The following is a 576,716-nucleotide window of genomic DNA, read 5'->3' as shown; positions in this document are numbered from 1 at the left end:
TTGTCTGCAGTACTCTTGCAGGTGACTGACAGACAAGAGCGAATCGCCTACTTCTATCCAGGAGCACGGCGTTCCTGCTGAAAGACGTCAGTGCTGCGCGGCAGTTCCCTTATGACCGCTTATGTATGTCGATGATCCGTAGAAACGTGTGAAATATGTTAAATATATGAGAAAGTAGAAAAGTTTTATGACGAAGACAGAAGACTGAAAGTATCGAATATGAAAATGTGCCTGCTGTGCCTGCTTTGTGCTTGTGTATCTGCTTATAGATATAATAAGGTATTGCAACAGCTACTTAAAAATAAATTGATAGCAACTTATAATTAGTGCGCTACGTTGTACGTATGCTGGGCGGAGTGGGTGTCGCGTGCGAGAGGTGTCGCTTACACATAAAGGACCCCGCGTCTGTTAGCGGGCCTTGCCCATGCAGGGGGCCAGAACACAGGCGCCGATGGGTCTCGGGAAGCGGCACCAACACCTGCTCACAGAACTATCTAGCCTATATGACATATATGCTGTTTTTGTTTAAAATGTACAGACAAATTTTGTATCATATTTAGATCAACTTGTTGTTATTGTTGTGATCTTCAGTCCTAAGACTGGTTTGATGCAGCTCTCCATGCTACTCTATCCTGTGCAATCTTCTTTATCTCCCAGTACCTACTGCAACCTACATCTTTCTGAATCTGTTTAGTGTATTCATCTCTTAGTCTCCCTCTACGATTTTTACCCTCCACGCTGCCCTCCAATACTAAATTGGTGATCCCTCGATGTCTCAGAACATTTCCTACCAACCAATCCCTTCTTCTAGTCAAGTTGTGCCACAAGTTCCTCTTCTCCCCAATTCTATTCAATACCTCCTCATTAGTTATATGGTCTACCCATCTAATCTTCAGCGTTCTTCGGTAGCACCACATTTCGAAAGCTCCTATTCTCTTCTTGTCCAAACTATTTATTGTCCATGTTTCACTTCTATACATGGCTGCACTCCATAAAAATACTTTCACAAATGACTTCCTGACATTTAAATCTATACTTGACGTTAAGAAATTTTTCTTCAGAAACGCTTTCCTTGCCATTGCCAGTCTACATTTTATATCCTCTCTACTTCAACCATCATCAGTTATTTTGCTCCCCAAATAGCAAAACTCCTTTACTACTTTAAGTGTCTCATTTCCTAATCTAATTCCCTCAGGATCACCCGACTTAATTCGACTACATTCCATTATCCTCGTTTTGCTTTTGTTGATGTTCATCTTATATCCTCCCTTCAAGACACTATCCATTCCGTTCAACTGCTCTTCCAAGTCCTTTGCTGTCTCTGACAGAATTACAATCTCATCGGCGAACCTCAAAGTTTTTATTTCTTCTCCACGGATTTTAATACCTACTCCGAACTTTTCTTTTGTTTCCTTTATTTCTTGCTCAATATACAGATTTGAATAACATCGGGGATAGGCTACAGCCCTGTGTCACTCCCTTCCCAACCACTGCTTCCCTTTCATACCCCTCGACTCTTATAACTGCCATCTGATCAACTTACCTTACATTTATTTCCTGTCTCAATCTGACACTTTTATTTCGCTCTTATTAACTTTACGTATAATAGTGTCAGACAATGTATCAGCAATTCAGAAAATAAGTAATTATAGTCATACAGCAACCGTTATAACTAAGATTTATAACAGATAATTAGAAGCGTGAGACAGGAAATTAATATAGGGTAAGGAGATCTAAATAGGATACAAAAATCATAAAATTTGTCTGGGTGCTCTGGTCCAATTGAGCCGATGATTGCCTGGAGACGGTTATCTTCGGGTACTTGGAGATCTCTTGAAGCAATTCATGGACTTCATGTTTCCAAACAACGATGGAATTTTTATGGACGATAACGCATCGTGTCACTAGGCCAAAATTGTCCGCGATTGATTTGATGAACATTCTGGACAGTCTGAACGAATGATCTGGCCGCCCATCGAATATTTATGGGACATAATCGAGAGGCCAGTTCACTCACAAAATACGGCATCGGCAACAGTTTCGCAATTATGGACGGCTACGGAAGCACCACGGCTCAGTGTTTCTCTCGGCGACTCCCAACTACTTGCGGAGTCCATGCCGCATGGAACTGCTCCACTAAGCCCGGAAAAAGGTGGTGCGACACGATATTAGAAGACATTACATTATTTTGATCACTTCAGTGTATTTAATTCTTTAAAGCTACAAATGTAGGCTAGAAAAAGAAGCAGTGTATCATTTTATCGACTGAAATTCTTAAGTACAATTTAACTTGTCCAATATATGATAAACACGTCATTTTGATAGGCACACTGAAGATAGCAGGTTGATGTCCTAAAAACGAGATTACAGCACTCAGTGCATACATATGTGTAACTAGCACTTTTCTGTGGGGGACATTTTTAGTATATTGATGGCATGAATCATACGTTAGAGTGAACTACAGAATTTTATTTGTTTTATCTATTTTGTACTATAAAGGCAACCAGCAATGGGTAGGAACTGTTACAGTTGTACTTAATAAAGTGACACTAACACAAAAACAAGAGATACACAAAAGACAATTACTGTTTTATTTTCTTACATGAACCTCAACAGTTCAGTTAAACACGAATCAGATACCTCGTTTGACGTTTCCCAATCCAGTAGCAACCTAACGACATGGCAGGTTCCCTATCACGTCACTCTTATTAATAAAACAAATGTCTTTCACTTAACTAAAAAGCTATTTTGTTCTTGTGCACATGCTTTAGAAACTTCAAGGTCATTTTTTGAATGGTGCAGACATATCTGTAATTGTATGAATTCCTCTTACCTCCTCGCATTTTAGCCAAGACACAATCATCCCCTCCCGCATGTGCACGATCAGTCAACACATTAGGATCTGGTGTGGTTTCCACAAAGAGATCCACGTCATCTATGCTGTCGTCGCTCTTCAAAGAGATGTTGGAATCAAAATCAGTCTCCTGAGTTCTCTTTTTTTCGTGTATTTGACACATCTTTCGTCACAGGCATAGCCTTCTGGCTCTCCTACATTTGGACTGCTCCTTTACTTTTGGATATTTTTGTTTTTCAGCAAAGAGTTTACTGCTGGAGGTGTGCTCTACCGCAGTTGTGTTGCTGGTGTCTGGGAGGGGCGGCAACCCGCGATACACCACTGTGTAGCTGATGGCTCGGCAGTACTCGTCAATATATCGCTTCTAGACTTGAAATTTATTATATTTTGAATGGAGCGTGTCTTATTTAAGGATTATATTGAACAGAACTTGAAGGGAACAACAGATAGGAAGCAGCTTTTCGAAGAAACAAAAGTCAGGTTTAAAACAGCTGCGCGAGGGAAGCTGGCTCCAAATTATGCGCTGGAAGTAAATCCAAAAGTCAGAGCACTACTGGTTGCACAGAGAAGAATATACGTTGGATTGAGATCAACTACTGTGAATGTCTCCGTTGCAGTCACCAAATGCTATAACTGTCAGGACTATGGCTACATTGCAAACTACTATAAAGAAACATACGATGCGCAGTACAATTGTGAAGCAAGAACTGGGGAAAGTGTTACAGGAATTTGACCTACACATACTATGGGGGCAGGAGCCGTATTCAAGAATGGGCAATTACCTACATAGCAGTTACAGCAGAGATCATAACATCAGCTCATCATCCAATGGGCGCGATTGTGTTGCCAGATGAAGACATAACGGTGACAAAGATATATTAACTCCGTGACGAACACGCGGAGGCGACAGAAGCAACGACTGTTTTAGGAAAATTTTACACAAGCAATCAATATACTGTCAGAAGATGCAACCACATACAAAAAACTTAAAAATAGCTGGAATACTGGGTCGACACGACAGACACATTTTCCTAGTGGTCCCAAACCAGAAATCACATTGTGGCATGACAGAGTAATGGATGAAAGAGGACTCTGGCTTCAGGACACTATACAATAACTTGGCCTTCATATCATGAATAGACCTTTCAACCCACCTGTTTCCCAAAATCACACAAGTGCCGCAACAAATACAGATATCACCCTTGCAAATTAGAAAGTCAGTGACCACATTACCAGATGGAAGGCGACCTCCAGCTAACATCCAGCCCGAGCGCCTATGCTATTTATGCACAGTGAATGGGGAACTTTCAAAGGCAGAGTTCAGGATACAGCCACTGCAAGGAAGCGAATTTGATGTTGACCCCAAAGTGAACGAACTTGTGCGAGCGTTACAGACTGTGAAAGAGAAGGCAGTACCAACATTTGCTAGGAAGCCAAAAGGGTTTAAAATTCCAAGGAGCCGCGCTGGGTAGCCGCGCGATCTAGGCGCCTTTTCATGGTTCGCGCGGGTCCCCCCGTCGGAGCTTCGAGTCCTCCCTCGGGCATGGGTGTAAGTTAGCTTAGGTAATATGTACGCTTAGGGACCGAAGACCTCTGTTGTTTGGTCCCATAGGATCTTATCACAAAATAAATTTCCTGCAGTCCCGTCCTACATTCCTTAAAAGCAGATCAAAGCAGGCAAGGAGATGCTATCAATGATCCTTAGGGAAAACAGAATAACAAAGAAGGCTGAGTTTCTATCTAACACTCAAACAAGAAAAATTGGAGGCGTACATTAAGGACCAAATGGTAACAGATATTTGGGGTTTTTCCATACAAACTTGCAACGAACAACATTCGATCGCCCACTGTATTATCAATCCTGAGACTCTCCGACGGCACGATGGCGACAGGCTGTGAGGCATCACTGCAGTACCTTCTTAGAACTTTGTTGCCGGACGATACAACGATGAAAAAAAGAGAGAACTATCGGTACCTTCGCTCTTTATGACAAGAGCAGCATGTGAATAACAGTGTTGTGATTCCATTTGCACAGGCAAAAGTGAGGTTGGCAAAGAAGAAGAAATCATCAGGATCTGATAGAATGCTGCCAGAAGTGTTGCATCAGCTGGTGGACCAAATTTTGCTGTATATAACAGTGTTATTAAACGAATGTCTTTTGCAGGGTCGGGTGCCCAGAATCTGGAAGATCTCGAATATCATTATACTAAAAAAAAGGGAAAGGCAAACACCCAAGAAAACCGAAATCTTGCAGGTCGATTTGTTTGATAAATGCTCTAGCCAAAGTACAAGAAAAGCTTCTGTGCTGCCTCCTGACGGCCCACAGACAGGTAGTAGGGGTGATCACCGTGCAGTACGGTTTCAGGAAAGGGAAATCCACCGAGGATCATGCAATGAATATTAGGAACACCTCAAACGATAAGTTTGTTATAGGCATATTGAATAATATAGCTGGGGCGTTTGATAATTTGTGAAGGCCTGTCCTGTTCAAAAGACATAGATGAACTGCACAGACCGACAGGAGCACTTATTATGTCCTGGAAAGAAAATTGTGAAAGACATCACCAAAGGCTGCCAACAGAGGTCTGTTTGTGGTCTGGAGTCCTGGGATGTTGGCATAGAGCCATTACTGAACTAGCTTCGGAGTATAAAGAACACCAGAGGCTCCATAGCCTACTTAGACGATCTACTAATTGTAGTATCTGATAACAAAAGAGCTGTGGTAGAAGAAAACAGTTGGCTAGTTTTTGAAAAACTAAATAACTGTTGCTTAGAAACAAAACTAACGATAGCAGCATACAAGACAGTTCACGTGTTACTGAAAGAAACGTTATCAAGAACGAGAAATCCCACATTCAGAATAAATGACCAATGTGTAAAAATAAATGAAGTATATAGGCACCTTGAAATTAAAATCGATGAAAAATAAATCTTTCATGTACATTGTCTGAAAGAGGGCCAGTAAAATCCTATGCCTTACGGATTCCAGATGAACAGATATCTGTGCGCCAAATGGCCAAATGGTAGTATGTATACTTTTTTGGTTATAATTATTATTTTTCTTTGTATGTACATATTCTATGTAGAATTCCCCCAACCCCTTAAACAGCATAATGCTTAGTTATTATTAACACATTTGAAATTACGTTAAAATATTACGTTCGATATTCATTCCAATTCACGTGCAGCATTAGGTCTTTTATTTCATGTAGATAACAGACTAAAAGAAAATAGAAAATAAATAAATAAAATTTTTTGACTACTTAATAATTAACTCCCATATTACAAATGTGCCATTAATGAACAATTCATCAGATAGAACACAATTTTATGTCTATGTAGCACAAATTTGGAGAGAACATAGTCCATATTTGCGTAAATGTTGCAGATGTTCTAGACCTGTGCGCGCATTTATTTTCATTGTGGAAGTGCTGTTAGTGAAAATTGTTCTTCAACCTGTAACGCAGAGTTTCTACTAGAAAAACAAATTACGACTAAATATTCCTAAAAATGGCAGCATAATCAATATTTGTAATAGTTACGGTTTTCTTATAAATATAATGGGTGTATCAGTTTTTGGAAAGTTTTAAAATATTTGCTGTATCTTAATCAAAGCTAACACTTGGTACAAGAATCATGAAAGAAGGTTGTATACATGGAAGAACCCTGGGGATACTAGAAGGTATAAGATAGATTATATAATGGTACGACAGAGATTTAGGAACCAGGTTTTAAATTGTAAGACATTTCCAGGGGCAGATGTCGACTCTGACCTCAATCTATTGGTTATGAACTGTAGATTAAAACTGAAGAAACTGCAAAAAGGTGGGAATTTAAGGAGATGGGACCTGGATAAACTGACTAAACCAGAGGTTGTACAGAGTTTCAGAGAGAGTATAAGGGAACAATTGACAGGAATGGGGGAAAGAAATACAGTAGAAGAATAATGGGTAGCTTAGAAGGATGAAATAGTGAAGGCAGTGGAGGATCAAGTAGGTAAACAAAACGAAGACTTGTAGAAATCCTTGGGTAACAGAAGAAATACTGAATTTAATTTATGAAAGGAGGAAATATAAAAATGTAGTAAATGAAGCAGGCAGGAAGGAATACAATAGTCTCAAAAATGAGATAGGAAGTGCAAAATGGCTAAGCAGGGATGGCTAGAGGACAAATGTAAGGATGTAGAGGCTTATCTTATTAGGGGTAAGACAGATGCTGCCTACAGGAAAGTTAAAGAGACCTTTGGAGAAAAGAGAACCACTTGTGCGAATATCAAGAGCTCAGATGGAAACCCAGTTCTAAACAAAGAAGGGAAACCAGAAAGGTGGAAGGAGTATATACAGGGTCTATACAAGGGCGACGTACTTGAGGACAATATTATTGAAATGGAAGAGGATGTAGATGAAGATGAAATGGGAGATATGATACTGTGTGAAGAGTATTACAGAGCACAGAAAGATCTGAGTCGAAACAAGGCTCCAGGAGTAGATAACATCCCATTAGAACTACTGACAGTCTTGGGAGAGAGAGTCCTGACAAAACTCTACCACCTGCTGAGCAAGATGTCGGAGACAGGAGAAATACCCTCAGACTTGAAGAAGAATATAATAATTCCAATCCCAAAGAAAGCAGATGTTGACAGACGTGAGAATTACAGAACTATCAGTTTAATAAGTCACAGCTGCAAAATACTAACGCGAATTCTTTATAGACGAATGGAAAAACTGGTAGATGCCGACCTCCGGGAAGATCATTTTGGATTCCGTAGAAATATTGGAACACTTGAGGCAATACTGATCCTACGAATTATCTTAGAAGAACGATTAAGGAAAGGCAAACTTACGTTCCTAGCATTTGTAGAGTTAGAGAAAGCTTTTGACAATGTTGACTGGAATACTCTCTTTCAAATTCCAAAGTTGGCAGGGATAAAACACAGGGAGCGAAAGGCTATTTATAATTTGTACAGAAACCAGATGGCAGTTATAAGAGTCGAGGGGCATGAAAGGGAAGCAGTGGTTGGGAAGGGAGTGAGACAGGGTTATACCCTCTCCCTGCTGCTATTCAATCTGTATATTGAGCAAGCATTAAAGGAAACAAAATAAAAATTCGGAGTAGGTATTAAAATCCGAGGAGAAGAAATAAAAGTTTGACATTGTAATTCTGTCAGAGACTGCAAAGGACTTGGAAGAACAGTTGAACGGAATGGACAGTGTCTTTAAAGGAGGATATAAGATGAACATCAACAAAAGCAAAACGAGGATAATGGAATGTAGTCGGATTAAGTCAGGTGATGCTGAGGGAATTAGATTAGGAAATGAGACACTTAAAGTAGTAAAGCAGTTTTGCTATTTGGGGAGCAAAATAACTGATGATGGTCGAAGTAGAGAGGATATGAAATGTAGAGTGGCAATGGAAAGGAAAGCGTTTCTGAAGAAGAGAAAATTGTTAACATCGAGTATAGATTTAAGTGTCAGGAAGGCGTTTCTGAAAGTATTTGTATGGAGTGTAGCCATGAATAGAAGTGAAACATGGACGATAAATATTTGAGCAAGAAGAGAATAGGAGCTTTCGAAATGTGGTGCTACAGAAGAATGCTGAAGATGAGATGGGTAGATCACATAACTAATGAGGAGGTACTGAATAGAATTGGGGAGAATAGGAGTTTGTGGCACAACTTCACAAGAAGAATGAATCGGTTGATAGGACACGTTCTGAGGCATCAAGGGATCACCAATTTAGTATTGGAGGGCAGCGTGGAGGATAAAAATCGTAGAGGGAGACCAAGAGATGAATACGCTAAGCAGATTGAGAAGGATGTAGGTTGCAGTAGTTACTCAGAGATGAAGAAGCTTGCACAGGATAGAGTAGTATGGAGAGCTGCATCAAGCGAGTCTCAGGATCACAACAACTGTTTGAGGACATCTTACCCTGAGCAAAGACTGAAGAAAATATTAAAAGTAGTCAGTGTAGCAGGGTGCAGGGTTAGGGGTTGGGCATCGTCGCCCTGTGACAGGCAGCTTACCAACCACAACATGTCGGCAGCCACTGTCGTTCCCAGTTGGTAGCACTCACTTCGAGTAGAGACATGGTAAAGCTCATTTCTCATGTAAGTATGTGATATTCACGTCTACTGAAGATTTCGTAGGCTGAATATAAGATGAATAGGTGGAGTGGTATCCCATATTACTAAGTGGCAGCAGAATGGAACCCCCTTCTACCCACAAAGCTGAAGCCTCATTTATTTTCCAGCTGTAATTGTGACCTGTTTGGGCATGGACTTACTGTCGGGCTTACATTTCACTACTAAAAACGTATTAAACGTGCTGGAGCTGTCAACACTGTACAAACATTCCGCTAAAAGCTTTAGTAATGTTAACTAATTAAACATAAATGTACTTAATCACGTATTTTATCGGCGTTGGCACTGCTGTCAACCTGGCCTTAACACATGAATATTAATGTAATATCATTTTCAGCTAGCTTCCCCATCTTTTCGTATTGACTGTTGCGTGCCGCGACCAACCTACATACACGCATGCATACTTAGGAAGCAGACGTTTCTGCTAGAGGCGTGGGAGATCTACCGTACCGTTTCTGTGAGCACCAGGTAGAATAAGGTCCTTAACCAAAAATACGATTTCATAACTAATCACGGAGAAGTGGAAAAGCACCAGAAGCATACATTTTCCAATGTTTCTCTTTATACAGACACCTAATACAAGAGAGAAAAAATCTGCCTAGTTGCCCCAGTTCAAGTAACCTCACTTCCACAATCAATGTTCAAACATTCACGCCCTGTCCCCTAACCTGCAACAGCCTTTCATCTTTAGCTACAAATACAAACCTCCTTAGATATGACTTAATATATGCGTTCTCCTGGCAAATGTTTTTCTAAGCTCCAACAATTCCTTTCTTCTTCTTTTGATAATTGATGACAATAACTGCGTTAGCACAACCATTCTCCACAATATATATACTTCCCAATGTTTCCACATCAATCCCAAAGATCACTTGCTTCCTACTCCATCGTTCATCTGAATGTAAAGGCAACAGTATCACTCTGCATTACACAATGAAATTTCATCCTCTCCACACCATTAACTCTCAGTTATCATATTCATTACTCACAGTTTTTTTCCAACACAATCCGAAACCCACGTCCCGCATCAACGTATGAAACTTAGAGGAATCAGTTCTAGAGCAACTCCCTATTCTTACATCTCACAATTTCCGTTGTACCTAACCTAAACATTTAAAGCTGCCATCTTTAATTAGAGCTCCTGCGCAGATGAATACCTACAGTAGCACTATCAGCATCACACACCGAGAGGATGAGGGCGGTCACGCAGATCAACAATCAACTTTCAGAAATTTACTAAATAAAACAATTTTAATGTACAAAACTTTTTATGTCTAGACCGTAATTATACTTGTACAATTAAAGCACGATGGCAAGTTTCGATTGTTATCAACAACCATCTTCTGATCGTTCAAAACGAAGAAAAGCGGTGAACTTGCTTTGAAAACATCATCGACAGCTGCAGTCATGCAATGAAATGAATTACATTATGCGCCAAAAAGGCTATAACTGTAGTTAAAAACTGCATTGTCAACTAGCCATGTTGCAAACCATAATCTCGTAATATGACAGCTAGAAAGATTGAAAATTGCTGGTTGCATTGGTGAAACTTGCAATTGTCAACAGATATTAGAGAACAGTGAATGCAAGGCTACAAGAACTGTGAGCTGTGCAATTACAAATCACGGGCATATGATTCATGTGTTACTAAAGCAGTTGCAATTTTCCTTCTTTATTTCCGTTGTTTATAACCAGGCTCGCTCATGGTGTATATGTGGTCGAAGTTACACTGGCACCCGACCATGTCTTCTAGGTGCTTCACTTTTTTTTTCTTTTTTGCAGCCAGTGCATTTCGCGATGTAGAATAGTTTTACGACATACTCATTTTCAAAGTCGAAATGATGTACTTGAGCACATCTCAAACAAATGTAAAAGTACATTTTTATATTAAAAACAAGTACTGGAACCCGGTGAAGTATTGCACACATAGCAAAAAGTACATAATGATGTTTGTGCATCAGCAACAGGCTGATGATTTTAATTTCGTACGTAAGAATGACTTCAGTGGAATGTGTTCGTAAAGTAATTTTAAATAGATTATTCATTATTGAAATCGAATACGCCGGGAGTGCGGAGCACCAGCAATGGCCGATCGCTAAAGCTGAAATTGTAATCGAAAACCTCACCTAGTACCACAGAGTAACGAGGAGAGCCTCGAATACTCCGGTATGACAAAGTACAAAACTTTCAGAAGAAGACATTTTTATCGGTACGCATGCGACAGGCATCTCTACCTAATATGACTCAAAACGCCGCTCATAACAGCGGAGTGCTCATACCTCGAAATTTATTGGTGATAGAAAGTTAAGGTAAAGTGTTTTGGATTGCCCTTGTGTTTGGGAGCATTTTTATACCCAGCAGAAGCATCGTCTCAGTGACACTAGCCTAGAGTGCAGGGTCAAATCATGAATATTACACTCATTCTCCTGCTTAACCAAACATATCAAATCGTTTGGTTCTTTTTGCATTAGATGTGGTCGGCGATGGGCCTTAGGGTACCTATGTAAGCATAATTACCTTACAGGTGGTTCCTTAGAAAATCTCAAAAAAGATTTTTTTTCCTTTTTTCGTACCAAAAGAGAGCCGCAGATTCCAAGACGGCTATGCACAAAAGTGGCTGAAATTGTTACGATATATTCCTAAGAACCTGATCTCGACAAACGCTGAAAATTTTCTTGACCTCTTCATCCGTTTCCGAGATACAGAGGTTCAAAGGTACCGTACTTGCACAAGAAAATACACACATATTATCCGGTGTGAGGCGAAATCTAAATAACAGACAATCGTAGAAAATTGCTCAAATTTTAACTTTATGTTCTCCACGAATTTATGTAGAATGGGCATCTAACTGTTTTCAAAACTTTTTGTCCGTTATCGAGAAACTTCCCAACAACATGTTTTTTGGATGACTAAACCGAACCGTAGTTTCCAAAGCGACTATGCACAGTCAATAGGTGTAATTTCTTCAGTATATTTCTATGATCCCTTGGAGAATTTTGTGGTATCTTGAGGCGTTTCCGGGATACAGAGGTTCAACGTTGCCCTGCTTGTACACTTAAAATACGGACTTAAGATCCGGTGTAAGGCGAAAACATAGTTTATAAAGTGACGTGTCGCTGAGAAATATAAAGTGTCTCCGTTATAATCAAAAGAGTTCTTGCGAGCCCAAGTTGTAGTACTGATGCACATGCAAAATTTTTGAGCACGTAAAAGCCAGTAAGAGGTGTAAAATTAGTTTTGCATTATCTCAGTTTCACATACAAAAACTTTAACTGACTAGTAAAATTCTTTTCATATGAGCGAAATCCCCTGCTGTAGCAAGGAAAGGAAGTAAACTACAGGAAAAATATCCCCATCGGGGAACAAAAAGGCGAATATGTTCCTGTGTAAAAGACTCTGACTGAAAAGTGGAGCAGCGGGTGCCTCTTCTACCTTCCTCAGCACCTTTAAAAATTTTCTCGAAGATATTGTCATGCGAACATATTCGCACTTATTTATGCTGAGAGAGGAGACAGTGGCAGTGGGAAAGAGACGGAAAAGTAATAAATGCTGGAATATAGTAGACAGTGTTTGACGCATAGAAAGAGCGAAGGAAACAACGGCATTGTCAGGGAAAGAGAAGACACAGTGACAAAGCTAAAAAAAAGAGTGAAGGAGACAGTGGCAAAGGGAGAGGAGAAAGTAGAAGTGAAAACCACTGGTAATGAGAGACAGAGTCTATGACACTGACGACTGTGAAGAGAGAGACAGGGAAGTGAGGAGAGACAGCAGTAGGAATGAATGAGATAGAAGCAGTAAGATACAGCAGGAGGGATACAATGACAGTGAAAGCAGACAGCAGTACTAGTAGTAGTAGTAGTAGTTCAGAACTAAGAAGGCTGGCTGTGAGGCGGCAGGTAGCGACAGTTGGAGCAACACGAACAGATAATGATGATGACTTGTGCTGAATGAATGGGCAAGTAGGAGACGATGAGTGTGTGCGATTTACAGTGTTGGACTAGCAGGTGTGGACCGATTTACAATTTGGGGAGATTATGGAAGTGAGAGGTGAATAGCATGATAAAAAGAGCGCGAATATGTTTGTATGGCAAAATTTTTGGGGAAAATTTTAAAGGCTCTGAGAATGTCAGAATGATGCAGCTGACACTCCACTTTTCAGTCAGACTCTTTCAGTGTTCTGATGGGGGATTTTTACGCTGAATTGTTGTGATTATGTCGATAGCGAAAGCGCATCTAGTTTTTCCCGGTTCCCATTTTCAGCTACAGATAGTAGATATGTTCCCGTTTGAAGTGACTAGATGTCGTAAGTGTGTCCTTTCTTTTAACAACTTCTGATCAGAAAGCGCTTTTCTATTGCACAAAATTAGGAGATTTTTACTGATCTGACAATTTGTTAACGGTTGTATATTACTGCCAGTGTAGATTTGCTTTTTTCGGAATACGGAATCAGCGGCAAAATAGTCAACAAGACTATATTATTTTGGTTTTTAATTACGACACAGCTATCAATAGGGCGTGGGCATTTAGGAATTTTTAACGAGAAGAAGAAAGCTCAATAGAAATTTTTGGTTCTTCATGTATTCAAAGTAAGTTCAAAAATGGTTCAAATGGCTCTGAGCACTATGGGACTTAACTTCTGAGGTCATCAGTCGCCTAGAACTTAGAACTACGTAAACCTAATTAACCTGAGGACATCACACACATCCATGCCCGAGGCAGGATTCGAACCTGCGACCATAGCGGTCTCGCGGTTCCAGACTACAGCGCCTAGAACCGCTCGGCCACCCCGGCCGGCTCGAAATAAGTGATAAAGATTTATTATCCAAAGACAAAATATCACTTTTTACCTAGACAAAATCCTTTCACCTTAATTAGACATTAAGCTTTCTAAGCCACCCACTCCATTTTGTATATTGTTCTGAGTAGCCAATATGAAACAACGTTTTCAGAAAAATGCCTTTCTACGTAAAGTTTTGACTCAGTATGTGATTAATAATGCAACCGGGCCATATTTCATAAACATATTCAAGTTAGGTACTGCTTACTTTGTGCAACGGAATGAATTGGTGGCGTAAATGAATGCTTGTAAGAGTTTTACGATCACAGCTACTTCTAGCAATTTCATAACCTGATTGGTAGGACGTATAACTGATCCACATTACAGCTAAACAATGTCCCGTGAGCAAGCGTGGCTCCATCTGATAACCTAACGTTTTTCCACACAAAATGTGAAACAGTAAGGCAGAATACCATACTACTAGTACTAACATTACCTCTGTTAAAATCCACGCCCCGGAGTGGATCTGCCCTCTCCTTCACCATTTGTCTCTCCCATCCAGACACATAGCAGCCCGGAACAGGCCAGGTAGTTGCACGCTATAAGGATAAAACGTTGCAAGCTAGGGGAAAAAAGCTGGCTGAGTTGAAGGGGCTGTTACAGGCAGAGTATGGCAAGGTGGGAATGGTTGGTTTGAGAGTTACAGTTGTGTTTCACTTCAGATCTGTTTTCGATTATTCATGTGGTGGTAACAATGATAGCAGCGATATTAGAATCAAATGAAAAAGTAAACTTGTATGGCATTGCAGGCTGGGAGCCCCATACGGCCGGTTCAGCCGCCTAATTCAAATGACTCTTCTATTCTTCGTCCGCAACGGCACCTCTCCTGCGCGGAGTGTGACGGCAGTGTAGCTGACCGTAATGGGTGAGCGTGTGTAGTGTGGTATGATGTACGTGTTGGATAATGGTGAGAGAAGGGAGCACCAGGGAGACCACCGAGCCTAAAGTCCCCATCTGACGAACGGATCATCAACAACAGCGTCACATACCCTTACTGCAAAAGACACTGTAGAGAGGCTTGGAATTTAATACAGGACATTGGTGCCAAGACTGGTGATCAGGGACTTTACGTCACCACGCATCCTCCCCTCTGCCAAAATGCCATAGGAACAGCAGCCCAAAGCACTTAGTGTACCCAGATCGTTACCCACCCCAGTACTGACCACGCCATAAGTTGTTTAACTTCGATGATTTGACAAGAACTAGGGCACTCAAAGAGTCAAGGACGTTAATAACAGATGTATGCTTTTATTTGTTCTGGATGCTGTTAAACAAGCATCATGTGGAGCTTTTGTTTCTTATTCAAACTTCTGTATCCCCTAAGACAGCAAGTGTAGCCGTTGACCTGTAACTCTGTGAAACAGTACCTCTGTCTACTGCGCTGTAGAGTCAAAAATACACTGTGGCTGTGTCCAAGCCATTTCTCTGCTGTATCCATTCCTCCACGAGTGCTCGTACCGCATGCCACGTAGGAGAACTGTTGTGAACTGACGGAAGTGAAGTTGGGAGTGCGAGTCGTGAGACGTACCTGGATAGCTCAGCTGGTAAGGGCGTTCGTGCGAAAGGCAAGGTTCAGGGTTAAACTCCCAGTCTGGCACAGGGTTTTAAACCACGAGGAAGTTTCAAATTGCGCCAACTCTGCTGCAGAAAGAAAGTTATTTCTGAATATCCATGTTTATTTATGAATACGTCCAGGGGATGACAGTCATCTGTATATTGTGACTACCCTCCTGCCGAAAGCAAGATCTTCCAGAAAGATTATACTGCTTTCCTGACTGCAATCAGCGTCGACAAATAGCTGAAAAGATATTCTCAGCTCAGAGTACTTCAACAGTTCCCAAATTATCCATATCTTATTCCGGTTGAATACACGTTGGATTACCGAAGTCGTGTTCACTGTGTGACATGCAGTCCACTCACGGTAGAAAAGTTAGGACAAGTAATACTGGCAGCATGGCCCCTGATATTGTGGACACCTGTGATAACCCGACCGTCACAAACAGCTGCATGTGCTGAAAATAGCAATAACTCTGGGTAACGTCAAGAAGCCAGTTTATTTGTACAATTTAGAAATACGTTTTATGCTCGCGTATTGTGACCCTACTGCAGACCAAAAGACTCCTCTGTAGAAATCAGTACACATTGCGAAGTAACGATCGTGCGAAAACCACCTGCCTCTGTTCGCCCACGATACGTAGAAGGTATGCTCCTTGACTACTGGAAGGCGTTCGATGCCATTACGTATTGTCACCCGAAGAAAATTACGGACAGACGAACTTCGTGATTCGATTGAAGAGTTCCTTACAAAAAGAACACAGAATGTCAGTCATAAGGGGGCAGAATTCTGCAAGAGTTAAAGTAATTTGACATACTCCAAGAAATGATGTAGGAGCATTACTGCTTGGGCGGTTCTCCCACGATGCGTCGGACTGTGTTGAGGCATCCAGTTATTACGTCGGGAAATCCTCAAACAGCGCAACAGGAGCTTTCTTTCTTTCTTTCTTTCTTTCTTTGTGTCATGTTTAATGCGGTCCGCCACGAATTCCTCTCCTGTGCCAACCTCTTCATCTCAGAGAAGCAGCTGCAACCTACATCTTCAATTATTTGCTGGATGTATTCCAATCTCTGTCTTCCTCTATAGTTTTTAACTTCTACTGCTCCCTCCAGTACCATGGAAGTTATTCCCTGATGTCTTACCAGATGTCCTTCTTGTTAGTGTTTTATATATTCCTTTCCTCGTTGAGTCTCCAGAGAACCTTCTCCTTCTTAACCTTATCAGACTACCTGATTGGCAACATTATTTTGTAACATCGCATCTCAAATACTTCGATTCTCTTTTTTTCTGCTTTTCCGATAGTCCACATTTCACTAGCATATAATGGTGTGCTACAAACGTACATTCTCAGAAGTTTCTCCCTTAAATTAAGGCAGTTTGATACTAGCAGATTTCTCTTGGCCAGGAATGCCCTTTATGCTAGCGATAGTCCGCTTTTGAAGTCCGCTTTGGTCCCATCGCCAAGGGTTATTTTGCTGTCTAGGTAGCAGAATACTATAACTTCATCTACTTCTTGCTCACCAATTCTGATGTAAAGTTCCTTGCTGCTCTGATTTCTCCTACTTCTCATTACTTTCGTCTTTCTTCGATTTACTCTCAATCCATATTCTGTACTCAGCAGACTGTTCAGCTGACCCTGTAATTCTTCTTCACTTCCACTGAGGATGTCAATGTCATCAGCGAGTCTTATCATTGATATCCTTTGACCTTCAATGTTAATTCTGCTCTTGAACCTTCCTTTCATTTCCGTAATTGCTTATTCGATGTATAGATTGGACAGCAGGGACAAAGGACTACATCCTTCTCTTGCACAGTTTTTAATGCGAACACTACGAACTTCGTCTCCCACTCTCGTTATTCTCTCTTGCTTCTTGTTCCCCTATTTTGCTTTCCCCTATTTTTTTCATAATTTCGAACATCTTGCACCATTTTACATTGTCGAATGCTTTTTCCAAGTAGACAAATCCTATGATCGTATCTTGATTTTTCTTTAGTTCTCCTTCCATTATCAACCGCAACGTCTAAATTGCCTCTCTGATGCCTTTACCTTTCCTAAAGCCAAACTGATCGTCATCTAACATATTCTCAATTTTCTTATCCATTCTTCTGTATATTATTCTGGTCATCAACTTGGATACATGAGATGTTAAGCTGATTGTGCGACAATTATCGCACTTGTCGGCTCTTGCAGTCATCGGGATTGCGTGAATGATGTGTTTCCGAAAGTCAGACGGTATTTCTCCAGACTCATACAGCCTACACAAAAAATGAACAGACGTTTTGTACCCATTTCCCCCAATTATTTTAGAAATTCTGACGGAATGTTCCCTATCCCTTCTTCCTTACTCGATCGTAAGTTCCAAAGCCCTTTTAAATTCTGATTTTGATACTGTATCACCTAGCTCTTCTATATCGACTACTGTTTCTTCTACTGTCACGTCATCAGACATATCTTCCCCCTCACACAGGCCTTCAGTGTACTCCTTCCACCTACCTGCTCTCTCCTCTGCATTTAACAGTAGAATTTCCATTGCCCCCTTGATGTCACCACTCTTGCTTTTAGTTTCACCGAAAGTTGTTTTGACTTTCTACACATCCATTTCTTTTTCGAGTTCTTAACATTTTTACCGCAGCCACTTCGCCTTAACTTTCCTGGACTTCCTGTTTATTTAATTTCTAAGTGACTTGTATTTCTGCATTCTTGAATTTCACTAAACATTTTTGTACTTCTTTCTTTTATTGATCAACTGACGTATTTCTTCTGTGCTCATGGTTTCTTCGCAGTTACCTAATTCGTACCTTTGTTTTTCTCGCAAATTTCTGTGATTGCCCTTTTTAGAAATATGCATTCCTCAAGTGAACTGCCTACTTAGCTATTCCCTCTGGCAATTCCTATAGCCTCAGAGAACTTCAAACGTACCTATTCATTCCTTAGTACTTTCGTATCCCATGTCCTTATGGATTTATTTTTACAGACTACTCTCTTAAACTTCATCCTACTCTTCATCACTACTAAATTGTGATCTGCGTCTATATCTGCTCCTGTGTACGCCTTACAACCTCATATCTGATTCCGGAATCTCTGTCTGACCCTGATGTAATCTAACTGAAATCTTCCCGTATCACCCGTTCTTTTCCAAGTATACCATTTCCTCGTGTGATTCTTAAATAGAGTATTCTTTACTGCTAGCTGAAACTCAAAGCAGAATTCAATTAGTCTTTCTCCTCTGTCATTCCTCGTACCAAGCCCACATCCCCGTAACGGTTCCTTCTACCCTTCCCCTAGAACTGCATTCCGACCCCCCAAGACTATTAGACTTTCTTTCCCGTTTACATTTTTAATTGCCTGTTCAGTGTCCTTATACACTTACCCCATCTCTTCATCTTCCACTTGCTTCGTTGGCATGTATAACTAAACTATTTTTGTCGGCGTTCTTTTGCTATCGGTTCTCATGAGAACAAACCTGTCACTAAACTGTTCACAGTAACACAATTTCTGCCCTATCTTCGTATTCATAACAAATCCTACTCTCGTTATACCATTTTCTGTTGATATCACTCCGTGCACATCTGACCAAAAATTGTCTTCTTTCCATTTCACTTTACTGACCCCCAATGTATCTAGATTGTGCATAAGTATTATTCTTTCAGATTTTCTAATTCCCCTACCAAGTTCAAACATTTCACATCCCGACCCATAGAACGTCACCCTTTCGTCGGTTCCTCAACCTTTCCTCATGGTCGCCTACCCATTGGTAGTCCCCTCCGGAGATCCGAATGGCGGACTATTCCGGATTCTTTTGCCAATGGAGGGATCATGACACTTTTTCAGTGACAAGAATCATGTCCCGCGGATACACACTATGTGTCTTTAATACAGTTGTTTCCATTGCCTTCTGCATCCTCATGTCGTTGATCATTGTTGATTCTTCTACCTTTAAGAGCAGTTTCCCAGCGCAAGGGAAATAAAGTGCCCTGAACCTGCGTCCGCACCCGCGCCCTCTTTCACAAGGTCTTTGGCGGAATGAGGGCAACTTATTATCCCGAAAATTTTCGGCTGTTACTGCTAATGATTTTTATTAATAATTTAAGTGGTGGAGTTTTTCGAACCCAGGGCCGAGAACGTTTTGAGTTGTAATCAAAGACGCTATCCATAGACCACGGATACATATGTAAAAGCAAAACTGTTCAGAATATATATAAATACTCAGTAGATGACATCGGAAGCTCTATGAAGCTTTGAATTTTTCACTCTGCAGCGGAGTGTGAACTGATATGAAACTTACTGGCAGATTAAAAAGTGTGCCGGGCTGAGACACGACCTTCAGACTTCATCTTTTCGTGGGCAAGTTCTCTACCGACTGAGCTACCGAAGCACAATTCGAGATCTATCCTCACAGCTTTTCTTCCATGAGTACATCTCTCACCTTCCAAACTTAACAGAAGTTCTCTTGCGAAGTTTCCAGGCAGATTCATATAAGCGCACACCCCGATGCACAGTGAAAAACCTATTCTGAAAATATCCCCCAGGCTGTGGCTAAACCATGTCGCCGCAATATTCTTTCTTCCAGGAGTACTTGTTCTGCAAGTTTCGTACGAGAACTTACGTGAAGCTGAAGTTTCGAACGTAGGACATGGTTGTTGTTATTGTTGTTGTTGTCTTCAGTCCTGAGACTGGTTTGACGCAGGTCTCCATGCTACTCTATCCTGTGTAAGCTTCTTTATCTCCCAGTACCTACTGCAACCTACATCCTTCTGAATCTGCTTAGTGTATTCATCCCTAGGTCTCCCTCTACGATTTTTACCCTCCACACTGCCCTCCAATGCTAAATTTGTGATCCCTTGATGCCTCAAAACATGTCCGACTAACCGATCCCTTCTTCTAGTCAAGTTGTGCCACAAACTTCTCTTCTCCCCAATCCTATTCAGTACCTCCTCATTAGTTACGTGATCTGTCCACCTTATCTTCAGCATTCTTCTGTAGCACCACATTTCGAAAGCTTCTATTCTTTTCTTGTCCAAACTAGTTATCGTCCATGTTTCACTTCCACTCCAAACAAATACTTTCAGAAACAACTTCCTGATACATAAATCTATATTCGATGTTAACAAATTTCTCTTCTTCAGAAACGCTTTCCTGGCCATTGGCAGTCTACATTTTATATCCTCTCTACTTCGACCATCACCAGTTATTTTACTTCCCAAATAGCAAAACTCCTTTACTACTTTAACTGTCTCATTTCCTAATCTAATTTCCTCAGCATCACCCGATTTAATTTGACTACATTCCATTATCCTCGTTTTGCTTTTGTTGATGTTCATCTTATATCCTCCTTTCAAGACACTATCCATTCCGTTCAACTGCTCTTCCAAGTCCTTTGCCGTCTCTGACAGAATTACAATGTCATCGGCGAACCTCAAAATTTTTACTTCTTCTCCATGAATTTTAATACATACTCCAAATTTTTCTTTTGTTTCCTTTACTGCTTGCTCAATATACAGATTGAATAACATAGGGGAGAGGCTACAACCCTGTCTCACTCCTTTCCCAACCACTGCTTCCCTTTCATGCCCCTCGACTCTAATAACTGCCATCTGGTTTCCGTACAAATTGTAAAAAGCCTTTCGCTCCCTGTATTTTAGGCCTGCCACTTTCAGAATTTGAAAGAGAGTATTCCAGTCAACATTGTCAAAAGCTTTCTCTAAGTCTACAAATGCTAGAAACGTAGGTTTGCCTTTCCTTAATCTTTCTTCTAAGATAAGTCGTAACGTCAGTATTGCCTCACGTGTTCCAACGTTTCTACGGAATCCAAACTGATCTTCCCAGAGGTCGGCTTCTACTAATTTTTCCATTCGTCTGTAAAGAATTCGCGTTAGTATTTTGCAGCTGTGACTTATTAAACTGACAGTTCAGTAATTTTCACATCTGTCAGCACCTGCTTTCTTTGGGATTGGAATTATTATATTCTTCTTGAAGTCTGAGGGTATTTCGCCTTTCTCATACATCTTGCTTACCAGCTGGTAGAGTTTTGTCATGACTGGCTCTCCCAAGGCCATCAGTAGTTCTAATGGAATGTTGTCTACTCCGGGCGCCTTGTTTCGACTCAGGTCTTTCAGTGCTCTGTCAAACTCTTCACGCAGTATCTTATCTCCCATTTCGTCTTCATCTACATCCTCTTCCATTTCCATGGTACCGGCGCAATTAAAACTGTGAGGACGAGTCGTGAGTGGTGCTTGCGTAGCTCAGTCGGTATAGCTCTTGCCCAAGAAAGACAAAGGTTCCGAGTTCGAGTCTCGGCCCGGCACTCAGTTTTCTATGAGGCTGTTTGCAGTTTGTGCTGTTATATATAAAGGAGTAGGAACGCTAGAAAATTGTAGCAAAATACAGGAAGGTCTGTCGAAAATTGTAGCAAAATACAGGAAGATCTGTCGAGGATCGACCCTTTGTGCAGTGACTGCCAGTTAAGCCTCAGGATAAACAAATGCAACATATTGCATAACACATGTCATTGTACCATTAGACGATTTTCGAACATCCTTTTAAGCAATCGAATCCACAAAATCTATGGAAAAATGTATTCTTAAATTAGAACGACGAAATAAAACTAATAGCCAAGAAGGCAGATGCCAGGTAGAGATTGATTGGAAGTAAGAGTAATCCACCCACGAAGGAGGTCGTTTATGAAACGATCGTTGCATTGAGACTTGGGTATTCCTTGTCGGTATACGGCCAGTACCAGACAGAATTGACAGGGGAAATAGAGGGGATCCAAATAAAAGCTGCGCTATCCGTCACAGGCTGGTTTAATAAGCACGAAAGCGTCGGGGAGACGCCTTTCAAATTCCAGTGGCGGATCTCAGAAGAGAGACAGTGTGCGGTATGGATTACTGTTAAAATCTCGAGACAAGCCATCCACTATATTCCTCCCTCCTACGTGTATCTCACTTAAAGACGACGAAGGGAAACTTAGAAATATTGAAGCTAAAACGGGAGAATGGTACGTGCCTGGGATAGGCAAGGGAGAAGTGACAACGGTACACAGAGCACCATCCACCACATACCAAAAGGTGGCTCGCAAAGTATGGCTACAGACGTTTGTACCCTGTCCAGTCACATTAAAGTGAGCACTTGTCAGAAACCTGAATACGATCTCCAAGGACAGATGCATATTTGTGTTGATCCATTGTACCTTCCAGAATGACGATATCTGCCAGTAAATGCCAAGAAAACACTCTCCAGACGATAACGCTCCCTCCTCCGGCCCGATCCCTTCCAACGATTGTTGCAGTGCGTTTGCTTTCAATTCAGTGGAGAGTAAAACGTGATTTATCTGTTAAATCCAACTGTCGCCACTCATTGGACGTTCAGCTGCGGAACTGGCGTGCAAATTCCAGCCCGAACATCAGTCATCATGGGTCCATGAAACAGGTGCGTGCTGCGAGGTCCATGCGCAGCAACGATCGCTAAGAGCTCGTTGAGGAGACACCGTTGGTAGCTCCTTGGTTCATGTGAGTAGTCAGCTGCTCAACACTTCCACGTTTATTCGGACGTACACATTTCCACAACCGTCGTTCACCCCTGCCATCTAGGACCCACGGTGCAGCACATTTGCCTCGGCACCGGTTCTCAATAGCACCATTTTTTACGATGCACGGTATACCGTAAACACGGTGGCGCGTCAACAGTTTAGAAACTTGTCTGTTTCTGAAGCACTTCCTCCCTCGGCTCGGAAGCCAGTGAAGGTGCCCTTTTGGACATGTAAGTCCCTCCGTTTCTGCATTAAGAGAACGACTGCACTGTCTTCCGCGTCCCCTCTACATGTTTTATACACCCTTCACATCCGCTGCTGACACTTTCTGCCTGTGAGTGGTTATTGCAAGTAGACGTCGTACATAGGCGGTGGTCGCATTAATTCGACTGAAGCGTATATGATGTTTAGACGACTCTGGAAGTTCTCGCAGTACTGGCCACACGGCGCTGGTTCCGACACGCCGGATGCAGCGCTTGCAGTGACGGCTGCACTCCCTCAGCCGGCAGGCCAGCCTCGCACCCACAATTAGATGGCACGGCCCGCACGTGAGCCGCGTGCAAATCCGGTCGCGGTGTCGCCACCGCTCCCCGGCAATATCGAACTCCAATAGCGGGATTCCAGCGCCTCGGTCCTCCCCTCTCTTATGATATTAAATCCGGTGCGGCCTCCGCCACCAAGATTCCGGCCGGCCAGAGTTTGCGCAACTTGGCGCCGCTTCACGCCTCGGGGCCCCCCATTGTGGTTCCCGTCACCGCCGCAGACGGGGTTCCCAGTGTTGCCCGAGATATTCACAGCGCTCGAAGGCGCTGTTTTCAGACACACTACCGTTCATTAAAATTGTGGCACCAGAAAGGGCAGAAACGAAATCTTACTAATGTGCGAATACAGAATTGTAGGCAGAATATACACAGTCCAGTCACATTAATGTGTCCATTGCCTGTGCTCTACATCTACATGTACATCTACATGATTACTCTGCAATTCACATTTAAGTGCTTGGCAGAGGGTTCATCGAACCACAATCATACTATCTCCCTACCATTCCACTCCCGAACAGCACGCGGGAAAAACGAACACCTAAACCTTTCTGTTCGAGATCTGATTTCTCTTATATTATTTTGATGATCATTCCTACCTATGTAGGTTGGGCTCAACAAAATATTTTCGCATTCGGAAGAGAAACTGGTGACTGAAATTACGTAAATAGATCTCGCCGTGACGAAAAACGTCTTTGCTTTAATGACTTCCATCCCAATTCGCGTATCATATCTGCCACACTCACTCCCCTATTACGTGATAATACAAAACGAGCTGCCTTTTTTTGCACCCTTTCGATGTCCTCTGTCAATCCCACCTGGTAAGGATCCCACACCGCGCAGCAGTATTCTAACAGAGGACGAACGAGTATAGTGTAAGCTGTCTCTTTAGTGGACTTGTTGCATCTTCTGAGTGTCCTGCGAATGAAACGCAACCTTTGGCTCGCCTTCCCCACAATATTATCTGTGGTCTTTCCAAATGAAGTTGTTCGTAATTTTTACACCCAGGTACTTAGTTGAAATGACAGCCTTGAGAATTGTGCTATTTATCGAGTAATCGAATTCCAACGGATTTCTTTTGGAACTCACGTGGATCGACTCACACTTTTCGTTATTTAGCGTCAACTGCCACCTGCCACACCATACAGCAATCTTTTCTAAATCGCTTTGCAACTGATACTGGTCTTCGGATGACCTTACTAAACGGTAAATTACAGCATCATCTGCGAACAACCTAAGTTAACTGCTCAGATTGTCACCCAGGTCATTTATATGGATCAGGAACAGCAGAGGTCCCAGGACGCTTCCCTGGGGAACACCTGATATCACTTCAGTTTTACTCGATGATTTGCCGTCCATTACTACGAACTGCGACCTTCCTGGCAGGAAATCACGAATCCAGTCGCACAACTGAGACGCTTGCAGCTTGATTAGAAGTCGCTTGTGAGGAACGGTGTCAAAAGCTTTCCGGAAATCTAGAAATACGGAATCAACTTGAGATCCCCTGTCGATAGCAGCGACGTCAACTTGCCATAACCATTCACAGACGGCAGGTGGCAGCAGCAGATGTGGAAGGTATACAAAGCATGTCGAGAGGACGCCGAAGACAGCGCAGTCGTTCTCGTACTGCAGAGACGGAGCGATTTCTATGGCCAAAAAGGCATCATCATTGACTTTCATGCCAAACGTTTCAGAAACAGATAAGTTTCCAAACTGTTCACGCGTCGCTGTGGCAAAACGGGGCTATCTAAAACGGCTGCAGAGGCAACCGTGGTGCACCGCGGGCCACAGATGCCAGGGGCGATCGACGGTTGTGGAGATGTGTACGTCCGAATAAACTTGCAAGTGTTGAGCAGCTGACCACCCACATGAGCCAGGAAGCTATCAGCAGCGTGCCTTAGCCACCGTTCGGCGGAACGTCGCTACGTACGTGTCCCTGCGGCAGTCGCCTGGTTCATACACCCATAATGACTGCTGTACATCGGCGACGAAGGCTGGAATTTGCAGACCAATACAGCAACTAGATGTCCACGGAGTGGCAACAAGTAGCCTTTTCGGGTGGATCGCGTTTCATCCTCCATCACATTTCATGCTGAAAGCCAACATCCTGCAACAGTCATCGAAAGGATCGAGACTGGAGAAGGAAACGTTACGGTCTGGGAAATGTCGTGGCATTCCGCGGGTTATCTCGTCATTCCTGAAGGCACAATGGATCAACACAAGTATGCATCTATCCTTAGGAACCATGTCCACCCTAACATACTGTTTTCTTTAATTTTTTTTTCCTCGGCACTATGGCGTATACCAGCAGAGCACTGCAACATATCACACAACTCGCAGTGTGCATGCTGGTTGAAAAGCACCAGGATGGGCTTACCGTACTCTTGTGTTCAAATTTCTCGTCGATATACCCAGTCGGGGGCCTGAGGGATCATCTCGATCGGACTGTTCTCGCCACGGATACACATCCGAGAGATCTAGAGCAGCTGGCCACGACACTCCACGTCCTTCCAGAACGACCAGCAGCGTACCGCCCTCAGAAAGGTGGTTATTCAGGTCCTTGACAAGCGGTCACAATAATGGGAGTGGACAGTGCATTAATTTTTAGCTGATTTGTGCCTGTATACGGTGCGATATTTCGTACACAGAATTGCCACCTCTCGCACAAACAAAGGCCATAACTCAGCTGGGCATCGAAATCAAAGAAAATGCTTCAGACACGGCCAATCGATTAGGCTCATATTTGGGTTGGATTGTTTGGGGAAGAAGACGAGACAGCGAGGTCCTCGGTCTCATCGGATTAGGGAAGGACGTCGGCCGTGTCCTTCAAAAGGAACCATTCCGGCATTTGCCTGGAGCGATTTATGGAAATCAAGGAAAACCTCCAGGATGGCCGGACGCGGGATTGAATCGTCGTCCTCCTGAATGCGAGTCCAGGGTGCTAGCCACTGCGTCACCTCGCTCGGTAGGCTCATATTTGCCAGATCGCTAGTGTACAACCTAATATGAAAGACTCTAAGATGTTTTGGTTCAGCACCACCACAACCCCTCCCGTTTCTGAGAAAACCACCTATACAGTTCATGACGCGCAGTCGACTCAGAATTGAGAAGATCGATAGATAACTTAAAATTCATATTTTCCTAGAAAACGAGCAAAGAAACGTTTTTCATCACTGCTTATGTACCCATAAGATTACCGCTGGCCTAGCCATCAAGACATTTGGCTGCAGAGCAGAGAACCTGTGTTCGATTCTCGAATGCATTCTGCAGTTTTTCCTTTCATTTGTATTCTTTTCTTTTTCGGTCGTGGCAGGCTTATGAGGATTAATAAAGGAAGAACTAATGAGATGCTAGGCAAATAAATTTCTCAAACGACGTTAATTAGTAAGGAATTAAAATTTTAAATCTCATTATATGAAAACAATTCAGATCAAACGTACTGCAAAGACCAGCATTCGAAGCAAATTACTGAATTCCTGGGGTGGACAACGTAATATCGTCATATATGGTCAACAGACTTACACGGTGGATACAATAACCCCAAACAGTGAGCCAGCTATGTGAGGTTCATTTTTATTTTCAAGTTCAAAACTTTATTTCGAGGCTTCAAAATTGCATTTTTTTCTGGAAACCCAACGGGAACTGCACAGGCACGCGCCATAACGATTTGCAGCATAATTCATTATAAACTTCCAGCTCCAATTTTTAGGCGAAGTCATTGTACGCCTGGTATACGTGAGAATTAATTCCCGGAAAATAAGTATTTTTGCAGGTAAGGCAAGTGTGGTTTCCACCGAATCTTCCAAAGGAATGGTGTAGTTACGCGAAGACTGCTTGCATTAGATGTTCTTGGTGCAGTGGACAAACTTCCTTCGAAGGTTTATCTGACATTTGCCATCCAGCTAGGAAATTGAGAATATGTAACAGAGTAAGCGAAGGAGCGATTGTAAAATAACCAAGATTAAATTTTTAATTCTGTATTTTAAGTCTGTGAGAAATTTATTTGCCTACCTTGTTATTATTTCTTATTGATTTAGGTATCTTATAAAAACCTCTATTTGGAAACGAAGAAAAATGCAAATAAAAACTGTAGAATGCATTTGGGAAACAAAGACTGGTTCTCTACTATGCAGCCATGTGCATCGGACACTACGCTAGCAGCGCTTTCGGCGAACTTGTTTACTTTGTCAATTATATTTGTGGTGTCTGCTCTTTCAGACATGTCCAAAAGATCAGTCCCCACATATGTAATTGTACAGAACGCCTCAACGGGCGTACGTCTATTACAACACTAATGCATACCATCGTTCGTCACTTTGCGGGAATGCACTTAGGCAGCAAATGGGATTTTGGGTTGTACGTGGAGCTTGTCCGTATGGTAGCTCAGCGTGTTCGATCAGAGGGCTGGCCACCTTATGTAATGCAAAAAAACTAAGTGAACTGTACAACGATGGAGGTGAAGAGATATCTTGTGACGTCCTCCTAGATGAGTTGCCGAGAACAACGCCGAATAAAATGAAAAAAAAAAAAAAACAGGCGGTTGAGGCAACCGGTTAGAGAAGTGGAGTATTATGGTTCGAGTCCCAGTGTGGCACAAATTTTCAAGTGCAGCTGTTGAATTATTTCAATGTCCAGAGCAGCTATGTCACAGCGATTTCCCTTAAGTTTGCCTTATTGGTACATAAGCGGCAGTCCAAATGTTTCTTTCCTCGATGTTAAAAGTTGCGATTTTGGTCACTGCGGGTTCGGATGTACTGAGCGTCGGCTGAAGCCGTGAAGACTGCTCGTTAAAAAAGCTGTTCTGGGCTACGCACTTAGCCCGACTTGTTCCCGGCCTTTGAATCTTCAAGAAGAATGTGTCCACTGTGTTGCCGGATTGGGTTCCTGTCTGCCAGGTTCAAGAACCGGACGCAGGGGCATCCGGTGAAGAGCATCCGTTGGGTCGTGGTTCTTAGAAACTCGTCATGACACCTATTCGATAGCAGCCTTTGGTCGAGCGGCTCTCAACTTCCGCTTAGATCTGCACGAAATTATGATGAGCGTCCGATTAACGTGTGTATGATCATGTTGCGTCGCGCAGTGGCTATTGCAACTCGGCATTCTGGTTATCCATCGCGACATGTAAACATCTTCATTCACTAATATTTTAAATGATCTCACTCATGTTACGTTTCTGTTCATGTGTATGTCTAAAACAGTGAGACTAGAACTGTTTAAGTAAGTTTGGCCACATCTATGATTAAAATTGTAGTTTATTTTGGACTCAGGTGCTTCATATGCAACGTTCGCCCTTTTCAGTTAAGTTACAGTGTCTGTGTTGTAAATGCGAATTGTTAATTAGTGGTTCTATGTTACAGGATATTTTGATGTATCTGTTGTTTACATTACGCATCCAGCTAAGGAGGCCTGGGTGCGATAAGTGTCTTTACAGAGAGTGTCTCTCTCTCTAGTGACGGTCGCCATTCACACCTAAGTGAAGAAAGGGAAATTACACGGCTCTGCAACTTCCACTTGTATCATACTTTGAATTCGATGTTGTCAAGTTATTCCGCTTGCTTGGAAGCAGTGGTCTTTAAAAAAATGGTTGAAATGGCTCTAAGCACTATGGGACTTAACATCTGATCTCATCAGTTCCCTAGACTTAGAACTACTTAAACCTAACTAACCTAAAGACATCACACACATCCATGCCCGAGGCAGGATTCGAACCTGCGACTGTTGCAGCAGCGCGGTTCCGGACTGAAGGGAGTCAATCCGCTCGGCCACAGCGGACGGCCAGTGGTCTTCTTTTTTTATCGTCTGCAAAAGTTACTTCATAGCGTATGGCTGATGTTAACGACCTATCAGCTATTTTCAACATGTTTTTGAAACTTGTAATGTGAAATACGAAGGTTAATTTTATAGATCTGTGATCTGATTAGAACTCTGGAATAAGCATACGTCACAAGGTTAATGCTGTTCTCAAAAAATAAATATTTGTTTTAATCAGTCATTTGTGAACTTATGTAATATCTATCAACAATTGTTTTGTTTGAAATTAAATTAATTAATTCCAGGGGTAGCTGCTGGTGTGCATCATTTTCTGTATCATAACATACTGGTTTGTGTTTTTAATAAATATGTTAATAACTTTGCTGCCCAGTATGCCTCCTCTCAACACCAGCTCCTTACCACACTCTAGTAACGCAAAACAAAATTTTATGTCACTGATTTAAGCACCAGCTTGCCGTTACCAATTACGTCACTCCCTTACATAATTGATATTAAACTTCTGTACCATAAATTACTCTGGCACGAATACAGTATTACTGAACTCTGGTCTCTTATTCCTGGTAAGCACTGTTACAATTTTTTAACATCGTTCGAATTACAGCAAGTAGAACTGCCAGTTGCCTCCGTCGCAGGCGTTGTCTCGTATACAGAGTGGTAATAATCAAACTTCCGCTACTTGAGCTGGGCTTTCATGAAACACGAGTAATTTTAGGACAATGAAATTTTATGGAAACATTTGTAAGGGTACGTGGAAGAGAAATATTGAATTATCTAGGGTTCATCACTCCACAAATTGCCCCAGGGCCACATGTCGCCAACTTCAATCTTCGCAAGAGACGTAAAAGCTAAGTCTATTCGAATGTCTGCGTCACGTGGCAAAAGTTGGCGAGTATTGTGAAGTTTTGTACAATTGTTGGCAGCACTTTTCGAGCTGTGGACCATGGAATGAGCAGCTGTCGTGACACAGTTCGTTTACTGCTCGCAGATCGCACATTGCGTCCATTATTCCCTGAACAGGTCGTCAACAATATGTGGTACAATTGGCCGTTTGCCTCTCCCACAAACAATTCCATGTCACCAGTTAATTCGAATTTCCGAATCATGTTCTTCAGCCCCGGTGCGAAAAGATGACCTCTCTGTATTCCTTTAACCCGTCGATACTTGCAAAGAGCAGAAGCACTGTTACTGTTGTTTTGATAAAACAGCTTTACGAGTAAAGCCCTGCTCATCTTGTACGTACTCATGTTGATGGTCTAGAACTGCAATGTACACTGATGCTTGTGTTTCAGCTCTACGTAACCGTAGCAGTTCCAGCGCCTAACGGCAAGCTATGACACCAACACTATTAACTGAACAAATCCTGCAGCTCACAGTCTGAACATCATCCCTATAAAACTGGGTACCCATACGGCACCTACGGCACATACGGCTCAAGTGGAAAAAGTTTAGTTATATCCACTCTGTACATCGAAGATTTTTCGTTAATTATTGCATACGAATAAAACATTAAAAGTAAAGTTTAGACCTCTGCATAGTGCAGTGTTTCGCGATTGATTGTACAGGTCTATGCTACACAGTGAAACTTCCGGATAGACCTGTTGGGAAAGCCTGATAGACGTGTTGGAAAGCCTGATAGACGTGCTTAGCAGAGGGAAGCGCGGAATCTAACAATCTAATGTAGGTAAGATTAAACGGAACAGGCCAACGACAGAAAAACTTTTTTTGCTGAAAATACTTTATTCTTATCTTTTTAGGGTGGGAAATCCAAATATGAAGCTTAAAAATCTGTATCACTCACCATTTCTTCACATTTTACAGTTACATTTAATAAATTAAGCGATTTTTAAAGAATTTAACAGCTTTTATATACACTCCTGGAAATTGAAATAAGAACACCGTGAATTCATTGTCCCAGGAAGGGGAAACTTTATTGACACATTCCTGGGGTCAGATACATCACATGATCACACTGACAGAACCACAGGCACATAGACACAGGCAACAGAGCATGCACAATGTCGGCACTAGTACAGTGTATATCCACCTTTCGCAGCAATGCAGGCTGCTATTCTCCCATGGAGACGATCGTAGAGATGCTGGATGTAGTCCTGTGGAACGGCTTACCATGCCATTTCCACCTGGCGCCTCAGTTGGACCAGCGTTCGTGCTGGACGTGCAGACCGCGTGAGACGACGTTTCATCCAGTCCCAAACATGCTCAATGGGGGACAGATCCGGAGATCTTGCTGGCCAGGGTAGTTGACTTACACCTTCTAGAGCACGTTGGGTGGTACGGGTTACATGCGGATGTGCATTGTCCTGTTGGAACAGCAAGTTCCCTTGCCGGTCTAGGAATGGTAGAACGATGGGTTCGATGACGGTTTGGATGTACCGTTCACTATTCAGTGCCCCTCGACGATCACCAGAGGTGTACGGCCAGTGTAGGAGATCGCTCCCCACACCATGATGCCGGGTGTTGGCCCTGTGTGCCTCGGTCGTATGCAGTCCTGATTGTGGCACTCACCTGCACGGCGCCAAACACGCACACGACCATCATTGGCACCAAGGCAGAAGCGACTCTCATCGCTAAAGACGACACGTCTCCATTCGTCCCTCCATTCACGCCTGTCGCGACACCACTGGAGGCGGGCTGCACGATGTTGGGGCGTGAGCGGAAGACGGCCTAACGGTGTGCGGGACCGTAGCCCAGCTTCATGGAGACGGTTGCGAATGGTCCTCGCCGATACCCCAGGAGCAACAGTGTCCCTAATTTGCTGGGAAGTGGCGGTGCGGTCCCCTACGGCACTGCGTAGGATCCTACAGTCTTAGCGTGCATCCGTGCGTCGCTGCGGTCCGGTCCCAGGTCGACGGCCACGTGCACCTTCCGCCGACCACTGGCGACAATATCGATGTACTGTGGAGACCTCACGCCCCACGTGTTGAGCAATTCGGCGGTACGTCCACCCGGCCTCCCGCATGCCCACTATACGCCCTCGCTCAAAGTCCGTCAACTGCACATACGGTTCACGTCCACGCTGTCGCGGCATGCTACCAGCGTTAAAGACTGCGATGGAGCTCCGTATGCCACGGCAAACTGGCTGACACTGACGGCGGCAGTGCACAAATGCTGCGCTGCTAGCGCCATTCGACGGCCAACAGCGCGGTTCCTGGTGTGTCCGCTGTGCCGTGCGTGTGATCATTGCTTGTACAGCCCTCTCGCAGTGTCCGGAGCAAGTATGGTGGGTCTGACACACCGGTGTCAATGTGTTCTTTTTTCCATTTCCAGGAGTGTAGTTAAAATAATACACCTGTAATGAATGTAGATGACGTTGGTAGAACTACTGAAAAACATTAGATGGCAAAAAAGGTCAAGTCTATTTTTGTGTTAACAGATGGTGTTTTGTTTACTGTCAACCTAACCTCACTTTCCCATTTCCTGTAAATGTGCTCAGTACAATATCTAATCGTGGTTGTGAAAACTCTGCTGACACTTTTTGTTAAATTTATGGTGACTCTGTGACTAAACAACACCAAAGAAACATTACAGACTTTGTGAAAAGGGTTTATCTGTCATACTTTGGATCTAAACTTGGTGATCAAGATAAATCTTGGGCGATGTATTAGGGATGTTATGTGTGTTTAAAGGTCTGAGAAAATAGTCCAAAAAGGAGAAAAAAGCCTTTAGATTTGCTGTTCCTATGGTATGGACGGAGCCAAGAAATCATTCCGATGATTGCTACTTTTTCAATTTTGACATTACTGGCCATAATTCGAAAAACAAGAAGGTAATATTCTACCCTACCCTTCCGTCCGCCATCCGACCAGTAGGGCATGGTGTAGATTTGCCGGTTGCTGAATGACCAGATTTAAATTCTATTCCAACAAAAGTATTTTCTGATGTACAATGTGATTTAGATAAACCAGATGATGATGAATTCCATTATAATACCGAAAGTTAAGAGCCCAAATTGTTTACTCAGAACAGGCTCAACGATTTGGTTAGGGATCCGGGCTTAACGAAAGAAAAAAGCTGAATTACTTGACTCTAGATGAAACGAAAAGAACTTATTGGCAGTCGTAATCAGCACATACATGTATAGAAAGAGAAAGCAGAAATTTTCCAAGTTTTTCCAACAATAAGGTGATTTAATGCACGTCTCAGACATCCTCGGTCTGGTGAATGAGTTTGGTATTGAATACAAAAAGGAAGACTGGAGGCTGATTATTGATTCATCCAAAACTAGTTTAAAGGCTGTTTTATTACACAACGGTAACATGTATGCATCTATACCTTTTGTAAATTCTGTACGTATGAAAGAAAGCTATGAAAATCTAGAAATACTGCTAAATAAAATATTCTATTCTGCTCATGGTTGGATGATCTGTGGCGATCTAAAAGTAACATGCATGCTCCTTGGTCAACAAAGTGGCTTTACCAAATTTCCTTCTTCCTTGTGTGAATGGGACAGTAGGGCTAGGTATAAACACTGGTGCAGAAAGAACTGGCATGGCAGGTGGTCTTTAAACCTGGTGAGAAGAACGTTCTACGCAAAGACCTTGTAGATCCAAAAAACGCACTCCTACCACCTCTACATACACTCCTGGAAATGGAAAAAAGAACACATTGACATCGGTGTGTCAGACCCACCATACTTGCTCCGGACACTGCGAGAGGGCTGTACAAGCAATGATCACACGCACGGCACAGCGGACACACCAGGAACCGCGGTGTTGGCCGTCGAATGGCGCTAGCTGCACAGCATTTGTGCACTGCCGCCGTCAGTGTCAGCCAGTTTGCCGCGGCATACGGAGCTCCATCGCAGTCTTTAACACTGGTAGCATGCCGCGACAGCGTGGACGTGAACCGTATGTGCAGTTGACGGACTTTGAGCGAGGGCGTATAATGGGCATGCGGGAGGCCGGGTGGACGTACCGCCGAATTGCTCAACACGTGGGGCGTGAGGTCTCCACAGTACATCGATGTTGTCGCCAGGGGTCGGCGGAATGTGCACGTGCCCGTCGACCTGGGACCGGACCGCACCGACGCAAGGATGCACGCCAAGACCGTAGGATCCTACGCAGTGCCGTAGGGGACCGCACCGCCACTTCCCAGCAAATTAGGGACAGTGTTGCTCCTGGGGTATCGGCGAGGACCATTCGCAACCGTCTCCATGAAGCTGGGCTACGGTCCCGCACACCGTTAGGCCGTTTTCCGCTCACGCCCCAACATCGTGCAGCCCGCCTCCAGTGGTGTCGCGACAGGCGTGAATGGAGGGACGAATGGAGACGTATCGTCTTCAGCGATGAGAGTCGCTTCTGCCTTGGTGCCAATGATGGTCGTATGCGTGTTTGGCGCCGTGCAGGTGAGCGCCACAATCAGGACTGCATACGACCGAGGCACACAGGGCCAACACCCGGCATCATGGTGTGGGGAGCGATCTCCTACACTGGCCATACACCTCTGGTGATCGTCGAGGGGCACTGAATAGTGAACGGTACATCCAAACCGTCATCGAACCCATCGTTCTACCATTCCTAGACCGGCAAGGGAACTTGCTGTTCCAACAGGACAATGCACGTCCGCATGTATCCCGTGCCACCCAACGTGCTCTAGAAGGTGTAAGTCAACTACCCTGGCCAGCAAGATCTCCGGAGCTGTCCCCCATTGAGCATGTTTGGGACTGGATGAAGCGTCGTCTCACGCGGTCTGCACGTCCAGCACGAAAGCTGATCCAACTGAGGCGCCAGGTGGAAATGGCAAGGCAAGCCGTTCCACAGGACTACATCCAGCATCTCTACGATCGTCTCCATGGGAGAATAGCAGCCTGCATTGCTGCGAAAGGTGGATATACACTGTACTAGTGCCGACATTGTGCATGCTCTGTTGCCTGTGTCTATGTGCCTGTGGTTCTGTCAGTGTGATCATGTGATGTATCTGACCCCAGGAATGTGTCAATAAAGTTTCCCCTTCCTGGGACAATGAATTCACGGTGTTCTTATTTCAATTTCCAGGAGTGTATAAAGTAAGGCATAATGAAACAGTTTGTAAAGAGAAAGAAGCATGGATATCATCCAAGCAGGTGGATACAATGTTCTTAGGACATGAAAAAGACCCAGAATATGTATCTATTATAGCTACAATTTTAAAGAAGTTTAAGACTTTAGGATGTTTCATGAGTCTGAAAGTTCACTTTTTAAACAGTCACCTTGATTACTTCTTGGAAACTATGGGAGATGTTAGTGAGCATTTTCACCAGGACATTAAAGTGATGGAAAAATGCTACCAAGGCCGCTGGATCACCAAATTGATGTGGGACTACTGTTGGTCACTTCACCGAGAAGTTCAGCAAGCGACTCATTGTAGAAAAAGCTACACAAGAAGCTTCAAAGAAAAAAGAGTAAGGAAATACAAACCAGTTCCAGCTGACAAGTGAAACCTCTATTAACACATATCACTGTTTTAAGTAGCTTACTGTAAATACAAACCATGCTTATGTTGTAACAAAGCGTTTAATTAATTTCCCCGTTTACCGTATACCATAGGATTTTTACGCTATACAATAAAAAGCATATAGTTCGAAAACTATGGGTTATACACAAAAACTAAGGATAGATTTGGATTCAGCTCATAAAAATCTATAAAGATCAGCTATCAAAGCAAAAAAAGTTTTTCAAAAAAATTTTTTCTTTGGCCTGTGTTATCATCAACCTTAATGTAAACGATATCTGGTTGTCTGTCTGCTTCGCTTCACGGCATGTGTCATTCCGTGAGATGGTGTAGCAACAAACGCTTATAGAGGAGGTTCGCTAACAGTTTAAAGCAAGCAGTATCTGCCAACAGTACTGTGCTAAAAGCCTGCGGTAGACTAAAGTAGACCAGAATGGATGAGAATGAGTAAATGAAACTGTGGAACAAATTTTTTTATACGTAAATATGTTGATTAATAGAGCTCAATTATGACGTCTGTGTTCTTCAAGCGTTCGAAAATGCATCCCATTTTATGTTAACGATACATTATTTCCACAGCTGCACAATCATGAACACATAATTCTAATCACTATTATTATTATTATTTTCAATTCAGAAGTGTTGTCTGACGATTTTTCCATGGCTGCAGGGCCCAGAGTGCGCAGTTCATGTGCTTGCCCGCACGCCAGCCTCTGATCGGCCATTTGTTCCATTTTGAGGACTCGAAACGGCTACCTGCGGATCCAGCGCAGCTACTCTTCCACACTCTAGTGGCCTCAGACGCGGAGACAGCTAATTTTTACTTCGCAAATAAAATGTTGTTGTTTTAAATTGCATGTTGCATCTCTGTAATATATGTTGAATTGTATATAGAATAAGGGTACGAAACTGTACTTTTTTATTTACTGAAGCCTCTCTTCCGTCTTAAATTTGTCAAGCACTGAGGGTAAGGAAACAGTATCAACACGGACTGGCCTAAGAACGTAGGAATATGCTATCATGTATGCATCGAAGAAAGCAAGAGTGGAAACCACAATACTCACCAATAATACAAATTGACGTGTAACTTTATTCAAGCAAAGAACATATATAGTCCCATTATTCGATGTTACTCTTCGTGAAGTAGCTGGGATTGAGTTGCAACAATCTTCATTTTTCACTTAGCTTATTCCCCGCCTCTTTTTCGCTAGCTTTCACATCAAGTGATAACAATCATCGCAGCAGTTTGGTTCTCCCGTTTGGGCTTTAGAAATCTATCAAAAAATGCATAGTTCCACGTCGAAAGACAGTTTATTGACTCTATAAATAAAATAGTTATAAGCATGTAGCATACTGTGAAATCTACGCCCCTATTCATCTTCAAACCGTTCGCAAATGTTTGAGATTAAAAGTTTAGGTGAGTCACCATAAATTCTTCTAGACATACGGAGACTGCCGTATATAATGTGTCGGACAAACACTCGAATCGAGCACTGTGTTGTAATTGTAATACGTACCAAATCCGTACCTCTGCTATTTGCCGAGTTCACCTTTTTTGCCCTTAAAGGAACCTTTAGATCCTTCTTTTGGGGGACGTTATCTGGCATATGTGTGTTCAATAACGTTAGAGTATATCATCTGTATATAAGCTATATTTTATGAAATGTGTGTGAGGTGAAAGTATCTCATTAGGTCTTTGGCTCCTGCCGATAGGAATGAAGTAGGTTACTTATTACTGGTTCCAGGTCTAAATAAAGTGGGAAATTAAAATGTGACAGTTGTACAACAATAGGAATTTGTTTTAAAGTCTGGAACTCGTCATATTGCAACATTCTGGAAGTCTTCAATGGACTTCCTTATTTTTGCGATTATCTTTGGACAATGTTAGAATATTTTGGCTTGTGTTATTAAGATAATTACGAATGTAACTTTCGTAGCAATTTTGAAATCGAAAAGGGATTTTCTTTCAGGTGATCAAATGTTGCTTTATTACGATTCTGAGTTAAATACTTAGACACATTCGTAGTCAAAATAATATTGTGTACTTCAGCATACAGTTTTCTAGTGACAGAATCCCAGTAGGAGTGCTTTTTGTCACGAAGCACACAATTTCGTTACGTAAAGCTCTCGAGTAACAAGGCTTGGAGTTTAATCTTTTCAGAGCCGATTTCGTTACGTCACATCTCATACAAAGACGGCAACACAGAAATGCTGGTAATGAATATGAATCGCAGTACCGAGAAAGGGGAAAATAAAGTTCTAGTGTTCTTAGTTTCTTGTCAGCTACTATACATGTGACATGCTCTAAAGCAAGCAGATATTGCAACAAATGATATGTTGAACACGTGGTGCGGAATTTTCAAATACTTTACAAGGAGCACTGCCACTCCCAAAACAAGGAAACTAATTTTGGACAGCATTTACTGGGCAACAACTATCCTGTTAACACACTAGAAGAAACCCCACCTATTCTATATTATGATCGAAAGAGCAGCCACTTCAGCTTGGTGCAATGTGCAACAAATAAAGTCAACTTATTCATAATACGTATTTCAGTATTTGTAGAACCATTATCGCGAAACGTTTATTTTTGTCAGTGTAGGTACTGATATATCAGAGAGTTTTAAGGGAGTTACACATGCACCAGCCGACCGACCGACCAATTGCGTGTGCAACGTACACACATTCCGATTGACTTAGAGATTACAGCACCTTAGTGACAAAAGACAAACTTCTGTCGGCGGTTGGTGCGACTGCTCTACACACGAAGCGTGTGTATTTGCGTGAAGTGTTGGTGGGGGGCGGGTGAAGTTGTGGTTGTGACACAACGAGAGTTATATCAAAATCTTTTATGATTTATTTTACTATATGTTTATGTTTCGTAATGTACGACTTTATAATCCTCTTAGTATAACAAAATTCATTAGTCTAACGTTTTAATGGATATAGACATCTTGGATCAGACTGTCGTACTATAAAACAAAAGGCTCAATTTTCAAATTTTTCAATACATTTTCTTCCTATAAAGCCTGTGTAATATATGTACCGCTAATACATATGCACACATCAATGTGTTCCTTATTTAGCCATGACATTTTGTTGGACGGGTAACGCCAAGTTTCTGACATATTACCCTGTGTATTCACAGAATCCTTGATGACTTTTCACGTGTAATCATGCACACTACATGATGACGTTGTTTATTATTCTTATGTTTCTTTCAAGTGTCACTATAAGTTACTCAAATACGAGGATTGGAACTTTAATAGCGGCAACTATTTATTTACAGCTCGTACAAAATAGATAAGTGTTTCAAAGTTTTTCTGACCTTCAGCCTAGTCACCGGCATTGTGTATAACGCGTTGCCAGTGATGTGGAAGTCGTAGGATACTCTTAGCAGTTCCAGTTGTGTTGACAGTTCGAGCGGCGCGGTCTGTTGCCCGACGAATTTGTAGCAGTTCTGAAGCGAATGGCCGTTTTCCTTCGGTTTAGAAATCGAGTTGAACTTACGAGTGCTTAAGTCAGGGGAGTGCAGTAGGTGGTACAGCACTTAGCAGCCCCATCAGTCAAAGAAATCAGTAACAGCTTGCACTGTACGTGCTTGAGCATTGTCCTGCAAAATGATGGTCAGGTCCTGCAGAAAGTGTCAGCACTTCTGTCTCTATTCTGTTCGTTTTTGGAACACAACCTATGACCAGCTTAGAGACAGAAATGATGACACTTACTGCAGAACCTGACCATCATTTCGCAGGACAATGCTCAAGCACGTACAGTGCAAGCTGTTACTGATTTCTTTGACTGGTGGGGCTGCTAAGTGCTGTACCACCTACTGCACTCCCCTGACTTAAGCCCTCGTAAGTTCAACTAGATATCTAAACTGAAGGAAACGCTTCACGGCATTCGCTTCAGAACTGCAACAAATTTGTCGGACAATAGACCGCGCCGCTCGAACTGTCAACACAACTGGCACTGCTAAGAGTATCCTACGACTTCCACATCGCTGGCAACGGGTTATACAGAATTCTGGTGACTACTTTGAAAGTCAGTAAAACTTTGAAACGCGAGGACATGTTGAGCCACTTGATAATATATGCGCAACTGCCTTGAATTCATTGACAGCGCGCTGCGTTTTCCTTAGTCATCACTGCAGTTGTTTACCGTAACGTGACCGCGTGTTTCCGATAACGGCCACGGGCGTCTAAGAGTAGTAATATTGTGGTCGCGTAATAGGTCCGAAACTTGTCGTGATAAATATTACACGTCTGACAACTGGTGCATAAAAAACTTACTGATACCTGAGACAGTTCTGCTGTTAAGCTGGCTTCCCTACAGATGATGCCGGTGATGATTTCAGTTTAGTTTAGGAACAAGATTTAAAGGATTTTTACTTCCGTGCGTGAATCTGCGTTCGCGGTAGAGCGATGCCGTGGTTTATGGCGCCAGCGCTGCACGAGACTACCTCGGCTTTTTTCAAAATGTTCAAATGTGTGCGAAATCTTATGGGACTTGACTGCTAAGGTCATCAATCCCTAAGCTTACACACTACTTAACATAAATTATCCTAAGGACAAACACACACACCCATGTCCGAGGGAGTACTCGAACCTCCGCCGGGACCAGACGCACAGTCCATGACTGCAGCGCCACAGACCGCTCGGCTAATCCCGTGCGGCGGCTTTTTCCCCCAACGCAGTTCCTCGTCCCCTTCTGAAATCGGCCAGTTTACAATTAACACACTGAAGATGGCATTTTCAAATGTTTCGTCGCCTGTGTGGAATGCGAAAAATTCTCCAAAACGGCATTTGCATTTGTTTCTCCTCTTAAAGGCAAGTCATGATGATACATAAAAAATACGTAAAAAATGATTTCAGTTTAGCGCGTTTAGTTTGATATTCTTTGACGAGTTCTTCTACACTCTTAGTTTTGCTTGTGATAAAATTAACAAAATTACCAGACTCTTCAAAATGCATCTTTACGCCGTTCCGAATGGATATGCATTTTTTGCAGCTTCGTGAACCTTATTGAAATTGAATGGAGAACTTAAGGATGGATCACTGTGAATACCATGTGTTGGACATGGCCGAAAAAGCACACACAGGGCCAGTTCGAGAATACTTTTCCTTGCAAGCGACGTATCATTTGGTATTTTCAATCCGCCTTCCCCTGCACATCCTCTCTCATCGTGGAAATGGTTTATTTTCTTTTAAACTAATTGCTACATAGACATTTCTGTATAAGAGAAATTAATTTTTGAATTTTTTGCCAGTACTAAATACCAATACAAGAAACAATTCATTTCTATTAAAGATACTTCCTGATACCTTTGAAAGCACTTAGTGAAAATAGAAAGCACAAGATCTATTGTTTTAATGTTTATTTGTCTTTGTCGTGAAGTTTTTTGAATAGAATTACTGGTTGCGGATCTACAGTCGAATCTTCAGAATCTGCAATGGAAGGAAAAGAAAGTACATTCCTAGCTACTACATTAACAGATTAAAACAAATTTCAGAAGTTGTAACAAAAGCACGATGCCCCTCTCATTCTGGTGCACTGAAAAATTCATGACATGTAGAAGTAACATGAATCAAAACCGCCATGCGTGCTTCAACCAGTTATATATAGGATGCAAAGCCATCCTAGAGGTCTGTGATGCATGCATATGCTACTTTAAAGTAGCGCCTAGCTATTGTTACCCGTTATTTGAATTTGGAAGTAATAAGCTATTGTCGAATGTGTTTTGTGGTGCAACTATTTTCTCCATCAAAAGACTTCAGTTACAAGAGTCGAGGAACATGAAAGGGAAGCAGTTGTTGAGAAGGGAGTGAGACACGGTTGTAACCTGTGCGCGTTTTTATTCAACAAGGATATTGAGAAAGGGATAAGGGTAACAAAGGAGAAGCTGGGAAGAGAAATGAAAGCTCAGAGAGACGAAATAAAAACGGTGAGGCTTGCGATGACACTGTAAACCTATCAGTGGGGCCAGAGATCTTGGAAGATCAGCTGAATGGAACAGATGCTGTCCTGAAAAGATATCATTAGAGAAATGTCATAAAAACAAGGAATGTAGCTGAATTAAATTAGGTGATTCTGAGGAAATTAGGCTAAGAAAGGAAGCACAGAAAATTGTAGGCGAGTTTTGTTGCTGGGAAAGGAAAACAGTTGACGATGGTAGAAGTAAAGAAAATATAAAATCCCGACTGGAAAGAAAAGCTTTTCTGAAATAAGTAAGTACCTAAACATCCAATATAAATTTACGTGTTAAAGAATATTTTGTAAAGGTTTTCGCCCGGAGTGTATCCTTGTACGGAAGTGAGACGTTGACGATAAACAGTCTAGATAACAAGGGAATGTGGCTCTGCAGAAGACTGCTGAAGATTAGATGGGTAGATCGAGTAACTAAGTAGATCGAGTAATTAATGAGGTGATACAGAATCGAATTAGGGAGACAGCCTTAGTAAACTAAAGATCGGATGACAGGTCATCTCTGAGGCAGGAGGAAATAGTTCTTTTCGTGTAGACGAAATCGGGAAGGGAGGAGGTTGTAAGAATTGTAGAGTGAGACCAACGGTTGTCTACAAAAGGTAGGAAGGAAGGAAGGAAGATTACAATTCATCGTCCCGTTTACAGTACTGTCATTAGATACAGAGTGTAAACTCGGTTTACGGATGAACTGGGAAGGAAGTCGACCATGCCCTTTTCAAAGGGACCATCCCGGCATTTACCTGGAGCGATTTAGGGAAATTAAGGAAAGCCTAAAACTCTATAACAAGACAGGGGTTTGAACTATTGTCCTCCAGAATGAGAGTCCACTGTGCTAACCACTGAGACACCTCAGTTGGGGGGTTGACTACAGTAAGTGGTTTCAAGTGGACAGAAGTTACAATTTATGTAAGGTTGAATAGACATGCACGGGATAGACTAGCGTGGAGAGTTGCATTAAGACAGCTGTGCAAATAACACTGCATTCAAACAACTTGACGTAATAGCTTCGTCCGGCAAAACTGCCTTGTGGTTGGTAGTTTGGAGAAGGGAGACCAGATGTCGGCGAGGTGTGTCGTAATGAGCGGCGGCGTGAGTTATTCATGGATTGCCGGCGGCAGCGGGCAGACAGCAACAAGTCGAGTCGGCAGCTGGCAGCTGGCTGCTGGCTGCTGGCTTGGCGCGGCGCGGAGCGGCGGTATGGATTTTCCGATGTCCGCGGCCGCTGCCTCCGTCCCAGGCGCCTGACAGACGGATTCACCCCCGCACACAGCTGGGACGTCCAACTCTCCACCCCTAACCCCCCAACCGCCATCAACCCTCCCCCTCAACCCCCACCACCGCCCGCCCGCCAAGCAGGACCGGGGATCTGCTCCGGCCTTGCTGGCATCCAGGCAGTTCTCTGCCGGCTGTTGTCGCTTTTCGACTATTGAATGCGCGCACCTTTACGTCTTCATTTCACATTCGCCGGTGAATAGAGGAAATAAAAGGAAAGGAAGACTGTGAAACGCTTCCTAATAGAGACAGACAGCTAAATGTCCATGAAATTTAGATTCTCACCTAATGTATTCTTAGTTCTAATACGGGTCAATAAATTTCAAACTCCACTATTAGTTAAACACTGAAACGGTAGCATGGTTGGTTACCTGCTTCATATAGAAACGATTGATAATTTGTTTTGAATGTTGAGACATGCAAAACTGTGCACTTCACAAAACGATAAAACGCGGAATCCGATGACCTCAATATCAGTGAGTCACGACTGGAGTCCACGTTTTTGTTCGTAACGTATTGTACTGTACTGTATGTTAACCGGAGATCTAGAAACGACGGAGAGGCTCCGTCCCCGCCGCAGCCGCAGTGGTCCACCACCCCACGACTACCGCAGTACACTTCACCCATCCGCCGCCCCACACCGAACCCAGGGTTATTGTGCGGTTCGGCTCCCGGTGGACCCCCCCAGGGAACGTCTCACACCAGAAGAGTGTACTACCCCTATGTTTGCGTGGTAGAGGAATGGTGGTGTATGCGTACGTGGAGAACTTGTTTGCGCAGCAATCGCCGACATAGTGTAGGTGAGGCGGAATAAGGGGAACCAGGCGGCATTCGCCGAGGCAGATGGAAAACCGCCTAAAAACCATCCATAGACTGGCCGGTTCACCGGACTTCAACACATATCCGCCGGGCGGATTCATGCCGGAGACCAGGCGCTCGTTCCCGCCCGGAAAGCCGTGCGTTAGACCGCACGGCCAACCGGGCGGGCATAACTGTCTTAATCGCACTTGATGTGTATCAACGAAAAAAAGAAACGAAAAAAAAACGCAACATCAAAAAATAATTAATTTCGGGTAATGAAGTGGGAGGAATACATTTGTCTAGGTAACATTTTTAAGTGATTAAATTGCGCATGCATTCTGTTGTACAGGTGCCGGATTCCATTTGTACAAGTGCCGGATTCCAGTGTCTGGGATGGAGTTACGTGAGTCTTGCACTCGACTGGTCAATACACGGACGGTTAATGATATTTGTGGATGACATTGTGGGGATGACAATCGATCTGTTACACCTTCTAAGTGTTTTGCCAATAGTACGTAGTCTTTGGTTCGCCCTGCCCACAACAACTAATGTTGTTCTTTATTGTAGTTCCTGGGTATTTAGTTAATTTTACGGCCCTTAGGTTTTACTGATTTATCATGTAAACGAAGTCGAACGGATTCCTTTTAGCACTCATGTGGATGACCTCATAGTTTTCATAATGTAGGGTCAATTGCTAATTTCACGCCATACAGATACCTTATATAATTGTTTTGCAATTTTTTGACCTGTTGATGACTTTACTAGGCGGTAAACGACAGTGTCATCAAACAACCTAATACGGCTCTCCAAAATCGTTTATGTAGATAAGGGAGAGCAGAGAGCCTATAACACTATCTTGGGGTACGCTAGAAACCATCTGTGCTTTACGCGACGAGTTTCCATCAATTGCTGACAGTAAATCACATATCCAATCAATATCTGAGACGATATTCCATAAGCAAACAAATTGATTACAAGCCTCTTGTGAGGTACTGTATCGAAAGCCTTCTAGAAATCAAGAATTACTGAATCAATTTGAAGAGCTAGTTGTGTTTCTCAAGAAGAACGCTTTCTAAATCCATGTTGACTGTCTGTCACTAGACCCTTGACTTCGAAGTAGTTTTTTATGTTCGAACACAATATATGTCCAAAAGTCCTACTCCATATCGATGTTAGTAATATGGGCCTCTAATTTAGTGGGTTATCCCTATTGCGTTTCTTGAATATTGGTGTGACCAGAGCAACTTTCCAGTCTTTGGGTACGGATCTTTCGTCGAGCGAGCGGTGGTTTATGATCGTTAAGTGTGGAGCTATTGTATCCGCATACTCTGAAAGGAACTTAATTGTATACATCTGGGCAGGAAGACTTTCTATTATTGATTTAAGCTGCTTCATTACTCCGAGGATATCTATCTCTGGGTTACTCATGTTAGCACCTGTTCTTGATTCAAATTCTGGAATATTTACTTTCTCTTCTTTCGCGATGGAATTTCGGAAAGCTTTACCAGTACTGTCATCGATAGTATATCCATTGCTATCGCGCAGACAAGGCACTGGCTGTGTCTTACCGCTAGCATACTTTACATATGACCAGAATCTCTTCGGATTTTCTGCCATGTTGCGAGACAAGGTTTCGTTGTGGAAACTGTTATCAGCATCTCGCATTGAACTCTGAGCTAAATTTAGAGCTTCTATAAAAGATCGCCAATCTTGAGGATTTTACGTCGGTTTAAATTTGGCATACTATTTGCGTTGTTTCTGCGGCAGTGTCCTGACCTCTTTTGTCTACCATGGGGGATCAGTCTCTGAATTGCCGTCGATACTATTTCTTTGAATTCAAGCCACATCTGATCTACACTTACATTGTTAATTTTGAAGGATTGGAGATTGTCTCTCAAAATGGTTCAAATGGCTCTGAGCACTATCCGACCTAACTTCTGAGGGCATCAGTCGCCTAGAACTTAGAAATAATTAAACCTAACTAACCTAAGGACATTACGCACATCCATGCCCGAAGCAGGATTCGAACCTACGACCGTAGTGGTCGCTCGGTTCCAGACTATAGCGCCTAGAACCGCACGGCCACTTCGGCCGGCGATTGTCTCTCAGGAAAGCGTCAAGTGATTTTTTATCTGCTTTCTGAATAGGTATATTTTTCGTATATTGTTGGAGAATTTGGGATTACGGTTTTTCAGTCTACCGACGCTAATTCCTATATCTGTTTTGATGCTAGTTATTAGCTTAGGATTATTGGTTGTTAGCTCAGGATTATTTGTTTTTTAAGATGTCAAGTGCGTTTTCACAACCGTTTACTGTTCGAGTGGGCTCATGCACTAACGGCGTTTAAAACTGTTTCGGAAGATGTTTCATGCCTACCTCCCGATTGAAACATGTATTGTCGGCAACATAACGAGGGTAAATTGAAGTCACCACCAACTATAATTGTATCTGTCGAGTACGTGTTTGAAATTAGACTCAAGTTTTCTTTGAACCTTTCAGCAATTGTAGGATGTGTGTTGAGAGGTCGGTAAAAGTACCTAATTATCATTTTATTTTGGTTGCCAGTAATGAATGTTCATGTACGACAGCACAACAAGTCAATTCAGTAAACTGACGCACAAATTTGCAATGAGGGTGCGTGGAATAACCACTAAAGTGTTCCTGCTATCATACGAGTGCACCCCAGACTGTAGCTCCAGCTATAGGTCCTGTGTGTCCAGCATGCAGACACGTTGGTTGCAGGTCCTCAACTGGCCTTCTTTTGACCGACACACGGCCATCGCTTACACCTAGAAGACATGGTTTTCACGAAAACACAACAGACTTCCATTTTGCCCCTCCCCCTCCTATGAGTTCTCGCTTGATACCAGTAAAGTCCCACAAGCTGTTGGTTTGGGGTCAGTGGAATGCACGCTACAGCGCGTCTGGCAAGGAGCTGTCTTTGAAATAGCCGATTTTTAGCAGTTCGTTGTGTCACTGCGGTGAGAACTGTTGCTCAAATAGCTGCTGCAGATGGAGTACGGTGCGCCAGAGCCTTCCGCCGAACACGATGCTTTTTTTTCTCTCGGTAATGCCACGTGGCTGTCCAGAGCCCGGTCTTCTTGCGACCGTACATTCTCACGGTCACCGCTGACAACAATTATGTATAGTGGGTACATTCCTGCCAGGTCTTTCTGCAATATCGCAGAACGATCATCGAGCTTCTTGTAGCCCTATTATACGACTTCATTCAAGCTCAATGAGGTGTTGATAATGCTGTCTTTGTAGCTTAACACTTTCGCTGTAGCTGACGCTTATAAGCGTCACAACGAGCCATGAACCGGTCCGGCTGACGCTTATAGGTGTCCGTGCTCACTGTCGGATTACTCAGTCCAGTTGCACCGTCTAAGCTAGCATCAAAGCGTGTAAACTTTCGTTTTGTGTGGTCAGTTATCGAACGTATATTGTTCGTAATGGCGGCTAATAAACCGACACCTGGACCATCCAATGCGAAAAAGAGCAGGACAAGTGTTAAATTGACAGAGGAACAGTTACTTAGCGTACTAGACGACAGTGATTTTCTGTGTAGTGAGGACGAGGCATACCACGGATATTGCCATTTAAGTGCTGCAAAATAATTGCAGACTGATGATAGCGTGGAAGCACAGCTTTCAAATCTGTTTCGTGACAGTTCCGAATCTGACGATACGGATCACGACGATTGTGTGGAAATCGACGACGAAAAAGTGCCCGACCTGTCACACGGAGATAATCCATGTTGCATAAAGAACCACACAATATGCAGTATCATCCATTTACGACGGAAGATGTTTTGCAATTCATCCTGCTGGCAATTGTCGTACGGATTTCTACAGATTATTGGTAACAGACGAATTGTTGCAGCTTGTAGTTTGACGAAACGAACGATAACGCAGTCCACATATTGCTGAGGGGAAACACAAAAGAGGGATCTAGGATCTGTAGATGGAAACCTCGAAGTATAGGCGCATTACTAGTTTTCCTGGGTGTTTCGTTACATATGGGTAACGTTAAATATCCGCGATTACAAGGCTACTGAAAGAAAGAACCGCTGTTTGAGAATAGAGGAATAGCGATGAGTATAAGCAGAAACAGGTATTTGAACATATTACACTCTCTGCATTTTGCAAAAAATTCACTTACAGGAAACCCGTAACCAGGCGATCGTTTATTTAAGATACGACCTATATTGGATTATTTTAACACGAGAATGTCTCAAGTGTATTACCCGAGAAGAGATTTATCAACAAATGAATCAATGATTCTATGGAAGGGAAGATTGTCATTTAAACAATACATAAAAAGGAAACGTAATAAATATGGCATTAAGATGTACGTGCTCAACAATCCAGACGGTTTCATAAATGGGGGAAAAGGTCACGCTGAAGAGGTCGTTTTGCATTTGATGGCAGAAAAGTTGCATGTTCATCATCACTTTTACTTGGGCAATTATTATAATAGTTTTCATTTAGCTAAAACTCTGTTGAACATAAAAACATTTTCCACAGGTACTCTGAAATTAAATAGGAAATATACCCCCGAAGACGTTGTATAAGCAAAACTTCGGAGAGGAGAGACAATTGCGCCGTATTCTAATGGAGTTATGATTGGAAAATGGAAGGATCGATGAGAGTTTCCTATATTTCCACAGAACATCTAAATGTTATGGAGAAAATGACGAATGCGCGCCAGCAAATAGTCACGAAACCTTTGTCTATTATTAGGCACAATGTATGTATGTCTGGGAATGATGAACAAGATCAGATGTTATCATATTATTTATGTGAACGAAAGACTATTTGCTGGCCAAAAAAACTATTGATTCATGTCATTGACATGTTAGTTTTCCATTCTCTGTATCTGTACAGCCCCCATGAACCATGGACCGTGCCGTTGGTGGGGAGGCTTGCGTGCCTCAGCGATACAGATAGCCGTATCGTAGGTGCAACCACAACGGAGGGGTATCTGTTGAGAGGCCAGACAAACGTGTGGTTCCTGAAGAGGGGCAGCAGCCTTTCCAGTTGTTGCAAGGGCAACAGTCTGGATGATTGACTGATCTGGCCTTGTAACATTAACCAAAACGGCCTTGCTGTGCTGGTACTGCGAACGGCTGAAAGCAAGGGGAAACTACGGCCATAATTTTTCCCGAGGACATGCAGCTTTACTGTATGATTAAATGATGATGGCGTCCTCTTGGGTAAAATATTCCGGAGGTAAAATAGTCCCCCATTCGGATCTCAGGGCGGGGACTACTCAAGAGGAAGGTCGTTATCAGGAGAAAGAAAACTGGCGTTCTACGGATCGGAGCGTGGAATGTCAGATCCCTTAATCGGGCAGGTAGGTTAGAAAATTTAAAAAGGGAAATGGATAGGTTAAAGTTAGATATAGTGGGAATTAGTGAAGTTCGGTGGCAGGAGGAACAAGACTTTTGGTCAGGTGACTACAGGATTATAAACACAAAATCAAATAGGGGTAATGCAGGGATAGGTTTAATAATGAATAGGAAAATAGGAATGCGGGTAAGCTACTACAAACAGCATAGTGAATGCATAATTGTGGCCAAGATAGATACGAAGCCCACACCTACTACAGTAGTGCAAGTTTAAATGGAAACTAGCTCTGCCGATGACGAAGAAATTGAAGAAGTGTATGATGAAATAAAAGAAATTATTCATATAGTGAAGGGTGACGAAAATTTAATACTTATGGGTGACTGGAATTCGGTAGTAGGAAAAGGGAGAGATGGAAACGTAATAGGTGAATATGGATTGGGGCTAAGAAATGAAAGAGGAAGCCGCCTGGTAGAATTTTGCACAGAGCATAACTTATTCATAGCTAACACTTGCTTCAAGAATCATTAAATAAGGCTGTATACATGGAAGAATCCTGGAGATACTAAAAGGTTACAGATAGATTATATAATGGTAAGACAGAGATTTAGGAACCAGGTTTTAAATTGTAAGACATTTCCAGGGGCAGATATGGACTCTGACCACAATCTATTGGTTATGACCTGCAGATTAAAACTGAAGAAACTGCAAAAAAGTGGGAATTTAAGGAGATGGGACCTGGATAAACTGAAAGAACCAGAGGTTGTACAGAGTTTCAGTGAGAGCATACGGGAACAATTGACAGGAATGGGGAAAAGAAATACAGTAGAAGAAGAATGGGTAGCTTTGAGAGATGAAGTAGTGAAGGCAGCAGAGGATCAAGTAGGTAAAAAGACGGGGCTAGTAGAAATCCTTGGGTAACAGAAGAAATATTGAATTTAAATGATGAAAGTAAAAAATATAAAAATGCAGTAAATGAAGCAGGCAAAAAGGAATACAAACGTCTCAAAAATGAGATCGATAGCAAGTGCAAAATGGCTAATCAGGGATGGCTAGAGGACAAATGTAAGGATATAGAGGCTTATCTCACTAGGGGTAAGATAGATACTGCCTACAGGAACATTAAAGAGACCTTTGGAGATAAGAGAACCACTTGTATGAACATCAAGAGCTCAGATGGAAACCCAGTTCTAAGCAAAGAAGGGAAAGCAGAAAGGTGGAAGGAGTATAAAGAGGGTCTATAAAAGGGCGATGTACTTGAGGACACTATTGTTGAAATAGAAGAGGATGTAGATGAAGATGAAATGGGAGATACGATACCGCGTGAAGAGTTTTACAGAGCATTGAAAGTCCTGAGTCGAAACAAGGCCCCCGGAGTAGACAACATTCCATTGGAACTAGTGACGGCCTTGGGAGAGCCAGTCCTGACAAAACTCTACCATCTGGTGAGCAAGATGTATGAGACAGGCGAAATAGCCTCAGACTTCAATAAGAATATAATAATTCCAATCCCAAAGAAAGCAGGTGTTGACAGATGTGAAAATTACCGAACTATCATATTAATAAGTCACAGCTGCAAAATACTAACGCGAATTCTTTACAGACGAATGGAAAAACTAGTAGAAGCCGACCTCGGGGCAGATCAGTTTGGATTCCGTAGAAATGTTGTAACACATGAGGCAATACTGACCCTACGACTTATCTTAGAAGCTAGATTAAGGAAGAGCAAACCTACGTTTCTAGCATTTGTAGACTTAGAGAAAGCTTTTGATAATGTTGACTGGAATACTCTCCTTCAAATTCTGAGGGTGGCAGGGGTAAAATACAGGGAGCGAAAGGCTATTTATAATCTGTACAGAAACCAGATGGCAGTTATAAGAGTCGAGGGGCATGAAAGGGAAGCAGTGGTTGTGAAGGGAGTGAGACAGGGTTGTAGTCTCTCCCCGATGTTATTCAATCTGTATATTGAGGAAGCAGTGAAGGAAACAAAAGAAAAATTCGGAGTAGGTATTAAAATCCATGGAGAAGAAATAAAAACTTTGAGGTTCGCCGATGACGTTGTAATTGTGTCAGAGACAGCAAAGGACTTGGAAGAGCAGTTGAACGGAATGGACAGTGTCTTGAAAGGAGGATATAAGATGAACATCAACAAAAGCAAAACGAAAATAATGGAATGTAGTCGAATTAAGTCGGGTGATGCTGAGGGAATTAGATTAGGAAATGAGGCACTTAAAGTAGTAAAGAAGTTTTGCTATTTGGGAAGTAAAATAACTGATGATGGAAGAAGTAGAGAGGATATAAAATGTAGACTGGCAATGGCAAGGAAAGCGTTTCTGAAGAAGAGAAATTTGTTAACATCGAGTATAGATTTACGTGTCAGGAAGTCATTTCTGAAAGTATTTGTATGGAGTGTAGCCATGTATGGAAGTGAAACATGGACGATAAATAGTTTGGACAAGAAGAGAATAGAAGCTTTCGAAATGTGGTGCTACAGAAGAATGCTCAAGATTAGATGGGTAGATCACATAGCTAATGAGGAGATATTAAATAGAAATAGGAAGAAGAGGAGTTTATGACACAACTTGACTAGAAGAAGGGGTCGGTTGGTAGGACGTGTTCTGAGGCATCAAGGGATCACCAATTTAGTATTTGAGGGCAGCGTGGAGGGTAAAAATCGTAGAGTGAAAACAAGAGATGAATACACTAAACAGATTCGGAAGGATGTATGTTGCAGTAGGTACTGGGAGATGAAGAAGTTTGCACAGGATAGAGTAGCATGGAGAGCTGCATCAAACCAGTCTCAGGACTGAAGACCACAACAACAACAACATCTCTGTACAACAAATACTCAGGGAAAAAAATGATGTACGATTACAGAATGAACATTATATAGGGCTTCCTTCCACCAATGGACGTTCCACTAAATGTGAGCAAGAAACATCACAAACAAACACACGTTGTGCAAAAGCGGTAAGCTACTGCAGGGAAGATGCAAGTTATGGGGAAGCGGTGTAAGAAGTGCGCGGAACAAGGCAAGCGCACTCATACACCGTACGAGTGTACAACGTGCCCAGACAAACGTGGATACTGCTTTAACTGTTGTATAATTTGCCATAAGTAGCAAAAACGCGATAATATCGGGGAAATTCCGATTAGCAAAGGCAACTTTTTTTTGCGTTTCATGGTTTCTTTTTATGACTTGAAACGTAGAACTTCTTTCACGAGTACTCAGAAAATGAGGTTTTCTTTTCTGTTTAGTCGACTTATTTCTTATTGCGTTGTAAATCTTTCACTTCACGTTCTTGCGAAAGAATTTGTTGTGCTAAATTTGTTTTAATAGCACTGTGACTGAAGTGATGGGAGACACGAAAGAAGCCACCACGTAGGGTGTGTTTCGCTTACTAATTCCTACACGTCCGGGCGTCCCCTGGACGTCTATGATAAATGTAGACGGCTAATTCTCTCATACCAGGAGCAAACATGCTACTAAATTGACGACCTCTATCAGAGTCAGTCTTAAAAATGCGCATTTTAAGTAAATATAATTTCAAATGAATCCAGTTTTTTTTCCTTGTTTTCCTTCTTAAGAATTTGCGTTTTGGAATCCAAATTTTACCTGAATGCAGTGGATTTGTTGCTTGTTTGAATTGTATTTTTTGTTACATTATCAACAAATCACGAACAATTGAATGACAGTTGTGACCCCTTTAGGTGTCAGGCAGCAAACAGACTTTAAAACATGACCACAATGCAGTCGAAGCTTATTTGAAGTAATGCATCTAAGGTGTCATCATTAAGTCAGTACAGAACGTGATCCTACAGATCTTACAGGGTCTCGACGTCATCCTGTAGCTCAGGTGTGCTTAGGAGCGTCGGCTCCGAGCGGTACCTGCCGTTTCAGAGCGTTACCGGCCCGCATTCGCACGTTGCTGGACCGCAGTGGAGAGTTGCACCGATGCCGCAGCGGAAGTGTTAAAGACATTCTTAACTAACATCAACTCACCACGTCCAATCGAAAGGTAACTAAACCTCACGACCATTACAAAGTGTATTTAAAGCAACTGTGATTTGTATCCTTGCAGTGGCGCAACTGGCTCCACTCTTATGCGACTGGCACGAAATTTGAATAGACGTCTTTCAGATTTGGAAACACACCTACCAACTTTCGTTTATGTTGTTCAAGTTCTTCTTGATGTTGTGATTTTTTTCCATCATTGTAACGAGAACGTCTCGGAGATCTTGAAAAACCTGGACCGGCAGATGCTAGAAGATAGATGCAAGCCGCCCCATGAAAGCCTACTTGCAAAGTTTCAACAACCAACTTTATGCGAGAAGTATGGGAATATGCAACAACACCCTACGTATGAGTCTGTTAGAGGTCGTGAGAACACGATTACACAACTTACAGTGCGTACAAAGGCGCTTACACAACCGTTCCTCTCGCGCTCCATACGTGAATAGAGCAGGAAGAAGACCTAATAACTTATCCACTGGTAAGAACCTTTTGCCACGCACGCCAAAGTGATTTTAAAACTACGTATGTAGGATAAGAAGACGTAAATACGATACAAAATCACAAAATTAATTCCCAATTCTGAAACAAAATGAGTAATGTTTGGAATAAACTATAAACATTAGAAAGCATAAACCGCTTCAAAATGACACTGTAGTTAATTCTTTAAATTTACAAATTCTAGACTAGAAAAAATTAAAATAGCGTATAATTTTTTGGACTTAAACTCTTAAAAATGTGATACAGCTGGTCCGAAATATGAAACATTTGTGATATTTTTATGCACACTGAAAATAAGAGGTTGAGGTCTAGGAGAGAGAGAACACATAAAAGCGATATATTTCTGTAACTGGGATTTACCTGTGGGAGATACGTAGGACATTTACGGTATGAAATGTCCGTCAACGGGAACTATAGAAAAGTCTTTGTTTGTTTTTCCTGTCTTTAATACTATAACGTCAAGCAGCTCTGGGTAGGAACTGTTTGCAATTAGATTTATTTTATTTACACTAATACAAAAGAAAATCGGTGTTTTATTTTTCTTCATGAACGTCAACAGGATAGTTAAACACGAAACAGATTCCTGTTTGATATTTTTCACCCCAGTAGCAACACTAGGAATTGGCAATTTCCCTATCATATTACTTCTGTTAGTAAGAGAAATGTCGTTTTCATTTAATTTGAAAACCATTTTGCCGTTGTCCACAGGCTCTAGAGTCGTAACTTATAGGTTATTTTGTATTACTTTTTTGTGTGGTGCAAACAAGTCTTTAGTTCTATCATCTCCTCTTCCTTCCTTCAAATTTTGCCAAGATATGATTTCTCCGCCGGCATGGGATGGATCAACCATAACAATAGGATCTGGTGAGGAGTTTTCAAAGAGATGCTGCTGCTGCCTCTCCTCGAAGAGATGTCAGTTTCTTTTTCGTTCCCTGTACTTGCCACAGCTTTGTTCACGCTCATAGCTTTCTGTCTCTCCTGCTTTTCGCCTAACCCTTTTCCCCCGCGGTTTTGTTGCTGGCGTAAGGTAGCGGCGGCAACACGTGATACACCGTTGTGTGGCTGGTGGCTGAGTCGTAGGCGGAATTGTATCAACTTTGACAATGAACTGTTTAATAAGTTTGAGTCCTTAATAATTATCACTGTATAACAGATGTGTCGATATTGACTAACTCAGCAGATAAATCACAATTTTATGTGTATATAACATCAATTTGGTAGGTATTTTGTCAATATTTGAGTAAATGTTACAAATGTCCCATAACTGTATGCACATTCATTTTCAGTCTGTAGTGCTCTTTGTCTGAATAATTTTTTACTTCCAGAGTGAAGTTTCTAATGGAATAACAAAATATGACTAACTATTCCTAAACAATTGCAGCGTAACTAACAGTAGGAAAATTTGTGACAGGTATGGTTTTTTATGTATAGATTGTTTGTATCATTTTTTGGAAATTCTTGGCTGCATCAGTTTTAGAGACCTGAGATATGTTTCCTACAAAGGCATACAAGAACAAATTTCATATTTTCACGTCTCACCTCTTTTACGGTTAGCAGCTGCTGACTTTTTTCGCATGACTCTGTCTTGCTATCACACTTTCCTCTTCTCAGAAAATTGTTTATCATCCTTCACCTGGCCTGGGCAAATAGGTCTATTCTAAAATCATGTACTCAACCAGAATTCTAGTGGCAACTTCTTGCCCAGTTGTAGGATGTAACATATGGCACGGTTTGTGTCTACCGACAAGCATGCGGTGGCATGACAACTATACCAAATGGAGGAGGAAGTTTGACGTAAAGTTGTGAAGAATCATAAATCGTTATGTTATTCAATGTGTCATATGCAAAGAACTAAATTTTACAGGACACACAAAGTATTTCTTTGTGTGAACATGGCTGAAGACATTACGGAAAGCACCACATGAATTTAGTTCTTGAATAAAGCCTCAACCGAACATCTTCAAAATATAGTCGCGCTCAGCAAATACTTGTACAACGCAGGAAGATAAAAAGAAAATCGCAGCGATTTTGTGGCTAACATTATGCACTTACAGATGCAGCTATGCGGTTCAAAAGGCCTTCAGAATGCTTCGTAGACCTGTTCTCAGAAAACCTCGTCTTCATGTTTCCACATGTTAGAAGCACCAAGGCGAATAAGGCTGGTTTTGCTAGCCAATCGTAAAGAATATGTTGCAAAATCTTTACATACAACGTCTTATCAACTACTCATATCGGAATTATTTATGTGTGTGTAGCATTAAAAAGCACGTTTGGCGAAAGAACTCCAAAAGAATTCTAGCTTTGAATACAATATTATTCCGAGTATTATTACACATTTCCTATACTAACCACAGTGCACATTAGTAAAAAAGTTTATTAGATGCCTTTCATTTTACTCACAAAACATCCGCAGTAGTGATTATGTACACATTTAGAATACATAACCATTTTTTATATTTTGATTATTACACAGTTTAAAAAAATCAGAACTCCGTAATTTTTTTTGTTCTACTTACTTACTTCTCTGTTCTTTTCCACATGTTATAGCGACAACTTCTTTCTTTTCTGCTGCAGACGAAATACAAAAGAGTGGCCGAGCGGTTGTAGGCGTTAAAGTCTGGAACCGCGCGACCGCTACGGTCGCAGGTTCGAATCCTGCCTCGGGCCTGGATGTTTGTGATGTCCTTAGGTTAGTTAGGTTTAAGTAGTTCTAGTTCTAGGGGACTGATGACCTGAGATGTTAAGTCCCATAGTGCTCAGAGCCATTTGAACCATGTTTTGAATACAAACGGAAAGAGTACTTTCATTATTCACTTCTTTAAAACTTTTAGAAGCCCATTTGAATTTTTAAATTGTGTTTGTTTTCTGTACACCGTTAGAAAGAGAAACGGAATAATACTTGGTATAAAAGCTGCTGCTGTGTAAGATATTCCAATCAAACAAAATTATTAATTTCGGTATCATACACGTGGACATTGCGCATTTTATTAAGACATGCCAAATTGAACCAATGTTTGCAACATGTTCACGTCCGACTGATGAAACTTGCCTTATCTACGGAAAATGTGGGAGGCCGAGAGAAAGGCTGGAAAGCGACTGTTGTAGATCCACATGACGAACTCAGCAGGAGACGTCGTGTTTCAGATTGTCACCTCTCGCTGCTGCTGGTGATGCTGGGATAAACGTTAGGTGGGGAGTGGCAGCGGTGAGTAACAGGGTTTGCTAGCCGACTGGGCGACCTGTCTCCCCCCTGACGCCCCACGACCGCCCCCTGCTCCAGACGCGGCCCGCAAAGTGCCACAGGTTGCGTCCGCGCCGACGTGCAGCCAGCTGCGACAGACGTTGCGCAGCGGACCAGCTGCGAATGCGCGATTGCCACGACTGAATTCTTATTCTTCACTAGTTTTACATCTGTGCTTTGCAGACACCTTAAGGTGTGCAGTGGAGGATACTTCCGGTGCCGCCACCATTTCACCCTTCCTCTTCCTTCTTCTCCTTTCGTTTCACCTTCTTTGGAGTACGCTGAATCAATCGTTTCTTTGTGCGTTGTTCTTTTCTTAGGGCCCAGTATTTCTTCATTCTTTCTGGTCTTCTTTTCCTCTCTTCTTCCGAGATGAAGGGTTTGGACTTTTGTGTAGATTTGTCTTGGAACCTTATATTTTCATTTGTATTATTTAATTCAGCTGTTCGATGGATAAGTGAATTTTCTGAAATCTTGAATTCTACTAGGTCTTTCTCAGTTTCTTTAAACAAGTTTGCGTTTCGTTTTGCGGTTACGCAGAAGTCAAAGATTTGTTTAGTTAATCTGTTGGAATTCGTTCTGAGAAGATGACCATAAAAATTTATTCTCCTTTTTCGCATGGTATCTGAAAGTTTTTTAATTTTACTTGTAGAGAGTTTCATTTTTGATGTATATAATCTTATTGTCTTGAAATTTTGGCCCTATGATTTTTCTTAAAATTTTTCTTTCCTTTAGCTCAAGTTTCTCCATTTGGCCTTTGGAATTCATGTTTAGTGTTTCTGCTGCATACAGTGCTTCTGGCTTAATCACTGTCTTGTAATGTGTAATTTTGGACCCCCATGAAAGGGATTTTTTGTTGCATGTATTTTTTTGTTAATTGGAATGCCAATTCAAGTTTATTTTTTCTGTATTCCATTTCTTTGCTTTCCCCAGCATTCCAACTAATCCATTCTCCGTGATATTTGAATTTTTTTACTATTTCTCTCTTCTCGTCTTGAACTTTGAGGTATTTACATGAGTGCTTGATGTTTGTCAATATCTTAGTTTTTTCAAAGGAGATATGAAGAGCTATTTTAGCTGCTTGTTTCTTTAGTTCAAAGATTTGCTCCCGTGCTTCTTCCATTGTTTCAGCTAACAGGGTCATATCATCTGCAAAAGCAATGCAATATACATTAAGGTTCTTATTTTTGCAACCCAGTCTTATACCACTCTTAATGTTTGTGTTCCATTCTCTACTTTCTCAAACACACAATTGAGCAGCATCAGTGAGAGCCCATCCCCCTATCGCACTCCTGTTTTTATTTCAAAGGTTTCCGATAATTCGGCCATAAATTTAACTTTCGAAAACGTATTTGTAAGGGTCACTTTTATAATATTAGTTGTTTTCTTATCTAAACCCATTTCTGCCAGGACTGATAATAGAGATTCTCTATCAATCAAATCATATGCTTTTTTTAAATCAATGAAGGAGATTACGTATGTCTTTGCCCTTGATTTTTGGTATGCCATAATGTTTTTGAGGTTTAGTATTTGTTCCGAACATGATTTAAGCTTTCTAAAACCTCCCTGATATTACCCGATTTGCGGATCCAATTGCTACTCTGCCCTGTTCAAAAGGACTTTAGAAAGAATCTTGTATGTTATATCCAGCAGTGATATTTCTCTGTAATTTTTGGGGTTTGTCTTCAAACCTTTCTTGTGGATAGGGTGGATGAGAGCTGTTCTCCATTCTGTGGGGATCTCTTCTACTTTCCAGATTTTATCGAAAACACACTTAGGGGATGTAATTGCATTTTTGTCAGCCTTTTTCCATAGTTCGGCCACTATTTAGTTTTCTCCGAACACCTTGCTGTTTTTAAGTTCTGAAATGACCTTCTGTAGTTCTTCAGTCGTCGGTAGTTCTGAATCCGTCTTCTCACGGTTATTTGGGATGGATTCAAATTTTTCAAGGATGGGTTCACAACTCAAGAGTTTCTCAAAGTAGCCTGATAGTATTTTGCAATTTTCCGTATTATTGTGAGCGATGGTCGCATTTACATCTCTAAATTGGAGGGTGGGTTCTTTGTATCTTGACAACCTTTGTTTGAAAGTTCTGTAAAAGTTTCTTGTGTTGTTTTTAGTAAATTCTTCATCAATTTGGAGGAGAGAGTTGTTTTCATGTGTCTTCTTAATCCTTTTTATATTTTTATGTAGCAGTTTTCTAGCTGTAATGAAATTCAATCTGCTTTCTTCTGTTTTCTGTTATTGCCAGTTTTGCCATGCCTGTTTTCTTGTTTCAATGAGGGCATCACATTCCAGGCATGTTTTTTTTAAATTTTTTATGGTAGGTGCTATCCGTTCGGCTGTAGTAATACTTCTGGTGCCGTTACCATTTCACCCCATTCCTCTTCCATATGAGAATAACGGGTGAGAAGAATGGTCGTTGGTGTAAGACTTCCTACGAGCTAACAGTTTCTCTGATTTTTTCGCTATGGTAATTTCGAGAGATATATGTGGTAGGAAGTTAGCTAACCGGACAAAATAGTACTTATCTCCTTACAAAGAGGAGAACGGTCGCTCTGGGGTGCTATAGGCAGTGCACAGCCGGTACCAGGCGGTTATGTCACCCTCCATCGCTGACGTAAATCACTGCTGTGAAGTGGTGTGTAGGTGGTTGTCGACAATACGGTATCAGCGGAATAAGGTGGGTCGACTTCAAGATAGAATTGCACAAAGTAGCTATCATACGACGGTATGCTGATAATTTTTACTTTGGGGCCGTCTTATTGCAATTCAATGGAACACCAATTTTGTGCCATACGCGTTCCGGCTTGTTCTTCGCAATGCATATATAGTGGTTTGAAATACTCTCTAAGACGGAAACGTCGATTCATCACGAAGTTATTATACGATGGGACGGAAATTCATAGATGAGATGTACGTGTACAGAGAAATAAATGATTAAAATTTCAGAAAAATTGGATGATTTACAGCAGAAAGAGTTTCACAAATTCAGCAAGTCAATAACTCGTTGGTCCACCTCTGCCTCTTATGCAAGCAATCATTCGGCTTGGCATTCATTGACAGAGTTGTTGGATGCCTTCCTCAGTGATATCGTGTCAAACTCTGTCCAACAGGAGCATTAGAGCGTCAAAATCCCGAACTGGTTTGAGGGCCCTGTCCATAATGCTTTGAACAGTCTCAACTAGGAACAAACCAAGCGACTTTTCTGGCCAACGTAGGGTTTGTCAAGCACGAAGACAAACACTAGAAACTCCCGCCGTGTGCGAGTGGGCATTACCTTGCTGAAACGTAAGCCCAGGATGGCTTCTCATGAAGGGCAACAAGTCGGGGCACAAAATATCGTCGACGCGCCGCTGTGCTGTAAGGGTGTCACAGATGAGAAGGAAAGAGGTCCTGCTGTGAAATGAAGTGGCGCTCCGGACCATCATACCTGGTTGTGGCGCCATATGCCGGCCGACAGTCGGAATGGTATCCCACCGCTGTCCAGGCTTTCTCCAAATACGTCTTTTGGCTGAAATCTTATTGTCTGTTGGAAGATTGTCTTCAGTGATGAATCCCGCTTCGAACTGAGGCCCAATGACACAGCGAATATGTGTCTGGAGACGCCCCAGGCAGCAGTGGGATGCCAACCTGACTGTCGCCCGCCATATGGCCTGACGACTTGGAGCGATGGTCTAAGGTGCCAATTCTTTTCATAGCAGGACCCATTTGGTTCTCATCTGTGGCATCCTTACAGCACAGTGGTGCTCCGATGATATCATACAACCAGTTATTTTGGCGTTCATGGAAAGATATCCTAGGCTTACATTTCAGCAAGACATTCTCCCTGTGCGCGCGCGCGCGCGTGTGTGTGTGTGTGTGTGTGTGTGTGTGTGTGTGTGTGTGGTATGATTAGGTTTAGGTATGTACAGGGTATCTGTCTTTTGTATTTCTTTTTTTAGAAGGCCTCAATATAAAAATTATCAACATAACATAATATTACGCATAATTGAGGAAGACAGTGGTACAAAAGTTGAAGTGTCAGAGATTGCAGGGCACTCTCACTTCCGATTCGGTGTTATGCCGCTTCATGTTCTTAGCGAATATGATCTTTATTACGATTTCACTTCATACGTCTTGATGGAATGGTGGGCAGTAGTTAATACTCTTGCTTGCGTGCTCTACGGAAGGAATAATGGTAAGCTTTACCTGCGTTCAGAGGAAAAGGGTGCCGATTAAAACGACTACAGTAAAAGAGCACAGCGATGGTGGGCTGAGGGAAGCACGTATTTTTTGCGGAACCTGGGTGGAAACATTTCTGGACGGCCGAGTTCCGCAGCCTCATTGTGCAGGCACGTTGGTTGGCGCCCGTCAGGAGGCAGCTGCATCCAGGTATACTGACTGACTAGTGCCGAGAAGTCACCGCTGCAATGGCCAGTGCATTGTAGACCGGCAATAAAGCAGAGGTTGAGCCCTTCTTAGGCAGGAAGCCGATAAAACAACTGTGAGCGTTCTGCGAATTTCCGTGGGCAGGCCACTGGCGCCCAGACGTCCAGACTCTGTTATGAAACATATTTGTGAAAGCACGAGGCTTTTAGCGATTTTATGGCCGTTCTTTGGAAACTTTGAAATGGATGCAACAGGGGAGATAACAGGCTTTTTATGGAGGGCTGTGGTTCAGTCCTGGCCATGATTTTAGCAAAAGACTCGGCTTAAAAGCGTGGGAAAGAGGCCGCAAAAATGAATCTCTCTACCTTTTCTCCCAATTAATTTTAAATTCTCTGATTGGTCATATCGGTGTATGCAGAGCAAGGGCGCTCTCCGAGCTTCGAATGCCACACTCCAGCTCGTGATTGGCTTGTGCTAAAGTGGGGAAAGTCTAAGATTTAAATGGGTTGTTGCTACCGAGCTGAGGAGGAAAGTGGCCAGAAAGAGAAGAGCTCTGTGGTACTGGCGCTTCGCAGGTCTCCACATAAACGGTGAGAGTTGTGTCCATGCTAGTGTGCCACTTAGAGCCTGTGCCAGTCTCCTTCTGAAACGTCGAAGGTACTGCCTCCAGCATCACACATACAGCGAGTGATGTATGGGTGTACTTAATTGTCTTGAGTCGGCCATCCAAGCATTCAGCCAAACGCATCGTGGTGTCCCGCCCTGACCAGCACGAGGGTAATGTACTTGCTGCTGTGGCGTAGGGCTCCAATATATGTTTCTCAGCACCCTGTTCTTTCGAACCATATTTTTCTTTTGCTGAAATACTAGAGTACACATGCTTGAGGGTGGCGTAGTTTTGTGCCAAAACCAGGATTCACGTGTTTGAAGTCAGATAAAGTGATTAGTGTTTCGGTTAGTGTCGCATGTTGATCCCCAGCTGATCACTTTGTCCACCATAGACCACATGTTAGTGAACGCGTTTGTCAAATACACTCCTGGAAATTGAAATAAGAACACCGTGAATTCATTGTGCCAGGAAGGGGAAATTTTATTGACACATTCCTGGGGTCAGATACATCACATGATCACACTGACAGAACCACAGGCACATAGACACAGGCAACAGAGCATGCACAATGTCGGCACTAGTACAGTGTATATCCACCTTTCGCAGCAATGCAGGCTGCTATTCTCCCATGCAGACGATCGTAGAGATGCTGGATGTAGTCCTGTGGAACGGCTTGCCATGCCATTTCCACCTGGCGCCTCAGTTGGACCAGCGTTCGTGCTGGACGTGCAGACCGCGTGAGACGACGCTTCATCCAGTCCCAAACATGCTCAATGGGGGACAGATCCGGAGATCTTGCTGGACAGGGTAGTTGACTTACACCTTCTAGAGCACGTTGGGTGGCACGGGATACATGCGGACGTGCATTGTCCTGTTGGAACAGCAAGTTCCCTTGCCGGTCTAGGAATGGTAGAACGATGGGTTCGATGACGGTTTGGATGTACCGTGCACTATTCAGTGTCCCCTCGACGATCACCAGAGGTGTACGGCCAGTGTAGCAGATCGCTCCCCACACCATGATGCCGGGTGTTGGCCCTGTGTGCCTCGGTCGTATGCGGTCCTGATTGTGGCGCTCACCTGCACGGCGCCAAACACGCATACGACCATCATTGGCACCAAGGCAGAAGCGACTCTCATCGCTGAAGACGACACGTCTCCATTCGTCCCTCCATTCAAGCCTGTCGCGACACCACTGGAGGCGGGCTGCACGATGTTGGGGCGTGAGCGGAAGACGGCCTAACGGTGTGCGGGACCGTAGCCCAGCTTCATGGAGACGATTGCGAATGGTCCTCGCCGATACCTCAGGAGCAACAGTGTCCCTAATTTGCTGGGAAGTGGCGGTGCGGTCCCCTACGGCACTGCGTAGGATCCTACGGTCTTGGCGTGCATCCGTGCGTCGCTGCGGTCCGGTCCCAGGTCGACGGGCACGTGCACCTTCCGCCGACCACTGGCGACAACATCGATGTACTGTGGAGACCTCACGCCCCACGTGTTGAGCAATTCGGCGGTACGTCCACCCGGCCTCCCGCATGCCCACTATACGCCCTCGGTCAAAGTCCGTCAACTTCACATACGGTTCACGTCCACGCTGTCGCGGCATGCAACCAGTGTTAAAGACTGCGATGGAGCTCCGTATGCCACGGCAAACTGGCTGACACTGACGGCGGCGGTGCACAAATGCTGCGCAGCTAGCGCCATTCGACGGCCAACACCGCGGTTCCTGGTGTGTCCGCTGTGCCGTGCGTGTGATCATTGCTTGTACAGCCCTCTCGCAGTGTCCGGAGCAAGTATGGTGGGTCTGACACACCGGTGTCAATGTGTTCTTTTTTCCATTTCCAGGAGTGTAAATACGTTTGCGTGACGTTCGTTTAGTAATTTTTGTTGTCTTGTGATGTTAAGGATGAATAAATCCATTGTCATTTAGCTCACAACTTCTCCCTGAGTTCTGAGTAACAGTACCTTTCCATTTTATTATCAAAGTCTAGATTTGAAACTTAAGTAGAAGGCCTTCAAGAGTAGCTATCATGTTTGGACGTGACTACGAAGTTACCCGAAATAGTGTTGTATGAACGGAGAACGTATCTATAAGGAATCACGTACCACTCCAAGTCATTCAACAGTACGTAAGAACACTGGAAGTTAGAACTGTGGTTGTAGAGAACATCCTAATCAACGGATATCGGAAACGAGTGTCACCTGTTTTCGGCGGCAACTGGTATGAAAGCTCGACAGTAATAGCTGTTTCCAGAATGAAATTTTCAGTCTGCAGCAGAGTGTGCGCTGATATGATACTTCCTGGCATTAAAACTGTGTGCCAGACCGAGCCTCGAAGTCGGGACCTTTGCCTTCCGTGGACAAGTGCTCTTGCCGCAAAAGGCAAGGAAGTTTCAGTAATTGCTATTGTTAATGAACACATACAAGTTTATCTCAACTAGTTTGCGACCAAGTACTGCGAAGGGAACTGATGGACAGGTGGATTCCTGTATCTCACAAAAGGGAAATTGCTCTCAGCGACATTTGCAGCTGCTCGTACGTAATGGCCCAAGCAACATAGAAATTGGACAGTAACTGACGGGAAGGCGTGTAGCGTGGACCAACGATCGAGTCCGCAGCCATTGGTCTAGTGGCGAGCGCTGCTGCCTCTGGTTCAAGGGGTCCAGGCTTCGATTCCCCGTCGGGTAGAGGATTTTCTGTGCCGGGGACTGGGTTCGTGTTGCCGGCATCATTCTATCATTATCATCATTCGTGACAGTGGCTAGATTGCACAGTGTAAAAATTGGGACTTGTTACGGGCGCTGATGACAGTGCAGTTGAGCCCCCCACAAACAAACTATCATCATCATCATCACCAATGTTCGTGATTGGAGGCGGGGCGTGCACCGAGGGCTCTACGTGACGTTCAGCCCGCCTTATGCAGACGGTGTAAATAAGGTCGGAAGTGGTTCCATCATATTTTGGCTGTGTTTTCCGTGGCATGATTTGAGCCCACACATTTAGGTTACAGTGAACAGGAGGGGCAGAATGATCAGCATTCTCGATGACCATGTGTTTTCTAATCATCTACCGCTTCCTAATGAATGTACTGCGGACATCCATCCTCCGGGAGATGACAAGAGACGTGTTCACACCGCTGACAAAGACTTGAGAATTCGGCGCGCCGACCGTGCTGCTGAACGTGAACTTCGCGGGTGACGTGATCAGCTTGTCGCTGAATGTTCAGCAAGGAAGCGATTTGAGCATATAGCACGTGTGTGTGTACGTGGTATACGCCATCGCAGCGCGCTCCAGTGTCCGTTGTCGGCTGTCTCTGGCTCGGAAATCACACTGTTTGTTTTCTAAGTAGGCTGTGTGCTTTCTTATTGGTAACGCCACGTAGCACTCTGTATGAATCTTTTATTTAGCTGGCAGCAGTGGCGATGACTGTATTGCAGTAGTTCGAGTAACCAAGATTTTTGTGAGGTGAGTGATTTGTGAAAGGTATAGGTAAATGTTAGTCAGGGCCATTCTTCTGTAGGGATTTTTGAAAGTCAGATTGCATTGCGCTAAAAAATATTGTGTGTCAGTTTAAGCACAGTCTTGTGTAATTTTTCTAAGGGGACGTTTCAGTTTACGAAATGTACGGACATAAAGTCCCTGCGCTAGCTCTATTAAAACACAAATTTCCTCCATTGTCCATATGCTAGTCAGGTTGTTCTGTTCGTAATATATATAAATAAGAGCTCCAACATCCATGGGCATCTTACAGGCAAAAGGGAAATTCCCATATCCAGTCAATAATGAGATCGTCTTACAAAAGTTCCATTACAAATAGTGCGATACAAATTTACAATAGCTCTCCATAAGATTTATTTCATCATACTCATTTTTTGGTAAGAACCTGAGGTCATTGTTACTTTATCACCGTTCCGTTTCACCAGCAGGACCTTTACAGCGTGTGAAATAAAAAACTTAAAACAAGAAGCTAGAATATAGTTAGTAGTGCAAGTTTTCTTGTATACAAGCTAATCGAAAAAACTCACTCCTCAGAAGCAACGCACTTATATTTACACAACATCGAATATTATAGAATATCCTCAGAACATATTAGAAAATTCCAAGGTTAGTTCAGAAATTTCTCGGAGCCAGTGAGACCAGAAGCAAAATATCGCACCTTACCTCACATTACTACGACTCCACTGCTTGCACTACACCGACCGGAACTGCTTAACGGCCGTGCGCAGTGGTCGCGCCGTTTGAGGCGTCCTGCACGGACTGCGCGGCCACTCCCGCCGGAGGTTCGAGTCCTCCCTCGGACATCCCTGTGTGTGTTGTTGTCCTTAGCAAAAATTAGTTTAAGTAGTGTGTAAGTCTAGGGACCGATGACCTAGGCAGTCTGGTTCCTTGTGAATTCACACACATTTGAACTGCTGTACGACTATACTTTCCATCATACAGTATCCTGAAACATTTTTTATCGTAGATACATTAACTGAAAGCTTTAATCATAGATATATTATTAACTGACATTCAACTACAACAAACTGTACCAAGAACATTGCATTTCTTATATATCCTCAGCGTGCCGTCGCCTTGAAACCTCATACTTCCATAACACGTAAGTTCCAATAATTTTTTAACTTTCAATACGACGTTTCCCGTCATTTTATTACAAGAAATCCTGCAATGAACGACGTGTTTTGGAGAGATCTTCAATTTTCTGATGCTTAGAAACGGCATTTATACATACTAGGCTTCAACTGAAAGCCAATATGGCATCGCGCGTGTCTGTACTGAACAGACATGGTGTGCACGAGACATAGGTAGCGTTCTCCCATCTCACTGGACAACGTTCAGAATATCAGTCATGCCAAATATTGCTCAAGAAGGGTAGTAGGAGTAATCTACTTAATTATGGGCCCATATCATTAACGTCGATATACAGCAGGATTCTAATACATAGATTGTGTTAAAACATTATGAATTATCTCGAAGAAAACGGTCCATTGACACACAGTCATCATGGGTTTAGAAAACATCATTCTTGTGAAACACAACTAGTTCTTTATTCACATGAAGGGTTGAGTAGTATTGACAAGGGATTTCAGATCGATTCCGTATTTCTGGAGATTTCTGGAAGGCTTTTGACACTGTACCACACAAGCGGCTTGTAGTGACATTGCGTGCTTATGGAATATCGTCTCATTTATGTGACTGAATTTGTGACTTCCTGTCAGAGAGGTCACAGTTCGTAGTAATTCACGAAAAGTCATCGAGTAAAACAGAAGTGATTTCTTGCATTCCCCAAGGTAGTGTTACGTCCCTTTGCTGTTCCTTATCTATATAAACGATTTGAGAGACAATCTGAACAGCCGTCTTCGGTTGTTTGAAGGTGACGCTGTCGTATATCGACTAATAAAGCCATCAGAAGATCAAAAGAAATTGCAAAACGATTTATAAAATATAGTTATATGGTGCGAAGATTGGAAATTGACCCTACATTATTAAACGTATGAGGTCATCCACATGAGTGCTAACCGGATCCGTTCAACTTCGGTTACACGATAAATCAATCAAATCTAAAGGCCGTAAATTCACCTAAATACCTAGGAATTACGATTACGAACAACTTAAGTTTGAAGGAGCACATAGGAAATGTTCTGAGGAAGACTACGTTTTATTGGCTAGAGCACTTAGAAAATGTAACAGATCTACTAAGGATATTTGAATAAACTACGCTTGTCCGTCCTTTTTTAGAATACACCTAGGCGGTGTGGGATCCTTGCCAGATAGGACGGACTGAGTACATCGAAAAAGTTCAAAGAAGGGCAGCATGTTTTGTATTATCGGCAAATATGGGAGAGAGTGTCACTGAAATGATACAGGATTTGGGCTGCACATCATTAAAAGAAAGGCTTTTTTCTTTGCGACGGAATCTTCTTTCGAAATTCCAATCACCAACTTTCTCCTCCGAGTGCGAAAATATTTTGTTGACACCGACCCACATGGGAAGAAACAATCACCGCCATAAAATAAGGGAAATCAAAGCTTGTACGAAAAGTATAGGTTTTCGTTCTTTGCGCGCGCTATACGAGATTGGAATAATAGAGAATTGTGAAGGTGGTTCTATGAACCATCTGCCAGGCTCTTAAGTGTGATTTTCAGAGTATTCATGTAGATGTAGATAGATGTATAAATCATTTATGCTCAAGGACCTGACTAGCCTAGTGTTAAATCATTAGTAAAATCTATAGTGAACGTTACCTATCATTTGGTTCGCCCCTCCCCTCCCCCTTTTCACAATAGATAGGTTCCATTAAGCTCAGCCAGTATCCTCACATACTCGATAATAGTAGAACCCTTTGAGCTTAAGTACTTCTGGGATTGCCAGCCTGAGTGGCCGTGCGGTTCTAGGCGCTACAGTCTGGAGCCGAGCGACCGCTACGGTCGCAGGTTCGAATCCTGCTTCGGGCATGGATGTGTGTGACGTCCTGAGGATAGTTAGGTTTAATTAGTTCTAAATTCTAGGCAACTGATGACCTCAGAAGTTAAGTCGCATAGTGCTCAGAGCCATTCGAACCATTTGAACTTCCGGGATTATGCTCCATCCTCAGTGTCGCTTGACATTTTTGTAGCGTTCAAATGGGTCACATACGTTCCCCTCCCCTCCTCGTCAGTACCACCACGTATGTCTTAGACGTTGAAGAATCTTCAGTTCTATCTAGAACGCAGCAGCAAGCACTACAGGATACAGTGCCGTGTTACAAAGCAGATTGCTGGTCGTGGAGCAAGCGCGGTCACCTGGCCGCCCTCTTTGTCTGCGTCGCTTTCACACGCCTATATTTAATTGCGTAACCTCACCTACAGCTCTCAGCTTGACTTGTCTCGATGTCAGCAAGCGGCCCGCTGTGAAGACGAGGCTGCGGTACGGCTGCTTGCCGCCACGGTAACGCACTTTGGCCATTACGCTGTTTGGCCAGTCTGTAGAGTTTTAGTTAGACACCAGCATGGCTATGGTTTTAATCAGTGAGGACACATATCGCCAGTTCCGTTGACGTGATAGGGGACTGCAGATAATTTCACGGGCGTTTCTCTAGTACCTGGATGTCATGAACGCATAAGTGCCTGTGTACTATTAGAAAGTATAAGCGCGCAGTGTCACAAGAGGTGCTGTGCCGCCTGGAGGCTTGCCTGGACCACCTCTGCTTTGCAAGATGCGCGGGTTCCAATGCGCACTGTCAATCGTGAGTTGAGGAGACTCAGTAGTCGGCAGTAGCGTGTGATGAGTCGGGGCAGGCCGAGTGGTATATTTGCAGTTGTATTCTGAGCAAGTGGAACCCATGATGAGTTACTAATAAACTATTTGTGATGAGATAAGAGACTGTAGCATTCTGAGAATACTATATTATTATGTTTATTTTGCTGAGAAACAGAAGAGGAGTTAATTTAATTGATTTCAGATTTTGTATTTTATTGCGGCAGCTTGTACTTACGTATTCTTGGTTCAGACATCCAGAGACTTGAATATAGGGAAAGATAAATAGCCAAGCATAATTTTCAATTGGAACTTGGGGATAGAAATATCTGTTGAATTTACTGTGTCATCTTTACGAGTTACGTTTTTGAAAAGAACTCACTTAATGTTAAAGACTACTTACATTTGTCCATTCAAGATCTCTAACATTTTTCGTGTATTGATGTTTGTGAACGAAGGAAAGAGGTAATCTTTCAATACAGAACTTTTCTATTCAGAAAACTAATTACATTTTATGCTATAATTATCCCAAGTCATTGTCCCCATCCAAAGTCCATCCCAAAATATGAGCATAATTTGTACTTATTCAGATTTGTTATGAACCAAGTATGCTTTGCCGTTTTTTTTAAAAAGAGAGCACATTGCACCAAGCGCATTTCAACAATTAGTTGTAGCTCAGCAAATGCGACGCCCTTTCGGCACAAGAGCAGTGTCACGATGTTTCCATTCAGCAACAGGTAAGCCAATATTAAATATTAAAAAGAAAGGAACATTGGATTTTTCCGGGGCAGTTTAAAAGGGCCAGTTCAAAAGTTTAATGACAACACAGTCTTGAATTGGGCCAGTATTTTGCCATTACGAATGTTTGAACAGACAGGCAGACACTTTCAAACTACTTTTTCGCAGTAAGATTTTGCAATACATTCCCGCTGGCGAATTATTATGTTCTAGGTTTACGAATTACTATGTTAACTCATCTAATTACAAAAACGTTGCACATGTAATAAGCTTCTTGGACTGCATCCGCCATTTTCCAACATCATTTGAAACAGTTGATTCAAGGTATTCGCCACTGTATGAACTATTTGAACAATATTATCGTTACGGGGGCGACGTGCATAGAACATCACAGGAATCTGACAGCGGACAGGCAAAGTAATGTGAACACCTGTACTTTGGAGTGGTTTATTAATAAGGGGTTGGAGCCCGATTTGCCCCTAATACAGCTACGATTCTTCTTGGAATACTAACATATAATGATCGTGTAGTCTCCAGTGGAATGTTATGCCACAGTCGTATCAGAACCTCTTCTAACTTCTATAGTGAAGAGGGAGGTGGAAACCTGCTTCGGAATCTGCACCCCAATACCACCTACAAGGGTTTGAAAATGTTTAAGTCCGGGGTCTGTGCTGGCCAGGGAAGACGCTGCAGTTCAGTTGTATGCTTCTCATACCACGATTGTACTTCCCTGGCTGTGTAAATAGGTGCATTATCGTCCTCAAATATGGCATCATTGTTGAGGACAACATTTGAATCATGGGGTGCACCTGATCACCTAAAATGTTCACATAATGGTTAGCTGTAACACGGCCTTTCAGAAATGATGGGACCAGCACAATAACATAATATGGCTGTTCACACCATCACATTTTCACCTCCATGCTTTGCCGTTGGACTCGATCAATGAGGATTGTAGGCTTCTTTTGGCGTTCTCCAGACGTAAACTCGACCCGATGTTAAAGTAACGAAAACGTTGACTCGTCGGACCATATGGCGTGCTTCCGCTGATTAGACGTCCAGGAGTTATAATCCTGACACTCTGTTTTACGCTTCTTTGCTTTGGTTGTCGTCACTGATCGTGTCGGTTTAGCAGCTCGTTCATGAATATTCACTTTATGGAGTTCTCGGTGGACAGTGCCGTTAGATACGGGGCTATTGAGCTCTGCAGTCACTTTAGCCACAGTAGTTTTGTGTCGTTTTGACACAATTCATGTTAGCGTTCGACGATCTTTCTCTTAGTTATGATTTGCTCCGACTTTTACGTTTACACGATAATGTCTTTCCATTAGGCTGTCATGACTGTTGAAACAGTTGCTCTTGAAACATTCAATAAGTTGGCTGTCTTTGTTACTGATGCTCCAGCTAATCGGGCCCCCACAATCTGCCATTTTTGGAACTCTGTCATGTCTTTCATTGCATGTCGACCTCCGCCTATGAATGCAAATACCAAGTGTGCACTATTCGTAAACAACCTGCACTGATGCCTAGTCCGTACTGAACACGCGCAGTGACACGTGCCTCACCTGCGTTGTTGGCCGTCACACACAACCATCCCATTACTCACTGTTCTAATTATTTTGTCTATCCTCTGTACATTCCTTTATAACTGGTTACAGGAAAATGGTATACATTTTCAATTGGAAAATTGCAGTTTCTTTGGCCCCAGTGTCAACTATGTGGAGTACATCCTTAGTCATAAATCTATCACGCCGATGTGTGATAATGTAGACATGATCATATGCTGGTGCCAACCATCTGACACCGAAAAACCTTCGTCAGGCTGTCAGAAGCAGGAAGGATACAGGCAAACGGAGATTGAACATCTTTAGTGTTATGAACTTTCACTTTATTTTAACAGAACACACTGGTTAGATTTATTAAACATCTTGAGGAAAGCACCTCTAGTGATGCTGATTACTGAGAAACAGAATAATTTAGAATCATAAAATTGTACCAGACTGATTAATAGCGAACATATTAAATCCAGTAATAAGAACTACAGCAGTACAATAAAAGAGCTAAAGAAACTTAAAGATTTACAATCCAAAATAGAAGTATACTCCGCAAATACACTTGCATAAACGCATTTAAGTACATAAATTTACTAATTACTAAATTGGCAAATTAGCTAGTTAACACTTCAACAATTTACGTAAGCTAGAAATAAAAATAATAAGGAGAGCGGCAGTAGGCGCACAATGATTAACACACAAATACATCGACTGCTATTCGTCCCTGTGTTGGAAAGGCGTAGTGGGCTCCGAAAGATTAAGTGGTGCAGGATGTAGCACCGCCTGCACCCGGCTGGCCGTTCCGTCGAGCACGGGCTTGACTCCTCTTTCGGACGCTGCAGATTTCACCCAAAGTCCACCAAAAGAAACACAAATGGTAGCCTAATTAACAGAGAAATACAGAATTTAGTACAGGAATTGAGTCAGGCCCCTACTATAGATCGAACGCCGCTGCACGACAGTCAAAATTTCAGCAACAAGAACAGCAAGTAAATAATTTTTCAATGAGTTACCGAGTCAAATGAATTAAACTTGTAAGGCAGCAAAAATCTAAACACAGTTCCTAATACAGTTACCGAGCAGGAAGCACGACTGTCAATCACAAATTGTATCAAACTTGCATCAGTTGGGCGAGGCGTAAGCACTCACTCCGTCTTCAGGCCACAAGTAGCACATAGAGACCATCCCACCGCCGTATCACCCTCAGATGTGGATGCGGATAGGAGGGGCGTGTGGTCAGCACACCGCTCTCCCGGTCGTTATGATGGTTTTCTGTGACCGGAGCCGCTACTATTCGGTCGAGTAGCTCTTCAATTGGCATCACGAGGCTGAGTGCAGCCCGAAAAATGGCAACTACGGATGGCGGCCCGGACGGTCACCCATCCCAATGCTGGCCACGCGCAGCTGCGCCTAACTTCGGTGATCTGACGGGAACCGCTGTATCCACTGCGGCAAGGCCGTTGTCCGGCACTAAATCTCTAGGTAACACGTTCAGTTAGCTAACGTACCCCTCGCTAACAGCAGACAGAACATAATCTTTTGAATAACATTACAGCTACATATAAGATAGTAGTAACAAATGCATAACAAAGTCCTCACTCAGAGATACTTAAAAACTAAGATAAAGTGGCCCCACCCTTACAAACAACATAAAAACCCATACTTTGCAGTATAAACACCCAAGAAGACAACAGATGAAATTATGCTCTCCAGTAATAGTACTTGCAGGACATGTCACATGACATGAATCACTCAATATGAAACTGCGCGTCGCCACAAATCCGACTCCTTACAACAGCCAACTAGGAAGCTGAGACAGAGTTTGGCAAATAATACTCAGTCTGGAGCAATAAATAAGAAACAACTTTCCTTCCTATAGACGGAAGTGAGATCAATAACCAGAAGTCTGATAAGGAACCGGACGTGAACCTCGAATAAACAACAAGAAAACTACCCAACGAAATAGTCTCAGTACTGGTACAGGAAATAGCAATTACAGCTGTGGTTAATGCCGATGCTCGGCTCACTCGCGTCCGATAAACCAAATCTGAAGCTCACCAGGCATATCCATACAGCGATCCAGAAAGGACAGCATGGGGCCGACACATAACCTGAACACAGCAGCCGTCCGCCGCCCTCGTCTAGGTCCTGTCGGTGAGTGAGGCACACAACAGGCTCCTTCCCTTGGTTCACGCCCCAAACGTCCAAAGGTTTACAGCCGTCCGCAACCGAGCTAATAATGGTTCGCAATCCAGGAACCAGCCTGAGTGTCTGTTCCTGGTATTGCTGCTAAGCTCAGAGCTTGTGACTGTTAACTGCCGAACTTGTTCTAGCCATCAACTGCGGGTATCCTACTCGCCTCACCGTCACGATCCAACTCGACCGCCTCACTCCGAGCGAACAGTTTCATCTTCCCGGTCTCACTGTCAATCCCTTCTCGGCGCGAACCAGGCCATCCTAAGGCAAAGATGTTCTACTAGAGACTGTGGCGCGACTTACCAATAGCTCAGCGGCTCACCATGCTTTAGCAGTTGCGGTTCCCGCCCCTGGTAGCTGAGTGGTCAGCGTGACGGACTGTCATACCTAACGGCCCGGGTTCGATTCCCGGCTGGGTCGGAGATCTTCTCCGCTCAGGGTCTTGGTGTTGTGTTGCCCTTATCAACTTTGAGCCAAGCAGAAAATCAGTTACCTCTCTATTATATATCGTAAATAGTTTAGCAGGCTGGACATGGAGGCCTTTGTCTTAGTTTCTAGCTTTAACGTACCCTAATCTCCTCTAGTTAAGTTAGTTTTTAGGATGGTAGATGTTAAGGGCATGGTGAGCGATGGCCAGCGCCTTGAGGGTCATTCCAAGACCCGGGCCGCCGGCCACAACCAGGTGACTGGCAATATTATACCTATCTCTTCTCTGTTCAATTCTCTTCCTTCCTTCTCTTTAAATATTTAGTACCGTTTTGTTTATTAATATCTCACTTGATTTTGTATTAGTTATAAGTTTTTCTAATGCTGTACAAAGAAAAGATATCAAATGGATGTAAACAACTAGAGCCCGACTCCACGTGGCGGGACACGGGCAACGGTGTGAGTGGGGACGGCAGTCGGTGTGGGGTTTTACTTTCAGTCACACCGGACCCCGGACCCAGTCACAGCGGCTAAGTGGCAACATACGACCCACCATAAGAAATTAGACAGTGGGTCATAAAAAGTAAGCAGCTAGTGAAAAAAGTGTCCTTATCACCATCATTTCATCCCCATCAACACGCAAGTCGCCGACGTGGTGTCAACTCGAAAGACTCGCACCAGGCGAACAGTCTACCCGACTGGAGGCCCTAGCCACATGGCATTTCCATTTCCAACAGTTGCAGTCATTTTTACGGAAGGTAATCAGTAGGCCTAGTTTATTCCCCATGTGGTGCAGATCGCACACATTCTAAATCAGCAACGCAAGAAGGGTACCAAATTCGTATCCTGTCAATAGATAGCCTTATACTCCTGGTCTGCCTTTGACACTTATGTTGGACAAGTCCCAATATGGCATTGTAGCGGTTTTGTAGTACAAGCTGTCAGATTGACTAGAGCACCTCCAAAACATAAAACGTTGCATAGTTCAAGTAATCCTTATTTGAGAAGGAGGCTTTAGCGATCTTTTAGGAGTCAAGAAGTTTCATGTATGAATGGCAGCAACCTTCATCTGCTCAATGACCACAGACCCTTGATTTCTATGTTTGGGTACCAGTGTTAGCTCCCAGATAAGATAGTGCAGTGTCTGCAGTGCTGGACGTTGTTTTAAAGCAGGTACCATTATGAAATTCATTTTCGCCACAGTGCCCAACACTCGAAACCAGACGCCCTGTCCTACCTCCCTCTTGGCTCCGACACTGAATTCGATCACCAACAAAATCTTTGTTCTGTCCTTGATTAACATTTACAAACAACCTTGAAGAATTCCCACTGGTGTCACACGAGGTCGCCTGAGCGTCGTTTCATGACCCAGTTCTGCACAATGTTTTCTCAGTGGTCCAGAAGGCTCTGGCTGCAGGGTCGTTATTCTGCCCCTGCTCCAGTTCGCCAGCTTCCAGCTCATTAATGCATCACACTGGGAGATGACGCGTATGAAGACCTTGGCTAGGCGACATGTTTACTGGGCCACCATCAATGCTGACACTGAAGGTGCATGTGGCTCCTATCATGCCTGTTTCTTCAATCAGGCATCCCCATTAAACGTTTTTCAATATTTCCCTGTCCTGACCTCCACTGGGAGAAGGTCTATGTAGATTTCGTTGCATGTATACTGTCGGTATCATCTATATACTACCATCTGCGCCCTTGAGAGAGTTTTTGCCATTTAGAAGGCACCTTGCTACTGGTGTCAGACCCAGATTACGTTGGCTGAGTTCACCGCCTTCCTTTGCTGTAATGAAATTGGCCATGTGACCGCTACACTTTTTACCCTGCCTCCAATACAGTGACTGGGCAGATAGTCCTTTAGGATTCAGAGGCAGAAGGCATTGCAGATGTCGTCAACTGAGAATACCTTGTACAGCTTCCTTGTGATGTATTGGTTGACCTCTATCAACAGGATCAGTCTGGCTGACATCCTGCGTGGGCACAGGCATCATACCATGTTAAATCTCCTGTGACCAATGCAGTATGCGCCTCCTGCATAAGGGGTTTGCCTGACGTGAGGCACACGTGTCTGGGCATACAGGTTTGGCCAGTGTCCAAGGTGGACCAAAGGGGTTGTCATGGACCACAGGTATTGTCAGCCATGCAACACTGGCTGACCCGCTATTGCAACTAGCTCTGGCCATCATCACTGTTGCAACTGGCACCCGTGCTCTCTCCTCTGCCTCTGAACAACAGACAGACACCAGGGTTGCCTCCAGCTGGCTGTTTCGACCTCTCACCACACCTTCTGCAGTGCAGCCATCATCCATGTGCTCCACTCTCACACATTCGGACGAGGGATCAGGCTTTGGAAGCCTATGGAGACAGATCCACTCGTTTCATCTCAGCCAATTTTTTGGGTATTCTATCACCTTCACTGCCCCTGCAGATGTCAGCCGGGCGTCCTGAGGGGGTCGGTGCTTAGCCGACGGTCCTCGATCCACTGGTAGAGAGCTCTGCTGTTATACGTCCCCCAGTTTTCGGAGGAGAGGATGGCGGTACTTAAGATCCCCACCAGCGAAGGATATCGGTAATGGATTTGAGTCAGTACATTTAACATCTGTCCAGTCCCACTATAGCCACGATCGTCGTGTAATGTGATCAGATAGCTGGATAGAGCTAAGAATGCGAGCGTAGGCTAGTCTATTAACTCTCGTCTAACTGGTATATCTGAATATCGACGCTGCTTTGGACACTGACTTTCTGGTTTATGTCCTTGGTCGTTATGCAGTACTCCACTCACAACGATCTTTGCTTTGTTCTCGATTTGCACATTCGTCCAGGCACGGACACTTTTAATTTCACTAGAGTTTCTGGAGTATCGGCCTTCCTAAACTCGATACTGTTGGCCACGAATTTCCTCGAAGAATCTGTCATCCACTAATTCATGCATGTAAATTGCAAACAGTAGTGGCCCTGTAACACATCATACAGGTACTCCCGATCTTACTTTTAAATCTGTCGATTTTGACCTGCAGAGAAAGACGTTCTCAGCTGTATCTGTAGGGAAGTGCTGAATACAGTGACAAACATCTGGGACTCAGTAAGTCGATCTATACCGAATCCTATCCTAAAGTCAAGACACAATGCAATTTCTAAGCAGGTATGTAATGGAAAATGTAAATATTAATTTAAAAATCATTACAGCCATATTTATTAATGTCCAAATCTAAAATTTTGTATGTGTAAAGAAAGAGAGCTTTGTTTTAACAGAAAAATATAATAAAATACGGAATATTAATATTTGGCAAGAAATTTGAATGTTTAATTTTTTTATTGTCTTTTTATAAAAAGCCATAACTCAAATTCTAATCATGCAATTAATTTGTCTGTGTCTGTGTGTGTGTGTGTGTGTGTGTGTGTGTATGTGTGTGTGTGTGTGTGTGTGTGTAAGGAAAAGACATACAATGTTATCACGTATAATTCGCTGCTGGAACAGGAAAGGGGTTAGTGCTATATATAGCAGAGTGGAGATCCTGAGAAGAGTGTGTGCGGCAGGAATGTAGCAGTGAGGCAGGTATACATTGTAGTGTTATCTAAAGTAGAAAAGTAGACGCCGTCCTCAAGTTAAGAATATAACAACTTGACAAGATTCTTTTCAGCTTTGAGCGTACTGTACGGTGTCGTCAACAGTCGACATTGTGGGCAAGAGGTGGACCACTGCAGAGATGCTGAAAGCCAGTGCAGCGGCTATGGAGGCACTACTGCGAGCGGGACTCGGGCCACACCCTCCGAGTCCCCAGGCGCCAGCGCCAGCGGCCTTAAGAACGGCCGCAGCAGGCAAGCACTCTTCTAGTTTGTCGGGAGTCGCCTAGCAAACAAAGCTCGTCTCAGAGTGTCAGCGCAGTCACGTCAGTTCAGTGAACTATTCTCAGTTTGACAAGTGGAAAAGTTCTGTTGTGCACCGACATACAGCCATCAGCAGTGTTTACTGTACTTCCGTACACAACAGTACTGTATGCCCATTCATCCGCAGCAGTGGGACGGATTTTTCAGACAACCGAGCAGCACAGCTGAAAAAGAAAATGGCTCCGAGCACTATGGGACTTAACATCTGAGGTCACCAGTCCCCTAGAACTTAGAACTACTTAACCTAACTAACCTAAGGACATCGCACACATCCATACCCGAGGCAGGACTCGAACCTGCGACCGTAGCAGCGGCGCGGTTGCGGACTGAAGCCGCTGTGCCACCGCAGCCGGCCCACAGCGAAGGCGAGCCACTAAAGTTAAGGTGTTCTTTATTTAATAACAAGTGTGTGTTGTCTCGTCAGTTTCTTGTTTGCTGTGGGGATGTGAAGTCTATAAGCACGTTTCGCTAGGCTTCTCCTCTTTGTAACTGGTACCATTAATAAAAAGTGACTGAAAAAAGGCGTCCATAAACCGCGAACAACGACACGTATCACAACAAGATTGACAATGAATTCAACTAATGAAACAACATTTTTCGGACGGCCAGTATAATACATTCCATGGCACGTCATCGGGCAGATACGAGCCAGGGAGGGTCTGTTTGCCCAGTCTTTGCTGTGCCCCCTCCCTCTCTTTTCACTTCTCCACGAAATTATGATGGCACTTGCTAGATGTTTGCAAAGAGGTATACGTAGGATAAAAAAGGATGCGACACGCTGCAGCAGAGATGCTGTTACATGAGAGAGACATGACTGTCACTTTTTTTTAAGACGGTAGAAAGAGAGAAATTTGAGGCGTGTGTTGGAGAGAGGATGAGAACATTTTATCGCTCCTCCTATTGTAACAGTTTCCTTAGTAAAATTGGATTTTAGGTTAATATAAATAACGTCGAGTAAAATACAGTGCCTTTCTATTTACTTGACAAACAGTTCATCTCACCGCATCGAAATATGAGTTTCTTTCATTAAGCCGAACAGACAACAATTAGTAACTTCTACGGCGGTTGTATTCAAGACGACCTTCTCAGCAGAAAGAAGACGTAAAGTTTTCCGCTGAGAAGAAAATACAACTGACAGCATTTACTATTAAATTTCCCAGAAAGTTTTTTTCAGATATGTTGATGATGTCTGTTCAGCAGCCTTAAAAGCATTTCATTGACTTCCATTTATCAGTTCACAGTTACAAGTCAGAAAACATTTCCAATTCAAAAACTCCAATTCATTGCCCAACCCGAAGTAAAAATAGAATATAATACAAAGTGCAACCCAAAAGGGCAATGACGTACCATGCGGTATTAGAAGAATCCGAGATAGTCCTTCTTACAGGGGCGAATCAAACAGTTTGAATATCGATTAATTGAAGCTTATGACAAGGATCTAGATGAGCAGGAAGGACTGTACCACAGTCAAAACAATAGCAGGAGCTCAAATTTGTCTCATTAATCGAAATTAATTCTGTATTTAAAATTTACAAACAAGAAAGTGAATATTAAGCAATGAAAGAGGACACTAGTATTCAGTATCAGGTTCCCCTAGTGATCAGACATCAGTTAAAAGTAGAAGATACGGTATGACGGCAAGGGTTGAGACAAATGAGAGAAATACTAGCAATGAGGAGAAACAGTGGGTTGTGACGGCGCGCCACCTTTCCTGTAGGCCGCGATGCGGATAGCGGCAGGCAGTTGTGTACTGATGGCATGAATCACGTAACCACACTAATAGCATACGTCATACTTGATTTTCAAAGGCACTCACTGCTCTTCTATGTGGATGATGCCTTAAAGTCAGACTTTAAGGCGACTATTACCAAGTGCCCTGTGATGGCCACTGACTGCGACAGAAGTAACGCCGAGTAATCCTGCTGGATCCTATTTAAGAACTCAGTGCCAGCAAGAAACCAGCATACTCACAGAGTAGGCACCGTTTACTAATGCCGCTCTAAATAGCCGTTCATCAAAAACCTGTGTCCAACTAAAGAGTCAGTACTGAGGCAACTCTCCACATCTGTCAGATTCCCACTACCTACCTGGTCCAAACTGCCAACTACCTCCCAAGAAAGATTTCCTGCTTTCCTGCCCACGTTCTTCAAACCAAGGAGCCTCTCCAACGGTCACCTCCATCTGGTTGACGACCAATGAGGATGAAAGACGTTGCATTAAAATTAACCTGACTAAAAATGACTACTGTACAGAGAGAATTATGATTTGCAGTTTTACGGGATGACGGTTTTGCTTTCTAGCATACCTTAAGATATAACCCGATCTTTGGTGACCAACAGAGAAGGGAAGCACTCCTTAGGAGCATGCAAGTTAATTTCAAGGAAATGATAGTATCCCACAAACGGAAACGTCTTATTGAAATGATAATTAATAGGGTTGGCCCAACCAAGCATGGAAATACGAGTACTACACCAAGCACATAGATATAGTGATGAGCGAAGAGATCACATGTGTGTAACTGAAACAGGTTGTTGTTATACAATCAGGTTTATCCTCGAAAGTCATCAGTATGTGAATTACTCACTCATACTACTGGCAAGAGGCTATAATTGTAAAAATCCAGCTTAGCACAGCTGGGGCGAATGATAAAAGCATGACTATGGGAATAAATGATCGATATGACCAATGAGTAAGTACGAACACCAGTAACATCGCCAAGGTCCATGATGAAAGCACTAACTGGTTGTGGAACATTAAAACTGTGCAGTTGGCTCATGAAGGGAGCGTCCTATCTAATCGGTGATTACAATGTCGGCCTATTCTTACCACACTCATGCAGCATGAAATCGGAAGGCGGCGGCATTAGTGGCTGGTGATTCTGACATCCGCCTACTTCCTGTACTCGGTGCTGAAGTAGTCTGAAACTCATTCGGTAGTAGCCATCTTGACATTTCATTCTTATTAAGCACTTATACTACACTGAAGTACGAAAGAAACTGGCATAGCCATGTGTATTCAGATACAGACACATGCAAACGGGCAGAAAATGGTGTTGCGGTCGGCAACTCCTAATGCAGGCAAAAAGTAGCTGGCGCAGTTGTTAGATCGGTTATTGCTGCTACAACGGCAGATTAAAATCGCTCAAAAGAGGAAAGGCCGTAGGACCTGATGGGATACCAGGCTGGTTTTACACATAGTAGGCGAAGGAACTTGCTCCCCTTGTTGCAGAAGTGTACCGTAAGTCTCTAGAAGAGCGTAGCGTTCCAAAACACTGGACAAGGGCACAGGTCATCCCCGTTTTCAAGAAGAGACGTCGAACAGATGTGCAGAACTATAGACCTATATCTCTAACGTCGATCAGTAGTAGAATTTTGGAACACGTATTATGTTCGAGTATAATGACTTTCCTGGAGACCATAAATCTACTCTGTAGGAATCAGCATGGATTTCGAAAAAGACAATCGCGTGAAAACCAGCTCGCGCTATTCGTCCACGAGACTCAGAGGGCCATAGACACGGGTTCCCAGGTAGATGCCGTGTTTCTTGACTTCCGCAAGGCGTTTGATGCAGTTCCCCACAGTCGTTTAATGAACAAAGTAAGAGCATATGGACTATCAGACCAATTGTGTGATTGGATTGAAGAGTTCCTAGATAACAGAACGCAGCATGTAATTCTCAATGGAGAGAAGTCTTCCGAAGTAAAAGTGATTTCAGGTGTGCCGCAGGGGAGTGTCGTAGGACCGTTGCTATTCACAATATACATAAATGACCTTGTGGATAACATCGGAAATTCACGGAGGCTTTTTGCGGATGATGCTGTGGTACATCGAGAGGTTGTAACAATGGAAAATTGTACTGAAATGCAGGAGGATCTGCAACGAATTGACGCATGTGCAAGGAATGGCAACTGAATCTCAATGTAGACAAGTGTGCTGCGAATACAATGAAGAAGGGTACCCGACGCCAGTTAGCAGTTGGCACCCGTGCGCTGTCACGTACAGCCGCAGCTGCGGCCCTCCAAGAGGCGCCGCGTTCGGCCCCCGGCGCTGGACGGGTGTCCGCCGCTCCCCGGGGAATCCCCGCCAGAGCGACCGGCGGGCCCGGCTCTCGCTTTAATTAAAGAGCGTAAGCCGCCAGCGGCAGCCGGCAGCCAGCAGCCAGCCACTTCGTTACGTCAGGTGTCTGCGCGACAGCGGCGGGCGAGCGCCGGGGACGCCGGTTACTAAGTGTGCGGCCGCACACAAACGGCCTGTAATTGCTCCGCTCCAAATGAAACGTATAAATTATCTCGTTGCAGACGAACGAGGCGAACGAAACGGAGCTGGGAGCGCGGAAGCCGGCAGGAACTCCAGTGGCTCAGCACAGCGACGCTAGCGGTAAACGGCGGCAAGTCTCTCTTTCTCTCTGTCTCTCAAAAGCGCCTCTTGTCGAAACTTCAAATTGAGTAAATGTTTTTAGTTGCTTGTAAACCTTTACTAATTACTTTTGGCATATGAATGCTACAGGGGTAAATCACCTTAAACTTGCACAACAAATACTGCGGAGATGGAAAGTGCTATTGATGTGCGGTTTTCAGAGAATGAATTGGTAGTCAGTGGCTCGTACTGTAAGCCAATCAACAGTTTGTAACAATAACTAAAAAGTACAGTTTTTGTGCAAACATACATATTTTTAAATGCATCAACGCTTAACAAAAAAGTACGGTGAACCAGAATGTCAGTGGTTTTTGTTACAGCGGTCTAGAAAAAGTCGTTCATGAGACATCGCACATTCAGAAGTTTCCACACCGACATTTGTTTGTGTCATTCAGCCTGCGTAGTTGCTAGGCACGATGTTGTTATGTTTGCTTACACTGTGCTTGTGTGTTCCTGGAGTGTAATGCGACCTGCTTAACAGTTCGTGTGTGGCAGTCCAAGCAGTAGGCCGTGAGTGAACGATAGAATTTACCAATGCAGAAAAAGCAGACATGCTCATAATGTATGGAGAGTGTAGGAAGAATGCAGTTCGTTCTTTTATGGTGTTTGCGGAAATATATCCCTGTAGATATCAACCATCTCCGCAATTATTTATCAACCTCTTCCACCAGTTACGTGAAAGTGGTAGTAGAACACCTAGTCAACGTAACGTAAGGCTCACATGGTTCAAATGGCTCTGAGCACTATGCGACTTAACTTCTGAGGTCATCAGTCGCCTAGAACTTAGAACTAATTAAACCTAACTAACCTAAGGACATCACACACATCAATGCCCGAGGCAGGATTCGATCCTGCGACCGTAGCGGTCGCTCGGCTCCAGACTGTAGGGCCTAGAACCGTACGGCCACTCCGGCCGGCGTAACGTAAGGAAACAAGTGATGACAGAAGAGAGAAAAATTAATTTTCTGGCTGCTTTGCAGTTGATCCGCACGTTAGCTCCTATGCAATCGTACGAGGACGTGGCATGAGTTAGGCATGTGTCCTACGCATTCTCCGTCGACATAGGTTGCGTATCTATCACATTTTTCGCCATCAAGGGCTGCATGGAAACGATTATGAGAATCGTATTAGCATCTGTACATCGGCATTTAAAACAGGGTACTCCGGATGTATCTAGTTGAGTGATGAAGCCACATTTACCAAACATGGTCAGGTAAAATATACAGTGTTGGTCTGTTGACAATCCCCATTGGCTTTGTCAGATGGAACGTCAGCATCCATGGAGTTTAAACGTGTGGTGTGGCATAGTCAACCGTCAGCTTATAGACCCATCTGTCATAGACAGAGGATTGAACACACCCAAGTATCGCAGCATCGTAGCAGAACATCTTCCACGGATGCTAGAAGAAGTTCTTCTGCAGATTAGGACGTAACAACATGGTAGCTATGTAGCCCATAGCGTACGAAGTGCTATGCATGTGCCGGCCGGTGTGGCCGTGCGTTTCTAGGCGCTTCAGTGTGGAACCACGTGACCGCTACGGTCGCAGGTTCGAATCCTGCCTCGGGCATGGATGTGTGTGATGTCCTTAAGTTAGTTAGGTTTAAGTAGTTCTAAGGTCTAGGGGACATGACCACAGATATTAAGTCCCATAGTGATCAGAGCCATTTTTGCTATGCATGTCTTCACGAGTTGTTCCCGAAACGTTGCATTGGATGCAGAGGGACTATATCTCTGCCGGCCTGTTTTCGGATTTCACGCCTGCAGACTTATTTCTGTGGGGAAACCTGAAAGACGATGTCTGCAAGGACATACCAACCACACCTGATGACGCAACGACGTATTACTGCAACCTGTTCGGACATCTCCGCTGAAAAATGCTAGCACGTGTATAGCAATCGTTCCATACCACACTGTGTAATGCCACTGCCGGTGGTCATTTTGAACCAATCTGTGATGCTGATTCGCCTCGTTGCTAGTTACAATCCGTACATTTAGTACACGTACTTGTATTGTTCTTTAGTGTATACTACCACAGCTGTTTTACAAGTATCAGTGTGGAAACTTTTCAAAAAACGATTTCTCTAAAGGATTCGCACTAAAATCCTGCAACAAACACCACTGTCATTCTAATTAGCACTGCTTTTAGTTTATTAATGTCAACAGGCATTATTTAAGTAGTAAAGGTTGGTTAAAAAAATACACTTTGTACGTATTATTACAATATTGGCTAACAACACGAGCCCCTGACTACCAAGCCATCCTTGAAAAGCGCTTATCGATAGCGTTTCGATTTCCGCAATATCTGCAAGGTTTTGGTGATTCATACATAAGTCAGTATAAATGTGAAAACTTAATAAACCACGGAATAATGGACAGCAAAACGTCAGTGACTGCGCATGACAATGGTGTATAAAAGGAACTGCAATGAGAGAGAGAATCAGATGCGCCAGCAGTCGCAGCATGTTGAACGTGTATTTTTGCTTTCAAGAAGTCCGTCTATTCCTGACTATGTATTAGTTTAAGAACCAACAAACTACACTGGCAGAAAGGTAGACATCTGTAACAGCTCCACTCTATTTGTTTATGTCTGAAATTTAGCACAGCCTTACCTCTCACTCTATAAAAGTCTACTTATTACCAAAAGTCTACGTATTACCAAAACTATGTATTCACAAACCGTTACACAACTTACACTCGTATGATAACCTTTGACTAGAAAGAACCTAATCTGTACTGAACTGTAACTTATCTGATTGCAGTTTGTCTTTGTATTAAATGCGAAACGGAAGTAAAACAACTATCTCGCCCAAATCACAATTTACACTTACCTCGCGTCTTGACAACATTGTTGCAGATTTCTCAAAAGGACAACAGCAAACAGCAAGCAGGTAGCAGCTGAACTAGATCTCCGTTTCTAGATACATATTCAAACTTTTGTATGTGGTAATGCGTGATGGCAAACAATGGGGTGGGGAGAGTAACTATTCCTATGAAATTATATTCCAAGACAAGGACTACAGAATGAAGTATATATTCAAAGGACAGAGAAAAACTTCGCGTGATCTTCACATATAACATTGGCCTGAACAATACTACGCTTAACAAAGTGAACAATGATTTAAGAATGGTACACAGTTAACAGAGAATGTCTATAAAATTCAAATAGCTAATCAATTAATACATTAATCCACGATTCAGGGAAGTGGAGTAGTCTTTCTCTCAGCGCTGAGGACGTTAACTAGCTGCCAATAATCATTCCGAGAAATGAGGTGTGCAGTGCTGCAGTCTTACCTCAAACTTCTTCTCACATCTCGTTATTCATAATTTATATTTCTTTCGTCTTTCATTGTCTACGTCATATTCATTCTTGCTGTCTTTTCTTCACGTAACAGATACAATCAGAAGTCCACACAGCACTACTAAATACGTCCATCACCTACCACACTTCAACTAAGAAAGAATCTGACTGTGCAGAAGTAAAGACTGTGCCACACCTAGACCAAAGATAGTTTAACAATAACGTAACTTCCTTTCTCTCTTATGTGCACATTGATGACACACAAAAATCAAAATGACATGACCAACTTACAAGGTATGCATTTCAGAGTCCGTATTTGTTGGACTTCTTTTCGTGTTTTGGTATAAGTAAACTCATCGTCGTAGTTCTCTGCTCTCTTTATTTTGTTTTCCTAACATTAAATAGAGGAACATTGCTCCACACAAGTGAAGAGATTCGCTATTCTGCAACTTCGTACTGTGAAATATTCGCATACATCAAATGAAATGTAATTTTCGTCAGTTCATGGATGCACTAAATTCGACGTTTCCAAATGTTTTAATGGTTACAAGCCCAAATTGACGCGTTATCGTAACCTTCGTAAAGGCCAAGAACCCAGTGATGGTGAAACTCACGATAAGTCGCAGAGGTATTCAAACATATTGTGAAAATGAATGGAGAAGACAGCCTTAGACCAATCTGTCTAACAGCCAGCAAATCTTAATAGGCCGCACAGACTACTTGAACGCGAGCGTTCTCGGTGGGTACTACCTCTGCCCTCTCCATGTCCTGCACGAAGAAAATAAGACCCCACATTCCATTCACCGATGACTGTCATTTATGGCACATAGTGTAAGAAATAGCAGATCCCCACTCCCTCCAACATAGATACGCAATTAGTCCCACTCCTTATGACACAGGAGACCAATAACATCCGGTCGGATTGGCCGAGTGGTTCTAGGCGCTTCAGTCTGGAACCGCGCGACCGCTAAGGACGCAGGTTCGAATCCTGCCTCGGGTATGTGTGTGTGTGATGTCCTTAGGTTAGTCAGGTTTAGGGAGTTCTAAGTTATAGGGGACTGATGACCTTAGATGTTAAGTCCCATAGTGCTCAGAACCATTTGAACCAATAACATCAACGGTCAACGGCTTCAAAGTTGTAACGTAATGTCATGTATAGCTGAGGAGTCGTGACGAAATATAATGGACTCTGGGCAGCGAAATATACTACTTGACTCAGAACAAGGCTATTGCAACCGTGGACTAAACGTCATTTTTATCCAGTGATGCGTATTTTACAATATGACGAGGAACCATACTCAGAAAACCACGCTAAATGCTTCAGATGTTGAGTGTACGCAAAGATACGAGTTGTATTTTACAGCCTTTCGAAGGGTATTGGGGAATTATACTCACAGGAGCCTCAGAAAAGTATATAAGATTCTTATCTCAATCCTCAGATGGGAGCGAATATTTCAACCTCAAACTTTAAGCCACTTTCTTAACAGAAGCAACACTCACCTCAAAAACATTTCATAATTAGAGACAAATTGTTAATGCTCTCAATTTTATCCAGACATTTCTCACTTCGTGCAAGACTTGCTGGAAAATAAGCATTACAATCATTACTTGGCTTACCGGAATATATATATATATATATATATATATATATATATATATATATATATATATTCCAGTGGATTAAGGTCCTGGAAACGTAGAGGCCAGAACCTCCACGACCAATGCATTTCCCTGAAAACGTTTCATCGCTTCATTTAAATAGCTGCTCATATATATAAGATGAAGAAAAAATGCCGCACTTTGCCGTCGACATGCGATTCCTCATCCCATTTCAAGACAAAAGTGTAGCTAGCGGAACCTACACCCGCCAATGGGTTTAACAAAATGCGATTTAAAAAATTAGACTGTGTCAATGGCGTTACTGCGTCCAGATTGGCCAAGAACAGGTATCATAAACTCTGTGCTGTGCTGGAGCTGTATCATTAGTTGATTGAGACGAGGAAATGCTATGGGGAACGGATAAGCGGACTCGCCTATGTTCGAGTCGCGTTCACGCAAAACTTTTCTTTTTCACTTTGTAGCATCAATTTACACCTCCGCAATGTGATACCTTGTGTATTTCATTCTGTTAGTGTTACATTTATTTAAACATTAAGACATGACATGAACTTCTTGCAGACGTAAACGACCGCTTTGTTTCGTCCTTGACACAAATAAAGCCAATAGAAAATAATAGTGGATACAGTACCATAGTCTGTGTCCAATGAGGCACAAAAAAGCAATAAATAGGCTAGAATAGAGTGCGCATTATGCTTCGCCCAATAATTCCATTCTGTACGTCTGACGTCCAGGCTTACCTTCACAGAGCCGAAACGCTAACATAATAGCAATGTTCACTTTAGATAAGACGTTCAAAGCGACCACCTCGCATTTTGAAACACTTCGGCACTAGCTGTTTCATACTTTGCTGGAACCTACGCAATATACTTGCATCCACTACTGACGAAGCGGTATGCACGCGCGCTATTAGATGAAGTGCATCCATGGTTGGAGCACTTTAAATTGTTCCTTTAAGTGTCTCCACACAAAAAAACCAGTGGATTCGGGCCCGGGGATCATGGAGGCCAGAACATTCGGCCTCGAAGACCAATGAATTTCCCTGAAAACGCTTCATTTAAATAGCTGCTGACATCCATTCCAAAGTTTGGTGTGCAGCATCATACTGAAACCATAGCTGTCGCTGGACACCAGGTTAACCGTTTCCTAATGCGTCAGGAAAAGAAACATAGGATACAAGGAAGCATTCATCTTTTCCAGCAGCAGACAAGGGCCCAAAGTGACTCCTCCAACCATTCCAGCCCACAAGTGTATGCCAAACGCTGCCTGAAAGCCACGCTCACCGGTGACATGTAGGTTGTGTTCCGACCAATAACGGCTGTTGTGGAGGTTGAAAATACCTTCACGGGTGGAGCTGAATTTGCCAGTTCAGATGACGTTGTTTATAAAATGTTTGTTATCATCCACATAGTGCAAACGCCATTCACGAAAGTGTACACGTGGAATGTGGCCTTAAGACGGTTGGTGTTGAGTTAACATGAAATGACGTGGATGCAGACCTTCATTGCGTAACACATCAACAACCAGTCTTCGAGATATTTGAAAATGCATTGCAGTATAACGGGTACATCGCCGAGCTCACTGGTGAACGGTTTCAAGAATTGCGTCCTCTGTTTGTGGTGTAGCAGCAGCACCATTTAGGATAGGGAAACTTAGTTTTGTGCGTTATTCTGAGCACAATTTACAGCCAGGTGCGGGCTGGATTGCAGTAAGTACCGCTGACCAGCGGTTGCGAAGTGGAATCGAGGCCACAGGGCCGCGAACCGCTGGAAAGAGTAAACGCAGAGGTTCGCATGTCGCAAGCTATAGGCAGAAGGGGCCCACTGGCGCAACTGGGGAGTGGTGCGAACGTGATGGCAAGCGACACGTCATCGAAACAGAGGCGTCCAGCCGAGTATAAATAGGTGTTGTTTTCTAACGAGATTCATTCAAGTGTGGCAGCTCTCCTGGACGGTGGGCTGTGTCACACCACCGGCGACGCACAGCATCAGATGGGGCGACGGCGCCCAGACCCTCTGAGACGGACGCGGGGTCTGCATCCAGCCAGGGCGGCCGCTCTTCGGCTCGCTACCGCGGGCAGTCGTCTCGGCTCCCGACACACACCGGAGACTTCCGAGGCGAGGAGCCGCAAATTCGACCGCCGGATCGCGGGCGGTCGTTGCCGCCGCGTTTCCAGCTATGCAGCAGCGGGTCCGGCCTACGGCTCCCGGCAGAGCAGCGCGGAGACAACGAGGACAGTGGTTGCTGAGTCGGTTTCTGGCGCAGCCATCCTGACGTAATCGGAACTCTACAGCTGGCGAACAAGGCCGGCACGACACAGCGTTGCGTTGCACAGGCCGCTGGGGTTACTACCTCAGCATTGCGGGGCCCTATGTTGCAGACTGAGGTGAATGGAGCTCTGTAGAGGAAACGAATAAATCATTTGGAAAGTTCTCGCCGGGTTTTAATACGGCACCTCCTGGCACCCACCCACTACACTTGGTGTCAATACGCCACATTTGGTGTCTGATGCCGCAACAGTGGAATACGTCTATCCTTCGACAACCTCTGTCCATTAGTTGTGAACGAAGATTACCGGTTTTCTCGAAGGCGTTTCTCATGATGAAAAAGTATAAGAAAGGGCAACACTTGGTCTGCCGCGAGAATGCTGAAATACACATATTGGTGTTTGTTCGTAGTATCATGAATGAGTATCATTTCTACGGAAAACACTCAAAAAAACATTAGAAAACTAAACTTCTATGAGAACTACATGTTCCAAAGTGGGTCAAGCACCTCCATAGGGCGTTAGAGTGTTCGATGTGTTTCATCATTTCAAACGGAGCAATATTGAAAGTAGACAGGCGACATAGACGCCTCTGGTCATCTGTTGTCAAGTTTCTGTATTGTTGGTACCCAAAGAAGCGCAGCTTCATAAGCCGCTGTGAGTTATGGTCTTCTACGAGGTTCCCAACTTCAAATTCCCATTGCATGCAATTCCTTGCATAACGTTTACTCATAAAGCGGTTGAGATGGAGCTGCATTCACTGATAGCGATTGCCATTAACAAGGCACTATACTGTTTCCGGTTCCTGTCGGCTAGGATCTTCTTATGACCATTGTCCTCATACGAAGTGATTGTTATTAACGGTTATAAACATCCGAAGTGACGTAGATGACACTGAGACAACTAGTTCAGTATAAAACACACGGGGCCACAGATCAGAGTAGTGGAGAGCGGCCCGCGAGCCTCAGAAACACTTTGCTCATGTCACTGGATAGAAGAAGGTTCAAAGTTTCATGTTCGCAGGGACACTATCCCGGTCACTCAACATGAGCACCATGCATTGCTCGAGAAACATCGAAACGGTAGTCTATTTCACGCCATGCAACAGACGAATCAACAGGTCCCTTTCTATTGAATTGACAGCTTCATTCGATAGGTCCACACTTGAAGAAGAAAGTGAGGAGGGGCGCCATTATGCACAAAAATAAGATCACTGGAATCTTCGTGAAGTTGAAAAAAAAAAAAACAATTTTGCAGCATGTTCAGGTATGACATTCCTGTCACAGCTTCCTGCTCGAAAAAGAAAGGTCCATAAACCTCGTTGCGGCGCTAAACAAACTCACTTTCGGCGAGTCTTTCGGTTTCGACGACGACGCCAGGATTTTGCTACCCCCAGATCCTTACTCTGTGGCGGTTCACTTTACTAGATAAATGAAACGTCGATTCGTCTGAAAAGATGAGCCGTTCGGAAAAAGTGTCCTCTCCGCATCCTGGAAAACTGAAATGCAAAACTCGTACCTTCTGTTACGGTCTCCGGGACGCAATTGCTGCAGCAACTGCAACCTGTAAGGCTTCGTATGTAGGTGTCATTTCAGAACATGCGACGTCTTTGCTTGAGGAAGGTGAGGTTCCTGGCGTGCACGTCTTGTGGACTTGCGAGAGCTCCATGTGAACGCAATTTGGATGCGCTCGACATTTTGATCAACCGTGGGTAGCCGACCAGTGCTCTTCCCATCGCATAAGTAAGTAGCTTCCAAGAATTTTGTATGCCAGTCAGAAATATGCTTGTGCAGACACGGCTTCTTGCTGAACCGATGGTGGAATGCACGTAGCGCTTGAACAATGAACTGACTTCGCGCAAATTCCAACAAAGGACATGACTTCTTGTGGTGTAGTCGCCATGTCGCTACAAACAACAGCGCAGTGGTGTCAAAACTTGATCTGGCTGCCCACCGCGTCAGGTGATTAAAATCGCACGAGCTTTCGACCGAGCTGTCCTTGGTCATTGTCAAGTGGCAAGACTGACTGCTGTGTCGCCGCGTCGTTATACACTCCTGGAAATGGAAAAAAGAACACATTGACACCGGTGTGTCAGACCAACCATACTTGCTCCGGACACTGCGAGAGGGCTGTACAAGCAATGATCACACGCACGGCACAGCGGTCACACCAGGAACCGCGGTGTTGGCCGTCGAATGGCGCTAGCTGCGCAGCGTTTGTGCACCGCCGCCGTCAGTGTCAGCCAGTTTGCCGTGGCATACGGAGCTCCATCGCAGTCTTTAACATTGGTAGCATTCCGCGACAGCGTGGACGTGAACCGTATGTGCAGTTGACGGACTTTGAGCGAGGGCGTATAGTGGGCATGCGGGAGGCCGGGTAGACGTACCGCCGAATTGCTCAACACGTGGAGCGTGAGGTCTCCACAGTACATCGATGTTGTCGCCAGTGGTCGGCGGAAGGTGCACGTGCCCGTCGACCTGGGACCGGACCGCAGCGACGCACGGATGCACGCCAAGACCGTAGGATCCTACGCAGTGCCGTAGGGGACCGCACCGCCACTTCCCAGCAAATTAGGGACACTGTTGCTCCTGGGGTATCGGCGAGGACCATTCGCAACCGTCTCCATGAAGCTGGGCTACGTTCCCGCACACCGTTAGGCCGTCTTCCGCTCACGCCCCAACATCGTGCAGCCCGCCTCCAGTGGTGTCGCGACAGGCTTGAATGGAGGGACGAATGGAGACGTGTCGTCTTCAGCGATGAGAGTCGCTTCTGCCTTGGTGCCAATGATGGTCGTATGCGTGTTTTGGCGCCATGCAGGTGAGCGCCACAATCAGGACTGCATACGACCAAGGCACACAGGGCCAACACCCGGCATCATGGTGTGGGGAGCGATCTCCTACACTGGCCGTACACCTCTGGTGATCGTCGAGGGGACACTGAATAGTGCACGGTACATCCAAACCGTCATCGAACCCATCGTTCTACCATTCCTAGACCGGCAAGGGAACTTTCTGTTCCAACGGGACAATGCACGTCCGCATGTATCCCGTGCCACCCAACGTGCTCCAGAAGGTGTAAGTCAACTACCCTGGCCAGCAAGATCTCCGGATCTGTCCCCCATTGAGCATGTTTGGGACTGGATGAAGCGTCGTCTCACGCGGTCTGCACGTCCAGCACGAACGCTGGTCCAACTGAGGCGCCAGGTGGAAATGGCATGGCAAGCCGTTCCACAGGACTACATCCAGCATCTCTACGATCGTCTCCATGGGAGAATAGCAGCCTGCATTGCTGCGAAAGGTGGATATACACTGTACTAGTGCCGACATTGTGCATGCTCTGTTGCCTGTGTGTATGTGCCTGTGGTTCTGTCAGTGTGATCATGTGATGTATCTGACCCCAGGAATGTGTCAATAAAGTTTCCCCTTCCTGGGACAATGAATTCACGGTGTTCTTATTTCAATTTCCAGGACTGCATATCCGCACTGCTGGCTGTGACGTCACTCGTGCTCTCTTCCTCGCTGTATATGGTAACACAGGCAGGTGTCACAGGCTATATCTGGTGTGACATGCAAGAAACACGCCAACAGAGAAGAGAACACCACCGAAGAAGAAAGCAAGAAACTTATGTTTTTACCTTTCTGTGATACAGTGTCGGGAAAGATTAGCCGGCTCCTGAAAGGATGTAACATTTCATCGGTGTTCAGGCCCCCAGTAAAAATTCGTCAGCTCATGAGGCCTGTGAAGGACGATCTAGGGCATAGAACGCCTGGAGTGTACAAGATACCATGTCAGTGTGGCTGTTACTACGTCGGCTAAACAGTACGCACTGTGGAGCAACGCCGGACGCAACACGAGAGGTACTTACGCCTACGCTATCCAGAAAAAGCAGCCGTGGCAGAACGCGCCTTAACCGAATTCTATTCGACGAAACATCTGCCGTTATGAAGACGAAGGGATTTTGGGACAGCGTCATAAAAGAAGCTATTGAAATAAAAACCTCTGAAAACACCGTCAACAAGGATGGAGGTTTGCGGCTCAGCACAGCCTGGGACCCGGCTATCGCGATGTTAAAACGGGCGCGACGGACGCGGAATAAAATCATTACCATATATGGCGAGGAATAGTGCACCAGTGACGTCACAGCCAGCAGTGCGGTATATAACAACGCGGCCACGGCGACACAGCAGTCATTCTTACCACTTGACAATGATCGGGGAGATTTAGGTCGAAAGCTCGTAGGATTTTAACCACCTAACGCGGCTGGAAGCCCGAGAAAATGTTATTAATTCATATCGCCGCGAAACCATGCATTCATAAATCGAAATCTGTTCTTTCTTTTTGAATCACCAGTAATATCTGTAGAAACAGGCAGAGGGGGAGAGAGGGGAGGGGGGTAGTTTGCTGCACATCGCTCCGCTATGCTGCTGGCTGTACACCTTTTGTAAATGCGATCTGTTGTAAACGTAGAAGTTGCAGAAATATTGTCCTCGCTGTAACCAAACAAAAGCTGTTTTAATTTTGTGTTTCTTTCCTTTTGACCCTTCTTTTTTTGTTCACAGATTTTATATAGTAGAGAAAACGTCGGTCATTTACTGGTAACGACGAACTCGGGAGCTTGCACTCTCTCTTGCGAGCCAATACGCTGGTTTTTGGTTCTACTGTACTTTGCAATAAACGAGCGGGAACCGCGATACTGGTGACTGAAATAATAAATATTACCTCAAAGTAAACTTATAACTCTATAACCAATTAAAAGAAAGTATTTCTTGCCCCAAGCAAGATTCGAAGCCAGAGCCTCACGCGCTATAGTCGTGCACGCAAGCTCGGGGCCAACCCGACGTGTATACTTGATGTGGAGCGATGTGCAGCACTGCCCCCTACCGGTGAGAGTAGGATCCACAAGCACAAACGCTGCACGTGCTCCGAGGTACGTCATCTGCTGACGTCACTTGTTCAACATTTGTCGTCAACTTAACGGGTTTTCCAGACATCTACGGCCCCGCGTGTCTTATGTTAAATTATTGTCTCAGGGTGATCTACGTCAATTCGGGGATTTTTGACGTTTCTTAGTAAGACTCAGAAATATACAGGATGTAACAAAAATTTACGCACGAATTTCAGGATACATTTCTCACACGCTGGCGGAGAAATTATGTTGTATGAACATGGCTCTGGAAAAGCTTTGTTTCCATGTTACAACTCATTTTTCCAACACATTAATCATGGAAAACACACACGAACAGAACACAATAGCATACCACATGCACCACTTTCTAACAGAATTTGTTCAATAAGCCATCCGTGGGCATTGATACATGCATCAACCCGCCGTCGTACTGAATCTCTGATCCTATAATGCATCCCTACAGTATTGCGTATCGTTTCGCGGCCTTCCATAATACGGAAACGGAGACTCTGAACATCTTGTACTGGGGCTCAGTACACAAGAGCTTTCAGGCGCCCCCATAAATAAAAGCCCAGTGTGTTTAGGTCCAGGGAGCGTGGAGGCCAGCCAATTTGTCCATCTCTACCTATCCATCTGTCACCGCTCGGACTGCTATCGCCAGGCCTTCAGCTAATCTGTACATCAAATGGGATTCTGCCACCTATGCATTTGTTTTCACTGCCATTGCAAGAGCTAAGACTGTGATTAACTCTACGCAGTAATCCGTGTGCTTGCAACGGCCGTAATGATCGCTAGAACAGTTGATGTCACCTGTCAACAAGCAATGACGTACGCCGCATGGCAACAGGAATATGTAAAACTAAAACACTGGCGGCGCACAACGTAACCACACGTCCCCAAGCGAGCATGTTCCCCATCATTCTAAAGTTCTGTTCTTGGGTATTTCCCATCATTAATGAGTTAGAGAAAAAGAGTTGTAGCATGGGAACATAGCGACTGCAGTAAGACCCACGTTCAAATGACATAATTTCTTCGTCTTCACGTGCGGAATGCGTCCTGCAATTTGTTTCTAGTATTGACCCTAATGTCCAAAAAGGGTTTCACCATACTTTTCCACTCATTCGTCTCGTATAGAGGTACTATGAATAAAAAGGAGAGCATCAAAATTTTCTGGGTGTGAAAATAACTGTCTTACGTTGCGAATAAAACCGGCAGAATCAGAAGTAGATGCTTTGTACATACAATATTTTTCTGGCGATTTTCTGAGAGTAGGAAAAATTTGTTCGCTGGAAGTAAGAAGCCACATTTTCTCCCATTTTGCAATTTTTATTTAAATATCTCTCCAACTCAATTACTGGAGCAAGATTATCATCGACATCTGCCGACAACGCAAACTTCTTTACTTTCTCTGGTAGTAGAGTTTTTATATACCTAGATGAAGGAATTCCCGTTCGTGCCTTGTACATGCCTGTTCGACCATAACGTTTTGTATCTGATCGGAAAGGTACAAAAGTTCTTTAATACACCATTTTGAAAATCCGAGCCAATGTGAGCCCTACGCTGAATATGAAAGTGTTTTTGAAAATAACAATAAATGTTCTGTTGTTGAAGGTATTGAATATTTTATTCAATTTCAGGGCTCCACAAAGGTCGCTCGCAAATTCGATGGGCGAACTGATAGGGCATTCGCAAGTATTCGGCTATGCTTTAAACAGAGGAACATCGACTCTGAACCTATGAGGCTTATACTCAATTCTGTGTCCGATCTTGGTTTCGGCCGGCCGGTGTGACCAAGCGGTTCTAGGCGCTTCAGTCTGGAACCGCGCGACCGCTACGGTCGCAGGTTCGAATCCTGCCTCGGGCATGGATATGTGTGATGTCCTTAGGTTAGTTAAGTTTAAGAAGTTCTAAGTTCTAGAGGGCTGATGACCTCAGATGTAAAGTCTCATAGTGCTCAGAGCCATTTGAACCATTTTCTTGGTTTCGACTGAGAGTAGTCAGTTGTCTTTCGAAATAGCCACTGGGAACCTACTGTATTAACATAGCAATAAATGGATTCAACGTCTTATCTCTAACATGACTCCATGTCTCTTATCTTCAGATTTCATTTTTAAACGACAAAGTGGAGGCCAGAGGAAAGCTGCTACCTCATGACACCTCTGGACAATCAACTTTTCAGCTAAGCATAATTTGAGGCGTTTATATAAAAGTACCATTTGAGAAGCTTCTCTGTCCTGGGGCGCCTTAATTAAATTATGTAACAATGTTATTTTCCATGGCAACAGAAGGCGCGGATTTCCCCAGCTACAATTACTTGGACCCCTCTTTGAAGAGCTACAAAAACCCTCATGTTTGAAAAATTATGAAATAAACGATAACGTATACTAATTACAGTAGTAGAGTAGCATACATACCGTGATAACAGAAATTCCTTCATCAACGTTACATCAATTCCTTCGATTCAAGCTATACGGCTAGAGAAGCTGGCACACCAGCCTAATATCATGTAGGGCCTCAGCGACCACGTAAAAGTACCGCAACACGACGTGGCCTGGACTCGACTAATGTCTGAACTAGTGGTGGAGAGAACTGACACCATGAACTCTGCAGGGCTGTCCAGAAATGCATCAGAGTACGAGAGGGTGGAGATCTCTTCTGAAGAGTACATTGCAAGGCATTCCAGATAAGCTCAATAATGTTCATACTGGGGAGTTTGGTGGCCAGCGGAGGTGTTTAAACTCAGAAGATTGTTCCTGGAGAAACACTGTAACAATTCTGGACGTGTGTGGTGTCGCATTCTCCTGATGGAACGGCCCAAGTGCGTTGTAATGCACAATGGACATAAATGGACGCAGGTGATCAGACAGGATGTTTACGTACGTGTCAGAGTCGTATCAAGACGTATCAACGGCCCCGTAATACTCCAACTGCACACGCCCCACACCATTACAGAGCCCCCACCAGATTGAACAGTCCCCTGTTGACATGTAGGGTCCTTGGATTGTCTCCATACCTGTACACGTCCACCCGCTCAATGCAATTAGAAACGAGACTCGTCCGTCCAGGCAACATGTTTCTAGTGATGAACATTCAAATGTTGGTGATGACGGGCCCAGGCCAGGCTTAAAGCTTTGTGACGTGCCGTCATCAAGGGTACACGAGTGGGCCGTCGGCTCCGAAAGCCTACATCGATGATATATCGCTGAATGGTTCGCACGCTGACACTTGTTGATGGACCAGCATTGAAATCTGCAGCAACTTGCGGAAAGGTTTCACTTCTGTCACTTTGAACGATTCTCTCAGTCGTCGCTGCTCCCGTTCTTGGAAGATCTTTTTCCGGCCACAGCTATGTCGGAGATTTGATATTTTACTGGATTCCCGGTCGCACGGTAAAATTCCCATTTCACCACTACCTCGGAGATGTTGTGTGCCAGTGCTCGTGCGCTGACTATAACACCACGTTCAAATTCACTTGAATCTTTTAACCTGCCATTGTAGCAGCAGTAACCGACCTAACAACTGCGACAGAAACTCGTTGTCCTATATAGGCGTTGCCGACCGCAGCGCCATATTCTGCCTGTTTACATATTTTAGTGTTTGAATACGCATGCCTATACCAGTTGCTTTCACGCTTCAGTGTATTTCTCCCTTCTCAGAGAGCTTTTCGCACAAAGACAATATTGGCTTTCTACCGATTCTAACATTGTCAGCCACGTATTCGAGCTTGTATCGTTAGATTGGTCCAGTAATCTATCAACAACATTAACGAGGGCACTTTTCTTTGCATAAGTAACGAGTTCTGCCGCCGTAGTCAAAAGACCATTAAAAGCGTTTCGTAGGATTGTATTTATGTAGCATATGGCAGATACAGTTCCATCGTGAATAATCGCGTAGTGTAGCGAGAATGTTGGCACATGAAAAAAGTCTTTCAAAGTAGAGTCGTGGCTACCAAGAGACAGAGACCGTTTCAGCAATTCTCTTTGTATTTTACCTTCCTTTTTTTTGTTCATATGAAAACTGGGTTGTAAACAAACACGAGACCTAAGAGTCCAGTCAACAAAATCGGAGACAGTACATTTTTGACAATGGTTTCTTCTCGCTCTGCTTGTCCACATGTCTGTAGTTACTGAGCATACAACTTTTGTTATATGAGCAATTACGTCAGATATAATTATGTCACTTAAGGTTTTAGCACTTTCTGCTATGCACCGCGACGCAGTTGTGGAATGAGGTAGTACAGTCTTTGCAGGTACTTTTCCATAACTCGCTCCACTCTAGATTAACTCTGAACAAGATCAGGAAACCTTCAGCTCTTATAGTTCGGTTTGATCTCAGGTTATGTGCACTCATAGCCACGCATTTCCTCGACAGTTATCTCATGAGCAGGTTTAGGAAGCTTTTTTCGCCCACACAAGCTCTACTCACCGCTCGTAGACCGTAGCTACCATCAGCCCGTATGCCACAGCACATAAGTCTTGCGCACGGCACTGGCTGGCTAGTGCAGTGACGTCACGGGCTCGCTCAGTCCGGACAACACCGACTCAAAGGTAGGCCTCGGCGCTTGTTCGTGGCGTCACGTCAGCTAGGCACGGCGAACGCCAGGTCTGTTGCAGGCATGCTCATAATGATGGTGTCTCCCTCTCTGACACAAGAAAATGTGAAACGATTGGCGGTAGTTGACCAACACACATTGTTCTGAGAGACTTCTGCAATCAATTAATTGTGCAATTCATTACACTTCTTAACAAATAGTGTACTCCTGAACTTAAATTTCCACCTGTTTTAGGGATTTACATACAAAAACAACTTCATGGTCCAGCAGCAACAGAATTCGTGCTTCTTTACCTTATTTGTAAATCCGAGGGAGTTTTGTTTGTAATGGGTTACTTTTACAACAAACTGTGATCATATTGGTGCTCTTCTTTAGGTATCTTGGTTGACTATGGGGTGAGGAGCACTGAATGTTAATGAAATATCTTGCGATTGTACCCATTGGGGGAGGGGGTGGGGGACAGAAGAAGAGGCAAAAGAGAGATACTTGTTTTATCAAATAAATTTTTTTATCTTATATTCTCCTTTCAGTTGCAAGAGGGGAATATTTATCTTTTCTAATGTGCATGTTTAAAAAAGTTTAAGCGCAGCAGCATTTTCGATGTATGAAGCTATTTTGTTTCCTGTTTAGAATTCCTTTCGTTGAAAACGGCTGTAATCTAATGACTGGCAACAGTTGGACATTTACACATGTAAATTAGTTCACATTTCTAGTGACGATGTCAAACGAAAATAAATAAAAGAAACGAGGTAATTGTAAGGGGGTTGGGGTAAGTTTCGATAACAAAATGGATCAAGTTACTTGAATGTAAAATTTCCGAAGCTTGCAAGGGGGCAAAGCATCTTCTCATATTGATCTACGTTTGTTTCGCAGGATTCAGTAATACAGAACAATGATCTTCATTTGTAGCTTTACGATAGTAAGAAAATCTTTCATCTAAATAAAACTGCAGAATCCGAAACAATACCAAACATTTTGTCCAAAAGTAAGAGATTTATAGTGATAAGCACGCCCAGGCGTTTCTGCCTGCAACAGACCGTGCCCAGCTGACGTGACGCCACCAACAAGCGCCGACCGAGGCCTTCCTTTGAGTCGGTGTTGGTCGGAGGCAGCGCTGTCCCGGCACACGGGCAGCCCTCTATGCGCGACACTGCTGAGGCTCGCAGCGCACCGATGCTTTCGTACAGCAATGCTCGACCCGTGCGCTGACGTCACGGGTTGGCTTGGCCCGAGACTGCTGAAGTCCAGTGCTGCCGCAGCCCGCGGAGCGGACCTCTGTGCACGACTCAACCGCACATGTCTGGAAATACCCAGAAGTGGACCGGCTGATGTGTCTCGCAACACGTGCAGCGGTGGAGTCTATCGGTCTGTATCACCTGATCATCCCAATCCAAGCCACGTATCCACATTGGTGTGGCAACGGGCCTGTGTGCGCGACTTCCGGGCTTGGAATTCAGGGTTCGAGCTTGCGACTGGCAGGCATTTTTTTTATTGAAGTTGTATAAAACTGCGAACAGCTATTACGTGATTATTTATTAACGACCGGTTTCGTTGCATTAAAGCAGCTTCTTCAAGTGGTTAGTAGTATCGCACAGATTAGCACACGGAGACGCCCCCCGCGTTGGTAGTCATTTGCACTGCGTCAGACAGCTATGTTTTCCTATTGCGGTAAGATCTATTATTTTATTTACCTGACTAGCCGCCTCCGCTGGTTAACTGCAAAGTACAGTGCAACAAAAACCTACAGCATTACGTTACACGTAACTATGTACAAGTTTCCGAACTGCACTGCTATCAGCAAATGACCTACATGTTCTTTAGTAAATAAAGTCTGTACACAAAAAAGAAGGAACAAAAGGAAAGAAACACAATAATAACAGTTTTTGCTTTGTTACAATGAGGAAAATAATTTTGCATCTTCTATGTCTACGACCGATCACATTTACAAAAGATTTTCGAAAACAGAGTAGTCTGGTGGAGCGATGTGTAGCTCTGTCCGTTGGAAGCGAGGGCAGGTCCGACATGCGCAATCGCTGCACCTGCAACGAGGTACGTCATCTGGTGACGACACATGTTCAACACTTGACATCCACTTTTCTTACATTGAATTACTTAGCGTCATCTACGTGGCTCCTTACTGACTGGCACATACTTACCACTTCACTATCATGAATTCAGCAGCGAAGGGTCAGATGATCGCGCGGTACCACTTCTGCTCCAACTGACAAGGGAACCTCCCCACCGTACCCCTCTCAGATTTAGTTATAATTTGGCACAGTGGATAGGCCTTGAAAAACTGAACACAGATCAATCGAGAAAACAGGAAGAAGTTGCGTGGAACTATGAAAAATAAGCAAAATATATAGACTGAGTAGTTCACGGGTAACATAGGCAACATCAAAGATAATCTGAGCGCAGGAGCGCCGTGGTCCCGTGGTTAGCGTGAGGAGCTCCGGAGTGAGAGGTCCTTGGTTCAAGTCTTCCCTCGAGCGGAAAGCTTACTTAACTTATTGGTGCAAAGTTATGATTTGTCCATTCGTTCATTGACGTCTCGGTTCACTGTAATAAGTTTAGTGTCTGTGTTTTGCGACCGCACCGCAAAACCGTGCGATTAGTAGACGAAAGGACTTGCCTCTCCAACGGGAACCGAAAACATTTGACCCAGGAAAACACGTCTGATATATTCTATACGACACTGGTGACGGCATGTGCGTCACATGACAGGAATATGTTTCGACCCACCTAACTTGCACACTTGGCGAATAGGTAAAAAGATTCTTCTACTTTACCCGATTTAGGTTTTCTTGTGGATGTGATAATCACTCCCAAAAAAGTGATGAAAGCATAAAAAATGAATGCAACAGTTTCACAGTCGCACAGTTTTCTCTGTGCTCTGTCAAAACATATGATTTAACATCATCATCATCATTTAAGACTGATTATGCCTTTCAGCGTTCAGTCTGGAGCATAGCCCCCCCTTATAAAATTCCTCCATGATCCCCTATTCAGTGCTAACATTGGTACCTCTTCTGATGTTAAACCTATTACTTCAAAATCATTTTTAACCGAATCCAGGTACCTTCTCCTTGGTCTTCCCCGACTCCTCCTACCTTCTACTGCTGAACCCATGAGTCTCTTAGGTAACCTAGCTTCTCCCAAGCGTGTAACATGACCCCACCATCTAAGCCTATTCACCCTGACTGCTACATCTATAGAGTTCATTCCCAGTTTTTCTTTGATTTCCTCATTGTGGACACTCTCCTGCCATTGTTCCCATCTACTAGTACCTGCAATCATCCTAGCTACTTTCATATCCGTAACCTCAACCTTGTTGATAAGGTAACCGGAATCCACCCAGCTTTCGCTCCCATACAACAAAGTTGGACGAAAGATTGAACGATGCACAGATAACTTAGTCTTGATACTGACTCCCTTCTTGCAGAAGAGAGTAGATCGTAGCTGAGCGCTCACTGCATTAGCTTTGCTACACCTCGCTTCCAGTTCTTTCACTATGTTGCCATGCCATCCTGTGAGAATATGCATCCTAAGTACTTGAAACCGTCCACCTGTTCTAACATTGTTCCTCGCATTTAACACTCAATCCGTTTATATTTCTTTCCCACTGACATTACTTTCGTTTTGGAGATGCTAATCTTCATACCATAGTCCTTACATATGATTTAACGTTTTCAAATTTTTCCTTGTGTAGACCGTCAAATCCGGTATATGTCCAAGCGAATCTGAACATGTCCTGGAATTTTGGAGAGCGATGTTGATTATGTGTGAGTGCCTGAACTCTGATAATTGTCTGAAAGTAAAAATTTAAACTTTTCACTCGAGGGAAGACTTAAACCAAGGACCTCTTGGTCCGGAGCCGCTCACGCTAACCACTTTTTTTTTATTGCACCTGATCCGGTTTTTTTCCCTTCTTTTTTTGTTTTTTTTATGTTTTATTTATTTTTTGCTTTTTTATGAATTAATTTATTTATTTTACATATATTTGTTCATATCACATAGGACGCCCTCCAGGCGAAAAAAAAAAAAAATATGTGGAATTACCATCAGTAACATATAAAATAGAGAGGGAATTATAGGAATTAAAGAAAACGCCCTCCTGGCAGAACAGACAAAGCAGCATCCGCGTCCCGCCAACTTGTGGGTAGACGCACACCGAATCCCAAGGCAGTCAGGCATGTTCCAGGCACGTCTTCACGAAGAATATTTCATTTTCCGGTACATGGGACTGAGTCCTGGTAGTACACACTCTCATTGAAGTCATCTTCTCATACCTGGGACACCCCAGCTGCAGGGGGGATCGAAGAAGGCACTACCCAAAAAGCTGGCATAGTACTGACGGTATCGCGGATGGTGCATGAGAAAAGTAAAGCGATCTTGCAGGAATGTCCAAAAATCAAGAACACTCTTATCACCTTCATGGAACAAATAAGAGATCGAGAGACCTTTTATCCAGATCACAGCGTTGGTCTTCGTACTTGGGAAGTATGTCTCATCTGGGAACAGAAGAGATTTCGGTGTAATGGCATGGGGAGCCGTACGTAGAAGAAAGGCAAGCATCTTCTGAATCATCTGCCACACCTCTGCAGAAGATCCACACATCAGTCGATGTTCGTCCGTATCAAGCGTTTGACAGCGAGGACACAGCGGCGAATCTGTCATTTTTATGGCATGTAGACGAAGTTGTGTCATGTATTTTCCATTAACGACCAAATACCAGGTCGCACGTGCGCTCGTGTCTAGGTATATATGGTGTACAGAACGCCATACCACGGGCCATGCGATCGTAGGATATCGCCTTTCCACAACATTCCGAGTGTGATTTCTCATCATGATTCGGTAAACATCACGTGCCATAGGGGGTCTGGTACTAGGCAAGTCGGCATGGACATAACTGTATTCGATGAAAAAGGTCCGGATATGTGAGAGAGGGGAAGAAATATGGGCTACTGCAACGGGTGCCACTCGAGAGGGAGGGGCCACTTCATCAATCAGGCTTCCCGATAATCCGTTTCGGCGGCGGATCCACGATTTAACCATCGTACTTACATAAAGGGCAGCTGCTCTCGCTCGGACGTTGACAAGGCCGAGGCCGCCATCTCGAGGAGGAAGTGTCAGCGTGTCGTAGCGGACTTTGAAGATAAGACCCGTGCTAACAAAGTAGCCGAACGCCGCCTGAAGTCTGTGTGCCATTGCCTTTGGCATCGGTAAAATCTGTGCTAAATGGGGTAGTCGCGAGACTAGATGAGTGTTAACAAAATCCACCCTTTGTAACATGTCCAATGCTCTCAGGAGGTTGCCACGAACGTTCGTGCGGATAGCTTGAAGCAGGCGTTTGTAGTTAAATGAGATCGTGCGCTGTATATCACGCGTGAAGGTGATCCCCAAACATTTGAGCTTGTCCACTAATGGCAATGGTGCCACACTCTCAGCTGGAAGGCCTCTACCGACGGACATAGCACTAGATTTCGTCAGGTTCACACGGCTGCCCGCAGCAGCCCCGTACTGGTTGATCCACGCCGGTGCCTCTCGCACTTCATCCTCCGATAGAACCAAGAACACCAAGTCATCTGCATAGGCGCGGCAGATGAAAGAAGTCCCCCTCATTGTTATGCCTGTCAACCGGCTCCTCAAACCGTGTAATAGTGGCTCAAGGGCAATGGCGAAAAGCAGCATCGACAGCGGACATCCTTGACGGACCGACCGCATGACGTTAATAGGGCCCGCCACACGGCCATTGACCAGCACCCGCGACGTGGCACCTCGGAGAAGCCGCAAGACGAGGTGTATAAACCTGTGGGGAAAGGCCATCCGTCGGAGTACGTTTTCGAGAAAGTCATGACTCACTCTATCAAAGGCGTGGTCGAAGTCCACTGTCACTAAGGCACCACGACTGCGACAGGTCATGGTCAGGGCTATAACGTCACGGTAATCGCTGAGTGCCGTCTGAATGTTACTATCACCTCCAAAGCACGTTTGATCCAGAGAGATAACTTGAGGGACGACGCGCCTAATGCGAGCGCCAAGAATCCGGGTAAAAATCTTGAAGTCACAATTTAACATGGTCAGCGGCCGATAATGTTCCACTCCTCGACCTCCCGATGGCTTGGGGACCGGGATAAGCAAGCCTTCTACGAATTCGGGTGGGAGAGGAAAGTCAGGGTTCATCAGTTCTTCATACATCGCAGTCCAGCGTGAGCCCATGATGTCATGAAATGTGTGGTAAAACTCCAGCGGGAACCCATCTGGACCTGGGGCTTTGTTTGCCGCACCCTTATGAAGAGCATCGGCGACGTCATCAGCCGTAATTGTCGCCGTGAGAATCTCCGCAGCAGACTCGTCCAGGGTATCTGTCAAGGAACGGAGGACATCAGACATTACCGCCACGAATTGGGACTACAGGGACGCTCATGGAGGCACGAAGAGCAGCAGCGAACAAGAATGTTGTCCCAGTAGGCTGCACATCCCCATTCTGTAACCCTGTCGATTAGGAGTCGTGGGCTGGAGCAGCGGCATTCGCGGCTGTCTCACTAGTTGGTGTTTCGTCGGCTACATCGTCAGACCACGCAAGGGTGCGTGGATGGTGTGCGTCCAGTGGAGTACCAGCAGAGTCCGAAGGCAGTGTCACGTCGGTGGTGGAAGAGTTGTCCTGGCTCAGCTGTTGTTCAACGTCCATAGGTACAGCGCCTGGTGCATGCAAGGATGGTTGTATGTCCGACGGAGTGCAAGTTGGTGCTTCCACCACGGATTCGTCCTTCGGGGGAACAACTTGATAATTTTGATCTTCATCGTCTTGAGACTGCGTCCTGCAGGTGTCAGACGGGGCGATCCGCCGTTTCCGACGTCTCTTCGGTGACCGTTGCTTGCGCACGTGATCTTCAGTGTCCGAAGACGCCTGGGGATCCGGATGTTCAGGCACAAAAGCATCGGTAGGCACAATCATGGAGTCAAGGGCCATCCCCTGTCCTTGAGATTGCTCACCACTGCACACGTCGGGAGGAGGAGGCAAGGGCGTCGGTCCGTCCGCAACAGCCTGAGGCAGTACCGGAGACGACGATGTACCAGTAGTAGGAGCCAGTGGTGTTCGCGGTCGGGGGTCGCTATGGAGAGCTTCGACAAACGTCAGCAGTAGCGACGTCGGAGCGGTCGTGGCCGGCAGGTCCCCAGGCGGTAACCGTGTGATTCTGCGCTGCAGACAGCTGGAACGGAGGTGTCCTTCTTTGCCACATCCCGAGCATGTCTTCGGCTGTCCATCATAAATAATAATTGCACGGCAGCCACCAATATATAAGTAGGACGGCACATGTTTGGTTAGTTCTATGCGGATCTGCCGTACTAAATTCAGAACCGGGTATGTAGTGAACTGAACCCACTTCTCAGCTGTGTGGCTAATCACTTTTCCATATGGATGGAATGCAGATACCACTACCTCTGAAGGCACCTCGAAAGGGAGTTCAAAAACACGTATCGTGCGCAGTCCAAGTCCCGCATGTTCCACAGTTACGTCACCGATGTGTCCATCAGAGTGACGGAACTTAAGACCACTTCGAGTTGCATCTAGAATTTTTTCACATATGTCTTCGTTGACCAATTTCACGTATACCACACTGCTCACTATAGAAAGGTGGATGCCAACAAGATCGTTGCAGTCAATCTTGACTTCATCTCTGATAAACTGTTCGATTTCCAGTGCTTTTGGTCGGGCATATTCAGGTGCAAAGCTAATCTTCAGTGTCGATTTTCGGTGGGCATAAGACATTCTCTGTCGAATGAAATATAGCGCGCTAAGACGGCAGAATCACGTAAACAGCTCCGCGAGCGAGCTGCGCGGCGAGGACGTAAACAAGACGTCCGTGCCGCTAGCGTGCCGAAAGGCGACTGTCGCCACTGGACCACGGCGCTCCTGAGCACAAATCATCCTTGATGTGGCCTATGTTACCCATGGACTACTCACTTTGTATATTTTGCTTATTTTTTCATAGTTCCACACAACTTCTTCCTGTTTTCTCGATTGATCTGTGTTCAGTTTTTCAAAGGCCTATCCACTGTGCCAACTTATAACTAAATCTGATGGGGGTGCAAAGGGGAGGTTACCTTGTAAGTATAAAATACCAGCAGAACAAACTCAAATGAAAGCTGTTTGTCGATTATTTTAACTACAAAAAGGCAACACCACTGTGTGCGTAACTCTTCTATACGTTGATGCTCATTCTGTCGTGTTCTGCTCTCTTCCCTCCAGCGTCAGCGCACGTCCATGGGTACAAACGAATTGTTCCGTCAATAATAATGCGATTCTATTCACTCCGCTGTGAACGAAGCTTAATACAGGATCGAAAAATGAGGTAGTGAGAAGACGTAAAGAACGGAACAGGAGAGCGGGAATAAGGTTGAAAAGCTGGGAAGTAGTTATGGAGCGGAGGACTTCCGCCGTCCATTAGGCTGCGTGGCTGGCTCGCGACGCCGGACACCGGACACCGGTAGGGGCTTGACTGCCTCAGACAGCTCGGCTACCGTTGTTACTACGACTACGGAGAGCGCCTGGCTCGACGGCTACCCGCACTACAGCCCTAACTTCACCTAGCTTCGGCGCCAGCATCTCTACTTCGCCTCACTGCTACGGCACCTAACATATCACTGAAATTTATTTCCATAAATTGTGATTTACTATCTTTGAATTATATCGAATTATAGCAATTAACAGACAGTTTCTACATTCGATATTACACTACTGTCCATTAAAATTGCTACACCACGAAGATGACGTGCTACAGACGCGTAATTGAACCGACAGGAAGAAGATGCTGTGATATGCAAATGATTAGCTCTTCAGAGCATTCACACAAGGTTGGTGCCGGTGGTGACACCTACGACGTGCTGACATGAGGAAAGTTTCCAACCGATTTCTCATACACAAACAGCAGTTGACCAGCATTGCCTGCTGAAACGTTGTTGTGATGCCTCGTGTAGGGAGGAGAAATGCGTACCATCACGTTTCCGACTTTGATGAAGGTCGGATTGTAGCCTATCGCGATTGCGGTTTATAGTATCGCGACATTGCTGCTCGCGTTGGTCTAGTTCCAATGACAGTTAGCAGAATATGGAGTCGGTGGGTTCAGGAGGGTAATACGGAACGCCGTGCTGGACCCCAACGGCCTCGTATCACGAGTAGTCGATATGACAGGCATCTTATCCGCACGGCTGTAACGGATCGTGCAGCCACGTCTCGATCCCCGAGTCAACAGATGGGGACGTTTGCAAGACAACAACCATCTGCACGAACAGTTCGACGACGTTTGCAGCAACACGGACTAACAGCTCGAAAACCATGGCTGCGGTATCCCTTGACGCTGCGTCACAGAAAGGAGCGCCTGCGATGGTGTACTCAACGACGAACCTGGGTGCACCAATGGCAAAACGTCATTTTTTCGGATGAATCCAGGCTCTGTTTACAGCATCACGATGGTCGCATCCGTGTTTGGCGACATCGCGGTGAACGCACATTGGAAGCGAGTATTCGTCATCGCCATACTGGCGTATCACCCGGCGTGATGGTATGGGGTGCCATTGGTTACAGGTCTCGGTCACCTCTTAGCCGCATTGACGGCACTTTGAACAGTGGACGTTACATTTCAGATGTGTTACGACCCGTGGCTCTATCCCTCATTCGATCCCTGCGAAATGCTACATTTCAGCAGGATATTGCACGACTGAACGTTGCAGGTCCTGTACGGGCCTTTCTGGATACAAAAAATGTTCGTTTGGTGCCCTGGCCAGCACATTCTCCAGATCTCTCACCAGTCGAAAACGTCTGTTCAATGGTGACCGAGCGACTGGCTCGTCACAATACGCCAGTCGCTACTATTGATGAACTGTGGTATCTTGTTGAAGCTGCATGGACAGCTGTACCTGTACACGCCATCCGAGCTCTGTTTGACCCAATGCCCAGGCGTATCAAGGCCGTTATTTCGGCCTGAGGTGGTTGTTCTGGGTACTGGTTTCTCAGGATCTATGCACCCAAATTGCGTGAAAATATAATCATATGTTAGTTGTAGTATAATATATTTGTCCAATGAATTCCCTTTTCTCATCTCAATTTCTTCTTGGTGTAGAAATTTTAATGGCCAGTAGTGTACATTCAAATACCTATGCTGTCACTATAGCCTGATTAAGATTACTTGATGCTGACATCTGTTACCGCTATAGTGTTGCCACATTGGCTGCTGGCTACCTTTCGGTCATAGGCGATACACGACTATGGGTTGGTCACTTCACAAAACAATGGTGTTAAGGTGCAACGTGGAGCAATGTTGGAAGCAGCCGCCGCAATGTATGACGGAACTGTGAGCTCTTCGGCAGCTCATTTTAAGTGACCAATGACTGAACTGCGGCAAACTATCCATTTTGTGACCGTGTATTTAAACTGATATCCTAACCTACCCACAATCTCCTGGTGTGCAATATATCTGAGAAAAAGGCGCTTAACACACTGCAGCAGAACTAAACTCACGATAGCTTTGTTCACGGCTATTAAAGCTAACTTCTATGAGCAAACACGAGACAGAAAAGTTTCAGTTTCAGCGCCAAAAGCAAACTGTAATTTCTTGCTTTCATTGGTTACCTGTAAATATCCTCACACCGGATACACGAGGTGTCACATTACCAACTGATGAACAGTCCTGGTTGGCACTTGGTTGCGAATTACAGACGAGACAGACAGATGCCAAACGAAAAAAAGAGTCACAGAAAGAAAAACAAGAGCAAGTACGAAAGTCAATATGACGATGAAAATGATACAGCAAACTATTAGAAATAAAAAAAAATACATTTAAAACAAGTAACTGAATACCCAGTCGTAGCGATGAATTACAGCCTTCAAAAATTCGGCTTTATGCAATATCACGCGAACCTCACCTAATGTAAGCTAATCTCTGTGATAATAACTGTATATGTGGCGCTGAATCGTGTCTTATGCGGAAGGATCCAGTAAAAGGGTCAAACTCAGGATTCTGGATCCTAGTCTTCCCAAAAAACATCAATGGCGGAAAACAACGATAAATATTTTCTATGCCTTAACAAAGGATATGAAAAGATATTATGAACGTTTCGATTCAGATGATTTTGTGGACGAAATCGCGGTAGAAACATATGCAAAATGTAACTTAAAACAGGAAACAGGCTATGCCACAAATTTCGTATATAAATTTACTTTACTGCTGAAATTACACACAACTTGTAGACAGATTGAATGTGTCCTACGTATAATGGACAGACGTACTCAAAAATCAGTTTCTTGATACGTTATTAAAAAAAATTCCAATCACAATATCAGTAACACAAGTATAGCGAAAACAAAAATTCCGCAAGCAACACAATTAATCATCAATGATAGAAAAAAAGAACCAATTACAAACACTGATGAATTTCAGGAGGAATGGAGGGCAACATGTCCAATGGAATAATTGCAATCTGAATGTGGTAAGATAACAGATAGTTAGGGAACAGAATAACTATATCCCTGCGTGCAGCACCTAAAAACTGTTAACCACGGAAGTATGTAAAGTACTGAAACAGTCTGAGTAATTTAAATCCATTTAACTTTTTTATGTTTGATTATTAAATAGTGATCTTCGATTGTGACACTAATATGTATTTCTTTTGTGCCCAGCATCCTTGAAACTGCTGATAATTATTTACTGATTATTGATATTTACTTGAAGTCGCATATTTATGTTTCTTTCACTGTCTGAAAGAACCTAAATAAAATTTTAGAATAGAAACCCAAGGGAAATTCAATGTTAAGCTAAGGGAGTTTTGAAAATACCAGTGATATGAGTGGTTAGCAATGTGAATGAATGCCTTTCTCACACAGCAGAAGAACACTGTGAATTTTATCTCGCTCACTACACTAAACATGATAATGGTTCTAGGCGCTTCAGTCCGGAATGCGCTGCGGCTACGGTCGCAGGTTCGAATCGTGCATCGGGCATGGATGTGTGTGATGTCCTTAGGTTAGTTAGGTTTACGTAGTCCTAAGTCTAGGTGACTGATGACTTCAGATGTTAAGTCCCATAGTTATTAGAACTATTTGAAAGATATGTGATAAAGTACTAAGGCAACAGCATTATTACTATCCTTGAGAGACAGGGACATAGTATTAGGCAACACAGTCAGTATATCAGTATCTAGATTAGCATTAAATCTTCACGGGAGTTGTGTTTTGAACTAATTCACGCGTTCAATCACATATATCGTATTTGTCAGTCTTATTCAAGATCAAAATGAGTAGCGCGTGTTACATGTTATCAACGACTAATAAACATCATTCATAAAATTATTGTCTCATACACAACGAGCAGCGCTTGAATTTCAGTTGTCGTTGCGTAATGTAACAGCTGGCTCTATTTTCCCCTAACAGGTTATATAAACAAGTCTGACGACATTAACTGGAAGATCCCTGTTGTTCCCGCGATGTGATACAGATTCAAGGGGTTACCATGTGCTCGGTGCACAGTACGGGGATCCTCCCCTAGTGGGGCTCAGACGCGGCCGACCGGAATCTTGACGACGAGTATGCCTGCCCTCGCGTTCCCATGCAGTCTGACATCTGGCCACTGTCACACGCAAATGCTCCACACACCTGGATACTGCACAGTTTGACATTCCGGCCAAATGGAGACCATAATGAGACCTCTTTCAAATTCTGGCAGGTGCTGATAACGCAGTCTCTCAGTGTCCTTCACATTGCTCACACAACATTTGACGTTGTTCACGATCCTTATATACCCTACCAAACATGGTAACAAAATTAAACACGAACAACAACACGCACGGTTCTACCGTCATACACAATTGCAGCTATAATAATTTACTTACCCGCCATTGACATCCGACAGTGTCTTTTGTTTGCGCCACTTTTTTGTCAGACGGTGTAGACTTTTATATTTTGGTTTTGTTTGCTAGCATCTACATCTACATCTACATGGATACTCTGCAAATCACATTTAAGTGCCTGGCAGAGGGTTCATCGAACCATCTTCACAATTCTCTATTATTCCAATCTCATGTAGCGCGCCGGAAGATTGAACACCTGTATCTTTCCGTACGAGCTTTAATTTCGCTTATTTTATCTTGGTGATCATTCCTCCCTATGTAAGTCGGTGTCAACAAAATATTTTCGCATTCGGAGGAGATTGGAATTTCGTGAGAAGATTCGTCGCAACGAAAAACGCCTTTCTTTTAATGATGTCCATCCCAAATCCTGTATCATTTCTGTGACACTCTCTCCCATATTTCGCGCTAATACAAAACGTGCTGCCTTTCTCTGAACTTTTTCGATGTACTCAGTCAGTCCTATCTGGCAAGGACCCCACACCGCGCAACAGTATTCTAAAAGAGGACGGACAAGCGTAGTGTACGCAGTCTCCTTACAATGTCAGCAACTAAGAACATAATAAATCGATTTATTACACCGTACAAACGATTCGTAATTTCTTGTATCCCACTGGCAGAGTTGATACTTGCTTTTCCTGGAAGTTATAGCTTTAGATTTCACCACCCTACACTGTTTTTAGGATATGAGAGAACAGCTTGAGTCGAATTTTCTGAGCACACGCTGTTTGCCTAGTGAAGGGCCTTATATAAAAGAAAAAAAAAAAAACCAGAACCTCACCACGTTGCAGGTTCCTGCGAAAGGTAAACGTGAGGGGTGTCGGCAGTTTTATCCACTGGTCAGTTGAGATGTCTTATCTGTACGTGGGAGAGTCGTACCCTCACTTTGTCAGGGGAGGGCAATTGAGTGCTACTGACAAGGGATTGCAAATCGATTTCGTATTTCTGGATTTCCGGCAGGCTTTTGACACTGTACAACACAAGCGGCTTGTAGTGAAATTGAGTGCTTATGGAATATCGTCTCAGTTATGTGATTTGATCTGTGATTTCCTGTCAGATAGGCCACAGTTCGTAGTAACTGACGGAAAGTCATCGAGTAAAACAGAAGTGATTTCTGGCGTTCCCCAAGGTAGTATTATATTTCCTTTGCTATCCCTTATTTATATACAGGATTTGGTAGACAACCTGAGCAGTCGTCTTAGGTTGTTTGCAGATGAGACTGTTGTTTATCGATTAGTAAAGTCATCAGAAGATCAAAACAAATTCCAAAGCGATTTAGAAAGGATATCTGTATGGTGCGAAAATTTGCAGTTGACCCTAAATGACGAAAAGGAGTCCGTTAAACTTCGCTTACACACCAGTCAAATCTAAAGGCCTTACATTCAACTAAACACCTAGGAATTACAATTACCAACTTAAATTGGAAGAAACGCATGGAAATGTTGTGGGGAAGGCTAACCAAAGACTGCCTACTATTGGCGGGACACTTAGAAAATGTAGCAGATCTACAACAGAGCCTGCCTACACTAAGCTTGTCCGACGTCTTTCATAATACTGCTGCGCGGTGTCGGATCCTTATCAGGTAGGATTGATGGTGTATATCGAAGAAGTTCAAAGAAGAGCAGCTCGTTTTGTATTATCGCGAAATAGGGGAGAGAGTGTCGCTGAAATGATACAGGATTTGGGGTGGACTTCGGTAAAGCAATGGCGTATTTCGTTGTAGCGGTATCTACTCACGAAATTTCAATCACCAAATTTCTCTTCCGAATGCAAAAATATTTTGCTGTCGCCGACCTACATACGGAGAAATGATAACCGTAATAAAATAAGGGAAATCAGAGCTCACACGGGAAGATGTACGTGTTCGCTTTTCCCGAGCGTTATATGGGATTGGAATAATAGAGAATTGTGAAAGTTGTTCGATGAACTCTCTGCCAGTCACTTAAATGTGATTTGCAGAGTATATACGTAGATGTAGACGTAGATGTATCTTTTGAAGAGATGTGAGAGACCTGTGATTAGGAGTTTTTTTATCTAAAATCGTAAAAGGCATCCAGCGGATTTTGTGTCTTTTTCGGTTTCAGGAATTTCAGTTGTTTTTCCATACAACTAGTACTGGCCCCTGTGTACCATTTGTTTGGTGGGAGGTATTTTAAGACTCGACTATATGAAGAAACGTTAAAGCAGACTTTATCAAATGGTTCAAATGGCTCTGAGCACTATGGGACTCAACTTCTGAGGTCATCAGTCCCCTAGAACTTAGAACTACTTAAACCTAACTAACCTAAGGACATCACACACTTCCATGCCCGAGGCAGGATTCGAGCCTGCGACCGTAGCGGTCTAGCGGTTCCAGACCGTAGCAGCTAGAACCGCACAGCCTCAGACTTTATCGTTTCGGCTTTCTGATGATTTTTTTGTATTCTATCCTCCACATCTTCAACAAATCCACTAATTTTATGCGGTACTAATAAATTGCACATAAAAAAATTTAGCCTAGATTACTGGGCGAGCTCTTGTGATAGCATTTTGCTACAGCAGTTACTGAAAGCTTTCTGATAGTCAATAGTGTTGCGATTAACACTTGTCTATTGATCCACTATTTTTTGTACTCATTTAATTTAAGTATTATCTGTATTTTTCTTACTTGTCACTTCTTCTTCTGCGTGTTTTTGCTTTTAGGAAGCTTTAATAGTAGAGTGCTATTAAGTGTTCCATAGATCTCGTGTTTGTTTTGAATACAGTCAGAGAGTCCCTTTAGTCAGCCATAGTGCTAGTAGTGCTAGTGTTTGTTTTCAATACCGTCCAGAGACAGGTAGTGCTATTTTCCTTGTTTCTACAAGAAGTGGTTAGCAATCACAGTTTAGTCAATAATCAACCGCCTTTAGTGAATTAGCAGTCTAGTTAAAAGTTGATTAACACTCTACAGTAAATTGATTTCTTAGGATGGATAGGATGTGTGGCTGCTGTGTACGGACGCAGGAGGAGCTGGCCACTCTTCGCGAACAGCTGAGCGTGTTGATGGCCGCGGTCAGCCGTCTTCAGGCTGCTGCCTCGGAGTGTAGCGGCAGTGGGGAGTCTGGTGCGTCGCATGGTGCACCCCAGGTGTTAGATGCTTCACCCACTGTCCCTGCTGTCGAGACATCTTCGCGGGTACCGGGCGCGGTTGGGCCACCCTCTCCCCAAGGGGAGTGGCGGGTTCAGCGGCGTTCGCGGCGCACGAGGCGGAGGGTCAATGTGGAGGCTGGCCGTGTGGCATCGCCCGCTCTGCCTGTGAGTGGACATGTGGCTGCTCCTTCGGCAAGGTCCGAGCAGGCACACGGGGGGAGGGGTTTATTAGTTATTGGGAGCTCCAACGTTAGGCGGGTGATGGAGCCCCTTAGGGAAATAGCGGAAAGGTCGGGGAAGAAGGCCAGTGTTCACTCTGTCTGCTTGCCGGGGGGTCTCATCCGAGATGTGGAGGAGGCCCTACCGGCGGCGATAGAGAGCACTGGGTGCACCCGACTGCAAATTGTTGCTCATGTCGGCACCAATGACTCTTGCCGTCTGGGTTCAGAGGTCATCCTCAGTTCGTACAGGCGGTTGGCGGAGTTGGTGAAGGTGGAAAGCCTCGCTCGCGGGGTGGAATCAGAGCTAACTATTTGTAGTATCGTTCCCAGAACCGATCGCGGTCCTCTGGTTTGGAGCCGAGTGGAAGGCTTAAACCAGAGGCTCAGACGATTCTGCGGAGAGCTGGGGTGCAAATTTCTCGACCTCCGCTATCGGGTGGAGAAATGTAGGGTCCCCCTGAATAGGTCAGGCGTGCACTACACGCCGGAAGCGGCTACGAGGGTAGCGGAGTACGTGTGGAGTGCACATGGGGTTTTTTTAGGTTAGAGAATTCCCTCCCTAGGCCCTACAAGACGCCACCTGAGACGCGGCAAGGCAGGAGTAGGCAAAATGCAACAAGGAATAACAATATTAATGTGCTAATAGTAAACTGCAGGAGCGTCTATAGAAAGGTCCCAGAACTGCTCTCATTAATAAACGGTCACAACGCCCATATAGTACTAGGAACAGAAAGTTGGCTGAAACCAGACGTAAACAGTAATGAAATCCTAAACTCGGATTGGAATGTATACCGCAGAGATAGGCTGGACAGTGAAGGGGGAGGCGTGTTTATAGCGATAAGAAGTGCAATAGTATGGAAGGAAATTGACGGAGATTCGAATTGTGAAATGATTTGGGTGAAAGTCACGGTTAAAGCAGGCTCAGACATGGTAATTGGATGTCTCTATAGGCCCCCGGGCTCAGCAGCTGTTGTGGCTCAGCACCTGAAGAATAATTTGGAAAATATTTCGAGTAGATTTCCACAACATGTTATAGTTCTGGGTGGAGATTTTAATTTGCCGGATATAGACTGGGAGACTCAAACGTTCATAATGGGTGGCAGGGACAAAGAATCCAGTGAAATATTTTTAAGTGCTTTATCTGAAAACTACCTTGAGCAGTTAAACAGAAAACCGACTCGTGGCGATAATATATTAGACCTTCTGGTGACAAACAGACCCGAACTATTTGAATCAGTTAATGCAGAACAGGGAATCAGCGATCATAAAGCGGTTACTACATCGATGATTTCAGCCGTAAATAGAAATATTAAAAAAGGTAGGAAGATTTTTCTGTTTAGCAAAAGTGACAAAAAGCAGATTACAGAGTACCTGACGGCTCAACACAAAAGTTTTGTCTCAAGTGCAGATAGTGTTGAGGATCAGTGGACAAAGTTCAAAACCATGGTACAATATGCGTTAGATGAGTATGTGCCAAGCAAGATCGTAAGAGATGGGAAAGAGCCACCGTGGTACAACAACCGAGTTAGAAAACTGCTGCGGAAGCAAAGGGAACTTCACAGCAAACATAAACATAGCCAAAGCCTTGCAGACAAACAAAAATTACGCGAAGCGAAATGTAGTGTGAGGAGGGCTATGCGAGAGGCTTTCAATGAATTCGAAAGTAAAGTTCTATGTACTGACTTGGCAGAAAATCCTAAGAAATTTTGGTCCTATGTCAAAGCGGTAGGTGGATCAAAACAAAATGTCCAGACACTCTGTGACCTAAATGGTACTGAAACAGAGGATGACAGACTAAAGGCCGAAATACTAAATGTCTTCTTCCAAAGCTGTTTCACAGAGGAAGACTGCACTGTGCTTCCTTCTCTAGATTGTCGCACAGTTGACAAAATGGTAGATATCGAAGTAGACGACAGAGGGATAGAGAAACAATTAAAATCGCTCAAAAGAGGAAAGGCCGCTGGTCCTGATGGGATACCAGTTCGATTTTACACAGAGTACGCGAAGGAACTTGCCCCCCTTCTTGCAGCGGTGTACCGTAGGTCTCTAGAAGAGCGAAGGGTTCCAAAGGATTGGAAAAGGGCACAGGTCATCCCCGTTCTCAAGAAGGGACGTCGAACAGATGTGCAGAACTATAGACCTATATCTCTAACGTCGATCAGTTGTAGAATTTTGGAACACGTATTATGTTCGAGTATAATGTCTTTTCTGGAGACTAGAAATCTACTCTGTAGGAATCAGCATGGGTTTCGAAAAAGACGATCGTGTGAAACCCAGCTCGCGCTATTCGTCCACGAGACTCAGAGGGCCTTAGACACGGGTTCACAGGTAGATGCCGTGTTTCTTGACTTCCGCAAGGCGTTTGACACAGTTCCCCACAGTCGTTTAATGAACAAAGTAAGAGCATACGGACTATCAGATCAATTGTGTGATTGGATTGAGGAGTTCCTAGATAACAGAACGCAGCACGTCATTCTCAATGGAGAGAAGTCTTCCGAAGTAAGAGTGATTTCAGGTGTGCCGCAGGGGAGTGTCATAGGACCGTTGCTATTCACAATATACATAAATGACCTGGTGGATGACATCGGAAGTTCACTGAGGCTTTTTGCAGATGATGCTGTGGTGTATCGAGAGGTTGCAACAATGGAAAATTGTACTGAAATGCAGGAGGATCTGCAGCGAATTGACGCATGGTGCACGGAATGGCAATTGAATCTCAATGTAGCGAAGTGTAATGTGATGCGAATACATAGAAAGATAGGTCCCTTATCATTTAGCTACAAAATAGCAGGTCAGCAACTGGAAGCAGTTAATTCCATAAATTATCTGGGAGTACGCATTAGGAGTGATTTAAAATGGAATGATCATATAAGGTTGATCGTCGGTAAAGCAGATGCCAGACTGAGATTCATTGGAAGAATCCTAAGGAAATGCAATCCGACAACAAAGGAAGTAGGTTACAGTACGCTTGTTCGCCCAATGCTTGAATACTGCTCAGCAGTGTGGGATCCGCACCAGGTAGGGTTGATAGAACAGATAGAGAAGATCCAACGGAGAGCAGCGCGTTTCGTTACAGGATCATTTAGTAATTGCGAAAGCGTTACGGAGATGATAGATAAACTCCAGTGGAAGACTGCAGGAGAGACGCTCAGTAGCTCGGTACGGGCTTTTGGTGAAGTTTCGAGAACATACCTTCACCGAAGAGTCAAGCAGTATATTGCTCCCTCCTACGTATATCTCGCGAAGAGACCATGAGGATAAAATCAGAGAGATTAGAGCCCACACAGAAGCATTTTGCAGTAAAAAGTGTTATTTAATAAACTTCTTGATACTGTTATTCAAAGGATAATATTCTTCAGGGGTTCGTACTGTGTTTAAGCGTGTTCCAGCACTTTTCACGTAGAGCCATTGTCAAGTTCGTAGAATTTGCTTAGAATCGAGTAATATTAAAGACTATAACGAGGCGTTACGTCCCAACACGCTACGTCATTTCCCAGTCCAGAAATACAGATTGCAATTGTGACTTGAGTACCATAACACATGATACGTAATAAGTATTTTATACCAATAGAAAACAAAAAAATAATAAACAGATACATAAAGCATAAATGCTCGTGTGCAAACCCACGATATGCTCCTGAAGGCTAGAATATAATTCCATGAATCGCGTCGTACATTAACGTGAAAAGTCATTCAGGTCTTTTCGTAACTACAACCGTGACGCAGAGCCTTAGCCCAACCTTTACAATACGGTGGTGTCTCCTCTTTCCAGGATTTATTGAACTTCGAGGTGAGATGGCAGTAAAACGTCCACCCACCAGTCCTTACACGAAATTTTACTCTCCCATTATCGATGAAAAATCTAATAAGATTACAGAGGTTCCCAACATATTGTTAGTCTTTAGAAAGTGGTTACACACTAATTACAATCTATATGGAGGTGAACTACTTATGTCATTTTTTCCATGATTATAACGATAATAACTATGATGATTCTAATAGATATGGAGTGTCCCCTTATGCCTGTGCTGAAAAAGAAGTGCCGGCCGGATTGGCCGAGCGGTTCTAGGCGCTAAGGTTCGAATCCTGCCTCGCGCATGGATGTGTGTGATGCCCTTAGGGTAGTTAGGTTTTAACTAGTTCTAAGTTCTAGGGGACTGATGACCTCAGAAGTTAAGTCCCATAGTGCTCAGGACTATTTTTTGAAAAAGAAGTGCTCGTCAAGCGCAAAGATTCTGATTTGTGTTTATTTGCGGAATACATATATGAATTGTCATTGAGATTCACCTCCATAGCACTTCAGCTATTAGAAGCGGTTGAAGCAATAAACAGAAGTAGAGGGTGAAACCCGATGTCGTCACATACCCTATTACTGTCGAAAAAAATCGGCAGAGTCGCTCAGGTTAACGCCCCCACTTGACGGACGTCTGTCTATCAAAACTACAACATGCCATCACTCTGGAAGATGCTGTGGAGGACTTTGGAATAGGCCAGAGGGCACCAGTACCTTATCTGATTTATTCTGATTGCCACTCAAGAAAAAATCCTTGCATAACCAGGATTAACTGGCCGCCTTGAGATAGAACCAGAACATTGTTTTGTAAGTGGCAATCAAATGAAAAAGGGACACATGGGCAAACGTAAGTAAGCTCTTCATTATTTCAGAAGTAACTGTTAACATATTTATCCCACTGTGAGACAAGTCGACCTGTTCCCTCACGGAAAAATTATTGCACCTGTCTACGGTCCCAAGATTGTATCCAGGCGTGCTCCCTTCGTACGAAGCAAATCGATGGCCATGAATGTCAGTACAACAAAAGTATGGAAATCGCATGGGGAGAAAATGGGACTATGGAGATGTGTTAGGGTTTCCTAGCCCGCCCGCAAGCTGCTAACGTTGTTTCGACTATGCTCAGAATTTTCGCTGGGACGCCTTCATATAATGCATAAAGTCCCAATTTCTCCCCATGCGATTTCCGCGCTTTTATAGCTCTGAAGAGAGACATTCGTGGACGTCTATTCGGCTCGGGCGAAGAGGAACACGCATGGGTACAATTATACACTACTGGCCATTAAAATTCCTACACCAAGAAGAAATGCACATCATAGTCGGGTATTCATTGGACAAATATATCATACAACAACTGACATGTGATTACATTTTAACGCAATCTGGGTGCATAGATCCTGAGGAATCAGTACCCAGAACAACCACTTCTGCGCCGGCCGTGGTGGCTGAGCGGTTCTAGACGCTACAGTTTGGAACCGCGTGACCGCTACGGTCGCAGGTTCGAATCCTGCCTCGGGCATGGATGTGTGTGATGCCCTTAGGTTAGTTAGGTTTAAGTAGTTCTAAGTTCTAGGGGACTGATGACCTCAGAAATTAAGTCCAATAGTGCTCAGAGCCATTAGAACCATTTTGAACCACTTCTGGCCGTAATAACGGCCATGATACGCCTGGGCATTGAGTCAAACAGAGCTTGGATGGCGTGTACAGGTACAGCTGTCCATGCAGCTTCAACACGATACCACAGTTCATCAAGAGTAGTGACTGGCATATTGTGACGAACCAGCTGCTCGGCCACCATCGACCAGACGTTTTCAATTGGTGAGAGATATGGAGAATGTGCTGGCCAGGGCAGCAGTCGAGCATTTTCTGTATCCAGAAAGTCCTGTACAGGATGTGCAACATACGGTCGTGCATTATCCTGCTGAAATATAGGGTTTCGCAGGGATCGAATGATGGGCAGAGCCACGGGTCGTAACACATCTGAAATGTAACGTCCACTGTTCAAAGTGCCGTCAATGCCAACAAGAGGTGACCGAGACCTGTAGCCAATGGCACCCCATACCATCACGCCGGGTGATACGCCATTATGGCGATGAAGAATACACGCATACACGCTTCCAATGTGCGTTCACCGCGATGTCGCCAAACACGGATGCGACCATCATGATTCTGTAAACAGAACCTGGATTCATCCGAAAAAATGACGTTTTGCCATTGATGCACCCAGGTTCGTCGTTGAGTACGCCATCGCAGGCGCTCCTGTCTGTGATGCAGCGTCAAGGGTAACCGCAGCCATGGTCTCCGAGCTCATAGTCCATGCTGCTGCAAACGTTGTCGAACTGTTCGTGCAGATGGTTGTTGTCTTGCAAACGTCCCCATCTGTTGACTCAGGGATCGAGACGTGGCTGCACGATCCGTTGCAGTCATGCGGATAAGATGCCTGTGTTCTCGACTGCTAGTGATACGAGGCCGTTGGGATCCACCATGGCGTTCCGTATTACCCTCCTGAACCCACCGATTCCATAGTCTGCTAACAGTCATTGGATCTCGACCAACGCGAGCAGCAATGTCGCGATACGATAAACCGAAATCGCGATAGGCTACAATCCGACCTTGATCAAAGTCGGAAACGTACGCATTTCTCCTCCTTACACGAGGCATCACAACAACGTTTCACCAGGCAACGCCGGTCAACTGCTGTTTGTGTATGAGAAATCTGTTGGAAACTTTCCATGCAGGCACTGACTATGCTGTCTCAGACTGCGATGTATGTATTAAGTTTGGAATAATAAACAGTTTACTTAGTTTTTTTCCATGTCTCTCTTTTTTATTTGACTCCCCCTAAGAAAGCTGCGAATATTCCAACAAACACAGGTATAGCGGCAAACAGACCAAACTCAACAACCAAAAACCATCATTGATCTCTTACATGCTATCCACAGAACATGTTATTGGTGCTTCTAAGAAAACCTAACGAATTGGCTGCCTGAGTTACAGCAGCTGTGCAGAGCGTGGTGGCAGTGAATTACGTCACCTGGTTCGTATATCGGAGGATTGGAACAAAAATGAAACAGCAGCGACTCTGATGTAGAACTTTCCAAGCTATCGGCACTTAAATGTTAGGCTGATGTAACGCCTCCAGACCAGCTGTGCCTTGTGTTTTTCCAGCTAGCTAGCTTTCCGTTTGTAACGATACTGATAGTGCGATCATACTACTAATAGAAATATTAGAAATGGTTTTGTGGGGAGAAGTTGGGTAAATAAAATGATGCTACGAGAGATACGACAGCGGCCAGAATAGTCGTTGGTTCAAGCTTCTGCCACTGAGAAATTTTTCATGTTGCTCCCACAGTTTATCATTTGCAGAAGTTATATATGATCACGGAAACACACAGTGACGTATAGTCTTCTTTGATACTTTTAAAAAACTCTTCCTTGATTTCGGGTCTTTTCCGCGTGCATAAAAATAGCCCACCGCACTGATAGCTTGTCAGTGACTACGCAAATATTCTCCGAATTTTAATTCAGGTCTCTCATACTGCTGTCAATAACAACGCATCTTAACAACTAACATTAAAAGGGACCATATATGTGTGAATATCAGATCATATCTTGACTGCGTACGAAGACGTCGTACCGGTCATGTAAAAAACACAGAAATTTTTTTCATGTAGCATATGCATGTGAGGCATGAAAAGATTCTTGCAGTCAACCAATACTCCACCGGGTAAACGGTTCCTAATCTAAAACCAAGGAATCAATCATCAAATTAACTCTCACTGCCAGGCTAATGTAACCTAGCAACATACTGAGAATGTTCCGACATGTGGCATAGGCTTAACAAAGTAAAATGAAGGCATAAATGTCGTCTAGCGACAATTTCTGAATCTCAAAAGTGGCTTACCATGTAAATAAATGCTCAGCCCGCCTCAAATCGTGGACACCCAGCAACGCCGGTCAACAAACTGTCGCCCAAACCTCAATGAGACGCCTTAGAATACATATACGTCGTAGAGAGGCCGCCACTAGAACTAGTAAATAAGGCGCGTGGGACAACCGATGAAATCACAGCTAACTGCATGGCCGCCCCCGCCCCCCCCCCCCCCTCCCCCACTTTTTCTCCCGAACGCCATGCGATATTAACAGCGCTAAAACCATATTACTGTTTGAATGGCATTAACTGAAAAGGATCCTTGGTGGCGATGTCGCAAGTTCAGTCTCCAGTAAGGCTGGTGTGTTAACAGCTATGACTGGAAAAATATTATCTGCAAATGACTCGCTATGTGCATCGGTAGGGCGACAGAAAATGAGTGTCCGGGAGGTGCAAAAATCTACCTTCTATGGGACGTATGTATTACTTTTCACAAAATGGACATCGTCGAAATTGAAAACAAACCACTAACTTGCACCATGACCACCGAATTAAAAATGGTGTTCCACAGTGATCACAAAAGTTCGAACCATCAAGATCGAAGACGAACTCCTTGGAGTTACAAACCATGAAGGACGTACAGCTAAGAGTCTACTCTTAAAGAATGGGTACAGAATCATATAGGTGCCACGAGGTGATGAAAACTGATGGAATGTGATGCAAAACAGACTGTCGTGGAGCTAACCGTGAAACTGGCTATACCTTAAGGCGTAGCCATAGATAGCGCGATAATATTTTTGTCTATTTGTTCCAGATGGCAAAAACTGCAGTCTCACACACTTTTCAGCACAGATAGTTTCGTCTAAAGGAGTATGATTTTTATACACAGACCAGGAATCAAGCAAAAGCAAGTTATTTTGAACAGCTGTTGTCCGAAAGCTGTGCTCATAACCATAGCTGTTGTTCTCTTATCCCATTTTCCCACGCTTGCTTGCTGTGACGGAAATTATTGCGTACTGCACACACAAGATGACGCACACGCGAAACAACTTGCCGCAGCACAACAAATAACTTTCCGGCCAATTTACCATAATTGTATACGAATGCTTCAAGGCACTGAGGTTTGACGATGTCGATACAACTCTCTTGGTACCCGTAATTTCCAGGGTTGCTACCGGATGCATTTCCTCTTCAAATCCAGATTGGTCGCAATGGAAAATAAATTGTTTACTGAAAGATGGGGTAAGTTTGTTTATCTCATCTGCATATTTTCGTGCTGATTTCGCAGTTAGCTGTGCATCGTCTAGTTGACACTTCATTTGAAATTTCGTTATCTTACGTCTTCCAATTCTGCTGCACTGTTTGAAGTTATGCAACCATACACTGCGTCCCTTGAAATCAATGTACTCTATGTCGCGCGCATTATGATGTGCATATCATGCACGTCCTGTACTTTGCGTCGAGCACATTTGAACAGCGAAGATGCCATTTTTTATAACAAGTTTTCCTTGTGCACTACGTTGTCTTATTGCTGCGGACGTATTCGAAATATGTTCACTATTTTTTTCTATGTTGCGGATTTTCTTCCAAGTACATAATTATACTTAGTACCAGCTCCTTCGAAAACGATTGTCCTTCACTACGTTTCACTGGGGACGGGTTTTGTGGCTGTCTGTCCGATATGGGTGATAAAGTACATGGCTTGACGCACGTTTCAGTATCAGTTTTACTTGTCAAGCACTTATCGTCATCGTTGTACTCACGTACGTTGTCTGCACAGCCGAGCTTTTACGACACCACACATTCAATGGACTCATCTTGCAACATCTCGTCCTTCACTTCTTACTCACTCTGCGCAATTCTTCGGGTTCTTTCTGACGAAACGTGCATTTCGGCGACTGTTGCTGTAGACATAATGCAAAGTTTGCTTTGTTTATCGTTGCCACTGCTGTTCTTTCTATCGACACGGCAGCACTGTAGCACTGTTACGAGTTACTCGTCGCTGAAGCAGTACAACTGCGCTCCGTAGCCTCATGCTGTACTCGCCAATGGATACCTCAATCCCCCCCCCCGTTGCCATTAGCAGCCAATATTGTGGTTGCATGGTAGACAACGTGTGTGGGATGTCGAATGCCGTAAGCATCATTGGCCTTTTTCGACCTCGTACTCAAGGTGTTTTTTGTGAGGTAGTACCAGTACAAATCAAACAATAAAAACAAAACATGCAAATGTGTAATGATTTTTCAAGAAATAAAAACAATAAAATGTCTGATGAAATTCTTGTGTGATGAAAATGTCAATAAACAAAAATAATTAATCAGGTGCACGTGGAGCTGATTTATTCATCATCAAAATTTTTAGCAGTATTTGTGGGTGTCCCACAAAGAGTACATTAAGGAAGATTAGGGTTTAACGTCGTCGACATCGAGATCATTAGAATCGGAAAACAGGCTCGGATTATGAAGGGGTGGGGAAGCAATTCGTCCGTGCCTTTTCAAAGGAACCATCCCGATATTTGCCTGCAGAGGTTTAGGAAAACCGAAACCACGCTAGCCGGACGCGGATTTGAACCATCGTTCTTCCAAACACGAGTCCAGTTTGCTAACCACTGCGCCACGTCGCTCGGTACAATGCTGCAAAGAAAAAGTTAGTCACAAAGAGCTGCCAGTGGGGGGAATCGACAACTATTTCAAATAAATAGTATATTGACTGCTAGAACATGTATATTTTTACTCACAGTTGTCCCTTCGTTTGGACTTGTATGTTCTGTAGTGTGATTGATAGTTGCGTAGACTTACTCTTTCAACGAATGTAAAATGTGACGCTTGGATGGTTAAGAGCCAGTTCTTACAATTTTTCATTTGTCCAGCCAGTAAATCTTCAGCAATAAGAAACGGCAGACCAGGGCAAGATGGACAGATTAATTTAGCTATTCGGCCAACACAATCTTCATTATTGAAAAAATATACGAATTTCGTTCATTTACTTGTTTTGCAAATAAAACCGCCATTTCCTGCTTCCACTTACTTTATTTATCGCAGGTGCGTTTCGCCTTTTTCTTCTTCTAAGGCATCATTAGTTGGATGATTTGCTGATATGCGTTTCCTGTCGTCTTGTCTGGACGTCGCACTACCACTTTGTTACTGGAATATAAGCACAACTTTGCGTTCTGGCGTTTTTCAGACTGATCACCATAATTCGGCTTCTTTTTTGTGGTGTACTATTGTTCTTTTGCCACTCGATATATTTCTTCGGACAGTGCTTTTAACAACGTAGATATTGCAATATACTTGCTGCAGAGGATGGCCACGCACACAAACTTGTTCATTCATTAATCTCGAACTGCATCGCGCAGTACGGGTTATATTTGTGATTTCACTTTTTGCGCTACGTTTTGCTAGTTACTGTCCACACAAAACATACAGAACAAAGAAACAAAGACTCTAATCTAAGAGATTCACTGAGACACGGTATTCGGCAACTCTCACAGCCCGAGCGTGCTAGTAACGTTGTTTTGTTACTAATACTGTGAAACGCAGTAGCTGTGTCTGAGTGAGTGGAGACTCTGTTCTTTTCTGCGAGCGTGAAAAGCCATTGTGCTGGTAAAAAAACGGAAATGAGGTGTAGAGGCGCCGAGTTCTTTCAGTACAAGCAGCCCGCAGCGGTCTTTTGACCTTTAGGTTCAATTTCCTTGCTCTGGTGATACCACCCGGAGGGAAGATTAAAGAGATCATTTATCCAGGCCTTCTACAGTACCGCTGCATTAAGCCAACACGTAACCGCACAGCAGCCGCTGCTAATCACAGCATACCTTTTATGAAGTATCCTGCCGGCGAATCGATATCGTAGTAAAGCAGGCTCAAGCGACGTGAAAGACACTTTCAGCGATTTGCACTTAATCTATTAACAAAATAAATTTTTACCTTCCCCATTACTTGTAAACAATGAGAAACACGTGTGTGAAAGATTACTCGTTCCCACTGCCCTCCCTCTGCTTCCTACGATAACCCTGGTGATTACGAAGTTCGACTAGGATATTGTGCACATTGCAACTACGATATGGCTAGATAATATAGAAATAAACCGTTTAACACGAGAAAGTGTTTGGAACTGTTTAGCATGCGGATGGACGTGAAAGAAAAAGCAACGGGCATTGTTGGATAGTTGTAAGCTGACAAGGGAGTTAAAGCAAGTTGCGATCACAATTACAACAAAGTTTTGGTTTGCATGTAAGGTATTTCCATATGCATTACAAACATGCGCACAGTATTTTGCCATCGACAGTTACACTTCACTTGACACTCATGGACATGTTCCGTCACCTCGCTCAAAAATGGGTTGTTGGTAGCTCTTGGCAAATGATTACGAGGATGAACACGACCACAGAGTATAAAGTGCCGGAAGCAGAGTAGCTTATTACAGTAGGATCACTTCATTAATGCCTGCATGAAGCAGTCTTCCGAGTCACATTTGGTTCGAACATCAAATATACGTTCGGAAGGTATTTGAAACATCTCTTGTCTGAAGTCAACACATCCAGCGACAGTACAGGAATATCGAATAAAGTCTGTATAGAGTGGAGAACAGAACTGATTATGTAGAACACACATTAGCAACGTAATTGAAACCCTCGACGACGTTAGCAACGAAATTGTATCCCTCGACGACGGTGTGAACTGATAGTCGTTAAGGATACAATGATCTTCAATCCGCTTCAGCACGGCCTTGAACTGTCGGAAGAAAAGTACTTCAAGTGCTTAATGTAGTAAGATGTACACCCACGAGCCGGCCTCTGTGGCCGAGCGGTTCTAAGCGCTTCAGTCCTGAACCGCACTGCTGCTACGGTCGCAGGTTCGAATCCTGTCTCGGCCATGGATGTGTGTGATGTCCGTAGGTTAGTTAAGTAGTTCTAAGTCTGGGGAACTGATGACTTCATATTTTAAGTCCCATAGTGCTTAGAGCCATTTGAAACATTTTACACCCACGAACGGTAGTCTCGACTGTATACACCATCTGTTGCGGGCGGATATCATCGATTTGAGTCCTCTCACGATATGTCCCGAGCGAATCAATTAGAACAAGAGACTCTTTCGCTGCATATTCTTGAAGAATTGCCTGAGAATTTGTTTCGTGATTAGGCATTCCTTTTCTTTCTTTATCATGCGACAAATGGTTCAAAAGGCTCTAAGCACTATGGGACTTAACATCTGAGGTCATCAGTCCCCTAGACTTAGAACTACTTAAACCTAACTAACCTAAGGACATCACACACATCTACGCCCGAGACAAGATTCGAACCTGCGACTGTAGCAGCAGTGCGGTTTCCAACTGTTGTGCCTTAGAACCGCAAGGCCACAGCGGCCGGCATCTCATGACATTACTATCGTAGTTGATGTATAGGGCGATAATTACTGAACTATATGAAAAAAACCGTACATTAGTTACAAACTAAGTTGAGCACAAACTTTATTCAACGTGCAAACGTCACTACACATTCGGATTTAGGTTATGACATGTTCGATATGCCTGACATCAGTGGCGATGATGTGGTGCAGACGAACAGCGAAATTCTGCATGACCCGCTGAAGTGTAGGAACATCGATGCTGTTTTCAGCTCAGGAATGGTTTTGTGATTATTGCAGTACACCTTGTATTTAAGATAGCCCCACAGAAAGCAGTAGGATGTGTTCAGATTTGGAGAATATGGAGGCCAGTCGAGGCCCATGCCAGTGTCCTCTGGGTACCCAAGACCCAGAATGCGGTCCCCAAAGTGCTCCTTCATTACATGACTCTCCTACCCCGTCTTGCATGACCTACATCTTGTCAATATCTGGGCTACTTTGGATAATTGGTATGAAATCATCTCCCAAAACCTTCAAGTACCGTTCGGTAGTCGCCGTGTCGTCAAGCAATATCTCACCGATTATTCCGTGACCGGACATTGCACACCCCACAGTCACCCGTTGGGATGAGGAGACTTCTCGATCGCGAAATGCGGCTTCTCAGTCCCCCAAATGCACCAGTTTTGCTTATTGACGAACCCATCCAAATGAAAGTGGACTTCGTCGATAAACCAAACGACACTAATTCGCATCATGCCCGCGGTCAACCGTGCAGTTTAAACGTCTAATTCAAACTGTTCAGAAGTTATGATGATTTTATTTCATATAGTTTAATAATTGTCACCCTGTACAAACAGTCATCGTGTCCCAGCTCTTCCACTACTGTATGCAGTACTTCTGAATTTTCTATCTTCTTAAGCACAAGAAGGTGATCATGCCCTAACCACGAAAAACGCCCCCGCAGTGTAACACCACCAAAACAACCAGGCTTATTAATGAGAACAGGGTACAGTGTTTTAAGAGTAAATTAAAAGGACTCGTCCGGGATGGGATGAGATATATAGAGGGTGAATCACCTAAAATTTGTTTCGCAAGTATTGCGGGAACGGAAAGTGCTACTGATGTGCGAATTTCACAGAGTGAGTTGGTAGTCTGGGGCTAGCACTGTTAGCAAATCAACATGTGATAGGGTACGAGAAGCTGGATGTTTCTTCTGCAGTATTGCGGAAAGACTTGGCAGGAATGTAGCCACTGTACATGACTGCTGGCAGCTGTGGTCGCGGAAATGTACGGTCGCAAGAAGACCGGCCCTGCTGGCCACGGGGCATCGCCGAGAGGGAAGTCCGTCGCGTTCGGTGTACGGCTGTGGCGCATCGTACTGCATTTGCAACCGCAACTTGAGCAGCAGTTGACATCACAGTGACACAAGGAACTGTTGCAAGTCGGTTTCTTCAAGGATAGCTCCGATCCAGATGCTGTGCAAATATGCATTCCACTAACCCCAAACCAGTGTGATTTGCAATTTTAATGGTGTCAAGGAGAGCTCGATGGAGGACAGGCTAGTAAGCTGGTTCTGCTTCGGTGGATGAGATGGCCGTGTGTTGGTTAGAAGGAGGCCATTTGACGACCTTTACCCAACGTGTCTGCCGGTCGGAGTGGCCGAACGGTTCTAGGCGCTACAGTCTGGATCCACGCGAATGCTACGGTCGCAGGTTCGAATCCTGCCTCGGGCATGGGTGTGTGTGACGTCCTTGGGTTAGTTAAATTTAAATAGTTCTACGTTCTAGGGGACTGATGACCTTAGAAGTTAAGTCCTATAGTGCTCAGAGACATTTGAACCAACGTGTCTGCTTGCTAGACACACAGAACTGGCACCTGGAGTTATGGTCGGGGGTACGATTTTGTATGACTGGAGGAGCACTCTCGTGATTATCCCAAGCACCCTGACTGAAAAACTGTACGTCAGTTTCGTGATTCGACCTGTTGTGCTGCCATTCATGAACAACATTCTAGGAGGTGTTTTCCAATAGGATAACGCTGGCTCGAATACCGCTGTTGTAACCCAACATGCTCTACAGAGTGTCGAAATGTTGACTTAGCGTGCTCCATCATCGGATCTGTCTCCAATCGAGCACATACAGCACATCATCGGAAGTCAACTCCTGCAGCATCCACATGCAGCATTAGCCGACCCTGTAGCTAACCGAGCACGCATGGACTTCCATCCCAGATCCCCCAAAACCACATCCGGCACCTATACAGCACAATGCATGTTTGCATTCAGCATTCTGGCGGTTACACCGGTTATTACTGTACCAGCATTTCACATTTGCAGCTGTGAACTTGCGATGTTAATCACCTACATATGTTACCTACAAGAATGTGTTCTGTAAATTTATTATTCTACGTTAACTATTTTCTTTCCGTCTGTGTATAATGGCACTGAGGAGTGAATGTACACACTCCACATGTGCAGAACATCTTGTAAAAGAAAATCACTACTACACTGGGATGAATAAAGATATCGCATTCTTATTCCAAAACAGCAAAATAAAGTATTTTCTCTACCTCCAGCTGGCCTATGTGGCCGAGCGGTTCTAGGCGCTTCAGTCCGGAACCACACTGCTGCTACAGTCGCAGGTTCGAATCCTGCCTCGGGCATGCACGTGTGTGATGTCCTTAGGTTAGTTAGGTTTAAGTAATTCTAAGTGTAGGGGAGTGATGACCTCAGATGTTAAGTCCCATAATGCTTAGAGCCATTTCAACCATCTACGTCCAGGAAGAATATTTCATGCAGAGGGTCATAAACAAAACTGGAAAACACGCCAAAAGACAGAAAAACACCCTTAAACTCTATAACTCGAATAATAAGTCAATCACCTTTACAGCATGTGAGCAAGACCATGTGCAGAGTGCAACAGGATAGGTTGTGTGTAATGAAATAAATAAATGTGATATCTTAATTGAAAACTTTAATATGTGGATCTAGTACCTACAGAAATGAATACATGAAAAGGATATAAAATCAATACGAGTGATAAATTCCAGTTCGAAGGAGATACTAAGAATCACGACAGATCTCCCAATAAATAATTTTATTTATATTATAGACCGCTAATGATGTCTAACATGAATAGACGCAACATGTTTTCCTACAAAAAATAAAACACTCAGTTGCAAAGATGGAATTTTTCTTATCTACTTGATAAACATAATATCCGTGAACACTATCGGCTTTATTTTAACAGTCATAATAATGAATAGCCTGAAAATGAAAACCACGTACCGGATTGGGTTAGTACGTTATCTGTTCCCAAACTTCAAGGAAGTTCTCCTCCGTACGTTGCGTGACTAGCACCACCGAAAGACAATATATTGCAGAGAAATGATTTCGCTACAGCCTAGGGAATGGCACCAGAAGGCGTTTCCACTCCACCACGGTGCGCGGGCTGTTATGAAACGTCCTGACGGATTACAACTGAGTGCTGCAGCAGAACTCGAAATAGGAGTCGTTTTTCGAGGGCAAATGCTCCACCAACCGAGCTACAGGGGCACGGAGTCACGTATCAGCGCACACTCTACTGCAGAATGAAAATTTAATTCTGAAAATATTCCCTAGGCTGCGGCACACAGTTTTAATCTGCCAGGAAGTTTCAGATCAGTGCACACTCCGCTGCTAAGTATAAATTCGTTCTGGAGTAATAATAACTTCACCAATTTCTCTTCCTCTCTTGTGCAGTCCGTTTCAGTGTTTGTGTGTGTGTTTGTGTGTGTGTTTGTGTGTGTGTGTGTGTGTGAGAGAGAGAGAGAGAGAGAGAGAGAGAGAGAGAGAGAGAGAGAGAGAGAGAGAGTTTATGTGTGAGCTCGGATGATGCTTTCTTCGGCAAGTGAGGTCCACGTGTCTGCCACGAGGCGAAGAGCTCGCCGGGCAACAGAGCCGTAGCACGCAGCACGTGCCACGTGTCGCGCGGCCATGCCTGCAGGGGGCGTGGCTGCACTAATGAAATGCCGGCGCACGGTTCCGCATTCCCGCACACTGTAGGCGTGCAACTTTTTTAATCACTCACACAATTCGACGAGCCGAATTACGCGTCAACCTCTGCAGCCACCATTGGCGTCTGCGATAGTTATCGACGTAACGTTGTAGATGGCTGCAGAAAACACGATTATGTTGACTGGAGAGCGTACCGTGTTCAGCAATTTTGAGGTGAGTTCGGCCATGAAACATTATGCCACCACAGCATGACACGTGGACCGCAGAAACGGGGTGCATTACGTGTCCCCATATCTCGCCACGTGAGTGTACGCCCAGAATCACTGCTCAGACTGAATCTGCTGTCATCTGATACCCCAGTCCCCATTGTTCAGTCCCTGTGCTTTTGTTTCCACGGAAAATGAGGCGGGTGCAAACGGAACAGAACGTAGAACATTTTCCTTAGTCAGATGTCAACAGCGTAAATACGTTTCACAAAATTCAAACACACAGCTGTATTTGGTTCTTTTATTGTACTGCCGGTTTCGGTTACAAGCCATCATCTGATACGAAACGTAAGCTGAAACACCTTATGCACGAAGGCCGAATGAAAAGTAATGCCTCCATCTTCGTTAATTGGGTTTGGATGGGAATATTTTAATAAATCAAAAGCAGAAACAATCCTTAGAATGTGTTCTTTAATTACCAATATTCACTTTTCCACATAATCACCAGCCAGTTGGATACATTTCTGCCAACGATGAACAAGTTTCCTGACGCCATCACGGAAAAAGTCGACACTCTGTTTCCGCAACCACAGTCTCACAGTTCACTCATAGTCTTCATCAGAAGCATAATGATGTATTTTAGTACTTTCAACGTTGCAGCCCAGTCAGCAATCGTGATAATCTAATATCGACTGCGGTAATGAAACCAACCTTTACCTAGGTTCCAATCAAGTAATTTAGCCTTCTTCAGAAGATAAATCTGATTCTATAATATGGCTACGAGAGCATGGTCTAGATATAACACTAAGACAGCCTGAATAGGCGTAGTGACATTTTAAAAATGCGGTACTAAGTCACCAAGAAGACTTAACTTAAGCTCCGGCGAGCACCTCGTCTCCATGGATCGCATGCGATGGGCTTCGGGAGCTCACGTGACACCTAGGTTTATCTACTGAAGAAGGCTCAGATACTTGCGCTGAAACCTAGGTAAAGGTTGGTTTCATTACTGCAATCGAGGCTGATCGTTTCTTATATATTAGCATAACGATGTCCCCGCAGTTCGTCTTTCCAGATTGGGAACAGATGTAAGTCAAAAAATGGCTCTGAGCACTATGGGACTTAACAGCTATGGTCATCAGTCCCCTAGAACTTAGAACTACTTAAACCTAACTAAGCTAAGGACATCACACACATCCATGCCCGAGCCAGGATTCGAACCTGCGGCTGTAGCAGTCGCACGGTTCCGGACTGAAGCGCCTAGAAACACTAGACCACCGCGGCCGACAGATGGAAGTCATACGGTGATAATGCGGACTGTATGGAGGATGCCGTACGGTGCTGGGATTCAGTCTCTGAAGTTCTGCTGTGGTGGCACGCGAAGTGTGTCGTTTTTCATTGTCATGCTGCAGGAAAACACTTTTCCTTGCGGACACTTCTTAGTCGTCGTTTCAGAGTTCGCAGCGTTGTGATGTTACGCTCTGAGTGATACGACTATCGTTCTGCACCAGTCTGTTAGCATTTTGCTTGTGAAAATCGGTGGTTGCTGTCACAGGACGTCCACCTCTTTGTTTCTCACGCAGGTTCCCACCTCAACATCTTTAAATTTACTCTCCCAACGGCGCTCAGTACTTACAGCAATACAATCACCATAAACTGCTTTCATTCTCTGGTGAATCTCCTTTGGATGGACACCTTCTGCTATCAAGATTTCAATGAGTGCACGTTGCTTAAATCGCATTAATTGACTGTCTGCGCAGGGTTCCATACACAATCGTTCAATGCTAAGGCTTCCCGCTAACTGAAGCTGTAGAGAAGAGGCTACGGAAACAAGCATGCCAATGCTGCCAACTGTTGAAGAGTTACGAAGGCAGAGGCATTACTTTTCAGTCAGCCCTCGTATTACCAAAACGGAAACATAGGAATGCAACCATTGACACAATCATTGACAAAAATACGTCGGACGGGTCCAAGTTGAAAAATAACATTACAGGGTATTTGAAACCGACAGGAAGAGCCGCATGACCTATGCGTAAGCAGCTCTTCTTGTCGGTCGTCGTGCCATTGTGGGGCGTTAGAGTGCGTGCTTTACAGTTCTGTTTAATTTGCTTGCAATTTCACCCTCTCTTTGACTTAGGTTCCTTCTCTTCTGTTGCTCAATGTAGCGGTCGTCTGCCGGTGCAGTTGTCGTGATCGACCACCTCCTCTCCTTCAGGCAGCAGTGCCTGCGTTTTCTGAACTCTCCGCCGGCCGTTGTGGCCGAGCGGTTCAAGACGCTTCAGTCTGGAACCGCGCTGCTGCTACGGTCGCAGGTTCGAATCCTGCCTCGGACGTGGACGTGTTTGATGTCCTTAGGTTAGTTAGGTTTAAGTAGTTCAAAGTTCTAGGGGACTGATGACCTCAGATGTTAAGTCCTTTAGCGCTTAGAGCTATTTGAACCATTTTTCTGAACGCTCTGAATTCACGAGAAACAATGCTGTGAGTAGTACTGGACTCCTGGGTTACACTCGGCACACTTTCCCCTTTACACTTTCCCGTGTAAAATCACCCAAATGTCATTATGAGCCATTTTGCAATAAAGAACACAATCACACGTCACCACAAGTGCTCGCTGATTCATACATCCTTTCTTCTCCCGTTCCCTCAACTGTCTCGTGTTGTGGGAACGGTCTCATATGGCGCTATAGTAGTCACGTTGACTTCACGCCGTGTGACGTCCAGCTTTCTGTACAAGAGCGGAAGGACGCTGGCAACATACTTCCTCCGAATTGTTAATGTGTTATTTCAGCCGTCTTGCCCTTAAGTCTCGCAGAGGAGTGTACCTCAGTCGCTCGATCTCATCAAGTCAGTTGCAGTTACAATTTTGACAGAATTGCATTCACGCGAGTATTTTTTGGAACGGTGCGCAGTATTCTGCTCTGGTGTGCGTCTTATGCATACCCCAGACGCTGCTGCACAAATTAATCTCCACATACAATAGTTCTTGACATACGGTATATTGTTGTTGTTGTTATGGTCTTCAGTCCTGAGACTGGTTTGATGCAGCTCTCCATGCTACTCTATCCTGTCAAAGCTTCTTCATCTCCCAGTACCTACTGCAACCTGCATCCTTCTGAATCCGCTTGGTGTATTCATCTCTTGGTCTCCCTCTACGATTTTTACCCTCCACGCTGCCCTCCAATACTAAATTGGTGATCCCTTGATGCCTCAGAACATGTACTACCAACCGATCCCTTCTTCTAGTCAAGTTGTGCCACAAACGTCTCTTCTCCCCAATCCTATTCAACACCTCATTAGTTATGTGATCTACCCATCTAATCTTCAACATTCTTCTGTACCATCACATTTCGAAAGCTTCTATTCTCTTCTTGTCCAAACTATTTATCGTCCATGTTTCACTTCCATGCATCGCTACACTCCACACAAACACTTTCAGAAACGACTTCCTGACACGTATATACTCGATGTTAACAAATTTCTCTTCTTCAGAAACGCTTTCCTTCCTATTCCCAGTCTACATTTTATATTCGCTCTACTTTGACCATCATCAGTTATTTTGCTCCCCAAATAGCAAAACTCCTTTACTACTTTAAGTGTCTCATTTCCTAATCTAATTCCCTCGGCATCACCTGACTTAATTTGACTACATTCCATTATCCTCGTTTTGCTTTTGTTGATGTTCATCTTATACCCTCCTTTCAAGACACTGTCCATTCCGTTCAACTGCTGTTGCAAGTCCTTTGTTGTCTCTGACAGAACTACAATGTCATCGGCGAACCTCAAAGTTTTAATTTTCTCTCCATGGGTTTTAATACCTACTCCGAATTTTTCTTTTGTTTCCTTCACTGTTTGCTCAATATACAGATTGAATAACATCGGGGGAGGCTACAACCCTGTCTCACTCCCTTCCCAACCACTGCTTCCCTTTCATGTCTCTCAACTCTTATAACTGCCATTTGGTTTCTATACAAATTGTAAATAGCCTTTCGCTCCCTGTATTTTACTCCTGCCACCTTCAGAATTTGAAAGAGAGTATTCCAGTCAACATTTTCAAAAGCTTTCTCTAAGTCTACAAATGCTAGAAACGTAGGTTTGTCTTTAGTTAAACTAGCTTCTAAGATAAGTCGTATGGTCAGTATTGCTTCACGTGTTTCAATATTTCTACGGAATCCAAACTGATCTTCCCCAAGGTCGGCTTCTACCAGTTTTTCCATTCGTCTGTAAAGAATTCGCACTAGTATTTTTCAGCCATTATAAACTGTAATAGAACATCCAGCTGAGATGGTATTTTCGCAGTTAGTATAGTTTGCACTTAAAATGATTACACACAGAGGAGCCGTTGAATGGTAGCTTCAGGAAAAGGGGTAAAGTTTACAACTACCACACACAATCCGAAGCATATAAAATTATATTCCATCATATTTCGAGCGGGCGTCCGCGACAGCAATACTTCATCATCCGTCGCTTCGGCTATTAACGTGCAGCCATTTAAAAGGCGAGTCAGGAGCACATACATCAGTCGGCACAAAACGCCCGTCGTAGATAAATTTTCTGGGTCTAAGAATAAAACACAGTAAGCACCGAGTCATAAAATACACAGTGCTTACAAATTACCTACCTTACATTTTAAAACGCCCGCTTCTGGGACTGGGAGGCGCGCTGGTCCCCGATCGAATCCCCCTAGCGGGTTAAGGAGAAGGGCCGACCAGCCTGAATGTGGCTTTTCTGTAATTTCCTACATCGCTCTAGGTGAATACCGAGCTGGTATCCACGTTCCGTATAGAAACTTTCCCATACTTACACATAGGAATTACTCTATACGGAGCCAGATGGGGCACACTGATTCCGTCGTAGGAGGGAGGAGTAGGGACAGGCAGGAGTAAGTAGACGATTGATCGCCTTACATACTCAGTCTCCTTAAAACGAAAACCAGTTGCAGCAGCTTACAGATTATGTGGTTCATTATTAAAATAGCTTACATGTGTTGGAATGCCAGATGGAGAAGAATCAGAACAATAGTTCCTGTGAGACGCCGAGCCGTGGCGCCATCAAGTTACTACACTGGTCTGTCTGGCGCCACTAGCTCAAGTGTAGTATCGACAATCCCTTTTGCGGCCTCGTTGCCAATATCTATGAGGAAGAGTTGGTATCTGTGGGTTAACTCCTTAACAGCTCTTTGCTTGCCGATATATATACGGGTTCGCTGGCCCGAAGGTGGAGGCACCAAGTTTGGGAGTGGCGGTAGCGTTGCGACAAGAGGCGGCCACGAGGTCCGAACACCCGAAGCCACGAGATACGCAAGGAGGGCCCACGCAGAGCAGAGATACCAGAGTACTCCACCAGGGTCAGCGTCGAATACAGGCAGCAGGCCGACAGCCCGTCGGTTGGTTGGCGACATTCGTGTCGGACGACCGCTCGTGGCCTGGCTGCCCCCTTCTACCTGGCTACCGGCACTACTTAGTAACCGCCGTGACGCACTTTGGGTCCATGGACCTGCTTGCTGATAAAGGGAGTAACATTCTGTAGTCCTGGTGGTGATTGGCGTCATTGTCTACCCGACCTCCTAATTATTTTCTGGTTTCTACCTGATACTCAGAGTTTTACTCGGTCGGCGTTCCGGTCGTAAATGTAGACTGTGGTATTGTACTAGACACTAGTTATCGTTTGAAAATTTGTTCTGATATTATATTTCCCTTCCTTTCTAGTTTATGCCCGATCATTAATGTTCAAATCAATCAGCTCTTGGTCGGAAATACAGTCGGAACAACTGTACCAAGGCACAGGTTGCCGTTAAGAAAGCAGGGGTCTTGTGGTTAGATTTAGATGTTAACCGGTTCAGTTTCTTGATTGTAATTGCATTTGAGATAATCTGAACTACCTGTTTTGCTAAGCTGTGCGTTCCTGTCTTTGAAAGACCGGGTCATTATGGGTGTATTTTTAACTGGATCTTGTGGTTCCGCCGAGTAAGTTCTCTTGTAATAAGCGCTCATGCGTAATGTTTTGAAACGTTCTTTCAGAGCGGCGTTCATAAATGAAAAGCAATTTAACTATGACCAGGGCTTTAGTCAGAATAAGTTTGTCAAAAGGGACGGGTTGGGATCCAGTCGCACCTTGGTTGCTGATTGAAATGAAAAGATTGCTCGCTTTGAAGCAAGCCTTATCATTTTCATGACTGTTTCCTAATTTGTTTAACCTTTAAGCATCGAGTCGCATCTTCACACCGAACCTTTCGACATAAAATGTCCAAATTTTAAAAAAAATACGTCATCTGTGCGAGTAATTGAAGCACTCTTGTCATCAGTATTACTTATATGTTTTCATGTGTTGCAGGGGGGCACTGAATAAGAGAAATTGTGTCCAGCGCTGTAGCATACACCGCTTTTTCACCCGCTAACGGGCGGGCTGCATGTCCGGGCCCTTGTAATCATTGTGATGTTGTTCGTCTTTTGATTACTCTTGTGCAAGCTTATTCATTTCACAAATTTTTTATTTGTGAATAAAACAAATTTATGATTATTATTGTTAAATAAATAGGTTGTGTGAAAAGAAAGGGAGACTGGTAGATCCTCCCTTCCACGTTTTCCTTAATACCAGTAAATATCACGTCTCAAGCGCAAGTGGAAAAGGAGTGGTTTCCATTGTGTTGACGGGGAAACCCTCGTCTCAGTTGTGTAAGTTGTCTGTTAATTGTATTTCCGCAGCTTCCCTGACCACTGAATCCCGGTAGGTTAGGCTGTGGCCATAATCTTGACTAGCCCGTAATTACTGTATCAACTGATTTTCGTTGAGCTGTGGACTCATCTTAAATATGGCTGTACGGTTAACAATTGAGATATCGGAAGATGAAATACCGCTGTCTCGGACGCATGCCCATAAGCTGATGGAATACTCTGTGCGCCGGGAAAATTTCAAGAAACATATCCACGTAAATTCTACGTTACAGACATGAAAGGTTTACAATCTCTAGACAACTGTATCCGTATAATTTTTGAAACACGAAGTATTTGCACAGCTTCCTGAACACGGATTTTCTCGTATATGTAAGACGGAAGTGCCCACAGAATGTAAAATGACATCCGTTCCCTGACAGCAGCAGTTCATGTAGAATTTGAAAATGACTGTGACTGACAAGGCGTCAGACTTGTCTATAGTCGCTGTCGTTTAGGAAAGTTGCTAATGCAAGCGTGTGCACAGTTGCTCGACTAGGAGCTAAGCCGATTCGAATCCTGGTGATGGATGAAATTATCGCTGCCATTATTTGGCCGGCAACAGAAGGAGAGGTGGGGGTGTACAGTTCCGGGTGATCAGTCATTGCGCAGATGTTCTGCATTAAATTCCAAACCCTTCCGCAGTGTGTCATGGAATGAGGGTACTTGAGCTGTCAATGGTGACCGTCAGTTGGGTAGGGAACAGTAATGTCGAGAGTCCCATTGGGATTATTCGAGAGGAGTAGGCTATGCGCCAACAACGAGTTTCTCTCCATTCTCTCATTATCATGATACACAAACAGAACACTACAGTATAAACGCATTTATTACGCTCATCCACGCTCTACAAATGTACATAAGACACACCTCTCACATAACAGCAAGAAAAAGAGCCAGTATGTGTCGTGGAAGAAAATTTCAGACAGACTGCTTAGCGCACCCCCTGAAATATCCCAGTCAAGAATAGAATGCTACATTTACATATATTAGGATCTTTTACGGCCACTTTTCTTGTACCTTCTTACATGTTGGTGAGTAGCATCCTGTTTCTTGTACAAAAAATGCCCAGTATGCGTTTTCTTACATCAACAAATTGGGTAGTTTCATTCTTGGTGTGTTCACAGGCACATCCTTTCGCACGATAGCTCCTTTCTCTACAAAAGGCTCCAAAAAAATGTATCCACTGTTTAAAAGTCCATAACTTGCAAACTAACTGACGGATTTGTCTCATTTTTGGTGAAAGTGTAGCTTAGAGTCCAACTTAAAAGTTATCACTGTAGGTGTTCGAAATGGTCACCATTAGCATCCACACACAAACGATGCCGCCGAACTGAAGCACGAACTACTGACAGCAACGTGTTCAGTTGGATATTTGCACATAAATTTACACTAGATTCTCGAAGTTCATCCAATGTGCGTGGCGCGCGGTTCTAGACTGTAGCGCCTAGAACGGGTCGGTCACTCCGGCCGGCGAGAGACGAGAAGAAATGGTTTGGGGCTGGGGGGGGGGGGGAGAGGTCGTCAAGTTTGCTGATACGACTGTGGTGCTGGGCTGTGCTGTGCTGGGCGTGCGTGACGAGGCGAGGGAAGGAACTGGCTGCTGGCTGCTGCGGATTGATCCCCCCTGTCGGCGGCACCGCGGAGGCCCACGCAGCACCGCGACCCCGGGGGCCGCCAAAAGCCGATACCTGCTGGCTGCCGGCTGCTGCCCGCCCTGCCGGCAATCTGCGAGATGGACGCGGCCGCGGCGGAGGCACATTGTGTGGCGCTGTAGGCGCCGCTGTCTCGTTCCCGCACTCAATGGAGAAAACGTAATCCGCCGTCTGAAGCTTGGCAACGACCGTGGTTGGTACTAACGAATGCAGCTACCGTCTCAAAGACCGCTGCACAAGTGCAACCGTGGATGCTATTTTTCCGTATAGGTGTGTCATCTACACCAAATTGTCGGAAATGGCACGCACGTAATCTTCTAAGAATATATGTGGATCTAAACTGTATCCTACCTAAGTGAGTGGCTAAAAATGAGTTTATCGTGTATCAAACAATATACAAGTTACAAATTTTAATAGTCTTCGTTGCAATACGAAGTAACATTACAACATGCTAACTGCCGGTTTTAGTTTAACAATATCCACCATCAGAACATGCTTACTAAAGAATCAGTACTCTCTACATCATCATCGTTAATGTATCTCATATCTTCCTTACTACAGAAACAGAACTAAGTACACTGTAGACCATAACACCATCGTTACTAAGCGCAGCTTATAATCATACGTACTGAGGAATCTTTACGTAAGTTCAATGTCGGCCACATCGTTGACTAATTTGAAGAAAGATAGTACACCAGATTTTACATTCCACTCTGTTTTTTACATTTTAGATGCGCATCACGGTTTTACCGTCATTTACACTGATGGCTGCAAACAAGAGAATTTCCTTGGTTGTTCTGTAGCGTTCCTTGATCATGTTACCCGGATTCGCCTCCCTGATGAATGTACCGTTTCCGCAGCGGAGCTTCACGCGATCCTGAAGGCGCTGGAGCGGAGGAATCGTGTTCGGGGCAATCGATTTCTCCTCTGATCCGATTTTATTAGTGCCATACAATCATTGAAGAATCTGTACCCAACTGAGGAGATGGTCCAGCTAATATATGACCAACTGTACTTTCTCCAACGGCGGGGTAAGGAGGTGTCCTTCTGCTGGGTGCCTGGACATGTAGGAATTTGGGGCAATGAGCAGGCCGATCGGGCTGCCAAGGAGGCCTGCAGAGAGCAGGATGTGGTCCAGTGCCCTATTCCCATGCAGCCTGTGATTTCTGCGCTCCACAAGAAGTGCATGGAGTTGTGGGAGGAAGAATGGCTGGCGGTGACGGCCAACAAAATTGCGGTTGGTGAAGTCAACAACTCGGCCGTGGCGTTCCTCCTGCCGGTTGCTCAGGCGGGAGGAAGCGACCCACACGCGTCTTCGGATGGTCACTGTCCTCTCACACATAGCTTTCCATTACGTCGGGAGGATCCACCGTTTTGTGATGCTTTTGGTGTGCACATCTCTGTCCGCCACATTTTAACAGACTGCATTTTGTACCGTGATGGAAGGGCAGAAGAACAAGTTGATGGGGATACGCACTGTGTTTTAGCTAATGATGAGACTTTGTTTATAGGGTTTTAAAGTTTTGTGATGTGTCTGGCCTCTGGCCTAAACTTTTAGGCTGCAGGTTATAGTGTATTGCAAAGTGGCTGGCTCCAGCCTTTTTTCCTTGCGGTCAGCCGGCAACTTCCATCTGCTCCATTGTTTTAGCTCTTTCTACCACTTTCTTCTTGTGTTGTCCATGTTTTACTGCTGACGGCATGCTTAGTCCCACGTTTCGGTGTGGGTAGGAACATAATTTTTTCGACCTTGTTATCTGTGTTTTACGTTCTGTTTTATCTTACTGTTCTGAGTATTTTCTTGACACCCGTCTGAATCTGTTACTGAGCGGGCGCTGAAGACCTTGCCGTCGTGCGCCCATACAACCCTCTCCATCCATCCATCTTCACATTGTTACTAAGATTACTCTGACAGCTTATAATTTAAAGGCATTAAATATTTCAGAGTGTCTGTTAGTAATAAAATTATCAATTCCTTCCGTCTACTACAAGGGATATTCAATAATTAATGCAAAACTCTTTTTGTCGGCCAAATTGACTTGAAAAAAAGCGGAATTTGTTCGTGCAATATTCTCGCTTCAGCCCCTATAGTTTCGTGTAGTAGCGATAAGAGGTGGCGCTGTACATCTCCTGTAACGGAGGTGCGTTCCAAGCAGGGAGCTGTCATTGAGTTTCTTTTGGCGGAAAACTTCAGCATCCCAGATATTCGCAGGCGCGTGCATAATATGTACCGAGACCTGGCAGTGAACAAAAGCACGACGAGTCGTTGGACGAGGCGTCTGACATCATCGCAAACAAGGCCGCAGAAACCTATCCTATCTCCCGCGTGTCGGCCGGCCCAACACAGGTGTGAATTTGAAGAAAGGACTTCAGTGTGTTAGTCGACACAAAATCTCAAACGAACCTATCCTTTTCCAGGGCAACGCACCGCCTCAAACAAGTTTGCTCATGACAGAGTAACACACAAAACTTCAGTGGACTGTTCTTCCTCATCCACCCTATAGTCCGGATTCGCACCTTCCGACTTCCACCCGTTTGACCTAAAGATGGATACACACCATGGGGAAGCAGTTTGTGAATGATGGGAAGGTTACCGACGCAGCAAGATGTAGGCGCCAACGTCGGCCAATGGAACGGGGCCTGCCGCTGTAGCCGAGCGGTTCTAGGCGCTTCAGTTTGGAACTGCGCGACCGCTACGATCGCAGGGTCGAATCCTTCCTCGGGCATGTAGGTGTGTGATGTCTTTAGATTAGTTAGGTTTAAGGAGTTCTAAGTTCTAGGGGACTGATGACCTCAGATGTTAAGTCCCATAGTGCTCAGAGCCATTTGAACCATTTTTTTAAAAATAGGCTTTTGTAAATAAAAGAGGGGGAATAATATGGTGTGTTGGAATCCTGAATAAAACCAACCTGTTTTTAGAAAAAAAGTGTTGCATTACTCAATGAACGCCCCTCGTATATTCCTTACGCGTAACGCTTCGCTTAAAGCGTCAAACCTACTATGAAATGTGTTTGTAAAATCTGTTTTCTGGAGCAGTGGTCCTTCCGTATCAATAAAAAGTTCCGAACTATTATGGGGAGGGCGAATGGATTTCACTTTAAAACCCGGCGTTTCGTCCCCATCTAAAAAATGGTTCAAATGGCTCTGAGCACTATGGGACTTAACATCTGAGGTCATCAGTCTCCTAAACTTAGAACTACTTAAACCTAACTAACGTAAGGACATCACACACATCCATGCCCGAGGCAGGATTCGAACCTGCGACTGCACCAGCAGCGGCCGGCTCCGTCCCCATCTGTAGATCATATTTTCAAGGGGGATCGTAGCTTCGTTGAATGTCCGATTAACACCCTGGCTCGTTACCGAGTACAGAAAAATTTCGTTTCTGCCAGATTCTGCGCATTGGCAGAATCGTGTTTTGAATACGCGACCGCAATTGGCCGTTATCGACTCTCGTCGTCCGCTGTTGCTGTCATCCCACAGTGGAAGACTGGAGCACTTCTTCTTCAGCACTGGTATCCAAATTCATTCGATTTCACCGCTCTCCTCCTTTCTATTGAAATTCTTGGGGTGTTTTGCAAGCTCTACGGCCTCTCTGTATAGCCTTTCATGGTATCCGCATGTGGCTGCCAGTGCTTGAGTCGTACCAAAATGAATGTAGTGGTCTCCTGGCTGGAATGCACTTTCCGTAACAGCGGATCTGTCAGTCTCTCTTGAGCAATGCACTGGTGATATGTTTTAATCCTGCATCAATCAGTCCTGGTTCACAGATTTTCCTTGATCTATCCGCCAACGATTTTATGATACCTCGCTGTTGTTGTGTGTCGTGGTTCGAATCCCGGTGTAGGTAACGGTCTGCAATTGCCCTTGTGCTCTTCGACTCTTTTTTTGACAGTTCTTTTTGTAGTTCCCACGTAGACCTCCTCACCACTACACAGAATCCTATAAATTCCAGCTTTTTTCAGCGCTTGGCGAGCATACTTCACCGATTTTAGGTGATTTTGTATCTTCCGTGTAGGTGTGTAGATTACCGCAATGCTCCCTTTTTCAGAATTTTTCCTATTCGGTCAGCCACGTCCTTAATGAATGGCAGGAAAACTTTGTATTTCACAGGCACTTGAGCATCGCTATAATTTCTACGCGGTGGTTTTAATGCTTTTTTCACCTCAGTAAACGAATAACCATTCTTGAGCAATGTACTGGTAAGATGTTTTAATCCTGAATCAAGCAGTCCTGGTTCGCTGATTTTCCTTGATCTATCCATCAGTCTTTTTATGATGCTTCGCTTTTGTTGTGGGCGTGTTCGAATCCCGGTGTAGGTGACGGTCTGCGAGCGTTGGTTTCGGGTAAAATGGCTAAAATGGCTCTGAACACTATGCTACTTAACTTCTGAGGTCATCAGTCGCCTAGAACTTAGAACTAATTAAACCTAACTAACCTAAGGACATCACACACATCCATGCCCGAGTCTGTATTCGAACCTGCGACCGTAGCGGTCGTTCGGCTCCAGACTGCAGCGCCTAGAACCGCACGGCCACTCCGGCCGGTGTTTCGCGTAAACCGTGTGGCCGAAGCCACAGCGCATCACGAAAATTGAATCTTCCACCTGCCTCCTCCTCCTTGGTAAACTGAATTGATTCGCATTGATCCCCTTCAGATGTTTGTGAAAGCGATCCAGTTCCTCCCTGCCATGCCGCCACTGTACAAACGTATCGTCTACGTAACGGAGCCAGATATTCGGTTTCTTGTTCGCAGTTTTCAATGCCTGCTACTCGAATTTTTCCTTAAAGAATTCGCTATAGCCGGGCTTAAGGTGCCCTCATAACCACACCATCCGTCTGTTCATAGAACTCTTCGTTCCATTTGAAATACGTGGTTGTGGGGCTTCTTAAGCGAAATCTATTCGACCACAGCGTAATAATCAGGATCATATTATTAATTGTGACATTTCCGGCCGTGAAAGTTTACATTTTACAATAGGACGCCTCTACGGGGAGGATACGTGAAGGAATATGCGACGTATGGAAGCTCTCCAGAAGAAGAGAGTGTAAATTTCGTGTTCCCCCACACTTCTGTCTCGTTGCAGAGCGGCCACTGTTGTTCCGAAGTTTTTGAGGATTAAGTGACTACGCAGCTGGGCCGAGTCGCAGCGGACTTTCAGACGGGCCGAAGAGGCTTTACTACGAGAGTGGATTCAACAGACCCCCCGGGACCTGACAACCACAGACTGCAAGTTAATGTCTCTCTATATTAGTATCAGCAATAAATTGTGTGGTAGTGATAGGGACAAAGTGACAGGCTGTTGCACGATACTATTAGGAAGCGTATGTTGACAGCGTTTAATAGTTAGAGGAAGAAACTTGATACTTTGCAACCCAATATGTTCATTCGCTTCCAGCAAGGCAATCAATTTATTCGGGCGTTCGTTATCTGACGATGAGAGATCTGTGGAAATTTTAATATCAGCGCACGAGTTGTGCCCACGGAAGAAATAATAGTAAGTCTAGAAGCCGGCATTCGCAGTGTGGACAAGGTTACGGCCGAAAAAATCCGTGTAGAAGCTGTAAGAGTATTGTCCCTCCCTAAGCCTCAAAAACGTAATTTGACTGTGGTGAGAGAAATGCCGTAAAACGTTTGAATGAAGACGATAGTGTTAACACTCTCCCCGCTGACAAGGGAAATGCAGCGTTTGTTTTGAATGTGACCGACTATTATAGTAAGATTAGATCCGCAAATACTCAGGAAACTAAGTAAAGACACCACTGACAAAGTTCTTAGAACTGTAACGTTTTCCTCTAAGGTCTTTAGTGAGTGCTATAGGTTTTCCCACGTATTCGATTGCCAAGATATTGACAACATTATTGCGACCGTATGTGGGCCGACTGGATTCCTATATGAAGAATTCGGCACATTTTATCAGTACATTAAACGGCATAGCGGAACAGCCAGAGGACAGCCCCACAACCACGTATTTCAAATGAAACGAAGAGTTCTGTGGACAGACGGTTGGTGTCACTATGAGGGGAACCGTAAGCCCGGTTGTAGCGAATTCTTTATGGAAAAAATCGAGGAGCTCGCATTGATAACTGCGAACAAGAAACCGAATATCTGGTTCCATTACGTAAACGATACGTTTGTACTGTGGCGGCATGGCACGGAGGAACTGGATCGCTTTCACAAACATCTGAACGGGATCAATGCGAAGATTCAGTTTACCTAGGGAGGAAGAGGCAGGTGGAAGATTGAATTTTCTTGATGCGGTAGTTATTAACTTTTTTTGATGCGCTGTGGCTTGGGCCACACTGTTTACCGGAAACCCACGCACACAGACCGTTACCTACACAGGGATTGGAACCACCACCTACAACAAAAGTGAGGCATCATAAAATCGTTGGCGGATAGGCCAAGGAAAATCTACGAACCTGGACTGCTTGATGCAGGATTAAAACAACTCACCAGTGCATTGTTCATGAATGGTTATTCGTTCACTGAGATGAAAAAAGTGTTAAGACCACCACGTAGAAATTATAGCGATGCAAGTGCCGGTGAAATCCGAAGTTTTGCTCCCATTCATGAAGAACGTGACTGACGGTATAGGAAAAATCCTGAAAAAAGGGGATGTTTACGTGCGTACTACAACAACAACTGTCAAAAACCGGCTCGAAGAGCACAAGGACAATTGCAGGAGAGGGGAGACTGACAGATCAGCTGTTGCGGAACATTCTTTCCAGCCAGGAGACCACTACATTCATTTTGATAAAACTCAATTACTGGCAGCCACAAGTGGATACCCTGAAAGGCTATGCAGAGAGGCCGTAGAGATTGCAAAACACCCCAAGAATTTCGATAGAAAGAAGGGCGGCGTGAAATCGAATGAATCTGGATTCCGGTGCTGAAGAAGATGTGCTCCAGTCTTCCACTGTGGGATGACAGCAGCAGCGGACGACGGGAGTCGACAACGGCCAATTGCGCTCGCGTATTCAAAACGAGGCCCACGAGAAGGACAGGCCGCGGAGCGTACGTCACGAAGGTAGTCCTGAACTCGCTCGCTCGCTCAGCTCAGCAGGCAAAATGCGTTTCTAGACCTGTTAACTCGCAGCTGGGTGTGTAAGTACTAACGAGAATTGCATCTTCCACTGGAATCTGCTATTATGAAGTCTTACTGATTAACAGTACTACAGCAAAATTTAATTTAAGGTCAATACTCGATATAAATGGTATAACGGCTTGTTTATAGCATTTAATCTCTTCTGCTTATCAGTACTCATTACATGCTGGAAGTGATGCCTTATGTAACTGATAATCATTTTAGCATGATTTTATTTAGTTGTACGCCAGTACAGCCGTAACAAACTATATGTAGGCCCATGTCCTTCCCATCATTATAGGGCTAAAAACAGTAAGATTCCATAATAGCGAATTCCAGTAGAAGATTCAGTTTTCGTTTCTACGGACACGCCTAGTTACGAGTTAACAAGTGTAGAAACGTAGTTTGTCTGTTGAGCTGAGCGAGAGAGCGAGTGCAGGACTACCTTCGTGACGTACGCGCCGCGGCCTGACTTTCTCGTAGGCCTCGATTCAAAACATGTGACGTCACGCCAATACGCGGAAGCTCGCGGAAGCGAATTTTGCTGTAGTCAGTAGCGAGCAAGGGTGTGAATCGGACATTCAACAAAGCTGCGATCCCCCTTGAAAATGTCCTCCACAGATAGGGTTTTAAAGTGAAATCCATTAGACCACGGCGTAATAGCCCGGAACTTTTTATTAATTGTGACATTTCCGGCTGTGAAACTTTACATTTTACATTAGTGGTCCCCACCCCGTCTTTACTAAGTGGATAAAACCAGAAAGGATAACACAATTACGTGATCTGATTGTCCTTCAGTTATGGTTACATACAGGCACATATATTTGGCGCAAAGCATATTTTTTGGCATCCGAAATGATATTTACTGCTGTTAAATGAGCAAATTTCTTATCAGTTAATCTACATCTACATCTACATTTATACTCCGCAAGCCACCCAACGGTGTGTGGTGGAGGGCGCTTTACGTGCCACTGTCATTACCTCCCTTTTCTGTTCCAGTCGCGTATGGTTCGCGGGAAGAACGACTGCCGGAAAGCCTCCTTAAGCATTCTCACCAATATCATCGATTCAAGTGTGGCTCGTAACTGGTAATACAGTATTTCCACTAAACATTGTACTAATAAGGCTGTAATTATGTAATAGGCGTATTTAAAGTGTTTTAGCATGTAATTATCTGAACTGTTTCTTATTTAAATTGTTTTGTTAATTAAATTGCATTGTGTATTATTGAGAAAGAGCGGGAAACCGCGCATAGATACATTTTGAGAAAGAGCGGGAAACAGCGCGCAGTAATACATCTGTAATGGTAGCAGGGATTGTCTGCACTAAAAACCATTGTTGGCGGCGAGACCGCACTTTTGTAGCATTGAGCGTTGGAAGCGAGCAGTTGCGAGTAAGATGTGAGACGAGGCAGTCGTAGCTAGCGAGACATGAGAGGAGGTCGCTGTAAGCGAGGTATGAATTAACACTTTGAAAGAAGCGGTGTGCTCGCCAGCCACTCGCTATATGTAGCGCAATGCTAGTTTTTAAGAATTTTTGTAAAGAACTATGCCCCTTGTAATTGTTTGTCAAGATCGTTCTCAGAATATAGTTATGTAATTTTGATGGAAAATTAGGTATGTAGCGCAACGCTACTTTTTAAGAATTTTTGTAAAGAACTATACCCCTTGTAATTGTTTGTCAAGATCGTTCTCAGAATATAGTTAACTTCTACCAGATTAAATGCATTAAGAATTTTCTATCCCAAAATCATTCACGTAAATGCTTTACGGAATTTATTGTTATCTTAAAAGAAAAGTCTAAACTGAGCTTCAGCTTTTATCAAATCTAAATTAACTTCAACTTAAAGAATTCCAGTCACAAAGTATTATGAAACTCCACCAGCAGCTTATAAATATCTTAAAGAGAAGTAAGTATATTCATTCCACAGTTTGCTGTAGCAGTCAGATGGCGATCCAGTATAAATAATTAAAGGTAAGAATCAGTCTTAATAATTTCAGGTAACGACTGAGGGCCACGGCGACAACACGTTTTATGTTTCGTCGTAATAATCAGCAGGTAGTCTTGACAGAGCAGCAGTTAAAAGATTTTAAGAGACGCAGCGTTCAGTCAGCAAGCAAACGTTCATCCAATATTAGACGGGAAGGTTTCACTTGGCGATATCCATTCAGTACGACATTTTAGTGAATCTACTGTGGATATGAATATACTGACTTTGATAATAGTGTGAATAAGTTACTGTTAAGTGGCGCAACGCATATACTAAAGTGTATAACTTTTATTCACAGGTCATCGGCAATTCTGTTTGCTTTATTGATTCGGCGTTGAAAAGTGTTTGTTCAGTGTTGAATCCGCTTTGAACAGTGATATATTTTGTTGCGTGTGATGATTATAGACAATGTCCCGCAGAATAATTACTCGTTCTCAAACTGATAAAACTGTACAAAATACTGACGAGAGATTCTTTTCTGGAATAGGCAGTAATAATACGTGTGAAAACCCTGATTCTGAAACGTTAGGTGAACAGACATTTAATAACTGTAACAATATGGAAGCGTTTAACGAACAAGTAACTTCAGAAATGCCCACAGACAATGAAACGGTAGTGCAAAATAATTTGGCATTAAATGCAACAGACGGTACACAGTCACAAATTCCGCATAGTAGACATAACAGTTTCAGTAACGAAACCACTACAATGCAGTCAGACAGAGAGGCTCCATTAAGCACTGATTTAGATTCAAACGGTACACAGCTAAACAACCTGCGTAGCAGATCCAACAGTTCTCATGACCAAAATTCCGAAATTACGGAAAACGTGACGCAGTCACAATCATCTGAGGATGTTCAAATGAACACAGATCTACAGCCTTTAACAACGAATACAAATACACACAGAAGTCAATCCGAAACGGATCCAATAATGGCATTTTTGCTACAAATGAGACAAGACATGAATCAAAACTTTAACAGAGGGTCACAAGAATTAGAAAAAAAGGTCACAAGATCTAAAAAACGAAATTAAGGCAGAACACGCACACACAGATCAGAAATTAGACAACATGTACCAAAATCTAAAACACGAAATCAAAGTAGAAATTCAAACAGTCGCTGAAAAATTTTCACAATCAACACAAGAATTACGCGACAAAATTCAAGAAATATCCGATAACCAAGCAACATTTGCAGTTAGTATACGGGAAACAATGACAGAAAACTTTGCTAAACAAAACGCTCAGATTGATGAACGTTTTAACAATCACACAGAAAACTGTTTGATACGTCACCGTAAACTGGTGCGATCGCAGGATAAAGAACGAAAAGAATTACTACAAATAATCACTAAACAGCGTCAGGACGACAAAAAGAAAGTGTTTGCCCAGGGCAAAACATATGTAGACAATCACATACAGTCGATCTCGGAAGAAATCGAAACGGTCAAAGAAACAAATAATCAAATACAAGACAGGCTTACAGAAATCCAAACACAGACAATCGATGTGAAAACTTCTACAGACACTGAAATCCAGAATGTTAAAGATAAATTAACAGAGGACGTTCAGACACTAACTGACAAAATAGAACACATAGAAATTAACCATGACACAGAAAATTTAAAGGCAGATTTTAAGAAAGTCACCAAAAGCAACCATAAATTACGAAACGAACTGACAGAAAAGATCAATGAACTCACTACAAGAATAGATCTTTTAGATACTAACAATGACGAGAGATCAGACGACACTGCACCAGTCCCAGTGCAACAGAACTCTAATAGTAATAACACGCCATTGACAAATATACAACAAACTATCACAGATCTAAAATCGCGTAATGATTCATTGCATCAGCAAATAAATTCTCTACAGCAAGAGATAGCGGACGCACAAGAAACCGCCGCACATAATCATTTTCAACAGAACACACACCGTTACGAAATGCCTCAGATCCATAATACATATAATGTTGGTAGACTTCAGAGAGTAAGAGATTTTACCCAGGAAGAAAGACACCCGAATCCATATTCAAGACAATACGACAACACTTACACACACAGACATGACAGTTTTGATCACAAACATTTTCTTTCAGTTAGAAAGTTTAAAACATTTAAAAACGACAGGGCGCAAATACATCCGTTGGATTTTATCCAACAGTTCAGGGGAGCACTTCCACCATCATGGCCAGTACAACATAAATTAGAATTTATTGTCAGTTTTCTTGAAGGAGAACCAGCACGACGAATGCGACCAATTGCTAGACAATGTTTTTCCGTAGAAGCATTTGAGGAAGCATTTTTATCAGCATATTGGTCTGACACTACACAAAACAGCATCAAAGATCGGCTACTTAGTTTGCCAAACTTTGAAAATTCTACCTTTCCAACAATCACACAATTTTTCGAGTACATGGTGGAACAGAACCAGTACCTCAACGAGCCATACAGTCAATCGGCATTAATACAGCTTTGCATTTCAAAACTGCCCAGAGCTTTGAAAGTGTCATTACTGACAGGGCAACAAAAGGACAATGTATCCGCTTTTAGAGACATCTTGCAACTATTAGAAGCACACCAGGCAGACTACGCATTTGTTAACAAAAATTTTTCACGACAGAACGGAAAACAAACAAACTCAGCTACTTTTGAACAAACACGATTTGGTAATAACAATCCGAGTAAACGCTTTCGCAGCGAAAATGACAACGAAAACAGGAGTAATGAAAAACATTATACTGACACGGTAAATTTATATTCAGGACAGCAACAGAATCCGAGACTTAACACGCAACCGAATAGGTCAAATTTCCATATGAATCATCGCTCAGATAATGCGACCGGGGAAGGCCATTACGCGGGTCGACCGCAAAATGAACAAAAACAAACGTTTCTACGGGGTGCAGGTGGGCTGCCGTACAGTCACAGTTATAACGACAGGAGAAAAGAAAACGAACACAGACCGCCGAGGACGTTCCACAATGACAATTTTAACGGAAACTACAACAGGGCCCAACAGCTGCGTTACCGTATGAATGTACCAGACACCAGATTTCATCCACCAGACACTGCTAATAATCAAAACGGCAGAACTGTACAGTTGATAGAACACATACCAAACTCCCAAGCTGAAAATCACATATCGGAAGAATTATGACTAGAGAAAACCTGCAATGAATCTCTTAATGTCGATACTATGAAATCACACAGAGAAAACATAACGACCGAAAATGCCATTACATTTGACGACGTGAGAGACACATTGTTACAGGAAAAACCAATCCTACAGAAAACAATATATCACCCAATAATAGAGATAAATTTACAGTCGCACAATATTTTAGCGATAATTGATTCAGGTTCACCTATGTGCGTAATTAACGAAGACACATTTAACAGATGCAATAGCAATAATGATTACCCAGTATTTCCTTTAAACAGAACGAAGGTCAAGGGAGCTTTTGCAGGAAAAGGCATTGAAGTTAAAAGACAGACACAATTAACATTTGTTTTTGCAGGGGAAACGTTCCACAGTGATTGTTGGATAGTTCCGAATTTAACAACAGACATGATATTAGGAATAAATTTTCTTGTTCAGTACGATGCGAAGATTGACTTCAAATCGTCATACCTCACATTACAAAAGGAAAACAGGGAAGTGATCGTAAGATTTCAAAACACAGTATCCTCCGAAGAACAAAATATGCACAGGATCGAGATTATTACTGATTCTCAAGATAACGATTGTTATATCGCACTATACACGAACACACTTAATAATGACTTGGTAGAGGAACAGGAGTACAATATGTTCGAGACAATTACACGCAAGGTAGACAATAGTGTAGCAAAATGCGACGCAGAACGCACAGAACTTGAAAATATTCTGGTACAACACAAAGCAGTTTTTGCCAATGTTCCAGGAACAATGACAGGATTTATGTACGAATTTCAGGTGAAACCACACGAGACTTTCAAAGCAAAGCATTATCCAATCCCACACATACACACAGAAGCAGTTAAGAAAGAATTACGAGCAATGATCGATCAAGGAATAATAGAACCAGCAGCCAGCCAATATATAAATCCACTACACATTGTTGAAAAGAAGGATGGATCACTACGTTTAGTTTTAGATTCACGTCAAGTTAATAAAATAATCATTACAGAAACCGACCGACCACAGACGTTAGAAGAGTTACTGCAAAAATTTCATGGCACCTCCATTTATACTACACTCGACCTCAAATCAGGGTTTTGGCAAATCCAACTACACCCAAATTGCCGAAAATATACGGCATTCCTTTGCGTTGGGGAATGCTATCAATTTTGTAAACTTCCGTTTGGACTAACGATTTCGTCTGCCGCCTTTATACGAGGCATGAATACTATTCTACCACAAGATCTGAAAAACAAAATTACTACATATGTCGATGACATTTTAATTGCAGCAGAAAACTGGGAACAACACAATCATACTCTTCAACAATTACTGAATACATTCGAGCAGAATGATATAACTATAAACTTGCGTAAATCTGAATTTGGTAAAGCGTCAATAAAATTTCTAGGGCACATTATCTCACAAACAGGTATCGCACCAGACCCTGACAAATTGCAAGCACTGAAAGACATCGACGTGCCAACAAACAAAAAGGAACTTCGGAGCTTTTTAGGTCTTATCAATTATTTTAGAAAATTTATCCACTACAAAGCATTAGACACGCCCTTGCTATACCAGCTTACAAGTAAAAACACACTTTGGTCATGGAATGAAGACGTTGAAGCTGAATTCGAGAACTTGAAAGAAGCGTTATTAAAAGCACCTTTGTTATCACACCCTGACCCAACACAAAACTTTTCCGTTGCAACAGATAGTTCAACCACAGCACTAGGAGTACATATTTTCCAAGAAATAAAGGAAGAAGATAAGACAGTCGTGAAACACATTGCTTTTGCAAGCAGGATACTTTCTCCAGCAGAGCGCAAGTATTCTGTAACAGAATTAGAGACACTATGTGTAATTTACGCTTTTAAGCGATTCCGTCATTTTCTATATGGCCGACATACAACAATATATACCGATCACCGAGCAATCCAGTTTTTATTGTCAGCAAAACTTACGCACGATAGATTAAGCCGCTGGAAATTATACTTACAAGAGTTTGATTTTACCATTATACACATTCCAGGCACGCAGAATACTGTTGCCGACGCATTGTCGAGGTCCATTCACAATAAACGCATGGAGAAAGAAAATACCTTTTGCTGCAACAACCATAGTATTATGTATATTAAACAAGTAGCTTTCGAAAACTTTATATCAGCAGCATTACAGGATATAGAGAGAGAACAGCAGAAAGATGAAACACTGAAAGAGATTGTAACGCTTTGGAAAGACAGAAGTAACGCTAAAGTCAGACTTCATTACACTGTACATCAAAATATACTCTTTATTCGATCATACCGAGACGGTAATAATTGGCTTTTATGCATTCCGGAAGGGATCGTAAATAAACTGATATGGTATACACATCTAAGTTATGGACACTACGGAGCGAGGAAATGCTTTCTGATTCTGCGACAAAATTGCCACTTTAATAACATGGAAAAACACATAAGAAAAGTAATAGCATCATGCAAGATATGTCAAAAAGCTAAATCATCAACAGTGTCACACATTCCACCATTGTATCCCATCATACCGGTTAAGTTAAGACACATGGCAGCAGTGGATCTTTTCGGTCCAATCCCCAGAACAAATAATGGTTATAATTATATTTTTGTAGCTGTAGAACTAACATCCAAATTTGTAACATTTTCTCCACTAAGGAAAGCAACAGCAAGAACAGTATCAAGAGCGTTTGTAAGAGATTTTCTATCAGTAGTAGGACGTGTACAGAAGGTTATTTCGGATAACGGTCCGCAGTTTAGGTCAGACGTATGGAAGAAAATGTTAGAAAGTAAGAACATAACACCTATTTACATATCAAGATATCACAGTTCTTCCAACCCATCAGAAAGAATAATGAAAGAGATCGGGAAGTTATGCAGAATTTATTGTCATAAAAGACATACAACATGGGATAAATATATTTTACAGTTTCAAGAAGTGATAAATGCAATACCCAATGAATCTACGATGCTATCACCAACCATAATACTGACAAATAAAGACCCACCGAACAAAATTACCGAACTAATTACTTTTCCTAAGACGCATAGGCTTCGACATTGTGAAATAATAGACACAGCATTAGCAAACACTAAAAGAGCTGCAGATCGGCGGAAGAAACAACAGAAGCAGGTAAGTCGACTACAGAAGTACGAGATTGGCGACAAAGTACTGATTCGCACTCATTTTCTTTCCAACAAAGGTAAGCACAGATGCCGTAAATTCGAACTTCTGTATGCAGGCCCTTACAGAGTTCGTAATATTCCACACGCTAATGTAGTGCATGTGGAAACGCTACGTAAGAAGAAATCATTAGGGAATCATCATGTATCCAACGTGAAACATTTCTTGACTTAAATTTTTGCATTTCAGCTGACGAAAGGACGGCGTGACACGTAAGTATGCAACAATGGTAGTTTCAGCGCGCTTCAGTAACAAACAAAGCCGCGACACGCAGCGGGCCGCTAATATTTCACCGTACCTTAAAGAACACAGCAGTACTTAATGATGCTACGCCAGCCAAGACAAATAAAAACACGAGAAACATTTCCTAACTTAAAGAGAACATGCAGACAACGACACGACGTATGAATTTGTGCACTGAGAGCTCATAAATGAAAGAAATTTTTTTTATAACGTGACATAATTACTTAAGAAAATGTCGATTTTTGCAACAGCTAAACTGATAATATAGATCGTTCATTAATCAATTATTTTAGTGGTAACATTAACATGTACTCTTTATTCCAGAATGCAGCATTGTTGTCACACGTCATCAAAATGAAACGTAGTTTTAGTTAGAATAAGGATGTGAATCTTTAGGTCACGCAGATAGCTGACGCTAATTGTCATTACAGAAATTTTATAGGTCATGCCGGGAGCTGACGTGATTTTGCAGCAGTTAATATTATGATAAAGTGTTTTATAGGTCATGCCAGGAGCGGACGAGAAGTACCAGAAGATGTTTATTGAAGTCATGCCGTGCACTGACGATAATTAATACTGAATGTTTTATAATAAGTCATGCCGTGCGCTGACGTTAATTAATGCTAAATGTTTATAACAGGTTATGCAGAGAGTTGACACAGATGCAGAAGAAGAATGTGTATGTTATGTTAGTATATAAGAAATGTATAATGTTAAGAAATAATTTTGCTAGCATGTGACACATTGCAACACTATGGATGGGGACCACACATTACAATGTCTAACCAGAATAATGTTTACCTTAATTTTCAGCTGCAAAAGAATACTTTAAATAATTTTATGACAGTAATTTTATTGTATATTATGACCTGACATTTGACGACTCATAACTGACGACTACACCCCTGAATGGAAGATAAAATTTTAGGACAGTAAGTCAAGAAATGCATTGTCAACAAAATTTATAATTAATGATGTAAGAAACTAAGATATGTAAATACAGAATAAGTAATAATGTACTTGTCTATAACAAATCTGTATACTATCAAATACTGAATAAGTAGGAACTTTTATGTCTTTTATATATGGGAATAATTTTCTGGAAGAATTCTTAAATTAAAACTACATATTGTTACAAATTACGACACAACATATTTTGTCATAGGGAAAATTATTTGGTAGTCAAATTATGGTACCAACAATGTCCGTGAACCCACTGCCAAAACAATTTTACCCGTACCTTAATTCCTGTGCATCCCCATGGTTATTGAGCACAGAATCAGTGAATTGTGAAACACGTGACTTCAACCAATGATGTTCTCGACGAGGTGTTTGCATACCTAGATGCACACCACAGTATGATGTACGACAATAGGTGTTTGCATACCAAGATGCACACCACCAACCTTAATGGACCATTGGAGATGGAACTTAATCCTGATGTGGCTGCGGCAAATCAGGCTATTCGACGACGTACTTAGTGTTTGGGTACACTAAAACTATGGAGCAAGGCGATGATGGAACCACATGGCGAAACCTGGTGTTGTGCTATGTGAGGGAAAGGAACAGACTTTTGAGTGCATTCACAGACAGTTGCCAGTGCTTTGACCATGCTATCCAATTCCTTTTGTACCTTCCTTAATTGTGGTACTAAGAGATGCCAATTTGAATTAAATGTTTCATAATGTAAACTTTCAATTGCTTCATATGATCTGTATATTGATTTTCACATTTACTCTTATTCTTGTTGTTAAATTTAAGGGAACCAAATTTTACTTGATGTACAATTCCTACTAAAACCCTTTCTATTTACATATTCTCTTTATTAGAGATAGACAAATCATTGCGTATGACAGCATTTGTGTATACACTTTGTTCAAACTATTTTCTATAATCAAATTTTATACTTATGTTGAGTCCATATGACTCAACAACGTAGTAAAATTTTAAGAAAGCCGAGTAGCGGCATATGTAATTATGTAATAGGCGTATTTAAACTGTTTTAGCATGTAATTATCTGAACTGTTTCTTATTTAAATTGTTTTGTTAATTAAATTGCATTGTGTATTATTGAGAAAGAGCGGGAAACCGCGCATAGATACATTTTGAGAAAGAGCGGGAAACAGCGCGCAGTAATACATCTGTAATGGTAGCAGGGATTGTCTGCACTAAAAACCATTGTTGGCGGCGAGACCGCACTTTTGTAGCATTGAGCGTTGGAAGCGAGCAGTTGCGAGTAAGATGTGAGACGAGGCAGTCGTAGCTAGCGAGACATGAGAGGAGGTCGCTGTAAGCGAGGTATGAATTAACACTTTGAAAGAAGCGGTGTGCTCGCCAGCCACTCGCTATATGTAGCGCAATGCTAGTTTTTAAGAATTTTTGTAAAGAACTATGCCCCTTGTAATTGTTTGTCAAGATCGTTCTCAGAATATAGTTATGTAATTTTGATGGAAAATTAGGTATGTAGCGCAACGCTACTTTTTAAGAATTTTTGTAAAGAACTATACCCCTTGTAATTGTTTGTCAAGATCGTTCTCAGAATATAGTTAACTTCTACCAGATTAAATGCATTAAGAATTTTCTATCCCAAAATCATTCACGTAAATGCTTTACGGAATTTATTGTTATCTTAAAAGAAAAGTCTAAACTGAGCTTCAGCTTTTATCAAATCTAAATTAACTTCAACTTAAAGAATTCCAGTCACAAAGTATTATGAAACTCCACCAGCAGCTTATAAATATCTTCAAGAGAAGTAAGTATATTCATTCCACAGTTTGCTGTAGCAGTCAGATGGCGATCCAGTATAAATAATTAAAGGTAAGAATCAGTCTTAATAATTTCAGGTAACGACTGAGGGCCACGGCGACAACACGTTTTATGTTTCGTCGTAATAATCAGCAGGTAGTCTTGACAGAGCAGCAGTTAAAAGATTTTAAGAGACACAGCGTTCAGTCAGCAAGCAAACGTTCATCCAATATTAGACGGGAAGGTTTCACTTGGCGATATCCATTCAGTACGACATTTTAGTGAATCTACTGTGGATATGAATATACTGACTTTGATAATAGTGTGAATAAGTTACTGTTAAGTGGCGCAACGCATATACTAAAGTGTATAACTTTTATTCACAGGTCATCGGCAATTCTGTTTGCTTTATTGATTCGGCGTTGAAAAGTGTTTGTTCAGTGTTGAATCCGCTTTGAACAGTGATATATTTTGTTGCGTGTGATGATTATAGACAATGTCCCGCAGAATAATTACTCGTTCTCAAACTGATAAAACTGTACAAAATACTGACGAGAGATTCTTTTCTGGAATAGGCAGTAATAATACGTGTGAAAACCCTGATTCTGAAACGTTAGGTGAACAGACATTTAATAACTGTAACAATATGGAAGCGTTTAACGAACAAGTAACTTCAGAAATGCCCACAGACAATGAAACGGTAGTGCAAAATAATTTGGCATTAAATGCAACAGACGGTACACAGTCACAAATTCCGCATAGTAGACATAACAGTTTCAGTAACGAAACCACTACAATGCAGTCAGACAGAGAGGCTCCATTAAGCACTGATTTAGATTCAAACGGTACACAGCTAAACAACCTGCGTAGCAGATCCAACAGTTCTCATGACCAAAATTCCGAAATTACGGAAAACGTGACGCAGTCACAATCATCTGAGGATGTTCAAATGAACACAGATCTACAGCCTTTAACAACGAATACAAATACACACAGAAGTCAATCCGAAACGGATCCAATAATGGCATTTTTGCTACAAATGAGACAAGACATGAATCAAAACTTTAACAGAGGGTCACAAGAATTAGAAAAAAAGGTCACAAGATCTAAAAAACGAAATTAAGGCAGAACACGCACACACAGATCAGAAATTAGACAACATGTACCAAAATCTAAAACACGAAATCAAAGTAGAAATTCAAACAGTCGCTGAAAAATATTCACAATCAACAGAAGAATTACGCGACAAAATTCAAGAAATATCCGATAACCAAGCAACATTTGCAGTTAGTATACGGGAAACAATGACAGAAAACTTTGCTAAACAAAACGCTCAGATTGATGAACGTTTTAACAATCACACAGAAAACTGTTTGATACGTCACCGTAAACTGGTGTGATCGCAGGATAAAGAACGAAAAGAATTACTACAAACAATCACTAAACAGCGTCAGGACGACAAAAAGAAAGTGTTTGCCCAGGGCAAAACATATGTAGACAATCACATACAGTCGATCTCGGAAGAAATCGAAACGGTCAAAGAAACAAATAATCAAATACAAGACAGGCTTACAGAAATCCAAACACAGACAATCGATGTGAAAACTTCTACAGACACTGAAATCCAGAATGTTAAAGATAAATTAACAGAGGACGTTCAGACACTAACTGACAAAATAGAACACATAGAAATTAACGATGACACAGAAAATTTAAAGGCAGATTTTAAGAAAGTCACCAAAAGCAACCGTAAATTACGAAACGAACTGACAGAAAAGATCAATGAACTCACTACAAGAATAGATCTTTTAGATACTAACAATGACGAGAGATCAGACGACACTGCACCAGTCCCAGTGCAACAGAACTCTAATAGTAATAACACGCCATTGACAAATATACAACAAACTATCACAGATCTAAAATCGCGTAATGATTCATTGCATCAGCAAATAAATTCTCTACAGCAAGAGATAGCGGACGCACAAGAAACCGCCGCACATAATCATTTTCAACAGAACACACACCGTTACGAAATGCCTCAGATCCATAATACATATAATGTTGGTAGACTTCAGAGAGTAAGAGATTTTACCCAGGAAGAAAGACACCCGAATCCATATTCAAGACAATACGACAACACTTACACACACAGACATGACAGTTTTGATCACAAACATTTTCTTTCAGTTAGAAAGTTTAAAACATTTAAAAACGACAGGGCGCAAATACATCCGTTGGATTTTATCCAACAGTTCAGGGGAGCACTTCCACCATCATGGCCAGTACAACATAAATTAGAATTTATTGTCAGTTTTCTTGAAGGAGAACCAGCACGACGAATGCGACCAATTGCTAGACAATGTTTTTCCGTAGAAGCATTTGAGGAAGCATTTTTATCAGCATATTGGTCTGACACTACACAAAACAGCATCAAAGATCGGCTACTTAGTTTGCCAAACTTTGAAAATTCTACCTTTCCAACAATCACACAATTTTTCGAGTACATGGTGGAACAGAACCAGTACCTCAACGAGCCATACAGTCAATCGGCATTAATACAGCTTTGCATTTCAAAACTGCCCAGAGCTTTGAAAGTGTCATTACTGACAGGGCAACAAAAGGACAATGTATCCGCTTTTAGAGACATCTTGCAACTATTAGAAGCACACCAGGCAGACTACGCATTTGTTAACAAAAATTTTTCACGACAGAACGGAAAACAAACAAACTCAGCTACTTTTGAACAAACACGATTTGGTAATAACAATCCGAGTAAACGCTTTCGCAGCGAAAATGACAACGAAAACAGGAGTAATGAAAAACATTATACTGACACGGTAAATTTATATTCAGGACAGCAACAGAATCCGAGACTTAACACGCAACCGAATAGGTCAAATTTCCATATGAATCATCGCTCAGATAATGCGACCGGGGAAGGCCATTACGCGGGTCGACCGCAAAATGAACAAAAACAAACGTTTCTACGGGGTGCAGGTGGGCTGCCGTACAGTCACAGTTATAACGACAGGAGAAAAGAAAACGAACACAGACCGCCGAGGACGTTCCACAATGACAATTTTAACGGAAACTACAACAGGGCCCAACAGCTGCGTTACCGTATGAATGTACCAGACACCAGATTTCATCCACCAGACACTGCTAATAATCAAAACGGCAGAACTGTACAGTTGATAGAACACATACCAAACTCCCAAGCTGAAAATCACATATCGGAAGAATTATGACTAGAGAAAACCTGCAATGAATCTCTTAATGTCGATACTATGAAATCACACAGAGAAAACATAACGACCGAAAATGCCATTACATTTGACGACGTGAGAGACACATTGTTACAGGAAAAACCAATCCTACAGAAAACAATATATCACCCAATAATAGAGATAAATTTACAGTCGCACAATATTTTAGCGATAATTGATTCAGGTTCACCTATGTGCGTAATTAACGAAGACACATTTAACAGATGCAATAGCAATAATGATTACCCAGTATTTCCTTTAAACAGAACGAAGGTCAAGGGAGCTTTTGCAGGAAAAGGCATTGAAGTTAAAAGACAGACACAATTAACATTTGTTTTTGCAGGGGAAACGTTCCACAGTGATTGTTGGATAGTTCCGAATTTAACAACAGACATGATATTAGGAATAAATTTTCTTGTTCAGTACGATGCGAAGATTGACTTCAAATCGTCATACCTCACATTACAAAAGGAAAACAGGGAAGTGATCGTAAGATTTCAAAACACAGTATCCTCCGAAGAACAAAATATGCACAGGATCGAGATTATTACTGATTCTCAAGATAACGATTGTTATATCGCACTATACACGAACACACTTAATAATGACTTGGTAGAGGAACAGGAGTACAATATGTTCGAGACAATTACACGCAAGGTAGACAATAGTGTAGCAAAATGCGACGCAGAACGCACAGAACTTGAAAATATTCTGGTACAACACAAAGCAGTTTTTGCCAATGTTCCAGGAACAATGACAGGATTTATGTACGAATTTCAGGTGAAACCACACGAGACTTTCAAAGCAAAGCATTATCCAATCCCACACATACACACAGAAGCAGTTAAGAAAGAATTACGAGCAATGATCGATCAAGGAATAATAGAACCAGCAGCCAGCCAATATATAAATCCACTACACATTGTTGAAAAGAAGGATGGATCACTACGTTTAGTTTTAGATTCACGTCAAGTTAATAAAATAATCATTACAGAAACCGACCGACCACAGACGTTAGAAGAGTTACTGCAAAAATTTCATGGCACCTCCATTTATACTACACTCGACCTCAAATCAGGGTTTTGGCAAATCCAACTACACCCAAATTGCCGAAAATATACGGCATTCCTTTGCGTTGGGGAATGCTATCAATTTTGTAAACTTCCGTTTGGACTAACGATTTCGTCTGCCGCCTTTATACGAGGCATGAATACTATTCTACCACAAGATCTGAAAAACAAAATTACTACATATGTCGATGACATTTTAATTGCAGCAGAAAACTGGGAACAACACAATCATACTCTTCAACAATTACCGAATACATTCGAGCAGAATGATATAACTATAAACTTGCGTAAATCTGAATTTGGTAAAGCGTCAATAAAATTTCTAGGGCACATTATCTCACAAACAGGTATCGCACCAGACCCTGACAAATTGCAAGCACTGAAAGACATCGACGTGCCAACAAACAAAAAGGAACTTCGGAGCTTTTTAGGTCTTATCAATTATTTTAGAAAATTTATCCACTACAAAGCATTAGACACGCCCTTGCTATACCAGCTTACAAGTAAAAACACACTTTGGTCATGGAATGAAGACGTTGAAGCTGAATTCGAGAACTTGAAAGAAGCGTTATTAAAAGCACCTTTGTTATCACACCCTGACCCAACACAAAACTTTTCCGTTGCAACAGATAGTTCAACCACAGCACTAGGAGTACATATTTTCCAAGAAATAAAGGAAGAAGATAAGACAGTCGTGAAACACATTGCTTTTGCAAGCAGGATACTTTCTCCAGCAGAGCGCAAGTATTCTGTAACAGAATTAGAGACACTATGTGTAATTTACGCTTTTAAGCGATTCCGTCATTTTCTATATGGCCGACATACAACAATATATACCGATCACCGAGCAATCCAGTTTTTATTGTCAGCAAAACTTACGCACGATAGATTAAGCCGCTGGAAATTATACTTACAAGAGTTTGATTTTACCATTATACACATTCCAGGCACGCAGAATACTGTTGCCGACGCATTGTCGAGGTCCATTCACAATAAACGCATGGAGAAAGAAAATACCTTTTGCTACAACAACCATAGTATTATGTATATTAAACAAGTAGCTTTCGAAAACTTTATATCAGCAGCATTACAGGATATAGAGAGAGAACAGCAGAAAGATGAAACACTGAAAGAGATTGTAACGCTTTGGAAAGACAGAAGTAACGCTAAAGTCAGACTTCATTACACTGTACATCAAAATATACTCTTTATTCGATCATACCGAGACGGTAATAATTGGCTTTTATGCATTCCGGAAGGGATCGTAAATAAACTGATATGGTATACACATCTAAGTTATGGACACTACGGAGCGAGGAAATGCTTTCTGATTCTGCGACAAAATTGCCACTTTAATAACATGGAAAAACACATAAGAAAAGTAATAGCATCATGCAAGATATGTCAAAAAGCTAAATCATCAACAGTGTCACACATTCCACCATTGTATCCCATCATACCGGTTAAGTTAAGACACATGGCAGCAGTGGATCTTTTCGGTCCAATCCCCAGAACAAATAATGGTTATAATTATATTTTTGTAGCTGTAGAACTAACATCCAAATTTGTAACATTTTCTCCACTAAGGAAAGCAACAGCAAGAACAGTATCAAGAGCGTTTGTAAGAGATTTTCTATCAGTAGTAGGACGTGTACAGAAGGTTATTTCGGATAACGGTCCGCAGTTTAGGTCAGACGTATGGAAGAAAATGTTAGAAAGTAAGAACATAACACCTATTTACATATCAAGATATCACAGTTCTTCCAACCCATCAGAAAGAATAATGAAAGAGATCGGGAAGTTATGCAGAATTTATTGTCATAAAAGACATACAACATGGGATAAATATATTTTACAGTTTCAAGAAGTGATAAATGCAATACCCAATGAATCTACGATGCTATCACCAACCATAATACTGACAAATAAAGACCCACCGAACAAAATTACCGAACTAATTACTTTTCCTAAGACGCATAGGCTTCGACATTGTGAAATAATAGACACAGCATTAGCAAACACTAAAAGAGCTGCAGATCGGCGGAAGAAACAACAGAAGCAGGTAAGTCGACTACAGAAGTACGAGATTGGCGACAAAGTACTGATTCGCACTCATTTTCTTTCCAACAAAGGTAAGCACAGATGCCGTAAATTCGAACTTCTGTATGCAGGCCCTTACAGAGTTCGTAATATTCCACACGCTAATGTAGTGCATGTGGAAACGCTACGTAAGAAGAAATCATTAGGGAATCATCATGTATCCAACGTGAAACATTTCTTGACTTAAATTTTTGCATTTCAGCTGACGAAAGGACGGCGTGACACGTAAGTATGCAACAATGGTAGTTTCAGCGCGCTTCAGTAACAAACAAAGCCGCGACACGCAGCGGGCCGCTAATATTTCACCGTACCTTAAAGAACACAGCAGTACTTAATGATGCTACGCCAGCCAAGACAAATAAAAACACGAGAAACATTTCCTAACTTAAAGAGAACATGCAGACAACGACACGACGTATGAATTTGTGCACTGAGAGCTCATAAATGAAAGAAATTTTTTTTATAACGTGACATAATTACTTAAGAAAATGTCGATTTTTGCAACAGCTAAACTGATAATATAGATCGTTCATTAATCAATTATTTTAGTGGTAACATTAACATGTACTCTTTATTCCAGAATGCAGCATTGTTGTCACACGTCATCAAAATGAAACGTAGTTTTAGTTAGAATAAGGATGTGAATCTTTAGGTCACGCAGATAGCTGACGCTAATTGTCATTACAGAAATTTTATAGGTCATGCCGGGAGCTGACGTGATTTTGCAGCAGTTAATATTATGATAAAGTGTTTTATAGGTCATGCCAGGAGCGGACGAGAAGTACCAGAAGATGTTTATTGAAGTCATGCCGTGCACTGACGATAATTAATACTGAATGTTTTATAATAAGTCATGCCGTGCGCTGACGTTAATTAATGCTGAATGTTTATAACAGGTTATGCAGAGAGTTGACACAGATGCAGAAGAAGAATGTGTATGTTATGTTAGTATATAAGAAATGTATAATGTTAAGAAATAATTTTGCTAGCATGTGACACATTGCAACACTATGGATGGGGACCACACATTACAATGTCTAACCAGAATAATGTTTACCTTAATTTTCAGCTGCAAAAGAATACTTTAAATAATTTTATGACAGTAATTTTATTGTATATTATGACCTGACATTTGACGACTCATAACTGACGACTACACCCCTGAATGGAAGATAAAATTTTAGGACAGTAAGTCAAGAAATGCATTGTCAACAAAATTTATAATTAATGATGTAAGAAACTAAGACATGTAAATACAGAATAAGTAATAATGTACTTGTCTATAACAAATCTTTATACTATCAAATACTGAATAAGTAGGAACTTTTATGTCTTTTATATATGGGAATAATTTTCTGGAAGAATTCTTAAATTAAAACTACATATTGTTACAAATTACGACACAACATATTTTGTCATAGGGAAAATTATTTGGTAGTCAAATTATGGTACCAACAATGTCCGTGAACCCACTGCCAAAACAATTTTACCCGTACCTTAATTCCTGTGCATCCCCATGGTTATTGAGCACAGAATCAGTGAATTGTGAAACACGTGACTTCAACCAATGATGTTCTCGACGAGGTGTTTGCATACCTAGATGCACACCACAGTATGATGTACGACAATAGGTGTTTGCATACCAAGATGCACACCACCAACCTTAATGGACCATTGGAGATGGAACTTAATCCTGATGTGGCTGCGGCAAATCAGGCTATTCGACGACGTACTTAGTGTTTGGGTACACTAAAACTATGGAGCAAGGCGATGATGGAACCACATGGCGAAACCTGGTGTTGTGCTATGTGAGGGAAAGGAACAGACTTTTGAGTGCATTCACAGACAGTTGCCAGTGCTTTGACCATGCTATCCAATTCCTTTTGTACCTTCCTTAATTGTGGTACTAAGAGATGCCAATTTGAATTAAATGTTTCATAATGTAAACTTTCAATTGCTTCATATGATCTGTATATTGATTTTCACATTTACTCTTATTCTTGTTGTTAAATTTAAGGGAACCAAATTTTACTTGATGTACAATTCCTACTAAAACCCTTTCTATTTACATATTCTCTTTATTAGAGATAGACAAATCATTGCGTATGACAGCATTTGTGTATACACTTTGTTCAAACTATTTTCTATAATCAAATTTTATACTTATGTTGAGTCCATATGACTCAACAACGTAGTAAAATTTTAAGAAAGCCGAGTAGCGGCATATGTAATTATGTAATAGGCGTATTTAAACTGTTTTAGCATGTAATTATCTGAACTGTTTCTTATTTAAATTGTTTTGTTAATTAAATTGCATTGTGTATTATTGAGAAAGAGCGGGAAACCGCGCATAGATACATTTTGAGAAAGAGCGGGAAACAGCGCGCAGTAATACATCTGTAATGGTAGCAGGGATTGTCTGCACCAAAAACCATTGTTGGCGGCGAGACCGCACTTTTGTAGCATTGAGCGTTGGAAGCGAGCAGTTGCGAGTAAGATGTGAGACGAGGCAGTCGTAGCTAGCGAGACATGAGAGGAGGTCGCTGTAAGCGAGGTATGAATTAACACTTTGAAAGAAGCGGTGTGCTCGCCAGCCACTCGCTATATGTAGCGCAATGCTAGTTTTTAAGAATTTTTGTAAAGAACTATGCCCCTTGTAATTGTTTGTCAAGATCGTTCTCAGAATATAGTTATGTAATTTTGATGGAAAATTAGGTATGTAGCGCAACGCTACTTTTTAAGAATTTTTGTAAAGAACTATACCCCTTGTAATTGTTTGTCAAGATTGTTCTCAGAATATAGTTAACTTCTACCAGATTAAATGCATTAAGAATTTTCTATCCCAAAATCATTCACGTAAATGCTTTACGGAATTTATTGTTATCTTAAAAGAAAAGTCTAAACTGAGCTTCAGCTTTTATCAAATCTAAATTAACTTCAACTTAAAGAATTCCAGTCACAAAGTATTATGAAACTCCACCAGCAGCTTATAAATATCTTAAAGAGAAGTAAGTATATTCATTCCACAGTTTGCTGTAGCAGTCAGATGGCGATCCAGTATAAATAATTAAAGGTAAGAATCAGTCTTAATAATTTCAGGTAACGACTGAGGGCCACGGCGACAACACGTTTTATGTTTCGTCGTAATAATCAGCAGGTAGTCTTGACAGAGCAGCAGTTAAAAGATTTTAAGAGACGCAGCGTTCAGTCAGCAAGCAAACGTTCATCCAATATTAGACGGGAAGGTTTCAAGGCGTATGACTGCTGGTAAGAATTGTAGGGGCAAACTTAACTTCTGGTTTCTGAAATACTTGCTGGTCGTACATTTCGTACTACATGGGAAGTGATTATCATCGACCTCATGACTGAGCTGAAGGCTGCAGATTATTTCTCTTATTATTCCTACGTAAGGCATTAGTGCAAGCCCTCACATTTACTAACTGTAACAATCATAACAAGTATACTTTATTAAATTAAATTGAAAAAAACTGAGATCTCAATAAATAAACGATATTTTCTTTTGACTTGTGATTATTAATTATCAATTAATACGAATACTTCTACATAGGACAATAAGATCAACATAGCACATGACACTTTCATACAAAGACCTACTGTTTTGGATATTCCTGAAACCTGCAAATTGCAAACAAACTCTAGTGAGTGACATCCTGGCTTGCTACAATCAATTACGAACATCAATTACGATCAGTTGTACGACTGTATTCGTGATTTCCTGTCAGAAAGGTCGCAGTTCGAAGTAATAGACAGAAGAAACTCATCAAGTAAAACAAAAGTAATATCCGGCGTTCCCCAAGGAGGTGTTATAGGCCCTCTATTGTTCCTGATCTATATTAACAACATATGAGACAATCTGAGTAGCCGTCTTAGATTGTTTGCAGATGATGATGTCATTTACCGTCTTGTAAAGTCATCAGATGACCAAAACGACTTGCCAAATGATTTAGATAAGATATTTGTATGGTGCGAAAAGTGGCAATTTACCCTGAATAAAGAAAAGTGTGAAGTTATTCACATGAGTACTAAAAGAAATCAGCTAAATTTCGATTACGCGATAAGTCACACAAATCAGAGGGCTGTAAATTCAACTAAATACTTAGGGATTACAATTACAAATAAGCTAAATTAGAACGATCACATAGATAATATTGTGAGTAGAGCAAACCAAAGACTGCGATTCACTGGCAGAACACTTATAAGGTGCAACAGGTCTACCAAAGAGACTGCTTACAGTACGCTTGTCCGCCCTGTTCTGGAGTATTGCTGTGCGGTGTGGGATCCGTATCAGGTGGGACTGACGGATGACATCGAAAAAGTACAAAGAAGGGCAGCTCGTTTTGTATTATCACGGAATAGGGGAGATAGTGACACAGACATGATAGTGAATTGGAGTGGCAATCATTAATACAAAGGCGTTTATTGTTGCGACGGGATCATGTCATGAAATTTCAATCACCAGTTTTCTCCTCCGATCGCGAAAACATTCTGTGACCACCCACCTACATAGGGAGAAATAATCATCACGATAAAATAAGAGAAATCAGGGCTCGCACAGAAAAATTTAAGTGCTCGTCTTTCCGACGTGCCGTTCGAGAGTGGAACGGTAGAGAGACAGCATGAAAGTGGTATATTGAGCCCTCTGCCAGGCACTTAATTGTGAATAGCAGAGTAATCACGTAGATGTATAATATAGCATGTAAACAGAACGGAAGCTACCCCCTATTAATTGTAATTACCAATAACACTCTGCAACTCATTTTGCTTTAGTGACCATAGAACATTACTTTCCTAGTATGACTCACTAACGAAACATATTACCTTGTACCAAGCTCAACGGCACACCATATCACGCACAAGCAAAGGCGCGAATTTACTCCCGAATAGCTCAAGCGTAATACAGCGAGGAAGAAAGCTTTGTTCTCTTTCAAACTTGCAAGCAATGTGGAGCGTCACAACACCTTCAGTTGTCAGTGGCCGAGACAGCTCTCCCCTCTATGTTTTTAGGCAAGATAAACTGCTGTAGCAGACGCAGCCGTGAATATACAGAAAGTGAACAGTGGACGCAAATATTACTGCCAAAATTACTTACGAGTAGTAGGCAGATAATAAACACAGTATATATAAATACGCAACTTAAACAGACAACTTTCAGCCTCTAAAAAAGCTGGCATTTCTGTTACATTTACAAACCCTTAGCATTTTCATTCGCCAGTATGACAGTTGGCGAAAAGCAACCGTGCTTCACCTCAGCTATAGTCATACCATGACTCAGGGTTTCACGCACTGGTCAAGAAGCTCTGCATTGATTGTGGTCCTTACTTTGAGTCAGACCATATTAATTTAAAGACCATCAGAAATAGTTTACCTGCAGAAAAAACAAGTAAAACACTACTCCCAGTGCTCTTAAGGCATATGTGGCCATCTAAAACTCACCATGTTCTTCCACCTCTCAGAAATTCCAAATTTTTTAGAAGATATTCACTCACTCATTCAATAGCCTCCTGCAGGTAAACTGTGACCCCCGAACACTCGTGACCGAAAGTTTCCGTCAAAAATCTCAGAAAGACACCTCAAAGATCTACACTGAATGTATCGATAAAGGTTGCAGAGAAATCTTTGTAAAGTGTGAGCAAATAGAAGATGGCGAGCTAATGAAAGAATATCACTGAAAATCGAAAGTGGCTCTTTAACAGACAACTTTCATGCTCTAGTAGAAGACGAACGCGCTACCCAGCACAAACGCAGAGCTGCATAAAGCACAGCTATCTGTAGTCGATTTTTCACCGTTTTCAAAAGGCTGCACAGAGATAAGCATTTTATGATGATCATGTAACACCGCCGGCCGGTGTGGCCGTGCGGTTCTAGGCGCGTCAGTCTGGAACCGCGTGACCGCTACGGTCGCAGGTTCGAATCCTGCCTCGGGCATGGATGTGTGTGATCTCCTTAGGTTAGTTAGGTTTAAGTAGTTCTAAGTTCTAGTTCATCTGAGGTCATCAGTCCCCTAGAACTTAGAACTACTTGAACCTAACTAACTGAAGGACATCACACACATCCATGCCCGAGGCAGGATTCGAACCTGCGACCGTAGCGGTCACGTGGTTCCAGACTGTAGCGCCTAGAACCGCTCGGCCACTCCGGCTGGCTTTAAGACTATTCACAGAGACAATGGAACGTCACCCAGTCAACGGGAGAGCTGTCTTCTGGCGGGAAAAGCAAACCAACGAGGAGAGCACCAGAGAAAAATAACGCCGTGCGACACTGGTGGGGACGGACACAGATCTCACGAAGTCATGGAGTCGACAGGGAAAAGATTTAAGTACCTTTACTACAGTGTATGTGATCCAGGACAATGCTCAAAAGTATAAGTTTCTGTAATCCAAATTTTTATATCGACAGTGGCCTTAAGTACGTCGTCAGTGACGCGGAATGTAATCTCTGAAAGTCTTCCCCATAATTATGCGTGGAAGTGACCATAAACGAGGCTATATGGAATGATCATGATGAATGGTTGCTACAGCTCTATGCAAAATAAAAGGTTACGAACGTTCCAAGAGTAATTCAGTCTCAAGGTCGATGAATTTAACGCGGGCCGAGAAGCTGTCGGTATCACAGTTTTGACGGCCAAAAGCACCGCGTCGCTCCAACACTGTTACAGATAGAGTAGCAATAGTCACCAAAGCTTTTTCAGTAATGACCAATGTTGTTTGGTTAAGACTGATAAGCATAATTGCAGAAAATTGTGTCCACAGCGTATTCATCATGAAGGTGTAGAAGAAAGGTCATGATTTGGTCACCGACTGCTGAAATAAACATCCTGGTTCAAGTTCACGGGAACCCATGACAGTACGAAAAACAGCCGTAGAACATCGCACAACCCCTTCCGACCTGCTCTGTACCGTCCACACATAAGTTAAGTGCCTAGTAGGGCCGCCGGCAGAGGCGTGCGGCGCAGCCTCGACTGCAGGGGAGCCTCACTCCCGCCTCCCGGTCAGCCGGTTGAGCCATACCGGGTTGTGCCACCCCAGAACCACAACCCGCCGTTACGATTCGGCTCCTCGTCGAGTCGAGCGCCCGCCAGGCATCGCGCTGCTACGGGCCCCAAATGAAATCTTTGGGGCCCGTTTGCAAGCAGTTTTTCACTTCGCACAGCACTTCACCTTTCGTCTTATATTCGAACAAGTGATGGCTGTAACATCAGCAACACGATGGTTCCTTAAATATCCACCGTTGCTTGTAATTCTTCAATCAACTTGCCGTTATGCGCTCATGAGAAACCTCTGCGCCTTACGATGCAGTAAAAATAGTTAATTTTATTTATGCTCATCCTGTCAATTAGATAATTTTTGTACTACTAAGCTAAGTATTTAAATTTTTTGTCGACTAACACAGATGTAAGAAGATTATATCACAGCAGAAGTGTTCTCATATTGTGTGACATTTATACAGGGTGTTTCAAAAATGACCGGTATATTTGAAACGGCAATACAAACTAAACGAGCAGCGATAAGAATACACCGTTTGTTGCAATATGATTGGGACAACAGTACATTTTCAGGCAGACAAACTTTCGAAATTACAGTAGTTACAATTGTCAACAACAGATGGCGCTGCCGTCTGGGAAACTCTATAGTACGATATTTTCCACATATCCACCATGCGTAGCAATAATATGGCGTAGTCTCTGAATGAAATTACCCGAAACCTTTGACAACGTGTCTGGCGGAATGGCTTCACCTGCAGATGAGATGTACTGCTTCAGCTGTTCAATTGTTTCAGGATTCTGGCGGTACACCTGGTCTTTCAAGTGTCCCCACAGAAAGAAGTCACAGGGGTTCATGTCTGGCGAATAGGGAGGCAAATCCACGCCACCTCCTGTAAGTTTCGGATAGCTCAAAGCTCTGTTCTAAGGAATACACCATGTTGTCCACAGCACACTTGCACGTTGTGAACAGCACACGCTTACAGCAGAAAGACGATGTACAGAATGGCGCACCCACAGACTGCGTTGTCTTCTATATCTTTCACATCACTTGCAGCGCCATCTGTTGTTGAAAATTGTAACTACTGTAATTTCGAAAGTTTGTCCGCCTGAAAATGTACTGTTGTCCCAAGCATATTGCAACAAACGGTGTATTTCTATCGCTGCTCGTTTAGATTTTATTGCCGTTTCAAATATACCGGTCATTTTTGAAACACCCTGAATGTTTCTCACTAAGTACACCTTTCCCTAGACAAAGTCTGGCTTCCGACTGTAGGTTACTTGAGACAAATTTCATTAAGAAACAACAGTTGAACTTTATTATTTCACGGACCAAACAGGAACCTGTGTAAGGTTCAGGAGAGCCTTTGAGTTTCGGAAATCAGTCTAAATTTCAATTAGATTCAGTGCTTCGATTACCGTTATTATTTTATACTACACTACTGGCCATTAAAATTGCTACACCAAGAAGAAATGCAGATGATAACGGGTCTTCATTGGACAAATTTATTATACTAGAACTGACACGTGATTACATTTTCACGCAATTTGGATGCATAGATCCTGAGAAATCAGTACCCAGAACAACCACCTCTAGCCATAATAACGGTCTTGATACGCCTCGGCTTTGAGTCAAACAGAGCTTGGATGCCGTGTGCAGGTACAGCTGCCCATGCAGCTTCAACACGACACCACAGTTCATCAAGATAGTGACTGGCGTATTGTCACGAGCCAGCTGCTCGGCCACCATTGGCCAAAAATTTTCAATTACTGAGAGATCTGGAGAGCAGTAGCCGAACATTTTCTGTATCCACAAAGGATCGTACAGGACCTGCAACATGCGGTCGTGCATTATCCTGCTGAAATATAGGATTTCGAAGGGATCGAATGAAGGGTAGAGGCGCGGGTCGTAACACATCCCAAATGTAACGTCCACTGTTCAAAGTGTCGTCAATGCGAACAAGAGGTGATCGAGACGTGTAACCATTGGCACCCCATAATATCATGCCGGGTGATATGCCAGTATGGCGACGACGAATACACGCTTCCAATATGCGTACACCGCAATGTCACCAAACACTGATGCGACCACCATGATGCTGTAAACAGAACCTGGATTCATTCGAAAAAACGACGTTTTGCCATTCGTGCACCCAGGTTCGTCCGCTCGTGTCTGTGATGCAGGGTCAAGGGTAACCTCAGCCATGGGTTCCGAGCTGATAGTCCATGCTGCTGTGAACGTCGTCGAACAGTTCGTTCACATGGTTTTTGTCTTGCAAACGTCCCCATCTGTTGACTCAGGGATCGAGACGTGCCTGCACGATCCGTTACAGCCATGTGGATAAGATGACTGTCATCTCGACTGCCAGTGATACGAGGCAGTTGGGATCCAGCACAGCGTTCCGTACTACTCTCCTAAGCCTATCTATTCCATATTCTGCTAACAGTCATTGTATCTCTACCAACTCGAGCAGCAATCTTACGATACGATAAACCGTAATGGCGATAGGCTACAATCCGACCTTTATCAAAGTCAGAAACATGATGGTACGCATTTACCTTCTTTACACAAGGAATCACAACAACGATTCACCAGGCAACGCCAGTCAACTGCTGTTTGTGTATGAGAAACCGCTTGGAAACTTTCCTCATGTCAGCACGTTGTAGGTGTCGCCACCTTTGTCAACCTTGTGTGAATGCTCTGAAAATCTAATCATTTGCATATCACAGCATCTTCTTCCTGTCGGTAAAATTTCACATCTGTAGCACGTCATCTTCGTAGTGTAGAAATTCATCTTACTTCGAACGTAAATGTCAAGAATAAAATGAAGGAACATTTGAAGCGATTTGGAAAAGTTTCTAACACTATTTCCCTCTTCTTTCTAGTAACGACAACTGGATTTGCAGTAGCTAGGAAACGACAATAATTTTGGATTCCACATAAAGTGTAAATTGAAACGAGCAGTTATTCGAAACTTCCAGAGTCTAAGTTTCAGAAAATAAATCTTTGTCACCCATAAGTTTCTGGTTAAGTTTAGAGACAGAGTTTCCAGTCCTATCAAATAAAGCAGTAATAAGTTCGTTACCTGTCTCGTCCACATAGCTGTACAAAAAGGCTTTCCCTTGTTACACGTATATAAAAAGTAAAACCAGAAACAAACATCATAACGCAAGTAATCTGAATCTGTCTTTACCTTCTGTGGTTCCTGATTTCAAAGGTATGTCACTTGAAAAGCAGATGAATCCTCCTCAACGAATTCCGAGGATGTGTTGAGCCAATTAATTCCACAATGAAAACTTTCAGATTAACAGAAAAGTGTAAAATGCTTTAATATTACATGCTAGGCCTACCCACCGTGGAAAAGCTTCATCAGGTCTTTTGATGTGGTATGGGGGAAATGTAAAGCATTATAAAAGCATTAGGGCTGTTAAACCATTTGCTTTGAATTCTGTTACTTCCATGTTCAGTATATGTATATATCGCGAAGAGACCATGAGGATAAAATCAGAGAGATTAGAGCCCACACAGAGGCATACCAACAATCTTTCTTTTCACGAACAATACGGAGACTGGAATAGAAGGAAGAACCAATAGAGGTACTCAAGGTACCCTCCGCCACACACCGTCAGGTGGCTTGCGAAGAATAGATGTAGACGTAGATGTAGAATTTTTCTGTGTTAAGTCAATGGTTTTGCTTTACTCTTTATTTTTCTTTGAATAGGGTCGAGAACACCTTGTTCCAGCTGCATCAGCCTAAACCACTGTGCTGCATTCTGTGTGGGCTTGACTACCAACAAGCTGTCTCTCCACAAGAATGGCCACCAACAAACTGCAGCCAAGAAACATGTGGATCACCCTGCTGCTGAACACGCTGCCAAACATGGCATCCTTCATTTCAGTTACTGCTGCACTGCCTGCATCATATGGATCCTTCCCACCAACACCAGCTTTTCTTAATTGAGCAGGTGGGAACTTTCACTGCAGTACATCCTACGTTCCCATCACCCTCTTGCCCTCAATCTTCGTTAGTCACTGTCCTTACTCATCCAGCCCCTTCCTTGCTCCCATTTCAGCACTAGACAGCCGTCATTCGACCACCACACCCAGTCTTTTTACTTCTCTCCTTTTCTACTTCTCCCCCACTCCCCACCTCTCTGCCATCCCCACCATATTATCCCTTCCCCTCCCCACGCTAGCCTCCTCCTTACCCCCACCCAGTCACCACTCCCACATGCACTGGTGCTGCTGCTCGCAGTGTGGTTTCGGTTGCCTGAGCCTGTGGTCATATGTGTGAGTTGTGTTTGTGAGTGCGCATGTTTATGTGTTGTGTGTTTCTACATCTACTGTTGATAATGCCTTAATGGACTAAAGCTTTGTTTATTTGTGACAGTCTTTTTGTTGTGGCTATCTAAGACTCAGCATCTCCACTATATGGTGAGTAGCAGCTTTCCTTTTCATAATATTGTTACATTCCACCCTGGATTTTTCGATTGTTTGATTCCTACAGACCGGCTGCGTACAACTGACTGGTATAGACATGATACTTCATTACCTTGAAGTTGGGAGATGGAGACACGTGATGGCGTGGTACCAGTTTCACACCAACTAAAAGGCTCCAAAGTACCAGTGTGCTTCATTAAGGGGGTGACCCATATTTTTTCCGGTTTGCTTATTAACAATAGATTCAAGAACTGTAAAGTATTAATACCTACATCTGTCTGCTGTACAATTTATATACAGTAATTAACCATAAGCAGGAGCTGACTTTTCATAGTTTTATTCGCCGGACGTATCGTCGAAATGTGTCCAGTATTTCAACTGAAGTGTTGAAAGTCAAAGTCACTGTACGGAACAAATAAATTAAATCAGAAAATGTTAACACTAATAGCATTTTGATTATGTCCTACTAATAATGGTTTTATCGTCTTCGGTGACGCTTTACTGTTATGTAGCTTTGTGTAATAATGAGGCCCAGGAAGGAAAATAATTACAGGAAGGTAAAAGTAAGCCAAGGGTTTTTAATAACTTGGGTAGGGAAATCTGAGAGAATTAAAGACATGAGAAGACCATTTCCGGAAATAGAAAGAGATAATAAATATTCAGAATCTGAAGCATTCAGGATACTGCTTTTAGCGGTGTGGAAATGGAATACCAGAAGAACGTAATGCTGACTGAGGAAGAAACGGCTCGTTGAGATTGAGAGTGACTTCCTGCTCCCTGGAGGGATCCCGACCCTTGACTGGAGAGCTGCGTAAGTGAGCTACGAAAATAAAACACACTGGTAGCGAGGCCGAAATACCGCTCCTTGTTAAACTGTAAAAATATTAACTGGGACAATGAAATGTGATAGCGCCCGACTGACACAATCTTAATGGTATCTATCAATATTTTATGGAGGTGGTGTTGTACAGCTTTAATGAATGTTAAGAGCTGCATTACGCAATACGCAGCAGTAACGGTGTGTTTTATTAGAGAAGATGACGGAGATGGTTTTTGGACCTGATGACGGTCAGATCCTACACAGGAATCAATCAAAAATGGTTCAAATGGCTCTAAGCATTATGGGACTTACCATCTGAGGTCATCAGTCCCCTAGAACTTAGAACTACTTAAACTAAAGTAACCTAACGACATCACGCACATCCATGCCCGAGGCAGGATTCGAACCTGCGACCGTAGCAGCAGGGCGGTTCCGGACTGAAGTGCCTAGAACCGCTCGGTCACATCGGCCGGCCGGAATCAAACGTCTCTAATAAAATATACCGCTACAGCTGCGTATTGCATAATGCTGTTCTTAACATATCTATCACGTTTAGCAGTATTCACTTGAGTGGTAGGTTGGTCATATGTACCATTAAATATCAAACCCAGTTATAACCACAAAGTGCAACGCTTTCATCGCAAGAATAAGAACAGTACCCATAAAGCTATAAAACAGGGAGTAAAACCAGACGAGGTGATGAATCACTTTTAAAGACTCTCTCTATACGTAGAATAATATATCACCTACAGACAATGAAGATATGAATCTAACATTTTTCCAAACATTATGAAGTTCTAAACGCCTTAAGCGAAATTAAGTGACGGCTGACAGCGTCTTACTAGCGCTATCTAGACAATATCAGATTTCCTACAAAAGAAATGCAAATTGAATAATCGGCCGGTAGTTGATTCTAATTATTAAAAACATTAATGTAAGTACAAACAGTCTGGAAAGGAATACGTTTAGCAGCAGTATGTAATAATAAATTAGCACAGCAATTTTGAAACATGTAATTCTTTGTAACTTTAAAAAGTTCTTCAAGACTGTTGCTAATGTTGATTGATAAAAACTTGAACTAGGTACTTCAGCAAAACTACCTACGACACCACGTAAAATACCCACCAAGGCCTAATAGGACCTACCGGAGATCATCGCAAAGTCGAAGACTTCTACATTCTCGTTACGAAAGAGAATCTGTGAAACTGACAGAGAAAACTTTATCGAAAATAGTGCATCCGCAAGAACTATGTGTAAAACCCTCAGTATTTCCATGATAAAATACAGTCGTAATATTTGTCACAAAGCGCTTGGAAGTTCTGCTCAATACAGGGTACTTCTCCTAAGAGCAGTGATACGCATTTCCTCCGTTGTTTCGACAGATATTTGAATTTTTTTTCTTCAATGTGTAGCTGGAGTCAGCTCAAAGAAATCCTGCTCATACGTCTTTCATGCGATCCCCAGCGCCGATGGAAAGCTTGGGCATGTTTCACATTACAAACAAAATGATTTTAAAGAGAAATTTTACGTCCCGGTTAGTGCGTTATACGTTTTAGCGATATTTATTTTAACATGGACAGTAAAACACGAGGAATAACGAGTACTCCAGCAGCGACAACACCGCACTACCCCCCACTCACTGCTGCTGCCATACAGAAGCGCTGCTCGGTTTCTGCTAGGGTGCCGGTTATTCTTCGTGTTTCACTGTCCTTGTTAATACATATCGCTAAAACTGATAACGCACTATTCTAATATGAGACCGCTCTGTCGAATAGATATGTAAGATTCCAATTTAAAAATAATTTCGTTTGTAATGGCTAACAAATAGACGCTTTCCCTCGATGCTGGCTGTCATATGAAATACCTCATGAGCATCATTTGTTTGGACTGACGCCAGCTACAAGTCGCAAAAACGAAATTGCAAATATCTGCAGAAATCTCAGACCCATACGAGAGACACCTGGTATAAAGTCAATCAGAGGCTAAAACCAGAGATGTCCTCTGATCATCGGTATTTACAAAATAGGACCATACGCCTTTGGAACATTAACAGTAAAGGACACGAGGTGCAGAGACGCCTCTTCTGCTGGTCCTGCCACTGGAGTTAGTGGACCACTTCAGTGACGATTTCGTGGTTACTGAGTGATCCCATAACGAAACGCGTTGTTCTTCTTTGTATCGTCTCTGTTTCCTCTGTCGCTCCTTTCTCGTACGGATCCGAGTATGAGGGGCAACATTCGAGTATTGGTCTAATGATGGTTTGTTGACCCGTCAGGGTAGCCGAGAGCGCTAACGCGCTGCTTCCTGGAATCGGGTAGGCGCGCCGGCCCCGAATTGAATCCGCCCGGCGGATTAACGACGACGGCCGGTGTGCCGGCCAGCCTGGATGTGGTTTTCAGGCGGTTTTCCACATCCTACTAGGTGAATACCAGGCTGTTCCCCACACCTCGCCTCAGTTACACAACTCACAGACACTTGAAACACATCTACACTATTTCCCGATTTACACTCGACGCAGACAGCTGGGGTGCACTAATTCCGTCCTGGGGGGTGCAGGGTGTTGGCAGGAAGGGCATCCGGCCACCCCTTCACATTAACATGCCAAATCCGGTTAATCATGGCCGACCCTGCGTAACCGGGGGTCAAAGCGCAAGCGATAGCTAGGTAGATAGGCCTAATGATGGTTTGTTACGTTACGTTCTTTGCGGATGACCTGTAGTTCCTGAGGATTCTTCCAATGAATCACATGTGGCACATACCTTTCCTGCTATTAGTTTTATGTAAACATTCCAACTGCTTCCAAAGACTGTTCTGAATTCGTATAATCATATAATAATGGGCCTTTCTGCTTGTTATTATTGCGGTGTTCAGTCCAAAGACTGGTTTAATGTAGCTCTACGTGCTACTCTATCATGTGCAAGCCTCTTCATCTCTGAATAACTATGCAACGTACATCCTTCCGAATATGCTTACTGTATTCGTCTCATAGTCTCCCTCTAAATTGTGAACCTCCCCCCCCCCCCCCACGCACACACACGCACACACACACATACACACACACACACACACACACACACACACACACACACACACACACACACACACACACACTTCGCTCCAGTACTAAATTGGTGACAGCTGATTTCACAGAACGTGTCCTACCAACCAATCACTTATTTTAGTCAAGTTATGCCACATATTTCACGTTTACCGAAATCAGTTCACTCCCTTCTCGTTAATTACGCGTTCTATCCTTCTAATGTTCAGCAGTCTTCTGTAACACCACATTTCGAAAACCTCTAATTTCTTCTTATCGAAACTGTTGATCGTCCTTGTTTCACTTCCGTACATGGTTACACTCCATACAAATACTTTCAAAAAAGACTTCCTAACACTTTAATCTATACTAGATATTAACAATTTTTTTTCTACAGAAACGATTTTATTGCCATTGCCAGTCTACATTTTATATCGTCTCTACTTCGGCCATCGTCAGTTACTTTGGTGCCCAAATAGCAAAACTCATCTACTACTTTCAGTGTCTCGTTTCCTAGTCTAATTCCCTTAGCATCGCCTGATTTAATTCTACTGTGCTCTGTTATCCTTGTTTTGCTTTTGTTGACGTTCAACTTGTATACTCCTTTCAGGTCACTATCCATGCCATTCAACTGATCTTCCAAGTCATTTGGTATCTCTACCAGAATTCCCTTGTTATCAGAAAATTTGAGAAACTCGTTATTTATGTGCAACACGTTACATTTGTTAATCCTGAAGACCAACTGTCAATCGTCGATTCTCTGCAGGTCTTCTTGCATTTCGCTGCACTTCTCAGGCGCTGCGACGTCTCTGAATACAACAGCATCATCCGACAAAAGCCTCATTGAACTTCGGACGTTATTCACTAGTGGAAGGTAATGGTCCAAAACATTCCCTTGGGGAACCCCCAAAAGATTCTTTTACGGCTGAAAATTTATTTCCGTTGAAAATGACATGCTTTATTGCTCTCCTAGAAACTCTTCAACCCAGTCAAACAACTGGACTAATATTCGTACGCTCGTATTTTATTAATTAGGCGGCACTGCGGAAATATATAGAGCGCATTCTGAAAGTCAAGGAACATGGCAGCAACCAGAGTGCCGGTGTTTACTGCTTTCTGGGTCTAGTGGACGAACAGAGCGAGCTTTCTCCGGAACCAATGTTGATACCTACATAGAAGTTTTTAGATCTCCACAAATGTCACAACACGTCAGCATAAAACGTGCTCCATAAATATGATAAATGTAGCATAATCCAAATAACAAACACAAAAAATCCGATAGTATTTAATTGGACCTACTTGGGCCCGTTACGTCGTTTAAATATTTAGGGGTTTAGAGTAAAAACAGATACTAAACAATGTGACTAGCTGAAGTCAGTAGCAAGGAACAGGAACGTAACATCCTGATTTGTTGGAAGGGTTCTGGGAAAGTGCAGAGCATCCCTTATGAAAATAAAATACCATGTCTAGAGAAATACTCCAACGTTTGGAGTGCTCGTCAAATAGCCATGACAGCAGGCAGCGAACCAATTCTGAGATGTGGTTATGATGGTAACAGGTAGCTACTGCCCATAAAAAAGTGTAACAGAGATGCTCTGGGAACATACGTGACAATACTGTAGGGGGACATTGTCTTCGCGAAATCCAGCTGAAAAATTGTAAAGCAGCGGTTTTCGAGGGATTATTGTGAAAGAATTTTGCTCCCATCACCTTTTATATTGCGTAGTGATAATGAGAGTAATAGAAATGAGTGCACCTGCTGTGGTGACTGTGTAATAAGACAGAAAATCATCGATATTTGTACGCTGTGCCATGCACTTAATTGTGGGTTGTGTAGTATATATGTAGATGCAGATGCTGATATTGTCGCACATGGAATAACAGAAAACCGTATCAAACACCGAGTATGTTTCAGAAGTATTCTGACCCACATGAGATTCCAAGATAAATCGCCCCGTAAGAAGTCAGTTATTCTTCGGGCGCAGGAGAAGACACTGAAATGGCAGACAACTAATGATTCCTGACTGAGTATTAAGATGCATTCCTAACAGAAGTTGAACATTATACTTCCGCAATGGCCAGTTCTAAACAATATTAATATGAAAATAATGAAACAATATCTTTAGATAATACAAGAGCACGCAAGTAAATCACTATTTCTTGATGCGGATTTAGCGGTGTTTCTCTTTAAGTTTGATCTGCGTTCTCACTATGCAATGGAAGATTTACACCTCACGCAACAGCAAGCCACTGTGAAATTAATTCTACAGAAATTCAATGCTATGCATACCTCCCATCGTCCCAGCGCACACCACCTTAGTGTCGCAGTCCTCAGGTGACGCCTGTGCCGAACGAGTGTTGAAGACTCTGGCCTTTCGTTACAAGGCAGTCGGTTAGGTTTTCTCCGGAATGTTAACAAGTCAACCAGTTAAACGCCTTTCAACTAAACAGTCTGAACGGCAACTGCAAGAGTGCCCTCAGTAAACTGAGTTTATACGCCTGTTGCATGGTTGCGTGGCATCTCGCCAGACAGCACTGTCTTGCTGTTTCACCCGCTGAAGGAGCTCAATAATTTAAACGTGTGAGTGTGCGCTGAGGCGCCAGTTGGATCGAAAACAATAGACCAACGTGCTCGGCTGTATTTCCCATGTCCTAAAAATGACAGCGACATAGCTCAAGGAATCATTTAGTCAGTTCTATTACGGAACCAAAAGAAAGAAACTAGAATGGCTTTCAATCAATACAGAGCATTTCCACTTACGTGCAGGCATTCGAAAATTTCTTTAAACGTCTGTAGGCGTGTGAAGATGGTGTTTTGATATAAATGACTGAAGCTGAAAACAAACTAATGCTAAATGAATTTACAGAATTATTTACACGAAGTTTACGGAAGACAACAATTCCTCAAAACTGTAATAAAGTTTATCAGAAGACGAGAGCCACCTATTATCTTCCTCTCTGTGGTATGCAAGTTACTTTATCACCAAAAATGTCGGGAGTTAATCAAGTAGGAAGACGCACGCGACCATCTACATGAAACTGATATCATGGACGATGCTGCCTGCTTTAAGGGAGGAAGGCTGTTTGACACTGATGTTTTGGGATTTTTTGTGTGGGTATAATTTATTAGAATTTAATCAAATTCTCACATCATTTCATTCATATTTCGAAGAGTTTCCGTCAATGTTTTTGAATAATTTCAGCCAAAAATAACAAAGTTATGCTGTGATGTCCGCTCAAGGTTATGAGTTAGTTCTCTAACTGCGTGCAGAGTAGCCATTCCGATTTCCATCTGAAGTCAAAAAGGTTTTGATTTTAGATTAATAACTTATTTTCTAAGAATATGAACCTCAATGCAGGTGAAAATAATGAAAATTAAATATTTTGCACGCGTTGGAACAATTTACTTCGATTTTCACAATTTTTTTCTCTAATTATGCAAATAAAAATACCCTTAAGTTCATAATATCATCTCACAAGTTGGTTCATGTAATTCGTAATTCATAATGATCGGTTCTATACTTTTTGAGTTAGACTGCAAGCAAAAAACTTCATTTCGAGGTAAACGCCTTTGAAAAATAAATTCTCGGATACTAAACTCAGGAAAGTTAACAATAATTTAAAGTGCTTACCGATTAATCTGCGGTTACAGTACTTATAGCAATCCTTCTTAATCCTCAAACGCTTCGTTTTGCGCTTGCAGCAGTGCTTTCAGAGCTTTCCGACCTTCCTTCGATTCCAATAAACTACGTCGATACTGCCGGCTCACAGGCTGATTATCCATTTGTTCGGCATAATTGAAGCTTTGCGTGCCTACCACAATTCCTGCCTCGTTCATGACCATCAGAAGGGTTGAATTTCCTTCATTTAATAAGCCCACTGCTAAATACGATGCCAATTCAACGACTTTTAGTCCAGAGTGCAAGTGTGTAGGAGGTAATGGCCAAATAGTGGAATTAAAACTTTCATTCGTATTTTGTGTGTGGTGACCTAGACATCTCTCCAGTAATTCACCCCTTGATAAACCTTCATATATTGGAAGATGTGCACTCGGTTCTATGCTCATAAAATCTAAACGAATGCAAATGTCACTTTGAAATTTTGACAGCGTATTCTTGGGTAGATAACCTTACGATTTATGCAATTAAAAAATCGCATTTTTTTGAACCTTCTAATGCGGTTTCCCGCCTTAAGTCGTAAACAGTTATATAACAACATCGAATACACACTGATACTTTCCTAATGTGTAAAAAAAAATCTTACAAGAGAAAAACTAAAGATCAGAAATAACAAAATAACGAAAACATCTTTGAGATATTGGCAGTGATTTTTGACAAATGCCTTAGAAGTGACGAAGCCCCAAAGGAGTGGAAAAAGGCAACAGTTACATCAATATTTAAGAAGGGCAACAGGAGGAATTGTGCAAACTATCGTGGTATTGGTGTGATGCCATCCATGGCGAGAGTCTATGGCCATATCCTAAAAAAGAGGATAGAAGAAGAAATAACTGAATCTGAAGAACAAAATGGATTCAGATCTGGTCGCCCCTGTACTGATGCAGTATTTAACCTCAAAAACTTAGTGGAGAAAAGGATAGCAAGGGGCATTACAACCCGTATCGTCTTTATAGACCTCCAGAAAGCTTATGACACAGTTCCACAGAACAAGCTATGGACAAGTCGAATTGATAATGGTGTGTCACCGAGCTATGTGAAAGTTGTCAGACTCCTCTACCAAGGTTGAACGGCAATGGTTAAAGTGAGAAACCAACTATCTCAAGAGTTTGAGGTGACAAAGGGACTAACTACGCCAGGGATACACACTGGCCCCTACACTCTTTAAGATCTACCTAGATCCGGCACTCTAGTCATGGAAAAGTAAATGCGGAGGAGTGGGTGTTCCTATAGACGACGAGATCTTGTTCACTCTATTTTTGGCTGACGACCAAGTGTTAGTAGCTGAAAATGAGGAAGATGGAAATTACATGATCCGCAAATTAAAAGAAGAATATGAAAAATGGGGTCTTGTCATAAACGTATCTAAAACAGAATATCTGAAAGTTGGAGAAAAAACTGTTAACGACTTACAGCTCGGTTCTGATACTGTTAAAGGGTGTAATAATTTTAAGTACTTGAGAGTGACACTGTCGTCCAAAAGTATTGATGATGTAAACAATAAAATAGGCCAGGAAAAGCGAACCATAAAACAACTAAATGGTATTCTCTGGAACAAAAACATAACGAGCAGAACAAAACATACCATTACCACACAATTATTGAAAGTATCACAACATATGGCGCAGAGTTGTGGAAACTAACTCAAAGGCAGAAAGATCGCCTGCTGGCTGTCGAGATGGATTTCTGGAGACGGAGTTGTGGATACTCCCGACTTGACCATATTAGAAATGATAGGATCAGAGAGGGTATGAATGTCAAAAGCGCAATCCTAGACTACATAAAAAGTAAGCGCCTACTCTGGTATGGTCACTTACAGCGTACGCCAGACAAAAGATGCCTAAAACTGGTATGGCAATGGACTCCACATCAAAGAAGAAAGCGCGGTAGACCTGCGACATGCTGGAAAGACGACGTCAACGAAGCAACGGCTTAATAAAGGAGACTAGAATGACCGTGAACAATGGAGATTGGGATGCCAGAGGCGGCGGCAGCCGTAGAAACCTCGCTCATATATATATATATATATATATATATATATATATATATATATATATATATATATTTCTTGTGGTCTTCAGTCCTGAGACTGGTTTGATGCAGCTCTCCATAGTACTTTATCCTGTGCAAGCTTCTTCATCTGCCAGTATCTACTGCAACCTACATCCTTCTGAATCTGCTTAGTGTATTCATCTCTTGGTCTCCCTCTACGATTTTTACCCTCCACACTGCCCTCCAATACTAAATTGGTGATCCCTTGGTGCCTCAGAACATGTCCTACCAACCGATCCCTTCTTCTGGTCAAGTTGTTCCACAAACTTCTCTTCTCCCCAGTTCTATTCATTACTTCCTCCTTAGTTATGTGATCTACCCATCTAATCTTCAGCATTCTTCTGTAGCACCACATTTCGAAAGCTTCTATTCTCTTCTTGTCCAAACTATTTATCGTCCACGTTTCACTTCCATACATGGCTACACTCCATATAAATACTTTCAGAAATGACTTCCTGACACTTAAATCTATACTCGATGTTAACAAATTTCTCTTCTTCAGAAACGCTATCCTTCACATTGCCAGTCTACATTTTATATCCTCTCTACTTCGACCATCATCAGCTATTTTGCTCCCCAAATAGCAAAACTCCTTTACTACTTACTTTACTACTTACTCCCTTCCCAACAACTGCTTCCTTTTCATGTCCCTCGACTCTTTATAACTGCCATCTGGTTTCTGTACAAATTGTAAATAGCCTTTCGCTCCCTGTATTTTACCCCTGCCACCTTTAGAATTTGAAAGAGAGTATTCCAGTCAACATTGTCAAAAGCTTTCTCTAAGTCTACGAATGCTAGAAACGTAGGTTTGCCTTTCCTTAATCTTTCTTCTAAGTTAAGTCGTAACGTCAGTATTGCCCCACGTGTTCCAACGTTTCTACGGAATCCAAACTGATCTTCCCAGAGGTCGGCTTCTACTAGTTTTTCCATTCGTCTGTAAAGAATTCGTGTTAGTATTTTGCAGCTGTGGCTTATTAAACTGATTGTTCGGTAATTTTCACATCTGTCAACACCTGCTTTCTTTGGGATTGGAATTATTATATTCTTCTTGAAGTCTGCGGGTATTTCGCCTGTTTCATACATCTTTTTCACCAGATGGTACAGTTTTGACAGGACTGGATCTCCCAAGGCCGTCAGTAGTTCCAATGGAATGTTGTCTACTCCGGGGGCCTTGTTTCGACTCAGGTCTTTCAGTGCTCTGTCAAACTCTTCACGCAGTATCGTATCTCCCATTTCATCTTCATCCACATCCTCTTCCATTTCCATAATATTGTCCTCAAGTACATCGCCCTTGTATAGACCCTCTATATACTCCTTCCACCGTTCTGCTTTCCCTTCTTTGCTTAGAACTGGGTTTCCATCTGAGCTCTTGATGTTCATACAAGTGGTTCTCTTATCTCCAAACGTCTCTCTAATGTTCCTGTAGGCAGTATCTATCTTACCCCTAGTGAGATAAGCCTCTACATCCTTACATTTGTCCTCTAGCCATCCCGGCTTAGCCATTTTGCACTTCCTGTAGATCTCATTTTTGAGACGTTTGTATTCCTTTTTGCCTACTTCATTTACTGCATTTTTATATTTTCTCCTTTCATCAATTAAATTCAATATTTCTTCTGTTACCCAAGGATTTCTACTAGCCCTCGTCTTTTTACCTACTTGATTATCTGCTGCCTTCACTACTTCATCCCTCAAAGCTACCCATTCTTCTTCTACTGTCAATTGTTCCCTTATGCTCTCCCTGAAACTCTGTACAACCTCAGGTTCTTTCAGTTTAAGCAGGTCCCATCTCCTTAAGTTCCCTCCTTTTTGCAGTTTCTTCAGTTTTAATCTACAGGTCATAACCAATAGATTGTGGTCAGAGTCCACATCTGCCCCTGGAAATGTTTTACAATTTAAAACCTAGTTCCTAAATCTCTGTCTTGCCATTATATAATCTATCTGATACCTTTTAGTATCTCCAGGGTTCTTCCACGTATACAACCTTCCTTCATGATTCTTAAGCCAAGTATTAGCTATGATTAAGTTGTGCTCTGTGCAAAATTCTACCAGGCGGCTTCCTCTTTTATTTCTTAGCCCCAATCCATATTCACCTACTACGTTTCCTTCTCTCCCTTTTCCTACTACCGAATTCCAGTCACCCATGACTATTAAATTTTCGTCGTCCTTCACTATCTGAATAATTTTTTTTATTTCATCATACATTTCTTCAATTTCTTCGTCATCTGCAGAGCTAGTTGGCATATAAACTTGTACTACTGTAGTAGGTGCGGGCTTCGTATCTATCTTGGTCACAATAATGCGTTCACTATGCTGTTTGTAGTAGCTTACCCGCATTCCTATTTTCCTACTCATTATTAAACCTACTCCTGCATTACCCCTATTTGATTTTGTGTTTATAACTCTGTAGTCACCTGACCAGAAGTCTTGTTCCTCCTGCCATCGAACTTCACTAATTCCCACTATATCTAACTTTAACCTATCCATTTCCCTTTTTAAATTTTCTAACCTACCTGCCCGATTAAGGGATCTGACATTCCACGCTCCGATCCGTAGAACGTAAGTTTTCTTTCTGCTGATAACGACATCCTCTTGAGTAGTCCCCACCCGGAGATCCGAATGGGGGACTATTTTACCTCCGGAATATTTTACCCAAGAGGACGCCATCATCATTTAATCATACAGTAAAGCTGCATGTCCTCGGGAAAAATTACGGCCGTAGTTTCCCCTTGCTTTCAGCCGTTCGCAGTACCAGCACAGCAAGGCCGTTTTGCTTATTGTTTCAAGGCCAGATCAGTCAATCATCCAGACTGTTGTCCCTGCAACTACTGAAAAGGCTGCTGCCCCTCTTCAGGAACCACACGTTTGTCTGGCCTCTCAATAGATACCCCTCCGTTGTGGTTGCACCTACGGTACGACTATCTGTATCGCTGAGGCACGCAAGCCTCCCCACCAACGGCAAGGTCCATGGTTCATGGGGGGAGGATATATATATATATATATGGTGTTACAAAAAGGTACGGCCAAACTTTCAGGAAACATTCCTCACACACAAATAAAGAAAAGATGTTATGTGGACATGTGTCCAGAAACGCTTAGTTTCCATGTTAGAGCTCATTTTAGTTTCGTCAGTATGTACTGTACCTCCTCGATTCACCGCCAGTTGGCCCAATTGAAGGAAGGTAATGTTGACTTCGGTGCTTGTGTTGACATGCGACTCATTGCTCTACAGCACTAGCATCAAGCACATCAGTACGTAGCATCAACAGGTTAGTGTGCATCACGAACGTGGTTTTGCAGTCAGTGCTATGTTTACAAATGCGGAGTTGGCAGATGCCCATTTGATGTACGGATTAGCACGGGGCAATAGCCGTGGCGCGGTACATTTGTTTCGAGACAGATTTCGAGAACGAATGTGTCCCGACAGGAAGACGTTCGAAGAAATTGATCGGCGTCTTAGGGAGCTCGGAACATTCCAGCCTATGACTCGCGACTTGGGAAGACCTAGAACGACGAGGACACCTACTATGGACGAGACAATTCTTCGTGCAGTTGACGATAACCCTAATGTCAGCGTCAGAGAAGTTGCTGCTGTACAAGGTAACGTTGACCACGTCACTGTATGGAGAGTGCTACGGGAGAACCAGTTGTTTCCGTACCATATACAGCGTGTGCAGGCATTATCAGCAGCTGATTGGCCTCCACGGGTACACTTCTGCGAATGCTTCATCCAACAGCGTGTCAATCCTCATTTCAGTGCAAATGTTCTCTTTACGGACGAGGCTTCATTCCAACGTGATCAAACTGTACATTTTCACAATCAACATGTGTGGGGTGACGAGAATCCGCACGTAATTGTGCAATCAAGTCATCAACACAGATTTTCTGTGAACGTTTCGGCAGGCATTGTTGGTGATGTCTTGATTGGGCCCCATGTTCTTCCACCTACGCTCAATGGAGTACGTTATCATGATTTCATATGGGATACTCTACCTGTGCTGCTAGAACATGTGCCTTTACAAGTACGACACAACATGTGATTCATGCACGATGGAGCTCCTGCACATTTCAGTCAAAGTGTTCGTACGCTTCTCAACAACAGATTCGGTGACCGATGGATTGGTAGAGGCGGACCATTTCCATGGCCTCCACGCTCTCCTAACCGCAACCCGCTTGACTTTCATTTATGGGAGCATTTGAAAGGTCTTGTCTACGCAACTACGGTACCAAATCTAGAGACTCTTCGTGCTCGTATTGTGGACGGCTGTGATACAATACGCCATTCTCCAGGGCTGCACCAGCGCATCAGGGATTCCGTGCGACGGAGGTTGGCTGCACGTATCCTCGCTATCCTCGCTAACGGAGGACATTTTGAACATTTCCTGTAACAAAATGTTTGAAATCACGCTGCTACGTGCTGTTGCTGTGTGTTTCCATTCCATGATTAATGTGATTTGAAGAGAAGTAATAAAATGAGCTCTAACATGGAAAGTAAGCGTTTCCGGACACTTGTCCACATAACATATTTTCTTTCTTTGTGTGTGAGGAATGTTTCCTGAAAGTTTGGCCGTACCTTTTTGTAACACCCTGTATACATATAAAAGCATCGCTGCGATGATGTTCTTCAACCCGTTATGTTACCCATCATGGCAAGCCATCCTGGGCTTATTTTGTTAGCACGGTAATGTCCACCCGCACACGACGAAAGTTTCTACTGTTTTCCTTTCTGCTGCCAAACGCTACCTTGGCCAGCAAAGATCTCTCCCCAAGTGATAAAATTTGGAGAATTATGGGCAGGGCCCTCCAAAGAGCTCGGGATTTTGACGATTTAATGTGCCAATTGGACAGAGTTTGGCATGGTATTCCTCAGGAGGATAACCAAAACTCTGACAGTGCCAAGCCCAATAACTGCTTGCATAAGGACCAGAGGTGGACCACCGAGTTACTGACTTGCTGGACTTGTGAAGTTCTCTTCGCTGCATAATCACTAGTGTACTCAGCCACAGGGTAAGATGCACCAATATGGTATAGGATGAGGCACATCAACAAAACAGATCTATATGTAAATCAATCAGTGGGCATTACAAATGGAACGCTGGAACTCACACCGATGTCTTGGCTCCATGCCCTTGCTGATAGCTTTCCAACACACCTAAGATGATAGTATGCCACAATTGGAATCAGTAACAAGCTTCATGGTTACGATCCAGAGCGCACATTCTAACTCTCCACCCTCCCGCCCGAAGTCTCGTCCACTTGTATGGGAAGGTGGTGACCTGCTACAGCGCCAATCCTTTCTGATGGAGGGAAGCATGGTAAGAGAGACAAGAGTTCTTCAAAGATTTCCGAAGTAACGGTTACTAACATCCCGCTACAGGTAAGTCAGTGTTTGAATTACCCAGGATGATATGGTGCCGCATAAAATGGATCCTAACAGGTCACGCCAGTAGAAGGTGTATCTCACACTGATGGAGCATCGTCGATAGCCCTCACCGTGACCGTCGAGCAGTAGAACAGGCCGTGAGACAAAGCGCCCAACAGCGCCCCAAGAGAAGGCGCTCTGAGAAATGGAGTGACATCTTGGAAGCTACAGCTGAAACTTATTGTATTTCGATATGAAATATTTCTACACTCTAGAGAAAAACAAAGACGCACCCCGGAGGAATTATCCGAATGGGACAGACATTGGTAGATGTGATGTACATGCACAGACAAGCAAATGATTAAAATTTAAGAAAAATGAGTTTATTCAAGACAAAGAACTTCACAAATTCAGCAAGTCAATAAATCGTTGGCCCGCCTCTGGCCCTTATGTAAGCAGTTATTGGGCTTGGCATTGACTGATAGAGTTGTCAGATGTCCTCCTGAGGAATATCGTGCCAAACTATGTCTAACTGGCACATTAGATCGTCAAAATCCCGAGCTCGTTGGAGGGCCCTGCCCAGAATTCTTCAAATGTTCTCAGTTGGGGAGAGATCCTTGCTGGCCAAGGTAGAGTTTGGCAAGCAGGAAGACAAACAGTAAAAACTCTCGCCGTGAGCGAGAGGGGATTACCTTGCTAAAGTGTAAGTCCAGGATGACTTGCCATTAAGGTCAACATAACGGCGTACAGAACATCATCGACGTACTGCATGCTGTAAGGTTGCCGCGAATGACACTGTAGGGCAGGCGACAGTCTGGTTTGTATCGCACTGCTGTCTGGGGCGTCTCCAGATATGTCTTCGGTGGTCATCTGTGCAGAATTTGAAGCGAGACTCGTCACTGAAGACAATTCTAGTCCCGTCAGTAAGACAGCGGTGGGATACAAAGCTGACTGTCGCCTGCCATACAACACACTTCCAGGAGTAATGGTCTGGAGCACTGTTTATCTTCATAGTAGGATCCCTCTAGTTGTCATCCATGGCGCCCTTACAGTACAGCAGTACGTGAAAGACATTCAACGCTCCGTTTTGTTACCCTTCATGATAAACCATCCTGGGCTTACATAACAACAAGGTAATGACCGCCCGCACACTGCGAGAGTTTCTACTGCTTGCCTTTGTGGTTGCCAAGCCCTACAGTGGGCAGCAAGGTCGCTGGATATCTCCCCAGTTAAGAACGTTTGCAGCATTTTCTCAGTTTGTTATTATCTGATTGTATGTACATGTTCATCACATCTACCGATTTCCGTCCAATTGGGAATATTCTTTCGTGGTGCGTCGTCTTTTCTTTCTTTTTTTCGTATTGGAGTGCATAAATCTGTAAATCTAAATCGCTGATAGCTTTAAAGCAAACGTGATTTGCATCCTCAGAGAGGAGCTACTACTGCCACTCTTATGCCAGTGGCACGAAATTTGAACAGACACCATCTTTCACATGTAGAAACACCTCTACCATCTTTCCCTTTAAGTCGCACAACTCCTTCTAGGTGTTGCCACTGTTTTTCTGTCACTGTATATTTTTTGCACCTGATATTAAAATTTCTTGCAGTCATCCCAATACAGTTAGACCTGCAGCTATTACATTTTAATTCCCGTATTGCTGGACAATTGCATTTCTCTTCTGTTTCCGTTTTGATATATTTTGTATTGTGCTACTTGCCTTTAAGGATATATCAAGTCAATAAATCGTTGGTTCACCTATGGCCCTTGCGCAAGCAGGTTTTGACCTGATGTACAGTTAGACCTGCAGCTATTACATTTTAATTCCCATATTGCTGAACTATTGCATTTCTCTTCTGTCTCAGTTTTGATATATTTTGTATTGTGCTATTTGCCTTTAAGGATATATCAATTCTATGATTTTAAAGATGTTACTAACTGCATTTGAGAGTTCGTTGTGATATGTGTGTCGTTTTGTGTTTGTGTTGAGGAATAATTTTTCGTTTGTGAATGTCAGTTGTGTGTCACTATTATGGTTAACGGCATTGTGTAGCTTGTGCATTGTCTTGCTACCGTTAAGAGTTATCTTGAGGACAATGATTAGCTTGACAGCTTTTGTTGCTCAGATACGTCCCACGTTATCTGTAAGTTGTCTGTATACCATATCTCTGATGGCTACTATTGTTTAGGACTCTGAATGGTTTGATTTCATCTGTATTATTATGTCTGTAGATGTTTCTTTTCTGAAAATGTTGAAGCTGTGTCTTGGTTGGATTTCGTGATTTTGAGATCGATGTTGTGTATAGTGCCTCCTGTTTCCACTTCCATGATGAACTGAATGTTCTAGTGTATGTTATTTAGTTGGCTGTATAAACTATCACGGATCCAGAAACTATCACGGGTTTTCAAAAACCAAAGTTGATGATCTTCAAAAATTTCGATGCACTGAACACGAATATCATGATTATAATTGTCTCCTAACTCAGAGTTACAAGTAATTTGGGATTACCTTTATCAAGAAGAGAAATAAATTAGCTGAACTTACCTAGTTTCTTCGCTCTATTTCTTCGCTTTTCTCTTGTGGGTAGCGGCTGGAGTGTGTCTCTATGGCATTCAGTAGAAATCAGCCAGCATAGCGATGGTCTACCATCCTGCGTCCCACTGTTCCATGAGAAAGTGACCTGGTGGAACCACTTGCTCATTACTGAATACACCACAGTTCTCTGGGAACAAGTCGAGGTGGGAGTAAAGAAAGTGCACTTCAGGTTCATGTTGCAGTTGGTGACTTAACAGCATGAATGAGTCCGATCGCAACGTCCCTATAATTTTTGGCTCTCCTGTTCCCCAAGAGTAGTATTGGCACGTAGAGAAAACAATCTCACACATGTAGATGATCGGGGGTTATAGTGGACACGAAGTATGTGTCCTCCAACAGCTGGCGTATCTATGGACTAATAAATATACCATCAATGATCTTCTCTGTGTTCAGTTGCGGACAGTTCTTAAACAAATACCGGAATGCTGGTTTATTCTTGTTCGTAGTTTTAATAAATGCTGCCGTAAGTTCCAACACAATGTACAGTGGTGGGGTTTACTAGAGGTTGCTCAACAATATTTTTTGACCTAGACACCAGAGCTGTTCGTAGAAGCCATTCCCTAACTGTGTAGTGTTTTTCTCTTGCGTGATCGTTCCACCCACAGAGGTAGTAGCAGTACTTATTGTAATGCTCTTGCAAATCCAACAGCTTCGCTCTGACTTACTAATCTCTACATACCAGTCATTCACGCTTATTGTCATTAACACACTTTACAACGGATTTCCGGATGGTATATCTTTCTTTAGGTAAGGCAGCAATGTGACAGGGATGAATAGCCTTTCATTACTGTAGCTGAGCGGTTCTAGGCGCTTCAGTCTGGAACCGCGCGACCGCTGCGGTAGCGGGTTCGAATCCTACCTCGGGCATGGATGTGTGTAATGTCCTAAGGTTAGTTAGTTTTAAGTAGTTCTAAGTTCTAGAGGACTGATGACCTCAGATGTTAAGTCCATAGTGCTCAGAGCCATTTGAACCATTCATTACTATTGTGTAACAATATTGCCATCAGACTTGTTTTCGACCTATCTATAAAGAGTCTCCACTCAACTGGTTTGTGTATAATGTTGAGGTCCTCCAAGAAACCGTCAATGACACTGTAAAATATAATGTCGCCTTCAGTACTGAAAAGACATTCCAGCTTTTTATGACGCTCCCAGCTACACATACTGTGTAGCCATGAGGCGAACAGTATGGCTTTACGCTTTGGAAGATCTAAATCCCTAATCAGGTCACTGAGTTGACACTGGGTGATCTTGTGTGGTTCTCCAGTTGACGATGTGGTATAAATGTAGGGTCAGTATCGCCGGCAGAAGATTGCATTTTTTCGGCGGTATGTGTCGATTTTGACGTCATCGCTATCACGTGGGGAATCACGAACTGGCAATCCTTCGCCGAGGGCCCCAGGGTGAAAGACAGATAGGATGTCAGGCTACTGAATATTCCTCTTCCTCCTGGCCTTCACTCCTTTCGTCAAGGGAGACACTACACAAAAATAGCAATCTGATGCATGATTTGTGGTATCACGTCAAATAGCAGACACACAAAACCTCATAAGGCGTTCTTACCATGCATCCAAGCATTCAGTGTAGACGAACACGAAGTGTCTCACCCGTGTGGAGCCCGCAATTTATCTTGATCTCCAACTTGGCACACAGAAAACAAGGCGTTCGCTTCTTTCACTATTATGGATAGTGGTCGCCTTCTTGAACGACACGTAACATATCCGCAAATGTAACAAAAGTTATTAGTTTTTAATTTAAAGAACAATCTTGATCGCAACTTTTTATTTTTATTGGACTGACCGGTTTCGATTATATTTAAGAAGCAGTTACTCCAGCGTCGAGGATCGGCGCAACTTGCTCCACGGAGTCCATCCACCGTTCTGGAGTCTGAAGATGGTTCTTAAATAGAATCGAAACAGGTCAAACCAATAAAAATAAAAAGTTGAGATCAAGGCTGTTTTTATACTTTAAATTTTAATCTTAAAGATCGCTGATAATGTTTTCAAAAATTTTCTGTTTTCAAAAATTTTAAAAGTTATTAGGTTTGTTTCTCCAGGTGCAATACGCATTTGTGAAAGCGTGAACGAGCATAATAATAACACTTCTTCAGTTTCAACACTCCACCTCACATACATTCTCTGCCAACCTCCACGACGCTCGTTCATGTAAAAAGTAAAGCAATGCAAGAGCACGCAGCAGCGACGAACGTCAATTAAAATCACATCTGGTTTCTACAATAACACAATGCTCACATGAGTCATGGTGTAAAGCAGTGTTGCTAAATCGTATTGGAAGCGTCCACATCGCTCAATTGCAGTAGAGGAACCCTTATCACAACGCCTTTGCATGTAGCTTTTATAACATCCCATAAGTGTGACTGTGAAACGTAAACGCCTTATTTACTTGTAACCCTGAGCTAAGAGATAATTTTAATCTTGATATTCATATTCCCCGCATCAAAATCTATAAAACATGGCTACTTTCGTTTCTGTAAGAAATAAAAAGTGAAAATATTGTGGACGAGTGATATTTTGATGACCAACTTAGTTGTAACTAATTTTGTAGAACTGCTGTCCAACCCTTTAATTTATTCTCACTATGTCTGCGTCGGTAGCTCCGCGTTCAGAGCGACGGATTCCTAACCGAAGGGGGGCGTGGGTTCGATTCCTGGGCAGGTCGAAATTTTCTCCATTTGGGACTGGGTGTTGTGTTGTCCTTACGTTCGTATCGTCATAACTGACACTCCACTGTTGGGATAGCTGTATGGGCACGTCCCGAAAGGCAATGAATTTTTTAAAAAATCTGTTACTATTCCATGCAATTCTAGACATGACGACAAGACAGCTGTGATGAGATCCGTTGATGTTGTTCACACTGAGTTGGTGAAAGACCTATCTTAACAAGAATTACAACACTGCTTCAGCACGTTACATGTTACTATTTACGGTACACTCGTGCCAGTTACAGGAGGTGTTCCATGTGTCATCATATTTAGACACAATACTGCACTCAACTGTGAAGTGCATTACGAATTCTTTCAGCACCCCTATATATTTTGGTAAATCTTGACGAGACTGATCAACTCGCTGCCGCAGTTCTTCAGCCGTAGTGCTGTACATTTCACTTTTAAGATGACACCAAACGGAGAAATGAGGACCTGGGTCAGGTGTTCTCGGAGCCAGAGGTACAGGCCGTGCTCCGCCCATCCATCTTGGTGCTTTGGTTGGTTGGTTGGTGGTTAGTGTTTAACGTCCCGTCGACAACGAGGACATTAGAGACGGAGCGCAAGCTCGGGTTAGGAAAGCATTGGGGAGGAAATCGGTCGTGCCCTTTCAAAGGAACCATCCCGGCATTTGCCTGAAACGATTTAGGGAAATCACGGAAAACCTAAATCAGGATGGCTGGAGACGGGATTGAACCGTCGTCTTCCCGAATGCGAGTCCAGTGTGCTAACCACTGCGCCACCTCGCTCGGTCTCTTGGTGCTTTAGATGTCATCTTACGTGAGCAGCAAAATTTCCATTGCCTCATCATACACCTACCACATTTCTCAACCAAAGGCCACTGGTGAAATTTGAGCGCAATTAGATGGGGACTTAATTACAAAGTTTATATTTCAAAAAACATTTTCAGTAACTAGGACTACATTTCAAACTGAAATCAGTGACGGCTAGTTAAGGGGTTGGAGAAAAATCTGGAAACAAGCATACACAACGCATTACCATTCCGAATACGGTGGAGGAAAACCGCTGGCATTCAGAATATCTTTAGTCCCGTCAGAACGGATAAATACAGGTCCTACATGGTTCTCAAGATAGTCTTCTACCGTTCCTCCTGCAAAAGAGAGGCGATTCATGTAAGAGTGATGGAAGTGTGTGGCGATCGCGAAACCTTCTGTCCAAAGTAGACCACAAAGTCTCATTAGAATTGAGATCTGGTGGCTGTGGTAGCGAGGGGATATGTGACAGATGATCCACATACAACATCAGTCCTGGACGATGCGCGCTTTGTCAATAGAGACCCTGTCCTCTTCGGACATAGCATCACAGTTCAAGAATAAACATTGTTAGTTAGTTAGTTACTTAGTTACGTGTACCATTGATCAAGGGGCACGGAAAAACCGTTATGATGTGGAACGTGTCAAATGAACAAGAAATGCGACAGGAAACAAGGTTTTTTTTTCTTTACATTATAGTGTTATACCTAAATATTCTATTATCTATCCCATTCCCTTAAATGGCACAAAATGCATATTATATATCTCCAGATTAATTTACTCATATTCAAGAATTCATCTATGGCATAGAAGGAGTTGTCAAGGAGGTATTATTTCAATTGTTTTTTTTTAACCTATTACTGGTGTCTGTCAGACATTTTATTTTACCTGGTAATTTATCAATTTTATAGCAGCATATTTTACTCCTTTCTGTGCGAAAGATAGGTTAAGTAAAGGATAGTGTAGGTCTTTCTTTTTTTGGTATTGTAATCACGAATGTCGCTGTTGATTTTAAACTGGTCCATGCTGTTGAGGAAAAATTTCATTACTGAGTAAATGTACTGTGAAGCAGTTCTAAGAATTCCTATCCTTTTAAACAGATGTACCATGGCATAGAAGAGATCAGTCAGAATGGTCATATAATCCTTGGCAGTAATGCGAAGTTGTAGAGTAACCGTAAAATACCATGATATCGCTGACCAAATCATCATAGAACTCCCGTCATGTTTCACGCTTGGGACGTAAACTCGGCCAGAAATTGGAAACTGTGTTAAAAAGAATTATCCGACCAAATGACATTCTTCCTTTACTCCTTAATCCAGATTTTATGGCTTCGTCACCACGTTTCCCTGTTACTGGCATTTGCATCACTAATACCTGGTTTTGGAGTTCCATCTCGGCCAGCAATTCCAAGCTAATTTAACTTCCTTCGTATTGTTTTGGTGCTGACAGGGTACGCGTGTGCGACATTTGACTTTTGCAGCTGCCGTCGTCTTCTTTTTCACCACAATCATCTTCAATTGCAGTCCGTCACGATAACACGACACACGCTTTCCTTAATTAGTTTCACTCAAGTTTACATCGAGTACTGCTCGGTTCTTTCCGGAAATGTTAGCTGAGCGTTAACAGCAATACACAGCATTACTGTGGACTGGTTTACTGGTGAAGACTTGGCCCATATGCACGTCTTGTATTGGTTCACTGAATGCAATGGAACAACGGCACAACGACGCTATGTTCAGCTGCTTACGCTCCGACGGCAACCACATTACAGTACTTTTGCAACTGTAATTGGGCACCTATGAGAAACTGGATCCTTCTGTGTCAGAATGGAAGATACTGGATGTGTGAGGTATGCTAGGACACATAATATGTAAGAGGATGTGTGCCACACAGCTGGTGACAACTCTGCCGCTAGTAGTCGGCGCGTTACACAAACTCTGAACACAAGCCCATTTACTGACTTGAGAGTATTACACGAATACCAGTTGCACCTGTATCATCCACAGAATGTGCAATCATGGCAGCTAGGGGACTCTGAACGGGTTACACTGTTTGATGCCGTCCTTCATCGTGCATCGATTAACTCTGAAGTGTATCGTGATACCCTCTGGAGATTGAAGAAACGACTTCAGCATGTTCGTCACTACAAAAATGCAAATAGGCTACTTTTCTCCATGACAAAGCAAAGCTTTACACAAGTCTCCGCACCAGGGAGGAGCTCACAAAACTCTGTTGGACTTGCGGGCTCTCTAAAGGAAATGTGATAGAAAGGTGTGGTGGCCCTCAACTACGTACCCTGCGACTCAGAGTTGAACTATTAAAAATTTTGGCTGGTTTCGTGGTCTAGCTGCTGGGATAAATAGTTGCTGAATTACAAGCCAAATACTGGTGAGTCTACAGTATACAATATGAATACAGACATGAATCGAAGGTCGAAGGTTCCTATCACTCGGCAGTTGCAAATTATGAACCTGATATAGAAATTTATAGATGAAAGATTGCAATTTAATAAATTCTGCAGGTACTATTTTAACGACTTTAAATAATGGGTACTGTGGTGTCACCGCCAGACACCACACTTGCTAGGTGGTAACCTTTAAATCGGCCGCGGTCCGTTAGTATACGTCCGACCCGCGTGTCGCCAATATCAGTGATTGCAGACCGAGTGCCGCCACACGGCAGGTCTAGAGAGACTTCCTAGCACTCGCCCCAGTTGTACAGCCGACTTTGCTAGCGATGGTTCACTGACTTCTACGCTCTCATTTGCCGAGACGATAGTTAGCATAGCCTTCAGCTTCGTTATTTGCTACGGCCTAGCAAGGCGCCATTATCCGTACTATTGATATTGTGAATCATGTACCATAAAGAGCGACATTCGTCATTAATGGATTAAAGTTACAGGGTATTTCAAAAATGACCGGTATATTTGAAACGGCAATAAAAACTAAACGAGCAGCGATAGAAATACACCGTTTGTTTCAGGCGGACAAACTTTCGAAATTACAGTAGTTACAATTTTCAACAACAGATGGCGCTGCAAGTGATGTGAAAGATATAGAAGACAACGCAGTCTGTAGGTACGCCATTCTGTACGTCGTCTTTCTGCTGTAAGCGTGTGATGTTCACAACGTGCAAATGTGCTGTGGACAACATGGTTTATTCCTTACAACAGAGGATTTTTCTGGTGTTGGAATTCCACCGCCTAGAAAACAGTGTTGTTGGAACAAGACGAAGTTTTCAACGGAGGTTTAATGTAACCAAAGAACCGAAAAGCGATACAATAAAGGATCTGTTTGAAAAATTTCAACGGACTGGGAACGTGACGGATGAACGTGCTGGAAAGGTAGGGCGACCACGTACGGCAACCACAGAGGGCAACGCGCAGCTAGTGCAGCAGGTGATCCAACAGCGGCCTCGGGTTTCCGTTGGCCGTGTTGCAGCTGCGGTCCAAATGACGCCAACGTCCACGTATCGTCTCATGTGCCAGAGTTTACACCTCTATCCATACAAAATTCAAACGCGGCAACCCCTCAGTGCCGCTACCATTGCTGCACGAGCGACATTCGCTAACGATATAGTGCACAGGATTGATGACGGCGATATGCACGTGGGCAGCATTTGGTTTACTGACGAAGCTTATTTTTACCTGGACGGCTTCGTCAATAAACAGAACTGGCGGATATGGGGAACCGAAAAGCCCCATGTTGCAGTCCCATCGTCCCTGCATCCTCAAAAAGTACTGGTCTGGGCCGCCATTTCTTCCAAAGGAATCATTGGCCCATTTTTCAGATCCGAAACGATTACTGCATCACGCTATCTGGACATTCTTCGTGAATTTGTGGCGGTACAAACTGCCTTAGACGACACTGCGAACACCTCGTGGTTTATGCAAGATGGTGCCCGGCCACATCGCACGGCCGACGTCTTTAATTTCCTGAATGAATATTTCGATGATCGTGTGATTGCTTTGGGCTATCCGAAACATACAGGAGGCGGCGTGGATTGGCCTCCCTATTCGCCAGACATGAACCCCTGTGACTTCTTCCTGTGGGGACACTTGAAAGACCAGGTGTACCGACAGAATCCAGAAACAATTGAACAGCTGAAGCAGTACATGTCATCTGCATGTGAAGCCATTCCGTCAGACAAATTGTCGAAGGTTTCGGGTAATTTCATTCAGAGACTACGCCATATTATTGCTACGCATGGTGGATATGTGGAAAATATCGTACTATAGAGTTTCCCAGACCGCAGCGCCATCTGTTGTTGACAATTGTAACTACTGTAATTTCGAAAGTTTGTCTGCCTGAAAATGTACTGTTGTCCCAAGCATATTGCAACAAACGGTGTATTTCTATCGCTGCTCGTTTAGTTTGTATTGCCGTTTCAAATATACCGGTCATTTTTGAAACACCCTGTAAGTATTCCACCAGCTAAGTCCGTTTTTCTAAATTCTAATTCCCTTGTCATGTTCCAGACCTCACGCCAGCCTGCGTGAGCTGAGACGCGTGCATTTCGGCCTCCTTTAGCAATACGGTTGGCTCTCCTGCCAACCACAACATTGGCGACGTGAGTAAAAGTGTTCTTATCTAAATTGCCCTGATTTACTTGTGTAATGGCTTCGCCACAATCTCCAGATGCACTGTCCGGATTTTATTGCTTACAGACTCAGCAGACGCAGGCCATACTGGATGCCCTTGGACAGCTCGTCCAGGGTCAACGCGCGATGCAAAACGATGCGGCAGCAGCCGCTCCACCGCTAACGCAGCCACAACACGCTGTTGCACCCACTTTTCGACCTTTTGATGCTGCACTGGAAAGCTGGACGGAGTGGTCACGACAATTTGGATTCCATCTCGCCGCCTACAGAATTCAAGGTATCGAGCGGCAGCCCTTTTTGTTATCGTCAGTAGAGGTGACCACGTACCGTGTGATAGTCAAATTATTTCCCCGACGCGACGTAGCAACTCTGTCCTACGAAGAAATTTTGTCTGCATTAGATGTATATTTCAAAGAATCAGTCAATGTAGTTGCCAAACGGTATACCTTCTTTCGTACAAAACGTACGGCAGGTCAGACTAATCGGGAGTGGGTTGCAACCTTGCAAGGCCTTACTAGGGATTGTGCTTTTGAGCGTCAATGTGGACTCCCTTATTCAGATACTATGGTACGTGACGCAATCGCACAGAACGTTTCTGATGTTCGTATAAGGGAACAGATTTTGAAACTAGTAAATCCCTCCCTGCAACAAGTGATGGACATATTGGATCGGCAGGACACACTTGACTTTGTCTCAGGTTAACCGGCCCGCCGGGCGAGCTGCACTGTGCCGTAAACAGGCCTCGCGCCCGGTTGCGCCGCTGCCGCCAGGCTCTCAGCCACGTGTACCGCGCCGGCAAGCAAATGCAGTGATCAGATCATGCCCGCGGTGTGCTACTAAACATTCGCGTGAGAATTTCCCGTCACGCCAAGCTATTTGCTTTTATTGTAATAAAAAAGGACATGTTCAAAGTGTTTGCCAGAAAAAGCACAGATCGGTAGCTCAAAACCGTTCCAGTCCCTTTGCTTCGCGCCGGAATCGGAATCCAACCAAGGATACTCAGGCTCGCGAAACTTCGGCCATGGAAATTCATGTAGTTCATTACACTCCGCCCAGTGCCACTATCTCTAACAGTGACTGTGTTCGTCCCAAAAATAGTGTCCGTCGACATCGCCGGAACTCACGTCAAGTCGCAAGTGATTATGTACCAGTGTCAGTTCACGTTGCACGAGACAGTCGCTCTTGTCGTCAGCAGGACAATAAACTTTTTGTGGACTTTGACATTAACGACAAAGTGATACCACTCCAGCTTGATACCGGAGCTACAGTTTCATTGATCAATCGAGAGACTTACAAACTGCTGGGCACACCTCCGTTGCGTGCCGCAAATGTTAAATTAAGTAGTTATTCAGGGCAACGTATCCCTAGGTTAGGACAGTGCAGCCTTCTTGCAACATACAAAGGACAAACAAAACTTGTGTCATTTTACGTCCTTCGTTCTTCTTCTGCAGTGCACTTGTTTGGTTTCGATTTATTTCAGTTGTTTAACTTGACTATAGTAAATCAGGTCGTATCAGTGAACCAGACTGTGCCTTCAGACAGTGTTTCTCGTCTATGTGAAGAATTTGCAGACATTTTTGCACCGGGCCTCGGTTGCGCTAAGAACTATAAAGCACATTTGGAACTGAAAGTAAACGCGCAATCGAAATTTTTCAGAGCGCGCAATGTTCCCCACGCATTGTGTGATGAGGTCGCAAAAACGTTACACGATTTGGAATCACAAGGTGTGATTGAAAGTGTGTAGGCTTCTCTCTGGGCATCACCCTTAGTAATTTTGCCACAACCTTCCGGAAAGGTGAGACTTTGTGTGGACTTCAAGGCAACAGTGAATCCACAACTAGCGATTGCAACTTTTCTTTACCCCGCCCGGAAGATCTTTTTGACCAACTGTGCCCGGGTAAATATTTTTCAAAGTTGGACCTCGCAGATGCGTACTTGCAAATACCGGTGGACGAAGAATCCCAGCGCGTTTTGGTGGTTAACACGCACCTTGGCTTGTATCAATTCAAACGACTGCCATTCGGGTGTGCATCCGCCCCTGCATTGTTTGAGCAATATCTACAAACTGTTTGTGCGTCGGTCCATACTGCAGCAAATTATCTGGACGACACTGTGATCTCCGGAAAGACGGAAGAAGAACATTTGGCCAATCTCAGAACATTATTTCAGGTCTTTCGACAAAATGGTCTTCGCTTGCGGAAGGACAAACGTGTGTTTTTTGCTCGGTACTTGCCATATTTGGGACATGTAATCAATGCCCAAGGCATACATCCCAGTCCAACGCACCTCCGTGCCATAAAAGACTTGCCGTCGCCGCAGAATTTGAAGCAGCTACAGAGTGTGCTGGGAAAAATCAACTATTATCATAAATATATTCCGCATGCCTCTTCCATTTCAGCTCCGCTTCATCGGTTACGCCTAAGGGTGTTCCGTTCGTCTGGACGACGGAATGCGAACGCGCCTTTCGCCAGTTGAAATCGGCGTTGCTTTCCAATACTTGCCTTACGCCATTCGATCCCCGGAAGCCCCTTTTGTTGATGGTGGATGCATCGGATTTCGGGATCGGAGCTGTGCTTGCGCACAAAGATGGATCGCACGATCGCCCTATTACCTTTGCGTCCAAATTGCTCTCGTCTGCTCGAAGAAATTATTCACAGATCGAGAAAGTAGCAGTGGCTCTCGTATTTGGTGTTACAAAGTTTCATGATTTCTTGTATGGTCGTCACTTTACCATAATCACAGACCACAAACCTTTGACATCGCTTTTTCATCCGACCGCCGGCCACGGTGGTCTCGCGGTTCTAGGCGCGCAGTAGATAACCGTGCGACTGCTACGGTCACAGGTTCGAATCCTGCCTCGGGCATGGATGTGTGTGATGTCCTTAGGTTAGTTAGGTTTAAGTAGTTCTAAGTTCTAGGGGACTAATGACCACAGCAGTTGAGTCCCATAGTGCTCAGAGCCATTTGAACCTTTTTTTTTTCATCCGACCAAGCCTGTACCTCCACGTACACCTCAGAAATTCATTCGCTGGTCTATTTTCCTCTCGCAGTACCGCTACGATATCTTGTATCGGTCCACTGCTAAACACGGAAAGGCCGATGCGTTGTCCCGCTGCCGACCCTGTCCTTGCTACCGTTCTGCGTTTTGTTGGTACGCAATGGCCCTTGTCAAAGTCACGGATCGGGGACCCGTTGGTTCGCCGATTTTTGCTCACAAGGAGAGACTTTTTGAAGGACGTGGTGTTTTGCTGTTGCCTTCTGATAATGATCAGTCCAGGGTCGTGGTACCACGTTCGTCCCAGTCCTCTGTCTTACAGCTTCTCCACCAAGGACATTGGGGTATAGTGAGAACGAAACAACTTGCTCGTCAGCACTGTACTTGGTTCGGAATCGATGCCGCGATTACGAATATGTGCTCTTCTTGTATGGTGTGTGCCGAAAAACAGTCAGCACCACCGCGGAAATTCATTGTACGGCCAAAAGCCACTTCCCCTTGGCAACGCTTACAGATCAATTTTGCTGGTCCATTCTGGAATGCTTGATGGTTGGTTGTGGTAGATTCATTCAGTAATTTTCCTTTTGTTGTCCGGATGTCTTCCACGACGTCATCTGTCACCATCCAAGCGTTATCCGCTATCTTTTGCATTGAAGGTCTTCCACAGACTATTGTTTCCGACAATGGCCCACAATTCATGTCGGCAGAATTTCAGTCATTCTGCAAGGCCAATGGTATTCAACATCTGATGTCCGCGCCGTTTTCGCCACATTCAAACGGTGCCGCTGAACGATTGGTCGGGACTTCCAAGTCACAAATGTTGAAGTTGAAAGAGTCGCATTCTCGGGATGACGCGTTATTGCTCTTTTTGTCCTCGTATCGCTCTCAGCCCCGAGATGGTCGCTCGCCGGCTGAGTTGCTCCACGGTCGTCATCATCAACCTTGATGTCTTTGCTGCATCCGCCGCATCAGGTTCCTGTGCAGCGGCAGACACCTGCTTTTGCTCCAGGCGACGTTGTCTACTACCGCCACTACCGAGGTTCACGACGTTGGCTCGAAGGGCGCATTCTTCGCTGCCTCGGACGCGCTATGTATCTGGTTTTGGGGGCCTCTGGTGAGGTGCGCCGGCATCTCAATCAGCTGCGCCTCTGTCGTCGCACGGGATCTGCCGCTCGCCGTCTGCTTTCAGCGACGGTGCCGTCCGGTCAGCGCCCCGGGGACCCATCTACTGGCTCTCTTCAGCCCTAGGTGTTACCGACGCTGCCTTCCATTTTGCCCCATGGCGACGCGCCGCCGCCTGATCTCCCGCCGGCGACGCCTGCAGTGGACGCGTCGCTGCAACCGCCGGGCACCTCCCTGGGTCACGCGCCGCCGTTAGCTTCCCGTGACCAGTTGTCCTCCGACATGGAACTCTTTCCCGCTCCGGACCATATGTCGTCTTCGCCCGTCGAGAGCCCCGGCCCGATGGAGGTCGACCTTTCGGCCCCTCCTGTCTCTTTACGGGCACACACACCGCATGTTGGCGTGCACCCTGGAGCAGGTATTCAGGCGTTTCCTAGCTCCCCGCTGTCCGAATGGCAGGGTGCGGGTGGCACAGCCTCGCCTGTTGTTAAGCTCCCCACCTCGTCGCATACGTCAACATGGGGTCCTTCCCACGGCGGGCGGAAGCCTTATGCCACAACCGTACGCCGATTTGCGGGGGAGGAATGTGGTGTGACCGCCAGACACCACACTTGCTAGGTGGTAGCCTTTAAATCGGCCCAGTCCGGTAGTATAGGTCGGACCCGCTTGTCGCCACTATCAGTGATTGCAGACCGAGCGCCGCCACACGGCAGGTCTAGAGAGACTTCCTAGCACTCGCCCCAGTTGTACAGCCGACTTTGCTAGCGATGGTTCACTGACAAATTACGCTCTCATTTGCCGAGACGATAGTTAGCATAGCCTTCAGCTACGTTATTTGCTACGACTTAGCAAGGCGCCAGTATCCGTACTATTGATATTGTGAATCATGTACCATAAAGAGCGACGTTCGTCATTAATGGATTAAAGTTAAGTATTCCACCAGCAACGTCCGATTTTCTCAATTCTGATTCCCTTGTCATGTTCCAGACCTCACGCCAGCCTGCGTGAGCTGAGACGCGTGCATTTCGGCCTCCTTTAGCAAAACGGTTGGCTCTCCTGCCAACCACAACAGGTACGATAGCAGAAGTGCCCTTAAGAATGCCCTTTATTACTGTAAAACACTTGTTGGTGTCGATGGTACAGCAATTAAATAAAATATAAGTTGAATAACAGGGAAACAACAGATTCTTACAGCACATAATTAGTTATGAACGACAACATAGCTCACAACATATTCGCTTTCAAACGCATACTACGTCTTCACTGTAAAAACCACGGAAATCTCACGAGTTGACAAGTCGGCACTCCGAAGTATTTCAATCTCTCGCGACCACGTTCTCTGCTCCACTCTCCAAGTCTCTCCTGCGACCTTACGTAGCGCCTTCACGTCCAGCACTCCACGTGTCGTATGCGACTGTCCCTCGTGCCGCACTGTTCAGAACTGCCTTCCATTCACTTCGGTAGTCACCTCCTTTAGCAACGAGCGCTGTGATTGACGATAGCGCTCCCGTCATGTCCCCAAGCCAAGGCACACTCACAGACATTTTGAAACACATTCGAAATACAGGATTTACATTTAAATAACTAGAAATTAAATAAATATTTCTAGGGCTGGACCATAAACACACTCTAACACACATTATTAAATATATAAACAAATTAAATACACATATATCAAAGGAATAGTCTCTGTGCTCTCTAAAACACAGTAAATAATTGACCAATTTCTTCATGAATAGTATATACCGGATATAAACAAAGACATAGATGAATAAATGTATTTATAAGCATGCTACTACCATTTTTTCGTCTAACTGTGGAGTACTTATGGCCTGACGCGATCGATAGTAGCCGCGCGGGATTACCCGAGCGGTCTAGGCGCTGCAGTCATGGACTGTACGCCTGGTCCCAGCGGATGTTCGAGTCCTCCTTCGGGCATGGGTTGTGTGTTTGTCCTTAGGATAATCTATGTTAACTAGTGTGTAAGCTTAGGGACTGATGACCTTAGCAGTTAAGTCCCATAAGATTTCGCACATATTGGAACATTTTTTTTTTTTTTTGATCGATAGTAATCGGCCACTTTGACCTCCAATAACTCACGTACTGTTCAATACCAATTTAGGTTTACACTAATAGGTTTCTAACGACACGTCGCTTGACAATTCGGATGAACCGTTTACATTGTGGAAATTCGTTACTGGGTGTTACTTGCATAATTTATCGTCAGATACTTTAAACTAATAGAGGTATTGAAAATCTGATTACACCATCAGAATCGTCGTACAAATAATGGTAAGGTACATGTTTCTTTTTACGGTATCATGATTCATCTGGCTACTATGAAATGTCTGCCATTAAGGTTTCACAAAGTCCTCCATCTTTGGCACTCCCTGCATGTCTCCTTCATTGACACAGCGTAACCATGGAATTCCCAGCCGCCCGGCCGATGGACCACATTCTCCGGCCCTTGTGCGGCATCACGCGAATGCTAACGAACTCTGAACTTGGAATATTTTCAGGGCGCCACAACTCGCCAGTTACCTCACAGACTGTTCTCTCTCATCTACCCTAAAGCCCGGAGCTCTCATCTCGCAACATCCATCTGTTTGGCCCAATGAAGGATGCACTTCGCGGGAAGCAGTATGTGGATGATGTGGAGTTAACTGATGCAGCAAGATGTTGGCTCCGACGTCGACCGGTGGAGTGGTACCATGCGGGTATGCGGGCCCTCCCATTAAGGCGGAATAAGGCCGTCGCACTGAACGGACATTTTGTAGTAATGTGGGGCTTTGTATCCAAAAGAGCGGGGAATAATACGGTGTATTGAAATCCTGAATAAAATCAGCCTACTTTCAGAAAAAAAATGTTTCATTACAGATTGAATGCCACTCATACTTACTGATGCACTGAACAGAGTCATTTACTAAGTATTGTTTCGTCCTCCCACAGTTCTTAGGAGATGTGCCTCTCATAATTCGTCAGATTACGTGGTTTCACCATGACGGGGCGCCGGCACACGTTTAACTTGATATTAGGAACCACATTGGAGTAGTTTGGACGACAACGGCAGCTCGGTCAACGGACATGACACCAATGGACTTATTCTTCTGCGGGCCTATGAGGAGCTTAGTTTGCGAGACTCTGGTCCAAACTCGCACGGACATTGTTGCTGGGATTGTCGGAGCCGCAGTAGTAGTAAAGCCGACTTCTGCAATTCTTCAGCTTGAAAGACAGTCGATGGTGCGTTGTACACTCTGTCGTGATCATGGTGGCCGACATTCTAAGAAATACCTGTAAGAAATAATTTTGCATTTTTTAATGTGCTATGCTGTATACTGGTAGAACAGACTGAACACGCCGTGATAAAAGTGCAAGTGTTTTATCTGAGGGTTGTTCCATTCTTGTGTGTTGTGTGTTGCACATTTCAATTATTGCATATTACAGGCTTCTTCACTGTTGTGCAAGTGTTTCCATATAAACTAGGGTGGTAGCGGTAACAAACCAAATAAATAATAATTACATTATTACTGTGTAGCGAGCCGCCGGAGACCGAGGGTCCTTTACACCGAAAAACTCAGGAGGTATCCCCGAATAAACTCCGGTAATTAGACGGTGTAGTTCTGGGTCACCCTGAATAAAATCATTAAATACTGACATTAACTTTGTCAGCATTATAATGAATGATTCCGCCCTTAAAGCTGGAACCGTTTCATTACTGTTCGAAAGAAGTCAGACGCGTTTGCTGGACTAGTCTGTTTAAAATCCCGAAATTATCCCCAGAGCGTCGGTTGCACGGGAGTTCAGTGCGTCCATAAACCCACGCATAATTGTCACCACGTTTCAGGATTAAAGAATACAAATTCTGACGTCTTTGCACCAGAATTTCGTGCAAACTCTTTCAAAGATTAATGTAGATAAGGTCATTGGTCGCACCATTAGTTATATAACTGTTTTCCTTGGGTCAAATAGCAAAAGGTTGCAGAAACTTATAGCCATTTACTGTAGTAAATGCTGTCAGTTACTACAGTTGTGTAACGACATCTCCAACACTGCTGAAAAAATTATCTATAGTCTTATTTCAAACGACCGTAGTTCTATTCGGAGGAGTTTCGAATTTTGATGGATTTGTAGCATCTCCTGCCTTTCAAAGAAAAGACCTATTCTAGGACTCAGAACGAGGTGAGAGTTCGATTTAAAATGCAAGCGCAAGCGGAGTAGTAACTAAGTCAGTACTATGTTTCTTGAAATACACTCGTGTCCAATATGAAAGCAACAAACGGAAATAACGCAAAGTCGCGTTTATTTTGTCACGAAACAGTGTCAACAGGTGGTAGTAACCAAAAATGTTCTTCGTTTTTTTCCAACTTAACAGATTTGCACACACATTCCGGCAACTGGTTAACGTGGTCAGCATGGGGTGTGACGACGTCTGGCTGCAGTACAAGTGTAAGTAGGCTGTTTAGGATTTTATGTTGGGAACGCCACGTAGCGCTCTGTGTGAAAATCACTGACTGTGCTGTGTGCAGTCTGTGGCTGGTTTGCATTGTTGTTGGCTGTTGTAGTGTTGGGCAGCTGGATGTGAACAGCGCGTAGCGTTGCGCAGTTGGAGGTGAGCCGCCAGCAGTGGTGGATGTGGGGAGAGAGATGGCGGAGTTTTGAAACCGGACGATCTGACGTGTGTCCATCAGAGACAGTAAATTTGTAAGACTGGATGTCATGAACACTATTAAGGTAGATACATTGTTTGTTCTCTATCAAAATCTTTCATTTGCTAACTATGCCAATCAGTAGTTAGTGCCTTCAGTAATTAGAATCTTTTATTTAGCTGGCAGTATTGGCGCTCGCTGTGTTGCAGCAGTTCGAGTAATTTTTGTGGGGTAAGTAATTCATGAAAGGTATACGTTATTGTTAGTCAGGGCCATTCTTTTGTAGGGATTATTGAAAGTCAGATTGCGTTGCGCTAAAAATATTGTGTGTCAGTTTAGTGTAGATCAGAATAAGTAAAGAGCGAAATGTCTGAGTAGGTTCAGTTCTGCTCAGCTGTTTGAAAGTCAAATAATGTAAAAGGTGTATCAGCGCAGTAATTCATAAATTTTTCTAAGGGGACATTTCACAAGCCATCGAACGTCTCCGGGAGGAAGCCCGTTTGTTGCCACCATGCAATGCGCGGCTCCTTGACGTAGCCCTGGTGGCTGGAGACTTGTGTTTCCGGAGGTGAATGTCCTCTTAGTAGAAACAGTTTGATATTGCAGTCTTTGTTAGCGATCAGTTTTTCAAGTAACTATATTTGGGGCATTCCGCACCGCCTGCTTTGTCGCAAATACGTTTCCCGTACATACATGGTAGCCAACCAACCACCTTTTCAGTACAATCGGTTTGGATTGTGGAAGGCGCGTCCCGTCAGAAGCTCTGCCCGCATGTGCGTTGTGTCTCACACGCCCTTCTGAGAACACTGTCCCTCCCAGGACACTGCTCCTGTTGTACTAGCAGATGGACCGCGATGTCGGATGCTGCGAAGGCGTGTCGAATGCTGATCCTGACCCGCTTGTTCTGCAGGCCATCTGACCAAAGCGATGCTGAATTTTATAGCAGTTTGTGCTCCACGCTGGAACGGTGTTGGTACGTTCCTGGACTACGCGTCAAGGGTGGCTGGTACTGGAGGCTGGCTTCTATCATCTGTGCCACGGATCATTGGTCCTGGAACAATCTCGTACACAAGATGTTACAATACAATAATCAGATAACCGAATATGAACGACGTGAACGCCATCGATGCTACTGATCGACTGACTCTAGCCTATCAGGGTGGAGTATTTATGGCATCGAGGAGAGGACCTTCTTTTTGATGTCATTCATCTAATCCGAATCGGTTAACTCCATACAAATTGTCAGCGGTCGTCTTTTCTGCCACATTTGCTTGAGCAAATTGTTTCAGTGTCTTAACTGCTTGTGAAATCCCTAATGGGTGTTGTTGAATCCTCCTTAGCAATAATTAAATATTGTTACGAGAGTAACGGAGGCAGCTTTGTCTGCACTCATTTAAGCCTTTTCCACTGAGCTTGCTCGCAATTACACACAGAAGTGTTGATGTCACACTCTTGGTCACTGACTAATCGTGTCGTAATGTTTACGCCTACCAGTTCCAACTGCTTAAGCACTGCCGTTCTATTCAAGCTTAAAAATTTCGCTTTCCCGTTTCCCAACTTTCTTGATGCGTAAAACTTCCCACCACTTTAATAAAATTCGTCGTGAGGTACACTCTTTCTTACCCTTCTAGTGAACTATATCACTTATTTACATTTGCACTGAATCTTTGCTTCCTTTAACTACAAGAAACCTTATGTTAGTTTAAATAGTATCTTGCTATTTTGCTTCTTGATCAATTGTGCCTTCTAAAATGTCTTATTTGCTAGTGTGAATCCACTCCGTGGAAATTTTGTGAACAGTTGCTTATTTTGCATGAGTGATTTTCCTTTTTATACTAAAATAAACTGCACAAACTAATGCTAGTATCCTGATAACACTGGTCGTAACAGTATTATGTCTACGTTTCTCTTAGTATTTTCATACATGCTGTAAAATTTATACTACAGAAATTTCTCCTTTCTCTGAAATAATTACGTCATCTATCGTTTGCAGTAAAGTGGGATCCAAAGTATTGCTCAGTAACTTTTGGTTTTGCATGGATAACGCACTTAAAGGTTTGTCCAGCCAGTACAACATTGGCCGGGTTTCTGTAATCATCGTTGTACCTGTAATTGTAGCAGGACGCGGAAACTGAGTTCTGGCTACATCATACTTGGTTCCATGAACTAATAACCTACTCTGGCTTAACTCTAGTTTTCCCACATCCGTAAATCTTTTATTGTTGTAGCAATTTACTATTACTGTTTCTTGCGAGAACATGGAATGGATTCAATGATTGCCAACCAACTGAAAGTGTGGTTGTGACATTGATACTAATCTTTTGCACCCTGGTGCTTCCAGATTTCGTAGGAATAACTGAATTTCAGACGATCGCTTGGCGGTATGTACTAGCTGAGGGGGACAAATAGTGAGTAACACTTTGACACAATAGCTACGATCTCTTACTGACACAATAATATGTGCATCCCTTTGTTTTGAAACAAGAACATTTCGCCAGTTTGAACTTGAACCCAGCTATTGATAAGCTTCGTTTTGACTGGACATGGGTGGATCGTAAAACATCGACAACGTGAGTTTAAGTCTAATACTGGAAATTTTATGTTAATGTATTCCCTAGCCTGATCCGAATAAACCTTACTTGTGGAAACAGGAACGAAAAATGCTATATTGCTTCTTACCATAAATACAACGTGGCCAAACCGTGTCGGAAATTCTTTTTCTGTTCACTGTTTCCTATTAGAAACTGCTGTTGTGTTAACAACGTCGTACTTAGCTGTCCATGTGTGGATGATGAACTGCCTTTTGTGCCATTTCTGCTTCCATTTTGCCATCTCCGACGCTATTAGCCAATTCCCGTTGCAAAATGCGTGCTACTACTTTCTCATCAAGTGCCCTCAGATGATTCTGTTTTAAATGTAAAAAGACTTTGCCCACGATAATATATTTTTCCACCATTTCTGACACCACATAGTAGAAAGGAAATATCATGAATCCCCTCTCTTCTTAGCTCACTGAAAATTAATCAGTGCAAATACAGTGTCATATGACTACTTACCAACATGCTTACGGTTGGACGAATCATCATCAATACTGGCACATCCTCTCAGCCGATGACAGAATATACGGTAGAGAGATTTGGGACCAAATCGAGAAGGGAAGCGCGCGCAAATAATTTGACTATCAGAAACTGTACGCCATTACATATTCTTCTTTTGTCGAGGAAATCTGGGTAATGACAATATTCTCCACCACAGGGTTTATAGTCAGCTCTTTTTAGATTCAGCACAACTGCTGGAATCTGCATGGGTTACGGAAGTACATATTCCAAGACTAAATGTGTGTGAATTCCTAAGGGGCCAAATTGCTGAGGTCATCGGTCCCTAGACTTACATACTACTTAAACTAACCTATGCTAAGAACAACACAAACACCAATGCCCGAGGGAGGGCTCGAACCTCCGGCGGGAGGGGCCGCGCAATTAGCGACATGGCGCCTCTAACCGCGCGGCTATTCCAAGACTAACTTTGGGTAGTACACTTTCTCTGATTTTTCGTGGCTAATGGAACGACATCTTTCCGACATGTTGTCTTCTCACTGATACAACTAACAAACTGGTACAACGTATTGATGTTATTCTGAATCTGACTGATGTCCTAAAAGAAAAAAGTGTAACACTACGAAAGAAAGCTAGAAAAGGAAAAGCATTTCTCTGTTCTTCTCACGTCAATCAAGGAAAAAAGGAGAAATAGAAATGAAGCTAAAATTTTAACAACATTAGAGATGGTCACCGACTTTGCTTGGTTTTGACCATAATGGTAACAGTCAGGTGACAACCGTTTCGAACGAACCTTCCCGGTATTCGGCTCAAGCGATTAAGTGACATCTTGGAAAACCGAATTCAGCCGAACTGAGATCAGAACTTCCCTCCTCTGGGAAAGAGCCAAGTGATTCAACTACGGCATTTTGCTCGGTTCTCAAAATTCGTAACTCTAAACCTTTGAAGCCAGCTGTTTTACTTCACTTTCATGTTTTAGGTACCAAATTTTAAAATATACCCACTGTATGATGAATGGCAGCTTCCTCTAAATGTGAAAAAAAATGTAATTTCATGCAAATGAGTAGGATAATCAATCTTGTAATATTCGAACAAAGTATTAGTGGGGTGCCGTTTGACACACTGATGTCGAGTAAAGTGTAACGTTCCAAAGTGCTCTGAAATGACGGGAGAGTCTAAGATTGGTTGTAGGGAAGACGAATAGTCGAATTCGACTCCTTAGCAGAATTCTAAGGAAGTGTAGCTAATCTATTAAGGAGACTCCATACAGAACGCTAGTGTGATCCTTCCTTGAGTATTGTTCCCGCTTTGAGAATCCTCGTCAGGTCGTAGTAAAGAAAGACGCAGAAGTATTTCAGAGGCGTGCTACTGGATTTGATAACAGTAGATTAGATTAACAAGCGAGTGTCACGGAAATGCCCCGTGAACTCAAATCGGAATCCTTGGGCCAAAGAAGGCAATCACTATTGAGAAAATTTAGAGAACCGGCATTTGTAACTGGCTGCAGAACGATCCTACTGCCACCAACGTACATTTCGTGTAATGAGTGTGGAGACATGATAAAGGAAATTACGGCTCTTACGAAGGCATGTAGATAATTTTTTCTCTGACTCCATTCGTGAGTGGAGCAGAAAGGAAAGGACTAACAAGCAGTATAAGGCACCCAGCCTAGCCTGACCAAACAACCCGGAAAGCCAGGGTTGTCCCACTTTTTCAATTATACATATGGTGTCCACAAAAATTGTTTCGGGACACTCAAATGTCGGGGAATTGTTTTTAAATGTATTTCGCGGATTTCTACAAATTTTTAGAGATTTTGCTGTATTAAACCGTTTACGACACGATAAATTAATATATTTTAGCTTTTTTCCTCTAATCTCCATAGTCCACAGTAATCTCAGCATCAATATTGATACAGTGAAAAAATAAAATACTTAATGTACGAGTACAAAATAAATGCCCAGTCTTTGGAAGCGGTAACGTCCATCAAGTATCTGGGTGTGACTATCCGAAATGATCTCAAATGGAATGATCAGATTACACAAGTAACGGGTAAGGTGAACTCTATATTGCGGTTTATTGGTAGAATCCTGAAGCGATGCAGTCCTTCAGCAAAGGAAATAGCTTACAATACGTTAGTTCATCCAGTCCTGGAGTACTGTTCGTATGTATGGGGACCCTTACCACTTGGGTCTGATTCAAGAGATTGAGAAGGTCCAAAGAAGAGCGGCAAGATTCATTACTGGTACATTTAGCCATGGCGAGTGCGTTACAAATATCATAGAAAGTTTGAAGTGGGACACACTTGCAGCTCATACTGAGGGGGAAGGGGGGGGGGGGGGGGCAGAATATGACTGGCGCAAATTGTGCCCTCCGCCACACACTGCTTGGTGGCTAGCGGAGTATATATGTAGATGTCGATGTATTTTCAGCTGTACAGTGATTGGAGGGTAGTTGGATTGTTCTAACAGTTCCACACACTGCTGCTTGAGAAGAGTCATGAAAACTGTCCGATTGTCGCGACACTTAAAGTGCGTCCTTGTCAGAATAGCTTATCTGTTGATGTTACGTCAGATAAGCCGTACCGATGGCTTCTCGTATTAGTTGTATTGTTACCACTGAGCTGCAAAACGCAAAGCTGAAATATGCCTGCAAATTCAGTGACATTTATTGCAAGGAGTGGAATTTTATCAAGAAAGGTATATTTGATTCCCTAGCAAAGTGTTCGATAACTAACTATTTTGTCAGTCATGGTTGGCGATTGACATTGTTGATCTCAAATCAAAGAAACACTTTAACAGATTTAATGCACCGAGCTGTAGTAAAACTCAAAAAATTTATTTTGTAGATCTTCAGTCTAGTGAAGACACAAAAACTTGAGAGTTGAGCTTACACTAGGCTACCATACGGCAAAACATCACCAAATCCTTAAATCTAGTAAATGTACTAATAAGCTTAATAGCGCCATTTTTGATGATTCTTTCACTGCAAAAGAGTTCAGCTCGGCAAGAACAAGAGTGTCAGCCCCAGTAAAAGGAGTTACTGCTCCCCAGAGTTAGGTAAGCGTTGAGAATATCAAGAAGTCTTGTTCCTGCGGGATATCCACTGATGTTAAAAATCATTAAGCTGCTAAAATATCTCCGTTTGTTGTTCAGTTTATCGATATTAATTTAGAAAATTGATCCAAATTTTCGAGGTGAGTTAGCTACTTAATGAAATATCTAAGAAATTTCAACATTTCAGTTATTTGATCTCTAACAAAATAAATTTATGGCACTTCATGCATACAATAAGAACACCAACGTCAGGGGTTTAAAAAGGCAAGGCAAATGTAACGTATTTGTCAAATTGAAGACATTGCATGAAAACATTGAATGGACAGGCTGCCCTGCACATACTTTGCGCTACTGTGTGCAGACATCTGCTAATAGTCTGAGCTGTGATGCTGAAACTATCATTGTAGCGATAGTTTTGTAATTTTCTATACAACAGTTAGAACAGAGAAGGATAAGAAGTTTTGCAATTGTGTAGGGACTGAATATACGTATGAAAGTAATGTGTCATTCGAAAACACGGGACGATGGTTCAAACCCGCGTCCGTTCATCCCGATTTAGGTTTTCTATGATTTCCCTCCTCCCCCCATCAACCATGGACCTTGCCGTTGGTGGGGAGGCTTGCGTGCCTCAGCGATACAGATAGCTGTACCGTAGGTGCAACCACAACGGAGGGGTATCAGTTGAGAGGCCAGACAAACGGGTGGTTCCTGAAGAGGGGCAGCAGCCTTTTCAGTAGTTGCAAGGGCAACAGTCTGGATGATTGACTGACCTGGCCTTGTAACAATATCCAAAACGGCCTTGCTGTGCTGGTACTGCGAACGGCTGAAATCAAGGGGAAACTACGGCCGTAATTTTTCCCGAGGGCATGCAGCTTTACTGTATAATTAAATGATGATGGTGTTCTCTTGTGTAAAATGTTCCGGAGTTAAAATAGTCCCCCATTCGGATCTCCGGGCGGGGACTACTCAAAAGGATGTCGTTATCAGGAGAAAGAAAACTGGCGTTCTACGGATCGGAGCGTGGTACGTCAGATCCCTTAGTCGGGCAGGTAGATTAGAAAATTTGAAAAGGGAAATAGATAGGTTAAAGTTAGATATAGTGGGAATTAGTGAAGTTCGGTGGCAGGAGGAACAAGACTTCTGGTCAGGTGACTACAGGGTTATAAACACAAAATCAAATAGGGGTAATGCAGGAGTAGGTTTAATAATGAATAGGAAAATAGGAATGCGGGTAAGCTGCTACAAACAGCATAGTGAACGCATTATTGTGGCCAAGATAGATACGAAGCCCACGCCTACTACAGTAGTAAAAGTTTATATGCCAACTAGCTCTGCAGATGACGAAGAAATTGAAGAAATGTATGATGAAATAAAAGAAATTCTTCAGATAGTGAAGGGAGACGAAAATTTAATAGTCATGGGTGACTGGAATTCCAATGTAGGAAAAGGGAGAGAAGGAAACGTAGTAGGTGAATATGGATTGGGGGTAAGAAATGAAAGAGGAAGCCGCCTGGTATAATTTTGCACAGAGCACAACTTACCATAGCTAACACTTGGTTTAAGAATCATGAAAGAAAGTTGTATACACGGAAGAACCCTGGAGATAATAAAAGGTATCAGATTATATAATGGTAAGACAGAGATTTAGGAACCAGGTTTTAAATTGTAAGACATTTCCAGGGGCAGATGTGGACTCTGACCACAATCTATTGGTTATGACCTGTAGATTAAAACTGAAGAAACTGCAAAAAGGTGGGAATTTAAGGAGATTGGACATGGATAGACTGAAAGAACCAGAGGTTGTACAGAGTTTCAGGGAGAGCATAAGGGAACAATTGACAGGAATGGGGGAAAGAAATCCAGTAGAAGAAGAATGGGTAGCTTTGAGGGATGAAGTAGTGAAGGCAGCGGAGGATCAAGCAGGTAAAAAGACGAGGGCTAGTAGAAAACCTTGGGTAACAGAAGAAAATTAAATTTAATTGATGAAAGGAGAAAATATAAAAATGCAGTAAATGAAGCAGGCAAAAAGGAATACAAACGTCTCAAAAATGAGATCGACAGGAAGTGCAAAATGGCTAAGCAGGGATGGCTAGAGGACAAATGTAAGGATGTAGAGGCATATCTCACTAGGGGTAAGATAGATACTGCCTACAGGAAAATTAAAGAGACATTTGGAGATAAAAGAACCACTTGTATGAACATCAAGAGCTCAGATGGAAACCCAGTTCTAAGCAAAGAAGGGAAAGCAGAAAGGTGGAAAGAGTATATAGAGGGTCTATACAAGGGCGATGTACTTGAGGACAATATTATGGAAATGGAGGAGGATGTGGATGAGGATGAGATGGGAGATGCGATACTGCGTGAAGAGTTTGACAGAGCACTGAAAGACCTGAGTCGAAACAAGGCCCTCGGAGTAGACAACATTCCATTGGAACTACTGACGGCCTTGGGAGAGCCAGTCATGACAAAACTCTACCATCTGGTGAGCAAGATGTATGAAACAGGCGAAATAGCCCTCAGACTTCAAGAAGAACATAATAATTGCAATCCCAAAGAAAGCAGGTGTTGACAGATGTGAAAATTACCGAACTACCAGTCTAATAAGCCACAGCTGCAAAATATTAACACGAATTCATTACAGACGAATGGAAAAACTTGTAGAAGCCGACCTCGGGGAAGATCAGTTTGGATTCCGTAGAAATACTGGAACACGTGAGGCAATACTGACCTTACGACTTATCTTAAGAAAAGGCAAACCTAGGTTTCTAGCATTTGTAGACTTAGATAAAGCTTTTGACAATGTAGATTGGAACACTCTCTTTCAAATTCTAAAGGTGGCAGGGGTAAAATACAGGGAGTGAAAGGCTATTTACAATTTGTGCCGAAACCAGATGGCAGTTATAAGAGTCGAGGGACATGAAAGGGAAGCAGTGGTTGGGAAGGGAGTGAGACAGGGTTGTAGCCTCTCCCCGATGTTATTCAATCTGTATATTGAGCAAGCAGTAAAGGAAACGAAAAGAAAAATTCGGAGTAGGTATTAAAATCCATGGAGAAGAAATAAAAACTTTGAGGTTCGCCGATGACATTGTAATTCTATCAGAGACGGCAAAGGACTTGGAAGAGCAGTTGAACGAAATGGACAGTGTCTTGAAAGGAGGGTACAAGATGAACATCAACAAAAGCAAAACGAGGATAATGGAATGTAGTCAAATTAAATCGGGTGATGCCGAGGGAATTAGATTAGGAAATGAGACACTTAAAGTAGTAAAGGAGTTTTGCTATTTGGGGAGCAAAATAACTTGTGATGGTCGAAGTAGAGATGATATAAAATGTAGACTGGCAATGGCAAGGAAAGCATTTCTGAAGAAGAGAAATTTGTTAACATCAAGTATAGATTTAAGTGTCAGGAAGTCATTTCTGAAAATATTTGTATGGAGTGTAACCATGTATGGAAGTGAAACATGGACAATAAATAGTTTGGACAAGAAGAGAATAGAAGCTTTCGAAATGTGTTGCTACAGAACAATGCTGAAGATTAGATTGGTAGGTCACATAACTAATGAGGACGTATTGAATAGAATTGCAGAGAAGAGAAGTTTGTGGCACAACTTGATTAGAAAAAGGGATCGGTTGGTAGGACATGTTCTGAGGCATCAAGGGATCACCAATTTAGTATTGGAGGGCAGCGTGGAGGGTAAAAATCGTAGAGGGAGACCAAGAGATGAATACACTAAGCAAATTCAGAAGGATGTAGGTTGCACAGGATAGACTGGCAGGAGAGCTGCATCAAACCAGTCTCAGGACTGAAGACCACAACAACACAATAATTTCCCTAAATCACTTCAGGCAAATGCCAGTTCTTTTGAAAGAGCCCGGCCGATTTCCTTCCCTTTTCTTGACACACTACGGGCTTGTTTTCCGTCTCTAATGAACTGGATGTCGACGGGATGTTAAACCCAATCTTCCTTCCTTCCTTCGAAAATCCGCCGGTTGTGTTCCTGTTTCTCTGGCAATGATTTAGCTGAGGTTAACCCAGCCCTGTGCACACTAGATGGCTTGCGGAGTATGTGCGTAGATATAGACCGTTGCTTACGCCTCCATCATGACAGAGCATCGCTTGTCATTAATGTAGCTAATCAGCAGTGTTAAAGCACAATAATGATAGGAATGTTCGGGAATCATGGCATGATCATATTATACACATCCAGCAAGACACTGTGAGCATAACAAAAGCTCCGAAGGGCAAGGTAAAAAAGAATTACAGCGTCATTCATAACAACTCACTGTTTTGAGCGTATTACGTGTAATGCGACAGTTATGTCGATGACTGACGATGCAAGCATTGCTGATCTTTGGTTGACAACGGCTGTAATAAGGCATTGTCTAAACAACGAACAATAAGTTCAGCTCCATTGTCATTTCAGGGCAACCACAATCCCCTACATCGAACGGTAACTGTCGGTAGGTAAAATTACGAGGTGAACGAAAAAAAACGTATAGCTCCACAATAGCAACAGCGTATTGTGATTAATTTTTGCCGGAGTGTCACCCTGACAAAAGTTTATCGGAAAAGTCGAGAGTTCGCTGTCAGCATTTACGGATGAGCTTAATAAGCGCTGTGCTGGCGCACTTCTACTCCTCAACAGAAACAACTGTTTTCCACGTCTCCATTCTCAAGAAAATGATGTATTTTCCTTCGTGCTTCAATGACCTTCAGAATGAAATCGGGGTGATATATTTATAGCAGCCACATGTATTTAAGATAAAAGACAGTAAAGTAATGTGGAGAGGGGGAGGAAGGGGCGGTGTCGTCCAGGATAAAATTAATCCAAAGGTGTCGAGAGTAATTGTAGTATGTCTCTTGTACAATCTTCCCTTACTCGTGGGTGATTTGTGAGCACTGAACCTTGCATTAGAATGGCTTTCAAGTTGACCATGGCTTACAAGAGATATGTTATCTCCTTCCCTACCCAGTTACTCAACACAAAAACGCTGTTTGAAACAAATACATTGCTCTTCAACAGAGAGTAGCATTCGCGCTGTCAGTCACCCCAGGCTGCAAGAACAAAATGTTTCTACGACGATGTACCGGGATATTTTCGAGAAGTACAGATACACTTACAACTAGTATGACTCCTATATTTGCTATCAGTTGGATTGTATAGGAATATAAATTCGTAAGAAGATAATCATGCAGCATGAGTGTTGTATACATAGTTCGCGTAATCAGCGCGTACACAACTTTCCCACTTGAGCGCGCCCCGCTAAGCACAACAGCGCAGGCGCAGCGCTCGTCCGTCTCCGCACTACGAGATGGCGCTGTCATAGAGACGGACCAAATTCTGCTTCCGCCGATCCCCGTATTAATATGTCACGCAGTCAATGAGATTGCTGCTAACGTAGAACCTTTTCTCCTCGCGGATCACACTCGCGCAGTGATACCTGAACGCTCGAGGTATTAAAACGCATGTACAGACCTCCAATTAGTCAGTCTGCATCAGTGTGCATTTGTCTACAGACAAGTTTCAGTCTGCGCCTAATAAGATTATCATATTCATGTACATAGCCATGAAGAGAAATGAATAGACACTTTGTCAAGTATCAGAGATATGTGAGGATAAGATTAACGTACCAAGACCAAAGGAACTTCAGATTGTCAACTGTAAATAGCATCCAGAATAAGTTAAGTAAGGTTTATGAGTTTTATTATTTTAATAAATGTGTGTGAAAATTAATCAAGTTCTGTTTAAAGTTGGTCACCGTAAATCTGCCACTCTAAGCGTGCAAGTGGCATTTCTATCGTCTGACCTAACGGCAGAAGATAAACACGCCACGATAAGACCACGAGAGATATTGTTGACACTCGCCTACTTCGTTATAGCGACAAGTCAAATAATCTGATGGTGTGTGTAACGAAGGTCTTACAGTACGCACACCACAATGAGGCAGCACGGTTCAATTTCGTGATGAATGTTTCATGTTGCATATGTGAAAACATGTGAGAGAGAAAAGATAAATTAACACGTATATTTAAAAGCTACAAGACGTATTGATCGTTGCCTAAAATTTCCGAAGTTCGGCCTTAATTCGCTGGAAGACCATACCTCTCCGGTTTACTTACAACTGGCTACAGCATAACTAGTCGATGCATGATGGGGACAAGTCAACGACTTTCGACTGAAATTGAGAAATTACATTAAAATAAAATCGAAAAACACAGTGCATAACAGAGTGTGTGTCGTAACGCATACGCACTGCGTGACAAAAAAAGATTGAGGAACCCAGATGGGCAGGAGAAAGGAAATTAAACTTCACTGTTTGAGAGGGTATGTTGTGTTATTTCACTGATTGTAAAATCGTGCCAACCGACATAAAATTTGTCAGTATGAGCCCACTTATCAGTACAACGTTGCATCTCCTCTGACCTGGATGCATGCACTGATTCCATTGGGAAGGCTGTCATAAGGCCATTGTATCCCATCCTGAGGCAAGCTGGCACAAAACTGTCGTAGTTGGTCTTTGTTATGCTAGATACTGGCACCGGGACTGAGTTGACGTCCGAACGTGTCCCACACCCGTCCTATTGGTAACAAAACTAGGTACGACAGCGGCACACATAGACACGTGCCATGTGTAGAAGAACTACGATCTGTTGAAATGTGACACCACGATACTGTTGCGTGAGAGATAACACGTGCGGGTGCCAGCTGTTCGTGACGAACCGTTGTGCCCTCAGTTGCTACCAGCCGTAACCGGAAGTCATACCGCATGGTTCCCCCATACCATGGCGCCAGGAGTATAACCTGTGTGTCTCTCCAACACATTGGAAGAATGGGACCTCCTGCCAGGTCGCAGCCGTACTCGCAGACAATGGGCATCAGGACTAGTGCAGACCTGTGATTCATCGCTGCACACAAGGCATCACCAGTTCATGCTTCACGATCATGGTACCATTCCAAAAGCAGCCGTTTTTGTTGTGATCTTAACAGCAGTCTACCCATGGGATGGCAATTCGCTGGGTCAGATGCCGCAAATCTCCGATCAGTGGTGCGGGATGACACAGTGTTAGAAGGGTGGCACGTACAGATGTGACGGGGTTTGATGTGCTTGGTGCACAAGACTGTAATCCTCCCATGTTGCCGTCGCACGTGGTTGATCGGAAGACCGGAAACTTGAGAACGAGTACGCCTGCCCTCATGTTCCCATGCAGTCTAACACAGCGTCACTGAACTGAGTTGTAGGAGCTGTATTCTCACTGAGGCAGAAAGGAGACGCAAAGGAAATTCATAACTTGTACCAGCTGGTGATGACAGATTATGAATGGGGAGACTGAGAGTATGGATTCAGAGGCTATGGAAGGAGTGATACAATTTTGGCGCAGATAAAACTCAGATACTAGCATAAATCAGGATACTGGAGGATTCGAGCAGACGACCTAATGAAAACTCACAATGACGTCACTTTCAAACTCTGTCAGGTGCCGATAACGCTGTCTCACATGGGCATGCGGCATCTCCGTTTCCTTCACAGAGATCTGAAGCTACTCATGCTCCTTATATACCCTATCAGATCTGGTAATAACACTAAACACACGTTATAGTAATGCACTCTAGTGGCCGTTCTACTTGTAATAGACAATAGCAAGTCTGATCATTTACATATCCACTGATATTAAGTGTAGAAGTTTCATTAACATCCGACCTTCACTTTTTTTGTCAACAGTGTTTGTCTCTTGGCGCACCAGTATCTCCTCCAGTTGAACCCTGCCAAGGCCTTGTCAATAGTTACAGGACAAACCACTCATAGCTTCCGCCTCTTGACTTCAGCTTCGACATTTAGAACTGTACTATGCAGTTAACTAAAACATTAAAATATTTCGACGGCAAACTAACGTGGAAACAGCACCCGCAAATCGAAAAAAAAAATCCCACAACAGGCTTAAACTACTAACCGGTCAGTCATGGGGATTGCATCGCTTCACGATCCTCTTTAGCTACATTGTCTTAAGTCGATCTAGCCTGTAATGCTAGTATCGCCTGATTTTTATCTGCATTAAAATTTTATCACTCATTCCATACCCTCTGACTCCATGCACTCAGTCTTCCCATTCATAGAGCCGACTGGAGTAGCCGAGCGGTTCTAGGCGCTACAGTCTGGAACCGCGCGACCGCTACGGTCGCAGGTTCGAATCCTGCCTCTGGCATGGATGTGTGTGATGTCCTTAGGTTAGTTAGGTTTAAGTAGTTCTAGGGGACTGATGACCACAGAAGTTAAGTCCAATAGTGCTCAGAGCCATTTGAACCATTTTTGAACCCATTCATAGTCTATCATCCCCAGTTGGTACAAGTTATGAATTTCCCTTCCCCCTCCTTTCTGCCTCAGTGGACACCTATACTGTCTGTAGCTGCTCTGTAGTTTCATCCCTGTTTACCAACCCTCGTCCTTAATCGTGTTCGTACCAACGCATTCCTATACCTTACTCATACACACACTCCAAATCCTATTACATTGAAACTTTGACTACTTCCCCCTGCATTCCTGAATTCCAATCAAGAACAACTACCCAGGTGAGAAACATAGAAGTAGATATCCTCTGTGTAACGAAGCAGCTTAAATCACTTAATTTTATTTATTTATTTATTGCTCCGTGGGACCAAATTAAGGAGAAGTCTCCATGGTCATGAAACGGGTCAATACATCAAATTATAACACGATAGTAGAAACAGATAAAATGAAATACAAGAAACGTATTCAGGCGACAATTCGTAAGCTTAAATAAAGAAAATCAACAATGTAACACTGGAATTTGCTTAATTTTTCAGCTCTTCCAGGAGCTCCTCGACAGAATAGAAGAAGTGAGCCATGAGGAAACTCTTCAGTTTAGACTTAAAAGCGTTTAGGCTACTACTAAGATTTTTGAGTTCTTGTGGTAGCTTATTGAAAATGGATGCAGCAGAGTAGTGCACTGCTTTCTACACAAGAGTCAAGGAAATGAATTCCATATGCAGATTTGATTTCTGCCTAGTATTAACTGAGTGAAACCTGCTAACTCTTGGGAATAAGCTAATATTGCTAACAACAAACGACATTAAAGAAAATATATACTGTGACGGCAATGTCAGAATTCCCAGACTATTGAATAGGGGTCGACAAGAGGTTCTCGAACTTACACCACATATAGCTCGAACAACCCGTTTTTGAGCCAAAGATACCCTTTTTGAATCAGAAGAATTACCCCAAAAAATACCATATGACGTAAGCGTATGAAATGCGAAGTAGACTACTTTAATAAAGGCAAGGCCTCCGGTCCAGATTGTGTACCAGTCAGGTTCCACTCAGAGTATGCTGATAAAATAGCTCCATATTTAGGAATTGTATACAACCACTAGCTCACAGAGAGAACCGTGCCTTAAGACTGGAAAATTGCTCAAGTCACACCAATACCCAAAAAGGGAAGTGGTAGTAATCCGCTGAATTACAGGCGTTTATCACTAACGTCAATTCGCAGTAGGGTTTTGGAACATATACTGTATTCGAACATTATTAAGTACCTCGAAGAAAACGATTTATTGACACATAGTCAGTACGGTTTCAGAAAATACCGTTCTTGTGAAACACAACCAGCACTTTATACTCAAGAAGTAATAAGTGCTATTGACAGGGGATGTCAAATTGATTCCATATTTTTAGATTTCCAGAAGGCTTTCGACACCGTTCCTCACAAGCGTCTTCTAACCAAACTGCGTGCCTACGGAGTATCACCTCAGTTGTGTGACTGGATTCGTGATTTCCTGTCAGAAAGGTCACAGATCGTAGTAATAGACGGAAAGTCATCGAATAAAACATAATTAATATACGGCTTTCCCCAAGGAAGTGTTATAGGCCGTCTATTGTTTCTGATCTACACTCCTGGAAATTGAAATAAGAACACCGTGAATTCATTGTCCCAGGAAGGGGAAACTTTATTGACACATTCCTGGGGTCAGATACATCACATGATCACACTGACAGAACCACAGGCACATAGACACAGGCAACAGAGCATGCACAATGTCGGCACTAGTACAGTGTATATCCACCTTTCGCAGCAATACAGGCTGCTATTCTCCCATGGAGACGATCGTAGAGATGCTGGATGTAGTCCTGTGGAACGGCTTGCCATGCCATTTCCACCTGGCGCCTCAGTTGGACCAGCGTTCGTGCTGGACGTGCAGACCGCGTGAGACGACGCTTCATCCAGTCCCAAACATGCTCAATGGGGGACAGATCCGGAGATCTTGCTGGCCAGGGTAGTTGACTTACACCTTCTAGAGCACGTTGGGTGGCACGGGATACATGCGGACGTGCATTGTCCTGTTGGAACAGCAAGTTCCCTTGCCGGTCTAGGAATGGTAGAACGATGGGTTCGATGACGGTTTGGATGTACCGTGCACTATTCAGTGTCCCCTCGACGATCACCAGAGGTGTACGGCCAGTGTAGCAGATCGCTCCCCACACCATGATGCCGGGTGTTGGCCCTGTGTGCCTCGGTCGTATGCAGTCCTGATTGTGGCGCTCACCTACACGGCGCCAAACACGCACACGACCATCATTGGCACCAAGGCAGAAGCGACTCTCATCGCTGAAGACGACACGTCTCCATTCGTCCCTCCATTCACGCCTGTCGCGACACCACTGGAGGCGGGCTGCACGATGTTGGGGCGTGAGCGGAAGACGGCCTAACGGTGTGCGGGACCGTAGCCCAGCTTCATGGAGACGGTTGCGAATGGTCCTCGCCGATACCCCAGGAGCAACAGTGTCCCTAATTTGCTGGGAAGTGGCGGTGCGGTCCCCTACGGCACTGCGTAGGATCCTACGGTCTTGGCGTGCATCCGTGCGTCGCTGCGGTCCGGTCCCAGGTCGACGGGCACGTGCACCTGCCGCCGACCACTGGCGACAACATCGATGTACTGTGGAGACCTCACGCCCCACGTGTTGAGCAATTCGGCGGTACGTCCACCCGGCCTCCCGCATGCCCACTATACGCCCTCGCTCAAAGTCCGTCAACTGCACATACGGTTCACGTCCACGGTGTCGCGGCATGCTACCAGTGTTAAAGACTGCGATGGAGCTCCGTATGCCACGGCAAACTGGCTGACACTGACGGCGGCGGTGCACAAATGCTGCGCAGCTAGCGCCATTCGACGGCCAACACCGCGGTTCCTGGTGTGTCCGCTGTGCCGTGCGTGTGATCATTGCTTGTACAGCCCTCTCGCAGTGTCCGGAGCAAGTATGGTGGGTCTGACACACCGGTGTCAACGTGTTCTTTTTTCCATTTCCAGGAGTGTATATTAATGACATAGGAGACAATCTGAGTAGCCCTCTTAGATTGTTTGCAGATGATGGTGTCATTTACCGTCTTGTAAAGTCAAATGATCAAGACGACTTGCCAAATTATTTAGATAAGATATCTGTATGGTGCGAAAAGTGGCTATTGACCCTGAATAAGGAAAAGTGTGAAGTTATTCACATGGGTACAAAAAGAAGTCAACTAAATTTCGATTACGCGATAAGTCACAAATCTGAGGGCTGTAAATTCAACTAAACACTTAGGGATCACAATTACAAATAACCTAAATTGGAACGATCACATAGATAATATTGTGGGTAGAGAAAACCAAAGACTGCGATTCATTGGCAGAACACTTAGAAGGTGCAACAGGTCTACTAAAGAGAATGCTTACACAACGCTTGTTCGCCCTATTCTGAAGCATTGCTGTGCGGTGTGGGATCTGCATCAGGTGGGACTGACAGATGAAATCGAAAAAGTACAATTAAGGGCAGCTCGTTTTGTATTATCGCGAAATAGGGGAGATAATGTCACAGACAAGATACGTGAATTGGAGTGGCAATCATTAAAACACAGGTGTTTTTCGATGCGACGAGATCGTCTCATGAAATTTCAATCACCAGTTTTCTCCTCTGATTGCAAAAACATTCTGTTGGTACCCACCTACATAGGGAGAAATGATCATCACAATAAAATAAGAGAAATCAGGGCTCGTACAGAAAAATTTAAGTGCTCGTTTTTCCTGCGTGCCGTTCGAGAGTGGAACGGTAGAGAGATACCTTGAAGGTGGTTCATTGAACCCTCTGCCTAGCACTTTTTTGTTAATAGCAGAGTAATCACGTAGATATAGATGAACACGAAATCTGCCTAGAGATTAATCCATCCTTCCAGCTTCAACAGGACATACATTTTCCTATCCGTGAAGGAATGACAGTCTATCACTTCATCCCTTCCTTTCCAACAATTTGGTTCAGATTTCTCTTTCCCATCTATCTAAACAAATCCTTTCCAAAACACCACCCGTGAGAATACAACTCCTACAACTCAGTTCAGTGAAGAGTTTCACTTTTACTATGAAAACTGCCATCAATTTTTGTATTTTAAAAGACCAAAATTTCTATTTAATAGATTCGATGTACAGCCACACTTTTTAATGATTTTTCAAAAGATGTCCATATTTCATCGTTTAATTTTTTAACTCTGCGCTCTCGTCCGTCAAAGCGAAGAATGAAACAACAAAGAAAGAAAAGGAAATCGAGGCATAAAGGCACTAATTTGTCTCTTGGTCTATTTGCGAGTGGAACAGCAACGGGAATAACTAACTACGGTACAAAGTAGCCTCCGCTATGCACTGCACAGTGGTTTGCAGAGTGTGTATACAGATGTTGAGATGGCATACGCATTGGATAAATTAAACTTTGGGCCCTTTGATTTAAATTCTCAAATGTTCTGGAGGCTTTTTTTTACCTTTTCGTATTGACTGCATTGCTCAACAAAATGGATTACTTGGCATTGCTCCGTGATCCATCTATCTTTCTATTCCCACTCGATACGTCCGGCAATGCTCAAAGCCGAAACAGTGCACCGAAGACAGTCTTCCGTTACCCCGACTACGGTCCCGAGAACATCTCATTTAATAATAAACTCTTGCCGGATGGAACGAAGCTCTGTTGACATCAGGAGCGTGCAGAGAAGCTATTTGCATAACGAAGTCACTTTTTCGCAACTCAGAGAAACACAAATGTTTTTATTATATTAGCTCGGCGGTGTACAGGGGGCGACAGCAGCTACTCGGAAAGTTCAAAGTTATGGACCCGGTGATACTTCACGATATCGAGAATGGACTGTATTATAAATGAAAGCATCAGAAATGATGAAGTGAAGGCTGGCGTGATGCTAATACTAAGAAGAATAAAGATAAATAGATGCACATTACGTCAGTTAACTCGTAAACTCCTGGTTAATGCTTTTGTCCTGAGCTCGGTGAAGCAGTCGTCATTATTTGTTCCGTGAGGACTGACAGTGTCACTACCTTTAATGATCGCTCTGTTTAGTCATAGTGAGATAAATTTAGTGCTCGTATCGAACTCGTGGGATGTTATATGTGATACTGTAAACGTTTTATTGCTCTGATAGCTTTTGACTTCTCCAATGAAAAGTTCAACTGATAACTATCTAAAGTACGACTTTTTTCCCTGTGAAGATGATGGCTACGACCAATATCGCTGTAAAATAAAGAATAAATTTGTGCAGCTGAAGGCAAACATGCCTTTTTTCATATTTTTTAACGTCTCATTCTCGAACAACTCGAGGAAGAAACAAACACTTAATCTTTCCGCAAGAGCTGTGATGTCTCTTATTTTATACGGTGATCGCTTCTCCTGGTGTAGATGGGAATCAACAAAATATTTTTGCATTCGGAGAAGAAAGTTTCTGATTGAAATCTTGTGAAAAGATCTCGCTGTAAGAAAGGCGCGTCTTTGTTATAATGATTGCAGCTCCAATTCGCTTATCATATCCGTGACACTCTCTCCCGTCTTTCGTGATAGTATAAAAGGGAGGCGCGCTTGTTTGGACATTTTGTATGTCCTCCGTCTGTCTTGTCTCACGCACGACCGCAGAAGAGGATGGAAATTTGTTGTACCTTAGTGTAGGAGTCTCTTTGGTAAATTTCTTTCACTTTCTAACTGCTCTGCCAATGAAACACTGTCTTTGGTTCACTTCCCTCACAACAGTTTCCAAGTGATGGTTCCATTTTGAGTTGTTTAATTAGTAATGCAACACTTTTTTTTTCAAAAGTATGTTAGTCTTATTCATAATTCCAATACACGACATTATTCTCCACTCTTTTGACTAGAAAGTCTTATTTTTCAACATAATCTCCGTTTAGTGTGACGACCTTACACCAGCTATCTGAGAGGGCCTACAACTTGCTGCATCAGTAATCTTCCCAGCATCCACGTGTTACTTGCCACGGAGTGCATCCTTCATTGAGCCAAACCGATGAAATTCGAAAGGTGCGAGATAAGGGCTGTAGGGTAGTTGAGAAAGAACAGCTGAATGAAATTTTGTGAGCTCCTCTCAGATGTGCAGAATAGTGGCGGACCTTGCGTTGTCATGGAGAAGGAGAAGGAAGTTTGCATTTTTGTGACCACGAACACGCTGAAGCCGTTTCTTCAAATTCCTGATGGTAGCAGAATATACTTCAGAGTTGGTCGTTGTACCATCAAACAGAATAACCCCTTCAGAGTTCTAGAAGACCATCGCCACGACTTTACTGGCTGATGATGTGCCTTTGAACTTTTTCTTCGGAGGAGAGACGGTGTAGCACCACTCCATGGATTGCTGTTTTGTTTCCGGTTGGAATTGAGGGACCCATGTTTCATCGCCTGTCAGCACAGATGGTCCTTTGTGGCTGTTTATGGTACCCTGTTAGGCGGCGAGGAACCCAGCGGGCGGACACCTTTGAGTACCCCAGCAGGTGGACGACTGTGTCAGCACCACCGACAGCGATATCAGCGGATCAGCGAGGTGTTTCATTGTGACCCATCGATCACCTCGAATGAGACTGTCCGTACGTTCCAACACTGCAAGAGTCGCAGCTGTGTGCGGCCGGTCAGCACGCGGGAAATTGGACAAGTCTGCGCGACCATGTTGCGAAGATGACAAACAACTCGCCCAACGAATCACTGTGCTTTTGTTCACTGCCAGGTACCCGTAGATCTTCTGTAAGCGCCAATGAATATCTATTGTGCTATGGTTTTCCGCCGAAAGAAACCCAATGACATCTCTCTGCCTGGAACACACCTCCGGAAGTGCGCTTCTTTGAAAGCTACGTATAATGCCACTACGTTTCTTGCATTTGTAGACTTAGAGAAACCTTTTGACAATGTTGACTGGAATACTCTCTTTCAAATTCTGAAGTTGGCAGGGGTAAAATACAGGGAGCGAAAGGCTATTTACAATTTGTATAGAAACCAGATGGCAGTTATAAGAGTCGAGGGATATGAAAGGGAAGCAGTGGTTGGGAAGGGAGTGAGGCAGGGCTGTAGCCTATCCCCGATGTTATTCAAACTGTATATTGAGCAAGCAGTGAAGAAAACAAAAGAAAAATTCGGAGTAGGTATTAAAATCCATGGAGATGAAATAAAAACTTTAAGATTCGTCGATGACATTGCGATTCTGTCAGAGACAGCAAAGGACTTGGAACAGCAGTTGAACGGAATGGACAGTGTCTTGAAAGGAAGATATAAGATGAACATCAACAAAAGCAAAACGAGGATAATGGAATGTAGTCGAGTTAACTCGGGTGATGCTGAGGGAATTAGATTAGGAAATGAGACACTTAAAGTAGTAAAGGAGTTTTGCTATTTAGGAAGCAAAATAACTGATGATGGTGGAAGTAGAGAGGATATAAAATGTAGACTGGAATGGTAAAGAAAGCGTTTCTGAAGAAGAGAAATTTTTTAACATCGAGTATAGATTTAAGTGTCAGGAAGTCGTTTCTGAAAGTATTTGTATGGAGTGTAACCATGTATGGAAGTGAAACATGGACGATAAATAGTTTGGACAAGAAGAGAATAGAAGCTTTCGAAATGTGCTACAGAAGAATGCTGAAGATTAGATGGGTAGATCACATAACTAATGAGGAGGTATTGAATTGAATTGGAGAGAAGAGGAGTTTGTGGCACAACTTGACTAGAAGAAGGGATCAGTTGGTATGACATGTTCGGAGACATCAAGGGATCACCAATTTAGTACTGGAGGACAGTGTTGAGGGTAAAAATCGTAGAGGGAGACCAAGAGATGAATACACTAAGCAGATTCAGAAGGATGTAGGATGCAGTACGTACTGGGAGATGAAGCAGCTTGCACAGGATAGAGTAGCATGGAGAGGTGCATCAAACCAGTCCCAGGACTGAAGACCACAACAACAACATGTAGAGCATCATGAAACAATAGGCGCTGAAACTTGAATATTCCACGATATCCCATAACAAATGTCGCGTTTTTTCAACCAAGGTCAACCAAGTAAAAGTTTTGTTGCATAACTCACTGAACGCCACTCTTATAGTCATTAGGTATTTAGAAAGGTTATGGAGTGAGAATAAAATACAGAATTAAAGGATATCATTGATAAGATTCGCTCATGACGCTGCAGTCTACAGTAAAAGTGAGGAAAAACCTCGGGATCCGTTGAACAGAACAAGTCTGATAAGCACACATTGTGTATTTAGAGTAAACCAAAGGAAGGCGAAAATAATAATGAGTAGGTAAGGCGAGATTAGGGCTAAATTTAATATGGGAATTTGGGACGACATAGTAGAGGAAGTTAAAAAATTATGCTATTCTGGAAATGAAGTACCGCATGACGGACGAAGCAAGGAGTACGTAAAAAGCTGATCAGCATAGGCAAACAGAACTTTGCTGGACAAAAGAAGTGTACTAGCCTTAAACTGAGGAAGAAATTTCTGAGAGTGTCCTACTGGAGCTGAGCATTGTGTGGCAATGGACTGTGGGAAAACCGAAAAATGCGAGGAGCGTTAAGTAACACAACATTTTTTTTTTCTCGGCCGACTGCGGTTGGAAATAATGCAGACCTTGTTGTGAGACATCGTGGGATATTCCCGCTTCAGCTTCTATAAATTAAGAAGTTTCGATAGGTAGCTGCGTTATACGCAGCCTTCAAAATGGCGTCTGTAACGGAAGTGCGTTCCGAACAAAGAGCTCTCGTCGAGGTTCTTTAGGCTGAAAACCAGAGTATTGCAGACATTCATAGGCGCTTTCGGAGTGTGTACGGAGAACTGGCCGTGTACGAAAGCACAGTGAGTCGTTCGGAGAGGCCGACTGTCATCACCTCAAACCTGTCCGATCTCCCGCGTGCCGGTCGGTCGCACACAGCTCTAACTCTTGCAATGTTGAAACGTGCGGACACTCTCATTCGGGGTCATCGACGAATCACAATCAGCCATATTGCTACACTTCTATGTTGGTAGTGCTGACAGACTCGTCCTTGAGTTGGGATGCTCAAAGGTGTGTCCCCGCTGTGCTCCTGACAGCCTAACAGTATACCATAGAGAGCAACGAAGGATCGTGCAGATTTGCTTGCGCATTATGGGGCTGATCGTGACAATTTTTTTATCGAACTACGCCACGGGCGATGAAACATAGGTTCATCACTTCGAACCAGAAAATAAACGTCAATTCATGGAGAGGCACCACACAGCCTCTCCTCCGAAACAAGAAGCTCAAAGTCGCATCCTCAGCCAGTGAAATCGTGGCGACGGTCTTCTATAACGCTGAAGAGATTATTCTGTTTGATGTCCTCCTTCATGGTGCAACGATAACTCTGAAGTGTATTGTGGTACCATCAGGAAATTGAAGAAACGACTTTAGCGTGTTCGCCGCCACAAAACTGGAAACGAACTTCTCCATGACAACACAAGATCCCACACAACTCTCCACACCCGTGAGGAACTCGCAGAACTTCACTCGACAGTTCTTGCTCAACCAACCAACAGCCCGGATCTCGGACCTTCCGACTTGCATCTGCTTGGCCCAATGAAGGATGCACGCCACGCGAAGCAGTACGTGGATGGTGGGGAGTTTGTTGATGCAACAAGACGTTAGCTCTAACGTCAACTAGTAGAGTCGTACCACGCACACAAGTCCTCCCAATGAGGTGTCTTAAGGCCATCGCATTGAACGGCGATTATGTTGAAAATTAAGGGATTTGTACCCAAAAGCGTGGGGAACGTGGGGAACAATATGGTGTATTGGAAACCTGAATAAAACCAACCTCTTTTCAGAAAGAAAATGTACACATTACTTATCGAACGTCCCTCGCAAAAGGATAGAAGTGTCTGAGATATGGTTCTGAAGAAGGATGTTAAAAATTGTATATGCTATGGCGGGAAGCATCAAACCTATAAGAAGACCGATGACTGAAAGATAATTCTATTAAATCGACAATCTTAAAATTTGTATCTATTGACGTGTAACATAAATTGAATGAGAAGTTTTTAGTGCGTGTGTGGAGGTCGTCACACTTTTTGCTGTTCAAAGAAAAAAAAAAAGGAAAAAATAAGCTTATCTGTGTAGATCGATCTACGTAGACAATTTTCTAATCAGAGCGTCATGATCACAGACCTCTATAAGGATTTTCTGTCTTTCATCTGTGCCTTCCTCTGGCATTTCATTGCCAATCTGTACTTGCATTTTCTGTTGTAGGTACTCATTGTTAATCAACCTTCTATCCCTCCAGTTCCCTCCATTCTTCCTTACAGTTTTTCATTAATTTGTTCCACTCTACTCTAACAAAGGTTTAGTAGAACTTTTGCTGCAAGAGAAATCAAACTTACGGTTCTAAAATCCCCACATTTCTGGGCATTGCCTTTCTTCTTAGTCGGTATCATTACTGCTGACAGAAAGTCATCCGGCGATTCACATTTTTCATATATCTTATTGCACAGATAAGTTAACTATTTCATTCCACTGTTCCCAAAACCCTTGAACAACTCTGCTGATAATACACACTTCCACTTGGTTCATTACTCTTCATCTTTCTTAAAGCGCTTTCTCTTTCTTCCATTATGCAGCACTCTCTGTCCTCTTCTATAACTCTCGTCTCTAACTGCTGGCAGGGATGTTTCATAACGCTCAGTGCCCACCTCTGCTCAACATTTAATATATGTCCTCATATAATGGGAAGGGAGTGAGAATGACGACATCAATTAGCAAGAGCAACTGCAGAAGTTGTGGAGATAACACTTCACTTATCCCAGCTTCCTAATTTTAGACTCCTGTTACGGTACAGGCAAATCTTGGGTATTTCTGATCACTTGATGTAATGGAAAAAGTGTCTACACGTGATTTTAGCCTTTTGGCTTCAAGGCGCCGCTGTGGCGGCTCCCAATGCAAGGAGAGTTCATATGTGAAATAAGACTGCTCTCTGCCTCCTAGAGCGTGTTTTGCGTAGGCAGGGACGCCGCTAAGGCTGCAGCCGCACTAAGGTAAGTCCCACAAACAATAGGAGCAAAGTTACGTGTTTTGTGTAGGTGAGCTGACTCTGCTTCAGGTACTTCGCTTACTGACGTCATAGTTGCGAGACCAAATAGGCAGTGACGTCTCCGTTGCTGGTCTGATAATGGGCTCGTCGAACGGGTGGTGCGAAGAAGGGCGGAAATGAGCAAATACGACACCTTAATACACATTCGGACACTACTCCAGTTAAAAAGTTGAAGTAGAAGAGAAGCCTAGCAACAGAATATTTTCTAAAAGGACATGAAATTCCCAGACAACGAGAAGCCAGTGAGTTGTTCACATAAATACGTCGTTTCTCGCTTGTGCCTTGCCTTCTTCTCTCTCTACCCTCGTGTCTCACCTCCGAAATTTAATGTGGAAGGGGGGAGGGGGGGAGATGAAATGAAACAGCTTATTGTCCAATTGGTGGAACAAAAGCTCTTCGAACACAATTAGTTAACAAACAACATATCCATTTTCTTATGCAGAGGCCCAGTTAAGCTTGGGGACGAAGTGGAATGATTCTTGCTCGTTCTAGGTCTGTTGTTGATCCAAGAAGAAAGCGAACGTGATGCATCCTAGTATTCGATTTGGAAGGAGGCAGGCACAGGCATAAGATGTGGTATCGATTCTTCAGAGGGTAAATGCGGCTTGTCGAAGTGAAATGGCACCCTCAATCCATTCCGAGGAAACAATCTCGAGACGCACGTTTTATTCTGTTTAATTTCAGCTAATTCACTAAATTTTTTATCCTGAGTTCGTGAATGGATCACAACTTAGTTGGTAGCGCCCAAATGCGTACTTAGAAAGAACAGCTCACGAAATGCCGACTGGGCGATGTTGCTTTCCTTTTTCCATTCATAACTTAGCCGCATTCTTAATGTTAGTATGACGTTGATCGAAACAGGTGTCTTCTGGAACTGCGAGAATGTACAAGCCTTGTGACTGTACTTGTTAGAGGTGGAGAATTTAAGTTCTTTCCTCGTAGTCGTTCTTCATTGCGGCCCCAAACACGAGAATGATCATGTTTCGTGTCAGTAAATTCGTAAGAATACTGGATTAATAATTGTATTTTTCATTCATTTATCTATATACCCTATGTAGCCTTATACAGTTAAACTGTCTGACTTTTATATGTAATAAATACTGAAGCTTTAAACTAATAGTTTATCTTCAGTAGATATTACAGTTCCTTGCCCTTTCTGCTACGAATTTCAACGATTCCGACACTAGAAAAAGGAGGTATCTCACCCTGTTCAGATAAATCAGCCCTCCTAAGTGATATTATAAATAGCGAAAAGATTCCAGGATTTCAATATTTCAGTGTCTGTGTTGGTAGCAATACCGTATTTACCAGCCATAACCATAACAGCGACTTTCAAATAAATGTCTCCTCAGAACGGAAATTACATAATGTGTACGAGTGCAGGCTGTAGACACATCGACGACGACTTGTGGAATTTTGGGTCTACCCGTGAGTCGTGGTTGTATAGCCAAGCGGACGCCGCGCGGGGTAGCCGCGTGGTTTGAGGTGCCTCGCTACGGTTCATGCGGCTGTCCTCGTCGGAGGTTAGCCGGCACGGTAGCTCAGCATGTGCCGTCAGAGAGCTGCCTGGTGTCTGTAATAATAATAAAAAGAACCTGAGTGAAGTGATCAACAAACGGATGTCTTGTGACGTCCGCTACGACCAAATAAAAAAAAAAGAAGCGGTTAAGGCGATCGCTCACCTAAAGTGGGAAATCTGGGTTCAAGTCCCGATTGGCACAAATTTTCATTGTTGTCATTTCATTATAGAGCCGACGGTGTCCGTATTCGCAGCTGCGAACGCAAAAAAAAACAAAAAACAGGCGCACCACGAATAAATTATCCGAATGGGACGGAAATCGGTAGAGGTGACGTACATATACAGACCAACAACAGAAAAATTAGATGATAGGTTCAAGAGACGGAGCTCAGAGCTTGAAGAACTGTCTTGCAATATGTTTTCACAATAAAAACCCGTTCTTGAAGTGTGTAATGCAATGTTTCTGCCGACTCAAGTCTGCGACCATTCCACTAATATGCTCGTTATTGTCACGCCGCCGTAACTTTACACTCACAGACTTCACCAAAAGGCTGAGCTACGAACGAACTAACACAAGCCGAACGAGTGCGCCATTATACCGGACAAAGAATCTCATGCGCTGAAACAAGTTGCCAAGAACGGGCGATATTTCTGATTCACCCAGAACTACTAACATCATTAAATCAACTTCCCCCTTTCTATGAGCTTGCAGAGGGAGGTTATGGCCCACTGAAGTACTTCACATTTACATGAATCGCTCTGCATACGGTTGCAGTACATCAGTGCACGGTATTCAGGGCAATCTACTGGAAGAGGTGAGTCGCTCAAAACACCAAATATAAACCGAACTGATTTCTACCTGTCCGGTCTCTCGATAGCACGCGAGAATTCAGTCGAAGTTGACTATCTAAATGCAGGGGAGATATGGGAAGCCATTCAAGATTATTACTCGATTGTTCGAGCTAATCCTTGTGCGCTGCAACACGAGCGAGGAAATCGATCGTGTCCCTTCAGAGGATCCATCTCGGCATTTGCCTTAATCGATAGCGGAAATTACGGAAAACCTAAATCCAGATAAACGGGACAGGGACCTGAATTGCTGTCTATCCCAAAAAGAGCCCTTAAATAACGATTAGATCATACTGAGCCTTCACGGCAAATGATGACAGCCAAAACAGTTGCAGGATAAAGATATATTAAAATTCTAGACCATGTTTCGGTATATCTAAATACACCTTCATCAGAAGTAAAATACACTAAAATCACATTCTGCAATGGAGATTCATAAAACAATTGTGCCAAAGGCGTCGTCAGTAGTTAACTACTGAACCTCCATTGCAGGATGTGATTTTGGTGTATTTTACTTCTGATGAAGGTGTATTTAGATATACCGAAACCCTGGTCAAGAGTTTTAATAAATCTTTATCCTGCAACTGTTTTGGCTGTCATCATTTACCGTGAAGAATTTCAACAGTTGCTGTTTCAGCCATGTTAAAAATCTTATCATATGGAGCCTCTCAGATAAATAACAAGTGCCATATTTCAATATTTCTCGCCATTTGTTGCCGAAATGACCTAAATCAGATTAATTGTTCGGATGTTATCTATAAAGACTTGAAAATATTGGATGGTTATAATTAAGCTTTCGTAGGGCCCCCGTGACAAACAAGAGAGAGTAGGACAATGAAACTTAGTGGAAACGTTTGTAAGGAGAAGGGAAAGAGAAATAACGAATACACATTGATAGACGCATATTTGAGTTTCTACGTATAAGGGTAACATTTGCTAATTGCGTGCCATATTTACGTCCAGGTTACAAACGTTGCTCGATGTGACGACTATCTGCATCCACGACAGCCTGGAACCGCGCTAGAGATTGCTCTACTCCTCCTCGAAACAACGGGGGACGATGGAGTGTTCAGCTTTCTTGACACAGCTTGTGCAATGCTTAAAGATCGCCCATTGGTCCAGCATTCTCAGCCATGCCAACAGTAATTTCTTCAACAATTTATGCCTCTCCCAGGAGCAATTCCCAAGTCGCCATTTAATTCGAGCTTCCGAACTATGTCCTTCAGACCCGACGCGGAAAGAGGTCCTCTCCGTACTCCTTTAATGAGTCGAAACTTGGGGAGAGCAGGAACTCTATTGCTGTTGTTTTGATAAAACAGCTTTATGAGTAAAGCCCTCCTCACCTCTTACAGACCAATGTTGACTGTCAGAAACAGTAACGCACGGGAAATGCTTGTGATTTGCCCCTATGGCGGCGTATCAGTAGAAACGTATAAACGGTAAGTCGTGTCACTCCGCTAATAACCCCAAGTCCTACAGCACACAGTCTGAACAGCATACCTATAAAATTGGTTTACAGTCTACACTGGCTCAAGGAACGAAAGTTTAATTATAACTTTCCTGTATTTAAATGTTCACCTGTAATGACCTTCATGTTGTTGTTGTGGTCTTCAGTCCTGAGACTGGTTTGATGCAGCTCTCCACGCTACCCTATCCTGTCCAAGCTTCTTCATCTCCCAGTACTTACAGCAACCCACATCCTTCTGAATCTGCTTAGTTTATTCATCTCTTGGTCTCCCTCTACGATTTTTAGCCTCCACGATGCCCTCAAATGTTAAATTTGTGATCCCTTGATGCCTCAGAACTTGTCCTATTAACCGGTCCATTCTTTTTGTCAAGTTGTGCCCCATACTGCTCTTCTCCCCAATTCTGTCCGTCTAATCTTCAGCATTCTTCTGTAGCACCACATTTCGAAAGCTTCTATTCTCTTCTTGTCCAAACTACTTATCGTCGATGTTTCACTTCATACATGGCTACACTAAACACAAATACTTTCAGAAACGACTTACTGACCCTTAAATCTATACTCGATGTTAACAAATTTCTCTTCTTCAGAAACGCTTTCCTTGTCATTGCCAGTCTACATGTTATATCTTCTCTACTTCGACCATCATCAGTTATTTTGCTTCCGAAATTGCAAAACTCCTTTACTACTTTAAGTGTCTCATTTCCTAATCTAATTCCCTCAGCAGCACCCGACTTAATACGACTACATTCCATTATCCTCGTTTGCTTTTGTTGATGTTCATGTTATGACCTCCTTTCAAGATACTGTCCATTCCGTTCAACTGCTCTTCCAAGTCCTTTGCAGTCTCTGATAGAATTACAATGTCATCAGCGAACCTCAAAGTTTTTATTTCTTCTCCATGGATTTTAATACCTACTCCGAATTTTCCTTTAGTTTCCTTTACTGCTTGCTCAATATACAGATTTCATAACATCGGGGAGAGGCTACAACCCTGTCTCACTCCCTTCCCAACCACTGCTTCCCTTTCATGCCCCTCGACTCTTATAACTGCCATCTGCTTTCTGTACAAACTGTAAATAGCCTTTCGCTCTCTCTATTTTACCCCTGCCAACTTTAGAATTTGAAAGGGAGTATTCCAGTCAACATTGTCAAAAGCTTTCTCTAAGTCTACAAATGCTAGAAACGTAGGTTTGCCTTTCCTTAATCTTTCTTCTAAGATAATTCGTAGGGTCAGTACTGCCTCACGTGTTCCAATATTTCTACGGAATCGTCTGTTAAGAATTCGACATAGTATTTTGCAGCTGTGACTTATTAAACTGACAGTTCGGTAATTTTCACATATGTCAACACCTGCTTTCTTTGGGATTGGAATTATTATATTCTTCTTGAAGTCTGAGGGTATTCCGCCTGTCTCATACATCTTTCTCACCAGGTGGTAGAGTTTTGTCAGGACTGGCTCTCCCAAGGCCATCAGTACTTCTAATGGAATGTTGTCTGCTCCTGGGGCCTTGTTTCGACTCAGGTCTTTCAGTGCTCTGTCAAACTCTTCACGCAGTACTGTATCTCCCATTTCATCTTCATCTACACCCTCTTCCATTTCCATAATATTGTCCTCAAGTACATCGCCCTTGTTTAGACCATCTATATACTCCTTCCACCTTTCTGCTTTCCCTTCTTTGCTTAGCACTGGGTTTCCGTCTGAGCTCTTGATATTCATACAAGTGGTTCTCTTTTCTCCAAAGGTCTCTTTAATTTTCCTGTAGGCAGTATCTATCTTACCGCTAGTGAGATAAGCCTCTACATCCTTACATTTGTCCTCTAGCCATCCCTGCTTAGTCAATTTGCACTTCCTGTCGGTCTCATTTTTGAGACGTCTGTATTCCTTTTTGCCTGCTTCATTTACTGCATTTTTATATTTTCTCCTTTCATCAATTAAGTTCAATGTTTCTTCTGTTACCCAAGGATTGCTACTAGCCCTCGTCTTTTTACCTACTTCATCCCTCAGAACTACCCATTCTTCTTCTACTGTACTTCTTTCTCCCATTCCTGTCAATTGTTCCCTTATGCTCTCCCCGAAACTCTGTACTACCTCTGGTTCTTTCAGTTTATCCAGGTCCCATCTTCTTAAATTCCCACCTTTTTGCAGTTTCTTCAGTTTTAATCTACAGTTCATAACCAATAGATTGTGTTCAGAGTCCACATCTGCCCTGGAAATGTCTTACAATTTAAAACCTGGTTCCTAAATCTCTGTCTTACCATTATATAACATATGATACCTTCTAGTATCTCCAGGATTCTTCCATGTATACAACCTGCCCTACATATGATACGGGAATTCGAAAGAAATTAATCGTAATTTGATTATGTTAGCATATGCAGACGTTATCCAGTTACGGAATTCAGTGCACAATTGGTTCTACCCACAAGAACATTTATTTGGCTCCTAGTCTCTCTCAGTAACTCGTATCAATAAACATAAACATGAAATTCTACATTAGTATATATACAAGATGCTTCAAAATTATACACTAAACTGCCATGAGCAGATTAATTCGGACAAGTAAACATGGAAATTGCCACGCATTTGATCCCAGACTTCGTGTGGCAATCATTAAAAAAAAGGCTTTTTTCGTTGCGTGATCTTCTCGTGAAATTTCGATCACTATCTTTCTCTTCCGAATGCTAAAATATTTTGTTGGCGCCCACCTACATAGGGGGAAATGATCATTGTAATAAAATGAAAGAAATCAGGGCACGCACGGAAAGAGTTAAGTGTTCTTTTTTCACGCGAGCTTTTCATGTGGAACGGTAGAGCAATAGCATGAAGATGATTCGATGAACCCTCTGTCAGGCGCTTAATTGTGGATTGAAGGGTAATTATTTAGATGTAGATACAACACAAAGGAGGAAGTGTTCAGAGCCTTACACGCCAATAGTTTAAAATTTTGCAGCCATTAAATTATAACTGTCTAATATACGACATTGTGGGCTACAAAAGTCGGGAAATACGTTAAGCCTTCACGTACAAATACCTAAAAGGACTGAACTGACGATGAAAAACTATATCATCTTCATATGCTTATTGTTTATTTACCTCAACAATTCTGGTCTCAGGAATTTGTCGGTCATCAGTAATAAACAAAAAACAAGAGCCTTTGTCAGGGCCAGTTTTCAGCTCTTACCAGATTTTACATGTCATATACTAAATTATACATTCCAAAACACTTTAGAACGTCTCAAAGAGGTACTTGTTACATATTGTAAACACCGTGTAATGGACAGCATCACTTTTTTTGTAAGATGTAGAACAGGAACAGCAAACATTCTATAACACTTCCTTGGGGAAAGCCAGATATCACTTCTGTTTTAATTGACAACTTTCCGTCATTTATTAAGAACTGTGACCTTTCTGACAGGAAATCACGAATCCTGTCACATAACCGAGAGGATACTCCATAGGCACGCAACTTGATTATAAGCCGCTTATGAGGAACAGTATCAAATGCCTTTTGGAAATCTAGGAATATGGAATCAATCTGAGATCTCCTGTCGATAGCACTCGTTACTTCGTGAGCATAAGGGTCGATTTAAATGTCATAAGAACGATATTATCTGTAGCCTTGATCACTGTGCGTTAATAGATAGTTTTCCTCGAGGTAATTCACAACGATCGAACACAATACATGTCCCAAAATCCTATTGCAAATCGACGTCAGTGATACGGGTATATAATTCATCGGGTTCCTTTCTTTCTTAAGTATTGGTGTGACAGTGCAACTTTTCAGTCTCTAGATACAGACATTTCGTCGAGCAAGGAGATTGGTAAGTACGGAGCTATTATATCAACATTCTCTGAAAGTAATTCAATTGGTATACAATCCGGACTGGAGGACTTGTCTTTGTTAAGTGATTTAAGTTGCTTTGCTACCTCGAGGTTATCTACTTCTAAGTGACTCATGTTGGCACCAGTTCTTGGTTAGAAGTCTGGAATTCTCATGTCGTCTTTTTTGGTAAAAGTATTTGGCAAAACTGTTTATAGTAACTCCACTTTAGTGGCACATGACCTTCACTACAGTGCGGTGACAGTATTGTTTGTGTCTTGCCGTTGGTGTACCATCAGAATCTCTTTGGATTCCTGCCAGATTTCGAGACAGTTTCATTGTGGAAACTATTAAAAACACCTCGTATTAATGTTCGCTTTAAATTCGATGCTTCTATAAAATTTCTCCAGTCTTGAGGTCTTTGTGTTCTTTTAAATTTGGCATGCTTCTTTCTTTGCTTCTGCAATAGTGTTTTGACGTGTTTTGTTTACCCAGGGAGCCAGGGCGAAATCAGTTCAGTCTATTATTAATTTGAATTCAGAAAAAAGTTTTTGGACAACATGATTGTGGAGAGAAGCAGCGATTAGTATGATTAATCAATAATTCAAGAACGGCCTTAATCGCATTTATTATTGTTATAATACCGCTAACCGGTTTCAACCCGACGTAGGGGTCATCTTCTGGGCGTTTACACCAGTTTCCTGCCGTTATGTAGACAGGAGTGACACCATCAGCAGTCGACCAATGGTGTAAACGCCCAGAAGATGACCCCTACGTCTGGTTGAAACCGTTTGGCGGTATTATAACAATAATAAATGCGATTAAGACTGTTCTTGAATTATTGATCACAAAAAAGTTATTTGATTTGCTATCAGTCCTATTTCTTTGAATTTAGGCCATATCTAGTCGTAGTTAGTTCGAAAGGAATATTCAACTATGTGTGAAACCTTATGGGACTTACCTGCTAAGGTCCTCAGTCCCTAATCTTACACACTACTTAACCTATATTATCCTAAGGACAAACACACACACCCATGCCCGAGGGAAGATTCGAACCTCCGCCGGGACCAGCCAAGAAGGAATGGAGGTTTTCACTTAGGAAGGTGACAAGCGAATCCTTATCTGCTTTTTTAGATGGATAATGCTAAGAATTCGAGTGTGTTTTCGCAATTTTTACACGTGGAGTGGGCTCCTATACTAATTGTTCAAAACAACTTACGGAGAAAGCATGTAGTACGATTTCGGACGATGCTTTGCGTCTAACACTGACTTTAAATATGTAATTTCGCCAATATATCGAGGGTAAACTGAAGTCACCACCAAGTACTTATACAATTGCACGACTTCTAACAATAACAAACACACTACCAACAACAGTATTTAACCAGTCCTTTCTGAAAACTGTCAGGTCAAGTTACCTCAACTTCTAACAATGGACGGAAGGGCTAAAATATGTCTTTCACCTGTTCAGTGAGAACTAACTACAGATTTGGAGCAATTCTGTGTTACTTCAGGCACGAAGCCTCCATCTCACATGAATACTTGAGCTAACTGCAGGGCATGTAAAGCAGAGACGCTCTCATTTAGCATGAAGAAAAGATGCCTGGACCAGCAGGACATCTCTCAGATCAAGGATGGTAATCTCTTGTGACGAAATATTACATGGAATGAAGCGGATTACTTGGAATGTCCTCCATCGAACCCGCAAATGAACAATACGAGATTCTGTTGGCAAACTACTCACCCACTTTCGTTCTCCTGCAGCTCCCCAATGGGGATTTGTACCTCCAGTGAAAAATTGTTCCTCGCATACATGAGTAATGATGCTTACCTCCTTCGAAATCATCTATCCAGTCAGACAAGCGATTTGTGGCTGCCTTGTAACCTGCTAGGATCACTCGTGAGTCTCAATGAACTGTGAGTTAGCCACTGATCGATCACATATCAACATGACTTCCCAATGGTTGTTGTGTTTTGTTGGGCCCAAGCCATATGGACTTCAGTATACTGATCACCCAGGACATAACAACCATCTAAGTAATAGCCAGGATGTCCACCTATGGCATGGATAACAGTGACGACACATCGTGGCGTGGAAGCAAAGAAGTTGCAGTAAATCCCTGGAAGGAGATGACACTACATCTGCATACACAAGTCACCTAACTCTCGTACATTCCAGAAAAGGGGGCGATGAACTCTGACGACACGTTTTCGATCGCGTGCCGATCTGGCGAGTTGGAGGGCCAGCACATCAACTGGAAATCGCCACTGTGTTACTCGAACCAATCCATCACACTGATAGCCTTGTGGCATGGCACATTATCTTGTTGAAAAATGCCACAGCCGTCAGGAAACATGAACGACATGAAGGGGGTACACCGTCATGTAGGAGTGTACATGGTCTGCAACCAGTGTACGATACTCCTTGACTGTCATAGTGCACTGCACAAACTCCACAGCACCTATGGATGCCCAAGTGAAGGTTCCCTAGAGCATAATGGAGCCGTTGCCAGTTTGTCTCTGCCCTGCCGTGCAGGTGTCAAGGAGCTGCCCCACTGGAAGATGACGGAAAAATGCAGAAGGTATCGGGATTCATCAGACCATGCAGTCCTCTGACACTGCGCCAATGTCCAGTGCCAATGGCCACGTGCCCGTTTCAATCGTATTTGCCGATGTCGTGGTGTTAACATTGGCTGATGCATGGGTCATCGGCTGAGGAGGCCCTTCGTTAGGAGTGTTCGGTGCACTGTGCACGGTGCAGACACAGTTACAACCTGTCCTGACTTACCAGTCTGCCCAGCATACGACGTCTGACATCTGTAATGAGGGGTGGCCGCCCAACCCCACGACCTCTGGACATGGTTTCACCTTGATTTTGCCAAGTGTTGAGGACACTCACCACAGCACTCCTCGAACACCCGATAAGTTGTGCAGTTTCTGAAATGCTCATGCCGAGCCTCCTTGCCACCACCATGTGCCCCTGGTCAGACTCAGATAGATCAAGCGCCTTCCCCACTCTACACGTGGGCAGGACGCTTACCGATATTACATGTATTATGACTAGCAGTCTTTCCTCACCAGGTGACGCTGCTATTTCCCGGACGGGTTTATATCGATGGCAGGGCAGCGATCATAATCTTCTGGCTGATCGGTGTATGTTGTGTATTGTGTTCAGTACACACAACGGTTGCTTCCAGTGAGCAGATTATCGCCAAAAAAACTGTAGTGACGTGGCGCAGTCATGACTTATTACCATGTTTCACATGGACTGTGTTGTAAACTGTACAGCGTACACGGACGTCCGGTGAAATGCATGAAATGCAAAGACGCTGCTGCTAGTGGAGTAGTTGGTTTTCAGAAGAGAAAAATTCGTTTATTTTTTGGAAATTAATCCTCCTTTTGTTTGATGTAATGGTGATATAACATACGCTCTTGCTACTTGACTTATTATACTCCTCACTTGCTGATGTATAATATGGTTCTCATCCTCTTCTTGAGAACTGTATGTACACCTGCGATTTCTCGCTCTATTTTAAATAGAAGTTCCACTTTTATTATGGAACGTCCTTCCTTAACACATTTTGTTGATGACATACGGCTGAAATCATCTAGTTCAGTTATGTTAATTGTTTTCGCGTCCATTGACAATACGATTTTCGTAATCAGTTTTACTTATTTTGTTGTATCGAAATAACTATTGTAAAATCCATTAAATGTTATATAATTGCTTGTTATCTAATTTTGTTATTAAGTAGATGACTGCACACATCAAATTAGGTAATTCCAATGTCTTACAAATGTAATCAGAACACGATTCTTTGCATTCGGGGTTTTTCATATCCACTAGTCACAATCGTTTTGTGTAATCAGTCACTTACTGTTTTGATTTCTAAGAACGAGATAAATTTGTGTAAGCACTGGCATTTGTTCCTAAAAAAAATGGTTCAAATGGCTCTGAGCACGATGGGACTCAACATCTTAGGTCATAAGTCCCCTAGAACTTAGAACTACTTAAACCTAACTAACTTAAGGACAGCACACACACCCATGCCCGAGGCAGGATTCGAACCTGCGACCGTAGCAGCCCCGCGGTTCCGGACTGCAGCGCCAGAACCGCACGGCCACCGCGGCCGGCATTTGTTCCTATTTCACTGCATATAATTGCTTTGTTCTGCTTTCGTTTGTGAGCATTTTTGAAAATTGTTATAATAACTGGATGGTAACCTTTCTATTGACGTGTCATCTCTGCAATTAACGCTATTGTCTTTGTTTGTGATATGATATCCTACAATCGATAGATCGTAGTAGATAAATACTAATCAGGCTGTTTACGTGTTTACCTTTTTCGTTGCTCGGCGCTGTCTGGGCAGTCTAGTACACACACAACGCCACATTCCCTACGCTCACTGCTCGCTTTGCTTCTGTCAGGCCGTCGATGGAGTGTTTCTGCGCCCGTCATGGACCAGAACGTGCCGTCAGAATTACATAAGACGATTAGAGTCATTGAGACCTGATAAAGGCATAATTCTGTGACAGTTTGCTATGAAGACGTTTGACAGTGTGTGTTTCACGTCATTTGAGTATGTTACTGCAGTTTTTATCATCATTTTGTTTTTTTAAACAGAAGATCACTGGTGCTGTTCACTGACAAAGCCGTTGTGACATGATAAATGTACCATAATAAATAGTGCAGGTTCTTATCAATATCAGCATTATTTGTGTGTGCACTAGTAAAAACTGAACTAAACAACGTCCGAACAGACCTCGGAAAGCACAACGTTACCGACCGAAGGCCGTGTCATCCTAGCCGACAGGTGTCACTGAATGCAGATATGGAGACTTCTGGTCAGCATACCGCTATCAGCTTTCGCGACCAGAGCTGCTATTTCTGACTCAAGTAGCTCCTCTATTGGCCTCACAAGGGGTGAGTGCACCTCTGTTGGGAACAGCACTTAGCAGACTCAGACGGTCACCTACCCAAGTGTTAGCCCAGTCTGAGAGCACTTGACTTTGGGGACCAGACGGGAACCGGTGATACTACTGCGGCATGGCCCTTGACATGCTGCCGGCCGGTGTGGCCGAGCGGTTCTAGGCGCTTCAGTCTGGAACCGCGCGACTGCTACGGTCGCAGGTTCGCATCCTGCCTCGAGCATTGATGTGTGTGATATCCTTAGGTTAGTCAGGTTTATGTAGTTCTAGGGGACTGATGGCCTTAGACGTTAAGTCCCACAGTGCTCCAGAACCATCCGAACCGTAGCATGTTGCCCGCTAGAATTGCAACACCATGAAGATGGCATATAAAAATGTGAAATTGCCTTATATATATATATATATATATATATATATATATATATATATATATATATATATATATATATATATATATATATATATACTAGATGTATGCAGATGATTATCATTTTAGCGAAATTACACAGAGTAAGAAGCAGCAACACAATCTACAGTGTGCATACCAACGAAGCTGGTACTAATTCGCAAATTGCATTTGAATGCTGTTTGTGAGAAGATCGTGTCGTGCCGCGTGTAAGAAGGAGAAAAGTCTACCAGCACGTATCAGAATTCGATAGACGGGTACTGGGTGGATCGTGGCCTTTCGTGGCTGAAGTTCATAGTTCCATGATATTGCTGATCACATTGGGTGGGTTCCGGTGACTATCCTGTGACTACGCAATCTAGTGTCCTACAGCCTATTGATGTATTCTGAGCCAGGAAATGTTTTCTTGCAGTGAAACAAGTATACACATGGGTACCGTGACAATGTCTAGTGCACCACGCACGGCGACCATTGTAGCGTCTTCCCTTGACACAATAGCAGAGACACGTGCGCCAACTGGTGTGGCCTACCAAAACACTTGACAATGGAGTGCACCACGTCATCCTTTCAGATGAGTCTTCATTCTGCGTAGACCATCATGCTGGATTTATACTCTGAGGAGAACGAGCAGTGCCACATTGCATCCATTATTGTCATATGGCCACAGTACCTAATGTGGTGGCATAGGGTGCCACTGGGTACATTACACAATCAGCTCTGCTGCCCGTAGCCGATAATTTGGACAGCAGATGTCATATTTATTACGTGTTGAGACCAGTGATTATGGCCTATCTTCGATTTTTGCGCAACGGTCTCTTTCAACAAAATAATGCAAGACCGTATGTTGCCTTTTCTGTCATGACCTATCGTACTGAGACGATTACGGTAACTGCATGAAACTTCTCCTGAGTATAAATAACTTGTAACCGATGCACTTTTCCATATTTATTCTAACCTTGGACCTGTCACAATGACGATGGTACACACAAATTGCTTCGCCATTTCATACAACAGGGTCTAAGCCGACGTTTCTATGGGACTGAGTGTATTACAGTAAGCGCATGAAACCTCTCCTGAGTATGAATAACCTGTCACCGGTGCACTTTTCCATGTTTATTCTAGCCTTGGACCTGTCACAATGACGATAAAAAAGCACTCCGTCTTCAGGCCACGATTGGCCTACCGGAACCATCCGACCGCGGTGTCATCCTCCGACGAGGATGCGAATAGGAGGGGCGTGGAGTCAGCACACCGCTCTCCCGGTCGTTATGATGGTATTCTTGACCGAAGCCGCTACTATTCGGTCGAGTAGCTCCTCAATTGGCATCACGAGGCTGAGTGCAGCCCAGTCACAATGACGGTGGTACACTGAAATTGCTTCGCCGGTTCATACAACAGAGGGTGTTCGACTGCCGCCCTGGTCAGAAAATTCTCCAGATTTCTCACGCATTCAAAACATCTTGTAAGAGATTGCTGAGAGACTGGCACACCACTGGTACAATTCACGACTCCTATATAGAGTTTAAAAAGACATGCAACATAGTGCCTGTATATGTTATTCAAGCTAGATTAGAATCAATCCTCAGCTGGGTTAAAACTGCTACTGTTGCCGCAAGTGGCAGCTCCCTGCTCATCCAAAAATCACATTCAAAAGTAGTAATGTATTTTTCTACACTGCCGTAAATGTGCAATCAGTAAATTTCGTGAGTCACTGTCTTCCTGGAGTTGCACTTTTAATGGTCGGCAACACTGCATCTCAGATAACGAGATTCTTAATCTATTCACGAGGCAAGGAGGAGACAATGCTGCTTGGCAGTTTCGCAGGTAACGCTGTCTGCCGTGAGAGGTCGTCATCGTCGACGTACTGTTGGTGTGGCTGCAGCATTAACACGGCGCTGGTGAGCCGGACCCCGGAGTGAGGAGGACTCCGGCCTAAATAATTCATAGAGAGGCGAGGCCAGCGCAAGGCGAAGGGGCGGGCCACGGCGGTCCATTTGTCCGGACGAACAGCCTGGTAGCCACGTGGCGTGCCCTGTTTGACAGCGATCCCGCTCCTCTCTGCCCACCTCCCATCCCACAGCGTCCAAACAACTGGTAAACATCCTCGCTTTCGTTACACTTTAATATCCTACACGGATTGCGGTATCGTAACAGAGCATTACATCAGCTGACACGTTTCCAGAATGATATTTTCACTCTGCCGCTGTGCGCTGATATGAAACTTCCTGGCAGATTAAAACTGCGTGCCGGACCGAGACTCGTCGTGCTTGGGTAGCTCAGTTGGTAGAGCACTTGCCCGCGAAAGGCAAAGGTCCCGAGTTCGAGACTCGGTGCGGCACACAGTTTTAATCTGCCAAGAAGTTTCATATCAGCGCACACTCCGGGGCAGAGTGAAAATCTCATTCTGGGAACATCCCCCCAGCTGTGGCTAAGCCATGTCTCCGCAATATTCTTTCTTTCAGGAGTGCTAGTTCTGCAAGTTTCGCAGGAGAACTTCTGTAAAGTTTGGAAGGTAGGAGACGAGGTACTGGCAGAAGTAAAGCTGTGAGGACGGGGCGTGAGTCCTGTTTGGGTAGCTCACTTCGTAGAGCACTTAGCCGTGAAAGGCAGAGGTCCTGAGTTCGAGTCTCGGTCCAGCACACAGTTTAATCTGCCAAAAAACTTCAGCTGACACGTTGATTGCCGCATGCTTAGTCGAAAACTGACCTGTTAAAACCGATACAGGGATTTTAAATATTCTGTGTTTTTCGGTATTTGTCTGGTCTGGGTATAAAAGTTGTTTTTTATGTCTTCATAATAATCGAGTGTAAAAAAAAACCACAAAATCAATTACCGACTGTAGGAGTGCCAAACTTTTTCGATTTTAAATATTTCTTTTTAAAAAGGAGTAATTTTTAATCATAAAATTAGCTTTGGTTTAAAATGTTGCGTCGTTACAGAAAGTGGGAAAAGAAATAAGTGGTATTTTAACAACAATGCCAACAGAAACAATAAACATGCGGCACAAAAAATGGCACAGCACTGCCCAGATAATGATGTCGCTGTTTCCGTGTGTCATGCCTCAAGGCAGGCTTGTACATGCAGTGTGGAAGAATTGCCCCCACCTGGTCTATACGGTTGTTTCTCGCTGTCCCCGCCGGACACCTGCTGTGTTGTAGAATGGACCCAACCATAGCCTGGAAATATTTTTACTAAATGATGTAACACTGAGGTAGACCGCTTCATTTCGTTTAAAAGATAAAAGAATTGTCTGCCATTTCCAGGAAATGATAAAAGAGGAAGGAAATTATGGTAAAAGTAATAAACTAAAACTTAACAACAATTCATTGTAGTATACAATAAAAATACAAAGTAGCTGAGCTGCTGCTTGTGTCTACATTATGTGCCTTTATCTGCTTGCAGCCCTTGAAAACACCACTGAACAAGAAAAACGCAGTCCTTCAACCTCAGTTTTCATCCTTTAACGCTGACTATCCGTAATACCCAAAGAGTGTTATAATCGCCGATTACTACATGATTTTTGAGCAGAGTTTCATAAAATTAGAATCAGTAGGAGAATACTAGCAACTTTTTGTAGTATTCACCCACTTAACGGTTTGCGGTAGACCCAGCGAGCAGTAAAAGAACTTCGTTTTATTTGCCTACGTAATTTAATATTTTGCTTCTATGTATCTTCACACTGAAGTGAGACAATTACGATGTAATATTTGAATACTCCATTAGTAGTGTAGCGCTTGACACAGTCACGTAGATTCAATATTTGGGCGTAACATTGCAGAGCGATATGAAATGGGACAAGTATGTAATGGCAGTTGTGGGGGAAGGTGGATAGTCATCTTCGGTTCATTGGTAGAATTTTGGGAAGATGTGGTACATCTGTAAAGGAGACCGCTTATAAAACACTGATACGACCTATTCTTGGGTACTGCTCGAGCGTTTGGGATCCCTATCAGGTCAGATTGAGGGAGGACATAGAAGCAATTCAGAGGCGGGCTGCTAGATTTGTTACTGGTAGGTTTGATCATCAGGCGAGTGTTACGGAAATGCTTCAGGAACTCGGGTGGGAGTCTCTAGAGGAAAGGAGGCATTCTTTTCGTGAATCGCTACTGAGGAAATTTAGAGAACCAGCATTTGAGGCTGACTGCAGTACAATTTTACTGCCGCCAACTTATATTTTGCGGAAAGACCACAAACATAAGATAAGAGAGATTAGGGATCGTACAGAGGCATATAGGCAGTCATTTTTCCCTCTTTTTGTTTGGGAGTGGAACAGGGACAGGAGATGCTAGTTTTTGTGGTACGAGGTACCCTCCGCCACGCACCGTATCGTGGATTGCGGAGTATGTATGTAGATGTAGATGTAGATTTCTCAGTTTCACCGAGAATCGCCATCACTATTAAACCGTCGTCACACGGGACGAGTTAAATAACGTTGACGTGGCCCTCTACGTGTTTTAACACGCCACTTCTGCTGTTTTACGTTGAGGAACCATTTCATCGGGTGAAACGCAAAATAAGTTCTTCGCGGGCCAACGAACTATATCCGCCCTGCAACGAACTTGTAACGTCCACTATTCGGCTTGTCCGCCACACTTCGCGAACGCTCTGCTCCGTGCAGGGACCACCGGAAGTCAACATTTAATTGAAAAGATTCCCAGTAATGCTCTTAATTTAGTCTTGGGCCATGGAGAACTTGCATGCATCTAAAACCGCAGTCAAGAATCATTAGACTCGCCTGAAATACACTGAAGCGCCAAAGAAACTGGTACAGGCATGGGTATTCAAATACAGAGATATGTAAACACTCAGAATGCGGCGCTGTGGTCGGCAACGCCTACGTAATACAAGTGTCTGGCGCAGTCGTTAGATCGGTTTGCTGCTGCTACAATAGCAGGGTATCGAGATGTAAGTGATTTTGAATGTGGTGTTATAGTCGCCGCACGATCTGTTGGACACAGCACTCCGAGGTAGCGATGAAGTGGGGATTTGCCTGTACGACCATATCACGAGTGTACCGTAAAATATAAAATCTCCGGCATCACTGGGGCCGGAGAAACATCCTGCAAGAACGGGGTCAATGACGACTGAACAGATCCGTTCAACGTGACAGAAGTGCAACCCTTCCGCAGATTGCTGCAGATTTCAGTGCTGAGCCGTCAACGAGTGCCAGCGTGCGAACCATTCAAAGAGACATCATCGATATGGGCTTTCGCAAATGAAGGCTCACTCGTGTGCCCTTGATGACTGTACGAACAAAGCTTTATGCCTCGCCTGGGCCCGTCAACTCCGACAATGGATTATTGCTGACTGGAAACATGTTGCCTAGTCGGACGAATCTCGTTTCAAATTGCATCTAGCGGATGGACGTGTACGGGTGTGGAGACAACCTCATGAATCCATGGACCCTGCATGTCATCAGGGGACTGTTCAAGCTGGTAGGGAGGCTGTAGTGATGTGGAGCATGTTTGTCTAGATACTACTCTGTCAGGTAAAAGTACGTAAGCATCCTGTCTGATCACTTGCATCCATTCCTGTCCATTGTGCATTCGGGCGGACTTGGGTAATTCCAGCAGGATAATGCGACACCCCATACGTCCAAAATTGCTATAGAGTGGCTCCAGGAAAATTTTCTTCTGAGTTTAAACACTCCCACTGTCCACAAAACTCCCCAGACATGAACATTATGCCTTGCAACGTGCTATTCAGAAGAGATCTCTATCCCCTCGTACTCTTACGGATTTATGGACAGTTCTGCCGGATTCATGGTGTCAGTTCCCTCCAGCACTACTTCAGACACTAGTCGAGTCCAGGCCACGTCATGTTGCGGCGTTTCTGCGTGCTCGGGGGGCCCTACATGATATTAGACGTGTGTAGCAGTTCCTTTGGCTCTTCAGTGTAGGTAATCGCTCCCCGCCGGAGACGATTACTGGCGCTCGTAAGGCCTGCAGTATCAGGTGTTGTGACGAACGCGCCAGAGCCTATCTTTCTCTTGGGCCTCGGTTCTGCGATATTTCGTCAAAAGTGCCACGTAAAGTAGAACCAATATGAAGCAAAAACGCTCCCTACGGCACAAGCAGAAAGCGAGACGCCATATAGCATTTTTCGTGTTCAATAGAAGCCCATATTCGGTTAATTTTATGTTGAACCTTACACCCTCCGAATTTATGCTGTTTGTAAGAACCAATACATTGTATGTCTGTAGAACGAGCAGTTACTGCTACGATTTGTTGTAACAAAATGACGGGAAACGTCATATTAGGGAATAAATGACTTTCGTATTCGGTTACTTTTCCCTTATAACTCGTGTGTTACGAAAGTAAGCTGTCTTTAGGCAAAGGGACATTGAAGAGTCGTGAAAAACGTGTCTCTCTTCTAAGGATTTTCCATGATTAAATGTCAGTTGCTCATACATCAGGCCTGCAGTATCAGGTGTTGTGACGTACGCGCCACAGCCTTTAGAAGACCGTGACATAAAAAACAAGGTCGCTGTTTACAAAGCTCCAGTGAAGCGTAGTTAGCAAACGCGCCACGTTACGAAACTGAGGCTGTGTCTGTAGAGAGTACGCATCCCGCTGCATCCAACTCCCCCGCTGCCTTCGCGTTCCCCAAAAGGTTGTGGGACTTCCTCATAAAATTAATAGCAATGTGGGAGGTAGGAGACGAGGTACTGGCAGAAGTACAGCTGTGAGGAAGGGTCGTGTGTCGTGCTTATGTAGTTCACTCGGTAGAGCACTTGCCTGCAAAAGGCATAGGTCCCATGTCAGAGTCTCGGTCAGTTAACAGTTTTAATCTGCCAGGAAGTTTCAATGGAAATAATTTCTGTAATATTTGATGTTATATGAATGTAAGTGTCAGCAGTTTGTTCGATTTCCTAACTGCACACGTAAATTTCCTTTCTGTCTTATTACAAGTTCACGGGACTGAAGTTTTTACTTATGTATGCCACAGACAGAACAGAATATGGACAAGGGAGAAGATATGTATTTTAATAGAGATAACGCAGGAATTTTACAAGCGTATATCTTCGTCAACAATCTGTATAGTCTGCGCGTCAAATGAAGCCGGCAACTGCCGCCGGAGAGCACGTCGGACATCTCGTCTGCTTGCACGTCAACGTTAGCTGCCTTGTGCCGTGTGACAACGGCTTTCGTAACGAATGTTTCACTGCCAGTGCTGGAACGTGTTGAGCAAGGGTAGCGAATAAATCGGTTGTGTCTTAGACAGAGGAATAATTCTAGCACTCACCCGAAGTTAATCAGATAACCCGTGTCGGCACCCAATTCTTCCTGAATAAGACTTCAACGCTTTGTACCAGTTGGTTTCACCTGCGGTGCTGACACCATTATGTGACTGGCGAAACTCTGTAGCAGTTTTCCAGTGATTAGTTCGGACTCCAAAGTCTGATCTGAGAGGTCATATTTTTTATATAGAGGCGGAAATCTATTTTGCTTGACTCATTACTATTATTACAAGAATGTTAACATTTAATTGTGTATATTAATTAAAAAAATTGGACCTACTGTCCAATCGTAACACTCAAATATTGGTCGTCCATCATACACCTGTACCAGATGGGCCCGATAGCGATCCATCCAAGAGCAACGCACTTCTTTGTAAGTTCATTTCGTAAGCGCGAAAGGATCACAGAGGCGTTCGGCTAACTCCAGGGGCAGACGCAGGAGCAGAGGTGTGCTGCATCACTGTATGCTACAGTTTTTAAAATTCCGAAAGCGTCAGTCAACTAATATTCTGCTTATACATCTGCCGCAGAGTCAGGGGGTCTCATAGTGGAAGGATGAATGTTGCTGTGCATGTTGGATGAGGCGTGCAACTGTTTAACGGCCATTCATCTCCAGAGATCCTAACAATTTCTTGGATGGTTAGAGCAAAGGTACGAAGAACAGTTGGAGTGATCAAGAAAAACAGCGCAGGCAAGAATCTCTAGGCTCAATCATTTGTTCCACTAATTCAATAACTGGAGGATTTCTGTAAAAGCAAGGAATGTCACCAATGAGCCCTGTGCTGAAAGAGATGTGGTCAGAGAGACTTTTGGGGACAACAGCGTTCATTGCAGAAATAGAACATGGGTAATTAAATACAGGAGGAATCGTTCAACAATTTTCTTCACACGAATATCACAGCCGCGAATTTACTCATAAATGCTAATGTGTCATCGATTCAGCCTCAGCTACTCATTACTTTATCTGCAGAATATTTGTATCGTTCATTCCTTGACATTATCCAATTGCGGTCGTTTTCATTTCACAAGAATGTGTAATGTATTCCTAGATTGACATTTTTTCTTCAGTTCAAAAATGGTTCAAATGGCTCTAAGCACTCTGGGACTTAACACCTGAGGTCATCAGTACCCTAGACTTAGAACTACCTAAACCTAACTAACATAAGGACAACACACACATCCCTGCCCGAGGCAGGATTCGAACCTGCGACCGTAGCAGGAACGCGGTGCCGGACTGAAGCGCCTAGAACCACTCGGCCACAACGGCCGGCTTTCTTCAGTCATCGCTCTGCTGATTGGTTTGATGCGGCCCGCCACGAATTCCTCTCCTGAGCCGACCTCTTCATCTCAGAGTAGCACTTGCAGTCTACGTCTTCAATTATTTGCTGGATGTATTTCGATCTCTGTCTTCCCTGACGTCTTAACAGATGTCCTGTTATCCTGTCCCTTCTTCTTGTCAATGTTTTCCACGAATTCCTCTCCTTGGCGATTCTGCGGAGAACTTCCTCATCCCTCACTTTACCAGTCCACCAAAATTTTTCAACATTCTTGTATAGCACAACATCTCAAATGGTAGAGCACTTGCCTGTCCCGAGTTCGAGTCTCGGTCGGGCACACAGTTTTAATCTGCCAGGAAGTTTCATCTCAAATGCAGACTGTCATAAGGCCTACAATTCTGCTTGAAGCGACTCGACAAATGGATTTTCCGAAGATTGCTACCGGTATCCCTACAATCTTTCTTCTCAGTACAAATTTTCAGCTGTTAAATCAATACATATTTGAGAAAGGGAATAGTTTCTTCAACTAGCTGTTCTAAGTGCCAATATGATTGGTGATAATTAATGGCGTACCGTCTGTGGGCAGTACCAAGTTTAACGCTCATTGCTTGCGTTCCTCTTCCAACTTTAAAACGACTGCGTATCAGTTTTAGCTACAAGTAGGCTATCTTTAGAGTGGGAAGATCGCCATGTGTTTAAAATTTTTGTTAAGGAAATAGATGTAACTTCCCAACCCTTTTTTTTAGTCTACCTTTACTGCAACTAAAAGAAAAGAAACAATAATATTGTGTGTTTTCTGGGCCTCACTTGCTAATTCGATTACCGCATCTAAGAAATGTAGAGGCCTAAAGCCGCCTGAAATGGAATGCAGACCGAGCGCAACGAGTGTGAGGTGGCGCAATACCACAGGGCTTAGACGTCCGCAAAGGTTGAAAGGGTGGGGGGTGTGGCGCAAGAGCGGACACTTTCGCCTTCCTGGAATCTGGCACACATTTCTCATCACTGAGAAAACGATCGCAAATTTAAACAGTATCTCTAAAAAGACTGTATTTTGCCAATTTTCGTCCTCGAGTAGCTAAGATGACGCACAATAGGTAGGAGAAATGTCTCATTGTCCTTTGAAACTGGTTCGTTTAATTATAAAGACAAGTCTAGTCTACTCGTTTACAACAGGCTTAAGAAGCTTTTATTGTAATTTCAAGCCAATGGAAACAATGAAGGAGTGTGAATGACACTTAACTCACGCATATGGTAACTGATGCAAACGTAAAATCTGAATGAAATTGTTTATAGATAGGTAACAAAACAAATACAAAAATTACGATACAGCAAGTATTGTTCTTCCTTTGTATAACTGTAACTGTTGCTTTTTCTTTTCATTCCTTCATGCATCCACCGTTTGCACACTACACATTCTAACTAGTCAGCTTTAGATCGGAAAAAAGTTCCAGACATTCTAGACAGTCAGCTTCATTGAACACCTCTGAGTTATTACAGCATTGGCCGTATTTCTTGGTCGTATTTCTCAAATCATCTCCCCAAGATGCTCGATTCCTTATGCGATTACACATGTTCGCCCTGATGTCTTTAACCTGCAAGAACATCACAGGTGATTTAGACAAACTGTAACACACTGTAAGTGCGATACTCTCATACAACAATGTTAAGTTTGCGTCTTCTCACCAAATGCTTTCGTGCGCCAACTGTCCTAAAGAGGTAGTGAAGGATACGCACCATGTCTTTCTGGTGTAAAAATGTCTGACTAGCATTAATCACTCCACACGCCGCCGGCCGGAGTGGTCGAGCGGTTCTAGGCGCTTCAGTCCGAACCGCGCGACCGCTACGGTCGCAGGTTCGAATCCTGCCTGGGGAATGGATGTCCTTAGGTTAATTAGGTTTAATTAGTTCTAAGTCCTAGGGGACTGATGACCTCAGCTGTTAGTGCTCAGAGCCATTTTGAACTCCACACGTCATTACCATTATCCTATCTATCGCTTGCATCACTCGGTTTCCTGTTAATTCCTTTGCATGCCCATTACATAACAATGTCGTTACAACGCGGAGACTGTGTAACAAATATGTTTGAGAAGGCCGCACAGAGAACCACGGTTTGCGAGTGAACATTGGGTACAAAACATTAGGTTTAGCTCGCACTAGAGGCCATTTGTGCAGTCATTCGAGTATCTGTCTTACTATAACTATGTTACAGTGTATTAAAAAAGGTTTAAGCGACAAATCGGAGCTGGCGCCCAGGCAAATTGCGTGAATCGATTAATTCCTTTTGGATAATATGTTAATTGAGCTGAAATTAATGCTCGGGTAATGGCACTATTTTTATGTGTACCCTTCATGTTTTACTCGCAAAAAAACGCGTTTTTGTGAACTTTTTACGCGCGCCTCTTCTGTGTTCAGACTTGTGCGAATCCGTTAACATTTTGTAAGAAGGTAGACAAATACATGAAATTAATGATCATCCCGTTGTTTTGTGAAAGCTTTATCCGTTGTCACGATAAAAGCAACATGGTTCGAAAGGGAATAAAGAAAACCTGTACCGGATCAGTCGCCGCCCGACTCAACAAAAATCTACGTTGATTTGCCAAGCTACATCGGTCTAATGTCAACATCGTCGTAAAGTAAAAGTTGGGAACCAGAATGAAAAATCCTCCTATCATAGCACTAAAAAAGGGCGAACATGTTCTGGGAAGAGTTAAGGATGTAAAAAAGGCAACTAGCTTTTCGAATTATCTGGCAGCTTCAAAGACATTTAGATCAAAACATCTTGACATACTCGCGTTTTTTGAGTTGCATCGACTTTCCCAACGCAATGGACCTCTTAGCTACAAGGTGTTGGCAAACCTGTTTCTTGCAATTTATAGATTAGAGTCCCTGATTCTGTGCCCAAATTCCAGAAGAGATGGCTGCAGAGCATACATGTAACAGCCAAAAAAACGTTTTCCTCGGGGATAAAATTTGTGAGGGGGTTTTGTTGCTGGGAGGATGACATCATGTGTCGTGTTACCTTAATTGACACGATGCATTACATTACATGACATGGGTAATAATAAGTAGAAAACCGCGAACATGTCAAGATATTTCGATTTAAATGTCTTTGAAGTCGAAAAGTTAGTTCCCTTCTTTTACATCCCTAACTCCGTCCAGGACACATTCGCCTTTTTTGTGCTATGATAGGAGCATTTTTCATTCTGGTTGCACTATGTTCGTGAAATCTCAGACACTTAACTCGGCCAGTCGGTGAGGAAAATCCCTTCTAAACCTTGAGAATATGATCATAATTTCTTCAGAATTTGCAGCACGTCTGTCATCCACAACAACTAACTCGCTACTGACTGATTAGTGCAAGCACACAGCAGCAAGCATGAAAACGGATCGTAGCGATGGACGAGCTTGGAAATTCCTTCGTCGTAAAATTCGACCGCCTGCGCCTTCAACCACGTGGGTACCTCTTCTTGAAGCTGTGCGTCGTCATCAAAACGCTGCATAGCCAACCACTTCTTCATTGCTGGGAATAAGTGGAAGTCGCTCGGTGCCAGGTCGGGACCATATGGCGCATGAGGAAACAACTCCCACTTTAAATATTCGAGAACTTCACAAGTGGCATTTGCCGTGTGGGCCCGAGCGTTGTGGTGAATCAGCAAGATCTTTGAGCCCAACTGTACCCTGCGCTTGTTTTGTATTGCACTTCTGAGGTTGTGCAGAGTTTGGCAATACCTTTGAGACTTTATTGTAGTGCCTCTTTCCAGGAAATCCACAAAAATCATATTTCAACCAGGTTACTGATTAACCACGTGGTTGAAGGCGCAGGCGGCCGAATTTTACGATGAAGGAATTTCCAAGCTCGTCCATCGCTACGATAAGTGCCTTAATTTAAATGGCAACTATGTAGAAAACTAGTATTTAAGTGTGGCTTTCATCTGTATAAAATAAAAAAATTCCAATACTTTATTTATTTTTAATTCCAAAACGTAATGTACTTTCTGGATAACCCTCGTATAATACAGCAAAAAGTGCTCATGGCGTCTGGATTTCTTCTCGCCACGTGTTAATTAACTGCATATTTTAACATGACAAGGGAACTGATCTCTATTTTATCTTATCTTCTGATGGACGCTGAAAGACTTTTCAAGATTTTGTATGTTTCTCACGAGTTTACCACCGGCCGGAGTGGCCGAGCGGTTCTAGGCGCTAGAATCTGGAACCGCGCGACCGCTACGGTCGCAGTTTCGAATCCTGCCTCGGGCATGGATGTGTGTGATGTCCTTAGGTTAGTTAGGTTTAAGTAGTTCTAAGTTCTAGGGGACTGATGACCTTAGAAGTTAAGTCCCATACTGCTCAGAGCCATTTGAACCATTTTTGAATCAGGCCTTTACCTGATTTGTTGACTAGACGATAATAGTGTGTTATCAAAGCAAAGTCTCATCCTGTCGTGGTAGATGACGAGGTACTCATGGGTGACTGTGATTGCTGTTATGCTACTGTAACAAGAGACTTTACAACTGTCAGTTTCTAAGTACTACGTCAGTCTGTGTGTATGTTATTTTAATTTGAGACACTTTATGAATGCGATATTAAAGATTTTATTTACCAGCAATACAGGACATTTTATTAGGGGCGCTGAGAACTTCATTACTGAATGCTCTGATCACTCCGTAATTCTAATCATCATGTTACGGCGTAAAGTCAAACGCCGGCACGCCAGTAACAAACGAGAGAGCACAGGGGGCTGTGAAGAAGACGTCAGCCAATAGCACGCTGACGACGGCAACGCCCTCTATGCGAAGAGGACATTAGCGCCACGCCGGCTGGTCGCGGCCCACTTCTACGGCAGCATCAAGATTAGGCACTTCAGAACCAGCGACTTAGGAATTGCATATACAGAAGAACATTGTTTATTGTGCATGTCGCCCTTTACTTGCGACCTTCTGTATTTCTCAAAGTTATGGGTTGTAATTTATTTTCTGTAATAAAACTCATTAATACGATTTGCTTGAATTGTTGTCTAATGATCCGAGAAACAGGTTTCCTAGACACCCCACCTTTGAAAATTATGCAAGATCCAACGCATGAGATTTGCCCAGTAATCACTTTCTAAATCTACGTCTGTTCACCGCGAGCCACTCCACGGTGCGTTGCGGAGGGCACTCTGGCTGTCAATGTCGCTTCCCCCCCCTCCCCCCCCCCCCCTCGCCCCTTTCATATTCCAATCGGAAACAGTTTGCTGGAAGAAAGATTGTTGATAAGCACGAATCTCTCTAATGTGCACACGAATCTCTCTAATGTCTCGTCCTAGATTTGCGAAGTATGTCTAGGAGAAAGTAATATATTGGTTGACTCTTCTAGGAACGTCAGAGCAGCGGAAATTTTCCCCTTTGTAGTGCTGAAATATTTGCTACCAAATATACTGACAGGAAGATGTAGATGCAGACATAATTTCTTTGACAACATGGGAGTCTGAACAATAGCACTCCTATTGAAAATGTAGTCCGTCAACAAAGGAGGTGGCTTACAAAACACTCGTTCGACCTATACTTGAGTATTGCTCATCAGTGTGGAATCCGTACCAGATCGGGTTGACGGAGGAGATAGAGAAGATTCAAAGAAGAGCGGCGCGTTTCGTCACAGGGTTATTTGGTAATCGTGATAGCGTTACGGAGATGTTTAGCAAACTCAAGGGGCAGACTCTGCAAGAGAGGCGCTCTGCATCGCGGTGTAGCTTGCTCGCCAGGTTTCGAAAGGGTGCGTTTCTGGACGAGGTATCGAATATATTGCTTCTCCCTACTTATACCTCCCGAGAAGCTCACGAATGCAAAATTAGAGAGATTCGAGCGCGCACGGATGCTTTCCGGCAGTCGTTCTTCCCGCGAACCATGTGCGACTGGAACAGAAAAGGGAGGTAATGACAGTGGCACGTAAAGTGCCCTCCGCCACACACCGTTGGGTGGCTTGCGGAGTATAAATGTAGATGTAGATCGTAGAGCCCCACAGCACAAGTGTGTACCATAGTCTACTAGAACTAGGAAATGCTTGGAGAGTTGCGAAATTACAGCGTAGAAAGACTGTCTACGAAATCCAGCGAATTAAAATAATTTACACATTGTAAGACGAGCTGACATGTGTCCGTCAGCAACAACTGAATTAATGTCTATTTAGCCAGATGCACATTGTAGTGTCACTACCAGACACCACACTTGCTAGGTGGTAGCCTTTAAATCGGCCACGGTCCGTTAGTATACGTCGGGCCCGCGTGTCGCCACTATCAATGATTGTAGACCGAGCGCCGCCACACGGCAGGTCTAGAGAGACTTCCTAGCACTCGCCCCAGTTGTACAGCCGACTTTGCTAGCGATGGTTCACTGACAAATTACGCTCTCATTTGCCGAGACGATAGTTAGCATAGCCTTAAGCTACGTTATTTGCTACAACCTAGCAAGGCGCCAGTATCCGTAATATTGATATTGTGAATCATGTACCATAAAGAGCGACGTTCTCCATGAATGGATTAAAGTTAAGTATTCCACCAGCTACGTCCGTTTTTCTCAATTCTAATTCCCTTGTCTTGTTCCAGACCTCACGCCAACCTGCGTGAGCTGAGACGCATGCATTTAGGCCTCCTTTAGAAAAACACGGTTGGCTCTCCTGCCAACCACAACATTGGCGACGAGAGTAAAAGTGTTCTTATCTAAATTGCCCTGATTTACTTATGTAATGGCTTCGCCACAATCTCCAGATGTACTGTCCGAATTTTATCGCTTACAGAATCAGCAGACGCAGGCCTTACTGGATGCCCTTGGACAGCTCGTCCAGGGTCAACGTGCGATGCAAAAGGATGCGGCAGCAGCCGCTTCACCGCTAACGCAGCCACAACACGCTGTTGCACCAACTTTTCGACCTTTTGATGCTGCACTGGAAAGCTGGACGGAGTGGTCAGGCCAATTTGGATTCCATCTCGCCGCCTACAGAATTCAAGGTAACGAGTGGCAGCCGTTTCTCCTTTCTTCAGTAGGTGTGACCACTTACCGTGTGATAGTCAAATTATTTCCCCGACGCGACGTAACAACTCTTTCCCACGAAGAAATTTGGTCTGCTTTAGATGCATATTTCAAGGAATCAGTCAATGTAGTTGCGAAAAGGTATACCTTCTTTCGTACAAAACTTACGACACGTCAGACTAATCGGGAGTGGGTTGCAACCTTACAAGGCCTTACTAGGGATTGTGCTTTTGAGTGTCTATGTGGACTCCCTTATTCAGATACTATGGTACGTGATGCAATTGCACAGAACGTTTCTGATGTTCGTATAAGGGAACAGATTTTGAAACTAGTAAATCCCTCCCTGCAACAAGTGATGGACATATTGGATCGACAGGACACACTTGACTTTGCTCAGGAATCATTTGAAACTTCGCCAGCAGTGTGTCAGGTTAACCGGCCCGCCGGGCGATCTGCACGGAGCAGTAAACAGCCCTCGCGCCCGGCCGCGCCGCTGCCGCCAGGCTATCAGCCACGTGTGTCGCGCCGGCAAGCAAATGCAGTGATCAAATCATGCCCGCGGTGTGCTACTAAACATTTACGCGAGAATTGCCCGTCACGCCAAGCTATTTGCTTTTACTGTAATAAAAGACATGTTCAGAGTGTTTGCCAGAAAAAGCTCCGATCGGAAGCTCAAAAACGGTCCAGGCCCTTTGCTTCGCACCGGAATCAGAATCCAACCAAGGATACTCAGGCTCGCGAAACTTCGCCCATGGAAATTCATGTAGTTCATTCCACTCCGCCCAGTGCCACTATCTCTAACAGTGACTGTGTTCGTCCCAAAAATAAAGTGCGTCGACATCGCCGGAACTCCCGTCAAGTCGCAAGTGATTATGTACCAGTGTCAGTTCACGTTGCACAAGACAGTCGCTCTTGTCGTCAGCAGGACAATAAACGTTTTGTAGACTTGGACATTAACGGCAAAGTGATACCATTCCGGCTAGATACCGGAGCTGCAGTTTCACTGATCAATCAAGACACTTACAAACTGCTGGGCACACCTCCGTTGCGTGCTGCAAATGTTCAGTTAACAAGCTATTCAGGGCAAAGTATCCCTGTGTTAGAACAGTGCAGCATTCTTGCAACATACAAAGGACAATCAAAACTTGTGTCATTTTATGTCCTTCGTTCTTCTTCTGCAGTGAACTTGTTTGGTTTCGATTTATTTCAGTTTTTAACTTGTCTATAGTAAATCAGGTCCTCTCAGTGAACCAGACTGTGCCTTCAGACAGTGTTTCTCGTCTATGTGAAGAATTTGCAGACATTTTTGCACCGGGCTTCGGTTGCGCTAAGAACTATAAAGCACATTTGGAACTGAAAGTAAACGCGCAACCGAAATTTTTCAGAGCGCGCAATGTTCCCCACGCATTGCGTGATGAGGTCGCAGGAACGTTACACGATTTAGAATCGCAAGTTGTAAGTGAACGTGTGCAGGCTTCTCTCTGGGCATCACCCTTAGTAATTGTGCCAAAACCTTCCGGCAAGTTGAGACTTTGTGTGGACTTCAAGGCAACAGTGAATCCACAACTAGTGATTGCAACTTTTCCTTTACCCCGCCCGGAACATCTTTTTGACAAACTGTGCCCGGGTAAATATTTTTCGAAGTTGGACCTAGCAGATGCGTACTTGCAAATACCGGTGGACGAAGAATCCCAGCGCGTTTTGGTGGTTAACACGCATCTTGGTTTGTATCGATTCAAACGACTGCCATTCGGGTGTGCATCCGCCCCTGCATTGTTTCAGCAATACCTACAAACTGTTTGTGCGTCGGTCCCTACTGCAGCAAATTATCTGGACGATATTGTGATCTCCGGAACTACGGAAGAAGAACATTTGGCCAATCTCAGAACATTATTTCAGGTCTTGCGACAAAATGGTCTTCGCTTGCGAAAGGACAAATGTGTGTTTTTTGCTCGGGACTTGCCATACCTGGGACATGTAATTAATGCCCAAGGCATACATCCCAGTCCTACGCACCTTCGTGCCATACACGACTTGCCTTCGCCGCAGAATTTGAAGCAGCTACAGAGTGTGCTGCGAAAGCTCCGCTTCATCGCTTACGCCTAAGGGTGTTCCGTTCGTCTGGACGACGGAATGCAAACGCGCCTTTCGCCAGTTGAAATCGGCGTTGCTTTCCAATACTTGCCTTACGCCATTCGATCCCCGGAAGCCCCTTTTGTTGATGGTGGATGCATCAGATTTCGGGACCAGAGCTGTGCTTGCGCACAAAGATAGATAGCATGATCGCCCTATTGCCTTTGCGTCCAAATTTCTCTTGTCTGCTCAAAGAAATTATTCACAGGTCGAGAAAGAAGCATTGGCTTTCGTATTTGGTGTTACAAAGTTTCATGATTTCTTGTATGGTCGTCACTTTACCATAATCACAGACCACAAACCTTTGACATCGCTTTTGCATCCGACCAAGCCTGTACCTCCACGTACAGCGCAGAAATTCATTCGCTGGTCTATTTTCCTTTCGCAGTACCGCTACGATACCTTGTATCGGTCCACTGCTAAGCACGGAAACGCCGATGCGTTGTCCCGCTTGCCTGTTGCTGAAGATAGGGCATTCGATTCCTCCGAACTTGCTTGCATGTTCATTGATGCGGAAACCGATGACGTGGGTGAATCGTTTCCGATTGATTTTCGTCGTGTAGCTACAGCCACAGTTGCCGACCCTGTCCTTGCTACCGTTCTGCGTTTTGTTGCTACGCGATGGCCCTTGTCAAAGTCACGGATCGGGGACCCGTTGGTTCGCCGATTTTTGCTCACAAGGAGAGACTTTTTGAAGGACGTGGTGTTTTGCTGTTGCCTTCTGATAATGATCAGTCCAGGGTCGTGGTACCACGTTCGTCCCAGTCCTCTGTCTTACAGCTTCTCCACCTAGGACATTGGGGTATAGTGAGAACGAAACAACTTGCTCCTCAGCACTATACTTGGTTTGGAATTGTTGCCGCGATTACGAATATGTGCTCTTCTTGCATGGTGTGTGCCGAACAACAATCAGCACCACCGCGTAAATTCTTTCCATGGCAAAAAGCTACTTCCCCTTGGCAACGCTTACACATCAATTTTGCTGGTCCATTCTGGAATGCTCGATGGTTGGTTGTGGTAGATTCATTCAGTAATTTTTCTTTTGTTGTCCGGATATCTTCCACGACGTCATCTGCCACCATCAAAGCGTTATCCGCTATCTTTTGCATTGAAGGTCTTCCACAGACTATTGTTTCCGACAATGGCCCACAATTCATGTCCGCAGAATTTCAGTCATTCTGCAAGGCCAATGGTATTCAACATCTGATGTCCGCGCCATTTTCGCCACAGTCAAACGGTGCCGCTGAACGATTGGTTAGGACTTTCAAGACACAGATGTTGAAGTTGAAAGAGACGCATTCTCGAGAGGACGCGTTATTGCTCTTTTTGTCCTCGTATCGCTCTCAGCCCCGAGATGGTCGCTCGCCGGCTGAGTTGCTCCACGGTCGTCATCATCAACCTTGATGTCTTTGCTACATCCGCCGCTTCAGGTTCCTGTGCAGCGGCAGACGCCTGCTTTTGCTCCAGGCGACGTTGTCTACTATCGGCACTATCGAGGTTCACGGCGTTGGCTCGAAGGGCGCATTCTTCGCTGCCTCGGACGCGCTATGTATCTGGTTTTGGGGGTCTCTGGTGAGGTGCGTCGGCATCTCAATCAGCTGCGCCTCTGTCGTCGCACGGGATCTGCCGCTCGCCGTCTGCTTTCAGCGACGGTGCCGTCCGGTCAGCACCCCGGGGACCCATCTACTGGCTCACCTCAGCCCCAGGTGTTACCGACCCTGCCTTCCATTTTGCCCCATGGCGACGCGCCGCCGCCGGTCGCTTCCCGTGACCAGTTGTCCTTCCACATGGAACTCTGGCCCGCTCCGGACCATATGTCGTCTTCGCCCGTAGGGTGCCCCGGCCCGATGGAGGTCGACCCTTCGGCTCCTCCTGTCTCTCTAAGGACGCATACACCGCATGTTGGCGTGCACCCTGGAGCAGGTTTTCAGGCGTTTACTAGCTCCCTGCGGTCCGAACGGCAGGGTGCGGGTGGCACAGTCTCGCCTGTTGTTAGGCTCCCCACCTCGTCGCATACAACATGCGGTCCTCCCCACGGCGGGCGGAAGCCTTATTTCACAACCGTACGCCGATTTGCGGGGGAGGAATGTGGTGTCATCGCCAGACACCACACTTTCTAGGTTGTAGCCTTTAAATCGGCCGCGGTCCGTTAGTATACGTCGGACCCGCGTGTCGCCACTATCAATGATTGCAGACCGAGCACCGCCACACGGCAGGTCTAGAGACACTTCCTAGCACTCGCCCCAGTTGTACAGCCGACTTTGCTAGCGATGGTTCACTGACAAATTACGCTCTCATTTGCCGAGACGATAGTTAGCATAGCCTTAAGCTACGTTATTTGCTACGACCTAGCAAGGCGCCAGTATCCGTACCATTGATATTGTGAATCATGTACCATAAAGAGCGACGTTCTCCATGTTGTTGTTGTTGTGGTCTTCAGTCCTGAGACTGGTTTGATGCAGCTCTCCATGCTACTCTATCCTGTGCAAGCTTCTTCATCTCCCAGTACCTACTGCAACCTACATCCTTCTGAATCTGCTTAGTGTACTCATCTCTCGGTCTCCCTCTACGATTTTTACCCTCCACACTGCCCTCCAATGCTAAATTTGTGATCCCTTGATGCCTCAAAACATGTCCTACCAACCGATCCCTTCTTCTAGTCAAGTTGTGCCACAAACTTCTCTTCTCCCCAATCCTATTCAATACCTCCTCATTAGTTACGTGATCTATCCACCTTATCTTCAGTATTCTTCTGTAGCACCACATTTCGAAAGCTTCTATTCTCTTCTTGTCCAAACTAGTTATCGTCCATGTTTCACTTCCATACATGGCTACACTCCAAACAAATATTTTCAGAAATGACTTCCTGACACTTAAATCTATACTCGATGTTAAATTTCTCTTCTTCAGAAACGCTTTCCTTGCCATTGCCAGTCTACATTTTATATCCTCTCTACTTCGACCATCATCAGTTATTTTACTTCCTAAATAGCAAAACTCCTTTACTACTTTAAGTGTCTCATTTCCTAATCTAATTCCCTCAGCATCACCCGATTTAATTGGACTACATTCCATTATCCTCGTTCTGCTTTTGTTGATGTTCATATTATATCCTCCTTTCAAGACACTGTCCATTCCGTTCAACTGCTCTTCCAAGTCCTTTGCCGTCTCTGACAGAATTACAATGTCATCGGCGAACCTCAAAGTTTTTACTTCGTCTCCATGAATTTTAATACCTACTCCGAATTTTTCTTTTGTTTCCTTTACTGCTTGCTCAATATACAGATTGAATAACATCGGGGAGAGGCTACAACCCTGTCTCACTCCTTTCCCAATCACTGCTTCCCTTTCATGCCCCTCGACTCTTATGACTGCCATCTGGTTTCTGTACAAATTGTAAATAGCCTTTCGCTCCCTGTATTTTACACCTGCCACCTTTAGAATTTGAAAAAGAGTATTCCAGCCAACATTGTCAAAAGCTTTCTCTAAGTCTACAAATGCTAGAAACGTAGGTTTGCCTTTTCTTAATCTTTCTTCTAAGATAAGTCGTAAGGTCAGTATTGCCTCACGTGTTCCACCATTTCGACGGAATCCAAACTGATCCTCCCCGAGGTCCGCATCTACCAGTTTTTCCATTCGTCTGTAAAGAATTCGCGTTAGTATTTTGCAGCTGTGACTTATTAAACTGATTGTTCGGTAATTTTCACATCTGTCAGCACCTGCTTTCTTTGGGATTGGAATTATTATATTCTTCTTGAAGTCTGAGGGTATTTCGCCTGTCTCATACATCTTGCTCACCAGCTGGTAGAGTTTTGTCATGACTGGCTCTTCCAAAGCCGTCAGTAGTTCTAATGGAATGTTGTCTACTCCGGGGGCCTTGTTTCGACTCAGGTCTTTCAGTGCTCTGTCAAACTCTTCACGCAGTATCGTATCACCCATTTCGTCTTCATCTACATCCTCTTCCATTTCCATAATATTGTCCTCAAGTACATCACCCTTGTATAAACCTTCTATATACTCCTTCCACCTTTCTGCCTTCCCTTCTTTGCTTAGAACTGGGTTGCCATCTGAGCTCTTGATATTCATACACGTGGTTCTCTTCTCTCCAAAGGTCTCTTTAATTTTCCTGTAGGCAGTATCTATCTTACCCCTAGTGAGATAAGCTTCTACATCCTTACATTTGTCCTCTAGCCATCCCTGTTTAGCCATTTTGCACTTCCTGTCGATCTCATTTTTGAGACGTTTGTATTCCTTTTTGCCTGCTTCATTTACTGCATTTTTATATTTTCTCCTTTCATCAATTAAATTCAATATTTCTTCTGTTACCCAAGGATTTCTAGCAGCCCTCGTCTTTTTACCTACTTTATCCTCTGCTGCCTTCACTACTTCATCCCTCAGTTCTCCATGAATGGATTAAAGTTAAGTATTCCACCAGCTACGTTCGTTTTTCTCAATTCTAATTCCCTTGTCATGTTCCAGACCTCACGCCAGCCTGCGTGAGCTGAGACGCGTGCATTTCAGCCTCCTTTATAAAAACACGGTTGGCTCTCCTGCCAACCACAACACACATTTTATTTTCACTGTTACATATACCCATATCATGAACGGTAGTATGGGTAATTGCCGATTCTTTTCCCGACCTCGATTCATAAAACTTGTTTTCCGATGTGAGTGATATTTCTTAATACACACATCACTTCGGTTCCGGAACCTGAACAGAAAATTGGAATAGAGATCAACATAAACATCATTTGAGCCCTTTTTATTGCTCATGAAAACCACACGTTGCATTTTTCACCACCATACAGCGAAACCTTCAGAGCTGGTAGTTCAGATTGCTGTACGCACTGGTACCTCTTGCATTGATGCATGCCTGTATTCGTCGTGGCATACTATCCACAAGTTTATCAAGGCACTGTTGATCTAGACTCAACGGCAATTCGGCGTAGGTCCCTCAGAGCCCTTTTCGGTCTATCCCAGGCTTGATCGATAGTGTTAATGTCTGGAGAACATGCTGGCCGCTCTAATCGAACGATGTCGTTATCCTGAAGGAAGTCATTCGCAAGATGTGCATAATGGGGGAGCGAATTGTTGTCCATGAAGACGAATGCCTCACCAATGCGCTGCCCATATGGTTGCACTGTCGGTCGCAGGATGGCATTCACATATCGTACAGCCGTTATGGAGTCTTCCATGACCACCAGCGGAGTACGTCGGCCCCACACAATGCCACCCCAAAACACCTTGCTGCTTCCGCTGTACGGTGTGTCTAAGGCGTTCAGTCTGACCAGGTTGTCTCCAACGATTGTCTGGTTGAAGGCATATGCTACACTCATCGGTGAAGAGAACGTGATGCCAATCCTGAGCGGTCCATTCGGCATGTTGTTGGGCCCCTCTGTACCGCGCTGCATGGTGTCGTGGTTGCAAAGATGGACCTCGCTATTCACGTTGGAAGTGAAGTTGTGCATCATGCAACCTGTTGCGCAACACGACGTCCTTTGACTGCACAAAAAGCATTATTAAATATGGTGGCGTGCTGTCAGGGTTCCTCAGAGCCATAATCCGCTGGTAGCGGTCATCCACTGCCTGAGCGAGGCATGTCATCGACTGTTACTGTCTCTCTGTATCTCCTCCATGTTCGAACAACATCTCTTTGGTTCACTCAGACACACCTGGACACTCCCCTTGTTGAGAGCCCTTCCTGGCACAAAGTAACAATGCGGACGTGATCAAACCGTGGTACTGACCGTCTAGGCATTGTTTATCTACAGACAACACGAGCCGTATACCTCCTTCCTGGTGGAATGACTGGAACTGATTGGCTGTCGGAAACTCTCCGTCTAATAGGCGCTGCTCATATATGGCTGTTTACATCTTTGGGCTGGTTTAGAGATACCTCTGAACAGTAAAAGGGACTGTGTCTGTGATACAATATCCACAGTCAACGTCTATCTTCAGGAGTTCTGGGAACTGGGGTGATGCAAAACTCTTTTTGATGTGTGTATTTATTTGTAACATTTCCAAACCTATGTCACATACGTCTAAATCTATACCCCAGAAGTCACCTTACATTGCGTGTCGGAGGGTACTTTATGTACCATTCTCACTGTTTTCTTGTGTTCGGGTCACGAATGGTCCTCAGGAAGAACGGGTACTGGTAAGCGTCCATGTTAGCTAGAATCTCTCAAATTTTACCTCTACGGTTATTTTTGCGAGTTACAGACCTACGGAGGAGGAAACAACATTTCGATTGATTCTTCTAGGAATGTACGTCTTGGAATGTTGACAGTAAACCATGCCATGAAGCACAACGCGTCACTTTCGCACTTACTACTGATCCTAGACTGACCAGCAATACTCAATTATAGGTTGGTCGAGAGTTTTGTGAGTTACCTGGACTAAAGTTCCAGAAGATGCTGCCAATGAATCTAAAAAAAACATTCAATAGCCAAGTTCGCGTAAAATGTTTTTTTTTTTACATTTAAAACAGAATGCCCTTCAGTGTTCTCAAAACAAAAAAATTCAATCAATGAATCTCAGTCTGGCATCTGCCATACCTGCGATCAGTTTTACGCGGTCGTTTCACGTGTTTATATTCCCAGATATTTAATGGATGTGACTACTTCCAGTGGTAATTCTGCTACCCTGTAACAACACAATAATGGTCAACAATGTACGAAACGTTGGTACTCCACAAGTCTTCCTGCATTTCGCTATAATTTTCTAGTGTTTGGGACGCCATGTCACGGATTGTGCAGCCCCTCTCGCCGGAGGTTCGAGCCCTCCCTCAGGCATCGGTGTGTGTGTGTGTGTGTGTGTGTGTGTGTGTGTGTGTGTGTGTGTGTGTGTGTGTGTGTGTGTGTGCGCACGTTCGTGTTGTTCTTAGCATAAGTTAGTTTAATTAGTGTGTAAGTCTATGGACCGATGGCCTCAGCAGTTTAATCCCTCCGTTTACAACTGCATGTCATGAACAGCTTCACTGACCTTCCTACGTTGTCCACAAGGTGATTTATGCGTATTGTGAAAAGGAATGGTTCTGTAACATTCGCTTGGGATACGCCCAAAGTTACTATTACCTCTGAAGGTTTCTCTCCGTTAAGAATCACATGATATGTTCTGTTTCCTCTTCAATCCAGTTACGAAGCTGTCTGACATTTCGTACGCTCATATTGTAGTCATTGTGGGAAAGTGCGGAACTGAATAGAACGCCTTCTGGAAGTCACGTAATATGGCATCAACTTGAGCCCCAGTATCTACTGCCTTCTGGGTCTCCTGGATGAATGGAGCGATCAGGATTTCACATGACCGTTGTTTTCGGAACCCAAGTTGATTCTTACAGTGACTTTCGGTCTCTGGAAATGTTATAAAACGCGAACATAAAATTTGTTTCAGAATTCTACAACAGAATGGCATTGAAGATGTAGGCCTGTAATTTTGTTCGTCTTTTTAGCGAGCGGTTCTAGGCGCTACAGTCTGGAACCGCGCGACCGCTACGGTCGCAGGTTCGAATCCTGCCTCGGGCATGGATGTGTGTGATGTCCTTCGGTTAGTTAAGTGTAAGTAGTTCTAAGTTCTAGGGGACTGATGACCTCAGATGTTGAGTCCCATAGTGCTCAGAGCTATTTTTTTTCTTCAAAGCGAGAAAGGTGTGCGCTTTTCTGCAATCACTAGCAATACTTTGCTCTTCTAGCAACCTACGGTACACTATTCCTGGGGAGAGGAGCAAGTTTTTCCGTATACTTTACATAGAACTGTCCAATAGCCGTTCCCCTGTTGAATGATTCGGCTGCTTTACTATCCCATGGTTTTTTCGGTACATCAATCTGGCGTTCGCAGGACAGTTTAGAAGAGGAACCGCAATAAGACCTTCCTCAGTGGGACAATTTTGCGTTGATATCCACTACTTCAGCATTAAGTAACTTGCTTTTGCAACGAAGTTGTGTGGCGTAGTCCGAAACACTGCCCACTTTACCGTGTTTGCAAATCACAGTGGACTGGCACGAGTTACACTAATTTCAATAGAAAAATATTCAAGTTTAACGAATACAACTAACAACGAACACAGTGACGACAGCAGCAACACATTTGTACAATGATCTGCGGAAAAAGTGACGGCACCTTTTTATGCAAGTGTTACCGGCCAAACCCGATTTTAGGATGAACTAGTTTCGCCTAGGTCAAACTCGTTCATCCTGTTACCGATAGGATAAAACAGTTTAGCCAAGGTCGAATCGGTTTATCCTAGTCAGAATTTACATGCTTTAGGATAAACCGGTACGTCCTAGTCTGAACTAATTTTGCCAAATCGGAACGTACGTCGCTGCCTGTACGAACGGGGAACCCCCAAATCATCTCCGACTCGCCCCTCGCGCCTCTCAACCGCTCTTCGCTCGCACTGTTCTTTGTTTTGAACGGTATTTTGCATATGCGAGTGCGCGTGTTAAGTTGCAGGTTGCGGTTTTTTTTATTTACTATGGGACTTAACACCTATGGTCATCAGTCCCATAGAACTTAGAACTACTTAAACCTAACTAACCTAAGAACAGCACACAACACCCAGTCATCACGAGGCAGAGAAAATCCCTGACCCCGCCGGGAATCGAACCCGGGAATCCGGGCGTGGGAAGCGAGAATGCTACCGCACGACCACGAGCTGCGGACCTGGTTGCGTTTAAAACATTTTATTCTAATCCTAGTATAATTACTGTGAGTCGTTTCATCATGGATGAGCCTTCGTGTAGTGGACACGCCAATTAAAAGCGGTGGAGCAGGTCGAGTATCTCACGTCTGTGTTATTAAGGTACTCTCTCTCAACTGGCCGGTAGAATTACTGTCACTGTCAACCGCGTGGTACACCATGATGCACGGAGTAAGAAAGCCGCAACACTCCACAAGAGTTGTACTACATCACATCTTGCGTCATCTCGTTGATCATCCAACGTTCTTTCCTCAGCTCCTCGGAAATGATGTCACTGTGTCCTGTACGCACACAAAAAGGCATTTCTGCGGAAACGGCCTAAAAGACTGCATTATGTTGTAGTTACCCCACTCGGCCGGCCGGAGTGGACGTGCGGTTCTAGGCGCTACAGTCCGGAGCCGCGTGACCGCTACCGTCGCAGGTTCGAATCCTGCCTCGGGCATGGATGTGTGTGATGTCCTTAGGTTAGTTAGGTTTAAGTAGTTCTAAATTCTAGGGGACTGATGGCCACAGCAGTGCTCAGAGTCATTTGAACCATTTACCCCAATCGTCGACTGAGTCCAACGTCAGAAACGTGACTTCCGTCATGCCATTTCAACAATATAGCCATATTGACACATATAGAAGGCATCCATCCTTTAGTATCCTTGATACCACTATGTAATGCGAATGAAAGTTATTCTCTGTATTTGCTTACTACTTACGTCACCACATGACGCTCTGAAGGTGCCTTCCCAACTCTCTCGAATCTAATTAGTTGCATCACTATGCTGTCGCAGACGCACCGCCCGCAACATCGTTATTCACATAATACCCACCGTGATATGTGCACGAACGAATCGCTATGTCAGATACAATCCTATCTTGTGGGCACTTAATTGTTTAGTCAGTGACTGGAATCTGAACGAATATGCATGCTGAACACATTTAACAACTCAGTGTTACTGATAAATATCTCCAATTAAAAGGAGCGAACCGTATGAGGAATTCAACAAATGTATAGACTATATGATAATAATTTAATTACAACACTGACGTGAAACCAGTACTGTAAAACTCTCGTTGAATTGAAGAAGTAAGACGTAAGACGTCTGCAGTTTCTGATTTGTTATGCGTAACGCAGTGAAAAATTCAGAATTGTGTGGGTACATACCATCGTAAGATAGTGGGACTACACTTCCCGTAGAGTAAGAAATCGGTGACCGTTGGGCTACTACAGTATAACTGAAGACATGGGCGAAAAAACGGGCTAAGCCCGTAATGTAAAAACTTAGAGTTAAGTGTTGCCATCTGTTGCTGGGTACCGGAACTGTCAAAACTGACATTGGTCTCACCCCTAAATATCATACCCCAATCCACGTATCATGGCCGAGGTACTCTCTCCACTATTTCGCGATAATACAAAGTGAGCTGCCCTTCTTTGAACTTTTGCAATCTCCTTCGCCAGTCCCGTCTGATGTGGATACCACACGGCACAGCAATACTGCAGAAGAGGGTGGACAAGCGTGGTCTAAGTAATTTCTTTACACATATGCTGCCTTTCTAAGTGTTCTGCCTATAATACGCGGTCTTTGGTTTGCTTTCACCACGATATTATCTAAGAGATCGTTCCAATTTAAGTTAATCGTAATTGTAATCCTTCCGTATTTAGCTGAATTTACAGCCTTCAGCTCTGTGTGTAACCGAAATTCAGCGGATTTCTTTCAGTACACATGTGGATGACTTCACCATTTTCATTACGTAGAGTCAATTCCCTGTTTTCGCACCATACAGATATCATGTCTAGATTATTTTTGCAACTGGTTTTGATCATATTATAGCTTTACAAGAAGGTAAATAGCAGTGTCATCTGCAAACAATCTAAGAGGGCTGTTCAGATTGTCTCCTAAGTTGTGTAAGTAGATCCGGACAAGCAGACGGCCTATAACACTTCCTTTGGCAACGCCAGAAAGAGGGGCGTCCAATAAGTAGCGTAATACATTTTTTTCCGCGACCAGTTTCGGTTTAAAAAAATTCGAAATTTGATGTGGAACATGGTGGAATATTCCTGCTTCAGCCCCTATAATTTCATTAATCTCCGATAGATGGCGGCGCTACATGTAGCCTTCCAAATGGCGTCTGCAACGGAGGTGCGTTCCAACTCATTGAGTTTCTTGTGATGGAAAACCAAAGCATCGCAGGTATTCATGGACGCTTTCAGAATGACCGCGGAGACCTGGTAGTGAACAAAAGCACGGTGAGTCGTTGGGCGAAGAGTCTGACAACATCGCAACAATGTCGCGCAAACCTGTGCCATGTCCTGCGTGCAACGTTGGAACGTGCTGTGATCAACGGGTCGCAATCAGACACCTCACTGCTCAGCTGGACGCCTCTGTTGGTAATGCTGACACACTCGTCTACTAATAGGGTACTCAAAGGTGTGTGGCTGGTGTGTCCCTTCCCGGCTAACAGAAGATATTAAAAGCAACGAAGGACTTTCTTTTTCTTTCACTTACGCCACAGTCCCGCAACGATCGCAGGGTCGGCGTGGTTAAAACGGATTTGGCAGTGTTAGTGTTGGGGATGGCCGGATGACCTTCCTGCCGCCACCCCGTACCCGCAGGACGGAATCAGTGTACCTCAACTGTCTGCGTCTAGTGTAAATCGTGAAATAGTGCGGACGTGTTTCAAATGTCTGCGAAGCGTGTAACTGAGGCGGAACGTGAGGACCAGCCCGGTATTCACGTAGCGGGATGTGGAAAACCGGCTAAAAACCACACCCAGGCTGGCCAGCACACTGGCCCTCGTCGTTAATCCGCCGGGCGGATTCGATCCGGGGCCGGCGCGGCGCGCCTACTCAAGTCCAGGAAGCAGCGCGTTACTCTGGTGGGTAAAGAGCAACGAAGGACTATCTGTGCGGAATTTCTTGCGCGCTACGAGGTTGATCGTGACAATTTTTTGTAGAACATGGTTTCACCACTTCGAACCGGAAACGAAATGGCAGTCTATGAAGTAGTGCCTCTCCTCCGAAGAAAGAGTTAAAACTCGCAGCATCAGCCGGTTAAGTCATGGCGACGGTTTCCGGGGACTCTGAAGGGATTATTCTGGTTATTGTCCACTCTTCACGGTGCAACGATCATCTCTGAAGTGTATTGCGATATCCTCAGGAAATTTGAAAGTACGACTTCACCGTGTTCGTCTCCACAAAAATGCAGACGAATTTCTCCTTCTCCTTAACAACACATGGCCTCATACAAACCCTTGCATATTAGAGGAACTCACAAAACTTCATTGACTGTTCTTCCTCATCTATCCTACAGCCCCGATCTCGCACCTTCCGACTTCCATCTGTTTGTCCCAATGTAGGATGCATTGCGGAGGGATCAGCACGTGGATGATGAAGTTATTGATGCAGCGAGACGTTAGCTACGGCGTCGACCAGTAGAGTCGCACCACGCGGGCATGCAGGCCCTCCCAGAAAGGTGTCATAAGGCCGTCGCATTAACGGAGATTATGTCGAAAAATACGGTTTTGTAGTAAAATTACTGGAGAATAACATACTGTATTGGAATCCCGAATAAAACCAACGTTCTTTCAGAGAAAAAAGTGATTTGTTCCTTATTGAACGCCCCTCGTATTACTTCTGTTTTAGTCGTTGACGTTCCGTCAGTTACTACAAACTGTGACCTTTCTGGCAGGAATCACGAATCCAGTCGCACAACTGAGGCGATACTCCTTAGGCATGCAGTTTGATTAGAAGTCGCATATGGAGAACGGTGTTAAAAGCCTTCTGGAAAACTAAAAATGTGGAATCAATTTAACATGCCGTGTCGATAGCACTCATTACTTCGTGAGAATAAAGAGCTACTTATGTTTCACAAAAACTATATTTCCAGAATTGGTTCTGATTATTTATCAATATGTCGTTTTTCTTCGGGGTAATTCATAATTATCGAACACAGTAAATGTTCCAAAATCCTAGTGCAAATCGACGTCACTGATACAGATCTCTAACTCAGCTCATTACTCTCATTTCCTTTCTTGGATATTTGTGTGACATGGTAACTTTCAAGTTTTTGGTTACAGGTCTCTCGACGAACAAGTGGTTGTATATGAAGAGTCGTGCTACAGAATCAGCATATGCTGAAAGGAATCTGACTGGTATACAATCTGGACCGCAGGCCTTGCCTTTATTAAGTGATTTAGGGTGCTTCGCTACACCGAGGATATCTACTTCTCAGTTTAAGGAGTTTCGGAAAACCGTGTTTAATAGCAGTACTCTAGTGGCACTCTCATCAGTGACATCACCACTGTTATCACTGCTGTACTTGACCCATGACCAGGATCTTTATGGGTTTCCTGGCAGTTCTCGAGACAGAGTGTCGTTGTGTCAATTGCATCGAGGTCCGCGCAAAATTTGGAGCATCTGTAAAACCTTTAGAATCATGGAGAGATTTGGTGTTGTTTTGAAGTTGGGAAGCTCTTTCCTTGCTTCTACAACAGTGTTCCGACCCGTTTTGTGTACCTTGGAGGATCAGTACCATATCTTGCTAAATTATTTGGTATTTATTTATACTATACTTAAGCGCCAAAGAAAATGGTATAGGCATGCGTATTCAAATACAGCGATATGTAAGCAGGCATAACATGGCGCTGCGGTCGGCGACTCCTATATAAGACAAGTTTCAAATGGCTCTGAGCACTATGGGACTTAACATCTATGGTCATCAGTCCCCTAGAACTTAGAACTACTTAAACCTAACTAACCTAAGGACAACACACAACACCTAGCCATCACGCATAAGACAAGAGTCTGGCGCAGTTAATAGATCAGAAACTGCTGCTCCAAAGACAGGTTATCAATATTTAAATTAGTTTGAACGTAGTGTTATAGCCGGCACAGGAGCGATGGGACACAACATCTTCGAGCTAGCGATGAAGTGGGGCTTTTCCCGTAAGACCATTTCACAAGTGTACCGTGAATAGCAGAAATCCGGTAAAACATCATATCCTCGACATCGCTATGGCCGCAAAAAGTTCCTGTAAGAACGGGGCCAACGACGACTGAAGATAACCGTTCAACGTGACAGAAGTGCAACCCTTCCGCAAACTGCTGCAGATTTCAATGCGACCATCAACACGTGTCAGCTTGCGAAACACTCAACGAAAAATGAAATGATCGTATGGCATTTGTTGGCCGGGATATGCCCTTCGGGTTCGGCCGCCGTATTTCAAGTCTTTTTAGTTGACGCTACTTGCGTGTCCCCTGCCGGGAATCGAACCCGAGCTCCCTTGCGTGGTAGGCGGTAACGCTACCGCTGCGCCACGGAGGTGGCCCATTCAACGAAACATCATCGACATGGGCTTTCGGAGCCGAAGCCCACTCGTGTACTCTTGATGAGTGCACGACACTAAGATTTACGCCTCGCCTGGGCCCGTCAACACCGACATTGGACTGTTGTTGTCTGGAAACATTTTGGCTGGTCGATCGAGCCTCGTTTCATGTTGTATCGAGCGGATGGGCGTGTACAGGTATAGAGACAATCTCCTGAGTCCATGGGACCTGCACGTCAGCAAGAGACTGTTCAACCTGGTGGAGGCTTTGTAATGGTGTGGGGCATGTGCATTTGGAGTGGTACGGGACCCATGATACATCTAGATACGACTCTGACAGGTGACATGTATGTAAGGATCCTGTCTGATCACCTGCATTCATTCATGTCCACTGTGCATTCCTACTGACTTGGGCAATTCCAGCAGGACAATGCGGCACCCCAGACGTCTACAATTGCTAGAGAGAGGTTCCAGGAACACACTTCTCAGTTTAAATACTTCCGCTGGTCACCAAAATCCCCACACATGAACAGTATTGAGCATTTCTGGGATGCCTTGTAACGTGCTGTTCAGAAGAGATCTCCAGCCCCTCGTAGTCTCACGGATTTATGGACAGCCCTGCAGGATTCATGGTATCAGTTCCCTCCAGCACTAATTCAGACATTAGTCGAGTCCGTTCCACGGCGCGTTGCGGCACTTCTGCGTGCTCGCGAGGGCCCTCCACGATATTAAGAAGGTGTACCAGTTTCTGTTGCTATTCCGTGTATTTCTCTAAATTCAGATCACATCTAGTTTACACTTACGTAGTAAGTAGATCGGTAGATGTGACATACTTGTACAGACAAATGATTACAGTTTCAGAAAAACTGGATTATTTATTCTCGACAAAGTGTTTGAGAAGGTCAATAATGAATTGCTCCACCTTTGGCCCTTATGCAAGCTGTTGTTCTGCTTGGCACTGATTGAGATAGTTGATGGATGGTTTCCTGAGGGATAACGGGCCAAATTATGTCCAGTTGGCGCGTTAGATCGTCAAAATCCCGAGCTGGTTGAAAGGCCCTGCCCATAATGCTCCAAAAGTTCTCAATTTGGGAGAGATCCAGCGATCTTACTAGACAAGGTGAGGTTTGGGAAGCACGAAGACCAAGCAGTTGAACCTCTCGCCGTATGTGGGCGGGCATTATACTGTTCTATCTGTGAAGCGCTTTCTCTAATAAATCATTTAACTTTTCTGAAATTGTAATGATTTGTTTGTGTGTACATATACATCATACCTACTGATTTCCGTCCCATTCGGTTTACACCTTCGTAATGCATTTTTTTTTTTTTTTTTAACTTTAAGAAATGTATGAAAATATTTCTGCTTGATAAGGTCGACTAGAAAAGAATTAGAAACTAGTGGAGCAGGCAGAAGTAAACAATCTGCAATTGTGAACAAACTGCTCACAAATTCAGCAGTACTGTCAGCCACATGCTAGAAAACTGTGTCACGTAGGGTAGTCGGGAGGGAAAGATCCACCATAGTCCAGAAAACTTTACTACAACGTTATTAAGACGCGTGCGCACACGCGCGTGATATATATATACTCCTGGAAATGGAAAAAAGAACACATTGACACCGCTGTGTCAGACCCACCATACTTGCTCCGGACACTGCGAGAGGGCTGTACAAGCAATGATCACACGCACGGCACAGCGGACACACCAGGAACCGCGGTGTTGGCCGTCGAATGGCGCTAGCTGCGCAGCATTTGTGCACCGCCGCCGTCAGTGTCAGCCAGTTTGCCGTGGCATACGGAGCTCCATCGCAGTCTTGAGCACTGGTAGCATGCCGCGACAGCGTGGACGTGAACCGTATGTGCAGTTGACGGACTTTGAGCGAGGGCGTATAGTGAGCATGCAGGAGGCCGGGTGGACGTACCGCCGAATTGCTCAACACGTGGGGCGTGAGGTCTCCACACTACATCGATGTTGTCGCCAGTGGTCGGCGGAAGGTGCACGTGCCCGTCGACCTGGGACCGGACCGCAGCGACGCACGGATGCACGCGTAGGATCCTACGCAGTGCCGTAGGGGACCGCACCGCCACTTCCCAGCAAATTAGGGACACTGTTGCTCCTGGGGTATCGGCGAGGACCATTCGCAACCGTCTCCATGAAGCTGGGCTACGGTACCACACACCGTTAGGCCGTCTTCCGCTTACGCCCCAACATAGTGCAGCCCGCCTCCAGTGGTGTCGCGACAGGCGTGAACGGAGGGACGAATGGAGACGTGTCGTCTTCAGCGATGAGAGTCGCTTCTGCCTTGGTGCCAATGATGGTCGTATGCGTGTTTGGCGCCATGCAGGTGAGCGCCACAATCAGGACTGCATACGACCGAGGCACACAGGGCCAACACCCGGCATCATGGTGTGGGGAGCGATCTGCTACACTGGCCGTACACCTCTGGTGATCGTCGAGGGGACACTGAATAGTGCACGGTACATCCAAACCGTCATCGAACCCATCGTTCTACCATTCCTAGACCAGCAAGGGAACTTGATGTTCCAACAGGACAATGCACGTCCGCATGTATCCCGTGCCACCCAACGTGCTCTAGAAGGTGTAAGTCAACTACCCTGGCGAGCAAGATCTCCGGATCTGTCCCCCATTGAGCATGTTTGGGACTGGATGAAGCGTCTTCTCACGCGGTCTGCACGTCCAGCACGAACGCTGGTCCAACTGAGGCGCCAGGTGGAAATGGCATGGCAAGCCGTTCCACAGGACTACATCCAGCATCTCTACGATCGTCTCCATGGGAGAATAGCAGCCTGCATTGCTGCGAAAGGTGGATATACACTGTACTAGTGCCGACATTGTGCATGCTCTGTTGCCTGTGTCTATGTGCCTGTGGTTCTGTCAGTGTGATCATGTGATGTATCTGACCCCAGGAATGTGTCAATAAAGTTTCCCCTTCCTGGGACAATGAATTCACGGTGTTCTTATTTCAATTTCCAGGAGTGTATATATATTGTACCGCCACATGCTATGGTTCATAAGGCGTTGCGCATTATCTGTCTTTGTCCTATCAAAAATATTCAGTTCAATTTCATTAACTGATTTTTTTCATAGTTTTTTACCTGGATAAAAAACTTTTCCTCTTCAGACTGCTCTCACAACGCGTAAATCTATACTCGGAGGTCAAGCTAAGAGAAAAAGACTGCGAAATATGGAGTAGCTTCCAGATGACCCGCACTTGGTACGGCAGATTGGCAGCAGACCTTAAACATAACTGAATACAATGCAACGTACGTAGTCATCCAAAATGATTTAACAGGAAGCAAGTCTCTGCGAGTTTGTGCATGGAGTGATTTAAGGTAGAAGGAAGATACAAACTTGTCCTTGGGGAGCACAAATGCCATAATACGATTTACAGGAAGAACTCTAACTAAATGAAATTAATGCACGGGGGAGAACGTGTATACATGGAACCTTGGTTTTCAGAGGTGCATAGCCAACTCTGGTGTCTAATGTTACTACGGAATTCACCCGCGATTACAATATTGGAGACAAATCACTAGGAACTGCAAATGCCAAGGAGTAACCGTTCAGAGTGAACTATAGTGGAATGACCACGTAACAATACGTTGCCCGCTATTAAAATTGGAACAGCCGATAGAATTGCATACAACGAAATTTTACTTGTTATGCGTATACGGTATAGCAGAAAGAACACATGACTAAACTTAACGGTGATTTTGGGATGTAAAGGGTGTGAAATATAGTACCCGGACCTGCCAACTCTGCAGGTGCTATGTCACTAATCCGCTGGACATATTGACAACGCTAGCTTGAATGACAGATATGAGTACGCCATTCCACCTGGTTTCACATCAGTATCAGAGATTATCGATCTTAGTGGCTGGCGACTACATTATTTCAACAAATTTCACAGATTATTGGAAGGATGTTATTAGATCGTTGTGGTAACAGTGTGTGTGAATAAAAAAAAATTCAGCTTACCTCTTCTCTTGAGGCGATGTTCTGCCAGCTCAGATTTGTTTCTAGGATTACCTATAAAGATTAAATTGAATACTCCACCTGACGTGTTTAGTCACGTTGGTATGAGTCATTATTGATGATATTTTAGTACAGTCCTTTTCCCCTGCCTGTTCGTCAATTGAAACTAGAAGTGAACAGCTTTCCCTTCTGGACGCATTAATTCACCAATGACGGATTCCAACAGGGTTAATGATTTTAAATAAATAAATTTCTATCGCACATAAGAACGAAAATATGCTTTAATTACAAACACAGCAACTATACTGAAATTCCTCCCTTATATTTACCACTCAGCTATTCATTACAAACCAGTTAGATTCTAATAACCCCTGATTTTATTTCTTACAATTATTATTCTATACAATGTTTTATGGATTAAGCTCAGTCAATCAATCAATAGTAACAGCTGATCTCTCAGCAGGTACATCTTAAACTAACACCACCTTACAAACAAGAGAGAGCGATATACATTATGTCTCGTATTAAATCAAATTACACAGGTAGTTTTTATAAAGATTAGGTTGTCAATCTCAGATAGAGATGAAACCTTCAGTGTCATTTTTTTTAAAACTTCACGACAGTCGCCTGTGTCTGTTACATGCTTGACTTCTGGTGCCAGAACAATAGATTGGTTGGTTCTTGGAAGTGCTGCAGTGTAGCTCTGTCATGTTTTTGCAAGCGCTCTCCTCATATGAAAAAGATAAAAATACGAGTGCGTCTATGTAGGCCTATGTTCCTGCAGCCTATCCCCTATATTTAAGTGTTTTTATTGTACTACCACAAGTACATCTTTCATGGGCATGTTTCTGACAAGCAGCACAGTTATAATATGGATCAGAAACGGCAGAAATACAGATACCCAGAAATAGGAATTACAGAGTGCGCTACCAATTGAATAGATTATAACCTTACGCATGTTGACCAGCACAACAGTCCAACTCCCTTCGTAGCGAGTTAAATGATGATAATGACTACGACGACGACAACGACGATGATGATCTGACATGACGACGACGCCGACAGCATGCCTACAAGCTGTCACATTGAAATATGTCAGAAAGATAGGGCACAATCATCGATTGTACTACGTCAGAAATGTAATAACTTAAGTCCAAATTCCCGGCTATACGAACCAGAGGTGATCATGTTGTATACCTAAATATGGCAGCGTTCGTTTTCCTTGGGCTGCAGACACAGATACGGTCATCATGATGATTTACGCAGAACCGTGACTAGTCTGAAACAAAACGATGCTGTGGCGTTAATTAGTGTAGTTTGACACATCACTGTCAGTGCTCTTCTCTGCTGCTCCATCATCAAGGAAAGCTGCTCCATTGGCTGCCAAACTGAAAGTGACTACTTGACTCGCTCCACCAAGCCCATTCCCTGGCTCACGGTAAATGACGTGACACTACGACACTGCACTTTGGAGTGAAGCAATGTCGATCTTCTTAGGCACTAGTCTCCTGGAACTGTTCAGATACTTCATTACATTGGGAACGGCTCTCCTAAATTCGTTAATTCCATATTCACATGATCATGTACAACATGGGCAACAATATCGTGGTACAATGAACAGCCGTCTCGATGGGTCACAATTCCACCTCTGCTGAAATCCTAGATGTGCTGGTTGAATTTCCTCCTCATTACACGAGGCATAACAAGATCTTATCACAAACAAATACCATCAAAATGCACATTCTGTAATCCCTATGAAATCTTTCCTTATGCTCAGAATGAAGATGGTTATGCTCCCATCACCTCTGTGTGGCTAGAGATAAACATAAGCCCAGTTACTTTATGTGAGTGCTCAGCTCAGTGCATCTGTAAAGGAAAGCACATACCAGGTGCTCGTGTGACCAATTCTAGAGCTTGTTCCAGGAAATTGAGTCATTACCAGATTCATATGACAGCATACTTTGAAATCTGAGGAGCACTCCTATAATTGTAACGGGTGGCTAAAGCCCATATGAAAGTGACAATGCTCAGGTAATTTAACTTTTGTCTTTCTTCCAAAGATTCCTGTGTGTTCTGCAGAACCTTTTTCGATAAATTTATAGGACTGGAATTAGAGACAGACTGTGGGGCAATTTGGCTCCTACAATCACATATCTCGTGTATGAACCAGGAAAATAAAATGCAAAATTGGGCGCAAACATTCATTTTTACCTTGCTCATTACACTGATCGAATGGGATAGCTAATATTGGTTTGAAGCAGGCTCTGTCAGACAAGCATTAATGACAGAATGTGGTGCACAAAGTGTTGCGTCTTGTTTTTACCTTTCCCACTGGACTTTTTTCGTTAGTTGAAGAGTGAAGATAATGTTAAGGATGTTACATCTCTCTCTTTCTTCTTGTTTCTTTCCCTCACAGATTCACAGACTGTCACTCATCAGTTACAGTTCGACTGTGGTAACTTTATGCTGTAAAAAAATATTCTGTAAATACACTTTTCATAGTAATAAATCTTAACCAATAACTTTGTTGTGTAACTCTTGTATCAATGGCTTTCTTGAACTGTCATGTAGTTCAGATATCAGATTTCTACATTTGTGAAGCCTTTGCCTTAAAAAATCATTGTAACACATTAATTTTATTTGTTAGAAGTCAAAAATTTAACATTAAGGCAGCCACGACATTCCACTGTTCATACCAACTTGTTTATCTCATAGACACACAAGGCCAAAGTGTTTTTATGTCTGCAAACTACAGTTCTTTAGAAATAAATAGCAACATCAGTAATAATAATAATAAAGAAATTTTTGGCTCTACTTGTTGCTGTCAATTGCACAATATATATTATATTTGCATGATGAGGTTTTCAACATTGGTGTGTCATGAAAAACTCTCATTTCCCTTTTTTAATCAAAAGCTATCACCACGCGCAGGCAACATCTATTTTTTCAGCTAGTTAACATGTTCTGCACACTCAAAAAATGAAATATGAAATGAGTGATTAAACAACATCATGTGTTTGGCATGTACGTTGTGTGTGGTCACCTTCTTAAAGCAAGAAAGAAAGTGAATATTTTCCATCTTGTAGTCTTTTGGTCCATATAGCCTTCTCAGCCTCTAACATGTCTGTAATAGTTCTAAAAATCTTGTGTTTTCAGTTTGGTTCGCTAAATTCCTGCATGCAATCTACAACTATCACATAAGGACATGTGCATCACATGAATGCCATGAATAAATAATTGGTACTGGTTTTAGTTTTTAATTCCAATGTCTGCAGTTTCACTGCAGATTTAAAATGGAAGGCAGTAAATACTCTGTGGAGATGGTTTATTATAGAAGAAGAAATTCGAGAACAAATGGCAGCTTCATGTGTCACGAAATCCCTTACCAACGTTTGCCTACTGACAGTTTCCTGAGCTCAGAGCTTATCAGGTGTAGTTTGTCAACACATAAAATCAACATGCGGCTAGAAAGAGCACAGTTATTCTATGGAAGAACAGCAAGTTAATGTTCCTGTCTCTCTGTTTTTATTATTATTTTGTTAATTGTATCATGGAGTGAGCAATAATTTAAGACATTTTAGTTTGGTACATGCTCGCTGTTTAAGGAATAATAAAGCACCAAATCAAAAATTATTTTCTTTATTCCATAAACAATCATTTTCAGTACGCCACTTGATATGCTTGTCATTTCGCCAACGACATCTACATTGTTACATTATTTGTCTCAGTACATTCATCTGTTAAGGCCATACAAGATAATTTTATTTCCTAATTTAATCATAGAAACAAATCACAGAACAAAAAAGTATACTGACAGCAATAAACTTCAAGTTTTAATAGGTGCCACTAGTCTCAGAGTCTATGTAGGACACGTACAGGCAAGTACTAAATTACACAAACAAACACAAGACAGTGCTTCTGAAAAGCGAGTGATAATAGCGAACACATCGATCACTGCCGCCAATATATCCATTACAATGAAATGCTAAAAAAATCACAGATTGGGCAAAGATCTGTAATTGTAAAATATTTAAATGAAAATAAGAAATTGTGTAACGCCTTTTAGCGGCCTCTTTACTTCGGCACTTCCGCGGGAAACAGGTTAGATAGAGGAGACTATGTCGAAAACAGCTGAGTGTCAGTTAACACAAATTCAAACTCAAAAAGCTGACATTTGAGGGCCTAGGGCTTATTAACATTTTCACGTCAGCACTGCCACTGCGGGCCCCGAGGATGAGGCTACCAGTATCCCAAATTCAGCACACTAACCCGTTTGTCTGAAACGCCAATAAAGGCATTCCACGAAATTATAACAGATAATGAAACAACCAGAGGCAGTACCTACAGACGGTGTTTTATTTCAACAACAACATGACTCTGTCATTCGCATTACGTAACCTGCCGCCCGGGGGAGGGCGCCATCCACATTTAAAGCGCTATTCTGCAGCGTGGACCTATAAACGAGCGGTTTCCTGTTCACATGATGTGATCATTTATCGTCACATATCCGGATAAATAAATACACCGTGACAAGTAAATAAACTGGAAAAAAGAACAGTGTCTAGGACGAAGCTGTCAGAAGGAATAATGGCGCAAACGGTGGTGTTAATCTGCAGATACGATACAGGGGTGTGAAATGAAAGGAACTGTGAACAATGACGATCATGTATAGGCCACGACACGAACAAGCCAGACTCTAACTAGCAGCAGAGAGCTAAGGCAGTGCCTAGAGCGTCGCGGCCGGCTCCCCCGTGTCGGCGTCCTGCGCGACGCGCTTCGGCTCTGGATTGGCCGGCGGGGCGTCCGAGTCCGAGCGCGCTGGCGCGGGCGGCGCGGCGTGCGCGTTAGCAGCCCGCTGCCGCTCGACGCGGGCTACCAGCGACTTGTACAGCTGCTCCGTCTCCTTCTGGGAGCCGGACACGAGGAAGACCTTGACCTCGCCGGTCGTGTCCATGGCGGTGAGGCGCACGCTCTTGGGACTGGCGCGCTCCACCACCATGCCGGCCCACACCTTCGTGTTAATGACGACGCGCAGGTTGCCCGCCGTGCGCACCACGACGCGCGACTGTGCGCCCAGCGCCGATTCGCGGTCGTTGAGACGCAATGTGCCGCGGCCGCGCTCAACCCACGTGCCCTTGGACTTCTCGAACGCGTACAGCTTGCAGTTCATCTGCACCACGTTCGCCTCGTCCTCCTCGCCGGTGACCACGGCCACCTCCTCGTACTTCCTCTTGGCGGCCCGCGATTCTTCGTACTCTCTCGCCGCGTCGCTCAGGCTCTTGGACGGCGGCCTCTCCGCGCCTTCGCTGTTGCTTCCGTCGTTGCTGTCCTCCTTCCTGATCACCGACGTGAACAACATTTCGGAGGAGTTAGCTCCATTAGATTCTAAATGCTGTTGAGTTGCTGCATTGTTTTCCTTCGTTTCTACTCTGTCTAACAAGTTCTGCCCGAACACAAAAGTAGGGGGCGCAGACGCCACTGTCACAACAGGATTGACGACCGGTGGTACCGACACCACAGGAGTGACAACAGACGATCCGGTAGTAAGCCGAACAAACTTTGGGAGCGATGTCGAGCTGGAAACCTGAGTTTCTGATGCACACTGACTATCACCACTCTCTCCCAACCCTTTTTCTTCCTTCTCCTCTTTATCTTCGCTAAAAGCGGGTACTCTAGCGAACGGGTTCTTCGGAGGTGCAGTTTTTTCTGATATCTGCAAATCTGCCGTAGTAGCAGCCAGCTGAGAAGGTCTAAGAACTGCAGATTTCGTCGCATTTGTTTCGTCTTTAACATCTGAGCCCGACTCAGAAGAAGCGACAGTCTTTGATTCGTCTCCAACAGAATCATTACCTGCAGTGGGATCTGACCCCTTCTCCGGTGAAGCTACGGCCAACTTTGAGGGCCTAAGAAAAATGGGCTTGCTCGGACTTGACCCGGCAGCAGGCTCCTTAGATAAATCGGAAGAAATGGAGGGCTTGGCCCCGAATAAGCTAGACGTTACAGCAGATTTTCCCGTTCCGTCGTTTTGCTCCGAAACGGGAGCTGCCAGTTTCGAGGGACGCAGAAGGAAAGGCCTCGCCGATCCTGCCTGATCTTTAGTTGCCGTCGCAAAGGAAAACGCCATGGGCCTCACGCCAAATGCAGAAGAAAAGGAACCACTGTCCGGTTTCGATGCGGCACTTCCCAATTCAGCGGAACTTCCCGATAGCACGGACGGCCGCAGTAGCAACGGTTTCCCAATGTTAGGATGAGTGACTGAATCTGTTGGCGGGCGGGACGAAAAGTTCTTCAGCGGGGAGAATACGGTAGGATCAGTATGTACTTTGTCTCTCTGAAACTTCACTTCTTCATTGCGACTGTCTTCCACAACAGAAGCTTCAGACGACAACGAATTATTGGCATCTCCAACATCATCGTTATCCTTCCCCTGTTGGTCCAGCGGACCGTCCTGCAGCACATCTGGTTTAGTATTTTCCATCCTAGTGTCCATAAAATTAATCAAAAGCTATTGCTCATTACAGTTTCACACGATCACTGGTTTCGGTGTCACGTAATCGCTGCTAAGCCGCGTACTCTTCCAGTAAGTGCCTTGTCGATGCTGATTTTGGCTGGCTTCTTCTTTAAGGATTCCTCCAGTCTTCAGTGTACTCTAGTTTATCAAAAAAACAAAAAGAAATAATTAAAAAAAATAAAATTCACATTCAGTTTCATTGCATATGTCTTTATATTAAGATATGAACAAGACAATAGCTTTAGTAAAATATCAATATGGAATCAGTTATCAGACAAATAAGTATTATAATTTTCAATAAATTAGTCGATACTAACGAATCTGGTGCAGTACAAAAGTTAATTCTCAGCTTCTTACAAAGTTTCCTCAGAGTCAAAGTAAAAATGAATTTCAACGCAAAAAATGCATATTTATAAGGTGCCAGCCAGTTCGAAATAACATTCACTATAAAACAACACATTAGTGGCATAATATTACTTATGAGAATGCCTATCGCTTTTACATTTATTTTGTTATCATTAGACGGATTTTAACGCAGGAAAGGTATTGCAGTTTTACGACACCACACATGCTCAAATTTTGCACTGCTGTAAACATAGCAAAAATGTATTCAAACAATTAGAAACCAAACAATCAACTCTTGAGGAAGAGAGTCGACGGGTCTTTGGCATGTACTTATACAGTTTATTCCTGAGTGACAGAAAGGGACTGACAGAACTCTAGACAGATCAACAGCAGGATCACAAAGTTACTACAAAAGCTGACCAAGTGAAAACAAGCGCAAAGATTGTTAATGTTTGAAGAATTCAATGAAATCGTGCAGTCAGTAAATCCAACGTAAGATCAAACTTAGTAAGGTAGGAGAACTGGCCTTAGGTTTAGCAACAACAAAACAAATTACACGACTGAAAAAAATATGATGGTCGTTTTGCTATATAAAAGAAGAGTCGAATCTCCGCAGAAGAATAGACTTCTCACTGACTTCAATTGTCATCGCACATGATGCATTTTCTGCACATCCCACAATAACATTGCATCGCTCTTCTAGTTAAAACGTCCGGAAGTAATAAGACGGCGTGTTTTTTTGGTTCCAGAGAGCCTTCGATACAGTCGCCTAGTAACCGAAATAATTACATACTGAATATTCGAACAGGTAAGCGACTGAACTGAAGACTTACTTGCAAACAGAACTTACTGCATCGTCCTAATGGGGAAGTGTCATCGGATGCGGAAGTAGCGTCCGATGAGCATCGCTTCAGACCTAACGTACAGGGACCTTATCTCGAAAATGCTGAGTTTCTTAGGTACAATGCGTTTTAGCAAACCGATAAGAAACAAGAGAATGGTGAAACTTGGCTTCCCTAGAAGCTGCTGAAAGATGGAGAAAACGAAACTTCAGAAATTCAAAGAGGAATGATTTGTCAATATGAATTTCATCTGAAAAAGATCGGAAGCACCGATTACTAGAGAAGTGCCAGCGCGGTAGGTCCGAGCAATGTTTATAACGTATGTCAATCACTTAGAAAATAACTTCTGCTGTCCTCCTGTGGTATTTCACAGACGACGCAGTTGTGTACACGGATGTGAAATCATTAGGAACTTGTCGCAAAACGTAGAGACCGCTGAAGAACAACACCTAGTATGAATATTAGTAACTTATCTTAAATATAAATTTAATGTGTGTAAAGAAATGAAAAGATCCGATATGCCATCAGCCGTTGGACTCTGTAAAAACAAATACATACATAGAAATACATTATCTGCTCAGAAGTATCAGTACACATAGTAGTGGACATTAATATGGAATGTATCCATCCTTCGCCATTATGGCGACTTGAATTCCGTGGGGCACTTTCAATGAGGTGTCTGAATGTATGTGGAAGAATGGCAGCCCATTCTTCCTTAAGAGCCAAAAAGTAAAGAAAGTAGTGATGTTGGAAACCGGGGTCTGGAGCGAAGTCGGCGTTTTAAATTATCTCACAAGTGTTCCGTTGAGTACAAGTCCTGGGCAGGCCAGTCTCTTTCAGGAATGTTACTGCTCACAAATCCCTTCCTCACATGTGTTGCTTTGTGAGACGGTGCATTGTCACGCTGATAAGAATAATCATCGTCTCCGAACCATTCCTCTACTAAACGCAGTACACAATGCTGTAAAAAGTGTTCACATCCCTGCGGATTTAGAGTGTTCTTAACTGCAATAAGAGAACCACACTGTAACCGAAACACGCCCATATAGTACCACAACCTCCTCACTTCTCTGTTGGCACCTCACATAATGGCTGGTAAGGTTCTGCAGGCTTTCGCCAAACTCAAACCATTCCATCGGGCATCCACAGAGCATGGCGTGATTCGTTACTCCGTATCACTTGCTTGCGGCCTTACACTGCCCAGTGGCATCGCTCTTTCAACCAACTCAAGCGACGCTCAGCACTGACTACAGAAATGTTTGGCTTATGGGGAGCTGCTGGCCACTGTACCCCATTCTTTTTAATTCCCTGCGCACAATCACTGTGATAGCTGCACTGCTGGTAGCAATTCCGAACTCTGATCCCTTCCACTGATTTCACGCGAGATTTTTTACAACCACCTTTCGCCATGATCGACGGTTCCCGTCCGTATGTACATGAAGTATGCCAGCGATTGGTTTAGCTGCGACTGCTCCTTCGCGTTCCCACTTCACAATCGTATTACCAACAATAGACCTACAGATTTAGAAGGGGGTGAAATGTCCCTGATGGATTATTTACCCATGTTAGATCCACGTTCGGAGTCACTGAGCTCTCCTGACAGACCCACTCTGCTGTTACTGCTTCTCAACTGGTAACCCAATACTCCCAGCCTCCTTTCATACTTGTGGGTCCGCCTCTCGCGACATCTGACCAATTCGGCATTACATAGGAGTTACCGCATACTTTTGAACAGACAAGTGCATCTGTCGGAGTAATTTCTGATGGAAACGCTGTACAAATCTAGCCATGGACTAGGCAGTTGCTTGACTTACTAGAAGAATACTACGACAGTCAACTCACGCGCTAAAGTGGTCGTTTACAAAATCCTCGTTCGGCCATGTTTTGAGTGCTCTTAGACGATATGGGACCCGTATCAAATTTTATTAACAGAAGAGAAAAAGACAATTCCTAGAAAAGCTTGGTGTTTCATTATAGATTCACTTTATCAGCATCAGAGTCTCAGAAGAAGGCTTGAACTACAACAGGAGACGCTGCACGAAAGGCTATGTTAATTGCGGAGAGACTTATCCACAAAATATGAAGAACCTACGTTATAAAACGAAGGTATTATTACAGCAGGAAAACATGCATCTCATGAGAGATATGCTCACTGGTGCTGTGAAATTTGAGAAGCGGAAAGAATAAAATGTATCACTTTCCGTTTAAATGACTGTCAAAGTGCAGCACGCCACTATATACAAAAGCACAGAATTACCGTAAAACTGGAGGTAGGGAAAAGGAGAGGAGAGGTAGCGCAGTCACTGATTCTGCTAATCTCTGTCAGTTTCCACACATGATATTCCGTCCTATTAAAGGGGCATTGCTATTAGCCGGATTGGCGCTAATGAAATCACAAACAGGTGACGAAAGCTGCAAAAGTTTTGACCTGTCTTCAATGTACCAATTAAATTTCTGCTTACATGCACAAAAGCAAGCAGAAAATAGATATGGTAGCAATAACTTTGGATCGTTCTAACAGACCACGACAAAAAGAACAATTCAGGCTATCCGATTACTTCCGTTTTAATGTATTTATTCGAAGTACTAAGGCCGTGATATGGTACAAATTACGGAGTTTCAGTTTTTAATAGTACTAATTCATGTAAAAATTGTCAAAATTACTCTTGCGCAGTAATAAACTTCCAACTGCACACCGACCACCGCAACGCAGTGGAAGCCAACGCTGATTTAACCAGCCGCCCATCGTTGGTCGGCCCAGTTCGGTCTCTGACTTCGAGATCAGCAGTACTGAGTTAATAGGAAGACCAAACTTGGTCTGCATTCTGCCAGTAGTAGTAGAGTGAAAAACTAATTGCATGTAGGAGGCACAGGAAACACATCACGTCACATCATAACAAGAAGTTATGTTTCTTCCTTTTTAGGAATAAAGTGTTCCATTAATCTGCAAGTGTTACGTACATATGATTTTGGACTTCTGCCACCGGCCATCGCAACTTCTCTCCTTCCTCGTTTGTGTTGGTCCTGAATTGCACAGTACCCGACACTACTGTATTAGACGAATTTGGACAGTACTTAGGGCTGTAATAACTTGAGTTGCCTGCAGGAGGTAAGAATCTCCCAACTGGTGGAAATAAACTTAACAACTTGCAACTTCTCCAGCGGCAAGATCTAACACCAGCTGTCGATCTTATGAACCATCAGCTACCGCACAAATATGACATGCAACACATAATCATTGTACTTTTTTCACAAACTCGTACACTGAGAAATATGATACAGCGAAGTTCCTAGTCTCTCTAAATTAACTTCCTGAAACGGCGCGCTGGATGTGAAAATGGCGATTGAAAAAGTACTTCCTCGTTTATAGATTTTCATGCTCTCATTGTTGTTGTAAAGCTTGAAAGTGGAGTGTCCTCAAAAACAACAGGAGCATTCTCTCACAAAAATGCACAACGCAGTTCTTCTATGGCGCAGTCTCTACATTCTGACATCCGAGCCTACATGTACAAAAATGACTGCAGTTATTACCCAAGATAAAATATTAAATATGGACTCGACATGAATATAGCGTCTTTGTAAATACAGTTGTAATAACAAGTGTTCAAAATATTTAACTTACCGTGGCTATCTACCTCTGATGACTCCAAACACACACACCAGTCGTGCAAATTCACTGACCTGCAACAAATACAAAAGTAAATGTCACTGAAATGTCAGACATTCCTTGGGACATATGAGTCTCAACTCTATCTATGATAATGATAAAAGCTGAAGAAATAAATTAAAATTTGTGGCACGGTCGGTGACCTTGTCTCCTGCTGACTAGGCAGATGTGTTAGCCATTACACCACCGTAGCAGTATAAATAACACAGCTGCACGGATATCCTAGTCTAATGCACTGAAGGTGTGAACTGAAGTTTGTTTAGGAAGGGCATTGGTACTAGAGTAGTGCATGCAGCTGTGTTTCCTCTAATGCTACTGTGGTGTAATGGCTAACACATGTGCCTAATAAGCAGGAGAGCCAGGTTCCCAAGTCACCGCCATGACACAAATTTTAATCCATTTCTTCAGCTTCTATCACTGTCAGCCATTACTTTTCAAATTAATATTTTTGATTTTACAAGTAAACTGGTAAACATATACACACACAAAAACACTACACACTCACATACACTGTAACAATTGCACATGTCCTTCGACAGTCAGACAGTAGGAGTCATCTTATGTGCATCCAAACGAACAATATGTTTGATAGATTACTTGTGATGTTTGTTTTTGAGCTCTTAAACAGTGAAATGTATTGTTTCTAAATTAACTAGAGTGGAGAATATCCTAATGTGAGAACCTATGACGGGACGACGACACCATCGAATCTAAAAAGCAGAGCTAGTCATGCTCGGATGCCATAGATTGCACCTAAACCACTCATTGAAAAGAATAAGTACATAGACGGCCTCGGGGAAAGCCCTCAGTCTCAAAAAGTGCACGTGAAACTGGAAGAGCGGAGATCTCGGAACCATCGGTTATACAAGTTAAAAATTTTCGTAGCTGTCTTGGGAAAGTACTAGAGCTCCAAGCGCTTACAGAAAGCAATGATGCTCAAACCGTTATAGGCACTGAAAGTAGGCTAAAGCCGGAGATAAGCTCAGCCGAAATTTTTGCGAAGGACCTACCAGTGTTCAGAGAGGACAGGCTAAATACAGTTGGCGGTGGCTTGTTTGTTGCTGTTAGAAGTAGCGTATCTTGTAGCGAAATTGACGTAGATAGTTCCTGCGAGTTATTATGGGTAGAGATTATTCTTGGCAACTGGGAAACTCCGATTTAGTTCGTACTATGTGCTGTCGTCTACCAGAACGCGCGTAAACATTAATTAAAGTTACCCCAGAACTACGGAGCTAAGGAAACCCATAACTGTGATTAACTAATACGTATACCTACGCGGCGAAGTTCGTATAGCGATAGATCGTCATACCACCGGTCCCGGGATCATACTCCAATGATGACAATTAATTATTTTTTACTGCATTATGCGTGAAAGTGTTGTACGGGACCATTAATACATCCGCCGGTGCGAAGCAATTGTTTCTTTATTCTACTGTTCCGATTGTTCATTTTTATTCTGTGAAACAACATATCGACTAGCTACTTCATCACGAGTGGTATCTGTTCTGTCGCACAAGTCCGACAGAACACCACACCTGTCTACATACATGTACTCAACAGGTTTGCTCCTTTCAACTAACTAAGCGAAAGCAGACCGCCAAAAGAACATTGCTTCAAACTCCGAAAAGTCCTGCTACACGCCAGGGAAATGATTACCCACATAACAGTTCCACCCTTGGTAGGACGAACATCGCTCTATCAACTTACCCACGAGAGATTACAACATTGTCACTCACACATATGCCTTTCATGTGCTCCGTAGTTGTGGTGTTACTTTTAATTTGGTACCGGTGGATGTTCGAGTCCTCCCACGGGCATGGGCGTGTGTGTTTGTCCTTAGGATAATTTAGGTTAAGTAGTGTGTAAACTTAGGGACTGATGACCTTAGCAGTTAAGTCCCATAAGTTTTCACACACACATTTGAACATTTTTGAACTTCTAATTACCGATTGCGAGTATTCTACACTGTATAAACCAAAACACCGATTTAGTTCGTTCTATCTACATAGAAAGTTTGGTGCCGATCTGAGTGGCATCTGGATGTTTGGTTTTAGTAACAAATAATTCTGTGCTAAAAACGAGCATCAAAACGGATACGAGGATTAGTGAACACAGGGTTGTCGCAACGAGACTGAATACCTTAACTCCCGAATCCATCAAAATAAACGAAAAATATATCTGTTCAGAAAACGGATAAAAATACGCTTGAGGCCTTCTTGAGAGAGAATCTCCACTCCTTCCAAATTAACAATGGAAGTGTAGACCAGATGTGGATTGAATTCAAAGAAATAGCATCGACAGCAATTGAGAGATTTACACCAAATAAATTAACATACGACGTAGCTGATCCCCCACGATACACAAAGCAGGCCAGAACACAGTTGCAGCAGGAAACAACGAAAAAAGCATGCCAAATTTAAACGAATGGAGATCTTTTACAGAAGCTTGAAATTTGGCGTGAACTTTAATGCGAGATGCTTACAATAGTTTCCACAAGTGAACTTCCGTCTCGGCACCTGGCAGATATCCAGAGAGGTTCTGGTCGTATATAAAGCATGCTAGTGGCAAGGCACAATCGATGCCTTCTCTGCGCGACAGCCATGGAAATACTATTGGTGACAGTGCTGCTAAAGCAGAGTTACTAAACACAGCCTTCCGAAATTCCTCCACCAAAGAAGGCGAAGCAAATATTCCCGAATTCGAATCAAGAACGCTGCCAACATGAGTAACTTAGAAGTAGATATCCGCGGAATAGAGAAGCAACTTAAATCACATAATAAGAGCAAGTCTTCCAGCCCCAATTGTATAGCAACTAGATTCCTTTCAGAGTTGCATACAACCGTTCGCTCGACGAAAGATCCTCATCCAAAGACTGCAAAGTTGGACAGGTCACACCAATATTCAAGAAAAGTAATAGGAGTAATCCACTAAATTACAGGCCCATTAATCATTAAAGTCGATGTGCAGCACGATTTTGGAACATATATTGTACTCGAAAATTATGCATTACTTCGAAGACGCTTAACCAAGATCGATTTAGAAAAATCGTTCCTGTGAAACACAATTACCTCTTTACTCACACGAAGTGTCGAGTACTATGGACAAGGGATTTCAAATTGATTCCGTGATTCCAGATTTCCAGAAACTTTTGACACTGTACCACACATGTGGCTTGTGATCAAAATGTGAGATTATGGAATATCCTCTCAGTTATGCGACTGGATTCGAGATTTCCTGTCAGACACACTCACAGTTCGTAGCAACTGACGGAACGTCAATGAGTAAAACGGAAATGATTTCTGGCATTCAACAAGGTAGTTATTATAGGCTCTCTGCTGTACCATATCTATATAAACGGTTTAGGAGACAATCTGAGCAGTTATCTTACGTTGCTTGCAGACGATGATGTCGTTTATCGTCTAGTGAAATCATCAGAAGATCAAAACCAATTGCAAAACGACTTAGATATCTGTATGATGTGAAAATTGGAAGCTGATTCTAAAAAATGGAAAGTGTGAGGTCATTCCCGTGAGTGCTAAAAGGAATCCGTTAACCTCCGGTTACACAATAAATGAATCAAATCTAAGGGCCGTAAATTCAGGTAAATATCTAGGAATTACAAATTAATTTAGAAGGAAAACAGGAAACGTTATGGGAAAGGCGAACCAAAGATCGCGTTTTATTGGCGTAACACCTAGAAGATGCAACAGATCTCCTACAGAGACTGCCTGCCACTACACTTGTCCGTCCTCTTTTGGAGTACTGCTGCACAGTGTGGGATCCTTACCAGATACGATTAACGGAGTAAACCGAGAAAGTTCAAAGAAGGGCAGCACGATTTCTATTATCGAGAAATAGGAGGGAGTGTGTGACGGGCATGATACAGGATTTGGGGTAGACATAATTAAAACGAAGGCGCTTCTCGTTGCGGCAGATCTTCTCATGAAATTTCAATCACCAACTTTCTCTTCCCAATACTAAAATGGTTTGTTGTCGGCGCCCTACACAGGGAGATACGATAATCATAATAAAATAAGGAAAATATGAGATCGCACATACGCTTTTTCCGTGCATGTTCGGGAGTGGAATAACAGAGAATAACAGTGAAGTAGGTTCGATGAACCCTATGCCAGGCACTTAACTGTGATATGCAAAGTAGCCATGTAGATGTAAGTGTGTTAGAAAAGTAAGTTTAAGCGAAAGCTACTCCTTGAATAAATCTGAGTAAAATAAAAACTTGTTTGTCGAACCTTCACTACATCTAAGAACAATTTCGTTGCAAATGCAAAAGACAGTGTTCAACAATCATAAACGTAGTGAGGAGACTACTGGGAGTGGATTACTAGAAAATGCATACGTCATGATGCTACTAAAATACTGAAAGACAATCGAAGTTAACAAACAGTGATTATTGTATAGTGTGCTAATGTTTTGCTCGCGGCTTGCCAAAATATGCGTGTTTCGCAATATAAATGCAGACGTGTTTCATCCATATCTCTAGCGAACTTCGCCCTGCTGTTTCATCATTATATATATCTAATGGAGCATCTTTCTCCCACAGTATTTTCATATCAGTAATGAGCCGTCTACACAGGGTGTTACAAAAAGGTACGGCCAAACTTTCAGGAAACATTCCTCACACACAAATAAAGAAAAGATGTTATGTGGACATGTGTCCGGAAACGCTTAATTTCCATGTTAGAGCTCATTTTAGTATGTACTGTACTTCCTCGATCCACCGCCAGTTGGCCCAATTGGAGGAAGGTAATGTAGACTTCGGTGCTTGTGCTGACATGCGACTCATTGCTCTACAGTACTAGCATCAAGCACATCAGAACGTAGCATCAACAGGTTAGTGTGCATCACGAACGTGGTTTTGCAGTCAGTGCAATGTTTATAAATGCGGAGTTGGCAGATGCCCATTTGATGTATGGACTAGCACCGGGCAGTAGCCGTGGTGCGGTACGTTTGTACAGAGACAGATTTCCAGAACGAAGGCGTCCCGACAGAAAGACGTTCGAAGCAATTGATCGGCGTCTTAGGGAGCACGGAACATTCCAGCCTATGACTCTCGACTGGGGAAGACCTAGAACGACGAGGACACCTGCTATAGACGAGGCGATTCTTCTTGCAGTTGACGATAACCCTAATGTCAGCGTCAGAGAAGTTGCTGCTGCACATGGTAACGTTGACCACATCACTGTATGGAGAGTGCTACGGGACAACCAGTTGTTTCCGTACCATATACAGCGTGTGCAGGCATTATCAGCAGCTGATTGGCCTCCACGGGTACACTTCTGCGAATACTTCATCCAACAGCGTGTCAATCCTCATTTCAGTGCAAATGTTCTCTTTACGGATGAGGCTTCATTCCAACGTGATCAAATTGTACATTTTCACAATCAACATGTGTGGGGTGACGAGAATCCGCACGCAATTGTGCAATCACGTCATCAACACAGATTTTCTGTGAACGTTTCGGCAGGCATTGTTGGTGACGTCTTGATTGGGCCCCATGTTGTTCTACCAACGCTCAATGGAGCACGTTATCATAATTTCATACGGGATACTCTACCTGTGCTGCTAGAACACGTGCCTTTACAAGAACGACACAACATGTGGTTCATGCACGATGGAGCTCCTGCACATTTCAGTCGAAGTGTTCGTACGCTTCTCAACAACAGATTCGGTGACCGATGGATTGGTAGAGGCGGACCAATTCCATGGCCTCCACGCTCTTGACTTTCATTTATGGGGGCATTTGAAAGCTCTTGTCTACGCAACCCCGGTACCAAATGTAGAGACTCTTCGTGCTCGTATTGTGGACGGCTGTGATGCAATACGCCATTCTCCAGGGCTGCACCAGCGCATCAGGGATTCCATGCGACGGAGGGTGGATGCACGTATCCTCGCTAACGGAGGACATTTTGAACATTTCCTGTAACAAAGTGTTTGAAGTCACGTTGGTACGTTCTGTTGCTGTGTGTTTCCATTCCATGATTAATGTGATTTGAAGAGAAGTAATAAAATGAGCTCTAACATGGAAAGTAAGCGTTTGCGGACTCATGTCCACATAACAAATTTTCTTTCTTTGTGTGTGAGGAATGTTTCCTGAAAGTTTGGCCGTACCTTTTTGTAACACCTTGTATATCAAATTTTGTTTGAAACCTCTCCAAGTGTTCCTGAGTTTTGCTTTTATGTCACACCTTCTGACCCTAAACTCTAAACAACAAGGATTTACGGATATTTTACTGTCACAGTAAATTTTTCCACGTAACAGATGTTACACGTGCCAATTTTGTAGAAGTTACTTCAGACGTTACAGAGATATGCTGACATGTCACCATCTTTGCACACCCTTGCCCTCTCTCCGCAACACTAGCGGTGAAACGTAAGTGTGATTTATCAATAAGTTCAGCGAACTCAAACACTATGGATTTGATACTTAGAGCGGTCGTTGTCGAATATTTTTACATGTCAAGTCGCCTTACCCTCATCCCCATCCCAACTTATACAATTAATGAATCATGTACCCACAAAAAAAAAGGACAGAAATTGCTCCAGACATTCCTGAGTTACGCTTCTGTGTCAACCCGTTTTCACCCCCACACGTATGGTAGATAGTTAGGTTCTTATCTCTACGAAAACCTTCAAAGGTGCGCGCACAATTTCTCATCTGTGTGTCACCGCCATCGGATGAATGGTGCGGAAACACACAGAAGATGAGCGAACAAGCAAACATTCATTTTCATGTATATTAAATTAGAGTTAAATCAATTATTGGCATAAGGGGTTTTGTCGCTTGATGAAAACCACCAGTTACGAGGGGAATGAAACTTTTTGCCTTTGCTTATAGGCTATTCAACAGTTAAAAATATGTAACTTGCAATAACTTTTAGATATTTTTAATCATTAGCTAAAATTATACATTTATGGCTTCAGTCACGCATTCGATCATTGAATACTACTTTTCGAAAATTTAATACGCCATCAATGCACAGAAAAACTGTAATATTAACGGCTGTGAAGATGATGGAACTATAGCTGATAAATGAAAATTATGAAGTGGCAATTACTTTTAAAAATCTGTGGAGGTGTCAGGTGCTGATCCCGATACCTCTCACAAGCTAAAGTGGCAATTACTTTTAAAAATCTGTGGAGGCGTTAGGTACTGATCCCGATACCTCTCACAAGCTAAATGACCTCTCTACCAACTGCGCTACGCCCGAGGTGCACTGTATGTATCCACCCTGCAAAGTGAACAGCAGCATAGCCAACTTCTACCTTTGAAGACATATGTGGCCTCCTCCCGCTGGGGACCACGTGTGCGTGATTCGCATGCATGCATGCATGCATGCATGCATGGTAAAGCTGTTGCTTAGCACCTGATACGTGATTAGATCGATAACAGGAACTTGAAAACATTTCCTCCCTTCCCGACATATTTTAATGAAGCTAGAGTATGATAAACTCATTTTCAGACCTCAAAAAATTGTTATTTAAATGGAATTACGAAAATTTGATTTAACCTGTGAGTTAAAACATACCGCTGTGGAATGATTCATTTCAGTGTTACGATACCAGCCAGATACTATCGTACTACAACTATATTGTTTAATTTGACGTTAAAGTTATGCATTAACAGGCACAATACCGCCGAGCTCGCGACAAAATCAGCGCAGAAATCTAACAAACACCCCTTTTCGACTGACGAGAGTATGAGATGCCTTTTCCCTGTGAATATAGGAATCGAATCGAGGTCCGAAAGATGTGTGAACATCGCATCAACGTGCACCATCCTTCAGCACGATTAAATCTGTTTCATAGGCACAAATATTCCTTTTATAGATCAGCTCTTCCATTCATACTAGAGTTAAAGTTCGCCTTAATAAGCTAACTGAAAATTACGAAGTATCTCAGTTCTTACGTCGATTAACCGTCTGCGGGAAATGAAAGCTACTGTGAAGTACGAATGGCGTGATGAGTGGAAATAAGCAGAGAAAACGGAACAGTGCAATTCGTCAAACACACTCATTTGTTTAAAAAAAGAAAAAAAGAAGTGAAGGCCTTAACACCTCACTCCCACTGCCATTGCCACTGTCTATGTATGTCTCTCTTCCACCGTCTCCTTTTCTTTTGTCTGTCTCTCTCCCACTGTCTCTGCCTTAACGCCAATCTATCGCACTTCCTTATCTCCTCCTCCGACACTTTCACTGTCTCTCTGCCTCACTGCCACTGTCTTTGCCCCATACTTTTCTCTCAGATTACCACTGTCTCTTTCTTTCCCCCTTAAAGTCTGCTGCTTTTCTCTTAAACCACTATTGTCTTATCTACAAGCATATACTTGGGGTTGATTTTCTCGCGGTTTTGACCTCTAGACAGAGAAACTGCAACACGTAGGCATTGGCAAAGGAGGAAACTGAGGAAATGATTTCGTGTTAAAGTTCAGCGGCGTGGGAGGGACATATCAAGCCTATATATGGTCTCCACTCATCTCCTTTTCATTTCCGCCGTGTGATCACTCTTTTGTCCCACTGCCAGTATCTCTATTCATCTCTCTTTTTCTTTCGATGTTTCTCCTATCATCATTGTTATCTTTCTCTTTCGCTCCCACAGTAACTGTCACTACTTTCCTTCAGTGCAAAAAATCGCGATTATGTTCGCAGGCCACACTTTTATGGTGAGTAAGGCGGAATGAGGCAGATGGTTCCCCTCTTTTCGGTCAGAGTCTTTTAATCGGTTCCTAGACTTACAAACAACTTAAACAAACTTATGCTAAGAACACACACACACACACACACACACACACACACACACACACACACACACACACGAGGGAGGACTCGAACCTCCGGCGGGAGGGGTCGCGCAGTCCGTGACACGATGCCTCAAACCGCGCGGACACTCCGCGTGGCGCTGTTCATATAAAACGAATTCTGTAGATCACTGAAGTTTTGATTATTTATGTACTTCCACACATTTACATACTTTGACACATATAAACAGTACACCAAAACGCGCAGTGTTTTATTTGCGAGTACAAAAATTCCGTATAATAAAATAATTGTTGTAAGGTGCTTACGTTGCCAGATGCTATCATAGCACAATTTCCAACTCGATACAGCCTGTGTAAGCGTGAAGTGCTCATTATTCACAGATAGAACGTCATAATGTTTTAATGGTGAAAAACGGCTGGTGACCGCAGAAACCTTGCAATGACCGCAACACTTGCCATGTGTTCACTACGTCAGTTAAAACTACATATACGCCTAAGATCGAAAATAATGCGCATAAGACGGTGTAACTCAACCTTTGGCTCTCGCTAACGGATTATGGTATCGAAAAAAGATTCGATGTTCTCTGAGATCATCATCTTAAGAAGAAGAAAAAAGGTAAAAAATTTTGACGTTCTGGAACGAACAAAAATTATGAAGTAGCCATCCACAGAACTGGTAATTTTCGTACTGAAAAATCATAGTTTTTCGGGGTTTTCTCGAGAACCGCCCCTGAGCAAACGGTTCTTTTACAAACCACCTAACAGCCACACTAGACAACATCCAATTCACAGGAACCAACCAATCTACTCAAATTGCCTTGGCTGGAAGAAGTGTGTAATGTTTAAATTTTGACCCTGTACCATAGGATAGCTACAGTATGGCCGTCCTTCCTAGAAGTATACAAACGGTCGCTAGGCTAAGGGCTATTCTAAACACTTGTCCCCTTATGGCTGTGATCAACAGAACACGAGATATGACACCTTGATAAATCGTATTTTCGCGCGCGGCGTTTTGGACTACATTGGTACCAACCACTCTCGCGCACGGACCGATTGAGCCCAGTATCCCGACGTAGTTAAAGGCAGAAACTTACTTTTGTATGTCGACGCCAACGAAGATCTCTGGTCCTACGTAGGTGGAGGTGGAGGTGTGTGTGTGTGTGTGTGTGTGTGTGTGTGTGTGTGTGTGTGGTGGGGGGGGGGGGTCTAGTTATGCATGAACACACGTGAATCTGTCACTCAGGTAACAAACCAATGAAGCACAATAACTACTACAAGCATCACACTTTCTCGTCCTCTAATCTTAAAACGTAAAACCGCAGTTAAAATCTTTTTCATACTCTAGCAGTGTTATTTAACTTTTTCTTTGCTATAAAATTCACTGAGAAATGTAGTTGGCCGACGACACAAAAATCTGGATGCTGGAAGTCGATGTCAGTACATACTGAAAGCTCGTCCCAAACATTTTAAGACGACCTGATTTCGCGCAATAAATAAATACATAAATCTCGTGGTACGTCAGTTTCACTATCAGTTACCAGGAATTAAAAAAAATGTTTCGAAGCATTTACTGAATACTTGGGTTACGGATTCTTTAATGGAAGGCCAATGCAGTTTCTTTTAATTTTTTTACCTTCTAATTTTTTTCTGGCGTCCTTTGTCCTATTTATGTTTCTTACTATGTGATAATCTCAAACATAGAAGTATACAAATAATTCACTTAGTACAATGAATGTAAGGAACACTCGCGTCTAAGAATGTCAATGAGTCACGATTGAATTACATTACCGTGGACAGCTGTGTTTCCTTCAGTGCGCAGTAGTTCCTGCATGCGACGGGGCGCACCACTTCACACCAGTCGCATACTGCCGTAGGTAGGCAGTCATATGGATCATCACCTACAGTGCTACTAGCCATCACTCAATTAAGACCCTGGACGGAGTCTTGGATTTTAACGGGTCTTGTTGCGGTCCAGCCTAATGGTCAGCAGCAACATGCCGTCACCAATCCTTATCTCATCGATCTGATTCTGAGGTGATATTTTCTAGCAGCAGGGTTAAATCCACTGTCCCAGACTCGAGCAGTACGACACTAAACTGCCCTGTAAGAATTTTCGGTTATGAAAGCTGGAAATTTTTTTTAAGCAGAAATGAAAACTTCTCTACCATACCAACTAGAGATGAGAAGTAGTGAGGTGGCGCACATAGTTGTAGTATTTCATATGAATGGCGACGGTCCTAGTACGGAGGTAATTACGTCGACGCGTGATTGCTGGGGCGGAAGCAATAAGTGGCAGCAGCTGTAGCTCCATCAGCGTGACTCCGTACCGTTTGCGCAAATTCTCCGCGTGGAAACATTAACGTGCGTCAACTGGACCGTTTCATCGTCATTTTTCCTCGATCTATAAAATATACAATTAAATTCAGAAGTTATAACATGGACACACTCTTTGATCTGTGGATGCCAAAAAAACACAGTCTGCCTTTGCTATCTGGGCATGTATTCTTCGAGAGGTGACACGGCTAGATTTTGGATGCACCTTTTTAACCTCTGGACTATCTGGAGAAAATATATAGAATTTTTGCTAACCAAAACAGCGAAAACGGAATGGAAACCGCTTTCAGAGCGATTACTAATAGCACGCTTTAACTCAACATTTGTAATGTTAAAGTTATCCACTGATATGCTCCTCAGATATTGACCAGAAAAGAATTTTACCACCTTTAAAACAACAGTATTACAAGAAACAGCAAAACAGGCATCTTGATTATCATGGGAGACCTAAATGCAAGAGTTGGAAACAACAATTGAGGCCCAAAGCATGTAATAGGAGCCCATGGAATTGGAGACATGAATGATGATGCGGATATGTTTTCAAACTTCTGCGCCAGTCTTTAGAATGTCGCCGATGGAAGTGCAAAATAGACGTGTAGCTAATGTTCGCAGTCAGCATCACCTTACCGTCGCAAATTTTAGACTAAAAATCTTGGCAACAAATAGAACGCTTGAACAACGGAACATGCGATGCGGGCAAACTTAAGATTAACGGCAAAAGAAAAATAATTCCGTACTGGACTATGAAACTGCTTTGAAGAACTCCAAGAAGCACGGGAAGATTTTGCAAATAATGCTGGTGACCTGTGTACTCAGGGTAGGGACATCTGCTGCAACGTGAGCCAACAGGATCTTGGCTCCAAAAACTATCTGAAGTAAGATTCGATGTGTGAAATACATGGAATTTGATCAACTATAGAAAGGGGGTTAACGGAAAACGAAGTATGAGTAAAACAATATAACGGAAAACTCAAATACAAGCTGACTACGCAGCTACTGACACTCTAGTAAAGTGGAGTGTGAGGGTTGAGGACTGATAGTGAAAAGTTGATGGGTGAACAAGCTCTGAGTACAGAGAAATCCGCAGCGAGGACGGATGGTACATAAGTGTACGGCATCACCAGGATAAGGTTATCAAGAAAGGGTTTTAACAAGAACAGACCTGTGAAAGTTAGGAGGGTCGATAGTTGACGATTAAAGCAAACAAACTTATGAAATGAAAACAATATTTTTACGATCCTGAACAGAGAGCAACCTAAAAATGGCCTGAGACAAGTTAATGTGCAAAATACCAGTGAGAAAACCAACACAAACATCAAAGTAGCCCCCAAACACATAAATAACAGCAAGGCTCCACGAATGGATAATACTGCATCTGAGCTGCTAAAAGCAAACACTGGCACCACCGCAATTCTGCTGCATCCATTGTTTCAGGAGATGTGGGCAGAAGTGAAACAACCAAACGACTTAAAAAAAAAAAAAGTTCTTAAGTTGCCAAGCACACGTGATACTATTAACCCTATATAATAATAATAATAATAATAATAATAATAATAATAATAATAAAACCGAGGCATCAGCCTTTTATTTGAACCTCGTAAAGTATAATGCTAAATCGTAATAAGGACTGTGTGGAGGCGTGGCTACGAAAAGATAACAGTGAAGTTGTGCCGATCTGAGCAACATTCTACGCGTAATAATTGAGCAGAGTGCAGAAAGGTGAAGCATACTGTACCTTACGTTTATTTATTTAGAAAATGGCTTTTGACACTCTTAAGGAGAATTATTTGGCATGGCTTTGAAAAATATGGAATACAATAAGTGATTATCAATTTTATTAAACCAGTTTAAGGGATATAAAATTAGGATACTGCACAATGGAAAACTTACTGAAACTATCCAAACAAATACTGGGGAGACACAGGGATGTATTCTTTAACTTGTTTTCTTCCTGTTGGTGCTGAATAGCGTAACCAAAAGATTAGTTGGTGGTAGGAGAAGAGGCATTCGATGGTGAATGCAAAACAGGATTGAAGTAATTAATTTTGTTGATGACATCTGTCTTTCTCACGAAGATATCGTGACATGGAACAAAAGTTTGCAAGACTGTAAGGCGAAGCAGAAACTGCAGGGCTGACAGTGTATGTCCAGAAAATCAATGAAATGGGAACGTGAACTGAAAAACAGGAAAAGTCAACAGTATATGGTGAGTAATTGGAACACGCAGAAGCCTTTGTACATCTACCAGATTCTGTCTGTGCAGACGAGGATGTAGAGTCGGATACGGAAGGCAAACGGGGTTTTTATCTTATTATATCCTATGTGGCGTAGTAAAAGCATCTCGAGACGTATCAAGGTGCGACTGTTCAATAGCTTGTTGTGAAGTATATGCAAAAGACAGTACAACTAATACAGTCACACTGTATAGGTCATAAAAAAGTACACTTTTTTTTAACCCAGATCGGACCTTGTTCCGCCTGCCCTATGTTTCTTCTCCTGTTTAATACATCTAACCAAGTTTTTATTAATAATACATCATATATTTGCATCTGAACTCGTTACAATACGATGAAATATATTACCTATCAAATTAAATCGATTACAAAATCAATTAACCATTTCCATTTTGAGTTACATTATTATAATTATCAAAATTACATTTTCCCCAATAATTCAACAGAACCATAACTTTTTTGAGAAATTAAAAGTTTTTACAATTATAGGCCAACTTGCGGCAAGAACCGTGTAGCACTCGGCTGGATGCATTTTGCTGCGGCGTACCAACAACTTGGAGCCTAGTCGATCATCAAGGTACTCTGCAAGCCACAATGAATCGTTCTCAGGCATCATCTCAAAATACAGTTAACGATCAACTACTCGTAAACTAGTCTCACTTCAATTATCTACATTCTGTCTCCTCCTTTTATGCCTAAGAAGCAAACAATAGTTTCAAAGCGAAAAATTACTAGTTTTCGGATCATTGTAAAGGTTGTTACCTCATTCCAACATACATTTTTTGTCGAAAAAAGCTTGACACTTTTGTAGGAAAAAGTCTGGAGGCGCCGGGTATCGATCCCGGTACCTCTCACATGCTAAGCGAGCGCTCTACCATCTGAGCTACGCCCCCAGTTTAAAATTCCGTACCGAAAATGGCGACAAGGTTAAGCTACTTTCACCGCCCAGCCGCGAGTGACGCCACGAGAAATCGAGTCTGCTACAAGCAACGACAGCTCACCTCAGAAATACCCTGCCATATCTGGGGGCGTAGCTCAGATGGTAGAGCGCTCGCTTAGCATGTGAGAGGTACCGGGATCGATACCCGGCGCCTCCAGACATTTTTTTTTAATATTTTGTCAGTATATGCGCCGTTCTATCTGCGACATTTCTCTATATCCACAGTGAACCATTTTTGTGACTATGGTATACTTTGTTTCAGATTTCTCTACCAGTCATTAACACTGCTCTTCCAGCGTACTTCACATTCATCATCCATTCGAGCACATTTTACTTCTCGGAAGATATTGTCTACATGTATAATGTGTACTACAAGTACAATTACCGTAGATATTTTTTTAAGCAATCATTTTTCATTCTAATTACTGTGTTTGGGCGTTTCTATGAGGGAATGTTATTTATGTATAACAATCCGACGGAATTATATGGAACATGTGATTATCACGAATACAAACTATACCACAACCCTTTAAAAAAAAAAAAAAAAAAAAAAAAAAAAAAAAAAAAAAAAAAAAAAAAAAACTACTTCACCGTTACATACACATACTCAGGTGGTTTTTCCCTGCTTCACAAATTTCTGAATATACATATTGTGCTGCCAAATATTTTGTAATATGTCTACCACTTTTAGGCAAGTTGATGCTTTCTGAAACCCCTTCTGCTTTCTGCCAATGAACCTGAACCATTGCTATTGTGGATATGATGGAGATACAGAACAGGATAAAGTTGCGTTAGTCGCACCACAGCTAAGACATAATCCGGTAATATCTGATCACAGGTTCGTAAAATGCGATAATAAGTGGTGTAATACTGAACTAAGCCGTCAAGTAAGTAAGCGAAAGCACAAGGGCCGAGCGCTGGTTATCGTGACAGGACTATATTTAGCAACGAAGTTAGTTATTTTTATTACTTTCTCTCGCTCATTTGTAAGCAATTTTAGAGATGAACATAATCAAAGGGTACAAAACTTGGAGGTTATGCCTGTAGTTCTGGTTTGAAACGGTAGTGGAGTCACTGTCTAAGTCGTGCCTGTGGAGAAATCGGTAATCGTACTGATACGACAGGCGTTGATGGAAATTGCATACCAACTGAACACTGTTCGTTTCAGCTGGTCAATACGTGAACAGAGAGTACAATAAGTGGGAGCGGCAGGATATGAATGAAGTTTTATTAAAACATCGGAATCGTGAAATTGGATGCAATGAAGGATGTAGAAAAAACAATATACGAAGCCTACACTGCATTTGAAGGGTTTAAATAAAACATCAAAATCTGGAAGACGTAATGATACGACAGCAGAGATGGAAATGAATTAGCACAACAAATGATTTATAGTCTAGTTTCTTCAATTTCGATTCTCGACAAATGGATGGATAACATCAGCACTAAACGTCCGATAGCTACATTTCATGACATGCATAGAATTAGAAAAAAAGGGACCAGAAACTTATTTTGCTTTTACTGTATAGACGTAGAACACACACAAAAATTTTAGACGAAATTGCGACCGTAGCGGTCACCCGGTTCCAGACTGTAGCGCCTAGAACCGCACGGCCAACCCCGGCTGGCCATCGTTAAAGCATGATGAATTAAGCGATGCGGTTTATTTACCCAAGTCAATCAAAGACGGTGGTGTGAATGAATTGAAAACATTACCTCGTGATTGTGGTATAATAATGCTATCGTTTCCTTGTCACACAACACATCGTCTATAGTCATTGAACGGATCGTTCTTTATAATACTAACAAAGAGTTCCAACAAAGCGGCATCTTCCTGGCTACATACAAATCCTGGCAATGTCATAAAACAATTTAACATTGCAGATTTCCTGGATAATGCATACACCAGGATCTGTTTATGTGGATATAGCGAGATAGCATTTAACCGTTTTAAGGCAACAGGCTTGTAGTCATGTGATAAAAATGTCGTAGAAGCACGGGACTTTGTAACTACTACCGTGCGTGCTGTTTTAACGATCACACCAAGAATCGGTTGATGGAACTGACGAAACAACGAGAAATTCTGGAAGGCTACCTAACATTGCAATACCACTCAATGATCAATATGGATTTTCTTCAATGTTTCAAGAATGTGGACCAGAAAACAACATGGCAACAGTTGCCGAAATTAACAGCAACAAATGAAGTGTTACTTGATCATTTCATCTCCTATTCCGTGTATAATAACAATTATCAAGTAAAGACGAAACGATCTAAACCGACAGTGGAATTAACATCAAGTTCTTGCAGAAAGGAAACAGAAGCCACAGAAAGGCAAATGAAAAGAACAAAACTTTGCACAAACTTATAAAAGTTGGCTACACGATCTATGAGCTGGCCTGGATAGTAAAATAAAAAAAATATTTCCGCAATACATTAGTTCAAATCATCTGATTTTCGATATGCCAGTTGAAACAACGTAATTTGTTAATTTTATGGTTTTTTCCTGTGAGTAATTTCACTGCGTGTAGCTACGGAAGTAACGTTACGTTCATAATTTGTAAATTGTTATTGTGACGTTTTGCTCCATACTTCCTGGATTTATTTTGTCGTCGCTGACTTCTTATCAAAAATGCGACTTAGCTTACGGAGAGTGTGGATTTCAAAGCTAGGCGCATTAATCGTACCAAAAGTACGGATTTAAAAATTACGAAATCTCATTTTGAGAATATATTTTTGTATTTGCGTGTAACTGGTTGATAGCTTAAAACATAAAGATTGAGTATACGCAAAACAAAGTATGTTATTTAAATTACCCTACCAAATATAATAATTCTCCCTTAAGGCGTACGAGTTGAGCAACTTTACCGTAGATGAAAGATGCATCCTGTAGATCGCGAGGACAGATGAGCGGATACGGGGAAGATAAATGGGCAGGGAAGTAGGCGCCTTAAAGCTTGGACGATCATGGAAAATCAACTCAGACGACAACTGTATGCAACACAATATTAGGAAGAAACATTGTCTCGGAATTAATATTACCAGATCGTCCGCGTTCAGAATGTAAAATAGTCGCAGGCCGTGACGGGGTACGGCTTTTTAATTAACTGTTCATGTCGTGTGATCGCTGTACATGCATATCTATTTTACGGGGACGATATTGATGAAACAGTACATCGTTAAAGTTTCAAATGGCTCTGAGCACTATGCGACTTAACTTCTTAGGTCATCAGTCGCCTAGAACTTAAAACTAATTAAACCTAACTAACCTAAGGACATCACACACATTCATGCCCGAGGCAGGATTCGAACCTGCGACCGTAGCGGTCACCCGGTTCCAGACTGTAGCGCATAGAACCGCACGCCACGGCTGGCCATCGTTAATGCATGATGAATTAAGCGATGCGGTTTACTTACCCAAGTCAACCAAAGACCAAGTCAAAGAAACGAGTTGTTTCCTTCTGGAAAATGCGACTTATGAGAAATTTCTGTAGCGAAATATAGACTATATGATGCCAATATGTTGCTAGAGTACCATTTATCTTTTACTGCTCTTTCACACATATTTGCAATTAATTTGTGTACTGTCTTTGTGACAGTGTCTGATTATGTGTACGTATAAATGAATTTAGGATTGCATATTCGGAACTACTTGTGTTATAAGAAAAATGAAATGCCAAATATAAATATGAAAGATAACACAGTGCTTCATCTGTTACGCTTCTCGTAAGCTACAACGATTAAGCCGTGAACAGTCGTTCAGAGATCTTGATCTAGTTCACATCTGAATCACTCACAGGGAATATAGTATAGCACTGCCATTTTTTTAGGGCGTTACTGCAGAAACCAGCCTTTTCGCCAAGCAGTTGGACGAGGCCGGCGGGCTGCAAAACTTCGGCATCGGGACTGTTCATACGGTACGAATCGGACTAGGACAAGCATCTCAAGTCTTCAACGCAGCGGTGTAACGGAGCTCATGCAGGACGACCATAGCTCTTTGCACACCACCGGGCTACGGATTAGTTGTCCTGAGCGGGACTGGAAACAGCGCGTCGTCACAAGTGGGCCATAAAGCTGAATAAATAACCACTAATTTTAGCAGAGACATTAACAGTCCAGCTGAGCCTACGGGGACAAGAGGGTCACGCCGGACGACCGAGCGATAAGGCACAGCACGCCGCCATTACAAGTTTGGGCCTCCACCATCACACCATCTGCTAGTGTCAAGTCTTCCTTCTTGGACTGGGCACTTCTCCACCAGTAAGCTGCCTCCTCCCCTACACGAGAAGCGGCCAGACGCATGCGCCGAAGGGAAACGAAACGAGAGCTGGACAGTACAGCCACCGATCCTTCCGTGCTGGCGTGTGTATGCCTAGGCGCCACGTGCCGTTACCCGCAGGGGGCGAGATCCCCCACTGGAGGCTGGCATCTCCAGCAAGCAACACAGCACTCTTCAGCGCCGTTGGCTCCGTCCACGAGCGGCCTTGTCTTGATAACTAGACTGAACGCTGTTGTGTGAGCTCCTAGAATCCAGCATTCCTATGCGCCAACGTCACAGCGCGGTAGCCTTCAGCTCGCCAACCCCACACACGGTCCTCACCACGTGCAGCGAGAGGACGTGGCCGCCGCCTCTGTCAGTCTTAATAAAATATTTTGACGTTTTACACGGTGTCTAAGCTGCTAACGGCCCGCTCCTTTGCCTCGTCACACCGATGCGATCCAACCCTACACGGAAATGGTCATGCATCTCCGGACCACTTCAGTTGGTGTCAAAAGTGCTGCGTTGACTCAGGTGGACCATGCAGAACATACTCACAGCTGTGGTTTGCATCGCACAGAGAGGGGGGAGTGAGTACACAGTTAATTCTACTTGAGTGGATGGGATCTAGACAGGAACAGCACTGTAACATGAAAGTTGCGTTGGTCAAACCAGTGGAATCGGTTGATGTGTTGAAGATTTGTTGAAACTGCAGGCAGTACTATTTGTAGCTGGTGAGATGTTATCAATGCATCGTGTGGCCATAGATTACCTTATGCAGAATCAGTATCAGTAGAATGTTTTACGTACAACCTTTATTACCATATCGTGCTAGGCGGCTTACGAAAGCTAGGTGGTTAATGATAGGCACAGAATATAAGTTGTTATTTAAATGTGCGAGTAGAGTGAACTGATACTGTGTCGTACTTATTGTGTATGGAGGGCCAAGGTTCTACGATGACCGAGTCCGATGACACAGGTTTTCTGCAGCAGGACACTACGCAGTTTTTCCTTAATGAGGTACTTGAGTTGACAGCCGACAAGATGAAATTACTGTGGCGAATAGAAACACGCATGAGTAATTAGCAATACTCGATCAGTCTTATTCTCAGAGAGTTCCAGCTACCGCCAACCTGATTACTTCCTTTTCTGGTAAGCCAGGTGAAGACGCAATGTGTTTTTGATCATCCGAAATCATCTGCAAAGATGGGTGGTTGGTCAGATGATCAATGCTGCACTTAACAAAATTGCGGCCGGTTGGAAAGGCAAAGACGTTTGTCATGTGTACAGAAGTTAAGAGTGACGAAGACACAGTGAGTCAGTGTTAAGTTTTGCAGTCAGAATAAGTAAGATTAATAGTGAAACATACGAATTAGGGGTGCTCGTCACCCGATATGTCTAGACAGGTACCCGAAAAGACCTGTACACTGTTGTCAAGTTGGCTAAGAGTTTGAGGAACCTGGTGTAACAAAAAAATGTTCAAATGTTTGGGAAATCTTATGGGACTTAACTGCTAAGGTCATCAGTCCATAAGCTTACACACTACGTAACCTAAATTACCCTAAGGACAAACACACACACACACACACACACACCCATACCCGAGGGAGGACTCGAACCTCCGCCGGGAAGAGCCGCACAGTCCATGAAGGCAGCGCCTCAGACCGCTAGGCTAACCCTGCGCGGCCTGATATAACAACAGGAGTGCAGAAGAAGCTGGAAGTGTTTTCCACTAATGCAAAGTGTAATAGATTTGGCTGACGGGATCTTCAGAGGCTATTTAGGCAGCCTCAATGGGGTAAGGACGATGCAGGTGGACACCATCAACGGGATTATAGGAATATTGGTGGGAACAGAGAGTTGTCTGCTGTATCTGGCTACCGAATCACACAGTTTGTTTACAAAAATGAACGAGCTTAAAAATCCTACGTTAGTTCTTTAATGAAAACACACTGCAGCATTTCAACCACATAATAGCGTGAGCCTGAGCAGTGTATTGCAGCAGCACTTACAGCAGTTGAGCACTGGATGCTGTCACTATAATATGCAATGTCGCGCGGCAGGTTATCTCGCTGAAACAACGAACGCAACAGTACTGCAAAAAATCGTGCAGCAAGAGGTAAGGCAGATTACCACACTGGCAGTGGCGTTCTAGATATTTAATTGGTAGTGGCGAGCATGCGTAACAGGAGCACTGCTGCCAACTACAAGTACCGGACAGTTTCTAACGAAATTATTCTGCCTCGCATCTCTACCATGATGACAAGGCAGTGCAGGACAAGAGCGCCACATGGACCTGTAAGCACACTTCAGCAGTACGGTCCTATCTTGCCTTGTGGGGGGGGGGGGGGGGGGGGGGGCAGGTGGCTCCCAATGCATTCGACTACCACCATTCGCAGGATGGGCGACTCATCGCAGTGCCCTTATCCCACCGTGACGAAGTGGAGGCGCCGCCTGGGACTGCAGGAGGCAGGGCGTTGTCATTATACACGCTGTTGGTGCGAAATCGCGCTATCAGCTAACGTAATGAGGCGTCCGCAGAGAGGAGACTGCGTCAGCATCGCGGAGCGTGCAAGCAGACAGTCCAGCAGGAATCAGCGGCCAGCTGGCCACTGACCGGGTATACAATGCATCGCAGATAATGCTTCATAAAGAACTTGTTACTTTTGCAGCTGCCTTTCTCTGGAGCCTTCTGGCCTCCCACCTCGCCTCTAGTTTGGTTTACTTAGATGACTCCATCATATTCTCAGTAGACATGAAGTAGCAAAGACAATATCTGAAGGAAGTTTAAGAGATTGAGGTCTAGCACATTTGATAAGTAAGGATAGAGTAAGGACAGACCAAGGCTAGTGCAAGCTGTACGAGAATTCCCAGTGCATAAATCGACTAAGGAAATGCAATCTTTTTTGGGACTTTCAAATTACTACAAAAAATTCGTGTAAGAGTTTGCTGACACAGCATAACCAAAAATATCGAGTAGTGACCGACCGCTCTGCTTTCAATTGGTTATTGGACTGAAGGACATGTCTAGCAGACTGACAAGTTTGGCCCTGAGACTTGGCGAATTCGACTATGAATTAGTACACAAGCGAGGGAAGAATGCAGCCACATTAAGCAGGAACGTAGCAGTGTTAAAAATTCTGCGTTGTTGTCTTGCGGAGTGGTAGGCAGCGCATAAACTAAGCAATACAGGATAGCCCATGTGACAGACTGTCGCGCAAGGAAACGAGACTAGGGCTGTGAGCAGCAGTACTAGCGAAGTTTTAGGAGGATATTATAAAGAAAACAAATGATAATGTGTTATCTGGTCATGGAGTTTGCAGAGGAACAAACCAGAGTGGCCAAGAGATACTGGTGGAGATGAAGGAAAGTAAAAGTAGCTCAATCCGCGAGGAACTGCATACAGTGTGCACAGTGAGCAGTCTTGAACTGTAAGCGAGTGCCATTGCAGAGGCTACCGGAAGCATCAAAACTATTTCAAATAGTTGGATTAGGGTTGTTCAATCGTACATCTGTAGGAAACAGAATCGTATTAACAACAATACATCACTTTTTGCAGTACGTGGAGATGGTTGCTACGCTAAACCAGCAGGCAGTGATAGTCACACATGCAATGGTTAACAACTGGACGCTGAATTTTGAAGTGGCAGATACTATAACTACAGACCATGGTAGGAATAGACCACGGCACGAAATTCACATCAGACTTACTGAAGGAGCTGTGTCGATTGATGCATGTGAAGAAGTTATGAATTAGTCATCTTCATCCACAGGCCAATGGTAGAATGGAATGAGCACGCAAAAAAAATTTGGAGAATGTTAAGTTACTCTGTGAAAGCAAATCACACCGACCGGGGCGGGATACATTCTAACGTAAGTCGTGTCAACATATAATTCAAAAGTACACACGATGACTGGGTTGTTCCCATTTGAGGTGGTGTGCGGTATAAAGGCAAAGCAAGATAAATACGGGCAATCGGTCCGCATGTTTGCAAAAACTGTACGAGAAGTATGGAAACAAGTACAGAAGGCGAATACAAAGGCGTCACGAAAGCAGGAGGACTCAGTAACAGATACGGCAAGTGTATGGCAGTATGAAGTAGGACAATGGGTGATGTAATTCATTCCTTCCCCCCCCCCCCCCCCCCCAAAACCCAAGACGAAGAAGTTCATCAAAAGATTTCAAGGACCCCATCCGATCGTGGAGACTACTTCCCCCGCCAACGTGAAACTCCAATTGTCAACGAGAACAAAAGTACCTGCTGGGGGTCTATAATCTTTACTGACAGAGGACTACAGTATATTTTAATTCGAGTCTTGGTGACAGGAAGACATGCGCAGTTTGTGTGTTACGCCATTCACAGACACCCAGTGAAGTGGGGAGTTCTTGTAAAATTCGTGCAGATGAAGATCCACGGGATATTATTAATGTTTGAAGATGGTAGCAGATATGTAATAATGACAGAGGAGGAATTACAATGTCGTCGAAGTGGAGAAGTCACAGTGCGTCTAACTGCATAATGCAAACCAGCCAGACCACGTGCATGGTACAGTTCTTCTCAGCCAAACAGAAGGGACCAGTTTAGCCGAGGGATATCGTGGAACCCAGACTACATTTCCACGAAGCAGGTTTTCATTCGCTTTACTTCATTTACGATAACATGGTAGTAGTGGCGAGTTGTTACGAACAAGGGAAGCTGATGCCAGAAGGGTTAAACTTAAGGGAATTAATCAATAGGACTACAGGTGACATAGCAGGGTCAGTCGTCCATCTATCAGTCACGATTACGGGAATTACGCAACAGTACGTATCACAATCGCAATCGCATTTGTACTGGCAGATGTAACTTTCAAATTCTGAAGGTGGCAGGGGTAAAACACAGGGAGCGATAGGCTATTTACAGTTTGTACAGAAACCAGATGACAGTTGTAAAAGTCGAGGGGCATGAAAGGGAAGCAGTGGTTGGGAAAGGAGTGAGACAGGGTTGTAGCCTAGCCCGATGTTATTCAATCTGTATACTGAGCGAGCGTTAAAGGAAACAAAAGAAAAATTTGGAGTAGTAATTAAAATCCATGGAGAAGAAATAAAAACTTCGAGGTTCGCCGATGACATTGTAATTCTATCAGAGACAGCAAAGGATCTGGAAGAGCAGTTGAATGGAATGGACAGTGTCTTGAAAGGAGGATATAAGATGAACATCAACAAAAGCAAAACGAGGATAATGGAATGTAGTCGAATTAAGTAGGGTGATGCTGAGGGAATTAGATTAGGAAATGAGACACTTAAAGTAGTAAAGGAGTTTTGCTATTTGGGGAGCAAAATAACTGATGATGGTCGAAGTAGAGAGGATATAAAATGTAGACTGGCAATGGCAAGGAAAGCGTTTCTGAAGAAGAGAAATTTGTTAACATCGAGTATTGATTTAAGTGTCAGGAAGTCGTTTCTCAAAGTATTTGTATGGAGTGTAGCCATGTGTGGAAGTGAAACGTGGACGGTAAGTAGCTTAGACAAGAACAGAATAGAAGCTTTCGAAATGTGGTGCTACAGAAGAATGCTGAAGATTAGATGGGTTGATCACATAACTAATGAGGAGGTATTGAATAGAATTGGGGAGAAGAGGAGCTTGTGACAACTTGACTAGACGAAGTGATCGGTTGGTAGGACATGTTCTGTGACATCGAGGGATCACCAATTTAGTATTGGAGGGCAGCGTGGAGGGTAAAAATCGTAGAGGGAGACCAAGAGATGAATACACTAAGCAGATTCAGATGAATGTAGGTTGCAGTAGGTACTGGGAGATGAAGAAGTTTGCACAGGATAGAGTAGTATGGAGAGCTGCATCAAACCAGTCTCAGGACCGAAGACCACAACAACAACAACAACAACAACAACAACAACAACATAATATTTGCGGCATAGTCGTTGGGAGAAAATGGAAGTATTATGAAACCATCAATGGTATTTTTTAAAAGGACATTTGTTGTCTCAAGTTGTGGCTGATAGCATACGTACTAATGGTCGCTCACTTCACCACCTACACTCTCGACGAATAAACATTGTAGCACAGAACATGAATGACTTCTGTAGTGCTTCCAATTGAGCAACGCCCCACTTATCAAACTGGTGTCAAGTTGATACGTTTACGTGGCCATATAATCCCTTTTCCCTATTCTATTATACAGTGTATCTGTACTCGAAAACTTTCATGACGCTCCAATATTCTTGTCTACAGGTTGTGGACAAAAACATGAACACACCAAAAACACAATACCTTACCGAGCCACTCGGTTAGGGAAACAGTTGGCATTTAAAACCGATTCCAGTAGTCTCGAAATGGATAAATATAGGTCCTGTGTTGTCTTCAAGGGAACCTTATACTATTCTTCCTGCAAAATAAGTTCCAGGTAACGATGACGGAGGTGAAAAGCGATCACATACACCTCTCTCCCAAGTAGACCAGGGGAGGTGCGACAATTCATCCTCGTGCTCACAATGTTATTCCTGGACGATGCGAACAGTGTGAACAGGGGCCCCATCTTCTTGGAACACAACATCGCCACTGGGGAACAAATATCATGGGACTGACATGATCATCGAAAATAGTAATATAATCCTTGGCAGTAATGCGACCTTGCAGAGTAACCACGGGGACCACGGTTTACCACGATATGTCTACCCAAATGACCACCGACCCCCTGTTATTTTTCACACTTAGAACGTAAACTGGACCTGATGTTGGAAACAGTGTGAAACAAGAATCATTCGACCAAATTACATTCTTCCATTGCTCCAAAGTCCAGATTCTAGGGCTTCAGTATCATGTTCTCCAGTTACAGGCATTTGCTGCACTAATGAGTGGTTTTGGAATTCCAGTTCGCCTTGCAACTCTCTGCTTCTGGAGCTCCTTTCGTTTTGTTTTGGCATTGCCAGGGTTAGCGAGTGCGACATTCAGTTCTGCAGGAACTATTGCTGTTCCTCTTATTTTTCATCAGTATCCCCTTCAATGACCGCCTTAGCGGACGCTGTTTCCCGCTTTCCCAATATGTGGCATAACTCTTTTATAAGGCATCTCTCGGAATACCAAGTACTTCTGCTAGCTTGGTTAGGGAAGCTTCTTACATAACAGCACCAACAATTTCCACAAGTTTGAATTCACTTAGCTCTAACATAATGCACTCACAGCTCCACAGAGCACTATTCTGACCAGGATTGATACTTTGTAGCGTACTGAGAACATTGAGCAGAGCCGTTCATAGAACAAGCGCAGGTTTCGCAAGCATGTGCATTTATTTTCAAGCATGCATTTCTACGCGGTGTTTGCATTCTTTGTCCTGTAGGTGTATCAGAATACCAAAGTGACTGTTTTCAACAGTGCAGTATTCGGAACAGTGAAGGACTCCGTGATTCTCAGAAAATTGGTAACTTGGCGCAAGCGTCCAGTAAAATTAAATGACCCTTAACAAATCAGTGTGTGTAAATGTATCAGCTAACTGTAAAACAGAAAATTTAAAAGAAATCAGACGTAAGAAACTTTTGTAAACATGCTTCCGCCAAATAGCGGTCCGAATATGTGCGTCGCATTTGGCAGTATCAGTAAGAAGAAAGTCAATTTCTTTCTGGCATACGACATCCATGAAAAACGGGGAAAGACGAATTGCAAAAACTCCACCGAAGAACATCTCTCTCTAAGGAGATTATTGAGAAGGTGGTTGGAGAACCAAATCAATAACTCCTGGCACAGCCCTATGTCCAGAGAGCTCTAACTTATAGTCGGAGTTAATGGACTGCAAACTCCAGATACTAGCAGAAGTCTCGTTAGATGCTCCTTAAGTTTCAAAACGGAAGTAATTTCACAAAACCCATGCTGCAACATGTCTCAGATTTAATAGTTTATCAACAATATGCTATTTTGTTCATTACTTTCAGCACTTCTACACACCAGTCTCCGACACAACATACTTAGGACGAATTATAATTACTGCTATACAATTTCAAGCCACAGAGTTGGCCCAACAACTGATTAGGTATAATGCCATACAACTAGATGAGAAGACGGAAATTGTAAACATCCGCACGTGGAGGAGTACAATGATTTATCCAGCAGTATCAACGATGAATCTCCTGATACTATTACAACTTAAAAATACAAATAGTAAGAAGCGAATGTACCTAAATTCAAATTTGCGCGTGACATTAGTTAAGTGTATTTCTCAGTTACACACAGCATTACCACGCTTCTGAAAGCTAAATCCGTAACAAAAGTAGCATTACTTGTTCTCTTGCTGCTATGGTAATTCATTAACCTCTTCCCACCTCACCAATCGGCATAACCTTCGTTAAAAATTTCTCGGAACTCAGTTTGTACTTCAATTGGAAGTACTCCTGCTTCACTACCTGACCAATAACCGAGGTCTTCAATTCGTTAAACCTCGAACCAATTTACCCTTCGGGGAATGCAATGCAAATTAGAAATAAAAAATTGTTTTACTTCCCCAGATTCAATAACATATTTTAAGATAAAATAATAATAATAATGCTTGAAATTACAGGCGAAAGTTACATCGCTGAGAAACAGATACCTCACATACGATGGCACACAGATGCAGAAACAGTTTTGGGTGAACCATATAAGACAAGATTTCTGAATAACTAAACCGTGTGCGCGTCACAACAATGCGTAGAAAATCGACTACATATCAAGTCAAGGTATCCAGACAAAAGCTGGACAACGTCCCGAGTTGCCTGCTGCTGAAACATTGTCGCCAACGCAGCGTTTCAGAAATCCGTGGCCGGATTCGTATCTAACAAAATTTCTGTGAATGAGCTTTGTTCCGATTTTTCTTTAAGACACATGTAACGACTACTACTTCATTGGGTTACTGCGCTGTCAACTATGGTCATTAGCGTCCGTGTAAAAACTGGATAAATAGTATAAAGCTCCCTGATAAATTCTGATTTGATTCAGTGTTTCAAGATAATACAAGGCCTTGCACTAAAGACTGAAATTTCGTACTGGAGCATATCCACACGACTATAGAATCCAGGCCTTGCCACGTGCTGCCGATCGCCAACGTAAATAAATACAAAATGACTTGGCTTCATTAAAATATTACAAACACAATTTTAAAATAAGGAATCACACGGAAAACTTTCAAGCGTGTGTGACATAGGCATGAAGTGCATCCACAAAAACGCACAGGTATTTAAATCTCATGGTGGCATTTTCCTCCGTCAAATGTTTCACATGGCCAATAGTTCTCCATTCGAATCTTTGAAAATTACTCAATGGCGAGACCCTACAGTGATGGCCAGCCGGAGTGGCCGTGCGGTTCTAGGCGCTACAGTCAGGAACCGCGAGACCACTACGGTCGCAGTTTCGAATCCTGCGGCGGGCATGGATGTGTGTGATGTTCTTAGGTTAGTTAGGTTTAAGTAGTTCTAAGTTCTAGGGGACTGATGACCTCAGAAGTTGAGTCCCATAGTGCTCAGAGCCATTTGAACCAGAGCCAACCTAAAATGATACCGAGAGAGGACACAAATTCCAACACCCGGCATCATGGTGTGGGGAGCGATCTCCTACACTGGCCGTACACCTCTGGTGATCGTCGAGGGGACACTGAATAGTGCACGGTACATCCAAACCGTCATCGAACCCATCGTTCTATCATTCCTAGACCGGCAAGGGAACTTGCTGTTCCAACAGGACAATGCACGTCCGCATGTATCCCGTGCCACCCAACGTGCTCTAGAAGGTGTAAGTCAACTACCCTGGCCAGCAAGATCTCCGGATCTGTCCCCCATTGAGCATGTTTGGGACTGGATGAAGCGTCGTCTCACGCGGTCTGCACGTCCAGCACGAACGCTGGTCCAACTGAGGCGCCAGGTGGAAATGGCATGGCAAGCCGTTCCACAGGACTACATCCAGCATCTCTACGATCGTCTCCATGGGAAAATAGCAGCCTGTATTGCTGCGAAAGGTGGATATACACTGTACTAGTGCCGACATTGTGCATGCTCTGTTGCCTGTGTCTATGTGCCTGTGGTTCTGTCAGTGTGATCATGTGATGTATCTGACCCCAGGAATGTGTCAATAAAGTTTCCCCTTCCTGGGACAATGAATTCACGGTGTTCTTATTTCAATTTCCAGGAGTGTATATAGTTTAATTTGATGGAAAATGTGTGCTTTCTGTTATAATGTACGTACGTGACTGAAGAGATTCTTGAGTGAGACGGGAGTACTACGTACAGTGGAGAATATAACAGTTTGCATGAAAGCTATTGTTCACGTTTCTGACATTTCGGGAAAAAGGACTTTTCACGGAATGGAAATGAGAGTGATGCTTATGATACTGATCTTGGTAATGAACGGCGAGAAAACTTCACAGCACCTCAGAACAGAAACATAAGACACTAAACGCAAATTTAAAAAGTTACTGGAGTCAAGGATCACGTAGAAAAGTTTACAAATGCACCACTAATTATTCTCGTCGTGACAATCGTGAGAAGTCCACACGAACAATATCAATTTTACAGCTGAGGAGTATCAACCCTATGAAAAGGAATGTTAAAATAGAGACGTAGGACTTGCATCACAATACATTTTACTGTCTTTACTACAAACTTTAAAATCTCATGTAAATTACCCCTGTCTGATACAAGCAAAACATGAGATAAATGGACTGCTTCAGTAAACGAAGAAGTACACCTTGATTTAAGTCTTAATGTGGCTAAGCTAAAGCAGGTTGAGGTTCACTTTAAAAATTCACACTGGGTACAAAAAGTAAGGCATGTGATTATTATCTGGTAACGTATGACGTACAATAAACATTGCCCAGCCGAAAGAACCTGACTGAAGCACATTAAATATCAGGTAGCTTCGGGTATACAACCCTTGCATCCGTGTATGCTCCAAAAACTATGGCATTCAGAGGCCTGCTGAAGTGGCACCATGCTTGTATACCGCATCGGAAGTACCCGTAAAAACGCACCATAAAAGAAAAATGGTTTTGTTTTCAGATCAGTGTTAAATACGGCAAAAATAACGCTATCTTTAATCTAAACTGTGCCATGTTTGCTTACGCATGAATGATGATAGTGAGTATTATGCTCACTTCCTTACCTACAAACAGCGAGGTTAAAAGTAGCGAAAAAAAGTGCAAATCATACAACCAATTGTATAAATCAGTCAAAGAATCACGCAGAGTTAAGCCAATACTGCGTTGTGTAAATCAAGAAGGAAAACTTCAACAATTATAGAACTATGAAACCAAAAATAACAAAGGAAGAACGTAATGAAGATGAAAAATACTTAGACATCAGTGAAGTTGCAGCAGTCAAAGTAAGCAAATGACCAACTGTGCTATTCTACATAAATGGAAGATTGGAGCTGGAAGAACGAGGCAAAGCGGAATTATTCAAAGATTTGCTTGGGAGAGATCCGATCATCAATTAAGTGCTAGAGCTTTATCTTCTTACGTCACCACACTGTTGGCTGAGCGACCACCACTGTTTCCTGGCGGGATATTTCTACACTGAAACTACTGGGATCGACAGTCCACAAGATCCTTAATTCCAATAATTTTAGCCTTTGTTTTATGATGTACGAAAATAACAGTACACATTAAAATGAATGTGGATACTAGCGCACCAACGTATGCAACAAACTATGTAGGCTTTCGCGTAAAGGACGCAACAGTTTAGCCCCTATTTCAGCCTGTCCCAACACATCTCTCAACCGAACGCGAGGACGTTAAAAACAAAAGAAGAATGGCAAGAAAATTAAGCACTGAGGAAGCTAGAATTATAATTTACAACATACGCCCTCCCCCATAAACAATCATGGTTTACAGATTTACTGTGCGGCAGGCGTCCATCACAATTACGTCATCAGTTAGCTACACAAGATAGTTGTCAGACTACCCAAAGATATCGCCACCAGAGGTCATTTTTTGCGAAATTATGCAAATTGAAACAACTTTGTACTAGAACTACCATGATCCATGCGTAAGAAAAGCAACAACTTACAGAATCATCAAGGACTCTTCAAGAGAGAGTAACCAGCAAAAGTAGTTTCGTGTCGATTCACATGAGGAGCTTCTTTAAAATTACATAGGATATCTTGCAGATGATACTGATCTTCACTTTATGGAATACATCAGATAACCAGAGATAGCAATCCCATTCCAGAACAAATCAGCGAATATGTACAATTCTTTGCACAACTTAACGAGTTAGTATTTTTTGTCAGTTAGCATGGTATTAGTGTAATCCCTTATCCAATGTTATATGTTCTGTACGTTCTTGCACATTTTTTTTAAATCATCAAACGCATCACCGATGAACTACGGCATTAGCTGAATGAAATGTACACCAAACGTAAGTAAATAAATACATTAATTCATTTAGAGCACATCTGCATTTTAAAATTTAACACTTTCGACAAATATCAATTTGTAGAAAAAAGTCTTTTTTACTTACTCTAGCCAGATACTGAATTTTACACCACATATTACTGGGTACCGTAATCTTCACTAGGAGTTTTCACTTTGTTTTCAACGAATATGTTTGCAAATAATATGTCAGTTTTAGAAATATCTGAAATACCTATACTTACTGAAGATCACAGTATTCGTCTTGTATTCTAACGTTTAGCGAGGAAAACGATGTTTCTTCATAACCCATAATTACAGCCACGTTTGAAATACGTAATAATCTACAGCCTATAGATTAGGAAGCAATTTAAATAACAGCAGCATTCAATCTAGTCTGATAATGGCCACAACATCTGAGATACTAAGAACATTAAAGAAAACTAAATTAATGAAACATCATCTTTTGTTAAAATTAATTTGCTTCTCAAAATTTACAGCCCGCAAACAAGCTTAGGTCATGGAGATTCCACAACGCATTTTATTTCATGCAAATTTTGCTGGATTGAAATTTTACCGAAATATACAACATTTAAATTGCGTTGTAATTCACAATTACAGAAATACCTCGTCTGAACTCTTGCTCAAAACAGAATTATGTTTGGATGTTAATATCGTTATTTAGTAAACAACACTACAAAAGTCTCTCTCAAAGGATAAGCGAACTTCAAAACGCAATTTTACTTAGCATTTGCAAAACAATCTCCGTGGTCAAATTATGTGTACTGTTATTACATACAAACATTATAATTTGTAAATTCATAAATAACGCCCACTAAAAAAATACAAACTTTGTACCTACTAAATTGGGACTGGCAGTAAGGCAGGTACTTTTTAACGCAGAAGCATCAACATGCACCTCATTTATTGCTGTGATGCGGTGCGGGCTTATTTTTTGATGTGCTTTCCTGTCACAAGTGTGACCCATTTTGTCAGCCACTGTGCAATGTTTTGTTAGTCTGAACTTGCTTTACTCTACTTACGAATAAATTGATGCCATTAACCGTAACGTTAGGCCCATTGGCTTTGTTTGAAACGTCAAAGGAAAGATTGTCAACTATTATTAGAATACATTCCAAATTTTTAACGAATTTCGATTTCGTTGTGCTGGCATCAGGTGATGAGTGAGTATATCAACGAATCCCCCGCAGAGAACTCTGAGTGACGTTTCATACGTGAGACTGCTCCCTATGGCACCATCACCTTCAAGTGAGCACTCTATTGATAACTGGACGGCAGTGTTGAAATCGCACTTCTAGAACAATTAAATCCCACGTACGACTATGCATGTTAGGTACCAAATGAGGAGTAATACTCTGATATAAATACTGCGTTATTCATTAATAGCCTCCGTGTTTTCAGTAGAGGCCTCGGCGCTAATCTCTCCATTAACTCACATTATAGTGCTCAATATGTACACCGTTTGTGACATGGAAGCAAACGTCAATACGATTGTCTAACTCTTGCCAAACACGTCCCAAGACGTCACGGTTGATATCAGCTACCGCATTAACTATCCTTCCAAGCGACTCTGGAAAATTAAGCAGCAGATTAGGCAAAAACACACGATCTTTGAAGTAACCTCGTAAAAAGAAAGCACATGCAGTGAAATCAGGTGACCGTGAGAGTCATTAAGGAAGAGGATTGTTATGATGGAAAGCACGCCCAATCCAATGCTGAGGCAGTTCGGCAATGAGGTGATTACCAACGTGCGAAAGGAAGTGTGGCGAAGCACTGTCTTCCTGTCAAATAAAGTATCTACTGTCTTGCTGTAACTGTGACAAAGTATCTACTGTCTTGCTGTAACTGTGAAATGAGCCGCTGCTGCAGCCTGTCCAGTACACGAAATCAGCTTTCAAAGACCTTAAAGGTTTGAAGAAGATATGGCGGAAAATATGTTAACTTCATTTGAATCACGAATGTGTTCCACATTCTCCTCTGGATGCCCCAAACATGCACGTTATGACGACTCACCTTTCCAAAAACAGGAAACGTGGCATCGTCACTGAAAATCCAATTTCAGTAGCGGTTGCAAGTTAAGACAAACGTCAGAACGCACCTCATGGTCCTGAGTAGTCAGCGCATTAAACAACCGCAGCAGATATCATTTTACGCGTTTGAGAAGAATATGCCGAATATTTTACCATAATATCTGCTGTTCTCTTCTCGCACGGGTCGTCAATTTCCTTGGGATCATAATGAATCATTCCTGCTCAACCTCCTCTTCCGGTCGACCTGTTTCCTTCGCACCACATAAGCATTCAGGCTAACGGAATGTGTTGTAGCACCCACGGACAGCTTTGTCTGCTAGAGCTTTAACATGGTATCTGGTAAGCAAACCGTCATTGCAGAGTTTCAAATTATTCACATTTTACGAATTCAAGCACATCCTTCCAACGGGACCCTTCTGTCAGTCAAGTTGAGCCATAAATTGCTACTTTACTCCTTTCAACTGAGCATCACCTTGTTAGTTACAGGAACCGTCCATCTAATCTTCAGAATTTTTCCACAGCTTCTATTCTTTTCGAAAGCTTCTATTCTTTTCTTGTCTGAAGTGCTTGTCGCCCATGTTTCACTTCTATACAAGGTTACACACCAGAAAATATATTCAGAAAACACTTCCTAACACTGAAATTAGTGTTACCAAATTGCTCTCTTTCACAAATGATTTTCGTGCTATCGCCAGTGTGCATTGGGTATCCTCACTACCTTGGGCAGTGTCTCGTATTTTATTGTCCAAATCCCAAATCACATCCACTACTTTTAATGTTTCATTTCCTAATTCAGTTCACTTAGCAGAGCCAACTTTAATTCTACTACATTACATTGCGTTTTGTTGATGTTTGTCTATAATCTCTTTCTGAAGACACATACTTCGACGCACCTTAATTTTTTTTTTTTTTTTTGGAAGAGTAACATTTTTACCATTAGTCTGAAAAACCAGACTAAATAAAATTTTTAGTTTATAAAGCAGAACTAACCTTTAAAATCCTAGTTATGGTCATTTTGCATTCAGCTCTATTTGACCATTGAGTCTTCCTTAATTTTGTCAGTTGTTCTTTACCAGCCCGTTAATGGCGAATGGTTCTTCTGTTGGTGGTGGGCCGAAATGCCGCTCAGCTGCTTTGTTTTCATGCTGCTATTACTTTCAACTTATAGCCTGCATCACATGAATACCTTTTATTTATTTTTCCATTACGAAACTAGCACTTAACAAACATATTGTACTGTTACCGATAACACAAATCACTTTCAAGTTCACAGGCACCAAAGACGGCAATGACACATTATAGGCTAGACAGTGTTCTGGGTTTGTGATGCGGTGTGGGAGGGAGACAGTGTCGGAAGCTTGTGAATCCCCGCAACTCATGTTCGTCGCATTGGTGCACTGTTACTGTCAGTTGAATCCAATGTTGCCAGATAGAGATAGGTTTTCCACTGCATCAAATATTTGGTCATTTTTGAGATGGCGGGAATTTTAAACCAAACACTGGATTTTTAAAATTAAATTTGAGTTTAAGACGCACCTGAATTTTGGAGGCAATTTTTTGAAGAAAAAAGTGCGTCAAATAGTCCATAAAATACAGTATATCCCGTTCAAGTGATCTTCCACATCTTTTGCAACCTGACAGAATTACATTATTATCGAGAAACCTCAAAGTTCTTTCTTCTTCTTCTCCCCCTCTGAACATTCATTTCGTTTCCAAATTTCACTTCAGTTTCGTTTAACACTTATTTAACAAACAGACTGAGCATTATAGGGGATATACTACAACCCCGACTGTCTCCCTTCACGACTACTGCTTCCGTCTCATGACCTTCGAGTCTTGTAGCTCCCGTCTGGTTTCTATAAAAGTTATAAATAATGTCTCGTTCCCTGTATTTTGAACCCTGCTATCTTCAGAATTTTAAAAGAGTGTGTTCTGCTAGTCACTGTCGCTTTCTCTAAACTTATAAAAGCTATAAAAGTATCTTTCCTTCTTTCAACCTATCTACTACTACAAGTTGAAGGGTCATTATTGCCTCATGTGTTCTTCAATGCTATGAAATCCAAACAGATGTTTCCCAAAGTCGGCTTCTGCCAGTTTTTCCCTATCCGTAAATAATTCGTCTTAATATTTTTCAACCATTACTAACTGAACTTATGGTCCGGTAGTATTCATCACTGTAAGTACCTGCTTTCTATGGAACTGGAACCATTACATTATTCCGTAAGTATGAGGGTGTTTCGACTGCCTCACGTATCTTGCCCATCATATGAAATAGCTTCATCAAAATTGTCTCCGCCAATGATATAAATAATTGAGAGAGAATGACGTCTCCTCTAGAAGCCTTTTTTCCACTTAGATCTTCCAGCGCTCTATCAAATTTTTCTCGCAGTGTCATATTTCTAATGAATAACTCTTTACATTGCTTTTGTTTAAGTCAAATAATTACTTCAACACACAACGTATCCACTTCTCTCAAACCGATGAACTAAAAGGAAAGATGCGACGTAAAATTACGATGTATACGAGAAGAACTTTTCATTTCTGCAACTCGTCCGCACTAAAAGTACGAGAATGTTAATTTATGCTGTTCCTGTGAATTCTCCTTTCGTCGGTTCTTGAGCGAGCTGGTGCAAGAAAGTGGGAAATAATTACAAAATTCTTGTCGTAAGATACTAGCATCTGGGGAGATTAAAACCCGGCCATTCTTACTGAGCGCGAGAAGCAATTAAAAGACTCGCCTCAGGCAAGACTGCCTACTCTCCCTAGCGGAATTACTCCGCGCGCGCCATGTCTCAGGGGCTGACACTAGACTGCTGATGGCATTTCGCTTTATCCGTTCGTGTACTCTGCATGTTACGTGGTACAAGTGCATGAACCGGGAAATCTGGAACGTAGTGGCATTATCATCGTCCCCGTTGCTAATACTGGGAAGAAATCACTCGGAACTCCCTTTCTTTCCATCTGATATACACACTATGATCAACGGACACCACGAAAAACATATGTTTTTCATATTAGGTGCATTCTGCTGCCACCTACACTACGTATCAGCGACCTCGGCACTCACTCATTAGGCACCGTGAGAGAGCAGAATGGAGCGCTCCGCGGAACTCACGAACTTCGAACGTGGTCAGGTGATTGGGTGTCACTTGTGTCATACGACTCTAAGCGAGATTTCCACACTCCTAAACATCCCTAGGTCCACTGTTTCCGATGTAATAGTGAATTGGAAACGTGAAAACGTGAAGGGACACGTACAGCCCAAAAGCTTACAGGCCTACATCGTCTGTTGACTAAACAGAGACCGCCGACAGTTCAAGATCGTCGTAATGTTAAATAGGCAGATACCTATCCACATGAATTCCAAACTGCATCAGGGTCCACTGCAAGTTCTATGACAGTTAGGCGGGGGGATGAGAAAACTTGGATTTAATGGTCGAGCCGCTGTTCATAAGCCACACACCACGCCGGTAAATGGCGAACAACGTCTCGCTTGGTGTAAGGAGTGTTAACAATGGACGATTGACAAGTGGAAAAACGTTGTGTGGAGTGACGAATCACGGTACACAATGTGGCGACCCGATGGCAGGCTGTGGGTATTGCGAATGCTCGGCGAACGTCAGCTGCCAGCGTGTGTAGTGTCAACAGTAAAGTTCGGAGGCGGTGGTGTTATAGTGTGGTCATGTTTTTCATGGAGGAAGCTTGCACCCCTTGTTGTTTTGCGTGGCGCTATCGAAGCACAGGCCTACGTTGATGTTTTAAACACCTTCTTGCTTCCCACTGTTGAAGAGCAATTCGGGGATGGCGATTACATCTTTCAACACGATCGAGCACCTGTTCATTATGCACGGGCTGGGTCTGAGTGGTTACATGTCAATAACATACCTGTAATGGACTGCCCTGCACAGACTCCTGACCTGAATCCTATGGAACACCTCTGGGATGTTTTGGAACGCCGACTTCATGCCAGGCCTCAGCGACCAACATCGATACCTCTTCTCAGTGCAGCATTCCGTCAAAGATGGGCTGCTATTCCCCAAGAAACATTCCAGCACCTGACTGAACGTATGCCTGCGAGAGTGGAACATGTCATCAAGGCTTAGGGCGAGCCAACACCTTATTCACTTCCAGCATTACCGGTGGAGGGCTTTATTTGTAAGTCATTTTCAGCCAGGTGTCCGGATACTTTTGAACACACAGTGTATGTAATCTTTTGTACTGACATGGGTCTGCTACATTTTTTTCCCATCTTAGTGCCCGAATTGAATGCGGAATCATGGCACAAAAGCTGCTGGTATGGAGTAATTGTGACTTTTGGTCTATGCGAGATTATCAGGGAGTGTTCTACCCATGATCCAGATATAACCGGTCTCTTATCTGAAGGTCACTAATAAGGACTTCCAGTATCATGTTACACATTTGGGCGACTTCTCTTCATGGTCAATAGCAACTCCCGCCCCCCTCCCTCCTCCTGGACCAATAAGATTTAAACATCTCCCCCCTAATCATCTTTTATAACTGGGGACTCGAGTGGGTGTTGGTCATTAAAAAGGAGAGGATTGATACCTCTATAAATGAGGTATGAACCCATTAGCTTGTTTGGCTTACCTTCTTACATTAAGGTGTATGATGCACGTTAGTTTTTGATACTAAAGAAGGTAGTTTAATTCTATCTTATGTAATGTTTCTAATGAAGGTAATTTTTATTTACTTGATTTACCCTATCAAGGTAACCCTTTAATCAGGCACTTCAATTATTTAATATACAAATTAAAAGTTTTTTTTGAAATTTGGTTATTCCAAATTAATTTATCTCGATTCGGTTATTACGTATAAGTTTATTTTATTATTAGATTATTTTAATACATTTATTTACCAAGGATTATAGCTACTTATGTTTTAGCTTAAAATAGGTTATTATAATATATAATAATATGTAAATTAGTATTAAATATTATTATAACTGGATATAATAAATAAAATTAATAACTTTAAATATAAAATATTATATTAATATAAATAATTATATTGTTAACATATTACATTAATTTACATAATTATATAAAATATATTTATTATATTATTTAATCTTTCTTTATTATTAGTGAAAAGATAGATTAAATAAGAAAGAATATAATACATTTATCGGCATACATGTTCCATATTAATCTTTATTTATATACAATAGTGAAGTAGTTGTGGTCATACAGGGGTGGGTTTTTTTTGTTAGTGTTTGTGGTTTTTCTTTTTTTTTCCTTAAATATTTGAATCTTTTATTTTTTCTTAATTTGATAAATTTTCAAATTTCTTATTTTTGTTCATAAAAGTTTTATTCTTGCTTGTTTATTCACTTTTTCTTTGTATTATATGTAAATTTTGTTAAACTAAACGTTCTTTTTGCAGTAATTTGATTTAATTATCAAGGGATTTTGGATTTAGCAATTGATTTAGTATCGGCATAATTCATACCAGCAGCCGCAGTTATTAAATTGATGCAAGTAAATATTATTGGTTAAAACAGTTGTTTATATTATTAGGGTTAAAATATAAATTTGTAAGGTGAAATTTAAAATTTATTTGTAGCTCTTTTTATGAATCTGTGAAATTTAAATAATAAACTAGGATTAGATACCCTATTGTTTTAAATGTTAATTATATTTACCAGGGTACTATTAGTTATGGTCTTTAAACCCAAAGAATTTGGCAGTATCGCATTCCATTCAGAGGAACCTACCCCGTGATTGATAATACACGATTTACTCTACTTAATTTATTTGTTTGTATATCTCCGTTATCAGAGAATCTTTTTGGAGTTACAATTCTCAAGATTTATAATTATAAAATATTTCAGGTCAAGGTGCAGCTTATAGTTAAAGGATCTGGCTGTATCTGTGTCTTTGTTAATAACAAATTAATTTTAAGTCACATCTATTTGTCAACAACAAGTTTAAATTAAAATTATGTGATTCTCGTCTTTCGACATAACCAAGTAAATAAGACAGTATATCTACAGTACATATTTCAATATTTACCACAATCATACGTATTTTTCCACATTTTTCGTACTTTTCCCTCACAGTTTTACGTATTTTAGCCAATTACTCAAGTTCTGTCCACCGCAACTGACTTTACGTCAACATCACATAGCATCATGTTGCGTTGTTACATCGTCACGATGGTCTCAGCCAATATTACAGAGGGAATGACAACACATGTACTTTAATAGTGCAAACACGGCGCATTCGAGAGAGACGCTGTGGCAAGACAAAACTGCCATACGGCGTCTCGTTCTGTGTGCTTGAAGAAACGTAACGCTATTTATGAGCAATTTGAATGCTGGGGTATTCTCACCCAATACATGCGAGTTGCAAGTCATACGTATTTGGAACCGTAAAAATATTTGGATGAAGTGGATGGATCAGTACTGCCACTACTACAGATAAAATCATAAGTTTGTTGATAGAGGACAAAAGGGCTCTCTGCACAACACGGATAGCACTTTTCATCTGTATGACCTAGGTTAGCACTTAGTACCACTGCTTGGCGCCTGTCTAATGTCTTTTTAACTATTTATCATACATTAAACGATTTTTGTTATTGTTCTCTGCGGTAGTAATAGTTGTGGGGCATTTTGTCCTTTCGACGCATATAAAATTTGTTTTCGAGAATTAACGTACACGAGAGAGAGAGAGAGAGAGAGAGAGAGAGAGAGAGAGAGAGAGAAACTGCTGTTACTTATCCCATCGCTACGCTGTGGCAAGTTACGTCTCTCGCAGCTGATTCGCCATGGTCGCCCAGTAGCTGTATCTGCCAGCTTGTGACCACATGTCAGCATCTTCTGATTTTTATGTTTTAACATTTTACCATCGTACATTATCATGACCTCAGTAAGAACTTATTAATTTGCTATGAAGTGGACCTGGGTGACTTTTAAAGTGGATTTCCTCAATCAGTATGCGTTTTGGTGTGCTGAATAGCACTATGCACACAGGGAAAAAAAAGTATCCGCCCCTAACCCTGGAGTACCAACGTCGCAGCACACACACAAAATAGTGTGACCCAAAAGTGCTGCAATCTTGTGTCTTTCCTCAACGCTTTTTTCTAGTATTACGAATAATCTACTAAATTCTGTTTGACAACTGTGAGTCTAACGCAAAATAAATAAATAAATAAATAATTCTGACTACGATTTTAATTATGTATCATGGAAATCCGGTATACAAACTCGTTCTGCTGGTGTTCACGTATAAAATAATGTACTCTGAGACGTTTACAACAACAGAGGATATAAAAGCGTAGGATTGACGACCCATGTAAGACGTCTTAGTTCTGCCTGAAATGATATCGCCCATACACCATGACGACGCTCCATGTTAGGATAGCATTATCGCGTACTTCCATATGGATGTCGGGCTTGGGAGTGCCATCTCACACTTTTTTGACATCGTGACTGATACTTCAATAAATATACATAAACTAATAACTATGTTTTTGTGGTGCACAAAGTAGCAATATGCATACAAATTTGGCCTTGGGGTAACCATACCGCAGCACAAAGAAAACAGTGTAATTGGATTGTAAATACAATCACATTTAGAAGGTATGACCCGAAGATCACGTGACTGCTGCAGGTTTTTGCTACTAGTATGAATAATCATAATCAATAAAAGAACTTTGCTGTTAGTTTCAATCTGATCATACTGCTATAATAAAATGCATTCCAGTGTTCGTCCAACACATTTACGAATAATGAAACAGATAAACTTGGGGTCTAAACCAGCGTATTTTGAAGAATTACAGTAAATACTGTTCACTTATTTGGATGTATATAAATTCCAGGTAAACACGACTGATAATTAGCTATAAATTATGCTCTGTATGTCTATCATTTTAATTATTTAGCCTGGAAATCGATTACACGAACTACCGTATGACGTCTAGTTATAGTAAGCGAACCACATTTCAAAACCAGTATGGGATAAAATACTTTCCCAGAAGATTTTGCTAGTGTTAAGAATACGGAAAATTCTAGTGACAGTAAATTTGATAATGCAAAGCACAGTTATGCATCTCTGGTGGACCCGACTGTCTTGCTGGCTAGATACACGTAAAGGAGGCCGAGCAGATTTAAATCACTATCTATTAAAGTTTTCTTATTGTAGTCCTAATGTCGCTTTGAAATTTGATACTGGGAAGTAATACGAGTTCATATGTTGATCACGTCATCATGATATCTTTTCCTTTTATGACCCCTAAGATCGGAATATGTGTTTTAGCTGGGCGTGTACATGTTCTGGAAGACTATAGTATTCGCTAATGGCAGGATGCAATATCATACTTCGATAAAAAAAAATAATAATAAAAAAACAGGGCGAAAATGGGTTTTAAACTACGCGCCGCATGCATATTTTCACTTATTTAACGTGGAAAATGAACACACAAAAAGTGGTAATGACAAGTATCTTATAGGCGACCTAATGTTGTGATTCTATGCAATTCTGCTGGATGACTGACTTGCATCTAATCAATCCGTCAGCTATGTTACTGACGTTGGATACTTCCCATAGATCTAAGATCGGGAAACATGTTTTATTATGCACTTGCAACTATGGTCTTTCCAGATGTGTTGTTAAGCTAATGCTGTAACAACAGATAGCTATATATGTGAAGATGTGTTATGCTTCTAGCACACAGCGCTAATGTCAGTATGATGTCATAAATAAATACGAGGGAGGATCTGAAAGTAACGCCCAATAATTTTTCTCTCTTCCCTGGTATTACAGCTGTAATGTTGAAATTTCACGTCGATATAATTTGAAATTTGCGCTAGAGTGGGTATTTTGTTTTCATGTGCAGCTCTGAACTATGAAACAAAACCGGTGCGCACGTTCAACTTTTGAAGAACAGCGAAGTGTACTCCGATATTTGTGGGGCAAAGGGCATAAACAGATTGAAAGCCACAGTGACATCGTGGTCTGTATGGGGACGACTATATGGACCGTAGCGATGTCTTCAGGTGATGTGCATTCTTCCAAGAGGGCCGTGTGAACCTTAGTAATTCGCCACGCTCCGGGCGACCGGTAACACTTGCAACCCCGCAGAATGCAGAAGTCATTATAAGGCCGCAATTTTGAACGACCGGCATGTGCAACTGCGAACCTTATTGCAGCATTTCAACACTTCCTATGGTGCGGTGTACGATATTGTTCATGACACGTTAAAATTTCGTTAAGTTGATGCTCGTTGGATTAAGAATCTTACACACAACCACAACGGCAAGCAGATGATCACAAGCTTGGATCATTTAAGGCGTTAAGCCGCAGAAAGGCATGACTTTCTGAAACCAAGCAGGCCTCTATGGAGCGGAAACATGCTGGCTCCCCCGTACGAAACAAATTAGTCACTCAGTGTGCTAGGAAAGTGCTTGCGACATTGTCTGGGACATGAATAGTGTGTTATTGGTAGACTTTGCTGACTGCTGCAGCCTGCATTAAAACTTTGGTTAAGTTGCGTTGTGCCCTTCGTGAAAAATGCCACAACATCAACGCTGACAGCATCAAACTACTTCATGATCATGCTCGACCCAAGTTACTGTTCCTGTTTGTAGGATAATCGCCAAATACATCATCCAACATACAATCCGGACCTTGCAACGTCTGACTTTCATGTGTTTGGTACCAAGAAGAAAGTCCTGGCCTTCCAACGCTTTGCGACAGATGCAGAAGTGAAACCAACAGTCCAAACGGACTTACACGGACAGAGTATTATGAAATTGAGACCACGACGGGAGAAATGTGTTGAGAACATTAGGGGACTATGTAGAAAACTGCCTGGATGTTTCTTCTTGGTATTTCACCTTCGGTCTTGTCTGTATTGAACATGCTCTCGCTGTGCCCACTACATTTCTGGATACATCATTGTTCCTTCAGGACGTTGTACAGGCTCAGTGGACAGAGTAACGTGCCTTCGAGTAATATAAACATGTGGCCAGAATGAGAACTGTTACAACCCCTTTGGCTATTCTTACTGTGTGTAGGGATAATTACAAATGATATTGATTTTACTAAGGTTTGAAGCTGCTCTTTTATTTCTTCCGTGTTTGCTATTTAAAAACTGAGTGGTTTTGGAAATCAGCCTTACACAAACACAATTAGTTTATTATTTACATTTACCCAGACACGTTTCGACACCAATGTGATATTGTCCTTTACAGTAATACAAATTTGACCCACTGAAGATGACACATGGGAGTCAAATATGTCTGGGTAAAAATAAGGCTGATTACTAAAACCACCCAACTGAAAATGACTTCCAGTCTCTTGGGATTTTCTCTGCAGCTTTTCTCTCCTATCTTAAACATTTATGCTGCTATCTTATGCCTTATTTGACGTTCTTTCCTGTTTTCATTTCATCCTCAGTGATCTCAACGTAATCTTAATGCTCTGAATATAGGAAATAGCTACATGAGCCCTTTGCTTTCAGTAACAGCTCAAAATACACATGGAGCCAATTCGATACAAAAACAACAAAAATTACAATGTCATTGGCTTCAATATAATCTACACGCCAGGCCGAGAAATTTTGTCGTTGGTCCAAGATAAGAATCGATGCAATCCAATTCGACTCCGTTCATGAAGATAAAGTCGGGCAAAACATGAGTATTATAAGGCTTCAAGTGTTCTCCGCCTCTCAGTCACGGTGCTTTCTTGTCATAATTGACGGCGATAGATTAGTTACGCCGTAGCTCAAGTTCGGTCTTAACATGAACATAGATCTGTTCTAGTGCAGAAAGCGAGGAGCAGTTACAATTACAATAGCTGGGTGACAATTTACGCTCATCTTCCCAAGATTTAGAAACCACACACACCCACCCACCCACACACACACACACACACACACACACACACACACACACAAATCGCGCTGGTAGTTCAGCACCAGAAAAGTTAAGTGGCAGAACATGGTACAGTAAAGAACAGAAGTACGCACAACAGTCGGCCACACGAAGGTAGAACTGAAAAAGAAAAAACCTACATATAAAAATTCTAATTCGTTATGTTTGGGAAAATTCGAAGATGTGTGTAACAACATAATCTTAGGAGTGCAAGTTACACTAAAATACCGCTGATTAAATCCATTCACTTTGAAACTCGTGGAAGTAGTACTAAGCCGTGAACGACTAATGACAAGGCCTGATAACTCGTACTGAGCACTTTATCGCATTTTCATTATGGATGCGCACACATTCAACTTTTGGTAGTTATCCGACAGACATAACAGTTTCCCCTCACTCCTGTCATTCTTTTGCGTAGCTAAAATGTGGACGGGAATGCAATTTTCTGATTTATTTTAACAGATGTTTCTTAAATTTATCTTGCTTATTGTGGAGGTGGATGAATATCGCAACTGTGTTAGGCTTACTGTTTAAGTTGTAGAGGGGACCAACGCTAGAATACAGTAAGCAAGTTCAAATGGATGTACGTTGTAGCAGCTATGCAGAGATAAAAAGACTTGCACAAGAGAGACTAGCGTGGAGAGTTGCATCGAGCCAGTCTGCCGACTGAAGACCACAACAGTATACTTTAGCCGCCTGATGAATACATACTATGCCGTCATTTCCATACTCAGTTTGTGCTGAGATCATAAAATTATCTTTGCGTTAAAAATACTCGTTCCTGTAACCCCAAAACTGGAATCTCGATTCATATGTGGCTGTTGTTGCTGTGCCTAATCTTGATGACTGTACTCCTAGTAAATAACTAGTCGTATTAAGCGATCTTTTTACTGTGAAGGTTGGTGGGGAGGGGGGGTGGCTATAGAGGGGTCGTTGGCTGCATATTTGTGATAAAATTCTTTGATTAGGAGTCAATGTTTATATCAATCGCATTGTCAATGACGTCCAGTATAGCCCTTATGGTCACATAAACGCCGAATGAAGCTGACAGTAACTTCACGTACATTAAGATTCCTGCACGCGAAGTGTCCAATTATAATCAACGAAAAGACACCGATACTCGCATTCGAGATCCGGAAACTGATAATTTGGTGAGACAACTAATTTTTATGTTTGTTTGTGGATGAGGAACACCGGAAACTTTCTGGGAAAAATGAGTGGGGCTTTGGTGCAAGCTGGAGCAGGTGCTGTGATGTTATGGGACATGTTAAACACGCGGGTACGGGTCCTATGGTGCAGGTGACAGGTACACTGAAGCAGAACGGCTATTTCGCGTTGCTTAACTATCAAGGTCGAGAGTTAACCCGTTTTCTGTATGAATGGAACATTAGCATTCAAACTCCTATATGACGAGCTCTTTAGTGACGGCTATATTCGTAAGCTCCGATTTGACAGCAGATTAGCCGTGTCGGCCATTTCGAAGGAATTACATCGGCATTCACGTCAAAAAGTTTAGAGACTACCAGACTGATCGAGTGTCTGAATGTTGAGATTTTCCGAAATGGAGTCCAATGCCTCATCATTGCGCCATCTCACTCATTGCTATCTCGACAAAGACCGTAACGTAAACATCTCAATACCAAGATGAGTTTTCTTGTATCCATGAGGCTAAAACTGGTACTGTGTGGCTAGAGGAACATTAAGAGGCATATCCATCTTACGAATACAATGACGATTAGCATGGTCATGAAGCTATGTAATCGGATTTTACTTCTAATCCGGTTCATAATGTTTAGTTTGCTACGGAAATGTCTGGTCTTGGGCAGTTTTCTCCTTACAGTACCAATGGGACAAATCTTGCTAGAGTTTTGTTTTAATCGAACCAAGGATCAATCGCTTTAGCGCGCAGCATACTGTCCTACCTTTTAGCACGGCTGATACTATTTTTACCAGTACCGTAACCATCTCTCACATTTGAGGTCAGTAGCGCGTAGTCCATTAAAGCATCATCACATGTGCCGTAAGCTTGCGGCAGAGCTAGTAGACGCGCCCCACGCGAAGATTGTCTGTACTCACATTAACGCCGCATTCAGAGGTGTAGCGAGCCATTTTGTCGTGTTACATCTCAGCTTTTGGACACAATGTCTCAGCATGCACGAAAAATGTTTATTACCGAAGTTTTCGGCTGTTCATGTGAGAACAGTACAATAAAGAAAACGCCACAATGATACTATCTGACTTGGCTCAGCACAAGCAATGTCATTTCATTCTCGTATCTTAGAAGACTGTGCATTTTATGTACTTACCAGACCGGGCAAGCTGTGTGAGCAACATACTACCTATCAAAAAGAAATGTATGGACATCCACTTTCTACGGGCCTCAGCTCGTCTATTCGTGGTTTACCACGACAATTTAGTCTGTCCCTGTAATTAACATCATTTTACCACTATCTGATTTTAATATTTGGCTATGAAAAGTGACTGCTGAGGGACTGAAAGAAGATTCACACATTTCAACGTGCCATATAGTTCACGCTACAATTCAAGCCGTAATTACAAACCCTCCCTGGTTTCTGAGAATATCAGGCGAGTAGGAAACTGATAACTACCGAAGTAACAATGTCCCACAAAACATGGTCAAACTCATTCCCAGGTACACCGGATGGGGATCAAAGAAAATACTCTCTTAATGACGGAAGTAAAAAACGTTGACCACTTGTAGTTTGTTCGAAGCACTGTGAAAATGTTTAGTAGTAAAATCTGCAGAACTGAAGGTGCCCCTGAAATTAATTCGCCGGTTCTAGTATTTCATTAACTGTTTCACGTGGGTCAGTAATTTGTAAAACATTTTAGGTAAAACCTGCTCCACAGTTTAAGACATGAGAAGAAATTCATGTTTTCACCAGAAGCTATGTTTTCAAGTCACCGTAAAAAATATAATAAAAACATCTTGAAAGGACAAGTTCTCAAGTACAACGTCATAGCCATGTCAAGTTACGAAGAGTCACTGTTGTCCTTGGTCCCACTGCATAACACAGAACGGACAGGAATCCTACCGACGATATTGTCAAATTTTTCCCCAAAACACCACTATAGCGCTTAATGCAGGCGGTCTATAAAAACATTCCTGTTACTATGTAGGCATTGCTAACGTTAATAGGTGAGATTAATTTTTGGATTTTACATTGAGCGTTCCTTTAGTTAACTAATACAACATCAACATTTTCCTTCCGATCTTCAAGGGCGAATTTTCTGATCTTCCCTTTTCTCTAATTAGGGTATACAATTCACTATCGAGGTTACAGAGCGGTTCCTCTAACCTAAAAATCCCAGTGTGCACGCATACTTAATCGCTACCTAATTAGTCACTAATAAGTAGTGCACATCTCTACCCAAGAAATGAGTCCTACAATTCTACGCCCGATAGCTCCAGAGATCACTGCAGAATCGGCAGAGCACCTGGTATAAGCCCTCGATTCGGTTCCGAAGGAGTGCTTCTGGGTATTACAATGTAAATAAGTGGGCCGTGCTCCCACCCCGAGTGCGAGGCTAGATGTCAGTCGTCTAAAGGAACAAAGTGGCTCTCTCTACCGACAATTCTGCTGCCCGCTCCTGTACCAGCCTAATGTTGACTCCCGATGACCGACATAACCACTCTCTGTGCTTGTCCAGAGTTATTTGTAGAATCGACTATATGTGGAACATACGAGGGATCTTGTAGTGGTGGAGTGAGCGCTCTTCGAAGTTACTGAGATATTTCAGAGGCTCCAGAGGGGCCACAGAAATGCCCCAGAGTCGCTGTTGTCCAGTGCAGCAACATGAAGCATGTCGACCGTGGCAAACGCTGCTTCCAGTAGTTTTTAGACAGCACACAATTTCCGTTTATGTATGCAACACCTACGCATATCCTATGCCGAACTGTATAGTAATACGGAAGAGTTTACTGATCCACTCCGACTAACGGAGTCACTACTGGTACTTGACACGTCCTATTTTGTGGAGTCGTTTCTTAGAGCTTCGCAGTAGTGATAACAAGGATATGTTAATCGTAGTTTATTTTGTGTAAAATAAACTAAATTTCAACTTACAATGAATGTTTGTTACTTATTAAAACTAAGTTGTATTTCGAATGTGACGTGTGTTGCGTGGGAGGACGCCGCTGACCAGGAGAGCGTGCGCGCCTGAGGAGCTGCTGGTCCAGGGATGCTGCGTCGTCTGGGCGCCGTCTGACAGATAGTGACCTAACCATAGTTTTCAGCAACTACAGCTAGCAAGGAAAATGATCCACGGAACTATCATGAGGAAAAACGAACTTACCACCACATTCCCCGACTCTCATCACTAACATCGTTAAACCTATTACAAAGATAACAACCGTGATTTGTTTCTTTACATCTGCGTTCTTAGAAACAGCAGAGTTCGAGTCTCGCTACAGTTTACAAGTATCATGACAAGAGCGTAAACCTATTAATTCTTGTTTTCAATAGTCACGGACTTTGCAGATTGCTAATGATACAAAGGGAGTAGGAGGCAATTACTCTCCACTTTAGCAGGATATTCGATGAGTCGGGGACATGTGTTGGATTTTGCATATGGGACAGTACAACAGAGACGAACATAAGCCTGAACTATATATACACCACGGTTGTAAATTTTGGTAAGGGACAATTTGGCTGTTTTGAGAAATTGTGTGATAACGTTTCAGCAAAATCTCAAACTTCTGAAGCACATCCACTGTAATCATTTTACTCAGATAAATGTTTTCAAATATTTCTTGAGTAAAAACATACTTCCAAAATCGTAAAACCTATCCGAAATTATACGCTTACAAGTAAGTCAATGGTTAATTAACACTGCTTAGTTGCAAGCTGAATGCACTGAACATTGGTTAGCATTAACTTGGTTAGCATTAACTTACCAGTGTGTACTTGCTAGGCGAGGTAACGAAATACTACTGTCTCAAAAACACACATTTACAACATCCGTATTTCAGAATGAGATTTTCACTCTGAAGCGGAGTGTGCACTGATATGAAACTTCCTGGAAGATTAAAATTGTCTGCCGGACCGAGACTCGAACTCGGGACCTTTGCCTTTCGCGGACAAGTACTGTACCAATTGAGCTTCCCAACTACGACTCGCGACCCGTCATAACAGCTTCTAGTCTGCTAGGCTTCAATTCTGCCAGGCAGAAGTCGCGAGTTCGATCATGGTCCGGCACTCAGTTTTAATCTACCAGGTTGTTTCAATATCCGTACTGTTACAGTTTAGGATACTATGATCTAGATTGGTATACTTTATTATTGCAAATATTGGGAAACTCAATAATTAATCTGTGATTCGGCAGAATATAAAATTAATTTTACTGTCGCCTTACTACAACACATAAGCAATGTTAATGATGGTTCTTAAGATTTCTGCCATCACACTGTCAGACAAATTCGCGTAAACTATGGTATTGCACACAACATCGTTTTCTTGCTTTCGTAATTATTCACAATTATCTCAAAATCAGCAACTTTTGATGCGCATTTGTGTTCAGAAATATACACTCAAGCACTAACGATCTGGTATACGCATGCATAATTAAATACTGAGATATGTGAATAGGCAGATGGCGCTGCAGTCGGCAACGACTATATAAGACAACAAGAGTCTGGTGCAGTTGATAGACCGGCTATTGCTGCTACAATGGCCGTTACCAAGATTTAAGTGAGTTTGGACGTGATGTTATGGTCGGCGCACGAGCGATGGGACACAGCATCTCCGAGGTAGCGATGAAACAGGGATTTTCCCGTCCGACCATTTCACGAGTGAACCCTGAATATCAGGAACCCGGTAAAACATCAATGCGGCCGGAAAAAGACCCTGCAAGAACAGGACCAACGACTACCGACGACAATCGTTCAACATGACACAATTGCAAGCCTTCCGCACATTGCTGCAGACTTCAAATGCTGCTCCATTAACAAATGTCAAACCATACAACGAAACATCGTCGATATGAGCTTTCGGAACCGATGGCCCTCTCGTGTACCCTAGATGACTGCACGAACAAAGCTTTACGTCTCGCCTTGGCCTGTCAACACTGACACTGGACTGCTGACTGGAAACACGTTGCCTGATCGGACGAGTCTCGTATCAAATTGCATCGATCAGATAGACGTGTACGGATATGGAGACAACAGCATGAATCCATGGACCCTGCATGTCAGCAGGGGACTGTTCAAGCTGGTGGAGGCTCTGTAATGGTGTGGGGCGTGTGCAGTTGGAGTGATATGGAACCCCTGATACGTCTAGATACGACTCTGACTAGTGACACGTACAAAGCATCCTGCCGTATCACCTGCATTCTTTTATGTCCATTGTGCATTCCGACAAACTTGGACAATTCCAGCAGGACAATGCGACACCCCACACGAGCTGAATTACTACAGGGTGGCTCGCGGAACACTCTTCTGAGTTTGAACACTTCCTCTGCCCACGAAACTCCGCAGATATGAACATTATTGAGCATATCTGGGATGCCTTGCAACGTGCTGTTTATTAGAGATCTCTACCCCCTTAGTACAATTACTGATTTATGGACAGCGCTGCAGGATACATAGTGTCACTTCCCTCCAGCACCACTTCAGACATGCCACGTCGTGTTGTGGCACATCTGCGTGCTCGCGGGGGGCCTACACGACATTAGACATGCGTACCAGTTTCTTTGGCTCTTCAGTGTAATTATGAGCTTTACTTGTGTCGTACTTATTCGGATCATTCTCAGATTTGTAGAAATCGTCCCTGACAAGAACGTCGCAAACGTTACTACTACTGGTAGCCACGTGTTTTGCAGTTACCACTGTTTACATGCGCACAGGTTGACGAAGTTGTCATTAGCGATACTCTGAAATTAAAGGTAGAACTCGCATTTTCTGATTTATCCTGGAACTATCAACTCATATGTATAAAGCGGATCATGTACCATGCTCCAAGTGCAACAACTATATTTGTCACAGACTGTCCATTTTGACTGTTTACAGGCGAGACCTTCAAATGTATATTCACACCCGAAAAGTTAATCACTAAAATCTTCTAATTTGCTTCTTGTCTTAGTTTTGACTCGTACTGCAAAAGACTTACGCACACGAAACTGCACTAAATGTTCACTGGTCAGAATATTAAGTTTCAGTTGAAGGGGTACGAAGCGAGGTTACCTTTTAACACTCAAGTAAAACTGTGTTTCAGAGGCCGAGAGTTTTCTCGCAATTTACGCCATTCAAGTATTGTGTTACACTGCAGCGCATAATTGAATTTTTTTTCTCTCAGTCTAAATGCTAATACTCCAATGGTTATTCTGCTTTTGATTCAGTACTAATGTCACATCTGTCAGAAATACATCTTTGTGTGACATAGGCACACTGCACCACTGTCATATTAAAAAATAATTTCCACTCCTTGTCTGTCCAAGATTTCGGGAGGTTGCCCTAGGTCGTAGGCAAATGTTGTAACTGGATATCACTCCCCACCGATATTACGTCAGTAACTCTCCAACAAACCATTATTAGAACAGCCAGCCCTATCTCTTGGGGTAGTATATAATCAGTTTTCACGATGTCAGGTAAATAGTTCCGATCTACAAAACGCTAGAATTATTAAGGAGTATTCTGTTTAAAATACTACAAACAATAGCAAACTTACAGGCATTGCAGTATTCTCATTGAAGGCCGAAAATAAAATAGCGAAAGTAACAAAATTATAGTTTCGGTACGAGACAATATTGTATGTGATACATTTTCATCAAGTTTCTCAACTATACTTACGGCAATATAATGGTACATATAACAGCCTTTTTAATACTGCTTGATCAAGTCTATTTCTAATAGACCAGAAGAGTAGCATTAAATAAAATATCCATTTGTTACGAAACACATGCCAGAACTGTTTTGTCTCTTCTTGAATTCATTAGCAGAGTACTGTGAAGCCGAAACTGCTGCAGTGTAGCTCACTTTTCAACCAAATATTCACTATTTACTGCACTGCAGCCTTGCTGTAATCTTGGACTAAGTCAGAAATCAGTGATACAACAATATTGTGTGTCATTACGTCATATGTACGCAGGGTACAGTGGGACGTCACACGAACAACCCTGCAACAGCCGCAGTTTACACAAGCAGACAGTCAAATGTGAACTACGTCGTTCGTACAAATGCAAGGTGACATAGTGCTACCGAAACAGATATTGATCAAATGCAAGCCAAATTACTAAATTCTGTCATCCGACACTGCTTCACCGAAGACCGTAACAACGCAATTTCTGTCTTCGACCATCGCGCAATTACAAATTTTTACGTGAGCGCGGAACTCTAAATAGCCCAAACCACTCAGTGGAAAGGCCACGTGGCCAGATAGGATGCCTGTTGGATTCTGTATCGAATATGTGGAGGAAAAAGCCCCACATCTAGCATCGTTTTTCTGTAAATCGTTGGAAGAATGAAGCGTTCCACGTGATTGGAGTAAGGTGCGGCCCAGTTCAGTATACAAAGTGTACGAAAACTGGCACGCAGAACTACAGATCTATTTCACTGACGTCGATTTTTGTGCACTTAAGAAACATACACTGAGTTCGCGCATCATAATTTTTGTGGAGTCCGAATAACCCATACATCAAGCACCACAGATCTTACACGTTCCGAGCTGACTCTACGTATAAATAAAAGTAAAGTTATGTGAGTGTAAGAGATGAAAAGTTTAGATACTGTATGACTTAGAGATCGGTGAGCAGTACTGGAATCAGTCACAATCTCCAAGTATCTAGCAATTTCTCTCCGGAGTGATTTCCGGTGAAGGCAGATGGCAGACTCAGAATCATTGGAAGAATCCTATAAAAGTCTAATTCGCTCAAGAAAGCGTTCGCTTACAATACCTCCGATCGACAAATCTGAGTACCGTTCCTTGATGCAGGTCCTATACCAATTTCGACTGACGAAAGACATAGAAAATATTCGTAGAAGAGCTGCACGATTCATAGCCCGTTCTGTAGCCACTGTGAGTCACAGAAATGCTCAACAATCTGCAGTGGTTCGCGTAGTACATCGCGCAGAGCCTTACCACCAAAAGCTGAAGGAGCCCGTCTTGAAAACAAGTCAAAAACATACTACAGCCTCCAATATACAATCCGCGTGATGATCACGACGCTGAAATAACAGAAAGTCGGCGTGTGCGGATGGATATCGATAGTCTTCCTTTAAGCTTTAAAAAAAAATGGCTCTGATCACTATGGAACTTAACTTCTCAGGTCATCAGTCCCCTAGAACTTAGAACTACTTAAACCTAACTAACCTAAGGACATCGCACACATCCATACCCGAGGCAGGATTCGAACCTGCGACCGTAGCCATCGCGCGGTTCCAAGCTGTAGCACCTAGAACCGCTCGGCCACTCAGGCCGGCCTTTCAGCTTATCGTTCGCGAATGCAACAGGGACAGGAGATCGGGAGTGGATGCTGGTTCAGTACGTACTTTCAGTCACATACCGTGCGGTGGCTTTGGTGTACAGAATTAGATAAAGGAACAAGTCTTTAATTTCCTTGGAACTGCTGCTTAACACGACCAGTTCAAGTTAATACGTTTAGTGCGCCGTCAAGTGCAGTGAGACGTACATTGTACTATTCGTTTAGACAGAGTAAGTTCGTTATTGTAATTTTAATGAGCTTTAAAAAACATTCAGTACAAAGATAAGGTTTAGATTTGCACATATTAGAAAAGGTCTGTAGTTAATTTTCTAGCTGAAATGCGCCTGAATGTTTTTTATGTTTGTCTTATAACATTCAGAACAATATCTACGCACTTTATGCGCCTTGCCGTCCTTTGTTTTCAATTGGTGTTGGCTTCTTCTTGCATCGACACTGATCGTAATTTCTTCACGTGGGAGCCGTATGTTTCCGAAATATTGTGATTGACATTTTTCCGTCGTGTAACATCCTGCAACACCGAAGACGCATCCACAACAGCTATGTTCAAAAAAAAAGATCGAATGCTAATTTTCGATACCATTTTACTGTCTCAATGACTTGCTGTATGCATTCATCTAATCAGAAGGGCTAATATGAGTTTTCCATTATTATATTCATTAACAACTTTTGGTTTTCGATAAAACCGTCTTCTGGTCGTCACACCCATTTCACCCTAATATTTGGTGGAAAAAACTGAAACGTTTCTTTTGTCATTCCACTTAAGGACAGTATTTCCTTGAATTTTCTCTTTAGGTATCACTTCCCCACTTTTCAACACTTTTTGCCATTTAGTCGAAGGGAACCAACCAAATGCGTGTTCTTTTTATGAGTTTGCTTGCTAAATCAAAACTGGCATATCAATTATCGGTACATATTCTATGGCCTTTTGCTGAATTCATTGCAACATTTGTTGGTGTGATATTTTCGGATCAAGTTCTTTAGCAATGTAAATTCGAAAACTGTAGCAGAACCCATTATCGCGGCACAAATTAAACATTTTGATACCATAATTGTCTCTCTTTGTTTCAAAAACTGTCTCAATATAATTCGTCCTTGAAATGGTATTATGAGACCCGTAGATTACAAAATATTTCGGCAGGCTCACAGTATTTTTTAAAAGTGTGATTCCATTCATCGTAGATGAATTGAATCTTTGAAAGACATCAAAAAAAGCATCAACTTTTGTACTGTCTGCGAAATGCGGTATTCTGAAAAGAATCTCGAAACAATCTGTACTCAATATCTTTCGCGGAATCTTTGAATAAACAGTGGATTCTTGGACCAATATAACTGCCTGGATGGAAGTTTCACCAATCCCACGCACAAAATCAATCGTAAAAAGCCCTTTATTTCAATCCTTGTTTGCTGTCACCCATTGATTCAAACGTTTGGAAATTATTATCGATTGTGTAGCATAAATATTTGCTTGCTCACTTATATGTTAAAATATTTCATTAAGTGACAAAAAGTCCACAAAAGTCTTCGTCTTTCTTACACTTTTGCTCATTTTCGTTACGCGCTTTGGCACCGCGGGCACTCGAAAAATGAACAATATTAGGTTGGTTGCTTCGAGGATTAAACTGCGTACTGTGACCACTTACTGCACCATTGGAAGAGTTCTCACTTTTGAATGATGGCAACTGCATTACAAGGCGACGTTCGCGAGGTACAAATAACGCACTCGATGAATTACTGACTTCTCCTCGCGACATTTCTGCTACAAAACTTTTTGAAAATAATCGCTGTGAAACTAGTCCCTCCATACACAACTGCGGCTTTCTCTGACTGGGCGTTCCCTAGACGTTTGCTTCTTACCGTTGCACGCCCGTGTTACTCCAACTCAACAATCGACAAGTGGTGTACTTACATTCTGTTTACATACCCAGCTAGGCGGCAGCTGCCGAGCGAATAGTTTCCACGATAACGCCTGTGTGCTAGGTGGTTACTACCACGCCGCCGTCTGATGGGTTGCTCGCCTGCAGGCGCACAGTTACGCGTCTGTTTATACTCCTAAAACACGTAATGTAATTTCCGCAACTGCAAGCCCAGTAAAATCGGATCTGCACTCAACGAGCTAAACATTCAATAATACGTAGCACAACAGTATTGCATGTGATTTGTTATGTAGCTGCTTCATCGTACCTCACAAATCTTACTATGTATCCAAGTCGCTTAGTTGTCTTCCCTACACTTGGGCGGCGCACCGTACTGATTCATTATAGAAGCTTTCGATATTTTGCATCACGAGCATTATTTTTTATTTTTGAGGAAGTGTGTCACATGAACTAGACCGCTCTCACCTAGACATTTCTGGGACAATCTGCCCGACATACTGCCTAGAAAGAACTGGCGTAGTAGTTACGTTCACAAGCTTTTTATCAAAATCATCGATTGAGCAAGCGCTCAAGCTAAAACCCTTATGTGATGAAAAGAAAAGACGCAACAGATACCTGCAACAAGTGAGTCCTTTGACTTAGTTCGAGCGACTGGCAACAGGTGTTCCACGTAGTCGGAATAACGAACAGCTCGCGCACTGGAGTCGGGACTTCGCAATTTCTAAATTGGTTTAAGATGCACTGTAGCTTCTTTCCACTGACAACAGCAGAAGTTGTGTATGTTCCAATGCTGCTGTGAATTCAAACTTTTCAAACATTTAGTAGCGTGGGAGTATCGAATAAAGTCTGGATTATTGCTTTTGTACAACATTACAGAATATAGACAAACACTTTATTTATAGGGTAATTTTTGAATTTGACGACACCGCAGTACTCCGTGTCGCTTCAGGGAGTGACATGGAAGAAGTCTCCCCGGAGATTGCGTTTCACGAACAGAGAAATATTCTGCTATATAGTACCAAAGAATATTAATTGCTTAAATGAATCAACGAAGTAATTGCCACAACTCGTCATTGAGTCCTACACGAAACAATTTGTTCCCATTCGCTACGTCTCGCACGTTGATTAGCGCGAATCAACTACTGATTCACAATTACTGATACGCCGAACATTTTAACGAAAAATCTTTAAATTATAGTCAGTGGACAAAAAAAGAATTGGTTCCTTCAATTATTTATAAACGACCAGTGCATTCGTGGATTTAGGGCACAAGGCACGAACGACTACGGGGGTTTTGTCACATCGGTGCACCAACGCTTCAATTGAATTAAATTCCGGGACACAAGCAACGGATATTGTCTCAGTAGTGTATTTTAACAATAAAGATTATTTCGGTCAAATACTCGCACAAAATATTTCAATAGCTACGCTGATTTCCGCTTATCAATGATTTTCAACAGCCCGACAACAACAGTTGGCAGAAAGCTGCATCAAAATATCAAGACAGTACCAGTGTGAGGGTCCTATTGTGGATTGGGAAAATGACTACTGAAAATGGGTGATAAATTGAAAATGGCTGGTAAGTCGAAAACGGTATCGCCACAGAATATTTACGTATATCAGTCCCATAGTAAAAAAGAAAAATGTTGGCTTATGCTCTCAGCCAGTAATATGGCAAACATGAATAGCTTTTTGGTAAATTACGATTATTTACAGCACTTACTGGAAATGGCGTTATACTCTCGACTTGGTTAAGCAGCTTCCTTTCTGTTGTTGTTTAGGGGTAAATACAATAAGACTGCAAAAGTTAAAAATATATTATGTAATCTATGTCGCAGTGTTTCAGTGATCGTTGAGTTGATTGATGATGAAAGAGTTTTTTATGCCACCTTACACGTTTCGTAGTACTGCTAAATACCTCTTAATATTTACATCTAAGTGTGACGCGGTTTTTGTGTAGAGCTCGTTAGATAACGTCTTTAATGTTGTTGATCTTTTAATTCTCAGTTGCTGTAAAAAAAAAATACTAACCATTTATTTCCTTTACAGTCGCCTGCATGAAATAAAGGCAATGTTTTGCCACAGCGTTCTGCCTCAATTTATTACGGCATCGTCAGTGACTATGTATTACAGTAACTACAATACACTCAGCAACTGACGATGTCTTACTGAACTGAAGCGAAATGCGTTGGCCAAAACAATTATTACCTTACTTAAGTTCCATTCAGACCGTCATAACATAAAAATGATTAATATAGAATAGTTGATGGCCTGGTTTTTTTTATTACAGAGAATGGAACAAGACTGTAGGACGCTCCAGCACACTATCCGCAGAACAGAAGCCGAGGAAACGTACATACGTTTTTAGTTTCAGAACGGGCCCGCAAACTGAAAGATAAAGGAAATTTGACAAAAATAGTCTATTGCAAGTAAACGGGAGATCAGAATCATCTAGCATTAAACCACAGAACTTTCATTTTGATTCAGTAAATCTGAAAAATTCTGAAACACTATAATCAGAGTAACTACATATGGCTATCACCCTTACAAAACCATGCAAAAATACACGATGAAGTTAACACGAATTTACTGCATTTCTACAGAATTAAAAGAAAAACGAACTTGTGTCTTTTTGCTATAAGTCCTTGTTTCCGCAATCGTATACGGTATGTAACCTATTGTATTTGAAAGATGAGCTGCTACTACCACCTTCTTCGACGCTACCAAAAAATAACACTACTACAACAAACCGTAAGTGCCAAAATTACGTACCGTGTACTTGATGAAAATGGAATACTTGTATAAATATTTAAATTTATTAACATTGGAAAAATGTTATATTACCATATCTGTTACACTGCTTAAGCATCTCTTAACGGAGAAAAAATTTATTTTACGAATTGTGAAACAGCATTAAGTATTTTTAAGTTTGGGGCTGCTGGTGACTCCTGAGAATTAAATCGATCAACTACGTGCGAAATGAACAAACTATGGGACGAGTGAAGTGAGAGGGCTGCTTACGGACAGTAAAAAGAAGATTCTGGAGAGGGGTACAGGAAGTATTCAGTTCTAGCGGACGTATCAAAAACATCAATGGAAGTAAGAGGCTATTTATCTACACGATTTTTAGCTCAAGTTTAAACAATGCCTGACAATACAGACGAAAGACTTGAATAATAGAATGAAAGTAACACACACAGCAAACAACAAGGCTTCAACAAAATACACACGCTCCTAGCATAGTTATAGTTTATGCCCATCTCATCTCATTAGTTGCCAGAACATGAAAACTTATTGGAAAACTCTGAACAGAGTTCTCGTCAAAACAAATCCTACGCAAGACAGCACTACGATTGCTTCAGAACTGATAGAATATAACATCGTAACTACGGCGGATGACGTGATTCAAAATTGTCGGAGAAGTTCTTTACCCCAGTCATTGATCGCACGGTACAATAGTGTCCACTTTCAGTTCAAAAATGGATCTGAGCACTATGCGACTTAACTTCCGAGGTTATCAGTCGCCTAGAACTTAGAACTAATTAAACCTAAGTAACCTAAGGAAATCACACACATCCATGCCCGAGGCAGAATTCGAACCTGCGACCGTAGCGGCCGCTCGGTTCCAGACTGTAGTGCCTAGAACCGCACGGCCACTCCGGCCGGCCACATTCAGTTGATTACGACTATCTTCAGGACTGTGTACTCATGTATGGTGAGACACACTGAGATAGTTGTAATTTACTAAACTGAATCACCATATACTTTAATGTGCGAGCAAAAAATGGTACAAAGAATATTTCATCGGAATATATGACAATTTAGTCACGACAGATTACTTACGGCATTTTCCTGTGAGACAAAATGATCTCTCTGAAGATTTGTTATCAAAACCTTTAATACGAGTAAGGCAGGCCACAGATCAGATCGAAGTGTAGTGATAAAAGTGTTCTCAGTGTCTCAGTTGCAATAATTAAAATCAAATGTTTGTGTTACAGTGGGAGTTCCTTGGAAGGAAAGTGTCATACTAAATTCTCGCGTAGAAGGAAGTTTCGTATTCGCTTAAGAAATTTATGAGAAACGTCTCTCGCATTCTTGCAAGCACGAAGAAAAAATTACATGCTACCGTGAATTCCTACAAAAGGTTGCCCAGATTATCGCCTTCATGGTATATTGCTATTTCCACAGGTAGGAACCTCAAGCCCTCAGTCATTTCCTGTATTCTCCAGATCTGTCGTCAAGTAACTTATTCTTGTATTTTAGTTGAGCGAACCTCCAAAGAAGGTGAACAGGTGTCATCAAGTAACTTGTACTTCAGTTTATGCACAGTTGACTAAATATAATTTGGTCAGGAAGACTGTTACTCAAAGTAACTCACGTAAAAAATTGTTTCGTTTACTTCATGAACCATTCAAGATATCGAGACGAGGTTTTGGGTTATGATATTACGCAGAAGGACAAGAAACTTTATTGCGTGTTTAATCCCTGTTGTGGTGGTCTCGATATTGAACCCAGTGCGGTATCCTCAAATGGAGCGATGTACTTTTAATGGCACTCGGAAGCTCACTACAGTGATTTAGAGCTTGTTAATTTTGGCGGTTAAGCTTCTCAGATAAAAAAATCTGGGAAATTAACAAAAATTTACAGACAAGGCGGCCGCAATACGCTATTGTGCTGCACACATTCCTCAAGGACACTCTTCAAATAGCTCTGAGCACTATGGGACTTAACTTCTGAAGTCATCAGTCCCCTAGAACTTATAACTACTTAAACCTAACTAACCTAAAGACATCACACACATCCATGCCCGAGGCATGATTCGAAACTGCGACAATAGCGGTCGCGCGGTTCCAGACTGTAGCGCCTAGAACAGCTCGGCCACATCGGCCGACCAAGGACGCTCTCTTGAGAGTCTGCGCCGTTGCATCGGGCATTTAGAATGTTTGTTAATTTCCACAAAAGCTGTTCAGTTGAACACGAGTATCTACTCGGTGCACACAACGCAGGAGCCTGGCATGAGAGCTCCACTTGGTTTCACACCGTAACAGACGGCTCCGCCCATCATGCCTTTCAATTTTATCTTACTTCAATATTTTTGCGAAATATTAAAACACCAACGTTATCATACTTTATGTCACTATGTTTCTCAGGACATTTCAAATGCCGTAAAACGGTATATCGCCCCATTTTAAAAAACTCATAATTGCTTCGATATTTCGGTTGACGCTAGATGTAAGTAGATTAAACACAAACAAAATTACGCGCTTCTCTGCGTACAATCACATGCCGAAAACCTCGTTTCTGTTTCTGGAACAGTTCCCCAATGGTACAAGTTAAGGAGATTAGCGATGCATGCAAAATAAATTTTATTTAGCACTTCGCCGCACAGTTTCCAACTTACTTTAAGTACCGGTGTTTTCATTTCTTTCTTTCTATCTCTGTTTGTAAGCACGTATACAAAATTTAATGTCTCTATTGTACTGACGTATTTTTTCATCATTTCGCTAAGAGTGATCACAGAGTCGGTTCCTGCGAGTGCGGAACACGGACAGACGCACTCGCACGGCTCGCAGGGCTGTGAGGCAGAGAGCACGTGCAGTTAGGTACTCGCCTGCGCTGCTAGACGTGGGCAACAGGTGCGCCGCGCGCGTCCCGCGGCGACGCGGGCGCCGTCACCACCACAGTGGCGGGGGCGGCTGCGGGGGCGGGCGAGGGCGGGGGCGCGGCCGCGTCGGCGGCGGCGTGCCGGCGCGCGGGCGGCAGGTAGTGCAGCAGGCACGACACGCCCACGAGGAACAGGAAGAACACGAACACCACGTCGAACATGAGCAGCGAGTTGAGCGCCAGCAGCTGCATGTTGCGCGCTTAGCGGCCGCCGGCCGACGCGACCATAGTGGGCGGGCGGGCGCTAGGCGGGGCAGCGCCGGGCACAGCGTACTACTACAGTCTATCGCAGACTTCTCTGAGCGCACCCTTAAATGGCAAGTCGAATGGCAGGCACGTATAGCGGCGAACTGTGAATCAAAGTGCAATATTAATGCTCTCACCACTCCATGCCTACCAGCAGAGTAAGTGTCGTGCTATACCGATGCACGTTAAATTACGAAGCTAAATCGTACCACACCGTGTACTATGTCTCCAGTTTCTCCAACTACAATCGGTCTGTTTTCTCCTAAATGTAGTGAGGTACGACCTCTACTGAAAAAATACACTACGCGCTACCTAACATGCGAATCATTTGCAAAACGCAAATAAAGCCAGGAAAAATGCATCATATGTCCAGCACCTATATATCACTTACTAGGATCTTCCACCTCTCCATATCTAGCTAGCAGTTGCCTGTTGGCTTCAAGCGACAAACCACGAGGTTACAGTAATGTGGGCTGCCCGGTAATCAGTTAAGTTTAACGCAACGTAGCATGTATGGGACTCGTATCAATAAAGCTTATTCCTCCGTATCTTAGTTGTTACACTGCAGATCCAGTCTTCCAACTGTGGAAACAATTCGGAACTACGGGCTAACTGCGGCCGGGCTCTTGTCCGGAACTTGGCAAGTTGACGCCTCAAACTCTGGAAGACTGATTAGGCAAATGAAGTCCGGCCGCTATGTTCGCGTAATTAACGTCAGCGCGAAGCCGGAAATGTACACTCCAGTGCTGCGGCGCGCCGCAGGCCACAGCTGACGCTATTAAACTTCACAGGACCAGCTGTGCGTGTTAACACAACGCCTGTATGGGCAAGCAGTTCATTTAAGACTCTTTGCATTACAGAGAGCCGGGCAAAGAAATAAAAACGGGACGAGATGACAAACTACTGGAAAACGTAAAACAAAAATTAAAACCTTTCACGTCCCTGCTATTCCTACGAAAAGCAGGTATAACCGTATGACATCGATGCTGAACGTTCTAAATTTTCGAGAAGTCACTTCGACAGTTTCTTAATGTTCTCTTTATGTAAGTAACGACCATATCCGCTGACACTACTCCAAATGCACACGAGTTAAAACCCTTGCAGTGGAGAAACTGAGACACACTTTTACCCAGTGTCGTTTAGATGAATGACGCAATCGCACCTAGTGATCGGTCGGTTGTTGGTTACTAAGTGCCCCCACGCGTTGCTTGGCACTTAACTTGCTGCAAATGTGTAACACGGTAGCAGCGCGTGAGACGCGGTCGGCGGGCGGCGGCTGCGACGCGAGCCGCGGGCCGAGCGCAGAGTGGCCAGCGAGCGAGCCGCGCGCCTACTGCCTCTGCCTGCTGGCGGGGGCGGCGCACAATCGATGCCACCCCCACCTGCCGCGCCGCGCTCAGCCCTCAATGGGCCGCGCTCCGCCGCGCCTGCGCCCGCGTCGCCCCCGCAGCTGGAGCGCGCCGAGCAGGCCGTCGACATCGTACCCTCTAGGCGCGCTGCGGTACTTTTCACGTTTCTGCGCGCTACTTTGTAAGCTCAAATCCTGCAGAGTGCTTTTTAACAATGGAGGCAAAGAATCAGAAACAAATAAGGTCTGATGAGCCTATGCACGAATAGTGAGGTTTCTATACTAGAAGCAATTTTATTTACACAACGCAGCACTGGGGCTACATGGCCCACAATAATGATATCTGGGCTACGGAGAATCTACATGACTTACAAAAGGAGACCACGACGCTGGGATCAGATTTACTTCCAACTATGTACGCCTTTTGTAGGTCATTAAAACAACATAATGTGCAAGTAGTACAGTGCACTACTTTGGCGATTCTGAGAACCTACAAGACAAGTTTTACGTGTCTATTATGTGGCTTGTGTATATGTGCAAAGGAGCCGGGGTTGAAGTTCATGGCGATCAGTGATTAGCGTTCGAGCTTCATGATACAAAACTGTATAAGGCGACGTTTAGACTCTCGCTCAGACTAATTTATTAATCTATTTTTTTCATCACTGGTCATATTATTTAATTTATATGACCTTTGAGGGATAATATAATGATAAAAACATGTGTATTTGCATGAAGTTTCAATTTATGTTTTCCACGTCTGAATGACGAGTACCATCCTGTGGTGTCGAGAGCTACATTACTCTTGTGGTCTGGCACATTGTGACTCACTATATTACTGATTGTGAATAACGTTATTTGCATCATTATTTATCGAGGTTTGACTTGGGCTTTCCTAGTCTGACCCTCGTCCTTGAAAATTTAATTACAAATAGTAAATGGTCAAATAAGACATGACATTCACAACAACTTCATGAATTTTCATGTTTTTTTTCATTACATTACCTCCCAAATATCATATTAATTAAATAATGTGACCAGTGATGAAGAAACCGATTAAAAAGAAAGTGGTAGCGGTATTCGAACAGCCGCCTCGTGCACAACCAGCTTGCAACACACGAGCGCTAACCGCTTGACCATAACAACTTCTTACACCAGCATATTCGCACAGATGCATCAGATACATAATAGACGCTAAAATATCTCTTGCAATTTTCTCGGAATTGCCAGAGTAGTGCACCTTAGTTCTCGCATATTATGTTGTTTTAATAACCTACTAACTGTATACAAAGTTTGAACTAAGTCCGTGATCCCAACATCGTGGCCTCCCCTTGTTAGTGATCACCATACACCATAATATCGGCTCAGACTCAGGATTTGGGCAGGGATTATTGGCGATTGCCATGTTGGTCTGGTCACCATTCCCGACGCCTGCTCTTGGTACAGGACACAATGGCTCGCTGCCCTAACACGTCCCATAGGCAATAACTTGGTTACAGTGAAAAGGTATCTGTACAAAGTATTCCCCATTTGCCTAGTTGCCCGAAGTGGGTACTCCTCAAACGTTTGAACCCCTCTCTTGTCAAAAAGGTACAGCACACTATTGCTGCCTGTACGATTCGGTGCTCCCCGAAGTTATTCATAACACGTCCTTTATGGTCGCAATGGAGCCGGTTCGCCACTTGATCGTCCTGTACAAGTTGCTGTCATGGAAACCATGCGTTTACTGAAGCATATCATTAAACCTTACTTATTCTTTGCAAAATCTTCTCCCACAACTACTTCCCATTGGGATTTTGTTTACAGACCATCCGCAACTGAGTGGGATGGTGAGATGGAAAATATTCACATTTTATTATAAACACGACCGATTTCGGGAAAATCATATACTACTAAATTTTCGTGTTACAAATTTAGTAGTCAGCTGGTTCAAATGGCTCTGAGCACTATGGGACTTAACATCTATGGTCATCAGTCCCCTAGAACTTAGAACTAGTTAAACCTAAGGACATAACACAACACCCAGCCATCACGAGGCAGAGAAAAGTAGTCAGCTGTTTACCTTTTACGGCAAGTTGCCCACACGCACCAGTCCATACCACACCGTCACGTTCGCCTGTTCCACAGTGCAGCCTGGCGGCCACGGCATGCGACCACCTCGCAGCTGACAACTGAATTTACTCCCATGGTTCAGTATACGTGGAATTTCGCTTTAAACAAGAGCGCTCTTCAAACAGTCAGTAACAGGACTGCCCGGATTGTCGTTGAGAAGTTGCTAAGACGGGTATAGAAACTCCACAGGAGAGTCAAAAAGTCACACAATGGCCATAGGTGTATACAGATTTTTAATTGTATAATTTCAGTTTTGGTTTCCAGAAGAACTTTTACAACAGAAGGAAATTTCGCTATTAGGTCTGCTTTTTACTGACGGACTCTCACGCCTCCACCCACACCAAGCTCTCTTTCCTGTTTTGTTACATCCGTCCTGTTTTCTTTTGGCCCTATCATACCTTCTGCCCATCCTGTTCGCTTCGAGAGAAACTGGACGATATTCTTCCATTCATGAAGTGCAGTATCAAAGTTGTTTGTATGTTCAATATCATCAATCAAGGTATTCTATTCAAATTTCCTCACACTGTGTCGTATTTGATCCGCAATCAGTCGACTTCAATTCTACTTTTAATCTTGGCCTTTTTGATCCCAATTTCGCTATTTTACGGACGTTATACATTGTCTACAATTTCAGACATACAGGTTATTAGGGATATACGTGCCGGTACTTTTACCAGTGACTGAGGACAACATACTGAAGATCTTTACATCAGTATTTACTTTATTTTTAAACTAATAATTATAGCTAATAGGAGTAATATTTTTTAAGGTTGATTAGTTCTCCAAGTACATGTGGCAAGAGCAGGCCACTAACGTCTATTGCTCCTGGGCAGCAGGTCAGGTGTTGAAGGGTGGACGCAAAACTGTCGATCTAGACTGTCCACTTAGTGGTACAGTTACGACCGTGCAGAAAACAACAGGTAACAAATTATGTGACGTGTCTGTGGGAAGACTGACAGACGCAGAGAAAAAGCAACTAACACATTGAAGGGGTACATATTACAATGCCAATGATCAGAATACCTTCACTTATACCCATAATACCCTGTACTTTAGCGTCTTTGTAGAGATCTTGCCGTTGTATACATTTAGCAAGCTAATTTCGAAATACACACATCGCTACACACGAGGAAAGAAAACGTGCAACTTTATGCTGCTTACAGTGTATTTCTCAACCTCACAGTTATTTCGGGACACACAGGATTTCATATTTGTCTCTTTATTGCGTGGTGCCGTTGGCGGGGTGGAGGCAGAAGTGTGCCACAAGAGCACGTAACATGGCTCTCAGTCTTAAGAATGATAATCCAGAATGGCATGTAATAACCACGTAACGTTATTACTCTCTAAAGGGAGCGGGATATATCTTTGGCGATTCTTCCTCAACGCAGCTTGTTTGTAAGCCACAAAGCAGGAACTGACATATACAGTGGGCAATATTTCGGACAAAATCGCAGGACTGGGTAGCGGTGGTCCCTATAATTCTTTGAAGAAAGATCGCATATTTCACTCCAAGTGTGGCTTGGAATAGACCTGCTTAAAATTTTGGGTGGAATTACATGAAAGAGTGCAATCTTCCAAGCATTGATATCTCCTACGTGTAGAATTTACTGAATAGGTTGGCTGCCCTCAATACGTAATGTAGCATATCTTGTGCTCAATGGTTCTCCAATCATTAAACTTAACTTCAGGCCGCTATGCTGCTCGTCAACGATAACGATCACAGTGGCGTAGCGTCTAAAATGTATGCAACAATGACTATAGGTTGGAGCAATAGCTGTCAGGAAATAACAGTCTGCCACCCCAAACTCCAGCGGCGACGTTTACATGGTAGTCCGAGATGTTTGTGCTTTTCTAAGTCGTGGACAACATTTTCTTTCTGTGGCTTTAGTTCGCGTCACAAGCGCCTAAACCATTGACTTAAAAGTGGGGCGTTTTCTAGGAAAAGCTCCCTGGATCTTGAAATTACTCGAGACATAGGAGCCTGACGGAATTAGTGAGTGGATAGCATGCTAATGAATAATGATTGTGAACTTGGAACGTTGTTTAAAAAAACCACAAACGTAGCAGAATGGTAAAATGTTAAATTACAACAATCCCCCTTTATTAAGAGATCGTTTGGCGTTTTCTGGACAACCTGTGTCTGCGGTCGAAAATTAAATCTCTTTCGCCATGCACTTCTTTTAACAAGAATGAGGTTCTAGAAAGGGGCCTCACTGACCGCTAGTGACAGGAACCGCTACGAGCAGAAAGAATAAGAATTTCTTAAAGTTTAAGAACACTCCGCAGCAAGAGCCTTGTCCCTTCATCAGATACGCCAACTTCAAGAGCCTCCTAGCTCCTCTGGTGAGTTATGAAGACGACCCCACTGCCTTCCATACTACTCGTACTTTCACAGAAAGGAACATACGAAGGCGGCAAAACATCAGTTTGTATGCGGCAAAACATCAGTTTGTATGCTCGCATGACTCCAGTCACAACAAATTCTAATCAAATGTCATAATCCTGTGAGATAGTTGTTGGTTAAGCTCCTATTGCCACAGCACATACCCATCTTCTTTCACAATTTGAGCGGAATAATGCTCACTTTCTTGCTGAACACTTGGGTGATTTCAGTATGAAGGTTGATGATGTCAGTGCCATTTCTGATACCGTTGAAAGTAAGTTTCTTTTTCCAACAGAATCAGGGGAAAAAAAGCCATCTCCCCTTCCCTGATTCTCTTTGTTTCGCGCACGCGTCTCTTCAGAAACTCGATAAGACAATGTCTCAAAAGTACATGAATATCACCAGAGCTGCGGACCCCAGTGATGCACAGTTTCAGCTTTTGACGAAAAAGACAGTCTTCCCATACGACTACATGGATCCGATGGAGGCTGTACGAAACCAAGCTGCCCAACTCAGCTTCATTGTCAATAAACTAACAGGCAATGCCAGAACAGATGGGAGTATGAGCATATGGCGAATGTTTGGCAGGTATTCGACATCTCTGCTTTAGGAGAAGATGCAAGACTATACATAAACACTGATATACACCTGCTCACGCACACGTTCGAGGAATTCCGGAATGTATACATGGGCAAATATTCTTTGGTTCATGCCTTCGATAGCACCGTAATACGACTTTTGTTGGAAGAACATGCGTCAGCACTGAACTGTTGGCCTATGTTCACATGCTGCTCTTCTTTCAATCTTGGACTTTTCCCGAGCGTGCACACGTACACCAAGGCTAATAATCCACTAGTCAGTGACGAGGGATACACGTCATCTGACGATTTAAGTTACATCCCTCAGTTGGATGTGAACAACCTCTACAGGTACGCCATGCAACAAAGTTAGGAGTGCTCTGATGGATGTCCAAAGGAAAAATCATCAGACTGAAGGAAAAGATGTATGCTATGGATGCTGGAAAGGGACATGTTCTGGAGGCATAACCGGCATATCCCATGCATTTGCATGAGACGGGCAGCTACTTGCCGCTGTGTCTGGAGTGCCTAGTTCCGTTAAATGGTTCCATCTCGAGGCTGTTGGCAATGCTGGGGAACAAGAAGCGGTATTTTCTGCACTACAGAAACCTCCAACAATGCCTCAGGTTGAGGATGGAATTTGTCAGTACCACCCACGGCATCTCCTTCAAGCAGCGTTGCTAGTTGAAGGAGTACATTGATGTAAACACAGAACAGAAGGCCCTCGCGACTAGTGACTTTGAAAAAGACTTTTGCAACTTAACAAATAATTCAATTTTCGAAAAAAGTAAAGCAAAAAGTTAGCAAATATTGGGAAGTTCCTTTAGTTTACCAATGGAATGGGCGTCATAGCGCAAGAGATTACATCGCCAGACCAAACGTCAAGCGGTTCATCATCTTCAATGAAGGACCAGTAGCTATAGAGATAGCCAACAGTTCGGTGCAGTTAAAGAAGCCTGGACGTGTATGTGCTGGACCTTCCAAACCCCACATGTATAGATTCCACCACAAGTTTGCAAAGTCGAACTTCGCCAATCCCAAGCTGCTTTATATGGATAGAGGCAACATTTACTTGACTACAGGCTGTAAGCCACGTGAAGGAACTACGTACAATCACGACGAATTCAATATGTCCGGATATGCGACCCATAATCCTTTTGCAATAACTCCACACAGCAAGAAAGTTATCCTGATGAAATTCGAGGCTAGTAGTTCGCGAGTTGCGGAGTTTGTACGGCTCAAATCGAAAATTTATGCACACTGCATCTGTCCCCACAGGCGGGCTAAGGGTGTACATCACGGGGCCTCAAACGCTCTACGATCAAGGATAACGAGAGATGTCTTCTCAACGGCACCGCTCCACATATGGTACGCGAGGAAATCTTTCGATCGTGACGTCATGGGTACATGCTGCACTGCAACTGAAAGTATAGCTCTCAGATCATGAAGACAAGCGGTTCATCTGTAAGGGCGGAGATTGGCACCCTCCCTTACGTTTTGCTTCACCTTATGGTGCTATGGAAAAATTAAATAGTTGAAGTGTGTGCGGAATAGTTGGATAAACCGCTAGTCATATGTGTGTGTGTGTGTGTGTGTGTGTGTGTGTGTGTGTGTGTGTGTGTGTTTAGTTTTTCTTCACCTTATGCTGCTCTAGAAAAATAATGGAGAACTTAGCGTATCTGACAGACGTGTCATAAAAAAAAAATACTTTGTAAATCAAACGAGCTGATTGAGTCATTGACTCCTCATTGCCCAGCTCATATCACTAAGGACAGAATATTTGCAGGGGGGGGGGGGGGGGTTGATCTTATGCTGTTGGCGTCGTTTAGAAAGGATTTTAAAGGTCCATGCTTAAAGAGCCTGAGAAATGGATGGGATATTTTTGAAAATATCTCGCTATTAAGGCAATTTCGAAGCTAGACCTACGAAAACTGATATTTGGTTTTTCGGTCACAAATAAAGATAACCGTGTTTCGGAAATTTAATCACTGTGGTGATGAAATAGTGGGTGGGAGTTTTTTTTAAAAATACCAACCATTAGTAAAGAACTACTAAATTATTAAGTTATATCTATGAAAACTCGTGTTTTTTGTTACTGACAAGTCAAATACAACAGGGTTCAGTGTTTCTGGAAATTCAACCCGTGAAGGGGTGAAATAGGGAATGAAATATTTTACGATTTAAAAAAAAAAACGCATTTCACTGTTTTGGGGAATTTAATCCCTAAAGGCGTGAAATGTTTTCAGAAAATGTTTCATTGTGAAAGCGTTTCTACAGTAAAATCTTTGAAAATTCGTATTTGGTTTCTAGGTTAGAAATGAATAAATACATATTTCACTGTTTTTGGAATTTCAACCCCCTTAGGGACTGAAATAGGGGACGAAAAGTTTTATGAAATTATTTCATTATGAAAGCATTTTCAAAGCCATTTCTACGAAAATCTGTATTTGGCTTCTCGGTTGAAAAAAAAATTACGTGTTTCACTTTTTTTTTCGAAATCAACCCCTTAATGGAGTGAAACGGTGGATAAACTTTTAATAAAATATTTCGTTAAATTAAAAAATGCTCAAAGCTAAATCTATGAAAAGTGGCATTTCACATCTCGGTTCTACATGAAGAAATGTGTGTTAGGGAATAAAACAGCATTACGGAGGGAAAAGAAACCCACTTTGACTCCAGCTATCAGAATCGCTTTTTTGTCAGAAGTACATTATGAGAAGACCGCGCTCCTACGGTCTTAATTAGCGTGAAGCGTTAAGGGGGTGTTGCAATTTGTGAACAACATAAAAATTCGATTAAAAAATCTGTAGATACCATACATTCTATGCGAGCGAAGCGGTAGACACTAAGGTAGTATTATATACGGTGTAATCGATTGTAAGTCGCCGAAGTGTGTGAACTGACACCGGCAGCATAACCTGACAATGAAAGTGATAAGATAGTTATCGTAGCTTGAACCGGCAATGAAGAACTATTGCTGTTTAGTTACAGCTGCAGCGTATCATCGAACGTGCGGGTTGCCTTCACCCTTATCCCCTGGGCTCGTACTCGCCCTTGATAGCTACAACAGCGCATTAAAGCTTAATTTCCCGTTTCCATATTGTATGAGAACCCATTATCCAGCTTTCCAGACACAGACACACACACACACACACACACACACACACACACACACACACACACACACAGAGAGAGAGAGAGAGAGAGAGAGAGAGAGAGAGAGAGAGAGAGAGAAGGTGCTGCTGGGCCTACGTGTGCGACGCCTCTCTGCATTGTTATTTATATCCTGCTGTTATACTGTTTTGCACATCCTCTGAGTTTAGATTTATTCAGACAGGTCTTTGCGGTTGCACGTTCCCTGAGTTGAGGAGAATAGTCTTGTAGTGTACTTCGTTAACGCTCGGGTTTCTCGAAAGTACACGCAAAAATATGTTTTGCTCGACTTCAATGGAAAGATTGGTCTGAAAGTATAGGGTACATCGACGGTTCAGTTGAGGAGTGTAGTGACGAAGGGTCAGCAAAAGCTGCAAATAACACATTTTCGGGATGTAGGGAATTTTTTCAGTAGTATTAAGGCGAGGCGTTGGAACTAAAATCCTGGCGGCGTCATAGAAGTACTCGTGCGCTATCGCCCACGGAGTCTCTCGTAAATAAAATGTGTACATATGGGATACGCTCCAGTAATGATATCTCGTATGTCATCAAAATTAATTTCATAGTTTTGTTAACAACTTTCTCGCTGGAAGTTTCTACAAGCTTCAACAGTCTATTAATCCATCAGCGAAGACATCTTTCCTTAGAGCCGATCAGTTTCACACCTCTTACGGCACTCTACTTTTTATCTCGGAATACTTTTATGTTTTCGCGATAAAATATGTAACACATGCTTCTATACACTTTGAGTGCCCTATGTTCATATATTATTTTCAGTCCTAATATGTCAGCAGTTCCTTTTTTTTCACAGATTCTTCAATATTTCTTGTAACGGTAGTTTATTTCATTACAGTCTGCCTGCTTAGCTGAGTGGTAACATGCATGCCTACCATGCAGTGGGCCCGGGTTCGATTCCCGACCGGGTTGGTGTTTTTCTCGTGGACTGGGAGTTGTGTTGTCCTCATCATTATTTCATCCTCATTCACCGTGCCGCAAGTCGCCCAATGTGGCGTCGACTGAAATAAGATTTGCACTCGGCGACTGAACTTAGCCGGTTGGGGCCTCCCGGTCAACAATGCCACACGATCATTTCATTTCGTAGCAGCTGACAAGAACTTCCTTTTGGAAAGTACTCCGTAATATTCTAAATTGAAAACAGAGATGCCCAATATTTTTTCGGAGTTTTATTAACATTTGAAATTATCGCAAACTGGCAATGCTGTAGGATGGTCAGATGACAATGAGGTGCCTATTTTCGCCCACTACTAATAGAACTATAATTGTCGAAACTGATTGTTGGATGATTTAAGTCTCCATCCATGGTTACGGTATGACTGGGGAACTTACGTTCAAATGAATTGAAGTTTTCCCTGAAACTTTCACTAACATCAGGAGATGAGACTTAGTGAGGGATTGAAGGATCCAATTGACATTTTATGCCCGCACCTGATACTGAATCTTGCCTAAACAATCTCACATGCAGCTTCAATTTCTATCCGAATGGATGTGAGTTCCAGACAAATACACTACCTTCACTTCTCATTTGCCTATCCTTTCGATATAGTCTCAAATTTTCCCCAAAAATCTCACTTCTATCAATTTCAGGTTTCAACAAACTTTTTGTACCTACTATTATGTGAGCTTTGCTATTTTTCGGGAGCGCTTCAAACTCTGGCACTTTGTTGCGAATGATTTGGCAGTTTACCATTAGGATTTAAATACTCTCACTGTGGGAGGCATTTCTTTCGATCTTACACTGATACTTCTGGGTTTCCTACAGCTATCGTTATCTGGATTGGATGGAGAGTCGCCTACTCTAAAAAAAAAACACACCCCTTGTGTGCACCTCACACACAGTCAGCTACCTGAGTAGCAGCCTCTGACGTGTAGTGCACACCTGAACCATTTAGGGGGACCCTACAGTTCTCAAACCTACGGCTCAAGTCCACGGAGTCGCAGCCTAGCTCGTCACAGCTTCGAAGTCTCTGGATCAGTCCTTCCACTCGACTCAGAATCGAAGCGCAAAGATTACGTGTGGAAACAATGCAGCAAATTGTGAGCTTCGTTGGAACCCCATGCACAAGGCTGGCCTTGTCAACCTACTCTGCCAATTACTGGAATGACCTAAGTTCGACCTATGAGCTCCGACGACAGGCATCATTTGTTCCAATATGCGGCACGTCTGCAGTTGATTGTACCCCGTTCCTTTAATGACTGCTGGAATAGCCTCTTCAACATGTTGAATGAGGCCACCAGGCACACACACACACACACACACACACACACACACTGAGTGCACCTGGTGTCCTTTCCTGACCCTTGCCGCCATTTTCCAAAGGTGTACCATCAGTCACCGTACGTTTTTACTGCCAATGATTAATAAACCCTACCCTTTTGCATTTGCCTCCTCTTGACATTCAGCAGAGTGAAAATTTCATCTTGGAAACATCCTCCAGGTTGTGGCTAAGTCATATCTCCACAATGTCCTTTCTTCCAGAAGTGCTAGTCTTGTAAGTTCCGATGGAGAGCTCCTGTGAAGTTTGGAAGGTACTGACAGAATTAAAGCTGCGAGGACTGGTCGTGAGTCGTGCTTGGGTAGCTTAAGTCGCTAGACCACTTGCACGCGGAAGGCATAGGTTCAGAGTTCGAATCTCGGATCGGCATACGGTTTTAATCTGTCACGGACTTTCATATTAGCGGCCACTCCACTGCAGAGTGAAAATTTCATTCTGGAAATTAATAAGAATGTATGTAGACTAAAATGTAACAGTCTAGCAAGTATTAGACAATCGTTTCAAATTTCTACCTGTTTTTCCTGCTAGTAATTCCCGGCTATATGCAGAAAAGAATGAACTACTCATCTATGTTCAAAACAGATAACAGTAGAGGGAATGCATGAACTCCACGAAGATTTAAAGGAATGATTAGCGTAGGAACTGAACAGAGCTTTTGGATTGACTTCTCCAATTTTTAGTTGTGCTCCTCTAGTGAGAATGACGTCAAATTGCAACGGAATATTATCAGAGAAGGGGGAAAACGTATGGCTGAAGAAAAAGAATTGTGTGAAAATTAATCAACAGATGGCGCTTGTAATGGTACTTGAATTACGTAACCATTACGGCTCCTCACCTCAACCTTTCGATACCAGCAATATTCTACTGTGTTTCTGTAAAATAGTTAACATACTTCTGTGACAACATTCAGATTTGATTTCCTTAATGTAGAGGTACATCGATATGTATATATTGCAATGATATTATCTCATGTGTATTCTTTCTTTTGTCGCTATGATCTTTGACGTACTTGTAACTCTGATTTTTGGGCGCCCTAACAACCCTCCCACAACAAAGGTCAAAAATTAATTATGATTGTGGTGTTGATCACGCTGCTAAATATTGCACTTTCGGGCAACAACGAAGTTATATTATGTGACAGGTGCCATTCTTGAAGGTTAAACTTTTGCACGTTAGGACAATGGTGATGTAAAAAAGTAATCAGCACTCCGAATTTAAGTTACACTTCTTTTTTATTACTTGTGTTGCAATATCACGTAACTCGTTCGAAAACATCACTGTGGATGGGATAATTTTTATGCAAGATGGCGCACCTCCGCACATTGCAAATCCAGTTAAGCAGCTGCTTAAGCGCAACTTCGGAATTGCTAGACTTATCAGCCGCCATTTCCTACAGCCTAGCCATCCCGATCAACTGATCTTAATCCGTTGACTTCTGACTGTGGAGCTTTCTGAAAGATATGTTCAGTGTTCCGATTGCAAACTTAGCTGCAATGCGCAACACAATCTGAACGTGATACCGGAAACACTTCGATCAGTTGTGGAGCACACTGTTTCTCTGTTTCAACTTTTTGCAGAAAACGGTGGACAGCATATTGAACATGTTTTGCGCCAGTCACACGGAAATTAATAATCCGATTTGATTTTGATTGAAGGTTTTTAGGCGGTTTTAGGCCTTAGGAGAGTTAAAAGCTAATTTTTCCCTTCCGATGTGATATAAAATTGCCGTGGTGGGTGGGCTTACATAACTAACAGTATCACACCTGTACGCCCACGCACACTGAGTAGTACAGTTTGTTTAACGTCCAAAGTATATCTTAGGAATTGTTGTATGATTCATTTGTCATCTGGAGTCTACCACTATTAAATTATGAAGCTTACAGCGGCATCTATTGCCACATTTTGTAACATTTTTTCTTGTTCCATGTCTTCCCCCTTCTCCGATAATATTCCGTTGCAATTTGACGTCATTCTGACCAGTGGTGTTATTTCTACATCGGTTTGAAAATTTATCTTTAATTATATTCACCATGTAATTCTATTCATAATAATAATAATAATAATAATAATAACTTCAATGTCGAATGCCGGAACGGCTTGGTCCAAGACTTTCAATTAGACGCCTCTTGGCGACAAACCACAGGCTCAATCATTTTCATCTTAATTGATTAAAATTTCTATTTGGCTTTCCGTAATCCTCATAGTAAAACACGGTATGAATGCATTATAGACCGATGGTGCCACTGATAACGGATACTGAAATTGGCTCATCTCGCTGTTTGGGGAACACTGAGAAGGTGGCACACCAAATGGAGACAGGTTTTGTCCTCTAATGAACTGAGCAGCAGAGACTCTGGAAAATGGGTGTTTTACGTCCAGAAAGAGTATACAACGCTAAACAGCCCCACATTTGTAAGTGGTAGATAGCAATATCGTGATGATCGACTACCAAGTCAAGAATTAATTAGAATTAGTGGATGCTGGAGCGTTCACTTTACCTTAAATACTTCAATGACTTGTACACACAGCAATGAATGATTGTGTCGGCTACACGCTGGAGCGTTTGGCGATTTTCCCTCTTTTACGGAAGGCTGACACCGTTGCTACATGCGTCAGTTCTTGGATGAAAAGATGATGATGTAAGCCTAATGGCGTGGCCAGCCTCTAAGCTTGAAGCCAATCGAACATGTGAAACGCCCTTGAAAGGAGTATTGCATGTTTTCGACCACCTTACGCTACTTGTCCACAGAAATATGCTGTACTTCTTGAATAATGTTAAAATAACTGAGTATTTCGTCAATGAGCTCATTTAATCGATGACATGCAGATGCAAAGCAATGTTGGCCGCCTGTTGTGACCAACAGAGTATTACGGGATGATGCTTACGGTTGTCCTTGCATTTCATTAAGCATTTAGACGTCTATTTTGGAGTACCCATCTTAGTATATCCGAAGTACACTATAAATTACCTGGAAGTAATACACAACTAAGCGAACCCGGCCTTAAAGAGGAGAACACAATAAGTGCCATAACCTAATTTCCCAGAAACTTCGCTCAATGGAAGATGAGTCAAAATAGGTGAACGCATGTCTCGGCTTATCTGTACATACGCAACCGTTTCTGAGAAGACGACGGCTGAAGTTTTCGACGTAATTTGGATGCCTTTTTGAGGGTCATCATCTCAGCCGAAATGGTGGCACAGTGGCTAGCGTAGGGGCCTCCTAGTTTAGCGTCCCGTGTTCGAAACTTGATTATTGGTTTCATTTGTTATTTTTTAATTTATTTGTAAAGGTTACTACACGAATGTTTCTTATCACGTTAAGGGTTACAAGTGCGTTACAGCAATTCTAAAAGTGTGTGTGTGTGTGTGTGTGTGTGTGTGTGTGTGTGTGTGTGTGTGTGTGCGTGCGCGCGCGCGCTATTTTCACAGATTATTTTTTATTCTTCACGGAGGGTTGGTGCATTCCCTTGTTTGAAACCGACAGGAGAAACATTCGAAACATAGAAATTCCGAAAACCACAAGCATCGCGCGAAGGCAGGTTTGCAACAGTAACATTTCTTCGGATGACTCACTCGGGAATGAAACGTAGTTAACACTACTGAAGATTTCACGCGTTGCCAACAATGTCGCGGCAAACCACGCATTACGGATGACTTTTCCGAAGACTGGTTCTTGCAATGTATTACGAATCTAGATACAAAACAGGAATTAGAACGGAAACAATTTTCGCATTCATTTATTGCTTTTTTTCATTCATTCAGCTGACAGATTATAAGTAGCCGAATAAGGACGACGTTATTTCAGTATGCAATGGCGAACATTCGTGAAGTACGTGTAATCTACGGGTATGAGTAAATAAATGGAACACAAAAATAAATGTAATAATCGAATCTCGAACACTGGGCGCAAAATTTGAAGATACAACGCTAACCACTGAGCCACTGATTCAATTGAACAATTTACTCGTTACAAGCACAAAGTAGCTCCAAGACCTTGACCGCCGTTCTCTTATAAACCGTCGAGTATCTACGTATAATCCGCTACACGTGTTCGCTTATTTTGACCTCTCCTACACTGAGTGAATTTTCGGGGAAATCAGATTAAGGCACTTGTCGTTTTCTCCTCGTTACTAGGAATTAACTTGGTCACGTCACAATATGAAAGCCACGTTCCAGTTCAACGTAGCGCACGCTGTTTATCGCAATCCGAACACAAACAGTGATAGTGGAAAATGCTTTCGCAAGCATTGGCGGTGGCTTGTTATTAATATCTGTAAATTTATCGACGACCATAAGGAGGAAATGGTGACACTATTGTCGGAAAAAAAGACGGAACGCGTAAACAAAAAAAATTGAAGGTAAGAGTACGTCGATCGTGTGTAAGTTACGGGAACATCGGCATAATAAATATCCCACGAACGATGTCGTTATGTGTTTTTAGGCATCAAATTTCCGTGATATTATGAAGAACAAATGAAATACCAACTTTGTGAAAACTTCACAATCTTTATGTCCCAGAGCTGGAAACTAGTTCCTTTTACGGGATTTTTAAAATATTGCCAGCGTCATTATGAGCGAAAGAAACTACACAGGTTCCAAAACAGGCATGTTACATTAAATTTTTACGAATAAATGAAGCATCGGAATTAAAGAGTTCAGTGCACTATTCAGATGAAAGATAGATTCAAACACAATAAAGTAAAAGTGCCAGTCAGTGTTCAGACGACGAGGCATGGAGACAGGCATTGACATATAGACATGTGCCGTCTGGGCACTCCACTTGTAAGAATACTTGGCTGTACGCTCTTCCTCCCATCTATCCCGGTTTCTCGGGCGTGAACTTTGCTATGTCGTCATCCTAGCAGGGTCTTAACTTTGCTCAGTTTGTTACTTCCTTGCATGCCTGTTACCGCCGTATATTTACATATCGTGGTTACCTCGTCTGCTCCAATAATCATTGTTAACACTTGTAACCAATAGTCATTGCGAACACTTGTAATTATTTGAGGTGCCCTGCGCGCTTCCACTCGCTTGAGTTTTCAGACAGTGCAGCCGAACACCGTATTAGTTGAAACTCGGATAGACTTATCTTTCCCCCAAGACAGCCGTGAGTCATGCGTGAGCAAACGCCCTCCTTTTCACATTGCGTGAAGTCATGACGAGTACTGCTATGACGCCAGATCCCTACTGTTGATAATAATTACAAAGTGTGTTGCCTGTGTATAATCTCCATTTCACTGTGTAATTATTCCGTCACTGTATGTAAGTGCACAGGGATGACGTACATATACGATAGCAGACTAAATACTGAGGGCGTAGTATCGGATTAAAATGGGCAGTAAGGAAATAGAGGAATGGGGGTGGGCGCCATATATCGAGTGGAAGGCGGGCCATCGCGACTGAAAGCTTTAGCAGCTGGCAGCCGCCCGAGCGCCGCTCTATTCAAACGCTCGCGAAGGCGTAAAACAGCCGGGGCCAATCTGCGTCCCGGCCTGGGCCCGTGCCAGAGACGACGCCGCCTCTTATGCACACGCCGTCAAATCCGCCCCCGCTACCGGCGCGCAGAGATTGCGATTTAACGAGCACGCCGGCCCGCTGCCGGGACATTTTACCCAGCTTCTCTTCTTTTCCGAACGTCAGGACCTGACGTAGTCACAACTTGGAACAATATCGTTGTTCTACTTAGTGCAGTAATCCCATATCTGTTACACTGTCACTATCATCCAGTAACAGAGCTGTTTACAAAAACAGAATCTGGTTTTTAGACTTCTTTTTAAGAGCGAAGAGAGATAGTTTGGCAACTAGCAACCTTCGCTGACTTTAGAACTAAGTATTGCCTGAAATTACTGACTTTAGAACTAAGTATTGCCTGAAATTACTGATAAAAACATTGCTGACAACTTCTCAGTGCTCTTTCCTATCTGTTACTTACTCTGTAGGCAAAACTGAGGCCCATTAAACTTTTATTTATCACAGAAATCACTACCGTCAATTTCTACGTCAGCTGCTGCGCCCTTGTTGCTACTTTCATGTTCCCTTTAAAATTCGACTTAGTTTCAGAGACTACGCAACAGAAAGCAGCCCGGCATTATAGCGAGAATCGCGACCATTTTTGTCTGTTATCGACATTGACATTCGTGAAATATTGATCCCAGGGATTTCTAAATTTCAGAGAATGTTTTAATTTGAATAATGTAAATGTGACAAAATCATGCAGGAGGCAGACGACCATTATCATAATAAACAGTAGTTCTCCATTCAGGTTGACTGGGTCGCAATCGTAGAAGTCAAATATCAGGCAGGAATGACTTTCTTGTTCCATTGACGCGTTTTGCAGTTCATCCATGATGAGCTATCCAGGAGCGATTACTGCAAGTAGGTTGGCGTTTCCCATACAACTTGAAACGTCATATCTACGTGCTGTTATCGCTCAAGGATATCTGATGATGGGTTAATTCAGAAACGCGTAATATGAGCAATAAACTCATTCCTTGCCTGGTGTTTGACTTTTACCATTGCGACCCACTCAGTCTGAATGAACAACTGCTGACTGTTTTAATTTCAAGTTCGATGTCGGATAACAAACGACAAAATAAATATTTTTTCATGTGATATAATAACGATTAACAATTTTCGGATTTTTTCCTTTATTTATAACGTGAAACCTTTCTTCTTGCCAAATTTAATCATTGTTGATCAACAGGAAGTATCCTATAGGTTTACATGTGGGAGTTTGCGACTGTCAAAATACGTGACATAAATGGCCCTACCTTTTGACTGCGTTGACTTAGAAGTTAACGTTTATTATACGGCCAAGGGACCGTGTATCACAGTGTGTAACATAAACTTCAACCTGATACATCCATCCATTCCTAAAAAACGGACGGACGAACAACAAGCCATCATATAACGGTTCCGTTTTTAACGACTGAAGCACGAAACCCCCAAAACGCAAATGTCCGCCCTGAACCCTACCACCATTTGGATACACGAGTTTTTTTCTCTCATTTCAGTTACACGAGGAAAATCGGTAACTTTTGTCACTTAAAATTTCAGAAGGCACAGGCTCTTATGGCTTCTCAGTGAACATCACAAAGGTATTTCCACCGGAGGAACTGGAGTAACCCCTTCGTAACGGAAAGCTTTCTGTTCGCCACATATGAGCGGTTTAAAATAAACTTTAATGTTATCAATCTTATAGATCTAATTGTTGGAAATTCGTACACCTTTCCACCAATCTACTCACTTCACAGAGCATGTTGCACGAAACTTCGGAACTGTTTGTTGGAAGAATCAGCATATACTGAAATCATCACGTAGAGAAGAATCTCTGCATCCCAGCTGCTTGTTAGCGAGGCTCCTTCTATGACTAAAACTTAAAAAAAAAAAAAAATACACGACTAATGTTTCCAAAATATGCAAAAAGGTATATTGCTGGATGCTGTGGATATTTCACGTGTTACTATGAAAAGGGTTTATCGCAAGTACCTCGATTTGTGGAAAACCGCTGCCACCAGAGACAACTGCCCTATTAATTTTTAACGACAGGGATCACCGTTGACAGTTGCGAGTTAGTACGAAGATGAGGGGTAAAAAATACCTAGTGAAGTCTTATAATCCCGTGTCGCCTACTCGCTATAAAATACAGAAACCAACCACCCGACATGAGTGCAACTGTTTCACGAACATCGCAAGGGATAGATAATAGCAAGTGGGCAACAACATCGCGATTAGCATATACAAAGATCATCTCGACTGATGGTTGTGATACAACCTGGTACACACCGATGATGGCAGGGTACGATTACGTCGAGTATCACATGAGGCGCCGTATTCTAATTGTTAAAATGGTACAGTTCAAGTAAGTGGTAGGGACACTCTCGTTCGCGGGACGTTCAGTTGCAATGAAATACAACCCATTCAGCCCAGTCTCTCATTGTTATGTGACTTACGCGCATCCGTTTGATTTCTACGGTACACTGCAGCAGGCAACCTTTACCTTCAACAACACAAAGCACTACCCCATCGCTCTCTAATTGTATGAGAAACAATCCACAAACGTGAGGGTGCTGTACCGCTGTGTTCACTTCGGCGCCGCCTACCCTTTCGATCAACTGGTCTCATTGCTGTAATGCACACAGAGGGGTCTTGAGCGGTATCTACACTCCTTGACCTTCATCAGGGCATAAGCGGCTGCTACAGGTTAGACGCAACAACTTCGGTTGCTCACGACTGTTTAACATACCCATATCAAGGGCAGCACAACAGCATAACTGTGGTACTCCTCATTTTCTACTTGCATATAAAAATCCTAGCACTGTTCGATTTAAAGTGGTACACGAAGTGCATAGAATCATCAGTTTAAGCGCGCCCCGAAAACTGCAGATAAGAAAATATTGAATGAAATTGAAAACTTGATGGCATAACATCGAAAATCGCGGAATATCATGTAAAAACCGTGTGTAGAGACTGCAGTTCCCAGATAGCCAATGGATGACGTGCAGGAAAATAGTAAAGCACTTAATGGAAAAAACAAAAATAGGAAAGACCTTAATAGCCTCCTCTAGACATAACAGCCTCCTTTAGGCAACTGAGTTTAACACTTTTATCGAAGTTGCCTACAAACAAATGAAAAGCCCTGTCAACACAACGTTTGGGAATTCCAGATCGACACCGTCACAACTATGTACCAACGCCAACAAGAAACTTTAATGTAGAAGACTGTGTTAAGTCTTAATATCGAGACATACCTACTCTCAGAAATGGAAATTAGGTCTTAACCAAATATATTTTCACCTATAAACACCAGAAAGTTGAAAATACATCCAGAAATACTGCAATAGTGGAGTAAAATTGAGATGATTCGCTCGGAACGGGCGGAAAATGGGAAATATTTTAGGAAAAAAAGGTAAAGCCGGCCACTGCGTGAGAACGGGGATATAAACGTAGTGTAAAAAAGGTGAAGGAACTTTCGATAACTCCGTGGGTGAAATTTTACAGCCGTTCTTTCTGTGCATTAATATTTAATGCCTTGACGACAGTGAGATGTTAAAGAGTCGCTCATACGTGACAAGGACGGAGAACTCGACAGACCGTCCTTTTTAGGCGTCTATCCATATATTCCCTTTAATGATTTCAGGATGGCAGGTAATAGATACGAAAAACACAACACAGTTCCAGCAGTAACAGGATTAATTTCCCTATTGAATATACGGATCACGATGAAATAATTGAACTAAAACAGAAGTATAAAATGTATATCCATAATTGCGACAAGAACGAGGGCGAGTAATCTTAATATCATCAACAGGAAATGCAATCGACTATATAGCTATTGTTATTAATCATCCAAATGTTCGTACGGAGAGCACTAAAAACTTCACGGATAACAAATTTGAGTATATACCAGTTCCACAGGAAAGATTATCCAATCACAATCTGTCTTAATTAAGTAATTTTATTGTGTTTCACTGCTGTTATATGGTCGGAGGTGCCGCAACTGCGAAAACGTACAATGAATAACACGCAGAGGGGCAAGCACTATCCTACAATAAAGAAGACAGAGAAAGACGAAGACACCAGTTCCCTTTCAAGTGAGCTGGCTAATATATTTCATAGCCCCGTCAGCTGCATCGATGTTTTCGACATCGGTTAAGAAATACTATCCCTGGAAAGGGCGTCACAGAATTGATTTGAGAGCAGCAGAAAGCAAATGGAATGGCACTGGGACGGCCTGTGCGCGCCAGAGCTGCCAGCGAAGCTGCCCGCAGGTGAAATATGCGCCTTTCATCCTACTTTGTGCAGAATTGCCGAGAATTTGTGCCCCCACATTGGTCGAAGTACGACGCTGAAAGCGAAGAATAGATTCGCTCGACGTCTGCATAAACTGTGCTAGGATTGAGTCTACTACGTACTTTCTAGAGAACACTCTACTACGTCCTTTCTAGAGAACACAAGTCGGATTGCCGGCAATTTACAGGGTTTCATTATCTATAGCCAAGGCAGCAATAGCTAGTAACAACCTACTGCAGAAGTACTGTAGCGACTATCGGAGTTCCGAATTAAACAGACCCACCACGATAATGTTTAAGTGAGGTCATGTACTAGTCAAATAGGTAATCGCCCGATTGGAAGAGTAGCAGTAGAAGAAATTAGGGACTCTTACGTTTCATAGTTAATTAACTGATGAAATAGTTAAAACCGATATTTTAAGTATGACGGTGGGTAAACAACTTCGCAGCAGCAACAAGCAATATACTCCAAGTATCAGATATTCAAGTCACAATATTTTTCTCAGTCTAGTATATTTCGTTGATTACACTTTAGAACAAATGCAGCCACAGTGTGGAGAAATAAGAGTCACTTCGCACACCAAACCTACTCCTGACTCATCCAGAAACATACGGAAATTTTTGGTGCACTCTTATCATTCTGGAAACGGTGCTTACGAATACCCCAAAACATACAAACGCCCACAACAGACGAGCAGACCGTCTACGATTTACGCATGAACTAAGGAATGAATCAGACACTTTAGTTATATGAAATGAAATAGTTTTCTAAGCGCAACTAGTTAAATTATTAATCTAATATTTGAACAGTCATACCGAAGATATCGCTCGTTCCTTTAGATACAAGGCTTTAGTTTTAGAGCTTTGAAAGGTGATTGATAATGATGGGACAGGGTAATCGTTGGTACCCTTCTAATTATTCCTACGAGATGATTTACGGAAACCAACGGGAAAATAAATCGAAGTGTTAGGGTCACTATTTTTCCCTCGGTCACGAATATAATGGCTTAACTGAACGTAAGTGCGAAATGTTCATTTTTATTTCTGTAATTATCAGTCATCTGTCTGGTTCAATGACTGATAAAAAAGTCACGCAGTACTCAATGTCACTCTCCCCTAGTGCAAGATCTAGCAAGAAACAATCGCCTCAAATAGCAAATTTAGTACCGTGTGATAGGCTAAACAAGAAAATTATAGCCTCTGGAGGCCAAAACATCGACGCTGGATGCTAAAGCCGTTGTGTAAAGATGATGATACATAAGGGGGAAAAAAACGAACAATCCAGAAACAAAGGGACGTAATTTTTTTTTTTTTTTCCGAAGACTGTCTTCATTATGGCTGAAAGCTAGGACACAATCCAGATAGCCAGAAGTAGAAGTGCTTGCTCAGAGAGAAACGAACATATATAAATTTATGAAAAATTTATCCAATGGGGCCGGTCGGGATGGCCGAGCGGTCGCAGGTTCGACGAATCCTGCCTCGGGCATGGATGTGTGTGATGACCTTAGGTTAGTTAGGTTTAAGTAGCTCTAAGTCCGCAGCTCGTGGTCTCGCGGTAGCGTTCTCGCTTCCCGAGCACGGGGTCCCGGGTTCGATTCCCGGCGGGGTCAGGGATTTTTCACCTGCCTCGTGATGACTGGGTGTTTGTGTCGTCTTCATCATCATCATCAATCATCCCCATTACGGTCGGAGGAAGGCAATGGCAAACCACCTCCACTAGGACCTTGCCTAGTATGGCGGCGCGGGTCTCCCGCGTCGCTCCCCTACGCTCGGTAAACGGAGTATGGGACTCATCATCATCATCAAGTTCTAGGGCACTGATGACCTCAGCAGTTAAGTCCCATAGTGCTCAGAGCCATTTGGACCATTTTTTATCCAATGGGTCGTTAACTTAGGAATTACTAGACACAAATTCGCCTTATAAAAACCTCCTTCATACCTTAATGTCACCGTTATTAATAACTGCACTAGAAAAATGCAAAAATATCGTATTTGGGACTTAATACTATGAACTAACCGAAGTACCAGTTACGTCCAAAATTTTGAGAAAGTCGCATCCCTGGAGGCAGGATCCGTGCGAGTGGATTTGCTAAACCACAATACAATAGGAACGGAAGTCGTATGTCAATATCCATAAATCTACTACAAATGTCGGACAGTACGCCAGTTCATCTGAATGCATGTTCGTCTTCTCTCTCCTCCTACGCCGATGGATATATTCTGTACGTTTTCCAACATAGTACACTTCTGGTAGTAAGAGTTCGCAGAGGCATTTTTCTGCATTGGCAACACTGACCGACAACGAAAGTTACATTCAACTGTTGGTTCTATCACAGTCTAATATATACAGTCGCGACACACTCGCTGGTTTTTGTTATACACCGAGACAACAGTGCCCCAAGCGGTGGAGAAGCCACGCTGCTGAATATGGTATTCAGTAAATGTAAACAGTATCGTTTATATTCATTTTTAACATGGTTTTCACGAAAGGTAGCGTATGTAGCGCAATCAGTTGCAGTAATAATAGGAAGAAGACACCACATTTGGCGTTCTTCAGGTTTCCTAAGGACCCTGAGAGGTATGAAATATCACATTAGAGCGCTCTTTATTTACGATTTTTTTTTTCTAAACTGTATTGAATTACTGAATTTGTTTTTCTTTTTTAGGAGCAAGAAATGGTTAATAAATAGTAAAAGACAGGACCTGCTGCAAAAAGATGTCCATTATTTGCACAATAACGTGAAGTATTGTGCGCTACATTTTGAGTCAAACCAGTTCATGAGCGCAGAAAAGAAGAGATTGGTATGGAATGCTGTTCGTACGTTATTTGACGTGCCGAATAAGCCACAACTAGTGACGATGAGGGGAAAATTGCCATACAAACGTGAAAGTGTTACTGCAAAAACAATAAAACTGTCTCCTGACACAGAAGAAACAACTACCACAAGTGTTCCTACACGAGAGATATATACAAAATCACTAACAACCGAATCTGCAACACAGACATCTTTTGAAGATGAAATGCTTAGTTTACGTGAAATTATTCACGTGTTGGAAAATCGATTGAAATGTAAAAACGTGCAGTTCATTAGACTTCGTACAAAATTACTACGTGACACGGAAAGTGCCCATCGTAAGAAACAACTGCAACCACGTCACAGGACACAAGTACAAAAGGACAAGCTCATTTCAAAAAGTGTTGGTTCGAGGTACCTGAAAAAAGATGCTCTCGATTTATTGATAAGCCAAATCAGTATATCAATGAATGGAAAACGTGGTGCGAGGTGGAAAGATGAAACTACATTATTTGCACTTAATTTGTTGTATTATAGTACTCAGGCATACAGTTTTTTATCACACTGTTTTAGCCTTCCATCAGTATGTACCTTACAAAGGTATGTGGAAGATATACTATTAAACTGTGGGATAAATAATAAAATATTTCATCTTTTAAGGCAGAAAGTGCAGCAGTTACCAGAAACTGATATAATAGTTAATTTGTCTATGGATGAGATATCACTAATAAAAAATTTGATATATGACAGCTCTAGGGATCGTGTTATTGGATTTGAAGACATGGGTTACATATGTACGTACATCTGTGGTTGCCAATACTGCATTAGTTATAGTGATTAAAGGTAACTTCTCAAATGTTAAAAAGCCATTGGTATATTATTTCTCCGAAGGACCAGTAGGAGCCAGCCATCTGACGCGCATATTTTTTGAAGCTGTCAAAAAACTCACAGAGATTGGTTTGGTTGTAAAAACATGGGTAACTGACAAAGGCACGAATTTTGTGGAGAGGAGGCACAGAGTGGGTATCTCGCTAGTTAATCCATCCTTAGTACACGAAGGGAGTAAGATCTACTTTTTTATCACACTCTACATTTGATAAAAAGCATACATAATAATTTATTCAGGTCTAACATTATCCACACAACAGATGAAGGATGGATTGGCACTGCTTCATGGTAGGACATTTGTCAGTTGTACTCAAGTGCTTGTGAAGGGAAGAACAAGTTGGCCCCAAGCTCATTTAAAGAGGTGTCCAACTGTCAGCTTTTTAAAAAATAAATGTAAGCACTGCAGTTCGTGTGTTGAGTCATACAGTAGCAGCAGGCATTGAGACACTTGTTACTTGTGGCACCATATCATCATCTGCACTGCTACTGCAGATTTTTGCCAAACATGGAAATTTGTAGATGTTGATGGGAAAGATTTTTCATCTATGATTACGTGCGTCAAAGGACTTCTGGGTAACATAAGCGCTTTGAACATGTTTGTTGGTGATGTTTTGGATGGAACCAAGTTATATTTATTAACACGCAAAATTAATCAAGATTCACTGGAAAACGTTTTCTCAGTGATAAGGCATAAAGGTGGTTTTTGTAGCAACCCATCACCACGACAGTTTTGTGCTGCATTTAATAATTGTGCTTTAAGCAAATTAATGAACACGCACAGTGTAGCTACCTCCAATTGTGAGGGGATCAACTGGGGTCAGACAATAATAGATATGAAAGCAGCGCCCAAATTACTTGTTTCACCACTGTTGGGGATCAGTGACACGAGTTCAGTGATCAGACTACCAAATGTGGAAATCCAAACAGACCTCGGAGAGGCAAGCAGCATGTTTGGTTATGTATCAAAGAAATTGCTCACAGTTCGCGACTTTTATAAATGTAGGACAGTACTTTTAATTGGCAGCCAGGACTTAGATACATATGACAAAGTTTATTGTCATTTTAAAAGTTATGAAGGCAACTTCGGAAGCCTATTTATTTGTGCAGAAGATGTCAAAGAATTTTTAACTCATTTTGAGACTAAGATGACTTCTACTTTTGATGAATATGCTCCCATAAGTAATTGTGGTGCTTTCTTAGTGAACATGTTGATGGACATCCCCAACTTTCCACCTGGGTGCTGTGCTGAAACTAAGCTCCTGTTAATAAGACTGTTTGTGAAGGTGAGGGTCTATTACATTATTAAATTCAGGAATCAAGACTTAGTCTGGGGGAGCAAGAGAAGAAATAATAAAGTGATGAAGCTGGCTCTTTTGGGTTGTTCAAGTGTTAGGATTGATTCATTCACTTAATTTTATTTTCGTTAAATGTATCAATGGGATATAATAAAGTTTTAAAACAGTCATACTTTTTATTGAAATAACCTGATAGCACAAAGAATAAGATGGAAATTGTATTTTTGGAAGCAGGCTTCCTGCAAAGCAAAACGTAATGAAAAGTGATGTGTCGCTTCATTTTTACACAAGGAAGAGCTTCTATATACTTCACATGTGGAATATACAGTGTGTATTCTCTTACTTACAGTGGAATAAGTGTGACTGTATGCTACTTTATAAGTATTTCTTCAAGAATATGTTGCAGCTTATGTCACTTCATTGAATAGTTCGTGCTCTTTTTACTTATATTTCACGATCATTTATGTCTCTCGCTGTTCTCCAAACACTTGTGGCGCAAAAATATACTATTTAGTAAATTACGTACAAAACGAATTGAAAACAAACATTATTTTTACGTCGCATCTGCCGTCAGAGGAAAGCGAGCTTTCTGGCCGCTAGGGGCGCTAGTGTCACTTGAACTGTCAAATGGTAATAACTTTCACAGCAGAGAGTATCGCGACTGTAAATATTATACTGTGGTTCTATATTGTTGCCGTCACGTGTTATTTTCACAGATTTATTGGTTGTGACTGTTTCAAATTATGTAATTTTTACGTTGAATTCGTGCGAGTAAGCACTACGTAGGTATGTACTAGAAAATATAAAGTTATTTGACGAAAGATTCACCGTTCTTTGAGATACAAACCACGACAGGGCAAACAGCAAGCAGACTGCCGTTTGTGATATTTGTTTGAACTGTAGCGCATCGGTTAAGAGCACGCTGTAAAACAGCGGGAAAGACTACGCGCGTACTATTAACCCCCCCCCCCCCCTTTTCTTCTGTGTTTCGAACTGCTTCTAATCCAGGAAAACTCGTTACGCAGAAAGTTTTGAGTCCTTCGTTTCGAGCTGCATATTCTAGAGTAGCGCAATCCAAACTGTTGAGAATTTCTTTGAGTGAAGGGGATGTCTCCACAGCAGAAAACTTCGCTCCAACAGAATTCACTGAGGGAACCGAATTAACCGAATGTCCAACAACTCAAGAAGACAAAGAGGAGTTTAACAGGAGCCCGTCGACAATGCTGCTCCTCAGTGACAGATGATTTGTCTGTGCCGTCAGCAAGAAAACACCAAGCACGTAATACATATGAACTTCAGAGAGCTGATGTACGAACGGTTGCAGGCATATCCACTATTCACTGCCAAAATATGATCGACTCACAAAAAAGAAGAATACGTCAAAACAATCCGAGAAAAATGCATTCTTAGACGAACAAGCTGAATCACAAAAAATCAAGAAGAGACGAAATCCAAATCCAAGGGGGGACCTGGCGTTTTGAATTGCCTATGGTGTGGTGAAGTCTAACGGCCTTGCCGCAGTGGTAACACCGGTTCCTGTCTGATTATCGAAGTTCAGCGCTGACGGGCTGACACAGCCCTTGCGAGGCAAACATAGGAGCTATCTGAATAAGAAGTAGCGGCTCCGTTCTCGTAAACTGACATACAGCCAGGAGAGTGGTGTGCTGGCCACATGCCCCTCCATATCCGCACCCAGTGACGTCTGTGGGATGAGGATGTCACAGCGGCTGGTCAGTATCGATGCGGCTTATGAGTACGAACGTGCAGAATTTACGTATGTTGATATTTAAGGTTTATGTTGAAAGTTCAGCAGCTGTAACTGAAAAAATATCTGTTCGGAAATAAATCAAAAATAATTTGTTATCAGAAAAGTTTGTTTCAACCGTCTCATCTATTAGATATGAGGGGTTAAATACTACGTGCATACTCTTTCCCGACTTTCCCCTATTTAAAACTATTTCTTACTCTATGTTTCCGCTAAGAGGTAGACGTTTTCTTAGACGGGCAGGGTTGCAACGCATCTACTCTTACCATAAGAGGAGTGTTAGAGAAGTAACGGAGAACTTTAATTTCGCGTGTTGTATTAGATTAGCAAGACGATAAAAATGCCTGTAGAGTATCTGTACAATGTTAGCCATACGTCAGCTGTCAAAAAGGTTACATAAGTTTTAGTAGTATCGGTGATTGGCTGTTCTGCGTAGAAATGGGTGACAGAACGTGTTAAATTTTGCTCTAAGAACGTAATATAGTGCATCAAAGTTCTAGAAACGTTAAATACTGTTTCTGGTGATTCTGCATGATTAAAACATGGGTTTACGAGTTCGAAGGATATCGTGAAAATGACGAGGGTCCTGGACGTCCCGGCACGATATCCGATGAAATCGTGAAAAAAGTGAAAGAAATGACTACAAACTATTGCCGAATCGCAATCAGAGAAGTCGCTGTTAATGGTTGCCTATCAAACGGCTCATGACATGAAATTGGGATGTTTCCGGTAAATTTGTTCCCAAGCAGCTGAATTTCGGAGAGGGGGAAAAAAAAAATAAGAAAAAGAAAGACTAGCGGCGGACGCGAGTTGGTTAGGAGTCGCTGCTTGGAGTCAAAAACGATGCCGAACTACTGAAACATGTCATAACAGATGGTGAAACGTTAAGTTTACGGATATGACGTTGAAACAAAGGCTCGATCGTCTCAGTGGAAATATTCTGAATCGCCGCGACCGAAAAAAGCTTGACAGGTGTAATCAAATGTGAATGTTATGCTCACTGTGTACTTCGATGTTAATGACATAGTGCACCATTGAGTTTTTGTCACAAGGTAGGAAAATAAAAATTCGGGAAATTCCTACTAACTTTCTTTCGCCAACCGCAATAACATAGTCATTCAAATATCTACATTAATATTTCTCCCTCTAACGCAATTTTTGGCCTTTGCTTATGTCAGTTCAATTACATGTAAGTTGAATTCTATACTGGAAGCCACAGTAGTGCGTCTATGGGCTTCAAAATATGTTTCATTTAAAATAATTTCTTTCGGCTTATGTTGTATAATCATATCACATATTGTTTTTCTTATTGACAAGTCAGCATCTACGTTATTTTTTAATAACCACTCAATCATTTCTCTTTTATTCGACGACCTAGTTACAGCTTTCTTACGCTCCTTGATGTGGTATGGAGCACTGTCCATTACAGCAACAATGATGAGCGGCAGATTCTGATTTACTTTCATTGAAATCCCAATTTGTAAAATTTTCGTGCTTCATTTGACCGTAGGCCTAATAGTCCCCAGTTACACAAGCAGCTTTATAAATAAATCGTGAGTTGCCTAAAAACCCAGCATTACACCCACTACCCACCACAATAGTCCTGCTGTTTCCACTGATAATGTACGTGATGATATCAACACCAGGACCCTTCCAAAGATTTCGGTAAATAATGTTGTTGCCCACCTAAGTTTCGTCGATATTCTTCATTTCCTTAGTTGTGTGAAGTATTTGCAGCCTGCTCGACCAGAATTTTTCTGTTACTTGCAGACAAAACCTATTTCATGCTCTGTCTTGTGCAAAACATCTTTTGGCAAGGAAAATTGATTTTCTGTTATAGAAGAATAGCTTATTTGATTAATGTCGGCACTTTTTTTGATTTATTAAGTCCTCCAGCGCCCCGCCATTTATTTAGTACATATTTGCTAGAGATACATTAATTTTGTACAAATTCGCTTCAAAATATATTCGCTTTTAAAACTTACACACTTTTGCAAGCTTTCGAACCGATCATAGAGACGATTTTTGCACTCTAACTTGGTACCTTGAAAGCAAGGTTTTGGAAGGATCAACAGCACCTTGATGTGATGAAAATATCTAGTAAATTTCCTTTACTTCACGTCTACGATCAGAAATTTTTTATCATCAGACTGCCGCTTTCAGTCTATAATGACCATCTTCAGATCTGCTGCAAAATATGGGAAAAACACAAATACACTAGAAGATTGTATACAGCTTAAAACAATAAAACTGGTCTATTTTATTGATTTAAGTTTTAGGCAACCTGCTAGTGTATTTGTGTTTTTCCCATATTTTGCAGCAAATCTGAAGATGGTCATTATAGATCGAAACCGGAAGTTTGGTGACAAAAATTTTGTGACCATAGACGAGAGATAAAGGGAATTTATTCTATATTCTAGTCACTGTTGAATCCGCGACCATGTTACAGGTTGTGGAAGTGGTGCTATGGAAATATCTGTCAACGCATTTTTTTGTATGAAAGAACAAAAAGGCGATACCAGGTGAATACACGCAGTGAGGTACGACTCCGTAGTTTTCTCCGTCAAGTAATTAACCGTTTTAAGTACTGTGTGCACCTGGCATTGTCACGATGGTGAATGGTGCGACGTTTCTCTTGTTTTTCCTCGTTTCATCAATGACGCATTGCAAATAATTTTTTTTTCAGCATTCAGTATTAGCTATTCTTCGGTCTTTTAAAACAATGGCCGCCAAACATCCAATGTAACCAAAGAAAAACGTCATCACTTTTCCTTCACGTGCCGTGAGAACAAGAGTGTCACTCGTACAGTTTTGGTATGTGATGGATATTTCGCAGCTCGCGCAAATATATCCAAATTTTATCTCTTGCTACGATGTTGTGTACTGATTTAGCACTGACACGAGTTTGGTTTTAAGTTTCGGTCAAATTTTGAGGATTACATCGGAGATCTTTTCCACAACTAAATTTTCGTTCAAAACTGAACGTACTGAAGTCTACGTCACGCCTAAGGACGTCTGTGCCTAATGGAACTCCACGTGCCCTCTTAATTATGTTGCGCACAGCGCCGTTTATAGTTCTTTTAAGCAGTCGATTAACGGTAGACCTTTCTTAAATTCACGGAAGAATGATCACGACGAAATTCTACACAACAATTGTAAACTATGTTCTTTTTTACGCTAACAGCAAACAAACTGATTTGTCATTCTCTGAACAGGTGACACACTTACTACTCTTGCTTCAAGATTGTGCCAGTCATTCTCGAATCCACTGTCATCTGAGTTCCGTCGATGAGATAAATAATTTAGTTTTACGAATACGCACGCGTATTTCAAAATTATGATGCACAATGGTAACAGCTGCAGACACTTCACTTTCTGTAGAATACTACAACGATGATTTCAGCAACTTTGGCCGCAGTAGATATCCCATCACTGGCTCAGATTATATATGAATTACCCCCGATACGAAAACAAGCTTCATTTGATAACCTAAACAGCAAACTCTTTAATTCGTAAAGAATTACGCGCTATGTTCGTAGATATACAGAATGTATTAGAATCTCACGGACGGGATCGGGTCAACTTCGATCCCACGTACGGGATCGGATCCATTTCGAAACATTCCTGATGTCAGTTTAAAAATAAGCGATGCTGATGAAGATTTTCATAAGTTCCCCAGTATCTGTGTCGCATTAAATAAAATAATATGGTGACAAATTTCACGGCTTTTAGACGTATTCTTGCGAGAACTATCTCACGACAAGAGTTCGTTTTAAGTACTGAAAGAACGAGAAAAGATTAGGGAAACGGAAATTAATTCTTAGGCAGAACATAAAATACCTTCACTCATGTGTCGAGTGAAAGGAATGGTGAATATCAATATCGCGTAGATGATGTTTCTTTCTATACACTGTTATCGTTTGAAAATATTTATGAAGCAGTATGTACTTACCACAAGAGGAATGACGATGACACTGCGCTGCAGTCTGTGCCAATGTACCCTTAGCACTATGGTAACCAAGATGGCTGAAACAAACACCAACACCACAACCATTAAGCGGTCTGTTTCGTTCTATAACTAGTAAAAGTTTTGCACAAGGACTGTACCCAAATAATGAGAAAGTTCCGTGCAATAACTGCAAAGCTAGAAATTAAACCTCAGTATTAACAACAAACAACAACAACAACTAATACTACTACTACTACTACTACGGTTTTCTGACCAGAATGTTTTCTGTGCATGTTAACACCAACAACGAATTATAACCTGGACATACTCGGGATGCACCAAAAACAGTAGCATAAAGAATTAGTGCCAACAACTGGGAAAATATGAAGGGGGTTTCCGAAAGGGGAGATCGTACATGGAACACAACTTGAAACGATTAATTCATAACAGCATGTTAACCAGAAAACCTGCAATTGTATCAGGTATTCAAGAAAGCATCTGATTTGGTACACAGGGAGACAATAGATAAAATCATTTCAGAATTGGATGTTATAGCGAATTCACACACCTAATTCGTTAAACTCTAGCAAATATGACATCTTCCGTTAAGTATAGGGGAGAAGTAAATCAGCCATTTGAAATAAAACCAGGCATTAGAGCCGCTGTGGTCTCGCGGTTCTAGGCGCGCGCAATCCGGAATCTTGCGACTGCTACGGTCGCAGGTTCGAATCCTGCCTCGGGCATGGATGTGTGTGATGTCCTTAGGTTAGTTAGGTTCAAGTAGTTCTAAGTTCTAGGGCACTGATGACCACAGCAGTTGAGTCCCATAGTGCTCAGAGCCATTTGAACCATTAGCCTACGTGGCGGTTCATAACCCTTCCTGCGTAACTACAGTTTACAAATAAAATTGTGTACGTATAACAATACTGAATCAATAATTCTGAGAAGGGAAACAAAAAGTAAATTGCCTGTCTTTTGGAAAAGATGTTGCAATACTTGCAGAAAATCTGGTAGAAACAGTTACTCAAATCTTCTGAAAAAAAAACATGCACAAAAATTTATAACAAAACAAATAGGAAAAACAGAGGGAGTTAGTATATTTAAATATTTGCAATGGATGTAAAAGTTAATAAAACTGAAAGAGGATACGGTTTGGCAGAAAAAAATCTCCGAACAACAAATGCGTACTGAATTTTTCCATACGATTTCAAAGATTATTTGAATTGTTTGATTAACAGTTATGTCACTAGGTAGGACCCTAGCAAGTTATTTTGCTTCTGAGCTCTGTAATATAAGTTTCAACTATTCCATGACAATATAACCGCTAATATTACATCCATCTATTGGCAGGTTCATGTATTGTCAAATCATTTAATTGCAGTTAGGGTTTTTCATTTACGAACAATCGAGTAATTATAATGTTTGAAACCTGTAACAACTCTGTTTACCATACTGTCCGCTTACTAGCTAGTGGTTAATACAACATACAAATTACCTCATATTTATTGTAATTCATAAAACGAAAACAGATTAACAATGTAAAAGTGTTCATTTAGGTTGCTGTGTTATACCGGGTGATCAAAAAGTCAGTAAACATTTGAAAACTTAATAAACCACGGAATAATGTAGATGGAGAGATAAAAATTGACACACATGCTTGGAATGACATGGAGTTTTATTAGATGCAAAAAAAAGTATTGCTAGAAGTGTGAAAGATCACTTGCGCACGTCGTTTGGTGGTGATCGTGTGCTCCGCCGCCACTTTCGTCATGCTTTGCCTCCCAGGTCCCCAGATCTCATTCCGGCGATTATTGGCTTTGGGGTTACCTGAAGTCGCAAGTGTATCGTGATCGACCGACATCTCTAGGGATGCTGAAAGACAACATCCGACGCCAATGCCTCACCATAACTCCGAACATGCTTTACAGTACTGTTCACAGCATTATTCCTCGACTACAGCTATTGTTGAGGAATGATGGCGGACATATTGTGCATTTCCTGTAAAGAACATCATCTTTGCTTTGTCTTACTCTTTATGCTAATTATTGCTATTCTGATCAAATGAAGCGCCATCTGTCGGACATTTTTTTGAACTTTTGTATTTTTTTGGTTCTAATAAAACACAATGTCATTCCATGTTGCACCCCTCTTTCTACATTATTCCATGATTTATTCGGTTTTCAAATTTATACCGACTTTTTGATCACCCGGTATATTGAAATTCTGTTTTCACTAAAAAATAATGTACAGTCAATCACGGTAACTTTTTACCAGTCAGGGTACCACTGTACAACTTAATGCTCTTGTTTCAAATGACTGCTACTCCACCTACTTCCACTATTTTGTACTAAAAGCAACAATTTTATTACCGCTGTGGTTTCTCGTTAGTATCTTAGTTGTATTTTCAACTTACTTTTTAATAACATTGGTTGTGAAGAGAGCTACTGGCGATAGTGATTCAAGTTGACAATGCGATCTCTATACAAATGTCTTAATATTTCAACCCCAGCGATACTGAATTAAAGCTCCTTGTTTCGACTTCTTAACTGATTTATTTCTGGCACGATCTGCATTGACTGATTGTAATCAAATTTCAAACAGGAAACATGGTAGGAATATTTGGGATAATGTAGTTTCAGTATAATTTCCAAAAATGTAATAATCATTGTTTATTCGCATCATTCCACTTAGTTTTCCATGAGAATAAGAGATCTGTAATTTGTCTTTGTGTCTTATGCCACGCATTTCAATTGCAACGACCAGATGATAATTTTTTTTGCAGTGATCAACAATTTCTGTAACTGAAATTAGCGAATTTATTACACGCAACAACACATTAATTGTTAGGAAGAACATAAAGCACACGAGAAATCGGGGGCAGCGGGGGGGGGGGGGGGGGGGGGGGGGGGGGGGAAGAGGTGCGCCAGTACTTGAGCAGCAATGTGTGACGTAATAAACTGTAAACCTGGAACAGTAACTGACTTTTCACGTCTTCTGAGAATCGTCGTAGTCTCTGGTACGTCTTCAGAAACTTACAGGAGGAGTGATCTGCAGCAAAGCATCGAAATGAAGATAAGTTCTGGTCAATGTTTATAATTTTGAACAAACTGAGTTACCACCCCCCCCCCCCCCCCCCCCCCCGCCCACACCTTTAAGACCATTATGTTGTTTATTTTTATTACTTTCTGCTGACAACATTTATCCTCAACAAACAGGCTACAACGTAGTACTTAAAAAAGCACAACGAAAACACTACTACGCAACTGTACGACCAGAACGTTTATATGCATCCTAACGTCGTACAACAGGCTAGATAGGATAGCGGTGACTGAAAGACGGATTATTCGAAAAACAATGGGTGTAATATAAGCTACTGATGATTGGAGTGTAGAAGTAACGATGAAATCTACAAAAATATACAGAAAATATCTGAAGTGCTGGCAAAGAAATATTATAGCATTTTTGGAAAGAACCACCAAATTAGCTTATTTCATGACAATGAAATAGATTCCAATATAAAAAAGAAGAATCAGAAGTTACACAGAGAAATACTTTGTATTAAAAGTTAAGAGGGTGCATGAAACGAAAAAACAAGCATTCTGAAGCACACAGAGACGAAAGAAAAGGTAGGGACACGATGTAAAGTACTTAGAAACGAAGGAAATAAGAAATCAAGAATAGTAACAGAGGTTGGAAAGTATCCTTCGTTGGTCAATATGGTGCTACAATTTTATTTATATATGAATACCATCATTTGCAAACCCTCTACGTAAAAATTATTCATTGAGGCGATCTGACATTTGTTAATGGACAAATCTGTGAAAATTTCGGCCATGCCTCCCGCGGTAATTATTGAAGTATGGTAATTTGTTGTTAATTTTGAAATCTGTGCAATGGCTAACCACGGCACGGTAACTCCTGCAAGTCCATTAGAACTGTGAGCTTTGATTCACTGTCGTATTGCGGTTAACACAAACGCAACAGCGAGATTAATTTAGAACCTAAAACAGCGAACAACGACACGACTACAGTCACAAAATATGCCTCCTACTGCGAAAGCGTTTCCACCTAAGACAAAGTCAGCAGTTGACGCCATAACTTTCGTAGCTCCACCCCTCAAACGATTCTTGTGCAGTGGAAAAAAAACACCCTGTGTGTCAATGGATGAAAAACAGAACGATATGTGATTTCAAACAATTTCTATCGTGAAGAACCAAGAAAGCATTTTCGGAATTCATACCATAACTTTGTAGAAATAAAATATTATCAATTCATTACGTCGTCTGCTTGGTTGACGCATATTATTAATTTTCCTGTAAAAGCAAGGGTTCAGCGTCACAGGTGACAATATCCCTGGTTTTGCGAGCAAATGAAATCTGCACAGTCTGAAAGGAGATGTCCTCAGGGGTGGGAGCAATTTTCGGAAATCATACATACGTTGGTGCAGGTTAGGCTCCCAGGTATCATACCCTGGAGCCATTCACCCTGATGGCTCCTCATTCGCGAGCTATCGACGAAAAAAATTTCGGAATTTCCCATGACGGTCTGGGTCCTTAAAAATAACAATACTATGTAGACAAGGCGGCACAGCTTACTGGATAGGACGCTTTCTTGACGTGCAGAAGTTTGTGGGTCGAATCCTACCACGTACTTTGATATTTTCAAATGTTTAGCAGAATGACTGATCACTATTTTTCCAATTAACTTAAATGTAATTTTTTTGTTTATAATTCTTTGTCGCGCCATTTAAACATCGTTTAAATTATTTTTATGTACTAACCTGGATTTTATTTTTTCCATTTTACCATTTAATAATTTCGTCCATGTTCTCGCATCCATTATCCCTATTCTTCATTTTGCTTGAAATTCGTTTTCGTTTAAATCTCCATTTGCATTATTTTGTGCATAGGGCAACAAGACTTTACGTTTTAAATGCTTGTATAACGATCATCATCCAAAAAAATTACATCTTGTAACAATACATTTTTGATCCCACTGCACAACCAACAAAAATAAATTGTCTTTTGTTTTTTTAAATGATTGATCAGCGTTTTAAACATTTAAATATTATGATAGTTAAATAAAAATAAATCATAAGCACAAGGATTCCAAATCAGAAACGTATGACAAAAAGAAAAGTGAGAGCTAATGTAATCGTTAATACAATGTTTAAAATGACGTATCAAAAGGTTATAAATAAAAAAACACATTGACACTCATCAACTGAACACAAATCGTGATCAAAGTCATTTAGATAAAGACGTAAAAATTAAAAATTTCAAAGTACGTGTACGGATTCGAATCCACAATGTTCTGCATGTCAGGAACGTATCCTATCCGCTACGTTACGCCTACAATTATCTTGTATTAGAAGCAACCACGCAGTTCTCAAAATTCATTCGTAGACCCTAGTACAAGATAATCTCTCTGATGGCTCCTGAAATAATGTTCTGACGTTAACTATTCTACAAACAGCATCCTGTATAAGTAATGCCATAATCAGTATACTTATGACATGAATATGTAGCATTAAAATGTAGAACTTCAGAGAAGAAGCTGCACTTCTGCGACGAAGATAAGCAAAATGTGCACAAAAAAATACCCTCAAAAAACAATACCGCAAATGGGTAATCAATTATCTGACGCTGCGAAATCAATTGGCGATCGGAAGTTCATTGAAGCTTTTGCAAATTCAATAAATTAATTCAACTGCGTTTCAAGCCAGTCACAATATGACAGCGTTTGCGTATTTATTTAAGGTCCCTTCTTACTACACTGTCTTGGCTACGCAGAATGTGCCATAATCTTCTTCTCCGACGAACAACCATTTTCGCTCTTAACATGAAAATCTTCTTTCGTGTTCCAACTTAAATATTTTGATGAGAGTATTCCTCTTATATCAACGAACTAGGATTTATCTTAGATGAGATATGTTGTGCAACTGGTGTTTCAATAAGCGAAGAAGTAGTGTGGCGGATTCCACAGCTGTTCCCGTGGCAAGTGACGTGAAAACACGATAAGAATTTTCTCGAGTATAATGTAAAGGCAGTGGGCTGACCAAGTCAATTCATAGAAAGCCTTTAAAATGCTGCATGTTACTGCGACATCCAGATAAAAGAAAGTTTGGAGAATCATTCCAGATGAAAATTACTTACAAAAAAACCTTATTTGACCGATTGCTGAGTACCGTTTGACAGTGAACAACCCTTTATCAGTTTGAATTAAAGGATCAGATAGAGAAGATTTAAAAAACAGGCTTCCGCGATTAGTCGCTGGTTTGGTTGGTCAGTGTGAGAGCATCATGTAAGGATCGGAAATTCCAAGAAGTGTCCAGAGAGAGAGAGAGAGAGAGAGAGAGAGAGAGAGAGATTGCTTTCTCTCTTTATTTGCACACCACTCGGTATTGTTTGCAGAGAACTTTCTCCTCTTCCCATCTTACAAACCTGCATCCTATCTCTACACACTTATGATGGCGCCATTTCACAACAAAAGTTTCTGCATAGCTTCTCATTGTCCTTTGTCACAGGCTACACTCTGTAGATCTTTCTTATCGCTTCTCTCCAGGCAACACCAAGAATATTTTTCAAATCCTGTATTTTAGCGTTCTACAATCCATCGCCTCTGATAAGTTCTGATTTCAACTGACTGTGACATTATTGCACGTTTAACTTCTACACCTGCGCAACATAGCGAGAGGTCTCCGTTCAACCAACCATTGCCAAGCAGATGCAAATGTATCCACTCAGGTGTGGCCAACGTAGAGATAATGCAGACGAGAGTTGAAGGACCTTACGGTGTCGAATGCAGCAGCAGCTCCCACTCCGCAAGAAAAATGAGGCGATAGCTGCCGTAACTGCTGCCGCCAACTCTGGAGTGGCAGTTAGCGCCATCCAGTCCCAGCCGCTAACCCGTTCCAGATGGCGGTTTCTTTGTTCGCTGGCATGCTGACACAGGCTGGAAATTAATGGAACAGTGAAACTGCTGCGCCGAATACTAATTCGTTCCTGTTACAGATGTAACTAGCTGTGTGTCACATTTCAAAAAACGCCTTTCTTCGTCGCTGCCATAAGAGTTAGTAAAGTTCGAAGGAAACGGCCACAATTTTTCAGCTATGCATATTGACTTTGTTCTCAACCTTGAACTTGCGTTCAACAAAACACCTACAGTTATTGCTATTTTAACAGTAATTACTTCATTTATGTATGAAATACGAAAACAAAATTAGTTACCGTTTAGTGATTGTAAGTGAGAAACAAAATGCAGACGTTTTCATGTTTCCCCACTATATCTCCAAAAGTCGAAGAGATATTACAGGCATTCAAACCTGGGGGAGGGGGGGGGGGGGGAATCTAAAACAAGAGTTATCCAGATTAATATCTTGCTATAGTCATATCTTAAATGTGAATTATACAACTTTCCAGCATCGAACTATGTAAGAGTTATCACACATCATTTGTCACATCGATAGTTATGTTATTAGAGAAGTATAAGTTCATCTGGAGAACGGCAAGGCATTACAATAGTCTTCCAAACCTAATTCTACAACTAAGTACACAAATGGTGGCGCCGTTTTAAAACGAAAATTTCTGCATGGTTTCTCGTGTCCTTTGTCCACCAGGGCTTTGGGCATATTAAATTAATGAAACTGTGTGAAATATGAATCGGCATCCACATATGGGGCTTGACCCGAAGTCCCCACACACATGAGACTTACGCTTTACACTGTTTAGCTGTATCAGTTCCCCCTCAATACCCAACTGTTTACAGATCTACCTATGCTTGCAAGTAAGGGAAGGAATCTGTCAGAGGAAGGGTGAAGAAAGAGTTACTGGAGCAAAACTGTAAATACGCAAATGAGATCAGTAAATGGAGTAACAGTCCTGCCCATTGACCAGAATAATTTTGGGACAAACATTAATGTGCCCCAGGATGAAAGTACAACGAAATCGAATGAGGGTAACTTATTTTCCTCTCTTTCTTTCGTTTCTTTCTTTCTTTCGGCGTCCATCTCTTAGTTGTTTCTTGTGCTGAAAAAAAGAAAAAAAATGGTTCAAATGGCTTTGAGCACTATGGGACTTAACATCTATGGTCATCACTCCCCTAGAACTTAAAACTACTTAAACCTAACTAACCTAAGGACATCATACAACACCCTTGTGCGGAAAGTAGAATAATTCTTGAACTGATTACATAACGCCACCATAATCCACTTTTCTTTTTAGAAAACTGGTTGGCTTCATTTACCGTGAGGTGATACCAATATCTTTCGTTTCATACATGTTACGAGGATTTATCAAAATTAAGGCCGATTAAATAAAAAATATGATAGATCAGGATGTGCTTGAGCAGTAAAACCTTGGTGCACGAGTATCTTAAGTTCCTCAGACCTTTGTTGCTTTCCTTTGTGTATCAAAGAGTGAGGATAACAGAGGGATGGAGATGAATATTCCTTCCTCACATCTTGACTGTTGTTTAGAAATGTGTCAAGGTGGAATCTAGTAATTAATCCGTGCAATGACCTCATCCAAACTCAATAAATAGAACATTTTTGAAACAACCACGGTCACAACAGAAAATAACGCAAACTGTGATTCAGAAACAAGAAACTGTATTTTCGGTGGGTTTCACTTAGCCGGGAACATCAATAACATGTGAAAGTACAATGTAAAAACGTAGTATGCCGACGACAATTCATTCCGCAATTTTATGAAAACGTTTGTGGAACAGCATAATTTAATTAAAAGCGCTGTATTCCATCACATTGTAAAAGCACCTAAAATTTGTTATAAATAGTCTATGAATGTAGTAAGAAAATAGAGTAAGAAATATGCCGAATGGGAGTAAGGAATACTTATGATCTGAATGCGCCCGTTAGAACAGTCAAGTAAAGAGCCTCACAGAGCAATAATTAAGTACGGACTCAGTTTGCTGTTATCAGGCGTGCCGCACTTGTCTGACATCCAGGCGATGCTGTTCCCAGGCACTGAAGTGGTCGGTCTAATACTCTGGTTGACTGCTGATACAATGCAGTGGGATTGCGTTAATGAAACTGGACGCATGGAGAACGAATGTAGAGCGGGCCCAGTCATTTCGCTACAAGGGTAACACAGGGATCTATCTCCTTTCACTTACGAAAAAAATTACGCATGATTTTAAGTTGAATGTTGCTAGTCATTAGCTAGAGCCATTACTCCAGCCCCACATTTCATTGCCACTTCATAATGGATATATGCTCGTTATTATAACTAACATTTAACCCGCAGCATTGCACAGGGATTTAGATACCAGAACTAGCAACATGCAGGACACACGCAATTGTTTCAGAAATATTTCTATTGTGTAATGGGTGCGTGGTATGGAATTACTCATGTTACTGTGCACGTGTTAAGTGTGGTTTTATTTCAGCGTTTCTCTACATCATATTGATAGACGCCAAGGCTGCTGCGGTCAGGTTCGCAATTATCATCGTTGTATTTGCCTCATATTAGACCTGCCTTTGTTACAGAACTGTTCAAGAATCCACTTTTTTTTGGGGGGGGGGGGGTGTTACGTTTCGTTCGGTAAACATTCATCAGATACATAACTTTAGATTCTGTGATAGTGGGGGGAGGAGGACTGAATCAATTAGTACAGTAGTGAAGAGGTATTGGCGGGAGTAAAACTGGGAGGGCAGGTCGTGAAGTGTACTTGGACAGCACAGCTCAGTCGACAGAGCACTTGCTCGCGAAAAGAAGTGAGGCCAAGATCGAGTTGCAGTGCGGCACACGATTTTAATCAGCCATGAAGTTTTAAACTTTGGCACACTCCACTTCGGAGTCAACATTCATTCTCGAATCATTTTTATTTTTCAGAGTTTAGCTACAGCAAATAACATTTTAGTATTCGTCTGCAATGGTTATAAGGCACACTGAACTGAAAGCCATTATAGCAAACATAGGAAATTTCGGCAACAGTAACGAAACACGTATCTCCGGCAACGAACGTTTCAATGTGTGGCATTTTTCTCTCTCCATACAATAAACTCAGATAAACTTTAGAACATTGTAGGTGACTAAAATGAGGCGTAAAGAAGAGGGGGGGGGGGGGGGGGACAACCACCATCATCTGGAATCTCTGGTTAGCACATTCATTCGCGGATGAGATTCGGTGGCAGCCTCTCGGAAAGGAACAAAGGTGAGAAGAATCAGAAGAATGAATTACCCGAAGGAACTGTCGGGGCATCAGCACTTTACGTGCACACAAATGAACAGCTAATCCGAGCATTCGATGTGCCTTGGCGAAGCTACTATTGTTCTTTTGCTTCTAAATCAGCAAGTCGCCTAGTTTTCGGGGTTGATGAAGACATATTAAGAAAAATAGTTGGTACAACTATTTCAGCAAGTTTCGGAATTTATTCTAGCAAACACTTTAATTTCTCCGTTACTCGCTGCCCAGGCCACATGAATAAAGAACTTTACACATTTCTAAACAACGTAGCATCGAGGTTAACGTTGCCCGCAGTGAAGAAAGAACATAACCTGCAGTTCTCTCTACTTTAGATGATCGTTAGTGTTTTGAGCTTCCGGTTCGCCTCACTTGCTATTAACCAAATGAACAGGAAAGACGACAGGTAGCTCTTTCCGTCTTCGATAAAGTATATGACGTCAAAATGACGTAACGTGTGTAGAAAGTCTTATCCTCCCAAAAGCAAAGGTGGCTGTACTCTTGGCTATCCAATGTGGCGAACGTTAAGTTGGAAGATAATGGAAGTGCAGTGCTATTAGGCCAACGTGCACGTTGCCTGCATCTAAGACGATGATTTACGGTTAATGGCGACACCAAACTAGCCGCACTATTTTGAAACAATTTTTCTATACATTCTTTTTCAAAAAAAGAAAAAAGAAAATAATAAAGTAAAAAAACGACATCGTGAGAAAATGAACATTTTATGCACTATAATCAAGGACTGAACAGAATCATTGTTTCAAAAAGGCAAAGGAAACTCAACTGTTGGATTGAATTGTTTGGGGGAGGAGACCAGACAGCGAGGTCATCGATCTAATCGGATTAGGGAAGGACGGGGAAGGAAGTCGGCCGTGCCCTTTCAAAGGAACCATCCGGGCATTTGCCTGGAGCGATTTAGGGAAATCACGGAAAACCTGAATCAGGATGACCGGACGCGGGATTGAACCATCGTCCTCCCGAATGCGAGTCCAGTGTGCTAGCCACTGCGCCACCTCGCTCGGTAACCTCAACTGTTGCATAATGACTTACTGTCGTTTAGTAAATTGTCAACAACTTGTATTTTACTTAAAACGGGACCCGAGTAAGTTCAATAATGAGGGCCGTTGTGAACTTGAATGCCAAATTGTCCATTCCATTACCGTGGCACAGCTGAAGCAAAATGTTTTATCAGCGTCGCACAGCTTACCGAAGGGCCGAGACACTGACGGGTTTGGCACGCTGGAGGAGTCGCTAAGAGATAACGGAGGTGCACGCGGCTGCGGCGAGTGGACAAGCAGGAGGGCGCGAGGCGTGCCGGTAATCAAGACGGATGAGGGCGGGCAGCGCCGCTAACGGCTCGTGGCATTCATCAATCATCGCAGCCGCGCGGCACGGCTATTACACGGCCGAGTGCCGTCGCCGGCGGCGGCGGCGCTCAGGCTCCTGCACCGTCAGTGTCTCATCACATGTGAACGGCGCGCAGGCAGCTAACCACTACTCACATTCAGCGAAAGGATGCCGCTGGCAACCACGAGTTGCATGATGTTTTTGGCTATTTCCACTCACACATAATGATAAACTTATTTTGCATGTTGTCGTATTAAATTCTTCGCTTTTTCTTTCATTCGTTAGTGCCTTCACGTCCGCGACGGCCACTGAAGAGGCTGTACAACTTCCGTTGTATGGGTGAGGAATAAACTCCCTTTGTCAGAAAAGTTCCAGGACAGTTTTTTTTTAAAAAAAATAGAAAATTTCTCTTACCAAGTAATGATCCTAGCTCCTACCAAAGTAGTACCCTCGGCTATCCATATAAAATTGCCAAAATATCTGGAGGTCTTGCATGCAAGCAGCGAAATTTTCAACTGCGATGCTTGTAGGCTCATATGTCTCAGCCCGTTAGACGCCAGCGATATCTTGATGAAGCTTTCCTTCCTGTCGCCATTTCAGTCGCGGAAATCATAAAAAAAAAAAAATCGTTGTCCGAGAGGTCGGGCGTATATGGCGTATGTAGTATCGCAATAACAGAATGTCTGGATAGATATTCGGTAATAGGAAAAGCAGTTTGGGATCTTGCACTTTCATGCAGTGAGAACCGGTCCTAAGAATGCAACAAATCAGAGCGGCGAGGCTGAGTTGCTTGTTGCAAACGTTCCAAGACTTCGATGTAACTAGTTTCGGCCACTGTCTGACCTGGCGGAACATATTTACGGCGAATAATCAAAAACGGTTCCAACGGCTCTAAGCACTATGCTACTTAACTTCTGAGATCATCAGTCGCCTAGAACTTAGAACTAATTAAACCTAACTAACCTAAGGACATCACACACATCCATGCCCGAGGCAAGATTCGAACCTGCGACCGTAGCGGTCGCTCAGCTCCAGACTGTAACGGCTACAACCGCACGGCCACTCCGGCCGGCGGTGAATAGTCCTTAACTACCAAACAATGCGGTCAACGTTTGTCTTCGTTCTCTAAGGTTGTCGTTTAATTTTTTTCGAGGCTGGTGACTCAGGACTCCGCCATTCAGTACTTTGACGCTTCGTTTGAGGGTCATACTGGAAGCCTAACTTTCATCCCCACCAATCAGCCTTGACAGAAACGTGGGATCACGTTTGGTTCTGTCCAGTAGTTCGGCAGAAATTCTTCGTCTTTCCTCTTTCTGTTCGTCTGTCAGTGTGCGAGAGACGAGTTTTGTAGCTAGCTACGCTACTTATCTATTAGAACCGTATTATGCAGCGAATGAAATTAAGGCGCTTACCTCTCTCTCAGAGGCATCTGAGTTCACTAAGTGAAGCCAATCGAGACGAACTCTACGACGGCTGCCGTTTGCTTCGCATCTCGGGCCTGCACTGTTTATTTTGGTCGCGCCTGCAGCGAGCAAATCGGTTTAGGTGGCTGCGAAATGAAATTTTGAGAGTACGCCGTTTGGCAGGAAGTTCATCTGCGGCAGGCGGCAGACCTCTTCAGCAACGGATAATTCGGCGACGGCGGAGCTGCGACCCGGCCAGGCGCTGAGGCTCAGCACTCGCACGTCCGATCGAGCAGTCGGCTGGCAGCCGCCTGGCTCTAAGCGCACTTCATTCCTTCCGCATCACCCTCCTGCGAGTGACGCTTTCAACTATTTCGCCTCCTATGGTGCACTTTCCCTCAAACTCTAAGAAACTTCGAAACGTGCAAATTTTTGAAAATGCTACGAATTCATTGGAACGTGTTAAAATTAAATGTTTTGGGCTCGGAGTAAGCGGTACTTTCGAATAACACCACACCTACCATCAGAAATGTACTATATAGATCTGCTACTTTCAACTAACGAAGCGAAACTAGACTATCAAAATAACATTGCTATAAACTCCGAAACGTCCTTTTACGCGACAGAAAAATGTTCTCCAATACAACAATTTCACGCAAAACTGAAAAAAAAACCATCAATGGGTTTCGGTTTCGACCTCGCGACTTCTAGCACGTTAGTCTAACGCTCTACCAAATCACCTACCAGAGAGCTTCACTTTCAGAGCTCACAGGTATAGTTCGTCTATACTCCGTAGTTCTGGTGTTACTTTTAATTACCATTTACGCATCTTCTACAGGACGACAGCACACAGCACAAACTAAATCGGTGTTTTAGTTGACACTCTATCGACACACAAAGTTTGGTACCGTTCTGAGTGTTTGACATGTGAAGGTTTGGGTGTGAGCTCCACAACTCCACAACCTGGGAGCCATTCACTTTCTCTCATCACGCCAGTATCATGCTTGTTGGCTCTGAGCAGTATGCGACTTAACATCTATGGTCATCAGTCCCCTAGAACTTAGAACTACTTAAACCTAACTAACCTAAGGACATCACACAACACCCAGTCATCACGAGGCAGAGAAAATCCCTGACCCCGCCGGGAATCGAACCCGGGAACCCGGGCGCGGGAAGCGAGAACGCTACCGCACGACCACGGGCTGCGGACTATCAGGCTTGTTCTGAGTTGTTATCCCATAAGAATTATCAGCTGCATATCCATACATGTCGAATTCCTCAGCATTGTACCTAATGACTTCATACTGATACCACCTTTTTACCGATTAGATGACACAGACTGTATCCTATAAAGCAACTTGGTGTTAGCAAAGCTTTGTTTCACACACACAGTGAAATTGCTACATGACGTTTGGAGAGCCCCAGACTATACATACCGACAGACAGACTTCGCGAACTCCACTGTAACTTACCCATTTCCATAGCTAGTAGTCCTTCACTGAAAACTGTGGCCCACTTAAAATCATGCCAAACGATATAATCTCTTTTGACGCAAGATCCACCCCATTGTTAACCTAAATTAATTTCACAGTGGTTATTACATCTTCCATGGTTTTACCAAAAGTAGAATTATTCAGTATTTATAAAATCCCTTCTTATATCACATGTCGTGAGAGCCCTCTTTTCGGTAGTAACATCCGTGTACTCCTTCGACCAGGGACACTGGTGATTCTATTAAGTCTCGTTCCCAACCCGAGACACTGCTGGAGGGTTCTGTAATCTAGACTAACCTCTGCTTATTCCCCAGCATTATCATCAGCTTGGGGACAGAACCATTTTGCAAGACTATGCACTCTGGACACTGCGGCAAAGTGCTATGCCCGTCATACAAATTTGTGGGATATGCCAGGTCTGCCTCCAAGACATATCCCTCACCGCCATCTGCAGCCACATCTCGGATCTCTTCTTCCAACAGACTATTTGATCTTCGGAGAGCCGCAGGAATCCTCCAAACGACAGAGTGTGTTGCATGGTGTGCCCTAGAGACTGTTTACATGCAAGTGAAACTGAGATCGTTAGATTGCATGTACTCTTTCTCACTCATTCGCAGGTTACTTGCCTTGGCGCACCTGTGCGCACAATGACAAAGTCCCCTGTAAATAGTGCATTCGAAAAAAAAGCAACATACCAGCATCATTCAACTGTTCAATACTGACACACGTGTCTCTTAAAGACTGTGTTCCATGGAGGTCTAGGCACAGTGTAATGTAAAGCAGAATCCAGAGTTTATGTGCTGATGCATACGCTTCGCAATTTCTCAAAAATGTCAGCGAGCAGGTACGTATGTCTTCTCCAGCTACATTTTAGCATATCCCAGATGCATTTCAGTGTATCCCTCTAAATCAGAAATCTTGTACTCCTGCCATACATTCACCACTTGCCTATACACCGCATTCATTATGGCAGTGCCTGTGAATATGTTGCCGAATGCCGTTATATTGGGCAAATTGGTTTTACGAAGTCTCCCCATCGAATCCAGGTGATCAGAAGGAAAGACCTCCTTCTTCATCACAAAGTGAAACTTCGCATAATCGGGATATGCGGCTCTACTGATGTGCATATTTTACCGATGCATTGTCTTGACCGTAATTATTCTAATCTTATCCTCACAATCCTGATGTCAGTGTTAGTTAGAACCATAATTCAAAACCGGTACCGAGCGAGGTGGCGCAGTGGTAGCACACTGGACTCGCATTCGGAGGACGACGGTTCAATCCCGCGTCTGGCCATCCTGATGTAGGTTTTCCGTGATTTCCCTAAATCGCTCCAGGCAAATGTTGGGATGGTTGCTTTGAAAGGGCACGGCCGCCTTCCTTATCCGATGAGACCGATGACCTCGCTGTTTGGTCTCTTCCCACAAACAACCAACCATCAAAACCGGTTCTTGGCACTTCATTAACAGACTTTCTCAGGATAGTCTACGTCTCCCTTCAAGCGTCTTCCATCTCAGTTCTATCAGTATCTCTGTGACACTCTCCCACGGTTCAAACAAACCTGTGACCATTTGAGCTGCCATTCTCTGCATACACTGAACACCACATGCTAGTCCTATTTGTTACGAGTCGCACACGCCTAAGCAATATTCTAGAACTGGTTGCACGAGTGATTCGTAAGCAATCTCCTGCACTTCCCCAGTATTCTACCAATAAACCGAATTTTGCCACCTGCTTTACCAAAAACAGAGCTATGTGATCATTCCATCCCATATACCTACGAAATGTTACACCCAAGTACAGAGTATTCATAAAATCCGGGAACACTTTCAATTATTTATTGTACAAGAAGTAAACATTGTACAGCTGACATATTGCATTTCGAAGAGAAACTCTTAATTTTTTTTAACATTCGATATGCGAACCATGAGTGAGCCGGCAGACGTCAATAAGGCAATCGAATTCTTGGCATACCCGTCCCAGCATGACATCGTCGAATGTGGCAGTCGCTCCCCGTGTTCTCTCCCGGAGCTCTGCAACATCACGTGGTCGAGGCGGTACATACAACAGATCTTTAATGTGTACCCACACGAAAAAGTCACATGGAGTGAAATCTGATGATGGGGAAGGCCATTTCATGAAGCAGCAGTAACCTTCTGTAGCACAGCCGCCATGTTTGCGATTAGCGCTGACTATCAGCAAATTACCAAACTACGCTGTGGCGGTATAAATGGAAAAAGCTTTCAGGGTTTCTATTCAAAATTACATATGTATGATAGCTGTACATTGTTTGCCTCCTGTGCAATAAATAATTAAAAGTGTTCCCGGACTTTATGTACACCCTGTATTTGTATGAGTTGTCGGATTTCAACAGTTATTCATTGACACTGCAGTTATAGAATACTACGTTTTTTCGTTTCATGAAGTGCACAATTTTACGTTTAGGTACATTTAAACGAAGTTGTCAATATTTCCACCATTTTGAAATCTTATCAAGATATTTATGCAGCTTCTTTCAGGTACTTCATCAAAGAGAACTGCATCATCCGCATAAGGTCTGAGTTTACAATTAATATTGTCTCCAAGGTCATTAATATACAACATGAACGGCAAAGGCACCAACATACTTCCTTGGGGTGCACCTGAAGTTACCTCTACATCTGACAGTTACTATCCATCCAATATAACATGCTGCGTCTCTCCTACCAAAAACTACTCAAACCAGTCACAAGGTTCACTTGACAATAAATGTAGATGTGATACTGAGTCAAATGATTTTCGGAAACCGAGAAATGCTGCTTCTACCTGACTGCTTTGATCCAAAATGGCACTATGTGACTTAACTTCTAAGGTCATCAGTCCCCTAGAACTTAGAACTACTTAAACCTAACTAACCTAAGGACATCACACACATCCATGTTCGAGACAGGATTCGAACCTGCGAGCGTAGCGGTCACGCGGTTCCAGACTGTAGACCTAGAACCGCTTGGCCACCCCGGCCGGCGCTTTGATCCAAAGCTTCCAGTATGTCACCTGAGAAAAGTGCGAATAGGGTTTCACATGATTTATGTTTTCGGGATCCATGGTGGTTGGCATTAAGATCATTCTTTTCAAGTTACTTCATTATGCTTGAGCCCAGAAAATATTTTTAAGATTCTACAACGAACCGATTTTAAGGATCGATGACCCATGCAAAAAGAACGGCAGCAAATACATTAATAAATAATAATACATTAATGAATAATAAATAACATGGGCTATTATCAATATTAAGTCTATTAAATTAATAAAAAAGATACATTATCTTTCAGAAAAAAAAGGCAAAAGAAATTGGTTGTAGCTAGACGCGAACTTGCAACCTGTACCAAAAACGACGCGCTTCCCATAGATCATCATTGCACAGTAACAGTGGAAAAGTATACTTTCGTAGCACGCAAGTTATAACACCAAAAGCATCAAAGTCTATCACTACTGATATGTTATTTCCTGTCATTTTATTGTAACAAATCGTTCCTAAAACGACAAATTTTCTAGATATTCTTAGTGTGCTGATGCTCTGAATCAACTTATATTCGTAACTTGTACGCTGTAATATATAAATCACCAAATACAGTGTCCAGTTCTTAATATAATAAAGAGTCTCCTAAGTTCTGCCTGTGAACATAAAACCGATGCTACATCTGACTGGCCACGTTCCTCTCCACGAGGTAAAAAACTGACACGGCAGATTCTTTATTTCAAGCTTCTCAATGGAGTGGAACGTGCAGCTTCGCACTGTGACGTCACATACTCCTCGCCCATGAATGTTTTCACGTCCTGTGAGAGGACGCCTAACAATGCTCCTTGAAATATGCCCAGAATTTAGGGTTGTAAGGGGATGGAGCGCTGGCCAGTCCCCAGTTCGGGAAATCTGGGATCGGCACGCTCGGGCCAAATCACTGCTGTCGCAGCCCTGCCTCCCCATAGTTGTGAACCAGCCTTCATCAAACCTCTCAGGTGAGGCTTGTCCGGCTCGGTTGGCCTGCCAGTAGCTACGGTACCGCTGGCGCAGCCCTCGTCATTGAGGCACGGAAACTCTTCCGTCGGGCATTTGAAGGTGAAGTCGATGAGGCGGTGTCCTCCTAAGGAAATGCCTCACGAGATTTTCGGGGCCAGTATCTAAAAGTACGAATAAGTTGCCACAGCAAATACATTGGTGACTTTTGTTGAGAACTATGCAACCTAATCCATAGTCTCCACATCTCTTCTGGAAAACTTTAACTGCAGATTACTCTCTTTGATTTCGGGGGGTACAGCACTTCGCAACGCCCATTGTGAGTTCCAGACGATTCTTAATTACCGTTCAAATTTTGACAAGTCTGACATCCATAGTCGTTTACCAGTCTATCCTGACCGGTATTCCACCACAGCCATTACCACAAAAACAGTATTCAATTTTTTACACTTTCTGTAAAACGAAAACATATGCCTGTTATAGCTGTTTTAGTAGTTCATCAGAACTATGTCTTGCGCCTTCACGACGACTTCGCTTCGTCAACAGAGTAACAGTTTATTTTGTACGCTGCTAGTTTCACTGTTGAAAAGAAGTGTTTCGAATTGTTAAAATGTGCCGAACTGCCTCTTGAACACAACTTTGAAGGTCACGTCAAGAAACAATGATACTAACTGTGGCTCGTCTGCCGCAGTGGTCCCGCAGCAACGACGTCAGGCGATCCTAGGATTGCCACTCGCCCCGATATATCGGAACCATCACTGTTATGGACCTTCTTGTCCCGAATTCCTTACAAGACTCAATTTTGTCCCCATTCTGTAAAATACTGTTACGAGCTTGGTTCAAGTACTGAAGTAACGCCTGTTTGCGCAACATGTAAATGCAGCCTCAGTTGTGTCAACGAAGTTTATGCTGACCAAGTCTCTCATCCGGCGTTGCAAGTTGCGTATCCTATATTGACTAGCGCCTCTTAGATTAAGCGTCCTCATTCTAGATAATGCCTGACTTGTCCAGTAGTACGTGACTGGAACTATTTAAGCATCGCCACGCGGAATTAACGGGCAGTTCCCACTTGAATAGCGATCTGATAAGACGATTCTTTCCAAGCGTAATACGAACAACGATGCAAATTATTTTTTTGATAGTAATGTTTGAACTGTTTACTGCACGTATATAGGGCGTGAAGTGTATAGCGACATGTACTTCCATGACTAAAGTGTTACTGTCGACTGTTTACCGTCTAATAAACTTATCATAGCTTACAAAAATGCCTAAGGATGGAAAGAGACTAATCGGGTGATTACACAAAAGAGTGCTCTTTTGTGAAGAAAGCACATACGGACCAGGAGCGCTGTGAGAGATTTATAGCTGTTTCATCTCAGAGACTCACGGAGGTAAGGCAGATGTTAAGGCATCATATTTCTACCAACAATCATACAAATTCGCGGTAGCATCGAATCAAAGCCTGTTTCTACAGCCATAATTGAAGAAGATCCCCAGGAAGAATTTCTCGTTGCTGCTGCCGAACCAAAACCATCTTATAACGTTGTCAAGCATCATCAATCCAGCTGTCTACAGAGTGTAGCGTAAAACTGAATGCCGCAATATATCCTGACTCCATACTCGCCGCAAAGCAGTGTATAGCCAGTGCCAAAGCTACAGCGGGTGTTAAAAATATTCTTGCACCACACACCGTGTTCGAATGCATAAAACAAATGCAAGAAGTTTCAGTTTTGGGCATAGGCGTCGACGTATCGAACCGTGACTGAAAAAATGTTTCCTTTAGTTGTTCTGTACTTTACTGAAACTAACGGAATCCAACAGAAGCTTTTGAAGTTAATTTCGCTGAATAATGAAACATCGGGAAAAAAACTGTAAATTTTTGTATATACATTTTAAGACAACTGCAAATTCCATTACATAAATTAATCTTTTTGCGGAGACAATACCAACTTCGGCCGAGACAATACCAACTTCGGAGGGTTTAATCGACGTGGCCGGCACAATGTGCTTCAGCAAATTAAAGGTGAATTATGAAAACACGTAGAAGGAACTAGCTGTCCTGCCTACACTCTCCAAAATACTATGTCAAGCGCTACTGGACTCTTTACCTATCGACACTGAAATAATTGCCATGAAAATATTTAATTATTTTTCCGATATGCACGGTAAGGACAGAGAAGATGAAAGAGGTTTGCTTATACGTTGATGTCAATCAATAGACTCTTCCATTTCATTCAAAAACAAGACAGCTGTCGTTAATGTCAGCAACTGTGAGAATTCATACGCTTTGGATTCCATTAAAACAATTTTTTGATGCCAAAGACAGGCCCCCTAAAATAATTTCAGATTTTTTTAGCAGTCCAATCATTAAATGTATCTGCAGCCAAACTTGGCTCAGCTGAAAAAAATATATATATAAAGTGTAGACAAGAATAAAGTCTTTGTAATTGAAACAAGAAAAATATTAATCGACATTCAAAAATGTCTGAATGAAAGGAAGACTGCCAATTTTACTGGCATGCAAAGCAAGAAGAATTTGAACAAATTAAAGAATGATAACCCCAATCAGGAAATAATCAATTTGATTTCGAAATCTGAGGAAGAGAAAACGGAATTCTACCCATAGCATTTGTTTTCTTTTAATAAATATCAAGTATCTGATTGGATAACGCCATCTGAAACTCCAGATCTGATGATTGAAAACACTGTTATATACCTGATTAAAAATGGTGTGAAGATTTCAGGCGACAACTGTTTTCAGGAATATATCTATCTGAAGAGCTTTTTAGAAGCTAGGCTTAACTCGAAAGAATGGAAGTCTAAACACTAGGTGGAAGAGAGGTGAATTTACTTCTTACGGAAACTGAAAGCACTGAACGCAAATGCCAACTGCTAAAATTATGCGAGTACTTGTTTTTTGTGGAAAGAGTAGTTTCGCTGACGTAGGCCCAGTGGTCCGATGAAAGAAATCGACTGTCGCTAGGGACTATGGAATCAGTCTTACAGTTCCAGCTTAACTACAAGGGGTTTTACAATTACGTAAAAGGAAAAACTACTTCTGACGCAAGAAGTTCCATGTAATAGTGTTCTAAATAAAAAGTAATTATATTAAATAATTTTTTTATTTCATTTCTACACCCCCTACCTCAGAGTGTCCCGACGAGGTTCCAGCTAGATATGGCAACCCAAGCAGAAAGGGCGAGGCGAGGTCGCGGTGCGGCGTGCCGTCCGCGTCATGTTGCGAGTAATTGGCTCCTGTCGCCCGGCCATCCGTCTGGCTTTCGACCCCATCGGGATACGGCACAACAGCTTTGTTACGGCTTGGCCCAAATGTTCACCAAATTGAGTAACAACGTCGACGATTTCAATTTTAAAAAAATCACGCAGACTACGATTCCCCTGCCACAAAGTCACAGACATGGAAAGGTAAGTTTTGCAAAATCCTGAAGGAGATATCTTTAGAGGACCTTAGCAATGATAATCTTCCTTAAGAACTGGAAGGACAGAAGATGATACACTTCCTGAAAATCTCTCTGACTTCCGGCAGAGGTCCGCGGGGCGAAAGTATGTATCTCAAATTAATAAAAACTATCGCTAAAACGCATCTCATAGAATCTGTAACATTTCAGGAAACCAATGGAGACTCAGTCACGAAGATTTAAGGACTGAAAACTTAATCGGTAATAAAAAAACCAAACCATTTCAAATCCTTGGACTACTTCACATACAGCCGAAACAAAGCAATTAAACTGAACGCTTAAGGCCCATTTAAAAACTGCGGTAGTTGGTCACTGCTGGCTACTCTTTCACGAAGCATAACTTGCTTCTACGATGGGTGGAATACTCGTGTTATACTCGTGCCCCAGAGATAGCTACGGAACTATGGTCCAGCTTGGACATGTCTCGGAGGCAGAAATGGGAAGAAACAGTCGAAAATATGGACTTTACCCAAAAATATGGACTTTACCCACTCGAGTAGGAAAGCATGGAGTCTTCTGAGAAAACTGGAAGGAAGTGCACCAGCATGCAGAAAAAATTCCTAAGTAACACCAGACCAAATTGCTTCTCACATCATTATTACCTCAAGAGTGCCTCCTGACAAGAAACATACAAGACATATCACGCCACAGCTACGTGACCTGAAAAAGATGGCATCTCCCTCATCTGAGTATACCCATCCCTTCACAGTTTCAGACATTGACTCTGGACTGAAGGACCTCAAACCTCTTAAGGCGTCTGGATTCGATGGTATCCATCCAGAATTCCTGACCCACATGGGAGGAAAAGCTAAGAAATGGCTGGCAGAATTCTTCACTGACATCCTGCTGACTGGTCAACTTCCATTGGAGTTTAAAAAGGCGAAGATAATATCTGTTCTGAAACCTGGCAAACCCAGCAACATGGCAGAAAGCTATCGTCCCACTGTCCTACTTAGCTGCTGCTACAAGCTTTTTAAAAGGCTAGTACATAACAGAATAAGTAGCGCTATCCTAGAGAACGCTCCAGTTGATCAGGCTTCACACCAGGGCTTAGCTGCTGCGACCAAGTATTGTCTCTCACATTCTTCATGGAGTCAGGAAACCAAATGAAGAGGGAAGGCCTTTTCTACAAATTCCTCCGCATCATACCCTGTATGAATAATGGCTCGACTGATTAACAGCATGCTAAGCGATCGAGAGTTCCAGGTAATCACTGGAAGCACCATAAGTAAGGAGAGGAAGCTGAACAACGGATTGCCTCAAGGATCAGTTCTCTCACCATTACTCTTCAACCTATATCCAACTGATCTACCTGACACTTCGTCCAGAAAATACTGCTATGCCAATGATCTGGCTCTAGCCGTACGACACCAGGAAATGAAGACAACAGAAGGGATTCTAACCTATGACCTGTCTGCATTAGATAATTACTTCAAAATCTGGACACTCCAACCCAGTGTGAGTAAAACAGAAGTGCGTTGCTTCCATTTAAATGATCGGTTGGCGAACGTAAAACTGGAAGTAATTTTCAGAGGCAGAATTCTTCATCATAACTGGAACCCAAAATATCTTGGTGTCATCCTGGATCGTACACTATGCTTCAAACAACAACTTCTTAACTTGGCTCAAAAGTTGAGGACTCGAAACAACATCCTCCATAAGCTAGGGGCAACTACCTGGCGATCTTCAGCAACCACTTTGTGATCTTCAGCTCTGGGCTGGGGGTACTCAAGTGCTGAGTATTGTGAACCTGTTTGAAGAGTCATCATACAAGGTTTGTTGACACCCAGCTGAATACCACAATGCGCATAATATCTGGCGCAATCAGAACTACTCCAGTTTATTGGCTTCCACTGTTAACCAGTATAATGCCTCCTGATCTACGCAGATGTACTGCCCTTATGAGAGAATTCCACAAGATCTCCAGGAATTCTAACCTACCCGTGCATAGCGACCTGTCACTTTTAAATCATAAGAGACTGAAATCACGCCATCCAACTATGTGCGATGCTGCTGGCATGGTTCCTAAGGATTTCAAACCTCTTGAAGAATGGAAAGGTCGGTGGGAAGCAATGGCAAATGTGCGCCAGCATACCATCATCCAGGTGCTAAACTTCCAGGTGGATTGGACCTACCACGCAAGACCTGGACTACTCCCAACAGAATCCGTACCGGCCATGGCCGATGCAGGGATGCTCTCTTTAAGTGGAGAAAGCTGCCTAAGCCAGCCTGTGACTGCGGGGCTCCATACCAGACTGTTCACCACATTTTCAGTGAATGCAGGATTCGAGTCTATGACGGTGCTGAAGAAGACTTCCTGCTAGCAACTCCAGATGCAGTGCACTGGATTGAAGGACTGAATATTCAGTTGTAAAGACAAACTTAAGTTTCTTGTGTGTTCAATATGAACGTATGTATATGTTTTTTAATCTTATGATACGTGTGTATTAGCCATACGCTACATAAATAATTGTACATGAAATGTCGCAACTCACAAAAAGAGAGAACCTGGCATATCAATGGTATTACTTTAAATTAGTGGAATCTGTCACACCGTGTAAATATCCACAGGCAATATGAATTGGGCGAAATCGGAAAAAGAAATAAAGGACTCAAAATTTGTTCCGACAGTTCTAGGCTGGTGTAAGCTACCTAAAATGGAAATTGCAAACAAGGCAGCAGTGCTACCAATTCCAGTTTATTGTTTCAGTTTTTGGAACCTTTACAAAGTCTGCTGTATGACAGCAAACATTGCAAAAATTCAAAGACTAACAGCTACCATTGAAACAGGTTAGAACAGCCAGAACGATGCTCAGGAATCGCATGAGACGATCTTTGGAAAATTGTTAAGCCCGTGAGCCTGTCCTACTATGTAAATTTAGAGAACCGTATTTCACTTGAGTGTGCGAGATTTCTGTTTCTTCCCTCATCACTTCAGTAACATATCATAGGCATAAAAGGGGGATGAAGGTGCATGTCAAGTTATATAAGTTACTTTTAACCAGTTCTTTTCACATATGGAACAGCACAGTTACTCTTACAGAACAGTGTTAATATTAGTACGAAATGCCCTCTGTCATGCACCACACAGTGGCTTTCAGAGTATATTTGTACATTTAGATTTGTATGTACACGCGCTGAGTGTGTAGACTTTCTTCCCAATGACAAAAGTCGAAAAAATGTTATACGTTGCTATAACTTGCACTGGAAAAATAGCTCTGTCATCTATGGCGCAGCTTTCGTCGTATGTAGGCTAGCGGTGGGGGAAAACCGACCGATTAAAACTGTTGCCGCTATTTTAGTTATGAATAAATGCATTTTTCGGCATTTCTTTGGTCTTGATCATAACAGATGCTTCTTTATTTTTTACTAGTAACCGGGTAAAGAAAAAGAAATATCAGTTAGCTATAGCAGCACTGCAAAAACTTTGTTTTTAAATAAATCCTTTTTAAAAACAAGCAATTTTTGTTCGTAAAATTTCCATTGCTTTGAAATATTGCGTTATTACAGAAAACTGGGAAAAACTACAGCATTGCTGAGTCAATAAAATACCTGTTAATATGTGGCAGGGTCTATTCGATGGTCCGCGTGGACACGCAGTGTGCGAGACCTGCCCCATCTGGTCTATATTATGTTAAGTTTCACGCTATCGTCGCCGGACATTAGTTATATTATAGAATGGCACCATCCCTAGTCTGCAAGTATTTTACAAAGTGCTGTATCAGTGAACTACAGTGCCCCATTCGCTTTAAAAAATAAAGACTGGAATGAGCCACAACAAACTTCCGACATCGTATAAGGAGACAACAGTTCATTCATAGTTTACATTCTATTTTTATTATAGTTCATCCGTTGAGTGGGTCTACATAGTATGCCTTTATCTGCTTGAGGTCGTTGAAAACAGACAAAGTAACACGAAAAACAGATTTCTCCAATCTCAATTTTCACCCTTCAGAAATAACGATTCTTAATGACTAAGTATTGGTACGATCCTCGATTACAACACGATTTTTGAGTAATTTCACAAAATCAGAATCAACAGAAGAATACTGGAGACTTTTTGTAATATTCCACCACTTATCGCTTTTCGAGAAAAGCAACGAATGGGGAATGGGCTAAATTCTCTTATATTTGCCTATTTAATTAAATATTTTTCGTTCTGTGTATCTCGAAACTGAGTCAAATTTTTTCGATCTTTGTTTCATTTCTGCACTTATTACAGAAAATAATGGGAAAAAACTCAAAATCAGTTATGTCAGAAACCAGTTATTTTGAGCGGTTCAGATTAAACCGGCGCTGAAATAATCCAAAACTGTTGTTTCAACGGTAACAGCCGTCCCTGACGTAGGCATATTTGTGAAAAGAAATGCATGCATGAAGAAAGACGCTTTCTTCATGCATGCATACTGCATGATACTGTTTGAAGCGTATAATGCTTGCTCCCACTGAGAAAAAGAATAGGCTCATGTGTTGACTATTGATGCAACAGTTCAACACGGAACCCGAAGCGCAATGCAAGATTGTATTCTTTCCAAACAAAAGCACCTCCAAGTGCAATACAATTTACCCGAATGAAATCCCTTTCTTTAATCCCTTTAATGGTAAAACCATGCATGAGCAAGTGCTAGAAATCGACTAGATGCAAAGAATGCATAAACATTCTAGAATTACGGCATCCATTATGAAGTTACAAGCCCCTGCCATCACTTTATATTTGTGATTCACACACCACTGCACGTTTCAAACCACTTTCCGTAAATGAAATAAAAGCTTGCGAATGTAAAATTAAAAAACATACAATCGGGGTAGCAACTCGCCATTTCAGTTACTTTGAAGACTGAATGAGCGAAAAGACGGTTAGTGATTATGTATGGAGATATTAAGTAGAAACTATCGAGCAATACTCTGGACTGAAAACACGGAAGAATCAAGATCATACATAAATACTATAATGCAGTGCCTGCGTTGTTCAGAATTACGATTCAATGCTCCTTTGGATATGCATGGATGCAATATAAATTATTGTGTACTAGTACAGGTAGTGGACACATTGTTGACGATATATGGAAGTTTGGGGGCGACTGTTAAGCGTGCACGGATAGCCTAACGTAAGGCGACCGCTCGTGATACACTGGCAATCCTGGTCAAGAGACCCAGTCCGGCACAAATTTTCATTGTCGTCATTCCATGATACAGCTGGTGATTGTCCATATTCGAAAATGCGAATACCTTATAGGTAATACATAGAATAGTGGAACTAATTATTTATTCGACGCAGCTTTGTACACCGTTGTATTTCCAATTAAACACAACGTGTCTTGAAATTCGTACTTTGCTGAGGAGGGCGGCATTGAGTTTTAAAACGAAAATATCTTTCTTTCAAAACATTGTATGGGTCAGCAGGGATCGAAAAACCCACCGATTAAAAGAGATGCCGTTGTTTCGGTATTTATTTGGTCTCGCTTATAACAAGAGTTTTTATTTTTTACTAATAAATAGGTAAAAAACCGAAATTCCAATTAGGCATCACCAGTGCTAAAATGTTTGGTTTTCAAATAAAACTATTTAACAAAACGACTAATTTTTATCCGTAAAATTCGCATTGCTTCGAAATATTGCTTTATTGTAAACTATGAGAAAAGCAAACAAAGTTATTTTAATAACGACGTCGAGAGAAACGAGCAACAAACACATGGCATAAGATATGATTCAGCATTGCTGAGACAATAAAGAACTTGTTACGATGTGACATGGTCTGCTGAATGGTACGCATGTATACGCAGTGTGCGTAGAACGCCCCATCTGGTTTTCATGGTAGTTTCTTGTTGTCGTCGTTGGACATTAGCTTTATTGGCACCATCCCTAGTCTGGAAGTACTTTACGATGTGCGGTACAAATGAAATGCAATGCTACATTTCTTTTAAATAAGGAGAAAATTGATAATTCATTCACAGTTTACAATAAAGATTGAAAGTAGCCGATCTGTGGCCTCTGTCGACGTATCTGCTCGTAGCCCTTGAAAACGGACAAATTAACACGAACAATAGAGTTCCTCAGTTTTTAGCCTTTAGCATTAAATATTCCTAATGCCGGAATGGTGGTATGATCCTTGATTACAAGATGATTTTAGAGCAGGCTTTCAAAAAATCAGAATCAATAGGAGAACGATGGTGATTTTTTGTAGTATTCAGCCCCTCATGACTTTTTATGAAAAGCAACGAATAGTGGATGGAGTAAGCTTTCTTTTACTTGGCTATTTAATGTTGTTGTGGTCTTCAGTCCTGAGACTGGTTTGATGCAGCTCTCCATGCTACTCTATCCTGTGCAAGCTTCTTCATCTCCCAGTACCTACTGCAACATACATCCCTCTGAATCTGCTTAGTGTAGTCATCTCTTGGTCTCCCTCTACGATTTTTACGTACCCTCCACGCTGCCCTCCAATACTAAACTGGTGATCCCCTTGATGCCTCAGAACATGTCCTACCAACCGATCCCTTCTTCCGGTCAAGTTGTGCCACAAACTTCTCTTCTCCCCAAACCTATTCAATACTTCCTCATTAGTTATGTGATCTACCCATCTAATCTTCAGCATTCTTCTGTACCACCACACTTCGAAAGCTTCTATTCTCTTTTTGTCCTAACTATTTATCGCCCATGTTTCACTTCCGTACATGGCTACACTCTATACAAATGCTTTCAGAAATGACTTCCTGACACTTCAATCTATACTCGATGTTAACAAATTTCTCTTCTTCAAAAACGCTTTTCTTGCCACTGCCAGTCTACATTTTATACCCTCACTACTTCGACTATCATCAGTCATTTTGCTCCCCAAATAGCAAAACTCCTTTACTACTTTAAGTGTCTCATTTCCTAATCTAATTCCCTCAGCATCACCAGATTTAATTCGACTACATTCCATTATCCTCGTTTTGCTTTTGTTGATGTTCATCTTACATCCCCCATTCAAGACACTGTCCATTCCATTCAACTGCTCTTCCAAGTTCTTTGCTGTCTATGACAGAATTACAATGTCATCGGCGAACCTCGAAGTTTTTATTTCTTCTCCATGGATTTTAATACCTACTCCGAATTTTTCTTTTGTTTCCTTTACTGCTTGCTCAATATACAGATTGAATAACATCAGGGAGAGACTACAACCCTGCCTTACTCCCTTTCCAACCACTGCTTCCCTTTCATGTCCCTCGACTCTTATAACTGCCATCTGGTTTCTGTACAAAATGGAAATAGCTTTTCGCTCCCTGTATTTTACCCCTACCACCTTCAGAATTTGAAAGAGAGTATTCCAGTCAACATTGTCAAAAGCATTCTCTAAGTCTACAAATGCTAGAAACGTAGGTTTGCCTTTTCTTAATCTTTCTTCTAAAATAAGTCGTAAGGTCAGTATCGCCTCACGTGTTCCAGTATTTCTGCGGAATCCAAACTTATCTTCCCCGAGGTCGGCTTCTATCAGTTTTTCCATTCGTCTGTAAAGAATTCGCGTTAGTATTTTGCAGCTGCGGCTTATTAAACTGACAGTTCGGTAATTTTCATATCTGTCAACACCTGCTTACTTTGGGATTGGAATTATTATATTCTTCTTGACGTCTGAGAGTATTTCGCCTGTTTCATACATCTTGCTCACCACGAGTTTTGTCAGGACTGGCTCTCCCAAGGCCGTCAGTAGTTCCAATGGAATGTTGTCTACTGCGGGGGCCTTGTTTCGACTCAGGTCTTTCAGTGCTCGGTCAAACTTTTCGCGCAGTATCGTATCTCCCATTTCATCTTCATCTACATCCTCTTCCATTTCTATAATATTGTCGTCAAGTACATCGCCCTTGTATAGACCCTCTATATATGCCTTCCACCTTTCTGCTTTCCCTTCTTTGCTTAGAACTGGGTTTCCATCTGAGCTCTTGATGTTCATACAAGTGGTTCTCGTATCTCCAAACGTCTCTTTAATGTTCCTGTAGGCAGTATCTATCTTACCCCTAGTGAGATAAACCTCAACATCCTTACATTTGTCATCTAGCCATCCCTGCTTAGCCATTTTGCACTTCCTGTCGATCTCATTTTTGAGACGTTTGTATTCCTTTTGGCTGCTTCATTTACTGCATTTTTATATTTTCTCCTTTCATCAATTAAATTCAATATTTCTTAAATTCAATATTTCTTCTGTTACCCAAGGATTTCCACTAGCCCTCGTCTTTTTACCTACTTGATTCTCTGCTGCCTTCACTACTTCATCCCTCAAAGCTACCCGTTCTTCTTCTACTGTATTTCTTTCCCCCATTCCTGTCAATTGCTCCCTTATGCTCTCCCTGAAACTCTGTACAACCTCTTGTTCTTTCAGTTTATCCATGTCCAATCTTCTTAAATTCCCACCTTTTTGCAGTTTCTTCAGTTTTAATCTACAGGTCATAACCAATAGATTGTGGTCAGAGTCCGCATCTGCCCCTGGAAATGTCTTACAATTTAAAACCTGGTTCCTAAATCTGTGTCTTACCATTATATAATCTATCTGATACTTTTTAGTATCTCCAGGGTTCTTCCATGTATACAACCTTCTTTCATGATTCTTAAACCAGGTGTTAGCTATGATTAAGTTGTGCTCTGTGCAAAATTCTACCAGGCGTCTTCCTCTTTCATTTCTTACCCCCAATCCATATTCACCTACTACGTTTCCTTCTCCCCCTTTTCCTACATTCGAATTCCAGTCACCCATGACTATTAAATTTTCGTCTCCCTTCACTACCTGAATAATTTCTTTTATTTCATCATACATTTCTTCAATTTCTTAATCATCTGCAGAGCTAGTTGGCATATAAACTTGTACTACTGTAGTAGGTGTGGGCTGCGTATCTATCTTGGCCACAATAATGCGTTCACTATGCTGTTTGTAGTAGCTTACCCGCACTCCTATTGTTTTATTCATTATTAAACCTACTCCTGCATGACCTTTAATTGATTTTGTGTTTATAACCCTGTAGTCACCTGACCAGAAGTCTTGTTCCTCCTGCCACCGAACTTCACTAATTCCCACTATATCTAACTTTAACCTATCCATTTCCCTTTTTAAATTTTCTAACCTACCTGCCCGATTCAGGGATCTGACATTCCACGCTCCGATCCGTAGAACGCCAGTTTTCTTTCTCCTGATAACGACATCCTCATGAGTAGTCCCGAATGGGGGACTATTTTACCTCCGGAATATTTTACCCAAGAGGACGCCATCATCATTTAATCATACAGTAAAGCTGCATGCCCTCGGGAAAAATTACGAGCGTAGGTTCCCCTTGCTTTCAGCCGTTCGCAGTACCAGCACAGCAAGGCCGTTTTGGTTATTGTTACAAGGCCAGATCAGTCAATCATCCAGACTGTTGCCCTTGCAACTACTGAAAAGGCTGCTGCCCCTCTTGAGGAATCACACGTTTGTCTGGCCTCTCAACAGATACCCCTCCGTTGTGGTTGTACCTACGGTACGGCTGTGTATCGCTGAGGCACCCAAGCCTCCCCACCAACGGCAAGGTGATGGTTCTTGGGGGGGGGGGGGGGGGGGGGGGACTGGGGCTATTTAATGTAGTAATTAGAATTTATGTACCTTGAAACTGAATGGGTCAACAGTTTTCACTCCATGTTCCGTTTCTATGTGTATTAGAGGAAATAATAGGAATAAAAAACAAAAATAGGTTACTTCAGAAACCGGTTATTTTGAGCAGTTTTAACACTCATATCGAACCGGCATAACCGAAAACCTGTAGTCTCAGCGATAACCACGATACCTATACCGAAGTATGAGATGTTATATCAAAGCATGGTTTAATCTAATGTCACAAATCGTGATGGGGAAATCGATAGGATTTAACAAAAGATTGTTTTTCGTTCAGCCTTTTTTTTTAGTCAATGAAACTAGTCTGTGTGGCCTCGTTAATTAGGTTAATTACTTCCAATAACTCTCCGGGTTTGATGTGTTTCACTTTAACGTGAGACAATCGGCTGTCCTAGGTCTTTGACAGTTACGCCAGTTACCGCTGTCTCAGACTTTCGAGTGGATTCGCTTAAATATTTGTTAACGTATTTTCGGAGAGGCAAAATATGCACTTTTAAAAATGAAGTATTTACAAAATGAATGCATTTATATAAGAACTTTTCGTTCTTCTGGCATTGAATATTAAATTCTTGTTGGTTAATAACTGTTGCAAATTTATGTTACAGGAAATGAACAAGCCCTTTTTATGTAAGTTTATTGATGTCTCTGTCTTGTCTTTCCGCTGGTCTGCACTCATCACTGATAATACTCTTTCGATAAATGCTGAGGTGTGTCAACAGCAAGCACATACGATACAATTCTTTGAAGTGCTTGGTGCAGGGTTGCCTACTGTCCAGTTTTAGATTGGACAGTCTGGTTTTTAAATAAAAACTGTGGTATTCTCGGTCGAACGTCCAGACCAGACGTCAAAAGACCGGTTTTCGGGCCCCCCTTACTTCAGGCTAAATTCACATTTGATAATTTCATTTTTTAATTTTTTTACCGAGGCCAACTAATGAAAATGGAGTCCGTTAAGCTGTTCAATTTTATTATTCTTTGGTTTTAATAGTTTGCATCAGATTGTGTTACAAGTTGGGAGCACTGTGGATTTGCCGCAAAAATTTGCAATGTATGTATTTTAATGTAAGTTGGCGTTCAGTTGTTCTACAAGCAGTGTAAAAGTAGTCGAAGAGGCTTTGCATTTTCATTACACAGCGGTGTCCATTGTCACCCACTCTCGTCAAGTCATTAGAAGACCGCTCCCAAAAGAACGAACTAGGGAAGACAAGCCAATAACAGCTTGTAATTTCTTCTGACAGCTACATGTCAATTCCACGTGCAAAATAAAACAATTTTACAGTATCAGTCTATGTCTATTTGTTCTTTTGCACATTAATATTATGTAGCGGCAACAAAAAAAAAAAAGCCGCCAGGTCACACTTTCATTTTACTATCGCTTCTTGCAACAGAGATCCACTAATTTTAAACGGAATACCGCTGTCGAGCAAATGACAAATGCCCACTATTGCGCGCTGTTGCTTGATTTAGGGCAGTGTTAGGTGAACCGCACATGGCATGTGTGTCGTTTAAAACTGTAGTGTTTAAGAACGGCATTGTAGTGACTGAATGATAGTGTACGTATATAACATCGCATTATAGTGAGCTTCTCAAATGCAGCAGGTTAAAAAACAGTGCGGTGTCATATCAATGACAAATGGCTACGAGAAACAGACTTTTCGGGGTGGCTTTCGAAACAAGATGAATATACCGGATACTCTTACAGATGCCGTGCAAGTTTTACAGTGAAATACGGCACAGTGAAAGCGGTAAAGCTTCACGCCTGTACCAAGATTCATTCTGAAGAAGTGTGGGGTATGTTAAGAAACTCCACTGTTCAGAGGTATTTCGCGTCAGCGGGAAAGAGTCAGGTAGAGTATGTGTCAGCAACGGAAATATTAAACACATAATTGAGTGAAACATCATAACAGTTACCTTTCACAAGACTGTGGAAATACTCTATTTCTGGAAATACTCTATTTCACAACTTGTTTAAAGATTCGAAACTACCATCCAAAATTCCCTGTCGACGGGCCAAAGCTATAGTCGAGAATGTATTGTTCCCACATTCTCTGCAACAAATTCTGAAAAATAGCTGGTACAACTACATTTTCGAGTGCCCGTGATGCTTCACATAAAGGAAATAAGAAATTACTTCCAGTTGCTTTCCAGCACTTCGACCAAGAAATGGGAACCACTTCAGCTGTTATAGATTTTTACGAAGACGGCGACGAAACATCAACTTCTACAGCCAAGAAGCTTACGGGCTGCACACAACTGTTCCGCCAATTTTGGGAGAAACCAAAATATTTTCGTGGAGTTGGAGGGAAAAAAAATATTTGTAGCACCACACACCACATCTTATTGCACGGCACTGTCACATGCATATACTGCATAATACTACGAAATTTAGTGTATTTAATGAGTTTTCTTCAAGAGTGAAGAAGGTGAGTGAGCTGAAAAACTGAGTTCCTACTGTAAGACTACAACACACTACTAAGGCATGTTCCTGCACGCTCTTTGACACTTTTTTTTCTGCTTCTGAGAGACTGCTCAGAACTGGTCATTGTTGAAATACTATTTTCTGAGCCAGGGTGAAGACAACACTGCCAAATTCATTTGGACATAAGTAGCCTGTGAAAACGACAGTGAAGTGGACGATGAAGTAGTACCACTCCCAGAGGTTTACATTTATTTTGTCCACAATGTTATGCATTTATTTAATACAACCGTAAAACACGTGCAAAATTATTACATACAGATAACTGAAATAGTCCGTATTCCTGTAGCTGAGTACAGAAATTTTTAATACACAAAGAAATAATTTCTTCCGATATTCAAGATTCATAAGAGTTGAAAAAACGTCCGCAATATGAACATGAAAGAGAAGCTCACCAAGTCTACACTAGGATTCTAGAATATGTAGAAAAATGACTTCTGTGAAGATTCAATTTTTCAAGCTTAGCTCCAGTTAAATCCCGAAGAGTCCGTTAAAGTGGTGAACATAAGGAAACTTACAGATCATTTCAAGATAAATATAAACGGTGAAGAACTATTTTTTTGCAATATGTGCACTGAATGACGTCTTGCCATTCATTAAGGAATTACCAGACTCAAAGATTTAAAACAACTAGGTGGCATTGTTTAAGAGATGCAAAGCACATAATTTGCTGGAACTCGTTCAGAATGTGTTAAAAAAATCGCATCGTCCAATGCGTTTGTAGGGCGTATTTTTCTGTGCGATGCTAAATGAAAGAAAACAGATAAAGTGGAAATGGTGAAAGCTGAACTATTTGTGAATTTTAACTACCGTATGCAATGTGCTGAATTTGCTAAATTTCTCAAATCCAACAACAGGAAATAACTTGTTAAAGCCGTGAAATCGGAAAAGAAGTATAACTTCACAATATAACTAGCAAAGAAACTGGAGGCTCGCAGAAATGGCTGACTTCGCAGTATTAACATTGAGCATCGTATGCTTCCTGTTGTAGCGGCTACAATCTATGTATTGTGTAATGTATTGTGAATAATAATAATAATAATAATAATAATAATAATAATAATAATAATAATAATGATAATTATAACAATAACTGTAATATAATAATAATGAAACATTCTTGGGTTGTCCGGTTTTAGGTCCAGTTAAATTTCTGTGTCGCAATGGAATATAGCAAAAAAAAAAAAAAAATTATGGCGATTACTTTTCACATATTGAACAGTTTAGTTTGTTCACCTGTCTCATTTTCATGGTGGTGGTAAGTTCTTAGGAACATAGGGACCAACTGTTGAGGTCATCGATCACTAGACTTCCACACAACATAATCTGAGTTAAACTTACACACACACACACACACACACACACACACACACACACACGAGTGAGCACTGGAAAATCCGACGGGGGAAGCTGCGCGAACAGTGGCAAGGAGCTCTCATTTTCATTTCACTTTCCTAATATTTTAAATTTTTGTACATGGGTGGAGTAGCAACCGTAGAATGAAGTCATCTTGTAAAAATAGTAAACAGTCAATCAACTGCAAATTGAAGGTTTATTAAAACCCCTTTACCATGGTATTAACGTTTATGGAAACCTCTTCTTCAGAAGGAAATATAGGCAACTGGATTACACGTTGTGGCACAGGTGCTTTAAAAGATAGCCGAGAGACGTCGGTCCAATATAAAATTTCACCTTCGTAACAAATTAAAATAAGCACTGGTGACTGTCATGTGGTATTTCCTCACCACAGTAGATGGGCATTGATGAAGTACAATATGACAACAACCATGCTATCGATATTTTAATTTATTATGGAGGTGAAATTTTATATCTGACTGACGCCTCCCTTTATACTTTACCTTAGCTCTGCCGCTACATGTAATCCAGTCGTCCCTATTTCTTTTTCACGAAGACGTTTTTATACACGTTGAAACAATGGTAAAGGGGTCTTAATAATTTTTTTCCAATTTGTAACTGTTTGGCTGTTTACTACTTCTACAAGAAGATGCCGCTAATATGTAGTACATGCTGCTAAAGAACTATAGTTTACTCAAATGATATTTCTGGCAGATTGATGTTTTGACTCAATCATCAATGCGCGTTTAGATGATGCGGTGTTACTCGCCACAGACAAGAATCCGAGTTAAGGTCTCGAGAATCTGCTAGGAAAGTTCATAAAGTGCTCCTTGAAAGACTATTTGCATAATAAATTCGCAACAACGATGTATTCGTAGTAACCTAATTTCTACAAGCTGCAACGGATTTGCGCTTCTAAATATTACACTCTTGCAGTTTAAAGCAGCAGATATCTAGTGGAAGGAAAGACTGTTCCTACCACAGAGAGAACGGAAATAATTAAAAATGTTCGAAACAATTTTCCTGAAGTGTGATACCGTTACAGAATGCACAAATTATTAAGGAAGGTAGTTCCTCGCATTACGCAGACGAAAGAAAAGCTACGAAATTCTTCAATTTATGAAACAGCCGTCTCTCGTAAGGTATAAGCTTCATTAATTTCCACGAGATGGACTTCACTCTCGAAGCACGACGTGGAAATCAATTCAGACAAAAGGGCATCATTATACTGCTCTTCATCGCCGCAAATTCATTTCCTGACTGGAAAATGGAGCCTAGAAATTGGGAGTAAAATTTCCTCTCTCCTTCCTTTAAGTGTAAGATACAATTTCTTTTGCAAACCGGCAGTGGCTCATAATGCAATGCGCCAAGCAATCCGTGTCCCTTAAACAGGATGCTAAATTCAATCAAGAATTGGGAAGAGCCATCAATTAGAAAAGCCGCTGTATCGGTTACACTCGACAGTTATCCCCGCCGCCGATGCTCGTTTTACTCACTGTGCCCCTTCTTAAGTAGTCACTGCGTTAACCTGCGATGAGAAGATTTCACAAGTGTTTCATCGTCGGATCAAGCTGAAACGAAACACAGAAAATAAAACAGGATGAGAGCAAATTCAGTTGTAGTGTAACAAACTGTATTTACTCTGAAGACTCTCTTGACCAACAGATTTCTGCATTAGTCCCGACTGATAGCAGTGGTAACGGTACGTATATGTACTGTTGCGTACGGAACAGTGTAACACAATAAAAATTATAAAGGCTACCACTGTTGCACGTAAGAGAAAAGAGAAAGATCAGAAAACTGATTTCAAAATTTCAACTCACCGGCAGAAGAAGGAAATACGCAAATATTGTTTTGTGTGTTATATGTCGAAATTAACAGAAACGTTGAAGCTACGTACAGGAAGACAGAAAGCCGCTTTGGGAAGGAAATGCAACACAGGTTTAAACCTAGGAAGTGGATTAGAAAGACACGTCTAGAAAGCACAGCCATTTTGAAGTAGTTGTGCTACCCCATAGCATGCTGGAAGAAGAAGAAGAGACTGACTTGGATAAAGTAGATGATCATTAATGCAGACACATCTTGTACAGATATGAATGATTTGATCTCAACCACAAATAGAAAATTAAGAGATCCTTTGACATTAGGAGGGACGACACGACGGGCCGCACGTGCATGGATCTTATTATTAATTGGCAATCTACAAAAATTAGTTTTTTATGAACCCCCTATACCCTAGCTACAGTAAGGGCGCGATAAATTAGCATAAAAAAGTACGCACCATTCGGAACACTTCCTGTCGACTGTTCCTGTTTCAGATTTCTGCCACTGTCAGAGCCTACAAAGTTTGGCACTTTAATTTCCAAACGCCGTGTTGTGTTGTCTGTGTGAGTGGATGATTGAGTGATTAACAGTACTTACACTTATATCTAAATACATTATGCAATACGATACAGTCATAAATGTTTCTACTCACTGCGCTGTATTTCAAGGCCATTAATTAATATAATGTTCCTTGCTGCAAGTAAGTACTGCTTTTGAAGATGAACGTCTCTGTAAGACGCATTCACTAAGTTGTGTTACGACTGCGTCGAAAATTTTAAGTAGCTGATCGCACCGAGTTGTCAGCACTGGAAGATGAACAATAGAAAATTCCCTCTCACACCCTCTAACACCGCAGTGGCCTCTACTTACCCCTCTACCCCTAAGGTAATCGGCCAGTTTTACTTAATACGGGCAGAATTTAGCAAAATGGTTCAAATGGCTCTGAGCACTATGGGACTTAACTTCTAAGGCATCAGTCCCCTAGAACTTAGAAATACTTAAACCTAATTAACCTAAGGACATCACACACATCCATTCCGGAGGCAGGATTCGAACCTGCGACCGTAGCGGTCGCGCGGTTCCAGACTGTAGCGCCTAAAACCGCTCGGCCACCAAGCAGCCTCGAATTCTGCAACGCCAATTAAAATGAAGCACATATCAGTCTGTTGCTCCAAGGTTTTTTTTTTTTTTTTTTTTTAACTGGGTAGGATAGGCATACTCTTAAGATGGTGAGAACGTTTTTAGATTCGACCGTTATTCCTAACATGCATATTATTATAAAAAACTCGTAAACCCTCCATTCTTTGACGTAAAGTATGTAAGCGAAAAAAAATCATAAAAGATTTGAAATTATGTTTAAAGCTTCTTTGAAGTCGCTAAGTTCTCCTAGTATCAAACATTGGGCGAGTATAATCTGGGTAATTTGCGGTCAGTTTACCGCAAAAGTTACGTTTTTCAAGCATCTCAATGTTAAAGTAATATATTCTGAGGTGTGTCGTACGGTTATATAATTTTGCAAGTAGATTCAGTGGCATATTTTCATACTACATGCGATGTGTTACAATACAGCTAGTAGTAAATTGTTTACAATTTCTATTGTTGGTGCACCAGACTTGCAATTTTAGGTATCCTCAGTGTAGCAAGGAGGCATGTGACAGGTGGAAGTACGCCGCGCTCTCGCAAAGTACATACCTGTTTTACACTTGGGGTTTCTGTAGTCCCAACACGTGCCTTTACTTAGTATTTATTCACAATATGCGAATAGTCATTTCCTTTTGTTTCTTTTACTTATAACAATAGCTCGCTTTTTCAGTGGTGAGGGCATTTTACAACGGTTAGAAGAAGGCACTGACTCAGAAGTCAAAACCTAGAAAAAAATAACACAGAAGAAGAGAAAGTTGTTGATATTAGTGGTCACGATTCGCTACACAGTGAACACCTTTCTGATTCTGAGATCGTGTAAAGTGAGGCTCTTCTTGTGAAGAGGAAGGAGAAGAAGAAGAAAGCACAGGGAACTATTTTTGCGGTAAGAACAGATATAAATGGAGAACGTCTGCCCCACATGCACCTCGCATACGGCAATATCGTACGAGAGGGAGCAGGACTGAATGGACCAGCTGCTTGTAAAAATGAAATGTCGCCAATGGAGAGCTGGGAACCATTATTTACCAATGATGTGGCGGACTGTCGTGTACTATACCAACAAAAAACTTGCGGCCAAATATTCAATTCCATCATTATGGGCTTACCTTTGATTATTCTGTTTACTTCGATATTCAAGTCAATTCATGAACATGTTAAATCGCTATGGGCAACTGATTTTACCGGTAGAGATATTTTTCGGTGTGTAATGGAAATAAACAGATTTTATTCACTTCAATGTAATTTTTGATGACAACACAAGAGAAGAAAGAAAATCTACAGATAAACTGGCCCTGACACGAGAAAATTTTGAAAAGTTTATTGGCAGCTGCAGCGTGAACTATTCTTGTTCAGGATATTTGTGTGTTGATGAAATGTTGGCAAAATTTCGAGGAAAGAGCTCTTTCAGAATGTTTATCACAAGTAAGCCTAGAAGAAAATATGGTCTGAAAATGCATTGTATTTGCAATGCAGAAACTCATTACTTATATAATGCGTTTATATACTCGTGAAAACTGCTTACCTAAAGAAATATCCCTTTCGCAGTGCCAACGCAGGATGTGCCAAAACTTGCAGGGCCATTCTATGCAACTAATATAAATATCACCGGAGACAGTTGGTTTACGTCTAGATGAATTATTGAACCGAGGAATAACGAAAGTGTGTACCGCACGAAAAAAACAAACGAGAAATTCCTCGTGCGTTTTTGCCTAATAAAAGACGACCCACTGAATCATCATTATTAGGATTTGTGCGAGACAAGGCGTTGGTGTCATTCGTTCCAAAGAAGCATAAACGTGTGGTTTTACCATCTTCTATGCATTACGAAGTGACTGTGAATCAACAATCAATCAAACCTGAAATTCTCACGACCCGTCCTCACAGCTTTACTTCCGCCAGTACCTCGTCTCCTTTACAAAATTCTGTTAAAAAAGGGTTTAATTAGAAGTTAATTTTTGAGTTGATTTTTATGTCATTCAATATGCACTACAAAAATAAAGAACTAAAAACACATGCTTTTGTAGTAACTCAAAATTTCTCGTAAGACTGATTATTGTAATCACAATAAGCGATTTAAATAACAAATAATATTATGCAAATATATCAATATGCAAGTTATTTCCAACAATTATTTATAACCATACCTAAATCTTGTTGGGGCCCTCCTAGACACCACATGTGACTGTTCGCAAAAACAGCGCGTTTACTTAAAGGTTAAAGTTTGAAGCGCTAAGTGAAAAGTGGATCTTTATAAAACTGGAGTAGGTGTAACTAGTTTGGAAAACTGGAGTAGATGTAACTAGAAGCCTATGAAACATCAGGCTGATTAACACCTTATTCAAAATATATAGGCCGACGAAATAAGACATGAAAAATAAATAATTAATACGAACGAAGTTTCCGGATAGCCCCTACCAATTAGTGGACATCATACGAAAGCATGCAGAAACAGTTAACCTGGCACTGACAAATACGGCTATAGGAACATTTGCACGAGCATCAAATATAGGAACTTGATAACCCGATTAAAAAGGGCGTTGGGTGTAGTAAACATGCAAACATTAATATATTTTTAGAAGATCGTCTGCGGGAAAGATGGGAGCTCATTAAGTCCCATTAATCCCTCTGTACACCATAAAATGAGAGGGAATATCACGCAAGAAACAAACAACGGCCTCTTAATGCAATGAGATTGAAAAGAGCAGGATCCAGAGTGATACAGTCCTTTCAATGGCGTCTCAGGTGTGCTGATTACGACTAGTGTAACTAGATAACTTCGGGGACAGTCGAACACCTTTTTGTCTTACTGAACACGGTAGGCTGCAGGAGAAAAAGAGGGTGTTCATTATCGTAAGCCTACGACACGTGGCTGAGGACATACCAGGTTTTCCAGTTCGTTCATTTCTTGCATGTATCTCCCATATGACATCATTAAAGTTTCAATTTTAATGCACAAGCTGCATCACTTAATGTGTCCTCGACGCAAACGTACCCAGTCGTCTCCAGTAAAAGTATACTCAAACCGTTATTAGAAATATATAGAGTACCAACGAGGAAATCTAAGCATGGTATAGTCTTCCGCCCTTCACAAGTACGGCATTACTCTGAGTGCCCTACGCCTTGTACAGAACGGAACAACTAAATACACAAAACAATGACTCGCATGTAATACTGCAACTAAACTAAAAACAGAAAAATTGTGCTTTCCGTACACACGGAATTACAATATAGTAATGTCCACCATCTGAAGGTAAGAATGAGCCACATATATTCCGCAGGAATAAATTGTTACCACTTCCACCTTTATTTTGATTCCATCGCAGAAACAGTAAACATCGAAAGAATCTGAAAAGAAGACAACGAAAAACAAGAGAATAGAGATGAATGTTCGGAAATCCGTTAGGGCACTGTGTTTGGGAGCGTCATTACGCTCTTGACCAAAGGATGGTGCAGGAGCAAATTAGCGGTGTACTCCTATTAAAACTACTTTGTGACTGACAGGTTGCAGTGCTGCCGGCATGCAGCCAGCCACACTTCACACGTAGCACAGTCAATGACGACCAAAAAAACGTCGATTGGGCAGAAAAAGGCAAATTTCAGTACAGTGGTAGGAAGGCGTGCCATGAACAACATAACAAAAATCCAAACCGGTGGGGTGTGTGCGCGGTGGTTAAAGGTCACTTCTTTAAATTTTTCTTGGATAACTCGAAAATCGCAGCTTCTAACGAAAATGTTTGCCAGTACAAAACATTAAAGTTCCTACAGAAATGTCCTATTCCCTTTCTCTAGGACTAAGTTTCCGCGGTAAAAATCGCAAATTATGAAAAATAGTTTTTAATATTATATTAAATGAGTATACAACGTCTAAGTGCAGTAGAGCGGTACTAAGGGATAAATTGTGTTCTGGACATGTAACAGGGTGAATGGGGTGGGAGGGTAGAAGCGCGAGGTAACTTCGGATCGTGTTCATGCAATGCACTCTCTTCATGTATCTGCTAACTGAAGAGGAACATGTTATTTCCTGTCCTAACGAAACCACTACGTCACAGGAAGCAAATACAGAGTGTTTCACGAAGTTACACCGACCCTCCGCAGCGCGCCTTATGCATGTTTATTTTCCACAAACTCCATAAACACTGCCTAGAAAACATATTAGTTACTAATAATACTAGGGCAAGCAAGGCATATGGACATAATCTGCATGAATCTCTGCATACTACTCTTCACTGCTAAAGGAGACACTGGTTCTTAGTCATCCTGTAAAGTAACTGTAGCGTTCTTTCGAGAAAGGCAACTTCCCCCATCACGAGCGCTGCTCGCTTTTCAATTTGCAGATACCTCACCACGATTTGCTGTCCTGTTCTGTCAAGTGCGTAAACAAAATAGTTTATTGAATTTGTGTTTATACAGTGGAATTATTTTTAGTTATTAAATGCGTAATTATCTGCAATTGTTAAGTGAGCTATTTTGTAAAAAAGCTCAACAGCTGGAGCTGTGAAGTGTCTACCACACTGAAGAGCCTACCCCAACCGTAACATGCTGTCAATATGTATTCGACAATGTCAGTTTCATTTTCGCCGTCAGTTTCATTTTGTGGGCTATCACTGGCTAGAATACTTTTCCAGCATGAAGGGTATCAACTCTCAGGTCCCCCAATTATTTGGAGACGTCCAGAAGCCTAGATTGTCTCCCTCTGCAACAGAATTGGATCACCTGTGTCTTATTGAACTTCAGATACTTTAACATAAGTTATGCACTGCATTACAACAAATTACTGCCCTAAACATGAACACGATCAGTCGCATTCCACCAGACATATTCACACTCACCTTGGAAGGTATACTGTGGATGTGTGTTAAAGGAGTGCAACTCAGTCAAGTCCACTCTAAAGGTGCGAGCAGTTCATATATTGTAGAGAGTTATGCAGTAACACGATTATTAGTGAGGGAAGTGTAGTAACATTCTGGTCATTCATTAATTCAGTGACTACAACACGGTAAAAAGACTTTACTATGCGTTGCCAACGATAGACAGCAGCAAGGTGCCAGATTTACCAACCCAGTCCCCTTCCCAACACTATAAAGGTCACTGACATCATCATCAGAAATTATACACTTCGCAGGCACTGTTTGTATTTATAGGAACGTATTTTACAAACAAGTTCACTTAACAATTGCAAATAAGTACTCATTTTATAAACTGAAAATAACTCCATTATATAAGCACGATCTCAGTGAATTTATTTTGTCTGCTCACATTTAAGACAACTGGTCAGCAGATCCTGTGAAGGTTTAGTCTGTCTGTAAACTGAAAAACGAGCAGCACTCTTGGTGGGGTGAAGGTGCCTTTCTGGGAAGAACGTTACAGCTGCCGTACAGGGTAGCTAAGAATTAGTTTCCCCTCTAGCAGCGTCGAACAGTGTACAGAGGTTTACATACATTCTGTCCATACGTGTTTTTTGCGTTAATATTATTAGTAATCATATCTATACTCCATACAGTGTTAATGAAGTTTGTGGAAAATAAACACACCTGGGCAAGTCTGCGCACTGCGTCACCAGTGGTTGATAAGGCACACTGCGGAAGGTTGATGTAACTTCGTGAAACCTTCTGTAGGTGCTTCTTGTGACGCAGTGGAATAGATGGAGTGGGAAATCATCTGCTCCCTCTTCAGTTTGCAGACCTATGAACGAGTGAACTGCGTGACACAAAACGCCGTAGCGACCTACCTTCCCTCGCACTTCTATCTTCACCTCTGCCCTTTCCACTCTGTTACGTCCCCAGAACACAATTTATCCCTTAGTACAGCTCTATTGCATTTAGACGTGGTACACACATTTAATACTTGTTCTTAACCCACTTCGTTTAACAGTAACAATTATTTTATACCATTAAAACACTATTTCTAATAACTTGCTATTCATCCATCCCCTACAACGCGGAAACTATTAGGCCTTGAAAAAAAAAATAGTAAGGTCTTTTCTGTAAGAAATTTAAAGTCGTTTATTTGTACTAGGAAACATTTTCGCTAGACGGCGTGGTTTTCGAGTTATTCAAGAAAAACATAAAATAGTGACCTCCAAACGCCCACCCACTACCTAACAGGTGTTTAGTATGCTGTTCACGACGTTTCCTCCTACCACTGTAAAAAAATTTGCGACTGAACGAATTTTTCTCCTGATTCCCCTTCGTTGACTGGACCAAAGGTTCCTCACGTACCAACAAAGCAAGCAACACTGAGAGCACGTGGCTCTCGAGAAATAACTACGATCGGATGGTGGCTCGCCCCTACCACTCGATTGGCTGAAATGTCAATCACAAAATTCAATCGGAGTATAGTAGCTCCGAGCAGTCCACTAGCATCAACTCCGCGCGCTTCAGCAGGCTCCCAGTCAATGACCATAGCATCCCACTGAACATCCCCAGCAGCCACAAATACAGCAAAAGAAACCGATACTGTTATTTGCAAGAACGGTATTGGGCAATCTACTTAGCGATGATAAAACCTAACAGCTATCTGACAGTAGGAAGACAACTAGTGGGCGTGGTAACCCCTTAATGCGGGCCGACCGCGGTGGTCTCGCGGTTCTACGCGCGCAGTCCGGAACCGTGCGACTGCTACGGTCGCAGGTTCGAATCCTGCCTCGGGCATGGGTGTGTGTGATGTCCTTAGGTTAGTTAGGTTAAAGTAGTTCTAAGTTCTAGGGGACTGATGACCACAGCAGTTGAGTCCCATTGTGCTCAGAGCCATTTGAACCCTTAATGCGGGCCGCTGAACTCTGTAATATTTTAGAACCATTTATTCATTCGCTGTTTCGGTTAAATGCAAGTATTTTATTATTGTCAGCACCTTTTGGAAGCTAGACTTTTAGAATACGCTCTTTGTCTAGAAAGAAACGTCCTTATTCCCCGGAAACGGGGTTATTACGCAGAGAATGTAGAGCAAACACAGATTTGAGCTCTTAACCAAGGGTCTCTGTCGCGCTACTCAGGAAACTGCAGATGCCTCTTTCATCATTCTCCAACACACACTCCGAAAGCAAATGCGTATGTTAAGTCATAGTCACATTCTATGGATTCGAGAGCCGTTGAAAACATGGCGAAACAGGGCACTATCAGCTTACGTTTCAGAGCTGCAACGAATCGAGATGAATATTAACTTTAGTCATATCTCATGATTTGCGGCGAAGCGGTAGATTCATATATTTGGTAGAATCATATTTAGTGGAATCGGTAGGCACAACATTCAGTTTTCAGAATGTACACAGAGGTATACGAGCAAATTAAAATGTGTGTGTTTTCTCGTGTGTGACTGATTTTTAGACCGCTTTCTCAGTCCAGGCAAGCATAATTTTTTGTTAGACATTTTAGAATCGTACACTAATTTAAAATATATCTGTGTTAATTCTAAGAGTCAGCGCCGTTTGGTTCCTTATTTTGGAAGTGTCGCCGCGTTATACAACAAATGCTGAAGAGACGGTGCATCTTTTCTTCGGCGAACAGTTGACAGCACACTCAAGGCAAAAGAGGTGAGCCGCGGGCACCACAAGAATAATGACCACACCATGATGAAAAAAGGGGACACACATCCTTGCCCAGGGCAACGACTGGGTCGAGCATAGATAGCACCGATACTGCCTGCCTTCAAGCGAAAAAACTGCATATGGTGAGTGACACACTCATCGCTATCTAAAAAACCTTCGCTAGCCTCCGGCTAGTGCGGTAAAATGTCGAGTCGTTTGTATGTTGCTTATAGTTATTTGACAGCAATGCCATGAAAGCACACGTACTTCATATTCCGATAAAGGTCTCGCTTCTTACCATTTTTTTCTAATAATATAAAAAGTTTATTGAAATATTTGTTGATTGGAAACATTAATTTTTTCCAATTAAGCACTGATTAGGAGAGACACCATAGCAATCTATTGTACCGTAGATTTCCCACCTGAAATCAGTTTCTGGCGCACACGAACTTCTGGAAATATAGCGTTGGCAATATTTTCAAATAGGGGTAATAATTTTATTGGAAGCATTTTCGTGTAATGTTTAATGATTTTTAGTAACTAATTTATTAACACTAGGGCGCTGCGAATTTCGTGCAGAAAACTGCATCGTCTGCTAACAGTTTCATGGAATTTCCGCCGTTTTCCTCTACATTATTTCTATATAATGTAATCTGTAATGGCCCTATCAAACTTCCCTGGCGTACTGCTGAAATTTCCCTGTATACATTTTGTTCCGTTAATAACGTCATGTTAAGTTCTATTTGCAAGGAAGTCGTACCGATTATCAGTCTGGTCCGATATTGGGTAGGTCCGTATTTTGTTCACTAAATGACTGAAGTCAAGGCAACACCAACTCGGGCGCTGTTGTCCACAGCGTTCTGGATCTAATGGACGAACAATAGAAGCTGAGTTTCGAAAAGATCTCAGTTTGCGCAAAGCATGTTGGTTTTTTAGAGGAATTTTTTTCTCCCGAAACTTCATAACATTTGTCAAACATTTTCCATAATTTACAACATAATTTTACGTCAGTAATACAGGGTTGCAATTATCAGTTCGTGCCTACAGTGCACTGTACCAATATGTATCAAAAAGTCGCGAGCAGACATGCGATTTTTGAGGCCGTCATCCATCGGGTTCTATTGGTCACAGAGATAAGGGGACACGTGTTTTGGCTACCCTTCGCCTAGCGACCATTTGTATGCCTGTCGCAAGAATGAGCATACTGTTGCTTTCCTACAATACAGGGTCGAAATTTTAACATTACTCACTTCCACCAGCTCAAACAATTTGATTAAATCGGTCGGTTCTTTTACTTTAGATATGGTCTAATGTGGACCTATCGCCGGCTATAAAAGCACCATTTGTTCATACGCGGTTCCTGAGAAAATCCCAATGATTTTTGTATACAAAAAATACCAATTGTGGGGATGGCCACTTCTGTAATTTCTACTCACGGCAAATCTTAAAAATTATTACAACGTGTACTTAGGATAAAATTCTCACGGGACTGCGTTTTTCAATATTATCATCCTTTACCGAGATACAAGGTCGAAAGTTACCATATTTAAACAAGTAATATCCAGTCAGATCGCAAATATTCTGAAGTCATCAAACTATGTTTTAGTCAGTAGTAGAGTACTGGGACTCCTGATACAATACTGATATCATGCAAATTAATTAAACTGATCAATTAATTGCCCCCACCAACCCCCGTCCCCCAGCCTGCACAGTCTTCCCCGGCCCTCCCCTCTCCCCCCTCCAGAATCTATCCTACTGGTGCGACTTTCTTTGTCCCAGAACTGTGCTGATGTCCCACTCCACGCCCGACCTGGGAATTGGCGGGAAATTAAGAAGGCGATGCCGTTTCTGGGACTAGAACCCTTGTCCTTGTGGATGGATAGTCCAAGTGCAACTCTACCCCCGCCTCCCCCCCCCCCCCCCTCAACAAAAGCATGGAAACTATCCAGATGCAGTACAGGAAGATTAGACTAGACTTCATTTATTTTGTTTGTAAAACTGAAGCAAAACGTGGTCTTAATTGTGTAATTAATCATAAAGATCACGCCTAATTACACAACTAAGTACATACTGTTACACAAGGACTGCCTAAAATCGCAATACAACTCAAAATTGCTAATGCCATACAACTGGTGCTATCACGCTGGGAAAAAATTTCACAATACCATTCGAAACCAAACTCTACCCTTCACCTACAAGCTGCACGGAGGAAAAGGCTTTACTTACTTTTTTGTAGGAAATATGTTCCTCTCACGAGAAGCTGGTGTTGGACGGAGAAGAGTTTAATAAGCATATTTCTTGTAAGAATAGGGCTGAGAACTATATCTATCGCCGTTTGAAGTCAGAGTTCGCCAAAGATGCCTCATGCTCCAGCCTGGGTAAAAGAAGGCAAAACTTGCTACCACAACTGATGGAAAATGCTTCACTGCTTTTAATGGCGAAGTTTTCGTGAAAAAGAAAAACACAACTTGTAATCAACGGGTCATAATGCAACACACATACTGGTGAAAATCGCCGTCCGAAAAGACGTTCACTCTCCTCGATGTACGATCACAAACTGTCGCAATCAGAGGCCCTCTTGCCTACCCTCAGCACTCCCAGGCATTTGCAAATGGTCTACTGCTACTGCTGCACGCCTCGCGGTTTTTCTGCGGCCTGTCGTCTTCCGTCGACGGACGCGCCATGGTCGCTGACCACCTTGAGAGCGCCATGGTCGCTGACCACCTTGAGACGACTGTCCTTCGCCAACACAAAATCATGGATAGTCAACTAAACAACAGGAGATAAATGGATGGCTGCTCCAAGAGCAAGTTGTTTGTTCGTCTTTTCTGTTCACAGCTTTGTCCCACAAGCCGCAACCAGACCAAAGCACAGCTGCCTAGAGCGACCACAAACTGCCCCCACAAGAGCCCACCATTCTGGGGGGGAAACATTGCAGTGTAACAATTGTTATTTCATGTCAACGCAGGTACTATAATCGATTATCTATTAAAAAGGAAAACACAATCGCGATGATAATAAATACCCCCTTTCCACGAAAATAAGGGCAATCCATTTTCTTTTACTTTTATGTGCAAAATCGGTATAGTTGTTTCCTGTCTCATTATTTTGCAACATCCAACGAAGCGCACTGTCGCCTGTTACAGTTGACCTAAAGTCAGAGGTCGGTCTATGTACCCCCTGTACATGTCCACTCTGTCTATAATTGGAGAAAAAACTTCCACTGTTTTCCTGCGAAAATTACCTGTCACCACCGAATATACTCGTTACTTCGAAACCGTCAACGGAGTAAAGAGAAAGCGAGAATTTCAACTCTGAAGAAAAAGCATTTATGGTAAGCAATTTCTTTCAATTTGATGGACAAACTACACGACCCTCTCTCGCGTTCAAATCAGTGTTTGTAAATAAGCTCTCATCTGCGTGTGTATTACAAACATTTCAGACACATGAAACAACATTACAAATCCAATCTCTCAAGCCATTTATCACATGTCGGAAAAAACAATCATTTAACGCTTGACAACAGCAAGCTATCATTCAAGAGGACGTTGCTGTTTTGCATACCATGGACTGTTCCGATTTGCTAGTGCGATGCTACGTGACACTGGCGTTTACGAAACAAATTGTGAGGGAGCATGTCTTGTAACAGAAGCTCCTAAAAGATTTTATGTCTCTCTCTTCCGATACATTGAAATCAGATACTGCCTACGTGCTTAAATCTGAGATTTTTGATCCGTAACTCACCTCTGCCTACTCATCAGTAAAGTTTCTATCATACAGCAGATTATTGGTTTCAGTTTTGTAAGTAATTTGATAATCACATCCTGTTTCACGCAATCTACTCACATGTTGGGAAGAAACACTATTATCTGTGGGTTCCACAACGAGCTATAATTAAACTGGTGTCTATAATTAGAGGTTATGAGGTATGAGATAACAGAGGAATTGCGGTAACACCTATTTTTCAACAGGCAATCATGATGACGATAATAAAAACAGTAATGATCCCACGAGAACAGATACAGCCGATTTCTATTAGTTTTATGAGCAAAGGTGATGTAGTTTTGAGAGAACTATCTGCATTCAAACTTAGACCAGTCATCCAAGCAGTTACAAAACTAAACCAATAATCTGCTGTATGATAGAGACTTTGCTGAAATGTAGGCAGAGGTGAGTCATTGATCAGAAATGTCAGATGTAAGCACGTAGATGGTATCGGAAGAGAGAGAAAAGGTAAAATTTTACAGGAGTCTCTATTACAAGACAGGCTTTCTCACAATTTGTTTCTTAAATGCCAGTGTGATGTAGCATCGCACTAGTAAAACGGAACCGTCCATAGTATACAAAACAGCAACGTCCTCTTGAATTATAGCTTGCTGTTGTCAGATGTAAAATTGTGTTTTTTTCGACATGTGATTAATGGCATGAGAGATTGTTCAAAAATGGCTCTGAGCACTATGGGACTCAACTGCTGTGGTCATTAGTCCCCTAGAACTTAGAACTACTTAAACCTAACTAACCTAAGGACATCACACACATCCATGCCCGAGGCAGGATTCGAACCTGCGACCGTAGCAGTCCCGCGGTTCCGGACTGCGCGCCTAGAACCGCGAGACCACCGCGGCCGGCTGAGAGATTGTATTCTGTAATGTTATTTCATGTGTCTAAATGTTTATAATACACGCGCACATGACAGATTATTTACAAACACTGATTTGAACTCGAGGGATGCTCTCAGGTCGTGTAATTTGTCCATCACGCTGAAAGAAATTGCTTATCACAGAAGTTTTTTGTTCAGAGTTTAAATTCTCGCTTTTTCTTTACTCATATGATGGTTGCGAAGAAACGAGTATATTCTGTGCTGATCGGTAGTTTTCACAGCAAAATAATGAAAGGTGTTTTTTTTTGCGCATTTTACTCAGGGTGGATGTGTATAGGGAGTACATAGCCCGACCTCTGACATTTTGGTCATCTGCAACTGGTGGAAGTGTACTTCGTAGGATGTTGCAAAATAATGAGACGCAAATTGTATCCCGCAGTCAAACGTAGAAACTATACCCATTTTGGTCATAAAACTGAAAGAAAATGGATTGCGCCTATTTTCGTGGAAGGACACTTTACTACTGTCGCGATTGTGCAGCCGTACTTCAGCCAGGTTGGGGGGGGGGGGGGGGGGCGGCAAATGTGGCAGAACTGCTGTGTCCACAAATTTTACGCTTTTATGCTGGAAAAAGGTCATCGCCTCAAGACTATTAGCAACCGCGGCAAGCTCGTCCATTGGCGGAAGGACGGTATGCCACAGAAAAACCGCCATTGCGCGGCGGATGTAATTGACCATTTGCAAAAGTCGTGTTACCACAGTAGTTGGAAGGAGAGAGACCGAGGGATGAGGGATGAGGGAAGGTAAGAGGGCCTCTAATTTTGGCAGCATGTGTTCGTACATGGAGGAGAACGCACATTCAACTGCCGCCCATCTGCGGTCTTTTGGGACGATGATTTTCCCCAGTGCACGTGTTGCATTATGACCCATTCATTACAAGTGTTGTTTTTTTTACAACAATTTAGAACTGTAATTAGAGCAGTGAAGCATTTTCCATCAGTTTCAAAAGCATGTTTCAGCTTCAATTATCTGGGCTGCAACATGAGACGTCTGTAGCGAACTCTGACTTCAAACAGCGACAGATGCAGTTCTCAGCTGTATGCTTACAGGTAATGTACGTATTAAACTTATCTCTGTCCAACACCAGCGTCTCATCAGTTCAACATGTGTTCCACCAAACAAATAACTAAATATAATACACTCGAACCTTTTTCCCCCTCCAGCTGGTAGATGGAGTTGGAGAACATTTGCCACTAGTTTCGAGTGGTACAGTGATTTTTTTCCCAGCAGAATAACACTAGTTGTATGACATCGTCACTTTTTGAGCTGTATTGCGTTTTTAGGCAGTCCCTGTGTTTCGCTGTGCATACAGTTGTGTTATTAGGACCAATCTTTATGATTAATTACACAATTAGGTCTGATCTTTACTGCACCTTCCCAACCAAAATAAAGAAATTACACTAACCTAAACTTCCTCTCCTGCATCCGCGCAGTTTCCAAGTGCTTCGGTGGGGAAGTGCTCTTCGGCTTTTCAACCAGAAGGACCAGGGTTCGAGGCCCAGAAAGGGCACCGCCATTTTTAATTTCTCGTCAATTCCCAGGTGGGTGGGTGGTGTGGGATATTATCACAGCCCTGGGAGAAAGAAATTCCCACCACAATTCGACATTCCTGCCAGTAGGTGGGGGAGGGGAAAACTGAAGGATAGGGCCCACATACCGGCTGGTCAATTTCATTAATGTGCACATCAGTTCGATATCAAAATTGCACCAGGAGCTCCAGTACCCTACTATTTTAGTCAGCATATTTTCACAAATAAAACTTTGTGAAACGCTGTTTCAAGCTCGACGTGATACAATGGCAAAAAATAAAATAAAAATGGCCTTAACGTGCCTAAAACTTAAAAATGACTATCTTAACTATGTAAAAGGGCGAAGACTGCAAATATTTCCAGCAATTTTTTTTTTCTGTTTCAAGATACAAATCATAAGCCGGGCATTTTCGGTGAATTGAAACCGATGCACTGAATATAAAAAAAATCTAAACCAAATTATTTAGTGCTGTTACACCACAGAACAGTAAAGGATAAGAAATTAATCAAAACTCATTCGCACTTTCATACGCAATATGAAGTTAAGCCGGAGAAACAGGCTAAAACAGGAAGAGCACTGGCACGTCGCAAGTAGATCACGGACACAATACGACGTCATCCGCTGAGGTACAAAATATGCATTAAGTAGAAAGAAAACTTCAACAGAAAACTAAGGGAAGAGAGACAAACACTTTCACTGGCTCGTTCGTCAATTCACAGTAATAGCACTGGGTTCTATGATTATGATACTGTAGTGAATGTATGTCTCAAATGCTTCAGCACAGTCTATGAACTAGTGAAAGATGTATTCGAGGCAATGGTCTTCACCTAATGAACTTCACACTGCTTGCCACCTACTATCTACTGAAACTGACTGTCTTCCGACAACACCACAACGCAGGGTGCTGCCAGCACTAAACTTCAACGCAGAAGCCAGTAATAGTGCTTCTTGGAGTCTACATTCCTGTTCAACACCCGGGCACCTGCAGGTGCTGAAAACACCAGGGTGCTAGGGAGAAAATCAACCGGGCGCACGACAAACGACACCAGGTACATCGCTGATGGGTCACCGAGGATCATCGTAGTAATCAGAGTGGCCCCGAGGACACTCCAGCGGCCAACTACAGACGAAACTTTCGCATTGGTCAAGGCTGCCGCCTTCCAACCGGAAAAGGGCGCCAACGTCGCTAACACCACCACCTGGCCGCGCAGCTGATTAAACATACGTCAGCTAGAATCCAACAAGCAGCTTAATGAAGCATCGACCGAGGCTGGTGCGGGGAGCGACGAATTTTATACAAAGCGAATAACTGACTGTATTTTAATAATGTTTTACTAGGGCCCAAAATACTTTACAGGTTGCCAGCAGCCGTTCTGACCTCACACTGGGGTCTCCGCTCGGCCCCCCTGCAGTGTTAACCTTTCATTATATGCACAAACTTGTCGTTTATGGGTGTCAGCTGTATAAACTTGTGTAAGTATATAAATAATTTTTTACAAATTCATTGACCTACAGTATTCGTTCTATATAACCAACAAATCCTTCTGTAGTTGGGAGAGTACGGGAACCAGCAGAAAAGTGCTCCTTTCGGAGCACAAAAAGGTGTTTATGTTCCCCTTTAAAAGACTCTGGCAGTAGAACGGGGGAACCAGCTGCGTCAATTCTCTTTCCAGCTACCTCACCAAATATTTTGGCATACGAACATATTTGCCCTTTTGTACTGAAAGGGAGTGGCATTGTGTTAAGTGGAAGAGAGAGGGAGCAGACAGTAGCGTCGAGGGGGGAGAGGGGAGGGAGGAGGAGGGAGGAAGAGGGGGAGGGGAGGGAGGGAGAGGGGAGGGAGGGAGGGAGGAAGGGAGAGAGAGAGAGAGAGAAGTGGTGGTGGGAGAGAGGCAGTAGTTGTGAAGGAGAGAAATGGATGAAGAGAACAGCAGAGGAAACCCAGGAGAAATTACATATCGATGGTCAGTAAGAGAGAGAGTGTCAGTGAAGGAGAAATACAGGTGCGAGGAGATAAAAGCAGTCGGGCCAAATGAGAAAAAGGGGGGGGGGGGAATCTGGATTCTCGCAGATCGGCGAACTGTAACACATAGGTATGAGAGAGAGCGCATTTTGCACCGAAACTTCAAACACTTGGGTATGGGGGAAAACTTAAGTTGTACACCCAAGAATTTTTAAGCTGCAGAGATATGGTGGAGAAAATGGCAGTGAGAAAGAAAGACAAAATAAGACAGTGTAAGTGAGAGGACTCACTGGCAGTGGGATAATACCGTAAATCAACGCGAGAAAAAGGAGACAGTGGGAGAGACACATCAGAAGCGACAGTGGGACTGAGATGCTGAGTATGAAAGCTCAGCTACAAAGAGGAACTGGGTAAAAGAATTTAGAATGTTCCGTGTTGAAAGAGCACGAATAAGTTCGCATGCCACAATTTTTGATGAGCAAGGCGGAATGAAGACTGTGGCAAGTGGTTCCCCACTTTTGTGTGAGAGAGTTATAAAGAGGAACATATTCACCTTTTTGTGCTCAGACAGGAGCATTTTTCAGCTTGTGTCTATATGACCAAAGACCCTTCTTGGAAACAGGATTCACCTGCACTTTTTACCAATCGCTAAGAACCCTTCGCTACTCCAGCAATGAACTATTGCGAGCCGACGTGACTTTCCGCACTTAAACAATTTTAATATTTCGGCTTTCTTTGTGTCGGTGCAAGCACGATGACCTAGCGACGGAATATATAATTTCGATCCGCTCAGTGGCTTGACGTATTGCTAAAATTTCTTAGGATTTTTATCCCCGATCAAGTAGGAACATTTTAGTTTCGAATTCACTGAACGCTCCTCTCATTGCTCTCCGTACGTTTATTTTCGGCTTCGTTCGGCTTTTGTTTGTCAATTAGGCTTTGATTTCGCTTAAACCCGCGATGAAACACTCTTTATTGACGTAGTATCTTTCTTAACACAGCTGCTGAACCGGACATTTCCCATTCCTCACAACCTTGTTCGGTACATACTGGCCTACGGCATATAATGATTGGTGAGAGAATTCAAAACAAAGTATATTAAAGAGAGCAATAAAAAGATTCACTTTTGAATAATTTTCGAGGTAGTTCTCCACTTATAATTTGAAACAACCATTCGTATCTAATTCCCCAAATGCTATGAGGTCCTGATAGACGTTATTCGGCGAACACGAGAGAACGAGTCACAGCTCTGAAAAATGGGGTCGCTCCGCTAGAACTGTGGACAGGGTTGTAATTACAAGGGAGGAGAGATGTCGAACGCAGAGGTTGTTTCGGGGAAATTTTCGATTTGTTCTCCGTTGTGAATCGAAGCAGCGGGACTGGGCCCGGGCTCCCGCGGCGGCCTGGCCGGCGGATTTCCCCCGCGGCCGCACCTGATTAGTGGTCAGAGCCGGACCGCGCTGTTCGTCGGCTGCCCCGCGCTCACTGCTACACCCTCACACCGCCTACCCAACACCAGACAGCCATCTGCTCCACATGCGCCGCCTATCCTACTCTTCCTTCAGCTACAAGTCCAAAAAGCTTAATAAATCTAATACAATGTCTCAGTAACACCCCCTTATCTTCCAGCACAGAAAAACCACGGGCAGTGTCATCGCAACTACCGAACAGTTAAAAATAAATAAATAAATAAATACAAAACAGTGCAGGAAGACTGTGTATGTTGATAGTCACTGTCTTCTACAAAACGAAGAAAGACTTCAGTACTTAATAAGTCTCTATCTAGATGCGTCCTTCAGACATCAGCAACACTTCAACGCAACACAGTTGGTCATTAATTGTCCAGTTTTGATATGCAGGGTAAATCACCTAAAACTTGCACCGGAAATTAGAAGTGGTACTGATGAGTGGTTTTCGCAGAATGGATCGTCAGTGAGCGGCTCCTGCTGTTACACAAATCACCAGTATGTAATAATACTTAGAAAGTGTATTTTTTCTGCAAACATACGCTTTTAAATAGCCTACTGTCATTGACAAACGAGAAGGCAAATTACAACGTCAGTGGCGTTCGTTGCAGGATCCTAGTGTGAGTCGTTTGCGAGGTATCCTACTTTTGGAAAGTTCCCACGCGACACTTGTAAAATACCTGTGGCAGAACACCCTGCAGATCAACACAAGAGCGGACATTAGCTATGCGGATTCTGATCAGTAATGAGACAAGTGACCATCACAGGTTCTGTTCAAAATCACCACCGACAGCGGCAATACACGCTTGCAGTAAGGTATGGACCGACTGCTGCAGACGTGCTAGCATTTCAGCGACGATGTCCGACCAGTCTGCAGTAATATGTCGTTGCATACCCTCGTGTGTAGTTGTTAAGTCCTTGTGTGCAGCGTCCTTCAGCTTCGTGCATCCATTCGCCGTGTTTTAGGTGTAGCAGAACAAAGAGCACAAGTCGTCGTAGAACAACTGAAAAAACGCAGAACATGTTCCACATGTGAGCCCAAAAAGATGAGGAAGACGCCTTATGTTTGCCATTGATGAAAGACGCCAATTTGCCTTGAATACTCGTCAAAAATTTAGAGCGGGTGCAAAAAAAAACACTCCTGAGAATGAAACTAAACACCTACGAAATACTAGAGAAATTTTTATTTTTTTAAATATTTTAGAGTAGTTTTTTACGTTTTTACTATCACGCGTGTAATAAACAATAAAAATATAGCAAAGACTAAATTTTGAAGTGCAAGGTATTTGAATTTTTATATGAAGTACTGTTATATTCATTTTCTGCTGTTTTCTGTTTCGTAAAAACAAACTAAGATATTTTTTGTGCAGTATTATTCTAACCTTTTACATTAAAAACTGAATTGTTTCACTGAAATTACTGAATGAAATTTTTATGACTATTTGAATATAGCGCTCTGTCAGAGAGCATCGTGACAAATAAATGACATGGGAAGTTAAGGGTTAACGAAGTCGCTATGGCTTTCGTAGGTTATAATAAAATAGTGGTAATACAAAACGTAGCTGCAACTGCTTGTAAACAATGGCAGGGTGTATACATGGACAAGGAAAAAAATTCCCGGATTTTTCCCAGATTTTCTGGTTGAAAATACACTTTTCCCGTGTTAAGTGATAGTATACTTTTCCTTGGCACTGTAAAATTTATCAGTACTTTGAATGTTTATGGTTTTATATGGCGACGTAGAATTTCCCGGCACTTAAGAAAACGAAACTAAGGGGGGGGGGAAACACGTTTTGGAAAGATCTCTGATGTGCAGCAACATGTACGCTGCATAGTTTCGTGTTATGAAGGTATAACTTCGAATTCCACCAAACACCGCATGTTACTTTCCAAAGCATTGAAATCGAGATTGCGACGCGCTTCTGTAAGCCAGTCATAGCTCATGTCATGTGATCTCGCCAGCTGAAGACAGCACAGACCACGTGATGTAGTCAGCCAATAGCAAGATCACTAATAAGTAGTGCGAAAAATACAAATAGAAAAAGTTAATGGTTTAAATTAATATACATAGTGTTGCTACAAGAAAAACAAAGCTTTCACATATAATCGTGGTCTCGAAGATTAATAAGCTGCAAGTGAAGCTAAGCTTCCACATATGATGTTGATCTTTTTTGCGCATGTTACGCTTTGAGACGTATCACACAAATGTGCCAGTAAAATTTTTGATAACGACGTAAATTTGTCATCTTCTGGGTTCGAAATTCTTCTAGATGGTCGTCCTCAAAGAGTTGATTTTTAAATGAGTGTCAAACGCTCTGTGATTTAAGAAATTCATCGTACACTCTCGCACATAGTTCATCTGGTGTAAAAGGAAATTTACTTTCAAAAAGTAGCGCTTTTCAAACCACCATTTGCAATATTTTCCCGTGACGTGTCAGAAGCTGATTCGTTTCAGCAGTTGTCAGAGAGCGCCAGGTAACAGGCGCACCTGTTCTTGCACAGCTACGATGACGGAGGAAGCTCGTATGTTCGTACGTGTAAAACATACAAAGATTTTGCGCTATGTCACAAAAGAAACAAAACATCAGAATAGACTTCAAGAGTATCGGAATTTCGTGAACCATACTAAAATGCATAATTCGGCTTAAAGTGCACATTTTATGTCCAGAATCGGATGTAAATTTTCTTGATGTAAATTTTTTCGAGTACCACTACTGTATTGTCTCATGTTTGGTTCTTTATTATGGCATAAGGCCATGCGAGCTAGAAAATGGAAAATGTGCACTTGAAATACAGCGAACAGTTGAAACTAACCAACAGTGTGAAATTAAACACTTAGTTTCAAATAAACTGACTGCCTCATCGCTAAAGATTACTAAAAGTCAAATCTCTTTAGCAAACCGACAAAAATAACTTCATTATTCTGCAAGGCGATTAATGCTTGACTGTCAGAAAGGGGGAGAAAATTTTAGCCTTCCGTAAACATGCGAACGTATTTTAATTCATTTGATAGCTCCCAGCCACAGAAATCCATTTCGTTTTCATTTTATGTGAGAGCAATAAATGAAGAGGAAACAGCAAAATCACTAAACGTAAACACGGGTCTCGTGGAGACTACCCACCTCCCCACTACAGCTCAGACTGTTCTGTGCATCAGCCCCGGATCTACGACATTTCTGAGTACCATTACCAACCAGCAGAAGAAGAAGAAAAGATTCCACGAAGAGACGCTAAAAGAAATGTTAGAAACGGACGTTGCTTTTAGAATTGCTTTCTTGTATCATATGGCCGTACTTTCCATTGCTTATTGCTGGAGCATTTGTGGATGTACAGGCTTCTTGTTTAGAAGTTTGTGAATGAGTCCATCAAAATCCGTTTTCTCCGAAGACCTTTCCATGTACAATATGAGAGAGAGAGAGAGAGAGAGAGAAAGAGAGAGAGAGAGAGAGAGGGGGGGGGGGGAATTAAGATCTGGTCTTTTCACTGTGATGCTCGTCGTCTGGAGAATTGAATATTTATCCAACACCCGTACGATTTAACGGCAAGAAACCGTAGTATGTTGGTGTCCCTGGTCACACTGTTTAACACCTTTATGGTGATAACGTCCAAATAAATGGGGCAACAAGACACTAGTTTTGAACTCTCCCATCGTTCTAATGAGGTGATACATCAGTCTGTTGATTGTCGAACGTCCAGGGTTTCCAAGACATGATGTAACGACAGGACCCTTTTTTAAAATTTTCATTCAATTGATCAATGTGACAATGACAACGACACCGCGTCCAGTGTAACAGTACTTACAGAAATAAAAATGCGTAGAGCACAAATTACTCACCGTTCCGCAATACTTCACTGATTTGTTCCTTGGTGTTATGAAACTTCTGCACAAATATGTTACCAGAACTGCAAAAGAAAAATAAGGATAGTTTTAGTATATACAACACAGCCAGTTAGTAATAAGAAAAAGACGGACAGGCACAAGACGGTTCTTAAAACATTTACTGATACTCCTAGTACCAAAACTAAGGCTGAAAGCACTTCTTCTGAAACGCTGACGCGTCATCAGAGTTTAATGTAGGAATAACAAGACTAACAAGCAGGGCAAAGAGGCGTTATTAACCTTTCAACACAGGCGCTTCCTGATTGGCGAGCGCAGGCAGCATTCAGGCAACCTTAAAAGCCTTCACAAGGAAAATAGCACCGGAGCTACCAGGAAAACATGCACAGCTCCCTGTGAAGCAGCCGTCAAGCAGACGACAGAACCTGTAAGGGAGCCGTCGGGCGAGCCGGCAAGTAATCTTACAGCGAATCTTATGCCAGCTTGCACGACTACGTCGCGACAGTCCATTAGGTCGGAATTAGGACTGGCTAATCACGTAGAATAGAGGCATATTGAATTTTTCCCATAACACTGTTGCAGCAAATGATTAAACTTTTTGTTGTATTTTATGAATTTTAATTTCTCATTCAGAACGCCAGAGATTTTAAAACTCATCTTAAAGCCCCCAAGTCAAGACGCTATAACTTATCTGAGCATTACGTGTTCTCACATCTCGCCATTGTCGAACATGATCGTCTTGGTGGTCCAGGTGTTATGGTGTGAAGAGGCATAAAATTACATTGGTGTTTTGATCTCCAAATCTTTAAACACGGTACTCTCACTTGTCAACTTTATTGTGACGCTGTACTCTTAACACAGTCGCTTTTTGCTACTCGAGGTCGAAGAATGAGACGAACTTTATAGCAGCATTCTCGAAAATGTGTCTCACCTTTCATTCTCTCTCCAAGAGAAGAGAGCGGGCGCGTGTGGAACTTTGTTCTTTTGAGCCTTGCGAAAGTTGACAGTTGTGCAAGGTTAACCATACTTAGGCTATAAACTCAAACAAGCCTTAACAATGTCAAAGAAACAAACGAAACGCCGCCTTTCCTCACAGAATGCGACAACAGTCTACCACAGAACCAAACAATAGAGGCTAATCTTTCTAGTTTCAACATGCTGTAACAATATGTCACTCACACAAACGATATGCCGTGTCCCTCTCAGCTAGTGGATCTCATTACTGATCGTGTCTGCGTGGTTCACTTATTCTTGTCAAATGCACACTGTGTATCTTGGTGCATTTTAAGAAGTGACGGATCAAATTTGTCTTATGGCAGAAAAGGGAACTAAGTCCTGGTGCAACTAAAAATAGACATACAAAATAAACAAAATTTGATACTAAAATAGACGTACCAAATAAACAATTAGAGGAGAAGTGGTAAGTGTTGTATAATTGTTGCAAAATGCAGTATTCTGGAGAACTTCCATTATTCGTAAGTAGACGATACATTAAGCCTCCGTTACTCGCGTGGTCATTCTTGACACGTTTACTTGCGCGAATTAAAGGTATCATCCACAACATAAACGGTGTATTTGGCCACTTTCATAAGTATATATGAATTATTTTAGAAGTGTTTTATTTAAGTCTAAATGTAACACATTTAATACACAAATACAGTAAGGTATACACTCGGTTTTGGCCGGCCGGTGTGGCCGTGCGTTTCTAGGCGCTTCAGTCTGGAACCGCGTGACCGCTACGGTCGCAGATTCGAATCCTGCCTCGGGCATGGATGTGTGTGATGTCGTTAGGTTAGTTAGGTTTAAGTAGTTCTAAGTTCTAGGGGACTGATGACCACAGATGTTAAGTCCCATAATGCTCAGAGCCATTTCAAACACTCGGTGTTGAACATTTTTGGCAACTGTTCTTCGTGAATAGCTCCACTGCCTCTAGACAGCAGCCGAACACCTATCAAACCTGACGCATCTGAAGTGCAACCTGAATCGATTTTCACAGATGCATAAGGCAGCATCATTCAAGTCCGTTGCCCAGTGAGTTATCCCACAACTTGGGTGAACTCTTTCTAGAAAGTCTCAGAGATCCACACAGATAGCAGAAACCAATGAACGTTCAGATCTCTCTGACATGTGTTTCTTAAGCAACCGTTTCCCTCGAAAAGTTACCACGAACTTCATTGCCGTAAATACTACTACTACCTACTGCAGTAAATTTTATCCAAGAATAACGTCGTAATATCTGTCTCTGTCGTTGTTATACGAGCTTCATTTTTTGGCCCACCTAAACGCGTAATATTACAAGATTTTGTTCTAACATTGGTAGGATATTTACTTTTCCTCCATTTGGCTATTACATCGTTTGTTGAAAAAAATAAGGCCTATTGAATTACTTCTTCTGGGATTCAAATACATTATTTTCTGACACTTACTGTTCTGTGCCTAAATCATGACAGCTTTCATAAACACAATGTTCGTTCTTTGAGTCAGTACTACCACTGTCAGATCTTCATCACTCAGCCCATACAACCATTCCAGTTTTCATCTAAGGTGTAATTTTTTTTTAGCTTTGATATTTATTCTACAAAATGGAAGTATATGGAGTACTTACTTGTCCTAAGTAAGTATTATTGGTACAAAGCAAATTAACTGTATTCAGTTTAAAAACCTCTAAAATTACGCATATGAAAGTTGTATTGGATCTAGGAGAGCAATAAAGAAACATTTGAAAGTTGTGTTGAATCTAGGAAAGCAATACAGAAACATACACTTGTCTTGATTCAGAATGTAGTAACAATACTCGTGCAAATGTAAGTGTCCTTCAGGCTATGATTCATAAAAAAAAGCAAGTAGTAGACCTGATAGCCATTGATGGTCGAAACTAACGGATGGAGAGATAACATACATGTAATGAAAATGGCGCGTACTACATCCAACATATTTAGACAATAAAGACCGGGAAAATCAGTGTGTCATCCGCGAGAGTAACGGGCGAAGGAGGCATGAAACCTCGGCGCAGCATAAGAAATCACTGCGAGAGTCGTTAGAGGCACCAAATTTTATCAAAGTCTCGCCTGCATCCTGTAAAAACGCTGAGGAAAGTGTAGTAACCGCTACGATACATAATCATCTACATAATAAAGGAGGACAGGATTGCACAAGAAATTTCCCCGGAATAAAAGAACTTGTACAGACTTAAGGTATCTTTCTTTGACCAACCTAACTTTCAGTGGAAGTGCAAATTGTGGAAGTTATGATAGTATGCATGATATGGAGGATGCATTGTGTAAAATAATTACTGAGGATATTTTAGCGAAATTAGAAGTCAGCTGGATGGTATTCTGTTATGATAGACGAATCTTCTAATATATTTTTGAACATTGTGTGGCCCATCGATTAGTTCTAGCAAACAGTCAAGCAGCTGAATACTGTTTGAAGCTTTTATTAAACTTTCCAGATATTCTGAACAGAATTTACAGCTACTCTGAACAGTCACCAAAGAATTCGAAAGCATTAAAAGATATGCAAGAAATAGTTAATAGACCACGAAAAAATTTGTTATAGTAGCTTGCTCTCATTGAGAGAGACGGTAAATTCACAGTATGCACATTGGAATTCTTTGGTATCTGTGGAGGAAAAAGATGAGTAGCTGCTGGCTTGCTAAAAAATGTAAAGCGTCTTAAATTTTTGTCAGTATTGTCTTTATGAAAGATGTCATGTTTCTCGTTAACAAACTGTGTTTGGCATTTCAAAAGTCAAATTTAAATCACAGAGCATACAAAATTGCTTGAAAGGAGGTATACATGGGCTTGAGGACCTTAAACTGAAATCTGGTCCTATTCACAGCTCTTTTACTGATAAAGTATCTCCGAAATGTCAAGAAGATGGGTCTAGTTTCTTGGAAACATGATACAAGATTCATTGCAGCACATAAGTGTTATAAAGCACACGGTTTGCAAATTTTTGGATAATCTGTTTATAAGTTTAAATGGGAGACTAAGGTGGTTTAGAGAAGATAGGAGTTGTAATGTACTGCGTCCCAAAAACTACAGAAGTGATGAGTATGGCAACAAGCAAATCACAGACATATACACACTAATTCTGCACGTCTATAAATTTAAATTATCTGTTGTTGGAATGCGCATTGTTTACGAAGGTGGTGTACAGTAGATTCGTCAGATGAGAAAACAATTCCCTCTTATGGATTTAATTATAGAATACGCCACTAGTATTCCCTTGCACACAACTGACTGCGACGGACGATTTACCTGCATGAACAATATAAAAACAGAAATCGGAAATCGTCTTTTTCTGGAGAACGTTTGATTCTGAAAAGGCATACATTGTGTGGAGCTTGCTTGAAACCCACATATTCAAATGCGATGTGATATGGAATATGTGGATCTACGTGAGTAAAAGTTAATGTAAAAAAATAATTATTTCGCAGATTACTGTTGGCTTATTCAATATACATATATTTCACTTTTACAATCATCTTTAATAGTACAATTTATACAATTTTCTACCAGCAGAATTTTGCACAAATGTACATTTTGATCTGTGCATTTTTTGTGAACATTATTTTATTTTCTAGCTTAAACGCTTCTCCTACTCCATGAGCGTCTCTTTGGGAGAGTATTTGGTTCTGACTTCATTTTTATGAATGACATCACGAGGTGGAGGAACTTCTGGAATGAATGTATAATCAGCGAATGGACTGCCCTGCCAGTTCTCCTGACGTGTGTACCATCGAGAACGTGGGGGATACGGTGGGAAGACGTATTGCAGCACGTCCACATACACCAACGACAACCCAAAAGCCAAAAGTAGTCAACTGTGCAGGGGAGGGGTGTGTGGAACGGCCCATCACGAGACCACCTTTGCTACCTTGTAATAAGCATGGGTGCACGTTGCAGACCATACACTGCCGTCCGTTGTTGATCACACAACACATTACGGGCCATGTCCTGTCTTTTGTTATGTCCAGGGGCATCATAAATCGCAGCGACTTGAGTGTAATTATTGTCTTCGAATAAAAGGGTCATTGAGCTAAACTCTAGCATTTCTTTCTATGTACGGTCCCAGTTTTATCGAGCAGTGTTATTTAGCACCGACACATCGTGCACATCTTACTACTTCTCTATCAATGTAATCCTCCGTTAATCCCAGCTCTTGTATTTTGTTCTTGTGTAAACTGCAATCGGAAAGGCATGTTTCGGGGAACACTGTTTTCATACTGTAACTGTAGCCATCTCGAAATCTCACTTTCGATGACCACCCCCGCAACTTATTTTTTAATCAGGAAGAAAGAACCGTCATTTGTATTTTGAATTTTGTCTGGGAGCAAGCAATTAAAACAGGAAACATATTCGTCTCCTCTTCTGTGCTCACAATGTCGACGTGTATTGTGCCAAGGTGGTTGGTCGGAAGGGTCACGGTACGAGTAGCACTTACAATAAGGTCGGAAACGCTAGTCGGAAAATCCATATAGTCCGCTGCTCTATCTGAAGTTGCAAGCTAGATGTATCCCTTGTTAGAAGCAGTTTGCGACTTCACGTCGGCGGGCACCGTGACTAACACTGATGACCCATTATAGCTTTCTAGATAGTAAATTAACGTAGCTGAGGTAAGTAAACAAAAACCTGGAAGTTGACGGTAACTTATAATCTTCTGGCACTATTTTATAATCATGCTCACCCACAGGGCATATTATGCCCAAAAATGGCTTAATGACCACTTTGCACATGATGGTATGGCCCAAAACGACGCACTTTGTATTTGGCGGGGCGTGCTGGAGTAATCTGTGCTTAAAGCTCTCCACCCGTAAAACGTTACAGACAAATGACACTTAATAATAGGACATGATTCAATATTTCTGTGGAGGTCAGCATGTTGCTGGTTGAGCATCTGTCGCACCAAATGAATGCAATGTGAGGATCCATTTTCTGTGGCTATCGGGTTTCATAATGGTTCGTATAACTTACCAGCACAATGAACGTTTTGGTATCCTATGTGTTAACAGATGTATGGAGCGGGGTTTCAATTGTCACGTGCTTGTGGCTATTTGCTTGTAGAGCACCAACGCAAAACATACAGCACTACTGTGTTTAGATTGCTGCTGACTGCTAGCATAAACAACTGAAGCGATAAAGAAACTCGTACTGACATGCATAGTCAAATACAGAGATATGTAAAGAGTCAGAATATGGCGCTGCGGTCGGCAACTTCTATATGAGACAGTGTGTGGCGCATTTGTTAGATCGATTACAGCTACTACAATGGCAGGTTACCAAGATTGAGTTTGAACGTGGTGTTATAGTCGGCGCACGAGCGATGGGACCAGCGTCTCCGAGGTAGCGATGAAGTGGGGATTTTCCCGAACAATCACGTCACAAGTGTACTATAAATCCCCGACATCGCCGCGGCGAGAAAAAAATGCTCCAAGAACGGGACCAAGACGACTGAAGAGAGTCGTTCAACGCGAGAGAAGTGCAACCCTTCCGCAAACTGCTGGGAATTTCAATGCTGTCCCATCAACAAGTGTCAGCGTGGGGAACCACTGAACAAAACATCATCGATATGGCCTTTCGGAACCGAACGCCCACTCGGGTACCATTGATGACTGCATGAACAAAGTTTCATGCCTTGCCTGGGCCCGTCAACACCGACACTGGACTTTTGATGACTGGAAGCATGTCGGGAGAGTCTTATTTAAAACTGTATCGAGTGGATGGAATTGTACGGGTATGGAGACAACCGCATAAATCCATGGACCCTGCACGTCAGCAGGGGACTGTTCATACATCTACATACAGGTGACACGTACGTAAGCATCCTGTCTGGTCACCTGCATCCATTCATGTTAATTAAGCATTCCGACGGAGTTGGTCAACTCCAGTAGGACAATGCGACACCCCACACGTCCAGAATTGCTAATTAGTGCCTCCAGGAACACTCTTCCGAGTTTAAACACTTCCGCTTGAGCATATCTGGGATGCCTTACTGCGTGCTTTTCAGAAGAGATGTCCATCCCATCGCACTCTTACGGATTTATGGACACCCCTGTAGTATTCATTGTGTCAATTTCCTCCAGCACTTCAGGCATTAGTGGAGTTCATGCCACGTCGTATTGTGGCACTTCTGCGTGCTCGCGGGGGCCCTACACGATATTAGGCAGATGTACTCGTTTCTTTGGTTCTTCAGTGTATCTTCGTTGTGAGAATACTCTATGAAAGTTGAACTGATTCGTTATTCCTCTGCACGTGACGGTGTTTTCTTGAGTACAGAGTCATGTTACGCTGCCACGGATTTATCCCGTGAAATGCCGTGTCGTTATAAATTCAAAAACTCTGTGTACACGTATCTGCGTCAGTAACGAACAAATGGTTTTACAGATAGCGCAATGTTATCAGATTTCAGTAACCAGTAATATTACAGAGTGCTTGATAAAATTATAATCTTCACATTTGCAGTCCCATTAAATAAATAAATAAATAAATAAAAAAAATCATTTAGTGCAGCGACAACTCCTTTGGGGACGATGACGAATCGTTATGTCTAGAAATTTAATTACCAAACAATACTATCGTGTTACGTTCATCGTCACAGGAAGTGGACGTGCGGTTCTAGGCGCTGCAGTCTGGAACCGCGAGACCGCTACGAACGCAGGTTCGAATCCTGCCTCGGGCATGGATGTGTGTGATGTCCTTAGGTTAGATAGGTTTAACTAGTTCTAAGTTCTAGGGGACTAATGACCTCAGAAGTTGAGTCCCATAGTGCTCAGAGCCATTTGAACCATTTTTTTGAAGGACAATTTTTTTTATTTTATTTTTTTTTTATTTTTTATTTTTTTATTTTTTTTCTCATCAGTCTACTGACTGGTTTGATGCGGCCCGCCACGAATTCCTTTCCTGTGCTAACCTCTTCATCTCAGAGTAGCACTTGCAACATACGTCCTCAATTATTTGCTTGACGTATTCCAATCTCTGTCTTCCTCTACAGTTTTCGCCCTCTACAGCTCCCTTTAGTACCATGGAAGTCATTCCCTCATGCCTTAGCAGATGTCCTATCAGCCTGTCCCTTCTCCTTATCAGTGTTTTCCACATATTCCTTTCCTCTCCGATCCTGCGTAGAACCTCCTCATTCTTTACCTTATCAGTCCACCTAATTTTCAACATTCGTCTATAGCACCACATCTCAAATGCTTCGATTCTCTTCTGTTCCGGTTTTCCCACAGTCCATGTTTCACTACCATACAATGCTGTACTCCAGACGTACATCCTCAGAAATTTCTTCCTCAAATTAAGGCCGGTAGACTTCTCTTGGCCAGAAATGCCTTTTTTGCCGTAGCGAGTCTGCTTTTGATGTCCTCCTTGCTCCGTCCGTCCTTGATTATTTTACTGCCTAGCTAGCAGAATTCCTTAACTTCATTGACTTCGTGACCATCAATCCTGATGTTAAGTTTCTCGCTGTTCTCATTTCTACTACTTCTCATTACCTTCGTCTTTCTCCGATTTACTCTCAAACCATACTGTGTACTCATTAGACTGTTCATTCCGTTCAGCAGATCAATTAATTCTTCTTCACTTTCAATCAGGATAGCAATGTCATCAGCGAATCGTATCATTGATATCCTTTCACCTTGTATTTTAATTCCACTCCTGAACCTTTCTTTTATTTCCATCATTGCTTCCTCGATGTACAGATTGAAGAGTAGGGGCGAAAGGCTACAGCCTTGTCTTACTCCCTTCTTAATACGAGCACTTCGTTTTTGATAGTCCACTCTTATTATTCCCTCTTGGTTGTTGTACATATTGTATATGACCAGTCTCTCCCTATAGCTATTATATTGTCGAACGCTTTTTCCAGGTCGACAAATCCTATGAATGTGTCTTGAGTTTTCTTTAGCCTTGCTTCCATTATCAGCCGTAACGTCAGAATTGCCTCTCTCGTGCCTTTACTTTTCCTAAAGCCAAACTGATCGTCACCTAGCGCATTCCCAATTTTCTTTTCCATTCTTTTGTATATTATTCTTGTAAGCAGCTTCGATGCCTGAGCTGTTAAGCTGATTGTGCGATAATTCTCGCACTTGTCAGCTCTTGCCGTCTTCGGAATTGTGTGAATGATGCTTTTCCGAAAGGCAGATGGTTTGTCGCCAGACTCATATATTCTACACACCAACGTGAATAGTAGTTTTGTTGCCACTTCCTCTAATTATTTTAGAAATTCTGATGGAATGTTATCTATCCCTTCTGCCTTATTTGACCGCATGTCCTCCAAAGCTCTTTTAAATTCCGATTCTAATACGGGATCTCCTATCTCTTCCAAATCGACTCCTGTTTCTTCTTCTATCGCATCAGACAAATCTTCACCTTCATAGAGGCTTTCAATGTATTCCTTCCACCTATCTTCCTCTGCATTTAACAGTGGAATTCCCGTTGCACTCTTAATGTTACCAAAGGTTGTTTTGACTTTCCTGTATGCTGAGTCTGTCCTTCCGACAATCATATCTTTTTCGATGTCTTCACATTTTTCCTGCAGCCATTTCGTCTTAGCTTCCCTGCACTTCCTATTTATTTCATTCCTCAGCTACTTGTATTTCTGTGTTCCTGATTTTCCCGGAACGTGTTTGTACTTCCTCCTTTCATCAATCAACTGAAGTATTTGATCATACAATGTAAGCTTTCACGGCCGGTATTGTCTTCAGAGGGGCGCCCTCTGTACTGCCTATATAATCAGCGCTTCCTCGAGTTCTCTTCGCAGTTCGCCGCTTTACCTCCGAGGATGTCTCCCGCAGTCGGAGACGAAACGTCAGGAGAGAGTTTTATACTTCGACCACGCCCTATCAGCCCGGAAGTTTTAATTGAAAACTGAAGTATTTCTTCTGTTACCAATGGTTTCTTCGCAGCTACCTTCTTTGTACCTATGTGTTCCTTCCCAACTTGTGATGGCCCTTTTTAAAGACGTCCATTCCTCTTCAACTGTGTTGCCTACTGCGCTATTCCTTATTGCTGTATCTATAGCGTTAGAGAACTTCAAACGTATCTCGTCATTCCTTAGAACTTCCGTATCCCACTTCTTAGCGTATTGATTCTTCCTGACTAATGTCTTGAACTTCAGCCTACTCTTCATCACTACTATATTGTGATCTGAGTCTATATCTGCTCCTGGGTACGCCTTACAATCCAGTATCTGATTTCGGAATCTCTGTCTGACCATGATGTAATCTAATTGAAATCTTCCCGTATCTCCCGGCCTTTTCCAAGTATACCTCCTCCTCTTGTGATTCTTGAACAGGGTATTCGCTAATACTAGCTGAAACTTGTTACAGAACTCAATTAGTCTTTCTCCTCTTTCATTCCTTGTCCCAAGCCCATATTCTCCTGTAACCTTTTCTTCTACTCCTTCCCCTACAACTGCATTCCAGTCGCCCATGACTATTAGATTTTCGTCCCCCTTTACATACTGCATTACCCTTTCAATATCCACATACACTTTCTCTATCTGTTCATCTTCAGCTTGCGACGTCGGCATGTATACCTGAACTATCGTTGGTCTGCTGTCGATTCTGATTAGAACAACCCGGTCACTGAACTGTTCACAGTAACAGACCCTCTGTCCTACCTTCCTATTCATAACGAATCCTACACCTGTTATACCATTTTCTGCTGCTGTTGATATTACCCGATACTGATCTGACCAGAAATCCTTGTCTTCCTTCCACTTCACTTAACTGACCCCTACTATACCTAGATTGAGCCTTTGCATTTCCCTTTTCAGATTTTCTAGTTTCCCTACCACGTCCAAGCTTCTGACATTCCACGCCCCGACTCGTAGAACGTTATCCTTTCGTTGATTATTCAGTCTTTTTCTCATGGTAACCTCCCCCTTGGCAGTCCCCTCCCGGAGATCCGAATGGGGGACTATTCCGGAATCTTTTGCCAATGGAGAGATCATTATGACACTTCTTCAACTACAGGCCACATGTCCTGTGGATACACGTTACGTGTCTTTAATGCAGTGGTTTCCATTGCCTTCTGCATCCTCATGTCGTTGATCATTGCTGATTCTTCCGCCTTTAGGGGCAATTTCCCACCCCTAGGACAAGAGAGTGCCCTGAACCTCTATCCGCTCCTCCGCCCTCTTTGACAAGGCCGTTGACAGAATGAGGCTGACTTCTTATGCCGTAAGTCTTCGGCCGCCAATGCTGATTATTTATCAAAATTTAGGCAGTGGCGGGGATCGAACCCGGGACCGAAGACGTTTTGATTATGAATCAAAGACGCTACCCCTAGACCATTATGTTAGCTTATATTAGTACAAACGCGTCATGAGTCCCCTTCCGTAACTGGGCACCCACCGTGCTTGAATGTGGTGCGACGGAGCAGTGTTCAATACACGTTACTGCAATGGATTTTTCTCTACTGGGAGGAGTACAAGGAGGTTGTTTCAGCCAAGTGACGACCTCAAGAGCTACTTAGGTGAGATGTAGCTCCAAGGTTCGAATAGCGGGCAACGGCAGAGTACAGGGACTTGATGCCCTCCACATCGTATCCAAATTACGCCATTGGCAGAGGATGACGCAAAGGCTTGTCAGCATCTCGCGACCGTCATGGACTGATCAAGGAGGTTTTTTAATTTTATTTTTTTATACGTCAGCCAAGTAATATATAAATTAACACAGGTAAAAATGTTAATTCGTTTTTGAGATATACATCATTGTTCCGTATTGTAACCGACAAGGTGGGGTAGGGGTAAAGTGGTGACCAACCTCCGTTTCTCTCACCATACCATAAGGCGTGAACGAAGAAATAGTGTAACATCACGTCACAATTCTTAGAACCCAACACCGGCTGCTTGCGAGAAAGAACAACCTTAGTTTAAAACGTGCGCGAACTATGCTGGCCACCGCTTTGTTGGCTGACCGCAGGGCCTGGAAACAACAGGGTGTTTGCGGCGCTCCCTGCTCCCTGGGGTGCTGCCGCTGGCGGGTTATTTACTCGTTACGAGGAAGCATCTCGGCCTCCGGTGGCGGCACTCGCAGGAATTGGTTCATCAGCTAAAGGACCCCTCCTTTCGTCCCGTCCTCTGTGGCAATTCAGCTAATTAGGTTCCGGCGTGGAAACAGTAAGCAAGGGTCCTGTAATGTGCTATGCCGACCGTGCTAATTGAGTATCTTCGAGGAATCGTTAACAATCTTCTCTAGAAAGAAGTTTCCGAAGATCATAGGTCCTTCGTTAACTCTGAAACTTTTCTCACCTTTCGCACTCAGTAACTACTGGGAACCACACTTCACTGACTAGCGAGTATGTTTGCATTTACAGTGTTTACACTGTGTGCCAGGACTATTTACAAGTAAATGTTATGTAAACTATACAGATATACACGCTGTGTATCAGGAAGAAAAATGAATGTTTCAAATGGCTGTGACAGGGAAAGTTTCAAGACTTTAAAATTTGGCATATGTAGGTCATTTTTCATTTGAAACCCTATAATGTATATATCAATGTAATCAGGAAAGACTATAGAATTTAATAAAGTCATAAAAATTCCGATTTTTCCTCCATTTATAAGTACCCTGTATACTTAAAACAGTTTCATTCTCCATCGGCAAAAAACATGGGGCGGGAGGGAGGGGGAGAAAAAGAGGGGGGAGGAGAGAGGATTGGTGAGGGCCTAGTGTGTCACTGAAATGGAGGTCATCAGATGGAGTAAGACCTTAAGTGGCAAGGAATGATGAAGGAATCAGCCTTTGCTTTTCTGGAGGGATCATTCTGGCATTTGACAGAAACCTAAATCAGATGACCTGATAGGAATTTCAATCTTGCTCCTCATGAAATTCCACCTTTTTTTTTAACCACTAAACCAACTTATTTGAAAATACAGGGGGGAAAAATCGTTTATTAGCATTCCATGCTCGCAAAGTCGTTTCACAGGTAGCGAAAATTTGCAACTAATTTTGGAGAGCTCCACTACACAACTAACTGTAATGTCTGTTAATCATCCAAAACACATTACAAAACTCATCTACTATTAATTAAGAAAAGTATGTCATGAAATGATAAGACAATGCGGCCTCGATAACGGTCACTGACACATTACCGATGACTGCCGCTGGAACGTTGAGTGGGGCACAAAGGATACTTTCAGAATTAATTGATTAATATAATAAACTAACAAGTTCCCCGAAAGTATGTCAGGATAACTGCCATATCAGTGCAAAAATGGAAGGAAACTGCTGCAGGCAGGTGAACAGACTGCTTAAAATTTGTGCCCGGCCACGCCCCGGACCTGTAGCAGCATTAGCGCCAATCTCATCGTAATGTGATTCATTCAATTGAGCTTCATGGTGCCGAGATTGGACTCGACGGCAGACATCGTTTAATCTGCGTCACATTCCATTAGCGTTCGAAGAAAGTTCACACAGCCGACAAACTACTAATTATAACCGAACAAAGCGTAGCAATGTTGATATTCTCGGCTCTTTAGTGCCACGGAAGACAGCAAAAGATGGAAAATGACTTTTTACCGAAAATATTTCCTCTTAAGCTACGTCGAAACACGTATGGTTGTATTTCGCACTGTTTCCAGCATTTACTGTCAGCCGGCCGCGGCCGCGGTGGTCTCGCGGTTCTAGGCGCGCAGTCCGGAACCGTGCGACTGCTACGGACGCAGGTTCGAACCCTGCCTCGGGCATGGATGTGTGTGATGTCCTTAGGTTAGTTAAGTTTAAGAAGTTCTAAGTTCTAGGGGACTGATGACCACAGCAGTTGAGCCCCATAGTGCTCAGAGCCATTGGAACCATTTACTGTCAGACAGACACAATCCGGGCGACGTTTTTGTTAAAAGGAAATAAATCTTTAACATTATTCCATTAATATATTAAATTTATTACCTGTTACGTTACGTCGTGCAAAACCTAACACACCCAAAACATACGCTGACAGTTCTACATACCAACATAAAAGTTGCTCAGTAATGGTACCATTTCTTAGTTTCAGGTTTGGTTCCAATTTCCTGCTTGTAGAATGTTCGTTTCAGCCGCATTTCACGTACACTCACAAGTGACTCGAAGAATCCTAATCCGTATCATTACATGGCTAAAACGGGGACAACCCCACTCGCAGGTTTGTTTTCTAACTGCTTCAGGGGCAAGCAAAACTGGATTCTCAATATTTCGTACAATTACTAACAGAATCTAAAATTTTAAAATGCTGTCATAATCTTTTCATTAAGACTTATAGTTTTATGGTAAAGCTTAAAAACAGAAAGAGAACTATTACTGTTAGGAACAGTGAACATGTCTAAGGCAGCATTTCCAACAAACTTTACATATGATTTTAATTCTTTACGAAAAACTGACTTGCTGACACCCAACCGCCCCCCCCCCCCCCCCCCACAAAAAAGTTTATCGCTTCCTGCATTTTCGCTCGTCGAGCAAGTAAAACTGCAACATCACTCACAATGTTTTAATTTATTACATCTTTACTAATACCTCTTTTCGCAACACATTTTGGAAGACAGTATTCGCACAGACCACTGAACATAGCTGCAAAATTATATCACTCTACGACAATTAGTTCCAGATGTACGACGTTTTGTACATGGAAGTTCGATTTTTTGAAGAATCAGGATTGGGAGTTCACTTGAAGACACCTAACTAAAATTTTGGTTTTGAAGGAAAACAATACACGGCTCGGCAAAAGGATCTGACGGTTTTAAATTAATAACTGGCTTATAACATTAAATTTAGAAACGTTTATTAATTAAAAAAGTCTTTGAAACTGAAAATTATGTCCAAGTGGTGTCCATCATTCGCAACGCTGTCAAAGTCCAGTCAAAGATGTCAAAAATTAGCCCCAAAACTTTGATTTGATAGATTTTCTGACGATGGCATCATTAAGTTCGCCAAGTGTCCGTGGTGTTTAAGGTACCACCATAGTACACAGTCAACGTCCGCGGTAGATGTACCAGTTCCATCCAGATCCAAGTCAAGCACCATAGAGAGGGCCAATAGTTGGATGGGTGAAAGTTCGGGTACGCTGCGTGCTGTTGACAATTTTCCTTTTTCCTTTCCGGCTGAGGGGTGGTGGTGGTGGTGGTGGTGGTGGTGGTGGTGGTGGTGGTGGTGGTGGTGGTGGTAAATTTCTTTCACAAGTCTTTGCGCCAATGTCCTGGATTAAATTCCGAAAATCTCCGCAGTGTCTTTATGATTATGGTACACACATGTCGACGTCTGGAAAACATGCGAACCAAGCAATGTCACCATGACGAGAAAATCAGTGAGAAACATAAATTCACAACAAGCTCCAAAACCGCAAGCACTGCGAATCTGTGTTGCTTTTGTTACAAGGCGAGGTCCCCTGGAATGGCATCGACGTTTTGAAAACATTTACACGGTGATGTTGGTTAAGGTTCCAGGTATCAGCCATTCACCCTGTTCGACCCTCGTTTATGATTAATCGACGCAGAAAAATTTGGGAATTTCGCGTGATGATCAACAGCTTTAATAAAGGTATGTTATGACTATTGGTTGCACACTTATCCACTAGCCGCGTTTTAGTGACTGTGTTTCCTGTGATAGTTTTCGTCATGACTAAACCAAAACGAATGTTTTAAAAAATACGAAACAAAGGAAACAGATACTACATAACAAATATAGCAGCAGTAAAATGGACGTGATAATCTGGTTGTAAATAGTGACAGTTCTTCTACTCCTCCGAGTGTTTCCATGAAAAAACTGCTGGGTAATGTAAAATACAACGCAGCTTCAAACAGTGAAACAAACTGCAATATCATTATTAATCGCCATATACTTATTTCAGCTTTGTGTAAAACGGTGTGTTGTCGTATACGTGGAGGAGAAATTGAAATTTCTGAAAAGCTGTCTCAACGCAATGGTCTGGTGTGCACTTTACAAATAATGTGTTTGAACTGTAAATGCGAAAAGACTTTTAAGACTTCAGAAGTAAGTGTAAAGAATGGACTTTTTGGCACTAATCTAAGATACTTCCATGGACTTAGATGCATAGGAAAAGGCCATTACGCTGGTGAGGTTCTTTGCAGCTTGCTGAACATCTCTAGTCCCCCTACAAAATCTGTCAAATATAACTCCATAGTAAGAAGTAGTGTCAAGATGTGTGCAATGGAGTCAATGATTACAGCAGCAGAGCAGGCTGTAGCAGAAAATATTATTCGACGGATCCTGGCAAGAGAGAGGTTTCCAGTCAAAGAATTCATGTGCATCTATTATCAGCATCGACAATGTGAGTGTTGGGTTTGATGTGATGGCCATGTACAGTTAGGGTTGTAGGCAAGCAGGCAAGAGTACTGAAAAGCAAACTAAGCGCACGAAATGAATTATCGGAGAAACTATGAAGGAACTAGTGGAGGTATCGGGGTTGCTTCTGCAGTGAAAATGTTCCAACGTTCCCAGCACGACCGCGCTGTTCTTGGGGATGGAGACTCACGATCGTATAAGTCAGTGGTGGAGAGTAAACCCTATGGTGATTTGTCAATTACGAAACTAGAGTGCATTAATCATGTACAAAAGAGGATGGGCACAAGACTACGTAGACTCAAACAGCACTTGGGAAGTACCAAGTTATCTGATGGTCTAAGTACAAGACGTCGACTGACTGATAGACAAAATGATCAGATTACATAATTTTATGGTATGGCTATTAGAAGGAACAAGGATAATTTAGATGGTATGAAGAGACCTGTTTGGGCAATTTATTTTCACAAGCTGTCTACAGATGCTGAACCAATACTCAACCTGTGTTCCACTGAATGGTGTAAACACTCGAAGGCAAAAGTAGACACTTTCCCGCACAAAATTACTATACCAAATGCTGTTATCCTTGTCATGAAACCTGTGTTTCAGTATCTTGCCCAACCAGAGCTGTTGAATAAATGTCTCAAGGGCAAAACACAAACTGCGAATGAATCATTTAACAACGTTGTATGGCCGAGGATACAAAAAAATGTGTTTGTTGGAAGGTTAGTCTTTGTACTTGGTGTTTTGGATGCTGTTCTTACTTTTAATGGAATATCTTGGCATTCATAAAGGTTAGAACACCACTATAAGTGTGATGAACTTGGACCAACTGCGAATCATGAAGGCAGAGATTGCATGTCAAAAGAAGCCATATCCAAGAGAAGGAGGGCAGCACTGGGTGAGGAAGATGGAGGAGATGAGGACTACCATCCAGGAGGATATTTTTTATGTATCTGTTGGCTGTATATTAAAAATTTTTCTTTAAACACAATTTTCTCAACATGACATTTTTTAGTATAAAAGCCCCTTTTTCTCAGAAACTTCTGAATCTACATCAATGAATTATTTACCACGTAACATAGATAGTACAATGATGATGTAGCTCTACTTTAGTAGTACTTACTGTAATAGTTAAAATTCAAGACATTAAAATTGTGAAAAAATACAAAAAACTCCATGTTTAGGGAAAAAATAATAACTTTTTCCAGTTGTTATTTTAAAGTGATTGTACAGCAATACAGTCACAAAACATGGGAGAACATGTGATAAAAACACATTCATATACTCAACAGTTCCTGAGAAAACGGGTCATTTATATAGCCAATTTAACATTGTCGAGATAGGGCGGTACGACTGCCCTTAAGGGTGTGCCAAAAACGGACAGTATTTGGCGCGTTTATGTAGAAACATAGATGACTTGCATCGGTATGCGGCAAAGGATGTACATGGATTCACCGCTACACATTAGAATCAAAACAACAAATGCAACAGTGGACGGAAGCTTTTCTTTAGCTCCAAAGAAGGCGAAGACGACGTCATCGGCGGGAAAGGTGGCAGGATCAGTAGTTTGGGATACGCTAATTATTCTAATAACTGACTACCTTAAAAAACGTAGAATATTATTCTAATCTTCTTACGGACCTGAATTTAAAAAATCTAGAAAAAGATCCTGGTTTGCAGAAAATGTTTTTTTATGAAGCAACGCACCTGCCCACGAAAGGGTCTTCGTAAAGGTAAAATTGAGGGAAAACACTATCTGGTGTTGGCGCACCTGCCCTGTTCCCAGGTTTAGTTTCTCAGACTTCCGTCTCTTACAAAAGGCCAGTCTTCCTTGACGGTCAGTGTTTTTCGCTTGCCGGCCGGGATGGCCGAGGGGTTCTAGGCACTACAGTCTGGAACCGCGCGTCCGCTACGGTCGTAGGTTCGAATCCTGTGGGCATGGATGTGTGTGATGTCCTTAGGTTAGTTAGGTTTAAGTAGTTCTAAGTTCTAGGGGACTGATGACCTCAGAATTTAAGTCCCATAGTGCTCAGAGCCATTTGTTTTTTGCTTAACTAATAAGCGATTGCAGCTATTTTGCAACACTCTCTAAGGAACACTTCATGATGGAATGAGGTCGTTGAAGTGTATGTAAGTAGAAAAATAAAGAAGGTTTTTGAAAACATAAATTCTCATTTTCGCAACTGTGTGGCAAAGAATTTCCCGTATCACCCTGGTATGCCTTACTCGCTCCGTTGCACCCGCACACGCATCCAGCAGAGGACAACCGGCAGGTGAGACCGCAGCTAATGGGGTGTGAGTGCCGTAACAACTAAGTATGCGGTGCGGCCGGACGCCGGGTGAGCCGCAGGCCTGGCAACCTCGTGACCGCCGCGTGCCTCCGCCTGCACCGCCCCCACCCTTGCCCACCTCTGCATCACAAACCCCTTAAGGTATGGCTGAGACAGGACCGCGCTGCCACTGTGTCACTCAGCGATGGACAGTAACCAAATTCCATCAATATGCTCTGCAAATATGCGAGATCACAACACTTACATTTTCGCTTGGTAGCGGCAATTTGGTACTGTAACGAAACTTCTGGGCCAACATGTAATCAGGAAACTGAAACGAATACATCAAATACGAGAATGCGAAATGGTAAAACAACTAAATTTTGGTACATAAACCTGGATTAGAGTAACAAAGTTAGACAGTTACTTGTTTACACTATAGCTGCTATAGCAACAACCAATCAGAGAATGAACTTGGTCACGTCTTCCATTCTGTTCACCGTTTTTTTATCGCTCTGCTACCTCGGATGCTACATGCCATAATCATTTGCAGGCGATGGTAACGTACCAACAGAGATTAGTTTTCATTGTTTGCATCTCTTCTCTGCGCGGTCTGTTACTATTTTGGAACTGAATGCCCTATACTAGTTACTAAAATGCGTAGAAGAGTGTGGCAAAGCAAACCTTGTACTGCATGTAGGATCAACGTTGCTGCCCAGCCTTGCTAAACAAGGCAGCCAACATTACAGCACAATGTATTCCAAAAAGTTCAAGAGATTCGTTTAAAAGTGAAACCAACGACGGCTTGGCTTTGTTGGTATAGCACTTTTTGCCGTTCAAGGGTTTCGGGTTTGAATTCCGGCTGCGTTCTTCAATTTCTTTTCTGAACATAAGCAGCATGAAATAAGTATCTTTCACTCTCGTTCTTTTCGCAAGGTGTTTGCATTAGTGTTCCCAATGAAAGAAAGAAGTGGTCTCTTGTGCAAAATTGGTTTGTAGAAGAAAATAACGTAAAATCATTTTAAAAACAATAAATGTGCAACTGTGTAAGGTATGGAAAGTGATGCGTAACTGTGAGCATAACTGCAAATGACACGAAAAATGTGTGCTGCAAAGTTAACAAGTGAAGAAAAAGAAAAAAAAGGAACAGTAAAGGAATATGACTTGAAAACTAGTGAATCTGACTCTCTAATATTATCTCTCCCCTTCTGGTGAGTGACGCCAATGAATTAATTTTCTTCTGCCTCTTCTTCACTGCCATCATACATACCAAGCCAAGCTTCATTGTACGAGTTACTGGAGATGAATTACAACTGTCGTTCTGTAACAATCTTTTGTATGTAATAGTCCACATGAAGTGGTTGTTGTCAAATTTAACTATTCTAACAGCTTATCCCACTGCGGTACTAGAATGAGTGAAGTTTAAAACATTCCACATAAACTGCAATAAAAGAGAGACTGGCTTAGAGTCTCCTTATTAAATATTCCTAGCCTTAAGGAACTATCAGGGGATGGGCAAAAAAGGAGAGAATAAACTTAGAAGTTCTTTAAACGCAATTGAAATTGGTATAGGAATGTACAGAAAAACGACCTAACTAGAAAAAGTCAGTGAATTCGACGAATGCCTTTACAGGTGGTTTTTAATGAGGAGAAGTGAAGATGTGCCACTTGCCGGGTCAGACATTAAAGCCTAAGCTGAAAAATTTCACTTGTATTTGCATGTTAACAAAGATTTTATACTTTCCGACGGATGGTTTTAAGATGAAAATGTCGCGATAGAATTTGCCAAACGACCACTGAAGGAGGAAGCAAAGTCTTGAGACAGTGAATCCGCCATAGTTTCCTGAAATTTAAAACAAATTAATGGTAGATGAAAATTTCGAACGGTCATCGCGTGTATAATTGCGATGAAACGGCACTTTATTATCGATTGCTTTCAACCAGAACTCCGGATAAAAAATTAAAAAAAAGAATAAAAAAGAATCAGGAAATACGGCGTGATTGAAAATGAATAAAGAAAGAATTAAACTTCCTCTTTCCCACAACTAAATCGAGCAGCTGTAAGATAAACTTCTTTAGTAGGTAAAAGTGACAGCCCGAGATGTTGCAAGCATGCAAACTTATCATTACAATTCGCTTACAGGTACTTAAAGAATGCTTCGATGACATTTTCACCAATTGGTTTCAAGAAGAGTTTGTTCTATCAGTGAGAAAGTATCTACGGTCACTTGAGCTCTCAGAAGCAGCTCTACTAACCCTTCATAACTATCCAGCTCACCCATTTACTGATGTGTTGCAATCACCGGCGGCGTCAATTCAGCCGTGGGATCAGGGCATCAATGACAATTTAAGTCACCGTGAACTGCTCACTTCAGTATTAAATTCAGATGAAGAAATGGAAATGTTCTTTCAATCAGTAAAGCTTAAAGAGTGTTGCAAATTCAGCGCAGTCATGGCGTGCCAAAGCACCGGTCCGATCACAATTGCTGCAAAAAAGTGTCTCATTGCATAATACGCAACAGATGAAAGCTGTAGTAACATAGATGTCAACATGAGTGACATCCACTCTGCGTGTGACGTTCTACAGTGCAAAAATATTGATCTTGAAGACTTGAACCGTTGGGTACTCGTCGACAACGAAGAATCGTTTTCGGAGATCATAGATGACAAGGAGATTACTGACGCTGTTCGAAAAGAGAGTAGTGAAGCAGTCGAGGAGAAAGATGACGAAGCTGAGAAGAAAGTATCGATGTTCCCATTACACGTGAAATATTGGGTAATATTCACAAAGTGATTACATGGATGGAACGACAAAATGAACCAGACCAAACTGAGTTGTTGCACCTGATGTAGTACGCGCTAAAGAAAGGAAACGCGTGAAATGACCTGCCAAAGAAAGCTGACTTCTTTAAAGCAGTAGAATAATGACGTACTGTAGCTTTCAGGCAGTGTTGTGAATTATCATACTGTATTTTAAAAGTATACTTTATTCTCCTATTGAAACTGGTGTTACTGTTTGGTCGGCATTTGGTAAGTTTTCGCACTATTTCACTTCTAATGTTCTTCAAATTTAGTTGCAGGGGAATTTGGGAGATAACTGGACCCATTTTTTTCTTGCCTTGAAATTTTACTTAAAGAACGGATCTCTTTATTATTGCGACAACATTACTAACAATTCTAAATATACATTTGCGACGTCGATCTAGAACCAAATCATGTTTTCGTAGTCTGCCCTTGGGCCTTGTACTGGATTGCGTAGTTTGGCTATTATTTAATTTGAAACAACAAAGGTATATCTTCTGCAACTTCAAATGTTGAGGTAGAAAACTATAGTAACTTTTTTCACAGCCCTCATCATACATTTTAATGAGTTGAGCACATAATAGTGAACACTCATGGTAGTTCTCCCTTCTACTTTGACTTTTTTTTCACTATTTCTACATTTTCATCAGCACTTGCGTCACAGACAGAATCAGAGGAATCAATATACAACACACAATCAGAATCTTGAGAGTTTCTGCTGCTCTCTTCCGATATTTGGAGTTTGGCTAAAGGCTTTAATTCGTTGAACGTATCCCTTTTTGGCAACTGCTTTGATCTTCTGTCTTTTGGTGTCGATTCTAATTGTTGTTTAACTGGTCTATTCGTAAGAAAAGTTGATTTTCGTCTCTTTTTACATCTTGTTTTTCTTGCACCAATATTAAAAAAACATGGCCAAACTTGCACAGTACGCTGAATTTCTGTTTGATAATCTTTTCTGATGTCCAATATTCTCCATATTGTCATCTGCACGTTTGCTAACATCTTCCGCCAGTGAGTCGTCGGCATTTTGTTGTTGAGTTGGTAGAGGTCTATCCGTTGTACTCGATGGGAAAAAAAAATGTCAGTAAATACGTTTGAACTTAAAGATTCAATGCCACTAACACTAAAACCTTTCCAGAAGTTGGAGACAGCAAAAGCCAAAGGATATGCTACACCTACAAGGCTGCAACGTCTTATAAGGTAATTCTGGGGCCACTACCAGGAATCCCAGCAATAAGAGTTACATACGAAGATCTGCTATTCTATGCTTTCATGTACTGTGCAATGACATAATTTGTCTCCAGAGTTCTAATTTTTTTTCTCGGGGCATCGCGAGGTGCTGAAAATTATCCTCTCTCTTTCAGGAAGTCAACCAAGTTTTTTAAATATTGTATGTGCTTTAGATCCGTTTGCTCATTAAGAATTTTGTCTGTAAATACAAATGTGGGGATATAAATTTACAGTTCTTACAAAATATTCATTATTGTTCCTTTAGGCACAAGATGTAGAATTTTTGTTGCATTTTCTATTTGCTCTGCTTTGAATTTATGGTGCGGAAGTTTGTATAGAATGTGGATTGATTACTTTCAGTTTCACGTGCGTTCTTTATTTGAGATTATCTTACCTGTTTGTCCAAAGCAAAACTGGTTACAAACATGCTACAAGATACTTTACTAACTCCTGGGTTCGAGAAAATTGGGATTTTGTTATTCCTGATTGTATCTTCGTTTGCAGCGCGTTACGGTGCGGAATGCCCTTTTAAATTCGTCTCTTTACAGTTTTTATGAGATTTCCTTAAATTTGGCCAACGTATGGTGTTGTTACGTATGTACGTTGTGATTTTTTCCTTCTCTTTTTTCTATTTATATTTTGTGATTTTGAGTGTACGCCTTGATTATTGTCCTGGTATTACTGCAGAGTTAGAAGCATTCTGTTGTCGGTAATTTCAAGAAACTTTAATTTCGAAGTCGCAGCCTGCCTCTGGCCGATATATATGAACGCGCGACTCTCGAGGCGGCAAATATGCACATTGTTTTTCTGCGTTGATAAGGGAACGTCGTCTAACATTATAATGCTGACTGAATCAGGTATAGCATCGAGTTCGAATAATCCCACGCAGCGGAAGTTAATTCCGCGACAGTGTAGCGTAGACAGTTGTTTACAATTTTGTTGGGGGTTTGGGTTATTGCCAAACAACGATTTAAGGAATTACGTCGCTTCTCGGAAATTACGACCTATTATTGTAAATTCTATCTTTGGCTGTAAGCCGTTAAATTTTTGGTGGATCATTTGTATGTCTACGTATCTATGACAATACATCAATTTACCTAAATTGGGCCAGTTTCAATTGGAAAAAATTTCTTCTAGTCTTAATAAATACTAGGTGCGTTCATAAGTAATGCAACACATTTTTCTCTGAAAGCAGTTTGATTTTATTCAGGTTGCCAATACACCACATTATCCCTCACTCTTTTCGCTACAAAACCAATTTTTAACAATCACCATATTATTCCGCACTCTTTCGGCTTTTTTTTTGTCATCAGTCTACTGACTGGTTTGATGCGGCCCGCCACGAATTCCTTTCCTGTGCTAACCTCTTCATCTCAGAGTAGCACTTGCAACCTACGTCCTCAATTATTTGCTTGACGTATTCCAATCTCTGTCTTCCTCTACAGTTTTTGCCCTCTACAGCTCCCTCTAGTACCATGGACGTCATTCCCTCATGTCTTAGCAGATGTCCTATCATCCTGTCCCTTCTCCTTATCAGTGTTTTCCACATATTCCTTTCCTCTCCGATTCTGCGTAGAACCTCCTCATTCCTTACCTTTCGGCTACAAAACCCTAATTTCAACAATCTCCGTTCAATGTGGCGGCCTTACGCCACCTTACTGGGAGGGCCTGTATACCTGCATAGTACCACTCTACTGGTCGACGTCGGAGCCAACTTCCTTCTCCATCAATAACCTCCAAAGCATTCACGTACTCCTTCCCTCAGAGTGCATCCTTCAGTGGGTCAGACAGACAGACAAAAGCCGGGCTACAGGGTGGATGAGGAACCGTCCACTGAAGTTTTGTGACCACCTCTAGAATGCGCAGACCTGTGAGAGACCTTGCGTTGTTATGAAGTTCGTTTGCACTTTTGTGGCGGCGTACAAGCTGAAGTCGTTTCTTCGGTTTCCTGAGGATAGTATAATACACTTCAGAGTCCCATAGTCACTATCAGCCTGGTCACACGCAAGCAATCCCGCGGAGACAGTCCTCGTTTGCCCTTTATGGTTTTCTCTTAGTTAGCGAGGATCCCAGTGGGCATATAACTTATAAGTATCCCAATTGTTGGACGGGTGTGTCAGCAGGGACGTCCATTTGTGCAGCGAGGTGTTTGTGATCCGTCGCCCATCTCGAATGAGAGTGTCCGCTAGTTCCATATTGCAGGAGCCACAGCCGACCCGCACGCGGGAGATCGGACATGTTTTACACGACCTTGTTGCGACGACATCCTCTATCGCAACTTCATGTTACTATAGGGACTGAATATCCCACGATGTACCACAATAAATTCCGTATTTTTTTTTCAATGGAAATTTGCCACAGTATTGCATTACTTATTGAATGCCCTTCCCTTATCAGCAACTGTGCCTGCTATGCAAATACCCATTGCCATTCCACTAATTGTTTGTATTTTTTTTTCAAATTCGAAATAGTTTGTGATGCCGTGAGTTCCAGTAATTCAGTTATTTCATATGCATTAATAGTAGACATTTTTCTGTGGGATATTAAGTTTTTTTCTTTATTATCACATTGTTTCTGTCACGTGTGTGTGTGTAGCTGGTTATATCAAACGATATAAATTTTCCTCCTTAGGGGATATGTATGTCTTTTACAGTGTGAGCTAATATCTTAGAATTTTGATAGTGTATTTTTACTGTATGTATATAACTTGGTTCGTAATGTATTTAATTTCTTACCTGAAGTACAGGTTAGGCTATCAATGCAATTAATTGCAGATGGTATTTGAATCAATTTTTATGTATTTTGGGTTATGCTCATAAGGATGTGGTTTGGGGACTCATAAAAATATATGATTGCTGATCTTAATCTGAGAGGATCACTTTACAAATTTTCAATCTCAACACACACTCCAAATCAGTATTCTAATACATAAAAGCATAAATATCTGCGAAGACAGACGAAAGTCATATAACTTACATTTTACAATTTAATACGAGAAAATCTGTACATTGCATATTGCAGGATAGTTAGGAAATTACAAACTGCTGAAACCGGACTCGTCGTGTAGATAAATAATGGCCTAATAAATTCATTGTGCAGTAGAAAACAGAAAAATATTTAACACTGTATTCCAAAAGCCCCTCTGAATCTGTTGAAGTAGTGAAGACTTTACCGAGTAGTTCCAGCATATTGATATCTTTCATTACTTTTTCTTGACAATCAAATCGCTGAAGAATTTGCGACAGATAAAATGTAAGTTTCTATACACTTTGTTCTGAAGTTTATAGGAGAGTGTTTGAACATGTTCGCCTATAATTTTTTAACCCTAGTAGTGTATACCCTTTGAAATTGTTACAAAAAGTGTACATCAGGGTCCAATACAACGACCATTAATTGTTTGCTAGAGAAATTGCGAGAATATGGATTATTTTAGAATGAAATTGGGCCCTCATGTACTAAATTCATGCCACATCTCTTACGTACTTTTTCAGTCAGTATATGCTTTAATGCATCCAGAAATGTCATGGAAACTTTTCAATGAAGAAACTTGAAAGCTTTTCGGATCTAAGACTTCGTTTCTAGTTCAATTAGGTGAAGATAATATTCATTTAAGGAAATACACATACTACACGAATATTTTTGGCGTTCTCAATTATTCATAAATCAGTTCATTATTTCCACATTTATGGAATATGGACTACAACGTTTCGGCAGCTGGTAGGCCATTAGGGACAGCTGTATTACAACAGTTGCCATTCGTACAGTGGATAGTTTTCTTCATTCCTGTCTGAAATTAGACATACAGATCACTTCCGCCCGTAACTGCTGCAGGAGCAAAAGCTAGGGAATAACTTCCATCAAGGAAGTCACATACATTACTTTCACAGTTGAGTTGTTGTATCACTGCTTCCTGTTTCGTCTTCCGTTAGTGAAGCGTCATTCGTACGTGCCACTCCCACATAAATGACTCACACTCAGTGACAGAACAGTTATACAATGTATATTTGCGGCCACAGTGACCATTCAAAAAATAGTTCCGTCACATCTAACCCTTATTCTCCCAGGTCTTTTTTCTTTGTCACACACTGTCCCAGGTGCGGTCTGACAGTCCACTATATTTAAACAGCCATAAAAATTTCATTCAGCAATTTTAGTGAAAATTAAGTTACTTACGTGAAAGCTAACGTTAATACCACACAAAAAATATACAAAAAAATTTAAAGTTTATTTTTACGAAAAAATGCATTTAAGCAAAAAATGCACAAAATTAACATAACATTACTTGGTAATGTTAATGGGATGAAAATCAAATACTTGCACTATAAGTTTTATTTTTTGCTCTATTTTTTTATACTTGTAACAACAAAAACATAAAATAACTTCCATAAACAAAAATGAAAATTACACTAGTATTTTGCAGATTTTTAGATTCGTTCTCAGAGGTTTTCTTTGCACTCGCTAGAAATGTTTGTAGGGAAATCAAGTTAGACTGGCATCTTGCAACAATGACAAGGCATCTTTCTCTTCTTTTCAGGGTCACAGATGGAGCATGTTTTGCGTTTTCCCAATCTTTGTACGACTTTTATTCTTGGTTCTGCTATACCCAAAACTCAGTGGATGGTTGCACGAAGTTCACATTGTATGTAATAGTGGTTGATTCGCTTCTTATCTGTGATGTCGTCAATGAGTTGCCATTCTGTCCAACATGCGGATTAATAATGCCATTGGCCATCGTTGGAAGAAGCTTAGACGACCAGCGATATTTGTCTCAAGTAAATATATTTCCAGCAGAATCTTTAGCTAAAGATTAAGTGTCTACACTTCCGTCTTCATCATTTTGATCACTCGTTTCTTTCGAGGTATTCACAGGTGGCAAGATAAATTCGTTTTCTTTTTCGTACTCCCCCCCCCCCCCCCCCACACACACACACACACCACATATCCGCGAAAATAATCCGATTTCACCCAAACGTCCGAGTTTTAGAACGCCTTTGTCCGGGATCGGCAGTTTAAATGATGACAACCTTAGGTAGGGATAATGGTCCCGTCACACGTTCAATATTTACTGCACTACACTGGGTATTGGGCTGTAACACTTAGAACGAACACCCGTCTGAGAGGCAGATACAGTTTGAGTTTGTTCCGCCAGGGGTTCTAAAATCGCCCCATGGTTCTAGCCGGCTAAGAGGGTCTCATCTGGTGTTTAGTCGTATTGCAGTGGCCACGTGCCTCGCTGTGCCGATTTACCCAAGAAAATTTGCTTCCATTCTAGACACACCGCCTCACAGGTTCCAAGAAGACAAAATATTCACCCGCCTCACAGACTGATGTTCCTGAATTCGCACTACTGCACCTCACAGGCGGATAAGCCAGCTTATTCTATAAATCATTGACTCCCACCGAGCGTCACCTACCCGCATTATGCTTCGGACAGGGACCGCGGATTAAGTGGCGCTTGTGAGATTGTTGATCGGCCATGAGGCGTGCCGAGATAGTCACGCTGAGTCCTGGATGGCGCAGGGGTTAACCGCACATACCTAGTAAGCAGGAGATCCCGGGTTCGCATCCCAGTTCAGTTCGCATTTTCGCTTAATGTCTCTCTGTAGCTGACAGCATTGATCCCGCTGCAATTTACATGTAATATTGCTCATCTCTTGCCTGGCAGTTTCGCAATATCTTCATGTAAACCTTTTGTACACAATATTGCTCCACAATAAACACTGAGATGTGACGGCCCCGTATCAGGGGTCTTAACAGGGCGTATACAAAGAAGAGCGGCGGGAATGGTCGGTCTCTCTCTCTCTCTCTCTCTCTCTCTCTCTCTCTCTCTCTCTCTCTCTACTTCTGGCCATTAAAATTGCTACACTACGAAGATGACGTGCTACAGACGCGAAATTTAACCGACAGAAAGAAGATGCTGTGATATGCAAATGATTAGCTTTTCAGAGCATTCACACAAGGTTGGCGCCGATGCCGACACCTACAACGTGCTGACATGAAGAAAGTTTCCAACCGATTTTTCATTTTTCATACACAAACAGCATTTGACCGGCGTTGCCTGGTGAAACGTTGTTGTGATACCTCGTGTAAGGAGGAGAAATGCGTTTTCGACTTTGATAAAGGTCGGATTGTAGCCTATCACGATTGCGGTTTATCGTTATCGCGACATTGCTGCGCGCGTTGGTCGTGATTCAATGACTCTTAGCAGAATATGGAATCGCTGGGTTCAGGAAGGCAATACGGAACGCCGTGCTGGTTCCCATCGGTCTCGTGTCACTAGCAGTCGAGATGACAGGCATCTTATCCGCATAGCTGTAACGGATCGTGCTGGCACGTCTCGATCCCTGAGTCAACAGATGGGGACCTTTGCAAGACGACAACCATCTGCATAAACAATTCGACGGCGTTTGCAGCAGCATGGACTATCAGCTCGGTGACCATGACTACGGTTACCCTTGACGCTGCATCACAGACAGGAGCGCCTAGGATGGTGTACTCAATGACGAACCTGAGTGCACGAATCGCAAAACGTCATTTTTTCGGATGAATCCAGGTTCCGTTTACAGCATCATGATGGTCGCATCCGTGTTTGGCGACATCGCGGTGAACGCACATTGGAAGCGTGCATTCGTCATCGCCATACTGGCGTATAACCCAGCGTGATGGTATGGGGTGCTACTGGTTACACGTCTCGGTCACCTCTTGTTCGCACTGACGGCACTTTGAACACTGGACTTTACATTTCAGATGTGTTACGACCCGTGGCTCTACCCTTCATTCGATCGCAGAGAAACCCTACATTTCAGCAGGATAATGCACGACCGCATGTTGCAGGTCCTGTACGATCCTTTGTGGATACAGAAAATGTTCGGCAAGTCACAATATGCCAGTCACTACTCTTGATGAAGTGTGGTATCGTGTTGAAGCTGCATGGGCAGCTGGACCTGTACACGCCATCCAAGATCTGTTTGACTAAATACCCAGGTGTATCAAGGCCATTATTACGCGATTGTCGCTTCGCTTGAGTAATATTTGTTTCTCGCCGATCTTTTAAGAAAATCGTACCCTCTGTGTGTCATCCTTTCTTTCTTAAAAGATCGGCGAGAAACAAATATCACTCACGCGAAGCGACAATCGCAAGCCATCAGTTCCACATAGAAACGCCATTTACTTACATTATTCCTTGCACTTAATTCAACTGAGTCACACACATTACGCAACAGAACAAAATTCCTTCGTGATAAAGTTCGGTTCATCTATTATGGTCATTACGCCATATAAAAGCCACAGTTTTTGGCTGACCGGGGTTAGCGAAATGCATTACTGACCTCCTCATGAATCGACGGTTTACTCCAGCAGACACACCACCTGCTTTAAGGAAATGAAGAATATGTAATAAGCGTATAACGTAACTTAAAAATATTGGATATGTAAACAATACATATTCCGTTGGCTTTCGTAATTATTTTGAGAAGAAGGCCGGTCTGGTATGATGAACCCCGAAATTATTTCTATCCAGTATCATGCTATATATAAAAATAACAACATTGGTTGGCGTTTACACCGATTATCCACGTTCTTCCTTGGTTTAGCCATGACCGCAGAATTTACATCGTGACCTACAGTCTGTGTATTTTAATCATCCATCGTAAACACAAGGATCGTTTTCTTCCCCTTCAGTTGCTACAGACAACCGGAGACAAGTACATTGAGAAAGTTTCAGAGGGACTTGACTAAAAGTGATGGTACTATGCAGAAGCACGAGAGATGCGTTTTGTAAATGATTATGGGACAGCGGGAAGCCCCTCCTTCCTACTTGCAGCTATTGTCCATATTTGTCTTTTATGAAGATTTGTGAGGAGCTAAGAATACAATAAATTTTCTAGTTTACGTATATATTCACGTAGACTTGGCTCAAGTTGTTCTTGTCTGTTGTTGTGGTGGTGGTCTTCAGTCCTGAGACTGGTTTGATGCAGCTCTCCATGCTACCCTATCCTGTGCAAGCTTCTTCATCTCCCAGTACTTACTGCGACCCACATCCTTCTGAATCTGCTTTGTGTATTCATCTCTTGGTCTCCCCCTATGATTTTTACCCTCATACTGCCCTCCAATGCTAAATTTGTGGTCGCTTGATGCCTCAGAACATGTCCTACTGACCGGTACCTTCTTTTTGTCAAGTTGTACCACATACTCCTCTTCTCCCCAATTCTATTCAATACTTCATCATTAGTTATGTGATCTACCCATCTAATCTTCAGCATTCTTCTGTAGCACCACATTTCGAAAGCTTCTATTCTCTTCTTGTCCGAACTATTTATCGTCCATGTTTCACTTCCATACATGGCTACACTCCACACAAATACTTTCAGAAACGACTTCCTAACACTTAAATCTATACTTGATGTTAACAAATGTCTCTTCTTCAGAAACGCTTTCCTTGCCATTGCCAGTCTACATTTTATATCCTCTCTACTTCGACCATCACAAGTTATTTTGCTCCCCAAATAGCAAAACTCCTTTACTACTTTAAGTGTCTCATTTCCTAATCTAATTCCCTCAACATCACCCTACTTAATTCGACTACAATCCATTATCCTCGTTTTGCTTTTGTTGATGTTCATCTTATATCCTCCTTTCAAGACACTGTCCATTCCATTCAACTGCTCTTCCAAGTCCTTTGCCGTCTCTGATAGAATTACAATGTCATCGGCGAACCTCAAAGTTTTTATTTCTTCTCCATGGATTTTAATACCTACGCCGAATTTTTCTTTTGTTTCCTTTACTGCTTGCTCTATATTCAGATTCAACAACATCGGGGAGAGGCTACAGCCGTCTCACTCCCTTCCCAACCACTGCTTCCCTTTCATGTCCCTCGATTCTTATAACTGTCATCAGGTATCTGTACAAATAAGTAGCCTTTCGCTCCCTGTATTTTACCACCGTCACCTTTAGAATTTGAAAGAGAGTATTCCAGGTAACATTATCAAAAGCTATCTCTACGTCTACAAATGCTAGAAACGTGGGTTTGTCTTTCCTTAATCTTTCTTCTAAGATAAGTCGTAAGGTCAGCATTGCCTCACGTGTTCCAACATGTCTACGGAATCCAAACTGATCTTCCCCGAGGTCGGCTTCTACTAGTTTTTCCATTCGTCTGTAAAGAATTCACGATAGTATTTTGCAGCTGTGATTTATTAAACTCATAGTTCGGTAATTTTCACATCTGCCAACACCTGCTTTCTTTGGGATTGGAATTATTATATTCTTCTTGAAGTCTGAGGGTATTTCACCCGCCTCACACATCTTGCTCACCATATGGTAGAGTTTTGTCAGGACTGGCTCTCCCAAGGCCGTCAGTACTTCTAATGGAATGTTGTCTACTCCGGGGGCCTTGTTTCGACTCAGGTCTTTCAGTGCTCGGTCAAACTTTTCGCGCAGTATCGTATCTCCCATTTCATCTTCATCTACATACTCTTCCATTTCTATAACATTGTCGTCAAGTACATAGCCCTTGTATAGACCCTCTATACACTCCTTCCACCTTTCTGCTTTCCTTCTTTGCTTAGAATTGGGTTTCCATCTGAGCTCTTGATATTCATACAGGTGGCTCTCCTTTCTCCAACGGTCTCTTTAATTTTCCTGTAGGCAGCATCTATCTTACCCCTAGTGAGATAAACCTCAACATCCTTACATTTGTCATCTAGCCATCCCTGCTTAGCCATTTTGCACTTCCTGTCGGTCTCATTTTTGAGACGTCTGTATTCCTTTTTGCCTGCTTCATTTACTGCATTTTTATATTTTCTCCTTTCATCAATTAAGTTTAATATATCTTCTGTTACCCAAGGAGTTCTACTAGCCCTCGTCTTTTTACCTACTTGATCCTCTGTTGCCTTCACTACTTCATCCCTCAGAGCTACCCGTTCTTCTTCTACTGTACTTCTTTCCCCCATTCCTGTCAATTGTTCCCTTATGCTCTCCCTGAAACTCTGTACAACCTCTGGTTCTTTCAGCTTATCCAGATCCCATGTCCTTAAATTCCCACCTTTTTGCAGTTTCTTCAGCTTTAATCTACAATTCGTAACCAACAGATTGTGGTCAGAGTCCACATCTGCCCCTGGAAATGTCTTACAATTTAAAACCTGGTTCCTAAATCTGTGTCTTACCATCATATTATCTATCTGATACCTTCTAGTATCTCCAGCATTCTTCCATGTACACAACCTTCTTTCATGATTCTTGAACCAAGTGTTAGCTATGATTAACTTATGCTCTGTGCAAAACTCTACTAAGCGGCTTCCTCTTTCATTTCTTAGCCCCAATCCATAGTCACCTACTACGTTTCCTTCTCTCCCTTTTCCTACTCTCGAATTCCAGTCACCCATGACTATTAAATTTTCGTCTCCCTTCACTACCTGAATAATTTCTTTTATCTCATCATACATTTCTTCAATTGCTTAATCATCTGCAGAGCTAGATGGCATATAAAATTGTACTACTGTAGTAGGCGTGGGCTTCGTGTCTATCTTGGCCACAATAATGCGTTCACTATGCTGTTTGTAGTAGCTTACACGCACTCCTATTTTTTTTATTTATTATTAAACCTACTGCTGCAGCACCCCTATTTGATTTTGTATTTATAACACTGTATTCACCTGACCAAAAGTCTTGTTCCTCCTGCCACCGAACTTCACTAATTCCCACTATATCTAACTTTAACCTATCCATTTCCCTTTTTAAATTTTCTCATCTACCTGCCCGGTTAAGGGATCTGACGTTCCACGCTCCGATCCATAGAACGCCAATTTTCTTTTTCCTGATAACGAAGTTCTCTTGAGTAGTCCCCGCTCGGAGATCCGAATGGGGGATTATTTTACCTCCGGAATATTTTACCCAAGAGGACGCCATCATCATTTATCCATACAGTAAAGCTGCATGCCCTCGGGAAAAATTACGGCCGTAGTTTCCCCTTGCTTTCAGCCGTTCGCAGTACCAGCACAGCAAGGCCGTTTTGGTTAATGTTGTAAGGCCAGCTCAGTCAATCATCCAGATTGTTGCCCCTGCGACTACTGAAAAGGCTGCTCCCCCTCTTCAGGAACCACACGTTTGTCTGCCCTCTCAACAGATACTCCTCCGTTGTGGGCCATCTGTATCGCTGAGGCACACAAGCCTCCCCACCGCGGCAAGGTCCAGGGTTCATCTAGGGGTCTGATTCTTGAAGCTGAAATTCATTTTAGTGCTTCATGGTTGAATTGAAGATTGTTGCACAATTTTTGTTGTTACGTTAATATATTTTGTCATATTTTAGTATATCATACACATTCACATTGACAAAGCCGGATTTACACTGTTCGAACAAAATACAAAAATACGTCCGATCACATCAGAAGCTACCCTCTGACTCAGCGGAAATAACAATATTCCAATAATAATATACGAAAGGTTTTACAATTTTTCTTGACAAATGAATTTTTGTTAGTTTCGACTATTATTTCAGAAATGAATCCAGAAATAAACATAGTAAACAGTGCTACATTGCTTAATTAATAATAGAAATTTTAAGTGTGCCAAATAATTCGTAATTTCAAATGTTACTAAAAAAATAATTGTAACTTTACATTCAGAACTAGTACTTACAGATTACAACATCCAAAATAAAGTAATTCCTTTTCACAAGTTTTAGGTTGAAATGTAACGTACTGTGTATAAAATCATACGAAAGTTTTTAGAAATGCAGCCGAGATAATACTGAACTGTCCAAAATTGAGATAATACTGACTGTCCAAAATTCGAAAAAGAATACTGATATCCAGAACTACTGTTGAGGAAAAGTTACGGTAACGGAGGATGTCCCCTCACAAGGCCTGTGCTTGTAACTGCCAAAGTTATCTAGAAAACATATGGACTAGCTCCCCTTCGATTCACGATCGTAACAGGTCCACATAATTCCTTCGGATTGTTACCCATTACTCACATTCTCAACTACAACGTCAAATCTGCAGCAATTGCCAAATAACATGAGTGAAATTAGGGCGAATTTACAACAGTGAACTTTAATTTTAAAATCACAAAATATCTCCAATACGTTTAAACATAATAAGTATTTTCTGATACATGAACCAGGTAACATCATCTGCCGAGAAGTAAAATGGGCGTAAATGGGTGATGAATTTGAAATGGACGCATCTAAATATCACGAGTAACGTCTTAGTAATTGTACACTTGCCGGTACGTTGTAACGCCGGAAATTTATATCCTATTTCCATCTATTGTACTATAGATTTTCCCTTATTTTGTTACCTGAACATATAACATTTCTGTGTCTTTATATATTCTAATTGTTTTACTATTTGTATATATATATTTATGTCGATGTACAATTGGTTTGTTTTGTAAATATTATTTGTATTTTTACGCTGGGTCTTGCCTAAGGAAAACTATGGTATCGAACGATTACATCGATAGGTCGTGTGGAGAAAAAGTGTTTAGGATCTTTGGTAGTGTTAACTCTGCCGCGTGGAGCGGGCAGAGATGAGTGTCTGGCTGGAGGAGGGCAGTGGAGCAGTTGTGTTGTGTGACGCTCCCGCGAGTTGCCGCGCTTTCGGGGTTTGGCAGCAAGTAATTGCGCTCGAGTTACTATGTTAGTTTCTGACACGGTGTCGCGGACGGGAAGCATTAGCTGGCGCACATCAAGAGCCCGTTTCGCCTGGTGACCGTGTCGAGAAGAAGGCGCGCCAACATCCAGCTTCTGCAACAGCGACGGCCGACAATGAGGGACTGTCGCCACGTCCTCAATCGACGGCTTCAAACCTTCAATCAACCAACAAGGGAAGACTGGAAGCACGTAAAGTTTAGAATTGTATGGCAGACCTCAGCTTTTCGAACTGTTCCATTTTCGTAACTATAATTACAGCAACTTAGCATAAACATTTGTTGCTCATTGTACCAATTGCATTACCAAGCACGGTCCCTTCCTTTCCCGGAATGAACCCGACTGTCGTTGAAATTCAACGCCAGCATTAAAGTAATATTATTTCATTTCACTGCTTTAATTTCGATCTTCAGTTAAAGTATTCGTAGCTGGCTACAATATTTAGATTACGCAAGCACAAATTATGAGTGCGAGGTTTGTTACCATATTTTAGCTTACCTGTGAGTACAGCTCAGCTTGGTACGTACTAAATTTTACTATTGTCAATTGTTCAGAATCATTTAATTCAAGTTCAAAGTTAAATCTCTTATTTCTAAACTGCGTAGATTCAAGTAGCTTTTGAAATGATTGTTGAGGAAGCCCAAGACTAACCGTATTTGACTGAATTTCGATGTGCTTCAGAAACAAAGCTCACTATTAATTTCAGTCACTAAATTAACTTTCAATTTTCCGATTTTATTAATTCTTTTGCTAAAGTAAGTCAGAGTGTAGCGAAATTTATTACTTCTGACAAACTTTCAGTTTTCACACTACACGTGTCAACCTTCAGTTGCCACGCTTCTAGTGCTAATTACCTTTCTTTTTCAGTTACTGTAGTAATTGTCCATAGGACTGGCGACCGTAATTTCCCCAAAGCGCAAATATCTAATTACCGCTAGTTAATTGTTAACGCCACGGCCGCACATTTACTTTCTTTAATAATTTTATCCTTTTCTCAAAATTAATTTTCACCAGTTTCATTTGCATTATTCCTTTCATTTAGATGTAACCCTTTCCTCCCTCTTTACCGCCAGATAAACTTCGGTGACGATCGCTTTTCCCAAATTTCCATTAGGTACACTACGTTTAATTTTTCACTGTCATTAAGGTCGATAAGTGAGGGGGAGGTTACACGGTAGTAGTTGAAATATACCGTTATTCTCAAATTATCAATAAAAAAATTTCTGGAGGCGCCGGGTATCGATCCCGGTACCTCTCACATGCTAAGCGAGCGCTCTACCATCTGAGCTACGCCCCCAGTACAACGTCGAGCCGGTATCTTGAGAAGTTGCATGTACGTCCTTGTAACGGGACCTCGATTTCTTGTTACGTCACTCTCCGGTGAACGACGAAAGTTGCTAGGCTCGTACCCACTGGCGGAGTATCAAACGCGACTGGGGGCGTAGCTCAGATGGTAGAGCGCTCGCTTAGCATGTGAGAGGTACCGGGATCGATACCCGGCGCCTCCAGTATTTTTGTCGCATTTGTTGCTGCACTGAGGGTTTTTCGTTTAGCTGATGATCAAAAGTAAAGCCGTCGTCGTGTACTAGGCATAGTCCTATTTGGATAAGATACGTGGGTGTGCTGCCTCCGATTTTTTCATTGTGTTGTCGGTATCGGTTGAGGTATTAGATGCCGTGCACAATACTAGGTCGACTTTCGCGCTTTACTGCCACAAGTTACCAACCTCTGCCACTAGAGAGCTACGAGCTGAAGCTTATATGTAAAGGAACTATATCGGTGCGTAATAAACAGCGTGTTGTAATCAAGTTTCTAACCGCAGGAAATGTACATCCAATTGAAGTGCATAGAGGAATGAAAGCTGAGTACTTTTTGTGCGTGAGGGTTATGGGTTTCTTTACAACAATGCAACTGGCATTGAAAGCTAAGTTCACCTTTTTGACCCCGATAACAAGAGAGCAGCAATGGAGTTTACAAAGCATCACCAATGCTAAAAAAAAAGTGCAAGATCATCCCATCAGCAGGCTAAGTAATGCTCACAGAATTCTGGAATGTTCAAGGCGTAGCGCATTTGAAATTTCCTAAAGCCACTGTAACCTCTGCAAGGTACTGTGATCCTGGCATCACGAAATCGAACGGTTTTCCACACATGGGGCACCCTCTCTTCAGCGAGACAATGCCAGACCGCACAAGAACACTGCGACATCTGCAGCAATCTGACGTCTTGATGGCATCAATCATCCTCCATACAGTCCCGACTTGGCCTCATCCCATTTTCATTGGCTTCCGAAATTTGCTTCACTTTGTCTGCACCGTTTCATCACTATCAGAGTTGAGGTTGTGGCTCTGTCAACAATGTCAAACATTCTACAGTGAAGGTTTCAACAAACTGGTCTTTCGTTGGGGGAACTTTGAGCCTCGCGAGGGTGACCTTTACTGAGAAATAAATATACAGATATGAGGAATGGAGGTGTAGAATGCTAAATAAGAGTTTTCACCTACAAAATCCGGAGGCATTACTGTTCAGCTCGCACTCTTGCGTTGCTCACAAATCTACAGGCGTTTTACATGTTACTAAAAGTAGTGGAATTAAACAAGTTTCCAATGCTTCTCTTTTGGGCTGGGCTTCTCTTTAACGCTCGTGTGGGATTATAAATCACTCATTCTTACCCTCGTATTATTTTACTTCTTTCTGCTGCAAAAGAATGAACTTCAGCTTGTGAAGGCTCAAGTTCCAGGCCTTTCTTTTAAAACTATGATGGCGACTCAATATGACCCCTAATTTCAGTAATGATGACATTTTTATCTGTTGTTAACTTGTGTATAGATAACCACAGTCATCGCATTTTGTTTGGGTGAGAGTAACTTACGGTCAGAGGTCAAGTGTTCCAATCAAGTCCACATCATTAAGGGAATAAATTTTCCGACTGGTTGAGTGGAAGTATTTAAATCCCTTAGTTTCTTCATTTCAGCCTTTAATTTGTCCAGTATAGTGGTATTTGCCGAATTAACTGCAACTTTATAGTAACGTAATCTCCCGTTTTCTTCCCTCCTGCTTTTAAGTGAACGACTGCCATGAAGTCGTAGTAGATACCTCCAGCTTGTAGTATGTGGATAATGGGCCTATAAAATAGTGTGTTGTCCTTTGTTTTCCATCTCGTTTGTTCTTGCACGTAACGTTTCTTGTGTGGCCATCAACAGTCATTATGAATTCATTTCTTTGATGCATTAGAACATTTAACTCATATTTTATAAGAATTTCCTCCACTCCACAGCTCCATTGAAAATATGTTAGGAGTATAGTATATGGAAATGGTGCCGTGGTTTTGGGGCCAAGTTCAGCTACTTATCATGACATCATCAAATGAAGACAGGTATGAGACTTATGAACCTTGTTCAGATTTTGCCCTCGCTCTTTCACGTGAAAATTTTGTTCTCTTATTTAGGGAATTAAAATTTCCGGGGTTGCTTTCACAGCTTTTGATTTTGCTTTGCTTGTTTCTTGTTTATTCCAAATCCAATACCACACCGCTTGTTATTTATTGAAACGGTAGCCGATCAGGATGCAGGTGATTTTTTTCTCAATAGCAAGAATTATCAACAGAAAAGTTAATGTGCTTTGTTGTTTCTGGTAAAGCCGGTAACTGTAGCTGGAAATTTTGCTTTTCTTGTACAGTCTGTTACACCCTTTCTGTCCAGGACTTAAACCTGAGAACTTCACATCTTTGAACTAGAACATCTTCTGACAGTATTTTCTGTCTTATGTGGGGTCTTGGTAACTGTCTCTCCTTGTTCTCTCGGAGTACTTTAATGGAAGCATTTGGAAATACTGCGTTTTATGCATTCTTATTTCTCGGCTCTGTCCCATCAGATTTCTCTGACTGATTTTCTGGAGGTGTTTACGTAGTTGCATCCTTTGCTTCCAGAGCCCAGCGATACTGCAGGCATGGTATACCATTCGTTGTTATCTCATTGCGCTTCCGATCCAAGTAAAGTTTGACAAATGTATGTACACATGTTTGTTTATGCATGAAAACAGGGTATCACTATTGTCATTCATCTGAACCCAACCATCAGCAGCATCTCAAAATGAATGTGGTCCAGTTCCTCTAGAACACCTCTATTTCATTTCTGAATGTCAGTTCACCTTCACCACTTTCCCATTTCTTCAATTCTCCCCACTAATTTTTCTTCTTCTTCTTCTTGAATTCTTCCAGCAGACATTCTGCTGACGTAAGTTCTATTTCTTCAACTAATACATCTGAAACATCATCTTCCTATTCTTCATAATGGTCAAATTCATCCACGATATCAAATTCTCATGACGTCATGGATTCGACACCGTTCCTCACAAGAGTCTTCTAACCAAACTGTGTACCTACTATCGCCTCAGTTGTGCGGTTGGATTCACGATTTCCTGTCAGAAAGGTCACAGTTTGTAGTAATACACGGAAAGTCATCAAATAGAACAGAAGTAATACCTGGCGTTCCCCAGGAAGTGTTATAGGCCCTCTAAAAATGGTTCAAATGCCTCTGAGCACTATGGGACTTAACACCTGAGGTCATCAGTCCTCTAGAACTTAGAACAACTTAAACCTAACTAATCTAAGGACATCACATACATCCATGCCCGAAGCAGGATTCGAACCTGCGACCGTAGCAGACGCGCCGGCCACACCGGCCGGCATAGTTCCTCTATTGTTCCTGATCTATATTAACGACATAGGAGACAATCCGAGTAGCCGTCTTAGATTCTTTACAGATTATGCTGTCATTTACCGCCTTGTAAAGTCATCAGATGATCAAATCGACTTGCAAAATAATTTAGGTAAAATATCTGTATGGTGCGAAAAGTGGCAATTGACCCTGAATAAAGAAATTTGTGAAGTTATTTACATGAGTGCTAAAGAAATCAGCTAAATTTTGATTACGCGATAAGTCACACAAATCTGAGGGCTCTAAATTCAAATAAATACTTAGGGATTACAATTACAAATAACTTAAATTGGAACGATCACATAGATAATAATATGAGTGAAGCAAACCAAAGACTGCGATTTATTGGCAGAACACTTAGAAGGTGCAACAGATCTACCAAAGAGTTTGCTTGCACTACGCTTGTCCGCCCTATTCTGGAGTATTGCTGTGCGGTGTGGGATCCGCATCTGGTGGGACTGACGGATGACATCAAAAAGTACAAAGAAGGGCAGCTAGTTTTGTATTATCGCGAAATAGTGGATATAGTGTCACAGACATGAAACGTGAATTGGAATGGCAAGCATTAAAACGAAGGCGACTTTCGTTGCAACTGGATCTTCTCATGAAATTTCAATCACCAGTTTTCTCCTCCGATTGCGAAAACATTCTGTTGGCACCCACCTATATAGGTAGAAATCATCATCACGATAAGAGAAATCAGGGCTCGCACAGAAAAATTCAAGTGCTCGTTTTTCTCGCGTGCCGTTCGGGAGTGTAACGGCAGAGAGACGGCATGAAGGTGGTTCACTGAACCGTCTGCTCAGGCCCTTTATTGTGAATAGCAGAGTAGTCACTTAGACGTAGAAGAAGATTCTCTGCCTTCTTGTTGATCACTTTTTTGGGTGAAATCATGTTCCTCGTAGTCATTTCTTTCACTTCCGCTTTCTTCTACTTCTGCAAGAACTACATTTTCCTGTATTTCTTCATGACATCCACTTTCTTGGACTACCTCACAGTTCGCTTCATGTGCCACGCTATCACTTTCCCTGTCCGTACCGACACTTTCACTGTACCTATTCATCTTGTCTCATCCCAGGAATCTCTGCTATTGCTTCCATTTTCAGCGTCCGATTCCATTTTAATGCGTTTATAAAATTCGGCTGTTGCTTCCATTTTCACCATCGGATTCCATTTTAACACGCTTATAAAATACGGCTACTTCAGAAGCTAGAGAGCTTTCCAAATTCGAACAACTACACCAGTGAAAAGCAATCTAGAACCTTTAAGCCGAAGCTTTTGTAAGTCCTATACGTCTGGATTTCCTGAGGTTTTGCCTGTAAACTAAATCACGATGACCTGCAGAGTGCGAGGTTTCAGCAACACACGCTACATGTTTGGTTGGTTTAAAGGAGGGGAGTGGGGGAAGGAACCAAACTGCGAGTTCATAGGTCCCTTGTTCCCGGTAAAATAATTGCACAAGGGAAAGAAGGAAAGGAGACGTACAGAACAATAACAGGAGAATGGAAGAATCAGATAAAACGATGACCGTGGCTGGCCGACAATGAGGATAAAAAGAAAAAGCCAGTCACTCTGCGACACATTAAAACATGCAGCCTAAAAGCATTAGAGTGGAGAAAACAAAGGGACAAAGGACATGCGCGAAAACTTATATAGAATGATAAAACCCACTGTCACGTATAAAACGTAAAACTAAATTAGCCGATGAAATGTCAGCTAAAACTACTGGCAAAGAGTCCGGTAACTGAAGAGTCCGTCGCAGGGCAGCCAAAGAAGGGCAGCTCACCAAGATATGGGCCACTGTCAACCGGGCGCCGCACCGAGACTGAGGTGGGTCATCACGGCGCAGGAGGTAGCTGTATGTCACCCAAGCGTGTACAATGCGGAGCCGACAGAGAACCACAGAGTCTCTCCGAGAGGCCCGCGTGGAGGTCTTTCACACATTCGTAGTCTCCTTAATGGCACGCAGTTTGTTGTGCGTACTGAGGTTATGCCATTCCGTCTCCAAAGCCGCAAAACCTTGCGGCGTAGTACTGAACGCAGGACAGTTGCACAGACGCCGATCTCCATAAGCGGTTTCAGCGTGGCCTGTCGGCAAGTTCGTTGCCTGGGATTCCGACGTGACCTGGGGTCCAGACAAACACTAATGAATTGACTGGACCGTTTCAGGGCATAGGTGCACTCCTGGATGGTCGGCACCAAAGGATGACAAGGGTCGCACTGATCGGTAGCTTCTAGGCTGCTAAAGGAGTCAGTAAACAGAAGAAACGACTCCCCAGGGCATAAACAGATGTGCTCTAGCAGGAGATATAGCCACCAGCTCGGCAGTGAAAACACTGCAGCCATTGGGCAAGGAATGCTGTTCAACAATCCTTCATGGACGTACGCGAAGCCAGCGTGATCATCATCAGCCATCGAACCGTCGGTGTAAACCATTTCATGGCCTTGGTACATGTCAACAACCGAGAGGAAGTGGCAGCAGAGAGCCGTGGGGTTAAGAGTCCTTAGGGCCATGTAAAGGTCCAGGTGTGCGTGAATAGACCTGAAGTATAGGTGGTAAAGGCAAGGACTCCAGTTCGAAAAGAAGGGATCGGACACGAACTGTAATTGTAAGCCCTGACGTGGGCCGCTAATGCGCGAAATGAACCACCGTGGGTGGGAGAAGGAGACGGTAATTCGGATGCGCAGGAGTACTACGAACGTGTGCAACGTAACTGGCCAGCAGTTGAGCACGCCTAACCTGCAATGGAGGGACTCTGGTCTCAAAAAGGACGCTGGTTACCGGACTCTTCCTAAAAGCTCCTGTCGCTAAGCGGGCGCCGACGAACCATAAACCACACTTCCATAGTCAAGGTGGGATTGAAGGAGGACTCTATAGAGCTGCAGCAGCGTAGAGCTGCAGCAGCGTAGAGCTGCAGCAGCGTAGAGCTGCAGCAGCGTAGAGCTGCAGCAGCGTAGAGCGATCTGCACCCCAGTTGGTGTTGCTCAGGCAGCGGAGGGCATTGAGATACTGCCAGCACTTCTGCTTAACCTGACGAAGGTGAGGAAGCCAAGTCAATTGGCCGTCGAAAACCAGTCCTAAGAATCGGTATGTCTCCACTACAGTGAGCGGATCGTCATTAAGGTGAAGTTCTGGTTTCGGATGAACGGTACGACGCCAACAGAAGTGCATAACACACGACTTTGCGGCCGAAAACTGGAAACCGTGGGCTAGAGCCCATGACTGCGCTTTGTGGATGGCTCCCTGTAGGCGCCGCTCAGCAACACCAGTACTGGTGGAGCAGTACGAAACGCAAAAGTCGTCTGCCTACAGAGATGAGACGGACGGTCCTAAAGCTGCTGCTAGACCATTAATGGCCACTGAAAATAGAGATACACTCAATACAGAGACCTGCGGGATACCATTCTCCTGGATATGGGGAACTATTGGGGGGCACCAACTTAGACACAGAAAATACGAAGCGTCAGGAAATTTTGGATAAAAATCGGGAGCGGGCATTGGAGACCCCATTCGTATAATGTGGCAGGGATATGATGTCACCAGATCGTACATACACTTTTCGTAAAGCAAAAGAGACGGCAACAAGGTGTTGGCGTCTGGAAAAGACTGTTCAGATGGCAGATTCAAGGGACACAACATTATCAGAGGTGAGCGACTCTGGCGGAAGCCGCAATGACATGGAACCAGTAGGCCACCTGACTCCAGGACCCAACCCAACTGCCAATACACCATATGTTCCAGCAGCTTCAAACAACGCTGGTGAGACTGATGCGCCGATAGCTATCCACATCAAACGTCTTTTTACCAGGTTTGAGCCCGGAATGATGGTGTGCTCTCCCGCCACTGCGATGGAAAGACGCCATCGCACCAAATCCGGTTGAAGATGACGAGGAGATGTCGCCTGTAGTCAGATGAGAGATGTTTAATCATCTGGTTGTGGATCCGATCTGGCCCAGGAGCCATTTCAGGACAATGTGCAAGGGCACTGAGGAGCTCCCACTCTGTAAATGGGGCGTTATAGGATTCACTGCGGCGTGTACTGTACTAGAGGACTTTCCCTTTCACCCGCCGTTTGAGAGAGGGTGGGGTGATCCTCCGACGCAGAGGCTCGGGCATAGCGCCCAGGAAAGTGCTCTGCAATCGCGTTTGCGTCGGTAGATAACACGCCATTTATGTCAACACCCGGAACACTTGTTGAACAGATGCCGTAGCTCAGCCAGGCGGTGGAAAAAACCGCCAAATTTCCACTGGAGGATTACGTCATCTTGAGACTGGGAGGGTATGGAGCATTCAATGAGGCAGTTTACGCCTCAGGGTCACCTGCTGCCACCGACTTATTTCCTGAGCAGTCTATATCCATTGTCTCTGAGGGTCTGGCGAGATCTAGGTCCTCAGCAGACGCCAGAATCTCAACCTCATCCACAGAGCAGAGCCGAGGAAAACTTACGCTTCCTGACGGTTGGGGTGGGGGGTGTTGCTCCCGAAGTAGGTGGTGCAGAAAAAACAGGGAGGTACCCCTCCATCATCAAGGGGACAGGTGTAGTATTGTGGCTCTGAGAGGTGACAGGGGTTGGCGGAGCTGATAGGGCTAGAACTGTTGTAGCGCCAGTGTAAGACGATGTCATACATACAGGATGTAGGCGTTCAAATTTCCTCTTAGCCTCAGTGCAGATCAGTCGCTCCAGGGTCTTGTAAACATGATTTTCCTTTCTTTCTGGAGAATCCTGCAGTCAGGCTAACAAGTGAATGGTGCTCTCCGCAGCTGACACAGATAGGAGGCGGGGCACAAGAGTATTGGGATGTGATGGGCGTCCACAGTCTCGACACGTGACGCTGGAAGTACAGTGGGAAGACATATGGCCGAACTTCCAGCATTTAAAGCACCGCATTGGGGAAGGCACATAGGGCTTTACATCACAGCGGTAGACCATCATTTTGACCTTCTCCGGTAATGTATGTGGCAACCTGATTATACCACAGACACCAGTGGACACGCCGAACAAAATGTAGTCCTCACCGCTCTAAATTGGCGCGCAGCTCATCGGCAGACTGCAAAAGAAGGTCCCTGTGAAATACGATACCCTGGGCGATATTTATGCTCTTATGAGGCGTGATGGTTACAGAAACATCCCACAGCTTGTGACTCGCGAGTGAAGTCCGTGACTGGGCACAGGATGTTGTTTTGTTCAAGACTGACCCAGATCTCATTTTGGACAAGCCCTCCACTTCCCCAAACTTGTCCTCTAAATGCTCAACAAAAAACTGAGGCTTGCCCCATCAGCTATGCAACACAGAAGGTACCGGGGCGAATAAGACATACTGCCATTCCTTAGGCTGACGTTCCTCCCATGTTGTGGCCAGGGAGGGGAACGATTTGGGTACGTACTTCTGTGAGTTAAACTGAGACTGTGAACGCTTAGATACTGCTGGTGTTTGATCACCAGCAAGAGAAGATGTACTACGCTTCATCGCGTGTCATCCGCCCTGATACCACCCACTCCGACCTGGGACCCTCCCCACGGGCGCCGCGCAGCCGCAGCAAAGGCCACCTGTCAGGATGGCCATTGCCCGGAGTCCCGATGCCCCAGGGTGACGGCCATCCACTCCTCGGCATACATGGGGTGTTAACGACGCAGACATCAACAGAGCGATCCCTGTGTGGTCAGGGGCCAACCGACTTGCTATTGTGCTGGGTATCAGGCGCAACCAAGCAAACAAGTCCATTATCGTCAGCGTAGAAAACGATACTAAACAGTTGGTGGAAAAATACGCACCCAGGAGGGTGACCTCGCCCAACAGTTGGATAATGAGCAGAAGTGCAGATCCATGTAGAAGGATACTATAGGTCTCAGCACATGATGGACACGATGCACCATGTAAGGCGCCCTTCCCCAATTGGCTCGGTCTTCGGGAAAATTTTGAAAAGTGGAGGTAAAACCCTACAGGGGACCATCACATGAAAGCCGAAACGTTGACACTCCTTTTAGTTGCCTCTTACCACAAGCAGGAGTACCTCGGGCAGCAGCACTGTGCTCCATGTTATCATTTTTATGTATTCCTTCGCCTAGAGGAGTCACACAATCTGCATACCTTTCCACTAGTTCCAGTTCCCTTTGTATTTCCAATAAAAATATACAATTGTAGAAGAATATTATAACCTGGATTTTATGTAAAATTTTCAGAGTTTTTGAATATTCTAAATGTATGCATTAGAAGTACTCTTTACTGTTCTCGTCGTTATGAGATCACTGGTGCTGTAGTATACGGTATACAATTGTATGTTTTGGGGAACAGATATTGCATATATATTTACTAAAATTTACTAGTGATGTCATATTTTCCTTTTTGGGTCTCGGGAGTGATAATTTCACTGTGAATGGGCAAATGTTATTTTGTTTATAATGTAAACTAAGTACTCCTTTTGAGAAAATGTTCCAAGTAGTACAACACTATGAAGCACGAACAAAATATAGCCACAAAATCTGCTTTACGTCAACAATTTATAAGTACAGGTTCACGCGACTCATCCGCCAAGGAATTATATTCACCATTTGTAAGTGCAAACACTCATCTGTAGAACATAAATATAATTTATCTTAATATTGTCTTAGAAAAATATACTAATAAAAGAGTGTCGGACCAATCTCCCCTTCGTAAAACGCGTTTGCCCGAGTGTTTCATTTCCGAGAATCGTTAAAAAGTGAAAACGTTTGGATTTTAATAGACGAGACCACAGACGTTGCAGATCAGTGTGTATGTAGTGCAGTAGTCGGTACGAAAGGATAACATCATCCAACAACTGCAAAAATTCAATGGACTACACAGCGAAGCAGAAATGGTGAGCTATCCGGAAGGTTACCGTCTCGTTTCGAATATCAAGAAAATTTACATTAAAGCAACCACTAGAGTTTCAGTTATCAGAGAACTGGCTCCGAAGTTAGCATTCCATCCTCAGCCTGGTTTAACGGAATGGGATCCGTGGTTGGAGGCCATATGGTATTCTGTTCTGCTGAACGTTCCAATGGAAAAAAAAGTACACAGTTTAGTCTGGAGGACGCAGCTTCTACACATATAGTTCGAAAATGTTTCAACTCAAGTGATAAACAAAACTGCAGTACATCCATAGTCATTTTCAATCCTACCAGAAATCATAAAGAAACTGCAGGCTGGGAACAACTCACTGCAACGATAATTGTCACTGGTGAATCAGGTGTTGCAGACACTGTCCGTAGAAACACAAGGAGATGCAAAAATTACTTTTGATTTTCTGAATGCAGTTCTTGGTAAAAATACAAGCTATAAAACGGTGTGTGATGTTGCGAAACACCTGGCCGGTGAAATGTGCGAAGTGAAAGAGTAACTCAGTAAATGTCGTTTTTACTTCACAAAACCTCCTTTAGTGACAGACGAATAACGTTTCACTGCATAAAACATCAGGACGACATTTCTCGTCTATTGCAACGGCTGCATTGGACAATACGGTGCATTTCTAACATTTTTTTTTATTTCATTTCTCTAAGTTTTAGATTAAGAAGTGTACTACTTTTCTACAGTAACTGTTTAAAAATAATTAAATTATGATGAACTGATGACAATATTTGTTATTCGTAACATTTGTTGACTGGAACATTTTTATTTTGCATATCGTTTATGCATATTTTACCAATTTTTAGTGCATATATTGACATTTGTTTTTGCATAGAAATTCCAGGTTTGAGTATAACACTGAATTACATTATCACAATATTATTTTGTCTTTCTTGACTTTCCACAGCAACTGTGTCGACATATTTTGTATGTATTTACTCGGCTTGTAATTCATTTCAATCATGCTCTCCTAACAGCTCCCCAATACTATCGGCTACAATCTTTGAAATAAAGGGTGAGACAGGATGCACATTTTATTTTTCGCAGAGAGAGAGAGAGAGAGAGAGAGAGAGAGAGATCGATTGTACTACACTGACTCAACGAGTGCCCCGGCACAGGTTAGAAGGTATTGTGTCTTTTCCATTTATAAATACGATTATAAATTACGGCAAATATATTTGTGTTTTAAATACTTGTGAATGACATCTCGCAATAGGGTACAGAATGCATTAATTCAGCTACAAGTAGGACGCTAAATAGCATAACTTCCTGCCGAGCCACAACTGGAGAAGAATATTTGGGTTTTAAATACTATTAACGATAAGTTTTAAAACTCTTAACAATCTAGCGCTCCGTACGTACGCCGATGGTACATGTATGCAGATTGCGTTCAGTGGTTGCCTGGGAAAGAGACCGGGGCCGGTGGGCCCGTGCCCTGCCCGCCCCGAGATATGCGCTGCCGCGTTCCTCGCGTGCACAGCGCGCGTGTGAGGACAGGCCGGCATGCGGCACGCACACCACCAGTGTCACCACATCCCGACGTCCACCACTATCGGGGCCTCAATTCCTTACAGCTCGCATTGGAAACCACAGGTCGTCAATAAGCGCATAATGCTGGAAAAAGCATCCGACTGTGTCACGTAGTCCCACATTAAACAACAACAAATTTAATAGCTGTAAGTTGCGAAATGTTTGATAAAATGTTCTAGAATGGTAAGATCAAAGTCGTGGGATAGTTCCTCGAATCACAATGAGCGTTTCCTTTAGCTCAACGAAGTAAAGCAAGCTGCTGCGACATTAAATTAACGGTGAGCCCTATTTCATTAGCTGGCCACGGCACCCCACAGGCAGAGAAAGAGCCCCAATAATGCACTACTAGATTCATTCCGGTTAGTTCCTACGTCCAAGAACTCCCTGGCTCACAAAATTCTGTAATTCTTGACAGCTGTTGCAGGCTACGCTCTTGATGTAATCGCGGACGACTACCGCATTGCTTGCAATGCGCGGTAGTGTCTCATATCCAAACAGTTCCAATACACGGTTATCACTATGAATCGATAAATTTTAAACGATATATACATGTTATTTCATATGCTACATTCTTGTAACCAACATTTAAATGCTGTCAATATCCAGCTGCTTTTAAGCGCCAGTCCCGAGAACACTGCTTCTCCGATATTAGGTATGAGTAAGATCTATGTTCAGTAAATCGATGGGCACATAACCTGGGACTTAAACAGAAGCCTAAGACGTCATGGCGTTCCTTATATCACACAGAAAGCTGAGCAAGAGTATTTTTGTGAAATAGTTTCTCTTACACGCCCTGACGATATACAATTAAGCTGTAAAAAAACAAGATGCTCGTGTAATCCTTGACCATCATTTAAAACAGCAAACTCTAGCAGCAGGCAGGAAATCAATCTCTCTCTCTCTCTCTCTCTCTCTCTCTCTCTCTCTCTCTCTCTCTCCCTCGCTCACTTATACGCAACTTGAAAATTCAGAAAATCACTTCCACTTCCTCCACCAAAAAACATATTGAGTCACGGCTGTAATCTCGAAGTCATTACTACTGTAATGCAGTTCAAAATGCCAAAAACAAGGGAAACTCCAGACGACATAGGCTAATCCACATTTATGTGTGGTTTTCCAGCTGTAGGACAAGAGGGTCCCTGCACCCGCATTCGCTCATCCGCCTTCTTTTCAAAACGAGTGTGTGTGTGTGTGTGTGTGTGTGTGTGTGTGTGTGTGTGTGTGTTTTCTTATGGTGGAGGCCTCGACCGTCATAGTTTGTGAGTTATCACGATCAAGTTATTTTTCATATGTAAACCTCAATTAATTAGGAAATAATCAACATACACCTGCTCCAAAAAGCACTCGATAAAATATCTATCAGTGTGATGAATGCCTTCCTGACTGGAAGAACACGTCTGGGAAATAAGATGAGTCAGTGTCTCATTTCTTCGGTCCAAAATCTGCTTCCGTACTGTAGAACAAGATCGAGAGCATATCCTTTTTTAATAAAATTTCGGCGACTAAAATAGGCAGATTCACGCATTAGAGCTGGCCATTCCGATCACATTACAATTATACCATTGTCAACACTTGGTGCTAGTGTGGTGAATGTTTTATCTAGCGTAGTAGGCTATGTACACAGTAAGACGCTGTAATAGCGCCTCAACAAAGAGAAGAGAGAGATTCGATGTTTAAATGTTTTACAGCAACGAATACGTAATACTGTACTGAAAAGCAGTCACAAGAAAAAACGTGTACAAACGATGGTGAAGATGCAGACTGATTTGTTTGTGATCAAAGATTCGATGAAAATACCACGAAATGCTGCCATGCAATTCTGTATGAAAGAAAACAAAACTTAAGTTAGGAATTGTTGAGCCGTCAATGGCAAACGAACATTCGAGGCAATCCTAACAGGCTACGCTAGCCGTGTAGTAAGTCAAAACGCAACGAGCTCCACAGTCAAGAAGTACACAGCAGTTTGTTCTTGTGAACATTCACTGAAGGTTTGACGGAAATTACACGATTTGAATTTTACGCCGTCTGCACATACTTACCGCCCATGCCATGGGCGATACTTCAGCAACAGTGTCCTGATGCTCAAAAATCCGTGGACAGTGAAGAGAATTCGTCCCTTCTTCCGCTAGTTTCGACTTTGAATCTTCTTTTCGTTTACCTTGACATTCAAATTCATTCTTCAATTGCCAATAATACTATTTACTGATCTTTACTGATCACCTGTGCTCATCTTCTTCCAATTCAGATTTAACCTTCTATACTGAAGGGCCAAAAATAATGGTATAGCGATGCGTATTCAAATACAGAGATATGTAAACAGAAAGAATACGGTGCTGCGGTCGGCAACGTCTATATAAGACGTGTGTGGCGTAGTTAGGTCGGACAATGCTGCTATAATGGCAGTTTATCGAGATCTTATTGAGTTGAACGTGGTGTTACAGTCGGCGCACGACCGATGGGACACAGCATCTCCAAGGTAGCGATAAGGTAGGGATTTTCCCTTACGACCATTTCATGAGTGTACCGTGAATATCAGGAGTCCGGTAAAACATCAAATCTCCGACACTGCTGCGGACGGTAAAAGATCCTGCAAGAACGGGACCGACGACGACTGAAGAGAATCGTTCAACAAGACAGAAGTTGCAATCCTTCCGCAAATTGCTTCAGATTTCAATGCTGAGCCGCCAACTAGAGTGAGCGTGCGAACCATTCAACGAAACATAATCTAAATGGGCTTTCGGAGCCGAAGGCCCACTCGTGAAACCTTGATGACTGCATGAACAAAGTTGTACGCCTCGCTCGGGCCTGTCAACACCGGCATTGTACTCTTTATGACTGGAAACATGTTGCCTGGTCGGCCGAGTCTCGTTTCATGTTGTATCGAGCGGAAGGGCATGTACGGGTATGGAGACAAGCTCGTGAGTCCATGGAACCTGAATGTCAACAGGGGACTGTTCAAGCTGGTGGAGGCTCTGTAATGGTGTGGGGCGTGAGACCCCTGACACGAGACACGTACGTTATCATCTTGTCTGATCACCTGCATCCATTCATGTCCAGTGTGCATCCCGACGGACTATGGCAATTCCAGAAGGACAGTGCGAGACCCCACAAGCCCAGAATTCCAACGGAGTGGCTCCAGGAATACTCTTCTGAGTTTAAACACTTCCCATGAACTCCCCAGGCATGAACACTATTGAACGTTATCTGGTTCAAATGGCTCTGAGCACTATGGGACTTAACAGCTGAGGTCATCAGTCCCCTAGAACTTAGAACTACTTAAACCTAACTAACCTAAGGACATCAAACATACCCATGCCCGAGGCAGGATTCGAACCTGCGACCGTAGCAGTCTCGCGGTTCCGGACTGAAGCGCCTAGAACCGCACGGCCACCGCGCGTTATCTGGGATACGTTGCAACTTGTTGTTCAGAAGAGATCTCCACCCCCTCGTACTCTTACGGATTTATGGACAGCTCTGCAGGATTCATGCCATCAATTCACTCCAGCACTACTTCAGACATTAGTCCAGTCCACGCCATGTCGTGTTGCACCACTTCTGAGTGCTCGCGGGGTCCTACTCCATATTAGGCAGGTGTACCAGTTTATTTGGCTCTCCAGTGTATACACTATGTAGAAGATACTTACGTGGAAAATATTGTACAACCAACCAAAATTTCTGTGATAGTTGTCCATACAGTCCCATACTTCAAATGAAACATTAACTTTTCTCCTTCATTTTGAAAACAAACTTATTAGTCGGCAAAATTTTCTTTTCTGTGAATGTCTGGCAAAGAAAATTTGACGAAGTATTTCAATGGTGCAATAGGTGTCTCATGTTACGGGGCTTACAAGATATTTAAACTCATGAATAAAAGTTGGTTCTACTCTAATATGAAAGCGCATATTACTACGAGATATTATCAGACCTTTGTCTTTTTCAATAATAACTTCCACACCATATTATCTCTCTGTATCAGCTAGTCTATAACATCCGCTGTCTCATCTGCAGTATTCATCTGACTTCTTGTTAAGCCTCCTACCTTAAAATTTCCAAATTATGCGTACGCCTCTTTCATCGAGTATTGTATATAATGAATAAACTTGGAGGCATGAAGTAATCTGTCTCCGTCTCCTCCAATTACAATACTACTGGTGTCTTCAACGACCCTCAGAAATAATTTTTCTTTTTAATCGACGAATGGGCTGCAAATTAGTCTTCGATCTCTGCAGTCTGCTTTTGTAATCTCCTGGTATGTGGCTCAGCTGCCAATGGCAAAAGGCTATTTGCAACACAAACACCACTCCTTATTTGTCTCTAAAATCCTTTTCAGTATCACTCTCTGAGACCAATAACGAGGCTTGTGCCTTTTCCGCCCTAAATCCTAACTGATATCGTCAAACGTTTAGAAACCGTGCTTGCAATAATCTTACTATTTATGAAATAAGACATATACTATGTAATTACCGCCTCTCTTTGTCGTCGTCATCTCTGCTAGTACAGTCATTGTTACACCTAACAAATCATTTGATTATATCCTCACTTTCACAGACTTTATTGTTAAATGTAGTCGATGCGTGTAATCTACTATGTCGTGGTTCACTCAACGGATCAGATGGTGTATCATCATCATCATCATCATCATCATCATCATCACCAGCCTTTGTCTTTCGCAATTTATTAAGAGTTCGTACAATTTCTAAATGTTTTGGTTTGTCAGTTATCACTTCTTTTCTCCCCCGCTCCTAATAAATATCCATGAAATGTTTTGGTTTGTCAGTTATCACTTCTTTTCTCTCCCGCTCCTAATAAATATCCATGAGATCAGTTCTTATGACTGTGCGGAAACCGAATATATATCTCGTAGAATTTTAATATTTCTTTTTCGTAAGTGACTAAGTCGTTCATTGCATGTCACCTATCTACCACAAGAATTTAACACTCAAGTTGTTAGGGTCCGCTTGTTCTTCCTTCTGTTTGCTTCAGAATCTCCTACGCCACATCTTTTCCGTGTAGCCTCAGGCGACTGTGTGTATGTTTGCCCGAAGTTCTTTCGTCGGTACCGCACACGGTTGAGCGATTACGATTTTTATTGAACGACTTCTGAGGAGCGGTCCAGAGCGTGAAGCGAAACTGGAGTCCGACTGGCCAAGTAACGGCTTTGATACGTCTCCAACTACCCTACTGCGCCGGTTTTGGGTCAGAAACGTCCTGAAAGGGGGCGGCGAAAGCCACGAACTTTGTAGACGCGACTTTGTCGCCAACTTGCCTGCTTTCTAGCCAGCTATTCAGCAGCAACCGACGGTCCTCCTAAGAAGCGAGCACAGCTCTCTATAACTAAGGATGTTCCAATGACAAAAATGCGTTAGTGTTCAACACTAGCGTTATTTTACTAAGCTGTAAAGACTATAAATCTACTGAGACATCAGTTAAAATATCGAAAGTTCACAAACTAAAGGAGGTGTTTTAATTACAGGCAACCTGAATCGGCCAAACTAAGCATGAGCATCTAGAATATCATGTATAACAGTATTCTCAACAAGCGCCATATGATAATTACCCTCGTCTTCGAAAATGATAATTCTATTGTCAACTACACTAAACCTTTTGCCTACTTGACACGACGAACCATCATCAGACCTTGACTACCCTGCAAAATACGGAATTTTAATCACATGGAAATTTTCAAGGATCACCTTGAACTATACGATACATTATCAGAGGCAGCATTCTCACAATCTGGACGAAGTTGGAAAGGGGTTCGGAACTGATGCATCGCTAAGTTTACGATTTCGTCCCGCAGATGCAACAGCGAACTGCAGCTATTATCCTGGTTCATGTTACACCTACTAAGGCAAAGGTAACTGACTTAATTGGTTTGTGAGCAACAGTGCATTTCAGAAACCAACCGTATAGGGCTGCTATACCTGCAACTCGTCTAACGGGGGTTTATTGTTGAGCAGTGAGGGCGCTGATCTCTGTTGATATAGACATGGGAAGCTTTTTCAGAAAAGCTAACTGCGAGAAAATGCAGTTTCAAAATATTGTTGACATTCTCTCTAATGACATCGTACATGCCATATATTAATGTAAGTATATATTAATATTAAAATCACTTGTATCAATGTATAACGAACCAACAAATGCTCTAGCTGAACACTAAGAATAACCCAATTTTCAGACTTAATTGTATAAAAAGCAGTCAAATGGAAACGAGACATATTGAAAAAATTAAGTAAGCCTTTTATTAGTTCAAAAGTAATCGCCATAACTTAACACATTTACTCTACTGTGAGACAAGACGATCCATGCCTCCATGGAAAAATGTTTGCAACTGCCTACTGAACTTCGATTGCACCCAGACGTGCAGCTCTTCATCCGAAGTAAATTTATGGCCACAAATGCCTTTCTCTCATATGTCCAAAAACACGGAAATCACACGGGGAGAGATGTGGAAGAGCTTACGGCTTCCTAGCATAGCTTCTCCAAACTCTTTCAACGACTTCTTCTTGTAACTCAAATTGCAGCCAGATTCTGTAAAGTTGATATTGTGGTATCTGCGACTTATCACTCACTCTGACTTGTAGCAGATAACGCAATTTCTTGCTCACATCTAGCTTGACTTTTGTGACGGACCATTAACTGCAGCCTATTCACCACACATGACTTTTTGCTGTAGGCATTTCCGTCACATGCAGTGAGAGCAGTTCAGCTGTTCATCACTGTGAATAGAACACAAAAATATCTTTAGAGTTCACTCGCCTTTTCGTTCGCCTGGCGAGCTCGAGAATCGTACGGTCCTACTGCAAACCAGTGGCACCTGCCATATGTTAAGATTCACCAAAGTCTGCCCCTTTGTCACCTTTATCTGCTTCTCATGGTTCAGCATTCCGTCTTTGATCTGGCTGTGGTCCTGTCTGTCTAGCTAGGATTCAATATATGTACTCAATGCCGTTTATCATTGTGTAACGGCAGTGAAGGCTGCCCTCGGTTTAATATTGTGTTTCGCTCAGTTCTTATATCAGTGTATTTCTCTGTTACTCCCTACTTTCTTTCATATTAGTGTTGTGATATTCTCAAACATTTCCCAGTATCCAAACAAATCAGGGACCTCATCCAAATGGGAACATTAGTGGTCTCTTACACGGTCAGATCTGGATAAGAAATAAATTTTGAATCTCGGTTGCCTGTTAATATTACCATGGCTGCAAACTGGTTAAGTACTTTTGTATTCTGGCCGCCTGGGATTGCACAAGCAGTAGGAGATGACTTTGTGAGCACCATGAACCATGGACCTTGCCGTTGGTGGGGAGGCTTGCGTGCCTCAGCGATACAGATGGCCGTACCGTAGGTGCAACCACAACGGAGGGGTATCTGTTGAGAGGCCAGACAAATGTGTGGTTCCTGAAGAGGGGCAGCAGCCTTTTCAGTAGTTGCAAAGGTAACAGTCTGGATGATTGACAGATCTGGCCTTGCAACATTAACCAAAACGGCCTTGCTGTGCTGGTACCGCGAACGGCTGAAAGCAAGGTGAAACTACGGCCGTAATTTCTCCCGAGGACATGCAGCTTTACTGTATGATTAAATGATGATGGCGTCCTCTTGGATAAAATATTCCGGAGGTAAAATAGTCCCCCATTCGGATCTCCGGGCAGGGACTACTCAGGAGGACGTCGTTATCAGGAGAAAGAAAACTGGCTTTCTACGGATCGGAGCGTCGAATGTCAGATCCCTTAATCGGGCAGGTAGGTTAGAAAATTTAAAAAGGGAAATGGATAGGTTTAAGTTAGATATAGTGGGAATTAGTGAAGTTCGGTGGCAGGAGGAAAAAGACTTCTGGTCAGGGGACTACAGGGTTATAAATACAAAATCAAATAGGGGTAATGCAGGAGTAGGTTTAATAATGAATAAAAAAATAGGAGTGCAGGTAAGCTACTACAAACAGCATAGTGAACGCATTATTGTGGCCACAATAGACACAAAGCTCACGCCTACTACAGTAGTACAAGTTTATATGCCAACTAGCTCTGCAGATGATTAAGAAATTGATGAAATGTATGATGAGATAAAAGAAATTATTCAGGTAGTGAAGGGAGACGAAAATTTAATAGTCATGGGTGACTGGAATTCGGTAGTAGGAAAAGGGAGAGGAGAAAACATAGTAGGTGATTATGGATTGGGGCTAAGAAATGAAAGAGGAAGCCGTCTGGTAGAATTTTGCACAGAGCATAACTTAATCATAGCTAACACTTGGTTCAAGAATCATAAAAGAAGGTTGTATACATGGAAGAATCCTGGAGATACTAAAAGGTATCAAATAGATTATATAAAGGTAAGGCAGAGATTTAGGAATCAGGTTTTAAATTGTAAGACATTTCCAGGGGCAGATGTGGACTCTGACCACAATCTATTGGTTATGAACTGTAGGTTAAAACTGAAGAAACTGCAAAAAGGTGGGAATTTAAAGACATGGGATCTGGATAAGCTGAAAGAACCAGAGGCTGTACAGAGTTTCAAGGAGAGCATAAGGGAACAATTGACAGGAATGGGGGAAAGAAACACAGCAGAAGAAGAATGGGTAGCTCTGATGGATGAAGTAGTGAAGGCAGCAGAGGATAAAGTAGTTAAAAAGACGAGGGCTGCTAGAAATCCTTGGGTAACAGAAGAAATATTGAATTTAATTGATGAAAGGAGAAAATATAAAAATGCAGTACATGAAGCAGGCCAAAAGGAATACAAACGTCTCAAAAATGAGATCGACAGGAAGTGCAAAATGGCTAAGCAGGGATGGCTAGAGGACAAATGTAAGGATGTAGAAGATTATCTCACTACGGGTAAGATAGATACTGCCTACATGAAAATTAAAGAGACCTTTTGAGAGAAGAGAACCACTTGTATGAATATCAAGGGCTCAAATGGCAACCCAGTTCTAAGCAAAGAAGGGAAGTCAGAAAGGTGGAAGGAGCATATAAAAGGTTTACACAAGGGCGATGTACTTGAGGACAATATTATGGAAATGGAAGAGGATGTAGATGAAGACAAAATGGGAGATACGATACTGCGTGAAGAGTTTGACAGAGCACTGAAAGACCTGAGTCGAAACAAGGCCCCCGGAGTAGACAACATTCCATTAGAACTACTGACGGCCTCGGGAGAGCCAGTCATGACAAAACTCCACAAGCTGGTGAGCAAGATGTATGAGACAGGCGAAATACCCTCAGACTTCAATAAGAATATAATAATTCCAATCCCAAAGAAAGCAGGTGTTGACATATGTGAAAATTACCGAACTGTCAGTTTAATAAGTCACAGCTGCAAAATACTATGTCGAATTCTTAACAGACGAATGGAAAAACTGGTAGATGCGGACCTCGGGGAGGATCAGTTTGGATTCCGTTGAAATGTTGGAACACGTGAGGCGATACTGACCTTACGACTTATCTTAGAAGAAAGATTAAGAAAAGGCAAACCTACGTTTCTAGCATTTGTAGACTTAGAGAAAGCTTTTGACAATGTTGACTGGAATACTCTCTTTCAAATTCTGAAGGTGGCAGGGGTAAAATACAGGGAGCGAAAGGCTATTTATAATTTGTACAGAAACCAGATGGCAGTCATAAGAGTCGAGGGGCATGAAAGGGAAGCAGTGGTTGGGAAAGGAGTGAGTCAGGGTTGCAGCCTCTCCCCGATGTTATTCAATCTGTATATTGAGCAAGCAGTAAAGGAAACAAAAGAAAAATTCGGAGTAGATATTAAAATTCATGGAGAAGAAGTAAAAACTTTGAGGTTCGCCGATGACATTGTAATTCTGTCAGAGACGGCAAAGGACTTGGAAGAGCAGTTGAACGGAATGGACAGTGTCTTGAAAGGAGGATATAAGATGAACATCAACAAAAGCAAAACGAGGATAATGGAATGCAGTCAAATTAAATCGAGTGATGCTGTGGGAATTGGATTAGGAAATGAGACACTTAAAGTAGTATAGGAGTTTTGCTATTTGGGAAGTAAAATAACTGAAGATGGTCGAAGTAGAGAGGATATAAAATGTAGACTGCCAATGGCAAGGAAAGCGTTTCTGAAGAAGAGAAAGTTGTTAACATCAAATATAGATTTTTGTATCAGAAAGTCGTTTCTGAAAGTATTTGTATGGAGTGTAGCTATGTATGGAAGTGAAACATGGACGATAACTAGTTTGGACAAGAAGAGAATAGAAGCTTTCGAAATGTGGTGCTACAGAAGAATGCTGAAGATAAGGTGGATATATCACGTAACTAATGAGGAGGTATTGAATAGGATTGGGGAGAAGAGAAGTTTGTGGCACAACTTGACTAGAAGAAGGGATCGGTTGGTAGGACGTTTTGAGGCATCAAGGGATCACAAATTTAGCATTGGAGGGCAGCGTGGAGGGTAAAAATCGTAGAGGGGGACCAAGAGATGAATACACTAAGCAGATTCAGAAGGATGTAGGTTGCAGTAGGTACTGGGAGATGAAGAAGCTTGCACAGGATAGAGTAGCATGGAGAGCTGCATCAAACCAGTCTCAGGACTGAAGACAACAACAACAACATGTATTTCACTTTAACTTTATTAATTTTTGATCATACATTCGCTGCTGCTTCTTCAAACCCTAGGATTCTTTGCTTTCGATTCCGTTTCCCATACCAAGTGCTATACAACATGAATAGGCAGTTGCATTCTAGTTTAAAAGAAAGTTGATATACGTAACCATTTGCGCAATTTTCAGTGAATGTAGAGTTACAGCTATCTGAATGTTGAATGTTATAGATTGAACAAACCTCACCACGAGAGCACAAAAAAATCCACTGAAGCAATTTATTTATGAAAAAAAAATACATGAATGATTTCTAACAATCTAAATTAAATTTTCAAAAGCTCAGCTTAAGACTTCAATACAATTTTCAGCCATTTTCGAAACTTTTTTCTGTGTGTTTCTTTCAAGTGAAGACCACATAGGCTACTGCCACGAGGACAGCACTATTCATAATGTGAACCATTTATTTCTCTCTTATGTTTGCTTTTTCTCTGTAGATGATGTGTTCCGTCTACCCACTCTAACAAAAACCTACCTGACTACAGCCCATCGACTTTTTTTTTTTGGCCAATGAATGTAACCAGTGTACTCATCTGTCAAAAAATGTCAGATATAGATTAAATATGCAATATGCATACTGACAGAATGTGCTTAACTGAAGGAACATCTTCCAATAAAGGCAACTCGCTTTGCAGTAAAATTCCTCAAATAACCACTGGAACATTACTTAAAATTCGTCTCCACAAAAATTTCCACTGCACCACCAATGTGAATTATGGATACTTTTGAAATTATTATGCATGACAATAGCTCCATTGATGAACAGAATTAATGGATTCTGTTAAAAGTTATAAGTAATTTGCTGACAAGCTTCATCACCTATATGAAAGTGCAAAACATACATATAATCAAGAGGATACCAGCCACTTCGAGCCACAGCAATGTAATACTTGTCATACTTATGTACAGGGAACACCAACACATGTGCTTGCTATGGGACAATGTCCTACTTGCTGAAGAATGGTTTCCACTTCAAGTACAATCTTTCCAACTAAATGTTTTAAATCAGAGCACAGACTAGCTTCTATTTGAAGTGTAGATTTACACAAGGAACAGCCACTTGATGAAGTTCACCAGTCAACCCAAGGACACACAATTTTTCACCTCCTAAATAAACATACTCAACAGAATATGCTGCCAAATGGTCTCCCACAAGAAAGAAAGTAATTCTAAAACTCTCAATAATTTCATCACAGGTAAGTCATCAAGCCTACACATGAATATTTGGTATGCTGCTGACATTGATCTGTTACACGAAGCTTTAGTTCTGAAACTGTGATGGTGAAATCCCCGAAGTCCCTTCAATGTCCCTAATGTTGTCACATTTTTATATAGCTTTGATCTAATGCTGCAAAATTACTGTGGTGAGTGCGGAAAGGACAGTAGCGAACTGTCAGCTTAAAGTAGGGTGTTCAGAAGACAATCTATAGTTTTCATAATCTTCTCAAATATCAGATTCATCTTGAACAGTCATCCTCAAGAATCAACTTAAATATTAGATACTGCCATGTAAACTTATTTGAGCACACTGAGGTGCACCAACGAACTATCCGGTTGTAGGCAATGATTCATTGTAATGTGGTAACAGACTATGCTTAACCAATTTGATACTGGCTGTCATGAGACAAACAGCTGAACAATGTTCTGAACAAAATCTACACATTACTGTAATGTTCTCTAAACTGTACCATCTAACAGTAACTTCACACCTAACACTGGAAGGAAAGTAGCTATGTACAAGGAGGAGACTGAGAATGTACAGCAAAATAAGTCATACAGTGAAAGGCTCTATATCTCTAGCTCAGAGTTAATTTCCAGAAACTGTTTCCTTCAACTAACACAGAAACAAAGAGGATGAACTGAAAATCTGTGAGCCTCGTGTAAGCTATTTCTTGCACTGATTTCAAAGTATTTTAAGCAAGAAACAATTCAATTTTCAGTAACATACTTCTATACATTTATGTAATGTTGAATAGAATTTTTAACCTATATTACAGATATTGTTAATAAATTACAGACGTCTGCGACGTAAAAAATGTTTTAAATTTAGTAAGTGACTTTATAGTGTTTTCAATGCAGATTTCAGGAAAAATAGTGAAAAAATTCCATCATGTACAGTTATTTCACAAACTGCTTGTCTAGTTTTAGTTTTTTTTTTTTTTTTTCGATATTTCAGCACTCTAGTGAGTTTGAATTTCGATTTTTAGGATCTCCATGAACTGTTATTTAGCCATTTTTATACTAGATATACGTAAAATAGAGAGTAATTAGGAGAAACCAGCAGTATTTTTACGTCAGTGCCTGTCTGTCGTGCTGCCCCTTCCCCCGCCATCACAAAGCAGTGAGCTTCTGCTATTGTCCTTCAGTTCACAGTACCTTTTCACTCTGTGCTGTTCATGTGTTGCTGTTACTAGTGCTTCAAACTAGTGACTTGTTTTATTATGTTTTGAAGTTGTTTTATGGACAACGGACAATGGCTACCAGAGGATGTATAAACTCACCAGATTGCTTTTGCTACATTCGTGGTAACTATACCATTAAAAAGCAACAAAGAAACATTTCCGATTTTGTTGATTTTTCGCCTATTTTGGTATATAGTTACTCAGTCAAGATAAGCCTTGGGCCCCACACAAAGTTTGTTCAGTGTGTGTTGAAGAACTGAGGCAATGGTTTCAACGTAAAAAGCAGTCCTTACATTTTGGAATACCAATGGTTTGGAGGGAGCACAAAAAATATAGTGAAGACTGCTATTTTTGTTCTTGCAACGTACGAGGTTTCAATTTTGGGGGAAAAAAAAGGGGATGATATTTCTTACCCTAGCGTTCAATCATCCATTCGCCCTGTTCCTCATGGTCTGGAAGTACCAATACCCTCTCCTTCAGATTCTTTGGATAATATAGATGATCACGGGCCACTGGCTCAGCATGGTGACAATGAAGAAGACAGATTGTTACAATCCTGGCACAACCAATCCCATTCCATTCTCACAATCTGAACTGAACGATTTAGTTAGAGACCTAAGCCTTTCAAAAGAATTGGCAAAGGTTTTAGGATCTAGATTTAAAGATAAACATGTTGGCTCCAGGTACATCCTTTTCTTGGTATCGATTGACGGAAAAGGAGTTTGTATCTTTCTTCTCTCAAGAAGGTGACCTGGTGTTTTGCAGTGATGTTCCTGGACTTATGGCATGTTTCAAAATAGAATATGCTCCTGATAAGTGGAGACTTTTTACGAATTCTTCAAAAAGAAGCCTTAAAGCAGCACTTCTACACAATGGCAATAAGTATATTTCGATACCAGTTGGACACTCGGTTCACTTAAAAGAATTCTACGAAAACCTTGAACTGGTTTTAAGCAAACTCTGCTATTAAGACCCCAAATGGACACTATGTGGTGATTTAAAAGTGATTTCAATGTTGCTTGGTCAACAAAGTGGCTATACAAAGTTCCCTTGCTTTCTCTGTGAATGGGACACTAGAGACAGAAACCAAAACTACATAAAAAAAAGATTGGCCCTTGAGAAAAACCTTACAGGTAGGGGTTAAAAATGTTGAGAGGAAAAGCCTTGTCGATCCCAAAAAGGTGTTACTTCCATCACTTCACATTAAGTTAGGGCTGATGAAACAATTTGTTCAGGCATTGCAAAGAGAAGTGGAGTGTTTCAGGTATCTTTGTGGACAGTTTCCTGGTTTATCAGAGGCAAAGCTAAAGGAAAGAATCTTTGTCGGACAAGACATTAGAAACTAACGACAATCCCAACTTTGTTGACAAAATGGAAACAAAACAAAAGGCAGCATGGACATTTTTTAAATCAGTTGTTACCGATTTCCTAAGTAACAAAAGAGATCCCAACTACAAGACAAATCATCGCAGACATGCTCGAGCTTAAAGAGAAATGGAAGTGTACTGGAAATGTAGTTTAGAACATGATTTATAAATAAAATAAAATTTTATAACGTTGGAAAAAGTAATAATTTGCTTAAATTTTGTTATTATACCAAAAAATACTCCCCTTTTTGTGAGAAAACCTGACATAATAGAAAAAAAATGGATTGCATTTTTGAAATCAGCACTGAAAAGTACATAAACGACAGTTATCAAATTTCAAACAACTTTCAAACAAATATTCTTCTTCTTCTTCTTCTTCTTCTTCTTATTATTATTATTATTATTATTATTATTATTATTATTATTATTATTATTATTATTATTATTATTATTATTATTATTATTATTATTATTATTTCTTTCTTATCTCAGACGTTATGTCTGGTCAAAAGTAGAAAGTAACTTGCACCTTGATCAAGCGTTACTTCCTTTCAACAGTATGGTAATGTTATATTGCATTTAGGAACTTTCGGGTAACTGAACATGTATCAATAATTACGGATTTCTGTAGTTGTATATATAAGTTTGGATGTAGCTGTATTGCATTGATGTACTGGTGGATATTGTGTGGTATGACTCCTGTAGTTGATAGTATAATTGGTATAATGTCAACTTTATCCTGATGCCACATATCCTTGACTTCCTCAGCCAGTTGGATGTATTTTTCTATTTTTTCTCCTGTTTTCTTTTGTATATTTGTTGTATTGGGTATGGATATTTTGATTAGTTGTGTTAATTTCTTCTTTTTACTGGTGAGTATGATGTCAGGTTTGTTATGTGGTGGTGTTTTATCTGTTATAATGGTTCTGTTCCAGTATAATTTGTATTCATCATTCTCCAGTACATTTTGTGGTGCATACTTGTATGTGGGGACGTGTTGTTTTATAAGTTTATGTTGTAAGGCAAGCTGTTGATGTATTATTTTTGCTACATTGTCATGTCTTTTGGGGTATTCTGTATTTGCTAGTATTGTACATCCGCTTGTGATGTGATCTACTGTTTCTATTTGTTGTTTGCAAAGTCTGCATTTATCTGTTGTGGTATTGGGATCTTTAATAATATGCTTGCTGTAGTATCTGGTGTTTATTGTTTGATCCTGTATTGCAATCATGAATCCTTCCGTCTCACTGTATATATTGCCTTTTCTTAGCCATGTGTTGGATGCGTCTTGATCGATGTGTGGCTGTGTTAGATGATACGGGTGCTTGCCATGTAGTGTTTTCTTTTTCCAATTTACTTTTTTCGTATCTGTTGATGTTATGTGATCTAAAGGGTTGTAGAAGTGGTTATGAAATTGCAGTGGTGTAGCCGATGTATTTATATGAGTGATTGCTTTGTGTACTTGACACTGTGTTGCATCTCAGAGTTTGACAAAGCTCCAGTCCCTTCCCTTCGGAGAGCATCTATTCAAACTTGAAATTTCAAACATTTTTCCTCTCTTCTGCTGCAGAAAGTGGTATTAGCTTTTTTTTGCTTTTTTTATTGATGTATTTAGCCACCCAGCATGGCTGTTTTCTTCAGAGATCACAAACAGTAGCTCTGCCTTGCAAAACTGAATGAATATTCAGCAAGCCATCATGGGTATTCAATTCTTCATTCACAGACAAATGAAGAATTACTACTGTGATCCTGTTGCGTGGCAAAGGGAGGAGGCATCCTTATCAGAATGGGGGGACGGATGCCGAGCGTTTGTACCACTGCCATGGTTATGTTATTCTGGGAATTGGTGTAGGAATCTGCACACCGCGAAATCTGTAGGGCTGTATGAGGAAGTGATGCAGGAAAGACTGACAACACTATTTCAGCACTGCTCTGCTAAGTTTCACATCCATCCTGACTGCAGAACAGCACCAAAGTTGCAGCCACAGCTACAAATCAGCAAAATACTTGTTAACAGCAGGAGACACACACACACAAAGATGATGTGACTTACCAAACAAAAGCGCTGGCAGGTCGATAGACACACAAACAAACACAAAAATACACACCAAATTCGAGCTTTCGCAACCGGCGGTTGCTTCGTCAGGAAAGAGGGAAGGAGAGGGAAAGATGAAAGGATGTGGGTTTTAAGGGAGTCTTGTGTCTGTGTATGTGCGGATGGACATGTGTGTGTGTGTGTGTGTGTGTGTGTGTGTGTGTGTGTGTGTGTGTGTGTGTGTGTGTGCGCGCGCGCGAGTGTATACCTATCCTTTTTTCCCCCTAAGGTAAGTCTTTCCGCTCCCGGGATTGGAATGACTCCCTTAAAACCCACATCCTTTCATCTTTCCCTCTCCTTCCCTCTTTCCTGACGAAGCAACCGCCGGTTGCGAAAGCTCAAATTTTGTGTGTATGTTTGCGTGTCTATCGACCTGCCAGCGCTTTTGTTTGGTAAGTCACATCATCTTTATATATATACAGCGATTGCTGGAGCCACAGTATTTCCCGTTGAGCTGAGTGCTGTTAAACCTGCTGCTAAGAAAAGTCACTGATAACACAGTTGACAATGGATTTTTTTTTCTTAAAGATAAAGGGCTTTTCTGGTGTATTTTTGGGTGCTGTTTTGAGGTAAAGTACTTAGAATGTTCAGTAACATGCTGTTTTGACAAGAATTAAAATTTTTGTGAGGTATGCAACACTAGCTATTTAATCATTCCAATAGTACCAGTATTCTTTTGTGAAGGTATGCAATGTAACCTGTTACAAAAAGTGTCTACTTTTGTCTATTATAACACAGCTACATATATATGTAACGTCTGCTTTACATATTGTTTTTTCTTCGGCAATGACCAATAAATCGAACTGTACCTGCTTTTGGCAATTTCAAGGCTTCGAGAGATTACATTGATTTGCCTGATCACTTATGATGCAAGTGCTGCAAACTTAGAGTGAAAAAGCAGCACCGAACAATCTCGGACTTTGTGAAAGCAGTTCTATTTTGCATTCTTTGGCATAAAGATGCGTAAAGGTGAGGGAGTATCCCTGCATCCAGAGCAAACGGGACAGTCCTCCAAAGACAAGCACTAGTAAAAAAGGGGGAGGGGGGGCACTTGGAGGGGGGAGAGGTAGCACTTTCAAATAAGTAGGCAAATAGGTTACCGTGGCTAAGACGAAAGAATGGGGTTTTTGTCAGCCCTCACCTTCAGAAACTTATGGCAGACAAAACATCTGAAAACAAAATGAATGAATTTAATGATCATCTTGAATGTTCTTTAACACATTCACTCTCATGAGGGTGCCAAGAACCTCAGGAGTGGGTTCCTCACAGGCCAATCAGGGTGCCGGCTCCCACAGCTTTTATGACATTTTCAATTGACTCTGAAACAGCCCAGCCTGGCAGTGAACTCAGATCAGTCTTTTCTGTGGTCTTTGGGGCCATGTCACAATAGTACTTGCAGTAGCCACTATATCGCAACACCATTTTGTTTTAGAACACTGTCTTATGTGTGATGTGGTTCTGACGTGTTGTTTTCATAGTTATTTTGTTAGATGGCTGCAGTGGTGCTGCTTCTTGAAACTTGACACGTGGTTTTAGTTCACTATATAGTTTTCCTCCATGTTTTGTGGTTCTAGTGAAATATTCTTGTGTTAACTGTACAGCAAAGTAATTGTAAGTGTTGGAATAAGCGACAGAAGACTATCTCAAGTAACTATTTGGCATCTTCCGAGTTATTCTTTAGTAAATCATCTGCTAAATACAAAATTTGATTTGACATGTTATTGCTTTGCTGTCTGCCATACAGCAAATGGTGCCTTCTAATTCTGAAAGTAGTGGGCCACAGAAGTAGTGTGGTGCAGATGCAAGCCAAGGCCCCTCTACTGGTAAACTGATATGGAAAGATATATCTGATTTCTTGATAGAAGATGAGCTATTAAAAATTCTCAATGCTGCTGCTGATGATGATGATGATGAGCACTTGTTATCAGACAATAAAAGTGATGAACTGGAAAAAGGTAATGAGCCATTCATTTATACAACCTCTCTCTCCTCAATTTCTAGAAGGAAGTGAAAATGAAAATTGGGCTGAAGTGGACTGCATCACACTGGGGAACATAAAATTCAAAAGTATGGAAACTTTTAAATATAATGACTCAAGTTGCCCCGAGAATCTGAAGGATCTGCAGCCTATGAATATCTTCAGGGTTTTCAATTGGGGATGATATTTCAGGGTTCACTGTCACTGTAACAAACAGAAATGCTGGTCGGTTCTTGGTTACTGCTCAGCTTTGTGGTAAAGCAGAGGCTACGGCTTGGAAGGAAACAAACGCTGATGAAATGCTCAAGTTCTCTGGCATGATTATGTACATGGGGCTAGTTCACTACCCATACATTACTGACTGCTGGACACAAGTATGCTCTACGGGGCAATCCAGTAGCTAGAGCTATGTCCCTTAATCAGTTTCAACTGCTGTTGATATTTGTTCATTTTGAGGAAAACACAACCACAGACAAAAATATTCAAAATCTGGAAACTCCTTGATATGATCCAGAGTACATTTTGCTCACAATATGAACTGGTAGAGATGCTAGCAGCAGACCAGTCAATGATGCCCCTTCATGGCCAACTTTTATTTTATAAATACATCCCCAGCAAAGTGCATAAATATGGAATCAAAGTTTTCAAACTGTGCGACCAACGTGGTTACACACTGAGGATGATTGCTTGCACAGGACAGCTGCACACTGTCAGTAAAAATCTTACAAAAAAAGTACTTCCGTAGTTCATGCAAATATATGTAAACAAGGGCTGCATCATTGTCAAAACAGAAAGCATTTGCGCAAGCTGTCACAAAGTCCCAAACAGGAACAAGAAAAGTCACTGGGAGTGAATATAATGGGATATTAGTAGCACAATGGTGCAACAAGAGAGATGTCATATATCTCACTTCTAAACACGGCATCAAAATACAAACCACTGGGAAGAAAAGCAAGAAAACTGGCAAGGAAATATTTAAGCTTACAGTAATTCTTTACTATAACGCTACAAAGCAAAGAATCAATGTTTCAGACCAGATGTCAAATTATTTTTCACTATTGAGGAAAACAATATGATGTTACCATAAATTGGCATTTGAAACTATGTTCAACATAGAAGTAGCCATAGCAAAGGTAACAACAATCTGTGATGTCACCACTTACTAAATTTGCACAGTTCACGCTTACAGTAGTTTGATCACTATTGTTCTTCAGAAAGTGAGTGTTGTGTTTGAAGTGAGTTTCCTCCTAAGTGCCAAGTGAAAGGAAGTATTTTCTATACTCGTGTTTTTCTTTCATTTAAAGGCAATCTGTCTTCTATTTTAGTATTTAATGAAGATTCAAATCAAATCAACGTTCCCATCTGCAGTTTTCATTATTTTTTTTTAAAAAAATCTTTGATATTGTTTTAGATGCATTACATCTAACAGGTATAAATCAAGGACAATACATGAATTGCTGTGAACTGTGGGATTAAGACAGCACAGTCATGATTACTTTATGAGCTCTCTGCTTTGAGCTCTTACATTCGACAACTTGGAATGAGAGACTACAAATTGACAAACTAGCACCTATTCAGGACTTCCATCCAGAATTTGTCAACAACTGTCTAGCTCACAACAATGTCAGCAAGTCTGCCAATACTGACAAGATGTTGCATCATTTCAGGGACACTGAGGACTTTTACATCTAACGACCCTGCAAAATATGGGATGAAAATTTATACGTTGTGTGACGCCAAAAAATTTTATACCCTGAACTTAGAAATTCACTGTGACAAGCAGATGCCAGCTTAATGACATTCTGCAAAGATTAGCAACACCAATAGAGAAAACGAACAGAAATCTTACAACTGACGATTACTGCAGTAGTTACCCTCTGGCTGAAAACCTTCATGGCTATGGATTGACTTTCTTGGAAAAAAGGGAGGAAATTCCTTAAGGGGAGAAAACAAAAGCATCAGAGAAGTCCAATCATATCTCTTCAATTTTTAATATAATTTTTGTATGGCCTCAACTAAAAAGAACAAAGCTGTGATTTTTTCATCGACAATGCACAGCACAAATATAACAGATGAAGAGACTAAAGTCAGGAGTGAATTTGGACTACAATGTTACCAAAGGAGAAAGAGATACTGTAGATCAGATGTGTTCATCCTACAGCGCTTCTAGAATTATGCAATGATGGCCACTTGAACTTTTCTACAAACATATAGATATTGTGATAAATGATCAACAATCCTGATAATAAAGAAAGAAGATGAAAATTTGCTAAACATCCTGATCTTGGCCTGATGGAAAAGCATTTAAATCAATGGGTGTTACTTCAACCACTTTCCAACAGTATTCATGCCTTTTTGACCAAGTGCAGGCACGAAGAAGAGCAGTCCAAAGATCCGGCAAAACCTGGAATTTGTTACAGATGTAGCAGGCATGAAAAACAACAGAACAAAAACAATATGCGTGAAATGCATTAAAAATGTTTCCAAGAAACACTGTGTCACAGACTCAAAATGTGTGCAATGTGAAAGTGAGCTGCAGATGGAAGCTAACGTATTCACTATCATAAATAGGAGAGGGGGTTTATGAGTGATCCATTTCACAATGTGTTCTCTTGTTTATTTCTTTTCACACGAGTCACTGCAATTAAGCAACACAATTAAAAAAAATCATGAAGGGAAGAAAGAATACTGGCAACTTATAAATTACGATGACAATAACACACAACAGCGAAGGCAAGAAATAAACAAAAGATTATTTTCATAGAGCCATGTAATGCTAGGTATTCTCCATTAATATGCAGCTAGCAGTTATATGAAAGTTATTTTTCCTAGGGTTAAAAATCTAATACTAAGTGCTATGTAAAAGCCACAAGGTGCCTAAAGATGGAAGTTTGAATGGCTCGCCCACTGAGGGTAAATGAATTTTTCAAATGTTTGTGTTTGCATGAATTTTCTGGATATTCTGCATTACTTTGTGAAAAATCTTATGTGGTAAAGGGAAACCCTTAGCATTTCTGAACTTAGTGAATCAAAGAGCATTAGAATCACCTACAATTATTCAGAAAAAAATTGTAATGTATAAATTTGTAGACCTATGTAATCAGTGCTAAAAATGTGTTAGAATTTGGTAATAAATTAAAAGCTTGTACTCAAGATTCCAAGGGGGAAAAGTGCAGAAGCATTGCATTTTAACAGAAACCTTCCAATGAATCTAAGTTATCCAATCACCTTCCCAAACAGTGATTTTATATGATTGTTCCATTTCACAATGGTTCTTACAAGGGGAACTCCCCATTGCACCCCCCTCAGATTTAGTGGTAAGAAGGTCCAGTGGACAGCCCATCAAAAACTGAACATAGATCAAGCATGAAAATAGGAAGGTGTACTGAATTGAGAAAAAAAGAAGCAAAATAGAAACAGTGAACAGTCCATAGACAGGAACTGCAATACAAAGCAGTCTGAAAGAGCAATGGCATTGTGGTTAAGTGATCAGTGTTGGACAGCCAAGCGAATGAGCCGTATTCGATCCCCCCCTTGTTCCATCACCCCCCCCCCCCTCCTCCCCCCCCCCCTCCACCAAATATTCCAATTTGTGTCTGTTGCAAGGTGTAATGTCCATTTGCAACATTGAAGTGTTAGGAAGGGACCTATAATCACAGTTGATTCTGCACAACTCCTCTATTAGCAGCTAAAAGGATGTGGCTTTCAAATGGGCACCACAAACATTTCATAACAAGGCAAGAAGTCAAACGAATCCTCCATTGGAAAACACGTCTGGTGAGTCATACAAGGCATTAGTGAATGTTCGTGTGTCAAATGGTAGGAATCTCTTGCCAACAGGTAATTTATAGTCAGACAATTGAGTGAGATATGCCTCCTTGTCTAAAATAGGTGTTCATATGAATGTGAATGTGATCACTTCCAAGTAAATGATGAAAAAACATTGTAGTTTGTCACATATGCAGCAACGAACAAACGAAGCAGTTTCACAAACATACAGTTTCTGTGTGTTCTGTTAAAACATATATTTTTAAAGTTTTGAAGTTGCGTTCCATGTAGGAAGTACTGACTCAAATTCTTTTGTTGTAATACACACACCTGTTTATTTGTAGTTTTCATTTCTGTGAGACATCTATGTTGTTTATATCCTGATCTCACTATTCACCACATTTACTTGCGATGGTACCATATTGTTACCACACAACTCATATTCTATAACCAATGTATAGTACTACAACTACCGTGACCACAGAAAGAGAACAAACATGTCAATGACTGGATGGACAGTTCATAATGTTGTGGAAAAAAAAAAAAATAAAAATAGATGGTATGTAAGAGTTTTTAACACAGTTTGTCTGCCTGACAGTCCATCACTGCAACCACTTAACCATGACTCTCCCTTTTCCTTGAATACTGAACTTGTTAAGCTTGGACCGTTCACTGTTTCAATTTTGCATTTTTTTCACAGTTCAGTAGACCTCCTTCCTGTTTTCAGGCTTTATCTGTGTTCCGTTTTTGATGGGTTATCCATTGGGCCATCTTACCACTAAAACTGAGGGGGGTATGATGGGCAGTTTCCCTCATAAGTATTATTCCTAAATAATTATACAATGTGGTGTGCTCAAGATGTCCACCACCAACTTTGCAATCAGATACTCAAGTAGAATACCACGAAAACAAAGTTCTTAAATACGCATACGAAAAATATCCATCAGTGCTTTTTCCATATGCTGCCAAAGTTAGCGTACTACTACTGGTGCTGATCTGTAACTTCACTCTGCTGATTACTAGAAGTACGCAGTACGTAGTGACCAGCAGGACCAAGCAGGATGCGAAAATGCTATACTCACATTCTAAGAAGACAATTTAGGGGAAGGTGGTTGAGATGGCGGGAGTAGCTGAATCAATACAAATCCAATGACCTTGACCAGTAACAACAGCTATCCAGTCGCTTAACCAGCAGACAACACTGTGTTTAGTGAGTCTACAAATATGAAAGATAAGCAGAATTAATGACCACTGGCATTTTTCTAACTGAGTTTTAAACGGTCTCATCTAATGACATGTTAAACTCAGCATGGTAGAGTTCAGAATGGTTGCAACAATGTCACTGTACACATTGTAATCTATGACAGGTAGCAACCAGACATATCTCAATACCACAACTATGACCAGCCACCTCACCAAATTTCTTCTTAAGAATGGCCACACAGAAATTTTCAGATGTATATAACATACACGATGGTTCATTATCTGGCCGGCAGTTTTAAAGCGAAGAAATTTTTCACCACCTTTCCAACCAAGGAGCTACATGAGGCACTTGTACTAACCTACTACAATAATAAAGACAGGAATTAACCATAATGTCACTCAACTTTAAACATGTCTGTGAGGCAGCAAACATACAAGAACATAACATGTATCAAACACCCAACTAGTTGCAACAAAATTTTGCTTTTACCAGGTATCAACATTGAACATTGTGTGTCATCAGAAAATTCATGAGTACCTAAAACGACTGTGAACAAACATTAACACAGAGAAAATGGAAGAATAATCAGTTTTTATTTCTAACTGCTTCATAAGAAGACTGTACTCGCATGAAGTAACTGACAAACAAAATTAAGAGCAATAATGCTCTCACAACAAACTACTTCATTAAGAAGTTAATATTAAAACTAAATAAAATTAAAGAATTCAAACTGACACAGCTGTTAACTAACAGTAAAACTGTGCACTGAGAGGAAAGGCTTTACACTCAATATTCTTGAAGAGCCAGAAATTTCCAAACACCTTTCTAGTTCTTAATGAACATTTATAATTACATAACAAAAATTTTAATGATATAAAGAAATTACTTAGAACTGTCAAGTTGTGCCCCTTTTTCCCCTCAGAGTGATCTATAAAATATCATTTCCCTCCTCTCACTTTTCATTTATTACACTGTGATCATTACAAACAAAAATTTAATTAATTATACCTAATATTTGATGTTGCACTGTCATATATAATTTTTCATTTTGCACAATACTGGCTATTGATATTTGAGCTAAACACTTATACGCTATAAATGTTTTTCAAAAACTAGGAAGCTAATTGTTACTAGACGGCGCAACTAGTTTTATGTGCACGTTGTGGCAACTTCACCATGTGTGTCTACATGCCTCTTAGTCTGAGGCCACCTCCACTGACAGTTCTCTCTCGCAGGCCTTAGCAGCACATATCGTGCTATTCCATGTACTGTTACCAGCTTTATGTCAGTTTTAATATCTACTACTTAATTCAGTATTTTGTTTGACAAGAGCACTGTTTCTATTAAATTCTGTCCTCAGTTACAACATGAGAGTACAGTCTTCTTATAATCTATTGCGAATACAATTAGTTTTCTTCTTTTTCCTTTATGTTAATGTTTATTTATAGTCTTTTTAAGTGGTCATGAATTTTCTGATGAAGAAACCCAGACAGTGTCAAAACCTGGTAAAATCAATTTTTTTTTGCAACCGGTTTGCTGTTTTAACTCATAAAATTATGTCAGTAGAGTGGTCAGTTGCAAATATTAGTATGTGGTGCTACTAAAAGATGACAGCGATATAAAAAAAATTACAAAGGAAGAATACAAGTTTATGCCTTTAATGGTAGCACATTTTCGAAATGTGTTGATGAAGCACACCATTTCTTAAAGTAGAGTTCAGTCTTGCATCTTATAATCAATTAGGTTTTCTTCACTCTTTTGTAGTGTGAGAATATCTTGAGATATTCCAAACAACAACCACCCTGGTAGCTTTATTCACTGGCAAGGCATTCATCACCTTACAGTGAACAAGGATTTGTTGATAAGATAACAGAGACTGTCAATCATTCATCTTCTGCGAGTGCTGTTATTACTATTTTTTTTACCCTTTTTGTTTATTTAGCCTGACTACTTGTATATGTTACACAATTACTTATGTTTTTGTCCTCTAACAATGTCTGCACGCTGCAAGTTCTTTGGAGCTGCATTTGTGAAGCATGTAATTAATAATTCCCAAAAAATCTACTGACGATTGGAAAATTAGGTTTTGCATTGTCAGTACCCATCACAAAATATTTACAAAATTTACATTACATTATAATTAAATTTAATCTTTTTACATTTGTCTGCATTTCAAAAATTAACTCATAACCAATCAACCATTGCAGTTGCTTTTATGTTACTATACTATACTTGTAGATCAAATTCTGAGATGTAAGTGGTGTGTGAAACAGAATGAGGACCATGTATACAACTGTGTTGGTTGAAACAGTCTCAGCAAAATATTCATTCTCCTGGAGGCACCAGCCCAACAATACTATGGGAGAATCTCTGTGAAGTTTGAAAGTAATGGGAAGCCTATGATAGGTTAGAGCTTTGAGCCAGTCCGTGTCGAGTGCTCTTACAGTGCAATTGGTTGCTTACTGCCATCGAAAGATAGAGATCTTGGTTTTACAAATGGTGTACCAAATTTTTTACTTGCTTCATATAGCCCTGTTTTTTTCAGCTATTAAATACATATGCAGCAGTTGACATAACAATTTACATGGACTTTGGCTATAAACATACTAATGCTACAAGCCTACACAAGAATATTAATAATATTTTACTCGTAAAATACAACAACAGCAAAAAGCGATGTTTAAGCTTCATTATTTATATGAACAAGGGTAAGAAAATATGAAAGTACTCACTGTTACTGAATTTTGTTTTGTAATCAAAATGAAGTCATGGTGCTCAAGGGCTTGTATGTAAATTTCTAAACTCCCAGCATTATGAATAGGCACTCCTCCATATATATTATTAGTCAAGAGTTAGACTCGCCAATATCCTCAGAGCTGTTGTCCAAATTAAATACTCCTCTGTACAAGGTAGGGAAAAACTTTTTGCAGGATGGTGCTTTGCATCACTCCAGGGAACATGCGTATATGACAGGTATCTGTGTTTGAGCTCTTGTTTGGCACAATGTTTGAAATTGCCACATATAATGAGTACAACATTAAACAGTATGTCCCAGAAAGGGGTTTACACTGTTTGAATTTTAATAATTGAGGAAGTAGTAACGATAACCTGATCCAATTGTGATTCTATGGTGCTCTGGAGACTAGTGTGTGTAAACATTCATTTGTTTTTTTCCCTTTTTTCCTGTTTATTTTCAGTGACCAGTACCTACATGTAAGTAACAAGATGGCTGAAAACTTGTCACTGGAGCAAAGAAAGTGGATTTTATACTGTTACTGGAATTGTGAAAACATGAAAGAAGAGCAGAAATGATAGCAGGCAGAGTTTGGTACTGCTACACCATAACAAGAACGTCACTGCGTGACAAATTTGGGACGGAAGGAAGTGTGTACGATCTGAATAAAGGATGAGACAGCAGGAAGTAGTCAGTAGTGGATGAATGGAAAAGGTATGGACACACAGGTATGAGCTTTCACAAGATCCCTACAGTAGTACATACAGCAAGATGCGTGTAAATCAGCTGGAAGCAAATCAAGTGTACACCACATTTTAAAGCAAACAAAGTAGAAATCCTACATTCCCAAGTTGATGCATGTGATGAATGAGGAATGTCCGGATAGGCACCTCAATTTTGTGAATGAATTTACATTGAAGAATAGATGACTGATGTCATCGTTTGGACTGATGAGGTGATGTTTAGATTGAATGACTTGTAGGGTCATTCTTTTTTGAAGGAACAGTGACAGGTGTAAGGCACCTTGCCATGTTGCAGGAATAAATTGTACCAACCGCGCACCAAAGGTACCGAGATTAATCCGCCCCCAAAAAAAGGACAGTGCAACATCAGATTACCATTGTGACATGCGAAAATTCCTGGATGAATCATTTGGTGAGTGGTGGATAAGCTGTAGACAAAGTGTTGAGTTTGCATCCAGATCTCCCATTCTAACACAGTTATAGATTTCTTTTCAACTCTGAAGGACATCATCTATGCTGGATGACAAGACAGGCGATTTTGACAGCCTGTGAATCCTTTCCAACAGCAACCATAAAATGTGTGTGATCTGTTTAGCAGCATTGCAGACACTGTGTGCAAAATCAAAGTTGTACAGATAGCCCGATTGTGAAGTAGTTGTATAATTTTCTGCCTTTCACCCATTCGGAAATAAATATCCCACATATTCCAGGAGCTTAACACCAAAAATAACAACATGCAAGAGGTCACATATAACTAAAATCTTGAAATGTTCAGTTAGTTATATTAATATAACTTGAACAGTCAACTGAAGACAGACTGGAGCTTTAAATGCAGCGACAAATTAATTGCAGTAATAAACAACATTCATCTTATGCACATCTGTGACTTTTCCATCGCTATAATAATTGGCCTTAGTCTTTGTCATGATGTACTCTTAACTTATGCAAATATTTCATCCTGTGTCTCCTGTTACAATTTTATGTTGACAAGAGCCTCTACCTGTATGCATTTACTAGTGAGCATTTATTTGGAAGTATCCAAAATATAATCTGGCTGCTATCTAAAGCCATGGTTTGGGATAGTTCTTGTTTTGTCAATTTTAGATATGACAAGAGCAGCTTGGCTTCAGATAATCTAATGTATCATCAAGGCCCACTCCTGAAGAAGAAGATATTTCTAGAAGTATCGAAACCTAGGTCAAGGACCAATAAACCTTTGTTTTGCAATTGGTTGGCTAATTTTTTTTAACCTCTTCAACCTAAAAGATATATCGTTGAACGTTACATTTTTCTTCTGATTGCTTAATCGAATGAGATTTGATATTTTCACTATTTACATATATTTAACACACATGTCAAGAGCTAGGTGCTATTTTCTGTGTTAGATGCTGTTCATCTGCACATCTTTATATTCTGTAACAATGTCATCTCACTGTATTGTTTGTAGAAGCCCTGGAAAAGCTTTAACTGGGGATGGGGACAGCAGTGGGGACCTGAGTCCTCTGACTGCTTGGATGTCACCCACCACGAATGTGTCTCCTGTGCCGATGCTTCATCTTGGTATAACATTTGCTCCCAACATTCTAAATTATTTGTTCAATGTATTCCAATCTGTGCCCTTCCCTACAGTTTTTACCCTCTGCGGCTCTGTCTGGTACCATAAAATTCCATGAAGACACATATCCTATCATCCTACACCTTCTTCTTGTCATGTTTTCTGTAATTCTTTCCCTTGCCAACTGTAGAGAATGTCCACATTTGTTATCTTATCAGTCCACCTAATTTTCAACATTCTTCCATGGTACCACATCTCAGGCATTCGATTCTCTTCGTTTCCAGTTTTCCCAAGATTCATGACACTCTTCTGTGCTATGCCATGCTCCAAACATACAACCACAGAATTCTCTCTCTCAAAATAAGGCTGCTGCTTGATATTAGTTTATTTCTTATGGTCAGGAATGCCCTCCTCACCTGTGCTATCATACATTTTATGTCCTCTCTGCTTTGTGTGTCTTGTTATTTTGTGTCCAAGGTAGCAGAATTCTTTCACCATGTCTACTTTGTGGCACCCAATTCTGTTGTTAAGTTTATTACTAATCTCAGTTCTATTACTCGTTCTTACAATATTACTTCACTTCACTGTTTTTCCAAAGTGTGTGCTCATTAGACTGTTCATTTTATTCAAGAGGTACTGCAATTCTGCCTCACTTTCACTTTTGATAGCAATGTCAGCAGGGAATTTCATCATAGTCTTTTCTGTTTTGAATCTTGTCACTGACATCCTGAACCTTTCTTGTACCTCCATTATTGCTTCTTTGACATTTAAGCTGAACAAGCACAGACTACAGCCCCGTCTTATACTCTCTGGAATCTGAAATCTTCATTCTTGGTCTTCCATTCTTATTTTTCCTTCTAGATTCTTGCACATACTGTGTATCACCCATCTTTCCCTATAGCTTATTCCTATTTTCCTCAGAGTTTCGTACATATGGCACAATTTTATACTGTCAAATACTTTTCTACACAGACAAATCCTATGGATGTGTCTTGTTTTTTCTTAAGGCTTTCTTCGAGAAATGCCTCTAGGACATCTTTACCTTTCTTAAAGTAGAACATAATGTCATATAACAGATCTTCCACTTTCTTTTCCATGCTCTGCATATTACTCATCAGCAACTTGAGTGCATGAGATGTTATGTTGACTGTGCAACAATTCTTGCATTTTTCCATTCTTTTTAGCTTTGGAATTGTGTGGATGACATTTGTTCTGCAAGTCTGAGGTGTGTCTCCAGAGGCATATATTAGAAAAAACCAACATTCACAGTCGTTTGATTGCCAAATCACCCAATTATTTTAGGAATCTCAAAGGGATGTTACGTATGCCTTCTGCATATATGAGTACAATCTCCCAACGAGATTAATTGAACTCTGACTCTTAATACTGGATCACTTATGTCTTCGATATCAACTCCAATTCCTTTTTCTATTAAATCTTCAGATATTTCCTCCCTGTCATAGAGGCTTTCAATGTACCTTTTTCACCTATGCACTCTCCCCCTACATTTAACAGTGGATTCCTCTTGCACTATTAATGCCTTTGCTTTTAATTTCACTGAAGGTCGTTTTGACTTTTGTATATGCTGAATTAGTCCTTCCAAAGACCATTTATTTCTGAAATTCATCAGTTTTTCCCACACCTGTTTCACCTTGAATTTTCTGTGATTCTTTCTTATTTTGTTTCTCAGTGACATGTCTCCTCCTTAACACTTCTGTATTTCATTCTTTTGTGGAGAAACTGACAATTTCTGCTCCTGAAGGTTTCTCCACAGTTACCTTCCTTGTACCTATATTTGTCTTGTCAATTTGTGTAATTGCCCATTTTAGAATTGTCTTCAACTGAAATGTCTCCTGTGCTATTCATTTTTGCAGAATCTTACAGTCTTAGAAAGCTTTAAATGCACCTCATCATTCCAAAGTACTTCAGTGTCTCTTCTCACACTGATTTTTTTTCCCCCTTGATGATTCTCCCAAACCTCAGCCTAGCCTTCATTATTACTAAATTGTGATCAGCATCTCTTATCTGCTCCCATGTACACCTTACAATCAAATATCTGATTTTCGAAATTCTGATACAAGCAGTTAGAAAAAGGCTGGTCTATCTATCTATCTATCTATCTATCTATCTATCTATCTATCTATCTATCTATCTCCTCCTTGTGATGTTGGCATGTGTATGTCAACTATTGTTGTTGGTTTCTCCTCTTACAAAGTTAAATTTGGCTTCTTTTACCAAAACACAGATTACACATCTTAAATTTACTATAAATAATTCCGCTGAAATTGTGACACAAACAACTGAGGACAAGCTGGGTCACCACCTTATGAAAATCTCACTGTCAGTATTAAAAAAATCAAATTTCTTTATGTATGTCGTAAAAAGCCCACACAATTTCTTTTTTCATCAGTTATAAATGGCCCTTAAAAATTATATTAATTCATTGAAAAGATCTGTTACTACTTCCATCTATATATATGAAAGGTTCATATATTAATCAAACAGCAAAATAGTCTCCTATTTGTGTGTTGCTATTTGCCAAATAATCATTTTGATATCTGGAACCACTTATGAAATTTGATGGATTTTATGAGTAGTTCTCTTTATTGTAGTGCACAGATGTGGGAATGCATGCTCTACATAAAATATATTATCTAGAGATTTGAGATAGATATAAAAAAACTTCAGAAGCCTACAAGAAAATTCACTATGTTAACTACATTTCATACACAGCAATATAGGAGCTCCTCCTCCTCCTGCACCTCATCTCATCACCATCACCTACAACAACTCGATAACTTTATGATATGATCTCTGAGTCAGTGTGCAAACATAGAATTCTTGCAGCTTCTTCCGTTTCTGCTGCCAATCAAATCCAGCTGTCTTTCTCAAGTCCTTGCCCCATCTGTCCGTACGTCTCCCCATCTGTCCAGTGGTCTTACCCTTGGTCTTTTGTGATACTTTGGGTTCCAACGTAGTACTTGTTTTGACTGTCTGCCATCTTGTCTTTAGGCGATATGATCAGCGCGCTGCCATTTCAAAATGTTCACGCTTTTCCATTATGTCAATGATCTTTGTTTTATGTCCAATACCAACTGCTTTCTTTCTTTAAGTAGGTTGCTATTAGTTTTGTAACAATGAAGTCATTTAATGTCCATGTCTCAAAGCCGTAAGTTATTACCGGCAGTATACATTAGCCAAAAACTGTTTTCTTCAGCTCAGTCAAAATCTTAAACTTCAAATCTGAAGAATATCTTCCATAAGCTCACCAGCCCAATTTAATAGAGCTAAATGTTTCTGGTTGTAGGTCGCTTTTCATATTTATAAGCTGAGTGAGATAGACATACTGTGATCCTTTGCAGTTGTGTACTATTTCCCTGCAGAGTCCAATCATCATCATCATCATCATCATGGTCTTGGTTTTATCATAGTTCACTTTCAGATCAACTTCAGGTCAGACTAACCTAAGTTTGCTAACCAGCATTTTATGTTTTTCTATATTATTTGCAAATAGAACAATCACCAGCAAACTTCAGTTTATTGAATCTCTTTCCCTGAACTTGGATTCCCTTTGACTTCCAGATCAATTTCAAAACTGCTTTTTCTGCTGAAAACAGTTTTGGGGATATAGCCACCTTGTTTTATGTCCTTCTCAATAGGAAATTCATTGGCTTCATTGGTGTGATCTCATGTGCAATAGATTTAAACTCTTCGAACTCCTCTTTCCTACTGCAAACTATTCTAATTTCAGGTGGTGGGTTAACTGGGAAGAATCACACTGAATATGACGATTAACTAAAGATAGGAAGTTCAGCATGAAGCCGACATATGAGGCTATAAATAATAAAAGAATAATTTTTTTTTATCCAATAGTTTCTGTAAAATTGTATGAGAACGAATATACAGCATCCAGCATTTGCACTACTCACTGTTGGTGTTGGTACTGATGCACTGACTGGCAGGTTAACCAGCATTCTATATGTGCGCCTGGAGATGCATGTAACAGTACTGGACAGCACAGCAAGTCAACACACTGACTAGATGCCTTCTTTGCATTACCACACAGAGGGATCATTGGTTTGTATGTCCAAGTGTGAGTTCTGCTTGTACAAAAAAAAAGAGGCATACACTCACTGCCAACAAGAGGGTGGTGGGCCTTATTCCCCTGCACCATTCCTTTCTTCTCAGACTGTTAATTTTTCATATGTTTGCAGTCTCAGTCAAGTCATGTTAAGCAGTGTTCACACTGCACATTGGATCGGTCGATGCTGGGCCAGACCAGAATAACAAACCCACTGTTTTGCATTTTAGTATTCACGCTGGTGGCTGGGCTGCATCAGATTGCCAGAGTGGGTAAGGTTGCAACAGCATCCACTCCAGATAGCAATGGCTCGCAAAGTCAGGCACTAGCAGGTCGGTATTGTGTTGTTTGTGACAAATTTTCACACACTGTCCTTGTCATCATGGATGTAGAACAACTTGTAAATGAATTAGGCTCAACCCACCTATCTGCTATCAGGGACTGGGTGAATACCACAACTGCAATGCAATTTCCAGATCACTGAATGAAGTGGCAAAGTCATGTCGTTCAGATTCAACAAATGAGATCCGGGATGACTTTGAATGTAATGTGGAGTTCCTTGTTATCATGATACAACCTGTTACAAAACAGTTCAGCTTCAACATTGCTTTCCTGCAGAACACAAAATATGAATGCAATCAAGTACATGATTAGCAATAGCCATGGATGTCTCCATTTCCTTTTTCAGTAGATTGTATGTATTCATCATTATATGAAATGCACATAACCAACTTTTCTTGCAGTGGAATGCACATTATTGTACAGATCATCTTTTTAGCCAAATATCTGCAGAGAAAAGATCTCTTGTCACATTCTCTACCAAATTGCAAGCTTTATTTCCCAAAACGACATGGTGATTCAGACCAAATTCCTTGCCACCTATAACTACATTTCTCTCTATTAAGGGTTGAAAAATCGTCAAAGCCAAGATCACAATTAAATTTTTACTCTGATTACAAGTTTAGAGATAGAAATGAGCCATCTTCAGATGATAAAAAATTCACACATAATTAAAATCTGGTAACATTCATAGAGAATGTATAGGTAACATAACTTTACATAATTCAAACCAGTCAAGTAAAACGAAAGTCATGTAAGAGGTGTATAGTTGCACGCACGCGCGCACGCTCGCACGCTCGCACGCACGCACGCACGCACGCACACACACACCAAAAAAGTTTCCAGATTCCCCAGTTAAAATCGCACCTTTCCCCTTCCACATGAAAATGCACTTCTTCTAAGGTGGAAAATACACTTTCCCATGATAACTGACAGTATACTTTCCCTTGAAGCTGGAAAAATATCAATCCTATGAGTGGTAAATGTTTTATACACCAGCGTGGAACTTCAGAGAACGAAAAAACGTGGAGGGGGGGGGGGGGGGGGGGGGGTTGGAAAGATCTGTTATGTGCAGCAACATTTACCCTGCATATTTTCATATTATGATCCACTGCATATTTTTGTATTTGTATTATGGAAGTATAGATTCAAAACACCACATCAGTTTCCGAAGCATTGAAATTGAGATTTAAATGTGCTTTTGTAAGCCAAATAATCTAACAACTGCAAAAGTAACACCTTTGCATAAGAAGTGTACAAAAAGTGATATTGCTAATTATAGACTAGTTTCAGTTTTGCCAGGCTTCAGGAAAATTATGGAAAAAATGTTCCTTAGAGGATTAACAGTTTTCTTAAATAACGAGAGGCCAGTCTGAAAAGTGGATCCAGTCGTACCTCAGTAATCATCAGCAGATTGTATTGTAAACTAACTAGGTTTACCACTGTCCTATCACATGTACAAAAAATGTACAAAACTGATTCTTGGACCAATAAATAAATAATTTCATACATGTCAGAAGATGAAAATGTGCACTAGAAATTCAGTGAACAGTTGAAACTAGCCAATAGTGTGGAATGAAACACTTCGTTTCAAATAACTTTACTGCCTCAAGGGAAAATATTAGGAAAAGCCACATTTATTTAGCACACTGACAAAAATAACTTCATTGTTCTGCAAGGCGACAGACTGCCAAAAACACGGAAATGAAATAAAATAAAAAAAAACTGAAACTAATACCATATGTCAGCCTTCCGTAATTATGGTAATGTATTGTAATTCACTTGATAGCTCCCAACCACAGACTCCCATTTTGTTTTCATTTGACATGATAAGTGTAAATGAAGAGGAAACAGAAAATTCACTACACATGAACACAGCTTACATAGAGGCTAACCCTCTCCCCACTACAACTCAGACAGCTATGCGCATGCGGGAATCTGGCAGCTTGGATACTCCAGAAAAAATTTTCCGGATAGCATCTGGCAGCTTGTTCCAATTGCTGATACAGCTAACAGCCACACTTCAAATAGCTGGAAGCGGAAGAAGGTACTGCCCATATGCAACTCAACTGCGCAAGAGCGTGAGCCCATGGGCAACTGCTCAAACGAACTAATGTAAACTGTTGTGACGTCACGCTCGTTGGCAGCAGTTTATTGTTACAAAGTATTCCATAGTCTTCTTCCTAAAGCCTTTGACACAGTTTGCTGTTTATCAGGTCTTATTAGTAGTTACAAAAATGTAACTGAAGACTGAAACAATCAAAAATTCCCTGAATTCTAAAAAATTCCCAAGTTTTTCCCGGTTTTCACCTGGATGAAAAAATTCTGAGTTTCTCCCGGATTTCCCAGTTGTCTCAAAGCTTAAACACCCTGTATAACTAAGGTGTTATACCATTAAAGCTTAATAACTGACACACTTTACTCCGTGTTCGTATTACCTCAGAGCAGGGATCATCATGAATACGTCATTACAACAAGGTATATGAGACTAAAATTGCAGTTAACAACCATTATAATGGTCAGGAAGCACAACTATTGAACTGTATGTCATGTAAATGTGTGGCCAGTATCGTGTCGTGTTATCTGTTAAAGTCTTGTTCGGTCAGTTTATCTTAAAACTGTACTGATGAATATAATTTTGTTATAAATACATTAACATCTTTAGTCATTTTACATTTTATTAGAATATTAAGAATTTACAAAAGTAAAATAGCTGACTGCTAATGCCACCAAGTGATGATCACCTCTAGTAGCTTATCAATCACATTGGCCGCCAGTCCCCTTTTCACTGCAGTGCTGGCCACACACATTGAAGACAATGTGCATTTCAAATGTTGCTTTTGTTGATCATTGTAACTGTCATCAACTGCAATGTTATTCTCATATACCACATTGTAACAACATACTCATAATGATCTCTGCTACAATATAATACAAATACTGATTATTTTATATTGTGGCAGTATCTAAGCTTTAAAGGCCTAATGCCTTAGTTCTATGACTTTTGTTCTACTTGATTGGCTACCAATGATTTAAAGTCATTTTGGTTATATGTTCTGTATGGATGTTGACAGTTAAAAAAAATTATGATAAATAAATTGACTCCAACACTGACAATGCCAACAAATCTGGTAAAAAACTTGTCATCAGCAACTGTTTGTAATGTAATATCATAATATTGCCTTAAATATAGAAAATGATGCAAGAATTTTTAAGACACTGATATGTATGTGCTTTCTATCTTTACATCATACACAGTTCGGAACCTGCACAATGCTGCCATTTTACTAATAATGTATTTAAATCAAGGAACAGTCAGCGTTGGTGATTTCCATATGGCCACCAAAACTTCTTTCACCAGCAATGATTCAATCAACACTCCTATTCAAAATGATGATGCAAGTGCACAATAAGATATCCTAGTACCCAGACAGTTCAGAAGGAAACTTGTTAAATTTGCTACTCTAACATAGTGAAGTGCAAGGTATTTTCAGTTTGGTTAGTATAATAGATATTTACTCAGCTCATTTATTTGCATATTACTACAGCAGTAGGTAGTTAAAGAGTCATATTTTCTAACACACTTTTATTGTTCTTTCAGTTATAACAGTGACATCGGACTAGAAACATCTTAGAGACAGTTACAAATACGAACTTGGAAGTTTTGGCAAGCAAAATCGATTGATCTAGGGAAAAGTCCAATGAAATGTGATTCTACTTGGCCTTAGCTTCACAGTACAAACTTCTTACAAGATATTTTAATTGTAACAATTATTTACACCTTATGTATTATCTTAGAAGATAGGTTAGTAAAAGCCAAATCTACATTTATAGCATTTTTAAACTTAGAGAGAGCTTTTGACAATGTTGACTGAAATGCTGTTTAAAATCTGAAGGTAGCTGGAGTAAAATAAAAGGAGTGCAAGATTATGTATAAGGAGCAGTCAAATTAAAACAAGACAGACAGAAAAAAGTAAACTGTTTATTATTTCAAAAGTAATCACTGTAAGTGTGAATATACTTATCCAATGGTGAGAAAGATGGACAATGCCTTCATGGAAAAATGTTAGCAGTTGCCTGCCGATCCCTGACTGCACCAAGGCACGCATCTCTTCATCCGAAGCAAATTGACGGCCATGAAAGCCTTTCTTCAGGGCTCCAAAAATGTGGAAATCACATTGAGACAGATCAGGAGGATGTGTAAGGGTTTCCCAGCAGAACTTCTGCAGCATACTCTAAACATCCTTGGCAACATGCAGGATGGATATTAACCTGCAACAGAATGCTGCCATCGTCAACACTCCTCGAAATTTGGACCTGATGGAGTGCTTCAATTTTTGCAGTGTCCACATTACTCCATTGCGGGTTAGTCGTGACACCATATTACAGAAAATAAACGAGCTGCAGGTTCTTGCAGTCAAAGAAAAAGGTCATCATGACTTTCCTGAAGATGTCGTGCCTTTAGGTTTGAATACACTGTTGAAGTTTCGCTGGAAAGCCCATACACATACTCCATACAATCTTGATCTCTACCCACATGATTTCCATATTTTTGGAGCCCTGAAGAAAACATGAGGTTTTGATTTGGCAAGATGGAACCATTCATCAACATTTGTGAATGTGATACCTCGAGCTGAAGCCAGATCTGTGTGTAGGATGGTATCATTAGATGGACACATAGTCCCTAACTTTCCATCAGACACTTTGATTGAAATGGTGCACGAATATTTATGAACCTCATTGTGCCTGTGCATTATATGATTTTACATCAAAAACACTTGAGGGTGTCAACTTTCAACAGCAAAACAATTCAGCACAGGGAAATGCTATCTTAATTTCCTGACCTGAAACCCACTGACACACACACACATACACACACACACACACACACACACACACACACACACACACACACACACACACAGAGAGAGAGAGAGAGAGAGAGAGAGAGAGAGAGAGAGAGAGAGAAATCAAAAACTGTTTAGGTTACTGAAAGAAAACAAAAGCAAAATATGACAAAGAAAAAAAAATTAAAATTCCCAGTTACACTGATACATGTATACATTTATAAACAGAGCTGCATTAGTACCATACAACGTGTTTAATAATTAGCTTTTCAATACTAAATTAAAAACAAGTTCAGTTATTATTAGTGACTCCTATGGCCTAGCTTATAGAGAAATGTCTTGCAAGGAGGGTTTAATATTAGAAATAAACACTGAAGAGTTCCCTAACGATGTTTTGCTGAGTTCTGTACTTTCAAAGCAGTCAATCCAGGAAATCTGGTTTTGCGAAACTAGGATGCTGAAAATGGTAATAGCACACAAAATGCTCATTCTCAGTGCAGAAAACTCATCAATCCACCCTGCCCAAAACTGAAAGAGCAATTTCATTCTAAACTGTCTTTTGATTTGTCGTTTGCCGTGAATTCTATGTAGACTACTATTTCAGTAAATGAGAGACATTCAGGATGATTGTCTGGAAGACAGAGCTACAGGGGGCCATCAACTGAGATTCTATCAACGTAGGAGGTTGGTTTATGAAATTGTAATAAATTTACTTACTCTCTTGTGCAGGGCATTGTGAAAGAAGTGTAAACATAAGATATTACTTAGGACCTGAAAGTATCGCAGACAGGAAAAGCAGTCGGACTTAATGGAGATAACCCAAAGAATTTCAGACAAATTTCCCTACTATGTACCAGCTACATATTATTCCAGAGAATATTACTTACTGTATTAACTCCTTACATCAAAGCCAACCTTCCTACATACCAAGTTGATTTTCGAACATGTACAAAGTTTTTGGGCTCGAGTACTGTTCCCCACAATCTACACTTAGAAAGGCTTCCAAAACACAATGGAAACTGGCCTGGTTCTTAAGGATCTCACATCAGCTTACAATACAATACAAATCAAGAGGCAACTGCTTAAGCTAATTACAGTCATCCAATGCTAACAGATTTACACTTTACACAAAAAAAATGTTAATAGATATAGAAACCAAGGTTTCACTTCATGGCATGAACATGGCTGCAAATAATGGCCTGCCACAGGGTTTGGCACCAGCACCCCATAAGATGGTACAATTGCTATGAGACTCCCCTAAATTGAATGTTTTTTGTGGCACTCCCTGGTGGAAATGTTATGGGCATTTCTTTCTCAGGGAAGCAACTGTAATTGGTATTTCTTGATTCACTAGAAATATGGCTCTTTCCTAATATAGAAGCAGCCAAATAACAGGACTTTATTTGGCAGTAAGATGATGTGTGCCTCAATGGCATAAATCAGTATGCAATTTGTTAAACGATGTTGTACACGAGTAATGGACTGACTGCAAGGGTACAGATGACAGAGCTTGTTTCAGATGGCCTCCACATTCACCCGATCTCACACATGCAATTTCTACTCTCGGGTGTCCACAAAGAATCACATGTTTGTGTCTCCACCACCAGCTGATCTACCAGACTTAAGAAACAGGAGGAGGAGGAGGAGGAGGAGGAGGAGGAGGAGGAGGATGATGATGATTGGGTTCAACATCCCAGCGACATCAAAGTCATTGAAATGAAATGATCCTATGGCATTGTTGGCCAAGAGGCCCCATGCGGGGGAGTTCAGCCACCATATTGCAAGTCCTTTTGAGTTGACGCAACTATGGCGACTTGTGGATCAATGATGATGAAAATGATGATGTACACACAGCACCCAGTCCCCTGCCAGGAATCACACCTGGGCCCCTGCGTGGTAGGTGGAAACGCTACCGCTCCGCTATGGAGGCAGACATCAAAGTCATTAGCGACGGAGCACACATGGGGAAGGAAATCAGCCATGTACTTCCAAAGGAACCATCCCAGCATTTGCCTGCAGCGATTTTAGGGAAATTATGGAAAACCTAAATCTGGATGGCTGGGCACGGGCTTGAAGTGTCGTCCTTCCAAATGTGAGTCCAGTGTGCTAAACATGGTGTCACCTCGCACCGTTAAGAAACAGGATTGAAGCAGTTGTTGCAACAGTTACTCCAGACACACTGATCAACATTCGGGAAGCACTCTTCTATCAATTCAATCTGTGCCCTGTGATGATGATGCTCACACTGAAGAACTATAGGAAAAGCAATTTGAATTTCTATTTCATTTTTAGTAGTAATTATAATTTTAAGTTCAATGTAATAAAAGCTACAAAGCCTTAAAATCCTATGTTCATTATGAAAGACAGTCTATAAATATGTGCTGAGATGGGACAGTTTCTCGAAATATCGTACTACAATTTTGTTACCTGCTGTTATGCTCATCTGACAATATGATGCTTTTAGTTTCTGTGTGGCTGCAGAGAGGTAATCAATATGTAAAACAAGTTGGACACTGATACAGAATATAACAGTGCCTTTTGAAATATTGGCATGAGGTTGCCCGGTAAAACAGAAAAATTCTTCAAAAACAAGTAACTATTAACAACTAAATGAGAAAAATTAGTAATGCTGCCACACATGCAAACGGAAGATACAGACTATGATATGTGTAACCTATGGCAAGGGCACCTACAGTAAGCGTACTGCTGATTTTGCCAGTTCGTCATGTGAATTTCCACAGTGGGCAAATATGAGGCTGCCCGGTAGCAGCCTGTTCAGCTGGTGCCATCCTGATCACCTCTGTCTGTGTACTCTGACCACAGCAACAGTTTATTGGGTGCACAGTGTTACGAATTATGAATGTGTGATTTTTTCACCACTGCTAGGCTTAAGGGAACTCTGACTATTAAACACCTGCTTGCCAACAAAGTATTGCTTGAACTTTATTCAGCTTAATCAGCAATCATCTCATACTAACTTCTATTGTGACTAACATGAATATTCTGCCAGTATTGTTTGGTTTATGGATTAACATACTATTTTCATTTGTTATTACAGAAGTACTTCTGTTCTATAAAAGTTGTTGGCTATAAGTGATTGAAAACATCTCCTCTATACTACACACAAATAAAACTGAAATGAGAATGAAATGTCAAACACAGCTAAAGGTAGTTGATGTGTACATCCATATATTCAAACTCTGTGATGGAATCTTATTGAATTCTGCTCCACCCCCACCCCCCTCCCCCCCATTACTCCAGCAGTGCACAAATTTCTTCTATTGGAGGCAGGAATTAGTGCTCATGTTTCGATCCGGCACACAATATGATTATGTCACCAGTGTTCCAGGCCAATGTTTTTCTGTACATTCAGTATTCCCACATGCAGATTTTTTCTATTCTAACTGTGGTATTACAAAATATTCTTTGTGTGTAGAACAACTTTGTACAAAATACTCTGGCACACGAATCCTCTAAATTGCAATCTACATGAGTAGAACACTGGCAAGTATAATGAGTCGGATGTTCCTTCCAATTGATTTGTAGAGATTAGCATGCAGTGTCGGTATTCTGTTAGTTGTGCAAAATTTCAACTGTTCTATATTAGAGTTTTCAGATCATATCTATAAGAAATCACGCATAAGCAGAGTAATTCTCACTTTAAAAAAATGCATACTGTCATCTTACCTCTTTCCCTTCTATCTTCTATTATGTGGTGCATTTGTGTCTGTAACATAAATAAGGTATCATGAGAATTACACTTACACCTAATGTAATAAATACAACATAATTTTTACATTTTAAAGACAGTAAAATGAAATGAAATTAGGCATTTATAAATTATTATTTTACGAAAAGCATGAATGTTTAAAACTGATTTTAAAGCACTACACAATAAAATGGCTCGAGTGCCACAATGATGAAGCCATTTACAGAAGCTCTCCATGGTTGAGTAGTGCACCACAGTGAAAATGAGCAGTTTCCTCGTCACACAAACAAAATGAGGCTGACCATGGAATATGCTGGACAAGTAAGCAGTCGTGGTGCCTGCTATTCTTCAAAAAAGTTTGCACATTCCTCAATTTATGGAGCCGGCTTAGTCCTGATGAAATATGGGTGTAGAGTTGCGTGAAGGAAGGGCAATACAGCCCAAAACTACCTAGCACTGTGTTTCCTGTTGCAATTGGTCTAAATACAGAGGATCGCAAGTGCATATTGTATACTATGGTGACACAAACCATCAATGAGTTTGAAATCCCACTCAACACTTCAAGGTGTCAGTATTGGCCACCATGGTGGCATGTAACAATAACTGTATTACTCATTTACAAGAAGTCATCTGCCGCATGGCATGCCAGGATGATGACTGGCTGTCCCCTACAGGGTGAGATGTTTGTGATTTCTGGTACACAGAAGCCAATAGTGTGGGATGTGTGTGTCACTAGTACAGCTTGCAGCAAACTGCGTCAAAACATTAAAACAGTGCCATTATGCACTGTAGTGCTCCGGCATGGGGCAAATACTGGGCACAGAAGTATAGCCCATTGCAGCCACATAGGCATCATTACCATTCTGTGACTAATGCTCATCATGTTGTAGGTGACCATTATCTAAAGAACTGATTACACACAGATAGATCCATTTCCCAGAGATCGATCATGTTGCTCTACTTCAATTCAGTAATATGCTGATACTGGAACCTTTGCCATTGTTGAGGAACAGCAGCATTATTTGTCATGATTCCACGCTGTTTTAAGGACCTTCATTTATGAGCATGCTGTAATACTGATCTCAGTCACAGAAAGGAGTTTTCTGATGCACCTAAGTGCATGTCAACTTGCTGCTATCTTAATAACTCATTGTTGGTACATCGTGCAACAAATCCATGAACTGGATATTCCTTGCACTGTTTCACCAAACGAAATAGCAAAACCAGAAGTAATCTATGCATGAAATGCTGTTATCTAAAATTATTGAAGCTGTTACTCACACTCTGAAGTCTACTATAAATACAATTCAATTAGACAGTTTTAGCAGGCACACTGGGAACTAAGTATGCAATCGCTATCTAGCACATCGGCCGCTGCAAGGGGAGAAGAGGTATGGGAGAAACAAGACCCATCTCCTCTTCGCAGGGCAGGCAGCACACTGGAAAAACATTACACTCACAATGCCTACGGCAATACTGTATTGCTGTGCCACACTGAACTGTTTCCTTGCCAAGATTGCCAATGGGCGGAAACAAATCATACTGGCCTAAGTAAACCACCTTTCACACATTCCTCTGCTCCCTCATAAATGTCAAGTTGTACTATGTACACAAAATGGTCAGGAAGTCTGAAAATCTTGTCTGATGATGTGTGGTAGGTTGTAATGAGAAATAAATCCAATTTGTTGCAGCGTTCCCAAGTAATTTAGTGCTGAAGTTAGTCAAATGGGCCATTACGAACAAAAATTTGAGTGGCCCGCCAGAAACTGTGTCAAACGCGTTATTCATTTGGTTTCTTAACAGCCAAACAATAGAGTGACATAAAAATTGGACCTTGGATAGCACTAAGGATCGAACCTGATCCAAAGGCTGAGCAGTCTTGTGTGCTATCATCTACACAATGAGAACAACTGACAATAACTGCACCTGGCGGATCACTTGAATTTGTGTGCACAGCAGCCTGATTGGCTAACTTCAACACTAAGTAACGTGTGAACGCTGCAATGTGCCCAATTTTTTTATGAACAATTATTCCTCAGCGCAATCTACCCTGCAACACTCTTAAAAGCTTTTCAAATTGTTTCTACCTGCCCTTTACAATGTATCACCGAAGAGTGATAAATCACGCACCATACTGTGACTGGTTTATCAAGATTTCAACATCTCTAGCTCAACTAAGAATGACTATGGCCTGGGTCGGAGTCCTGGTTCTCAAATACTGGACGAATATAAAAAAGCACTCTGTCTTCAGGCAATGAGTGGTCTACCGGCACCATCCGACCACCGTGTCATCCTCAGTGGAGGATGCGGATAGGAGGGGCGTGGGGTCAGCACACCACTCTTCCAGTCGTTATGATGGTATTCTTGACTGAATCCGCTACTATTCGATTGAGTAGCTCCTCAATTGGCATCACGAGGCTGAGTGCATTTTACGAATATAGTGCGGGTAATTTGTGTGCAGCTAGTCATGCTGACAGAACCCACATGCAGTTTCTAACTGTAATACTGCTCTTATTGTGTTAAACCATTAACATAAGATTGTACCTCTTAATGACTGTGCCACAACAAATTTAATTTCAGCCAATAATGAAACTAAACACCTGAAATCAAATTTTTGTTGCCCCTGGAGGAAGTCAGCTAAGCAACCGAAAATGTACACCAGTACCGGATTAGCCATTTGGGGGAGCTTCTGCGAAGTACTGAAAGAAAGACTCTCTGCAAAATCCACAGATGCATTTCTGTCTTCTTCTCTTTGGTGTATCAGCTTGATCTGAACAGGCACACTGAGCATATATGCTGATGACTAATTTGGGTTATATGAATGGGTGGTCAATCTACAAAATATTAACTGAGTCATAGATCTAATAAAAATTAGATTACAATGTTTTAAGAAATCGTTTTCATAAAAGAAATGGAACTGAAAATACCTATTACGTCACACACACACACACACACACACACACACACACACACACACTGCTTCTCATGGACAGAGTGAGAATAATTTCAAACAGGATTGTATGAAATAACGTTTTAAACAGGGCTTTCCTTAGAAAGGTTTCAGTACAAGAGTAAATGGCACTCTCGAGCAAGCTTTCAATCTAAATGCCAGTTCCAAGACATTAACACTCTGAAGACCAAGTCCCAGCATACCCTGACACACAACCCTGTGTGACAAAGACTGCACCCAAGTACTGTTTGGGCTGAAATGTTCTCAACTTACGAGCCATCTATCACTTGAAAACTGTACTCACATCACACGAGAACAATGTACGAAAGTCTTGCTACCCGTTCCTTGACTGGTGCTGCCTTTTGTTGTCGATTTCTATAATTATTTTGAAAACAAAATTAGCAAACATAATAACTGCTTTCGCGCATGGCTAAAGCAATACAACTGCACTGACATAGTTCTGCAAGTGTACCAGTTAGGTTTCGATTTTTGCTGTAATTCTGCTAAAAATATGTCACGTTTGTTGTGAAAAGGAAATTTTGGAAGCTTAAGACAATTGCTCAATACCTCACCTCACACTCTTCTTGGGAGGACTGGTTGGTTGGTTTAAAAGAGGGGGGTGGGGGCACCAAACTGCTAGGTCATCAGTCTCTTATTCCAATTAAAATAATTCCACAAGGATGGGAGTAAAATAATCAAGACATACAAAGCACAGCTGGATAAAAAGGCGAAAACGACAAGAATGACAGAAGGGCAACAAACACTAAAATGGACAAAATCAGACAAGAAAACCATAGAGAAATGTAAGAAACATGTAGAAGAGATCAAAACAAGAAAGCAGATTACCATGGCTGGCCGACCACAAGAATAAAAAGAAGCCAGCCACTCTGCAACACTTTAAAACCTCCACCCTAAAAGCACCAGGGTGGAGGACACAGAGGGACAAAAGGACATGTGCTAAAACATAGATCAAATGATAAAACCCCCCCTTCATGAATAACATGTAAAACTCAATCAGTTGAAGACGCATTGTCAGATAAAATTAGCGGCAATGAGTCCAGTAACTCAAGATTTTTGTTGCAGGGCAGTCAAATTGGGACAGTGCACCAGAATATGGGCCACTGTCAACCCAGTGCCATATTGACACGGAGGTGGGTCTTCACGGTGCAGAAGGTAGCCGTGGGACACCCAAGCATGGCCAATGTGGAGCTGGCAGAGAACCACGGAGTCCCTGCAAGAGGCCAGCATGGAGGACCTCCACACATTTATAGCCTCCTTAATGACACGCAGTTTGTTGTATGTACCATTATGCCATTCCATCTCCCAAAGCTGAAAAAAAAAAAACATGCAGCGTACGAGAGAACCGCCATGGTTGGGAAAAGGAGATAGTAATTCGGATGCACAGGAGAATTACAAATGTGTGCAACGTAACTGGCCAGTAGTTGTGCACAACTAGCCTTCAATGGAGGGACTCTGGCCTCCACCAGGTGGTCACCGAACTCGTTCTAAAAGTTCCCGTCACTAGGCCAACGCCACAACAGTGCAGTGGGTCCAGTAAACACAACGCTGAGGGCACCACAGAACCATACACCAGATTCCCATAGTCAAGGCGGGATTGAACAAGGGCTCTGTAGAGCTGCAGCAGAGTAGAGCAATCTGCACCACAGTTTGTGTTGCTCAAGCAGTGAAGGGCATTGAGGTGCTGCCAGCATTTCCACTCAGCTGACGACTTGGCGGCTCAAAAAATGTAGAACGCTTCACGATTTTGCATGTCATCCTAGCGCAGGGGCCATGCTCTTCTTGGGAGGATGACTGTACTGTCATTATATTAAAATTTGTAACCTATCACAAAACTAACATAAATATGAAAAAATAAATCTTGAAGCTTGGTCTTTTTTTTTGGTACGTATTACTCTCAAACATACATCAATTACATATGTGCCAGTAATGCTTTAAAAAATGTGTAAGTGGTCAACTTCCTTACATATAGCCCTGACAATGTCTCAAAGTCCTGCTGGTCAATTGTAAATGAAATAAGAAATAACACAACAAAAACTGAATATTAATAATGTAGAATTAACAGTAAATAATGATATTTCTGACCCATTCAAGTTAGCAATATTTTCAATAATTACTTTATACATACTGTCAAAAATGTCTGCACAATATAGAATAAACAACATACATTTGAGTCCACTAACAAAAAGAACTGCAGTACACTACTTGCAATAAGCAGCCTCAAAAAATACTCAAGATTGTATGAAATTTCTCAATATATATTGAAGAAACGCAAACATGAACTAGTGAAACCATTAGGTCAACTAATGAACTGTGTTCTCGAAGATGGTGTATTTCCTGAAAGCTGAATCTGGCTGCAGTCATAAAGCGAGAAGCCTTGATCTCAACACGTAGCAAAACTACTGAGACAATAATATTTAAGGAATCTTCAAACATTACAGCACTGCTGACATTTTAGGTGATGCCCAACACTGTTTCAGAAGAGGTCGAACTGGCATGTCAGCAACAGTAAAATTTGTCCATTCAGTACTTCAAACAAAGAAAATGTCCAAGCAGCAAGAGTACTCCCACATCTCTCAAAAGCTTGTGATAAAATACATCATGATATTCTATGTAATTATGAAAAAATACTGGACACTTTTTGGCGTTCCCCAGGGCCCCATTTTAGGTCCATTCTTATTCCCATGTTATGTAAATATTTTCCAAAGTTCTCAAGATAATAAGCATTTGATCATTATGATGCTGATGACACATCTGGTGTCTGTTGTGCAGACAATGAGCCCCACCCATTTGAAGAGATTGAAAACTTTACTGCAAAGACAGAGACCACTCTGAAGGAGCCAACTTAAAAACAAATATTATGCACTTTAAACCGAGTGGTCCAAACACTGCATTTGATGAAATTCTGTCTTACACTTGTTTGGAATGTAAATTTTTGAGCTTATATATTCACTTAATTCAATATTCTCACTGTTCATGCCACATATACGCTGAAAACCATTCTGCTAGTTAAAGAAGGTACTAAGTTTTTAAATAGGACCACATGAATTAACATTCCTCATATATGAAAAAATAAAAAAGATAAAATAAAAAAAAATACTTTTGCATGGTTAACAGAGAATTAATTGTAAGCAAAATGCCATATGTTAAAATAGCTGTTGTTTATAACTTTTTTACCAAATGCAATTAAGATGTTAACAAAAGCAACTCAAGCAGTGGCTTATGACCATGTAACTTGAATTTAACATGAATAATAGTAATTGTAGTATGTTGTAAAATATGTGATTTATAATTGTTAAAATTTCACACGTTTACATACAGCTGTGTAAAACATAAAATTACATGTTATGAGCAGTAATAATAACATAAATAAAACTTATTTGAACACTTACAATAAGAGTAGAACACTTACAATAAGAGTAGCAACTGCTTGCATAACTACACGTGATCATCTTATATATTTTTCTACATTTCAGAGACAGACACTGAGTGTGAAATAATAATCTCAAAACATGTATGTTACAAGAAAAATGATCACTTTTAAGTCTTTTCTCGTCACATCCAAAAACTTCGTATTTTCCATGCGAGCATAGAGAATTTATGAGCTCACTGGATTTGATTATGAAGGTGTCAAAGCTCACATAAATTTTGTTTATTGTCTATACTAGTTTCGATACTTCAGCTATTTTCTTCCTTACAGCCATGTTGGATCCCATGAGCAAGTTACATCAATGAAAAAACATACAGAATAGATGACACAACTTACAAATGAATAAATATAATTGCTGCCAAGCTTTGCTATGAATAAAAACCAATTACTAAGAAGAAAATGCAACAAAGCTAAGAAGATTATGATTAGAAGCATCTAGTCATCAAATTTAGGCAAATACACAACTTATAAATAAAATCTTACACTGGAAAATCAACAATGGAATATAACAATGTATCACAAGATTAGTTGCTACTCACCTTATACACCATGTGATCAAAAGTATCCAGACACCTGGCTGAAAATGACTTACAAGTGTGTGGTGCCCTCCATTGGTAATGCTGGAATTCAATATGGTGTTGGCGCACCCTTAACCTTGATGACACATTTCACTCTTGCAGGCACACATTCAATCAGGTGCTGGAAGGTTTCTTGGGGAATGGGAGTCCGTTCTTCAAGGAGTGCTACACTGAGGAGAGGTATCAATGTCTGTTGGTGTGGCCTGGCACAAAGTCGGTGTTCCAAAAAATCCCACATGTGTTCTGTAGGATTCAGGTCAGGCCTCTGTGCAGGCTAGTCAATTACATGGATGTTATTGTCACGTAACCACTGCACCACAGGCCGTACATTTTGAACATGTGTTCTATTATGTTGAAAGGTGCAATCACCATCCCCAAATCACTCTTCAACAGTGGGAAGCAAGAAGGTGCTTAAAACATCAATGTATGCCTGTGCTGTGATAGTGCCACACAAAACAACAAGGGGTACAAGCCCCTCCATGAAAAACACAACCAAACCAAAACACCACGCCGCCAGATGACATTCACCAGGCATTCGCCTAACCCACACCCTGTCATCGGATCGCCACAATGAGTACCGTGATTCGTCACTCCACACATATTTGTTCCACTGTTCAATCATCCAATGTTTATGCTAATTGCACCAAGCGAGGCGTCATTTGGCATTTACCGGCGTGATGTGTGGCTCATGAGTAGTCACTCAACCATAAAATCCAAGTTTTCTCACCTCCCACCCACCTGTCATAGTACTTGCAGGGGATCCTGACGCAGTTTAGAATGCCTGTGTGACTGTCTGGATAGATGCCTATTACACATTACGGTCCTCTTCAACTGTCGGCGTTGTCTGTCAGTCAACAGACGACGTCGGCCTTTATGCTTTTGTGCTGTATGTGTCCCTTCATGTTTCCACTTCATTATCGCATCAGAAACTGTGGACCTAGGGATGTTTAGGAGTATAAAAATCTTGCCAACAGATGTACGACACGAATGACACCCAATCAGTTGACCATGTTCAAAATCTGAGTTCCAAAGAGCATCCCATTCTTCTCTATCACAATGTCTGAAGACTACAGAGGCCACTGATATGGAGTACCTAGCAGCAGGAGGCAGCACAATGCACCTAATACAAAAAACATATTTTTGGATGTGGCCAGATACTTTTGATCACACAGTGTAGCAGAGATGCTGCATCACAGATAGGCACAACAAAAGCACTGTTGGGAAGTGAGCTTTCAGCTGAGAAACCCTACATTGGACAGAGAGAGAGAGAGAGAGAGAGAGAGAGAGAGAGAGAGACTAGCCCTCAGCAAACTGATTGTGGAGTGTGTGTGTGTGTGTGTGTGTGTGTGTGTGTGTGTGTTGGCCTATAGCCCACTTTCTAATGGTCTTTTTGTTGTGCTTATCTGCAACTCAGTATGTCCGTTGTGTAGGGAATAGCAACTATCCTTTCCATAATATAGATAAATAGTACATTGTGTTATATGTCCACATGCAATTATCTGTTAGGAAAGATCACTTTTACTTAATAGCAGTGCTTGTATCCACCAACTGAATAAACCATAGTAGAAGCTATAATTCAAATCAACTGTTCTTTATATGTATGGAATCTTAAATTGCGGTATATAGAAGTAAGTATAAGGTAACAGAACATGCAACTAATATAACTAATGAAACTTCAGATATTTGGCACACACTTTAGTATATTCATTAAAATGAAAAAAAAAAAAGTAAGACGAAACAGGTTAGCTGCTCATTTGCTGTGCAATTATGGAAAAATACCTTCAGGTTCTTCCTGTTATTACTATAAGAAGTAACTTAATTTACATTTGCTTCTCCACCAGAAAATTTTGGAAATTTAATAAACTTTATTTAAATAAAAATTGTGAGAGAGATCAAGATGTGCTGCTCATTCCCACATACACCTAGCCTTCTTTTCAGGACAATTTTAGGGGCATGATAGACTATGGATGGTTGTGCTTCCACAACACAATTCAATTTGCAAATTGTTTGTTTTACATAGTTGTTTATGTTGAGCATAACCCCCACCATTGTCATGAATTTTGGTTTAACTCTCACACGCACACACACTGTACATTAAGTGCATGTAATTTAATTACCTTATAAATTGCACAGTTAAATGTATTTTTTTTAAAAAAAGCCAGTAGCATTTTAACCACTTTTCTTTTTTCACGTCTAGCCTTCAGCAATTACAGAGCTCTAAAGCACAATGTTGTCACTGAACACAATTTTTAAAATATTTCTTAATGAATAGAACAGTAATAAGTTGATAAAGTCATAGAAGTCTTGAATCACAAATAGTATCACATCTTTTATATATTCATTTTCATAGAGAAAATGATATTAAGAAAATATGAAAGAATGAGGAGAGGAAGATGTTCTCTCCATCCATGAATCTTCTCTATGACATTCTGCACAATTTTCACAGACATATAAATAAATTTATTAGAATACTTAAATTAAGAATTCCTCCCCCCCCCCCTCTCTCTCACACACTCACACTCACACTCACACTCACAAACACACACACAAACACACACAAACTTGTTTAAGTGAATTTATACATTCAATAATAAGACATCAAATAGCAAATACTGAGTAATCAAACTGCAAATTATCAAATATAACCTTAGACTATCAAAGAAGTACTACTACTTTGTCTTTTGGTTGCTTACATAATTTTTCTTACACCACATGCAAGCAGACCACTCTAACAAGATTATTCTACAATCTAATTATGTGCCTAAATCTTATTACAGAAAGGCACTGCCTGCACTGTCATTTGTGCCAGTCCCTCTCAGTAAAGGTAACACAACAGACAATCAGGTATATGAAAACATTACTAACAAAAACTGTCTTATTTTTCCTTTATCATGCACGTTCTTGCTTAAAATTTGAAGTTTACTATGCAATGATACAAACATTTGGGATGTGCAGGGTTTTTATTACAAAAGCTTCTGTCACTAAACCGTCAAAAATTGTGTACCTATTTTATCAAATGTGTCATTACTCTCATAAACTGCCTACTATTTAATGTCTATGTAGACTATTAGTTTAGAAAACTATTGATAATGCTTCCACTAAATAACTGTGTAGCTTATTTTATAAACCAAAATGTCTTTATTGGGGGATGTAAAACAACGTGCATCCCTAATCTACAGCATGTAAGTACCACACTCACCCTAGACACTTTCGCAGACCAGAAACAATTCTAGTATTCAGAAGGTTGATAGTTTTGATTCGTAAGGGAAAAATGGCCGCAATGATAGCTTTGTTGGTTCCATAGGTGATCTGTAAGGCCCGGATTTTAACTACCTAAAAAACAGTGAAATATGTAAGCATTTATGACCTAAAAATTACGTAATTTTTTATTCATTATACAGTAATACAAAATTCACTTCCCACAATATTGTAAGTATAGTTCTTTCTTTCTGTAGGGTTTGTGGCTAATTTACACCAATTTTTTGAATGTCTGAATGTTTTATTTTCTAAACACAAATTACAGTGAAAAGATCATCTATCAAAACAGTAAAACAATGTTTTTGTTTCTACATCGTACTTAAAGCATTTCACACCATTTAATACCGTATGTCAATCTTCAGTATCTGCAAAGTTGCACTGGATCACAAGGTGCATTTTCAGGTTTTCCATTGCCAAAGATCTATGGTTTTCGCTAAGGATAGTTTTGTACCTGAAAAAGCTCCTCTCCACTTCACAAGACGTCACGGGAGCATATTTGAAGGCAGCCAGGTCACTGGAGTTCAGCTTTGTTTCAGTACCTTTAAAATGTTGCGGCATTCCCTGAAAGACTGTCACTAATTTTGCACAGTGTAGAATATCCAGGATTCCGTTGGAGAACACTTTGCAATTTGGTTTTCACTTTGTCAGCCACATGGCCACGAGCTCGACTCAACTAACTCTGTACATGTTGCACAATACTCAGGGTCTCACATTGCTGAGTGTCAACAGCTTCCAGTTGATTGATGGGTTTTGATATCACTGAAAAATTGGTGTTGATGTATGCCAAGTTTCGAGACAATCCATCTGTAAAAACTTCTTGCACAATTTTGATAGCACTTCAGTCGTCGCTATCAAGCTCACAGAAGATTGCCTTTATTTGGGTGTAGTTGGTGCAGTAATACTCAGCAGCATTAAGCCAAGAACCCCATCATGTAAGAACAGGTTTAGGTGGGAGGGGCATTGAAGGTGCTTGTTCCTTGAATTTCTGCACATGTAGCAGAGCCTTCACATAGATTTTTCTTGTCCACGTCAGGGTAATTTGATCGCACCTCTTCAGCAATTCTGTGCAACGCATGTGCAAGACAAATGGTGTACACCATACTGGGGTAGAGAATCTGAAGCTCTTTGGGTGCTTTAGCCACATATGAAGCACCTTCTGTTACAAGCAGCAAAACGTTATCTCTATTCACACCATCAGGCCACAGTAGCTTCAGAGAGTTCTCAAACAAAACAGCAATCATCGAATTGTTTATTCTATCACGAGCTTCACACATTAGTAGGAACATATCTCCAGGGCCATCGACTTTTAGAACAACAACATTTGCAATATATCTACCACTAATATCCGTAGTTTCATCTATCGACAGCCAGATCTTTTGTTCAGCAATAGTAATTCATATTTTGTTGAGCACATCACTGTAGCATACGGATAAAAAGTTCTTTCGCAGTGTAGATTCATCTGGAACTGGATGCATTGTGTACTTCTCCAAGAACCGTCTGAAGCGTGGATTCTTCAGCTTTCCCAATGAGATGTTGCAGGACACCATCATCTCACACAAATCCTTGCAGAATGATTGCACGGTTGACAATTGACCTGTCTGTTCAAATAACAGTGTTTGCCTGCTGTTATTTTCAGCACTTCGTTTCACACAGCTGCTGTGTTTAGTGGTATTACAGTGTTGTTTGCACATTTAAAGTGCTTTTCTGCACTAACATTAACTTCACACAGTTTACAAAATAATATTTTCCCATCAGTACTAAAGAACTTCTCTCCAAATTCTAGAACATATCCTCTCAATTTCACGCTGTTGGAGCACTTTCCTTTAGGCATGTTGAACAAGGCAAAGGCCGTATTCAAACTGGTTACTGGGAGCACCTGTGCGACTGCGAGGATTATTACGACAGAAGCCACCTTTGTTGGCTCAGAGTGAATTGTCAACTCTGTGCAACAATGTTTTATGTTCGCGAAACAACTGTTGTGGTACACCAATTTTCTGTTACAGTCCTGAGAAATTAAGCTGTGTACTAATTTATCTGTTTATCTTTCATAATAGCACATTAAATATTGTCTCATGAGCAACATATTCATTTTCTTATTTGTGGGTCCCGTAAGATAGGAGAAAAACAGTATATAAATTTTTGGCAAAAGTCGATGGAAATATCACCTATTGTACTTAAAGTTCGCCCCAATATGACATATTTCTAAAGTTTGTTGAAATATGGCTTTATATGCACAATCAAAATAATTTTTTGACACTAAAATGCCTAGATTTGTGTATAAATTAATGTAAATTTCACCCTATATAGTTCTGAAAAAAATTGACTTGTCATTAAAATCCGGGCCCAAGTGATCTGTTAGAAATGTAATAACTGTGACTGAAGAAAAATGCAAACACTGGTTTGGGTGAATATTCAAATGCATAACAGATATCATTCCACAAAGAAACCTGGATTGCTTATGCCATTGAGCAGCTAACACATTCGGATCTGGAGATCAATGGTGATCTGGGTAGTGTCTTTTTTGAAGTGTGTTGGGTATATCACACAGGACAATTAATATGCATGTACCCAAAGAGGTCCAGCGTAGGCTGTAATTGTCGTATGGCAGTGAAATTTTGTGGATATTCTAATGCTTTTAATGCGGAAGCGATTTATGCTGGAGAAAAAATTAGTTACAGTTTTGGCCACCAGGTGCAAATCTGGCGTTGTGAATGCAAGAAAGTTGTATAGAAGCATTTCCATGAGTCACGGATTAGGAACAGGACATGGGCAAAAAATCTTAGACACGTGAAAAAAGCATTATGATGATAAAATCAACAACTTCTACTTACATAACTTGTTCAGTGAAAGCACTGGAAACATCAATGAAAAAGTGCCAGATTTACACCTGGTGGCCAAAACTGGAAGTAATTTTTTCCAGCATAAATTTGTTCCACATTAATGAATTAGCATATCCACCCAGTTTCACTGTTATATGATAATTACAGCTCATACTGGACCTCTGTGAGTAGCTGCACTTCACTTATAACCACCCAGTAATTCAATCTTCTGGATTTCTGTGACAAAACTTCTCACAGAATATTCAAATTCAGCTGTTTCCAGAAAATCTGTCATTTTACTTATGGAGATCATTTTGTGATATAGACAAACACACAGCACACACTGTCTTTTTAGTAACAGCATCACAATTTATACAGTAAACTTTCCCCTTCTAAATACTTTTACCTGGATTAACACGTTTATTCAAAATTGTTGGAATCCCACATTTTGCATTCATTTTTAGTTTAGTTTAAATCTGATGTGTTAATTAAATTTTTTCTTTCTGACTACTCAGCTTGAAATTCCCTTTATTACTTTATGCATGTGCATTGGGTACATTATTGTACACTGACAAGTTCTTAAAAAAAAAACACCTACAAAAATTTAGGTAGAAGGTTGCATACATAGCAGAAAGAACAAAAAATGGAAATATCTAAACAGAAAAATGTGGTGCATGAAGGGCTGTGTGTTCTTTCTCATTTATTCTTCTGCATACATAATCAGTATCTTTTTTGTAACTTATGAACGGACTAGAAAATCGATTTAAGCAATTTGCCATAAAGATACCAGTTTCCATAAACCTACTTAAATGATGTGACCAACTCACTTCAAAAACTTTGAGACAGGGTGATAATTATTAGTTATTGTCCCTCCATTCTCTGTAATTACATTTAGCAGCTTTTTGTGTGTGCTGGAACAGTAATGACATGAAGTGAAACATTCATGTAATTATTCCACCCACCATGAGTTGTCCACTGGACTTCATACACAGTATTTGGAAACACATGATGAGCATTGTTTATTACACATAAAAGGCCATGAAATTATGATCAGCAACATTAAATAAATGAAATGCAGAACTCACACATCAGCAATGTTGGAATTTTCGAAGTGTTATATGCCTTTGTTGCTGGATAATCAGTTCCAGTAGAAAATGGTTACTAAAATGTACACAGCACTAAAGTTGACAGAAAAATCAATGCCTAGTTTTTTATAATAATCTTATCGCATACAAAATTAGGGCACTCTCAAACTATACCATTAATGAAGTACACACACACACACACACACACACACACACACACACACACAGTTAATCTCGTTGCAGAAGACTAATTTGACAGTTCAAAGGATGTATCTAAACACTTTTCTCCAGTTGGTAGTGCGGCAAAAATGTTAGTGGCTACCATCTACTTTCAGTCATCCATCTGGCAATAACAAACAGGAGCAGCATTTAAGTGAGCGTAAAACCCCATCATTTCTAGATGTGCTTGGGAAGAACAGCCATCCACAGACACTCACATTATGCAACAAGTCTCTAAATTTCCTGATTTGTAGATGAAGCTGGATGTATGTATGAGAGAGCAACATATGACTTGTCTTATAAAATTCATGCTCAATACAGTATAAAATAAGTCTTACCACAATGCTCGGTGCCTTTCTTGTAGTATTTCCAACAGGAGTTAATGGATTAATTTTGAAATGATTGTACACAGAAACAGCACAGTTTTTCACAAAATTTTCCCTTTTTCACTACTTCCAGTTTGTAAGGATTGCTTTGTGACTGGTTATACTTAAGAATCTAGCAAACAAGTGTTTTATGAGTTAATACTTCATACACAACACTGCCAAAAATTTCCAGACACCATACGGAATACATGCCATGTGGTATTAAGAATTTCATTCAAGGATAGATAAGTGCACATTCAATGAGTTTGCATCAAAGATGTATTTCCTTTCAAACTGAGTCTAGAATAACAACTGAGTAATTTAGAAAGAAGCACCAATGTAGTTGAGAATTTGATTTCACTAGAGTCTCTAAACCCAAAATCCAGGGCCAGCAACATTTTTATGAAGTTGAAACAAAGATAAACATTAAGTCCAATCACCACTTTGGTGTGACTAACAAACAATAGGAAAATTTAAAGTGTACTGAAAAACAAAGCAATTGTCAGAACCTTTTCAATTACAGCAAAGGTCTTCCACTGAAACTCAAGATGTTAAAGTCAACACAAAGTGCTATCACTCAGAGCAACGCAATTAAGTGTTCCATTTCATACAACTCAGCAGCCACTGTTGGGGCAAAAAGTGAAAGCATAATATCAGTTATAACACTGCTAACAGGGCCATCGTCTGTGGAACAGTAGAAAATGTTTTTATGTACTCATTCATTAAGTTATATGATGTGGTGCACAGATTCTTTTGTGTGGAATGTCATTTCTGAAGTATGCTAAACTGAAATTCAATTGGGTATGTGGCTGCCCATTCAAAATTTATGGTCTGAGCCAGTTTTTTTTCCTTTGTCCATTATTAATGATCTGGGCCACAAGGTGCAAGCATAACAACATAATAACAAAAAATAAAAACAAGTGGGTTTTATACACTGGCACAATAAACACCTTTCAAATGTGCACTTGCTCAAGTCAGTTCCACTTCACACTAAGAGTTGGAAAAGGAAGGCATATCTTTAAGTGCTGTTGACCACAATCAACTGCACAGGCAGTTTCTCATGGTGCAATTTGTAAAGTACAGTATTACCAAATGTTCATATAAAAACACTGATATCATGTTGTTTATAGAAAACAACATTTTTCTATTGAGTCAAAGAGATTCTTGCCATTATTGTGAAAAGTGGCAGTTTCACACATCGTATCCACAACATTAATAATAGGTTATCTGATCTTTGAAACAGCATATATGTCACAGACGAAGAATTTCAACTTTTATCATTAAACAGGACCTTTTTTTATGGCTATTTCAAAGCTCTGTTGAAGACCCCACACTTCTGAGGATGTGAAGTGGTTAGAGAGACAGTCACCATGCCTAACCCCTATATCATTCTTCATAACAGTAAACTGGACCCTGAGGAAAAAATTAATTTTCCCAAATGCATTTTTAATCACTTCCCTCTGACCGTAACAGGAAAAAATAATTTGTGTTTCAGACGCAGCTCCAAACTTAGGTTCAGTAAATTTCTCCTTGCACAAAGCCTACAGTTTATGTTGGCAACTATTACTATTGGACATATCAACAAGCAAAGCTTATATGTTTGTTGATATTTGCCCAAGTCTCAAAAATCTAAATATTAGGAACAGATAAACTGTCACACGCTGTTAGTTTACCGAGAAATACAAACCAACTACTTTAAAAGACTTACCAGCAGAGTAAATTAACAGCTTAGTGAAAGAGTTACAAGAGGGCAGGGGGAGGGGAGTTGCAAATGTCCAAGCTTTCTCTCATTTATTCGGAAGCAAAATTCGTTAAGTATCAGAATAATGTACTATATTTCACATCACAAGTTATTTTATTTTAAGAAAAGCAACAGTTTTAAATGCGGAAATTATTCAGTGGAGATAATCCCTCCACACGTTTCAGCAGTTTTTATTATTTCAGGATCTTACTGCAAATATCACTCCCAGTTTTCTTTTATTTTAGTATAGCTGACAGCAAAATTTCAATTGTCATGCAACTCATATCTTTCAAAATGCCATATTATCAGCCCAACTGGATGCACTTGACATTAAACATTACCTTACAGAAATGAGTACTTTTTGTTTCTTAGCGGTTTTGTGGTGGTGGTCATGGCGATGCAAGCTTATCTGCTATCGAACAGATAGCAATCACAAAGTGTTAATGAAAGAGCAATGAAACCAGTACATATGTAGCAACCAAACACACACACACACACACACACACACACACACACACACACACACACACACACACACACACACACACACACACACAGAGAGAGAGAGAGAGAGAGAGAGAGAGAGAGAGAGAGAGAGAGAGAGAGAGAGAGAGAGAGAGCAAGCAGCTAATTTTAAATTACAGAGTAGGTATAATAAACACACAAACTCTTTAAAGCTTACTGGTCAATATGTAAGTTACCCAGAAACTAACATGGGACATAATTTCACACTACTGGGTATATTTTACAAATTTTTTTTTTTAGTTCGATTCATTTTGTGTTCCACTTATCTTGCCTCTATCTTGTGTGACAGCTTATCACAATCATATTTTTTTGTTTAAGGGTGTATGCTGCAAATTGCACAGAACATTTCCACGAGCCTTGAACAATTTTGCTTCAGATCTAGGAACAAAACTCTAGAAGGTAAATCACACAGATTACATTCACTGCCATGTTTATGTTGCTGTTTGTTACAATATGTTGCTGTATAAAAATGTGGCCATCAAATAAACTAGACATCAATAAGTCTGAGTTGCATTAAGCACAATTGTCTGGCTAAATTTATTTACTTTGTGCCAATTCAATTGCACTTTACTATACTGGGTCATTATTCTTTAACTCATGCAGATGAAAACTATTTCTGCATTACTAAGCTGCTCAAGTGATGCCTGGGAACTAACCATAGATACAGCCTAGATAGGAGTAATGTCAGACAGGCTACATTACCTCTATGGTTTGTAAATTCCACATGCATTAGTTTAATGTAGCCAAAAACTTAACACAATCTTGTATGTAATGGCAGATGAGAACAGAGGCAATGCATTTTTATTGTCAAAATTGAAATTATTGAAGATTCTTTGCACACTATTCATGTTTACAGTAGGTTAGAAGAGGTTCCCTTAAACAGTTGCAAACAAATTTGATAAACAACTACAGCCCTTTTTTTAGAATAAAGGTTGAGGTGACGGTAGACTGATCTGTAGCACAACCTTCAGTTGTAGGTTAGGTTGGAATGAGACAATTTGACAGAATTGGTTATGCCAATGAATGTGGATGTTAGCAGTTCAGCTACTTCTACTGCACAGTTCAAATGTTGACACCACACCTGACATTATACCAGACTCAATCTAACAAAATGACAGTTAAGCATGAAAGGGGGGGTCGGATGTCGGATTGCCGCTACGCACAAGCTCAATATGACTCGAGTGACTTCTGCTGTACAGTTCTATGCCGAGTATGTTCATATGTTCCAATTAACATACAGTATCAAGTTCTCTTTGCAGGAACACACTAGTCTTTTCACTTCAACAATTAATTTCACATGTTCTGTACAAGAAACATACCACACACAGAAACAAAAAATATAACAAAAAAATAGCAACAATAATATTAAGGACCACAGCTGAAGCAGTAGAACGATTTGACAACTATGGACAAGAGGGAAGGTGTGACCAAACTCATGCACTGATTCATTGTTATAGCTGCCCTGTAAACAACTAGCTGTCAGTAACTCCATTATTGTGATGTTTAATATACTTTACACTGTGAGTTCAGCTGTAAATCATGTGACACAAACTTATTATTTCTATGGAACAAAAAATATTGTAAACTTTAAAGGTTATGACCACCATTTGTCTTTTAGGCAAAAATCGTTGAATAGTTATTTATCTGATCACATTTTACGCAAGTATTTATGACACAATTTGTCTCCATGCTTCTTTCATTGGGTACTAACAACCAACAGTTGACATTTCCTTGTGCTCACATAACACCATATGGCAAATAGTCAAACATTGCTGCACAAAACAAATAAGTAATAGCAGCGCAACTATTCTAGACTGTCCGCCAGTTGATAAATATGTTTTAATGGGAACAGATAAATGTTGAAATATCATTACTAATGGGAAACAGGTCCAGAAATAATGCTGTGATGACAAATTTGATACCAGACAGAGTGGCAGTTATTTCTACTTCTAGTTTCAGAAAACCATTAGGCACAGCAGATTCTGTAAGAACCAAAAACTAGGATGGGCATGATCACAGATGATCACATGAATGTGCACTTTGATAAATTCTGATTTTGGCTAATACAATGAACATTAATCTATACAAATAATTTACTTTCATATATTGAAGCAACATTCAATTGAAAGTTGCCAAAGCAATTATACATTTTCAACTGTCAATCAGCACTAATCTTTTAGCAATTCCACTCTGTGGAGATCATACCAGTGTCATTGGATAAAAATTAAAAAACAACTTTCCCCACTTGGTACACTTGTGCCGAAACTGTTCTGGTGATATTTGAAACATTAAATCACAGCCTGAATAGCAACATCCATGGGCATTATATATACAGTGACAAAACAATTTATAGACATATCTTATTTGTGTGGGGGTGGCAGAGGATGATGGTATGGCACTATTGCCTGGGAGACCTTTCTGCCCAAAATGTCCAGCTATAACAGCTAAATATTTTTCAGGCTTTATATAACCTTTGGTATTAACTGTTGTAATTAAAACATATGCAAACAGTTTTAATCATGAACTTTATTTACTAATGCAGACCACTACTTACTGAGTGTTCAGTCTAAGAGGACTCTTGGCACAGTAACTGACAAGAGTAGCTATTTCAAAATACTGTGTTGGTACACTAAAGCCACATTGTTTCCATGCAATTTTTTCCTATGGTTACAAATGTATACAGTGAACATTCAGGTTTCAATATTTATAATTAATAATACAGCCTTGTTTACATTTGACAGGGGTCAAATGTTTGATTTCAACTGATAAGCTGCTCCTGCCAGCCACTGTTCGAAGAGTCTTCTTAGAGGGAACAATTAATACTCAGCACCCACTGTTGGCATAAGAAAACATATTTGCGGCAGAATTACACCTGCAGGGCCACATGTTACTTATCAGCAAGTCATATTCAAAACTGTGCACTGGTATAAAAATTGTTATGGTTCTGTATGATTATTTCTTTCATTCTCTCTCTTCATGTATTTTTATGGTGTCTAAATATATTTCACCAATACACATAAATAAATTAATAAATAAATAACTGCAAGATAAAATGACTTAAAAGAGAGAGATGTCCCTATCAAATACAGAAAGAGAGAAACTTTATATTCATAATCAAGCATTTTCAAAATTTTCAGGAAGGGAAAGAAAGACAATGGAGAAAAGGGAGCAAAAAAACTACAAACAATCACTGGTACTGTTCTAACTTTGTCCCCTCTTGGCTCTTTTTTAGGATTAGGAGCTAACAATGTCACATCTACAGACATCAGACATGTCCAACTGAAACATTGCACCCCCCCCCCCCCCCCCACAGTTGGTGGTAAGTTAGCCCATTGGACAGCGCATCAAAAGCTGAACACAGAAAAAGCATGAAAAAAGGAAGAAGGTGTACAGAACTGTAGAAAAAAGAAGAAAAATAAGAACAGTGAACAGCCCAACACAGAGAATCATTGTTATCCACAGTGTCACGGTTGTGTGGTCAGGATGTTAAGACTGTGAAGCATCATATCTGGGTTCAAATCTCACTCGTGCACTATATATTTATTTATTTCCTTCCACAAAATTACAATTACAAACTTTCTGCCCGGTCATTGATGTGTGTGTTCGCTGTATTGAAGTGCTTGCTTGTGTGTGTACGCCCGCTGCTCACAGCTTTGCTTCTCCCAGTATCTCATCTCCTACCTTCCAAACTTTACAGATCTCCTGCGAACCTCACAGAACTAGCACTCCTGAAAGAAAGGATACTGCGGAGACAGCCTGGGGCTGTAGAGCACTTGCCCGCGAGAGGCAAAGGTCCCGAGTTCGAGTCTCGGTTGGGCACACAGTTTTAACTTGCCAGGACGTTTCATGTTTCATTACCATTCAAGCTGAAGGATCTAGGTCAATGCTATATGTTTCTTTACTATCGCTCATAGCAAGTTATAGCAAGGCTGCCCTTGAAATGTCTTTAATTTTTTTCCCTCCTCCTTCTCTCTTCAACAATGACTGGGATACTACCAGGATAAAAGTAAAATATGCTGCTACTGTCTAACCTTCAACTGTCAAAACAATGAAGGCAGCAAAACTTTACATTTATTAAGTTACTCTGATACAACATAGCGCATACCCACACTCTGAGGCTTCATAGTATCTTCTGTTGTTCTTTGATTGGAAACTCTAACAGTCCTAACAATGCACGTCTCATCCTTACAGCTGATCATCAGTGCTGAGAAGTTATGCACACGAGGTCTGGTAAACTGCAAACATTCAATTGTGCAAATATGAAATCAGCTCCTGCCTATTATGGACTAATGCTACAGTAACTTCATTCTAGCAAGTCCTCTCCCACAGTGTGACACACCTTTTTCAACTTGATTCTAGCAGTCTATATCTAGCAACATTACTTCCTTAATTTTCATTGTAGGAAAAACAGAAGAACTAACCAGGTTAATCATATTGAGGTTATTTGTAAAAGCATTATTTTGCCCAAACTTGCTTCAACAGTAAATAAATGTGAGAGTCCCTCCTCAAATGGCTCTGAGCACTATGGAACTTAATATCTGAGGTCATCAGTCCCATAGAACTGCTTAAACCTAACTAACTTAAGGACATCACACACATCCATGCCCGAGGCAGGATTCAAACCTGCGACCATAGCAGTCGCGCAGTTCGAGACTGAAGCGCCTAGAAACGCTCGGCCACCACGGCAAGACTATTATGTTTCAGTGCTAATACACCATCAATAGCTGTTTTGTTTAGGAGTTCATTTGGCCACTCACATTCCTGCCTGCTTTGTGTTTCAGAAATGATAATTAAAAATTTTGTCTGGAATGCTCCTGCCAAACTGCTTATATAATGACACAGACCCTTTAAATGGGCTTTTCAACCATTTTAAATTATCTTTGAAGATTAATACAATTATATAACTATATAAAAAAATACACTGCACAACGTTAACAGTAATGTACCTGTGTTTTCCCTAAGAACAGATTTCAGACTTACTTCTTTGGATATAATATTTTAATTTCTAATGAGGATATATACAAAACCTGAAACACAAATCAGCTGTAAATTATTTTCTGTGAAAACAAAGACACCTTAAATGCAAAAATATGACTACATTAGATAAATTAAATGTGCAGTTTAGCAATTAATAAAGGTATTAAGTAACAAAGACATCAAGTTATAGTATTGTGGTTTGCTGTAAAACTTAAATGTATATCATAAAATACTAGGCACAAGAAATATTTCACCTGTAAGATTTCACTCAACAACCACATTCTTTATCAGAATTTTTTTATTTTTTTTTTTTTTACAGTTAATAATGAAGAAACGTAAACAGGCAAACAATACAACAGAAGCAGTTACAGAAGAAAAAGCTCAGCCTATTGACACAGGTGACCTTTCTGATAGTGATGAAAATCAAGGATTTGGAAGTTGGCTGCGTTCTTCGGAAGGCGTGGAATACATGAGACTGTTTGTTATAGCAAATTCTTTTGTGGTCTTTTTGACAATGGCTTGGCCACACATGTCTCAGTTTTTGGATATCATTAGGTCACTTTTCTGAGGACTGAACTAAATGATACTACACAAAAACTAAAAGAAAATTTCAAATTCTGTAAAATTGAAACACTAGTCACATATCAGACAGAAAGTCACAGGCATTGCAAAGTTTTGCAAACTGGTAATCGTTATGCTTCCTCTCGCAGGTATGTTTCGAGGAGTGTTCCTCATAGGAATTTTATTATGGTATAGCACAAGTGTGTTTAAAACAATGGACAGTTACTTTCGAGATGAATTCAAGAAGTACCTCATGAAGCAGCAAGAAGAACATAAACACATGGAAGCAGGTATGACACTTCAGCCTCAATGTGACACAGCACAACAATCATATAACGAAAAAAGTGCAGAGGCTAATCATATGCGTGGCATTACATATACACCAACTGACGTAGGTAGCCAAATCAAAAGTGTGACAAAAACAGAGGAGCGCAACATCCGTATCACAGAAAACGTCGAAAGGAAATACGTTCATGAACCAGGTAATGGCTGTGAAGCACCAAATACAAAAGAGGGAAAAGTCAACGGTGATACAGAAGAACGACAATTATTGGACGAGCATCTAGACGCATGTTTGCAATCAATCGCGAACGAGGATACTTGTAAAATGCCATAAAAAATGAGCGACAAATTTCAACGTTCAAATAAAAGAGAAAGCTCACATGTCCAACAAACTAAATCTCACATTTCAGTTTCACTGAAGCACAACAGCCAAGCGTCGGAAGGCTTAGTGCACACGATACTAGGTATAGCGTCTTATCTTGAAGAGTCAAACGTAAAGATGAGAATGCACTGTTATTACTATCACACAACGATTTTCATCTTTTCTTGAATACTGCTAAACATAATGTACAGAACAAATAAATCGAGGACCAATGCATCAACGTTGACTTCTATCACTTGTATTCTCTCCTGCAAGAAATAATACACTGTAAAGCTGCCACACATTTATTCAGAGATTTATAGGGACAATATTAAACATTAATTACCTTGTTGCGTTTCAACCTACTATCGAGCTGAAACACCTTTGTTATCAACTATCACAACATCTTTTCAAAACATGTAACCCGCCATATTATATATAATTGTAATCATTGGATACAAAGCAAATCATAGATGACGTCTAACCGGCAATTTCAATGATAGTACATCAGGACTGCGCAAAGATTACACAAAGTAAGTGCCAAAATCATCGAAAAATATAATGCACCAGGGCAGACAAAGAAAATGATATCGTTCGCTACATAAAATTCTCCTATTTAACCATCGTCTTCTGTGAGCTTCTAAGAGATAAATGCAAATGAGGGCTGGGCATAACAAATTGATGAAAAACCAGAAAAGAAATTTAGCATTCGAAACATAATTTAACGATTTTTTCAGGTATTTACGACACTGCCAGACAAAGACATGTGTCCTAGCGAATACCAATGAAGATTTCCAGGATTTACTTCAAAGCATTTTATCAACATCTCCCTAGAATTCATTGCAGTAGTGTAGGGAACAGGGATACTTAACTTTTCGCTGTCGTAGTAAAACGCAGCCAGGTGATGGAGCACTTTACATCAAACAGTATACGATTATTTGGGATATCAAGAAGTCGACTGCCACCTCTCTATTAAGCCTTACCAAACCTTGTTAGTAGTGTTCTGCAATTCACATCCTATATGTTAAATTTTTGTTTTGTACTTACGTCAACAGCCTCCTGTATTCTTGAAAGGAAAGGTACAGTGCATTAATTCTTGTAAGTGGCAAAATGTGTCCACCAGTAACGATAAAGTATGGTATTTTCATAGAGTAAAGGTTGTGAAACATCAGGCAAAGTCATAATATTTTACAGGACTATGTATATTAAAGTTAGGAAAACGAAATATGGGCTGTAATTCACCAGAATAACTAGTTTCAATGTTTCATAGTATGGTCACAAACATTTTTACAGAAGAAATAGTGAACAAGTTATGTGCAGTGTGCCGCTGAAAGTTGTTTAGGCATACATGATGTATCTGAAAGTTTAATGTGTGGCAAAATAATAATAAGACATGTACATTGTGTGTGACCAAATAATTAATGTCTTCCAATACCCTATACCGAGCATACTGCTAGTAAAAACATAAATGATGATGACAGTAATACATAGTAGTAGATTAACTATTACTGCATAAAGACAACTCAATATTAATGGCAGAATCCAAGCCATTTTATTGCATGAGCAGAGAAAAATTCTGTTGGAAAATTTTAATGTCGACAAATGGCAACAACGTGCCTCTGTAAGAAGAAAGCCTGATAAATGGGTATAAGCGTGACTATCATTTCCAGAATTGTTATCTTTGAAGAGCTCATTTATATAATGAGAAATGTTAGCTTGATAATATAAAGACTAAAAAAATCATTGCATATAATAAATTTTATCTTAAGCACCACTCATGTTAATTTTTGTTGCTAATTGTTAACCTGAATACCAGCATCATACAAAATTAGCTTAATGAGCAGCAAATAAATACTTGGTATCATATGATATACAAGAAAAAATACGTTTTTCCTAAATAATTAACTATTTTGTAAATTTAGATCATCTACAAATTTGTGTATTTCGTTTACAATAGCTGACTACTAATAAATTTATAACAGGCTTTAGCTTATATAGTTCACAAATATTAAGTTAACAGATTTTCATCACTATTCAGTTATTACTAAGTTTGAGTATCATATGTATATTTCATTATTTAGTATATAGGTTAGGAGTTGCAATAACAATGTCTTACAACTAAATTTAGATTTGAAAAAATATTGTAATTAATCTTTTCCAGAGTCTATCTCTGTAATCCAAATGGATAAATTTGTTAATGGGTGCCAAAAAAACTATGTTAAACCATGTGCTTCTCTACATCTCAGTGATGAAATGTAAAATGAACATCATCATTTACAATGGTCTCACAGTTTCTGAAAATTACACTTTAAACATAATTATAAATTCAAATATTTCCTTAAAAATTCCGTTTTCAGGGCTAAATTATGTGTGTTCTAAGGAATGCCAGAATGCTTATAAATATGAAAATTTCCCTGTAAAATTTTTCTGAAACTTTCCAATGAAATGAGAGACAACTACCATTTTTTTCTCTCAATGTACTTTTAGGCCAAAAAAAGTAGCACATTAGTGTATTAAGACCAGTTCACACTTGCTGTCACTTCATGTCACATCACATCGAAACATTTCATAATGCATTTCAAATGCCTATATTCACACAACTGTCAACATCATGACACATCAAGGTTTAATGGGAAGAAAGATTTGATGGTTTCAGCGTTTGCTAACGTCGGAAATTTACTTACTTCACTGCATATATTCTACATCTACATCCATCTATATCCATACTCCGCAAGCCACCTGACGGTGTGTGGCGGAGGGTACCCTGAGTACCTCTATCGGTTCTCCCTTCTATTCCAGTCTCGTATTGTACGTGGAAAGAAGGATTGTCGGTATGCTTCTGTGTGGGCTCTAATCTCTCTGATTTTATCCTCATGGTCTCTTCGCGAGATATACGTAGGAGGGAGCAATATACTGCTTGACTCTTCGGTGAAGGTATGTTCTCGAAACTTTAACAAAAGCCCGTACCGAGCTACTGAGCGTCTCTCCTGCAGAGTCTTCCACTGGAGTTTATCTATCATCTCCGTAACGCTTTCGCAATTACTAAATGATCCTGTAACGAAGCGCGCTGCTCTCCGTTGGATCTTCTCTATCTCTTCTATCAACCCTACCTGGTGCGGATCCCACACTGCTGAGCAGTATTCAAGCATTGGGCGAACAAGCGTACTGTAACCTACTTCCTTTGTTGTCGGATTGCATTTCCTTAGGATTCTTCCAATGAATCTCAGTCTGGCATCTGCTTCACCGACTATCAACTGTATATGATCATTCCATTTCAAATCACTCCTAGTGCGTACTCCCAGATAATTTATGGAATTAACTGCTTCCAGTTGCTGACCTGCTATTTTGTAGCTAAATGATAAGGGACCTATCTTTCTATGCATTCGCATCACATTACATTTGTCTACATTGAAATTCAATTGCCATTCTGTGCACCATGCGTCAATTCGCTGCAGATCCTCCTGCATTTCAGTACAATTTTCCATTGTTGCAACCTCTCGATACACCACAGCATCATCTGCAAAAAGCCTCAGTGAACTTCCGATGTCATCCACTTCATTTTGCTATTATACTTTTTTTAGTGGTAAACTGCATATGTTCCAAAACAAGTTGCATATTTTTCCCATTAATTATTCTTTCACAGACACAGTCTGATATCAGAAAGTGCAAAATCACTCTGGTTTTACAATAACAGCTCAGAACTAATGCCCCCATTGTGAATAAATAAGAACATTAGTTGATAAAGCAGTTTTTGTTAAATAACATTTTAAGTGAAAAAGTCAGCTGTAATGAAGAAGAAGAATACAGTTTCTTTCGATGTTATTACTTACATGAGCAAAAAAACACATTGGATAAGGTAAATGGGCTTTATTTATTCTCTTACAAATATTGTTTGGTATGTCTGCAAGTACATATTTTTGTCAAAAAATAAATGTCTGTGTTTTCCAATGTTATTTCATTTTTGGCACTTTACCACAAAAAACTGATCAAGAGAATACGTTATGAAATTTGCTTTGGCCATCAACAAACTTTATACTTGTTAGCCATTCCATTCCAATATTACACTCCGATTTTCTGCATTATGGATAGTAAATGACAGCTTCACTTTCACCATTCAGTACAGGGCAAAGTGAACCGATGTGGCCCAATATTATGTTACAGATAGTGTGAATACATTCTAATGTGACAGGGACATGATGTGTCATGACATGGCAGCCAATGTGAATTGGCCTTTCGGCTACCATACATGAAACAGAATACATTTCCTCCAAAGATTGTGAAACAGTTAGTAAACATAATTTCAAACTACCCATTCAGTTCCAGTTATCTTCTACAATATGTGAGTACCAATGTGAACATTATTTAGCAATAGGAAAATCTCATGTGTCAGCAATAAATACAATAAGTCCATATACTGACAGTGATATCAGTAATTTAATTTTTCAGACACTTAGAGCACTTCACAAGACAAAATAACAAATATATTGATAAAGGATTGGTTTGTTTGATTTGAGGGAGGGGACCAAACAGTGAGGTCATCGGTCCAATCAGATTAGTGAAGGAAGGGGAAGGAAGTCAGCCATTCCCCTTCAAAGGAATCATCCCAGCATTTACCTAAAGCAATTTAGGGAAATCATGGAAAACCTGAGTCAGAATGGCTGGACACAGGTTTAAACTGTCGTCCTCCTGAATGTGAGTCCAGTGTGCTAACTACAGTACCATTTTACTCAGTGATAAAAGGATTCGCTAACCATGTAGAAAATTACTTCTATGGATATTATGGTAATGGGATACTACAGTCCAACATATATGTATAAAACATAGACTGTACTGAGAAAAATGATGATGGATAGAAACTTCCTTGCTTAATTTGAGGAATAATCAAATCTGAGTATGAAATGAAAATATGACAAATAATATTAGGCATGTGTCAAATGCCACCTATTCTAAGTTCGATCTTTAGACTATGTAACTGTGGTTAGTCTGATACCAGGAAAAGACTTCTTCTGCACAGTTATCGTAAATGATGAGATTAAAATATATCACTTCTTGAGCACATTTTGGAAAATGTTGTTTTGATTGTGAAATTCTTTGTTTCTGTAATATGTAGTAGTTATAGTATTGCAAAATGTCTCACAATAAAGTAAATTAAATTTTTTGCAGGTGTAGGAACTAAATTTTCTGCTGAATAACGTTTGGAACACTTTTACCATGAGAGATGTGTTTCTTATACATTGAAAATAAATGACTTAAATCAGTTTGTTTTAGAAATATACACATTTCGATCAGATTTTTTTTGTCTTTCTGGAGACAAAAAAGTTTTCTCTACATTGTCAACAAAAAGGTAATTATTATGCAGTTGATGCTTGTAAAAGGCATCCTTTTCTAACATCACCTTGTTTTATAGAAATAACGAATACCAGCTGTACTATCGATTCTTGTATAGGTGAACATTATATCAGCTGTTTAACAGAATGAACTTCAGATAATTTTGTAAACGATGTGTTATGTTTCAGGCTAAAATATGTAAAAGGAAATTAATTTGTTAGTACGCTTTACATACAGTTAAAATTATTCTTCTATTAGAAATGTTTGAAAGTACGAAATATCAGCATATTTAAAATACCTATTATTAATTGCACAATCTAATGCTAATTATTAAGTGCTAATTATTAAGTTTATTTCTGGATTCAATTATAAAGTAATGTAATATCTTGGTGATGATTCTTCTTTTGAAAGGAATTTTGTAAAATCTTTTGCTTTTTAAACTCTTTGGCATAGTGTGAGTAATGCAGAATGTAGCAGTAGTGGGCATGCCTCCGACTGAAGTGCACATTGTCTACAACAGTGTAATTGATGGTTGTATGTAATTGGAGAGTGTGAAGTCAGTGTGGTGTGGAAGAATGGAATAAAATGAAAGAAAATCATAGCAACAGATAGTACTTCATCATTTATTTAATTACCTGGGATCCAGTAAGTCAAAATTTCAGCTATAAGAATGTACCCATAGACACAGGAACTGCAGCCAACAACAACAACCAAAAAATGAAGATCAATAAAAGGTTTTTCTTATGTATATCTTACACCTATCGATGGTTTTGAAACTAATGAAGGCTCTAAGAAAAATATAATAGTGATATGTGGGAGGGTAAGAGTACATGCTCCAAATTCAAAAACATCCTAGCTGCACATACTAGAAGTAAAATTACTGTTAAATTAGCACACATTTGAACAAACCAAGTCTTAATTGACGATGTATATTTGGCAGCCATAAAGTGATCATTATGTTCGTTACTGCTGTGTAGATTCCTTTAGTCAAATACATGGTTTTTGTCTCATCCACCGGTGCATAAGTGCAGCTATCATTTAATGCATAATGATCCATCCACTACATCGAATAGTTGTATAAAAAGTGAAACAAACTATGTGTTGTTGTTAAAATTACAATGTATTATCGACGATAAACAAAGTTCTTGTGGTCTAATGAAAATGAGTTATTAGTTATGAGACAGGATCTTACTAGTAAGATTGAAAATTGAAGTAGAATCTTTTAGCAGATTACTGCAACTATGTGAGTTGAAGATAATTAATAGGAAAAGAAATTTTTCCCACAAAACATTAATGGGAAGAGTTTTCATTAGAATATGCATTTTGTGTGGTAATTGCTAATAATCTCTATTCATGATTGTGTTAATTCATATACTGAAATGATTGTACATGTGGAAGTGTTGGAATTGTTCAAGACACTCTTCTTTAGTGAATCTCACAGTGACCTATTTAGAATTAATAACAGACAAGTCCAGTTAAAATGAAAAATAAAACAAATAAAAGGTAGTACATAGAGATAAAAACACAAAATAAGAAGAAAAATTAGCATCAATATAATCAATAAACACCATAGGAAAAGATCCAAACAATACCTCTGTTTAATATCATATTATTAACAAAAATAAAGAAGTTTTAAAATTCCATTATGAAATTTTTAAATTACCTTTTAGGTTTGTTCAATTAAATTAACGTTCTTATATTTTTTCTGGAATTTTATATCGTTGGTAACTGGTTTGATTTAAGGTGGTGAGGTGTGAAGGCATAAAGCCTTATAATTTGCTTTTGGAAATATTCAAAGAGCTTAATATATAAAGTAGTCACACTACCATATGCTTCGCTAGCAGGATGTTCGAAGCAAGGAATTAGGCTTTAATGTACTTTCAACGATTTATTGTATTTTTTAATCTATTGCAGTACAATTATGGTCATAAGAATGGTATCTCAAATAAGTGATTCATGGGAACACTGTAAAAGTACCAGTATGCAGTTTTAAACACTTTTTACTAGCCAAAAAACATAAGATATATGTAATAAGTAAGTATATATTGACGTGTTATCGGAAAATATAGATTTATAGAATGAAATGCAGGTGGTTGGGGTATGATCTAGCAGTATGTGATCCTTCTTTATTTTCGCATTTTAAGGAGATGGAAACTAATTCTGTGATTAATCACAACAGGATCATATTTGACATGTTGTTTGATGACAACAAGAAACGTATCTTTCTTTTAGTTTACACAATCTTGAATTTTTGTGAAAGAGAAGACTGTATGTTAGCAATGTCAATGAGATATTAATTGGGTTTTCTTGAAGATAATGCTAATACTGTATTTTTCTTTATCTTTACTAGAAATCTTTTAGGCACTGTATATCTTTTCCATTGTTCAGAGGTAAAATACGAAATTGCACATGGTTGTTGATGTTCATTTGCTTCATTATTTTCCAATAAATGTTTCCACTCTGTTATTTATTCAATGATTAATGCATTTTCAGATCTTACAGCATCATTTACAGGGAGCAGCCAGCATAGTGGCATTAAATGCAGTCGCCTTTCTCTGAATGTAACAGGTAATTTCTATTTAGTATTAGATCTGATTTTTGATAACTGATAGAAAGCGAAATTACTTGGTTGTTTGAGTAAGGCCACTTAGGCCAAGAACATCCTGTTATTTTCCTTTGCAAATCAGTTTTTGGTTGTTACACTAAGACTTGGTCTCCAGTTACCCAAACAGGGAAAGCTTATTGTCCATCATGAATTGCAATTTTGTGCCATAAAATTAAACCTGAAATTTCTTGAACCTGCAAACAATGACCAGTGCCTCCTATACAATTTGGGAATGCATAATGTGGTTCCAAGACACCATTTCAATTGCATAAAAGTTCAGGAGCTGGTCACAGACCACATAAATTTGACCTCTTCTGCCTTAAATGGTTGAGTGAGTAGGCAGTTTCCACCACATTGGGGTTAAACCCAGGAAGGAAGTCAGCATATTCACACTTTTAGGAGCTGTTAGTATGCCTATGGATGCTGTTGGCATGAGCTTCATTTTGCTTAACATACATCATACATATTTTATATTTGTCCAGAAGAAATTATATTTATCAAGCCAACACTGGGTACCATGTGGCATAATTGAAAAAGTTCTTCTAGATACTTCAAGTGTTGATCCCTTGCATCCCATGTCGTGATGGTATTATACAAATAATTAGCACATTGTGTTTAGATGGGCTGTGCTAATGTTCTAAACACTTGAAAAATGACAGGACTGCTTGCATCTCTAAATGGTAATCTATTACACTTTATCATTCCAGATGGCATGTTGAGCAGAAAAAGACTTTGTATTTAAGCACCTAGTAGGAATTACATATGTACATTTCCTAAATCTATTTTTGAGAAATAATTGCCCCCAACTAATTTAACCAGCAATTCTTCAGGATGTAGAGTCAGATATAAAAGATTGCTGAAATGAAGTTTCCAATGACATAAGAGTTGAAAATCTTTGTGGAGGTTCAAACAACTGCTCAAGATCATTGAACAGAATATGCTGAGAGAATTAAGTTCATGATTCTGCAAATCAGGTGGCAGAAATCCACTCAGGCCAAAAATGTTAGCAGATGCTGGTGATGCTGCAGTTAAGTGTACTTAGTTGTTAAATTAATTTGTCCTTAGAATGGTATCCCCCTGAGGGGATAGATGTAGCAGTGAGCGCAGACTCTCGTATGTGTTGAAATTCGTGAGTTACACTGATGCACTCGTAAACTCCACTTTATAAGACGATCGTTAGCTTGCCATGAATGTCAGCAGGTATAGTGGACAGTGGGGCGATTTTGTGCAGTGACACATTGTGGTGTAGTAAAATCACTGACCAGCATAGCTCCATGGATGCCAGGTGTCCGTTCTTGTTGCAAACATAGTTCGTTACATTGCAGTGCAGACAGTGCTTTAGCACTCAGGGCGTGATTTGTATAGATTTTTGGGGCAATCTTCAGTAGCATTACTCAAGGCACAATGAAATGAACTGTCATTGCAGCTACATGTGCCAAATGGCACACATGATTACTATTCTGCCGTTGTGCCCTGTTTAGTTGCAAAAGCTGTGGAACAATTATCACTAACTATTGATCTATTAAACGGGTGGTGACCTTTCACTGACTTTTGAGTAATTAATTGACTGTTAGTACTGTCGATACCAGGTAATCAGAGGGCTAATTGCTGACACTAAATTTGTAGGAACCTGCCAGATGTGACCAAGATGAGTGTAGGACAGACAAGTGGAGGTGCAGTGGTGTAGTCCTTTGAAGCACAAGGATGCTGATGATACATCATTCAATTACCAATCATTTATTAGAAAGAGTTTTACATTCACAAATGTACAGAGTAGGACATCAATGCCTGGCAAGGAATTCGCAGGCACAGGCTCTGGCAATTTCAGAAGTCAGTATTGTGGCCCTAATAGGGTCTGGTAGCTGTCGCATTGCTAAAGCCTAGTGTGGCTGTGGATATCTGTAGGAGCCTTAGTGCCCCTGATGACTGGAGGTGCCCTTAGGCTCAACTTCAGAAATATGCATGCCCATGTTGTCTGTTGCCAAGATGGTGCATAGGTGGAAGACGCAACAGCGATGTGAAGGACAGGCTGAGGGATGGTCCCAGCATACAGTTGGTAATGTGGTACTTCTACTGCCCAGGAGTGGTGGCACAGGCACACTGCTTCCAAGTCAAACAAGTTGCAAATGGGAAGATCGGTTCTTCATTCGTGGAAGATTTGTCTGGCTCTCATCTTCAGCAGTCACCATTGTGACTGGAATGATGCAGCTCATAGAATCGAAGTTCCCTCCACAGCCAGACTGCTGCAGACTTGTAGCAGTGGACTCCAAGGTGGTGGTAGCTGTAGGTATTTCGTTGTATTCCCCAGGACAACCTACAACTAGCAGATCGGACATTCCATCAGTATCTGTGATGCACATAGAGTGAGATAACTTTCACAGTGAATGGAAATAAGGGTTTTATAGCAGTCAACGACATTACTCCTCACGCCCCCAATATGGATGACTGAATGTGTTCCTATCTTCTCTCCTGTCAGCACTCTTGGCTGGCCTAATGTTTAATTTCACGACTTCAGATTGTTCCCCTAATCAAAGTTTGCAGCTTGAAAGGTGTTGTTGTACCATCCTTATGTGGAGTTACTACTTGTAACCTCGTTAGATTGGGCCTTCTGGACACTGTTATGTAAGTTATGAATCTGGAGTTTCCCGGAGTCTTCTCTTATGTGCTATAAGGCAATAAGCTCCCTGTCTTACTTACTTTGGCCTTTCCAGTGTTGACATTGATTAGCCACCTCTATATACTTGGTGGATGTGTTCCATTTAGTGTCGTCCCAAATGGATGTAAGAAAATTTTATTCTTACAGGTAATTACTATTCTGCTGCGTAACATTCTCTGTCCTTCATAAAATACATCCTGAATTTTGCACTTTACTAACCAGTATGTATGTTCTATTAATTCATCCTGCATGGGATATATGTTTTAAAAATTGAAGCTAATTTCATAAGTCTTAATCCCCTTCAATTATCAAGTTATGTGTAATCAGATCTTTAGTCTGCTTAGACCTATGATTTAGCTTTAATTACTCTGTAGCACTGTCTGTTATATTGCAAACGAGGCAATAGGTAACCAATACACACTTACTTCTTGGTGTGGTACCATTCTACCCTTGTAGAAAACGTAAATTACACAGTTTGCGATTAGAATCATTACCGTACTAGAAAGTGATATCTTTTGTACACAACCTGATTATGCTGTTTCTCATGGTATCGTTGGTTGTGTTGCAACATCTGTTCAGCAGAGATCCACCGCTTCTGTGATGCGATTAGTTGGTCTAATGAGTGAAGGATATTAAGGTAAGGGGTATCATTCAGAAATATTAAGTTTTGGACTGACAGTATCTCTAACGGCTTTTCTAGCCAAAACAGCAAGGAATGTGTTAACTCTGTCATTGTTGTACCCATAATTATGGCTGGTAGGCAAAATGTTACCTTGGCTATGCCACAAACTGTTCCATTCATTAAGATTCTGCTGTCATATCCTGTGGCTTTCCATTTTCGTAACAATTAAGAATTATATATCTTGTGTGTGTAACAAAAATGTTTGGTGCATGCCCATTCTTTGAAAATGCAAATAGGGGGTTAATGCTTCTCTCCAACACTCCGGGAGGACGATGGTTCAATCCCGTGTTTGGCAATCCTGATTTAGGTTTCCTGTGATTTCCCTAGATCACTCCAGGCAAATGCTGGGATGGTTCCTTTGAAAGGGCACGGCCAACTTCTTTCCCCATCCTTCCCTAATCCGAGCTTGTGCTCCGCCTCTAATGACCTCTTTGTCGATGGGACATTAAACACCAATATCCTCCTCCTCCTCCTCCAACACTCTGTAGCTTCAGTTTTCTCCAAAAACAATTGTACCTCACATTCCTGAGTGTCTGTCTGCACTACTCAGGTTGGAGAGACCATGACACTGTCTGTTGACAACCCCACAACCCTGCCTTGACATCAGTGTACAGGTTTTATACTTGCACCCATTTCCTTAAAGTGCCCCATTTTACTGGGCGAATGTATACAATAAAACACTGAGAGAGGGCATTTGAGCCTACTACAGGAAAATGTTGTGAACATATAGTCTCACTCCATCTATCCTCACTTCAATTACCAGCATGTGTGAAAATAACACAAAATTTCCCTCAGTTGGTTCCACTATAATCTGCACTCAGTTGTAAAATTCTTCTGTGCTTCCCATACTCCAGCTAAGAACTGCTGTTTGGCAATAGAGTAGACTTAGTTGCCACAAATACTATGGAAGATGGATTCCTGTAACGCTGTTGTTTCCAGTACTGCATCATCAAGACAGTCTGTCAAAATCTGTAGCAACTGTATGCCCAGCTATTGTGCCAAGTTGATAATGTACCATTTTTAGATCATGATTTCCAGTTTGTTTCGTGTTTTGCATACATTGTACCAATTCTATAGCCAATTCCCTTGGCAACCTTGTATATTTCAGAACAGCCACCCTTTGTTCACTAGTTGAATGGTCTGCCATACTACCTTAGTCTTTGTAGCATCAGCTGCTGCTTGTATCTGGCCTAGTGCACTTTTTAAATCCCATATATCCTTGAATTCTGCTGTTCCGAACACTATCTTCAACAGTTTCCCACCTGCCTTTATTCATCCACTATTTCTCTGGATCAGTGTTCTCAGGTCCAAGTCAATTACCTGTTTCAAATGCTACTCAGTTTATCATATGAGAGATGCAACCTGCAATACTCTTCCTGGACTTCTGCCAGAATTCCCTCTTTGTCTGCTTCCTTCTGTAATCCACAATTGTGTCTTCTAACCTGAATGCCTCATTTATCATCTTCCAAACATTCAAAGTTAATTCCAGCATCCACTGATGATTTGTTAACAGACATCAGGTTGCATGGAGAACACCATTCCTGATTTGAGAGACTGTTTCTTTAAAACACCCCCTACTCTGCTCTGGATGAGATATAGGAACAGCAAGATTACCATATTCTTCGTGGTTGCCCGAGCTGTCATGCCACTTCCCTCCCTCCAAAAAAATGGTTCAAATGGCTCTGAGCACTATGGGACTTAACATCTATGGCCATCAGCCCCTAGAATTTAGAACTTCTTAAACCTAACTAACCTAAGGACATCACAGAACACCCAGTCATCAGGAGGCAGAGTCTCTCCCTCCTTCTGAAAGTGCTGGTGTATAATAAAATACTACCAAATACTATGACAGTATAATGCCATTAACCTAACTACTATACCGAGGAACAAACCTCCAAGCAAAACAATATGAACCTCGTGATTAAATTTTCACAACAAACAAACAAAAGGAAACCAAACACATGGTCATGATGCAAACAGTATGTTACGTGAACCCTGAACATTCCATTCCACCTGTGTTGTTATGTTAGTGCTGTGGTGGCACCGTTTATTTAAACTTTCGGGGACAGGATCATGAATTATGTAACTTGAAAGTTCGCCAATCCGCCGCCATAGGTGGGGTTCTGTGCCTTATTAGGTTGAGGCTTTGGTTTTTTCCTTCATGCGTTTTCTAGCAGTGTTGTCACTAGGTCAATATTCCTATGTTGCCTTGGTTTGACTTATATCTAAGATTTCTTATTTATATCTAAGATTACTTACTTAGACTTCTAGCTTGTGTTTGTGGATAGCCTATTTTACTTGATTGTACACCATGAATTTATCCTACATCTTACTGATCTAAAATGGTTTTTAGTAAGCCTATTATAATTGGTTTATCACCATGATTTTGTTTACATCCTATTGATCTAACATGGGGTAGTAATTAGCCTATCCTAGGTGGTGATTTTCTAAGGGAGTGAGGTTTCTTTTGGTGCTGGCGGGCACAAATCTAGATTGCTGGCTCTATGGTGCTTCATGGAACTCTTTGTTTGTGTCACATCTTGGTTGGATTGTTCTGATGTTTTGCAGATGTCTGTTGTCTCTGTATATATCCTGCTTTTTATAGACAGTTGTGGCTAACTTTTTTATTGTTTTTTGGACAGTGTCCATCTCCACGGCTTCATGGAGGGTTATAGTTTTGGTCCATAGGGCAGCGTCTAGGATCCATCAGAGGACTTTGTTCTGTATTGTCTGCAATTCATACCTTTTGGTTTTGCTAGCTGTTCCCCATAATGTGCAACCATAGGTCATGGTGGGGAGGACAGTTGTTTTGTAGAGGGTCCTTTTGGTTT

At 41.9% G+C, this 576,716-nt stretch overlaps 1 protein-coding gene, 1 long non-coding RNA gene and 5 other non-coding genes across 15 annotated transcripts; 3 read left to right on the top strand and 4 right to left on the bottom strand.

Annotated features, from left to right (window-relative positions):
* Positions 1-289,185: 289,185 nt before the first annotated feature.
* On the bottom strand, positions 289,186-569,542 carry LOC126364463 (ran-binding protein 3). 9 transcript variants are annotated; one of them, XM_050008064.1, is made up of 8 exons: positions 562,961-569,542; positions 561,380-561,460; positions 560,539-560,668; positions 539,424-539,463; positions 449,680-449,747; positions 390,379-390,452; positions 296,883-296,941; positions 289,186-292,211 (listed from the first exon to the last, which is right to left on the bottom strand). In XM_050008064.1, the coding sequence occupies exon 8, from the start codon at positions 292,050-292,052 to the stop codon at positions 290,289-290,291; it is 1,764 nt and encodes a 587-aa protein (XP_049864021.1). In that variant the 5' UTR covers positions 292,053-292,211; positions 296,883-296,941; positions 390,379-390,452; positions 449,680-449,747; positions 539,424-539,463; positions 560,539-560,668; positions 561,380-561,460; positions 562,961-569,542; the 3' UTR covers positions 289,186-290,288. The 9 variants fall into 9 exon arrangements, with proteins under 9 accessions (XP_049864021.1, XP_049864016.1, XP_049864017.1 ...); XM_050008059.1 differs by lacking the exon at positions 560,539-560,668 and adding an exon at positions 549,621-549,754; XM_050008060.1 differs by lacking the exon at positions 561,380-561,460 and adding an exon at positions 549,621-549,754.
* On the bottom strand, positions 311,092-311,164 carry Trnaa-agc (transfer RNA alanine (anticodon AGC)). Its single transcript has one exon. It is a non-coding gene; the product is annotated as a tRNA-Ala (tRNA).
* Positions 311,296-311,368, top strand: Trnaa-agc (transfer RNA alanine (anticodon AGC)). Its single transcript has one exon. It is a non-coding gene; the product is annotated as a tRNA-Ala (tRNA).
* Trnaa-agc (transfer RNA alanine (anticodon AGC)) lies at positions 486,128-486,200 on the bottom strand. Its single transcript has one exon. It is a non-coding gene; the product is annotated as a tRNA-Ala (tRNA).
* Trnaa-agc (transfer RNA alanine (anticodon AGC)) lies at positions 486,339-486,411 on the top strand. The gene has a single exon. It is a non-coding gene; the product is annotated as a tRNA-Ala (tRNA).
* Positions 544,137-544,246, bottom strand: LOC126286675 (U6 spliceosomal RNA). The gene has a single exon (XR_007551715.1). It is a non-coding gene; the product is annotated as a U6 spliceosomal RNA (small nuclear RNA).
* LOC126364561 (uncharacterized) lies at positions 549,217-559,456 on the top strand. Its single transcript, XR_007566251.1, has 3 exons — positions 549,217-549,265; positions 556,752-556,832; positions 559,175-559,456. It is a non-coding gene; the product is annotated as an uncharacterized LOC126364561 (long non-coding RNA).
* Positions 569,543-576,716: the final 7,174 nt, after the last annotated feature.

The sequence above is a fragment of the Schistocerca gregaria genome, chromosome 1, assembly GCF_023897955.1.
Source record: "Schistocerca gregaria isolate iqSchGreg1 chromosome 1, iqSchGreg1.2, whole genome shotgun sequence".
Lineage (NCBI taxonomy): Eukaryota > Metazoa > Arthropoda > Insecta > Orthoptera > Acrididae > Schistocerca > Schistocerca gregaria.
This window is presented reverse-complemented; position numbering and strand designations above follow the sequence as displayed.

Bases quoted from the DNA above. Each gene is read 5' to 3' on its own strand.
- LOC126364463 (XM_050008064.1), bottom strand. From the start codon at position 292,052: ATGGACACTAGGATGGAAAATACTAAACCAGATGTGCTGCAGGACGGT.